The sequence below is a fragment of the Barbatula barbatula genome (genome assembly GCF_947034865.1).
Source record: "Barbatula barbatula genome assembly, chromosome: 24".
NCBI lineage: Eukaryota > Metazoa > Chordata > Actinopteri > Cypriniformes > Nemacheilidae > Barbatula > Barbatula barbatula.
The window spans coordinates 13,441,740-14,018,455 of NC_136787.1; the positions used below are offsets into that span (position 1 = coordinate 13,441,740).

The window sequence follows — 576,716 nt, forward strand, 5'->3', positions numbered from 1 at the left end:
TGATGATCATTTATCTTTGAACAAACTGTTGCCAGTAAATTACATAAATGAAAATCTACATTAAGTTACAGGCATGACAAAATATGATCTCCTACTTGTAAGTCGCTTTGGATAAAAGCATCTACCAAACAAATAAATGTAAATGCAAAAATGTACCAAAGGTCTTGCATCCGTTTTTAAAATAATTTTCCAAACAGCCCCAGTTTCACTCAAAGCTAAAACATTAAAGCATTGCCTCAGCAGGAACAATCAATCAAACCTCAAAAATTCTTACATTTCCCAGCACACAGATCGTGTTGACATTGGAAAACATCACCCTCTTAAAGTCATCTAGTTTAATCCGTAAAAAATACTTTAAAAAACTTTTTACCCCAGGAGTCACTCAGAAACTTTAGAAGCTTTTCTGAACTGAATCCAACAACTTCATTTACAGCAACCCCTGAGAACTGTAAAGTCAATAGTTTCCTTCTTAGCCCCAGTGTTTGCATAGAAAACCTATTATAGTAAGTCAGGTATATGTGGTTAGATTGAATTCCTCTGGCCTATTGAAATGACTCACTCACACAGGGTAAGATGAATTCTCATGGCTCACTTTGTTTTGAATATTGATCTGTGTTTTTATCTCTATTTTGTCCGTAGAAGGTCATCTTATAACTGTTGACAACAAAATATAATCACCTTCTATATTTCCGCCTGTACAACCGCATTTATTTACTGGCCAATCTCCACCAAAATCCCTCCTATTCTATTTTCAAGATTTATGTGGACGTTGAAATAATATACTGACTCTATTATGTCAAATATCAGTGCAAATACTTGTCAGAACCATTGCCTCATTCATCGTCTTTCTCTGAGGAGAGACGTGGAATCATTAACCATGAAAATGATTAGTACAGCATAAGAATCCCAAGAGTGCGACCACGGTACCCATCATCTTGTCTAGCAGGAATTTAACGTCCATCAAAAATCCGAACACCCCCTTGTCATAGCCGAGCCTATGTGATGGAATAGTACAGGGATCTCTGTGGAGTTCAGTTTATGCCAGACTGTATTAACAGGGATGTTGTCTATAAAACATTCAGGGTAAGCGTGATGTGAAAACCGGTCTGAAAGTTGATTTAGATCAGCTTTTTCTTCTTTGAAATACTAGTTGAAGCCTCAAAAATTACTATAGTTGAACATTCTGGATTCTTCTGCTCTTTCATCTTGAGATTTTCACCTGGAGGCCTTGTGTTTCCATTGCAGATACAAAGCTGACACAGAAATAAATCAACTGTGCTCCATTTCAAATGCAGAGTTCTCACTGCCAATGTGCATCTCATTTTTAGAGAATAAATGAAGGTAAGACTGATACGTGCATATGCACATAAAACATTGGCCCAGGCCTTTGTTCAAACTTGAATTGTAATAATTTTAGTTTTTCTGTGCCTTGAGGGAAAACTACTTTTAATTCCTGACAGCCAGATCCCTTACCTCATTATTCACAATGTGTTGAAAAATTATTTTACACAAACAATTTGTTTTGTTAGTTGGATTAGCTTTTGGATTGCGCACGAAACATTTAATTAGGCAAGGTTTGATGGTATTTGATACACGTACAAAACACGATGTATAACACTAATTTGACAGCAGAGTAATTTAATAATTTGGCTAACAGCCTGTGTTGTAAGCACCTACTCAAAGGAAAAACAACAACCTTAGACCAATGCAAAAATAGCATTACTGTAAACACTTCTTCGCATTATAATTGTTATGGCATCTCAGGTGATTCAAAGAGAGTCAAGTCATTTTTACATTTAAAAATAATTGGGTAGAGCAGGATCTGAACTGACCCTTGCACTGGCAGACAGGTCATGACTTCTGTCATCTGTTGCTAGAACACATTTTACAAATATTGCTAAACTAGTGGCAAGCATAAACACACATTATGAATATAAAAAGTTGTCTGAGATTTTCTGTAAATCTTGTACTCGCTTTAAGGGGTACAACATATCAGCTTAAAGGTCCAGTGTATGAAATTTAGTGGTATCTAGTGGTGATGTTGCAAATTGCAACCGATGGCTCACTCCACCCTTCCCCCTTTGAAGCTCTACGGAGGCTGACACAGAACTTGGATGTCTTCATGTTTTTGCAACTTTGCCAAAGGAGATAACGAATTAACGAAAAGCGCTATGTAGAGCAATTTGTCCATTTAGGGCTACTGTAGAACAGCCCTCTGTGATGACCTTAACTATCTTAATTTTTTTTTAATAAAAACATTACAATATTATTTTCAATAAAAGTCAGCCGATTTTCCCTGTAAGATATGTATATTTGACTTCCTGGATCAATGCGGACTCTATCCACTTGAGATTGGCAAGTCATACGAGAGTAATTCAAGATCACGGACCATATGCAGTTCTGTGATGTCAAATGCTGTATGCTCATCCTGTGCATGCTGCAAGAAGTCGAACCCGTGCTTATGTCGGGGTTGCGCATGCGGTTCTCTCCTAACTCCGCATGCGCAGAGAGCAAAGGCTCAAACGTCACATGGTGAAGTCCATGCAAGATGACCCGCGGTGTATGTAGATAGAAATAGCTCATTCTATTGTAATAAAAACACAACCCTTCATCATATAAGGTCTTCATAGACTTCTAAAGTCATAGTTATGTTTTTTATATTGCTTTTTTGTCAATAGATCCTACAAGACCTTTAACCAATGTCTAAAACAGCCTACAGTATACTGTACCCATAAAACGTCTCTTTACAACCACACCGCAAGGGTTTCTTCCTGACAGACAAAATAAAGCCATAGAGTTTATTTGATGGAGCTGTACCACACCTTAGGAGAATCCGCTGACTAATGTGCTTGTCTCTCTCCGGCTAATGCTGCTACAGACTGTCCTCAGGTCAGAGGAGACAGAGCTGATTTAAAGGATCACTGAGCAAGCAAGGTGACTCTCCGAGCGTCCAGTGTCCCATTACTGGCCTTTCAAAATAGCCTTTCCTTCAAACACTCCCCATCATGAAGTTCCCATCCCAGATTACTGTTCCACAGTTGGTGTTTGCACACTCCCATGGTGCTAGATGTTATGGTGGGTTCTGTCAAAAGTCACAAGCTCATGTGGAAAGTGTTCTAACAATGCAGTTTGCTTGCTGTAGATTAACTTACTCACCCCGGACTCTGGTGATATCGAGCCCAGGCTTTTCCCTTGGGTGACGATTCATCAATACTGCCAGTCTGCTGTGCCAGAAGAAACCAATTTATTTGTACTGATACAAGCCCACCAATAAGAGATGCAGAGATAAAACTAGGAAAGATATTGGGAAGATCCACATATTAAGAAAGAAGTTTAAATGTTTAGTTTAAATCTGTTATTGCCCAGAGGGTAACATAAACAAACATGTGTTTTTTGCATCGTCTCAAATGTGAATTCATTTTTATTAGTTCAAACATTTAACATTTTATTGAAAAGTAAATGCAGGCGCTAATATTTGTAGTTGCTAATATTTTTAATATATAATATATAATAATATATAGCCACGACACAAGCTTCTAAGGCTGTAAAACGAGGGTTAGGTATATTCGTTTAACGAAACTGTAGCACGACTGGCAAGCTAATGTTGATTTTGTGACTATGGGATGATGAATTAGTGATCCAACTGTCACAATAAATTATAGCACACTTCGTTGTGAAACCTTGTTAATCACTCATTCATTGTTTTTCCATTTTAAGCAATTTAAATCCATCTTAACGTTTTAATTGTCTAGTGCTCACAGTCAAATTGTTAATCCCACGATGCATGTCTCTTCATGTGGAGCAAGCCTTCATCTCTGGTCAAGATTATCATCACAAGTAAGAGAATAATTTGTTTGACACAATGTCCAATGTTTTGTAAGCGTCAACAGTATTTTTATTAACCCAGCAGTGATTGTATTCTCCATTTTCTATTTCAGTGAAGTGGAAGAATTTAGTAAAGGCACGCTAAAAAAATTGAGAAAAGAGGGAAGAACATAAATTGGTATGGACAGCTGCATACTTGAAATCTGCGCTTTTAATAGTTAAATTTACATGAACATTTGAATGTTTAAAGGTCAGGAAAAGTATAATAAAAATGTGTGTGTGCTCTGTGGTCATAAAGAACCTTTAAATCATCATCGTGTCTTCACTCTGTACTTGAAATGTGGTGGATCTAAAGACTGAAAAAGGCTATACCAATGTTTTACTTATTATATTATGCTAGTTAGTCACAATAATTACTCAACATTCAACTGTAAGCAATATGGTTCAATTGCATGAAATATAGTATTTGGGAGTAATAAACGTTTTTTAAACTAAGTAATTAGAATTGTGTGGAAAAACTGCACTTTATCGGTCCTCAAAACGATTGTCCTTGGTATTACGGTTCTCTCCTGACTCCGATTCGGCAGGTAGCGCTGTAAAAACCAATTAGGGTCCTAAAAGTGCGGCCCCAGAAGTGCGAGTGCAGCCTCCGATATTGCAATCGGATAATATTGGCTTCGTGCAGCTTGGTGAGGATGCTGTATTGTTTTTCTTGGTAGAAGATAATATCGGTTAACGAAAGAATAAAAGGAGAAGGAGAGACATTTCTTCGAATATCATGTGCTGTTTGGGTTGGTGAAGGATACTTTGTGAAGGAAATTCTTTGTCAAACAACAGGTCTGTTGTTAAGTGTAATGAGTGTGTTTTGTGTATAGCTTTCATTCACTGCTCCAGCCTCAAAGGGCCATTTACCTGTAACCGGCTTTGATTATTCTGGTACTGACTTGCTGAAGCTTGTTATCGGGTAGCAGGCAGTGTATTTGTGTCAGAGATATTTGACGAATATAATCATCATCCTCATGCCCTGGATTGACTACTCAGTTAAGCAATATTGTCAAATAATCAATTTTCCCCACACTTCATTTTCTGTCTTGTCGACTGGGAATTGCCGGAGAGTTATCATTTGTTTTTCTTGTGTGTAAGGTATGGTGTTTTAGTGACATTGGAGATGACGAAAGCTTTCACTCCCCTGAGCGAGCTAATGATTTTTCACAACTTTAAATTGTGTGTATATTGATTTGCTGACTAACATTTCTTATGTCTTTTTTAGATTGTATTAATGGCTGTTGGAAGCAGGCCAACATTTGTTTAATTCACTAACCAGCAGGAATTTATTTACATGTAACTGTTAGCATTTGACAGTGCGTACATGCACTGTATTAGCGCGCGTGTGTTCTCTCTGGGACTTGAGCGCACTGCTTTTGTACTGCTTACACAAGTCCAGTGTTGCCAACTAATTTTCAGGGGAAGTTGCTAAAGGCAGATCGATTTGTTGCTAAAAGTTACTAAATGACGTTGTGACGTCATTGCGCTATGACGTCATTACGTAATCGCAACACAAAACTACGCCATTATATGTAATACGTATTATTGTTTATATATAGATATATATATCTATACACACGCGCACGCACACACACACACACACAATTTGTAAAAGTAATACAAACAACACTTATTCGTGATAAGATTTTTTTCTTTTTAAATACAACTTTGATATTAAACAGTTAAACACGTTTGAACAATTACAGTTTATGTAGGCTATTTTCTGATTTACCATTGAAACTACACATTAACTGAACAATTAATGCACTGTGGTAGTTGATATACCCTAAAACAACTTTTTTAATTTAATGATCTGTAAGACTGAGGCTTTATTAATGCTGTTCATTTATTCCAGTATTTTTTTTTACATTTGGGTATAAAGTGTTTTAATTCTACAATATATGCTGTAAAAAGGTAAAAACGTCTGAGTGCTGTCCTCTTCAGGTTGAACGGTGGCTACTGCAGTTGAATTTTCCTATTGGAAGTTGTGATGCCCTTACCAGCTCACCATGCCCTTGCCGTTTCATGTGTTTTTTGGATTAGAGTCACTTTCCAAAAGTTGCCAAATAAATAAACAAAATTGCTAAATTTGTTGCTAGCTGCTTTATGAAAAAAAGGTTGCTAGGTTAGTCTGAAAAGTTGCTAAATCTAGCAACAAAATTGCTAAATTGGCAACCCTGTCAAGTCTCTACAAAATAAAAGACCACTTTTGAGACAGCGGAGTCGGTTAATTCGTTTTATTGGAGCTTGAAGGAGAATTAATAAACTAAACAACCAAATTTGATCTCGACAATGGGATTATTAAATGGCTAAATGACATTTACGCACAGCCCTCGGCTATGCAACAAATACGTTTAGGAAAACCAATTCAAGCGTTGCAAATAAATGATCACATTTCCCGAGCAAATGAAAACAGCAGGTTGATAAACGCCATGGTGTTTGAAGTCTTCCGAAAGCCTATCCGAGCAGATCCGCGCAAAGCAGCACCAATACCTCTCCTAAGGAGGGACTTCACAGCGCCTGCGTGGGTGAGCGAGTGTCCACTTCGCAGTTACTTAGAGCTTGGGACTACACTTCACTTATTCCTCCGGATTTTCAAATAGCTGCTGGCAAAAGATTAATAAAATCACGCAATTTTCAAGCGGACCCGACCTGCTCCATTCGCTATGAAGAATCCAATGTTCTGTGTCGTCCTGACCGGAATTGGCATCGCTTTGATTCAACAAGGTGAGATGATTTGGGGAACGTCGTTGCATGTTTTGTTGCGATTCCGATGTCAGAAAGTATTAAGCATCATTTGGTGCTGCGCGTCAGTGATGCGCTGTGAAGGTTGCGGGGGTCTCGTGCACGCCAAACATGCTCAAGTCAAGTGCAACTCCGTGTAATTCGACTTCATCCCGTCGTGATGGGTTGTGGATGTGCATGATGTACGGAGGTTTAAGGTTCGACTTGATTCGCGTTTGAAAGTTTTGTGAAAAGCGCGCTTGAGGTGCTTGTGTGCGTGTGGAGGACGCGCGTCTTCGTTTTGTTGCACTGCGTGACTGCGCAACAGTGTTACGAGTTTAGATCTTCATTTGTGATAAACCGGCGCACTCACCGACTGTTAAGAAGGGTTAATCTGCCGAGACATTAAGTCGCTTTCTTAACATATGCCCTGTCATTTACCGCCCTTGTATATAGAGCAAGATCGGCATTGGTATGGACACATAGTTAATCCCGTTTCGAGCTTGAGAGAAACATGTTTACTCTTTATGTGCATGATTTAATAAATAAAAGAGCCTTAACGAAAATTAACCATGGTTTTACCATAGTAACCCACAGTTTAACTGTTTGCAACCACAAATTGCCATTGTTTCACCGTAGTTGAACTGTATTTGTAGTTAAAATGTGGTAGAATCGAATTTTACTATTGTGAAACCCTAGTTCATTTGATAAGGGCTGACATATGGACACGGCCACGTACCGCCCTTGTATCTGCTTTGGTATTAAATAGTTCATTATAATCCTGTTGTTCGATATACACTTTTGATATGCTTGGTAATAAAAATATAATTCATATATTTAGCTCATATTTGTTTTATTGTTTGATTTTGCTAATGTCCATACTGGTGCGCTAGTGGATGTTGTTGGGATCTTTTTTTCTAAAAAGAAGTGGTGACTTTAGGGTCAAATGAATATTACAATGTGCCAAGTACTATTCAGCCTGTTTCTATGTGCGCTCTCAAGTGATCCGAACAGAATACAAAGTACCTCGTATCAGTCACATGTTCTTCACAAAACATCAAATGTCATACATGCTTGTCTTACTAGTTCCAATTTACCACACAAAAGTAGCTTTGACCAGTGCAGACCTTACGTGTTGTTGGAGTAAATAGAGTTCTTCTCCCTTTGGGAAGGAGCGAGGGCAAGAGAAGGTTGCTTTGGTTGTTGCCAAGGAAGTTAGAAACCCCTGCAGTGCTCAAGCCAACATCCCTCAGGCCTGACTGTCCGTTCAACCCCCCCTGTCACTTTTCTAATGCTTTTTCAGCCCAGGCAAGAATTATGTGTCATTAAATTGAAATTTGGTGTCACAGCTGTGGTCCAGCTTCTCAGTGACAGAATAGAGATTTAAAAGAGAGAGAACGTGCCTTGAACTAATCTTCAGGATCATCGCTTGAGAAGAATTTGATTCATAAAGTTGAATCAGCGGTTGACACGGCAATGCATAAGGAGCAGACATCATTACAGTAAAATTAGACTGTACCGTAGTCGTAATTTTCAAGATACATGAGGACAATGTGCTCGACCGTTCGGTTTTACAAGTGCTTTTTGGCACATACTGGGGGGTCATTATTCTGTAATCCATGCGCTCAATGTTAAATCTTTAGTTTGAAGGTGCCCTTTATTGAGGAATCAAATGCAGCCTCATCTTTCCAAAGTGACATGGTCCTGTTGAGTCTCAGCATGGTGTGTTATTACGCAAATTAAACACATTAGCCACTGACTATGGCAGAGACGAAGTGGTGCCGATTTCAGTCCAGATGTTAAATTACCTCTTTGCTAATTTGATCAAAAGGACGGAGCGCTCATGCATTTACTCGAGTGGTAAGGTGGTATATATTAGCGAGTGTCACCATTATATTGACGTAGCCTTTAGCACCAATTATCTTTTTGTCTGTCAATGCGTTTATGTGTCAATTTGTGTTTATTTTATTGAAATTAATTTTGTGGCAAACTCACACACATCTGCTGGCTAAGGTGGTACGCTGAAGTGATTTTGGTTGTTAAAAAAAATGCAACATTCACTATTAGAGGCTTTTTTGGAAACACCAGTTTCAGAAATAACAAATTGTTTAACACGTTTCCAAATGATAATTTCCTGTGTCTGAATCGTCTAAAAATAATGGTGCTGCTCAAATCTGTTGTAGGACACCACTTTTATAAGGTGTTACTTCTGTCCGTGTTATTTATCGAAAATTGTCAAATAATTTCTGGATAGTTTACTGGAGTCTTAACCTGCTTGCTTATTATGCTACCCAAGTATGTAATGTTAAGATAAATGTGTAAAACATGTTTTCCCACAAAATAAATTAATATTATTTACACACGTATCTTCTAAACCTTCATGGCTTTCTAAAGGAATGTTCAGTATTGTACTGGTCACTTTTTCACGCAATTACAATGAATGGGCACAGAAGCCCGTTTTAAAGGACCAGTGTCTAAAAGTCACATTTTTGCTTCTTTGCTGAAGGAGATAACGTATTTAACGTTTGTCCATTTAGGGATGTAGTAACAACATGGAGAATTCCATGTAAAGGCAGTGTATATAGATGATAAAAACATAACGCTTCAAAATGTAAGGTCTTTACACACCTCTGAAGACATGTATAGTTATGTATATTATATTGCATTTCTGTCAGGAGATCTTCCAAATAATTACACACTGAAAAACGTTTAAAACGTTCAAAAGAACATAAATCACACAGTATAATTAATAGAGAACACAAACACAGTAAAAGTATCAAGGTGGGTCATATGAACCATGCATTATTTTGTAATTCTTCTGAGGGCCTTTGGTAGTTTTGTTATGAAAATAAAATATTGATAGATATAGAAAATATGTGCTTCAGCTGTTCCTGGATGTGTCATGACAGAGGAAGTGATTGATTCAGTCTAATGATTTGTTCATGAATCAGACTGATCTGTCAAACTTTCTGACACAATGATTCAGTCACAGCGGTTCTTGTGTTTACCGCTTACTGGTGATGATTATCAGTGAATAATGTTTTTGGTACGTTTCTGTTAAAGTTACAATTATTTGTCATTGCATAGGGGTGACAAGAATAAAAACTTCTACTTTGTTGTTCTGCTGAAGAAACATAGACGTAAGTGTAATGCAATTAAACATTTTCTGTTCGTGTCATCTGAACTAGTACAAAAACGTGGATGAATAATGCAAACAGGAATGTCACCATGTCACATCTGTAGGTTTTTATGTGGCCCCAGCGCTGTGGCAATGTCGTGAGAAGATTCCGTCAAACACTGCGCTCATTCACAAAGCTGTGGCAATATCAAGTTTAATATCGTGTCCAGTGGGTGAGTTTGTAAAGCATGAATGAGCCAGAAGTTTAGATTAGGAGTTTGTGCTGTGAACATCCATAGAGGGGGCTATTCTTGGGTTGTCATGTCAAAAGAATGCCGCCTTCATATAAGCTGGCAGAGCTATAAAACTGTCTCTGTGGAACCAGCCTGTCGAACAATATGCCATTGAAAAACTTTTGAAATTTCAAATATTCATTTAAGAGATTGCTCAAAGCGCAGAGAACATCAGATCATCTGACAATATGCAGTGAACCGCACGTACTATTCTTGTGCCGTTCGCACATTGTCCAGAAGGGCGTGTTTGGGGTTTGAATTCTTGTGACATTAATAGCTTTTTCTTTTCATGTTTCTGGAAGGTTAACTCTGTTAGAGGTCCCATAGTTCTCCAGCTAATCATAAGATAGGCTGATGCCGTGTTACTCTGGAAACGCATTTAAAATGGCATTCGCCTAGAACATAAATGCTTGCCTTCCTTCTCAAGCATTAATGAACCTGTCACCTCGTCTCTGCTCTGCTCGCTGAGATGGAAGGAAGCAAAAATCTCCGACACTGATCAACACAGACTTCGCCTCTGTCTTATTAGCATGAAATAAATCTATGACTTCACAGGCGGAGGTTATGATTGACTTGAAACCTGAAAATCCGACATCTCGGATCTCTACCTCAACCAAATCTCTGTCTTTTCGATTTAATCTACCCCTAAAATCTTCAACTGTGCAACCATCTATAGTGTTTCTTTATGTATGTTTATCATATATATATATATATATATATATATCACACATACACGTACATATATTTATATATATATATATATATATATATATATACCTGAAATACTTGAATATATATATGTATATATATATATATGTACATACATACATACATACATACATACATACATTTTACACACATTTTCTAGGTAATGGTTCATCTCGTGCAAGCACATGTCGGAGGTTAATTGCAGTTTGTTTTACAACATTGTACACCATACCCCAAAGCTTTTGAGATGAATATTAGTGTATTCGCAATATTCTTGCACTGTACAGAGGAAACCATAAACTTTCCTTTTTTTTTTTATCATTTTATTTTTTTCCCTGAGGGCCAGCTATTATGTTAGCCAAGGCTTTGTGTGCTAGAAACAGTCGATTTACAATTTCATAACCATTCTTTCTGTGACCCTCAGAGTGAATATTGTCTTCTATGCATCCTCTTTTTAGATCCTTATTACGGGATGTTGGTTTGCTGTATGGTCCAATAGCTTTTAATTGCTGCATCCAATCCCAGCCTTGTTGCATTACATTGTGAGTATGACTGGGTGATAGTGCTGGGCGGAATGACCATACTCTGGATTGGTATCGCATCAATACAGACATGTATTTTGCTGGATCGGGTATCGGAAGTGGCGGGACGATCCAAAATCCAACGTGTGCTGAATAATACTATCAAGAAGGTATGAGCTATTAGGAAATGGCTTGTTGTGCTGAATTTGAACATTTTCTTATGTCATGCGAAACCTTTATGTGATGAGAAATCAAAGATCATTAAGTTCATGAAACTCACGAATCTCCATTCAGCATTCTCTAGTGTTTGGTGGCAGTCAGGACGATAATGTTTCCAAGATGCTCTAATATTAAATTTTGCATGATCACTAGATAAGTCTTTGGTTTTGTTTAAAAGAGTTGTATTTAGCTGGAGTTGATAATCACAGATGGGTGTTTTATGGCTGGAAGACACTACAAGACTTTTCAAATCTGAACTGATTTTTTTTAAACCAGACATCATACAATTGAAACTTTTTCAAAAGACTTTTTGAAAGTTTCAGATAGAAACACTAACTGATGAAATATGCAGACTGGCACAGACTTTCTGCAACAAGTCCAGACTAAAAATGTAAGCAAAACTCTTGTAGTGTATTTTAGCCATAAGATTATAGAATTGGAAGCGCTCTGAGTAAATCGCATCACTCGCACACAATAACTCTGTTTTTAAACCTCTGATTCAAAAGCTCAGTAACCTGTTGGAAGGATGCAATGCACTTTATGTAAAACATAAATCAAAGTCCTTACCTTTGTGTTGTGACTGTTATAAACTTCATGGCGGATGTATTAAGTTCATAATTTCTGTGCCTGAGACATGCACAGTAAGTGTAAATAAGAGAATGAATGAAGATCATCATCCAACTCCCAGAATGCGCAATACATGTGTGGATCCATTTGGTGCATCATTCTGCACCCACGATGGGCATGGGCCCTTTCGGGCTACTTTACATTGGAGCAGAGATGTACGGTAGTGAAGTATTTTCACTTTTACTCATGTACATTTTTCAAGTATCTGTACTGTACTGTTACTTTGAAACAAACTATTGCACTACATTATAAAGCATATATCATTGTGTTCATTATGTTCAGTCAACTTTCATAAATACGTTATTGTTTTGTTCAATGCAATAAAGTACATGCAATTCTACACCGATCAGGAAAAAGCAGGACTAGTATCGGGATCTGTATGGGCCGATACTTAAAATTCAGGGATCCGAATTGGATCGTAAAGGAAAAACCTGTATCAGCCCACCCCTAAAGTTAATATAACAGTATTTTCCAAACGCCTTCGTTTAGCGCATGTCCATATAGAAAATAGATGATATAGTGCCGCGGCCAAATAGGACGCTTTCCAGCCACAGTGCAACAGTGAAAAGGGATATTTTAAAATAAATTTTCAAAATCAAAAAAGTAAGGATAAGAGTCATCTATTTCTTTTTTAATTATGACCCCTTTAAATCTTAGACGTCTATCTAACCACAATCACAGGAAGATCCCTGCTGAGGGTTGTTCATCATCTAACAGATGGTGGATAGTGTGATTGAGCGACACATGTTCTGTCTATAATCCTTCTGTTTTTGATCTGTATATAGCCTCTATGAAGACAGGAGGTAGAGTAAAGCGTGGACATTTCAATTAGAGCTATCAGGGATTGAGCCGTTACCCTGCACAAACCCTGATTAAAAAAGCTCTGCTAATCTATCAGTGCTGCTACTCGGCTTTTAAGATATAAAAGACGTTACTTGTCAATATACACAAGTTGGAATATATCTGATTTTTCAAGCATTCTGGTAGTGTAATGAATCCAGCTAAGTATTTTTATTGTTGTAAGTAGAGTTTGACATCTATCTGACGGTTGGATTTAGACATTAAGTGCTCGGTGAATGCACTGGCATAATGTTTAGGTTGTAATATGTGCTTTGTGCAAAATGCTCTGTTAAGTGGAATAAAACACTCAACGTGCATTTTAAGAAAGAAATTACTGTCGAGTCAGCATTTATTGAATGGCTTTCTGCCGTGACTCGTTGCTCGCTGAATTTCACGGAGGCTTATGGAGAGCTTCTCATAATTAATGTTAAATGCTTGAGTGGAAATCTTAATGTCCTTTTCAGGTCATTTTTGAAACGATTTTTTTCTTGGTTATCTCTTTTTGCCTGACTTATTGTTTGACATGAGGGGCCATTATCATCTACACTAAGAAAACATGGATATCTTTGAAATCAATATAGTTTTTATTTATTTATATACATCACACCTTGTAACTTTAAAGGTGTAGTTCACACAAAATGAAAAGTTTTATAATTTACTGACCATCTTGTCATTTTAAACTTGTATGACTAACTTTCTTCTGCAGAACAAGAAACAAGACATTTTGAAGAAAGTTAGTAACCGAACAACCGTTGGTATTCACTTCTATTGTATGGATGGACACGAAACCTATGCAAATCAATGGGTACCTCCGTTGTTCGCTTACCAACGTTTCAAAACCACTTCTTTTGTGTTCTGCCGAAGAAAGAATAGCATAGATTTGTAATAACAAGAGGCTGAGTAAATGATGACATAGTTCCCTTGTGAAGTCTTGTTGTAAATGGACCCGGTGACACTCAAAGTCATGCCAGAAATTTTAGGCTTCATCTTATGGAAATCAGTGATGTCAGCTCTCATGTCATGTGAGTCATGCAAGATTTGAGACCTAAGGCTCATAAATATAAATATTTTACAATGTCGTCATTTATTTTTGCCTTTTTAATAACCTCAGATTAGGTTAGACCTGATAATAGCTCATCTCATTAAAATTTGACACTTCATCAAGCAATGTTTGCAATCGCTCATTTGCATGTCTCTGCTGAATAAGACGTAGGGTTGCATATTTATCAAGATGCCTTGATAAGGATATCACTTTTTGAGAGCTTAAGTGCTTGTTTTAATGAGTATTCGTTTTATTTTATGTTGTATTCGTACTTTTCTCAGCTTTTCCTCTGCATTGACATTTGGATCTACCATTCCATTCATTAGTACTACAATGAAAGAAGTTTCGGTTACACTTTATTTTAAAACATGTGTAACAAGGTAACCGTAAAATAAAGTGTTGCCGGAGTTTCTCACTTGGGCTTTCACTCAGTTAATTTCCTTCTGTCTTTGTATCTGGATTGCAGTGCTCACCTTTGAACCACTTTGAATGACTTTGGCAAGTGAACGAACAGGACGTGTGCGCCTTTTCAAACATGGCGACTGCGAGTACATTAGTCACAGCGCTCCTAAAATCTATTCTAATAATCTGCAGGTCAGCCACTTAATTATAAAACTTAACTTCTAATACAGCCTCGGAAATTCAATAATTCATCTGATATAGGGTAAGGTAGGTTGTAACGTAAGGATTGCTCAAGGGTCAGTCAGTAACAGCTGTAATATTATAATACTTGCAGTCAGGGACCTTATATTCAGTTGCCTTGATTTTATGTTCAATCCTCAGTGCATAGGCTACAAAGATCGAAGATGTTACTTTGTTTCTACATGTTATATGTACAGCTTGAATGTCACAGAATTCTTGGCCAGAGCCGACTTGAAATTCTTAATCTGCAGTTTAAAATCAATTAGACATTTTTGTAGATCTCAACTAGGTACATCACTGCCATCAGCAAAACATTGGTGATTTCGTGTTTTTATTTCCTCTAACGTCTTTGTTCAAAAGATACCAGGAGCTGTGCTTTGATTCGTAAAAAAAACTAGTCTGGCTATACTTGCACACACGTCGCTTTTCTCGAAGGCAACGTTTCAAAGACGTCCAACTTTTGTGAGAGAGAAGCCTCTAAAGATAGTTGCTGTATATTACATGTGCTTGATAATCCAAGTGTTAAGACATGAGAGAGGAGCTCAATAGCATGCAAGAAATATATCCAAGTGGAATACATTCATAACACTCCAAGATGCATTTCTAGCTCACCAGCTTCTGTATTGCTTGTACAAGATCGTGATGTAACTAGAGGAGAGCAATACATATCAAGATTTAGTGGAGTTCGTCGTTTTGTTGCCTTGGCAGTGTTTATTCTGTATGCTGTTATTGCGAATAGTCTTAAGAAACTGTAAACTCAGCCTGCGGTTCTGTTAGGAATGATGAAGATGTTGCTCGGGAGAGGTTTCAGCCACTCTCACTCTCTTCGGATCAGTGCTCATTGGGCTACGCAAGGGTTTCCCACAAAAGACAAGCCCCCATTGTGACATTAGTAATCTCACACCACACAGCGAGAAGACACTTAGATTAAAGTACAATCTAAATCCCGACAGCAGTCGTGGAATAATTCACTTCATTGCTCGAGTATCCTCTGTTGCCTCATTTTATCTTTCGGCCAGAGGGTGAGATTCTGAGATTCCATTTTTGTCTGTCCTTGTCTTTGTGCTTTGTTACCGGATAGTGTAAATAGCTGCATAATGCGTTTATTTGTATGCACAGGTGCTATGAAGGATTTCATTGCTGGTTTTTCAGCAGTACACAGAAATTGTTTTTCCAGTAGGTTTGTGTGCTCAAATTAAAATACAGATTATTGAGATGCTCTCTACAGTAAACTGTCCTCATTGTTTATGTTGGCTCTAGCCCTGAGACTGATGCATAAATATTATGGTGATGCCAATCTATACAGATTGATTTTTTGGGGGGGTAGTGCAGGCACCAGGGAGAGAAAAGTTATACATTTGAATGGACATTTGAGGAAAGCCACATTTAAATGCATGACTCTCAGGCCATTTTATAGGAAATGAAATGGATTTTCCAGCTAAATTTTTATTTGGTCACATTGAGGTTCTGCTTAAATGTGTAGTGCAAATAAATCGAAAGAGACATCATTTCCCACTTTGTGTGCGTTTTTACGTCACACTTTTCACAACCAGTGTTTCTGCACAAATTTTCAATTGATTTTCAAAATGCAAAGCAGCCTAGTAAATTGTGTTTGATCAAATCAGCGTGGATAAATTAAGAAATACGACAATGTTTGGGTAGTAAAGGGATTTAGAGGGGAGACGAGGTAACTGCAAAAAGGGGCGTTCGCTACACTCACATGAGCGCTCTACAAGCTCCTTTGCAAGCATGACGACTTAGTCAAGTCAAGCAAAAACAGCACCTGTGTAAAACTGAGTCACGTAGGAGTAAAGGGAGCGTGTGCTAGATGTTCCATTCTAGAGGTTCCGTTCGTAAGCATCTTAAGCTGGTCTCTATTTTTATGCTTTTTCAAAGAGTTGTTATGGGTTCATGATATGTCACGATAAACAACAAGCATATATTGATTGAACTAGATTTGTCTGTGGTGGTCCAAGAGTTGGGAGTCACAGGATGAAAACATTTCGCATTGAAGCTGTGCGGCAGGATGATGATGTCTGTGGGAAAGCTGAGCAGCAAAATAACGTTCCCTAAGGTGTATTGTGCTCCAACCCTCCAAATGCAGGGAACCTCAATCTGTTTCTCTAAATATATGAAAGTCTGCTGAGGTTAACCCAATGTTTCTATTTGACATCAGATTATCAGTGACTTTGATGGTTTGCAAACATTTGACCACAGAAGTCACTTTTCTTTTGTTTCTAAAGAGATGCCTAGATGGTTCTTAGACATTTAACGAATGCATCTCTCATAATTTACCTTTACATATCACTTCTGCACTATTCCAGACACTCTTATGCTAGTGACCTATAGTGTGTGCGAACCCACAACCTTAATAGAACCCGCAACAGAAGCACTTTTAAATCTCATATTATCTGCTATCTTAGAGAAAAATGGGGAGATTTTATACTGAATGTCAGAGCTTCTTTTGCACAAAGAATGGACTATTACAAAATTGCCAAGCGCTGCAAAAACATCATAAAAATACTCTGTATGATTCATGTGCCATATTCCAATTTTCCTAAGCCATAAGATAAAACCAACCTTTGTTTTTGGAACAGGACGAAAATTAAGTTCTCTCATACTCTTGAAACTTGAAAATGGTATTCAACATTTTTGAGCGAGAAAAGGCAGTTGTAAGTACACACCAATTGTTTTTTGCGCATTGGAAGAAACACTTGTGTCATTAGGATTAATTAAACAAATGTTTGTGCTGAGATTTGAATCACAGGTTTGAGGTACTTGGAGGACGCGGTATACCTTGCCATAGGCAGAGAGACGCCGACATGCTGTCAATAATCAATTAGCCTGCCAGCACCTCCGCATGAGCGCCTGAAGGAGTCTGCTTGGAGCGTTCACCTTCTCTCTCATTCACGAGTGGGTAATTTTTGCCTTGCTGTTTTCTTTTATTAGATAAAGCCCATAAACTGCTGTGCTTGTGTGTTTAATCTTCGAGAGCGAGAGAGGCTGGTGAAACATTCTATGCTCAGATCTTATATACTGGAGGTACCTTATGTATGTATTTTTTATAGTATATTTGAGATCTTGAGGTGAGATAAATGTGACACTGTTTCTTAATTGATATTGTGAAGTGTAAATTTACGCTGTTCTGCATCACTCATGTCTTCTCTTTTAGTTTATTTTAGAAGAAGGGGACAGTCCCAGCAAGCACAGCACAGGATGGGAAGGTCAGGACAGGATGGGAAACACTAAGCAAGAGAAATGTGCTTTAGGCCCAATCCCGTTTTCTACCCCTTACCCATACGCTGTAATGAATATCTTTTGGTTGGAGGAGTAGGGGCATGGGCAAGGGCCATATAGCCCTTCAAACTAAGATTTTTCGGGAACGTGACATTTTCCAACATGGCTGCTCATGCGAGTATAATGTAAGCCTTTATTTAGGCTTTAATATTATATAGGCATAATCATCTTGTTTGTTAAAAGTTATGTTGTGTTCAGTTTCGTGTCTTGAATACTTACTTGAATAAGGTTTATAAAAAGACCGATTTTTGGATGAACTATCGCTTTAAGTATTTAGTGCTTTAGTTGGTTACACAAATATAGACATAAAAACGTATTTATAGAAAGGTCTATATATTGTAGTATATAGAAAGTGACACAGTGTCTACACCGTCACAACACGACAGCGGCGCTTTTTCTTAAAGGGAACCCGGTGTATAGAGAGATGTATATGTGTATAGATGCGTTGTAATAGCCTCACACTACTAGCATTTGTCGTTAGAAACACATCAATTATTTTAAATTCTTAAAAAAAAACCAAATATAATACTAATTTTAACCTAAGGAGGCCGCTATATTCTTTTTCGATGACGCAAACTGGTTGCAAGTACTGCTAGGCAGCCAAACTAAACACAGCCACACACTAATCAGTTCTTCAGTAAATATAAGGTTCTGTAAGATTATATATATATATAAATGCTAAAATAAGAAAGACTTTGATGTATTTTCATACATTTTAATATTGTTTGTCAGAAACAATACAAACATTCATATTAATAACCTGAGAACTTTGTTCCCAAAATAATTGATGTATAATTATATTGACAGGGATCCTCCTTGATTAAATAATCCTTAATTTAATTTATGGCCCTTTTATACATCAGTAAATCAAGACCGTGCCAACATGTCTCAACTCAAATTGGCTCTCACAGCAGCATGAAAAACAAAAGTGTTATTCACATTTTGAATAAATTATACGCAGAAAAGGAGCTGCACAATGGCACTAGAAGCTGTGGATATAATCACTGAAACTGTCACTCAATACCACTTTCACCGTTTCACCGGACTCATTGTTGTACCATTGTAAATGAAGCCATCTATACTGCAGAATGAATCTCATATTGACATTGCATGTAAATCTTACATTGTAAGCAAGCACCATGATCTGTTCCAATTCTGAAATTTGAATTGCCACAGATGCTCAGGTGATGCTTCAGGGTGTAGGTGTGTGTGAAAAAAACGATATTTTGCACTTTTTAAAACTTAATTGAAACCAATATGCGTTTATTTTAATTTCAGTATTTCAAAATATTCATAACGTAACATTTAGCTTCAGAAGACGTATACCTGTATTAACCTGCTATAACTGAATTGAATATTGTAATCAACACTTTTAGGGATCGGATCATTGCAACAGCCATAGTCACAATCTTGATTGTTTTTATTATTAATTTTGCTAATATGGAATTAGTACGCTCTACATTGATTTGAAATGTAATCCTCTCACTAATCGTCCCTTTAAATGCCTATAAATTAGTCAGAAATTAGCTCTTCGATCCAAAATGCCTCATTTATTCTATATAGATAAAGAACAGGAAAAGCAGAAGCTCTCTTGTTGTTTGTCTGGTTTGTATATATCCCCCATTTGTACGCTCTGAATAAACAAACGGTTCTGGTATTTGGAGGGCTAACAGCACGGGTGGACCCTCATTAACATTCTCCTAGATTCATCTTGAGGGGCTGTATTGAGAGCAGTTTCTCCATTCTCGTGTAATAGAAAGCAGTTATCTCGCACCAGGCGTAGTTTAGCCATCAGTTTACAAATTAGCTGCCAAACACATTGTAAATTTGATATCAATCTAAATGGCCATTATAGAATGACTGACCATTGGGTTGTGGGTGAAGCAATAATTCACCGTATGGATTCTGAACCTGAGCTTGAATACAAATCAGAAGACATTTTGTACTGAGAGCGAGACTATAAAATAGGAAGTCTTTTTTTGTGTGCGCAGGATATTGCTCCTGATGCTGGAGGCTTGTCGCAAATTCATCGCGAGTTATGATAAGCACCCAGTACGTCAGGGGGAAAATGGAGGAAACTGGCAGGAAAGGCGATGCATTCCATGTGTCAACACCCAGGACACAGTTTGAGGAGAGGATCCTACAGATGGGGTTTTGAGTCCCAGATTATGAGGGGGGAGAACTCCAAGCAAGATGGCCGTGCTTGAGGATAGTGAAGCTGTTTCCGAAGCCCATTCGAAAAATTAATTATGATACATTTTGACTCGATACAAGTTCCCGTCGGCAAACAAGTCCTGAGGGTTCTTAAGGTTCAGAATGCTTCTCCAGCTTTTATAACCGTTAAGTAAAAGACTCTTTTAGGATTTCCCAGGGATTCGTTAGCAGTCTTTATTCTTTGCACACAAGGTCTCTTTGCAATAAAAAATTTAATAAGTCGAGGGCAGGAGAGTAACAAACAACTTAACTGAAATTGCAATTAACTGTAGTATAGATAGATAGGCGTATATATATATATATACTGTTGATATGCGGATAGATTTGGGCTGGGCAAAAAAATTAAAATGGATTAATAGTTTTTTGTAAATGCGATCGTTTCGATACAGATTCTCAAAAGCGATCGATTTTTTTCTTTCTTATTTACGCAACCTCTGAACATTCATTATTGTGGATGTTATTGCTACTACTATGACTAGATGTCACTTTTCTTTTTACAATGGGTGGATGTTACACCAGGGAGCATTTCGTTCATTTATTGCTTGATTTACATGGCGGATGGGGGTGTGTTGTCAAATTTAACATCACTTTCATACAAAAGGAAGTGGTTCACTTGATTTCAGCCTCCCTTTACAGCTAATTTTGTTGTTATACTGTAATTTAAATGTAAAATATCCTGATCCTGTTCGATAAGGTAAGCAACTGTTCTGTTTCAATATATCCAAGTGTGTTTAAAGTTTAATATACAGGTTTGTGGCTCTTAATTAAATGTTTTAATTCACCATTGTAATCTGATGTTTACTCATCTTTTTTAGAAATATCTATAGGATTTGTATTAAATCTGTAATCATTGACTCGAATGAAGATTCCAATCGAATTGAGGGCTTGTGGATTGGAATAGAATCGGAACATTAGAATCCATAGGTTGGTAGATTGCTTTGATTTTATGGATGGTTGGATAGATAGATGGGGATGGATAGGGACAGGTAGATAGATGAATGGATGGATTGATTGATTGATTGATTGATAGAGGGATAGATGGATGGAGGGATGGATGGACAGATGGAAGGATGGACAGAGGGATGGATGGACAGAGGGACGGATGGATAGATGGATGCATAGATAGATGGATGCATAGATAGATGGATGCATAGATAGATAGAGGGATAGATAGATGGATAGGGATAGATAGATGGATAGGGATAGATGTATTGATTTGGTTTGATCTAGATAGATAGATAGATCAATAATGTAATGTTCTTTTGGTTATACACTACTGTAGTTTGCAAAAACATTTAGCGCTAATTGCTTTGACATCTCGTGTTTAGCATGTACCATAATGATTTGCAAGTGAATGTGGCTTTCTATTGTAACCTAGTGTAATGATTAAAATGAATCTTAAATGGCAAGAGCTACTCGGTCACTGGGCCCTGACTTCTAATCATTCAGCAATTTACCTTGCCTTTATTTGATGAACGAGTTGCATTTAGCCCGTCTTCTGTTATCCGCCGCAAAGAATGCCGTAAAGAATTTGAAATGTTGTTTATTAAACCGTAGTGAAATGTTGATTTGCCCTTCGATCATCTCATTAAATGAACTGTTTCGTCCTGACATGCACATCAGCTTTTATCTTGCTGTGTCACAACACCAAGAAAGGATCATCAATTAATAAGCAGAAACCTCACAGGAAGTCTAAATGCACGTTTCCACACATCCACGGGCATCCGGCGAGCAGGACAGGTGAGACATATTGCGGGATAATCACTCATTTTGACAGCCGAGGATTCGTGCTGACGTGAGAGATTAAAGGTCCGCCTGTCAGACACCCACCAATCCACCGCTCCACCCCCCTGTAGCTCAAGCCCTAAATTAGTGTTGCAAATGGACGAGCGGAGTTTGACTGTGGCAGGAGGTGGCAGTTAATCCGGTTAGGAGACATGCACAGGCTGATTTGTGCTGAAATCTAATCTGGTCTTTTCCTTGAGCGCACACTGTTCGTCCTTGCACTACTGTGTATTGTACGTAAAATTCTATTTGGCATCTTAGATTATATGCCTTGTTCATAAACAAAGCAAAAACTTTGAAACTCATATAAACCGTGGGCCGTGATTAATACCGCAGGAATAAATATGCACACGCATTAGTCATCCATGCGGCACAAAGCGCATTTCAAGCCGCTACGTGATGATTAGTTTATTTTGAGTATACAGACACGCTGTAATCATTGTGATTATGTCGCTTAGGCCTTTTATTCATAAAGCACCACCTGCTGAAGTAATGGATTTATATAAGCAGCCCCTTTACCGGCTCATATCTGACCTTTGGGTGTTGACATTTCTGTGACAGCGTTCCTCTCCAACCATCAGCCATCTCAAAGTATAACAAATCTAATGTGCTGCTGCTTTCAGATGGATCTATAGAAACCGTTCGCAGGTCTCCAAGGTGATGCATGTATGATAAACCCACATGGAACTTGTGCTGCCCTTGTGTCCTGCATTGCAATGGTTAGGTTACATCACCATGGCATTAGTCTGCCTGTTAGAGTCCACTTCAGGTGTAATGTTATGCATGACTCTCCTTCTCTCTCTCTCTCTCTCTCTCTCTCTGTATATGTGTGTAAGAGACATTGGGATCAGACATAGATGAAAAACACTGCTGTGAGAAGCGACGGCATTACTGCAATAACAGCTGTATGGCTGATGGCGTAGCTGAACTTGAAATACAGTGGAGATTTGACAGCATGTGCAAGTGTGTGCGGATGCGCCCGTGCTGGCTAGACTTAAAATCGGAGAAATGCAATTTTTACCCTTAAACCCTGGAATAGAATAAAGTGATTCTGAGATGGGATTAGATTATTTCTCAGGAACAGTTCTTTGAAGGTCTGGGATATGTAGATGAACAATTTCTGCACTGTATCTCAATATTTTCAAGCCTTCGATGATGGTTGAGATAATGGGGAAGAGGACTTTGCATCTTTAAAATGCCATGAAGTTGTTTATAAGAGATGTTTTTGTGCTAGTGCACAATAGAATAGCAGTAAAGCATTATTGAAAATAGTGCACTAAACAACCTCACGTTTGTCATTTTGTTGTGTACTGAGCTGTAGTATATGGAAAGCAAGAGTAGTTTGTGTTTTTCTCATCCTCTGGAGATTTTCGAATTGACATTCTCATCTGGCATTATTAACAACCAAATGCACTTTCAAGTATGTTAAAACTAGCTTGCAGCGTTTTGAATTAAACTGTATTCCTTTGTGTATGCTGAGTGCAAAATAAACAAAAATAGATCTAGCACCCAATGCATCACCTGAACATTTTTAATAATGTAAGTCTAATAACTGTAACTGTTTTTGTTGTTGTTTTTAGGCATGAGCATTTTGACACACTCTGTGAGGTTTATTTTTGTCTTGTGTATAGTATTTAGACAGCTTGCTTTGACAAAAACTGATCAAATCAGTTTCCCAGAGATCTAAGAAAGAACCATCTCTGTTTTATATTCTTCAGTGCTAGCCGGTCCAATTCAAGACGGGAACATCATTTGTGAGTTAAAATCTTAAAGGTGACATGGGGTAAATATTTTTTCTTTCTGACCCTAGAAGGCATCTGACAAAGATTTTTTGTGCCGTCTGCTTTGCCTTTAAACGTGCACTCTTCCATTTTAACTGGGATTGCTGAGTGATCAAATGTGCCATTGTATTTTATCCTTATGTAAACCATTATCTGGAGATTAAAGCAATCAATAACGTGCCATGTTGTAAGTGACCGTAAAATATTTATTTTGACTACATTTATTATATGACCACAATACATTCTAGCTTGAGACTGGTGTGATTTGTGTATTGACAACTGCCACATATAATACAGGATCATCCTTTGCTTATTTAATATTCTTTTCATATGTAATGACGGATATTGCAGCTGAAAATGTGGAAAAAAGATCATGGAAGATCATGGGTCGCTACTAATAACATGTTTCAGCTATGAACGGCTCAATCTCTTAGTGGTTTTAGATCGAGCAAAATGGCCTACATGTAGCGTAGCACATATAAAAGACCTTAACTGGATGCCACAAGACCTGGTTTCCTGTTTCTGCGTAACATTTGGCATAAAGCCTGTGTAGAGAAAAAGCTTGTATTCTGTCTCAAACAAAACATGAACACGTTTGCCACTGTTCATCGGTTGTAAAAATGCCCACATTATCCAAGTAGATATTCTGGTCATATCTCGACTGTTAATATAATCAACCCCATGCAAAATTAGATTTCTTCATCTTGAGAATCCGATGAGTCAGCCATCAAGAGAGTTTAATGGTTGAAATAGCTTTGAGATCTAGGGGTTATCACAAATTAATTGACTTACGTTTTGTGCTGCGTAGATCAGATATCATCATTTGTAGGAGAGCAACCAGAGATACGTTTTCTCCTTTGACAAGGAGGATGCTGAGCTAATTTGCTCAGTTGTTGCTGATGAGCTGTAATATTCTCTGAGCACTTGACAGTTGAGTGAATGGGCTTCTTTAGTTGCCCACCTATGGAAAGATACCGTATCCCCTGTAGAGAAAGAGAGCAAATTGAAGTTCCTATCTTTAGCTGTGCAATATAACTAAAAATGTGTGAAATCTTTTAACCCCTTGATGGTATGCAGTAAGTATGCTGTGTTTCCCACAGGATTTTAACAGACTTGTGGCACTGATGACGTCATAAATTAGCATAGTTGTGACGTCATCATGCTGTGTTTGCGTCATGTTAGTGTTAGCTCTTGATATCTTTTTTTCTTCTACTCTGATCCATGACATTATACTGTATTTACAAGATCGGACAAGAGGCTGAGGGCTCGCACACAAATGGAGCTCAACAGAAGAGAGTGCATGCGAACACGGAAGAGGACGCCATGTGCCACTCACACCAAACAAGTCAGGAAAGAGAGAAGACGCTTAAGTGCTGTTTATCCACTTGTTAATCGATCACAGATACAGTCATTATCACGGATGGACACCAAATATACTTGGGCGGCCATTAATATACCTGGGCGGACCGCCCAAGTACATGCATTGTATGGGAAACGCTGGTATGTAAATACAGATAATAATACAGCATTTCCTTTTGTACTTTTTGACCTGAATGTGCGTGGACAACAGAGACCAGTGGATAGTCTTTAAGTTGTACATGAAAGAGGTTACTTTCTCATGAGACAAGTCTTTGAGGACTATAATGAACAATGCTATTTGAGGTGACCATGTTGGGACCATGTTGTTTGTTGTCGGGTGATTTATCCATTGTACCCAAAGAAACGGCATGATTTCCCTCATAAGTCTTTCAACTCCCCTGCTATCATCTGTACACCTGGCCCTTTGAAGAACGTCCTAAATACGTTTCCATGTCAGTGGTGGGAGGAATTTGTTTGCAAGGTATTGTTTTGTTTGGTGCATGGGGAAATTGAGAGGTTGAGGATGCGCTGTGTATTTTTGGCTCAACCCCCTCAGAGAAAGGCTCGTGATTACCTGGCTCCAAGCTGTTGCGCATGGCTGTTCCTAGAATCAGTCTGGTTCAAGGTGCTACTTCCTGCCAAACTGTGTTTTCTTAAAATCTGTATTCTTCTCTGCTCCGATGCTTCCCAACTGTGTTACAGCAGAGACGAACACTTGTTTAGGAAAGTCATTTAAGGTTTCTTCCAGTTTATTGATCTGTATAAGAATATCTAATAGGCACACATGATGTTCAAAATTGTGCCACGTATGTTAAAGGGTTAGTTCACCCAAAAATGAACATTTGTCATTTCAAACCTGTGTCACTTACTTTCTTTTGCGCAGCAGATATTTTCAAGAATATTGGTAACCAAAGAATGGTGATGCACTTGCGTTGGTTTATACAATAGAAGTGAATGAGTACAGCCGTTGTTTGTTTACCAACATTCTTTAAAATATGTTATGTTGTGCCATACAGGCTTGAATTGACATGAGGATAATAAATATAAAGAGTAAATAATGACATAATCCAAATTTTGGGGTGAACTATCACTTTTAGGGGCAACAACATAATTCAATGGTCATTTTTAATCAACATGCACATTATTTTATAAAACTCTGTAAAGCCTTTAAAATTTGTATTTTTTATTGTACATTGTAAGCATCATTATTCAATATTCACATTGCTGTTCAACTGTTCATGGTAACTTAGGCACTTATTTATCTTTTCCCCAACATTTTAGTTTAAAATAATTGTAAATTCATCAAATGGAATGATGGAATAATACAAATGTAACTGTTGGTACTTGGAAATATTTCATCTTCAATGTAGTTACTCTTTGTTTCCATTGTCACCATTGTCATATTAAATGCATATTTTTTTGTAATGGAAAAAACTATATATTTGTAGTCTACAAAACTACAATGTCCAAGCTACCCCTTCAGATTAAAAGGTTTGAAATGTCAAGAGAAATATATCACTTTAAGCGACCCTAAACTGTCGAACTGTAATGTAAATATAAGAATATTATATTGTACGTATAAAATTATAGGCCAGAGTTAAAATGCATTTTTCGTCGTAATCTGTAATGGGATCCCTGCGTCATATTTTAATCCAGCAAGCGTTTTTTACCCTAAATAAGATTGAAGACCCCTTTGTTGCAGTCTATGTGTGTTAATTATGAGAGAAATAATGACATTTGAGAGTTTGGCAAAAAATATTTCTGCTTATCAAATATTGCCCAAGTTCCCTGTGCCTCTGATATAAGTGTTAAATAAGTGCTAATTCAGATAAACTTTCAAATAATGGTTCTTAATTTTATTGCGGTTACAACTCTGAGCTCAATAGGATTGCAATATTCTGCTGAAAACTCTTCTCCCACTTGTTTATTGTCATAGCTTAACGATTTATATTTCTTAATTAGAATGCCGAAACGCTTGCACAACCTTTCTTCAGTCTTGATTGTTTCCCGTCACCCTATGTGGAACGTTTAGAATCCATGAATTCGAGAGCCCCCACTCACCGCATATTTCTGAATCATCAGGCAGTCAGCTGTGTATATGATGGATGCGACCTAGCCTGCAGAGCTCAGGTTGGAGGCAGCGACAGTGATTTTATCCTCTGAAGTACTCGTTGCTATGAGTGCCTCATTTCCTGGACCTGTTATGACTAGTTCTGGAGAGTCAAGTGTGTCATGCACCAAGTCGCTGCAGGGGTCGTTTAAAGGGTCCTACTTTTCGGCTGTTTCGTTACGGTAGATTCTTGGTTGAATTCCTAGAAAAGAGTTGAATTCCCTTTTGGTGGAATAGCACCACAGGATCTACTCTTTGCTGTGTAATGGACTGAGTGATCAGTCATCAACGCCGAACAATAGGCTTGCTAGTTGATGAATGAATCATTTAGGTGACGCGAACTCTGAACTGGATGTCTTGAATGTGTTGGGTAGTGAAGGTTGTGGTAATTGGAAGTCACAAAGTATTATGTAGTTGTAATTGGTTCACAAAAATGGTTGGTTTGGTTTTGAAAGGCTTTTGTGAGTGTGACTTGATAAAAGTGGCTATTGCATTGCTTTGGAAACAGTTACAGTCGAGAGATCTGATGTATGAGCTGTTCCCCTGGTGAATGTCAGAGATGGAGACTCAATTTTAAGAAAACAATTGACATCAGGCTTCAAATAGCAGATTCGTGAGCTACGCAACAGTTCAGGTCTACAAAAAGTCTATCTCTTGTTTACTATATCTTATGCTTGCGTTCCTTTGAACCTGAACACGTGAAAATTATTATTTACCCTGTAAAATAATCTAAAGTCACTTTGTTGGTTTCAAAGCAACAACATAAACAAACGTTACAGTGCATGAGCGCTTTTGTGGCCCAAACTTAACTTCCGGTACACATCCGCAATGAATAATGTCCATTATAAAAAAGCTAAATACAAGTAAATTACATTAGCTAGCAGGTTAAAAGTATTTTTAGCCATTATGATTTTGCGGTATCAGTAGAAGAACCGATACTTGGCTAAACCTAAATGCGACAGTTACACATCCCATTCAACAAATTAATTAACAACAGTAATGTACGATGCACTACAGCATTCAGGCAGCGCACAACAAAACATTCTGCATACCCCAACAAAGGGTGGTCTTATTTTATTCAAAAAGAAAAGAGAAGTATCTTCGTCCGCAAAGACAATACATCCAGCATCCCATGAAAAGCACTGCGAGCCCCATTTTTATATGCATATCGAATCGCAAAATGCCACACACCATTGGAGAGGAGCTTCTTCTGCCGGTGTCCCGGAATTTCATCCTACCAGGAATGCGCACATAAAGTTACGTCATTTTTTTGCGCTATAAAATCATCCTATCTGTTTATTTAATACTGCTAGGGGAATCTGATTATATGTTTTCATTGTTAAATCATTCTACATTGGTTATTTAATACTGGTAGCACAATTTGACAGGGTATTTACGCTGTAAATACATTTTATGTGTTTATTTCACGCTGGTAGGACTATTTAACAGGGTATTTTGCATTTGTAAAATCATCCTACCTGTTTATTTTGTCGGCGTCGTTAAGATTATATTAAGATTTGCTGACATTTTTGACTACTTGAATGGATACATAATGGCCGAGGCCTTACAGTGGGAAAAGTGTGTGGGTATATTTCATTCACATACTGTCATATTTTCATAGAACATACCTACTGCAAAATATTTTTATAGTGCATGCCCACTGTATTATATTCTCTCATATTGTATTCTGTATTTATTCTAACTGTATATCCTGCACTTCTGGTTAGACCTAAACTACATTTCATCACACTGTACTTGTATATGTGTAATGACAATAAAGTTAAATCTAATCTAATCAGGATGCGTTTTTTTCCATTTAAGAATATTATGGTGGGTCTTGAGATACTGAGAACTTGTCTAGGTGAGAATTAAAAGTTTGGAAACCCCTGATTTAGGGGAGGAAAAAAGGCAACTTTTCTTACCTGAATGGCTCTTTCCTCCCACACACTGAGTGGTGCTGTTCTTTTAAACATACAGTTGCTATGATAGAAGCAGTCCGGCCTCCTTTAAAAGCCTGTTATTAATGTAAAGGTCAGTACATGGAATGGTGATGGGCCTTGTAGCGGAGGAGCCTAGTGTGCACATCGCCTTGAGATGATTTTGGAGATGAAAGTCTGACTTTTACACTTAATCCTCAGATAGCTCAACCGAAGCTCACTTTAAAGAATGATTTTTTTCCCCAAGACATCTTTAAAAATACCCTGTTGGGCATTACAGATACAATCTACGTCCTCTTGGGTCCTACGTCGTGTAATGGACGGTGTTTAACTGAACTAGTGTTATCTGAAATCAAACTCATTTTCATTATGCCTCCCGAACGTGGGATTAGTAAATGTCTTTTTGTTTAGTTTTTTATTTGATGTTTATCTGAATTGTAGTTGGTAGTCTTAATTACTCATAGGATCAGAATATAAGAACCCTGCGTCCCTCAGGGGCTGATAGCGAATGAACGGAGCTGCATTATCTGTCTGTATATTTGACTTATATAACGTCGTTTCACATCAGGAACGGAAGTTGTTTTTCAGTTAAGCATAGCGCATGAATTATTAAAATAATTATTAACCGGAATATAAGTCATCATTTATTCGCTCCTAAGTCGTTCCAAACTGCGTACTGTTGGTGTTTATACAAAACACAAAAGTAATTTTAGAAAAGTAGTCAGTAGGCTGTCTTCTGAAGCCATTTTAATGTTGGGGTTTGTGGTTGGTTATAGTCGGATAAATAAACATTAGTGAAATAATTTTGCTTCTATTGTGATGTGTGTAGAACACAATAAAACATTACCAGAACATCTATGCGCAATACTGTACAGTTAGCTCAAGTGAATCTCAGTTTTTACAAAGTAATACCATAATTATGCGCCTTTCATGAGTTCACCTTCATACAAATCATTTTCCTACTAACCTTTTCATCATGACTCTTGCACATGTAGTTTCCTTGAAAGCCGAGAGTTATATAAAGAACTCGGATCATGACATTTAGATAGATTTATCCAACAGAATTTGATCAGAGGAGTACGGCACTAATGGTTGCTGTGGGAATGACCAACATATTGTCAATATGATGTCTGGGTCCGCAGAATGTGACCTTGAACTGGTTTTGTTTTGCTCTGGAATGCTTGAATTAGCATTGGATGCTGTTTCTTTTTTCAACGGAAAAAAGTAAAACCGTCAACAAAAGTTTAGGCTATGGCTCACTATGAATCATTTTTGTAGCCTACTAACTTTCGCAGCATGGCACATTAGAAATTTCTTAAGTAACACAGATTATATCACTCTACAGCACAGAGAAAGCAGCTTATTGTGTCATGTTTTCTGTGAAATCTACAGTCTTCTCTAATGATAGACACTGGCTTCGGTTTCACTCAAGGACGCTGCAACGTTACGCCATCTTTTTGTCGGCTGTTAAGTGTGTTCACACACAATTTGAATGCATAAGCAACTGTGAGTAATTGTGAGGGTGCACCATGCGTGGTGTGATAAATGTTGTTGTGTTGTGGAGAAACATTTAGCACGGCAGCACCGCAGGAGTCCCCCAAATGGGGCTGGGGCATGTGCAGGAAAAATCTCATATAAATGATCCCCGAAGCTTCAGTAGACTTTCAAAATGGGATCCGTACACAGCACTTGCACTGTGAAGTTAACCTTAAATGGCATTTTTTGTCACTAACTGTTGGGTGATATGTTGCTTCTGGCTAGCATAATGTTCTGTTAGCCTCCCTCCCAGCAACCTACACATCTCTCAGATAGATGCATTCAAAGCTATTTTAGAATTGTGGATAGACGCACACCTGTGACCGCACATTCAATTGGACTATATTACAGGCTGGCTCACGACAATAATAACAATCACTTTTCACATTACTCAATGTTTCTTTGTTGCTCTCATGTGTAAGAACCATAAACCTGGTATTTTTTAGAAGTCTCTTGAATAGTTTACTGTAAAACAAGGGTATTTAATTGAAGTTCCAAGACAATATGTTTTTTGAAAATAAATAAATATTGAGTCAATTTAGCCCAGTTGCTAATACTGTATAAAAGATGTGATCTTTTATCAGGCCATTTATTTAATATTTTGATATATGTATGTATAGGCTATGTGGTTTTAGGGGAATGCCCTCTTAATAGAAGTCTGATAATTATTTGTAAATAAACAATTACAGACAACATGCAAACAGCAAATGTAATGTAACAATTTAAATGGAATATAACAATTAAAGTTTCCATGTCATTGTCATCTTTTCACTTTCATACCAGAACTACTTCTATCTTTAAATCATTTTCCAAAACATTGTTCATAACAAAATGTGAACCTGCTTGTGAAAACCAAGCAAAATAATATTCTGTGAATATATAACAATATCTTCAATATTGACTGAATAATACCAACATTTTAGTGAAATCAATGCTAGAAATTAATCTTTAATGCTTGTTATAATAATCAATTCAATTATGAGATGAAAGCCTGAGTTTTCACAGGTTCAATTTAAACAACCAAAATAGGCAAAAGTTTGAAATGGCTTATTAGGCTATGTCTGGCGGTCCGGATGGAACGAAGCAAAGGTCCGGATCTGGCTATTGAGGTTGACTGATATAAACCTTTGCTCAAACTAAATAAACGTCACTGATATAAACACTGTTGCTAAAAATATCATATTGCTTCATGGCTTCAAATCCGTGGGGGAAAGACCATGAAGCTGTATTACCATTATCAATGGGTGATTATAGACAAACACTTCTCATTAATATGTCACACTGCTGGAAAATTTAATTTAATTTATTGGTGTCTACAGCGGGGAATCACAAACTGAGTCAACCTTGCCACCGGACCTGTACATTAGCCTTTTGTGTTTCCACCAAACGGTCCTCCTGTTGGCACGTATGACAAGCGACGCCTGCCAAGTAAACACATTAACAAAATAATTGTGGGTTAATTGTCATGCATGGTGTCACTTTGGGCTGTTGCTGAGAGAGTATTGGGGCTTTCTGTGTGCATGTAAGAGAGAGAGAGAGAGAGAGAGAGAGAGAGAGAGAGAGAGAGAGAGAGATTGCTGGTAAAGCAAACCATGTGTATTCTGCATGCCAAACTATATGTGTACTTTTTGTACTATTGCTCTTTGTATGACATATCGCTTATTGCTCCCCCAACTCTTTGTAAGTCGCTTTGGATAAAAGTGTCTGCTAAATGACTACATTTAAATGTAATGTAAATGTATGCTATGCTTATTTGCGATTTATAAAACGCTAGTTTCACATGCGAATCACATGTCAGGATAGAGTAGCTAGGCTGTGCCTTACATCGTGCCCTTTTGAGTGTCATTTTCTCTAAGAAGTGCTAAATACTTTATAAATACTGGGGTTGCACTTTATGTTACAGTACGTGTACATACACTGTTCTTACCTAAGAAAGTACTGGGTGGTATAAGGTAACTACATGGTATAAGTTTAGGGGTCGGTTCAGGGTTAGTACCTAGTTATTATATTTACTGCAATAAGTACAAAGTATGTACATGGGCAACAGGACTGTAAAATAAAGTGCTACAAATACAGTTTTATGAAGATATTTCCGGGTGACACGTCTGGACTGCTATGACAGGTACTGCATTATCAGCATTCAAAGGTTCAGCTTGTCCAGTGATTGAGAGTCATAATCTGCTGTTTTATTAGATATATTGTGTGCAGACGTTTGATGGACAGTGGCCTTGTTTCCGCTTCTCTAACTGAAAGCACCCATTGTAATATTGGTCTTTGCCTTCAAAGCATATGTTCATTAATTATTCATCTGCATAGTGTAAATGCGCCAAGCTTTTTTCAGGGCACATTAGCAGGGTCTCTATGGAACTTGCACACAAATGTATAAACCTGGAAATAATTCACTTTTCTAAAAATATATATAGCACAATTGCATGAATAAATCATGCAAATTACCACCTAGTTCTTTACGATTTTGTCAGGACCGAGGTGAGACAAGACAACATGACAAGACAGGACTAAAGTTAACTTTAGACCTGGACTAGACTAGACTAGACTAGACTAGACTAGACACAGGAACTCACCATACAATCACAATGAACCAGCACAGGACAGAAAACACAGGGGCATTATAAAGGATCAAATCAACAGGGGAACAGGTGTTGGGCATGAAATGAATAACAATCAATAACAAGGAGACGAGAAGGCGGGAACAGAGAGTGTGTATGTAAGGCCATAAGGCCCATAATTGCCTTTCTCCACATAAAACATGAGGTTCTGTCATGGTTCTACCACTAGGTCAATAAAACCAAGGTGGGACAGAACCATGACACGATTTGTTCTGTTTTAAGCATTATTTGCATGTGCCGTTTTCTTTGAGTTATGTGGTCATAACACGGAGTGCATCTATTTTTTTCTAATGATGTCATCGTGTTTTGTGCATGACATATTTATGATTAGACCGAATATATCTCAATATATTGTTGTTTCTCAGAATCCAATTTTTAAAATAAATGAATAAAGCAGATTTACGTGTCCAGTAGGTCACTCAGATTGTTTTAGACACTGTGGTTCTGTTGTAGATTTCGGCTTCTCATAACTCCTTTGGCCTACCAATGCGCTTTCGGGTTTGTAATTTATGCATGTGAATAAAATAAATACTAAAAGAAATGTATATGAATCTGGCTGCCTTGCATGACAATAATTACCTTGTCGTGTTGTAATGGTCTTTGAGAATGATAGATTACAAGCATATTTACTCATTTCCAAGTAGCCCTTCTTTTGAACCCATCTGAATGTGCTACCAGAGCCCTGTGTTCATCTGGATTTTTATTTGATGGATGTTACAGAAACGATTGTTTATTACAGTGGATGTTATCTAAAAGACAGGAGGAAGCTTAAAGGCGGGAGTGCTTATTTCTGCTAAATTGCTGCGTAGAGCGAGCCAAAATGGGCTGCATTTGAGACATAAAATTATATTAGCTTATTACGGCGATGCATCGAGTCTGGCGGTCTCACGGTCTGACAGTGAGTCTGCGGCACACAGATCTGGAAGAAGAGTTAAGAATAAGCGACTGCCAATCACTGGGGTCACAGAGGTGCAGAGAGGTGTCAATAATGAAGCCGAGGGTGCATTGTGAGCGAGCACGGAGATGGGAACTACATCCAATTCAGCTCAGAGTCAAGAAATCCATTTCGGGGTAAGTGCTCTCTCGGGGAGAACTCTGAAAAATCGGTCTGTACCTATAGGCTTGTAATTGAAATTATGTGAGGGAATAAAGGTCAGATTTGGGACTAAATCAAAAGAGTAATACAGGAACTTTGGAGGAGAATTACTGAATTATGCATTTTTTTTCTTTAGCACTACTTTGACTCAATGACTTTGATGTCTTTCCTCATTTACAGTATAGCGAAAGCTTGAAGAGGATCACCTGGTCGTTGAAGTGAAAAAAGGCTGCTATACCGGGTTGAGCTTTGCCCTTTGTCACAGCACAGTTGTCATTGCTATGTGTGTGTGTGTGTGTGAACCGACACTTCTCGGCTCTGCATTTGACCTTCTAGAAATTGGTGTCCGAGCCCTCAAGGGCCCATTCGTCGCAGGTCACCCTTACTGCATATAATCTCTCTTTGCTGAATTTGTCACTTGCTGCCCGTCCGCAAGTGGCAATTTCTTTACTTTGGGTTCTGTAAATGAATGGTAATCTTGTGTTGTGTCAATAAACGCCTTAGACATGGTTTTCCTCCAAACATTGTTATCTTCTGAAGTGACATGTTGTGTCCTAGATGTTTGTTTGTTATGTATGCTGCACATGTAGGGTTGTACTGATATTGGAAAATAGAGTTTATACAGATGTCCAACAGTGAGTATACATATATTACAGGATTGTTTTTTCTTATCCAAAAAGTAAACCGTTTAATTTGCATTCTTATGTGGTGGTAGTGTTTTTGGACATATTTATGAAGCTTATGTCAAAGTGAACCTTTTTTCATTGTTTTTAAGTCTGCGTCTGAGATACATTATTAGAATAAATCAAGTGAAAAGTAGCGATATTAAAGGGTTAAGGCACATAAGACATTTCCAAGTTTTAAAGGGGTACCTCAAGTTATTTATTCACCAAATGTCATTCAAAACCTCCAGATGACTTTTTTCTGTGGCACACAAAAGTAGGGATTTTGAGAAATGTCTTATTGGTTGTGTGTCCATACAATGGAAGTCAATGTAGTCCAATGTTGTTTCTTTACCAACGTTCTTCAAAATATCGTCTTTTGTGTTCTACAGAAGAAAGAAAGCCATTCAGGTTTGAAATGACATGAGGGTGAGTAAATGGTGCAAGACTTGGAATATACAGCAGTACTATGGACCACTTTACTTTCTGCAGCTTGTAGCGTTTCCATTCACTCTCGTTTTTCTAAAGAGCAATGCAACATCTTAAGTGTTTTACTATAGAAGACAGAATGTCATGAGTGGTTGAACCGAGTCTGAGTAAATGCTGAAAATTTTATAATTTTGGTGAACTGTTCCTTTAATGGAAAATGTCAAGCGATATTAGTTGTGTTTAATGACAGGGTATGACAGATGTTCGCCCAATGTCTCAAGCAATGGCATATGAATTTAATTATCTGAGACTTGACATCTGTTCTCACTCCTCTCTCTCCTCCTTCCATATTCATTTTTATTCAAATGCTTCTCTGTGAATCGATAGCGAAAGGTAAACCTCCAGCACAGATTAGAGATAAAAGCTTGCCTGCATTCTGCCATGCATGCGTGCTGAGTTCAAACAATGTGAAGATAGCAGGTTGTTTTGCCTGTTGTGTGAGAGTCTCATGCTGACTTCTAGTATCCACAAGAAAAGTATTCAGACACAGTATATATATAGAGACAGTCACATTTATGGCTTGTTGTAATGACAAACATAAAAAAATAGGTGCTACAAAAGGTTTTTCATAGCGATGCCATAGTTCTTTTTTTACCAAATAGCGATTTACTCTTCTTTTGTGAATTATGTAAAAGCTTCAAGACAAAATTGTTCTATTATGGCATTGTGCACCTGTCATATATTGCTAAAATATACGGTCTTTATTAGAATAGTGAGTGAACCCATCAAATATTTACAAATTACTTATTTACTCTTATATTGTATATTTTGTTTGTGTGAACTATTCTTTTTAATGTTTTCTGTGAGTGAGTTTTGTCCAAATAGCAACCACAGTCAAAAAGTGCAGAACAATTTCATCTCAGCCTTGACATATAGTAGCACTTTAGGAAGGTAGTTTATTACGTTTTTATTGTTATTTATGCAGTCTATGGTTACCACTGTTAATATATGCAAACTTTTTAATGACACAAATATAATACAAAACAGAAATGTTCATTTTGTGGCAAATTCTGTGCCATATTTTGGGGTGGGTGATTAGGGGGTCGCCATACAGACTTCACCTTACAACCTGTCAGAGCATGTGCACCACGCACCGTGCTGCTCTTGCCACATTCTTGAAAGGACATTACAGAAGTGACAGGAAGTCATTTGGAGAGAGAGGGAGAATACGACAGGACACAATGCTGGCTGAAATTGAACCGTGCGTGCTGTTGCTCTGGGACATGTGTGATAAACACTACACATGGACTCCAACTGAAAAAAACTGTCCAGTGCAGATATACGGAAGATGCTGTATCTCAGACAACACGGGTGAGAGGCAGGGACCTATTTTGAAAAGAATGGCACGTTTTAAAAATGCGAAGATTCCACAGAACTAAAAGAAGCTTTGAAAAAATGCATTGCCTAACTTTTCTGATATTTCATAACAGAACAATAATTCTAGTGCTCGTCTGAAATTGCTACCTTTGAGATTGTCTTTTATAAAGCGGAGACCTGGCAACAATTGCACGGCATGCAAGTAGAAGAGAGCGTGTTGTGTGATTGACCCTGCAAAATAGTGCTTCTGAAGTGCAGACAAGATAAATGAATGCTTTTCTGTGACCCCTGACTCCCTCTTATTCTTATCTGTTTTCCTGAAAATTCAATGATACATCAGTGTCGTAATGTAACAGATGTAATGTGATTATATGTATGGTAGGAGACACTCCATTTCTCAATCTCAACAGACTTGCAACCTTTAAATAGGAATGAGCATAATGCCAAATACAGTTCATACAGTACAGTACATACCAATGTTCATGCACTTATTGTTTCGAATGATTGTGCCCCAGGAATGCTAAACAAGAGTTTAGATAAAATTGTCGATCTAAACGCAGTCACAGCATTATCTCTGTTTGTGACGGCTCCGATTCCATTCTGTTCTTGACAGCATATCGTGCATTGAAAATGACACTTGATGCGCCTTCAAAGTGGAGACCCCATTTGGCATCGGTTGTGAAAATAAAGGGCTCCATGGCGTCAACACACAATCGGACATCATTTTCTTTCCTAAATAAGGCTTGAGGTCATAATGGCCAACAGATTCTATCAGTTTGATACTTTTCTGCAAGTACTCAAGATAAACATGAGATATACATAAATTGTCTTAGTTATGGCCGCTTTAACAACCCACCACTGGCAACCACTTTGATTGGCTATAAATCGAGTCGCTTCCGCTCTAGTTTCACTTCATTTTCAATAAATTTATACTTGAGAATCAGGTTGTGTTGCAGGTGTTCCAGACTGAAAGTATCTGGGTTACAAATGAATCACTGGCGAAGATCTGGACAGCAGCCCATCAGTTGCTGTACACATCTGTTGCGAAGTTCTGTATTCTCATATTATTACTCATAAGTAAGGTAGAGACGTGTCGAGTAATAATAATGAGTAACTGCTTTTTAACATTCGTTGCATATGCAATAACGTCCCGATGTTCACCTGAGATTTGAATAGTGCTGATTTATAGCCAATATTTTAGTGTCTATATGTTGTTTTGCTTTAAAGGAAAACAGCCATGCAGGGGAGATGCATTTTATTGAGCCTCATAAAATGTTGAAAAATCATGGCAAAGAATTTGTTCATCAAACTCTTCACAACAACAAACTGAAATGTATACAGCTGGGAATGAAGTAAAAGTACATTTCAAACTAGGGCTGGGAATCGCACAAGCCCCCGCCCTTTAGCCGATGTCATTGGTCAACTAAATCACATTGGTTTCTGATGTGGATGAAGTCTAGTGCTGTGGAATGACATAAAATATTCTACATCCATAAAAGAAAAAGCTTTATTTGCACACACAATGCAGATACAATTACATGCATCCACACATTTAACAAATGTATAAGCACGTTTGCATTCAGACAGACTTTAAACGGACCGTCTTTTCTTACTCTCTACAGATGAGCTCGGTATTTGCGTGAAGAGAATTACAAGTATATAAAGCACAGTCTCACAACATATTTACTTGGACGTCTGTTTAAAGCTGTTCAAGCAGGACATAACTTTTTCAACACCTCTCTACACTACTTGCATTTAACAGTTATAGTAACATGCAGAGCAATCTTACTTATTTTTAATACAATTTACTGATTATCGATCTCTCTATCTATATACCTCAAGTATTTCCGTGTACACAATAACTTTACAAATAGTCATTTGACCTGTGCTTTATTTTTGAAAAAGCTAGTAAATTAGATTATTAATGATATTATTAATAATATCGAATCTTTCGATTCCCAAACCATGAATTGGAATCGGAATCGACGCCAAAAAAATCAGAATCGAACAGCCCTATTTCTTGTGAAATTGTTCCCTTTTAATAACCTGTTACATTTGAGCAACATTTAACCTGAAGTATTTTATGATTTTTGATTTTAAAAAGTCCATAATAAATCTTTTATTACAGTCTCTTCATTTCTCTGTGGGTCCTGACAATGATTTGGCATTTTGTATGTGTACTTTCCTGGCCGGTGGTTGATCTTTCAAAGTGCATTTAGTATTCAGCAAGGGTGTGCGAGATGAACAGCACTTTGTTGAATGGATCATAATAACACGTCCTCTTTCCCTTTCTTTTAGTCCCAGCGGCTTTAGATACGCGGCGTATTAAATTCATGAATCATCATTACAAGCTTGAGGGTTCAGAGCATCATTAATATTCTGCTTGTGAAGATGTATGGTCCGCAATTCTTTCTGTCTTTTCATTCCATTGTCTGAAAGTTCATTACAGAAAAATATGCTGTATGTATTCAGTCTCTAGCGTGCAATGTACTTAAAAATATATTCATGTCTCTGCTTTTTCTTTATGAAATTGTCCACAAGGTGTTAATTTTCAATTTGGCACGTGATATATTAAAAATTCGAATATCAGCTAATCTCATATTCTTAATAGGTGGTTTGGATACGTGTTACTTGGAACATGTCTGTCATTCTCATTTCAGTTTATTAACCTCGACACAGTGGTATAGAAAAGGTCAGTAGCAATAGAGTCTGATGTTGAGCTGCTGTAGACTGTTTTTGACCTCAATCCCTCAGCTGAGCTTTAGCCTGATTGGAGATAGAAAAGGCTAAAGAATTTATACATTTTCCATCAATAGTAAAAATATTTGTTTTTAAGTTCCAGTAGTTCTCTTTTTTATACACTGACGAGAAAAGTTATAGGTCCAGCGAATTAAATTTAGCGGCATCTAGTGGTGAGTCTGCGAATTTCAACCAATGGCTCAGTCGAACTGCTCCCCCACCTTTACGAAGAATTACGGTGGGTGACACAGGGCTAAGATGTCATCACGTTTGCTTCTTTCCCGAAAGAAAAAAAATTATTTACCAAACGCTCTCTGTAAAGCAGTGTATGTAGATAGAAATAGGTCATTAATAAAAACAACGCTTCATTATGTAAGGTTTTTATACACGTCTGAGGACATTGTTATATATATTATATTGCATTTTGTCAATACTGAAAAAATTACACATTGGACCTGCAAGGCTGCTTTAAAAAGTGGTTAGGAGTTATTAGTTTTCTAATATAATTGCATAATTTAATCAGTTTGCATCTGAATGCCGAATGCATACTAATGCCTAGTCATTATTTCAGAAAAGATTTGATGTTGACTAAAAAGAGATCTAAATTTAGTGCAGATCTGTTTGTTGTTTGACTAGATGGATTAGAACAAGAACAAGAAATTTCCACTTAAATTTAGGCCTAGTTTTTCCATCAAAGCTTTTCTTTAAAAATTAAGGCAGACATAGCCTCAGCAAATCCCCCAAAACACACCATTAGGCTACTTTGGTGCTATTTTTTATATTTTGACTTGCTATTAAAGTTGTTTTTCAAACCTGAAGTCGAAGATCTTCAAAAACAGATCTGTATCACATCATTTTAGATGAGTGAAGTCAAGCTTTTCAAACAGCAAGAGACCGTTCCTGTATTTGTTGACACAAGGTCACAATAATTTTTTATTATAGCAGCTGTCCGTATTATAATGACTCACTTTGCCCTCTCGCATCCAGTCATTCATTAGATCGAGCGGAGCTTTCATAAACGCTCTGCTAATGTCTAAGAAAGCGCCAGCCTTTCTGATTATCATCGATTCCCTGGAAAACACCCTCACTTTTGTTTGCTTGCAGTAGCTGAAAATGCTTTAGAGATTGAAATTGCGTCCCCCATTGTGGGTGGCTTTGTCGGGGAGTGTCAGCAAGCTGATAATAAAGGCACTGTCCTAGTCTCGCAAACAAGGTAGAAAAGCCGGACCAATTTTCTTATTCAGAAAGGAATGTCACTAAGTACCTATTTTCTTCTATTGGATAATGGCTATGCCTCCTAGGGGATTCGAGAGCAGTGGTGACATTTTTTTGCCCTTTTCATAACAGCTTGTCTGGTTTGTGTATAACTGTACAAAAAACTGAATCATAATGAATCAAAGGCAACCGGTTCAGCGTTGTATGTAGTAATTTAAGTGCAGGTTTGGCAAGATGTAACAACAGAATTGCTTCACGGTTGTCTCACCTGAATAAGTTAAATTACAGCAGGTATCTCTGTAGCTTGTTAGCATCTCACGGTTGCAGGACTGGAGGTTTGCACTTTTTCAGCGTGGAAAGTCTTCAAACATGTGTTGCACGTTGAACTTTCTCTAGGTTGTAAATAATTTAGGACATGTCTTCTGACAAATCACTTCAAAGTACTGTATTTTGCTTTTTAACTTGAAGTCAATTACACTTTTTTGGAAATATCCCCTGGAACCAGCTCTGTTACGCTGTACTTCTGGGAATTTGCAAGCATCAAACGTGTTCAAAGTTATCTTTTAAGTACAGCACGCAAACCCTAGTCTGTGACTTTCCAGTTGGAGCAGGATACTCATAGTTAACGTGATTTTCACAGTAATTACCATTATTAGTGTTTAATAAGGACACTCGACCGATATGTGAAGCCAAAACACAAATGAGAGGTAATGCTGGGATGCATTTCAACTGGAATACGAAACATCTGAAACATCTTTGAAACCTGTGAGAGGGAGGATTTCAGATTCCTTATAATGTGACCTCATTATTTTTGTGCCGCACGATAGCATTTACTGTCTGTCATCATTTTCACAAATCAGTAGACTTTGTAGGATAAACGCTGTGTGTCGTGATCAGCCGAATAATTTGTAGATCTCATTAGCATACGCTCAGAGATAACAGCCGGTTATAACAAGCTCCATCACAGAAATGATTAAACATGTTTGCAAATATTTCCACCTCTGAGCTGTCACAACATATCTGCTGGTCATGGGACTCGTCCAATCACAGGTCTCATGTCAATTCAAGGGTTTAGTTATTCACATGGATGGGAACAACAGCTTTTCCTATCACATTTGAAGAGGGATTATCACTGTTTTGTGAAAATCCAGAGTTTGGCTTGTGAATCGTATGCAAATAGAGATCTGCAGCTCTGGCATTACCAGTTGGTTAGTTAGGTTATATATTGAATTCTGTCTTTGTAAGATTATTTATTGAAAATGTAATTACTTTAGTGATGTTTAAACAGTCACAACTGTACTTCAGGAAAATAAAGAGAACTTGAATAGAAAAAAATGATGTTGTTTGAATGAGAGTTTATTAACTTGGCTATTTCTTATGAATTTGTACGACCTTATTTGCACATTTTACTATGATTTATTTTCATGCAAGTGATGTTAGGTTAAGGGGAGGAGCTTCCTTCAGTATTGCTTTTTCTAAAAATCATTTGTCTCTTTGACATTGTATGTATTCATTCGAATTAGCTATGTTGGGAAATAGTTAGGAAATTTCCTATGAGGTCAGGTTTATGTGGGCTATATCTTAGGGTGTTTGGGGTCATCTGTAAGGGGTAGCCAGGCAGTTGTTCAATTGTTCTGGGTGGTCACTTTGCAGTTGTTATACTTTTGGGTGGTTGGTGGTTCCTATAGTGAACTGCCAGGGGCTACACAGTTGTCTGTCTAGGTCAATAGGCAAAGTCCTTTTAAGCAAAGCATTGTTTTGTTTCTAATCCAGTTAAGCGTGAACAGCGTCCAACATTTCAGCTTCTGGCTCTTGGCAGAAGAAATGAAGGTCCTGGCAGCAGCCACCTAGAGATGCACTAATAGTCGTTTTCTCCACAGAGAAACGCTGGAGTAATGTACGGTACTTTCTAGGAAGAATGGGCATTTGTAATTGACGTGGATCTTCCAGACAGAAGGTTGTGATGAGTTCTGTAAGGGTAATGAAAAGTTTTGGGTGCAAAAAATATGATTTTAAGAAGATAAGTACAGAGTACCAAACTAATTGAATAGCAAAAATGGCAATATGAAGAACCGCTTCAGGCCTCTTTAAAATTGAATGATTTTCTTGCCTTGCACTGGAACTATTGTTATTATAAAGGTCTTGCCACCTAAATGCCATTTTGTGGTGGACTTAAAATGTCTTTTATATACAAATTAATATGCATATGCCTACATTATTTATGCTTAATCTTAAGGTTAAATGCTTTAGAGGTTTTACCCTGTATTTTACCCCAGATTTAAATGCATTTATGTTCTTCATATTTTTCAAGTATCTGCTTAAAAATGCCTGCTCGATGACATAAATCTGAAGCACTTAAAGCATATTGTACTGAATTTAGAGAAGCTTAAAATCTGTATATATATTCTAATGTAATGCATATGCACACAGTGGCACTCCAACCATTCCCAGTCACTCAATATCTTTTAATAAAAGAGCTACTTCTGGTAAAAATATTACTTTTACAAAAAGAGTGTTAATATTCCCATCACAATTGTGCGGTACATAGTGACAGACTTTCTGTTAAAAAGCATGGTCCTCTCTTACATCACTGTATGTAATTTCGTTTATGTGTGCCAGCCTTTTAGAAGTTATCTGCCTCAAACCACCATTTGTCCTTCGGAATTTTTGATAAAAATCTTTTGATTGTCACTTTGAAATGTTGCATTTAATTCCATTGTCTACACCAAATTGCTTGAACGATACTGCACGGCAATTATGAAAATGTTCAGCCTAACACTCATCTAGGAATTTTTTTTTCTCCAGAGGAAATATGTTTAATAAATCCTGATTGATTTACATTCATTTCAAGGCTCCAATATAAATGTAGAATTTTTATACCAAGCTGTACCAATTTCCATTTTCCTAATAGCGTAATGCTTTTTCTTCATCGGTCATGTCAGGAATGGAAAAATTCTGCCATAGTGCTGCCATTAGCATATGCCTGGTTTTATAATTTTCAGCTTTTTCTTAATATTTTGTATTTCAATGTTCAATACCTACCTCAAGTCCTGCATTCACAAGCAATTACTGCTATTACAGTGCTGTCCGAAACTTCACTCAAAATCTGTGTAAAATCATACTATGTTCAATATTCTTAATATGATTAGTTCTGATAAATATTTTTAAATCATCATGAAACCAACAATGAACAATTATGTGTGGTAGAAAAGTAGAGCTTCTCTTCTTTTATTATTTATGAGGAGATATTCCCTTGTAGAAATCAAAACACCACAGATGTTCCTAAGTAATGTAAGGTCTATACTCGCTCATTTATCTTGCATAGGCGAAACCGCAACGTCAGACAGCTTCCATGCGATGGCGGCTTTAAGAGCCGGTTGATTTTCTCGGGGTCTCACAGAAGGCAGACTTTATTGGGCAGTGGCATTTGTCAAAAGAGTCTGCAGGGGTATAACAGCAAGGGACAGTTTACCTGTGTTTTGCACGAGGTGATGAACTACAGTCCCGTACTAGTGTCCCTTACAGCACAGGGCAATTCTTCAGCAGTCCAGAACTGCAAAACAAGATGACAGGTTTAATCCTTAGGTGAGCTGTGCAAATGGGCGGGGCTTGCTGACATCTGCAAACAGGGGGCTGTTGGGAACTTTGAGCTGGTAATAATGCGATTAAATGCAAATATCAACGTGATGCTACATACAAATTAGTCCCATCACTGCAGGAAATTGCTGTAGAGAGAGAGAGAGAGGTTCCCCAGCAGGCACATCACTGTTGATGTATAAGTGATGGAAAAAAGAAATAGAGGCAGCGTTAATATCAACAAAGCATTTAATCCCTCATGGCGATTTGCTAGAAAATGATCTTCGTGTAACACAATTCAAACAAATGCAGAAAATGCAATTTGTGTTGTTTCTGTAAATTTATTCCTAAGGTTGAAAGTGTAATTTATTCGGCTGGGTTGATCTGATGCCGAGGTGGTCCTGGAGGTCCAGTGTCCTGCAGGGTTTAGCTTTAACCCTAATCCAACACACCTGAGCCAGTTAATAAAGGGCTGTTTCACTATTCCAAGAACCCAAAGAACATACATGTATTCTCGCGGACACCGGTCTTGCGAGGCAGCCTCGGAAGAACGAACTTGGACGGAAGCGCTGCAGTGACTTCTGAGACTTCAAGCGGATTCCATATGCATGCATGATTGCATTCTACACATCCTTGATACTGAGAACACATCTGGGTACTTTCATGCATTTCTGTTCTTGAGTATTGGAACCAGACTTTAACGGTTATTGATGACGTAGAGCGAGCATTTAAGGACACAAGACGCATATTCAGAAACGCCCATGGTCTCACTAGGCAGACTATTTTCAGTTTTATTGATATTTAATATACATTTATTTAATATTAATGTCAATTTTGGTATTTGGTATTTGTTTTTGTCATTTGTTTTATTTTTTATATTACTATATACCTTAAGTCATTTATATTTAACTTTAGTTAATATTTATTTTCATTTAATACTTTTTTCCTCAACTTAAACTTATTTAAGTTTATTAACTGAGGAAACATTTCTAATTTTAGTTTAATGTTTTGAATAAATAATAGTTTTAGTAAACGAAATAACCGGTTAGGTACAAGTGCACTTTATCTTGGGATGAACTGTTCCTTTAAGATATGCATGAACATTATTTCTTATGATGCAGTACTCGTTTAAGTACTTAGTATTTAAGTACACAGCACTCAACTGTAGTGTAGGTGATTCATCTTATCACTCCGGCATGACAGATTAGTAGCCAATCATGACTGGGGCTTACAGGGTTTTTCTTTTTCCCATAAGAAGGCGATGTAAGGCTACTCTCCTCCGGCTTGTATGGTAGGTTGACTGCTTGACACCCTCCTGGCCTTTCTCTCTCTCTCCTTGATAGAGTCCATCTCTAAGCTCTGTCCACTAAACACTATCAACACTCTGAATATCGTCAGCTTTCTTCTGTTAAACTGTAATGAAAGAACTGTTCTTGACCTCGTGGTGAGGGAATACAGGATACATTTTTTCTGACACATTTTAATGTTTGAATCACTCTTGTTCCAATAAATAGCTGTTTTTCTTTTCTTTGGGTAACATTTCGATTCTAAGAGGTAAGGTGCAAATGTCCGATTATATTCATTTAATGCTGTGCAGAAGCATTGTAAAGCAAGCCTAAGAAGATATTGTCCTTTAAGATTTTGTCAAATAGCATTTATTAGTTGTGCACCGTGCACCTTGTTGAGGTGCGCTGTGCTATTTCTTTTCTAAAGCGTGCTGTCTTCTTTTCTGTCACATTTCTTGCCACATTGAAAGAGACCTGAGCCGTATCTAGAGACCTGAATATCATACCGGCTTTTAGGGTGGACTCTTTTGTCCTGGGTCATTAAGCAGCCATTTACCAACTGCAAAGCAATGTACTAGGTTTCGCCCAAATGGCTTTGCAGCCGCATAGGAATGCCTTGGTAATAACCCAAATGTAGCCTTGTGTTGCTGAGTTTTGCACAAGCACCACAAAAATTGTTTAGATTATAATGCATTTTTTGTGCCGTTATTCCATTTTGTGTCCAGATCAGAAGATGATCAGGGCCGATATATCCTGTCAATCAAAAGAGGACATGAAAATGCAATGAATTTGTGATCTGTAAATAGAGAATATTAAGAAACACCACCAGTTTATTCTTCTACATTAAAAGTAGTTATATGAATTAATAACATTCAGAAAGTGTCAAGATCGTGCCTCACCAATGGGGGATGATGGCATTTAGTGAGGCAGATTTGAAGGTGGTGTTCAACAGCTGCGTCAGCGAACCACCCTCGCAGTTGTAGATGAAGATGCTGTGGAGACAGTTCTCTGGCTCCATTGGCCGCGATCCCGGAAGGTCGCTTGCTGGCCTTTTGCAGCCTTTGGCATCTCCGCCCCATCCGCTGGCACCTCTTTGTCCCTGGCCCCTGCCCTGCCTCAGTTGGCTACCCCTGTTACCCCTGGCCCGTCCCGCCTCAGCCGTCTACTCTTACCCTACCTGGACCAAAGGAGTCCCTCCCCCTGGACATACCCCAACGGGGGCCCCCACTGGCAAGTCCACACAGGTTTCCCGCTTTCAGGCCTCTCTGTGCACCCTTGGCCTAAGACTCCTTCACCCTCCGGCTCCAACCCCCTTGGACCTTTGCCCTAGAACTTTGTGGTAGCACCACCCCCCCTCCCATGTTTGTTATTTTTATTGTTCCACCCTAACCCCTATATTGTTCTTGCTTGCCTATTGTTTTAGTATCGGTGCATCTGTAGATTTAAGGGTGAGATGAAAACTTAGATTTATTTAATTGTTTTTGGGTGTATTATCACTTAAGAACACAGCTCCACTAGATACATTTTCAGTTTCCTCCACTGTCTTTGTAACTATACAGAGACCATTAGTATTGTCAAAAGTTCTGTTTTTGGTTCAATGTTTTCTCAGCCAGTGATTCATTTGTAACTTTTCTTTTAGCCCTCTGCCAGCACTGCTTCAAACTCACTCTGAATCATTTGTACGCAGCTATCAGCACAGTAGCACACCGAGCATAAAAGCAGCACCTGGCCAAACTGAAACTTTTAACTCACTTTTATCACCCATCCAGCCTCCTCTCCTCTCGCCACGCCGGCCCTCTCCATCTCAAAACGCTGCAGATCTCCACATGGCTGCTTGCAGATTGTAACCGATGACGCAGCTCACGAGCTGCATGTGGAGCCAGATGCATTGCTTCAGTCCCTCCATAACTGGCCCATTAGCCGGTGATTTAAGTCTCCGCTGGCTAATCTGTCATAACAAGCGCTCTGCCTCCTACCTTCTGCCTCCTAAGAGACTCTGGTGGAGTTCCCTTCTAAATCACACCATTGGCTCATTCTGTAGGTCCTGTGACATCAGGCGTGTAAGGATCTTAATGGTCATACAATGATTTGAACAGCTTAGAGGCTGGCAGTTTAACCCATACAGTGGTCCTGTCATTCACGTGCCCTCTGCCTGTAAGTTTGGATGACTACACTGCCAGAAAGAGCAAATAAGCTCAAGAACAACTCAGGAACTCCATCTTTAGAGGATAACTGCTTTCGTGACAGGTTGAGATTTGATTTTTCACTTCGCCTGGGCAATAGCGTTTTGTCAAGGCTGTTCGCTTGTATTATAAGCTATAAAAATGTATTACATGCTGTAAAAGCACAGTGATGTAGACAGAGTTTGCTAGGTCCAGTTTATTGACATCCTCTAGTGTTCATGTTTCGTAAGGAGGTTAATAAATGAGGATCGATTTCGGAAGCTGTTAAGAGCAGATGCACATAATAGCCAGGTTCTGAAGTTTGAGGAACTGCTGTTGGGTGGAGCATTTGTCACTTACAGTGATATGTGACAGACTAGGCCGCCACCCACGATTGAAATAACAGGGTCAAGCTGCCGATGGAACAGAGCTGTCAACAGCCTGATTGATGCAAATATACAGTAATCTGAATCTAAGTGCTTTCCACTAGAGCTTTTGGGGAGGGCCTGTTTGACATCAGAATTTTGTGAGATACGTTTTTCAGAGTCCGATTCATGTGTGCCGTTTGCAATTAGTTCTGACATGTAAACCAAGATTGATGATATAATTTGGAAATTGGCACATAACGTAATGAGGCTGGGAAAAGTCCTGGGATTTCTAGAAAGTGTAATTGTTAGTCACGTAGCAGGTAGTAATTGTTTTTGTGAATGCAATGTTGAGCTGTTTTTTGAAATACTTAGTTACCAAAAACTAAAATATTCATGCAATTCATTTTTTGATATGCATAGAAAGTTTGTAAAATATAATTCTGCTTGTTTCTGAATAAATTGTATCTTTTTTTTGCATCCTTTGCATTGATCTTGGCAGACAGGTTCAAGTGCTGTTTGTTAAGTTGTGGTGGAAAATACAGAAAGGAAAAAATACCTAAATAACTAAGAAGTAGCAGTACCCTCTTCCTTCTGGGTAGCTCTTATCTAGGCAATAAGCATATAAGCATATACTTAAAAGTAAAGACAGACAATTCCTAAACTGTTTAAAAGTCTGTTTGAACCGGAAGGTAAAATATACTTCCATGTTGTGACTTCCATACCAGAGTGAAATGGAATATTGAATATGAAAAATGTAGGGTGTGGCTTGTTAAGTTGGAGGGGAGGGGCTAACAGATGTCTTCCGTCAAACTGATGTCATTGAAGAAGGATCCCCACTCCAGAGTGAACATCCTTTTTCAGATCTGGATTCAAGCACTTTTTTTTGATTGATTTGCACAGATGATTTGTTCACCAGAAAGCTAATAATATGCACCATGTAAATAGGGTACATTTTGATGTAATGGGGTGATTTTAACAAAATTGTGTAAGCATGGTCAAAGAAATCCTTTTTACATATTTACAAATGTTATTTTCACACGGTCAAGGTACCAAAGCTATTACTGTACCCTTTAAAAAGGTACTTCAATGTCATATTTGAGTACAGATAAGTATACATTTGGTACCAGTATGTACCTTTTGAGTAACTAATATCAAAGATAATAAATTAACAAGATGCGCCTCTGCCGTTACAATGGATGGTGAAATGAACCAATTTGACAATCAATAAAGACCTGTGGCAGGGCTCTCGTGAGGTGCTTGCCAGCATGTTCGCAGGCGCAGTAGAAGAGGGCGACAATTAAAAAAGGTGATTTTCATATTTCCTGGGCGTCAAACCCATGACCTTTACACTGTTTGTACCAATTGAAAACATGGCCACAATTAAAAAGAGATTAAACACATATTACCGCTATCAAAAACGACATTTTCTTTTTGAAATAAAAGCTCATTTGTACATCTCATTTGCTTTCCTATGTGTGGTTTATCTTTAAATCTGCTCCCTCTGGTGATTTACAGTATCTGCACTGAGGGGTGCAACCCCAATCCCCCCCATGCTAATCACTGTATATATTCAGCTCAACACATTTTTTATAGGAGCTTTATTGCAAGAAAGATCGCTTGTAAAAGTGACATTTGAATTTTTTTGATAAACATATTAAAAGCAATGTTTACTGCCATTTGCAGAAATAGCACGGCGGCAAGCTGTCCCCTGCTGTTTGCGGAAATAAAATCCATCGCTTTCATCTTTTGACACTTTGAACACTTTTACACTGATACCACAGTGTTTGGCTCCGCTTCCTGCATTTTGTCACAGGCATGGGAGATTTTCTTTCTCATCCACAGACGGGGCTTGTGATTTATTTGAACAAGAGCTTACGCTACGGCAAGAGCAGGTACTGTAGCAGGTACTCTCTCTTTTTCTCTCTCTCCACCTCTGCCGCATTTCATTTGTCATGGTCCAAACTTATCTCGGAGACGTGCTGAAATGCGGAGGGCCGCATGCTGATAACCCTGCCAACAGGAGAGCGGCACGGGAGCTGCAGGCTGTTACTGGCAGAGGGGATCCATCTGATGCTTAATCGAACCCGACTTCCCCATGCACTCTCTGTCTTTTATATTAAACATGAAGTCTATATTTAGACACCTCGAATTAAACATAATCAGAACTAAATAACTCCAGCGCCCACACTGAGCAAATTGTCTCATCCTCGAAATGGAGCGCCTAGAGTCAAGGATTTCCTCGAACTGTCTAAGTTGGGGGCTGGAGTTTTATCATTTCATGTCAATCATCAGAGAAAAAACAAGTGTTAACAGATAGTTGCGTCATAGTCAGTCCTTAGTGCCTGTTCATCCGTAGTGGTCTTATTTGCGTCATACAAGAATGAGTCCCCGTAAGACTTGTTTTAAATATCTTGACTTCCCTAAGGCTTGAAAAAGATTATCTCTGAAAAATGAAAAATCTTTGAACTGCTCACCCTCGTGTGAATCAAATTCTTTGGTGAAACACAATAGGTGCATTTTAAATGGGGAACATTGTAATGCATTGGCATCAAACTTTGACGCTTTCACACTTTACAAATTACATAAACCACCAGGGATGTATTATAAAGGTTTTCTATATAACTCTAAATTCATAAAATATCAACAGATACATTATTGTTGAACATATTATCATGTTCAGCTCTTTTCATGTGTTGTATTGCAGTACAGGGTTCATATTGACCGTTTTATGGTGCTTTTTTTATGAGACTCAAACGAGTGAAAAAGAAAGAAATCTTTTTTCCTTTCCTACTCCACAATTGAGAGGTTTGGAATGAAAGAAAGGATAATGACAGACTTTTCATTTTTTGATGTACATTATTTCCTTTAAGATTCATTTTTCAGCACATTCACGTATTATGAGACCAAAAGCTTCATTAGAATTAGTTAGACTTGCACGTACCATCCAACTCTTTAATAGGATTTAAGGAATGCATTCGCGTTCATCGGAGCATCACAACGAATGAGCTATCGTGCCTTTATAGTGCATTTCCTCCCCAGGTAGCCGTGCAGCTGTGAAGTGGGATGAGCTAGAAAATGATGTGGCTCTTGGGCTTGCCATTACTCTCGCTTTCACAACTGAATTAGATAGATTGAGTGATCCATCACAGAGCTCCGCTTCTCATAACCAAACTAATAAAGACATTTTTGGGGGCCAGTTCAGGGACACGACATGCCTACAATACAATGTTTGACAAACAGCGTTCATATTTTTCCACAATTAGTTTGAATGGCTCTGTCTACGTAGGTGTGTGTTTTAATTTTCCGTCCTCAGCCGATTTGTTGAAACATGAAATTACCGAGATTTAATAATATGCATTGAACATTTTTGGAGATCACTAAAGCAAAATTGCTGGGAAATGCTGTAAAGTTTCCCCTCAAGGCATCTTTTCATTGTTGAATGGATTTTGCGATGTGTAAACATGTATTACAAATACTGATGCAATGGCATATAAAGCCAGGTGCATACAGTAACCGTAATGCCTTAAAATGCTTCCTCTGTAGGATTTCATTGGTTTTTGTAATAGAGCAGTTCTGTCAGGGTGACAAATTATATTCATTGCTGTAAGAGGCATTTGTAAGTTTAAGTTCCAGTCTGTAATCAAGCTTTATTTTTGTCTGGCTTGTTTTGCAATGTACTCCTTCTACAGGAATGGTAATGACATTACGCCACTGGTGTTACAATCCATTGCCGTGGTAAACCAGGACCTAGTCTCGCGTAGCCTGACCGTCATACCAAAGGTCTAAGAAATTTGGCCGCTTTCATCCGAGTTGTTTTCAGGTGGACTGTTAAAGTATGCGACACGCACGTCTCCCAGAAATCCTGTAAAGTTCGACCAATCATATGATGACTTCAAACTTGCTGAAGTGTTTCCAGAAATGTGTGCCTTAAGCATCAGATGTTCAGCCAACGGTCCCTGTGTATGATGTCTGAGGCTGAGACTAACCAGGAGCTAACAGTCTTTGGTCATTTATCTTCATTTTACTTTTGTTTGTGGTATTTAATTTAATAAATAAATGTCTTGATCATTAATAATTTGTCTTTTTTATCGTAAAAACCATATGAAAAATAAACTGTCAACTCAACCACGTTGACTTGAATTCATCAGTCAGTTTAATAGCATAAGAAAGCATCTCATTTACACAGTAGTCCCCGAAAGTGATTTAAAGGTCTTGTGATTTATTGAAATAGTTCATTTCAGTCAAGTAATTATGTAAAATATAAATTGAATTTAAGTACATCATGAACCAACTGAGATCATGTAGATGACAGTGTGTTGTCAACTTTTCGACAAGCATAAAACCCCAACGTTAACTTTTATGTGTAAGGGCTCAGACTGATTCTTTTTAACGTACAACACGAAATGCAACTGGTTGCTTTAAATGAAAGTAACAGGCTCTTCCTTTCTAAGTGGGCGGATCATAACTGGTTTAAGATGCAAAACCTTTGCTGCAGATAAAGCGTGTTTAGGCATCAACTTAAGTTTCTAAAGTCGTATTTTTCACTTGTCCAGACTTTCACGGTAGCTTGAAACTTTTAAAGACATCGCTGATCTTGTCTGGCTTCAACATATTTAATTCTCACTCTCTTCTTGGCAGTATCACCTTCCCAGCACTAACATAATGTGCAGGGGTATATCATTCTGAGTTCAGGGCGATAACATCTTTTCAGTCTTAATGCTGCTGTCTTCCTGATTCATTTGTTTGGAACCATACTAAATCTGCTCAGAGCGTTGATATAAGCAACTCTAAAGTTTTGTTTGGAGGTCAAACTAAGAAAGATTTTGGCTCAAAGTTTGCGTCTGTGTGTGTTTACATATTTACGTATACCTTAAAATAAATAGGCTAAAGTAAAAGAATTAAAGTAAAATAATGTACCTATGACTTGTAATGTGTTTACTATTTACTATCTAGTGTACTGCAAAAGACCCATGGCATCAACATGGTACCATCATGGACCTTTCTTTACTTTTTTGTAAAAAGTACAAAAACTTTTTTTGCTTAGCATACAGGTTTAGTGATCGGTTCATTGTCTTATAGCATAAAGTCTCATTCAAAGGATCATTTTGAAGCAGATATAATGTCTCGGATCTATTCCAAAAGCATTAGTAAGATCTCTGAACTGAACAGTCTGAATGTGTTCAGACAGCTCTGTTGCATGCTCATATGATGCTGAATTCCAAAAGACGGCACTGTTGTCATCAGCTAGACTGATGAAAAATGCTGTTTACTGAAAGCTTGCGTGTTGTGGGGAAACAAGTGGCTATTTTCTGTAGTGCTTTTTGGAGTCAGCTTTTGGAATACTTTCTCACACGGCTGGACTACCAATTTGTCCACAGCAATCTCCTCATGGGGCTGACGCCAAAATGGCCTTAGAGCGTAATACATCCCTCTCTCTCTTTCTCTCCTGCACACTTTCTCTCTCTCACTTACTCTTTCACTCCCTCTGAGGAACACGGGTGACAAATGGACCTTCCTCATGGCACAGGATGTCCGACTGAGTGGATCATTCAGAACTTAATGAAAAAATGTATACAGCTCTGAGTGAAATGGTACTAGCAACAGTGGAAGATATCTAGCAACATTTAAGTATAAAGAAAAAATCTGTATCTGGTTTTCTGGAAGTCTAAACCAGTGGTTCTTAACCTTTTCATGGTCGCGCCCCCCTGTAAACCCATTTAAAGAACTACCCTCCCCCATACTGTACATTGAGGATAGATAAGATAATGTGTAAAATATGTTAGATATAGTTTATATAAACTATATAAAGAAGCAGAGAATACCAGTATATGACGGATGTGACCTTCACAGAAATAAATGGTTTACATTAAAATACCACTGTGAACCATTCACTTTTTCAAGTAAATAAATGGCTATAAATACAATATTAGTGTGCTCAATGCAATACAGTCAAAAGATTATTGAAGATTTTGAAGCACATTTGAACTACAGTACAGTGCACTGATAGTGAACGATCTCGGATTGATTTTAAAGTTATTGTCCTAGCTTATAAAGCAGTATATGGGCTGGCACCTGCACGGTCTCTTCGTTCTGCTGATTCTCTTATGCTCGTTCAGCCCCGTTTTAAACGTAAAACTACAGGAGGAAGGTCTTTTTCTTGTATGCCTCCAAGGCTGTGGAACTCACTGCCCTCTTCATTCAGGACCTCTCCATCTCTTGATTGTTTTAAGAAACTACTTAAGACTTTATCTTTTTAATGAGGTATTTTAAGCTGTAATTGTTTTTAGTTGTTTCTAATGACTGTGATTATTTTTTTATTGTTACGGTTTTTACCATTTTGCAGCGCCTTGAGTGTAAGAAAGGCGCATTATAAATAAAATCAATTATCATTATTATTACAGCATTGATATTTAAAATATGGCTGTGAGTGCATTTCGTTGCACTGTACTTGTATGTGTGTAATGACAATAAATTGAATCCAATCCAATCCAATGTTGCATGATACAGTCTGTAAGCTTGTACTTATGAAACGCCACTGCTGTTCGGATGTTCGGATTTTGTGGTACTTGATACGAAACGTCTGAGTTCCACAGTTGAAAGGTTTGGGAGTCAATGCAGAGTGTCCCAAGATGTGTTGGAGACAAGCAGCCTGTGCAAGGATCAGAACGCTGTCATAGAAATTACAGGCCTGTGTGTCACGTGAGATGTTTGAGAATTCCTTCATTTGTCACAAATGAAAGATCACAATTCATACATTTACTTACATATAAATGTTAACCCACATTTATGTATAAAGATGTCTGTCTGGATCGAGTACTTCTTCCTCCTTTCTTTAATAATATGGGATACGTTTAAGAATATAAGAATAATTCACACTTTTACTCTCCTTGGAGAACCTTGGAATAGTTCTCACAGAATAATATGTTTTGTTAAAGATTATAGTGTATCCACCCTCATGCCAATTCAAACCTACGATTTGTTTTCAATTCATTTTACTGAGTGCAAAAGATGTTTATATGAAATTGTCAATATGTAGGTTTCTCAGTCTGATAATATGGGTCCTTAGACGTTACCTGGACATCACCTGATCCTATTCATAGCCCAGGTCTGACAGAATTGGAGTTAGACAGCACATGCAATAGCTCTAAATCCTGCACGTCGGGGATTATCAATCTAGATTAGGAGTGAAGACACATTGTGCCTGTTTGACCCATGGCACCAGGAATAAGTGTTAATGTCTTCACTAAATCTCGATTTGTTCAGAGTGTCTGAATGCGTTCTGCCTCTCGGACTTTGGACAGTGTCCAAATCAGGAGTCTCCGTTTGGTTAAGCCAAGTAAGACACATTACGTGTACCATAGAGTAGTAAAACACATCAATTTTGTAATGCCCTGTGCTACAGAATGTGTAGTGAAACTGGAAATCTAAGGCCACGTTTACACAATGAAAAACTGAATCGTTTTTTAAAAAGTTTCACATACACATGACAGTGTTATCAAAGTGTTCAGCATTTACATGGATCCAGTAAAACGGATAAAAATGCTGTAGTATGCACGCCAGGCCAGTGGATGGCGATGTTGTTGTGTAAAGAAACAGGATGTGCCTTGGCACGTACACATGCACAGTTATAAGCCAAAAGTTATTTTTAATACCGTTGGCCGACATATATGTATGTATAATGTCTGGCGAATGTAAATAGTGTGTCTCCGCTGGTCTTATTGACGCAGCAAATCCACATTTTGCTGGGGAAGCGTTAATACATAGTTGAGCAGCGAGAGCTCACAGTAAGGGAAGCCGCAAAATTTATCTTTTTCATGTGACGTCATAGTTTTCATAAAGTTCCCTCTTGCAGTTTACATGGAAACGAAAACTGCGGCGTTTTCAAAAAGTTGCACTTTGAGAGCCGTTTTTCATTTCCCTAAAATGCCGTTTCCGTGTGAACGGACCACAAACGCATAATTGATTTTGTATTTTCACTTTAACACTATCAGCAAGTGCAATGTAGTCTTTGTGAATTTGTTAATGCTTGATAAGAATGTTTTATTATTCTGGGTGTTCTTCAAATGTGCTGTGTGTAACCTTTTGGAGGATTTATTGACACAAATGTGTTTTATTTCCTAAGAATGAGCTATTTCTCTCTAGATACACAGCAGGCCCCCTTACATGGAATTCACCATGTGGTTTCTATAGTATACTTAAACGGACAAACTGCTCAACAGAGTGCGTTTCGTAAAGAAAACGATATCTCCCTCGGCAAAGAAGTTTTATTCCTGTGTCAGCCACTGTAGTACTTCGAAAGGGAGGGGTGTGTCAAGCCATTGGTTGCAATTCACAACCTCATCACTAGATGGTGCTAAATTTCATACACTGGACCTTTAAATTGTCTTGGTCTTATTTGTGTTCTGACTCTGTTATGTCCTTTGCTTACAAGACACTCGACAAGGACTGCTGTTAGTATGAGGTCACCTTCCCAACAGGGGACTTACCTGATGTTGCACAGACACATACTCAAAAAGATCACGTACAGAATACTCATCTTCCAGACTCTAAAACTCACATTACACTGGTAATGATTGATTTTTTACTTTGAGATTAGAAGAATGTTGATTTTGATTGTTTTCCATACAATGAAGTGAATGGGGACTGTGGCTGTCAGTCCCTAACATTGTGCAAAATATCTTGTCTCTTCCATGCAATAAAGTCATACATGTTTGGAATAGCAAGAAGATGAGTGTAGTGAGGTAGGCGGGACGAGAGCCGGGAGTCTCGTATCACGGAGGAGATCGGGAGTATAAGAGGACGAGCGACCGGACCGACAGAGAGAGAGGACCAGGCCTGGCTTTTAGTTGGTTTGTGTGTGTCGCCGGCAGTCGCCCGTGAGGGGGCTGCCGGCTGTCTATTTACGTTTGCTTTTAATAATTAAAAGTTATTTTATGTTCGCCGGTTCCTGTCTCCTTCCTTCCTTTTATTGAACTGTGTTACAATGAGTTATTGATAAAATTCTCATTTTTGGTTGAGCTTTATCTCTTACACTCTCAAAAAGGACTTTGACACATTTTTAATTATGTGTAATTTTGTGATGATTGTCTGTTAAACAAATTAAAGAGACAACACAAGATTGAGTTAAAAGTAACTACACAGAAATAGTTTTTAACAGTTTTAAAAGTTGACATTTAAACTTTGGTGCAATGCGACACAAGTCTTCATGCCAGCTCTGCGTGTGACCTTCAAATAACCTGTAATTATTTTTCTCGCTTTATTGTAGGGTTTCCGGGTTTAAACCTAATTTTCAATCCGTCAGTCTGGACAAAAAGTGCAGTCTAGTGACAATTTCATGCGCTGCACATTTATAAAAAAAAGCTTGGGAGTATTTTTAAACAAATATTATTGGCCTTAAAGTGTCCCATGGTGTATTTCATTAGTGCATATTGTGTTTTGATATTCCCCGGTACCTAAACTCCATCTGTCCATCAACTTGTGGAAATTGGGTATTTTTATCCAGCTTACCCTCGCTGGTGTCTCTTCCTAACATTAATGATGACAATACAGCATTATGACAGCGAGTCAAGCATGAGAGTTTTATAAACTCTTTAAATCACATCCAGACGCTTCTCTTGCCCTGAAGCCAAGTGCAGCGTTTGCCAGAAGGCTTTTACGCTGGGCATGAAATGATGTGGCACTGGACATTAGGGTGTCTGTACAAATCATGTGCAATTGTGCTAACCTGCTCCTCAGCTGAAGTTTATGGGATGCTTTCTGTTCAATTCCACGTAATTGCCAGTTTGCTCTTTTGCGCTTTGATTTAAATTTGTTCTTGTAATCGGACTCGCTGTTGTGTTTCTGTAGGCCTAATTACACAATTGAAACCGTTCTAATTGTCAAACAATAAGGATCCACGGAGAGATGAACAGGCTTTCAGTTGTAATGCTCTTTGAGTGCAGCGTTGCGGCTGTGACTAACTGCAAATCTCACTTGCCACTTGTCAAATGGTCAAGGACGTTTAAGTGGGATAAACAACAGTGCATTATGTGCACGGCCCGTGGCCTGGGTCAAAGCCATCTCAAGAAAAATCCTCTCACTTTTCCAGGTGGCGACTTGTAAGGACTGTTTTTGTCACTTGGAAGTGCTTTGTAATGAACTGTTATTTTCTTTAGTGTGAGGTCTTTGCAGGCAAAAGGCTGCACAGACGTGTGCCCACGCACACGTGGCTTAAAAGCATGTATTTTTGTTTAACCCTTTATAGGGCACTTATTGAAATACTAAGAAATTCACAATCTCAACCCTGGAATGTTATCGGAGGTTATTACAAGACTTTTGAACTTTTGTGACTAAAAAGATAAAAAATCAAGGTCAACGCCGATCTATGGTCATAGTTTATCTATTTAAACATATAAGACACATGTATATAAATATAAATTGATTTATAAAACGTATATAAACTTCGTAAATGTTTATTTCACTGTGGAATCTGTGGCAACATTCAATGTACTAATAAATACTATTGCCCTATGTTATAATAATAACTTCTATAATAATAAAGTTATAATTATAATAGCAACTTCTGATTGGTCACATGCCATGATGTCACTATTTGTGACATAGACTGATCTCTATTGAATGACTGGGAGACATCCGTGCGCTTACACAAGCTCACAGAGAGGCATGGAAACGTTGATTGGTCGATTAAGCTACAAAATATGGTAACTTGCCTAAAAAAAGGTTAACTTTAAATGTTTGGATACCTCTGCATTTCTCAGCAACTAATCCTTTTCCCAGGTGGACTTGCAGGATATTCTGATCTTATGCAAATCAGCATTTCAAAAAGCCTGTTTTTATTCGAATTATCATTATTATTTTTATCAAAAAAAAAACACATGAGCCAACTTTGCACAGATTCAGGACTCAATATGAGCAGAAGCTGACGGTTATTTAATTTATCTTTGCCTCCGGAGATATTTGGGGACAGGGTGACAATTTTTTACAGGTCATTAAAGTTTCTTTGCACTTTTTAACAACGTTTTTGTCAAAAAGCAAACTTAATGCATCAAAAATCTGAAAACACCATAACAATAAACTTGTGATGATTGATAACAGTTCAATCTTATTTGCTTCCTAATAATCGTAATAGTTATTTTCAACCATTGGTCTACTCTCGTCGGAGCTTGAGGATGATTGTCATTTTTGAGTATCGTTTTTGTTTTACTTAAAAATGATTTACTGAGGTGTAATGAAGCCTTTGCGGCTCGTAGCTTTTGAAACTAATTGAGAATGCATGAGTAGTTGAAAGGTAGAAATTTCCTCACGACTTACTACAATATTGACTGGGATCTCACCTTTTTAGCACTTTTAGCTTAACAATGGTTTTTATTTAGTGCAAAATTAGACCATGCTAACTAATGTTTATTAATGCTATAAAGAGCAAGGCACCTTACCCCTACTTGCCCCCCGGGCGCTGCAGTGATAGCTGCCCACTATTCCTGGTGTACGTGTGTTCACGACTTGCTGTGCGTATGTTCACTACTCTCTGGATGGGTTAAATGCATAGGTCACATTTCGGGTATGGGTCACCATAACTGACTAATAGGTAACTTAAGCACAGAAAGCTTCATGTAGCCTTAATAATGTATGAGTGAAACAGGATATTCAAGTAGAAAAAAAAAAGTGCATGATGTGATTTTATCCATAAGGAATAGATTAGATTATGGTAAGTGGTCTCTGTCTCTAGATGACAGATGTTAGAGGAGAGGGGGTTGAAATTAGGAGGGCTTATGATGACATTATCTGAAAAACAAGGTTGTTTGGGAGGTGGATCATTTTGGTGAAAGATAACGAAGATATATATATATAAACTAATTGTAAACAGTTTTGATACAGACCACAGGTTTTAAGGAGCACGTTACCTGGATGTCCTTAAATTGACTGTCTTTCAGTGTGGTCCATAGCTTCCCTTCAATGTTAAAGATCCGCAAAGTTGTTAATCCATTATAAATAAGGTTATTGTCCCTCAAAATAAGGAGTTGACTCCGAACCAACAAACAAGTCTTTTGAGTATAATCTAAACAAGTAACAAATGAACACATCTGCATTATTAAATGTGCTAAATTGATTAAGAAATCCAACCAAAGCTAAAGTGCCTACAACCAAAAAGATCTGACACCCAAGGATTGCACTTGTGATGTGTGGATGCTGATTTAAAGGAGCAATTTATGCAAACATTGTAAGTCTAATTCTTTACTCAAACACATCTTTTGCAACTTCCAATGTACGAAATATATCTAGTGGTGAGGTCACGAATTGAAGCACTATGGTGGCTGACATATTTTACAAAACGTCTGTTTGTCTGTCGAGGGCTACTGTAGAAACGACATGACTAAATCCATGTAAGGGGACCCGTGGTGTATGTAGAGATAAATAGCTCATTCTAAGCTAATAAAAACATAACGCTTCCTTATGTAAGGTCTTTATACATCTCTGAAGATGTACTAATGTATATTATATTGTATTTCTATCAATGGATTCTCCAAACCCTCAAATTCTTTTGACTATTTATTTAAAAATCTGCATGGATTTTGTTTAATGATTAAAAGTGCATATGGCTGTCGAGCTCAAAAATGACCAAAACAAAATGGCAATAAAATATCAACAAACAGGTTTGGACATGAGGGTGAAAAAATAACGACAGAAGTTTCATTTTCAGGTCAACTGTTCCTTTAATCCATCACATATTTTGTTTTGACTGCCTCTCGAGTTATTCTAGGCTTAGATGCGATGTGCATGAATAGACACTTATAGCCCTCGGTATGGCAAGTGTGCCTCATCTGAGAGTGACGATATGCAGTCAGCTTGCACCTGGTAGATAGTTGTTATCTGAGAGCAGCACAGGTTGGCCCTGTCCGGAGGGGGGAGGTCTGCTGCTATGTGCAGGTGCAAATCCCTGCCACGCTTTATTAAATTCACTACAAGGTGGTCTCTCAAAGCTAAGCTGTGTTCCATCTCCGCCCCGCTATCTCTGCGGTAAACACACAGACCCAAAAGCATCGGTGGCACGTGATAAAACATACCATTGTTTGTTAATTGTTGAAACAAATGCTTTGTCTGTGGCTTGTTTGTATTCAACAGATTCTTTGTGGTTAATTTTCGTTGAGATCTGTACAAAGGCACCTTGAGAGGAGTTAGGTGTTTCGTTCCGCTTTAATAGGGTGATGTCTTGACAGTGAAAACATCTGCTGCTGTAAAAGATCACGTCGGGATCAGTCTCCAACGGGTCTGTCTCATATCTTATCTCTATCCCCTTCCCGTCGCTTTAATTCTCCTTCTGCTCATCTTGTCTGCCCTCCTCGTCCAACATGATGTTAATATGTTCACTTCTTCATCGTGTCTCCAGTCAGTCTGTTGGCGGATGTGTGTATGAAACAAACACTTGCCAAGTGCCAAATATAAGCAAAAATTGCCTTTGATGAGTAAATAAAACTGTATACTGACAGTTCGCAAGAAAGAAAGTGCTATTCAATAACACATAGAACATTGATACCATGGCCGTTTCTCAATTCCAAGAACGCAAAGAACTGACTTGTGTTCTTGTGGAGACCGGGTTAGGAAGGACGGACTTGGATGGACGTGCCGCAGTGACTTCTAGGACTTCAAGCGGGTTTTGTATGCGTGCAAGGCTACATTCGATGCATCCTTGATATCGAGAACACATCCGGGTACTTTCATGCCTATTCTGTTCTTGTGTTCTTGAGTATTGGAACCTTGTTATTGGTTCCTTGGACGGTCATTGATGACATAAAGTGAAGACACAAGACCGCAGAAGAACGCACATTGAGAAACGGCCCATGTTATACAACAGGACTGATTGCTTGATTCTCTTGATTTTCTTTTTATGCCTGTTAACATTTTCTCAAATCACCCGTCACTGTCAGGGGACTTTGTGCTTGCATTACATGTGTGTCATGCTTATGTTGTGTAGATTCCTTAAATGCGCCCATTCTAGGGTTCAGGTTAGGTGACCTGCCTTCATAAATAGAGCGGCTGTTGTTTGCACCGTGTGACGTGCTTGCCATTTTGATGGATGAGGGAGGTAAGCTGGGTTATTCCTGGACTGGATGTTCGTCTCCTGACTCCACTGATATATTTGTCACGGTTTAAGCGAAAATGCCATAATGCAGCTGGTATCAAAAGTGGATTAAACTGTCCATGTTACAGAACGACCTGACAAGAGTTTCGTCTAGCAAACTAGCGCATGTGTATGCAGAAGACAAATATGTCAGGGCTGCTACGCTGGCATGGTGTTTCCTGTCGGATCCGGAGCATGCCGTCTGTCTTGTCAGTGTTGAACGTTGTTTGAAGTGAATGTAGCTCTCTGTGCCGGCAGAATGGATTTGTGGGTGTGCGTTTAGGAGTATAACGGGAGTCTTGTATAAATGAGCTTGTGATTTGTTCTGACTGCTTTCCCATGACTCGTCCCACTACAGTCGTATTCATTTCATCCCATATGCTTCGCCAATCTGTTTAGTTACAGTAAGGCAAGCTGAATTCCCATTTCACTTCAGGAGATTTGTGATTGACTGTAATCCTGCTCGATCATAATCATTCTATGCTTTCATGGGGTATTGATTTCTTCTGGTGCATTGTATGACGGGCCTCATTAGACGTAAATGTTATTTGCTGTTTGATTTGCAGGTTTGCTAATTGAAAGAAAGAGAGAGAGTGAGAGAGGAGAGAACGAATGAATGCGAGGGAGAAAGAGAGGGAGACAAGAAAGCAAACAAAAGAAAAAGGAACGAGAGAAAAAGAAAGCGATAGGAAAGAAAGTGAGAGAGAATGATAGGGAAAGAACTATCAAGAAAAGAAGAGAGCTAGAAAGAAAAGGAGATAACAAGAATGAATTGCAAAAAGTGAGGGAGCCAAGGTGTGAAACAAAATGTATAATATATTTTAAACAACCGAAAGCCATCAGTGATATTCCAGCATGAGCTGGGCATTCCAACTGAAGAGCTCATTCTGTGCCATGTTGTACAGGTGCTCACCCCAGATTCCTGGCACAAATCCCAGACAAACCTCTGAAATCCTGCCACCTTTCATTCCCAATTATCTACATCACTTTTAGTCTGGTGTTGAATACACCTTTCACATCCAGTTTGTCACAACTCCTCCAAGACTTCGAAAAATCCCTCATAAATTCAGTTCATTACCATTTAAAGCATAGCTGACACCTGCTCAAGTAGTTCTGTTGCATTAAAATAGAATATCTCTCTGGTTCCTTTAATGCAGAGTGATTTAAAGGTGTTTCGGGGCCTGACTTAATGCCCTCAGCGTCTGCCAGTTCGTGGGATTTCTTGAGACATGCCGCGCGGCACTCTCGCAGTATTTCTGTGATGGAGTCGGCATCATCCATCATTACTGACTTCAGTTATATAGTATGTGAGGGTATCTGAAAGAGGCTGTGGGCATGGCCAAAGAAAAAGGACACATCATATGAGAATGAATCGTATTGGAGATGTTGCAATAGTCTGTCAAAGCCATGGGTTGGAATACCTGTGAGTGTTGTGGTTACAACGTGTGCAATTGAATATAATAGAATTTCTGTTATACGTTATGTAAAAATGTTTCTAGATTTTTTTGGGGGCTAAGAAACAAGACCAAAACCAGATTTCGAAATAATATAAATTAAATAATAAAAGCACAACACCTTTCCAAGTACTTGCTGCTTCAATCCGGTATTGTTCTAATAAATGATGCATGTGAATACATAAATATTATATTGATCATCAATCCATGAAGAAAAATGTCATTTAAGCACCATTGGCAGCCACACAAGATGAATTTTCCACCACAGGAATCAAGTCGTCGGTGGCAATCAAATTAACATAATTATTCATTAATATGCAAATGAGTACAGATGTTCGACGAGCAACAGATGTGCTGCTCATGTTCAGCAACACAACAATATGATAGACTGTGAAAAGACCGCAGCGAGAGCAGCCATCCTTCATTTCAGCGCGTGTGGCCATGCGGATCCGCGGCTATCGTTTTCTCGGATCCATTTGGCTCGTCGCAGGCCTCGAAGACTCAACACACATGTTGGCATTTTAACTCGTGAGATTTTCGATGAAACGCACCAGAAAGGTCCAAACTAATCACCACAAGCAGGGCTGTGTAATGATTCGTGGCTCTTAACCCACGGCTGTTGGATGGCGGGGAGACTAGCTCGGAGAAACAGAAGCAGGAATAAGATCCTGGTAATGAACACAATCAGGCTGCTTATCAAATGCTAAACCTGCAATTTAACCGACACAGCTGCACTAATTCAAAGCAGATTCTGCTCTTGTAGTGTGTAAATGAGAGCTGTGAGGTGATTGCGTGTATTTTTGGGATGTGCATGTTGTGGTTTATATTAAAGAAATGGTAATTGGGTGCTAGTTTGTATATAGCGAGGTATAGGAGTCTAAGGCTATGTTCACATTCGACTTCTTTTTTGACAAGAAAAAATGGTGCTTTTTCAGTAAAAAAAGGTTTGCAGCATTGTGGTCACAAATAGGCAATAACTTCAGAAAGGCACCACCTCTTTTCCATAAATCCACAGCGCACCCCTTTCCTTTGTTTAAATAAATTTCTCAACATTTATTTTTCAATTGAATTCACAGTTTAAAAGCCAAGTTTCTTTCTAGGTTTTTTCTACCAACATGCAGAAACCAAGAACTGTAAGCTAAGAAGCATATCGGTCTCCATACTGTTTAGTTGTTGTTCTTCCTGTCGTGCTGTTTATCTGGATTGTTTGCAATGGCGAATGACTTCCTCTATCATTAATTTGCGTTGGGTCTGTGAAAGACGCGACTCGGCGCTGCCCTCTGAAGGTCTGGCAGAGCAGACAAACTCATTTGCTCACACGTGTCAAACCCGGACATGATGAGTATGTTCAAGAAGCTGTGCGGACGCTTTGGATGAAAGCGTCTGCCAAACGCATAAAATGTAAATGTGAATGAATATTGAAACGGTCCGTTTAGCGTGTTTACATAGAGAAATGGTGGGAAAGTAGTGCTGCGGGATGAAAAATCACGTTGTGTTTATGGATGGCCAGGCCGGTCACTGTAGCTCACAGAACGCACATACACATACTCGTCACACCCCTAACATTTACAGCATAACCTTACGTTTACGTTACATTTTTTATTTGGGATAGTGCATCATTATTACAGTGGCAGTTCCCCTAGAGTGTCTTGCTTTAGGCCACATTAACTGTATGGTAACATGATTTGGCCCTTCTGGGGCATGCAACCTTATACTTACCACCTGTTAAAAAATATATACTGAAAAGTCTTGCAAGTGCAAGTGCAAATCCAGGTTCCTTGTTGAGCTGGTAGAGCAGGGGACCTACAGTGGCAAAGTCACAGGTTCGATTCCCTGGCAGCAAGAGTATGCATACATTGGATTCAGAAGGTACTGTATACGTTTTAAGTCTTTGTATGACAGCATCTTCCAAATGCATCGCTGTACATTTACATTTGTATATAGTTGATGGTGATGTTTGTCTGACAATCACAGGTTTTGTTTAGTGTAGTTATTGTGGGCAGAGGCGGCACAGGGGGAACATCACACTGAGATAACTGAAATTTGTGTCTTTTCGTGGCAGTAAGGTGAAGGGCAATTCTGCAATAAGAGCACACGCTGGGAAGGAAAAACGCTTTTGAGACAAACAACTACTTGTTATCATTCACCGGCAGGAATAGAGACATCAGTCATTTGACAGTGCCAAACAGAAATGCCCAATAAAATCTAATATCCAAGCCTCACTATAAATAACGGCCACTTATAAATGTCTATTATTTCTCGCAATAGGTGTTTTTATCTTGCAAACTACGCTATCATGCTTCAGTACTATGCAATGAAACACGTAAATGTTTTTTAGGGGGGTTTTCTGAGGTGAGATAAGATCTATGGATGAGATGTTTAGAGATCTTTTTCTTATTTGTATGTAAATACAGTCGTGTTCTTCTGTCACTTCCGATGTTATCAAGACATTCTGAGTACGAAACTCAGAAAAATTTGATGTGTGTGTTCTGTGTCAGCCAACAACAGATCTATTTGTAGTATATACAGGACCTTCACAGTGTGTTTTATTGCCTCACGTGTCAGAACTGTAAGACAGATGGAGTGATGCTCACTCAGGTCTCTTCTGGTATCATGTTGTGCTGCTGTACCGTTCGTCCTGTTCTCGTGTGCGCCGGACGGTCGAGTGAAGGATGATTTGACCTGTTGGTTCTCGAGAAAAGATTGTCCTTTGTGTGCTATAATTGAATTCTCCTTCAGTTCAAGAGGCTTTTCATGGTACAGTCCCACTGAAATAGTCATTCAGAAAACGCACGTCTGCGGATGAGCTGTGGAGGTCGCATCACACCTCTGATAGGACACGTTCAGACGTGTTACATAGAAACCAATAAGTCGCGATACATGGAACCGCTCATTTTAGCCTATATCAAAACCTCTCATGTAGGTCAAAAGCAGAACTGCTGGAGAGGACACTCCACCTGACCAGAATATCAATATTTGTCTGAGATGTTTTGCTTTTGAACATTTGGGCAAAGACAGGAATTTCAGAGGTTTTATGGAAACCATGTATCTGATCTACCTGGCTTTCAAACATTTGCATCATTTCAAAGATTGGTGTGAATTGATTGGACCTGAAAATGAAGCATAGCTTTGAAATGCCAAAATCTTTGCTTTTCTAAACATTGTAAAAGTAAAACTTGATTCTGAATTTATTACGGCTTACCGCATTACATAGCCTAAATATCCTTTTATTTACTTTATTTTAGGAAACCTTGCCATGCATATGGAATAACCGTTCCGCTTCGTGTCGTGCCACAAAGCCCTTAGCTGTTATAAAATCCACTGTAACCCACTGCTTCTGGGGGCTTATTGCTTTATTCCAGTACAGTGCACAGTAGACCATACACTGTGCTCTTATTTATACATAATGTACCTTGTTTTGGGCAACAAGGGCAGCATGTATTTATCCCAGAATGCAATGTGTTTAGATCAAGGTAGACAAGGTGGAGCAAGAATTGATTATAAAAATGAATGTTTATTTCATTTATTGCTCAAAATTACCATAAAGATCAAAGCAATGAAAGTTACTGTATTTGTAGAGTGAGACACATATTGTTCTATGTGCTTCAGTAAGGATGCCCTTTTGGTAGTCAGCTGCCTATGTAGGCAACGATAGGGCTTATTATGAGCAAATTCTCCTTCAACCAATGACACAGTTCATCTAACTCTTTCATCCTCTGCATGTTGCGAGTGGAAGTCCTACCTGCCACATCGAATAAAGTCAGATCTTCATTTTCCGCTCAGCGTAGTTTAATTTAAGGGCATATAAGTCAAAGCACTTGCCTGTAGGGGGCTGGAAAAACAGCCTAGCCATCAACACTCTGACGACAGGGTTCAAGACTGTATTCCCTATCTATTAAAAATGGATGGAGGGAGACGGAGTGGAAGATGTATTGCCATTTTTACAGCCATTAAATAGGCCCTTTTACGCACTGAAATCTGCTGACTGGGTTTGACTTGGAGAGGTTGAGCACAGAGCTTTTGAGAGGATTATGGGATAGCCTGAAGGGTTGTCTTAACTTGACCTCTCACAAGTGTTTTAACCCGTCGGGTGAAACTGAATGCATACGTTTAGCATCAATACTAAGATACTGTTGTAGCAAAACCAAACATTTGACATAGATCTAAATCAAATGTACATTAATATACTGTATACTAATACTGAAGTATACATTTTCTTTACATGCATATGTTTTTTCTGTCTAAGCTTTTTTGACCTGAATTTTTATTTCAAAACTAACTGTACTTTACTAGTTGCGGTAGTGTACTATAAAGTACACATTGACAGAGTATTTAGCTGTCAGCCGTCAGTCAAATAGTGTCAGCACAGTGCTTTCATTTCAAACATTCACGGTAGGCAGCGATGAACGCCCCAACACTTTTACACAAAGTTTATTTTAAAATACTGTTTAACTGGTGTTTATTCTGAAGCTTGGTGAAATGCATTCTCCGACTTGTGACTCGCAAGGTCTTACTTTTTATTTTCTTAAAGCTAGACGGTGCAGACAGTAAACAAGCGTCTGCATTGTTATTGATCGTTCGTCCCTGCAAACACAAAACCAACCATCAATCGATGTGTTTCCCATTTTGTTGGAAACAAGCAGCTGAGCGTACTAGAAAGGACTCCGTGAGAAAATTACCTTTCCCATCTTTTTATGCGAGTTTCAATGTATACAGCTTGTTTGAGAAAAGCCAAATAATGGCACGGTTGTTTTGTCGCTGTCAATACGTTGATATTAGGTACTGAATTGTATTCTCTTTACAAAGGAAGCAGGGTTATTATAGTTTAAAATGTTCACTTTTTAAGGATTGCTGTTTAAGTTTAGTTTTAGTTTGTTTTAACTGTGTGTAAATATTTTCAATCTAAACGACAAAATTGAATGTGTTTATACATGGCATATTTACTTTTAAGCAATATAACAGTAATATTTGCACATGTATTTTGGAAAAGTTCATAAATATTTTTTTTTTGTGATGAGCTTGATTTTTATCACAGTTCTCGTCATGCTATCAGTCTTTTTCATTGCTATTGGATGCTTTTGCAACCCCTGAGGTTTGATTTTGTTGAAATTCAACAGTCTCTTAATTTCCCCCCAGCTATATATATATACACATTTGCTAGGATGTATTAGCAGTTTATGCATAACTGATGCACTTCAGCTGTAAATGGTTGGTTGAACCGTATTTCGCCAACATGAGGACAAATGAAAGCGTTCAGGTTCTGAAAAGCCAGAGTGGCTCAGACGGAGGTCCACTGAGAGAATACCTTTGTCCTGTCTTGCTGATCTAGCCTGTGGTGCTGCCACTGTCAGAACCCTGCTGAGAGAAAGAGAGAGATTCGCCAGACAGAGCGAGTACCTACTATACTCTTTTTCACAATAAAAGCGAAATGAACCAGCTCGACAGTAGTCCGGAAATTGATTTCTTTGTCTGCGCAGTTTGCAGGCATTTCATTGGTTGTTGCAGCACACAGAACCCCCGGTGGTTACTCTTTTAGTTGTCCTGTCTGTCATTGGTTGACATATATTAAGTTAGCAGTGGGAAACTCGCGTGTTCCATTTTCTCTACTCGTCGTTCTAAGAGCTGCACAAAGCATTTCTGTCACACGAGGCAATTGGCATGGAGACTTTTAGCAAGCGCAGCATCCAAACAGACGGGATAGTATGACTGGAACAGACAGTGAAAGAGGGAGCAAAATATTGAAGTTAACAGAGAAAGTGCAGAGTGCAGGCTTTTGCCGCATGACAATTTCACGCTTTCATCCTCCTAAGTATGGCAATATAGTGTTTAAATATAAAACACCATATATTATTATTAACATGATTTCATGTAAATTGTAGTCAACCTATCAACAATACCTTATACAGCATTTACATCTGCTTGTTAAATGAAAATAGAAAAAAGCATTTTGACATGGACTAGTAATTAATAGACAAAAATAAAGACAAACCATTATCAAAATTGTCTGAGGTTGTATGTGGTGTGTACCCAGTTACTTTAATTCACACATTGTAAAAAATTTTTTTTTAATGAAAGCAGGTGTGTTGATCAAAAACAATGAGATAATGTATGGTTTTCTCACAGGGCGTTTGCTTTTTCTAATGCCAGGACACATTGTTCACACAGTTTTGCCTTTTTATTTTTTTAATTGTCCCCATCAGTGTGGAATTGTGAAATTTGTATTTATAACATCCGATATAGGTGTTTACTTGTTATTATTACATGGCTCGTTAGAATGCTTGATTCTGATTGGCCGGTAGCGACATTTGCAGGATCGTTATTCCCAGATAACAACCTCTCAAAACGAATAACACACCGTAACCTAGCTGCAGCAAATCATTTTGACGAGTTGTTTTAACAAATTAAATATATATTTTATAACATACAGTATATGACATCATATGTGACCCTGGATCACAAGTAGCATCTTAAGTAGCACCGGAACATTTTTAGTAAAAGCCAAAAATACATTGTGTGGGTCAAAATTATAGATTTTTAACCCAAAATATATAAAAACTTTATTTTTGTGAGTGGATGGCCTGCTACAGTGCCCCGGATTAACAACGGATTTTTGCACCCTTTTTCACTCTTGTATCTCCACCAGATATTGTCCCATCTTAACAACCCATATATCAATAAAAAGCTTAACTATTCACCATTCAGTTGATGTAAAAATCTCAATTTCGGAAAATTTACCCATAAGTCCCATAAGTTTTGTTGTCCAGGGTCACATATTTACAAGTAATTAAACAAAATTGCCTGTTTGTGAACTTAGTTTCTTATCTTAAAACCGAAAGTAAAAGTTTTTTCCTTGCAGAAGGTCTGCATTCGCTAAAAATGAATATACAAAATATTTCAAATTCACATTTCATGTCCTGTTTTTTTTTCCAAACGTGGCAAGTAACCATGTATCAAGCGGGATAATGTACAGGCAGCTAGCTGTTATCATGAAATAATACATTAAATTAAAGTGTTTTACTAAAAGAATATGTTTTACTAAAAGAAAAATTGTGTTCCATAGACAACCATCTACTGTTGCGATCTAAGGACCATTTAAGCCACGACACAGATTTGTGTTTGTGTCTTGTATGCAAAGGATGATGTCAGTTAAAAGCACTGTCACCATGCAAGACGACATAAGCAGGAACTGTTATTAGCTTTGCAAGATCATGTAGACTTTGACCTTTGCTCTCGTTTGGGACGTCTCGCAGCCTCTCTGAGGGGCCAAGATGATTTTTTTTTGCCGCAGTAGGATGTCACATTGACACATACAATGGTGGCCCCTGTGTCTGTATGTGGAATGGCAGAGGCCCTAAGGGAAATAACAGCACATTTCATGGCATTTTTCTCAAAGACATGTCACAATGCGCACAGGGTGTGTGACGAGTCTGTCCCATTTCCTCTGAGCCTGGAGCCACTCTGCTCGTCGTTCCCGTTTTGCACATATTTGTGAATGGCTCAGTGTGAACCATACTTTCTTTGAAGTCAATTGGTTTCAATCCTAGTCGATTGAATAGGATGTTTTATCCTGGTTTAGGAGAGAGGAGCTGTTTACAGTATCCTCCCGGGTTATTAGAGTATTGAAATTGATTTTTTTATTTCACTTTTGTTTCATTTGAGTTAATGGTTTGGAAAGAATGGTTCATCCCTTTAAATATAGCACCACAAATCGTTCAATGTGTTTATAAGGACATGTTCTACACTTCCGAAATTTCTGTACGTTAAAGAATAAGTACGACCTCACGTTGTGTAAATCACATTCGAAAACTGGGTTCTATTTCCTGCGTTTTTCGCATCCGTAGCGAGCATTTGGACAGGCCGCTTTGACAATTCAGAGACACCGTACAAATGAGCGCCAACTACGAAAAAACGTATACGCACATTTTGGACTTTATGTGCAAAGACCGTTAGACCCCGAGCACTCTGAAGCACTAGCGGATGATGAAATGTGCTGTAAATATGCCATTACTGATACATTTTGCAGTAAACTGTGTCAAGTGGTGTGAGTGATGATGGTTTGAGTTTAACCGAATGTTACAGAATGCAGTAATCTCAAGATTAAAGGAACAGTTAAAAAGATTTTCTCGCCCTCATGCCATCCCTGTTGTATAAGATTTTATTCTGCTGAAGTTTAACACACCCAAAAATATATTTTAAATCATATCTTTGTGTTCTTATTTTATTCCAGTCAGTGGGTTAAAGTGAAACAATAACAATGGGTTTGTCTATTGAAAATATATTGCCAAACATTGGCTTGCAGGAACAATTGTGCCATATAAATTCTCTAAACTACTGATGAAAACTTTAGATGTTTGGTTTAAGCTGACAATTCAACTATTTAGCTACTGTATAGGCCTAAATACATTAATTTAGCATTTTACATGATACAAAAAAGCTGGATAGATCCCCCCACACACAAGCACATGCAATGCATGAATATTTATCACCCCGGACAGAGTAGAACCCTGTTGCCTGGCATTCCAATGTGAAATCTGTGATGTTTTTGCCTTTGTATGCCTCTGCCTTAAAGGGCCCTCTCAGCTCCCCTGTGACTCCTCCAGCGATGAGAATAAAGCGAAATCACAACCTATGCCTTCCCATCTAACTTTTCTTGTTTTCAGCAAGAGGGGAGTGTGTGGGGGTGTGTGTGTGTGTGTGTGGGTGAGGGTGTGTGTAAGAGTCAGCTGAATCATGGCATAAGTCTTAAAACTGACATGTATTATCTGTATTTTTTATTCTCCATATCATTCACTAGATAGTGCTCTGTGTCATCCTAACAATCCATTAGGCCACATTAACATTTGATGATATTTAACATGGACATGGCCTTCTGTCCCACAATGACTAGCAATTTTCTCTTAAAGGTGAAGTGTCCATTTTTTCCCTTTAGGGTGTCTTCTGTGAGGTTCTGTGAGAATCAGTCTTACAGTCTCATTATTTTGTTAAATTAGGCATTTAATAGACATATAAATTCTTTAAAGTATGCACCATAACTGTACTTTTTAGCTTTGTAGAGCGCTACACAGATGGGATTATATGACTTATGCAAAGACACATTTAACACCGTTAAAATAGCTAAAAAGGTATAGTTCACCTTCAAATCTTTCTAACGTCAACCTGTTTGACTTCCAGTGCAGTATTCATGTGTTACATGATACTTTAAGCTCTTTGTCATTGTGTTCATTTATAGTTTTCAGTAAAAATAAAAATAACAAGAGTACTGTTATTCTGTAATAAATGATGATGATGTGCCTTAAAAAAGACAAAGAGAGAAACCGACGTAGAAACAATCTGTTTGGGGACCCATTATAGAGTCCAGATGGCAGAGATAGAAAGGGCAGGTCTCTGGAAGACAGAGAGAAGAGAGACAGATGGAGGGATGAGGAGATCATAAAACCACATTACATTTGTTTATTATTGTTGTAATAGGCACTATAATGACACTTAGCTCTAAGCTTATTTTCATGGCTCTATCAGTAGACCGGCAGCCCTCGTGAACCACCCTCACTTTCAATTGGATTATGGAGATGTTGGGATTATGAAATAACCCTGCAGAGTGTGTGGACTCGCGACACATAAACGGACTAAGTCCACAAATATGAAAAAGTAAACTTTTGTAAGTACCCGAGGCTTGATCACGGAGGCGCATAACATTGCTCAGCCATAGCGCTATCGTTTCGCTGAAATTTAAGCGTTTTCTTAAATAACATATTTTTATCGCTTGGTGAAAAATCACATTAATTGCTATGAAAGCGGAAGTGGCTTAGCTCGCTGAGATTTTAGTGGAAGTACGTCATCGCCCAGTGCGCATATACCCCATTGTGAGGGATGGTGTGACTTTCCTTTTATACCGATGAATAAAACAAGTTCATTTCATCACTCAGAAGACATGCTTTCTTTTGTATGGTATTGGAATTGTTATTTGGGGGTAAAGTACATGATGAAAATGTTGCAAAAAGTCTCATGAATAATTGAAGAGGGAAAAAAATTACAATTACCCAATTGGTTTAAAGGTCACATCCTCTTAAAGCTCTAGTTTCTGTGGGAAAATGTCTTTAAAACCTTAAAAAAAAGATTGATTAATAGGGTTTGAATGCTGCTTGTGATGTTCAGTCTTAAAACCTCTGAAATGGAGAGAGCTTATTCCACTGAGAAGGGAATCTCATAAAAATTGCATCACACTTAGGTTTGAAATGCTTCATTCTTGGGCGTAACAAGTGCACTATTAGCGGTTAAATACCATTTGGAGGAAAAATGAGGATTTGTAAACAGTGCTTCGGTTCAGAAGAATATAATCGCCTGAGGAAGATATCTGTATAGTTTTTGAGGAAATAAAAAAATTAATATCTGTCAGTACATTGCCTGCAGATATTTCTCAAGCTACTGTGGGGGTGTGTAGACTTTAAAGAAACATTCTGGGTTGTTACCTATGGACACCTTTCTCAGAAAGTCAGTTTGACTCATTCCGTAGGTAGAAAGCACAGATATTACATCTGCAGTAATTGACTTGTGATGGAAGCATAGCAGTTTTTAAGGCTGCACTTGCAATCTATGTGGATATGTGGAGAAAATGCGACCAGTAGGTGTTACACATATTAATATTAAACGTGTTAGCGTGAGCTTTTACAGTTAACTTTACAGAAGTTTTGAAGCCACGACCTCAAATGAAAAACATTTGGACAGTGCATTTGTGGGTTGGATGTCCAGTCTGATGCGTTCTTTGTCAATGCCAAATCAAAACATTGCTGTAAGCAAGGTTATATCAAAACAATTTAGTAAGCCCCTCACCGTTGCCCCACATGGAGTTGTCTGAGACCGAATTCACTCTCTACACAAGTCCGGCTTCAGACCATGGTTCTGGGTACCAGCATCATTTCCTCAGTGCTCAGCCATCAAAAACAGCCCGAGGACGACACAGAAGAAAGGCTGTGTCTACTTTATTATTGTTAGAGACATTCACCAATGCTTGCAAGTAGCCCACCTAGGACATTGTATTAGGTTGCTGCTCGACTTCAATACTACCTGTGTAGTTTATTCTGGGCGCGCACGCTCTTTGAAGTGTCTGGAAGTGCCGGGAATGCTGATGAGCTCTATCTGATAAGCTTTGGCATGTGGTGGAACGCTTTTCTAAACTGAGCACTAATATCCTAAAATCAGCCAAGAATGAACTGCAGGAATTGCTGGCTTTTTATAGTTAATGTTGAGACAATATTGACACCCAGTCAATGGCGCATGGATTTAACAGACTAATAACGTCTTTTTTATTTTGATTATTTGTTAGGACAGCAAAGATCTGACAGGAAACCGTTATGTGACTGCATCTCACTCCAACATGTGCTTTCGCTCGACATATTGAAAATGCGTCTTGGTTAGCAAGCTTATTATGTTAAATTTAGATCAAACAAATCAATCGAGAACAAGTCAGCTAATGTTATAATATGACATTGATCAAAAGCAAGTGAAATTAAACATTTCTTATTTGTTAATAGCATTAAAGGGATAGTTCATCCAAAAATAAACATTCTGTCAGCATTTATTCAACCTCGTGTCATTCAAAACCTCTATATGACTGTAAGAAGATATTTGGAGAAATGTCCATAAAATGAAAGTCAATGGGAACCAATGTAGTTTGGTTACCAGCATTCTTCAAAATAGCATAATTTGTGTTTTGTACAAAAAAGTATACAGGTTTGGAATGACATGATTGTGAGTAAATAATGAAATATAGATACATTTCAGCTACTGTTACCACATCTGTAGTTGAAGCTATGAGAAAAAGGGTCCATGCATCTCTTGGTTCATCATTATCAGTTTGTTTGTTATCTATGTTTCAGAATCCTCCAGATTTAAAATACATTTCCCAATCCTGAAAAAGGTTTTCTGTACCCTCAGCTATGTTGCCTTTGTATAGCTCAGTGTGACCCTGAGTTTAATTGGCTGTTCCAGCAAAGGCTATAAAAACACTTTTTCAAATCTTAATGACCCACAAAGCAAGCACTTCATGTCTCGTACCTTTAAATGTCTCATATACAAGTATACGAAAATATTTTGAAGAACTCTGCTAACCACACAACACTGGCCCACTTTGACTTCCATTGTATGGGCATAAAACCCTTGAGACATATCTTAATTTGTTTTTCACAAAAAAAATGTTTTGCAGGTTTTATTTGACACGATGGGGAATAAATAAGACTATTCCTTGTTGAACCAGCATATGCTTGGTTAGGTATGTTTTGATGCTTGTTTGCTGGTTTGTGCTGTTTAAAGCTGGTCACATGCCGGTTTAAGCTGGTCACGTACTTGTTTAAGCTGGTCAGTTCAGGACAAGCAAATGACCAGCTTAAACCAGCACGGGGTTACTGCATTTTACGGGTGGACAGAGTCTTGCAAAACACTGATCCTCAAATTTCATCAGACGATCATGCTGATATAGCAAGGTGCACTTAGCTTTTTGCATCACTCTGTGTATGGTGTTCAAACCTTTGAAAGGACGCTAACAACATCTTCATGTACTTTATTTGATGATCAAACTTCACAGCTCAAAATGTTGCGTTTCAAAGGAGCGAACAAGGAGTCTTGTACCCCCTCTGCGGCCCCATTGTCTTGCCTATCTCTCTTTTGTCACATCACAGATCCTTGGGTTTTCCAGCAACACACTCTGGGTTCATATCCAGCTATGAGAGATGACATCTTTCTCATCTTTCACATGCTCGCAGTGAAATACTTATTCATGCAAGCCATGAACTTCCGACGGCAGAGACAAAACGCTCTTTGTAACTCTGCTGAATTTCGGCAGTGGTGTTGCAAACCTGCCACACTGAGGCGACAAGCATGACGGAAGATTCCTTGGTTAATCCAAAGTTTTTATAGATAGGCATCACTCACAGAGATTATAAAAAATGTAAATATGTGCGTGTTTGCATATTATACATTGTTTGAATATATTATTGACAGAGCCCTTCCCCTTGCGTCAGCTACACAGTCTGAGATTGCTGCCTATTATTGAAGGCAAATAAACAGTGTAATTGACTTTAAGCAAGATTGTCTTCAACGCAGGAAATTACACAGGCTGGTGTTAGAAAACAAAGATGTGTGATTCTAAGTGGGCGGCGTGGTCTGTCTTCCATTTTTGAGAGATGGTGAGCAGGAATAGAGCCGTTGGCTTTCAAGGTTTGGAGGAATAATGCTTTCTCTCTAAAATGTCATACTCTGTGTGGGGGTGGTCTGGATGAATTGTAAAATGTGGAATTACAATGTCTTTCATCTGACAGGTTCAGGTATTTGTGATGTTAAAGGGATAGTTCACCCAAAAACCATAATCTTCATTCACTCATCCCTGTGTCTTTAAAAACGTCTAAGAATTGAATCTTCTCTTTTGTATACAGTGAAATATAGTGACCAGTACCTGTCAAATGACAGACAAACACCAGAAAAGCAAAACGTCTGAAAGCATAGAAGTCATACACTATATTCGAAGAGTTTGGTTCCAAAATGAGAACGTTTTTCACAAATCATGTTTTTTTTATTGCGCATTCCAATTCGTATCAATCAAACTGCAGTTGGTTCGTTTTGTAATAACAATAAGCTATAATAACAAAACAAATACAGCTAACTAACGCAATAAAAGCATTTAAAAAATGTTATCTCATTTTAAAACTCTTCATTTTAAATCCCACGAGAACGAGATAAGACTTTTTTTAAAGAAATCCTCAATGATGTGAAATATATGGGGTGAAACATCTTTTATTCACATTATACACAAAATGGTAAAATTGTAGGCATTATAAAATCATATTGTACTTTATGAAACAAATTCTATGGATATGCTATTTTAATTAATTATATTATGCAGTAATAAACAATGTGTAAACATTGCAAAATGTTTTGTCACAAACTCAACTGACAGGCAGTAATTGTACAAAAAGAATCCTTTGTTTACTTAACAGGTGCAGCTTTTAGTAAAGAGCTGTGGTTGTTTTCTCTGTATATCCATATTTTTGAAGAGGTTTGGCTGTGAATGTATTTAAAATAACGTAATCTGAACTTGAAATTGTTATACCCTTCTTGAAGTGCAGTAAGCTGCTGTAAGAGCAGAAAGAACCGTCGTAGACACTAGTGCTTAATGCGCGAGGCATTGCAGACGCGCGTGAATGTTGGAACCGTTCGTCTAGCGAGTATTTACATTGAGAAACGATGTGAAAGTAGCACCGCGGGATGGAAATTCACGTTATCAATAGAATAGCCGGTCCCTGTAGCTCACAGCACGCACATACTTTGTGCAGTTATCAGCGTGTTCTGTACAGTTACGAAAGCAGGTCGCACGACAACTAAATGTGCACTTACACAAAGCGCATAGGTTTAATTTAGGGAGCATATGCCACTAAAATTGTCGCAATTTCGATCCCATCACTTCTTCATGCCAATTGCTTGTGGATATTTTGTTCTCACACATTGGCTCTCGTCACACCCCTTATGCCTACTATTTTCCATTTTCTTTGTCTATGTTCTATTTTCGAAAGTCATGTAAGGGACAGACCATAAAGAATAATTTATTTATAATTAATAAGAATTTAAGCATTATAGTGTCCAAAACAAATTTGATGTAATATGGCAAAATGTCTTTGTACTCAATGCAAATACAGGTATACTAATAAGGATCGAGATATTTGACAGCTAATTTTGTAACAAGAGGTAAAGGAACTGTAAAGAACTTCATAGAAGATGTAAAGAACTGTTTAGTGGAACCTTGTTTCTGTGATGTTGCCTGTAGTATATACCGCACCATTAATGCTTTGCAATAATTTTCTTAAATTTAAGCAAATTTAAGCATTAAGTCAATATGCAAATACTGTTCACAGTGCCCTATAAATGGGCACATAATTTATACACCAACTTTTGATGAAGGGTGAACCCAATTACAATAGACAATCTGAAGGTGAATATGAAGTAAAAGGTAGCGTCACATTTCTGCCACAAATTTGGTCCTTGTGTTGATAAGTGGAGACAGTAGCTCACGCTGAGCCAAGGGCATGGCAAGAATACGCATGTAAGTATACAACAGAATGCTAATGCTGTTCATTTAGGCCTGCAGACAGACTGACAAGTCAGCCAATTCACATGAATAAATGTCAAGTTGTTGTCGGGGGCGCCTTTGCTAATATTAGTTGATCTCTACAACCTGCGATGACTGCTAATTTGTAAATATCAGCTTTTAAATGAGGAATAATAAAATTATACATTTATACGGTGATATGTATGCATAGTGTCAAAGGTTTATGTGCCAACTGTACTGTATATAGGAGGCGCTGAGATTTATGATTACATTTTCTATTTGTTCCAGTCAGTGCGTCCTAAGTTAATTCTTTCCCCAGTGTTGCCAACTAATACTGGTTCCATGGCTGTTATTAGTCATTTCTGGAAAATTCACTTTCCCCCATTGGCTCAACATGACATTTGTATCAATTACGTGTAGTTATGCGTTTCCCAGTGTATGCCAGGGGACGTAGACCAGCCATGAGCTCAGTCGCAATAGAAACTGTAATCAGACAGGCAGCAGGCGGCCTACGAACCATTTTCTTTATTGCTTGCTATTTTTGCACTAGCCGCAGTGTATCACTTTGCTTATATATTGAAAATAATGTCATTTTTGACTCATCCTCATTTTGTTGTTCCAAACAAACAGTATGTTCTGTCAAACACAAAAGCAGAAAGTTTTGGAGAATCACTAAGCAACAAAATCATTTATTGTTACCATGGCTGTCAAGTTCCAAATATTTCGTAAAGTATCGTAAAAGTCCCTATTACATACATTGCACGTTTTCTCTTGCCACACGATTGTTTGTATGTGAAAAATACCAACATTTAAAGATACACTTTAGATCTCAACCCTCTAGTTATTCCACATCTGTATAAATGTTTTGATGAACGAATGAGGCATTTATATAGCGCTTTATTGTGTATTGCTGTACACCCAAAGCACTTTACAATCATATGAGGGGGTCTCTCCTCACCCACCAGTGTAGAGCATCCACTTGGATGACGCGACGGCAGCCACAGTACAGCGGGGCCAGTGAGCTCACCACACAACAGTTATAGGTGGAGAGGAGAGAGAAATTCAGAGTGAGGATTATAAGGAGGCCATGATTGACAAGGGCCAGTGGCCAGGACAACGGGGGTAGATGAACACAGAGAAAGATATTTGGAAGAATGCGTGTAACTAAAGAGTTCTTTGCCACGATAGACTTCCATAGTTGGGAAAATGACAATGGTAGTCAAAGGTGCCCCATGCACTGTTTGCTTTCCCACATTCTTTAAAAGATTTTCTTTTGTGCTCAACAGAACAAAGAAATGTATATTGATTTGGAACAACTTTAGTTTTTTTGGGGGTGAACTGTTCTTCATTATTTAAATGCATGCAATAGCCCCGTGGCTGTAATGTTTTCAAAAAGACTCTTTAAAGACACTTTGTGTTAGACAGCTCCAGGTTACAACCATTTTACGCTTTAAATTTGTTTTGTTTTGGAGCTGTTTGGAACAATTCAAGAGCGGGTAAATAAGGACAGAGTAATTCTTTTTGAATGAATCATTCCTTAAACAATTCCTGCAGCAGTGGAGACACTGGAGATACAAACGCGGGCAGTCCCACGGAAGCGCTGTAATCCTCGCCATCTGGCAAACATCATTGTTCAATACCTGCGCCAACCTCTTCCCCCACAGTTTCCCCGCATCACATAGCTAGTACAGATATTACTACAGGATACTTGGAGAAACGGGAATGGTCTGAGCCCGAGGTTTCGCTGTATTTATTCTTGTTCATCAGATTGCCGTGGTTGAACTGAGAGGGGAGAACGTTTCCTGTTAGCCCCACACGCGGGTGCCAGGGGTGTTTGCCACGGCGCAATTTCCTTCTGCTCATTTGTGCATGTTTTTGCGGGGTCCGTATGTACTTCTTTTCACTCTGGCTCTCAATAAGCCTCACATCTCATCTTGCAGGCCATGATCAGGTACTGTGTTGATTGCAGTGCACTTGCAAATCGAGGATATTGTACACTGAAAGGAAATCATCCTCTGATGGACACTCTCAGAATGAAACACACCCAGGTGACACATGTCCTCCTGGGAATGTCTGAAATGGCTATTTGGATGTCACACATTGAGCTTAGAGAAGCTGAGCAAACTGTTCCTGTCATTTTTGTCTTCTGGGTGATTCTAGCATTGTTTCAGTCTTTAGCTTTCTATTCTCCTTTTTCCAAAGCCACTTTATATAAGCAATTTCGTGAAAACCATTGTAAAGTTATTCATTCATTTTAGAGTAGATGTTAGTTTGAGCATGAAAATGAGAAAATTATTTTAAGATCCACTGGACCATAGTACGATATGTAAATGTATGTAAAAATATGTAAACAAGTGATGGTCTGTGTATTTTAAGTAGGCGGGCATAAAGACAATTATCAATATTGCAATATCTGCTCCAGAATTGAATTGGGTGAAATAATTCAAGAAAATTAGATGATTTCCAGTAACACTAGGGTTGCCAAGTTTGTGATTTTCCTGTGGAGGTAGACTACTACGGTTGTCGTGGGTTGTTTTTTATTTAGCGGGGTTAAAGGTGGAAGGTCTTTTTTTGTGGTGAGATAAGATTGATTAAGATTGAAACAGACTGATTATGTTTACTACAGTAGGGCTGTGCGATTTTCAATTTTGACTTTGAATACAAAATATTCTATTGTGCTACATTCCGGTTTTCCATGATTGTCTTGTTTATTTTTAATATTGTTATTTAAACGTATGCATTCATACTTAATTTTTGTATTTCTTATTAAGTTGAATCCAGTGTTAATTCGACAAGTTTATTATTTATTAATAATTTATCTATTTCTTTACTTGTATCCAAAGTCAATAAGTAACAATGTTAAATAATCGTGATCTCAACATTGGGCAAAATAATTGTGATTATAATTTATGATAACAACCGAGCAGCCCAAGAAGTTGTGTGTTCATAACAGTTACTGTAAAATATGTATTTTAGGTATAGGAGTGTATATTTTGTCTGGGCTAGTTTTGGACTGGTTTTAAATTGCTATTTTTATGGGATGGTTTTGCTATACATATCTGGCAACCCTAGGTTCTACTGGGATTTTATATTACTTTTTTGCTGCACTGTAAATGCCTACACCATGCACAATACAATACAAACTAATTTGTATGCGTTTAACATACAAACAAATCTTAGAATGACTATATCTCAGGTAGTTACAAGGTATTTGATGTTCAATGCTTTGGAGTGGTAGACACCCACTTCTTCGGTGACAAATTAGCTTTTTCCATGAAAACAAAATGGTTTCTAAAATGTTTAAATGTTCTTAAATCCTATTACTTCTAACATATCTCTGTAATTGTCCTTTCATTTGTCTGTCAAAACCAAACGCAGCTTGGCAGAACCGGCAGCTTTTCATTAAATTAATCTTTAAACTTATAAGACCCTTATAGGCTCCTGCTCACCAACCCATGTCAGGAACTTTAATGATGTCCTGTGGGAAGAAGATCACAGTGAAGCATTTCTCAGCATCAAAAAACAGTTCATTGTAACTAAACAGGCTTTTCCCTACACTTTGGAATACCTCCATTTCGCTGTCTAATGTCTGCGACTAACATTACGCTATCATTTCAGCATCATCTAGCAAGGAAAGTTGTTTGGAAGCGTGAGCTTACGTCTGTTACTCTTTCTGTTTGGTGGCTTATGGCAGCAATAAAGCTCTTTTGTCGTCTGAAGGTCACTTCTTAAACAGCTGTTTGAGGGATGAATGGGTACTGTTATTTTGTGACCATTACTGCAGCTCTGATGGCTCTCGCTGTGTTCGCTTTCCCCCTGTGATCTTTCAGCTGTAGCTGTGCTTGTTATCACCCTCTGCAAATACAGGTGGCACACTTGTATTTGGTTCAAGCCCTTTACACAAGGGTTACACAAATTCCTTCAAGATAAAACTTAAACCTTATGAGAAAAGAGGGATGCTTGGCATGTTTGAGGTGACCAGTATGAGATTGCTTTTGAGTGACAATACCTTCAGATAGTTTGACCTTTTAAGAGGAACATATAGAATAAGGGATTTAGGCTTTTTGGTATTTGAGCATAAATTTTAAGGCCGGGCAAAGAATATTGATTCTCCCATTGTAGTTGATTCTTAAATTAGTTAAACGATTCCCGAATCGATTCAGAGGATGTGAATATTATCTGTGATAAGATCCTAAAGATGTCGCAAGTTTTAGCCTTACCCAAAGACGTGATGCAGGTCATGGTGGGAGGTCCAGATGAAAGCCTGTTTTGAAAGTTTTAGTTCTTATAAATGTTTCAAATTGGTCATGAATTTCATTGTTGCACATTTACAATGTTTGTATTTTTTATAGTGACGTGCATTATGCAGGTTGTGTGAAATAATCAAAAATAATAAATATGCACATACCATACAATGTTTGTTATTCAAATATATAACATAAACTATATAAATATATAAAGTAGTTAAACATAATTGTGTGGGCTTATTGTTTATGCAAATGTGTATTTGAGTAATATAAGTTCAAGGGTTTCCAGCATTTACTGTATATTTTATTATGTATTCGGTGTCTGCAAATATGAACTCCTGCAGAGTTTAGCTTCAACCTTAAAACAAACCTGAAGCAGTTGATCACAATCTCACTAGGCAGACTATAAACTTCCAGACAGGTGTGTTGAGTTAAGTTGAAGCTAAACTCTGCAGGACACCGGCCCTCCAGGACCGACTTTGGACACCCCTGTATGTATGCCACTACCCACAACATGAATTTTACGAACATCATTTAATTCCTTTATAATTTATTTAGACTTGTCTTAGACAGCATTAAACTTGCAGATTATGAATAAAACATACTTAAATGAAATCGGCATAGTACCAGAATAATATTTCAGGCAAATCAATATTTTAAACAAAATTCCTCATTGCCAAAGATGTATTTCTAAGAAAAAGTGTGAGAAAAACAAAGATAAGTCCCCCAAGCTTTTCCCCAGTTTAACATTATGAATTCTGTATCATAAACATACAGACTTGTAGGCACTTCCGCCCTTTCCAACAGCCCAAACTTTTTCACTGCATTGCTGCAGTGTTCAAAATAGATAACCTTTGATTTTCGGAATAAGAAAAAAACACATTTAAAAGGGAGCCTTCGAATCTTCATTGACTGACTGTGGTGCGAAAGTTCAATATAAACACGCACAACTCCGATGCATTTTTTCTCTGGCACCTTTCGTTTAGATAACCAATATGACACTTCTGCCCTTATATGACGAATCACTGAGAAGTGAAGCTTATCAGATTTACGCTGCCGACTTTGCTTAGCCCACTACATTTTTCGTCTACTAAGAAATAGCGGTTTGGTGCTGGGACCTAGACGAGATTAAGCCGTGGATGTTTATAATATCAGACAGGAGCACGCTGAAGCATTTGGTTGCTTTAAATCAGGCATGAAATTAATTTCCAAAACCTTTTCAGCGTGAGGTGCCAGTAATAAGACGCATATGCTTTGTACTGTCGACTTGTATGACTGGATGCTGAGCTGCCGGGCGTTTGGAGTCGTTGTTCGTGCACGTCTGTCTGATCTCGGAGTTGTAGAAACGCTTTGATCAAACACGAGATACATTTTCATGAATAAAGGCTGCAGTGGTATAGTGATGCTTTGTTGGATCTCTGTAGCTGTTCTCATCTTCTTTGCATTGCAGGTATTGACCACCAGCAGTTGTTTCGTAAAGTCATTTGTCAAGTGATCTTCATTCTTTCAAATAATTAAGAGCGTTTTATACCATTACGAAATTATTTCAATAACTTCAAGGTAAACATGTAGAAGAAACAGTAGCATTCAAGTAGGAACATACAGGACATCTCTGTTCGAACCTGCATCCATGAACAGTATTTTCCTTGATGTCTCACAAGCACATGTGCTTCCACATTTAAGATTTATCTGTTGAGACTTCATGTCATTTCACAGAACCGTTCGGGATGTTGTCGCCAAAAGAATGTTTGTCTTAGATGTTGCGGTAGGTGTTTGTTTTTGCAACGGTATTATCAGTAATATAAATTACAATTGATTTTCTGTTTACAGTTGACTTGTTTGTCTATTTGCCTTGTTTCGAGGACATTATAAAGAGCATGTTGTGACGCTAAGGCTGCATGCTTCTGTATTTATGGTTTTAATAACTCGTCTTTAAGCATCGTTCCTCCGAGCTTCAAAAGTGTGGGCCTGTGTTTCTGTGGTTTCCTGGGAATGTTTTAATGTAATGAATGTAATAAATTCCTACTGGTCTAATTACTCACGCCTCTGGTTTGAAATAGATTTTCTTAAGAACACAGTGTATGTTCCTGAACTAAAATTTACGATTAACTTACCTTCATTACCTCCAGATGGTAAAAAGGATTAAAATCTTTAACTGAATGTATATTGTGTAATTGCACTGTGGATTTAACCGGGAACCGTGGTCAAAATCTATAGATCCATAAATCTGATAACAGGATTTAGAGCATAAATCAAATAGTCATAGTTGTGCGAGCCTTTTCTGACTTCATGCATATTTCTGCTTTGCATATGTCCTTTATGGAGCGATTTTAGTCTCGGTCACAGTCTGTAAATTTTATACTTGCGCGATTGTGAAATGTATTTCATGAGAATTGTATTTTATTTTACACACGTGAATTGTCGCTCCATAGTCCTTTGACTGAGGGGGAGGAGAGTGTAACCAAACATACTGTTCCTGCTACTGCAGAGAAATGTTGAAGTAGGGCATCTGTTTGACTTGCTTATATCAACTTTGTTATTTATGGTGCAAAGCAATTCCAGCGTTATGGATCAGTGAAAACTTGAAATATTCATTCTTAGATAATAATTTATTACCAGTATATGGAATCGTTTGTTTAAACTTCATTTAACCCATGATGATCAGTTTTCTGTTTGAAAAAGTAATGCGTTATCGATGTGACAAAATAGAATGCACGTTTTTACATACTTTGTAGGATTTCTGTGAATTCAAATGTACAAACTAGAAGCAATAATACGCAACAAATGGAGAAGGGATGGCCCTTTATAGAACGTAAAATAATAATTTTAAATTGAATGTGCCCATTTATGAGGAATATGGACGGTTATTGATGTCAATTCTCTTGCCAGACTATGGAAACCTATCCTTTAAAAACCAAAACGTGGCTGAAAAAATTTAAGAGAGACTTTAAGAGAAGCACACATTTAAGATAAAAGAGAGAAACACAGGTCAAATATTATACGGACTATAAAATCCTATATGTAATAATAAATAAATTAACCAGAACGTTACATTTAAACCATACACCAAAAGACAGTGATGCAATCTCATGATCACAAATGACTGTGATTGGTCCACATGATAATTTGTTTTCTATTTTACTTCATACAGTAATCAGATATTTGTATCCTGTATAAGTGCAATGATGTCTGTTATTTCTCTCAAGCGGTAAACCTGCAATTAGGTCTACTACCTGAATGGTTTAATACCTGTTGTAAGTCTTATGCAGTACGATTGTTATGGCCTTTCTCGCTTTGGGCTCTTGAGCAAAGCTGCTATGATCTGAAAGGTCTGTTGTTTGAACTCTCCCCCCCCTTTGCCTTTCCCTGCTAAAATTGGTCAAAATATGGTTATGACCGTGAACGTAAAACATATTCATGAAAGCTGCTGTTGTTAATATTTATGACCCTACTCACTGCTACCCGTCTCAAGTGCGTAAATTGTCTTTGACAAGCAAGTACTGTTGCCAACTAAATCTCTCTCTCTCTCTCTCTCTCTCTCTCTCTCTCTCTCTGTTTTTAGGTAAGTGAACCAAACACGGCTTTTGACGTGGAAGTCTCTGTGCATAGGTGTCAATAGCTAAGTATCATTTTTGTTTGTTTTGTACTGTCTGAATTGCAAAGTGTACAGTATACTTGCATACGCCACTGGTGTGGAATCTTGATAAAACAGTCATGCGCTTGTAAATAACTTGACAGGGTCACTTTAAAACCGCAGTATTAGTGACCACTGGATTGTTTCTGTGTATTTTAGTAACATGAATTTTTGGTTTTGGGACAGATGGAGAACTCGAGTGTGACTATCAGCAGTACACTACATGGACAAAAGTATTTTGACACCCCCTTCTAATAAACATTTTGTTCCAGTAAATCCAATAAAAAAATCTAATGTTAATGTTATACCACACAATACCATATAAAATCGTTTTTTTCAATTTTTGTTGCGATACTTTTGGAAGGGTCTGTAGTCCGGTGTAGTTTGGCGATGAGTGTTTGGCTCAGAGGTGTTCAGGTCTGGGCTTCACGCAGACCGGCCAAGTTCTTCTAGACTGGACTGAATCAATCATTTCTTTTGAACCTCGTTTTGTGCACAGGGGCATTGCCATGTTGGAATAGAAAAGGACCCTCCCCAAACTGTTTAGATTAGACACACTCTCTGGAATGTCATGCTGTAACATTAAACTTTACAGATTTTTGCTCACGGAAATGTCTAAAGTGTTCAAACCTGATCATTAGAAGTGGGCGTACCTAAACCTTTTCCCATATATTAAGATTCTCAATTTGGAGGGCATTTCATAAAAACGTCCATTTGGTCCATTTTACCCGTAATAAGATGACATATTTCCAGATAAAAGTTAGGGTTGGTTTTCAAAACTTAACTTTAGCTCATTAAAGATAAAAATAACAGGGTCGTTGCATTAACATACATAGAGTGCCTCATCTAGATTCAAAACAACAGATTATCTTTGTTTCTCCCACATACATTATTCTAGTTTTCGCTCGGCACATTCCAGAGAAAGTATTATGAATTGCTTAATTTATTGTTCTCATTGTTATTCATGATCAGAATGCGTTCATCAATTGTGATTCATGACGGGCAATAACAATCTCCCTGAAGAAACGCTCTGGCAAAAGCATCTGGCAAGCCAGCAGGTCTGTGCTTGGAATACATCAACATGAAAACCAATAAAAGTGTTTATTTTAGGGTGTGAAAATTGTTTGATAGAAGGCTGTAATGGTGTCCTTAGACCCGTCTGTCAATGGGTAATTGCGAGCCAATCGCCAGTCAAGCCTCTTTCAGGTCCTGATGCGTTTGTCAGTGTCTCTGTTGATCGGAACTCATGGGCAACAGTGGACACAAACGCTGTGGGAACAGCAGTTATCTTGACGCGGGAAAGATTAAATGTGTAAATAAATACTCACCGTCCGACAGCTAACAAATGATTAGGGTAATATAATGAGAGAGCTGATGTAGAACAAGGGCTCAGAGGAGTGCGGTGATATACATTGTAACTAGTGCAGCCAATTTCTTCAATTAAGCAGAAGGTGCTAACACGCATGCTGCATGTTTCATCCGTGTTATCTTTTGTTTTATGTTACAAATAATGTACTTAGTTTTGTTTCCCATGAGCACTGTGGTTTTAAAGCACACCAGTTACTCAATATACTGTATTAGACTATAGCAAGATTGTATTAAACTGCATTTATACAATAGTACAATATTAACAGTTCTGAAATCTGTATATAGTAACAGTCGGTTTGAGGTTTTGGAAAGATGTTGTAACCCTAGCTGTAAAAAACAATAGAACCCTGTCCTAAACACAATACACAATAGTGTAATGGACTCAAAGGTCCAATGTGTAATTTTCTAGAGGATCAACTGACAGAAATGCAATATAATATACATAACCATGTCTTCAGATGTGTATAAAGATCTTGCGGAATGAAGCGCTATGTTTTTATTATCTTAGAATGAGCTATTTCTATCTGCATACTGTGGGTCCCCTTAAATGGAATTCGCCATGTTGTTTCTACAGTAGCCCTTAACGGACAAACTACTCTACAGAGCGCATTTCATAAATACATTTTCTTTTTTGGCAAAGATCGAAAACATGATGACAAATAAGTTCTGTGTCAGCCACTGCAGTGCTCCGAACGGGAGGGGTGGAATGAGCCGTTGTATGCAATTCGTAACATCACCGCTTAGTGTCAGACACTAGGGCTGCACGATAAATTCCCGTTCAAATCGTGATTAAATCGATGAAGGCTGCAAATATGTTTAATGCGCAACATGTTCGTGCAGCACGGCTCTGTGATCTGTGGGAAAGGCTGCTCCATCTGAAAGCACTGCACGTTTGAGTCGCATAAAACGTGCTTTTAAAAGAGCAACACCCGTAAAACATCATCATTACAAATATACTTTATTATCATGAAAATACACGAGGAGGCTTGAAAAACAGTGATAGAATTTTGCCAGATGCAGATAGTAAGACGGCATTTCCTGGTTATACGTGTGGAGCATTCTTCTATGGAGCATTAGAGTTTCTGTGCGAGAGCGGCCTCTGGCCTTCGGATGCAGCTGCATTAAACAGTATTTCACAAAAAACTGTGCATAAAACATCGCAGCCAACCGCCATAGTTTCTTTTCGATGAATCGTCCAGCCCTACACTGGACCTTACACTAACCCGAGGTAACATTAGAAGCAAATAGAGCACAAATATGCCCCCGTGCATCATTTTTGGCCACTACTGTATGAAGATCAAATTAAAAACTGCAGAAAGCAGAGCTCGGCAGAATCCCTTGACTAATTTCAGGTTCAGGGAAAACTCATTTGATTCGCTCGATGGTCTTTCACAAAACGCTCACTGTTACTATAGATTGATACGTTGTTGTGGAGAAATGTGCGCGCTCCTGCGGTATTCGCTGTCGTCTTAACCTGTTTGGCAACAGCACCTCAGGTTTAATTAGCTGTGGTAATCAAGGTCATTGTGAATGAGAAAGTCATTATTGGGGCCAGTGTTGCCAACTATTTTTCAGGGGAAGTTGCTAAAGGCAGATCGCTTTGTTGCTAAAAGTTGCTAAATGACGTTGTGACGTCATTGCGCTATGACGTCATTGCGTAATCGCAACACAAAACTACGCCATTATAAGTAATACGTAGATATTATTGTTTATATTATATATATATATATATACATACATACATACACACACACACACACAGCATTTGTAAAAGTAATACAAACAACACTTATTCATGATAAGATTTTTTTCATTTTAAATACAACATTGACATTGAACAGTTAAACACTTTTGAACAATTACAGTTTATGTAGGCTATTTTCTAATTTACCATTGAAACTACACGTTAACTGAACAATAAAAGCACTGTGGTAGTTGATATACCCTAAAACAACTTTTTTAATTTAATGATCTGTAAGACTGGGGCTTTATTAATGCTGTTCATTTATTCAAGTAATTTTTTTGACATTTGGGTATAAAGTGTTTTAATTCTACAATATATGCTGTAAAAAGGTAAAAACGTCTGAGTGCTGCCCTTTTCTGGTTAAACGGTGGCTACTGCAGTTGAATTTTCCTATTGGAAGTTGTGATGCCCTTACCAGCTCACCACACCCTTGCCATTTCATGTGTTTTTTGGATTAGAGTCACTTTCCAAAAGTTGCTAAAAGTTGCCAAATAAATAAAAGCAAATGCTAAATTTGTTGCTAGGTGCTTTATGAAAAAAAAGTTGCTAGGGTAGTCTGAAAAGTTGCTAAATCTAGCAACAAAATTGCTAAGTTGGCAACACTGATTGGGGCTTGTTCTCTTCTGAGCTTATCAGGCGCTGTACTGAGTCGACTGTGTCGCAGAACGCACTCGAGCTGTTGGACCAGCATGCAAGTGAATAAACAACTCAGCACGACTCTTTCCAGACAGCTTTCCCAGAATGCATACTATCATCTGTTCATTGGCCGCATATACAGTAAGGACAAATGCTTACAGGTGCTGCCTACATTTGACTTAGTGCAACACTATATATATTTTTTTATATATATATAAAAATATCTCTTTTTCATGGTAATGAATAAAATTTTGAAAAATTTAGCAATAAACCCGACATTGACAACGTGTGGTATTCTTTGATGGGATGTTTTTTTTATAAAGTAACATTAAACAGACCTTTAATATATGAATATAATATGATAAGGTGAGCTTTGTCGTATTTGGCCACTGAGATACGCCCTGACAGGGATCCAAATAAGATTGGAAATCGCTGCTCTACTTTTTAAATAATTACTTTCAATCTTGTCAAAGTTGACAAGCAGTTTTTAATACTTTGTATTGGTAAGATATTTGCAAAACCCAGTGACAAACATAAAGGGTGACTAATAATAATGATTTCTGGCCAAATATAATAATGAAGTTTTTGAAGGACGGCAACGATAAAAAATATGTTATTTTTTATATATGTCAGTTAAAGGGGGTTCATCCAAAAATAAAACATTTGATCATCATTTAGTCACCCTCCTGTTGTTAATAACCAGTATATGACTCTTTTTTTTGTGAAACACAAAATAAGATATTTTAGAAATATCTTTTGTGTTATGCAGAATCTTTTTTTCTGCAGAACATCAAAGGTCTTTTCATACAGATGTGAAATGACACGAGGATGAATAAATCCAGAACATCTTTTTTTATGAGCCGTCCCTTTTAAGGGTGCACAGGAAATGGAGGATGTGGGGGGGCCAAACTTGGGCTTCTCGTCAGAGCCGTGGAAAAACAGCCACACACTTTGATCTCGGCTCCACGTGGACACGGGTTCCTGGAGCTCTCGATAGTTCCAAACTGTCAATCTGTTTGAATGGGTTTAAGCAGGACAGACAGTCGAAGCAGCTGTATTTGCAACAAATTTACTAAATATCAACACAATATGTGCGTTTCATATTCTTGACTGCTCGCCATGAATAATGCGTGGGAATGACCTATCGGGCAATTCAACTGTCCTGAAATAAGTTTTAATTGTGTGGTGAGGAAGGCGTGACGAGAGCCGTGACGCGGGGCCGGTGGCGTGAGTGATAAGTTCAAGCAGCTGTGCGCGCACCGGTCCCGCATCTTATCACGGAGGAGATTGGGAGCTTAAAAGGATGTTCGACAGGACTGTTGACGAGAGAGGACCGGTCCCGGACATATGTTTAGTGTGTGTATGTTTTATGGCCGGCAGTCGACCGTGAGGTGGCTGCCGGTCGGTTACTTCAGTGTTTATTGTTTATTTAATTTAAGTTTTAAAGTTTGAATGTTCGCCGGTTCCCGCCTCCTTCCTTCCCTTATAACGAACTTTATTACAAATTGCTTCCAATGTTTCCTCATCTGTAAGTCGCTTTGGATAAAAGCGTCTGCAAATCAAGCGAATCTATGTTGATTAAATTCATGATAACATTTTGTCTGATAAGTCTTAGAGAGAGAGTATTATTCAGTTTTGTGTTTAATTTGACCAGGACGAATGCATAATGTGCAAAACCTTATCAGTATGCATGCATTCATCTGTTTCTTATGCTTCTATATGATCATCAGTAGATACCAATGTTAAATTATGTTAAGACATTCACATAAAAATGCACAAGTAATTTATCAATAAATAATCAATTTAAGAACGCTGAACAAGACAAACAATTTCCGTCAGTAAGAGATTGTATTATATCATTTGTACAGGGAGAGGGTGGATAACATGTTATTTAATGAGCAGTCTTAATAGAAAATCATTCAACCACACACACAGACACACAGAAAAGCCACTTTTATTCAGGAAAACAATATTTTGTTTGAAAAACATCCTTAAAACAAAACACCAGTTTTACAGAGATGTATTTTAACAACTGACCTGCAAATGTGTTTGAGAAACAGCGTAATTAATGGGCTTTACTGTTTGGAACTATAGAGCCCTCATTGACACTAGTCAAACATTCCATTCTTCCAACGGATGTCTATGCGAGTGCCGCAACTGTGACCCCAGTTTTTCTGCAATTCTGACAGTTAATTCCTCGACTGCTGCAAAAAAATGAAGACTTCAAATTATAGTTCATGGAAAAACAAGCTATTCTCAAAGTCGCAGAAGTAAATCTTTCCACAGGTTTTCATTTATATTCTTATTCCCTGTTGTCAATGTTAATTTCTCTCTTTGCATTTGTTAGACTGAGGTGAACACGCCATCAATTAGCTTTCTAATGAATGATTTTAATAATGCCAATGCTAGCAGCATCTCAGCACAGCCTCCTCTTGAAAGACAGAAACACAGTAAAAATCAAGGCGAGCGATAGCTTTGAATATTTGCTTGACCAGCAGCTCAGTTATGAGAATAATGGTCAGCATACCAATGAAATATGTTTGTATATGATAATTGCATGCGGTGTGTATACTTTATAATTGTGTTTGTACTGGACCGAACACGTTTTCTGTCAGACAGGGAGGGCTGAGCAATGTGGAGTTCTGCCGTTTGACATGCTAGTCTCAAATCAAGGCTAAATAAGCGGATAACATCTCATTGATTCGTTTTGAAATGTCAGTCTCGCTCTTATCTCATCAACTTCTGCACACACTATAAATCTGAAAATATAAACCTTTATCAGGGTCAGATCATTGTGTTTCAGCTGCTGCTTTATCAAGGAAGGTAAATGAAATAGAAACATGACACGTTGTTTTTTTTTTGTCCTTTTGGAGAACTAAAGAAAGTCGTTCAGAGATTAAACAGAAGCGAAGGCTGAGTGCAGAATATTCCCATTGAATGATGGCCACAGGGCAAAGCTGATATACTGTTTTGATGTACAGTAAATGTCAAAGCTGTATTACATGGCGGCATACACGTACACGGAAAACCTAAAAAGTTCAATCAGGTGCTATAAAAAAGATCCTCCTGTTTTGTTTCAATGTCACAGTTTAGTTGAATTGCCACATTTTTACGACTGGCTGATCAATACATTATTTTGCTTGACCCTGACCAGTCGAAATGGCTTAACGGTGGTGTTACTTTACCCACAATACTTAAATAAAGCCTTTCCAACTGTGTGTTGAATGGATAGTTCACTCAATTTCAAACCTGTATGACGTATGCAGAACACAAAAGAGATTTGAAAGACGTGTCATGTAATGCCAGACTGACTTGTGAAATGTAGCATTATTTTCCACTGAATAATAGTATAAAATAAAACGAAGGTTACCGTCAAGTGTGCCTTAGACTTTCTCCAGCTTTATATAATGTACAATGCAGAACTCAAACTTTCTGAACAGAAAGAAGCGATTGTGTAGTTTGAATGCCAAGGGCTAAGACTGAATTCGAGGTCTTATGTGACTCTGTGTGCACCTGTGTGTGTGTGTGTTATGTCAATGTGTGGTTGCATTGTTTGTTCCCTGGCTTGCCAAATCCAGTAAATATTTCACGTTCACTGTGTTCTCCACACCATCCTATTGAGTGGGACAGTTGAAGTCAATATGGTCACAGAGTTGACATAGTGCTGCATCTGTGTAAAACATTGAAATAGAAGGATGTCCATTAAGATCGAGGCGACGATTGTCAGCCCAACATGCTAATGTTCAACCCACTTGATGTAAGGCACACTTTTGTTCTGGTGTGTTCCACAACACGTATATAAATATTTATGAGATCTTTACACACATCCATGCTGAAAGAAGCATTATTATTTAATGGAAATACATTGTGTGTGTGAGCTTGCTTACCTTATCCGATCTAAAATGATTCTTGTTCTTTGTCCTCAATACATAGCGCACAAACACTGATTTGAAACATGGGCCGGGTGTTTCATCATTCAGGCCAATAATGGGATGTGGATGAAAATGTTTTGAATGCTATCTCCCACGAGGTCATAGAAGATTACGATGTTTCTTTTGTAATCTCATGAAATCTAATGAAACAACATGTTCAGGTCATATTGACTCTACAATGAGACTATATTCAGCTAAAAAAAAAACAAGCCTATTTTTTGGAACATTAACAATTTACAAATATACAAACTCACCCCATTATGCAATTATCATTACCACGATACAGAAATTGAGTGTCCTGAGAGATCAGACCTGTAACAATTTTAGATTTTTGATACATTCTTATTGCGGCCAAAGGAATTCGCTGTAACAATAGTATTGCAATATCTATGAAAAAAATCTCATTGCAATTCGTAACTTGTTGACATCGTAAAATCTTATTTGTATATTTTAGTTTGATATGCTTTTGCCACCTCGTAAAATAGTTACAACTTCCCTTGAGATCCGACTGAGCCTTAGGTCAAGCTTTTATCTTGTAAAATTCTGTTTGTCTTTTTTGGTCATTGAAGTGCAAGCAGGTGGAGAGAGCAATTGCAACTATTTAGTTGATCTTAAAGGGACAGTTCATAAAGAAAAATGGAATCTGTCTTCATTCACTCACCCTTGAGTCGTTCCAAATCTGCATTCTTCCAAATATCTTTCTCTGAACGAAGAAATGTATACAGATTTGTAACAACTTGGGGGTGAGTAAATGAAGACAGAATTTTCGTTTTAGGGCAAAACTTTTTTTTACCACCTGTCAATCATATAGCTGTCGCTAAATTATTAATGAAGATATAATACACTATATGTAATATTAACACTCATTATCAATAATCATGGTCATTGTCAATACAATACAGTTGATTAGATATTAGTAGACATAGTTGATATTTATGTGATTGTATTTGTTGTACTGCCTTTCGTTAAGCTGATACAAATACAGAAACAATTGTAGAACAATAATAAAATCCAATACAAATCACTTTAAGCACTTAAGGTCTACTATTTAGAAATACGATTCATTTACATTACAATAAATTGAAATGCTTAAATGAATAAGCAAAATTTAAAAAAATGCACAATTGTCCTAAGAAAACATATAACTTTTTATTTATCACCATTGGTTTTGGAGAGAAAATAGACCCGAACACGTTTTCATAGTCAAATTTTCAGCCAGTAAACTGAAAAGACAACTATGTTTGGGACTTTATTACTTCAATATCAAACCAAAATAAGCAAACCATTTTGTGACAACCAAGTCTTGCACAACTGCCCAGTGACTGATAACCTATTTCAGTGCTGTGCTCGCATCCCCTTGTGAATTACAGTCTCTCGGCCCAGCGGGTTGATGCCTTTCATACTAACTGGAGTTCTTTTTTTCTGTTGTGTATTTTAGCCAGTGATGAATGCTGCACACTTTCTTAACCTTCAGCTAGAAACAGTACCTAGACAACAGACCTTCCCTTCCGTCTACAAGGGCACGGGTGGCGTCCCAGGCTAATGAAACCGATTTAGAGTCACTGGCGTTTATATTAACTCAGCACGGACCCGAGAAATATGCTGAAACAAAATAAATCACGACGCGGCGAGGCAGCTTTAAAGTGCCGTTAATCCGTACGAGGGCGTTCTCCATACTTCACTGACGCTCAATGAAATTAGAAGCGGGGGAGATGCATAAAGAACTAGCGCTCTGGACAGATCAATGGCACTTAATTAAAAAGAGAGTGATGCTAAAAAATGATTCGGACCGTGTTTTTCAATAGTGGATGAACCGGAGCTTCTCTCTCCTATCAACGGCAACAATGGCAGATGAAGACTAGTCCATCGATTTTGAACTGCAGTCTTGAGTCCTTTATTTTGACCGCTGGCAGTGCTGATTACTAATGAGGTGCCACGGGTCACATCATTGGATGAGCTAAATCTTTGTCTACCTTGCACTTTAATTTGATTGATTGGGCGAATTAATTTACTAACTCAGGGTCTTAATGAGACTTCTTTCTGAGCCTTAAATATCTTTGATTAGTTTAGCTGGAATAGCAATTCGAAAGAGAAGATAAGACAGAGAATTTAGATTTTCAATGAAATATTTGTGGAATTTTTGTGGCATGCTGTGATTTACCGTAGACGATCTGTCATGTTTCTCAGGTTGTTATTAGGGGTGTCAATTTTGACAGTAAATCATTTAAATTCTTGAGCCCTTGCTTATCCATTTGTATTCAAAAGGTTTGAGTCAATTCTGAATGTTTGATTTCATGTAACACTTTTATTTTAAATAAACCGTTAATAACATGATAATAACTTGATATTAATAAACATAATTTATTGATAATGTGTTAATGATGATTTTGTGTTAATAATGTGTTAATAATGATTTTTGTTAATTCTTGAAAGCCACAATGGCTACAAACTCTCTGTATTTGCCTCTGGGCAGAAATTATACAGATGAAATAGTATTGTTTTATATTAACACTATCATTTAATACTATACATTTTAGTAGCTTGCCATTATATTGTTAACCTGTATTTTTTTAGCTCTCTGAAAATCTGATATTGTGACAGCACTTTCAAAGAGCTTTTCCGAAAATCATACTGCAAAGTCATGTCTTTTTTTAGTCAATGTAAATCTTTGAAACTCTGGTAATAATTTACACCTTCAGAGGTCTTAATCTTAATCCTGGGAAACCTTTGTCTGCTGAGATTTGTTGTTTACTCGCATTTGAAGTTTGTGCTAATACGGATTTGTCAACTTCTATTCTATTCCAATTTTTTTTGGGTGGTGCGTTATACATTTGCAACATTTGTACGTTTTATGTTTTGTAGCTAACAGGCTTATCAGATTGTGGACGTATTATTTTACAGTTTACAAGTGTCCTAACTTTATTTACATTGCTTTGCTAAAGGACCAGTGTGTACTTTTTTGGAGTTGACAGAAATGCAACAAAATATACATAACTATGTGTTCAGATGTGTATAAGGATCTTACACAATGGATCTATTTCTATCTACTGCGGGTCTCCATACATGGAATGTAGTCGACATGTCACCATGTTGGTTCTACAGTAGTGCTAAACAAAACGAAACTCTTCTGCTCTACAGAACGCATTTGGTAAATACTCTCATACGAGAAAGAAATGAAAACGTGATCACATCTTAATTCTCTCTCAGCCTTAGTGTTTCGAATGGGAGGGGTGGAGTGAGCGGTTGGTTGCAATTCACAACCTCACCGCTAGGTGCAGCAAAAAATAACACACAGCACCTTAAAGCGATTCTGTCACAGCATGGGAAGATAACACATGCTAACATTGACAAATGTTGTGGATTTATTTTTTAAAACCAGCTGTGGTAATACAGTACTTGCTTGCTCAGATGTCTTATAGGTCTACTTACTGTAAACTTGTTTCCAATTCTTTATACACACTGGAGGCTGAGTTGAGATTATTGCTTATGGCAATTGACAGCATGCAAGAAAAAGAATAATCTTCCAACAATATAAAGGTTCAGAGCAGTTGCAAGTTTTTTAAGTTTTACAGTTTCAATCTCATTTGCTAGACTTACATCAGCAGAAAGTAACTTGAAATCTTTGATCTCTTGCTGTTTTTACATTGTGGAACATAGTTGGATGAGTTTAGACTTTGACTATCATATTTCATCACAGCGGGATGGTGATGTAATGACTCGACCAGGGTTAGTGGCAGCCTTGATGTAGTCATAACTACAATGCATTGGAGTGCACAGTTAGTATAAATCATTCGATTTTTTTAATTTAACAACTGCGCCGTCATGCCGACCACTTCATAATGATGAGAGGACATTTAGAAGAAGAAATAATTAAATCGAAGTCCCTGTTCCCTCAAGACAATGAGAAACAATGGGATGCTTCACAGCAAATGCGACAGAGAGGGCTAATTTTTAAATACTTTCCATTTAATAGATTTTGAAATTGCTCTTCCGTGGCTATTGCCTTTGATGCTGAATCTTATGGTGCTTTTAACCTGATAAATCTTAAGGTGAATATTATCTTGGCGTAATACATTTTATTCTCTTAAATTCCATTACAGAAAACAGGCCTGCATCCCTTGATCAATGACTCCTCCATAATAATGAAGTGTTGGAAGGCATTTTATGATCTCACATCCTTTGATATTCATCAAGTTTTATTGCCAGAAGTCCGATATTGAGTCTCTTAATGTACATATTTATATATAGGGCTATTCGGAGTGGTAGTAAGACTTAATGGTCAAAGAGCGGACACTGGGATTTGAGTCAAAACAGCATCCAAATATTAGTGTGTAGCCGGATGTGTCGTTTTGTTTTTGCAGGGTTGATAAACAGCAGCTAAGGACGGTTGAAGATCACAAATAGTGAAAGTATAGTGGACATTGACAGGGTGGGTTTATTGGAAAATACTTTTTTGAAACATCTACTGTAGGTACTGGTATATTTCCCATTTTGTCCAGTCCATGTTGCAGAAAGCATTCCTTTCTGTAGTCAATCCTCCGGTCCAATGATGGGTAGCTGGAGACGCTGGAGCTTGTTTCAGACCATCAGCATGAAAAGACTAACACATGGTGAACTACAGTAATTCTAAAAATAAACAAACTGGTAAACTGATGGGTGTAAAGTAGTGACATTGTACAGGTTTTTGTATGAATATGACAGCGAGCGGGACTAACAAGTCAATGCTGACAACCTGTTACAAACAACAAGAAAACTATTGAGCTGTTTGTATGGGTGACCAAAAAGTGAATGCATGACAGAATAAAAAAAATGAACGAGAGATCTTTGCATCCTAAGGCGTTTTGAAGCATGCTCAGAATTCCTACACAAAATCGTACAAAGTTTCCTCCGGTTGCATGTCCATTTCTGAAGCATTTTTGATGATATAATTATGAGCTATGTTAAAAATCTATCTCTTCAGATTCTAGAGACCTACTGATTCCTCTGGTTGGTGCGTTGTGTGTTCTTCATGTGTGCTTTGCTCAAATTAAAGCTTTGAGAACTCGGCAAGTTTAAGTTGCTCTCTCATATCGCTCAGTGTCGTTTCATTTCCTTAAAGTAAAGGCACACACGTATTTCCTGCAGCCTACACTGAAACAACCATGCAAGAGATCACAAATCAAAGCAACCCTGAAGGCTGCCACAAGGGTGGAGCATGTGAAGTGTGGGTGGCCTTAATGCCAGGCCATGGCAGCAAGAAATACATGTAAAGGAACAGATCCAAACGCTGTACTCAACACACAGTGAAATCTGTGGTGGGTATGACGCTTTGGTGCGATCCAAATCAGCCGCTGCGCTGCAATTCTGCAACAACTCCAGCTGCTTCAAGCAATCACACTTGCATTCTGGTATTGCCGCTTGGCAATTAGGAGGGACTTCAAAAGCAATCACACACTTTAGTCAGAAAAAATCGGACAGAAAAAAAGTCGCAGCCAGCAGGTCCGAACACTGCATTTGATACTATTAAACAGTGCTATTTACCAAAAGCAGTGAAGGAGTGAACGCGGGCAGTAGCGGGCCATAAATCTCTGGAGAGGATCTCACAGATTGAATGTGAATGGGCATTTAAACACCCGGACAGCTGTCAGCGTAACCCCGCTCAGCCAATCCATTCTCTCGGACTGCTTTAAACGGCCCCTTAAATTGGCTTTAACAGGTAGAAAGGTGTGTGATGCAAATCACGCTGTCGCTCTTAAACTGATGCATTTGTGTAAGAGAAAAGACGATGCTTTGAAAGTGCGCTGCAGGTTTAAAGAGTTTAATTTAATGGATAGAAAGTGCCTTTTATCATCTTTCATGATGCTAGCTGCCTTTTTGTTTTGTAACACAAAAGGATTTGGGAGGTTTAAGCTGGCGAGAATGAAGGTTATGGTTTGCAATTTATGCTACAAGATGCGAGATACGCAAGATAGAAGGAATCGTGCTAGAAGAATTTGTATTTAGTAGCGAAAGTGTCTAGTTATCATTTTTGCATTCAGACAGGACTGCTTGCAAACACCAAGGACGACTTTTAATTGTTTTTTGTGGTGGGTCCAACCATCCTTTTAAAGCTAACTTTTGGCCTAAAGTTGCTGGTTCTAATCTCAGGGCCAGCAGGTCATGACTGGAGTGCCCTTGAGCAAGGCACCTTACCCCTGATTGCTCTGCAGTAATGTGTCACTGTAAAAAAACTACTTGTAAGTCGCTTTGGATAAAAGCGTCTGCCAAATGAATAAATGTAAATTTCTGCTGTAACATTGCCAAAATGATTGTCTTTTTTTCGACTGCTACATTGCAATTCAAGATTTAAGAGATTCAAAATCTTTATTGTCATATGTATTAGTCAAAAGGAAATTCTTACTTTGTTTACTCCTTACAAGAAGAACTGTGTGAAGGGAAACAAACAAACAATTTAGAATATATAGACATTCATCCTCCGCTATCGTCCCGTTACCGCTGTCGGAGGAGCCGGTGCACACGCAACACCGATGGCACTTGGACACATCTCTCCACTTTCCACCATCCATACTATTTCCCAGATATTTTTACATATAACCTGCACTTTGTCTTTGTTTCAGCCTCGTATTGTTTGTTTGTCTGTCCACAAGCGGCGACCGTGGGTGCGTTCCACTTCACCTTTAGACAGTCCCTTGCATACTACCCTAAGCACTTCCCCTCAGGGGAATCCCCGCCACCATTTTCAAGTGAACCCTTGTTCGCTCAACTTTGTCTTCATATGTACACTTCAAGCCGCTCTATATCCCACAATTCAACTTGATGTGACCTCACAGCAGATCGCTCAACTGTGGTCTATGGTGTATTAATTTTGTTTGTGAATGAAACGCATAATAACATATATTACATATTGTGCGATTTAATTGCTTAATACTTCTAGCTAGCTTATCCTAGTTTTACAGTGAAAGATTATACTATTGATGTTATTATTGTGTCATTTAATTTTTCTCCAATAGCTTATACAGCTACGTATCTATAGGATAACATATATTATTCTTGAGTGTAGTAAATATGAACAAGAAAGGAATAATATGATAGAAGAAATGAAGCAAAATTTAATTCAGGAAGTTAATTAAACTCTATAGCCTATATGATAAATATTCCCAACAAATTATTTCAGTTTTTGTGAAGATATAAGTTCGATTCTTAAAGATGGCTAAGGTACGTGAGACTGATTTCTTCCCTTTTTGGGATGGCACTACCAGACGTTGTTCGTTTGCAGAAGGCAGGGATCTGGCGGGTACTTAAGTCTTTATTAGCGAGTGAAGATATGGGGGTGCCGAACCAGTGGTGGTTTTGTAGGCCATGAATTTGATGCGAGCAACTATAGGGACCCAATGTAACTTAATGAAGAGAGGAGTGACGTGTGCTCTCTTCGGTTCATTGAAGACCGCTCTTGCCACTGCATTATGGATCATCTGTAGAGGTTTGGGTGTGCAAGCTGTAAATCCTGCCCATTTTAATAGTCCAGTCTGGACGGGACAAGAGCCTGGACCAGGACTTGCGTAACATGCTTGGACATGATCCGATCATTTATAATTTTAAGATATTTATAAAATGTGTCTAGTGAGGTAAATAATAGAGCTTTCTTTGATTTTATTAGGGAAACTCGGTTGATAAATAGAATATAAGTCAGAACTCTGCTCCACACTCCGGAGTAGGTGGTACCTCCTGCACCTAATAAGTTGGGTAGCCAGCCGCTGCTAGAAACCAAGAAGAAGTCATCAATGCTTGTTTACCAAGTCGATTTACCAAACCCCCATCGTATATTGTGGATAACTTTATTGTATGTATATATTGTTTTGGGATTATTTTCTGTTGTTTCTTTGATACTTTGGATTTCCGTTGTTTATTTGGATACTTGGATATCGTTTTCACTGTGGGGAACTTTTGGCACTGTAAATAAATCCTTCATTTTTGAACCATCATTTTTTTACATTCTTCTCGGACTCACATTTCCTCCCGAAGACGAGCTAGAAGGCTCATTTTCATCACAATTGTATATACGGTAGGGTAAAACTGTCAGGGTTCTGCCTCATCTTGTCAGGTTTTCCTAGTCCTGGGGTAGGATCATGACAGTACCACGTGTTCTGTGTGGAAGCTCGTAGACATTGCTAGGTTCGGCATGCCACCAACTCTCCGGTCTTGTCTATGTCCTCGCCCTCTCATTTCCTCGTTTAGCTTCCTGCCTGTGTCATTACCCACACCTGCCCATTGTTATCCTCCTTGTTAGGTCCCATATTTAATGTCCTGGGGTTTTCTGTTTTGTGTGGTTTATTTTACCTATAACCTTGTTCCTATTTTGCAAGTTTAAGTATTGTAGCCTTGTCTAATTGTTTTATTAGTCAGTCTTGTCAGTGTTTTTGTTCTCTGCCAAGTTTAGTTTTATTGTATTGTGGTTTCCCCTCGTGGGTTTTTTGTTGTGTTTATTATTATATACATTAAAGTCTTTTGTTAACCCTTTCACTGTCTGCACTTGGGTTTTGTCCACACATCGTGACAGAAACTAGAAATCTATAGAAATCTAGAAATAAATAACAGTAGGAGCAAGAAACAAGTGTGTGTAATGAGTATCAAGAGAACGGGTATGAAAATCGAAAATATTTCACAATAAATATAATATTTTACAACAAACTATGGAGCCAGTTCAAATTACAATAAAGTGACAAAGTTAAAGAGCAGACGGGAAATAAAGTGTCTAAAGTGTTGAATTGCAATAAAGAGAACTAACGAATAAAAGAGAAATAAAGAGAACATTCCCCCGTTTTCTTTTTACCGTAAGGATAGTCATTATATACCATTATTTTGGTGTATTGTATTCTGTCCATTTCTTTTCATAGAAAAATGATCGCCATGAAGGATCCATCCATGAAATCTATTTGCAATGCCCAGTCTTCCCATTAAAAAAGAACCCATCCACATCTAAAGCCTAGATGAGAAATGTTTATGCGCGATGTTTCATAATCCTGCAAACTAATTCTTGTTTTTGTGGTTTGTATGGCCATTACAATTTAGTCCTAATGGATCAGTTATACGCCACAGCCTAATGCATGCACCCTAATGGTTACCTGCTGTGACCGTGGCGATATTTCTGTTAGCTTGTATCCTGTTATGCGGTGATGCAAATGAATTAATTTAATAATCAGATGTTTATTATGCGACGTATTTAACGACAAGCATGATTCCACACAGTCCTGTGGGCGTTTGAAGAGAAAAAGCTTACGTCGGCACAGTTTGTTTGGGAATTGTTACCTTGTGCATCAAAGTAGCAAGATGAATGCACCGTGATTTTAATGATGACGTGACTAATAACTGTTTGGGAATAGTGAATGTCCTGGGATAAACCCATTTGACCTTCAGGGTGAGAGCTCTGGGTACAAGGTTTAGAGAGATTTTTAAACATTACGCTATAATATATGGAATACATAGACTATGAAGAACTGTTTTAAGATCTGTAAAGGTTATGCTAAGAAATACACGCTACATACAATCTAATGCAAAATACTGGTCACGCCTCTATATTCAGAATATGCACTCCATACTCACAGACAGATGTTAGAGACAAAAGCTTTGTCATCTGTTTCCTTGCGATGCATTCTCCTCATCTGCACTGGCATCTAACTGTTCTGTTGTTTGTATTCAACCTTGTAATTCCTCACAGCTCTTTGTATGCAAATAAAGGTTAAACAGGTGTTTTTACCTGTTGTTATGGGCTGATGGGAAACGAGAACCTTTAGATTCATCCCTACAGATGTGAACCATCGGGTGCCATGAGACTCCCATGTAAAAAAAATCTAAATCTGCCATATGGCCACGATTTTCTCCTCCATTTCTCTCCCTCCCTCTTTGTCTCTCTCATTTTCCCGTCTCTCGCTTACCACCGTTTGGATATATTACTGTCATTTAACTTCTTATTCTATCACAGACATAAAGATTTCTTTCGTTTGCCGCAGAATTAATAATGGGAATATTAAGACCCAATTTTTCAAGGCTTGTCGAGCAGTTATGGCTCTTACTGATGTATGAGGTAAAGAGGAAATTAAGAAGATTATACTCTGTTCCAACTTTCTCATTGGAAAGTTTCTCTGCGTTTCAATCACTGTGTGTTTTCTAGCACTAAAATGATCGTGAAATCTTTGTGAGGAAGCAGCCCCAGATGCTGTCATATTGTAGTTGCCAACAAAATGGCTTACTATTGATTTGTCATTGACAGGCAAACAGTGCTGTTCCCTAAAGCCATCAGGCAATAACAAGTGTATACAAAATCATTCAGGCTTTTGCTAATCAAATCTGCTCTTCTTAATGAAGTTAGATTAGAGTTTTCAGAACATTAACCTCAACTTAATGACAATGCAAACGTTTACTTAGTTCACCGAGAGCCTGTTTCACCTTTGTTTTTTAATGTTAACTAGAGGAGACAAAGCACTGTGCTGTTGAGATGGCACACCTGACAAGACAACAATGTATTTTTTTACAAACATAAGACTTTTGTTTCTCTAACAGCACTGTTTAAAATCGCATGCCCAGCAATTCCCATAGGAATTTTAAAGTGTTTCCAGACTTCCCTCTTTATATCATACAGAAGCATATCAGCATCAGCAGCCAAGCACACACTAAAAGACTTAACCCTGTCGGCCTGTGATGTTTTAAACGAAAGCCCCACGTCGTGGCCAACTCGCAGCACGTGCCCGTCACAAATGCTCTTCTAGCGTGTGTTTGTGAGACACGCTGCTAATGGTGTGAGACGCTACAACAAATTTCTGACTGGTTTGAAAACAAGCCAGTCTCTGTTGCCTGTACGCAGGAAAGCACCGCTTAGGAACACCAATGAAATTATGAGAGAGAAAGAAAGCAACGGGTGAAGAGGCAGCAGGCAAAAAATAAATAGAAATATATGAAAACATCAAAATGCTGCCCATGTCTTTTATACCTCTGCATCATGCAGATTTGATGGCTCAGTTTCTTTTCTGTGCAAATCACTATAAACCAATCATAAGTTTGTTTTTGTATATTATTTGTTGACCTGTTGACCCGTCCACCGACCCGATACTGCGTGCCCACTTGCACACCACACCCAAACCTTGCAGGGAGGTGTCTGTCGTTACCACGACACGAGAGGGATTACCCCTGTCGAGGACGCCATGTGCCCCAGGAGCCTCTGAAAGTTCTTCAGCGGCGTCGAGGGATTCTGCCTGATCAACCTCAGAAAGCTCAGCACTGACTGTGCACGCTCGTTGGTGAGACGTGCTGACATACGGACAGAGTCTAGTTCCATACCGAGTTAAGAGGTGCTCTGCGCGGGGGAGAGCTTGCTCTTCTCTTGGTTGACCCGAAGGCCTAGACGGTCTAGGTGCCGAAGCAGAAGGTCCCTGTGCGTGCACAACATCTCACGAGTGTGCCAAGATAAGCCAGTCGTTGAGATAGTTTAGCACCCGCACGCCTTGCTCCATAAGGCAGCCTCCACTAGTTTGGTACCGAATGGCAGGACTCTGTACTGATACGCCCTTCCCTCGAACGCGAACCGTAGAAACGTCCGGTGTCGGGGGAGAATAGAGACGTGAAAGTACGCGTCCTTCAGGTCGATTGCCACGAGCCAATCCTGGTGACGTACCGAGCCCAGGATGCGCCTCTGCGTCAGCCGCAGATCCAAAATGAGACGCAGCCCCCCGCCCTTTTTGGGCACGATGAAGTACGGGCTGTAAAATCCGGCCGACATCTCGGTTATAGGGACGGTTCGACCGCACCTTCGCCAGAAGGGCGGCAACCCCCTCCCGAAGCACGGGGGTATTCTCTCCTCGCACCGAGGTGTACAGAATGCCCCGAAACTTGGGGGGGTGCCTGGCGAACTGGAGTAACCGAGACGGATTGTCCTCTCTATCCAGTGTGACGGGCTGGTGCGCTGCCAAGCGCCCAAGAACCGCGACAGCGGGACCAGAGGGACAATCTGCTTCACCATGCCGGGGGAGGCTGGTTCGGTGGCTGACAGTGCGGTCACCTCGCACAGGGGGGACCCCCAGGGAAGTTGACGGCTCTGTATGTTTACCTGCTTCCGGCTGCCTGATGCAACGTCCGGGGGAAATTGCAGTCGGCTGCCCAGTCCATCCAAGACACCGTCTGGACGAGAGTGCTATGGAGGAAAACCCAGGGGAGATTTGTCTCTTTGTGAGTATGTGGGCGCCGGGCCCTGAAAAGGGCCCAGACTCGATGGAAACTCGGCAGGCAGTGTCCTTCTCCGATCCAGCGTTGGAAAGGCCGGGATCGGGCCCAGTAAAATCTCCCCCAGGCTCGTCCCGTCAGGGCCGCTTAGAGGACCTCTTGGCGGGCTGCTGACGGGGAATAGATGCCCTCTTCCGCGGGGGTCTACGTCTCTGGTGGGTCTGTGGCAGTACGCAGCTCACTCATATGAGTTGGGTCGGACTTCCCGCTGTCCAAATCCTTCAGGACTCTCGCCTGAAAAACCTGGAGGATCGCCACGCTGTGGAGAGTGGAGGCGGTTCGTCCAGCAGCACTGTAAGCCTTCGACACGAGTGAGAGGGAGGGTGGTGTTACACCCTGCAACCCGATGCACGCGGCTGCCCGGGAAAGCATGGTCTCCTCCGGAGCTCGACTGCCTGACAACAGGAGATCAGAGTCTTCCGCATCCGATGCCAGCAGGCAGCTGTCCGATGCAGCGACAGAGATAGCTTCATCATCCGTGTGCGAAGTCTTACCACTAAGAAGTCTTACCACTACGAAGTCTTATCACAACATCGAGAGACGGACTGAAGGGGAACAGAGAACTTAAAGGGATAATTCTCGCATCATTTACTCCCACGTCATTCCAAATGGTATGTCTTTCTTTCTCCTGCAAAACACAAAAGGAAGTGTGAACTGTGTGGAGGAAACTACATTTTTTAAAATATCTTCTCTTGTGTGTTCTATAGAAGAAAGAGTCAAAAACAGGTTTCTAACTTCGTGTGGGAGAAAAAAATATGATAGAGTTGTTATTTTTGTATGAACTATCCCTTTAAATGTGTTGAAGAAAAACAACCTTGTGTGGTAACAATCCATTAAGGTTGGAGCTGTGATTTTGTTCTGTTACATAAAATAATGTAAACAATAAAGTATTGAGAGTGTAAAGCCAAAGGCTGCATTCTTACATATAGATATCACTTCGCCATAGCTGCAGTATATAACATACTGTGCTTGTAGGTATCCATTGATCCATTTTGCTTTGAACTTGTCTACATGTGTACAGAGGAGAACAAAGAGCTGATATTAAAGCATTCTCCATTCTGATCCCACTTCCACGAAGAAGCACTGACGTGTTGCTGAGTATTTTCGGAGGAGAGTTATAACACGGGAACAAGGAAATGTCATGCAAGCTTTCTCCCAAATGTCACTTCATAAATCTGTTTTGGCATATTTTCTCTGCATGTGCTTACGGTTTGTTTACCACCATGTATGAAAAACACACAGGCAAGACTATTTCAGTCCACTGTGCACTTTTAAGAACAACAGAAACATCTACAGTGCATGGATATACACACTTGCAGACCATTCCAAATGTTCATTTAATCAGCATTTCTATTTATTGTGGTCATCCCAGTCCAATGTCTGTTGAAAACTAAATCAAACCTCAGGAGTGACAAAGTCATTCAAACACAATGTAAAAAACTGCCAGCATGACAAGACACATGAAAACAGAAAAAAATGAGGTTATCACAGAAAGACTTTTTCTAAATTCGTGTTCAAATATTGCTGTTAGTAGTTCACAGAATTAAATATTATTTTACCTAAACACATACCTATAAATAGTGAACTCGGAAAATCATAGAAAAATGGTCTAATATTAGCTGTATATATTATAATATAGGATTGTATATTGTGAAATGATGATATACGGTGGTGACTCAAATCTATATATCATATAGTTTCTTCAGGTCCCTGTTTCTTTGAACAGGTGAGACTGCATAGTGTATTATGTTAATATTATACATTTTATATTTCAATATTGGGCATGATGATTATAAGGCATATTGGCATTGACTAAATTTGATAGGTGGGGAAATAACATGAGCAACAATGGAAGCGCAGAAGAAGCTGATGCCCTCTGAACCTGAGAGAGCTCACCGGTTTCTGTTGTTTTAAAGGCACCTCACGGTTGGATGAAGGATGAATAGTCAGTATCTGTGTTTGTTCTCTGTCACTGCGTTTACTCTGGTATTCTTTCTGACTCTTTCTGTCCTTCTCACTCTCTGGCCATTCCGCTGTCTCATCGGGAATTCAATCATCCATTAAGTTACTGACACTTTTCTCAAGGACTTCTGGGCCTTGGGCTTTCAACATCTCACCATGGAAAAACCCTCACGGTCCTTGTCATCAAACTTTAAACACCGGGCCATCCGATCCAGTCAGTTTTTTTCCCCATGTGACCCAGGTGACAGCTCTGAGCTGATATTAACAACTCACTTCCGCATTTATGCCGGCTATTGGATAAATGGAACGCTTCAGTGGGGACCCACTACTTTTATAACGTGCGTGGGGTCTGATTAACATTTTGCAAGTGCTAAAGCAAACGCCTACTGAAGATCTCAAACAGCTGGATGAATTAATAGAGGATTTCCAAACAGCTGGAGTTTTATGCTTTTCTTAGCAAGAATGAGGTTAAGGAGATCCAATTTATTTTATCATCGTCTTATGATCTTCACAGCTGCATTATCAGATTTTACTGTCAGAAAAAGGCAATATGAGGGTACAGCTTTGTTTTTGTTTTGTTTTCTTATCTTATCCGGTAACTGTTTGTCAAAGCAACAATAGTAAATTAAGTCAATCCAACTCATTTCATTTGAGTTTTCTTCACTAAGAATTCAAACAATGGTTCACACATTTTGGTTAAACTGGCTTACACTTTCACCTGAACCTCTCATCCTCACTTTTATTCTGTATATTTTATTTTTTATTCTTAACTGGTTACTTTTATTTTTCTTATTTCTTAACTGTTTTATCAAATGGATATTTTTAATTTCTCCTATGTAAAGCACTTTGAATTGCCATTGTGTATGAAATGTGCTATGCAAATAAACTTGCCTTGCCTTGCCTTGCCTTGCCTATGACTGACCATGTACGCATCCAAACGTATCTGTCACGGAGCAGTTGCCTATATTCTGGACCCTACCTGTCCCTTCACAGAAGTATATAGGCCCTCTACAGTATATTTCTTTTCTCGTGCTCAATGGAGGAAGCAGAGATGAAGCCACAACCAAGAAAATAAATAAATGGATTTTCCAGCGCTCTCTCAGAGAGGAGTGCAGCCGCTGCTCCATGGCATCGACACGCCGCTGAGCACAAAGTACTTTTCAGCTCTGAGCTCTGTCCTCTTCTCTGAGCACGCTGTGAGCGGGCCGTAGTGACAGCAGACAAGTGAGATTGAGCCTTTGTGAAAGACAGGTGAGCTAATGGTCCGGTCTCAATATTTCTTTTTTACTTCTGGAGAGAATGTTGACAATGGTTGTTGGTTTGATTTTTTTCTCACTTCAGCAACTGGTTTTAAAACTTGAATTCTGTGTAAAGTGCACATAACTGTGCCAAACACAGTTGAGGAATCGGATTCGAGAAAATTACCTAAACTGGCTCAGCTAAAAATCCAACCAGTCTTAGCTGCTTTTATTTCACTGCTTTCTGAAGACCATGGGGGGTTTTACACAAGGAGTTAAGCAGTATTGATGGGAACCGAGATGCTGAATTCACCCCTCAATGGATTTGACTACAATGAGGCACTCATGCCATTTAAAATGTTGTTTAATAGTGACATCTGCTGTTCAGTAGTGGTAACTACAGGATGTGTTTTTTGAACCAATAGGAAACTTTTCCCTATATAGCTCAAGGTCTATGTATTGATGGTTTCATAGGAACAACAAAAACAAACGTTACTGTGCATGCATGCTTTTGTGGCTTGAACCTAACTTCTAGTACATACCCACAAAGAATAGAGTCCCTGCATATAACAAGCAAAAGAAATAACAAGTAAATTACATTAGCTAGCAAGTTAAAAGTATGTCTAGCCAGTATTATTTTGATTCATTAGCTAAATTTAAATGCGACAAAGTTACACAACCCATTCGACAAATAGCTTATTTAATAACATTATATATAATAAAATTCAACTAATTGTTTATTTAATACAATTCTTATACAATAAAACATTCATATCAATTAATATTCATATCAATTAAATGAAATATAAATATTTATTTTATTAGCAACTAATCAGACCGATAAACAAACACAGACCAGAAGTTAACTTCGAGCCAGGCACGTGGGTCTGACGAAACCGTCATAATAAACTGAATTTGTTTGTTTATGAAATAGTGGAGATCTTAGTGCTTTTCTCGTTTTTACTTATTTTTAGCAAGCTAACATATATCCTGTTTCATAAAAACATAGCTTCCGGAACATACAGTTAACAATCCAACAAAAAAAACACCTACTGTACAAACATACATATACAGCTAGTGATCATAAAAGTCATATAGAAATCAAATGTAAATATAATAGAATCATGTCATGTTTTTTTGTCAGACACAGTTAATAGAGAGTAACAGAAAATTGCGAGACAGAAAAAGATATTGGATGGGATCATGCGTGTTGCAGGCTGGATTTGAACCTACGCGTCACATCATCACCCATTTAAGCACTACAGAATTACATGATAGATGTGAAAATACAATGATACATTTTCTACATTTTCTACAATTGCTATATATGTTTATAATCCGTGTTCTTTATCATTGACAGATAATAATACATTGTAGACAGGCCTGTGCATAAGGGAAATTACGAACTACAGTGGGCATGCTTGAATGTATTTGTCAGAAAACTGCCCAAGGAAATAAGCACATTTTCTTGAGTCATCCCTTGAGAGTATTGGCTCACTCATATTTGGCACCAAACAGCCCCATCTATTATGGCTCCTCGGCCTGTGTAGTGAGAAAGCACAACATGCTAGCCAATATTTTAGCGATTAGCATAGATATAGCCTTCAGGGACAGACCAGATCAGATACTCAGTTGCAATATATTTGAAGCATATAAAACGCTGTTCGCAGTGTCTGCAGACTGATCTTTAAAACCATGACAACATTTAAGCTGTAGTGTGCACTTACGATTGTTGACATAAACTAAACTATAGAGAGAGTAAGGCCACAAATCTCATGAAGTTCTTTCCTTGACCAAAAGATTATTCATTCTTCTTCGTATTGATATTGATATCTTTTTAATATACGTACAGTATAAACTGTAGATTGGGTCACCTTTTTGGCCCGGATAGGGTCACCTTCTTGGTAGTCTCAGCCTCGGACCGTTGGATAAACGTCTGATGCATAATGCACCTTCTGGAAACACTTCAGCATGTTCAAAGTCGTCATCTGATTGGTTGAACTTCACAGGATTTCCGGAAGATGTGCGTGCCGCGTTCTTTAACGGCCCGCCTGGAAACAAGACCGTCTGATCTAAGATGTAAGCAGTAGTGTTTACAACGTTTGCATAACAATTCATCACGATCGACTAAACGCTTAATTCTTAAAAGTATGTGAGGTTCACGGCATAAACGTATAATAATTGTTGTTGCTGTTAACTTTTGACATGTGTGTGAATGTACACCGGTCTGTAACTGCGGGGACATTTCCACACCTGCCGCAAAACAAAACGTGATTGTTTTGCTTTGCCTGTCAAATGGACTCTTGGGCGGGCCTTGGCCAAAGCATGCAGTGAAAGCTTGCGACACTACCTTGGAAACTGTTATTTGATATTTTTATTATAAACTATAAACAAAAATATCACAGTATTGGTTTCATGTTTATAGTGGTGTTCCAAAAGCATTTAACCTTCTCCGTCGGATTACATAAAAATAACTTACATTGGTGCGAAACGTAACAAACATAGTTGAATTAAGAAATGTAGCATTGCTAAGACTCCAACATAAGCATCCTCTCAATCATCTTTGTGATGTTTATTATGTCAATAGCTCCAAAAACAATTTCTGAAATTGGGATTATACACACATGAACACACATGTATTTGTTGTTAAGAAGGTAAAAGCCAAGACGCTTGCATTTCTTTAAAATGTGTGTTGAGGCATTGCAAATGATTTAGAACACTGAATGTATTCCTCAAAAGCTTTTCATAATGGATTCTCTCTTATCGCACAGTCAGAATAAATTTGTAGTGCGCACGTGAAAAACAAAATGACTTCTGTTGTTAATTTCATCTCGCTGGGGATGTCATTACAGGTACTCCTTATGTAAGAGCAGTAAGCGTACAGTGCATTGAGACATAAACTGTATCTTATGCTTGTTACACACTTAACACTGTTGGCCACAAATACAGATTTTGTCTGTATATATCTTGGTCAGTTTTCACAGACTATCATTTTGACTCATCACTATGTAAAACAGGTATAAAGAGGTAACAGCAGAAGCCATAAAGTCAACCAACAGCAGTGAAAGACCGACAGCATGACAAGACGGGTTGGGTATCGTTTGGATTTTTTCGGATACCGATGACAAATCGTTACTTTTAAAACGTCACCAGTGACTAAACAGTGCATTAATCGATACTTTTACTTTTAGAGCCACAAAACACAGATGAATGACATTAAAGAACAATATCTTCAGTAATAAAAGAATACACAACAAGTGAATGTAACATAAGCATGGACACTAACATTGCTAGATAGTAACATTGCTAGAAAGATGTTATACAGTTGACTGTTTACCTTGTTTACCCTCCAGCTACAATTAAATGCTCGCCATAGTTGTATTAAATATGGGCAGAAAAAGTCAATTTACAGAGAGCCATGGCTACATTATATGTGCATTATATTAGAAACAGATAACGAATAAGTATAATTATATGTCTATACATGCAGTGAGAGTAAAAAGCTTGACAGACTGCATGTCTAAAGGTCAAACTGACAGCTACTATAAGGTTTTAGCAGTTTCGCTGCTATGTCTCGCTTGTCAAATGCGTTACTGTGTTGAGAACGAGCTCCACGTCACGCAGCGTTTGCATTGCAGACGCGTAATACGCGTTTCGAATTAATGTTAGTTTCACTTTAAAACTTCACTTTCCGCATCTTTTCCGCGCGCATGTTCGTTATTTTCTCTGTAGTATTTGAAGTCTGAAAAAATAGCATATTTTCTGTTATGGTTATCTGTTTCTCCAGTTTTCATGTTCTGCATATAAATGCGATTAGAAACAATATTTCTATTTGACATTTGGGAGAAATACGCTTAGTATTAGAATTAAACAATAATGATAATTTTACCTAAAACAGTCAATTTTGAAAAACTGAAAATCATTTTGAAATGTTTACTTAATCCTTTCCGTGGCGGTACATAGTTTCAATGTTACAACATAACTGCATTTGTTTTCTTGATTCCCTGGCTTGTTAGTATTTACTGTAAACATGTTACTTACTATATATATATATATATATATATAATATTAACCCAAATAATCACCAGAAATCCTTCTTAAAGCCTCAAACTACAGAAAAGTACCAGCCAGTAAGTTCCTCTGCATCTTTATCAGTTTTCACGGCGAATGTTCTCAGTTTAAACCTTTGACATTTCGTGCAGCCAAGCCACACAACAATACTTGATTAGCATTATCAGTCCCAGCCCGAACGGAAAGGAAAGATGTAGCATCTGATCCCAAAGCCCTCAGCTGCGCAGAGGTCATTTGTATTTGGCCAGTGTTGTGTTGCGGCTCATTTTGATTTCTAGAAAGCTCATTCCTATGTCTGTTGCTTGAAATTAAATAACATCCACAGCACCTTTGCAAATGGTCTATTGTATCTAAGCAACAGAATTGGTATGCATTGTTCAGTGAAGGTTGAGGGGTAAGGTTAATGGTGCGGTATAGACTTTCCTCGTGTGTCTGCTGTTATCAGCAGCCTGCACTAAAACTCAACCGGAACTTGGAGATTTAATGGGAATTCTTGCTGTTCTTCCATCCCTTAATGACACATGCATCATTCTGTCACAGGATCAATGCAAATATGTATATGCCCTTTAGAGGTGAGACAGAAAGTCAGAGTTATATAGAGGGAGAGACAGTTTGGGGGGATGAAGGAAGGAATTGGTTATGTGGTGTGATGTAGAATGCCGAGGTGAAAGAGAAAATGTCAGTATTGTTAAGACTCTGTTGAACAACAGTAATTAATGACAAAGTTGTACAAAAAGGTGCTGGAGATATAATGCCATCCCCTCCCCGTCCTTGCCATTGTGTTTTTTCTGTTTAGTTTGATCTTGTGTTCCCGAATTTGTTTTTAAAATTTGTTTTAGGCAATTGTTTGTGTCAGTATTGTGTATTTCCCTGTGTGAGAAATAGTAAATGTAAATAATAAATACATTCAGAAAATTTATCTTGATGTTGGTACAGATCCGTATGCTGAAAGGTGGAGATGTTTATCGTGGCACAAACAGGAATTCATTTTCAAGTATTTCTGTATTTTTTATTGAGTCATGTCATTTAGTATTTTTTTGTGATACCTCAAAAAGCTGGTTGGTAAAATGCCACGAGTGCATGTTTGCAAATTTTAGGCAAAGGTTGGCTGCTTTGAAGATAATAAAATGTGTGATGTGATGTATTTTGGATTTGTTTTAATGGTATCATAAATTCCATTTGTGTTATTCTAGATTGATGGGCTTAAATTTAGGAAAAAGAACAGTTTAAATGAGGAATGAGTTTAGGTATTGTTGTAACTTATTGTGCCATAATAGTATGTGGTGACCCAATCTGTGCAGCTCTATAAAGAACAAAAAATCTCTGTTAAATACCATACAAATATCTATATTCCATCCAGTCTTCACATGATATCACAAGTCACATGGCCTACTTTTTTGGGCTTTTTGAAGTTTGACGGATGTGGTCACTATGCAATTCGGACTCGTGACCGCTCAGGGCCTGCAGTTAGTGACTGAGGTGCGTCTGTTCACTACTCACTGGATGGGTTAAATGCAGAGGTCACATTTCCGGAATTGGTCACCGTGTCTGACAAATACGTAGGTCGCTTTCACTTTTTGTTTTTGTGTTCTACAACAAAATAACACAGTATGGATTTTGAATGACATAAGAGAGAGTAAATAATGACAGAATGCTCATTTGTGATGAACTATTCCTTTAAAGAAAAATGAGAGCCCATTGTGGTGGATGTCCGGGATCATTTCCAATTGATTAGGTATCGATCTGCCCAGGCTGTAAATCCTATATGATGGATGATAAGTTAAAAAACCTTTTGAAGGCAGCATCTGACAAATCCAAGAGAGAAAACAAAGCAGACACATGCACAGGGCACAGAAAACTAATGATGACCATTGATCACCAGCCAGTAACATCCGCTCTGTCACCTGCCATGTGCACACAGGACAGAACAGAGAAACCCTTGAGGAAAACCAAGGATAAGAAACAAATCGTTGCCGTAACTGGCTGAACAGGTTTCTTTGTGGTGTGTTTCATTAATCTTCTACCTTTGCTGTTTATGAAGAAACATACATCAACAAACTGATCGGTTGACTATGTTTTTATGGTGATGATGTCATAGGCCAGTGGTCGCAATGGGGTCAATTGTGCTTATTTGGGCTTATTCTAAAAAGTGGAAAGAGGTTAAACTGCATCAATTATTACAGCAATTTTCCTCAAGTTTCTTCAAATCGTGGCACAGAGAGAGAGAGAGACAGACAGAATATATTCTCTGTATTAGTCTGCATTAACAGAAAGAATGCATGACACATCGTCTGTGGAGTTCAGTGGATTGAAACTATGAGCATTTATCAGCATGTACCTGACAGATGCCTGGTGTCAAAACATGGCTTTCGTTCATTGCTTCTTGAAACGCGATGCCCTTTCAATTTATTATTGTTGGGTTCAATGTTACAGTCAGGGGCGAGACAAGTTGTCAAGTTAAAAGAAGCAGAATTTCATTTTGACAGTAAATGGCTGAATCTCTTCCATCTGCTCATTTTTATATGTGCAATAGGCCTTAGGAACGTATGCTTTGTATGGTCCCGAAGTGTAACATCATTTAAAAACCATTTCTTTTTTAGACTATTAATGTAGCTTAGTGCATCAGTTTGAATGAAATTCTTTCATAGAAGAAATGCGGATGGAATTTGGCAATATAGAAATACATAGGAACAAGTAGGCATTGATAATCGGTCACTTTTTTACTCATTTAAAGGGTTTTATTGGTTCTTTTGTGACCAGGTATGCTGCACGAGAAACGATACAGTGGAGTGATACATAAGTGGTAACGTCACCGGTCAAGCGGCTACAAAGTTCTCCCAACTTACCAATCAGAATGAGGTATTCAAGCCTGCTTTGTAAAAGAATACCCTTCCGCTCACTCACAAAACTAAAGTTATATGTTGAGTCATCTGCCCTCGTTTGTCTTCTGTTCATCTCGGTGTGTATTTGAAGGCGTTGGCCTTTAGTAACCTAATTGAATAGGTTAACAGAACGGGACCAATCTCTCCCACATTTGCTATTAATTGTGCCGTGTGCTGGGGGCGATAGCGCCATTGAATGGGAGGGTTCAGTGAAGGACAGATTGAATGAGTGTGAGTCAGTGTATGATATAGGTGAATGTGTATCATCCTCAGCGAATGGCTTAATAAGAGCTTGTTATCGGTCCCATGGGGACATACTAATTAAAAGCGATCTTGTCTAAGGAATGAATTCGCTGAACTATCACCAAAGTTCATTCTGGGAACAGTGGCTCGGATTCTCATTACATTCTCTTTATCCTTTACAATACTCATCCTGAACTTTCATAGTGTCTGCTAGAATAAGCGAATTGTGAATGTGTGATAAAAGAACCTTGACTACAATGGCTTATATTTCCATTGGAACGAGACAAATGTAACCCTATGTAATAGGCAGAACATTGAGAAAGATCATGAGGCCAATTCCCAGGAACACACATACTGGTGAGATGTTTACCTTAAATGCTTTGTAAGTAGTTCTGCATAAAAGCGTCTGGCGAATGGATTCATGTAAATAAACTCCAGCTGGATTACTGTGATTGGTTGGCAGTGTTGTTTGTTCTGCGCACTAGGTGGCACTAAAGACTCACAGCAGAACTGGCTCAGCACTTAAGGGTTCATATCACATGTTTCTGCATCAGACAGGGGCCGTTTCTCAATATGCGTTCTTCAGCGGTCTTGTGTCCTAATGTTCTCACTCTAGGTCATCAATAACCTTAAAGTTCCACTCCGATACTCAAAAACACAAGAACAGGGAACGCATGAAAGTACCCGGATGTGTTCTCGGATATCAAGGATGCATCGAATGCAGCCTTGCGCACGTACTGAACACGCTTGAGGCTGCCTCGAAAGACTGGTCTCCACGAGAACACAAGTCCTTTCTTTGCTTTCTTTAAATTGAGAGATTACGCTAACGTTATGTTTTCATGACGGCGTCGTGCCAGGTGTTGCCATTATTTGGCAACACGTAATGCATTATTCACGCCCTCACTTCAAAATCATCCTCACACATGACCAAAGGTCTCAAATAGTTTATTATTGAGCAGTAAACATAAAAGCTCTTATTGGTTAACAAGCAAAAGCATTTAATATCAAAAAATTGAGTCTGGATAGTCTGAATCGTGAATGGTTGCTATTACACATACCATTATGAACCATTAGCAGTTTACTATTTAACAATTACAAAATTGATTTATTTATGGTGTATTTGGGCATTATTCCAGTATTCATATTCTATTGCTTCTATTGGCTCGTCCTGCAGATATATCCTAAAAAAACCCAACTCATTGCCATAGGACAAACACAGACCATCAGTTTACATTTAAGTTCACCAAAAAAATAAAATTCTGTCATCATTGCACTCTCTTCTGAGAAACATAAAATAAGATATTTTGAAGAATGTTGGTAACCGAACATGGCGGTGTTGACAGAATTTTTGGCTCAACTTCCCCTTTAAAACCTCTACAATTGATATAACCAATAAATTAGAATAACTTGTTTTTTTTTAGCAGGGCAGGCAGAAAACTTGATCTCTGCAGTGGCAGAACTCATGAATGATATTCAGTGTGGAGTATTTGATCAGCGCGCCGTATCCACGGGAGAAAAGAAGAAAAGCGTCAGGGATCTACCGCGTGTCTGTTCTGCTGTCTGTAATTAAAACCTCCAAACCTCTTGTCAGCTTCTCAACAGAAACAAAGAAAATCGAAGCTCCCTGCCTAACGTTCATCTTGACACGAGTACTTTTACAAATATTAGGAGAACGAGATAGCTGACATGGAGCATATGAGTTTGATGTGGCACAGACGGTGTCAGATGTGCTAAGATTCCACCCACTCAGGACAGTGACATGCGCGAACGGCAGTCAGTACCTTCTGCATGCTTATTTCACTGTCAGAGCTCCATTGATGGCTCGGGCAAGGGCTATTCATACACAAACCATTTCTCTTCTCGCTAAAATTGATTTTATGACAACATCTGCTGGCCACAATCGATGGAGCAGAAAGCAGCGTGCATTATGAAGAAGAGAGAACAGATAATAGAGGATCACTATGTCATTTCCATCGCACCGACAGCATCCTTGAAATTAAATCCTTTCTAATAGAGCAGGAGGGGGGGCGCTGAGCGATGCATGCTACAGAAAGTAAGATATCGAAAGCCATCATTACAATCTGAATAGATGTTTATTATCGCAGTTCTGTAGTCTGACTGTATTAGACCAATTGCAAAATGCAGGCATCATTTCATATTGTATTATCTTGATCACGGTATATTTGTATTCCCATTCCTTGTGTTTGTGAGTAAATGACTTGCTTGGTTTTGTTAATGTTATCCGTGTATACAGCATGTTGATATATGCAACATTTTGACGGGAGCTCTTTCTGCATAACAACAGGTTTAATTAATAACAGTCCCCCCAGAACAAATAGAAGACAGCGAAGGCAACAAACAGCATTTAACTTCCGTAATTTCTGAACGAAACAGGACGTTAAGTAAAGCGTTCGAATAGCACAGTTGGGAGAATTGCGCAGTATGTGCCCGACTTAAAATGAAAGTTCACCCAAAAATGACAATTCTGTCATGATTTACTTACACTCTTGTCATTTTAAACCTGTACTTGAACCTTCTTTCTTCTGCAGAACACTGCAGAAGATATTTTGAAGAATATTGGTAACAAAACAGTACCGGTAAATGATGACAGAATTTTCATTTTTGGGTGAACTATCACTTTAAGAGGGAGGACTAAACAGTTTTTGCTTAATTCTGCTGGGATGTAAAGCTGTGATTTAATAAAATGTGATGAAAAAACTGTAATTGTAGTTGTGGCCCCCCAACACTGGTGTAAATTCATTTACGGCTTGATTTTTGTCTTCCAGGACTTGATTTGCTATAAGCATATTAGGTTGTAATACTGTACCACACTGTAGGCTAATATTATTTCCCACACCTTCCCAGCCTTGGTTACATCATGAAAAAAGATGTAATTTCAGAAGCTGAGAAAATGATCACACGATGAAAGATTACTGGAATTATGGCCAATTTAGATGTCCAAAACACTGCAAACATTACTCTCGCTTTAATGTGGAACGAGACTGAGACTGCAGTCAAGTGTGTTGCTTATGTCATTTATCAGGCCTTCTGTACCCGCTGCAACAGCTGGCTAATGTTTAATTAAACGTCTTGGCGGAATATAACAGGAAATGCTCCGCTCCCTGTCAGCACCCGGTTTTGCACGCTGGCTCCTGTTGTCCACAGCGCTTCGATACGGGATAATGCGATCTTGCAGGATGCAGCAGCGCGGGTTCATTAAGGCCGTGGCAGAGCACAGGTGCTGCGCCAGAGTACCTTGGAAGATGGCTGTGATGCCGGGATATAAGCTGACACGGAGGCAGGGGTGTACGTGAATGTATGTGTGTGTCTTATCTGGTCAGATTTTATTTTGTGGACATGGCCAGATCCTCTGGTTCTCACAGCTGGAGCTCGCAGTTTCTTCCCGGCACAGATGTTTGTGCTGTATGTGGTCATCCTTTCCCCCTTTTCTCTGCCGTACAGAATATTCTAGTACCGTGCGGATGCTGTGACTGATCCACGGGGCTATTGTGTAGGAAGTGTGGAGCAGTCTGAATATTGAGGTGGAATGACAGTGGAAATCGCGGCTGAAGTGCAGTAAACAAGATATCCCCACCGACTGGGGGAATAAATCAAGTCTCGGTTTTATTGGAAATCAGCTTGAGCAGGTGTGCAATGAATGAAGTGCTTTGTCTTTAAAGATCTTGTGAAATGGCTTGATGAGCACGTTTTTTATTAATGTGTTGACATATTTCCTATCGGAAAGGAAGTTGGGTTTGGAGTCCTCTTTTTTTAATTGCGAATAGGCTTTAAAGGGATAGTTCACCCGAAAATATTTTTTAAAGTCCCCATCAACGTATGTCATTCCAAACCTGTATGACTTTTTTCTGCAGAACACAAAAGATGATATTTTGAGAAACATTGGTAACCAAACAACATTGGCCCCCATTAACCATTGTATGGACACAAAACCAAACATTTTTCAAAATATCTTCCTTTGTGTTCCACAGAACACAGTCATATACATGTTTTGCACGATATGTTAAATTATAAATGTAAATATCCCTTTTTGGGTGATACGGGTGATATTATCAGTATTTCCACATGAGATGAAACAATGTTTTTCTTATTTTTCTGAATAGAAATACTAAATGTCAAGTGTGTTTATCTGTTAAAAGGAGTTTATCCACTTTTTTGAGATTATGGCAAAAGGATGTCTCTATGTCGAAATACATGGAGTACAAAACACTTAATAAAACCACTTTTTTTCACGAGGTCATCAAGGAACACGAAGAAACTTCTTGCAACTATATTCCCTCCATGAAGGTTGTCTCTCAGTTTGAATTTCCTTTTCATAGCAGCTTGAGTTTCACATATATCCAACAGCACAATTTTGCTCACAGGTTTCTGCTTTCTTTAGAGATTTTATTTAGATCCCTGCAGATATTTGTCACCTGATGTCATCGGTATCTCAAGAGGATCAAAGTGCAACCAGGTGCCTCGGCACAGCGTAAACTGTAATGTTCCTCCTCAGTTCTGTGTTGACTGTAACAGAAACACTCCGACTGGAACTGGTGGCACATCAAAAAAAATACAACACGTCTGCATTAATCTGTATTTCCTGCGTAAAAATAGCCGTGCCTGAGCATCCGTACGTGACCTTTATTATATTTTCTTGCCGTCGGTTTGGTTGACACTCAGTCTACTCCCAGCACATCACACCATAGTAATTAGTGTAATGGAGCCATAGTTTCTTCTCACAGCCGTGGCAGTGTAAAAGGCGCATTTGTGCAGACTGCGATACCCCGGTAAAGATGAAATCTTAATGGTCGAAGGCCTGCCGCAACCCGGCGAAGCCGTGAGATTACCCCCACGAGGGCGCAGAACTAGTCTCATCGCAATATTGCGAATTTAATTGTGAAAGTTTTACGAGATGCCAGGTTACCGCATGCTTTGGTCTCACCATTTGATGGCTTGAACCTCTTGTTCTATCAGTGTGTGACACACACACGAAAGAGAGTTTCAGGCTATTGCATCATGCTGTTAGGTCACGCTGTTTTGATAGGTCTGAAATGGACGTCTTAAGGGTTTGTGATTTGTGATATCGGTTCACTCAGCGGTTTGACTCATCCTTCAGTAAAAATGGGCAGAAATACATTGACGATAATGCCTTTGGAATGGAAGTCAACGCTGATAGACAGGATGTTTTTTTGTAATATTTAAATGCACGTCGTATTATATTCATAATATTGTGTATTATATTATTATTATAGTTATCTTGAGAAAAGAGGTTGTTTTTTTACATACTTTGATATCCTGTCATGCATTAATAGGGATGAAAAGGCCTGTATTATATGTAAATACAAGCAGCCATTATGAGGATAGAGTTTGTTGTTTAAAATTCTCATCCTTTTTTGTTTTCTCCTACTTTGCATTCTGTCGAGGTACCACTTTAGCGGGGTCCCATTGAGAGAGACGACAGAGGAAGTTCTTCTCGTCCTTCTCAGCCAACCCCAGCCCACTCCGTGTCTCTTTCTTTCTTTTTCCGTCTGTTTCTTCATGAATATCCCACATTAGCGTGAGTGTGTGTGACAGATTATGCATCATGGTTTTTAATTGATCCCTCTGGGGTCACTTCAGAGTGGTTTCTAGGAGTTAAAACAACGCACTGTGATTTGTATTGCTCTCGAACATGCAGCCTACCTGCAGATATAGTGCACATATTTACATATCCGTGTGTCCGTACAGAACCGTTAAATAATTCAGCTTAAATGGCATGTAAACAACTTTTTTTGTCAAATATACTGGTTCTCTAAAGTGGGACTTGCTGCTGTATGTGTACGTGCTTGACTCATCTAACCTGATTTCTTTTCATATTTTTTACTCCCATATTTTCTCTTGACATCAAATGAGCAACTAAGCAGTTTTTCCTCAGTCTCCTATTAGATTTGGTGTCATTACCTAAAAATTCAGCATCATGGAAACTTCCAGCGGATGCAAAATAATCTCAGTTATAGCAGAAAACAGAACACAGATGAATTCACTGAACTGTTGGCCTACTTTTGTGAGTGCTCTTTTCAGTTCAGAAACCTAAATTTTATTCACCAACCACCAGCAATCCAGCTAAAGTTAAACGCATCAACACTCTGAGTATGTTTTCCATTTATTTTCAGCTCAAACACGCCTCCCTTCCGTGTACAAATGACTTATGACCTAAAGGTCCCACCTTAGACAATCTCGGCATTGTTTTTTTTGACACGATTGATGTTGCTTTATTATAATCTGAGGAAAGAGAGGCAATAAACAGAATTTTATTAACATAATAGATGCTTGTGTTGCCTGTTGATCATGGCAGCAGTAATTCATCAAGTGATGGAGAACAGCATTATGACTGGGCGGCAGTCAGCTGCATCTATCATCAGAGATTGAAATGTGCTGTGCAAATGGCAAGTCTTTAATATCATATTTTTAGTGCATCAAATATGTTTTGGTTATCGTGTCGCATCTGAAAAACGGCAAAATTATGCTAAACGATTTTTTATCCTTGTAAAATGTAAGTCGTTTTTTTCTGGCGATATAATCAAAAGTAACTTCTTTTGTCACCTCTGTTCTGCAGTTCTCACCTCTTGTCGTGAATTCTGGCGGGTTTGTTATGCGTGAAAACGTGTCACTTGGTGATTGGCGGCGTGCGGCTCTTAAAGATGCCTGATGACAGGGTGCACGTATGAAAGGAAGCGATCTGAACCCAATCAACAATCTCGACCAAGGGCGAAGAGATCACCACGTTTGAATTTTACAGCTGTTCATCGTTTTTTCTGCCTGTGACCCTCACAGGGAGTTCAGTGTGAATTTTGTCGAACTTTCAAGAGGTTGTGTTGTGTATCTTCAGCAAGAGCAGACTGTGATGTACATTGTGCTGTTTTTAGTTGGCGAGGTACTGTATGTGGAAGATAATCGATGTATACATTTTCTGTTTTGGAAAGGTTTTTACGTTTTGTCATACAAAGAATGTCTTAATTAACCGCATTGTGACACCTCAAGCTAATTTATTAAACGGAATGTTGTGAATATAAAATTCAAAGCATGTTTTATAATAGCATTTTTGCTCTTAATAGCGATGTATGTAGACAAGTGTTGAAATGACTCACAAAAAGTGTCTTTGAATGGATTACCAATAGAGTAGTGAAGTGGTATATTCTTTAAAATGGCCTTTAAGAAAGGTATACATACATGGTTGAGGACAGCTTTGTTTGAAACCTACATCTATTCAAGATGTGTCCTTGGGTCAAGAAGTGTGTACTCCATGTAACCAAACTTATGCTTTGTTCACATTTGACGAGTTATTCGACAAGAAAAAGTTGATGATGCTTTTTTAGTAAAAAAAGAGAAACAGGCTTCGTAGGCAGCATCTATTTGAATTATAAACAGAGAGCATCTTTGCAATAACTAATCACATAAAAACTAAAATACTAAAAGTTGTTGAACGTTGTTGAACGTGAAACGTACATTTATACAAAACTATGCTCCAACCAGCGTGTCGGCCTGCATTTAACTTTAAGAGCTTTATCCTGCTCGACCTATCATCTTCCTTGCGTGTTGTTATGGAAACGACAGGTCTAGCTACTGGCTTCTCATTGGTTTGCTGTGAATAAGGTGCTTGACGTTGGCCGTTTCTTTCAGAAAAGTTAAACATTTTTAGACTTCAAAAGACGCTCTGATCTGCAGAAAAACACGCCGGCGCTGGCTTTTAAAAACGTGCTTAGGACTTTTTTGAGAACACTGTTCACTCCACCATATGCTTACGCTGGCAGCTTCAGAAAAGAAGTCAAATGTAAATATATAGTATATAGCCTTACACCATAGTTGCCCTTCAACATTTCCCTGCCTGCTTTGTCAGGTTTGACTGGAACCAAGCATACATGTGTTTACCCATATATATACATATGAATACCTACATTTCTGGGCGTGTGGGGCACAATACTACTATAAATCCAGTTGAAGAAGTGCAAAACATCTGAAATTCAGGCCAGATTTAAGAAAGGCTCATAGTGTGTTTACTTATATCTACACTCCCACCAATATTGATAAACGTGTATTCACAGGAGAGAGCATACATGTATTTCACGCTGAACTATTGCTAATAACATTCCCTAACATGCTTTTGGCTGATTTCTGTCGAAGCTACTAGTCCAGAAATGCTTCCAAGCAGGTCAACACTTTTATATTAAATAAGGTTAATTATATTTGTTTGTTTTCAGGCTGTTTTATCTTGTAAAAGGATAATTTAGTTAGCATTTATCCTCTCTTAAATACGATTACACACAGAATAGTACATTTTAATAAACATTTTCCTTAAATTGCTTGTATGAGAATGTCAAAGCAGTGTGTTGCCTCTACTAGTTTCCCTAGAGAGAGAGAGAGAGAGAGAGAGAGAGAGAGAGAGAGAGATGGCTGAATATTGTGGCTGTAATTTCTATCTATGGCAGAGCTATAACAGTCCTGTTCTTCTAGTTTTGCCTTTTTCTACCTTTATTTATCCAGGAAGTCTCATTGAGATTTAAAATCTCTTTTAGAAGAGGGACCTGGCCAAGGTAGCAGCCATACAAAAGTACACATTACAACAATATTTAGACAATATCCTTTCAACAATAACAATCACAAGCTTGCAATACCACTCTCTTTATGATGCCTTTAAATTCACCAACACCAAACCTTAGATCTTTTGGCAAAAGACTCCATACCTAGAGTGCATAATATGAATAAGCTGTTTTCCCCAGTTCTGTACAAACTCGAGGTATGTTACAAAGCAAACACTCAGAAGAGCGTAGCTGCGAATTGTTAGAACAAAGACAAAGAAGAGTACAAAGATAAGATGGAAGTTTACCTACCATTGCTTAATTGATAAAAATGTACCAGTGCGGTTTTCTACGTATTTCTACTTTCACTCTCTTTGAAATCTATAAAATGAGAAAGAGAGAGAGCGAGAGAGAGAGAGAGAGAGAGAGAGAAAGCAACAGGATGTAACACACTCTGCCATCTGCTTCGAAAGGCTAATAAAAGCAACACCGTCACATTGCTAAATTATGCCTTTTAATGATGGTAAATGTGCAGTTGTATTAGTATCACCAGATTATCCTCAGAACCATCATGAACAGCCAGGATGATGCAAAAAATAGCAGCGGTACATGATTTCCGTTGTATTATTCAGCTGGCATATAATAGGTTTAAATGTGTTGAAATGTGTTGGATGAAAATGTGTTTCAGTGTATTATATATGAAAGAAAGATGGCAAATTGTTGAATTATTTGTAAATTGAATGGATGCCTGAGGTGCTGATTTGGCCGTGACGCAAAACAATAATTATTGTTTGGGAATTTTTAAATGATGTCGTTGCTTTGATAATTTTGGTAATTATTTATGCATATGGTTTAGCTCTCATTTATAATGTATGGTATTGATTCTTATAGCTGTAAGAAATAGTGTGTTAAAAGTACAGTAGAAGTGGATGTCATATTTCTTATAGTTATCGTTATACTGTGAACGGCCCTTAAATGTAACGTTTTAAAATTCCTCATTTAGGGAATTGAGGTTTTTAGGTTTCACATCACAACTATAACAATAAAGATAAAGCGAACGATACAGTTAGTGAACGATAAAACATACTGTTACACAGTCTCTGGCAGATCTCTAATGTTTGGCTATTGATGATTGCGAAGCGGGTTTGATTTTCTAAATTAAAGACTGTAGCGGTCGGAAAATACGGCGGAGTAGAACGCAAAATGATGTAAATCGTGATGTTAATTGAGAATACTTAAACTGTTGAGTTTACGCATCCGTCATTCATGTTAACTTTCAACAACCTAGAAATGTACAAAGTTCAAATTGAAAGAAATTCTGACAGCACTAGAAAAACACAAACATCCAATAATCACTTTATACCTCAATAACTGTTCTTGTTGAAAATCTTCTCACAGTGATACGATCACACTTCTTTTCTTAGGCAGCAAGAGAGAGGTCTACTGGGCATATGGTGAATAAGTGTCATTACTGTGGCTTATTTGTGTTATTGTGATTCCGTTTGTTACAGTTTTCTCACCGGCCTCACCTTTTACATTTTATTATTCAGACAATTAATCAACACCCTTACAACATGTGTCAACCAGACATGTCAAGCAACGCCTGTCAATTGATTATAGTTATGCAAATCTTTCATTTAAAGTTTGTGAAAATCTATGCTTTCCAAGTCTTTTAACATTTGTTTCAGTGTTAAAACTTGCATTTCCCCTTTTTCTGCCCACGGGGCATCAGTGCCACATTTCCAGAAGTTAAAACACCTCCGTCAACTCAAGTGTTATTTTCTTTTATTTCAACTCTTCATCTAGATATTTGCCATTTCTCACCCTGTGCCAATACTACGCTATATCAGACTCAGGCTATGTAAGAAAGCTCACCTCATAAATGCCATTTCATGCCGCTGTGGCATTGCAGTCATTGAAGATGGATGGATGGGTCTACGGAACCACATAACGCATGCAGCGATGCGGAGGGCAGACGACCGCAGGCAGCCGGAAAAGGCGCAGCTTTTGTGAGTCTGTCTCATTTTACAATACATCAGCGGTGCATGGTGTGTCACCGCGCTGTCGGCACCATCCATCCATCATGCCCTGTCTCAAAACCATCAAACCCCAGGGATGGGGCCTCATCACAGGGGCCACATTAATCCCCAGCAGCCTGCTCACACTTAATTCAGGCCTAAGAGTGATAATAAAATCATAACAGTGTATCAGAGGAATCTGGGATCGGCTATGAGATTATAGACAGACTGACATTTTATCTTTCTCAGGCCTTCTGGGATTAACTCGTGAATTAAATATTTGCACATATCACCCTTTCCCTTTGTCTTCATGCATGCATCCGCTAGGATTTCCTCAACAGGAAGGGTGTTGTTTTATGTCATAGTTATGAATCCATTCTGGCCATAATTTAGTCTGGTCTGGTTATACAGTGTATAGAGGAATGGAAATTGGGGTCGGACTCAAACCTGGATCAACAACATGAGCTTTATATTTGGCAACGTGTTGACGAAATTAAAATGATGTTATGGTGTACAACATTTTTTATTTTCTCATTGAAATAGCGGTTCAGATACCTGTTCAACACAAATATGGCTGCTGTTTTCTGAAACCTTGCAAATCTATATTTTGTGATTGTATTTTGTTTTTGCCATAAATCGTTATTATTAGTCAACCTTTATGTTTGTCACTTTGTTTTGCAAATGAACAAATGCATAAAAGCGTCACATGTCTATTGATCGACTGCTATATCATTCATGCTGGTTTTTGGCAGATTTTTTGCCATTTTTAGATTAACAAAAGCTGTTTGTCAAACCCAAGTGAACAATTTACCAACATCAATAAAAATAGCACATTTTCACAAATATGGTGCAAATATTGTGTACAATAAGGGATATCTGTTTTGTAAAATGGGTTTTCACTAATACAGAAAATGATCTGTATGATCAAAGTCGTTGATCTGTTTTTAAAGAATTTACTTTTTGATACCGTATAGCTTCTAAAAGCTAATTTTGTCAGGTTTTTGGAGCAAATTAATTCAAAGATGTCCTTAGGGCTAACATAACATTGACTTCATGGGGACGTTATGTTTTGAATGGGTAAAAACTGCTGTCAAATGCTGATAAACACAATTATAACCGTATCGCTACATGGCTTGGCCAAACCGTAGTCTGTTGAACTACTGAACTAATAAATATTCTACATTTTAATATCTGAATTCATATAGTTGCAAGCACTAAAAATATTGGCACGGTAAGAAAATGATATTAAAACATGAGAAGAACAGGCTCATAAGGACCTGTCTGTTTGTGAGCGTATGATCACAGAAGCAATGTTGAGCCAAACCCCAGCCCCTGCAGGCAAGCATTATATTATTATTCTGAGTCACAGAGGATCACCGGCATAATCTCTACAAGTATCTCTTTTTCTCTGTGGCCGCATGCAGAAAAAGATTATTTTAGGGGACGCTGATCCAAATGAATATATCCCTCGCCCGAAGCGTTCCACTGCTGCCCCTGGCGACGGGATTATGGGCTGTCACCTGTGGAGAATCAGGGAGCAAATGCAGCCCCCATTCAGTGCTCACCATTCACATGTGCTGTTTTAGCACAGAGAAGAGATGAACTATGCGGTCTCATCTTCCAAGATGGCATTACCCCTCTCCTTAATCCTTCAAATGGACCTGCGGGCAGTCGATTTGCAGCCACCCGGCTGTGAAGAGAAGTAATGATGGCTTATTGACCTGTTTGCTGTTCGAGCAACAAGGCCAACGGAAAATGCGAGAGTTCCTATTTCTCACGTGTCGCGCTGACTACGCTGACCCCCGGAGCCCGTTAAAGACTCACATAAATTTCAATGAAAGTTGATTTTTTTTTAGACCTGTGTGTCTAAGGTGGTCATTACATTAGGAGCGATTACCAGCCATTTTCTGTACATTTCTCAGCCTTTAGCACCCCGTAATTAAATGGAACTTGGATGGTTTCATTCTTCATGGTTACAGAGTATTGACTCGCTAGCTGGTGATGTGTAATTTAGGGGCAGAGCGGTGAGTTTTACTGATAATAATTGCGTAGGCTTTCAAAACTAGGTAAAGAAAGTTTTATATGATTATGAAACTGCATAATCACACATAAGTGGCATGTATGTACACCCTTTTTGTGTCATTACATGTGTTAACTTGTCTAAGTCTTAAGAGCCCTCTTAGAACTTTTTCTTGAGAACCAAACGTTGGGCATTTTTACGTTGGTTCTTCTTTAGGTGCATTGTAGTGGGTAAAAAAATATATTTGTTGAACTTAGTACATTAACAAATATTACTGTTGTATTGCTTAAAAAGTAAATATGTCTTCTTTGCAGTATTGGAGGGCTGAAAAAAACAGAGCATCTTTTCTGATATTTTCACCTTTTTCATTTTGTCCAATTAAATGCAAATACGAACAATATTTTCTATTCAAAATTTGGCAGAAATATTGTTAGCAGTTCAAAGAATGAAGCAAAAGTTATAATTTTACCTAAACCACATACCTATAAAAATTACATTCGGAAAACAAAACTGTGACTGTATATAGTCGTGTTTTTCCTTATTTAGTACAAAACGTTTTATTAGAAAGCAAAACAAACATTTCCTTAATGCTTTTCATTGGTTTACTGTAAAGTACAACATACAACAGTACTGTATTTGAGCATGATTTGATATTTTAGCATGATTTAGTTTTATGTGATTAGTGTCATAATAATGTGGAATATTAATATTTACTCTTTATTGTACATTACATTTTTTTATTAAAAAACCTGAAATAATTGTGTTTATTTCTTGCGTGTTTTTCTAAACGTGCCTCCGTCTGAAGTGGATTTGAGTAATGATACACTGCTTATGGATGTTTCTGTGTGGTCTTCCTGGAGCAATTGCACTGTTATAATGACATAGCATATGGCTGTAGCTATAAATACAACAATAAATATTTTTAATTGCAGTTTGGTCGTGCGTAGTTAAACATTGCTAAAGTGATGTTTCCTAGTGAGACTCCGCAGGATGTAAAGTGAAGTTGTCACTGCGACTCTAGCATCCTTGCATTAAGTCATGTAATGGCAGCAAACCATTTGAAGTGGGAGACAGGGGCTGTTAGTGAGGCTGAGAAAGACCGATAAAGCAACTTTCTGATTAATACTTTCTCCACCACAGTCGCTCTCTCTCCGACTCATACACTCTCTGTCCGTTTTAGCTCGCTTCCTTCTAATGCTGTTTATCTATCACGGTTGCCCTGGGGAGGACGAAAGGGGTCGGGCTACTCCACGCTACTTTTGCTCTTTCCAATTGACCATCATTTCTGCTTATGGTGTCTGTCGCAGCCAAACATATCCTCCGCCGTTGCACCGCTGTCAACAGGCTCAGAGGGGGTTGTGCGGGCATAGGCTGAGATCCATATCCATCTTGGAAAGAGCCCAATACGTGCACGTCCCCCTACGGGATTAATGATGACATTTACCGTCGTTTTTGACTCCTCCGTGCAGTCTCGATAGTTTTCGTTAGTGCCGCTTTGCCTTCAGCCCTTTAGAAATTGGAATTTCATACTCTGAGCTCATAAAAAAGGAACGGCTTATGAACTGCCCGTCACCGGCGTCCATTCTGTGTGCTGGTGAAGTGGATTGCACAGGCGGATATTGCCTCACCCCATTTTCCTTTTTTATTTAAGACAGCAAATGAAGGTCAAAGACAGTCCAATAAGCCACGTGCCTTTCACCCGTTGCACGTCTGGGTCTGACGGGAGATTCAGTAGATGCCGGCAAAAGTGATGTATGTGACAGTAGAGGAAGCCGTAACAAATCGTACAGTTTGTAATTAGGCTGGGGGCCCAGGGCTAGAATAAATCATAAGGTGAGATCGCCCGACATGCTCAGACATCCTGCAAATACAATGGAATGACATACAGTATCGTGTCGATCATAGTAAGCCTGAGGGTGTTAAATGTGCGTTTAAGACATTTTCTGTTACTTTATATACTTATGAAAGGCCTGAGTCATGAAAGTAATAGCACACCTCTCCCTGAGAATTTGCGTTATGATATTTGTACATGATGAGCTATATCCCGATGTTTAATACTAGGGCTTCACATTATTGAAGAAAAATGTGATACATGATATCTTAATAATGCAAGATACAATGCATACGATGCATTACATTTTATACTTCATATTAAAACCGTATTATAGTTATTGTGCAGTCCCATTTAAAGGGATAGTACAACCAAAAATGAAAAGTCTTTTAGCATTTATTCACTAAACACTTTCTAAATGTGATTGACTTTCATTCAACTACAGAACACAAAAGAAGATATGTTGAAGCCCCCACTGACCTCCATTGTATGGGCACAAAAGCACTGAGACATTTCTCAAAATATCTTTTGTTTTCCACAGAAGGTAGTCTTAAATGACACAAGGGGGTGAAAAAAGGATTACAAAAACTCTCTCTTTAATAATTACTCGTGACAAAGTGTGAGCAATAGTAGTGGTGATTCTTTCCTTATCAAACAACACTTATAAACAATAAACAATAAAATGTAAATATTTAATTCTTTATCCATAATACACAAATTAGGTTTCTTTCATCTGTTTCAGAGTTTGCCCCTGATGCTTTATGCATCCCTCTGGAGATCCAGATTGCGTATTATAACGCTGTTTAGGACTGTGTTCAAAAACTCTCCGGTTTGAATCCATGCCCTAGTTTGTAGTATATTTATATAATCGGGTTTCTCTGCCTGAGTAAAATAACTGACAAGTATGTTAATTGCTACCTTTCCTCCCTAAGGCGTGCTGTTACCAAGGCCTCAGTCCCATGGGACCGCCGTAACAACCTAGTCGACATGTTCCTAACCTTCTCACAAGGTCCTTCAAGGTCACAGCCGTTTTGAGGAAATCCTAAATCACCTTGACTGTTTTGCATCCCGACTGACAGTTTTACAGCTCCACAAGATAATTCTAGGTCTTCGCGGCTTGAATGCGGTCAAGCGCTGTCTGCGTTTAAGACAGTTTAAGTCCTTGAGCTCTAGCAGTGCACTTGACTCTTGTGGTCTACTGCTTTGTAACTGATGAGGTGGCAGCAGTTTAAAAGGCATTGATTAAACAACTTGTCACTGAATGGGCCATCCATCAGTCTCCTTGTGTATGAGAGCAAGCGTGGAGCCGTACGCCTCTCTCTTTGACTTGAGTTTGGCTCGAAATGTGTGTCTGTGCTTGCTGGCTTTATACTCACATTTAATATACTTAAAACTAAACTAAACACACTGTCACTCCCAGACACATTTGTGACCCTGGACCTCAAAACCAGTCTTAAAGGGTAATTCTTCGAGAAAAAAACATTTCCAGTGATATATGGTTTGTTAGGATAGGACAATATTTAGCTGAGATTCAACTATTTGCTAAAAACCTAAATATTAATTGAGAAAATCCCCTTTAAAGTTGTCCAAATTAAGTCCTTAACATTTTATTTATTTACGGTTGGAATTTACAAAATATCTTCATGGAACATGATCTTTACTTAATATCTTAATGACTTTTGCCATAAAAGAAAAATCATTGACTTACAATGTAGTTTTGACTATTCCTAGAAAAATGTCAGTGCTACTCGTGACTGGTTTTGTGGTCCAGGGTCACGTTTGCTTGACATAGACTGATGTTTTTATGCACTGCTAAATACAAGCATTTTAGACTTTTGCATTTCAACTTTTTTTAGTTTTTACCAATTTGTTCATCCCATATGTGAGGAGAATTAATAATAAAATCAATTAAAATGTATATAAAAGCTAAAGAAACACTAAGTTTATACACTGACATCTTGTAATATATGTTTAATTCATTTATGCATTGTTACTGATAGTGGAGTGTATGTGAAAAATCTAAAATCCTACTTAAAAGGGACCTTCTTGCACCCTATAACTTGCATACCACAGCATTTTTGCAAGTCAGGGTTCCATGTCAAAAATGTGTTTACACGTTTATAATTTAAAGGCTGTTATTGTGGTGTACCCTCAAGACAGGTTTGTGAAATTCCATGCAAATTTCCACACGGAGCCCAAGGAATCAAACGTGAAACGTGATATGTGATGTCCATATGTGATCACGACAAAATGACATTGTGTTGTTCTTTAAGGGAAATGAGTCATAGCTCCACGCTGCCAGTGGTTACGTGGGGAATTAAGATATGAGTGGATTATTTACAGTTCTTTTGGCGTATTGAGCTGGGATTGGAAAAAATAACACAAGCTTTACTTCAACTAATAAACAGTCCTACAGTACAGCATCACAATCAAATGTAAACCTTCTTACTTCTTTTTTGACCTGTTCTTTGACCTTTCTTTTGAGCCATGTTAACTTTTATGTTGCATTGTCACACCAATAACAGCTTGTCTTGCCTGATCTCACAGAAAGACGTTACTATTTTATGAAGTGGCTAATTCGTATCAATTCATACGGTATACAAATACGTATTCATACGTATGATACAAAAACACTTGTTTATGTGAAAAACGGCACACTGAAGCCCCTCCCCTAATCCTAACATCCCTGGCAGGAAAGCGAATTGTACAAATACGAATTCAGACGAATAAGCCACCTCATAAAATTGTTATGAATTGCAATGAGATTAATATGGGCTGAAATCTGACATCTGAAATCTGACATAGAAGTTGAATGTCATATTAGTCCAACATGATATTTCAAAAGAGCAAAGAAAATCCAGTTGTCCATTATATGTGTATGGCCTCCTGAAATATTCATGTAGAGTTTGACAGAACTGTACCTAGTAATCCACTGGTTTTCTTGAATTTCCCACCAAGTGTATTTGCCTTACAATCTGAGAACACAATTTGCTCTGTCAAGTAGAGCCTCGAGCAAAGGCTTTGGTCTGTATTACCGGCCTGTCTTACCTTTAATGCGGCTTGAAAGCCTGACTTTGATCAATTCAAAGCCTCTTCATCACAAATTCAGACAGGTACTGAACTGTTCGTGTGACTGAAGCCTCATCGCGACTGTGTGCGATCCTTCTGACTAACAAGAGACTTAAAATCTGCTGAGAAATTAATGCTTTACCACAAATATGTTTAGAAGCGATTAAATCTCCCAGCCAATCGGTGAGAGAGGGTGATTATTGACCGCGGGTGAGATAGATTAATGGCAGATTTCTAGATTTGCCGTAAATCCAGAAGTGATGTATAATTTGGCTGGGTCGGTCCTTCCCCTTGGATTGACTTTGTTTTGCAGATTTATTGCTTTGGAATTGCCCCGGCCTGCACTTTTTTTAATTGAACATCATCTGACCCAACTCACTAAGAGAAGCAGCAAAGCAAGAGAAAAATATGAAGTAGGTCAAGGATGTGGGAAATGGAGCGCTTTTAGCATACTGAGTATGCAGTCATTTTTTCATGTGTCCTCAGCGCTACGGAGAGGAGGGAGCGAGTCGATCAGTACTTTAAACATTACTCTTTGATGCTGTGCGTTCTATTCAGAGTTGGATGTGAGATGCTTCTATTTTGTGGACTTTCGACTTGCACGATTATGTGAGATTAGGAAAATGCTTAGCTTTGCAGGTGTTCGATTGTCAGATAAAGCAGATAAATAATGTTTTACACATCTATATCTGCACCTGTGTGCAAACGGTTTCATTATTGGGTAATGTCAGAACTTTGACACATGAATGTGTTTAAAGGGACAGTTCACCTAAAAAAGGACCATACTCTCTTCATTTGCTCACCCTCTTGTAATTTCAAACTTTTGCGACTTTCTTTCTTTTGCATAGCACAAAAGATATTTTGAAGAATCTTGGTAACCAAACCATAGACACAAAATCAATGGGTACCGCCGTTGTTTTGTTTAAGGCATTCTTGTGTTGTGGGTTTTCTGCAGAAATGGCTGCATACACTTTCATTTTTGTGTGAACAATGACTTTAATTTTCATAAAAGTAAATTTGATCATAAGCTGTTTATTGTGATGTTATAAACAAAAGTAAGATTTACTGGACTCTTTTATGTCAAAAAAAATAATATTTTAGACGAACTGTACTGTATATGGTACACATTGCTCTTAAATTATACTGTGCACAAATAAAAAGTCTTATTTTTGGGCTTTATTAAAAAAGCAAAACCCTTTTTCAGATTGTGATGGATCGCGAGTCTTTTTGTACAGTCCCTGTGTACCCACCAATAAGGCTTTATTTACTTTCTAAAGAGCAGAGCATTTCTCCACAGCGCTGTGTTTGGCAACCCAACAAACCTTCACTTTCCCATGCAAATTCAGATGCGAAATTGCACGTCGGCTGTCCTGAGGAGGCCATGCTAATAGCATGGCGTATTGTAAAGTTGTCATCTGTCATCACACATCACCCCCTCCCGATGAGCTCCGTTCTTTGATGTGAATTGAGACAGTAATGTGTGTTTGGGAGAGAACGGCTTCGGCTTTCTCTGAATAGCAGAGCTGACAGCACTCAGCTGCAATTGGACATGCGGTGCAAAGTGGGTCTCTCTCCACAGCATCAGATTGCTCGCTCGCTCTCTATCTGTCTCGCTCTTTCTATCTTGTCCAGGCAGCTTGAGCTCTGTATGGATTCTCCATGTAAATCCCCCGCTCACCTCTCTTCTTTCCGGTTGGACTTCACAGAAGGACGAATGCCGCCGGGCGTCTGGCGTCCGCGCGGGACGATACACCGTCTCCGACGGATTTGATGTGACATCAGACGTGTTTGGCAGATGTGCACAATGGCAGATTTCGGTGCGAATGCAGCGGCCACCGATTAATTGTGCGGTACGGCCTATTCAGTTGGTAGAATGAATGTGAGAAATGTTATCTATTCTGTGAGATGATGGGAAGGTTAATTGATGTAGCGTAGCGACGACCTCTTTCATAAAGAACTAATTACAGCATTCGTGTGCCGAGTTGATGTTAATGAAAATAACCAATTAACACGGAAACATGTAAAATATCTCACAACCAGTTATGTTTCATTTGCACCAGCCATTGGTTTTCCTCTCAAATGCCGCATTCAACAAAAACGGGACATTTATCAGGTTTAATTTTATGCAATGTATTTAATATATTCTTTGAAGTGTACACACACCTTCAGTGAAGTGATATTGGAACACTTGTTTAAAGCAATAAATTATGGGTTCAAACTATTTAGAAGTGTAATTTTCTCTCTGAAACGTATCATAGCAACATGTTTGGCAGGAAAATGTTTACAATATGCATCTCCCAGAATGTCAAAGTCACACAGCATGCTCACTTCCTACCGTCACTATTACTGCCTGTTTTAGATCAAATTAGGTTGTTAAGTTTATAAAAAGAAGGAGATGGTTCTTTGTGGAACCAAAAATGGCCCTAAAAGGCATCGCTGTGAAGAACCTTTAAAGCACCATTATTTTTAAGAGCGGGGAATACATTTATTGCAACTGTGACTAAATATGAATTTAAGAGAAAATGTGACCCAGTCCATGTAAACCAGCTTCATAATTTAATTATGAAATAATGCGCATCAAAGTATGATTTCAACCAATTTTTCACCCTGATTTCAATCTTTGACATGACCGTGCTCATTCAATATTAAAGATATCAAGCTTATGTTTTCACAGAATGTTCTTTACATTATGCATGATGATTTTATGTAGAAAACAGTAAATAACAAGAAACGACTCTAAAGCCATTATAATGCCATTATATTTACTCTCCCTCCTGTCTTTGAAGTCCATTAACTTTACTGTTTCTTACAGGATATATAATGAAAGTGAACAAGGGCAGTAAAGCTAAAAACAATCAATTGATTTAAACTAGAATAAAACTGCATGGAGAAGTATCATAAAAGTGGTCCATTTAAACAATAAAAAATGTAAGTGAACAATTCTAACCTCTGCATGGCCTCAGAAGATTTCTGGTCCACGTTTATAACACAGTACTTAAAGGACATTGATAGCCACAGCCCCAATTTATGGGCTTAATAATAATTCACCCAAAATTGAAATTCTGTCAGTTCTTTTCAGTTCTATTGACTTGTATTTGTTCTGTGTCCATATAGTAAAATTACCAACATTCTTCAAAATATCTTGTGTTCTGTGAAAAAACAAGGTAAAAAAAATTACTAATACAAAAAATCTGGACTGTATACTTTCTCCCATATTAGAATACTGTTGTGAGCATGAGAGAGAGAGAGAGAGAGAGAGAGGGAGAGAGAGAGCTCTAAATAGAGGTCCAGAGGTAAGTTGGTAAAGTGGGGAGCTTTCACTTGCTTCAGTTCATGTCACCTTTGAGAGATTGCCCTCTTGGCCCTCTTTCCACTCGAGCAGTGAACAGCTTCAAATGCCTCCCACACATCTTTACTGTGTCCAGTAGAAAACAGGTGGGGTCAGCTGGAGAATAACACGTTGTGATTTGAGTAGGTTCTGAGTACTAAGATAGAGGCTTGTGCACAGAACTCGCAACATGTTTTGCAGGTCAAGTTAATTGCTCGTGGGCCATGTAAACATTATCCTTGTTCAAATGTCCGTATTTCCGACATGAAACATTCACAAAGCATAGTAAAACCGTGCGTTTCTGAGAAGTGAACGTAACTTTATCGACTGAATTGGAGCATGAAATGTAAAACATTTATTTTCATAATTTATTTACCCTCAAGGTGTTTGAATAGATAAGACTTCTGTGGACCACAAAAAGAAGATATGTTGAGAAATGTCTCTGTGGTTTTGTGTCCATACAGTGGAGGTAAAATGGGGGCAATGTTTTCGTGCTTCCAATTGTTCTTCAAAATATCTTCTTTTGTGTTCTGCAAAAGAAAGGCAAACAGGTTTAGGATAACATGAGGGCGAGTAAATAAGGAAATAAGTTTTATTTTTAGATGAGCTATCCTTTAAACAGACTACTTTCCATAGGAGAAAAACATTACATTTCCATTAAAGCTTATTAAAACATGTTTTTATTTTGAACACACAAACAAATTTATGTACGTTAAGACCAAAGAACTTGTATTTAATAGAAAAAAAGTTTTTATGTCATGTTGTCAGAATATAAGCATTATGTTTGGAAACCCGTGAATAAAGCGAGCTGTCATAATTGGGTAGTAGTTGTCACAGTTGCTGAACTCTTGTGTCATGTTTGCATTACTTATATTAAGACTCTGTCACTTTGCAATGAACCAGTCGAGCTCAAAGTGTTTAAAATCTTTCTAAACGCGTCTACCGTTTGTCCTTTTCTCATCTTATAACTCTGAAAGTGATAAACAACAATATGGATTCACACAGACAAGGAGCAGATGTCAACATTACATCTGACAGCTATGTGAAACACACAATGTGTGGGTGTGTACCTGTGTACCTGTGTGTGTGCGTGTCTGAGGCAAGAAGAACGAATACCTTCAAAGCTTAATGAGGCTGTGGATCATCACAGTGTCTCCGGTTCGATCAATCCACAGGCGGGTCCGATGTTCTCTGGGTCTGATTCTGTTCTTATCAGCCAAACGCACTGGAGCAGGACCGCGCAGGCCAGCCCCTCGGTTCAATACCGAGCACGAATACTTTTTATTTTCTGGCAGATAAAGGTGTTCGTGGAGCATGAAATTTTGAGCCTTTTCTCATTATTGAAGGTGTAATTTGGTGGTTACACATATTAGAGGTTTATGGCTGGTGAATTTCAACAGTCAGCACATAGCCTGTAAATAAAGGTGCCTTGATGACTTTCACTAATTGCTCATTTAGATTTATTGATCTGTTCCAGAGCTCATTTAAAACCGGGTATAATTTGAAGAATTTGTTCTTGGGTTATTATGCAACCCTTTTCATCGCAAATTAAAGGTGCAATGTGGAGATTTTAGAGGCATCTAGTGGTGAGGTTGCGAATTGCAACCAAGGGGTCACTTCACCACTCCCTTTTGAAGCACTTCGTTGTCTCTCGCAGGACAAAGATGTCTTTTCGCTTCTTTCCGAAGGAGATCACGTATTTTGTCCGTAGAGCAGTTTGTCTCTTTAGGGCCACTGTAGAAATAACATGGCAAATTCCATGCAAGCGGACCTGTGGTGTATATAGATAGAAATAGCTCATTCTTAGATAATAAAAACATAACGCTTCATTATATAAGGTCTTTAAACACCTCTGAAGACAAAGTAACAGTATGTTTATTACATATCATTTCTGTCAATAGATCTTCCTAAATATTACACGCTTGACCTTTAAAGCTGTGGTGGACCCAAGCTGGAAGATGTCTCCTGCAAGGTATCTCACTCTTACTTTTGTTTAATTCAAATAAAGGTTTTATATGCATATTGAGCCGTTGGTTGTAATTCACAACCTCACCACTAGATGTTTCGAAGAGATCAAATTCTGGTTTTCACGTAAGCTAAATACTGACAAAACAGAGATCCTCCTCGTTGGTACTACATCCAATATAGCAAAATGCAATAGTTTCTCACTCGCTCTTAATAATTCTTAAATCTCTCCATCTTCTCCTGTTAAGAGTCAAGGTGTCTTCCTTGATAGTAAAATGACTTACTATATACTATATGAATAATATAACTCTCCCTGCTTATTTTCCTCTAAGCTATGTCAGCCATCTTCGTCCTTTCCTTTCAATTCCACAGCTACTCTCGTACATGCCTTAAATTCTTCACGTATTCATTTTTGTAACTCTCATCATTTGGGTTACCGCACAAACTCCTTCATAAACTTAAATTGGTCCAGGACACAACTGCCCGTAAAATCACTAGAAGCTCTTCCATCGAGCATATCCCTCCAGTTCTCTTTCATTCACAATGGCTTCCTGTTAAATATCGAGTAGATTACAAGATTCCACTTCTCACTTTCAAAACTCTACATAATCTTGCCCCCACATATCTCTCTGATTTGCCTCATATCTACACCCCAAAACGTACACTTAGATCATCTGCTTCTAATTCCCTCGTGGAACCGTCTGTTCGTTTAGTCACCATGAGGTCTAGGCCATATAGCTTGGACGCTCCTCATCTCTGGAACTCCTTTCCCTAATCTATACAGGAAAGTCATTGTTTGACCACGTTTAAATCACGTCTTAAAACGTATTTTAAGTTCATCAGTAATCGTTGTTTTTTGTATTGCTTCTCTTCGTTTTATAATTACAACTCAATTGTACGGTGTCCTTGAGTGTTTTGAAAGGCGCCTTCAAATAAAATGCATTATTATATTCCTTCAGTCTCAGCTAATTTTCCCATCAGAATACCACACATATCTTTTATGAGAAAACGGAACATTGCTTGTTTGTGTTGCCCGAGAAAATGTTTGATCTTTTCATTCTCTGACGGTAAAAACACAACGTTTCTTCTTGGAGAATTTTAAAGAACCCAAATGTGGCACCTCTCCAAGGTTAACCTCTGTGCCTCCACACTGTCCTTGCACAGGTAATACGGGCATCAGTGAACCAGTGATTCAGTGCAGAGAGAGACCTTGACCTTGTCTTCTTAGCTGTCTTTGAAGGAAAATTACTTTTTATACCCGTCACGAAACAGGTAAGGTGAGAGAAGAACCCAAGCGCAGGCAGCAATACGGGGCAACAGATTTTAATAAAGTAAAACAGAAAACAAAAACCCACGAGGGGGTAAAATACAGGGAATAACAAAGACAGCAAAAACAGGAACAAAAAACTCACGGAGGGTAACCAGCTGTAACAAAAAGGAAGCTAACGCTGGGACACAACTTGACATGATGGTGAAATCATGTCAATACCTACATGTGTATTCAATTAATTGTATAGTTTCCCCTTCCTATTCATAGTGCAAGATTAATATTCATATAATATAATAAGCTAGTGGAAATGCTTATATGACTACACAAAGCTAATGCTTGGCCAGTTACAAATGACATTATTGAAGAACAGCAGCATGTAAAGGTGCTCGGCAGGTGTGGCCTTAGAGCCATTGGATATGGAGAAATATATATTCATATCCTGCAGCGTGTGCACGTTTCTTCTTGCTGCACAGGCGGGCCACGTCTCACTGCAAGCACTTGTTTGTTTTGAGCCAAAATGCAAATCAGTAATGTAACATTAATTTGTGAAGTTTGCCCAATTTCATTTAACCATATTCGCTGTCATGCAGAAGTTTTTCCACAGCTTTTTTATCTGCTTTGATGTTATATAGATGGAATTGAGCGAGCTAATCTGACGTAAAACATGCGTTAGGACCTAATATCTATTTTAGAAGTCTTTTTATGTAGGAATTTTGAGCAGAACATTAACTTCAGATATCACAAAGCTAGTACATACTAAATGTGAAATCATGACAACTTTATAAAAACAAGCATGTAAACATGTTTATCAAGCATGTAAACCTGGTGCATGATGGGAAAATACACTGTAGACGACTGTAGTCGGCTTTAATTATAATGGTGGGATTGAGACTTCATACTTACTATAAACTAACTTTATTTCGCAGGAACTAAATGATGCAATTTCTTCAAAAAAATTATTTTACAGTTTATGCGTTCTGAAAAATCATGACATACGAGTTCCACAATTCAACCAACAACATTTTAAGACTTTTTATAGAAAAGACTAGAGTGTCTAAACAATGAAAAATGATATCCAGGGAGATTTAATCACAACCTCACAAGAGGATGGGATTGGAATTGCTGTCCAGAAAGATCAATTACGCTTTCGTGTTCAGATTTTCGTGTGTATATGCTCAGCATTATGCTTTCTCTTCGTCGACACCCACAAAATGTAATTTACACTATTCTCACTAAACCAAAATTAGTTTGTTACAAAACTGCTCTTTTAATTACCGATCAACATAGCAGGAAATCAGAGAAGCAGTTAATGCAGCTGTCAGTCATCATACAGTGTATTGAACCATGGTATTATGTCATGTTGTTCAAGAAGTTTGAAAGAATAACAACACATTTGTTGATTTGTATTGTACTTATTGGACAAAGCAAGGGAATGTGCCATTATTTTGCAGATAGAATTACTTTGGGGTTGTATTTACAAATTATAATCTGAATGCACCACAAGGGGGCTTCAGAAAGAAATTCAGAATACAGACTTTGCAATGCTTTTATTAATCATGTAGCAAAATACGCTACATTGCATAGGCCAGTGGTTCTCAACAAGGGGACCACGGCTGACTTCCAAGGGGGCCTCAAGATGACCAATATTTTAAAATTAGACAAAAATAGAATTGAAATAGATAAAAAAAGTTTTTCCAGTTAATATTAAGCTCTGAAATATTTGATGGGGTAGAGATTTTAAGATTTTTTTTGTGAGTGAGATGGTGGCATTTGGGCTCTTCAGTCACAGTAGTACTTCTAATGCTAAAATATGTTATCCATGGACTTTAGAAGTGACCAGTGGTGTGATAAATATGGTAATCAGTGTAGATGCAAGGCAGTACTACATCAACAATGGACATTTATAATTATGTAGACTTTTTGTTTTAAACGGAAACATACGTATGTTAGCAGCACGTAGTTTGGTAGTGTGCTCTACAAAGGCATGCACTGCGAAACATAATGTATTTGGTAAAGTCCACACTACAAACACTAATTTACAGCAGATGGAACTAAGTTTGTACTCACTGGAAATGGCAGAAGAAATTTGATAATGAGTGGCAGTTGAATTCCTTCAATCTGTCTTTATTTCTCACTTTTTGAAGATGTTCTTTTGCTCATTCAAGTAGCTCCTTGAGATGCTTCGCATATTAAATCCACTGGCCTTCCGCAAGAAATCATGAGTCATCTAATAAAGTTGATTCTCTGTTGTCATATTGAAGTCATTTTGATTTCATTTGCACCTCTGCTAAATTGTTAGACTAGATTAAAATTAAAATTGAATCACTGTTGACTCTTTTTTATTTTACCTTCCCATTGGATGAAAGGGGATAGGATGGGCTTCTAAGCCACCTCAAAAAAACAGCCAGCTGGGGCTTCATTATCTAGAAAGCAGCAATCCGGTTATGGAAATAGAAACCTTTACTACAGATAAGAGATAGGAACATTTGAAATTAGCGGCTTATTATGTGCAAAATTATAATAAGAAAGGTCATTTAATTTTGATAGTGTGGTGGCAATCAGAAACATTCTCATAGGGGACGATCAGAGGCCGAGGGGGCACGGTATGCAATATATCTAAATGAATGATGCCTTGTTTGATCCGAGGCTGATATTAGATTTTCTCTCACTTTTATTATTGGTCCTGCTCGGATTGGCCAAGTGATATAAACACAGATGACAGCTTTAGTACTGTAGACTCTGTGCATTTATGCCTGACCTCGATGTGCCGGTGCTCGGGGAAGCGGTCTCAGAGATAAGCAACCTGCAATATTTAGATTGTTTCGCAATGTAATGTACTTTCTGGGCCATGTCTTGTGAGAGTGTCGGTGGTAGTCTGCCTAACAGACCGCTGCACAGGCGAAAAAATAAACAGATGATGAAAGAGAACCTGGAGGCTTCTGTGACAGATACCTCCGTTTTTCATGTGGGGACACGGGTAGAAAGCGACCGCGGAAGCGCAGGAGAAACTGAGGTTATAAGCAGCTAAATCAAAGCGAGTGAGGGGAATTGTGGGGTTATAGAAACAAGTAGTTCCCAGTCACAAGCAATTCACAAAGCATATGATGGCTTTCATAGCACTGGACCTGTATTCAACCCTATTGGGATCTGTAAATCTGTCAGAGAGAGAGAGAGAGAGTAAACTCCATTGCGCTCCGTAATTTCATTTGCCTTTAATGACAGTGCATCATGTGATGCCAGCGGTTGGCACTGGCATAGCTGTCCCTGGCAGCCAAACCCACCTAGCACATGTAAGATACTGCAGAAGCCACACAAAAATCCAATTTTTCAATCCGTTATCTGATAACGTTTTTGCATTCGTTTTCTCAGCGTGTTTTAAAAAGCCTAATGGAGTCCTTATCTTTATTTTGCTCCTGTTTTTTTATTTTTAAATTGGTTCGTAATTATATGGTGCACTGGTGGTTTGTTGACTAATCGTGCTGTATATTTACATTTCCACGGGTCTTACGAATAAGAGAATGTGAGTTTTTAGTCAAGCGTCCGCCTACAGAAATGCCAAACTTGCTTTAATGGCTTTGCTGAAATCTTTGCCTCCTATTGCTTGTACTACAACCACCACATAAAGAGTTTTAATATATTCACCCTCATGTTGTTTTTAGCACATCTATTTAGTTTATTTCCTCTAAGACATAATTGACATTTGAAGCCAATCAGGGTCGGTTAGAAAAGCCATAATTGGATCCTAGGGCTTCAACTTATAGCCCTGCATCCAATGATGGTTTAGGAACAAGTTGAGCATCTCTCCGGGCGATGCCAGGAAATTTATTAGTGAGCACACCGCAATCACTTTGTTTCATTTTCTTCGCACAACAAAAGCATTCTTGTTAATTCCGAAGACTCTGAACGCCCCACGCCCAAACAAATGCATATCGAAGTGAAGAGGCATAATTATAGTTTGGTATTTGTGAAGAAAGCAAAAAAATGTGTCGGGTTGTTAATTTGTCGGGAGGCATATCTAATATGACACGTCTATTTAAGTAGCTGCTGTGAATTCAATAGGAACATCTCATTACAGTCCTACCATGTTCTTCTCCACCGAAGAGAATCACCATAGCGATTACAGAGAGGGAGAGCGAGAGACGGTGAGACAGAGCAAGCGCTTTTGCAGAGATGTTTCGCATTAGTGAGAAACATTGTCGAGGAATTTAATCTACTTGAGATCATCTTTAAGTCTTTATATTATTTGTTTTAGAGAATGACCGAATATTACATATATGACAAAACTATGAATCGTCGTACTGCCAAATGTTTAAGCTTTTTGATCATTTGCTATTTTACATACATGTCTGATTTATCTTTCATATTTTTGTCAACGAGACGGGCGTATTAGAGAGCCCTCAAAATGCTTTCACCTCAGCGGACTTTAGATGACAAGACTCCACAGCAACAGGGCGACCAATTGTAACCTGTCATTTAAACACCTATAAAGAGTGATTGACTAATCTGCGGTTGTAAATTAAATATGGCTGCGTGAGAAGCCAGATGGCTCTGCGGTGAAGAGTTATTTGCACGGTGGTAAAATTGAATTTAAACCAGCCAATGGAAAGCCAGAGGTGTCTTAATTTGAAGAATCCTTCAAAGAGCTCTTGTTTGTGAGAGGTGTTGACACAAGATAAGAATAATTGTAGAAAAACGGCTGTGCGCCGTGTGTAATGAACGATATCTCTTTTTGAACGTCAATGCTTGAGGTACGACTTTGAAGAACAAATGCTCTTTTGCAGTCTCCATTTCAAGCAGAAACGCCGCTTTGTGGCAGTTTTGGAAGCCTTCCCCACGAACAGGTTTCCAGTACACCTTTTGGAATGTTATGCAAATTGAACGCTGTGTTTCATAAGACAACCGCAGATTAAAGTGGCTAGAAGCTGGTTTGATGTATAAAACATGAATTATGCTTGAAGTTTTCACAATAGCAACACATCTTCCATCATTGAGCATGACAATCCATTTGTGCATTGGTTGCAGACCACATCTGATATTAAATTCATGACTACACTGTTATCAGAATTTCTACAATTCCTCAAGGCTTCCTCTGAGTTTTTCTTCAGCATCGTATGTAGTGTTATATGCAGAATATATATTTTTTATAAAATACACAGTGTTTGACAATAAATGCCACCATCAGGTAGTCCAGTTAATTTTTTACTGCGTTTCCGTCTCTGTTTTTTAAATGTTTTTCATATTTTAGTTCATCAAATTTAGACAGAGAAAAATATTGATGTAATGCCTGTTGTTATGGATGCACCAACATAAAATATTACTGTGGATATTGCACTGATGCAGTTTAATTCTACAAAAGTGTATTTCTCCAAATGCTACGAAATAAAGGCCTGAAGCAACATGACAGCCAGAGAATTGGTGTTTTTCTTAAAATATTCTTTGCCCCGAGCAAAAAACACAGAACAGTATATATATTTTTATAATTACTAGTTTGTCAGGGAAAGTGCATCCAAGGTACCTCTGATTCCTCTGGTAACAGTAACTGGAATGTATGTCTCTTTGTACCGCATGTGCAAAGTTGTCTGGTCACGTGGGGTAAAACAGACACAGTTTAGTTATAACAACCTGATTCACGCAACCTAGTTTTTTAGCTGCCTGAATGAGCCACGGTTACATTTCAATGCTGATGATGTTTTATCATGGGACCTGATCTTAATGAATGGAAGCAAAAATCTAATTGTGAAATTATGTCTAGTGAAATTAAATTATAGTGGAATACTTTAATTCTATTTTATAAAGCACTGAAATAAATGTTTTTCACAGCAAAGGAAGAATATTAAATACGTTTTAGGGTTTGGTTCTTTCCACGCAAGGTTCTTTGAAAGCAAAGGTGTTCCAGTTACACCTTAATCCAGTTGAAAACAAGTTTGAAGAAAACAAGGTTAACCATCAAAGCATTGCTAGAGTTAGATAAAGGAGAAGTTGAAGCTACATCAATCTCTGTATTCCAAAATAATGCAGTCGCCACTCCAAAGAGTCAAATTGCTCCTGGCCACCATGATTTCTTCGCGCTGCTCCGTTTTTTGTTTCCGGCGGTTAGAGATCCTCAAGATCACTCATCCGTCATGTGTTCAGATGAAGAGAGAGTAATTTACTGTATTGGAGTTTGTGTTTGTGCACACACACGTGTGCAGCGGCACACCATTACACCCCAGTCACAAGCCACTTGGAGTTCCCACTTAAGCCCTAAACACTGTTTTCACGGATATGTGAGGACACACATTATCTCTCTCAGAGCAGCTTCTCAAGTTGATTATTGTTTTCCAGCAGAACTCTTAACCCAGGCAATCACAGGTGTTTTGAATTCTGAAGTGGGTTACATTTAGAGGCTAAAACAAAACACTGCAAACCACAAAGGCCCTCTATGATATATAACTCGGCTCTTATGGTGACATGATATCGCATTGCCGGCAGCGTTGCACCAAATCAGGCGGGAGTTCGCAAACTGGGAATCGAGCTGCCGTCCCACAAATGTTATTGAAGTGCTCCGCCAATGCACTAGAGTCAACACTGCCAGCAGGGCAGAGTTTAGTGGAGCTTATGATGTCTTAGTGAGTGAGGTTTCACAGCTTCAGTTTATTCAGACGTCTTAACTTATCGTGGCAAATTTTCCCTGTTGAGAAACCTTAAGGCGTTGATTCTTTTGCTGGGTATTTTGTCTTCTCAGAGGCTGGAGGAACGGTTCCAAAACAAGTTACAGGAAATTGGAAATATTCTTGTTAATGTATCGATTGTTTCTCTGAGATCAAAATTGAATTAAGCGAACGAGTTTAAATGTTCTGCAAATTGAAACTTTTGTCATGAGTGTGCTGCATCTCATGTTTAGAAAATAACTAGACGTCTCAAACTGTGCTAAGACCTCCAAAGATACAAAAGGGGGCAGTTAAGTCAGAGATATCAGAAATGTTCGAAATGCATACAGGTCATTTCTGGATCACATTAAATTAAGAAAATGTATGTGTATATGTATATATATATATATATATATATATATATATATATATATATATATATATATATTTAAAATTGTATTACTATTATTGTTGTTGTTATTATTATTATTTATGTTTTGTTTGTGTTGCTATTATTTATTGTATATTGCTTACTTGTTTATTATTATAATTATAATTTTTTATGAATTTATTAGTATTTTATGATTTTTAAGGTAGTATTTGAGAATAAAACCTGCCTTCAGCGTCATCAATAAATCAGCCCGTCCTGTAAGACTGCAGAAAAATGAATCTTCCTTCAATGTCGGCATGCATATGTGCTTCTTTACAGCGCCTGTTGTCATGTCTCAAAGTCTCTTTGAATTTATAAAAAGAGTGAGTTTTTTGTGTGTCTGTCCTTAAAATAACCCCACAACCAAGGTCCCACTCTGCATGTGTCCGTCATCAGGCCATCATCACCTGTTGTCTTTGGCTCTCTAAATGAGGACAATTTTTTTGCGCGAGTCTGTCTATCTGTGAGAGGTAAAGGCCTGTTTTTTTTTCCTTAAATTGTTCCACTCAAAAATGCTCCGGGCATTCTTGTCCACTCAAAGGAGGTGAAGCTTGTTATCAAGTAAATGCCTGTTGTTTGTGAGAATTGATTACTAGTTTTTCCAAGGCTGAACCTGGTATGTGGCAGCAGGTGGTGTCTCTAGTCTGCTTTGCTTCTTTATGCAGTACTGTACGTTTAATTTTGTGCCTCAAATTTTCTTTTCATGCTGTCCGTCTATAAATCCTGCACTTCAATCGTAAGAACATGTTTTTTATGATTTGTGCCCAAAGCTCAATTTTCTCCTGAATGGAAACCTCCCTGAGAGCTCATCAAACAATTGCGCTGAATGGCAGTGGATGCTAGCACGATGCAATCAATGAATGTCGCCCATCGCATTACTGCAGACAATACCCTCTGATTTGCGCACTCCCGTTTTTACTGTAGGTACCCCACTGCCCTGAGAGACTACGCATGCACTGCCATGACAACAGCACGCTTTCCCCAACTTTTGCGCAGCGGAACTGATCAAAAAGTAATGCGTGATTGCTACTTCTATTCAAAATAATCTCTTGGCAGACTCTGAAAGAAACCGAGAAGCGGTCCTCCCGTATGAGATTTCTTTTTCTTTTTTTTGAAAGAGGGGAGTGTATGCTCGGGCTCATACTGTAAATGCATCGAGGAGCCACTGACGCGCTCCATATCTGTTTACGCGCAGCCGGAGTGACATTTTGGCACGTTGATTCGCAGCTTTCACTCCTTAAAGTTTGACACCGCGGTGTCAGTCCGGAAAATGTATTTTTAATGCGAAAATTAAATGCAATAGGATCTGGCAAACCAGAACGACCGGGGACGCAACGAAAGTACACATTTTCCTCCGTGCATTTTTATTTTATTTTAGTTCCGGCGCACTGCGCAGTCACAGATAAGCGCTCTGTACTTCAAGTACACCGGAGGATTTTGTTCTCTACTTGGCAACGAAAGCTGGATTAACAGATGAACTGCAATGGCTAACTAACGTGTTGTTCTGTTGGACTACTGCGTAGTGTCGGGTCCTTCGGAAAACTCTTGAGATGAAGATGCTGCTGTGCGGATGCTGGAGGAGATGTGTTGCCATGAGTTTCAGACTGCTCTTCCTTCTTCCCGCAGGTCTGCCCGTCCGCAGTCAAGGAGAATCCCAGTCCGATAACAAACAGATGGACAATGTCACCGTCAGACAAGGGGAGACGGTCTTCCTCAGGTAGACGCTTTAATGGTTTTGCATTTATCACGCTGTCACGGTCTTGCATCCCGTGTGAAAAGAGCATCGGCGCTGTCAAGTTTTGACATCATTGACAGAGTGTGATGTGCGTCAACTGCTTTTCCTGTATTTATAGAAATGGATTAACAAGACAATAGTTTGAAGCCACGGGTATAAGTATAGTGTTGACACAATGAACTATTACAATGGCTTCTTAAGCAAAATTGAAACTTATTGATAAAAGTTTCAGTTTTCCTATATTTAATATGAAATATGCTATTACACACACCTGTGAAGTAGCTTTGCATTTTTAAGTAGACATACCATGCATGCTGGTTTATTAAAAACGACCCATAAGAAACGATGTTCATTATTTTAGGCAGAGATAGCTTGAACTTTTGTTAACTTTTGTGTGAACTGTCTGTCTGTTTGTGTGCGTCTGTGTGCATGCAGGTTTGGCCTGTAGTGAGAGCTACTTTAAAAAAAATAGTTGTTGACAACATTGTTAGGACAAATTAGGTTGTTATTACGAAATTAATGCTTCATGTATGTCCACACATTTTTGCCAATGTTAGGAAATACAAAATCGTATTAGCCTGGTATAGCAACAATTGAAATGTGTAAGTTGTCTTTATCAGTGTTTGTGTGTGTTCTAGGGATGTCAAATCGAATAGTTGTGATTAATCGGTTCCAAAAAATTTTTGTATTTATAATGTGTGTCCTGTTTATTGATTTGTATAAATACATGCACAGACGTTTATATATAATTGTTATATAATGTTTATTATGTAATAATATTACCTTATGACATATCGCTTATTGCTCCCCGAACTCTTTGTAAGTCGCTTTGGATAAAAGCGTCTGCTAAATGACTAAATGTAAATGTAATATATGACACATTACTTAAACATGTTTGGGTATTTATATACACAAGTACACATATACAGAATATTGTATAACTCCAAATATGTATTTAATCATGATTAATCGATTTGACAGCCCTGAGTTTGTAAGTTTATGTACAAAAGTAGAAGGCTACCTTTTTATTGGTCAATGTTTATTGTTTAACGTTTGTCAAATTGATATACCCTCACTGTGGTTGACGATGCATTGCAAGCCTTTATGACCGCCACGCAGTTTACTGTTATCATACCTGCAGCCCAAGGTGATGTTTCCAGGTGAACATTAGCAGTAAACTAGCTCTGCTTGTTCCAATTACTCTTGAGCCATAACATCACAAGGCTATTGCATTAAAAATAAGATTCATTCCATCTCATTTATAGCCGTCATACTGAATTCTATGACAAAGATTGAGCGAGTTTAAAGGCGCTGTCTGGAGAGGATTATGGGATATGGCGGCTGATTGATTGAAAGTTGCAAGAGGAGCATGGTGAGATTGATTAGCGACTAAAGGCCCACACAAGATGCACAAGTACATTTTGATTGAGCATCCAAACATATAAGTGAGAAAGAAACTACAGCGTGCAGTAACTGTGGAGTTTAGGACAGAAAGTGTTGAAGCAATAAAAATGCCAATTAATGAATAATACAACAGAAAGAGTCACTGAGTTCAATTGGGTGTTACAACTCACACATGCCTGTTGTCCCCCGAGCTTTGCACATGCCATGTTTGAAAATTCTTTTAGGAAGGAGACCAAAAAGTGATACGTTTTCTGACAAAATGCCTGTGTTGTTTGTTCCAGAAATAAATCAACTGTATCGTATGGTAAAAATACCTAGGGTATACTGTGTCAGTGGAAACAAACAATTGAAACACTGTACGTGCACAAACTGTCAAGCTTAATGAATTTTCGCCAGCTGCGTTCTAGTGAATTGCAGCTTTTCCCCCTCATATTATTATTTTAAAGGTATTTTTCAATAAATACCTCCAGTCAACTTCAAGAAACATCATTACTGAGGTTTATATTCCTAAAGAGATTGTTGAAGAGACAAATAAGAGTTCTGTCATTGTTACTCACCCTGTAACCGAACATCGGCACTACCCATTCACTTCTATTGTATGGACACAAAACCAATGCAGGTGGATGGGTTCGACTGCCAGGATTCTTCCAAATATTTTCTTTTGTGTTCTGCAGAAGAAAGAAAGTCATACAGGTTTGAAATGACAAGAGGGTGAGTAAATGATGACAGAATTTTGCCCCTCATTGACTACCGAAGTAGGAAAAATGTAACGTCAAAAGTGCCCCAGAACAGTTTGCTGTCCGACATTCTTCAAAATGTTTTTTTATGTTCAACAGAACAAATGTATTTGAATGTATTCATGTGAATTAGATTTTGTAAACTGCTATTTTGTGTGTATTGCATGGTGGTGATACTCAAACTTGATCATAATTTGTGGTGGTTGAAAATTCTGTGTTTCATTGCCGTGCTGGTTGAATAGCTTGTTAATACCACCAAGGGCCCGGACACTGCTTGTACTTCATGTTAAGACCCAGAGCAGCCGATTTTCTTCTTGTGTTTTGACTCTAAGCGCTACAGGAGACATCTGCCAGATGTGCCTCTTTATCGGTTTAAATGGCATGAAAACAATCATACCACCATCGTAGTTCCCTGAGAATTCAGCTGTTGTGTTTGTAGGAAAAGTGCTCTTAACTGACTTTTCCAGGATAAAGTCTCCCAGCCACTTCACTGTCTGTCTCTGGCGCCTGATATATTTGCTGTTGTTATTGAAAATGCTGGTGAGGAGAAGCAAATCCCTGCAATTTCCTATAAGCCCACAAGGTTTAACCTGCATAACCATCCAATATTCTCTCGCTGTGTCTATGCGTGTGTGTATGTTTAATTTGAATGATTATTGGTGCTTATTAAGGCCAATATTTGGGGTTATATATTTATACAAACTTGGGATAATTCACCCCAAAATAAAAATTCGGTCAATTTCTCAAAACATGTTCGTTCAAAACAAAACTTTTGTGTTTTGCTTAAAATGTTAGGGTAAGGGAAAAAATTTATGATTCAGTTTATATGATTAAATTTACTATTTTGTGTAATTTCACTTAGAAATTTTAGTAAATGTTAAATGCACCTTTCATCTCATGAAGTCTATAAAATACAGTTTTGTATACACAGGAGTGTGTTATCACCTCATCATCTTTACTTTACTTTCTTTTACTCTTCCCACAATTCTCTGCAGATATCTGGTGACGATATCTCAATTCTCACAAAAGCTAAAAGTTCTCTCTCTGTATTAACAGAGCCCTATTGAATAATCTGATATTGAGAATATCTGCTGCAGGAGAGCAGAGGAGAATAACCGAGAGGTTTGAATAGACTGTTGCTCAGGAAAAAAATAAGCTTTGTGCTGATAAGATTGAGAGGGTGCTAATTTGATTTCACAGCGAGCTGCTCAACATTGTCTGTCTAATTCCACTTTACTTTACCTTACATCAACATTCCCTTGTCTCTCATTAAAGCCTAATCATTTGAGCCACCATCACAGAGCCAGGCGGGAGCATGGGTGCTGTCAGAATGAATGACCATCCAGACAATTCGGAGACCCAGGATTAATCAGTGTTTTGATATTTCAGAATTAATTTGCATTGCTGGAATGGACCGGTGCTCTTGTTTGATTTATTCTCGGCTGAAAGGAGCTCGCGTCCACCCGGGTAAGGGGATGAAAGACCGGACGTGTCTGTTGGGGAGCGTATTAGCAGCAGATGTTTGTCAATTATTTCGGTTCGAGCTGCTGTCGTGCCGTAACGACATTGCGGCGGGTCTTTGGCCGGGCCACACGCTAAATGGGCCAATACCTTGTCATCTCTTAGATCATTTCTCTAGACCAGACTCATTAACCCAAGAGGAGACAAAAAACCCAGGGGAAGAGATACAAATGACAAAAAGAGATGACAAAATTTTGGATATAATCACACATTTTACTTCATCTTTTTCTTGGAACATAAAATGACAAAGTGCCTCGCCTTGAACGTCTCTATCATATTTTGCTCTTTCAGTAAACATGACTCAGTTGGCCCAGTTTAGTCATTTCCTGACTGCAGAAGTAGTATTGTTGTTTCAGAGAAATGCATGTTTTATATCCATTAGTCCCTTAGAGAACAGAGATGGACAGATTGTGCGGTCAAAATGTGCCAAATTCAAACACAAAATTACAAACTATGACAGCAAAATAAGACAGTCGGTGGTCAGAGCGTATGCTGTGTTCTACACTCGGCCTACATTTTTGTGGAGCTTTTTGTTTGAGAAAATTATCTCTTGTCCTTGGATGTTGATTGAAACAAGCGAGAAAACGTTTTAAAGCATGCATCAATTCTCGGTCCGGGAAAAATTAGACAATGCTTCTGAACCGTAATTGTAGTTTCATATTTGTTTGTTTTGTGCTAGACATCTGTTTAAGGAATATTTTTCTCAGAAACTGGAAGAAATTTGAAAACCCGCTTAAACGTAGACGTCAAAGTTGACCCTCATAATTCATGTAGTTATGATAAATAATTGCTTATTTTTTTATTTTTAACACCTATTTATCATACTTTATGATGCTGGACATCCTTATTTTATTCACACTTAAAGGTGCAATGTTGAAGATATAAGAGTATCTATTGACAGAAATGCAATGTAATATACATAACTACTGTATGTCTTCAGAGGTGTATAAAGATATTTCTGTCTGCAAACACCATGGTTCCCCTTACATGGGATTCTCCATGTTGTTTCTACAGTGGCGCTAGACAAACAGAGTGCATTTTGCAAATATTTTATCTCCTTCAAAAATGAAGCGGAAACATGACGACACCTTTGTCCTGTGTCAGCCACCTTAGTGGTTGTAAACGGAGGGGTGGAGTAAGCTTTTGGTAACATTGGCAATTCGAAACCTAACCACTAAATGCCGCTAAGTTTCATACACTGGACCTTTAAAATTATAATTTATTTCTCAGCATCTACCTTGAGGTCACTTGCTATCACATTAAAGCTCTTTTTACAAAAATTGTTTTGTCCTTACAAGATAATTTTATGCACAATAAGAAACACATCAGCTCCTTTGAGGGCTAATATATATCTTCTGTACAAATGCAGATGCACATTACCCAGCACAGGTAGCCCGCGCATTCCCTTCGTACTTGCATCACCACAGCAAAACATGCTCAAAACAAGATATTTTGCAAACACCTATTAAAAGTTCCTAAATGCTGTCTGCTGTTTATTTTATCACCTGGATCCAGCCTGAACCGTTTGATCCGTGTCCCCAGAGTGTTTACGGTGGAAGAGGTATATGTATGCTTTTCAGCATATCACTGATATTTTGTACTTATTGCGGGCTGGCTGGCACAGGTGTGGGGTTTAGAGGAGTCTGGCACCTGTGTGTGTACTTTGAGCGCCTGGACCGCCGCCAAGGACATTAGAGGTGGGAGACAGGTTTCACTGAATTGGGTCCCTATACTGCTCTTGGGCTGAGCGAGGTTAACAAAATAAAGAGTGCGTGCTGAACCGCACACAAAAACACATCTTACACATATAGCACATTTACACAAACATGTACCTAATATGTGATTTGCTTTTGGTAGCGAAAATATGAAGGCAAGCAAATTGCCTCTTTGATTTCTACAGCGAAGGACAAAGTTCATTACTCTATTAAAGAGCAAGCATATGTTTTTCTGTTTAATGTTCCAACTGAGTGCTCAATCATTCATTCCCTTCCATTACATCCATAATCAGTGTTATATTTAGATATAGACCATCATCATTCGCTTCCCTTCATTTGCTTGGAATAAAAGGACTTGAGGCCTGGGTATTTCTGGTGCTGGCGGGACCGGGTCTGTTGTGGAAACTGAAGCAATTTGCAAGAATTTTCGTACGGTTTATTTCTCTGGGGAGGGAGGAAGGTCATTAAAGAAGCAAGATGTTCACAATTTGTTGATAAGATATGAAAGAGATATTTAAAATGTGTTATCTTACTCCGACTTACATTCAGCTTCCCGACTAAATTGGCATTCGATGACAAAATCTGTTTGGACTGCATTGAAGTGTGATCCTAATGTGGCCATAAAGCAGCCATAATTGATAAAGTTGCTTTAAAATCATTGTTAAATACTTTGACACCGCTGTCAATGCAGGTCAAGACTTCAGTCTGTTTTTCAAAGCATGTAAAATATATTCAGATACACGTATCTTAAACTGTGTTTAAATTTGTATTGAAACAGAGCTTCTGTTGGAGCCATGGCATTTTGATAAAGGCATATGCATCACAAACTGAGCTGATGCAGGTGACATTGGTTTGAATCCTGAATCCTTTTTTCTTACTCATCATCATCATCATCATTTCTTTCCAGCTTCTATTTCTTAAGGAATACTTCACCCAAAATGAACATTTTCTCATCATTTACCCACCTCATGCATCCCGATGTCTCCATATCTTCAGTTGAACAAAACCTTTTTAAATATGTTTTGTAAAAATATATCTTCATAAACTGTCCCTTTATATACAGCCCCCAATGTGTTAATAAACTCACCTAAAGGATTATTAGGAACACCTGTTCAATTTCTCATTAATGCAATTATCTAATCAAGCAATCACATGGGAGGTGCTTCAATGCATTTAGGGGTGTGGTCCTGTTCAAGACAATCTCCTGAAGTCCAAACTGAATGTCAGAATGGGAAAGAAAGGTGATTTAAGCAATTTTGAGCGTGGCATGGTTGTTGGTGCCAGACGGGCCAGTCTGAGTATTTCACAATCTGCTCAATTACTGGGATTTTCACGCACAACCATTTCTAGGGTTTACAAAGAATGGTGTGAAAAGGGAAAAACATCCAGTATGCCGCAGTCCTGTGGGCGAAAATGCCTTGTTGAGTGTAGAGGTCAGAGGAGAATGGTCCGACTGATTCAAGCTGATAGAAGAGCAACTTTGACTGAAATATCCACTCGTTACAACAGGGGTATGCAGCAAAGCATTTGTGAAGCCACAACACGCACAACCTTGAGACGGATGGCCTACAACAGCAGAAGACCCCACCAGGTACCACTCATCTCAACTACAAATAGGAAAAAGAGGCTACATTTGCACGAGCTCACCAAATTTGGACAGTTGAAGACTGGAAAAATGTTGCCTGGTCTGATGAGTCTCAATTTCTGTTGAGACATTCAGATGGTAGAGTCAGAATTTGGCATAAACAGAATGAGAACATGGATCCATCATGCCTTGTTACAACTGTGCAGGCTGGTTGTGGTGGTGTAATGGTGTGGGGGATCTTTTCTTCGCACACTTTAGGCCCCTTAGTGCCAATTGGGCATGGTTTAAATGCCACGGCCTACCTGAGCATTGTTTCTGACCATGTCCATCCCTTTATGACCACCATGTACCCATCCTCTGATGGCTACTTCCAGCAGGATAATGCACCATGTCACAAAGCTCGGATCATTTCAAATTGGTTTCTTGAACATGACAATGAGTTCACTGTACTAAAATGGCCCCCACAGTCACCAGATCTCAACCCAATAGAGCATCTTTGGGATGTGGTGGAACGGGGGCTTCGTGCCCTGGATGTGCATCCCACAAATCTCCATCAACTGCAAGATGCTATCCTATCAATATGGGCCAACATTTCTAAAGAATGCCTTCAGCACCTTGTTGAATCAATGCCACGTAGAATTAAGGCAGTTCTGATAGCGAAAGGGGGTCAAACACAGTATTAGTATGGTATTCCTAATAATCCTTTAGGTGAGTGTATGTCTATAGCAACAAATCTCATTGGTACTCACGTGTATCCTGTGACTTCCTGATATGATTTTATTCAGTCACAAGACATAAAAATCATTGACATTTAAAGTTATCACAATATTTTAATATTTTGCCAACACACCAATAGTTTCACTCCAGAATTCATGTATTTGACCACTGGAGTTATTTGGATAATGTTTGTGATGGATGGATGTGGCTTTTGAAGCTCTAACATTTGGAGCCTACGTAAAGTGACAGATATTTGTATAAGAAATGTTTTCAGTCCAGCTAAGGAAAGGAAGACATACAGTACATCTGTCATGTCTTGAGGGTGCGTACATTATGGGACATTATTAAGTATTCCTTTAATACAAAAGGCCAAAAGAAAATAAAGTAGACGTGTTGAAAAACACCTCAACTCACCAGTTTCTGAGCAGCTATAATTAAATCAGTGACTGAACATGTAGAATGATGGACTATTGATTTTGTGCTGATGTTAAAATTCTGCATCAGTTTTCTGTCCGTCAGAAACCCCTCACAGCAGCTTCAATTCTGCTCTATTCACCCATCCAGGTCTTTAAACGAGAGTTATGATAGGCTGTTGCGACCTTCTTTAGCTTCCATGCAACCGCTGTGTTTTGACAAAAAAGTGACTTTTTCTTTTTGATGCTGCCGATCCAGAATCCGACAGAATCAAAAGTGTCCCAAAGACTTTCATATGAAGCGATACTTTTGACGCAACGTGTGACATGCCTACGCGGACGCACCTGAGAGTAGGACTTTATGTTTAAATGCAGAACCCCGTGGCTTTTTTAAACAAATTGGAGCTTCAGACTTTCAAGTTTGTGGAAACAGAAGAGTGGGAGTTCATACGACTTCGAATCAATCTGGAATTTCCACATCATAGAAGCCCTCAGAGTTCGAGAGACAAAACTGTGTGTCTAAGCAGCGGGGTTGAGGCGAAGCTCTCGGCGCGCTCTTTTAATCAGCAAGGACTCCAGGAGAGAGACCTTGCATGCCCCCCACCTGCATTTTGATTATACATTAATAATGCGGTAATCAAAAAACGGAGGCGTCTTTGTATGCAGCCATTCGGTCCTCATGCGTCTTTGACTAACATTACCTGCATTAATAGTGTTATATTATCCTGACAAGCAATCCGTTCAATCAGAGTATTTACACATACAGAGCGACATGTTATCTACTGTTTATTTCTCTCCGCATGTTTCCATCTTAATTTTGTAATGTTGGATTAGGTAGGTTGCAAAAGCTGTCAGGTTGAAAGGGTATTGTGTGTTTGCACTACTTCTTTGATGACTTAATTCTGTTTATTCACCCTCATGTAATGTCATACCTGTATAAATTACTTTATAATATATTTGGAAGAATGTTAGTCATTTTCAGTTCCGGGACATCATGGACCACCATAGTAGGAAACATTAAATGTTAGTCAAAGGTGCCCCAGAATTCTTCAAAATATCTCATTTTGTGTTTAACAGAACAACATTTTTTCCTAGTCAAGTAGTGGATGATGTCCTAGAACTGAAAATGTCAAATATTTCTTCTCTGTCTGCATCGGAACATCGACATGTATACAGGTTTGAAATGATGATGGAATTAGCATTTTTAGGGGAACTGTCACATTAAGAACTGTTTCTTGTTTATGAAAAAAGGAGTACAGCTTGAAAACTAGTATGCACTATAAACCCAGTTTGAACATCAAATCAAGTAGGCACTTGGAATTGTACATTAGATGTACTTTGTCGTTCTCAAAAATTGCTATGTATGTACCTCAGCAATATGGACAGAACTAGCTTGTGCTACAAAACAATTCACTTGACATCTATGATGTGGCTGGATATAATACAGTATGTATTGCATACAACAGAACAAGCGTGCATTTGTGTAACTCCTGTGTAGCAGTTATGTGAAGTAAGAGACCTGTCAGTTGGTGTTCTGACAAAAGAAATCATGTTTACACAGAGAGAGCGCGAACTCTCACTGAGCCTTCCCCACAGGATTCATATTAATCAATGTAATTCTGAGCTTCAATGAATCGCTCGCTACCTCTAACATGGCTTGTTGGCTTATAAATATCAAGTTTCATTCTTTTTTGACAGTCAGAATTCATCCTGCACAATGCAAGATGCAATGCTACCCTGCAGAGGCAAAGCGTTCTGTCTGAGTAGCTTTAGTGGTGAGATTTCATTCTGAGAAGAGGTGGTTGCTTTATATATTATTGAGTGTTGTTGAATTCGATTCTGAAGAATCTTGACGGGTACGTTTTGGTTCGTTGAGTCGTTATAGCACGTATTCATAGTGTAGGTTCTGTATTCAGCCGGTATAGGAGAGCGTTCTTCACCTGCACCTCTTGGTCTCTGCTTGCGCTGGAATCCTCTGTAAGATTCATAATTCAGAGGCAATGTGAGCTCAATCGAATGTGATTTGTAGTATTCAGTTTTTTCGTGAGACCACCACAGTTTCGGCAGGGCTGCGTATGTTTACCTGCAGTTTTGAATCATTGTTGAATTGTCGGTTTTTTGTGCAAGTTCAAGATGACCGTGACTGCTCTGTCAACATATTTTAAGTTTGCTTTTAGAGTCCATGTGTGAATTACTCTGAGTGTTTGTGCTTGCAGGTCTGGCTATTTTTCTGAAGGCCAAATTTTGTAAAACACCGTCACAAATTGTGTATTTGAACTGTTATTTAATGGGGCTTTTGAATCATACAGTCAACAGATTTGTGTGGGATTCAGGGGCAAAGTAGGCCGATAGCAAATGTTATGATTTGGACATACTTATGAAGACAACATTTTTGAAAATAATTTGTCACAATTTTCGTATTAAAATGAATGTGTATTAAAAATTATTTGTACATCATGACAAAAAGTTTGTGTAAGACCGCACGAATCCAACTAAACCTATGAGGTAAATTCTCGATAAATACTTGTGGTGAGGAAGGCCGTGGAGAGCCGTGAGGCGGAGCCGGTGGCGTGAGTGATAGTTGCAATCAGCTGTGCGCGCACCGGTCCCGCATATCTTACGGAGGAGATCGGGAGCTTAAAAGGACGAGCGGCAGGACTGTTGACGAGAGAGGACCGGGCCCGGACATGTGTTAAGTTTGTGGTTATGTTTTATGGTCTTTACTTCCGTGTTTATTGTTTGTTTATTTGTTATTAAGGTTTGTTAAATGTTCGCCGATTCCCTGCCTCCTTCCTTCCCTTTTATGGATCTCATTACAATACTATTATGCATATTTGGAAATATAAACATTTTATGTTTTTTTCTGTGGGTTATACGGTGTTGTTGGAGGTAGAGGATAAAATACCAGCAATAGAAGTCTATGGCATGTCCAGTGTGTGTGTATGTGTGTGACAGATCAGTTGGTCTAGTGTTATATGGATGACCTACTTATAGTGTTGAAATCCAATTAGCTCTCACTAATGATCTAGTCTTAGTCCTATGTGGACACCCTAGATCTGCTATATAAGACATGCCTTGGTGAGAAAACTCGGCGGGACGGTGATGGACGCGAAAACTCTGCCTGAATTAATTAACATCAAAACACGATGAAAGGGATGAGTAAATTACCCATCAGTTTTCAATATTACTCTAGGGTGAGCTGCCTCTTTAACCATTAGACATCATGACACACTCATAAAGCTTAAATAGGTATATAGAATGACATTAAAATAGCTAAAAAACAGCATGCAATACTTTATAGCAATTTGAGATTGTTATGCATGTTTAAATGAGATATTCTAGGTCTGTTAAAGTACTTATGAATTCATTACGACATTATGTTGTTGTAATCTAAATTGTAAAATGCTAATTTTCTTCTGGATCAAGGCCTAGCAGGTAATGCATTATTTCAGGTCAATACCAGATTAAACCATCCCTCAACTCGACTTAAAGTTTCTTATCTCCTCCACACCATTCTTGTGCCCGAAAATAAATAAATAGATAGATTTATACCCCTCCCTTTCGAAGCAGTACGATGGATCAGGTAGGACTAAGATGTCACGTTTTTGCTTCTTTGGTGAAGGAGATAACTTATTTACGAAACACGCTCTGTAGACCGGTTTGTCCGTTTAGCGCTGCTGTAGAAACAACATGGCGCATTCCATGTAAAGGGACCCGCGGTGTATGTAGATAGAAATAGCTCACTCTAAGGTAATAAAAACACAATACTTCATTATGTAAGTTCTTTATACACCTCTGAAGACACAGTTATGTCTATCATATTGCATTTCTGTCAATAGATCCTCCAAAAAATTACTTACAGCACCCTTACAGATGTAAGCACTACTAACATTTTGGGCAAAATTTCTGTACTGCATTAGACACACCCACTTTTTCCAAAACCACACCCTACCAAGACGTGCACGTACACGAGACGCTGCAGAACGGCGTAACTTGCCCACGTGACTAGTCGGAAACCTCCAATGGGATAAATCCAAGAATGTTAATTTTATGAGTGTGTGACAGTGATGTATGTTTAAATAAAAGTCTCATTATTTATTTAGAAAGAAAATACAAATTATGTCATCTATTATTGAACGTGTTCCAATGCTTCTTCCATTCCTCCTGTTTAAGATTTGACTGTTATTGCTCCGACATCGGTCTGAGACAGATCAACACAGTTGCATCAACTCTGTGTCGTTTTACATCTTGCCAACGATGTGTTTCTTTTAAACTGTTGTGCAGCAGATTATCAAGCAAGCAGTCATTTCTGTATGTGAGTCTGAAAGGTTTTTATGCGCTTGAAAGTGTTAAAGGGCAGCAGTTCAAACAGAGAGTCACAATGGCAGGCCTAGGATTTAACCGTGTCCCCGGTGCCCTTTCTGTCTGTGGATTGTATGCTGGTTAATGGGGGAAATCCGGGGGGGTGCGTGCGTGCGTGCGTGTGTGCAACCTTCTGTGCCTTGATGTTGACGGTTTTGCAGATTGGTTCATCGGTTGTTCGGCCGGTCATTACAAGACAAATAAGAAGCACTTAAATGGCATTGACTACTATTACAGACACTTAACCAGTGGGAATAAATAGCTGTGCATTTTATTTTGCTTTTCTGCTGGCTCCAGGGGCTCCTTCTCTCGCCTCATCAGAGCAGTGGCAGGCTGATTTGCTTTCGTCCGCGACTGAAGGCACTCAGTGCCAGTCCAGCTGGAGTGACGTGTATGTGTGGGTCGAAGATCAAACCCGGTTACACCAGAGATGAGAGCTGGAAGGACATAAGATGTTCTATATTTACTTCACATGACATGGAATGATGTTGGTGCATATGTTGCTGTGTGTCCGTTTCAAAGACGAATCATCTAAGGCTGAAAACAGACTAGCGCTGTGGTTGTTTGGTCCCTGTTGTATAAAATAGTGAAGCATACATTCTTATATCTGATGTTGCCGTCTAAAATGTCTTTCACGCTATCACAACCAAAGCATGTTCTTATGCTGACGTGCCTCCAGTTTTGAGTCTGGAGTATCTGATATCGCTGTATCAGACATTGATACGATATAGATTTGCTTTATTATCAAAGCCTTGAATTTGTTGCCACTCGCCAAAGCAGTTTTATGTGTCATTTAGTCTAGAAAAGTTGCTTGGGTGCTGGAAGGAAGACAAAATGGCAAATATTTGAAGATATTTCAAAGAGTTTTGGCCCTCGTTGACTTCCATAGTATGGACACAAAACCAATACTTTCCTCAAATATCTTCTTTTGTGTCCCACAGAAGAAAGCCAGGTTTGGAATGACATGTGGGTGACTAATTGATGAAATAATTTTTGGGTGTTGGAAAATATTAATGATTTGGCTTAAAATAGAATATTAAATGAGCATTGGGGAGATCTTAGCAGCATCTAGCAATGACGTTGCGAATAGCAACCAACGGCTCACTCCACCAATCCCCCTCCCCCTTTTTAAGCACTATGGCAGCTCTCACAGCTTCTTTGCTGAAGGAGTTATTTACGTATTTACGAAACATATATATATTATATATATAACATTGCATTTCTGTCAATAAATCACTCTCAATGGCATTTGTTCATAAAGCCCCTATTGGTTTCTGATATGTCAGGAAATACAGTACACTAAAAGTGACCTGGTTAAACTCTTCTCTTCTTTTGCCAAAAAAGCAAAATACATTGCTTTGTGATTATTAATACACAGCTTCTTTTTTTCATTTCCAGTCACTGCGCTTTGCTTTTTAACAGTCGTGACCGCCATTCATTAATATCGTATTTTCTCCAAACAAATCCATGAAGGAGTTCAGGCCCTGAAGAGCGACTCGCCTGTGGTGGAAAAAGCCTTCTGTGGACTCTTATCTTCTCTCTGCCTTTTATGGTCAGCGGGACCTTATCGTACGAACAGGCCAATGTGTCTGTCTTTTTAATTTCAAGCTTATTAGCAGAGGTTGAAACGCAGATTGGAAATGAAAGGGCAGATTTAGACTCTCAGCCGTGATTCTGTGTGAAATTACCACAGGAAACAACAGCTGAAACCACATCAGGTTCCCCCATTTGCATGCAGATCATTGGTTTTGTTTACATGTTTATGTTTACTCTTTGAAATCTGTTAATCGCTCATCGTGGCTTGATGGCACTCTAGGATGAAGGGTATTGGAGATGCCCTAAACATGCATGTTTATTGCATGTTTGGAAACAGGAAGAGGGTCTTTTGATTTTAAACAGCTGCGATCTGTCAAAGGACTGTGATGGCTGTGGTGCATTGTGGGATTGTGGGATGAATCAACACAGCATTCACTTGCTGATGATGCTTCAGGGACAATTCACAAAATGGCTTAATTTCGTGATTGCTGCATTTTTATGCTCATTGTATGCACGAACAGCTTGTAAAGGTCCAGTCAGTAATATCTAGTGGCAAGTTTGTACAAATGTTTGATGAATTTGTGGTCCTGCCTTGAGTGCAGATAGTATGGATACGTTCTACCACAATGCTTATGATGGTAAATGTCAAAAATGCCTTTTTCCTTCCAGTCACTTGAACCACGACTGCGCAGCTGAGTTAAAACACTTGAACCCCTGTGAGGCAACACAAAAAGACGATGCATTTGTTGGCATGATTCATTGTCCTTTAGAAACATGGGATCTGATCTTTAAAGTGCTTTCTCTCACTTAACACATTTTCGCGCAGATGTTTTGGGAGTTGACGAAGGCGTCTTGATCAATGTTCTCCCTCTAGCGTTCTCCCGGTGTTTGAATAATCATACTTGCATAGAAAAAAGAAGCTCTCACGCCCTAGATTTCCCTGATGGAGAGTTATGCAAATGATAAAGATCAGTCTAATGCTAGAGTGTACCAATGCAATGAAAAAAATGTATTAGGAGAGAACTCAATTCTTGGAATTGTTTAGCCATTTAGATTCAGTAAGCCTCCTGTTTTTTTACATTTGCAGAGGATGTGCTTAATAACAAACCCATTTAATTCGAAGGACGCTGATGTTATGACTTACCTCATTGTTGCTGGCTTGAGCTGAAAACAGCCACTTGTGTGATCTGTTTTATATCTTGTGTCTACAATATACAGTATATTTACTTTTACAATAATCATAATGCTTATAGACCACTTCAGAATTTATAAACAATGCTGGTCCAACACTGGTCCACTGATTTACTCACTCTCTTGTCATTTCAATCCTGTATAACTTTCTTTTTTCCCCAAAACACAAAAAAGCTATGTTTGAGAATGTTGTTAACCGAACAGCACCGAGATCCATCGACTTCTTTTGTATGGACACAAAACCAATGCATGTGAATGGGTGGCAAAGAACAACCCGCTTCAAAGTATCTTCATTTGTGTTGTGCAGAAGAAAGAAAGTCATACAGGTTTGAAATGACAAGAGTAAATTATGATTTTTGAAGACGTCCGTCGCCAATTCAAATGAGAAATAGTTGTGTACAGTAACATACTATATAGGGCAATGGAAAAAAGTCCCACCATGTACAACGTACATATAGAACTAGGTAACTTGCTAAAAAAATATGTATTATTTAACATGAAAATTTACTTATTTTGTATCTCATAAATCCAGGTAGCTTCATTTATATGGTACTATGGTCACATAACAAAAGATATACTGTTTCCAACATTATACAGTGACATACTCACCCCGCCCTCATTCTTCAAATGAGTGCAGATAGTATGGATATGTTATACCACAATGCTTATGATGGTAAATGTCAAAAATGCCTTTTTCCTTCCAGTCACTTGAACCACGACTGCGCAGCTGAGTTAAAACACTCGAACCCCTGTGAGGCAACACAAATAGACGATGCATTTGTTGGCATGATACATTGTCCTTTAGAAACATGGGATCTGAATCTATTTACAGGATTAAAATTAAACTTTTGTTAAACTACCAACAGAGGGCATCACTTCCATTGTTGTCCACATTCTACAAAACGTTATCCTCTAAAGTCAAACTTCTCTGTTTGATCAGATCATTATCCACAGAAAACTCATTTAAAAAGTTCATTTGAGCCTTTGAATAATATCTAATATTGCAAATTCATAGCAATACACACTCTCATCGCCACTTAATATAAAAATCAGCATGCGAAAAGAAAGAGCTGGATAAAATGCAGCAGGCTTGAACTGTAAATTACCTTCTTTATTTCTACTGCCAATTATATTCAGAAGTCAAGCATGCACTCTTTATAACCCAGCAGCCTCTGTACTTCTCCTTGCGTGCACTCCCTTGACCACAGCTTAACCAGAGCTCTGCTGGAGGAGGATTTTATCATTCCGTTCCCCAGAGAACAAACTGAGAGCCTTCAGGCCTTCTACATTCATTTAGGCGTGACCAGACTCCCACCCCTCATCCTAAGGGTCAGAAAACATATTGAATTCTGTAATTGATAGCTCACACTTTGTGTTGTTGCATTCTGTGTAATAGCTCTGGAAGGAACTGGAGATAAAATGAACTGTATCCATACTGGCCGAGCTGCTAGGAAAAGCCACACTGGATGAAATTCTCGATAAAACATCTCAGCCAACGATGAACAAAATCGACAATATGTGCAAGACCTTTCGGGCACATTCTCGCCCGCGATGCATTAGTCTTTTTAATGGCTCAAAGCCTCGTGGTCTAATCTTTCCAGTGTGTGTAGTCCAGTTTCAATCCCCGAGCCCGAAAGATGGAAGTTCCAACACCGGAAATGTTTGGCTTCAGATCTCACAGGCAATATTTTGACTGCATCTCGCAGCTGGTGCTCTACAGGTGTTTGTGGCTGGCGCTCTTTGATTCGAAGTCTGCACTTCAGCAACCACTGGCAGGTTTACAAAAGGAGAAAGACCAACAAGCTGGAAACACTGGCGCGTTGCGGACGAGTGCTACCCGTTCTTGTTATTTCGAGGTGTAGTATTCTTTTGTGTGCTGAAACCTCCATATCCTGTCACCTCGCACAACAGACTCCGTACGTGGGCGTATCCTCGCATCCCGGCTCCTTTTTTTCACATGGATATCCAAAGATCCCCACGGTCTCTTGGCATTAGAATTGTAAAAATCGACTTCCGTATTTGTAATTTCACATTTTCAAATGTGTGTGTTTACCAGCAAAGCCGACAGCTTTGTTTCGGCCTGGTCGAAATCAATAGCGTTCATCAAACAAGGCCAAAGGGCAAAAAGTGAAGGAGAATCCTACTTTATTGAGTGCCAGTGAATAATTTTAGCTGGTTATGGAGTTTGCAGTAATCTGTGAATGGTTCTTCTCAAGGGTAAGATGGAGGTGGGGTAGAGAGAGATAGCAGATGGAGGGTGGGGGGCGTAGAGTGAGAATGCGATATGAGTAGGCAGCTGAATGTTTGTAACAATGGAGGAATGAGAGTCTATCGCTAGTTTTGGGGGTGTGGTGTCCTACACCATTAGATTTGAGCAGAGAAGGACAAAATACACACATCATGATTTCCCTTTTCTGTTCAATTCACTATTTAATTGGACCATATGGCAAAATGAAGCAACTAACAGTCGTTTGATAGAGACACCTTCCTTCTTTTTGTTAGTACATGCTGTTTTGAGTGGGAAAAGGGATTGTCAAATAGAACGATTTCATGAATAAAGCATGCATGCCACAGGATTAAACCAATTCTTACCTTCTTTAATACACTGTTGTGCACCACTCTCAGGGGCTTTAAGTATGACTCAACTGCGACTTGTGATGTTAATGACAAACACTGGTTTCTTGGCAAATCAAAAACCGCATAAAATCATTGTGAGGGGGAAGAACGGCTTGCTTAGTTAGTTCATTAAACCAAAAATAAAGATGTGTTGTGTTTAATATTGCTTAGACAACATTATCTGCTGAATCTAAAATATTAGAGCAAAAAAGCAAAAAAAACTCACACAAACATTATAATTCTGTCATGAATTTACTCGCCCTCAAGTTGTTCCAAACCTGTATACATTTCTTCGTTTGGTTGAACAAAATGAAAGATGTTTGGAAAAATGTAAGTGACTGAGATTTCGGGGCGACACTTTTCCAGTGATTAAATACTGTGTTGTCGTTGACAAGCACTTTTTAATAAATAAATAAACATAAAGTTTGATTAATTATGAGGATTTATGGCAAATAACGTCACGAAATATGGAGATGGAGAAGGTTTCAGATAGACTGCAGCAATATGCAATCTAAAGGCACATCTAGTGAAAATTTCACATTCTCTTTTTTGTTTAATTATGACGAAAGCCTTTAGATTCTTTAAGCTTCAAATTTAGGCTCCAAAAATGTGGTGTGCATAAAATCCTAAGGGTTTAACTTAAAAATACGTTTTTGAACATTACGCATCTTTACTCCATCTTTGGTCATTTTCTATATAAAAGAAAAATGCACAGTACACATACTCTTTGCCTTTGGGATGAACTCAAAGAATGAAAAAAATGCACGCTTATATTTTAAACTGAAACAATACATTTATTTAATCTCCTTTATGCGAACACATTTCAAGTTCATATATTTAATATTTTAGTATATTTGAATCGTCAAACATTTACAGTAAGTTCATTCAGGGTATTGGTATATTCAGGTATACTGTACTGTAGGCTTTTTTCAACCAGTGATGGATTGATATATTATCCAGATCTACACATTCATAATCTCACTTTATTCTTCAATCAACTGTTTAATCGGACCATATGGTAAAACCAAGCATTTAACAGTCGTTTGATAGAGACCCCCTCGCTATTCTCAGCACATGCTGTTTTTCACATGTTCTGTTTTAAGCAGGGCAAAGGATTGTCAAATGAAACAGTTCAATAAAGCATGCATTAGCAAACTCTCCTAAAATGACAGCAAGGGGCGCAGAATTCACCTCCCAAATGGGTTCATTACACCAAATATCAGAGATTTCTTCACTAGTTTGCGAATATCACCATTAACCGATCGTGTTATCAAAGGGCCTGCTTTAATGTAAGAGGCTTACAGTAAAATGAGACAGGAAATAACGGGCCCAATGTTTATCTTCTATGAGATTTATTTTCTGTTAAATGCTAATTATGATGGATCCACTGCCGTACCCCCCTTACGTCCCGGACCCCTATCTATTAAGAAGTAATCTTTCTCAATGTTTGTACCGTACTTCAAAAGTTACGCCCGATACTGCAGTCAGAAGTTTAAAGCAGGGGTAAAATAGGAGCTCCGCTCTTCATTTTTTAACACGAACAGCAATTACTTTTGTGAATGAGGCTGCAGTTTTTATATCCATCCCCTTATAATCCTGCTTAAACTCTGCACAAGCAATTATGCCACAGCCTACTGGTTCCCCTTTAATGCCTCTTTCATCTGTCCGCACCAACATTTCCATCATATTTGCCTGATTAAAAGATGGAGGGGTGAAAGAAATTATGAAGGGGTCGTAGAACAAATGAAGTTACCCTGAAGCAGTGCGACATTCTCCTTGGAAAAAAATTGCATAGTTGCTTGGCATATTTTTGACATGAAGATTTGTGTATTATTATCCAGTGTACTGTGCATTACCTGTTTCTGCATTTTAAGTTTCTACGCTCTTGGAAAAAGTTTTCAAATTAATTTTCGTTAAAAACAGACCTGCTATACTCAGAAAAGAGCTGGCTTTTGCATAATGACCTCTTACCAGACCCAATTCTGTAGAATAACAAGTCTTTTATAAATAACGTCCAATCGGCCCGAGCAAACCACTAAACCGGTCATAGTTCTATTGCTGTAAAAGACTTTCTTAAGGGTATAGTTCCCCCAAAAATGAAAATTCTGTCATCATTTTTTCACCCTCTTGTCATTTTAAACCTGTTCTGCAGAACACAGAAGAAGAGATTTTGTTGGTAACCGAACAACGGCGGTAACCATTCACCTCTACTGTATGGACACAAAACCAATGCAAGTCAATGGGTATCGCCGTTGTTTGGTTTTCAACATTCTTGAAAATATCTTGTGTTCTCTTGTGCCCAATTTTTATATTACTTAGGACCCCAGTGGGTGCTGGTCTTGTTATTGTTCTGTTAGGTTCCCTGACCTCTTGTCTTGACCTCTGTTAGGTCACATCTCAGTGCACTGTTGTATCGAAGGAGGTTGTGATCTCTGCATTAGCTTGAAAAGAGGAGCACATGGATCACACAGAACTCTCTTTATACTCAGTTGATTGTATAATTTCTGTGGCATGTTTGATTTAGCTCCCCTGTAAAGGTATGACCTTTAAATGAGTTTCCCTATGCGGGATAAAATAAAACCATCACTTATTTCAGACAGTCAAGGGAGCCCATGACAAGAGGACCATACATCATAACTGTCTGAGCCGGTATGAGAGCAGAGAAGGTAATTGCCGTTTTTTTCTGCAGTTATGAATGACAGTCTAACATTAGTAGATTTGTATTGTCAAATCTTTCCTCCCTAAATAATTATTTGTATTGGGATGAACTTTTATTGGGTGTGAGAAAGTGTATTGTGAAACAGTCAATTGTAACCGGAAAAGCTGAAATTATACACTTCATCTAATTAAACCAAATGACATAATATGGTCATAATAAGTGTGGCGTTAAATATGACATTTGTTGACACTGAAGTAAGTGTAAACAGGGTTGTGGGTTGACGTGCTTATTAGTATCATGAAATCTGTCAAGAACATGTTTAGGTAAAAGTTCAGTTTAAAATAGAAAATATTATTATTGTTTTTAATTAATTTGTTTATTTATTTAATCATTTCTTTCTTAAGGCTGCAATCCATAACTTTATTTTTGAAGAAAGGTACCATGTGTCAAAATAGGACCAATTATAAATTCTGACGCACATTATTATGTGAAATTGAACCATGTTAAGAGAACTACAGACAAGAAGCAATTTGCAGCCAACAACTTTTGTTCTTAAAGAAAAAGTTCATCTCAAAAATTGTGTTATTTTTACTCGCCCACGTGACGTTCAACATATTTTAAGACCTCCCGGCATCTTCGGAACACAAATAAAGATATTTAGGTGACATCCTAGAGATTTCCGGGCCTCCTCATGGACCTCATGGTTATAGTTGTTGTCAAGGTCCAGAAAAACACTAAAGACATCGTCGAATTGGTCCATCCGCTCATAATGGCTCAATTGAATTTTTGGAAGCACCGGAATACCTTTTTTGCGAAAAACAAATAAAAATAACGACTTTAATCGAAATATTCTCCTCTGTCAGTCTATGGTGCGCGTTCATGAGAGCACTTCGGTGGGGGCAGACGCCCAGCGTTCTGACTGACAACCCAGAAGCGCACCTCTGTGTTTACAAGTAGTAGTCTTCACAAAATGTCTGATGATTTCGATATTGAGGAGGACTTGTACCTCCTTTGCCCAAGCGAATGCGCAAGTGCTCTCGTTTTCTACTTTTCTGGACCTATGAGGTCTATGAGGAGGCCTTGAAATCTCTCGGATGTCGCCTAAAATATCTTTATATGTGTTCCGAAGCCGCCGGGAGGTCTTAAAACCTGTTGAACGCCATGTGGGTGTGTAAAAACCAACACAATCTAGATTTTGAGATGGACTTTTCCTTTAAGAAGTTTCAAGAATTATACCCTTTTTACTCCATTCTGAAGAAACATCCCCTTTTCACTGCATTACTGAGTTTAATCCATCTAACGTCCATGTATACAGTGAAATCTGAATCCACGAGGAACTGTAAAGCCTGAGGTGCACATATGATTAAAATACATTAGTCAGGCCCCAGCAGAGCAATAGATCTTCCTCCAACAGTCTGTACTACCTGTTTAAATAAACATTCTTAAACACAGCTCATCATCCCGGTGCGATTTGGTTCGGCTCTACATTAGCATTCTGAGGGTTTCCTGCGATCACTTCCGCTCTGATTAAAACATCTGGCCACTGCGTAGCTCTACCTACGCATCTGTCGAGCGGCAGAACCCCGCACGAGTCTTCTTCATCACAGAGGTATCTGACAATCACTCTGACAGGATGAAAGATAGATGGGGGGAATGATTTATTAAAGTCGGGGGAAACGGTCTGCAGTCTTCATCCAAACGTCTGTATCATTCACACCGTGTTTCCACCCCGTTTTATTTTCAGTGATGCCGAAGCACCACAGAACATTCCTCGCTTAAGAACGAAAATGTAATTAACAGGAAGATTATCCGCCCCCACCTGCCATCAGAAATGGAAATCTCTCCTTGGGCTCCTTGGGATGTTTTTCCTGTTGCTTTGCTTATCTAATGAGGTCACCTCAGACACGTTAGATAGACGTATGGCGCGGTAAATCAACGAGGACTCCGGGTGACAATTATTAAGGTTGTTAGACAGAAACGCATATGCGAGCCACAGGGACTTTTTCTGAAGTGATGAGAAGTGTCGATACGACCATGAAGGGGTTGTTTAAAAATATTTTCCCTAAAAATGTCTCCCTTTTGACATTTGTCTTTGCCTTCTCTTTTTTGCTCTGACTCCAGAGAGTGCGAATGCAAAACAGGCACATTTGTGAAGTCATGCGTCTCATTTGCGATCTCTGTATCCTCTACGGTGTGTAGTTAAGTGGCTAATGTTTCACAGTAAAACCGTGTCCTTTAAAATCAGCTAAAAATCACCTTTAAATGAACGGTTTTTAGTGGACTCATTAGTTCCTTTACCATGTTAAGGCTGTAAAAAACGTTTTACGGCTAATTGGAAGGAATTTGAAAGATGACTGTTGCTGTTCTAGCGCCGCAGTTAGACAGCTGTCACTACCTATTACGTGGAGCAGAGCGGGATGATTTTCATTAGCAGAAATGGAATTTGTGAAAAGTCTGACAATTATAAAGAATATTTTACAGTGCGGAGGACAATTGATATGGCAAATAAAAGTAATGAATAATTCATCAAGATGAATTGAAATGAAACGTAATATATCTTTTTTGTATTTCCTGTAGTAACACATTTGTGTGGGACATATTGAAGAGATCGTCAATAGTCTGTAGGCTGTTGTTCGCTTTTAATTGGACAAAAATTGGTGTAGTGCAAGAGGAGTCATCGGTTTTCCCAGAATAGAAAGCCTGTAGTTTTTAATGCGTATTTTATGCAAAAGGTTTATTTTTGGCCTGCGGGTTTTAGGAGCACACTTGCGTGCACTGTGCATGGAAAGTGTTACTTGGATTTTTGTTCTTGGATTTTTTAAACGAGAAGTGTCCAATGGTAATGAGTTCAACTGTGTAGGGTTGCTGATATGAAGAAGAAAAAAAAAATGTCATAGCTAATAGGGAGTAACTAGTGTGGGTGGTTATGTAATGTTCCAACATTACATAAAGCACATACAGAACTCTCTCTCCCCCACACTCCCACTCCATATTTCCTCATGAATCTGACTTGCTGTTTATGAATTCTTTGTTTGTTTTGCTTCTCCGTCAAGGACTGTGTAAATGCTGCTGCACATTTGATCTGAGAGCCGTGACCTCAGACTCCACCCCAGCACTGATTGTCATTTACAGGAATGAGAGAAATATCACCATTTCAGTGGGTTTTGCAACCTTTTTACTGACAGATTTCGCAGCCTGGGAGGAAATCAGTACGACGAGATGAATAATACAGGAGGCAAACAGTTCAAGAGGTCTTGTTTACTGTAGGTCAGACTACAGTAAATGGGAGCATTTTAATGGTAGATGCTCGAGTATATGTATGAAACTCTTGTGCATGATTTTCATTCCCAAACACAATACTGAGAGTGAACAGAATATTTATTATAATTTTTAATTACCTTTTGTTCTTTATTGACACTCGTAGCGGTATATATGAGTATATAAGGGATGTATCGTTATTGGGCCCGATACTAAGCTCATGTACTCATACTCATAAAAAGAGACCAATACCTCATGTGACATAACTGACCGAACTGACAGAAATTTTGGCGGAGTTTTGTTTGAAAGTTTGTGACAACCACATTTTTTTTTTTCGTAATGTGTTTAAGGTGGAGTTGTTTGTATTATGAAGCAATTCTATTTTTTTGTCTCGCTGTGTTGTGAAAAGGACAGGCATTGGTATCGGCAAGTAACAGGAAAAAATATCGGTCTGGTATCGTTGCATCACGGCTATGTATAGTGTGTATAATGGCAATGCACTTAGATTGCAGAAACTTACTTGATTTACTTCTTAAAAATTGCACAGAAATGAATTAAAATATTGAAATAACAAATTAAAGCGATAGTTCAACCGAATATGAATATTCTGTCAAATTGACTCACCCTCTTGTCATTTCAAAGCTGTATGACTTTGTTCTGCAGAACACAAAAGAAATCTATATTCTATATTATATATCTATAATCTATATATATACGACGGTGGTTGTACCCATTCACTTCTATTGTATGGAAACAAAACCAATGCAAGTCAATGGGTACTGCCGTTGTGCGGTTACCAACATTAACCAGATGGTATGTTGGTAACCTTCATTGGCTATGGTTTGAAATGACATGAAGGTGAGTAAATGATGACTGAATTTTCATTTTCGGGTGTGCAATACCCTACATTTTCTCCTTGATGCTGTTAAAAGGAAGTTACAATTTAATTGCGTGTTCTAGAAAGAATATTTACATGTTCTGGATGCTTTTTTGCCCTTGACATGGTTAACCTTTCTCATAACATCTCATATTATCATCCTACCAGTGACTTCAGAATAGACCCCGCTCCCCATGCAGCCAATTAAAGCGTGTCAATTTAAAGTTGTGGGAGAAGAAGGTTTGGTAAGTGAAGATCGATGAACAGGAAGCTTTGTGTGTTATTTATAGGCGTACTTGGCCTGTTAGTCTGACCTGTTGTTTACCCTGTAGCCTGTTACTTTTGGCGGTTGTTAGAACTGTGGACAATTGGGGCAGTTTAGGTTAAAATGCTCTACATTACAGCGTGTTGGGGTCAGTTTTTTTATCTGGAGGTAGAAATGTTGCTTGTAGTCTTATGTTGGCCTTTTTGAACCGTTTAAAACAAAACCTAGAGTGGTGCTTGTCCCTGCAAATAACCCTGTGAGTTGTTAAAAGGACATTTATGTGTGTTTTTAGGGTGTTCTGGGTGTTCACCCCAAGTGTCTATGATATTTTTATGCTTGGATATTGAAGCATCTTCATCAATGCAAGTCGATTACAAGTTTGTGTGACAGGTTATGTGCTGAGTTTTAATACTTCGAAATAGAGATTTGAACAAACGTCTAACCCGGAGGCCGGATTAATAACAATCTATCACTACTATATTTGGGATCACTTAAAATCACGATATTTGCATGAATATGTCATTTCGTAAGACAATCAAGTTTAAATGGAAAATCAGTGTATTAAAATCTGTACAAGACCAAAGTTAGAAGACCTTCAGAAAGAAAAACTTCAGAAAAAAAGCTTGTCGCGTCGCTATATGTGGTATGAAGTGAGCTGAATGTTAATTGTCAGATATTCCCTAATGACTGCCCTGGTTCATCAGAGCGACTCAGGTACTGTGAAAGTGACAGAGAGAGAGAGAACATGAGAATCCAGGCACTGTCACCCTCTTCAGCCGAGACTCAATGACTTTGAAATTCTAATAGGTATTATTTGCAAAGGGCACCTTCATTTGCGTGACACCACTCCACAAGACAAGGTGATTTTCAGCTAAGCTGTAATCCTCCCGTACCGTACGCCGCAGAGCTTCGCTTCAGACTTCAGATCGGTGCGAACGCACAGCAAACCGGTCACACTTTGTTTTGACCAAAGCAAATAAAAATGACAATTTCATTGTTGGTTAAATGCGCATCGGTATTTTTCGCTTGTTTCAGTTCTGGTTCATGTAGACTGTGGCGGGCTGCCTGTTATCCTTTTGAATTGCAGCACAATTGCTGGTTTGTGTGGTATGAACATGTGTTGAAGTTCAGGGTTCGCTTGAACAGTTTTGTTTTAACGTTTAGATCTGTTGCTTCGTGTTTATGAAGTTGCAAGACTTTGTGCGTCAATTAGGCCAAAAGAACTCTTATTTACTGCCAGGCATCAATGCCAGGTGGAATTAACAGATGAAAGTTATTGCCATTAAAATGTTAATAACTATTAAAAGAACAAGATGTGTGAATCAACCAGTTTGGTTTTTACATTCGCCAAGACGATAGAAAATGGAAGCCACCTTGTCTACACTACATCTGGACAATAATACCTTTCTAGTACCATGTTGGAATATATTTTACTATAGAAATACAAATAACTTTATTGGAGCCCATACGCCCATGTAAAGGGCTTTTTTATCGAGTCTGCTTTTTTTACTTTGTTTTACCTTATGATCAATATTTTTTATAATATACGTAAATAAACAATATTATTATATTTATAAATAAATATTTAACTTTATTTTTTAATCCCACACCTAAAGCACAAGCAACTACTTTAACTACCTATGCAAACTCACAACCAATATTTTAACACATTTGACCATAAAAATGTAAATTATTGTATAAATGATTGTACATACACATCGATACTGTATACATGAATATGTAGTTAATTTGTTTCTATGCGTTTCAAATAATTATATCATATTACCTTACATTTATATTATATCTTTAACAACTTATGTTAACTCAAACCAATATTTAAACATGCATTTACACTTAAACATGTGTCACTAAATCAAGCTCATCTGCACCTGCTCACAAACATCTTGCTGGACGTGAGTGATGATGGAGGCCGGAAGAACGCCTCCGGTGGTTTGGCCTTGTGTGCAACAGACTTGCGGAGAGGTAATTTGCTCCACTCGGCTCGGTTCAGCCTGAAAGCCATCCTGGCAACCTCAGTATCATGAGCACACAATCTTACGAAGCGACGCAGAAAATCATATCAAATAGTATAGCCTCCGTATTGCTTTCATCACAATGTGAGTGAGGAGGAGAGATATGGAAGGACAAATCCTAGACAACGAGATAGAAATTGTGTGCGTGTGTGCGCACGTGTGTGTGTTTGCACTGCAAACGGTCACAGGAAGAAGGAACAGCAGTGAGTCTGGACAATGCCAATTGTTTTTAACCAGCACAGATAGATGGAGGTTGGGCTCCAATTCCCTTAACAGTTGTTCCAATGGATGTTTCAAAGCCCAGAGAGAACAAAAGTACACAGATAGCACATGCCCTCTGAGACTGTGTGTGGCATGTGCTGGATTTTAAAACTGGGACTCTTTCCCAGATGAATACTTCTCACAGAATCATACTTTATTGTGTGCCACGTACTCAGTACACTTGTGCTATTTAGAGCTAAGTGTTATTATTCATTAATGGGATTGTGCATTAATAAGTGCAAAATGAATGAGGGTTTCCCTAAACACTCCCTTGTCTGCTATTGGGTGAATAAATGATGGGTTACCATTACTTATCAAATAAATTTGAAATTTGATGTTATTGAAATCAGTTTAGATATCAGTATTTAGGAAGCCAATTTCGGTTATTGTTTCGTCCAAAATAATAAATGCTATTAACAAATTCATCACAATTCTTTAAATTCATCAAATTGAAAAACTGAACAATTTTAGTATTTAAAATCATTAATTTCAGTATTATATATTAAAATTTGTGTAAGAACACAACATTACCTTTGTTCATCAACCTTCATTGGCTATTAGGATGCTCATCTCTCATAAATACATATTTTTTGAAACTTGGAAGCTGGCATAGAAGCAATGTTTCATCCCAAAAATAAAAACTTAATAAACTATCATCCATATGTAGGTAGAAATATTTATAATGCATTTCCTAGAATGTAGATATGTCGTTCTCACAACTGCACAAGTGCATTTCAAATGTTTTTTTAATATTTTTTAGGAGCTTTCTGCCTTTGATTGTACAGTACGATGGTCAGAGAGGCCATGAAGCAAAGTGGGATACGGAACGGGGAGGGGTCAGGAAGGGACCACGAGCCAGGACTCAAACTTGGGTTGCCTGAGTGCAACTGCGCACATATGTCCGGGCACTGCCCACAAGACCATCGCTCCGAAGTCCATTTGTAACGTTAAGGTTTTATTCACCATTTATAATTTTGACTGGACACAATGGAAAATGAATGGAACCAGTCACTGAAATGCTTTGTGCCAAAGATTGAAATAAAGTCACGAGTGTTTACCTTTTTTTAAAAGCATTATATCCAGCAGGATTTTTAAGTGCACAGTAAAGTTCGTTCACCACACAGACCAGCCGAGAGGCCGTGAGATCTCCATAGTAACGCAGCCCTCACCACATGAGGTTCTGCTGTAAAAGGCAGCTAGCTGATGCCTTATGTTATAAGTAAATCCACGAACCAGACCTGTTTCAAGATCAGCGTGACTCTCTTTAAAATCTTTTGTTCTTAGTCAAGTTAAAATAAAGATCCTTCTCACTATTATTTTTAAAACGCTGGAGTTGTTCATTTCAATGTGAGGCTGCATTTGAAAGGCACTAATGAAATAATTGATTAGCACTTCGTGAAGATTATAAAACGAATTAAAAAAAATTTAAATACCGTAACTCATTCACTCTCGGTGGACACTTACAGCAGTGGAGAGGGAATGAGTCAGCACTTATAAATCTGAAATTAAAGAGTGAGACTGAGAACATAGACCCCCCAAGACCCTTGTGTACACAGTACCTGAGAAAACATGAAAACAATCAACTTGGTTCTCCTGTCTGTGTTGACAGTGTGTTCATCGCCCTGCTTCAAAATCCGTGCTTCAAAATCGCTGCACGTTACGTAAAAAAATCAATACATCCTTACCATCCAGGTAGTAGCAATGTTCTCATGGCTGTACTCTAACTCGTTGACAGTAATTTCATTTGGAGGTAATCCAGTGTTTTATATTACAGCTTTTTTCCCCTCCGTAGACTTTCGATGCCAAATCAATCCCTTTCTCCAAAGTGAATTAATAATGAATGCCCTCTCTTGTTCATGTCGCAAAGCAGCCAGAGGGGCCTGCGGAAAGATTTATTTTCAAAACCACGCTCTGATACCTGATATATTTTTGTCCTTCATGAGTACAGCGGCATACACAATAGTTGATGCACTGCTTGCTAAAATACACTCAACAAACATGTTGTAATGATCAAACCTTGACTAAGAAGGAATAACCAAAATAGCCCAAAAACATATTCCCGTACCTGTACAGTAGACACACTTATTGAATGGAGCGTCATGACACCACATCAAAAATTAACCCTGTGATCCATGCAGAAATGAAAGTAGTCGCACATACAGAAAATGATGGGGCGAACAGCATTTAATAATTTTCATAAAGCGCACATACTGCGATGTCAGAGCAGAAAAAATGGGCGCAGACCGTGCTTGTTTACGCCGGCTGCTTAATTTTTCCCGCCCTTGGATGCTTTTCATTGCGCTGAAAGGGTAGACACTTTATTTGGATTAAATTGGTTTGCTGTCTGCTCCTCTCTGATAAGGGAATAAGGCAGAGTTATTTATTAATTTATGTATTTGTTGCATTGTGCTGATTCAGTGTGCGGGGACGTACACGCGGCTCAGACAAGCTCCAGTGGCTGACTATGCAGCGCCGCTGCTTTCCTAAAGGTTGGGACTGCTCAAGGTTACGTCTGATTGGATGGGCACCAATGTTGTACCAAGAGGCTGTTATTATAATGCACGGTGGTTTATGGTGAAGCTATAAATAAGAATTCAATAAGGTGGTTTAACAAACAGCCCCCTTATAGTTAAACACAAGGGTTGGCACACGTGCAGCAACCCGTGCATGCATTTAATGCAAGCCGCGTGCAGCCCATGCAACGCTCTTCTTCCATCCATGTCTAAATGACGAATGAGCAAGAGCTTTGCTCTTTGATCCCATAAACTGTTCCGTCTGGGGTTTCGTTCAATTACCTGTGTAACAGCTGTATTAGGTTTGCATTTTTCTTATTATTGCAGCCAACTTTAAATGCCCTTGAGTGTGCTTTGTTACCATGGTCCGCAACCTTGACTAGCACGTCATCTTGCACTATTGGTTGTCAAAATGACTTGCATGTTATATCAGACGTTTTTAAAGTGTATGATGAATGCATGATTCGCTAGTGCATTTTTACACTGGGGTGATGCCCCGATATCAATAAATAAATTATAGCGGAGGTGTAGAGTTTTCTTCACAGTGTTTTAAAATACTTTATCCTTTCCCTGTTAAATAAGCAGATGCAAGTCGATTTTTATAGATTTTTTGAATGGGAAAAATGCTGGAATTGTTTCTTTCCACATGTCAATGTTGTTTTTGCACTTATAATGAGGTAAATCAGCACATAGAATCTGTGCTAATGCAATTTGCACAAGCAGTGTTGTGACTATTGGGTTGCCAGATCTGTGCGACAAAACTATCCCAATAAACCAATCAATACTAGACCTAATACGAATGTCTCTATTATACCTAAAATACATTTTTACAGACCTTATGCATTACACACAATTTCTTCTTTAAAATCACTTCAAAGTAATGATTATAAACACAGTTTACATAAATAACTTCCTCTTACGTTAAAAATGTCAAAAGGTGAAAAAAATCTTTTACCTGCGGAATAAAAATCAACCCGCGGCGGCGGTTTAAAAGGAGCTCAGTTCTGCAGGAAAACCACAGACTTGGCCACCCTGGGTGCGGCTATCTGCTTTGACTGACCAATGTCGAACCAAGAGGCGTTTTCAGGAAAACCTGAATGTGATCAATAATTATTTTAGCAATTAGTGATGCTGGAAGCAAAACAGAACTTTAAGGAAAAGAGCTCAAGACAAACATGTGAAGGGAGGTAGTTTAATATTTCCGTGCAGTCTATTTTGAACCCTTCCACTGGGAAACGCTTGATCTCCTCACTGATCTCCAGCTTTCTCATTTAGTCCAATAAAAGACAAGGTAGGGGCCAGTACCGCAGTTTCCACTCCCTTGAAAAACGTCCGCCTGTGCTTTACCTCAGTACCTCCGCTGAGAAAAAAACGGCACGAAGCACTTCTACATCACATGTCCCTGGTGCTTTGGATGTTGCCCTCTAGAAGCTAAAATAGTTCAGCGAAGCGCCTCTCACTAAATCTGCAACAAAGGGCTTGTAAGGAATTATGACCACAAATCGCAGAATGAGTTTTATTCGAAAGTGTGCCAAAGATTTTTGGGCAGTGATGCTATCTGAGATAAAACAAAGATTGCATGAAAATTGTTCCTGCGTTTTATTGAATGGGTAATCGGGCAAGTAATCAATTAGGCGCATGATTGCATTTCATTTTAATAGCCCTACAGTATATGAAAAGGGCCAATTTTGGCCTCCGCTTTTCTAACTGTTAGGCATATCTGTAATTAGACGCAGCATGTCCTCATTTATGGAAGGTCTGTAAGTAATTAGCATCTAATTCCATTGTATCCATAATACGGCGCGACGGAATTGTCTTTAAGTTTAAAGTGCTTTAATACTCCCCAGTTTAGCTTTAAATATTATCCGGGAGGGGGTGAATAAATTTAATAAACACAATCTGCTCAGGGTTTTGGGGGGGTTGATCGATGTCTAGCTGCGTGGCTTTTCTTTGCTTAATATCTAGGGAATACAGACGCGCTAGTTTCGTTCGTGTCTCTCTCTTCCCAAACAGGTGCGTGCCTCCGACGCACAGTACCGGGGGAATATTTGAATAGGGACACTGATATGTTAATGAATACATGAATTTATCTTAATTGATGGGTCCTGGTGCTTCGGTCACAGAGGTATAAACTGTAATAAATCTGAGGGGAACGTCTTTTTTTAAAACACGTGCTTAATGGTTCCACTGTTGAGTCACGAGGGAATTGTATAACCTGACGGTGGTGAGATAACGTGTTGTGTTCTTTTGCAGTTGCTTACAAGGGGAATTTGTGACACGCACGGCGTGGCTGAACCGATCGAGTATACTGTACGCTGGAGAGGACAAGTGGTCCGTGGACCCCCGGGTGAGTTTGGTGGTTCTGAACCAAGACGAGTTCGCCATCAAGATCGAAGATGTGGACTTGACGGACGAGGGACAGTACATCTGCGCAGTGCAGACGAGAAGCAGACCTCGAACCACGTCTGTCCACGTCATCGTTCAGGGTGAGTTGATCACTGTGCGGTGTGAAAAGCGAAGGGTTTAAGGTATAACTCACCCAAAAATTTTAATTCTATCATATTCGCACCCTCTCGTGAGTTCAAACCTATGTGACTTTCTTTTTTCTGCAAATCACAAAAGAAGATAACCGAACAATGGCTGTACCCATTTACTTGCATTAGTTTTGTGTCCGTAGAATAGAATTGAACAACCCTGTTGTTCAGTTACCAACATTCTTCAAAATCTCGTTTTTTGTGTGTAGAAGATAGAAAGTCATACTGGTTTGAAATGACAAGAGTGTAAGTAAATGATGACTGACTTTTGTGTGAACTATAACTTTGTTTTCCTGTTTTGTCTACTTAAAGAAGAAGACAGGTATTCTGATATTGAAATCATTTACTTGTTCCAAACCTACAGTATATGACGATTTTCTTGGAACCGAATCTCATTGGGGTGGCCTTCTTTATCACTGGGCCGAGATAGCGTTTCTAGTTGTTTCCCTCTGACAGTGGTCATGAATATAGCACACAAGTCATATAGACTGCATTTGTGGTAGTTTTATGGTATTTTATGGGGCTTTTTGTCATTCTTGGAGCTCTAAACACATTATGGAAAGCAGTGCTTTTGATGTTCTGTAATATTCCTGCTTTTGTGCTCCACCAAAGACAGAAAATCTTGTTTGGAAACATGAGACAAGAGTAAAAGATGAACAAAATGTTCATTTTTGAGCAAACTTTTGCTTTGGGCATACGTGTCCTCATTAGTGGATGTAACGTGTGCAACGTTTCTGTGTTTTAACAGCTTTAATATCCTTTCTAGAGGGCCATTTTTCAGTATCGATGGCACACACCTTGAACTCCAGTTACGATATTGGACATTTTAATGAAGTGGATAATTATGTAATTAATGCTGATTGCGTAAAACCTTGGGGGTGCATTTTTTCGGGCCGGATTTGTGGGTCCGGTGTTAATATGATTGATGACAGTGTCATTCCTGTGCAGTGATGCAGTAGGTCATAACAGAACTGAGCTACTGTACACTGGCAGGAGATTTAGAGCGCAGGAACTCATCACTACAGCCGTCCTGCTTTAATACTCTCAACAATTTATTGTGTAATATTGTTTAAATATCAGCTTCTCTGGCAATTAGATTCTTAAATTCAATACAATTTCATCAATACGGCAAAGTCGAGTTGTATTTTTCTAACAGTATATCAACTTTTAGTGTGACTGTGAATGTGCAAATGAGGATATACACAGGATAAACACAACCAATATTTTTGTTTCTATATTTCTTTCATTTTTGTGTGTCATGGGTAGGATTCAGAAAGGAAAGGGTTAAGCCCACTAAAAGAAGTTGAACCGGGCATTTGTTCTGTTCAGCAAAATCACAATGTCCCCATGACAAAATAACCTTTCATTATATGTGTACCCATCAGCTTCACCACTGTGAGAAGAACATTACCCGGAATAGGTTCAGGGAGGTCCAGGTTTATCTTCTGGCTAATGGTTCAGAACCTGAATTTGTGTTAGTTTACATGCTGCGCTTGAGTATTTGTCTTAATTAGCTTCACTGACACATGCTTCTGAGAGAGCCTTTGATCCATAGAGAAAGAAGTGCAGCTTGGGCTGGATGGGTTTACATCAGTGCATTCATCAGCGGTGAAAATGAACGTGAGATCAAAGAGTGAAGGGCAACGTGACGCATCTCTCTCACTTCTAAAAATGTATGTTTTTAGTGTTTGGTAAAAGAAGCATCCTTGTTTAGAGATCTGCGCAAACCATAAGCCCAGAGTGTTAAACTTTGGCTTGTCCTGTACCTTTTCTTCCAGGGGCATGAACGGGCACCTCAAATTGTAAAGCTTGTTGAAGAGATGTGTTCAGTTACTTTTCTATGGTAAACAAATGACAAAAAACGTGTAAGATATAACTAGGGAGCATAATATTTTCAAACTTTTTTGTCAGCCGAACCCCAAAATTATTTATTTGCAGTACCCCCTGAGATTTTAAGTAAACATTTCAATAATTTAATGGCATATTTCCAAGCTTATCTTCCAAGAGTTTTTTCTGTCTATTTTGAAGTTTTTATCAGAAGTATTTTTACATAGGCTAACTTTTGCTATTGCAATTTAACTTAATGGAAACAACGTATCGAATATGCAATGGTAGACATACAGGGCCCAATCTACACCCGGCTAGTTTCAGCCCGAGCGAGCTCCACTGGTTCTTAAAGGGAATGGGAGATGAGACTCTGATTGGTTTTCCCATGTTTTGCCCAAAACACACCAAAGACTCCTTAAGAGAAAAGGGAGAACCCTTGGCACGCTGACAATTTTTTCCGTCTTTAAACTAGCAAAAGTGGATTCAAGTTCACTTTTGCCTTGCGCTTTAGACTGTGCGCTTAGATTTTTAAGTGTACTTACAAATCACCAGGGGCTTGCAAATACTTGTTTGGGATTCATTGTAGAGAATTAAGGATAGACTCTTTTGACTTTTCACTAAGCAACAGCGGAGAGAACCCTAGAAACCTCTTAATAATAGCCACACAGATAAACATAGCAACCGCATTACAATGCACCATAATACTTTGTATAATTTAACAATTACATAACAACCACGCATACCACGGGAGAAAATTTGTCATAGACAAGCACCACTTGCATTTTCGTCAAAGATGCCGTTAATGTTACATCTGTATCTCTATTTGAAGCGTATTTTACAGGTTGCTGTAGGTTGTCAAAAGACATCGAACTGGCATTTGAGCAAAATTCTTTGCACCCTAAAAATAAAGTTTGATTTCACTTTCATGATGACGTCCAACCAAATAGCATCGAAACATGTGTTACTTCAACATTCTGTCTAGCACACACGGTCAGTTCAAGCCCGAACATTTAGCAGATCTAAGTCATCTGCCCTGTTGCCTTGGCAACATACTCCCGTAATATGGCCTTGATTGAGAGAGTGAAGAGACGCTTTAATAACAGAGGTCAGATTCCACACAATACCTGTACGCGACGGCACGACAACAGAAAAACAGCCATTATCACAGTTAGCAAACAGCACACCGCAGCTGGTGGCCAATGGATGTAGAAAGGGGCGAAATTGTGTGACACCCTCAACTTGCCTTGCCTTTACAGTGTAAAAGGCACATTTGAATAGAGATCCAACTTGCTTCACATGCCGAGTCACAGCTGCTGCAAACTTCAAATTTATTGTGAGAATTGAGTTGGTAATAGTCTGTAGAAGCAGTATTATGTAAACAGTAGGAGGGGTTTGATGAACACCTGCTCGTGACAAAGAGCGTCAGGCTCGTGAATACAAATGAAGGACGAGACTCGGCCCTCTGACTCAATGTGTTTATCACTCGAAGGGGAATATTTACCTCTTCACTTCTTAAAGCTAAACATTTGGTTTTTGGGTGACCTCTGAGCTTTCATCTTAAAAGACTTATCTAGTAATAAGTTCATTAAGGGTTTAGAAACTGAAGATCAATCTACCACCCTCGCTTCAAACTCCCCTAGGCTAAAACGTCTTCACCTGCGTGGGTTTTTACGCTTCGAGTGTGTCTCTCTGTGAAGGTATGAAGGCCTCTGGCATTCTCTGACTACCGTGTCATTTTTCTTTAATAACCGCAGGCGGTCGGATACCTGGTCACATACCTTAAATCATTAAAATCGCTCAGAGATGCTTGGATGCGTCCCTCTCGTTTCTGAAGCCTCGGGGTTAAATGGTGTTTATGGGCTCTCTAACAAAGTGCAATGCATGTAATTGCATGTAACTAGGGCCAGCAGACCGGTCAGAGATTAAAGAAGTCACAGCACTTCTCACGGTTGTTGTTTATTAATGAGCTCGGATGCACTGGAAGGCAAGATCTTGCTTGTAAAATAAGTTAACTTGGTTTTCTAAACAACCTTTTCATATTAATGTTCTGGAATGTGTACCGGAACGTGCTGAACATTTTTGACGCAATTGTGAATATTTTGTACATAGTAACAAATGGTTTATTGAGCACATGTATCAGTGGAGGGGTATGTTGTCACACTGCATAGGTTGCATTGTGATGTATCCGTCTATTTATCATCCCAGGCTTTTTAGTAAATAATAAAATGCAAAAAAGTCATCAGATGTGCGATGCAAAACCATTTTAAATGGACAGTTCACCCAACAATGAAAATTCTCTCTTCATTTACTCATCCCCAAGTTGTTCCAAATCTGTATCCATTTCTTTGTTCTGATGAACACAGAGAAAGATATTTGGAAGAACGTGTTTAACCAAACAGTTCTTGTCCACCATTGACTACGGTTGTAGGACAAGTTACAATGGTCGTCAAAAGTGCCCCAGACTGTATGTTTTCCTACATTCTTCAAAATATCTTATTTTGTGTTCAACAGAGCAAAACAATTATAGAGACTTTTTTCCTACTATGTTAGTCAATGGTTGCCAAGTACTGTTTGGTCACAAGCATTCTTCCAACTTGAGGTTGAGTAAATGAAGAGAGAATTTATATTTTTGGTCGAACTGTTCCTTTAAGATCTTGACATATGAAAACCCCCCTTGTTGTGAGAATACATTTTGGGAGACAGTCTATGTAGTTATGATTTAGTCAAATCTGTATAAACGGATGTCAATTGGGCGCTACTTTTCAATCTCACATAGAAGTGGACAGGTATCATCTTTAGATGGGATTTTAATGTGAGACATGAAACAATTGTAGGCCTATATGCTGCCAATTTTGTTATGATTGTGCATTGATAAGTGTGGTAGCATAACACAAACAGCATTTACATATCACACCCCTATAAATTCACTGTTTAGAAGCTTTTTCCCTAGTCTTTACAACAATAAGATATATAGCCCGGCTGAAAAGAGGAACTTCTTAGAAAGTTTAATCTTGGAAGTTCAATCAAACCATCTTGTGTTAGCAGCTTGAAAAGTAGAATCAAATGATTGAAAAATGTATTTAGAATCATTACTGTTATTGCTTTTTAGGATATGAAATGGGCAAATCATGCACAGATTTTCACTTGAATTAAAAAACTGAGCGCACAACAGTTGAAACCTGACGTGAAATTTGATTGTAGCCACAGCTCACATCCATATTAATAAATGCCATGTTTTGCATGTAAACAACCATATGCCCAGATTTCTATCTTTCATGTTTGTGTCTTAAATGAGTGCCCCTGTGTTTAATTGTTTACTCAGAAGATACAGCAATAAATATAAAATTAAGAATTCACAAAAACATGTGTAAATTTGATATGCATCTTGATGCATTTGCATTGCATGGTTAGTTTTTTTTCCGTGTGTATGCCGTCTCTCTTAACACCCATAAGATAACAAAGTCATTTTATAAAAAAACTTGATTTTAAAATAAGTATAATACGCCTGCATTTAGTTCCTGTTTTTCACAGACGTGAATTTCTCTGCTTTGGCACATTTTGTTGATGTGGGAGGCAACTGCTATGATCGTGTTTGCATAGGCGAACCGTGTTAGCAGACAAACTAATGCATGCTAATCAAAATAACCGCACTCAAGAGGTCTCGCTCAGAATACTCTCGCTCAGTCGAACTATTGTATTTTCCTCCACGCGGTTGTTCATACATAATAAGGTCAAGGAGAAACGCAGCCATCTCCTCATCTTCATAAAGCTGGTCTGCGGCTGCTTCCATCCACATTTATGAGGAGAAAGTCTACAGTTGCCTTGCGGCTGTTGGCTTCAACGGCACACACAGAATGTCTTTTTGCAGATGAGACACACACACAGTTAGTTGATTTTCTTAAAGACATTGTGTCTTCTTCTAAAAGAACCACTTTATATTAAAAGTAAGACAAGATGAAATATGACTGCGCTCAGAGAAAAGTGTGAAAATCGCTGAAATGTGTGAGCACGTTATTTCCTGAATGCAGCTTTAATGCTTGTATTTAAAGCCCATTTCTTAGGGGAGTATGAATTATCCTGTGTGCTTTTTGTCTTTAATTTGTTTCTAGGACAGGATTAAAACCCAAACCCTGATGGAGCGAAAAAAGGGCTTGATCCTCCCTGAACATGGAATCATGGGATATGCCCCAGGCCAGCAAACAGCAGGAAGGGAGTCAGAAGTGTTTTACCTTAAAATTCTTCTTTCTTGAAGAAACGGAAAAGGAACAAATGTAAAGAATAGGCGAGGCAGATGAAGTAAACATTAATTCGCTGATTAAAGTCTTTGCATGATAATCAGTGGCTGAAAGAGGTCATCATTTGCATGTCAAATCATCTGACATTTTCTCTGGATGCAGACGTCGGTCCTGCAGCTAGCGGTGCATCAAATATCGGAGACTTGTATATATTCTTAATGTTTATTTTGCTCACATTGTTTAAAGCCTTTAAGTCTGATTTACACGAGAACAAGTTAATGTCATTCAGTGTTTGTACACAACGAACAACGAAGTGTTGTTTCATTTGTATTCCCATGCTTGGGGGGGAGTTTAAGTATTGATCGTGTGACTATTGATTCTTGTGCAAAAAGAGTGCTCAAGTGTGTGAAATATTAATGAATGTAAATCCATTGAAACAAGCTGGAGCATCATGGCCCATCATTAAAAGATGTAGTCTTTTTGAAGTAAAATGTATCGTGCATTGTACGTTTTGATAGGCATCTCTGGATACTTAATGAGAATTACTCAGAAGTCCAATTGAATGTGCCTTGCACAGCCGTTTGGTATAAATCCAAAATCCAGGCACAATTTTCATTCCGAGCACATTTCAGCTCAGGACACCAGCTTTCTGAAACATTTAAACTTTGTTGCCGCTGGTCTTTAAGTTCCTTGTAAGAGCAACAGAGCGCAAATTGATTTCCTCCTCCCCAAAACTCACCTCCTGCTTATCAAACTGCACGGGGATGCGGACACGTGTATTGAGCCGCGGAAGGCAAAACAGAATGTGTCTTTATTGTGATATGACACGCAAATCCGTGACTGTTTGTCAGGCAGAGGACCTGCCAAAACAGAGCAGAAACAGACAGGAAGTACATTCTCGGCCGGTCGACGTCTTATCTGCAGATTCTCCTTTCAGAATGACTGTCTCCGTGTAATTTAGTTTCTTAAGAGTTCATCGGCCTGGAACTGGGCTGTTTGCTATATCTTTTGTGTTGGTTATCAATGCAGGATTTAGCAATTCTGAGACTTTTAAATAGAACTGATTCTTTGGTCGTATAACTCTGAGGTTGCCAAAAATGCAGACGGAGTTGCAAGAGATTTCTATGAAGCGTTTCTTTTAGGAATATATTCGAATGTAGTGTTTTTGTGCTTTAAACATAATGTGGTTTTGTTTTTCATGTTTGTGATAAATAAACAATTTCTTTGCACCTGGAAGTGTGATTATAGCTTAGAAAATGCTTCAAATGTCAGCCCGTTTGTTTCAGGATGCGTTTTCATTTGAAACAATTGTTGGTGATTTCAATGATAAGCAAAACTATTTTCTACAGAATGCTTAAAAATTCTGTTGATCCTCATAACAAAATGCTCATTACTGCATTGTTGATCTTATCTGTCTGTCAGATCTTAGTTCATATAACACGTTTTGGAACTAAAACCATTAGTAGTATGTAAGATTCATATTTGAATCGTTTTATTAAAGTTGTTTGTAGTTGTTTTTAATGTTGTTGTGTTAGATTTTGTTTTCACCAGCGAGATGATATTTATATTTCATCATCCATGTCACGCCTCACTAAGAATTCCCGCTTCCCCGTAGGAAAAGCCAGGGTCAAATCTTGGAAATAGGAAGCGATATGGCAAGTTATTTCTATTCAATTGCTCCTCCTGTCAACTGAAGATCCCTTTGAAGCTCGGAAATCCCGCATCTGAAGTGAGAGGGTGGTACGACTCTATTAAAATGCAATTTAACATGCTTTACCTCATACCAAGACTGGAGAATCCAATCTGTGTGAGACGCACACACAGAAACACAAACACACACACGTCGGACACATTCCTTTACTGATTTTGTGCGATATAAAGCGAGAAGCAGTCATTGTTAAGCCCTTTATTGGCTTTGAAAATGTCTTCGTGTTGCATTAAGCCCGTCCGTATCAGAAATATGGCTCGTGAAGATACACGCTATCATCCCGAGACACAAGTCATAAACGCGGTGATAGAATCATTCTTCACTCCGACTATCATTGTCATATAGAGGGTCACTGTGCCGTTGTAAACATCTCTTATTAACTTCATATAGTTTCCTTGGGTGACTGTTACAGACTGTTACCTGACTGTGCGTTGCTGTTTTTTGCTCGGAATTACTTCAGATCTGTGTGTGAGGAGGATTTTAGTATTTTGCGTTTGAAGATGACTTTTTACTTGCCATATTTAGATCAGTGAGCAAAAACTTTTCTGTTTGAATATGCATATTCCCGCTGGCAGCACAAGCTCCGTTGTAGCGTTTTATTTTTGTCTTGCATTATGCAAGTAAGGAATGTATTCAAAGACCTATACACAGATGAATTCAACGATGATAAAATCTCAACACAGGGGGGCTATAGATTATTTTGACACGTCATTGCATTTAATTTGACAATAAACTTAAATTACTCTAGCTTTTCTTAGAACGCTTCTAAAATAAAATGATTTGTTGTCAAGGTGATTTTAACACGCAGGTGTACTGGCAGAATTACCACAGGTGTTTTCACAAAGACGGACAAGCAGAACGCATGTGAATACATTGTCCTTATTGTGAAGAATAAATCAGTTTTTATTTTTCTTCATTCTTTATTTCTTCATTTCAAGCTTCGTTTTGTAAATGTTCATTTCAATGACAAATCAATTGAACAGCTTTTAAGGACAAGTTCACTTTTCCAAAACGAAAAAAGTGTCATGGCTGTTAAACAAATAATCGTGATTAATCGGATCCAGAATAAAGGTTTGTGTTTACATAATGTATCTGTGTACTGTGCATATTTATTTTGTATTTATAAACACAGAACGTGCATATACATGTATATATTAAGGAAAAGCTTGCATGTGTATACTTATATTTACAGTATATATTATTTAAATTATTTATAAACATTTATAGATTTTTTTATATTTTATGTGTATTATATTTATATATGTATGTGCATGTTTTAAATTAAAAAATTATATTCACAGTACACAGACATACAGTATATTATGTAAACACAAACTTTTATTCTGGATGCGATTAATCGCGATGAATCGTTTGACAGCCCCGTTGAGTTTTGTACTGTGTCGGGTTGCTTGCTGTCTTAAAACCAGGTAGCACACAAATTCCAACAAAGTTAACCAGACTTTGTGGGCGCACTTCAAGATTTGAAAAAATCATATTCCTCTCAGACTCTTGAATTGTGTTGCCAAACAAAGCTGATCTTTTGCCCTATTTGCAATTATTTGACAATGAGAAGAAAACTGTGAACTTGATGCTTGTACAGATTGTCTCCGCTAATACATATTAAGCCAGAAATAGACGAAACAAACCCAAAAGAATGTTACTCATACGCTCCCTGGTTCAACACTTTGTCACTTACTAAGACTTAGGCTGACGTTAAATGAATTATTTATAGGCGAGCGTCTATAGAAGAGCACGTCTTTAGTGACTAAAAGAGGATAAAACAGTGGTGGAGCCCGCCTTTTGTTGGAGCTCAGCTGAGCGATGGCAACCTTTGTTGGCGTGTCTTGGCTTTGAAATGCAAAACTAAACCTCTCGACAGAGTACATATGTCAAAATAACATCTGTGTTTAACGGCAGAATGTAACATGTCAGACGACACTGGTATTCTTCCTGATCCAACCGTCATTGCCACCTGTTATTAAATTTATTGAGACCATCCCTTTTGGGTACTGATGATAATAGTGATTGTTTTAAGCATCGTGTTTTGTTGTAAGATTTCTCAGAAAGAACGCGATGATCAAGTGTAAAGCGCCGGCAGGAGTTTTGTGAAATAATTTCCAATGTGTGTACGCTTCAGCTCATTGTGGATCTTCATTTACAGTGGAGGGAATTAGTTAATGGCCTCCAAAGGAGTTTATTTTTACCGTTACGGTAGTCAAGCTGAACATATTTTGCCGGCTATCATGGAGGTAAAAGCGCAGGATATCCTCCAGAGATGGAAGATATTATACTGAACTGACCTTTAACTTAACTGACCTTTGCAAGACAGTTTTTACGATTTCATCCGTAGTTTTAGCGAGGAAAAAATGTGTGAAATACACTGAGCGGCTCTGTGCTGACAGCAAGAGCTCAAAAACCATTTTAGGTTACTAGCACTTCATCCGAATTGCCATATTAATGTGTTTCACTGGAGATGTTTGCTATTTAAGTACATACAGTAAATCAGATCTTATATTTTTAAATGATTTATACCTAAACAAAACAACGTTGCCTCACGGGGCATGTTGTGATCACATGACCAGTTGAATAAATAGTGTAGTATAACACAGCATATAACTCGCACACTGATTCTATATCAAAGACATGTAGAGAAAAATTCTGTCATCATTTACTTACATTCTTGTCATTTCAAACCTGTATGACTTTCTTCTGCAGAACACAAAATAAGATATTTGGAAGAATATCAATGATGAACAATGCAGGACCCATTGACTTGCATTGGTGTTGTGTTGCGTCCATAACTAAATGGGTACTGCCTTTGTCATTTCACACAGGTTTGAAGTACCCCTTTAAGAAAAATACACTAAACCTCTTCTTTAAGAACACATCATGTCCATCTCAAAACAAATTCAGTAAACTGCACATAAAGGATTTGGGCCTATTTAAACAACAGACATTTGATATCTCTATCTGACCACATCTCTGTGACCGTTACAAGCGATCTTTAACACCCTTTTCAAAGTAAGCCATAATTTCTTCTCCTGAAGGGAGGATGTCGAAACCCTTAACATCAATTCCCCGTTGAGTATCTAAATAAGGTATTTGTAACATCTTTAGTTTTGCTGAGTCGTGGAGTTTGTGAGATCTGCGAGGCCCTCAAAGGCCTGGATTACGGCTTTTTCTGCAGTCTCTTTAAATTGTGTTCAAAGTGCAAAGACATCAATAAATCAAACTTGTGGAATTTGCTTAGTTTGCATTGTTTCAACACCAAGTAAAAAATAGGGGGAATGGAGGTTTCATGGCTATTCTGTAATAACAGTTTGACAGATTTGAAACGAAAGAAGCCCAAAACAACAAACAACATTTTTCTCTTCACATTTTTGAAAGGCCTGGTCCCGGGTACAACTGAAGGCCATCCAGCATTCACTGCAGTCTAACATCGCAATAACATGCCTATTGTTCCACTTGTATTTTATAATTAGATACAGAACATTTATATTCCATTATAAACATTATTATCAGCATAACAATTTGAATAAAAGCTGAAATGATGAATTAACATGAATTGAATAATTTCTTAGCATGTGGTATTACCCCCTTTTGCTTTAATGACAAAATGCTCTCCAGCTGGCATGGAAATATGTGTGCAACCTAATGATCCATGTTTTCCCAGCTTTGATTTGAGAATGTCCCAAAGAGCGTATTCCAAAGTGTGCTTCCACGGAAGCAAGAAAATCTGACCTTTGGTATGAGGGGCTAACATGGTCAATGCCAAAAAATGTGCTTCCATCTGACTTGTGACCTTCAGTGCAAAATCGTAAATATTAGATTTTTTTAACGCCAATGTTTAACCTATTTCTAGGTTAAGGAGTGTAGTGTGATTTTTGGACTGATCGAAAGTTTCCTGATGTTCTTACAGTTCCTCCAAAGATTGTCAACCTGTCGAAGGACCTGGTGGTGAATGAAGGCTCTAACGTTACTCTGATGTGTCTGGCGAATGGCAAACCAGAACCAGTCATTATGTGGAGAATGTTATCACCTTCAGGTAAGATTATATATTTTTAATGTGACCACAATGCTCAGTGTTTCTGATGTATTTTCAATTCAAGATCAATGCACCTTTTCCTTCATGATTTCACTAAACACTGCATCTTTTTTCCTCTCTCAAGCATGGGGAAGATAATATAACGGATATCTTTGTGCGCTATGTCTTTGTGCGTGTGTTTGGCAGTGTGCACACATCTCTGAATGTGCTGAAAGAGCATGTTTACGTGCTCACTTGTGTGTTTTGTATGCATGATACAAGCAAAGTGGTCTGTTTTGCTTATCCTCAGGCCACATGAACAAATCAGCTCTGTTTGGGCTGTCTGCCGCTCTGTTCTTTTTTGCACCATTTCACTTAATCAGGGAAAAAATGGCATTTTAATGTGCTGTGATTCGTGGGGTGCAACTGGACCGCTGTACCTGCTTAGACAGACCCGCTTTCTTTCTTTGTGTTGATACAAGGATCAGGTAATTGAAATGTTAATGTGACAGAGAACTGACTGCTCTGGTTTTTTTTAGAAGATAAGTGAAAGAGTTTGTGATGGATTCCATTATGATACAGTACAGATGTCTGGCCGGGGCTCTAATAGCTTTAAGGAATAAAAGATGAGCTGTCGGGGCTCATTTAGTCAAGTCAGCTGGTCTTGCTGGACCACAGGATCAACCTTTTTATGTTCAACTTTTAGTGGGCGGGACTGTCTGTGTATGTTTTCAGTGTGAATATATTGATTTTAAAGGAATCATTCACCCATTCTATCATCAGTTTATCGCACCTTATTATTAGAAAGACTCCTTTTTCTTCCTTAATACGCAAATGAAAAATTCTGAAGAATATATTGGTCACTTTTTACTGTTACAAGTCGTGCGATAGCTTTCAGTAAGAATTGAGGATTGAAGCGTAAACTATTACACAAGATTTGGGATGAACTATATCTTAACCTTCTTTATTGTTAATAAACTGCAAAAAAGGCTTAACTTTGTCCTTAATATGCTGACAAATGTTGGCATGAGTAACATTACATTATCTACAAATGCCTTGTTTTCATGCATTTAACACTTCGTTGGCTTTCGAATCTGATCCGCTGTCGTAAAAGCTTTCCATGATCTTCAAAGACTTGGCATCTGAGAATCGTGATGGTGCCGGAATCAGCCGGAAGCGATCCAAACAATGTGTGAAACTTAATTAAGCCACGGACCCCCGTGATAAGCCCTTAATATCTCGATAGCACCAGGATTTGTTGTCTTGTCTGCGTTTTTGATGCTTTTCAGTTTTAGAATTCGACAGACAAAGATGGTGTTCACGTAAAGCACAGCTGCTCCCCTGAGCGTTTACCGCACTAAAGTCGATGAGATTTACTGCAGCGCTTCCATATTGTTTCAATAAAGGACTGAAATAAGTCTGCCAGTCACACTTAGTTGTGTAAGTACACATCTCCCACCTTTAAATGGCACTTCACTCAAAGCTCTACATCTTATTCTTCCGACTCTCTAAATAAACCAAGGGATTTGGTGATCCTGCAGTCTGACGTCGCCCGAACTCTTTTCTAGATTAAGATCATATCGAGTGTATTTCTTATCTAGAGCTCAGTCTGGAGCAGCTGAGGCTCGTCAGCCGGTTTTATTAAAGGATTTTTTTTATTTGTGTTAAATACAGTAGTCGTAATTTAACTTAAAGTAACTTAGAGAGACACATTTTCAAATAAATATCTATATATATTTTTTGGGGTGAAACTCTGTGTCTGAAAGTAGAATATAATTTTTTTATGTAAATATATTAGTGTCCTCTTTTCTAACGTTATGTGTTTTGAGGTTGCTTTTAATGGATCATTTGGATTAGGTACTTTAAATGGATTTGGATATTATGGAGGATCATAACAATTAGATTTTGCTGTAAATTGCCAAGTGGACAGCTGTGCTTTCATGTTTTACGCTTGCCAGCGACTGGATGAGCTCAGATTGAACCAATGAATTGGAAAGTGCAGATCTATAGATGTTCTGTAGAAAAATGTTTATTCGATGTGTGTCTTGGCCTCGGTCAAGCTAAATGGGTAAGGTTTGATGTTCTGGGGTTATTATGGATGCCTGAGCATGGGGCCTCTTGTCCAAATTCATGAAATCATGAAGGAGCAACAGTCTGACAAATCAGCCATACTTTTCTTTATCCAGATAGCTGAGGATTCATGTTTACTGACTGTGACCTCAAGCGTGCATTAAAGCCCAAAAGTCACTATTTAGAGCAGTTTGGACAGTCGACTCTTTTGATCATCACCAAGCCAACTTCTCTATGCAAGCAACATGGGAAAGCTTGAAATTTTCTTCCAGGATGAAAAGTTTCAGCGTACTAATTCATGCAGAGGCTGCTGGATATTGCAGGATGCCCAGAATATTCCAGCTAGTACAAGGTGTCCAAGGTGGATTTTAAGGAAGATGAAATATAAGGATATACTTCAAAATGTGTGAGTGAAATGAATTGGCTAAAAACAACAGATACTGTAAAACCAGATGGTTTTGTGGTCTCAGCTGGTAAGGCTAATACAGTGTGTTGGTTTAGGATGGTTTTGGGGAGATCGATCAGCTAAAACCAGACCTGCAAACCAATTTAAGTGCATTTGAACTATTGTTTTTTAGCGATGAGAAATTAAACCAATGCTCTAGTTCAAAGAGCCTTCGGTGTATGTGTTTTACCCAGAAACCCTTTTTTAGACCTTCCCCTTTAGTGATTTATCCTGCACCTCCGAAGATCCAGAAAAGTTTAGGATATTAGATTGGGAGACACACTGCTTAATGCATTTTATCATTTTCTTTGTTCCCGTATCTGAACAGAAGATTATTAGCTGGGCCTCAGGGCACAGGTGAGAAAAAGTTTTCTCTACTTTCCTTTAGTAGTATCGAAGATTAAAATAATGTCCAACTTTTAGGGGCATAAAACTGCGGTATCATTTGTGTTTGAATATTAAAATGAGTCATAGCCTACAATTATATCATTCTTCTTTAGATATTCGGGTTTTTAAAACCATGGTTCTGAAAATGTGCTGTACACCGTAGAAGCGTCAATATTTGTTTATGCTACAATCCTTTCATGAATTGTATGTATTTTATGTATTCATCTTTCAAACTGGATATTTGAATAGCAGCCAATATTTTCCCTTCTGCACCGAACATTTCGTTTATATTTAAAAAGGAATTATCAACCCGGGATATTACTGTTATTATCCCCTGAGTCTGTCTAATAGACATATTACACACTTGAATGAAATCATTTGATGGGCTGTGCGCCGTTTCTCTTTCGTGTGATCTGAGCAAAAGCCTTCAGAGACTTGTTTACTTATTTTTCAATTCTCCAAGAAGGATATTCTCAGAATCCCTTATTTCCCCTCTCTGTGTAAAATCCAGAAGGCTGAAGATCAGAGTAAGCCTGTTTGTGTTGCATTGTGGGTATAGGAGGAGCGAGCGTGTGTTGTTTTACCGTCGGGTCAATAATATTGCCCATTTATTATCACTACTATTTAATTGACTTGAATAAACATTGTTTTTAATGAACGTGTGCGTCCCAGGAGCCATTGCTATTACATTAGTCAGAATTAGAGTTTTGGTTCAGTGCGAAAAACACATTGAGAGGAACACAATGCTTGAGGTTTTTATTGAGCTGTGATTGTATTAATCCTGTTTATAAGCGTCTACGCAATGAGGCTGCGATGTGTGTTTGCTTTCGACAACTAATTTCAGCAACCAAATGATCCGCTTAGCCGCGGCGCTAACTGCTAATACAGTTCTACTCCGTGAATCTCTCTCTCTTTCTCCCGCCCTTCCTGCTTCGCCCTGTGCTTACTCCAGTTCTTTTTGTGAAATGAATACATTTGGAGTGGGGTTGGAGATTGATAATGCGCTAGCTCTGCGTGGCTTACAGTGTTTCTGAACAATAGCTTCGGGGGTTCAAACAAACAAGGGTCAAGGAGATATACCGTACAACTTCGTGTAATTGAAAACACTCCATGCTAATGTCCGCCGCTGTGTTTATTTTTCATTCGTTTTGGTCAGGATCATGTTGTGTGTCTATCAAATCGAATACGCCATCATCTCATCACATGACCAAATTTATCGTCCCCGTGCACACAGACGAAAGCGCATTTCTACATTAGTAACAGATGCGGCTATCACTTCTCATTTTGAACTCACACAAAGCACTAAAGGCCCCAAAGATATTTGATGGCTGAACCAAGGCAAGACTGTCAAAGTGAATTATCTTTACTGACACGAATATCAGTTGAATAAAGCCAATACATATCTTCCAGGCATATGTGTGACTCAGGGCCTACTATCTGTTTGTTTTTCTTCAAGTAGATAATACATGAAAGGTTTCTTTGTGCGAGGCATTATATGTGATTTTATGTCAGTTCACAGATCTGCTGTTTAAACAATGAATTGTAACATCAAGGAATTCATTTACTAAACTGACGCTATATTGAAACGGGGGAGTGAAGCACTTCTGTAAATTCATCCATGAGGTATAAATGTTATCTCATTGCACCTTTACTCGAAACCAGGAGCGCAGTTAAAACCCACAGTGTTTTGTAATAGAGATGTGTGATTCATATACTCTACAGACTATGCTTAATGTACTGTATGTGATTATATAACCAATAGACTGCAGGATCTTAAAGGTGCTATGTGTAATATTTTTGAGGCTTGACAGAAATGCAATATAATATACATTGGCTAACTATAATGAAACTTTATGGTTTTATTACCTTAGAATGAGATATTTCTAGCTACATACCCTTTACGTGGAATGTTATTTCTACAGTAGTGCTCTAAAGAGCGCGTTTCGTAAATACGTTATCTCCTTCGGCAAAGAACTGAAAACTTGACGACATCTTAGTTCTGTGTCAGTATTCTCCTTCTTTCTCTTTATATCTGCAAAATAAATACACCATTGCATTTCATATGCTTGATTGATAGAACCTTAGTGTAAAATGAACCTTGCATGAAAATGCATGTGTCATTTTTGTCCGTGTTTCCACTCATTCATTCCTAATCCTGTCTGTGAACTTTGACCCGTGGGGATGACCTTAATATCCACATGAAGTGACGTTGTTCAAACATGCAATTCAGATTCCTATAAGTAGATTATGTAGTCCTTACAACTTTAGGCTTCCATATACTATAGTATGTACGCAGGTTTTCGTTTGCCATGACCGTATAAAACCAGGTGGCTAATCTTAAGACCCATGACTAATCAAAAAGTCTATTTTGATGTATTATGTAAGAACATGCGAAGCGGGCAGTGGAATATCACCCAAGGAGCGGGTCGAATCCAGTGTTTCATTTCGCATGCAGAACAGAAGTGAGATCCTCAATTCACCTCAGGAAATCAGGTGGCTCTGTAATGATGTTCCAGCCCTGGTGCTCGGGAGGGATCAGACAGAGGACCTGTCCCTTTTAAGATGACATGTTCAGCTGGGCCTGGATTGATTCAGCACCTTCCCATCTCGGGTTTTCTCCTGGGCTTTTGAGCTTGTGTGTGTGTGTGTGTGTGTAACAGCCCTGCAGCGGTTCTGCTCTCTCAATTGCTGCAGTACTTTTCAGCCTTACAGAGTTGAGCTACGCCAGGCTGAGTTCAGCTATAGGGTTAAAATGTAAAGACGGGACATTGTATTAGGTTAACAGCTTAAATTTAACACGGTTTACAAGTCAGTTACAGATTAGGTTTGCAACACAGAAGGAAGAAATACTTTTGACTGTGTATGCAGTTTGGCCAGTCACTAAGGGAGAAATGCATTGTTTTATTGACATGAAAACAAACAGTCAAACTATTTTTAAATGATGTGTTAGGGCGGAGAGTCTGAAATAGCAGATGCCACAATCATAGATTGGTGAGGAGAAGTGTCATTCAAAAAAAATCCTGAGCATCACACGAAGAACAATACCAGGAAACTAGACGTTTTTAGAACTTAGAGAGGAACATTGTTGTTGAGAGCCCTTTAAGAACTTTGCATTAAAATTGACAGCCAATCAAAACCATCTGCACATCAAATGTACTTGCTTATGTGCCTTTTCGTGGCTGTTTTTCCCTCCGGTTTCTTTGTAAAACATAAAGCACCAGCAGGTCATCTACATCAATCTTTGAGACTGTGAAACTGCAGCGCTCATGCTTACAAATATATATAATGTTATAGTCCATTTGTGTAGACACCAGTGGCCAAATATTATATTAAACTTTGGAAAATGTACTCGCTTTGTTTACATATTTTATTGAGATGAATTAAAAAAATGTGTACCCATGTTGCATTCACGTGCTTGGAGTAGTGTATAAACTGAAGCTCTGTATGGGAAAAAAGTTTATTTCAGATTTTTTCTCATACACAAGCCAACGGTCTACCAGTTGAACTACAGTAAGACCCTTGTACATTTTTCGCTCAAGAGATCTTCATTTTAACTTGTGATACTGTACAGCTGCAGATCAAGACCTAGGCATAGAATTGACTGACACTTACAATGCCATCAGTCTCCATGAATATACAAAAGCAGCTGCATGATATAAGAAATGCCATTCGCTTTGACACAATCCTCCATGGCAACCGTGAAACCCTGAGCCCCGATAGAGAAAACGTCCCATTTTGTCAATCTCTCCGTTGATGGAAGGTTTACGAAGCACCTGATGCCAAAGCATCACATTTCTTTCTGTTGAACTGTGTATCAAATACTGTCAGTGTAGTTGTCATAAAGCTTAGCCAATCCTTTACAATGCCAACTGCGTGCGTCTTTGGGAAACATCAAATTGAACATTATTGAACACAACTTTGATTCTTATTCTCTTTTTCAAGGTTTGGTTTTAATTGGGCCGTATTAAAAGTGTCAGAGCGTTTTAACAGTGAAACAACAAAATGACAGTATGCATGACCCAATTTTTTGCACATTTTACAGCAATGCTCTTCAGTTCGACGAGGTTTGTACCAGGTTGATGAATAATGAGCTTCTGTCTCCAGAGTGCACTGTTGACACTCTTTATCAGGTTAAAGAAACTGCCTCTTTCTCTCTTGTTAACAGCCCATCCCAGGTGTGAGACATTGTCTTTCAGAACATTGTTAAGTGAATACGGTGTGTTATTTTGCTGTCAGAAACTACATTGGGAGCATTATTTATTTATTTAAGTCAACCGCATGCTGCTCCTTGACGTTGAGAACTGCATCACAAGGACTCTTTTTCTCCAGCGCTTGTCCCCAGTCTGGAGTTGGCAAACATGAAAAGCCTCCGCACGGTAACGGTTCGACTCCGGTGTGCATGCAAATACTTCAAAGCTGCTGTGCGTAGAGTCAAATTTGAATGGAATTTCATATCTCTAGTGTCGTCTCTCACAATAGGGCACAGATGACTGTAAATACATCTGAGCGCTAAATATTTCAGGGAAGATGAAGTTTGCATTTGTAGAAAGGGCAATCAGCATACTACAGTTTTCCTTAAAGGAACAGTTCACCCATTTACTCACCCTCAAGTTGTTTCAAATCTGTTTAAAATGTGTCTGTTCTCTTCAACACAATACAATATATTTTGAAGAATTTAGGAAAGCAAAGAGTTCTGGGACACTTTCGACTACCATTGTAATCTATCCCACAACACATACAACAAAACAGCGTAGTTCATCGTTCATAATGAAATGTTTTTAAATACAAACGTTAAAAAATGAGTGGATGTGTACACGCTTGATCAACCAGTGAGTAATATTACTGATTTGAGAATAGTAACGGTGTTCAGGGATGACTAAAAGGATGTTGATCGAGAGACATGTCCTTGATAAATCATGGTGAGCGACTTGATCTTACAAATCTTCTGATATCATCCGCAGACCCTCAGATGTGTTTTGGTCAAAAGTGTGCTTCGAGGAATTGTGCTGGGTACAGTGTCGGCTTTAACAACAATCTGCTAAACCGTATTATTTTCATTTACCTTTAACAGATAACAGTCTGAGCTCAGACACAGAGGTTCTGGACATTCCCTTTATCACCAGACAGAGAGCGGGAACCTACGAGTGCACTGCCGCCAACGACATAGCTGTGGACGTGCAGACGGTTGAGCTCACCGTCAACTGTAAGAGCACAAGTCAAAGCTTTAATGTCTATAAATTGTATTCTTTTGTAATACATTTTAATATAATTCAGATCTGAATTGTATCTGTGATACAGAATTCATTGCATTTAAACCATCAGTTCACGCAAATGTTGGGTTATTTTTATCCCAGCGTTGGGTCGTGAAAAAAAACTGCATTTTTAGAGTGTTATGCAACATATTTATTGATTGTTATTGCTTATTTTTCTTGGCTCGCTAATGACTGATGGCTTCGTTGGTTTTTGTGTATTCAGATCCTCCCAGCGTTTCAGAAGGCAGGGATGTTGGTCTGACCCTGGGTCAGCGAGGCGTCCTGCTGTGTGAAGCAGATGCTGTACCTATGGCAGATATTGAGTGGTACAGGGATGATAGGAGGTATGACATCACTTTTGGAAATTCTGATACATCTGTTTATATCTTTGGTATGAAAGGTGAACATAAAACGATATGGATTTAACGATACTGAACCACAATGAATTAATACGAAGTATTGTAAATAAAACACGAGTGTCTATTAATATCTATAAATATTTGTGTGGTCAAAACCAGTCAAGTCTTAATGGCTCACATTTAAGAATAATTGGAAACTCATCAAAACATTGAAATAAGTATTCTATAAACTTATCACAACTACATCTATCTCATCCATCTTGTCTTTTAAGATTACATTGGTAAAAATTTATGAACTTCATACTTTGACAATTTAAAGCAATTAAGCATAAGATGATTAAAAAGCATCATTTCAGTCAAGGACGTTATCATGTAGCCGTAGTATTTTGGCTGCAATATTTGAAATAAACTTTTAATAGAAATTCTTATTCACTTGTTGCAACAGTTTCATCACAATTAAATGAGCACAGGCACATGTGTGTGTGTCGCTGACAGTAATTCACTCCTGCAGTCGGCTCTTTTAATGCCTGACGCCGTCTCAGTCCAGAATACGCAGATGCCGTCATAGATGTAACCTCTAGCTTCAAAGGATTCTCTGATGGAGCATAAACACGCTGTCCGTTTCAAGTTTCCCCATTCGCTGACTGTTTCCCAGGATCTTCAATGGCTTAGATGGCATTGAGATTGAGGATGCCGGGGCAAATTCAAAGCTGACATTCTTCAACGTGTCCGAGACAGACTACGGCAATTACACTTGCATTGCCATCAACAAACTCGGCAGTGCCAACACAAGCATCGTCCTGTTTGGTGAGTTTTATTATGAGCTGGATTTAATCCTCGTTGTATAAACGTTACGTTTAAACGTTTAAAGAAGGAATAGTGTTTATATAATCTAAATAAAGTATATACAGCCACGGAAACAATTAAGAGACCATTCCAAATTGTCATTTGATCAGCATGTCTAGATGTATTGTGGTCATTCCAGTCCAGTGTCTGCTGGATTTCAACAAAATCAAACCTCAGGAGTGACATAAAGTCATCCAACAGCACTGACAGCATGACAAGATGCATGAAAACTTTGATATAAATAAAATACATTTTTTTTTACTTTTCCTAAACACATGTACAACACAAATGTGTTGTTTTGCTTAAAAGTGAATACGTACTTGTTTTACTTGCAGTATTTGAGGTCTGAAAAAATACAGAGCATGCTGTTTTGTTATTTTCACACTTTTCTTAAGCTTTCACAGAAACAATACATTTATTTAAAATGTGCAAGAAATGTTGTAAAAAATATACATGCCTATAAATAGTAAATTAAAATAACTTGAAAATAATTTTGAAATGGTCTCTTTATTTTGTGCTCTAATGGCTTTTAAGGCAAAAAGGTCCTTGTAATAAATTACCTATAGGAAGTGTAATAGTTTATAATTTCCTCCCTAAAATGACGAATTGTTCTTATAACAACACTGTTTCACTTTAAATATAATAAAAAAATATATAAAATATTATATTCTAATAAAAATTCGGAGTTTGAATGTTTTTGTTAAGATATACTGTAAATCCGTTTTTCTGTCCTTTGTATTTTCACATAAACTCTGTTTTCTGGACCTTAATCTACATCTCATTTTTCACTAAACTTGTTGGAAAAGTTGAAAGAAAACAGAAGAACTATATAACATATTGCTGATTGTGTTCAAACAATGCCAGTATGACTTTCCATACGGCGGTTTCTGACTCATGCAGCGATTAATCTTTGAGATTTCCACTTGGCACTATCTCCAAGATTCTACCCCATTTGCTTTTGACTCATGTTTTTCTGCTTACTATGTTTATTTTTTTGCCGATAGAAATAATTGAACCAACTAGTTCGACGCTATTGCAAGGTCAGTACTCTGCATGGGCATGTGGCGGACGACTTGCCTTCTCAAGCATGTTCCCACATGTATTATAAGGAAATAAGACGGAAACATGGTTATTTTCACATCAACCGCAACGTGATGGGGAGAAGTAGTTGACACAGCACTCAAGTTTATTGGCGAGCTTGCGGCAAGAAATTCTCCCGATTCGAGCAGGCTAATATAATTGTCTTGCTTGGTCTGACAGAATGTGATTGTCAGATTGTAAATTGGCCACTAGCTATTCCTATTAAGGGGGTTATTAGCTTAAAATTCCATTTTGTAATGTCAATAATATATTTGGCTCTTTGACTGACAGTCTCAATTGCCGCTTGGGCAATGGGGGTTCTGTCACGCCGCGTTCTGGCTTCAATCACTGTGGGTTGATAAATGACTCTCTGTTTTCTGTATCCTGAACGTGTTTCTCTTTTTTTGTCTGTCACTTTATCCTATCTAACCCTCCTGAACCATGGCATGGCTTCATCATGTCAATGCATACATTCATCTGCTGTTTGTAAGTACTCATCTGCATCTCATGTCTTTTGATGTTATGTGGAACTGTGGGTGCTTTGCAAAGTTTGAGATGTACCATGGTTTATGTATACTACATGTAAGTGCTCTGATATATGTACATGCTATTGGATACAGTCACCATGGTGCGGTCAAAGTAGATATGACATTATACATGTTCAGACTATTACTAATCTGCTTTCAAACGTTTTAATAAGAATCATATGAAAGTGCCAGCCGAATATAACTATTTAATACATGATGAAATGATGAAATTAACCCACCGTTTCCCCAGAAAACACACCTTAAATTTACAGTATAATTTCATTGCTCTAATACTTCACATAACCAAATACTTTTCCCTCTTGCATGGTACTCATTGTGTTTTATCTCAAACATCTAAAAATGTCTATTCGTGTTATCAATACGTGTGTTCCTTGGGTGAAACCCACGGACATCCTGAACATACATATTTCTAACGGTTGTGACTGATTTGTGAAGTGTTTAATCTCTGCCAAGTATAGAATTTACAGTACGTCACGCAACTTGAGGTTCATCTCCACCTTCTAGCCTAAAAAGCGTGGGATTGGTTTCCATGTCCTCTCCCAAGAGTCATTAATTGCATTGAATTTGATTGTGAGAACCTCACATTAGTTTAATTACACTTGTGCAGGATTTACTCTAAGCTGTGGCTGCAGAATAATTGGATCGCTGTCCCTAAAGAAAGACCAGTGAACTTCCCTAAATCCAGGGGAAATTAGACTTCATTCTGAAAGTCCCATCAAAGGAAAGTTTTATAGACACCCTCGCTAATGCTGTGACGTAAGGTTTGTTTTGCTGGGACAGAAACTTGGCTCTCTCTGACAGTGACGTCTTTGAATGAATAAACATATAAAGTACTTTGAATTTAATCTGCTGTGTTTCTGTATTACTTGGATATGTCTGGAATGTGCTGTAACTACAGTTTAAAGATGACTGTCAGGGACAGGCCACATGCAAGAGTATATTTAATATGAAACATTCATAATTCAGTTCAATGCAATTTCATTTTACCAGCCAGTTAAAGGGGGGTTTATATGAAATGCTGTACATTATACTACAATAATAGACGTTAAATAATGGCGTGGCAGTCTTTGAGAAAAATGTGTATAGGTTCTGTGAAATAGGTTCTTTTATTGTTCTGTATTGTTTCTTGTGTAAAGGTTCTTTACAGGTTCTTCACAGCGATGCTATAGAAGAACCATTTTCAGTTTATTACAGAACCATTCAGTCAAATTCAAGTCTCTTTTTTACCTTTTCAGAATCAGAATTGTTAAAGGTTCTTTATGGAACCATTTAGACAAAAAAAGGTCTTCTATAGCATCGTGAGGCATCTTTATATTTAAGAGTGTAATAAATTCTTTGACTCTCCCAGAGAAGAAAACTACTTGCTGACAGGGTAAAAATTCATAGCCTGAAATAGTGTATTTAATTTAAACTAGAGATATAACACCGATATATCGGTCGATAAAAGCAACTTTTCATACTATTGTTTTCCTGTAGCTCAGTGGTAAGAGCGTTGTGTTAACAACGCAAGGATGCGGGTTCGATCCCAGGGGATTGCAGATACCTATGTAAAATGTATAGGATAATGCTATGTAAGTGTCTGCCTAATGCCTAAATGTAAATGTAGTGTAAATATATTGTCTACTGGCCGACAGTTTAAAAACAACCAATGATCAGTGCCTGTCGATATATCCTTTCAATCAAAAGAGGACTGGAAAATGCGATATCTGCATACATCACGGTGAATAATCGGCCATCGATATCGGCGGAGTTATTTAGTATCGGTGAATCTCTACTTTAAACCATGATGATTCAATTTATTGTATCGCACAACATACTGTATCACATACTGTTCACCGGATGAAAACTAACAATTGTTTTACTACAGTTAAAAATCGTGGTAATTATATTAAAACCATGGTTTTGCCAATGTAGTCATTACACCAAAACCATATTACAACAGTTTTACTAACTTCATTTTCGAAAGAGAAATTTCACATAAACATGTCCAGAACACATTTGAGCCCATAAATGAAAAGAATAACATTTTTACATTTACATTTATGCAATTGGCAGACGCTTTTATCCAGAGTGACTTACATTGAATTACATTGCATTATCCTATACATTTATACATAGGTATGTGCAATCCCCTTGGATCAAACCCACGACCTTGCGTTGTTAATACAATGTGTTTACCACTGAGCTTTTTATACATTTGTATATTACCGTAAGTAGAACTACTGTTATTTTATTGAGTTTTGTTTCATTATTTTATTTTTAACTTACAATAATGGGATTTGGCGGCTAGTAGTTTTAAAGTATTGTCTCTTAAAAGTTTATAGTGTTTCTATTATTATTTGTTACCAGAATAATATCATTTATTTCTTTACATTTTGGGCTCGGAAATGTTCTTGACATGATTCACACACATAACATAAAAGCTAATAGATCAATAGATTCATCTTTTAACATTATTCTTCCACTCGGCATCATATTCAGAAAATGAGTTGAATGGCCTTCATGAGTGCAGCTTTCTCGCTTCATAGTCGTTCACTCTAATGTTTGTTGTGACAGCCACACACTGCATCCGTTCACTTGTGTACGTGGCAAGTCTCACAGCTCTTTGTATACTTCGGTTACGCTGCACCTTCAGTGATTAGCTCGTTCACAAGCAACAGCAATTACTCCTGACCTCAGTAAATGAATGGTCAAGGATGTGCTGTATGGTAGGGTAATAACTGCGGAAGTGTAGAAAGAGAATGTGCTGGTTTGAAATGAGAAGAGCAGATGCTTGTGTTATACCAATGTGACCAATAAAGACCCTCGATTAGACACTAATCTGCTGAGCTGGCCTGCTCTTGTCCCAGTACGTGAACTGGTGAAGAGCAGAAACCCTGCCAGAAACACTCAGACATCAAGATTGACTTAATGGATAAATGCTAAGACGGAAACGACTAATCTAGTTTAAAATGTTTGTCCAATAGCGCCGATGGGAGAGCATTTGGTGAGCTCTGTGAATTCAGCCGCGTTTATTGGCTGCACTGGGAGTAGAAGAGAGTTAATGCTGTACTCTATGTGCTGTCTCTGTATAAAGTGTTGTGTTACATAATCTCTCTTGTAGTGCAAATGACCTCATCTGATTTAAAGCGAATGGCTTTTGAAAACAATGAATTGTGGGAAGGTTTGTGATGGCCGAACTATTAAAACATCAGCTAATCACTACAAACCGATAAAAAGCAATTCAAGTGCTATAAACTAACATAGACTTTAACGTGACTTATTTAAATATGTTGTTTATGTAATTCTCTTAGCTGGCATTTTCTACTATTGACTTTCATTCAAATGTAAAACATTTGGTACAATGTACTTTTTGTGAACAGTCAAAACTTGAGTGTTAGGAACTCAAGATCTCTCAAGAATTTGGCAAGGTAATGGTTGCCCTGTGCCATTCTATTCCTAAAACACTATTCTTTGTTATTGTACATTTTTATACTTAATGCAATAAATATAATATTATAATGCTATCGAATACCTTAAATATCTCCAATATTATGTACATTGTATCAGAAGTTGCATCAGAAATTTGAATGTAAGCTCAAGACACCTAACATACTGTAAAGCTGGAAAAAAGCTCACAGTTGCCCATTTCAAATGATAGTCGATGGATCATAGGTATAGAATGCATAATATAGGTTAGCCTGGCACAAGACGATTTTTACGTTTTTCATTTGAAATCTCATCTAACACATGCATTTTAACACATGCTGTTTAATGCCTCAGGACCCGGAGCAGTTCAGGACGGCAACAGCGGCACATCAACGGTGTTCACACCCACTTGTCTACTTTTCATCATTCTCCTCCAACTCCTGCTGAAATTTTGATGGTGAAGAGGCTTTCATCGGATGAAATTTGCGTGACATCGCTCGTCATTCACGTCTGGAGTCTCGAACCTGCATGGGTTACCAAAAATGCCCGCAAAGTGTATGGGGTACCCAAGTACATCCTTTTAATAAAAATAATCAAGCTTTTTGTAGGTCATTCTAGAGTTTAATAATGTAACTGCTTCTTATCACACTGTTTTGCCCCACAGAATGCAATTATGTATTCACTTAAAACAAAGTACAGAGAGGCATGTCTAATCTTAAATATTAAATTATTTTTGTGTAACCCCTTAAGAACTCATTGAAGTCCGTGTTGACAGGAAAGTCATTATTTCCGCTCAAAGGCATGCGATAACAAGGGCATATGTCTCTGTTTTTGGATTGTCGCTATCATTATTGTATTATAACTGTACAGTCAAATCTTAACAAGCAGCATCAAGACACATAAAAAAGCTCTTTAGTGTTCACATCGTGTATGTTTTGTATGTACTATACTTTGAGCTCTATTTTAGTATTTAACACACACAAAACTGAAAACAGTATTTTGTGGTACATATCGGTTTTGTTTTTATTTAACTGGGACTATGCAGAACCATAAAAACACTCACTGAAATAATACTTTAAACCACGAAGAAATAGACGATTTAGCAAGTTGGAAAAAAAGGGCACTTGGTGCTTTTTCCATGTGCAAAGTTAGCAGACCCAGCGAGAGCATCCAAAGAATTACCCCACACAGTCCTTCATACCTTTTTATTTTGAAGCATTGTATATTTATCTAACAAGTGTGATGACCATGGTTGTCTTTTAAAAAAAAAGTAGTTTTTATGTAGATCCTACATAAACATTAATATTTGAGTTGGTACAAAGTTTTCAGGCAGAAAAAAACCCTTTTGCAGTTTGTCATTGTAGTTCCTGCTAACATCTATGTATATGCATCTATAACTTGTACAAAGGGAAAATATGCACTGTTGTTTTTACTAAAATTGTGAACCTGTTTAATACATTATGATGCAGCGTTTTATATTTTTGTTATTCCCTGCTTCTGAAGGTGTAATTTTTTTCTCTCGAGGGGTTTCATGGGTTCTGCGTTAGGTGGATACCAGACGAAATATTACTGCAGTTACTTGTGAAATCTGATGTCTAAATATTGTGTTTTCGGAAACAGACGAGGCCGATCTGCCTGTCATCATCTCTTGACATGAGCGTCCTGATACATCTGTATTTCAACAGCGTGAGATGGATTTGAAAAACATAACAATGTATGAGTTCACTTCAAAGGAGTTGTGCTTCGTTGTAAATTTTGATGAGATATATGCCCACTTGTCTCTCTTTTTCTTTGAAGATCATACAGTAAATATCAGTTTGTCATAAGTGCTCTGGATTTTAAGCACAAGTTGTATGTAAGTGAAAGGGTTTGTAATGTCTGTGCAGTTTAATGGGGCAAAGTTATGGATTCTTGCCCTAATGTTGTATCCTTTGGCATTCCAGTCTATTTTTTATGGATGTCGGGACAACAAAACAAAAAGCATTTATATTCCATAAATGTCAAGCAAAATCATTATGATTTTAATGTATAATCTAGAGCTACATCTGGATCTATAAAAACGCACCATATTCTCTGTAACACAGGAACTATGTTTTTCTGTGCGTGGCCAATTGATATGTCAGACAAAATTCTTTAGACTCCTCCCTCCAACCTTTACAACATCCAGCCTGGAGAAGTTCACCGTACTCTGCTTTACTGTCATGGTTCCCGGACGAGGAACAAAATAAAATTGTATTTTAACTCCTTGTACTGTAAAAAAAAGATCATTACGTCATTGTTTTTTTCTTTAATGGAGATGGTGTGTTCATATTTAAGACTTACAATAAAAAAATGTTGTATCTAAATAGAATGACTGCAGTCTAATTGTAATTCTTAAAGCATCCTGGTTATATGTATTATTATAAATGATATACAAATATATTTTACACGCATGCATAATGAGTTGTCATCTCTCCGGCCTGTGTGAGCGGCCATATGGTCTTCTACTTAACTCAAGGTCATCTTCTGTATATAGCAGTATATCGCTGCTCCATATTTCGCGATTAAATCATTATAATTAGTCAACCTTTGTTCACCACTGAGTTTAACAAATATCTAAAGTGCTTGTCAACTTTTACAACACGGTTTTTACTTTCCATTTCCTGAGAAAGAGTGAATTTCAGAAGGACAGTGAAGTTATAAACCAACACACCAATGGCTGGAGTCGAACCAGCGAACGGCAATTTAAACACCAAAATCAACTTATTCGTTTTTTTGAAGTAAAAACCAGGAACCAAACCCTCACAGGCTGATCAATAATTTAAAGCCCCATTGCAGAGAACCCTTAAGCACGTTTTCATCTTGTGTTCTAGTTAAAGAAAAAGGTGTCCGTCTTGTAAGTGTTTTTAAAGGATTTGACAGACATAGCCTGCGGGAATGATACACATGAGCTCTAAGTGGTGAGGCTGTGGGGAAAGCTGTGATATCCATTCTAAAAGAGAAGATCCATCTGTGATTGAAAAAGGGCTTTAATGGAGACTCTTAATTAAAGACTCGCGTTTCACGCTGTCCTTATTTTTCCATTGATGGTTTGCTGCTGCTGCTCATCCTGCGTACACTGAAAGACAGCGCTATTGAAAGACCAGGTGACAGGCATGACAGCTTGGAAGACAATTAAGATGGTGCTGAGAGGCACAGCTGACAATCTCTGTAAACAATGGGATGACTTTTACTGTACATATCTAAAGAGAAGAATGCCAAAACAAATCTCGACTTTTGCTGAATTGTGGGTTTTTTGGTTTAATTGGAGCCTTAGAGTTTCCAAAAATGGTTAGCATGCAACTTTAAAATCTAGCTGAAACATATTTTCTATAGACAACCATTAAACATCTGTTTTGATAAAATAAATAAGTATTGTGAGTGGGGACGGTTGCAACAGGCTTATTCCTCCGGTCAGGAACGAGCTGGAGTGATGATGCTCATATTGCATAATGCTCAGTTAGCCCCTTCACCCTTCTGGAACAAATCTGTCATATGTGACTTCCTTCTAGTCCTTCTAGCCAAACCAAATTTCAAGAAATAAATGTTCTTTAATGCTCAGATTTTTCTCTTACCGTCTTAACTGTTCGTGTGAAGCATTATACATTTATATCATTAAAATCAGTGTTTTTTTAGCTTCGAAAAGTCATTGCTAGCAAGTGTCAAGGCTATTGTGTCTAGCTAGAATAGGAATTCCGTTCATGGCTGCGAGTGTAGGGACAGTTGCAACTGTCCCTTATGACAACACTGATGTGAAAACTTGTCATATTAGCACAATACAATTCTAATTTTATGGATTAATAAAGAACTCTTTTAATAGCCACCTTTTAAAGTAGATACTGGCAGACTGGAACACAACGTAGCCTACATTTAAAACATATAGCCTAACAATTATAATAATGACAACAATTATAACAATAATAAAAGAAAATAATAACAGGTTTTTTTTACTCATTACTTGGAAATATGTTTTTTTTTCAATTTAGTCTTCATACGATTTGTTTAGCCGGTCACACAACACAAACAACACAGTTCAGAGAAGTGCGCACATGTATTTCAGTAGGCTACATTTTCAGTGTCTTATTTTTTATTTAAAATATTTTATTTCAAATAAATGTTTCATTTTCAGTTTAGCTTTTTAAAGACTCAAGTCAAGAAATTGCTAAATTATGTTATAGAATATTTTTTATTACATTTTAACTAATGTTGCAACCGTCCCTTTGGAGTGTTGCAACTACCCCTTGCAATGGGGTCAGTTGCAATATTTGACTTTGTCTGTTCAAGTATAAATTGTGCGTATATTATCATACATATGCATGTTACAGCAGTGTAGGTGGGTAGCTGACAGATACTGAAGGTAACTGAAGGACATACAAAAAGTGTTGCAACTGTCCCAGTCTCCCGTATTGATAAATATTAAAATATTTTATAGTGAATGTTTTATTTCTGTCCCATTATTTTTGTTTGGCTCTTTACACATCGGTGAAAGTCCATCTCATTATTTGAAGATGACAGATTCGACACGATCTCACAGGAATTCTTAACTATTTTACGAGGTGGCTTACTTGTATGAATTAATACGATCTTAATCATACGTTTTGGTACAATTTGAATTCACTGAAGGTAAGGTTAAGGGGTGGGATTAGGGGAGGGGCTTCAGCATGGCTTTTTATCATTGTACAAATTCATACGAATTAGCCACCTCGTAAAATACGCACAAATTCAAGTGACTTCAGGTTGGCAGATTTCAAATCATTTCTATTGAGCTGACTGGGTATGCTAACATGACAGACCGACATTCGTTCTGAAGGCCATGACTGGCCCAATTTTTTTTTTGGATTTACCAAATTTGAGTCTATTTCTACAAAATGTCACGATTCAGGCATACAGATGGCCTATACAGAAGATGGTCTAAAATCCCCAAAACTCTTTTTGATTGCATTTAAAAACAGGAACTAGAGGAGCTGCGAACGATGACGTAGCTTGACCACCTTTTGATGTTCGACATCAACGCAAATGAGAGAAGCCAACCAACGATCCCCTTTTGTTTCCAAAAAATATGCTTGGAGGTACAGGTAGACAATCACCTCCCTTGAACCAAAAAAAGCATCCTTTGTTTCTTCCCTTTGTACTCCTTGTGGACTCCTTTATCTAAGTACCCAGGAGCGCCCCCCTGGAGCACGCAATGAGACGTGGGTTTTTGGAAAGACAAGCATGTGAATAAATAAGCATTTAAACAGAGCACATTAACTTGACATGACATTTCTTGGCTACAGCATGTTTAGAACGGGAGCCAAACCTTGAATGCATCATCAATAGAAGATTGTCAGAAATGAGCTAATGAGGTAAACTGACAAAGTGGCAACCTTTTAATGCTCTGTGGATTATGTTCTGGTCAAATTATTAATAAAAACACACTTTAATGCTTATTAGACTGTTAATGCGTAATGGTGTTAATACTTCTGGAGGAAAAAGCAATAAGTTATGTTCCATTGACTACAAAACAATGGATCATCTCTTTCATCAGAATTATGACACTTATTGATTTTTAAATCATATGTGCCATGCCATTTTATTATTATTAGTTTTATGAAAAGCTTAAAATAGGATGCCTCTGCTGCTCTCATATTCAATGTTCTTTCATTAATATTATAGCTTATTTACAAGAAACCAGGTTAAACCGCCAACAAGCCCAAACTAGAAGAAAATATTCTTAACTTTATTACACAGAACACATACAACAGTCTTTACTCATTTTCCAATAGTAAAAAAGAAAAATACAACTACGGCTGTACATGCACATTGAGAGAGCTGTGTGTTGCAAATGTTAAGGTTTCATACACTTTACACTCTGAACTAGATAGAGACAGTCAGAAAAATAAATACAAACATACAATACAGTTTGGCAAGGGCATTTTGAATGAAACACTCGGTATGACTGGATGGGCTGTACCGTGTGTACTTGCAGCGGTTTCGAAAAACCTGAAAAAGAAAAGTGCTACGACTGGAGGTCAATGACAGTTTGCCATTTTTTCAATTTTGAGGATGACAATGAATATATCGATTAAAAAATGAAGGAAAACAGTGACATTCTGAACTATTTATATACCAGTTTGTAACGTAAATAGGTCTGCTATCTTATTTAAGATATATACAGTACTGCCGTTCACTGTGAATAAGGTTGCGATGGCCACAGCGTTAAAGAAAGAATAATAGAAGAAATTTGGAAATTTTGTAACGTATATTACAGCAACTGTTCAAATGACATCACTGTCAGTAGCATCTTCATCACCGTTGTGACACAACAATATTAGTGTTTAAAATGTGAATTAACATTAGATATCAAAATGAAATAATCTAATATTCTATGGTACAACTTATTTATGTATATAACCTGTTATGCAAATCCTCGGGCAAGTCACTTGAAACACAACTGATGCTTAAATAGTATTAAATATCACAATGTCATTAAAATGAGTCCAAGTATTTGATTAAATTAGTAAAGGAAGTGTCTGTTTACACAAGCATCATTTTTCAGGGCTGACATTGAATCTATTTGACTGCAGTGTAAATACATGATTTTTTGCACGCAAGGCACAACGCTAACAAGGGAAGGTGCTTTCATTTCAGCAATTACACCATCCTCCAAATGAAATCAAATCGAACCAGAATAAATAAATGTCATTTCTATTTGCATATTTTAAGATTCGCATTCGTTTTTGATCCAGATCCCTGTCGTGCTTACTGCAGAGCGTGACTAAAATGAGGTCCGATTATAATCCTGACTCTGGCATACGTAAGAAAGCGATGAAGTATGTGCACAGCCCGAAACGTTTCTAACCAACAGCCATTTGTAAGAGCTCCACCAAGCCAAGGTAACCAACACACTATTCAACGACGACAAACTTTCAATAAGTCACATCAAACTCACACAGCAAGGCTCAAGCAGTATATATCCTTCAAATTAAAGGCAGAGGAATCTAACTTTAAAATCAGCAGAAAGGTCATTTACAATGTATGGGCATGTATTTATTTCTCTGTGATGCGGCAGCCCTTGGACCGATTCATCACTCTTCTCCGTGTTTACGCGCCGCTGTTGACAGTGCTCACTGAAGCTTAATGCCGACAAGGACAAGGTCTCATTTTAAGAGTTTAACGCTAGTCGAGTGTGTACGTCTGTATCTCACGGGTTCCTCCAGCTCTTAATTAGAATGCTTCACTATGGTGCTTAGCGCGGACCCGAGGTCATTTGCGTTCTCGGTTGAGAGTCGGCGGTCGGTTTTAAGAACCCTGGTGAGTGTGCCTGAAAATGTTTTGTGATGTGTAACCTGTGCGGTTTACTCTCACTCACAAAAATGGATGTTTCTAGTCTCCAATTTCTGTGTCTCTAAATGCATCCGTGGCAGAGACGTTATACCGTTACCGTCTGAAGTTCAGACCCAAATAACACAATGACCTGCGGGGGAGTCGTGGCATCCAAAGCCAGTTGAGACCAAGCTATCGACCCAATTGTTAAAACAGGTTTAGTGCCAGCTACTTATAAATAAATATAACTAATAAACATGTCAATTCCTTCATAAGTGTGCTGAAAGGTCCCAAATAGAGTATCAGGTCCAAAATGGTGACTATGACGGGTAAGCATATTAAGATCTGGAATAAATCGATGCAATAAATGAAACCTAAGATTACAATTTTCTTTCACCTTCTCAAACATGCACAACTTGACATTTATATGGCATTATATTAGTGTGGAAATGAGTGCTAAAGATCATGGATAAATTGATGGTTATCGCCCACAGATACAGAAATGCATCTATTATCATATTTTCCTCCCCTCACAAGATATTAAATATCTATATATATTAATATTATCATTTTAATATATCATATGAGATAAGAGTTTTGGCTTCTGTCAAAATTTACTTTCCCATTGAGATTCCAGAATACAAAATCATACACGTTTAAAAGAAACTAGGCACCAAAAACCTGAGAAAGAACAGTTTTAACACTTAAAAATGAAATCTTGATCAAATAAAAGAAATATGAAAAGGGATTTTCTACCAAGTATGCGATATGCAATGATTTGGGTGAGATGTAATGTGGCCTGTCACTACCAACATGCCTCTTTGAATGCTAACAAAATGATTCCCTTGAACTTTACAGGCGAAAGTTTCATCTCGCCGTGATTACACATCTGGTGATAAATGACTCTTCAAAAATCAGCTCCTCCGTCCTATTTGAGAATTTGGTACGGCTGTCAACCTTTTAGGGTCCTAGTACTGTATTTTTAACTATGTATTGTGCAGCTTACTATATCACACATACACTGAGTTTTTCGGGCATACGATCTGCATCTACAGTAAGAAACGTATCTACAGTATGTTAGACCGGGTCTATCCTACCGCATGTAACTACAGTATGTCAGCTCAGTACACATGCAAGTTATCTTAACGTTTCCACTGACGTCTGAACAAAATGAGCAACATCATTGGCTGATGGACGCTGGAGGATGCAGTATGTCTTCAGGATCTGTGTGCTATATTATATTGGACGCATAGATCTTTTAAATGTGTGAACGGTATTTGCATACATCTGTACATGTACAGTAAATCAAATATCACGTTTTCTTTTTTGCTGTTTGTCATTTTTCGCCATTATTTAAAAAAAGAACCATGTTATTTTACATGATACAGGACACAGCAGTAACCTCACACAGTTCAATACTGAGCAAAAAACCATTCAGTTATTCACGATTACATGTGTTTTTGCTTCTCTTTTCACATACAAAAGGTTGGAGAGACACATATACTGTAGTTGGATCTATAATTTCTACCCAGCTAATGACAGACTCCATTCACAGTCCGGTTTACGGTTTAAAAATCCAAAACACTCTTAAATCCCAAAGCATCCAATTACAGACCCATAAACCCACACCGACCTCTTTCCTTCAGAAATAAAGCATAAGGCGAAATAATAAAAACAATAATAACCCATAAAGTATTCTGCCTCTGTGTGTGGGACCGTGAGTCTGCGTTCATACTGAGAAGCGGCCAGGTGCTTTAGCATCAAAACTTGCTCAGGTACGAGAGAGTCACGACAAGAGTTAGGAGCAAGAGCGAGCCGGTTGGCGTTGAAGCTGAATTGTTCACGTTGTGTATCGCTCCGGGGCCTGTTGGAAGAAAAAGCGCTTGAATGTGATGTGCGACCCCACACGGTAACATCTAGCATGTGTTTCAGCATGAATTACTGTATGTTGTCACAAATACACAGCTCTGAAATCATCAGCGATGGTGGGCGCCTCGAGGCGATGAGACGTTGATTTAATTGCATCAGGCAGATATTTAACACATTGAGATGCTCATTGACTACGCCGTGTTACGCTTGACATGAGTTTCGTGCATAAATTAACATGTTTAGTTATTAGAGGCAGACTCTTACCGTACAAAATGATGCTCGCGTTTGTTATCCCCAACGTGTTCGTAGCCACACAGGTGTAGTTCCCGTAATCCTCTTCGGAGACGTTAAAGAATGTTAGCATGGATTGTTTACCCTTGTTTTCAATCTTGATCCCACTGAGTCGGTTAAAAATTCTGTAAAAATGGGGGTCAAGTTAGATGTGCGTACGATGTCTAATTATTTTAGATTTGATATAATATTATTTATCTATAACACGTAAAATTACAGCCTTGGTGTTAATAGGTTTGAAATATACATTTGTGGATTCTTTCTTTCATTAGAATAGTTTAATCAAATGTGCTATGGTTTGTTTCAACCAATAAAAAATGAGAAAAGTATATTTTTAGTCAACTTTTTATGTACTTATGTAATTCAGAAAACTTGACCTGCACTGACATGAAAGTGTAATTTAATTTACTGTGTATTCAATCTATTGAACAAGACACTGTATTAGTTATTATGTTTAACTATGTATTTTCGGTATAACTGGCTTGCAGTTGTGTTTGATCTTTTTTTACTCTCAAACTTACATGTTCAAGTTGACATAGTAACAATATAATGCATAATATGAATTGTATTTAAATAATATCCTAGTAATAAGTAAACTAGTAAACCATGTATAATGTTAAAAAAACGTGCACGTTTACTTGCAGTAAAAAAGATAAACTGTTCAGTTTGCTTAAAGTATACTTGCGATTAAAAACTACTAAACTAGTAGTTACTAACTGTGTACGGTCATAAACTAAAATGTGCTACAAGTACTGAACTAGTAAACTATCAGTATACCTATAAGTTCAAACTAAAAAGTAGAAGTAAACTAGTCGTGTACTGAAATTTTACTACTGTTAAACAAAAAATGTTAATTTATGAACTAAAACGTAGGCAAATTTAGTCCCAAGCAGATCTAAAATAGTACACATACAATTATACTACGAGAGCATAAATATGAGTAAACTTAATATAGTGCATTCTGTTTACATAATAATATACTTGAACCTCACTAATGTATATTAAAAATAAATGTAATAATACATCAAATAAATTGAAACATGAATTCAATTTAAAAGTTAAAATACGGCCCAAAACATCAAGATAAAATAAATAATATATCCTTACCTGCGGTCACCTTTAAACCATTCAAAATCCGCCAGAGGAACCGCTGATGCCTCGCACGACAGAACCCCCTTCTGACCGACAGCCGTTCCTGTGCTCCGAGCTCGCGAGATAACAGGCGGATCTATGAAATCAATCACGTATAGCTGGGATGTTCAGAACTGTAAGTGTATGTGAGAAACGACCAGCGTCTATACAGTATGTTAAACGGAAATATATAAGACATAATACTCACAGTTGACGGTAACCTGAACAGTCCTTACGTCTGGAGGCGAGATATCGTTTGAAGTGATGCATTCGTATGAGCCGGACATGTCTTTGGTGATTCCATTAATTTCCACGTACTCGCCCTCGGTGATAATTTTGTTGCCTGTGGCAACAAACAGAAGGACCAGGTTGTTATTCTTATGTGTTAAATCATATTTCAACATTAAAACAGGGACAACAGTAATTCTGATGTACAGACATGCTTACAACCCCTTTTTGTCATACATCAGGAACATTTTACAGTGCAAAATAAAATGCTGTGATTGTTGTGTTTGTTGCTATTGTGTGAAAACAAAGTATGTCTGTTTGAGAAAATCTAGCTTTGACATGCCCGGCAACACAGCACAACCACTGTCACGGCACATCAATATTCCATCATAACACAGTCAGCCAACTTCAATATAGCCACTGTTGAAATTCTGCACAGGACGAAGGCGGTCTCAAATGGATCACTGTAGTGCCATAATTTCACAATTATTCCTGCTTCATTTAATTCCCACTGGCACCGACGAATAGACCACCCCGAGAAAATCCAGTACGTTTTCAGTTGTCGTTCTTAAATCCTAAAGCAGACATGCTTATTTTGCTATGATCTCTCTAAATTCACAGTATTTATTCAACGTGAACTTAATCTGAAGGCAGAACAAGGTTGGCGAATGTCGATGAGGAAACATGTCACACTCGGCCGATTGACCCCCTGTTGTTCTTTGCTTGTAAAGTCAATCATCCTAGAAACCCCGCCTCTTTCTCTGACTCTATTCTCAAGCAAAACAGATATCAGCCGTCTTAAATTATTCAGTTATTCCTCAGAGGCAAAGAAATAAAGTTTTACCCTCAGGTTCACGAAGGCAGCTAGTGCAAATGCCACTCTCCAAAAACTACATTTAATCCATCTCATTAATACAGCCTTGCTTCCCCGTACAGTGGAAGGTTGCGGAATGGACCTGGGTCGCTATTTTGTTTCTAATAACGTGGCCTTGGGGATTGTGGGAAAGTTGGTAATTATGCTTATCTCCTAATTTAAAGTATGTGAGCAATCGTTGAAGGGGCAGTGCTAAAAACAGATGCCCATAAACATCTCATGTCCTTTCTGAGCCGAAAATGACATGCCTACATTTGAATAACTTATTTTAGACTATGACAACAAGTAACAAACATTTTTAAAAGCCTTTCGAGCTAAATTGTTATTTACTTTCTACAACAGGTTGCCAAATGGTTCATTGAGGCACTACTTCTGGCACGTGACTGTTCCGTTTCACGGTCTCTGCATAAACTTGACTAAATGCTGATTATTCAAAAATAAAGGCGATGATCTGAAGTTATGATAATAAAATTTACTATCATAAAACACATAGAATTAATGCTTAAACTTTAACAAAATTTGCTGTAGTTTAACTAAAAATGACCAATGGTCCACATGAGAAGAGAATCAGATACAGTATATGAATGTTGACTAAATATTCTTTATGTCATAGGATTACTCAATAGAATAGGAAATCATATTCAGGTGAGAGACTAGAGAACAGGTGTCCGGATGGATCCCACAAATATTCTATACATATCAATATGTGCCCAGTTTATTGTAGTCAAGTCTATCTACAGTACAATAATCTCATATAGTTCACTTCTCTCTCTCTCTCTCTCTCTCTCTCTCTCTCTCTCTCTCTCTCTCTCTCTCAAACTGGCCCAGGTGTTTAACCACCTCATGAAAACTTGATTCCTTTCCAAGTGAAATATACTGCCAAAAATTAGTTTAGATGTAAATGCTCTGGCTTTCTGACAGATTTATTTCTTTTACAAGAATTCCAAAGTTTTAAAAGGGAGAAACCTTCCTTCATTAAGGTTTCAAAGCAATAATAATAAGGGAAAATTCATCATCTCTCTCCACTCTCTACACTCTCTACACTCGTTTTCTTGTACATGAAAGAGTCCTTTCGTGAAGGATGTGATATACATTTATAACAGCCCCGCTGTACGACTGCAATCTCAATCGAAGGCCGTGCTGTTTGCTCTTTCTTATGCTATACACACCCACACTTCTTAAACTTAGCAGATTTTTTCCAAACTTTCATGGACGGCACTTTTATTAAATGACCCCACTTTACTGTTTGCGTTTTCACGACAACGCCTGACGGATCCCCACAAACACAAAGGCAATTCTTTGATTGTATAACAAAGCTTCCATTGTTTTGCTTCACGTATAGCTGCGTATTGGCAACAAAAAGAACATTGAAAGACAATTTCCATGTCGTTTTCATTTGTATTTAACTATTAAAGAGTGGTCAGTTTGGTTTTAGAACAGCGTCGGGCCAGTCGCAGAAAGCAGAAGTGGGAAGCAATGATTTATAATGTTTACTTTAGAGACAAAAACCCCGGGCCCACAGCAATTACATCCAGCACTGAGTAATAATGCTGCTGTTGTCATGAGACCGTCCAGTTCAACAGAGAGGAGCATTATTAGGACATAAAGGAACATGACAAAGAAAACAGTGTGAATAAGTGAAAGAGTCTGTTTTGTCTGAGTACAGTGGGTTGGGGAGGCAGAAAAGCTTGTATAACTGAATTTGGTGAGATTAGGATCAAGGGAACGGCTCTCCTCCCATGTTACAGTCGGAAGCAAAGTAGTTTAAACTGATCACCTCGCTGAGGAAACAACATTAAGATAAGGCTTTATTAAAGGGATGTCTGACTTTATTAAGGTTGTGTGATTAAATATAGGCACATATATCAGTATAAGCTGACTTATCTATTTAGCATTACCCTTTTCTGTTTCTGCTGTTATACATATTCTCAATGGCTTCAGGAGACTAGAACAATAGGTAAATAGAACATTTTCCAGTAGGATTTAAATTAGTCCCAGTTTCCATGAATAATAATTGTCATTGACAACTTTTTTTTTGGTCCTTGACTCACGTGTCTATTACATTATTAGTGTGGACTGGAGGAGTGTTGTAAGACATTTTATGCAATTGAACTTAAAAAAAGATTTTAATATCAAAACAAACCTTAAAGTGCATCTTGCAGGGTAATTATTTTATAAAATGAACGCATAACCTTGTATAGAAAATACCATATGAAAAGTTCATGCTGGATTTAAAATGTTTTTCAAAACATGAGGGCACAAATTTAGAAGTGACAGTTTCTTTGACCGTCTTCAAGAAACGTCTCTCACTAAATCCTTGGTGTATCGAGTCTGACGTCATCATGCAACCGTGTTTTTTGGCAAGTTTAACACTCATAGGTAGTTTAAATGGTTAGAGTAAGGTTAGGATAAAGGTTCGTAACTTGACTTGAAACACCAAGGATGTAGTCAAAACCAACAAACCACTCCCACGGATCTGTCTTTTTTTCAACATCGCATCATTTGAAGTCACGAGAGGGAGAAGCTTGGCTCAATGCAGAGTATGATGAGTCAGTGTCAGTGTGTTTTAGCTAGTTATTGTGTTTTAATTTATCATCGCATGGGAGATGATTGTGTTTGTGGAGGTTCCACAAGCTCCTGCCCGTCAGGACATCGTGTCCACATGTTTTCCGAACAAGAAAAAGGTTGGTGGTATGGGTGCCTTGGTGTGTTTTGTGCAGGTGAAGAGACGGGACTTCACCCTTTACATCTGGTTCGGAAAACACGGTGGTGTGTAGCGTTCACTTTACACCGGAGGATTATCATCCTGGCTCAGTTCAATATGGGATGCCGTAGTAAGAACCAAGTGAGACTCAGAGCTGGTGCGGTTCCAGCCGTCATTATGTGCTTTTTTCACTGGCGGGAAACATGGTCACCGATCCTGTCTGAAGTGCATAGCACGTATGGGTTCAGACGGCAAGCCTCAAAACCCATGCGCAGAGTCAGGCACTGGATATCAAGTGTGGGGGTGACATTGTCCACTTAGGCCCAGTATACGTCCATCATTGTTTCAACCTGCTTATGTTAAATGAACCTAGGAAATTCTGTTGGGTTGGTCCATATTTATCTCAATCACAGATCGAAACAACCTCCCTCACTCACTCAATACGTGTGTATGTATTGATCAATTGTGTTGTGGGTCAATGACACTCATTATCTAATTTAAAAATAACTTGATACATTTCATGACATATGTCACTTTATTCTAACAACCACGGGCTTTTTAAAGAAGTGAGCAAGAAGAAACAGTAAACATGATACTACATCATTCAAAGAGCCCCAAGTGATCCTTCTGGCTGAACGAAAAGATTTGTGGATCTCACTCAAATACTGACAAATAGCCGGGCAATGGGTAAGATGATACACTTTCTGTGTCAGGTGGTAGAACTGGTCAAATTCCCAATCAAATTTCATTCATTTCTGAGTAAAAGTCTGTTCAATGTAAATTAGGCGTAAAAGTCAGGTGGTGAATTGATAAATATTTACAAAAATTTGGTTGTACACTACCACCTGTCGAGAAGTCAAAACAACCTATGAAAAAATGCATTAACATGTATCGAAATGTTATATACAACAAACAAAACTTGTCTAAACACGTTGTTTCTGACTTAAAATGATTCATTACACACATATGTAAATGTATTTTTATAAAATACGTTTTTAGAAGCTTATTTTGTCATTGACTCCTCATTGTGTTAAACCTTAACCTTTACACTATGTAATTTCCTGCTTGGCGTACACGTAAGAGCTTGTGTGAATGTTATAAACCAGATTAAACAAGAGACCCTGCTGATTCTGTCATTTTACATCCATTAACATGATTGCAAATCAACTATAATACAGACATTATATTTTACCTTCTTTTGTGCCCAGTACTTTTACAAAATATAAACCAATCAGGGGATCTGTGACATGAATTCTGAAAGAAACGGGATATGTCCAGATGATCATGCTTCCGGAGTTTCTGCAGTTGTATTGTAATGTCATGGTAAGCATCTGCAGCAGGCATTCTGGTTGTCTGCGTAAACTAATAAACACATTATGGAACGATATTACACATATAATGAGATTCTACTGGGCTAATATCGTAATAAGCTGCTGACCGTCATTACTGTTTGTCAACATACCTAATTGCGGTTCGCAATCGTCCCTAAATGGACTGCCTCCTTAATAGAAATTCAAATGATGATTACTTCAGATTGTAAAGCACTGACTAAGCTAATTACAGGAAGTCGTAATGCATATAACGGGAAAAATTAAGATGTCACGAGGACTTTTCATTACTCGCCGCGAGTAGCAGGATGCGAACGTAATTTCCCATAATCAGGTTTCGGAGAATCGAAGAACAGGCGAGATGAAATCCCATCCTGAAAAACGCCCAGAGACATGCGGTGCCTTCGCGAGAATATCACATTTCTCATTTCTTTTATCACATTGTTGTGGGGTATTGTTAAAACCACTAGTAGTCCTTTATCTGGCCTTACTTCTTTCAATCTGAGGGCGGATCTGGGAAGGCTGTAAGGCAAAGAGGGCCCGACATTTAGATGAGAGATCAAGGAGTGAAGGTGAAGCAAGGAGTGAAAAATTGTGTCAAACTTCCTCTGACAGCGCTACGGGAGAGGTCCATACCTCAAAAACTCATTTTCTGAATTAGTATTTTTGTTCTAACATCATTAAACAAGATAAATACACTCCGAGAAGGAACATTGTATAACATAACAAGACATGATTTCCAAGAAAACAAGCATGAATCGAATTAGATTCAATTTAAAAAAAGGGAAAAACTATTTGCCAAAGGGGTAAGGAAAATAAACATAGTTCAAGGTATACTCTCTGAAAACAAACCTTAATATCTTACGCAATAGCGCTTCTAAAGTGATTTCATCTTGTTTTGGGATGTTTAAATATTTTTACTGGGAAATGAGAGTTAAATAGTTTTTTGCAGTTGAATAGTTTTTTTAAAGCATGTCCTTACTGCCTATTTATATACCTCACTTCTCTTGCAAATCACATTATACTGATTTTATATATATACTAGGGTGACCAAACATGCCATATTTCCAGGACGTCTCCTCCTGGCCAGGATTTCTATAGCTGAAACGTCATCAAGGTATATTTCAGGTTTTCTTTCAGGAAAGCAACCATTATATTTCAAGGTAAGAACGAAACTACAATGACCACGTCTTTTGAGAAAGAAAATGTAAAAAAAATGTATGATTTTTTAACTCAAACGAGACAACCGCGATGACGGATGTGCCTGAAAAATGCAACCTACGGAAGACGCAGCCACATCCTGGCCAGGATGCGTCCGGGAAAAATGGGAAGTATGGTAACCCTTATATATATTGTACATGTCTTGTGCTCTCTGTTCATTGTCAGCAAGCACATTTTTGTAGACAGCAGTTACAAGCTGTTGTATCCATAAAACCTTAAAAACTTTTGGGTTATTTCAACCCATCATTGGGTCAAACATTAGCAAACCCAACTGTTGGATTGAACCTATTATGGTTTGTGTTAATGTACAAAATGCTGGGTTGTGTACAATATGACCATATTTAGGGTTAATTTAACCCAACAGCTGGGTTTGTCCATATTTGACCCAATGATTCATTGAATTTGTTTTTAGAGTGAATTATAAAAGAAGCCCATATGACTGTATGTAGTCATATTGTATATCAAATAGACTACACAATAGATTAAGACGCAGAACAAACAACACACAAACACATGTAAACGTTTGTCAAAACTCTAAATCCTTGAAATGTCTGTCTGTGTACTGACTGGAAATAATACTTGATCTGTCACTGTTGAAAAACATATTTTATGTTTTCAGTATTTCGCTGTGATATCTACAGCAAAGTGTCTAAATCCTCCAATCATGCCCTGGTAAGCAGCAGGTCACCATGGTTACGCAGTTCACTGGAACCGATCATCGCCGGCCCTCCGCTCCTTCACATCCTCTCTCTTTTCTTTCGCTTCTGGTTTTATTCTCTCTTCCAGACAAGTGCCGCCAGATAAATTTACTACTGCATGATTTATGTATAAACACATCTTCATTAAGCCAGTCAAAGTCAAGCCACTCTAATTAAAACAGAGATTTTATTTCTAACTGCCAATCAATTACTGCCTAGTAATGTCGCCCCTTGAGAGGGAAGAGGCCATTACAGCTTGGTGGGATGTCGTTTCTAGAATGGATGGACCTGTTCTCTTGGGCGTCGGTGTGCAATAAATGCCGAACGTTTGGCTTCTTTGTGGAGTAATGGTGAAGTTAAGATCAGAGTGGGAAATGTTTGGGCAAATAGAGCAATTAAAAGCTTCCATGATTGTTTTCTTCTTACAAATAAATCCATTTAATTCTGTTACAGACAATTTCAGGACTTTTTGTTTAAGCCTCACAGACCAAGAAATTAAGTATGATATATTATGCATGACATTTTTTCTCAATCAAATATTTTCTTTATAAGTGTTTTAGAAAGTCCGTGTTTATGAAAATCGTACTTTTTCGAGCGAATAACATTAATAAAAATTGCTTGAATGGGTAAGATATATTGGTCAAAATTTTATTATTTGAGGGGAAGAGACTAACAATTGCAATTTTGCTACAGTGGGATGGAATTTTCCATTAATAAAACACAAAGATACATAAATAAATTAATATTCTTCCTTTTTAAAGAAACACCTTCACATCTCCATGCAGAATATTCGGTTCAGTTGTGTGTTTGGTATAACATAATGAATTGCTCTTGTCAACACATTTCACCAGGAAAGAGCTCATCCGCCCGCCCCCAAAAAACTTTGCCAAATTTGGGCCATAAATCAGCGCCGTCGAAAAACAAGTCAAGCTCTGTTCGTTCGTCAGCGTGTTAATTCTGTCATATAGAAATAAATAATGATTTATCACCGAGGCCTCCCAGCTCTCGCTGCCCCCTCTTTCTCTTCCCTGGCACGAAGGGGAAGCACGACGCTACTCCCATGGCCCCATAAGTCACATGTGTGAGTTTGTAATGGAAAGATAAGAGGGTGACGATGCATCATGGGAATACGTGTTCTTTTCAGGCTTCATCGACTATGTGACTGGTTTAATAAGATGGAGAAGAGGTTGATTGTGCTTGAAACACATGAGCCTGGCTTGATAACACTGGATTTGGGAAGGGGAAAAGGAACTAGTTGTTGTTTAACTCAAGGGAGGACGGCGCAGAGACCGATGTAACGTTAGAGCAAATTAACTAACGCTTAATTTCACAGAAAGAGAATGTAGCTTTTAATGTGATTTGTTATACGATTGCACGCTGTGGAGCTACATAAACATTTACGTCTTTACGATACAACTCTACGACAGACAGACAGACAGACAGACAGAGACTTGTGCTCTGCAACTTAGTTATGCTTTTTTGTTTTTGACCACAAGAAACTCTGTCAAGTGTAACCAGAGTGTGAAAAGGAGAAAAGAGGGAGAAATGACAGCAACAGTGATAGAAAGACAGAGAGAGAATCTGTCATTGCTGTTAGAGGGCTTTGTCTAGCCCTGGAACCGAGACACCACAAAATGGAGATGCCCACATCACTGTGATACTACTCAACATGTACAATCCCTGATTCATTAAATTGCACATTTAAACCTGCTATTCAAATTAGAGACCTCTGAAATGAGAGGAAAAACACAAACAGAAAACTCAAGGATTATATGAACCCTCCAAATTAGAGAGAGAGTTAAAGGACTGCACCTGATGGCCGTATAAGCTTGTTTGCCTGTAATGTTTATTGTGCAATGCAATGTTAAAAACATTGTACTGTTGTGTAACATATTATTTGGTTAAACTGCTACTGGTTAAACAAATTAGTTTGATACAATAAAAGTCATACTATTTTTAATATTTCCAAAGTTTTCCCCCATGGACTACACCTTCCACGATCCCCCACGCTCCATCACCGGTACCTCTTCTGTCATCACAACACCTGCCAGGAATCCCCTCATCACCTGAACTCTTTACATACTCAGCATGTCCCTTTATTCTTTGTCGTGCCTAAAATGGAAACATGTGTGTATGCTATGGTTATTGATCTTTTGTTCCTCGTATACGCCTGGTATTTGGATCAGCCGTGGCCGGTCCTAACAAAAGGACACAGGATGCACCTCCTAGCAACGGCCGTCCTGGCTGTTCCAGGAGCCTCACCATGGCCAGGACAACCGCCTCCTCCTCCACACCCCTCCAAGCCAGAACCCCCTCGGTCCCCTGAACTGCCTGAACCTCCGTGGCCATCCAGCCCTAATTTCTAACCTTCCTGGAGGCTTCCTTTCCCGTCCCTGTAGCCGAAGGCTCCTTCCGCATTTATTCCACGTTTTCTCCTTGTATTTGTATTAACTATTAAAAGGACTATAATTTGGAAGCATCTCATCTGAAAACTGATGATAATCAAGGTTGTCATGCTGTCGGTCTTCTACATCTACAGACACTGGGCTGTAATGGCCACAATACATCCAGAAATGCTGATTAAATGAAAATGTTGAATGGTCTCGTTTCTTTAAACGGCTGTATGTGTCGGTTGAGGGGAGTTGCTACTATCATGCAAGTAGAAAATGTCTATATCTATTTTTTACACTGTTTTGAGTTGACATTTTTTCCTAAGGGCCTGTGTGAAAACACTTGTCAAAATGTTTATAATAATGAAACAGTCAGATAATGCAATTCCAACAGCAGCTCCACGTAAAAACACAAACACACAGCAAAGGTTTCAGAAATAATGTAACCGATAATATACACCGCAGTTGTGCTCGCAGTGTTATTTAAAATTAGTTCACTTGTGTGAAACAACATTCCTCGCAACGTGCTGCAAATGATGACGGTTCTAAAGGAATGCACTTTAAATCTGCGCACTTACAAAGTGATTCTCAGCATAACGGAAGAAAGTAAAATGCACCGGCATGTTTTATTGTCGGATATCCGTGACCTCAACTCGGTCTCATCCCGTCTGAGTAATACTACAGTGGATTAGTCAAGCGTGTCCAGATAGCTCTTCATTGATCCCACTGTTAATCTGACAGTTAACTGACAACCACGCCTGCCCTGAATATAGGGGTCAAAGCTTTACATAAATTGGGTGAGCATAACTTCTCTCATTACTAAATACATGTATATAGACAGTTTATTTTGTAACGTCAGTAACAGTAACGTCATAAACGTTACGTGGCCCAACCATTACTTCCGGTAGACCTCCGCCAAGAATCAATAACTGTTGAGTAGTTTAAATTTAATACAATATATATACAATGAAATATTAATATAAATTAATACAAAAAATCCATAAAAAATAAATAGTTATATAATAACCAAACACAGACCGGAAGTTAACTTCGGATCAGCGCTTGCATCCGATGAAACGACTATTTATGTGTGAAGGTAAAATAATGTAGACATACAGTGCCCTCAACTATTATTGGCACCCTTCGTAAATAAGAGCTGTAAAAATAAATCTACATCTGCACCAAGGTGACTAGAAACCTGATGTGGTCCAGTCATTACTTTCACAGGAGAATAATATTAACTAAGACAAAGCCCAAAACCCCCTCAATCATTCATCACAATGGGTAAAACCAAAGAATACAGTTCTGATGAGCAGCAAAAGATTGTTAAGCAACACAAAATAAAAAGTGAGTTTAAAAGGAAATGGTTTAAACAATAACATTTCCAACATCAAACAGTTTTAATGGACTGGAGATGTTGCAAATCTGCCTGAAAGAGAATGTGTGTCAATATTGTCTAAATGCACAGCAAAGATAATATTTTGCGTGGACAAAGACTTTTCAAAGATCACAGATGGAGAATTGCAGAAATTAGTTGAATTTTAGTGTCAGAAAAAATGAAATAAAAATAAAGGAAAACCGTACCTCCATCAGGACAAGTTGTTTGGGACACTGTTCAAGAAACAAATCTTCTGCTCTCATGCAAAAATAAACACCACCATATTCATCTGCCATTCTGGAACTTCAAACAGGACTGTGGACAATGGCCATATGAAATGAAAAATAAATTAAAAAAATTAGATAACCTTTATATAGTTGACTATTGTCTGAATGTGTAACATTAGGCTGTTATTCTCTATTAAATACAAGGGTGCCAATAATTGTGGCCAACATGAATGGAATACTTTTTTTACAATGTGATATTGTCCCTACTTCAAATTGTTTTCCTTCAATTAAATGTTGGAATTTTGTAGATTTTTTTATAAAAGAACAAAACGAGAAACAATACTGATTTATTTTTACAGCCTTCTTTGCTCATATTTACCAAATGTGCCAATAATAGTGAAAACAGTAACTTGGTTTGCTGAATTTTCGTAAGGCTCAGCAGATTTCTGTAGTACCTGAATTCCAAACAGTTGACAATATTCTTGCCCTCGCCTGTTTGTTTGTTGGTGTTTTCCTCATTATAATTGCATTTTTAAAGACTTTGGAATAACGTTGTCTAAATAAAATAGGAGATTTGCATTTTGAGGAACAGCAAAAAAGTGGCACATAGACAGAGAGACATTGATAGCAATATACAATTGGAATGGATCAATCAATTCAGTATCCCAATAACAGCAAGAACGAATTTCCCAAGAACGAATACCAATCACTATTCAGTATGCAAATGTGCTGACTTCAGTCGTCAGTAAAGAAAATACAACCATAATGTTACACATTCACACAACAGTAAATGATATAAAGGTTATCTACATTTTTCATTTATTTTCATTTTTTAAGCAAAATATTGGTCACCCTTCATGCTTGTCTGTGGGGTTTAACCAATTAAAAGTATAGAAAAGAGCATGTCAGTTATTGAAAAAAAGTGTTTTGTTCATGTCCTGCAGAGGCAGTTTTGGAAATGCAAGCTTTCAGTCCGACATAAACTAATTTCCACCGAAATTACCTGGAACAATTTGTCCCAGGAACTTTTTTCCCTGGAGCATTTTCCTCCCCAGAAATGTTGCTGTCTGCGTATCCATAGCGGTCTAAAGTACTGTGTAGATTGAGCAAATCAGTCCCGTTACGTAGGACTGCATGTGACGGCTCCTCCCAGTCCAGGAGGGCGCAGTAATATTGAACAACAATGATGTCAAATAAAGCGACGGACACTTATCTTTTTTTTTGTGCGACAATGCCCAGCTTGTATAACCGACCCAATATTTTTAAGTATATCTTTTCATTGCTGGTCATCGTTTCCAATTCCCAAAAACACTTAATAAAGCCTGGACCATCTGTCGTATTTTCTATTCATTTCAAACAGTAAACAGCTGAAACTAAACGCACCGCAACAAACTTTTAAAAATGGTGGGTTTTGTTATCGTAACACGATGCAGCTACCAATGAAATCGTGAACTCAACCAATCAGCATATTCGACGACCAAGGCCCACCCCCGAATCTTCCGAAACCAACCTCACGAGCAGGGACTAATCGGGGGAAGATTTTTACCTGGAACTTTGTTACCGGTTCCTGCGGTGGAAACACACGAGTAACGCCCCAAAGTCCCGAGTTCCGCGGGAAATTCCCGCAGTGACAATGTGCCATAAAAGTTCCTTTGGACAAGATTTATTATATAAAATATTATATAAAAGCTCTGGGCAAGGTTGTCACAGTTGAGCAAAAAGCCACTCTTTGTTCATAGAACGTATTTCTGCAATTTCTGTTGGTTACAACAGCATCCTTTTCTGTTCTCATTCAACATTTTATACTTTTATGCAATATTTTCTTATACATAATATTTGTACAGTTTAAATATTGCTGAACAGCCTCTAATAGGTAATTTCTCAAAGTAGAGGGCTTCTAAAAACCTCAAAAGGTCAACGTGTGATAAATGAACTAAAACTTTTAATACACAGTCCAACAATGGAAATGTTCAAGAGCTTTGTTGCCAAGGTTTGAAAGCAAAAGTTCACCCAAAATTGATTACAGAATAATATTCCGTTTTATGTGAAACAAAAATCTTATGAAACAAGTGCGTTTACATAAAGTAGCTAAAAAGTAACCTTCCCTATAAAGGAAAAAATGACAACTATCCAAATATTGTATATTGAATCACGTTGGCAGACCCAATAGATAAATTATATTTCTCTCTCTTTCACTCTCTCTCTCCAGGGCTCTCTCTGTTTAGCTTCAAGTCACTGATTAACCCTTAACACTTTCTGTTGTTTTCCTCACACTTTTTAAGCGTTTATCCTCTCAGCATGTAAAATGATGCCGCATTATGCTAAATCTCGAGTACAAAAGACTTTAAGAACTCGGAAAATCACAGCGATGTAAAAGTAATCCAAATGATTTCTTTTTAAACCAATTTGCTACAGCGGTTGTACCTGGTAGGCAGAAACCTGCTGCCGAGGAGCTTAAATAAAATCTCATTGAATTCGAAATTGCGACAGTAAAGGGTATATTTAGTTAATTATCCGGTAAAAGAATAACTCTTGTGGATCTTATTCAGTGTTCGAGAGCGGAAACGAGGGGAGATAATGCAATAAGCACAACACTTCAGCTCTATCGCTACCTTACGCAATCGACACACATAAGACGACACCGAATGCATACATGAACATGTACAGTACAAGCATCCACCCACACGAACTCACACACGGACAGCCTGCAGTGAAAGTAAACAAGCCTCTTCTGTTCCTCCTAGTGCTTCTACTTTAAAGAGTACATCTGCTCTGTTCTGTACAGTACTCGCAATTGACCCACATCCTGTTTCAAAGTGATAAAAAAGGCACAAAAACATTTTGCCAGCCAGGAAACTACTTCCACTCTCCTGCCCGTGCTTTCTAGACACAGACAGAATGGGGACAGTTTAATTTGATGTATGGTGATACAATCACACATTCTCAGCAGAGCAGAAAGAAAGGTTATGAAGGAAAATGATAACGCTTTATTTTACAATGCCCTAATTACCAGAAAATAACTACACAATTATCCAGGGGCCGTTCACCGGAGGTCACTTCGCGCCTGGAGCCTGGTGCAAAAATGAAGCTGCAATAATTACGACGCGAAATAAAAACAACACCTTTGGACGGAATCGATAGTTAACAAATTCTTTAAAAGTAAAGCTGGTCTAATGTGTTATTGTGTAACTGGCCATTTAAAAGATAAAGGAGGTTTGACAGAAAGTATGCAGTCGAGATTTGAATAGAATGCAAGCATACTGCATACTGTGAAGTATATGACATTTCTTAGTATGTGAAACAAAAATGTGACTAATATTGCACAGAATTATTGGTATAATTTCTTAACCCCTATGTCATTCTAAACCTCTATGACTTTGTATTTTTATTGTATGGATATATGTATTATTTATTCGTGTTTTAAAGGCAAAGTTCACTTTAGAATTAAAATGTTATGTTTATTTACTCCCCCTCATGTCATCCAAGACGTCTATGTCTTTATTTCTTCTGTAGAGACTACTGGATCATGGATAATGGATTTAATGGGGGGCGGCCTGATTTAAGGACCAAATATCAGTTTCTTTGCAGCTTTAAATGGCTACGGAAAGTCGTGAATGTGCAACGCGGTTGAGTGCATGCCGTGTATTTGTGGTAGAATTTTTCTTAGGAAATGAGTGACCGTTTTGCTAGAAAACAGCCTAATTCATCAGCTTGTGTCGCGATTAGCCATTTAAAGCTGCGAAGAAACTGATATTTGGTCCTTATGTCAGGTTGGCGCCCCCCCCCCCCCCCCATTAAATCCATTTTAAGATCCGGAAATGTTTTCCTCAACAACCTTGGATTAGTTTTAACGGAAGAAATAAAGACATGGATGTCTTGTATGACATGAGGGTGAGTAAATTAGCATAACATTTGAATTCTAAAGTGAGCTATTCCTTTAATATTGTTTAATTCACTCTTACACTGGACACAGATGGGTCAAGCTGGCTGCCTTGCACCATGGGATACAGTACTCAAAGGTGTCTTTTACATACTTCTACATTACTTGTATACAACTTTAGCAGATCATCCCAAGAATCGATGCACAAAGAAAACACAATATTTTGCACTACAAAAATAGTACGAGCAGAGTGCTAGCATGCCATTCTGAACACAACCTACCAGGTCACCCTGAGCAACCCCCAACACCTCAAATCATGGAGTAATTTATTTCAGACTCCTCCGCCTTTAACAGCGGGCTTATATGCCGCCACATTGATCTGCCTCCACTTCTCCTGTGAGTCATTCCGAGCTACTCCCCCTGTTAGCATCAAAACTTAATCTGAGATCTGACAATGGCTCTCACAACCGCTCTTATTTAGATGTATGACCTTTCCGCAAAACAACGGCCAATCAATAAACAGCTTTGCTTCCTCAACTTCTAATTAAAACAAGCACGGGGTGACTCAAAGGGCAGAGGGAAAATGTGTGTTCTTGGGCATTTACTGTCAGATATGTTATAAATAATGTGGCGTCTGTGTGAAAACTACATATCAAAAGAGCATTTATGATGTCAGATAATAAGTAAAAGATAAAACAGATAAAACAGTTTCAAGTCTGCTCAAATGCTAACCACGATGCATTCTTCTGTTGCCTATAAAACACTTCAAGGTGTAAAAAATAAGTTTGCATCAACATAGTTCTCAGATTTTCTTTTGATTGCTAAACATGATAGCACGATGAAGTGATTCCCTTAAATGTGAATTTAGTTCAGTTAGCCTGTGTTGTGTGACCGGAACGACAGCGGACAGCTAGCTGTCTGTCACATCACACACGGCACGACAAACACTCTGCACTGCACTCGTGCTTGTCTTGCGTTTTTTCTTGTGGGTTTCCGGTAACTTAGAGAGACAGATATGAGCTGTCTGTCGTTCAAGGGTTTAGGTGCAGTCGCTGTCTTCTGAAGCTGGGCCAATCAGTGTTGTGTTCTGGAAGTGACCCGAACGCTGTGCTCTACACTCACAGCATCTGACAAATTCTCAGATGCTGGAAAGATACCCGACATGCCTACGTTTAGAAGGTACATGAATTCATGGATGAAAATAGAACTTAATGTTAATTTATTAGAGCCATTCCTGTTTTAGTTTTCTAACTTCCTGATATTGTGCTCATCACTTTTGTAGTTTTACTGATTATATATTTAAAGGTCCAATGTGTCATTTTTTGAAGGATCTATTGACAGAAATGTTATATAATATGCATAACTATGTATTCAGAGGTGTATAAAGACCTTACATAATGAAGCAGTATTTTTTTATTACCTTAGAATGAGCTATTTCTATCTATATATAGTGCGGGACCCCTAAACAGACTAACTAAGTGTAGAGCGCATAAATATGTTCGGCAAAGAAGCAAAACGTAACGGCATCATCTTGTGTCAGCCACCATAGTATATCTAAAGGGAGGGGTGGAGAGAGCCGAGGGTTGCAATTCACAACCTCACTTCTAGATGCCGCTAAATCTCATACGCTGGACCTTCAAGTCTATACTCATAAAAAACAAATAAACACACCTATAACTGGAAACAACGAAAAAATCGAATATAATATTTCAACTCAACATCAAAAAGCCCAAATCCCAAACATGTTAATTGATTGTCAATCATTTGCAAAACATGTGCATTATTACCATGTCAAAAAATAAAAATGTACGTGTCTGCTGTTCTGCATGCAGTTCCTTTGGAAAAGTTTTCTAGAGGTGTTCAAGTGTTTTCATTGTGCTTGAGAAACAAAAGGTAATCTCTCTACATTTCAACTTCATTAAATAGCAAAAAGATTTCATGATCAAATATGTATCACAGGACATACCTCAAAGCTAAATCCATTTACAGTAAGGGGACGTCAAAAGAACTTGAAAGCATAATTTGCTGAAATTAGCTTTTGTCAGTCCCTGACTTTGAAATACCCTGGGTTCACTTTTCATACAAAGAGCTGACAGCACAGCTTGAACTGAATTCCCCAGTACAATCACACATAGCTCTATTCATAGTGCCCGATATGACAAGATTTTGAAATTACAACAGCACTATGACCGATGATCTGCTTTTTACCAAATGTTGTTTCCAGAGGTGTGAGGTGTAAAGAATTCTGGTTTTGTCCCGATTGCTCTCAAGACTTACGGTTATTTAACAGTTTTTTAAACAATTATTCGATACTTTAAGTGGGAAGTGTTTAGGGAAAAACTATACATTTTTTTACTTCATTCGTGCATTCAATTTATTTTGATAAAATATTACTTTCCACAACTCTGTTTAATGTCTATCTTTAACTACACATTTTCATAAGACCAACCAGTTAGCAATTTAATTTTTAGTAATTTCTATTTACTTAAATCAAACCATTTATAAAATATCCTTGTTCTCTCTAATTGTTTTCATTCTTTGGAATCTCCAAGACGTATAACAAGAGCTCCCAAACAATAAATGATAATTATCATAACTAGTACGCATTAAAAGTAACACAGTCGTAGTTCACATATTAAAAGCATCTAATCTCTAAACGGATTCTCATTCTCGCTTTATGTCGTCACAGAGGAGCTGACCAGATTGAATGTCCCACATCCTGCCACAAACTCTTGTGTTGGCTTTGGAGTGTCTATCATAATCAAAGTGCCATGAAGGGATTTTAACAGCCTTTATACAGGGACACGCAATGATGAATAAGCTATGTTTAAAAATTAGTCAGACTCCGACTCACTCCGCGCACGATGACACATTATTAAGCTGTTATGAAGAGCCCCTGAACCATCGCGTTGCTGAGTTTCCAGGCTGATGCTCCATCCCTCTGCTCCACGGGGGGGCTGTCGCATGGAGAAACCCACCGAGACCAATCACGTCTGGCAAAATGAAACTCCATCGCCCCCACGCGAAATACACTCCGACAGAGGCAGTTTCTCCGACTCTGAATTATTAGTGATTAAAGTTCAGGCCGAATTAACCGAGTTTGTTGGGCTGGTGATTTAGATGGTGGAGTGCAGAACATATCCGAGAAGTCTCATGCACCTGTCCGCACTTCAGCAGAAAAACGACTGCGGCCTGACGTGTCTTTGAGACACTAATTTCTCCCCTTGACCCCCATTTTCTCCCCAAGCACTGACTTCTCATTTTTTTCCGAGCCGTTGCGTGTGGCTATTGGGAAGCCGAGCTAAGTCCGCGTTACCTCAGACAACCTCATCTGTGGACAAAAAGGCTTATTTGACATGGTCACCGATGCATGACAGGTTTCTTGCAGAATATTTGGATGCAACACACGAGTGAAATGAAGCACCATTTCCGGCTGTAAAATAATGAGATTGTTGTGAAAACAAGGGGTGAGAAAACATCTTTAAAGGCCAATTCAACAATGCTAGAAAAAAAAACAGAACATTAAAACGCTTTAACAAGCATTGTTTCAATATTTATGTGATCCTGGAGCAGCAATAACATGAATTTTATTGCAATCCAATATGCACACCTCAAGCTTGCAGCAATGAGTAATATCATTACTAAATATATGTCAGTGTGCGGCAGGAAGTGCTATTAATAATATTGTGTACCGTCTGAGTCCATTTATTCCTAACCATTTATGAACAATGGCTCTTTTACAACCTTGAAACCTTGCCATGCAAACATAGATATACTTGCAACCGACACGACACATGAACTAACATATGGTGATCAGTTGGGCAAGAAGACAAATGAAATTAGTAAAAAAAATGTCTTATGTGTATGTTTACCCATAAAATGGATTGAAAACGCTTGACTGAAATGTAATCTCAAGTTCTATGCTTAAAGGTCCAGTGTATGAGATTTACCAGCATTCAGCGGCTCATATATATAATCATATCAACATATGAATAAAAATATAAGTTTTTTTCAATGGATGGCTTGGTCTAAAAAATTAAGTAAGGAAAAGTAGCCAACTCTTTAAAAACCTTGAGACCTAAAGGAGCTGAATCATGAAATGCCAAGATTCTAATTCTGTAAATTCTAGATGCTAAAATACAACATAATTTTGCTATATTTTAGATGATTTTACTTGATTCCATTAGTTACAATTGTGCTATTCTACAGTCTGATGTGTTATCTTATTCTAAAAGGTGGAAAAATATAAAGAAAGAGAGTGTTTCCAAACTTTTGACTGGTAGTGAACAGAATGGCATGTCATTGGCAGAATGAATAAGATAATAATATTTTTAGTTCAGTATCGTTTCATGCAACTTAAAAGTCACACCAGTTTGAAATTGCATGCAAATTATTACCATTCCTTTCAGACTTAAGGTCTGGAACGGCACAGCAGGATGATTTTTGTTTTTGCATGCAAATATACGTTATTTTGCTATATTTTTAGTAACTCCAAAGCATCAATCAGCCCTTATATGATTCAGACAGTTCCGGTGTGAAAACTGCCTGAACTGTGTTAATTATTCCAGCCCTAGTTTACATCTTCCTTTGCATTTCTTACCAATTCTCAAGAGTGCTGATTGTTCTGTGTATGTGAGACCCAGTCAAGTAAAATGGGTGCCCTTAAAATTAAACCCATTAGAGCTGTATATTCCCACAGATCCTGTCAGCCTGTGGGTGCACGCAAACTGCGCTTGATGAGTGCGAATCCATTTTCTAAAGTGCCAAATGGTGCAATGTCATCTGTAGGGGACAAATCCAGCGTGCCATATGCTCAGAATGAAGAACCGGCAAACAAACTACAACAGCTGGCCACTTGAAAACACCATTTTCATTGCCGTTTCATGTAACTGCAGATCCGTCTAATTCAATTATCATTAAAGGCGTAAAAATATCGCTCTTGAATGACTGCGTGGCACAAATGCATTTTCACGCGCCCGACAGACACACGGGGCATTATAGGACTCATTTACCCTAGTAAGTAATGATACACCCACATGTTCAATGCACATGCTCATCGTGTCGACAAAATTGAAACAACATTTTCAAGTGTCAACATTTTCATCATAACGCTTTCTCAGTTTGCATTGTCCTCTCTGACAGTTCTACCTCTGCAGATGCTATGCGCTGAAATAACAGTTGACTGGTATTCAGACAGAAAGCCACAATATCAGACCACGTTGACTCTGGCACGCCAATCAAAACCTGACAATGCCAAATTAAAGGGCTTGAACTTTCCACTGCATGTTCGGGAGAAAACATCTGTGTTCCACAATGTGTCTGTGTTGTGAAAGTCTTCAGAAATGTGATGCGCACTTTCAAAGATCTATTTTCTGTTTCACAAAAAGTATTACTTGAGGAGAAAACACTCTGTGGAGTCAAATTGCTTTTCATGTATAGTAATCTATTTTTCTTTCTTGTCATGGCAATGTTTATCATTGGCAATCTTCAACTGGCTGGATTTCTTTGACCATCATAACAGATTATGGAACACATTCAAGTATGAAGAATTCCAACTGCATCTACTGTAAATGAGAAATCCAATTTGCTTTCTGAAACGGGATTCATATTCTTGTAGGTTAAATGGTAGCGTATACCAGTGGTTCTCAAACTGGGGACCCCAAGAAGGATCCAGGGCCAGCATTTTATGAAATATATAAACTTATCATTAATTGTGTGCAATAAAAAAAGACCAAAAACCAAAATAATTGATGTTCAAGCATTGTATAAGTAAATATTAGGGCTGCCCCAGACTAAAGATTTTTGTAGTCGATTACTAGGCTATTAGTCGACTATTTGCAAGTTTATTATATTAATTTATTATATATTTATATTATATGTGAAATATATAATAAATTAATATTATAAACTTGCACATAATTGACTAATAGCCTAGTAATCGACTACAAAAATCTTTAGTGTATATACAAGGATATTTCCTGTAGCTCAGTGGTAAAAGCATGGCGTTAACAACGTCAAAGTCGTGGGTTTGAAACTTAGAAAAAAATGTATAGGATAATGCAATGTAATTCGCTTTGGATAAAAGCGTCTGCCAAATGCATAAATGTAAATACAAAACCATTACAATGAGCCTTTAAAATATAAATTAAGTGCTTAAATCCATGCATAATGCAATCCACTGTGACCACAAGTTATGATTTTATGTCTCAATATATAAACTTTTGAAACGAACGAAAACAGCAAAAAAAGGCCTTTGGACACCTATAACAAAACCTTTTTTCTCTGGATCACACCGCAAAAGTAGCCTATAATGTGAAAAACAAGTATTTTCTTCAAAAGCGAAACTGTATCCAGATTTTAAAAGTAGAATATAAAATACAATTTATATAAACAAATAAATAAAAATGCAAAAACGCAAGAACGCAAAAAACAAGAAATGAATATATATATTTAAAACATTATATATAAAATAAAACACTATAACAATATATACCAATTTCTCAATCGCCTCATTTTTTAATTCAATTTCAGCGTCTCCGCCATCAGTTTGCTTCTTCATAAAGGCTTGTGGCTTCACGGAGGAGACGGAGTTCGGCCTTCCCCACAATGCAGCCAAACCAATGTTCCTGCGACATTCTGCAACACTAAATGTTCGTTATACCCCATATAATAAAGCCTATTATGAGAAGAAAATTAGAAACCCAGAACATGAATGCAAAAAGCATCTACACTTAGTCCTGTGCTCCTTTATCGATGCGCTTTCTGTTCGTATTCTGGGCTCTTCGGCATTTCTCTGCATAATAAGCGGATTAAGTTGTACACCAAATTTGATCTTTCTGGACTTAGCCACATTAAGCATTTTGCAATGTTGCAGAAACCCAAGTTTGTCCTCACCGCCGGGAAAACTGAGCTCCACGTCCCGCACACAATGAAGCTGATGCGGCTGGGCTGCGCCTAGAAGCGCACAAATGCCAGAGACAAGGAAGGGATGCAGCGCATGTGCTTAGCAGATCTGGCAATCATAGGATTGCATTCCTCATTGTTTAGCTACCATGTTACTCTCACACCCTTAGACAAATAAACATGAAAACATGCTTATAATATCCAAATCCAAGTTAACGGTAGTGTTAGAGGGAATGGCTATGTAAAGCAACTAACATGGTGAGTATACACTTTTAAAATGATAAGCAGACAATAGACTAATTAAAGTTTGGTCAAATAACCAATAGTCAACTGTAAGGGGGCAGCACTAATGAATATGTATTTGAATTCATTAAAAGTTTAAATTAAAAAGTTTTAATGCACCCCACACAAAGGGGGCCTTACAACAAAAAGTTGTAAAACCACTGGCATATAGTGCAAATGAATAGTGTTAAAAAGTATAGCCTCAATGCACTGTAATTATCCTGGGATATACATGTTTGTGTGGACAAATGGAATGGAATTCCAAGTAATGCATCTGGCACTTTCATTATCTAACACTTTAACTGAATCATTTAAAGTCAGAAAAAGTATCTATCAGTCAGATTTTGTAAATAAATAATAATGTAGCTATAGAAATGTGTCTTTTAGCTTATTTAGATAATACTGCCAATGAAAACCGATCTAGCAGTCCAATTGTCAATAAATTATCAATTTATGTCAAAGTCTTACCGTGCTAAACAATTATCTACACTGCAGTGTCACAGCAATAATAATGAATTAGTACCTTATCGCCTGCTGATGTTGCAGTGTATTATGGGTAATTGTTGTTCTGTGACCCTCTGGCAGGAGTGTAGTGTAGCAGCAGTACATACGTGCTTGAGTAATGAGGACTAATGATACGTTTTAAGCTTTTTCAATTCTGTTTTTCAGAAAGAATGAAATTGTAATTTGCATTTCATATGGTCTACTGAATAAACCATTTTGCAAGACGTAAACAATATTGGTGCAGAAACCGTTTAGGTAAAAGAAATACAACCAACTGAACCAAAATGAAGGGTTTTTCCTACACTGACATTTTTTTGGGCGGCAGCCCAAAAGATTTATCTGATGATCGAAAGAGATTTATGACCAATGTAGATGACTGCCGCGCTTGTAATGAATGCAATGCAGCCTGTGCACTCTATCTGTGTTCTAATTCATTCTGTGTTGCGCAGACCGATCATCATTTGATGTGAAGCAGTAGCGAACCCTCAGGGCCCTCTGTGATGAACTAAACTATCGTGAAAAATTATATTTAAACTTTAAAATACTATTTTCAATAAAAGTCTTCCGATTTACCCTATTTGATATGTATATTTGACGATGGGAGAGATACATTTCCTTTTCCCTGACCAAGGTTTTGCTAGTACAGCCATCACCAAAGACCAATTTTGACCCAGGAAAAACCCTGAAAATGTTAACTGAACATCTTTATATTTTTCACAAGTCACAAAATATTTGACGTTGTTAAAAACTTTTAACATCGGCCACAATAAACCCAGTAAGACTCTGTGTCCACATACTGAAAAATCTATTTTCTCACTGTAGCGAGACCGCCTTTATCATGAGCAGAAAGTACACACAACTTCTGATTTATTGTGTTTTGTTTTGAACTGACCCTCGAGCTACGGCCAACACTAATGTTTCCGTTAAGATTGTTCTAGCGTTCTTTTCACTGTATGTCACTGAGAAAACTGGGGCTGAAAAACTGCTCCGGACTTGCCGCACCATCATAGTCCCAAGCCTAAAATCACCCATTATACAGTATGTGTACAAACTACTGTCTGCTGTTTTATGATATACAGTATATCCCAAAAAATATCTGGTTAATGTAAACACTTGACTACAAAGAAATGTGCCTTAGTTTATCTTAAGCATTGTGTGATTCAGAAGAGAAATGTTTAGATAAGTCAACAGTCTTTGGAAATACAGAAAAATTAACATTTAGCTTTTCATCTCAGCTGTACAAGTCGACAGAAATAAGAAAAAAAAACACCTCCTGTCTTTTTTCTTTCATTAGTCCTCTCACATAAATGTCAACACAGATAACGTCGTATTCCTGCAAGCTGGCTGACATTAAATTACATCCTTTGTACAGACTTTTATATTGCTTTCTCTGTAAAGCGATTTCTCAAGCTGAATCTTTTTTTTTGCTGGGTTGACTCATGTACAGCTATGGCTTCCATTTTAACAGATGAATGAAGATGCAGTCAGCGTCCTGGAAGTGGGATGGTAAACGTGAGGGATGTACTCTCTGCTGTGTTGAGACTGCTTGAAATTATTTGATGTAAGATCCAAAATTTCTGTTCAAAATTGACCCAGATTTACTTTCTTTTACTGGAAGTTGATTGGGCGGACTGGGGCTGTTTATGACGCAGGAAAGTTATCTCTGTATCTCAAAAGCTATTTTTGGTACTTTCAATGCTTCGTTTTTTTTATTTCAGAGTGATTTAAATAGCTATTGAGACATGGTCATAAAAAAAAATTCTGCCTGAGCAATAATGTTAGAAACAAAAAAAATATGCATGCAAGATTTTAAAGTATGCGACAATAAAAGTTACAGTGAGTCACAGTCCCCCCTGCATCTCAAATCCAGTTTTCAATAAAGCTGTGTAATAAATGTTAATTTGCAACATTCAGCAATTCGACATTAAAACTAAATAAAAGAGCAGAGCCATATGAGTTCAGTAAAGGTGAACATTACCTTTCGAGGACCGCAATTTCCACAAAATGGTGGGTTCAGGTCGTCCGATGGCCAGACACATGAGGCTTACGTTACTTCCCTCATTCACAGAAACATCCGTGGATATGTTTACAATCCTGGCAGGAACTGCAAAAAAATTTGATTAAAATGTGGGCAATTATGTCATTTGTTCATATAATTTAAAAACATGCTGTGACATTATCAAGCGTCTTTAAGAAAGATTACAAGATCAAGAGCATCAAAACTTCAACCAAAAGATGTTTTTAAACATTAATTTTTAGGGGGGAAGATTTATGAATTATGTAGGGCCCTTTCTTTTGGAACTTGGGTCTCATAGGACAAAAGCAGATGCCAGATCCTACCATATGTATTTGTGCTCCTGGAAAATTCTTATGCACAAGTCTTGTAATCCGAAGCAAATTTTTTCAAAAAAAGTTTTATAATCATCCTTATTAGGATTTGGAAATTGATATCAGAAACTGATATGTCATCTCTAATGTACATTTCTTCAATATAATAAAGGACTGTGAATATTGCATAAATGATTCACATACAATCATTTGATTGGCATGAAATGCTTAGCAGGTCATGTTCTGTTAAGACAAATACTTGACTGAAACTGGAAGTACAACCAAGACAGGCCTTCTGTTTCTTTGACTGTGTTCCATGTTTTAGTCTCAATAAACCAGACCGTCAGTATCTCTGATATTATTTAGTTAGCTTCCTATCAGCCAAGACTCATATGGGAGAGTCGACTATCGGTGCTTGCTGAAAAAGTAAATATTTTATGGTAAATTCTGTTTTTCTTGAGTGAGGCAGCCAGGTAGACACAATGCTCTGGCTTTTAGAAAAAAGTTACACAGACACACACACACACACACACACATTTGCAAGTATGCGGATTGACAGCAAAATAACTAAATAATTGATATTCAAAAGAAACCTGGACTGGAGGTACTGAGGTCAGAACCTGTGCAAGGCAAGACTTGCAATTTATCTAGTGATTCACTTTCGCTTCACATTCAGGTTAACATGCCATTAAAATATTTAGCATATTAGCGGCAATGATTCAGACACAGTTGTGATGCAAAAAAAACATAGAATAAGTTAAAGATATATCCTGTTATCCAGGTAAGGCACTAGTGTATGGACACATTCTGTCAGATCTATCAAATCAGAACCGCGGGTGGAACATCCTAATGGGATTACTTACCATTTTCTACCTGTAAAAAAAACTTTTAAAAAGTTTCACAAGCTACTCCGATTTTGTGAACTGTTTGCATCACAGTATCAAAAATGGCCCAAATGAATCATCCTAAAAGTGATAGTTCACCAAGAAATTTTTATTATGTTATCATTCACTCATTTCATTCCAAACCTGCAAAACACAAAACAAGACATTTTGAGAAATGTTGGCAACACTAGCTCCCATTGACTTCCATTGTATGAATACAAAACCACTGATTATTTCTGAGAAATGCTTCACAAAAGAAAGAGTTTTTAACAATATAAGGGTGAATCATATTTTTGGGTGAACTATCCCTGTAAGCTACTCATTATTTGAAGCAGTTAAACTACACCAACGCTATTCTTTAAATTAGCTACAAGACGCCAACAAAAAAGCCTTGACTTCCCAGCACTCCACATGAGCGGGAACATTAGTAGGGCGTATTTGATCGTTGCTTCGACTCGTTCCACTGCAAATCTGTGTGTGCAAACAACGTGACATAAAAACAATGTAGCTCTGTATCCCATTGCACGTCTAAGCGGTAAGAAGTAGTTTGTTACAGGAAAATACATACTTTCTCAAAAACTACTGTCACGAAATAGAGAACTTCTTGTGGTTAAGTTCCTGTTCGAGCGCATGTGTGTGCATGTGTATGTATTGAGGTAAACCACACTGACCTCACATCTGCAATATTCCAAAGAGTACAATCACAGCCAAAGTGATAGGTCTGTATTTCTCCTCGCTGAATTTTTCAGCCTGTGAAGAAGCCTACATACTTTGAGTCCCTCTGCTTTTCACCATTGCATATTCTCTCTGTTCTCTCCACTTCCCTCCCTTACATCAAAGGCATTGTTTCATCCCTGTATCTCAATCTATAATTGATGTGTTCGGCTTTCTAACCATGAATCCAAAATTCAGGCCAGTGTTTCAAAAAGGCCAGTTTGAGCTCCTCAAAAAGAGATAGGGCAGAGAATGAGCTATGCTAACAGTTTCTGAGCACAAATACAACTCAGGTTATATAACACAAGGTACCTCCCATTTGACGTGTATGTTTGAAGTGCATTCTGTAAGTCTTTCTGTTTCCAAAGGTCTGTTTTAAGTAAAGTTCAGTTCATAATGGAGTATATTTATCTTAAAAGTCCAAATTCTCATCATCTTCCATCAATACCTGTAATTTTAATTGGGCGTTTGCTGGGTTAAAATAACACCCACAGAACCGAGTGGGTGGAAAACTAATTCTCGAGCTGCCTCTGGTGATATAGTGGCTGGTAATGTTTCACCCGGGCAAATTGCACTGGTCTCGTCTCTACATTTATATTCTCATAAGCCAACTGAATCTTTTCAATGGCTCATTAGTGGTCTTTAAAATGTGGAAAAGAGCCGCCTCTCTATGCGATGATGGGAACTGAAGCGTACCACACAATACAGCTCCAACAAAAGATTTGAAAAGCAACAGCCATCAGAACATGACTCATAATGTGCGCACAACAACAGGCGAATGATGTCACATATCTACGAATTCAAGGCAAAAGTAATACAAATCTTGTAGGACTGTAGATTTTGCCATGAAAATAATGCACATTGATCTATTTATTTTGTACTTCTCATGTTGCATTGCTAAAAAGGCCTTTGGTTAGATGCTCTCGTAAGCAAAAGTAAAATGTTTTTCAAATGTTTCTTCATCCAAGTTTGTCGGAGCTTGTTAAAGTGAAGCCCACTGTACTAATTTGTGTCATATTGGAGGTTTTGCCGTTGATACCGAGCAGTCAACCTTGTTAAGATGATTGTGTTTTCCTCTGACATCTCTCAAAGTGTAGACTGACAGAAATCAATCTCCATATGTTTTTCTTTTCCAAAATAACACTGCTATATCCTTGAAGAACCCATTGGTCAGAAAGATGCCAATCATCGAATTGCAGAATCCATTGGAATAATTTTTTCGTCCGTCACCACAAACTGACGGCGTCAATCATTTTAGTCAATGCTGTAAAGCCACCATCAAAAGCGAACGTTTCAATGTCTTGAAGATTGCAATGTCAAATGTCTGACAGCTGTACGTTTTACATATCGTCAAGAATGTTTCAAAGCATTTAGCATATAATTTACTTTATTCTTTTAATAGATCTCTCAGCAAAAAAAGCCTGTATTTCAAAATCCGCTTTGAACAAAAACCCTTTTCACATTTATCAGAACATACATATCATGCAGTATGACTGCCCCGTCTGCCCGCAAAAATTTATTTATTTTAATATGTCTGGGTGTGCTCTTAGCCCAATGGGGAAATCAAACAACTATGGTGTTTTCATATAACACATGCTGAGTGAACATTATGGTGTGTTTTGTGCACTGATTGCCTCTTCACTCCTTTCTAATAACAACACTAATGACTCGCGTTGTGCCATTGAAATGAGCTACAGGTCTTGCATCTCTGAAGAGAGCGGCTTGCTTAGATGCTTCACATATTACAGTGTGGATGGAAAGCAATCAGGCTATTATAAATGACTGCAATCACATCTGTATACCACTTTAACAGCTGAAAACACTAACCGTGACTCCGGTGAAGCCATTCCTAAATACAGTATGGTGCATTCCCTTCCTTTCATGTTTGAACTCCCACAGTTCTTATCGCAAAACCTGATATTTCAATTGAGCTCCGAGAGGGTTACAACAACTGAAGCAGAAGGCCAGGCACCCACGGCACTCGCCGGGTAAAAATCTGATTCACCGTCTGCCTCTGGTGATATAGCAGCCGCTAATGCGTCACCCGGGCAAATTGCAGTGGCTTTGTCCTGCCATTTATATTCTCATAACCCCTCATAATCTTTCCAATGCCTCATTACTGCTCTTTAAAATGAGGCAAAGCGCTACTCCACGATCCAGTAACAAGAGCTGAAGCTTATTATACAAATGTGCATCGAATTGAGAGGCCGTCTTATCCGTTTCCCTGTGGAGGAGAAAGTTTGAGACTCATCTAAAACAGAGACACATCATTACACTTGAGCAAACGGAAGACGATAATCCTGTGCGTTGTTTATGGGGCCGTCTAATTAAATTGACTCGCTTTTGCTCTCTGATACATAATAGTCTGTAATATTCTTCTCATGAGGTAGTAAATAGTGGATTTTTAATGCAATGATGCATCATAAGGTAAATCGATTAGGATGCACATTAGGAACAACGGTCACACCTCATAACAACATATTTCGTGTTATTTCCTGGTAGATTTCGAGCCACTAGATTTCGAGTGACTGTATTCTGGCGCAAATGAAACTTCAGATCATCCTCATCGCCTCCTGCCAAGACCTCAAGCCAATGAAATACATATTGGGGTGCGATCATCACCTTTCATGTACTACCTGCACCAAGCTGAAATCCTCCTTTGCCTTTTCCTGTATAAATCACACTTGTTTCCAGATTCTCTTTTTTCCTTCTGCTGCTAACGGTCTTGGACTCCCTGCTAGCAAGGATTCGTCTGCACACGTCTCTGCTTACAGCCATCGAGTTGCCTTTCTCTCCTGAACCTGAACTCACATTTAGCTGTTTCAGAGGGCAAATATATACAGTAACAGAAACGTGTTATTTTGTGTCCAAAATGAAAGTTATTTGTTATAACTTATAATTTCTAGAACAACTGAACCGAAAGAAATGTGTATAAAAGTGAAATATAAACAGGCCTTGTGTAATTCATCCCATGATCTAATTATTCTATGGCAAGTTTTAAGCAGATGGCGAAACATCTTGAGTTAAAAAGTTATATTAACATGGAAAATATGTGCAAGGCACTTCTGATGCATCCTCGCACAAACCTGACAGCACTTCTCTCATTAGTTTAAATGAGTCAGGAATCTGTAGTCAGGATTCATAATTTCATCTCCTCACTCAAGTTTGTTTGCTCAAGTCTGTGGTTTTGTGTTTGCCTCAACAAATCCTCTGTGCAAATACGTCTTGGGAGCCTCACTGTGTCTTTGTTTTGTTCTCACAATTGTTTTCATTGTTTTTCGACGCGTTTTTGTTGGAATAACAACAGGGACCTTAGTGCTCCATATAACATCATTAGCATTGCCATGACCTTGCTTTTTTTCGTTCAAGAATCAGGAGATGGCCTTTGTGTCACACTTTCTGCGTGTAGGTCATCCACATAACACAGCCTTTCAAAAACAGATATGCTACAATCGTATCATACACAAACTGCTTGCGCGACTGTCCTATCTATACAGAATCCAGACTGTCCTGTAGTTACTGCATCTGAATAGTTGTCAATGTTAAAAACTACAGATTGGAATCATGAAGAAAATCACAATTGACCTATCGCTTGATCTGTGTGAGGGTCTGTAAGAGAACTGTCGCTGTGTTACATAAATGCTTGACAGTGATAAATGTGTAATGTTGAATAATACAAAAAATTCATACATTTTTCAATAGGAGCTTTAGGACCGCATGAACGATTTTGTAGGGCCGGAACGACTTTCCGGAAGTAAGCGCTTTTTGTTTTGTTTGCTCCTCAGGAACTGGATGAAATTTTAGTTTACCTTACACTCTTAAAGTCACCATGAAATAAAACAGGAAATAAAAAAAGTGTTTTAAAGAGTGTTGCAGTGATTATTATAAATGATATATCTGTGCACACCATTATCTTTTCAAAATGAATTTGCACTTGTAATCTTTAATCAAAAACATTGAGCTCCTCTCCCCCTCTCAACAACAACTCTTCACCACAAGACGTCAACAACAAAAAAGAGGTAGGACTATACTGACTGTCCAATGGCAGGCACTTTCAGCCCTCCCCTCCAGGACAAACCAATCAATGAGGGGATGGAAAAATAATGCCCCGCCCTACATATTTTTCAATTTCAGAAGCTTTTTCCCTCAGATATAAAGTACGTCATGATACAGAAAAGAAGTAAATCGCAACTTCCATTTCATGGTGACTTTAAGCTCCTTCGCCTAGGCAGCATATAAATCAGCAGGATAGGAATGACCTGTAACATAAGCGAACGCTGATTGACCAACTTTCTGTTGTTTGTCGTTGTAAGACGGACATGCTTAAATGACGTTGCTGTCGACCAACTTACGTCTCTTAATAGATCCTTTGGCCAGTGCGAATGCGATTGGGGAAATGGCCTGGGGGAAATGTAGTTCACGTGCAACAGCCCTCTTTACTCTGATATTTTGTTCCTGAACTCAACCTGTCGGTATGATTTTGCATCTTATTCTATCATGTTTTTATATATAAACACACCTGCTGATTTACACGTTCACTGGATAGCATTTTTATTCTGTTCAAATTGGTCGATGCAAAAAAGTTATTAAGAATTTCCTATATTTTTTCTGAAACAAGAATCTAGACCACACAATTTGTCAATTAAGAATTTGTATTTTGGGGGATGTAAAATAAAGCACAGTTCCTGATCTTCTATGTTTCACTTTAAAGGACACTGGTGAAGGCTTGATGCACCAAAAGCTGGAGAGAGTATTCAGTGGGAGTACTGGGCCAAATTGGCTGCAAGTGTGTATTTCAGCAGCATCATTTCAGCCAGCATCAGTTTCCACACCACCTGTACATGTCTGCCCTTTCAGTGCTAGCTGAGAGAGACAAAACAGGTATGAGATCATCCATTACACATCTTGCCACCCTGTGACCTTCAAACAAGCTAATGTGATCTACCTCCAGCAAATATGCTAATAGCCAAAACCCATGCATCCAAATTAAAATAACTGATCTTATGTAAAATATTGTTCAGTTAAGTGTTATATAAACTGATTTTGCATTTTAGCCTTAAAGTCCATAAACTAATAATTATGTATCTATTCTTTTGAATATTTGTAACTTATAACAAAACCGGCTGATTTGCTATATAACAAAAACACTTGACTAAAAATTGTATGAGGTTGAAATTGTATCATTTTGAGTCATTGTAAGCACACTTTCAAAAACAACGCTGATGGATATTTTAATATCTCTGCTTGAAAATGTGACATTAACAAAAAGGTTACTGGTGTCTCTACATATTCATAATAACAACAGTACACGCTGTTAAAATTTGTCTCTTTTGATGTGGTATAAATTTACTGTAAAATCTTTTGCCAGCGTCTATTCAATGAGTGCGTTTACATGCACAAAATAAACGGATATCTATATATCTACGCAGAAAACCGCGTTTACATGGAAATAGGTTTCTCGCGTGCAGTGACGGCACCATCGATGGTCTGTCTATTACTTAAAAATGGCGCCGGAAATCGTTTAGAAGCTGTATATTATATCTTTTCTTATGTCTGCAGTACCTGCATATGCAACAATAGGTTTTCATTTGGCCATTTCTACATCATGCTTTTACAACATGCAATACGAAATCGGAGTAATGGACAAAAAACTACCTCTGCCGAGCAGGTTATGCTTATGCCGTTAATGAGCTTTCCCTATAGAAGAAAAACATTTTTACACGTTTGCAGGACCTTACACTTTATCAGCTTATAAAGCATAATCGGAGTAATACTGTGCGTGTAAATGCACTCAATGTCTACAACTTAGATAAAACACACCACAATATCCCCAACATTAAAAAATCGTTCTCTAACTATAATGACCTTCATTTGTCTTCTGCATGTGGTGGTTTAGTAAAAATAATGCTTTGTGTATCTCAGAATACACAAGCTCAGAAGAAAACCTCGGGTTTCAAATCTCGCTGGAAGCTAACACGTCGCATGTCTCCACTCACGTTGCATCTGATCAATGGATCCGATCGATACCACAGAAGACGATGAGGCCATTTACAGAGACACATACCTCCAGCTCCTGTCGTCAAGAACATAAATAGATAGCTGATACTGTACGAAATGGCAAATGTGAAATTTAATGGACCGCTTTCCTGTTCAAGGAATGCTAATGAGTGGCCTTAAAAACAGAATTAGAGCAAGCGTGAAATATGTTACGACATGTGAATACAAGAACGCTGATATCAGATGAGATATGCGAGAACCGTACTTTAGACACCCTTTTCATTTTAAGAATAAGAGGTACAACGGCTTACAACGTAGTGTCAGCGGACGAAGCCCTTTGGAAAGCTTCAGATGGCATATAGCTCAAATCTCCCCCTTTCCGAGGTACTGGAAGCATACATTATACAGCACAACATGAGACATGCAAGTTTGTAGCACACAACTAAACAGGATTGACAACCAATTCCTGCTGTTGTGTGAATGCGGCAATGATTTAAGTCAAAGTTAAACTTGATGACAGAAATAAACAGGTCGTAGCAGTTTGTGCAGACTTTAGCTGAGCATGGTTTAACAAAGCTGAGAGGAAGCATTGTAGTAAAGAGACACTATGCGGGATCCATCCGCTGAAATGCCTTTTCAGACGTACTCTCAAGAACATGATGCTGGAATTGTACACCACTCGGCATGTGGCTATAGGGTGTAAGGAGAAAAGCGGACGATTCAGTATCATAAGTGCACTTTTCAGAGCCAACACAAGCTTGTGCAAGTAAGGATCATTCGTATGCAGTGTTCACTTTCAAGAATGCTTAATAATGAGTTAGGTTAATGATGGATGGATGAAAATAGGACTTTCTAATTAATTGAATAGCGGGTTAAGCTTTAATTTAGCAGCAGCCAAGTCAAACTTCAATTTACGTGTTTCTAATCACATAAAATAGGCACCTTGCCTTATCTATTTATTTAGTTATTTATGCCCGCAGTAATTAGCTTCTGGACAGAGTGGTAAAGGTTAATGAGCATTTGATAAAATGCCATTTTAGTGGCAAAACACTTTTTTGCTTCGATGTAGAAAATCACACATTTTTTTCTGACTCTGCAGATGGTCTGAAAAACGTGATAAAAATTGTGTTATGCTTTTTTGGCGCATATCTGAATTGTTTTGCACCCCAAGCTGAGATGGATTTGGCTACCAGCGATGTTAATTGTTTTGCTATGTGAGTATGAAGGGGATCGAATACACTGTAAATCATGACAAAGGTCTGTGTATCGGCACCTGCTCTTCTAGAAGACCAAAGCTTTAGTTTTTTCCCCTGTGACTTAAATCAATATCCATCAACGATTTGAAATTACACTCAGATTAAATCCCAATTTCATCACTGGAGTCACATCTGCAGAGTTACGTTTAATTACATCAGCTAGGAAAAGGAGATTCAAAGTTGCTAGTAAACCCATATCTATCAACCCGGAACAAAGACCAAAGCGACCTTTGACAACATTCAAAGCAAAAATAAAATGAAGCATTTCGCATCGAGAAAGATGAATAATAACCAGAATGCTCAAAAACATTCTGAGGCTAAAAGTCTTGTTTACCTTGTACGATGAGGTGCACTTTTGTTGATTCTGCTTTCTTGTTCGAGATGATGGAACATACATACGGCCCCTCATCATATAAGCTTACATTTAGAATCATTATACTGTATTCAGTGACAGATGTGTTTAGCAGGACCACCCGCGGGTCCAAATACCACTTTTCATTGCCTGTGAAGAGAATGGTGGTCCGGTTGATCCATGCCACCCGTGAAACTTTGTTGTCCATGTTGCACCTGTTGAACAGACAAACAGAAGAGAAACGCATGTTTAACTGCATTTAACTGTTGCTACATGAGAAAAGCTACATTAGCAGCATACCTGTCAACATTGAGATTTGAAACTAAGGGAAATTTTACAACCAAAACATGCAGTGATGCAGATTTTTTGGGGGGACAGAGCCTTTTATTTCTAATAAGCATCTCTGAAGATGCACAATAATTTAATGACTGATAACCGAGTGTGATCTGTTACACTATACTTATATATCCCATTGTTATCTACAGATCTCAAACCGAAGGAAAATCTCTGATTATCATATGCTATACTATAGAATTGTACTGTAGGAAAAATGTCAAGCTAACTTCAGCCCAGAGAAAAAGCAAAACATATTGGATTTGTATTCTAGAAACTACATTTAGCCCAAAACCAGCAGACCTAACCTTCAATACAACAGACTTTCCTGGGGAACTATCATAATGCCCATTATATCATCTCAGCTTCTTCGTAATACAAGTAAATAAATAAAAATGTCACAAGGCAGCAGGTAATAGAAACAGAAGTGTCCTCTTTTCCTCTTTTATTGTAGATCTTGAGAATCAGACGAAAAATGACCATAGCTTTTCATCTTATCCAGGTCGAGCGTTCGGGGAAAAATTAGGGAAATTCTGGGCAAAATTCACATTTCAGTTTACAAGAATGTGGCTATGACATTACAATCATGTCCTTGCCAGAAAAGGACATTTCTTAAAACTGCATAAAAAGACTTGTGGCTTGCTATACTTTTGCTATAAAGTTTGAGTGACAGCTCTAAAGGTTAGGATTAATTGAAAGCCAGAACTACATATGAAAAAACTCCACAAAGCAACGTTCATCTTATAAAATAGTGTTTTCACTGTTGCTTCATCCGCTGTCGTCTGCCATTTGCTTTGTTTGTCAATATTTATTTAAAGGTACAAAAGCAAAGGATGCACCACGGCGACTAGGTTTTTACCACTGACACTTACAAGGTGGATTGAGGATATTCTAAATGCCACTGCCAACCTATTCAACGACTGCGAGCCAAAACACAGTGCTAATTCATATTAGTCTTTAAGGGGGCTTGGCGTTCAAGGTCAAAATCAGTAAATGGATTATCAGAGCCTTTACTGGAGAATATCCCGGCTCCGAAAATTAGACAACAAAAGAGCACTTCTCCACATTTGGCAAATCTGGATTGCAACAATAGCAAGTGTGAAGTGAACGCTTTCTCAGGATATTCTTCAAAGAGAAAATCTCATTCAGATTCTGTTAATCTATGCAGACTGCTGGAGTGCAAGAAAGCTTGCAGAGGATTTGAACCATAGAAAACCACGAGATTAAGAGCTGGCCTATAATCATGCATGCTCTGCAATTTTTGCCTGGGAATCACTGTGCACATGTGAACAAAAAAGAATGGATATTATTTCTTTTAGAGTTCAATTCAGATACTTCAGTTTAAAAATAACCCCAGTCATTGTGAGCTTGGCATTAACTCCTTAAATGTGTAAGAAATCCCAGAATTGTTAATGCCTTAGTGCTGAGGGTATACTTTCTCACAGCCAATGGTGTAGTCCTACCAAAAAAGTGGTATACTACGCTATTACCGCCGACCCCAAATGACCAAAAAAAGACAGAAGTTTGTTTTTCTACTAACAAGACAATTCATTATTAAAGTTAAATATGGCATTTATTCATACTTACGCATAATTCTTCACTTATGAAGTTATAGCACTGTTAAAAAATAAGTAGTTGGATAATGTTGATAAGAAATTGGTCTACACCAGTACTGTTGACCACAATACAATATTTTGACAAGGCATATCTTTTTAACACATCACATACACGAAATTACGTAAAACCATATGCAGGATTTGACTTCATGCAGATACAGCTGTAGCTAACTTCCAACACTTCCATCTCTGTGGGAATGTAAAATATCCCTTATTGTAAATGTAGAATAAACGCGACAAGGATGTTTAAAATGATACTTTAAATAGTAGAATACGGAAGTGGTTTGCTTCATTTTGTCGCGTGTCATTTAAATATTAGACTAAGTATTAAGTTGTGACAGGTGTCAAAGATTTGCGATGCACCGCAAAATAAACTGTTGTCGGAGGTGGGACCACGGGAAATATTGCATTTATTTTCAGAAAGGCACCAAATTGTATGAAAGAACTGTGAGGTTAAAAACGAAACAAGAAAAAGACAATACAGTTAAATAGAAAGCTACCACAAATGAAGCTTGGATACATTTTAAGCAGGAAAACGAGTGAGTATAGGGAGGGTACTCTGTAATGTAGATCTTTAGAAGTTGTTATAAGCAAACGTTGTGAGGAAAAAGTATGCATATGCCGTATACGTGCGTATGGCCCCGACTACACCACTGCACCTACACCTACTTTTTCCTTCATGCCGCAATTTTTCGAAACTACAAAAAAATGCCCCAAGATTTTATTATGTATATTATTTTTGCATGCTGCACTCTCCGTCTTTGTAACCAGGACTTTCATCATGTTCCAATATGTGTCTAGTTAAAAGTTTTTGTATCTTTATTTTTCCTGAGAGAGACATCCTTAGCATGATGGGAAAAACATGGGGTCTATGCCAAAGAAACAATTTTCTCTTGATGTAAATGTGCTTGAAAGTAAAATTGAAGTGGCTTATTCGTGAAAGCTTTGAATTGAATTGAATAAAATTGTATTTATATAGCGCTTTTCACAATGTGCATTGTTCAAAATAAATGCTGTCTCCCGGTGGTATATTAAGCCTATTTTGCAATAAGTGAATGCTTGGCTGAAAAGATGTGTCTTTAATCTAGATTCGGGAGAGTGTGTCTGACCCTCGAATAGTGTCGGGAAGGCTATTCCAGAGTTTAGGTGCTACGTATGAGAAAGCTCGACCCCCTTTGGTGGATTTAGTTATTCTAGGTGAAAATCTGGAGTTTTGAGATCTTAGAGAGCGTGAGGGGTTGTAGTGTGATAGAAGCTCTGTTATTTAGGTAGGGGCTAAATAGTTTAAGGCTTTATAAGTGATTAAAGAACTGCAGGTTGTCGTCTAATATAACGCCTAGATCTTTTACTGTACTTGTTGCAGTAACAGTAAATCCTTCAACTTGCAGGTTATTATCCAAAGTATTCGGTTTATGTGTCTTTGGTCCGATAAGTAATATTTCTGCTTTGCAAAGTGAAAGCGAAGGATATGGTTCCAATCCCACCCGGGGCACCTTCTCTGGCAATTTTGAGTAGAACGCTTAACACCCCATCTGCTGCAGGGGTTCTGTGGGACAGGTGACTGTGTGCTCTGAATATCTGTGTCTGTTTGTGACAGAAAATATGCAAGATAAAGATTGTGCCTCCTTGAATTGGTGCAGATTAGTCTTACAATTTCAAAATTAAAACAAATAATTCTAAACACCTACAGCACATAAAAAATCTGTTATTTCAGTTCACTTTTACTATATATGGTTCTACATGCCGATAGACTGTGGTGTTTATATATAACATCTTACCAGACAAATATTTATGTTTATGCAACTGTGAGGCAAACAGAATTGTGCAATGTCATCACACATCAAACAGCATGCATACATTTATAATCACCCATATCAAACAGCCGGCGAACACATTTACATACGCATATCAACTAATGTATCTATTATAAATGAAACATGATAAAAAGACCTTCCTTATTGCACTTGAAATGACTGCCACTTAAATATACGACAAGGAAAAAGCATACAGATCATCCCACACTGTGCTAAAAAGTAAGAGGTGTTTCTTGGAAGGCAAATCCTCCATTATCCAGCATTGACAGGTTGAGATCAGACCTCATTCAGTGAACTAATGACTCTGTCACACCAAGCCCCTTGCACTTCAGCCTAATGGACTGTCAGCCACCTTGGTGCGAGATCGTTTATATAAAGAAATATCTTCTCAACTCTAGCAAGTTCTCAAATACATAGATGGATTAGCGATATTTTCCACAACAACCTTATTCAGAGAGAAAGTCTAGGATATAAGACAAAGGCAAAACTCAACTGATGAAACTTTGAATTCACTTGTATATTAAAAACCCGGAAAGAAAGCTTATAGTACAGTACATAGCCTGAGACGTCTGTCTAAGATAAAAAAAGATTTGTGTCTGGAAAGAATTGCGTAAACTTTTGGTACATTCCTTTAAGTAAAGACATCTGACTAAAAAAAGTACAGGAAATAGCAGACATACATTCTCGATATAAAACATCCTGACCACATCTGCTAAACGTCATTCTAATATCCATCAGGGAACAATTTAGCGACATTGGAGATGAGTGAACATAAAAAATCAGATAACACCTTTCAGATGAAAATACACATCATCCTATTGAGAAAAACAGCTCAAAACTGCCTAAAACATTTTTTGGTGTTAGATTATTTAAGTCTTGAGATAGATTGCAGGGGTGGGCTTGCAGTCGCAACAGAGAGCACAGCATTTTCTAGGTTTGGGCGATAAGAATGAAAGATGCCATTTCATAAATTGAAGCCTGACAATTTTTCATATCGCGGCGCTGCTGTGCTGTTTTAAGATATGAGTAGGTCACTAAGACCCGGTGCGGTGGGGATTCATGCTTGCAGATCATTGGAGGCAGACGACCATGTGGTCTCAGGGTGAGATTAATGACAGGCAGGGTTTATGTGATGGGAGACTGATGAAGGCCATTACACCAGGGGCAATGAATGGTGGCCACTCTGTTTGGTCTTTCAGTGGGAAGACAGGAATGATTTCCCCATCCAAACGCAGACAGCACAGTCGGACGTATTTTACGTATTAGATTAGCAGAATGTGAAGGTAACACATTGTCGTCAGACGCCATACATAAAACATAAAACAGCTTTTGTGAAGCATTTAACTTGCCTGAGAGACAGCTATGGGGATTTTTTTGTACATTTTGTGGAACATTTATACAATAGGAGAAAACTGCGGAACATTAACAATAGAAATAATGTAAGGTAGAATTTTATTAGGACCAATAAGGTTAGCTAAGAAAGTCATTTTTTGCTGAGAAATCTTTTTGATATGACTGCTAACCAGCATGTTATGTATTTCCTGCGTATGCTTTCAAAATGTTTTTCCCACCGCAAAACCATCTGCTTTTCTGCACCCCATTCAAGTCTCCTGAGAGAGCCGTGCCCCTCGTTTGAATTGAAATAACAGTACAATTGTATGGGGCGCCACTTGTGATTGCCAGTTTTGTCACTGCTTTCAAGGTGGATGCACTTACATTCTATTTGTGTCAGACCTCAGAGGATCCGTCTGAAGGCCCCGGCCCACCTCTATAGCTAACTAGTCATGTGGATGAATAGTCTGCAGAAGTATGAAGAGAAACTGCCATTTTAATCCATCAGTCAACAAACATGAGAGACAGACAGGGTGGTAAATGCAGCCATTTGCATTGTCGCACTATCTCCCCATCAGAGACCGAGATGTTCACTGGACACAATGGCAGGGAAGAAAACGTCACTGTCACTGAAAAAATAAGAGGGGAAAAATACGAGTTTAAAAAAAGTAAAATAACAGGACTGAGTTTAGTCAGGACAAAATATTTGGCCTAGCCAGTGGCACTTTCCACTCCCATTATAAAACAATAAAGATGTCTACAATGGAACCACCCAATGAGTAACAATACATCTTTAGTTGACGAACACTTCTATCTTTGTCTATCTTTGACACGCTATCAGCCTATTTATCTGAAATTATCGCTTTTCAAGTACCGTGAAAAAAGAGTTATCAAATGATCACATGCACTTTCACTATTACATTCTTTATATAGGCCTAGTAAAAAAACTTTGGGTTAACCTACAAAATGCTTTTGCTTTTATCCATGGCAGATGTTTCATGAAAATTAACGTACAGTGCATTTAAACTTGAAATTTTATGTATGTGCATTCCCGGGACACAAACCCATGACCTTGACATTACTGTAGAGCCATGCTTACCATCTTCTACATTTACATATATATATATATATATATATATATATATATATATATATAAACAGACGGAAATGCTCTTGATAAACCTTGGAGGACAAATTGCCTAGTGCGCAACTCAACTCGCTCACTCAAGTGAACAAATGTACATTGTGCCCTGAATGCCACAATACAACAACACAGAGAAGAAAGCATGCCTGTCCTAAAAGGATAAGACAGCGGGAAGACAAGAAGGAAAAAACTTTAATCCATGAGGTGTTGAATACACCCCGAAGCAAGGTCAAGCAACAAAAATGTTCGAAGTGAAGAACATCTCTTAAGACAAATATCAGCTAAATTCTTAATTGAAACACTGCACGGAAGGAGGTAGGTTTTTAGAGAACCGTTCTTTGACCAAAAAATGTATACTGTACCAAAATATGAAGCTAAAAAAATTTAACATTTAACACAATTATTCTTTTATCCCCAAAGCTTGGTTTGCAAAGAAAAGCCGGTTTTAACAAAATATATCCCGAAAACATATATTTTTATTTAGTTTTCAGGTAACACTTTAGTATAGGGACCAATTCTCACTACTAAAAAGTTGCTTATTACCATGCATATTATTACAATATTGGCTGTTTGTTAGCACTTATAAAGCACATATTCTGCATGACCATATTCTGCATCCCTAACCTTAAACCTATTAACTATTGATAAACACCAAATTAGTAGTTTATTTATGCAAAATTTGTAGTTAATGGTTTGGTAATAGTGAGATCGGACCTTAAAATAAAGTGTGACCAGTTTTTCATTTATAGAAATGGCCAACAGCTTATTCGCCCACTTTAATACTTTAAATACACACAGATATATCATTTTGGAGTGCTGCAGATCACTGCCACCAGAAAAGCGTTGGCATGTTCCCGTTTTAAGATGAAAAGAAGAAATTCCCCTCCGGAAACATCAGGCAGCTGGACTCAAAACAAAGGACTCTGTTCTTGGAACCTGAGGGGCTTTAGCCAGGACTCCCTGCAAACTCTCCAGCATGCAGTAAAGAGAGAGCTGCATGGAATGACAATCTACCGAATTTCCCCCGAGACGGATAAACTGGATGATCCTCTCTTTATCTGTACCCTTGTCTGTAGACACCTATTAATAGTTCCCATGGTAATAGCTGAATGGGAGGTTTAATCAGTGCGCGTGCATTTTCATCTTCCAAGATGTTGTGAAATACTTAAACCAAAGCATACAACATTGCAGTAGATTCTCAGGCATAATATGTGATGTTTATAGATGTTCTGGTCAAGCATTCTCAATTCCTTCATGTGTTACTGTCTTGCAGTCCAGGTTCAAGGAGCTATTTCTTATTAAAGGAACTAGATGCCCATAGATTTCCAATGCAGACTAGAGTATAAATGCAAGATTTTGCTGCTTTGATAATATACAGTAATAGTAGAGAGAGAACAGAAGATAATTTACTCGGGAGTCACATTCAAACCTGTACCACTTATATTAACTAATCTCAAGGTCAAGATACTGTAGATATACTGTAGATAGATGCTGAACAAATACCAAATGATGCCCACGCTAAGAAAGGATGTCTTTGAGAGCTCTTTTATTTAAATGACTTTCTGACGTTGAAAGCACAAACAGACTAATAATATTTTGAATAGACAAAGAAATACACAATCTAATTACACTAGGCCTATATGTGCAAAAAGCCAATCTTGTTGGCAAAGGCTATTTTCCTAAACTCCACCCACCACTGCTCAGACAATTTGCTTAGAACAAATTGCATTTTCATACAAATGTGCAATTTCTGCAAATAGAGTTTATCGCTATTACCAGTAAATGCAAAAAGTATCTACCACTGTTTCCACTTAAGACTAAATAGCATCCACCTATATGACACTTAGCGATAATGCCGCTGCCTAATCAAATTCTTTGTTTGCACATTATAATACATTAGTTAGGTTTTCTCTTTTCTTCTGCTCTTGTACCTCCAAAATTTGCATCTTTTCCAACGGTTACTCCCGGGTGCTGTGCAATTCTCTGTCTCCAATTGACAGCTGAAAATGTCTTCCAGATACGCATGACTGGGGCAGATTGACTGCTGGCGTCGCCAATGAATAGAAACAAGTCCCCACAGCATGAGAGTAAGAATGTAGATAACTGATAAAGCCAAGATACACCTACTGCCTATCATCAGCCTGATTCATTTCTGCTTTATCTACCAGCAAAGATATGATTCTGATATCTGATAACTCTGCATTACCACTGCAGCACTATACCAACACATTTAGAATAGATGAGACAATGAAAAAAACAGAATATGGAGAGTGAGAGAGAGAGAGAGAGAGAGAGAGAGAGAGAGAGAGAGAGAGAGAGAGAGAGAGAGAGAGAGAGAGAGAGAGAGAGAGAGAGAGTGAACAAAAGAGAATACAAGCTGTGTGGGTTGGGGCCAATATTCAAATACTATGAAAAGCAAATATGATTGCTATTTACACAGCTAATGTTCACACTAGTGCATGAAAGTAGGTAAGCGACTTTGACATAAGAACAAAACGAGACTGACAGAAATGCAACACGTTTTACAAGCTTTAATGAAATCCAGCAAGAAGCTTCCAGCAAGTCAATATAGCCCAGGCAATTACAACATGTAAGCTTTTTTTTACAGTCTGGTTTGTTTCGGTTCTATAGAGATCAATCCTCTCTTCTATCTACACCAGGCAGTCAAAGTTTGGGTGGCAGTAACTAAATCTCAGTACATCAAAACAGCACATCAACAACAAGCTGCTTATCAAGGCACAGACAGAGCCATGTCGCCTTCACATCAAAAAACATTAGCTCTTCACGCACACACATGAGGAATCATGGCAGCAGTGCAGCATATCAGACCAATCAGAAGCAAGAACATGTGATGCTTATAGATTCTAAGCAGGTGCTCCAAACATCTTCAAAGTCATCTTTGTTCTGATTGGCTGAGAGCGATGTGGTGGGTATGCTGGGCACAGGAAGCAGACTGCCAGGAGACCTGATTCATCTTCATTTTTCTGCTCTGTCATTTTCAACTATGACTTTGCAGCCATTGCAACAGAAATTGTGTGCAGAGAAATAGTAAAAGAATCACCAGCCGACTTAGAACAGTAAAAAAACAGAAATACAAAGAATATGTTATATTGAAGGCTGTGTTAATATTGTTTTTAAACACAGCGTGTATGCAGACCTGCTCATAAAAACTAATAGGGTTCAGACAAGCCGGCGTAACCTTGCTGTGAAAAAAGGACTGGTCAACACAAGAAAACTAAACAATTCCCACTACCCACAATCCTACTGCTTTATTTACACACAGTATGATGACTTAACGAGTTCTAGTGCGCTAGAAATATTCTGCATATGCTCAGAGAGGGTTTGCAAGTTTTTCGTTTTTGGGGAAAGAGCCAGTCTGCCTTCACCCTCCAACCCACACACAAATAACACGCTAGGCGAAATGATAAATGGCAACCAGTGTATAAGCTGCCTCGGCCTCCACCGGGGATAGTACAGAGCAAATCACCAACAAATGAACAAAACAATATGAAATATTTCGTCAGACCCCAGGAACGCAGCTTCTTCGTTACACAGTGCACTGACTCCCGATCGGAGAGAACAAACTCCATTCTTCTCTCCCCCTCCTTCCTTTAAAATCAATTTCTCCCTCCTCAGGCAAACTCGTCGCGAGAAGGTTCACAGATAGAAGTGTTTACGTTTCTTACCAAAGCATTAAAGCTGAGTCAAAAGCCTGACATTAAAAATAAAAAGAATGATGGACGAAATCGAGCTAACTCCAAGAGGCTATGCTTCAATGTCAAATGCAATAATAACGTTCGAAACCTCAGAATTTCATTCAACTAGCTGTCAGGGAACTTCTTACAAGCACGCAGGTCAGAATACTGGGCTAAGTATTGATTTTTTTTACGTGCTTAGCCTTGGTTTGTTCGAGCGTGTCTAAAAACATTTGCATGAAACAGTATTTATAGAATTCGAGGGGAAATGTTAGGAGAACTTTAATAAACAGCTGCTAAAACTCAAAAGTCAGAAAAAAGTCAGAACCACATTACCAATTCAATGTTTCTAGTTGTTATTTCTAATAAAATACTCCAGATTGGATCTGTACAGTATAATTGAGTACATATTCAAGAAAAGCTAAACTGACACAATGTTAGTGGTTTCGGGTGCAATGCTACAGTATGTGGTTGCTAAGGTTATCTGAGTGGTTGCATGATTCTTGGTGGTTGCTAGGGTGTTCTTTTAACAATGATAAGGTTAGGTTACACTAACAATGGTATGCATTGATTTATTGATTGCTTTTTAATTGAGAGTAACTTAAATATAACTAACCAAAACACATTACAAACCTGCTACAATGTACTAACTAAACACAGACACAAACAAACTTACAATAGGAAGGCTCAGAGATCACATATTTTTATATGCAAAACCTGGAAGCGAGTTAGGAAATCAGCGGTTGCTGACTAGTTGCTAAAAGTGACTACTTCCTTGGCGGGGACGTTGGACGTCATCGCGCATACAAAGCTTACAAATAATGCAACATGGCACAAATCTCTTAAAACTTAGATATGGTTTCATTAACGGAATAATTACTTACCAGGGAACACAGTTTTAAAAAGGTTTGAAAGAGTTGTCGGAGGGTTGGTGGTGGTGGTGACGTTGATCCATCTCTGAGGTACTGGATTGTAGAGTTGTTTAATTATATATGTTAAGAAATCTGCACAATTAGGTCAATGCACAGGCGTTAAACAAATTCCTCAGTGAAATGCATTGGAAATGGTTAATGCACAGTATGCATACAAATCAGCACTGTCAAAATGTACGCCCTCAAATCATGTGTTTGCAGAACTATCATACCACTTTTTTAGGAAGCGGTGTCAGAAAGTATCCAGAAAACGTTTTTGTGAGATGGATGTTCTATTCAAAGAAAAAGTATAGCAACGGCAATAGAAATGTTCTTTTCCTCTCCTAGAAACAAACCTAAAAAATTGATAGAGCAGATTGTAACAATACATTCCTCTAACACCACAAGACTTTTGTGACAGCTGCCTATACATAAAAAAACCTATCCAACAACGAACGCACATTCACACAGTCTCAGGCTGAACATTGAAGCAGTCTTACAGAGGGGAAGGCAGAACCCATTTCCGTTTAATTACAGACTATTTTATTCCCAAGGAAAAACAATAGCCCCTCCACGCGGAGGTCTCGACCCAAGATCATTTAGCTCTCAAGACGTCAAATTCTCTGTCAAGCAAATACATGGGTTGCTGTCGCCTAATAGTTAGGAGTGTGAACTGCTGCAGCCCTGAGCAATAGTGGGACAGGAACTGGGGAGTTACTATGATCACAATCGTGCTCTATCACCACTATGTGCCCTTGAGCTAAGCACTTAACCCCAGGTTCCTCCATGAGGAGTGAGCCTGCAATTAATCCGCAGTACTGTAAATCAGTTACATAAAAGTTAACCAAAGAAGTTTGCCAGGTGGTCTGTCTGCCTGTCTGTCTATTTATGTGCTTATAAATTACATTAAATATGTGATAATATGCATTTAATAATAACTTATCCTATCCAAACGGCATGCATTAATGGTTTAAAGGAACAGGTCACCCAAAAATGAACAACCATTGTAGGAACAATTGCTTTATATTGCTTTATCTGTGTACTGTTGAACATAAAAGAAGATATTTGGAGAAGGTAGGAAAGCAAACAGTTCTGAGGCACTTTTAACTACCATTCTCATTTTTCCCACTATAGTAATCGATGGTGGCCAAAAACTGTTTAGTTACAAGCACTCTTCCAAATATTTTTCTCCGTGTTTATCAGAACAAAGAAAATTATAACAGATTTGGAACAACTCGAGTGAAAAATGATGACATGATTATTATTTCTGGGTTCCTTTAAGAAAGAAAGAAAACATCACTAAAAAAGCACAAATAAGAAATAAAAGAATTAATACATGGCCTTTGTGGGCTTCCATGGGCCACTATTTTGAACTCGAACTTGAGCTCATTGTATTCTCTTAAAGGATGAGGTCCTTATCTGCCAAATTAATCTGCCTGTCTTATTTCCGCCCTAGATTTCTTACACCTAAGGTTCCATACTAAATATCAAAGGAAATTCGGATGGAGTCCAGTTGAAATGCTGCCCATTCATTTAGCTCTGACTCGAGTAATCTCTAGCTTTCTCCTAAAATATCTGTGAGTCTGCCTTCTGCGTGAATTTTTACGCTAGAAACATAAGATTTGCATACCCATGTGCATAGGTTAGACAAAACACTGCTAATAAGCAACTCAAATAAACTATTTTAAAGGTCTCAAACATTACAGCATAAGCCATACATTTATTATGAGCCCCAGTGTCAAACAAGTTAGCTAATGGCGCCCTGCTTGACACCACATGAATATAAAAGTATCCTAATGTATTTGGCAGTACATAAATGCTTAATAGCTCCCGGTGCTTAACTTTGCATTACTTTGCCCTTTTTGTTGATGATGGTCTTCGGAGACCCTGATACAATCAAGTCTTCCACTGACTGCAAAACACTACCTAAGTACAGCACATTGTCTTCATTATGAAATCCACATCTGCACTCATCTAAAACTGTACCCCCATCATTTCCAAAACGCATAAGAGCCCATTCGTGTTTCTTTTGGAGTTCCAACGTACGCACACCACAGACAGCGCTAAAGGCAAAAGATTGGATTTGCACCTCTAAGAAAACGAGGGCACGGGCAAAGGTTTGCACTGCCAGATATTGATATGCTATGCTCAGTGCATGCAGTGCAGCAGGATTCAGCCTGGTGGGGAAACAATTGCTATTCTGTCCAAATTGCATTTTGAGTTTCTTTTCTTCGCATCCTGTTTCATGTTGAAATTACAGATTTCATGAAATCTGTATTAAAAGGTCACCAAAAAGGGCGGGCAGAGAACTCCTTTTGTCTTTGTTGCAGCGCAACCCTTTCATTTGCTCCAAAACAAATGCATATTTGTACACAGATTAATCTGCATAAATTAACACATGTCTATAGAGAAGCATAGGACCTAAAATGTGAGTAATCTGAAATAAAGAAAATATACAGCCCCATTTTGGGGAATGAAAACAGACTGTATACTGTAAGGATGCACCGATATGTACATTTTTGGCCGATAAAGATAACAGATAATTATTTAACATTGGAAGCCGATAACCGATAGATGGCATATTTGAAAACATTGACTGAAGAAAACAAGGAAACCATTAGTTCTCTTTTTATCCCTTAACCTTCAAACTTTTCTGGTATATTTTTTATTAAATAAACAAATTATAAATGTTCTTCTTTATAGTCACACAACAGGTCTCAAAACATTTGAATTCAAACTGATGATTACGGTTATTAGCAAAAAAACTTTTATCACGACAGAATGATACAGTTGTACTGTATTTCAACTTTGTGCAGTGTGCAGCTGAAGAAGTTTTACCAGAAGAAATATTTATTTATTTATCGGCTTTAATATATCGGCCTCAATTTATATAACAGATACAGATAACATAAAAAAATGAACATTTATCGGCCGATACTGATATGGTCGATAATTTATCGTCCATCCCTAGTTTTATGCATTTGTATACATCTATATATTTATATATTATGTATTTATTACACATCTGTATTCCTATGCATTGTTTCGAAATCCATTATATCTGGGATGTGCTTTAGATACACATAAAATTACTGCTCTGTATCAAGAAAAAAATAAACAACCCAACAAACATTATCTTCTAAGAGTTTGGCAGTTTGTGCACACACGAACAACTGTTGACATCTAGACAGGTGGGCCAGTGGGTAATGTTTTCCGTTCTCTATCTCTAGCCCTCTTTCTCTTGCTCCTGGTCAATCAGAGATCCAGTCGGGCTTAAAGAGAGAATTAAGTTTCAGGTAAAACTGACAGGGTTTGGAGGATCTCTGCAGTCTGCTTATGCCTGAATTCCCGCAGAGACAGGCCTCAGTTCATTCGGCTTTCATCTGAATTTCTGCTATGGGTCTGAACCGAAGCATTAAAATGTTTTAAGATCCAGCTTTGGCTATGCATATCACAGTGACTTAAGACAAATAGTGCCTGAGAATTACACAATATTTTACAAGCTTACATTGTAAAACAAATTTCCGGAAACAAATGTGCAATTGCAAACTCCACACTATTTGTTGCCATTTATAAAATGCATATTATTATTATTACAAAAAAGTATGCAATGTGTAAAATACACTTACTTATTACTACAAGTCTGCCAATTGCCAAGTGCTCAGTAATACAAAGTTGAAAAAAAATGCTTCTTCTGCCAGCTTCTTATCATCGCTCCAAATTCATTGGCCTCATTGAATGGGAACTTTAATTCACTTTCTAATTCACTCAGAATTGTAATGAACCAAAACTGTACAGTTCAATTAAATAATACAGGGTACAATACATGTTCTGTCCGTGGGATACAGCCATGGTGTGCATCTCACTAGACAGCCATGATGATGTTGCCCTCAATAGTCACATTCACTACACATAATCTTAAAAAACTGGTAGTGCTTTGATTTGACTCTAAGATGTAATCACATATACTGAAAGCAGACAATCCTATCTGAAAAACAACAACACCACTCTGTTTGTGTAAAATCAGATCCATAGAACTAGACTAGGCACACATCAAATGTGTAGTATCATAATCTATTAAAGCAACAGTCAATTTATATTGTGCATTGCATAAAACATGCAGAGGAAAAAATAGGCGAGCTGAACAAGGTAAAGTCAGCAAACCTGGACTACAAACCGTGACTACTTATGCAGTCTATTAAATCAATACTTGTGGAGCTTTTTACTTTCAGGGGATTGCATCTGGAATATCAGACAGTATGTTTAAGAGATAATCAAAGCTTAAGAGTGTGAATGCTTTCAATGTCCCCAAAGACAAACCCAGCATAGCTATTCTCATTCGTCAATATTGGTCAATGCTGAGCTGTAGGCTTCAGTGCACATCAAAGTGTTCCTGCTGTCTTAAAACGTGCCCGAGGCACTTACAGTAAACTGTGCGGTCTGTACGGCGAATGTCAAATTAAAGTATAAAACATACAAGCTCTCTGCCATTCTCAAGATACATTACTGACAGTCAATTGCAATGTAAAGTGTAATGAGACATCCAATGATACAGTAACATCATACAGTAATTTCATTTTATATTGTTACATATTTTGCAATTCATTTTACAATCAGAGTGCTAAAAGCTAAGGAGAAAACAAATCTTGGTTTGCACTTAGCAGGTACATTAAGGGCTGAAATACATCAAATGGAGTTATTTTAAATTATCATGTTAAAACTGACTCTGCCTTTTTTTTGTTGCAAGCTATAAATGCTACAAAATGAGATTTGTAAACTCTGTGACAATTCGTCTCACACATTCCTGAAAAACAGAATTCCTGCGTCAGGATGCTTGTTGAAATAAACATTCAGAATAATCTGCATGCACAGAGAAACATAACTGTCAAAATGTAGCCCAATACATAACCCAACATCTTTCCCAAAGGAGAAACCATGTTACATTTCAAACCATGAAATACCATGCTACATTTTTGTTTCAGCGTTTTAGAGATGTCAGCCAAATATAAAAAAGTGCAAAAGCATTAATATTTGATTTGCTCAGCAACAGATGAGCAGGTCTAAAGCGCAGTTGCTCGATTCTCTATTTCAGAAATGAAGTTCTCAAAATGATGCTGTTTATAAAGAGGAGGCACTCATGATGAAGAGAAGGAATCAGGATGCATGACAATTGCAGTCAACATACAGAACCTCTTAACTGTGCAAATTTAGCAAACAAATCTAAAAATTCCCCTTCCCCTTTAATAACTGCAAAGTTTAGACTTATTTAACAACTGAATAGCATGCAAAGGTAGCTTGCATACATAATATTTCATCTAATGCGATTTTGCAATTTCTACACCTGTGTTACAGTCATTGCGTCATTTACGGAATATGTAACGTTACTGCTCAAGCGCGAGTCATACGCAAACATCCAAACGAATCCGTTTAGAGCATGTTAATATAAAAAAGGCATGATACAGTAGTGCGTAGAAAGACGCATTCTTTGTGAATGGTCGGTCACAGCGCAAAAGTGAAAAGGAATCCCGCTGAAACAGAATGTTAATACACTGTAACCAAAATAAAACCAAATTGGCTATTTCCTTAAAGAACAGTTTGGTGCTATTGTAAGAGATTTTGTAAGAGCTCTGTGGCAGAAATAATAAAATTTAGTGTTTTACTTAGCCAGAAGCAGCCATCTGTAAATACACAAACTCACTGTCCCTGGAGACCGATTCATTCATTCTCCTCTTCACAAGAAGTTTTCTATAACAGAAAATTCAGATCTGAATGGAAAATATCCTGATTCAGAATGTCAATTTAAGTCATTGTATTTTTAGCTAATCGTTTGAATTCTATCTTTTAGTTTAGTGTAATACCAAGAAGTCACAATAAGAATTGTGAGGAATAAGGAAATAAGGAAAAAAGCAATAAGGAAAAATAAGGAAAAAAGCAATAGGTCTAATGTAAAGTACACTGTGTAACTCGCAGGAGAACAAGATTGCAAATCATGAGAAGCATTAACTTTAAACCTGCACTCAGAAGACAGTGGCTGCTGGAGCATTACGGGTTTGCAGTGGCCTGCCCTTGCTCCTGTGCTAATTTTACAAGATAGCTATCCCAGGGCAGACGAATGAGGGCAGTGCAGTCCGCGAACAATAACATCATTGACCTCCTTAGATCTCCTGGCAATAAAGTCCCATTCAGAACGCTTGCTAAAATCCATAATTTCACAGCAAAGTGCATCATCACAGCACTTCAAATCTTTCATTATCTAACGGCTAGCGGCGACAGAGGTACGCCATTGACAAAGAAACCATTTAACAGCACACCTGCCTAGCAGTTAGTAGTATTGTTAGGAAACACAGAGGATTATAAAACGTAACAACACTGCTACAGAGTGCTTTATGGCACGAGTGTGAATAAAGTTGTATCCCAGCGTAGATGACTAAAATATAGTGTGCGATAATAGAAGATGTGTTTCTGCTAAAAAAACTATGTTGAAATACCCAAGTCTGTAACGTTGATAAGGGAGATCACCATTGTGAGAAGCTTTCAACCATCTGTCACTTTGACAGTCGGGTCAGGGGGCGTCCACTTAAGACTTCATCATCCTGCCTGCTTCAGACAAGCATACTCGCTTCAATTAATAACATGTTGTAGTGCTTTGTTTCTGCTGTTTGATTTCCATTAGCCGTGCTGCTACTTGTTTAGAGCTCAAACAAACATGTACATCTACAAAAAGTACTTGCAGTAATGGAAAAGTAAAGTGGGTTATTCCAGTATTGAATGATATTTATTATTTGTCTGTCACAGATAAACGGGACTATGGGATTGTGTCTTCGTATTGAACTAATTTACCTGAAGCTTTATCAGTGTTACAAACTGTCAATTTCAGTTCCAACCAGTTGTCAGAAGATTAAAGACCTCTCAATACATTGACACTCTATGCTTCCAAGACAATCCAAACACGCAAAAACCTGTACACTTTATATGTAAATAGCCACAAACGACAGCCTGTTGTTAACTTAATATCTGACTTCAAAGCAATAAAACAAGACTCGATCCAACATGTGTGGCTGAATTTAGTCTTTTCATTAGCACTTTGTTGTTTTTATAGACCTTTTTAGTTGAGGTTGCGCCAGATGCACTACCTGCTGACTTCAAACTAGCAGGGCAAAAAGAAAGAGAAGAGTTTCTATGTTAGTTTAATGCCTCAGGTTATGATCAATGGCTTTCCTAATAAGGGCAGATAGCTGATATTGAATTCTTGAGTTGGAATGCTCTGATTGACAGCTTTGTCCTATGCTTTAATTAAGTACAAACAAATAACTTCTCAGAGCTCCGCAGGCATTAACACTCTTTTTTAAGGCTGCAAAGGTGTTTCCTGGGTGATGACTGTAATTTGCTGTTTATATACATAATCTAAAATTAAACCATTTAACTGCTTGGAGAAATCTGTTCCTTTGGATATCAGAGTAAACAGTGTGTTGTTAGTGGATCTAAAAGGAGAAATGTGTAAGATTAAGGAGTATCTATTGACAGAAATCCAGAATAATAGAGGTGTGTAATGAAGCTTACGTAATGAAGCTAATTGCTAATGAGCTATTTCTATCGACATACACCGCGGGTGCCCATACATGGATTACACCATATTGTTTCTACAGTAGCCCTAAACGGACAGACTTGAAATGAACATTTTAGCACCATTTTGAAAACTACACCTAGAACTTCTTTACAATCAATGTAGAACTCAACGGCATACTGTATATACAGCGTGCATCTGCTTGTACGGAGTTGCACTTCCGGGATGTCAGTCAAAACGCTTGTGACATGAAAAATTCGGGCCCTGTGCGAGTTGTGTCCGTTTAAGACCCAATTTAGTGGGTAGTTGTAATGCCTGATCACAAAGTTGTTATCGCGATATGTTGTTAAATGGCTAATCTAAGCCGTGATAGCATATCACAAATAGTAATGTAATTTTGTAAGAATTGCAATCCGGCACTTAAAAGAGCATCCGGCATCCAAACCAAATGCGTCAAAGTGCTCTCGTGAACACGCACCATAGACTGACAAGACAGGAGAATATATCTATTCAAATCTTTATTTTGGTTTGTTTTTCCCTCATAAAGTATTCTCGTGGCTTAAAATATGTTTTATTGAGCCACGATGAGTGGATGGACCAATTTAAAGATGTCTTTAGTATTTTTATGGACCTTGACAACAACTATAACCATGATGTCTCTTAGGAGGCGTGGAGATCTCTCGGATGTCACCTAAAATATCTTTATTTGTGTTCCGAAGCCGCCGGGAGGTTTTAAAACATGTTGTACGTCATGTTGGTGCATAAAAAATAACACAATTTTGATTTTGAAGTGAACGTTTCCTTTAATGCCAACACATGGACATTAGAATTGTATAATATGGAGTACTTCAAATAAACATACACAATATAAATGTAAATTAATTACTTCAATATAATTAATTCTGGTAATAGCTCCTTATATAAACAAAAGCTGAACTAACATTTTCAACTGTGAAAAAAATATTGTAATTGTCACTAAATATGTAGAATAACTAAGGCAATAGAAGAAATATCCAAGTGAATTCTAGTGAACCTTGTTGGTAATTTCTTGTTTTTTAGTCATTTATTTTTCCACAAGCTGATAAGCAGCCTTATTATTTCTGTGTATTACTCAATTTACATCACTTACAGTACAATAGGCCAAATAATTATGATCGCACACAGATGTGTTGCTTGTAAATTATGCAAGGAAACTTCACTTGGTATTTAAATAACTTGACATCGAGAGACAGACAATTACACATAAAGCTGTCATTTATATCTCTAATAAACATAAAAAATGCAATAGCTTCACACCCCACTGCCTAGCGTTGTATTTGTTCATCAAGGTCCAAATTAAAACGTGACAAATTTTCACATTCAGTTAAAACACACAATGTTGCATGTTCTCCCCCAAACTACACAAGAAAAGAAATGCTGTCTTAGAAATGTCTTGTTTTCTCAGGCAGAAACCATGGCTTCTGGCTTGGCTAAAGTCTGCCACCCTTCATTTGCTCTGGCTGAGCTGAAATGGCTTTTCTTTAGGGGATAGATAAATCACACCACACATCTCCAGGTGTGCATAGGCACACACCAGCAGCCCCATTTAGATCAGCACTATAGGGAAGTTTGTGGCGTACAAAGCGCTCAGCTATCCGTGTGACAGCTCATCACAGCACTTCTGAATTATATGGATGCTTCACTCATGACAACAACAGTAAAATGCCTGATGTCATTCCCAGGCATGATTCTAAAAGATGCTCCAGATGTGACAAATGTATTTTTGCCACCTGCTTCTACCTTTTGCTGACCTCCGACTCAATAAAAGCACGATCGCAGAACTAAAATGTAAAGTTGCCATGGAAATATTATCCTCCCTCAGCATTCACAGATGTTGTGAATTAATAGTCAGAGAGACATTTGGGTTTCATTAACTTGAAGCTTCTGTTAGACAGTGCAGCAAAATACATTTAATCACTATTCCATAGAATCAAGAGTTGATGGATTTAACCATTACTTTACATTAGGAAGCAAATCAAAGTTTATTTAAATGGCTTCATTAGGAGAGAGAGAGAGAGAGATAGGGAAAAGTAACACTCTGGCTAGACAGATGTTATTATGACACATTTCATTCTCAAGTGGAAGGACGTGGAAAAAGGACCCAGGGATTTGTTGTGTGTAGGTAAAATTAGTTTGAAACTTTACAGTGAAAAAGACCGGAAAAGCCAACACCAGCAGCATCCATTTCATAATCTTCATTTATTCACTTTATTTAGTGCATCCTTAAACACAATAATATTCCGGATAATACTTTTTCCAATATATTAGGAGAACATAAATCATTTTATAGCTACAAAATGTACATATTGAAGTAGTCAAGCTAAAGGCAAGTTTCTATTTATCCATCTATGGCACGGAACTGCGAACACAATGACATGATTGTCTCTTTATTTCAAAAAGCTTTATTTATCCATCAAACCTCTCTATATTGTTTAATAGAGATCTACAGCACTGCTGCTGTCCCCAGTGGTATAGTGTTGTGCAGCTTTGTTCCAAATAAAATGACACATTCTTAAGAAATGGATTCTGGAGCCAAGTGTCAAAGCAGGGAACCACACGCCACGTCTAATGCTGTACAAAACGTCTCCTACCGTTTCTGGTACCACGCTCCGGGCAAAAGCAGAAAGGAGCTACGCTTTCCACTGTTTCAATGCGCAGGAATAAAAACTCTTTCTCCCACATTTATATAACTTCATAGAATAGCCTTTAGTGGGAAAAGTGAGAAACAATGATGCTGCTATGTGGGCGCACGTCCACAAATGACTGTGCTTCACTGTGACTGTGTTGTGTGAGAGAAAGAGAGTGAGCGAAAGATGGAGGGGAGTGTGAAAAGCAGGGAAGAGAAGACAAAAAAAGAAAGACAGAAGGAGAATTGAGTCGAAGTGAAATTTGATTTGTTGATGAACTACTTCATCTAAACAGGATAGCAAAGCTGACTAGACCAGACTGCATGCTGGTTACATTACCAGACAGATCACATCTCACCACGGATTCCCAAAACAACTCCAGCAGACCAAAAATTAAGCAGCGACATTATTAATAGCCTATTTCAATTTCAATGCAAATAAAGACGTGCACTTAAAGCGAGCAAAACAAAAACATTTGATCAATGATGGTATATTACACTAGCGCACACACCATAGATCACCAATTAAAACACTGGAATGTTTGGAAATCTGCACCGGTTTATCTCGAAACGCGTTACTTTTTTAAACCTCACGCCATGGGAAACTCACATTTACTTCTCAAAAACACAAATACATAATCACAAATAAACAGACTTACTTCAAGACGGCATTTTCGCCCTGTCTGACAGTGATGTTGTCCATTAAATAAGAGTCTCCGCTTCTCGCTGGCAGTCCTGCGGGAACAAGGAACAGCAGTCTTAGCGCCACAACAACCAGGCATCTCCACGGCATCACAAAATAACCCGTTATGCCCATTTCTTCCGTCAGGAAACTCAAAACGTATGACTCGAAACGTCTGCAACGACGGACCGTTTAACAGAAACCGTAAATATGTAAGAGTTTCTCTCAGTCCACTTGGTTTTTCGTCTTTAAAGATCTCCAGACGTGTTACTTTTCTCAGTTCCCCTTAGATGCTCCTTCAATATTCCTCAAAAGTTCGTGGGAAACGTTTCTGGTGCGTCTTCAGAAACACTGAGGTGATGCGCCTTGCGAGGCACGCGTATGTCGTTCGCTCTCTCGGAGATGCGCGCGCTCTTAAAGATGCTTCAGCCTCGTTCTGGGCTTCGTCTTTTTCTAATGTAGTTTACTGAAAGCGACAAACACGCCGCAACTGAGAGAGGACGCTCGGTGCGCGGACGCCGAGGTGCTGAAACGGGTCTGTGTGAGAGGCGGAAAGCAAACAGTCCTGGAGACGGAGAGAACGGGCGGCGCGCGTGCGGTGGTGCTCTCGCGCTCGAAAAGGTGAGAGAAACTGACTGCCAATCAGTTCGCGCATCTTCTCTCAGGGTGAGCGCGTGTGGGAAAGACGCAGGCACGCGGCGCACAGTGAGGATAACGCGATGAATGAAATACACACTTTCTCGTGGTGGTCAGCATTGCTAGCAAACAATACAAATATTAGCAGCATTTTATTGGATGCAAGCCATCACACTGTTGATATTAGCTTTACAATACACAGCTAACTTTAGTAAATCTGTACATGGGTCAAATGTGACGCAAGTAGATTTTTAGTTTTGAGGTCAAAATTATTAGATAAACTGATTACAGGTGTCGACTATCATGAAAACTGTGCTTTAGATTATAAGATTAACTATTAGATTACTTGCATGTGATGCAATGCATATGTTTTGTTTTGAGGTCAAAATTATTAGATAAACTGATTACAGGTTTCGACTATCATGAAAACTGTGCTTTAGATTATTAGATTAACTATTAGATTACTTGCATGTGATGCAAGTAGATGCATATTTTTAGTTTTGAGTTCAAAATTATTAGATAAACTGATTACAGGTTTCGACTATCATGAAAACTGTGCTTTAGATTATAAGATTAACTATTAGATTACTTGCATGTGATGCAAGTAGATGCATATTTTTAGTTTTGAGTTCAAAATTATTAGATAAACTGATTACAGGTTTCGACTATCATGAAAACTGTGCTTTAGATTATTAGATTAACTATTAGATTACTTGCATGTGATGCAATGCATATTTTTAGTTTTGAGGCCAAAATTATTAGATAAACTGATTACAGGTTTCGACTATCATGAAAACTTTGCTTTAGATTATTAGATTAACTATTAGATTACTTGCATGTGATGCAATGCATATGTTTTGTTTTGAGGTCAAAATTATTAGATAAACTGATTACAGGTTTCGACTATCATGAAAACTGTGCTTTAGATTATTAGATTAACTATTAGATTACTTGCATGTGATGGAAGTAGATGCATATGTTTTGTTTTGTCGTTAAAATTATTAGATCAATTGATTACAGGTTTCGACTAAAACATGAAAACTGTGCTTTAGATTATTAGATTAACTATTAGATTACTTGCATGTGATGCAAGTAGATGCATATTTTTAGTTTTGAGTTAAAAATTATTAGATAAACTGATTACAGGTTTCGACTATCATGAAAACTGTGCTTTAGATTATTAGATTAACTATTAGATTACTTGCATGTGATGCAATGCATATTTTTTGTTTGGAGGTCAAAATTATTAGATAAACTGATTACAGGTTTCGACTAAAACATGAAAACTGTGCTTTAGATTATTAGATTAACTATTAGATTCCTTGCATGTGATGCAATGCATATTTTTTGTTTTGAGGTCAAAATTATTAGATAAACTGATTACAGGTTTCGACTAAAACATGAAAACTGTGCTTTAGATTATTAGATTAACTATTAGATTACTTGCATGTGATGCAATGCATATTTTTTGTTTTGAGGTCAAAATTATTAGATAAACTGATTACAGGTTTCGACTATCATGAAAACTGTGCTTTAGATTATTAGATTAACTATTAGATTACTTGCATGTGATGCAATGCATATGTTTTGTTTTGAGGTCAAAATTATTAGATAAACTGATTACAGGTTTCGACTATCATGAAAACTTTGCTTTAGATTATTAGATTAACTATTAGATTACTTGCATGTTATGGAAGTAGATGCATATGTTTTGTTTTGTCGTCAAAATTATTAGATCAATTGATTACAGGTTTCGACTAAAACATGAAAACTGTGCTTTAGATTATTAGATTAACTATTAGATTACTTGCATGTGATGCAAGTAGATGCATATTTTTGGTTTTGAGGTCAAAATTATTAGATAAACTGATTATAGGTTTCTACTAAAACATGAAAACTGTGCTTTGAGATCACAAAGCATTGCACATGAACCAAAGAAAACAAAATAACATGTGATGCTTTAGGATTGACACATTAATCATATGTTATTACAAGGCTTTTTGGAATGCTTCATTCTGATTGGCCATTCACGACATTTGCAGGTTCCTTATTCCCAGATAACTTCTTAAAACTTATAACACACGAATCAGCAAATCATTTTGACAGGTTTTTTTAAACAAATGAAATATAAATATGTCTTTTAATAACATATATGACATTATATTTATACAAATGATTAAACCAAATTGCCTGTTCGTGACATTTCAACCTGGTTTCTTAACTTAAATCCGAACGTAAACGACTTGTCCTCACGGAAGGTTGCATCCGGTTAATAATAGAGCTAATAAAATATTTCAAATTCACATTTCATGTCTATTTTCTTCTCATGTGGCAAGTTGCCGCGTAATAAGTGGGATAATGTACAAGCAGTCGGCTGTTATTGCAAAATAAGTCCCTTCAGCGAGATCTCACTGCCGGGTCTTATTTCTGAGATAACAACTGGCTGCCTATATATTATCTCTTACATAATGATCTGCTGATTTTAGGTTTTCACAACATTATAGAAATGCTTGGCATAATGATTTGCTAAGCAGTTATAGGATAGATCTGTAAATGAAAGCCCTGCACTGAACTATTAAAAGTGAATGTGGATATTATAGCTCAGATAATTTAGTCTTGCAGAATTATGACTTTTGATTGCAGAAAATTCTGAGTAGTAAGACTTATTAATGCTATTTCCCCCAAAAGTGTATTACCGTCCATATACTTTCATTCCTATTCAGGAAAGCATTCAAAAGGTAAATTCACTGTAAGAATTGAAAGAATACGACTGTTTCCTCATTCACAATTGATCGTTACCTTAAAGGAATGACGATGAATTCCAACTGGAAGTTTGCTATGAGATAAGATTTAATTAAAAATATACGTCCTCATGTGATGCTATACCTGGTCCTTGCGACGTTGCTTTGATTCAATTGCTTTTTAATTAAAAACTCGGCTGACCTAAGCAAATCACAAATCCGTTTAGCTAATTAGTAGTGTGAATCCGCAGCTCATGTGTTGAACAAGATACCCTTGATTTAATAATTCTAAAGAGAAAAACAGAAATCTTCTGACCGCATCACCCCAGCTGATTGGCTGACCGATGTATTGGGAATACCTTTTGACCCTCTCAGCAACTTCTATGAGTCCGCTATCTTTAGTTAAACATTATATACAGATGTACATGTACACAGTGAAATTAGCAGTGTAGAAATTGCAGCGTTAAATGGTTGTATTTTTAGTGAATTGTTAATGACCCACACATTGTTATCTGCAGCCACTGTGTTACAATAGGCCATTGGGTAAATAAATGCTCAGACATGGATCGTAGGGGTGCAAAATTCATACCCATGATGATCAAATATACCCATACTTTGCCCTGCTGTAAATGAAAGGTCTTCCACAGACCTGCACAGCAAGCATCTCTACTCATTGAAATGAAAGAGCCGTCCATTCTGCTCACCGAGCTTGCTAATATTAACAAACAAAGATCACATGAACAAATGAAAAAAGAAGAAAAGCACAGGCTGTAAACTACTAAACGGGAAGCTGCTGACTTCTGCAAAGCTTTGAGGTTCTGACAGGCACAAAATGGGTCACGTAGGCTACTGTTTGTGATATAACTGCAGTCACTTTCAATCACCTCCTGTTTTCTTCTGCTGTAGTTCTGTTACTTGAAGATGTGATTATCTAGAATTACATATCCATCACTACAGATCCAGACATCCAACTGCCTATACATCACATCCCTCCATACCACTAACTCACTTAAATTTGTGTCTTCAATTTATACATTTTAAACTGCAAACATATCAATAGATATAGTAGTGACTTTCAGTGCCACAAATCTTACCCATAATGTTCCTGTTAAAGACCAGACAGATAGTATTAACTCTGTATTTCGAACCATATTAGTTTGGTAGGACACCTCCAGTCTAAATGCACTCTGGCATGTCATATCTTCCTCATTATCTCTTAATTTTCATCAAATTGAAAGATACTTTCTATATGTGAACTGCAAATGTCCACATTTAACCTTAAGGTCAAAAGCAATTTGGGATAGAAAAATAGGATATTAGCATGTCATTTCAACAACTAAATCTCAGTCAAATGCAGATCGAGACCCTACCGGGTTGGAAACTGTCCGGAAGACTTTGCCACTGTGTTCAAAGTAAATGCATTTCACTTTAACTTTTCAATCAAAATCTGGCTCCAGTGGAGCCATTCCTGCCAGAAAAAATTAATTCAGCTTTATGCATCGGAGTGAGAGCCAAAAATCACTCAGGTTGAGGAAAGCATTCTTAGATATGTTGAAAATGTCAATTATCAATTCAAATGATTATGCAAATGATTTGGAGGAAGACGACTGAGTTGTCCGACATATCTGACATCCAATCTAGGGCTGGCATTTAGAGTCACTCAAAATGTATTCATGCATGCTCGCTTTCTTACTGACGCTTGATGTTAATGTTCCAGACTGCACAGAGAAACATAATCAATGTGTCAAATAAATTCCTGATAAAAACAGGAAAATAAGTGACTTTTACACTTGCATGTGTTTTATGTGTTTGTCTATGTACTGGATCACCAAAATCACAACTGTACTCGTTCTTAAAGCACTGGCGCCTAACTCATTGAATACAATTTATATTATTGAAAACCTACTCATTATTTACTCAACCTGTACGCCAACAACGCCAAGGTCATGGGTTCGATCCCAGGGGATTGCACATAATCAGAAATAAATGTATAGTACAATGCAATGTAAGTCGCTTTGGATAAAAGCGTCTGCCAAATGCATAAATGTAGATGTAAGACAGAATGTTATAGTGACTAACAGCATCAAGATGCGCTCACATACTACACTTTTCATTTCACTGACTGGAAAATTCAAGCTTGTGCGAAGTTTCGCACTTCCCTGTATTCCAAATGTTTAAGTTTGGTGAACTCTGACCTGCGGATTTGTGAAGATATGTGACTAGTAGAAAATCGGTACATCGCTGTGTGACCTTTCTCTACCGAAAAGCAAAAATGGGAGAAGCAGCATCCAAAGAATATTTTCATGGTTAAAGCCTAGTATGAACACACAATTAGTCCCCATTTACACTACTTATCTTATGGGGCAAAACGTGCAGTGTCAATATTCTCTTCAAAGATGTTTTTCTCCTCCACAAAGGGTAAATGATAAAATGTAAATTTTTGGTGAACAAACCCCCTAACTGAACTTTTGAAATCCCTTCTGCCAGTAGAGGAAAAGTTGGTCTTTAGCTTGCTCTTTAAACTTTAGCCCTAATTATGAATACCATCAGTAACCTCAGCAGCTGTTGCAGAAATTATTAGCATAATTTTGTAATGTTTGTTCCCATATCCATAAAAGTCCCCCCAAAAAAGTATTTGCTGTTAAACAATGTCACTGGAGCACCACCCACTGAATACAATATTAATAATGTCTTTATTGCTATATCGATATATGTCTTTGTAAGGTTTATTAAAGGTTATCTGTTCAGTAGCAGCAAATACGAACATGAGCAAACTTGCTGTGCTTGTATTGGCAATAACCAAACCTGCAATAATACAGAGGAAAAGGTAGGATGTAACCTACACTTGGCATTGTGTGTCATGCAGCTTTCTCAAAAAAATAATCCTTTAAAAAGTATCTGTGCAAAAAAGAATCCCCCGTTTGACCTTTGTTAGGACCAAAACAGAAGCAAAGCTCACAAAACCTATTCATTAGTGTCACAAAGTTCAGACAAGTAACAAAGACTAATTCAGAACTCTTTGATCCCAGAATGCACCAGTCATGCTTGTCACACTTCATCAGTTTGGCTGCCTCCTTTTTCCAAGTTTAATCTTAAGATCACTGGAGACCACATGAAAAAAAGAAGTGCTGATATGGAGCTGTTGCCTAATTTGCTTTATTTGAACGGAAAGGAGTGTGCCATTTTGTTCCAAACAATGAAATATAACGTGACTAGCAGTCGTCAAAAGCACAATAAAAGCACAAAATATCCTATATATTGTGTGCTATATTTGAAACATTCTGGTGTAAGAGGAGCTTTCCCTCACGTCACAGCCCTCAATTCTAATACATGTTGATTATTTTACATTTTGAATAATGTAATTGGATGTTCATCGATTATACCAATGTACAACTATTCCGGTATCCTTAGAAAAGAATGTCGTTTTTTAAACTAGTCTGTGGCATTTATAATAAAAGCTCTTCACCTCTCTGTAGACCAGACTGCAATAAAAAAACCTTTCCAAAATCTTTCTCTTTTGACCTTAAAGTCCCTGACTCAAGGTTATGTTTAGAGGATGCGCAACACCACCATTATCTCCATCTTGGAAATCTGTTTGAACAGAATGGAGTGCTTTCCCAGAGGAGAGCTGCTAACCTCGTACTGAACTTTGAAGTTCTCCTCTCATGTGATAACATTTCTGCTAAACTAACACCGAGCATTACGTCCTTGGAATAAATTTATCTTTGTTTCATTGAAAAACAAGGGAAAGAACATGGTGGTATTTTGCGTCCTGTTTGAAGGTTGTTCCTTCACATTTCAAAGCAATGTAAAATTCATCAAATCACAGACGTTCCAAAGCAGTTTGATGCATGTTCTCTGTTGAGCTTCATCTAGTACCTTTCATTCCTTTTGAGTAAACCGCAGTTTGCTTAAGGCAAAAACCAGATAACACAGATGTTGTGTTGTCATGTCTTTTAGATTTAAGCATCAAAATGACTGAAACATGAGCTTATTACGGTGCTCTGCTTCATGCTTCAACACATTCCCGTGTATATATTGAAATTTTAAAATCCTGCAATGTGAGTAAGCGGATATTCACCTCCTGAGAACTATTGATGATAACAACAAACCAGTGTGTGCGCAGAAAAACAATAAGGTTGTCTGGTGCTTTGAAAACATGCTCTGCAACTTCGATTGAGGTGTGGAATTGTTTGCTGAAATAAATAAAAACCTCTAATATTGCTTACAACCTGCAGCCTTGAATGCCAAAGCAAGAACACAAAAGTTAATCTCTCTCCATACAGGCACATCTGTCTCCACATATTTGTGTAGTTTTGTGAAAATAATAATGCACTATCTTTGCTACTATTTTATATCAAAGCTATAGGAAAACCCCAACAAACAGTCACTTCGTCGAAGAAGGGTTTTGAAACACAGTGGCCCAATGTTTTAATAGGTTTTAAGGGACATCCTCTCCCGCAGTGATACAATGCAATAATGAACTCTGCTGAGCGGAGTTTGACCAAAGGTTGGTAAATTACAGGGCAATTCAAAGACCCGACGCATCCATCCAGCCGGCACACACGTGCATTCCTACTGCTTAAAAATAGCAGCCTCCACTATCACTCATACAGTCTGCTGTAGTCAGTCAGGAATTAATTTGAGTCCTGACCCTGAAGCAACTGGACTAGATATGATGACAAATCTCATACAGGGAGCGGCTCATGGCCTGCCCATTTTTATCTGTCACACAGTTGTGTCGGCATAGCAGGAATCCCCATAGAAGTACCGGGGGGGTCTGTAGCCATTTGTAGTTTGTTTGCTAATAGACAAGTGTCGAGGAGTGAAGGCTTCAAAGGCATTCATCGAGCACACATTTAAGCCAAATCAATGAAGTGATCATGTAGAGGTACAATTAATGAGTAATGAAATAGCAGATTTGTAATACTTTATCCCTCACAGAAGATTAACTTGTTTTCTCTTTAGTTATTTTCAGTCATTACCAGAGAGAGGGCTCTCAACGCTCAATAAGCTAACACATATTAAAGTCTACAGTGTTGTTTTTGGTTAGTTATGATGAAAACAACATAGAGGCGGTGGTCAACTAAAGCTATTCTTTTTATTGCCTAGGCACCACTACATGTCATTCATTTGTACCCATAAAGAATGAGCTCTATTTGTTTGTTTCTGAAACTGAAACACTTGCCTTTTGATGTAATACCATTCTAGGTCCAAGCCTCCACTCATTTCAAGTCAATCTCAAGTCATTTCAAGTTTATATGCATTATTTATTCATATCACAGGTTAAAGGAGCAATGTGCAGTCCCCAAAGGATTTTGCGAATATTGTTTGTGATTTCTGCGGCCAAAAAGGCTTAATTCAGCAGCTGCTTTATTCAAGACACACTTTTGAAGACACAGTTGCATTTCTGTCAGTAGATCCTCCACAATATTACATACTGTGCCTTTAAAGCTAGTACACTAAAGACTCCAGGCTCGCAACATCCCCAGCACCAATATTTGAATGAATTATTATTTTGTATATTAGTATTGTTTGTTGGTTACCTTTGGCATCTGAGAGTTTGGACCGAGAAGCGGTGTTGTGTGATTAACCAGTGGATAACAATTTCTCTGACCGATGGCAGATGGGGGAGGTCAAGAAATCAGAGTATCAGAGTACGTGCAATCCCTGGGATAAAACCCATGACCATGGCGTTGCAAGCGCCATGCTCTACGACTGAGCTACAGGAAAGCTTTTGTAAATTATAGGTCAGAAAAATGTATATATCCATGTTATAAACAGTTTTGTTTCATATAAAGAATAGATTATATACTGTAGGATGAGTAAAGTGACTCAATGACATGTGGTGTTTTCTGTAAATGCAAGGCAAAAACAGAAAATAATTCCATTGCCACAAGGACACAATCATTTATATATTGTTAAAGTTATAAAAATACAGGTTTGGGTTCAACTGCACCTCCGTTTTTGGCACATGTGGTGAAAAAATAATAATTTTGAATCCCTTTTATAGAACTTTAGACACGCTTCTATATAAGATGAAAGAAAGCTACACCAAAGGAGGAGAAAGAACAGCAAGACAACATAAATTGATGTGAGCACAGCTGTTCCTTACTGAAAACAATAGCCATAACTGGAGTAGCCATAACTAGATCCAGCATGAGCCCCATCTCAACACGCTTTAATGATTGATGGATGTTTGGATGCGAGAAGCCTCCTCAATATGTTGACCCAGAAGTTTTCACACAGTTTTTTTGAACCCCGAAACGGGTGAGATTACAGAAGAGCATAAATAAAATGACCATGGACTTTGGAAGACAGTTTTAATAGCCATTTGGAACATGTGGAACATTGTGCAATACTGCATTTCTCGCAAAGACATCCTTTTCCCCATTTACAATTACACGTACTGCTAGCTGTCATCATAGATTAAAACACAAAGATCTGTATTATTTGCGAAGTCACAGGCGCATTTCACACCGCAAGCTTGCGCTTAAATATGTAATATCTCATTAGTGTAAAATATACAAGTAACAACCAACCTTAATGATTTTCAGTTTTTCTAGGTGTATAATTATTGAAACTGCTGTGGAGACTTTTCAAATTAATCCTCGTTGGCTATAATTGGACTCATTGTGCTGAGCAGTAATTGTGAGCTGATATCATGCATTTAAATGCTGCCGATTCAAAGTGATTTTTGTTTTGCATGATACCGAATTGACTTCCTATTCCCTAATGGACATTTCAACGCAATAATCAAGAAGCCTTGTATGTTAACTGATTGTATCTTGTTTGACCTTGTCTCATTAGTGAACACAATTGAATTCAAAATAGTTTGTTTACTGGTTACACAAAGTGTAAAACGTGGGGAATTTGGTTTCTGATTGCGAGGTAATAACACTAAATAAAAATCGATCAGGCATAATTTGCATTGATTGATGTTATGAATCAATAAACATCATGTGCCATAATTTTTCTGTTTTGACTGCAAAAATACTGGTTGATATTGCGCAAGATATATCAACGTCAATGTGACTGAAACACACAACAAAATGTGGTGTTGACTGTTGCCGTCACAGCTGGTTAGGACAGAAACTCACTGCCACTTTGTCATGTCTACAGATGGTAATCATAAATATTTTAATGATTCTGTTTATGGGGGATTACAGTCCAATTCCATTCATTTGTGAAATATTTTAAGAATACTTGGTTCTAAGTATTCTAAAAAACAACCTATGTTTTTAGAATAATCTCTGTTCTGAGTATCTCTAAAATGTTATTTTAATGCAATTTCAAAAATGTACAAATTAATTTCTTCTGCGGAACACAAAAGAAGATATTTTGAAGAACCGTACAACGCTGGCCCCAATGAATTAGATTGTATGGAGACAAAAGCCCATTCTGAGACATTTCTCAGAATATATGACTAGTTCTGCCATGAAACTCTAGACGGCACAGTCCTAAGTCTTACCAATCTGACATAATACCTACAACATGGCGAAGGGATTGGTTCCCTCCATACCAGCAGCCTATGAGCTTGCTGCTCTACGTTTAAATCTCTGCTAGTGATTGTTGCAGCAGTGCAGTGCGTTTCAGAACCCTCCTCCTTCCCCAGTTCCACCTGTATAGATCTGCTATAAGGTGACCACGTAAGCATGGGTTTATTCATATGTTATATGTGCAGCAGCAGCATTGCTTATATGCACACAGCAGCATGTTGTGGATGTATTGGCAGTAGCAAGTCTCCTTAATTGCTCCACCGCAGCAGCAGCAGCGTAGCAGATCTATTCCGCCAAGACCAAATACATTTATGTGTCATGCACACTACCATGCTCAACCCTCAGAGAGTTATCATAACAGAACTTCTTCTCAGTTCTACAGACGTAAGAGTCATATCATTTTTTGGAAGACATGAGTAAATAATTACATTATTTTTTGGGGGGGACTTATCGCTTAAAAAAATATAATACAGAAACAATTGTCAGTTCATTTCACATTGTTATGTTGGAAGTAATAACTGAAGGTTCAGTGAACAAGTCAAGAACTGCTCCGACTGAGTGAGTCACAGTGAGTCAATGGTTCAAACAGATAACTCATGAGTTAAGAGTCTCATCCAAAAATAGTCACCAATCCTACACCAGAGAATATTTCGCAGCATGCAACAAGGACAAAATGTATTTTCCAATATACTTTCAAAACCCCAGGTATTAATAATGAGGACTTGAGAAATGACAAAAAAAGTGGAGCAATAGATATTCACAGAGCTCATCCATTCAGCCACACAGAATTAGATTACACCTGAAAGCAGCAGATTAAATATCATAAAACAAAAAAGCCTGTAGGAACGGTGGAAAATAGACCGTTGTTGGACTTTCTCATGTGGCGTTGTTCAGAGAAAATTAGTTGTATAGCAAATAACCTGTTGAAAGGAAGTCTGAGCCCAACAATGCAATATTCTCTGGAAAAGTGACTTTCATTTATATTAGGCTTGACAAATTGGAAAGTGCTTGACGGGCTCCCTTGATCTTCATTGACTTTCATCAAAGGTTGCAGACTGCGGTGTAAGACTAGGGATTACTTTGGAGTGTTTGGAGGCTTTGGTCTTAAATTAGTCATGGCTTAGAAAGCAACGATTCTACCACCGATTTAAAGTTCACTTGCTTTACATCCACATAACATTAAAAGCTTTGCAGTGTGTTTTGGTTGCACATACCTGAACAAAAAAAGCCAAGTCTGCAGGCGGTAAATTAATTAAACTAGAAAAATATTCGCGGGTGAAAATTGCTGTTCATCTCGCGAGGGAAGTTCAATATATTACTAAGAGATGCAGCACAAAAGGAGTGAGTGATGCACAGACAAAAAAAAAACGCACCGTACCCTCCTTTTAAATATCTTGCGAGGAGGAAGAGTGCAAAAATAACATATTGACAAAACTCAACTGTTCTCTTCTAGTGTGAGTGATGTTGTTTTCACACTGTGCAGAAATGCACTATTGATCAGTAAAGCCCACTACATTTACCATCATTTTTCTACCACGGCACGCTGCGGAGAAAAATCACTCCGGCTTCCAGACCCACTTAACTTGCCCTTTTGAGGCAGAACACTGTAAGTAAACGGTATAGGCTGTAAGGACCGCTCTTGCCCCGACCCGGCAGTGCCGCCCACCCTAATGGACGCCGTTTGACCGCTAGTGCATGGAATTGGTTCCTTTTATCATTAGCAGGATAAGAAATCTGTGACTACAAAACAAGCAATATGTTGAAAATGAACAAACGCGTCATTAGAAGACTACGTTTACAAAGAAAGCTTTGTCGGCTGGTATTGGTTCTTGATCTTCAAAGAGAAGGAAAATAAACAACTTGAAACCACAATAGTGGCATAAATGTTTATGACTTTAATATTCAAAAGAAAAAGGCAACGCTCAACAATGTAGAACCACATCATTGTGATATTCACAGACACAAAGCATTTTCCTTTTTCAAGTATTAACTAATTAGCAGTTACACATCTGGTTTAGAGACTGAGAAGCGAAAGTTATTTCACCTCCAACTTAATGTAATATCACACTTCATGCCCGTTTCCCCCACACGGCCAGAAAAACGCCTTTCATTTTCACTTCTTCAAACCCGTGCAGCCTCATGGCAGCACACAGCCCCTTTGCTCCAGCATGACATCCAGACTAATAAGCGAAATCTGTCCTCACTGGAGCATGCGCCACGGCAGCCAGAGGAAGAGCAGATACAGACCGTATCAAGAAAAATAATCCCCGGCTAACTACAGCGAGAACCCTGTAGAATTACACCTTCGCTGCAGACAGCTGGCAAGATTACCAGAGAGACCGCGGATCTTCGCCAGACCCATCTCATCCAATCACGACGCTGAGTTTGATGCAACAAGGGGACGGCCAGAAACAACGTGTCAGAGGCAAGCGAGCCGGTTTCTTGCTGACAGGCTGGGACACAATCTGCAGTACTGATCATCCATGTGTAATTTTTGCTGAATAGACTAATGATTGAGAGATCAGCTCTTGTCGATACGATTCAGATGCTGCCAGTAAAGGTAAATCTAGACATGCCCGGGACAGGTATTCATTGGAGGCTTATTGTAAAAACAAAATACAATTCTTTGTGTTTATTGGCTTGAGGAAGTGACTTAATGCATCTTATTTAGTTTACTGCTCAGCAGACCAACTTGCTTGAGCACCACTTTTATTTATCCTGCAGGGTATTTTCGTTTTTTGGATTTTGAAGTTGTTTATAGAGGCATTTACATTTGAATCGGGATGGAGGAGTCATATCAAACGGAGTCGGATTAGATGTGTCCTTATTTAACTTCTTGCAAAAACGCCTGTTTAAGTGGAAAACGCAAAAATAGCACTTCTGTCATCAATCATCAACAATATCACATCCCTTTTTCTATTTGATTTTTTTCACCATTGTGTCACTTGTAGACTTTGAAGAATTCTTTTTTAAGATGAGGCTTCAGCACACTGTAATGTGAATGCATTTTGATGACTGCTGCCAAAAACACAAGAGATAGAATAAAGGAAAGAAAAGATCTCGTAAGGAAGAGTAAATGAGAATACAGCCAATTAAAAAACCTCAGCACCTGAGCCAGACTTTTACTGGAAGCCCTTCGATATAAAATTGAACATTATACAAAGAAAGCACGAGTACGCAAATATAATAGTGTTTTATATAATACCATTTTAGTATTCTTCATTTAAATATGAAACACACAGGGCTCCATGGGTGGCATTTCGACAACAAAACCACAATGAAAATCTAACTTTGAGATAGATTGTTTATAATCTCACTATAAATTAAATCTTTGACATGACATTCCCAAGTCAATATCAAAGGAATGCAAGGTTATATTTTCATAGATTGTTCTTTCAATTTTTTAGGATGCCTTTATGTAGAAACAGTACAAAAAAATGACGCTTTTTAGGTTTCACAGACTGGGTCCCCATTATCATATTTGTTTTCACCTTTGTAAACTGTACATACACGAAACAAACTTTATAAATCCAAAATGAATGCATAAATCTGAATGGCTGTGTGCATATAAAGAAAGCTGCACATATAACATATATGAATAAACCCCCATAGCTTACATGATCACCTTGTAGCAGATCTATACAAGTGGAGCTGGGGAAGGAGGGGGGTTTCTGAAACGCGCTGCACTGTTACAAAGATCACTTATTTTTGGGCTTTAGTGTCCGCACCCTTGAACATTGAATTGGATTAAAGTGCCAACAAATTAACAAAAAATAAACTTCCTCAGTTTCTCAATCCCCAGACATCTTTTCTTTGTTAGATTTTTTGTAGAAATAAATGTCAAACTTTAGCTCTATAAGATTTCATTATTCTACACCTGGCCTTGCTTTTTCATTTGAATGTCAATGAGGATTTTGGAGATCAATGAAAATGTTGAGTTATGAAACCAAAAGCCTCCACATTGATCAGTACTGTGCAAGAACAAAAAACTGCAATTCTTCAATCTAGTCTTGAAGACTTTGAACTGCACAAACTAGTGAGATGTTGCCCTCTGATGTTATCTACCAGTCAATATGTTGTCTACAGAGGCGGATAAGCCAACACCAGATAAGATGTCTGTATCTGAAAGAATCAAACACTCAAGACAGTGACCCACCAACGGTTTGTGACAGCTCAAGGTCACTAAAAATTATTGTTGTGTATTAAACCTCTAAATAAATTAATCTTTCACGCCTTTAATTTACTTTACAAAAGAGAACATGCATAAGAAAGATGCTTTATAGTTCATACAATGAACAAAAACATAAATTAAATGCCATGTTTTGTTTTTGCAAACAAAGGCTCACGTTCACATTAAGTTATCAAAATTATAGGTTGTCAAGCCTTTGTTTTGAGGCAAAGAAGGACATCTCAAACCGCAGATTTGTACATGATATGTTGTGACCTATTTTTGATGTATCTCTCGCAGCATGCTTTCATTCTACACAAGCTTTTGCTTTTTGGAGAAGAAATTTTTCAGTTCAAGTGATGAGTCATCAACCTATTCACTAAGCTGACAGCGGAAAGCTCTCTCTCTCTCTCTCTCTCTCTTCCTCCCTCTCTCTCCCTCTCTTCAAGCCGTTTGGTTTTTTATTCATGGCTCTGGTTTTGCTGGAAAACCCGGCAGTGCTGAAACGACACCTCCATAGCTTAGGGTGTTCTGTAAGCCTCTTCCAGGGACTGGCGCATCCCAGCAGCCCTCTCTCATCAGAAACACGAGCGTGTGCCACAGATAAGTCATGCTCCTCTGCGATTATGTCGTAAACACCGTTTCTCCCCCTCAGCCACTGAGATCCTCCTCTCCTCCTGGTTTCCATGCCGTGGGTCTCTTTGCTTCCATACAGATTTTAATTGCTTGGCAATAAAAAAAGAAGAACCCAGCAGCTGAGACTCTCTCTCTCGCCGAGCGTTTGTGGATACCGAGGCCGCCGGGAGGCAAGCGAGCCCTCAATAAAAGATCACGCATTAGAACCGATTTCCACATAAACCAAATGGACAGTTTGATGCGAGACACACTCTTAAGTTAAAGACTGTCAATGCTTTCAAGTTAAATTTGTGGCTGGCTTTTAAAAGTCCAAATATTGAAGTAGACTAGCATCCTTTACCATTACTGCCTACAAATTTGCCAGCGCATTAATCTGCCGATCGGAACGATTTGTTTTTTCAGTCTCTTACCCAGAATTCACTGGGTTGTTTCTCTTTAATTTGGAAACTCCAGGACCTAGTAAGTTCAACCAAGTTAAACACCCATGTTCCTAATATTTATTTACGATGGGCACAAACGCATTATTCAACTAGATAGTACATATCCCCCGCTGCTATTCCGCATCAGCTGAGGGCGCCAATATGAGCATAGACTAATCACTCCAGGTGATCTCACCATCAATAAAGCGGCCAAAATATTTACCTGCTAGACTCCTTTACCAACTGCAGAAAGGGAATATGTGGATATAAGAAACTCTACTCCTAGTGTTTTTCATGCAAAGATTTATGGGATATTTTCAGATCATGGTGTTAATGGCTAATTAATAGCACGCTGTGGAGAGTTCTGCAAACCCCCTTAGAGGCTTAACACTGAGAAATAAGCCTGTCCTTTGTCCAGCTGAGCATAAATTGAAATCCAAAGTATGCTAACTGATGTACAGCAAGAAAAGCCTACGCCATGTTTTTGATGTTCATTTTGGTCACCTTGGCTCGATCTGTATTTAAAGCCACATGCAAATACAGAACTGCAGGGATAGTTCACCCCAAAATCTAGTTCACCACCCCCCCACCCCATTGACTTCTATTGTATGAACGCAAAACCACCAGATTTCTCAAAAATATCTTACTTTGTGTTCCAGGATTTGAATGACATGAGGGTGAATAAATGATGAGAATCTTTTCATTCTTTAGTCAACTATTCCTTTATGTAGACAACATGAAAGATTTACCCTATTATTTATTTACTTGACCAACATGTATATATTCAAAAGCACAGGTGAAAAAAGAATAAAAATAACTCTAAAATGTTAATTTATGTATATAAAAAACAAACGATGGGATTTAAAGGTGGATCAGGTAGACAGCCACATATTTGAATGCCTATAAAATCAAATACATGACAGGTAACAGGAAGGTCAGTTTCCAGGATGAATATCCTCAATTCACACATTTACATTCGATAGAATTAAAACAAATGAGATCTCAGTTGTTTCTCCTGGGCAGCAAATTAAGATTAAGCAGAGAAAAAAATGGCGACTTTTGCTGAAAGGTCAGATGTGTCATTTCTGTGCCACTAGCAACACCCATATGAAACTGAAAAAAATGCTTCTGTGAAAACACAGAAAATTAACCTCTTAGAGACACAGTTCAACCAAAAAAGAAAATTCTGTCATCATTTACTCACCTCAAGAGTTGTTCCAAATCTGTATGGATTTCTTTGTTCTTATGAACACAGAGAAATACATTTGGAAGTATGCTTATAAGCAGACAGATTTTGTGTTCTGTAGAACACAAAAGAAGACATTTTGAAGAATGTATGACAGCAAACAGTTCTGGGACACTTTTGGCTACCATTGTATTTTTTCCTACTGGTAGTCAATGGGCGGCAAAATCTGTTTGGTTACAAGCATTATTTCAAATATCTTTCTCTGTGTTCATCAGAACAAAGAAATGTAGTATTTGGTACAGATTTGAATAAATGAAGACAGAATAAAAAATTTTGGGTGAACTATGCCTTTAAAGTTGCCTCTACATATTTAACTGGGGTACGACAATAAACATTAACATTTGCATGACCTTACATGATGTCTTCGCATCTCAAATTTTTCTCCTGCCATAATGATCACTGTAATCTCACATGTGTTTCCTCGAGATCTTAACATTGTCACAAAAATGCAAACAAGTCACAGCTTGCAATACAAAACATTTCTCATCAAATCTGAGCCATCCAACCACATTCATTTCTAACCTTTTAATGTGTGAAAAGGTTTCAGTTATTTCTGAAGAGAAACATCTGATACGGAGCTGATACTTCAATAAAACATAAATGAGAATTCAGCTAAGCCTGCCGAGCTATTAAAAGAGCTTCTGAGGAATAATGCTTCACTCTGGGTTGCTTCAGCGGTTTTAGCTTTAAACACAAACAAAAGGCACTTGTGATCATTACTGGAAGGCCTCACGTACATTTGAATGGCAAGTTTCCTCAGTAAAGTTACAACTTCAAGGCCTTTAATTAGTCAAAAGTTACTTTTAAAAGTAACAATGACGACGTGAGCTCATGTCCCCCATGGTTCTCGCAGGAAAGTCTAAATCAATCCCGTATTTCGCTTGGGGAGCTCATCCATGTAGAAAACAACACTGAGTTGCATGTCTTTACACAAATGATGTGCCAGACAGCCTCTTTCTCCTCAGCTGAGTGGAGATGAACATCGTCTCCATGCGCTCACATGACGCTGTCAGCGTCTTAGCCGCACGCATCAGGATACCTGCAGCCGAGATCCACCCCCACCCTCCACTAACCTGACTGACATCCGAATCGCTGTTGTCTGGATTAAGAATATTGATGATGTTTCTTAGGAAGGAGGTGTTAAAGACGGAGATGTGGGTGTCTCTCGTCACCTGCTCGCTTTCATTAGGTGAGATCATCAGGGTAGCGTACCTCTCTGATCCTTCGGGGATCAGACGACGGCTGTCATGTTTCATAATTTTCCCCTCGGCTCAAGACGCTTCACGGAGGCCGGCGTAAAGAGGGAGCAATTTCGTGAGACAACGGCGAAACGCACAACCATCACTGCCCACTTTATGTGCGAGCTGTCTGGAGATGAAAGGTTCTTTTTCAGATCAAACTCACGATGCATGAGGTTCTTGGCCTTAGGACTATAAATACATATTTCTGAAGCTACACGACTCATGAAGGGGCTTCGGAGAGATGCGGTGGTCAAAGCAAGCAAGGGAAGAACACAACAGCTTTAAAGTCAAAAGTTTAGGATCGCATGACAAAAATGTTTCTCATGATCTTAAAAATGTTTTTAAAAACCGTCAGTTGTGGTCCTTGATTTTGATTGGTTGAATCACGTTCAAAGCCAGTAAGTTAACCCACTGCTTCTGTGATGGAAAACTTTTGACTGTTTGTGTAGATTTACATATATAGAGAGACCATTCCAAATTTCTTTCAAATCAGCATTTCCAGATGCACTGTGCCCATACCAGTGTTTGTTGAATTTCAACAAAATCAAACATATTACATCATTGTTTTATTACATACATTTTTTTATTAAATCTTTTCCTAAATACATGAGAAAATATTACTGTTATATTGCTTAAATGTGCATATGAACTTGTTCTCTTGCCGTATTAGAGGTCTGAAAAAATACAGAGCACCACCTGTTTCTCCGGTTTTCATTTTCTGCAAATAAATGCAAAAATGAAAGCATATCTTTGTAAAACAATTGGGAGATATGTTGTTAGAAGTTCACAGAATGAATAAAAATGATAATTTAACCTAATCACATACCTATAAATAGTACATTTTTAAATCAGAAAATGGTCTCTGAAATGGTCTCTTAATGTTTTCCGCGGCTGTATATTTTTATAGATATTACAGAACATTGAAATCCAAGAATGCAATTTTAGATGTCTAAAATCTAGATGTCACCTGTAGATTGTTTAATTGTTTATGTCTGTAAGTTTGAAGGTGGATGACTAGATTTAGCGCTTACTGATATTTGCACACAAACGGAGCGCATATCTTCATTTAATATTCTCCCTCATGAACAGTAATGCTCGGCACACCTGCGTGGCCCAGGAGGGTAGATATTATTTACATCTGTTGCAAAGTGCAAATAAACACATCACTCCAGACGCATAAAAATAATGCAGTTAAACTAGAATAAACACTCTGAAGTCAGTAACAACACAAACAGGGTGGGAAAAATCAAGCATTCATTTCTTTCTATTGAGAAGTTTCCTGAGAAGTTCCCCAGTCCTTCGAATGAGATTTCTAAAACTCTCTGTAGTATATTGGCAAAACGGTGTGAAATCTAGCCGACTCAGCTCCTTACTTTAAAAAAGAAAAACTCCCTCAGATTAGTTTTTATCACCGTTATTTACTTACTGTATATTCCAGCATTCATAACAGTACAGAGTACATTAAACGTGAGGCTGGGGCTGTAAAAACCTTGTACTGGTAAATACATCGAAAGCAATGCTGCCTGACAAAAGGGTTCACAAACCCTTTAATCTACCAAATCAAGGTCATCTGCATTATCATATCTCAGATCTTTTGACAAAAGCGCCACTTTGTAACTCTGAATTTGCTCATTAAAAACTCATTTTAAGTTCTCTTTTAAAGTTTAGAATGTGACCGTGTTCAAAGAGTTCGAGAAATGTTGTGATTTTTGCCATCGGAGACGGAAAACTGATTATACAGGCAAAATTGTGTAGCTCCTCAGGCAACAAGCAGATCTGTCTCTCACAGAGTAAAGAATCACTGCTCAAGCTCGCTGGCACATATCCACAACCTGGAGTTTGTTGCCTCTCCTACAAGAAAACGTAGAGAAGGAAATAAGATCTTTTTACATCTCAATTGCTTCTCCAAGACAGAAATTTGATTAAAAACAGAACAAATAGAAACTTGGTGACTCTGAGAATATCTCGAGATCAACACGCCACAGGCTGTGCTCAGATTGCCAAAATAAGTGTAATATCGGAGATTATAATGTGACTGCAAACATTTACATTTATTCATTAAACAGACACTTTTATCAAAATCGACTCACAAATGAGAGAGCATTTATTATATGAGAAAGCGAACAATAAGTGCATTTCCCATCAAAGCTCAGAGCATCAAAATTCACATTTGTTTTACAGAATTAACTTTATAGATCTACCTTGATTTATGTCATCTTTTATCGTTTTGGTTAAAAACGTTTTTAAATCAAATACTGTAACTGTTAACATTAGTTAATGCACCGCTAACTAAGATTAACATTAACAACGTTAACAACACGACATTACAAAGATTGATAAATGATAGAAAACTAAATTGCTCATTGTTAGTTCATGTTAGCTAATGCATTTTGTTTACTAATGCTTATCATTTACCAATGTTGACAAATACAACCTTATTGTAAGGTGTTAACCTTAAATTCATATTATTGAGGTAAAAATTGAAGTTCCAGTGGATGTATGCGCCTTGCTCAAAGGTAATTTCAGGTCTGTGTTTGTTGAGCGGACCGGCTGGTGGCTAAAATTACAGATATTTTATTGTGTAATAAGAGTATTTAGGAATAATTTGTTGGGTTTTATTGTGTATATATTTTTTTTTTTAAATTGTCGAATGAGTCGTGTAATTTAGCATTTAAGTTAAGCCGAGGAAAGATAAAAAAGCGTGCAGGCACATGCACTAACATTTGTTTATGTTGTTGCTTTGAAACAATAGTTAGTCTCGCAACCTATTTTTAAAAATCTATGTAAAAAATCTGTTAGAACAGTAGTGTACTGGTTTGAGCCACCTTGAATATAAAGTACAAAAAAAATTATATAATTTTATATTTTACCCAGAATTAAAAATAGGATTAAAAGGGACGGTATCTAGGGTTGCAATGTGAAAAACTCTATTGTAAACATGTCTCATTTGCATAAATTTTGCAGCCATTGCTTCCATTGTTTACCACATTTGTAAGTCCCTTTGGATGAAAGCGTCTTCTAAATGCCAAAACGTAAATGTTAAGCACCGAGACACAATTAAAACTTAAATAATTTTCTATAATTCTATAAAATAATCTTTACTGGGCTAGAATAAAACAATCTTCACCGTACATTTCCACTCAGATTTTTCCTTCTCATTACATTTTTGGCTTAACGTCCCATGGCCTCACACCATTTTAAGGAGGCACACATGTGACTGCCTTTACCAACAACAAACCAAGATTAAGTTGCAGGATACAAGAACTGAGCGCTGGAAACTCTTTTAATCCCTAAATCTGTGTTCAGCCTCAAAGCTGAGCGGGGCTACTTGTGTTATTTGCTCTCGCCAAACAGAGGCACCACACGGAGCCTAATTCCGCTCTTTTCCTTGGTCTTCGGTCTGCAGATGAGAAATAGGCTGAGGCCTTGAAAAAAATCCTTGAAGCCCTTTGCATCATCAGCGTGTCTGGAGACCAGAAAAACTCTCAAGGACTTAGAGCTTTAATGATATGTTTGCCACAGCTTGTGGAGGAACGACAGGCGGGGGCGGCTGGGGGGGGCACATCCTGTTGGAAAAGTATAAATGTTGGCTCATATTCTTTTGGCACTTTCCATCAAAAACCCTGCCGAGCTCCTTCGGAATGCAAATATTCTCTTATGACCCGCTGACTAGCAACGTGTCATTTTAAGGTGTGAGATCTGAAATCACATCTTCAGAAATTTGAATTACGAACGCCATCACTCATCATCTTTGGCAATAGGACTGTTCAAAGAAACCTTAAAATCCCTCAAGGTAAGTACAGCAGCTGATGTGTTTGGCTGAGCTTTGCTATTTAGATGACAAATTCTATGTGATGAATGCGCCCACATTGTTGAGAATATTGTGGAGGTGTATGGTTTTGACAAACATCTACCTCATTTTGAAAGAGAAAACAATAAGCGCCGCTCAATGGAAGACAGGGGTAAAAATCAACTCCGTGTGCACCAACACATTTTTGTTTAAGTAGGGCTGTAGTCTTCCAGAACTAATTCAAGTTCAACAGAAGATCTAGAGCATATCAAATAAACGACTCAGGTTTAAGCTTTCCCCAGTCGTCATCTGACCGGCTCGAACACGGTCTCACTGTGACCTCAGCAAAGTCTCCTCACCTAACCCCCAGCTAATTTTCCCCGGGGCTACTTCCATTCCCTCGCCCTAATCTTGACACCAACCGATGGTCTGAGCCCCAGTTAATGCTTGTATCCTTGTCTCTCTCTCCCTCTCTTCATCTGCAGTCGGCCTCATAAGATTTAACCCAGCTCCCTTGTGCCTCCTCGCACATATCCCTCTCTTCCATTATCAAGGTGCTCCGCATTTACAGAGACCCGACTCAGGCCCCGGGCAGCATCAAGGTCGCCAACCTGCTTCTTCCCCGGGGACCGTCCTGTCTGCCCTTGAGGGTAAACATCCCTTAAAAAACAACCGAAAACCACAGTACGCTTCACCGTCATGCTTATTAATAGATTTCCCCTCATTGAAGACACATACTAATCTGTTTGACACATCTCTTTGAAGTTGAAAGATGGAACTCAAGGCAGATTATTTATAGAGCTAAAGATGACGCAGTTTTAATCCTTCCCATTGCTGGTTTGTATGAGGTCAATCCAGTTCTCGCAGAACTACGGGCGCGGTGCTGTTCCCTCAGGGTATTGCAGTGTATTAGAGTACAGAAATCTGCCTCAACTCCTTAAGAGTTCGGCAGAACTCTTCAAATAACGGCAAGCTTTTTAAAGTTGTGATGCGACGCTCTGGCACAATGCCACGTCAATGGATATGCATATGTATGCGTGCGCTAAGCAAATAGACGCGGCGTGTTTCAAAGAAACAGAAACGAGAGCCCTTGCATGTAGTTTAGCAAAATAGGTCATTGTCATTCCTGTCTAAATGAGATGATGGTACGGCTTTGCCCCCCAGTGGATTCTGGGTAAACTGCATTGTCTCTAGTTCATTTCTGCATACAGGAAAACAAGATGCTGTTCTGTAATGCTGGAATAAGCAGAATATGTTAGCTGGATCTTGTTTCATTACATATACGCGTAGTTGACAAATAAATGTGTTAATGAGTCCTATGGCGTGACATCAAACATTTTGAAAAAATTAACAAAGATAAATCTCTCTTATGCCTTTATAGATAAACAGATATACTAATAATATAAACAAAGACATTTTTTATATCAGTTTGTTGTCTACATTTTTGCTGTCACACCAAAGGACACATGCTTGGTAAATTTGTCAACTACCCATATATTGTATTGTATTTTATATGTTGTGTAAACAGAATAGTGGTATCCGAAAGTCACATTTTGTACAATATTTATTTTTAATGCAACCTAAGGATAGATTAAACCATCAATGAGATGGGTGGTACAGAATGGGCAAAACACTAAACTTTTAAGGTGAACACAATTAATTGTCAAAAAGTAAACTACAGCATTTCAGGGAATCTCAGCAAATGGGTTTTAAAGGCAAAAATGCACCGAAAAACAAAGATCTCACAGGAAATAAAGTATATATTACCTACAAATATACCTGCATTTATATTTCAATAACTATCTTTAATAATTCTCATAATACATAGTTTTAATACAGCAGTCAATCTCCCAAGCCTAGAATCAATATGCTCGTGTGTTGTGTTATTTTTTTGCCAAGCCTCCTTACATTTTTAGCTAACATGAACAAACATGAACCAACAAATATTTTCAGCATTATTTGTTGACGTTAGTTATTAATCTTTGTTATCATTCATGTAAATTCATGGTGTGTTGTCTGATGTAAACAGTTACAACTCTTGATTTAAAATATAAATTGGTAAATGTTGAAATGTTGAAATGAACATAAACTAAGATAAATAAACACTGTAGAAGTTTGTTTCATAGTTAGATCATGTTAGCTAGTAAATGAATAGAAATACATTATGTTAACAAATATAACCTTATTGTAAAGTCTTACCCAAATGTTTAATGGATCTTTAATGATATTTTTGAATGAAAGGCTGTGTCATTAATTCTCTTAAGTTAAATGACTTCACCTGTTACCAGCAGTAATTTACTTTCTCTTAAAGACTTTAATTCATGAAGCAATTGGAAACAAAAAAAGCAATTGAAGGTAGGCTACACCTGTTCTTTGGTCAAATTAGGTCATTTACATGCTGCTCGCTCGAATATTTATCACAGTGATTGGGGCGGTCCAATAATTCACAGATCTGTCGAAAAGGCGTGGCCGTCATCGGTTACTCAATACGTTACGCATCTTAAATCAGTCGAGGGATGGTACCCTGGCTCAGTTCTGCTTCTCCATAAGGGCAGATGAAAGTTCTGGCTATGAAATTCAAATGGCCCACTCCTCTAGTTAGTGAAGCTGTCTGGCGATCTCACAGTTGGTGATTTACATAGAATTATCCTACAGCTGGTTTAATCGGGTCAAAGACCTGTAGGCTGTAACCGTTCCCCACATACCTCAATACATTAACACACTGTTAAACGATTTTCACGCTCGAACGAAAGCGGCGATCGGGTGGAGGGCACCGTGATGAATTTGTTGATAAGAGGTGTGTGCATTTACAATTTAATACGATTCCTCTTTGCCTTTGAATGTGGCGGTGTAACGTTTGCTTATGCACACCTCAGTACACAATAATGGTTTGTGTACAAACATCTCGCAGTCTGGGATAAACACAATGGCATATAACAACAATGATTTCGCACAGTGTGGGGCTTGTGGTTTAAATAAATGAGGAATTACAGAAGCAGATTGTGGAATTGGTTAAGTGCTGTGATTGAAATAAATGTTGTTTTCGTTTTTTACATTTCTTCGAGCTAAATCACTCAAGTGTTTTCCCAAGGTGTTCAAATGATAATATGATATCAAATAATTGTTTTTCATGTAAAAGGCTGATTTTATTGCTGTCAATGTTATACATATTGTAAGATTGTCTGTGCACCTCCCAACATACAATGTCAATGATCCAGTTGTAACACAAAACAACAAAATAGTAAAGACATGCTTCTCCATACTGACTTAGCTGAAAATACATGTACAGGTCCAGTGTATGAAATCTAGTGCCATCTAGAGGTGGTGAAGTCAACCGTTTTCGCTTATTTGATGAAAGAGATCACGTATTTATGAAATACGCTCTGTAGAGCAGTTTGTCCGTTTAGGGCTACTGTAGAAACAACATGGCGAATTCCATGTATGGGGTCCCAATAGAAATAGCTCATTCTGAGGTAATAAAAACACAACGCTTCATTATGTAAGATCTATATACACCTCTAAAGACATAGTTATGCATATTATATTGCATTTCTGTCATAAAATCATCTACAAGATTACACATTGGACCTTTAAATAAGCTTTGCTTTACCTGTCTAAGTTAGTTCTTTTCTAGTCCCCGCAGCTACACTTTTATTTAAGTATCAACAAAGTCTCAAGTGTGTCAGAGAAATAAAACAGGAACACTTAAGGGTGTTAAAATACATTAAAAGAATGGAGCTGTGAATTGTATGTAGAGGTAAATAATCCGGATTTATGTAAATGTGAGGAGAAATGTTTGAGTTCAGTGAAATCTTCAATAAAATCGATTTTTGATTGCAGACGTGGCAAATCTGAGCTCAGGTGTTGAGATGTCTTCTGAAACTCAAATGGAGACATTTGTGAGATTTCCGGGACTTTCTCAAGAGAAATATCTGAGAAACACAAGAATCTCCATTTAATCCCATTGATGCCTGTGTGAAATAACTGAGCTATAATATTACGAAGATCTCATCTGAGATTTATCTTTCTTACGGGTAAGCGCACTGGGAAAATAAAGCCCGTCCGCCCTCGCCCAACCTTGAAAACATGGTACAATACATTCCCATCGCAACATCTTCTCTTCATACACAAACAATGTATTTTCTTGTCCAGTCACCAAAAGCTTGTTTTTTCATTCACCATCATGCTAACCTCTATCGGCAAACCCGACACATTACAAATCTCAAGAAGGGATCTAAAATTGACCATTTCTAGAGTTAAGAGAACAAGATGGCAACATGGACGCAAGGGTTTGATTCCCAAGCAGCAGAATGATGAGTTTCTCTGTGTAGGTTTACTGTCTGTCAGACAACATCTCATAGATAATAGCATTGCAGTGGAAAGTAAATGGAGTTTGTTAAAGCAGGTGACAGCGTGTGGTGACCTTATCAAAGTGTGATAAAGAGGAAATGGGGACAGAAATCAAAATAGCAGCAGACCTGAAGCCCAGCACAGCTGCTCTATGCATTACATGTGAGGATATGGGGGGGATTATTTTTGGTTGGGGGATGTTTTTTGTTTGTGGTACGACGAAGGGCTGTTATTTGTTATTGAGTGAAGTGAATTGCTCTGTTGATGGGAGCTAAGGAAAATGTCACCCAAACCAATACGGGAAAACGTGTCATTTTTATATTTATTTCTGCTTGCCGAAAGACAAATATGAAAAGCCGCTGTGTTTCACATATAGCCCATGGGTTTCATTTTTCAAAACAAGTGCAGTTACAAGACATATTTTCAATTTTTAACCTGGCACATTGCATTTTGTTTGAGAGCATTAACATTGAAATCTGTTAAACGCATTTATTTATATTGCAAGATTAAACTCGCTCAAGCTGTAAATAACAATTGCCGAAGGTTATTAAGGATGATAAAAAAATGACACAGATTCTGGTGACATGCTAAATCTACCCGTAAAAACTGCATGAGCTCTGAGCATCTACTCCCTCTGAAAAAGCCCCGGGCTACGGAGACACAGACTAACTCACACGAATAAAGTTTTAGTAACTCACTAATCTCTTTCACCTTCCCTCACAGAGCACAGTGGGGTTACAGCTGCAGGTATTGAGATCAGCCTGACAGACGGTAAACTGGTGGGAGGGAGGTGTCAGAGACAGGTGGTCGTGATAAAACGATTGGAGGTGATAGAGTTTAGGACCCCCTCCACGTTTTGGATGCTTTGGATTGCTCAGGTGCTTTGTATTGTACAGTATGTGTACGTTTGGTCCAACCTCATTGGACGGCCCCTTATAAAAAATACAACATTTTAAGAAATTAGATTGTGTATAAAGTTGGAAACGCTGTTAAGAAATAATACATAATTGATATTCATTATTTGGAAAACTCATACTAGCAGTATAGCATGGGTGACATGTTAAAACAGGAAGCACTTTGATCTGTCAGTATTGCGTGAATTATATTTAAAATGAACATTTATTTAACATTACACCATCTTGAAACAGATATAAATTCTCAGTGATAAAAATGTATTTCAGGATGGTGTACACGTGAGAAATGATCGCTAAACTCATCCTAAGGCTTTACGGGTTTGCCTACTTAGTGAATTATCTTTGGCGAATGTGCCTTCTGCATGATGCTTTAAAATCTCACCAACAAATCCAGTGCACTAGGTTTCAAAGTGGAGCATTTATTTCCCACTGTGCCAATCTATGTTCATATTACATCCGTTCATCCCCAGTAATCATAGGGCCGCGGGTCACTGGCCCCATTGGAATGGTCTCAAATCTGTCCCTCATATAATGTGCCTCAGCAAACTATACTGTATATGTCCATAACAGACAGGCGAAATATATAATAAAATGAAAATGAAGCACTCATGACACTCTCTCGATCTATGATTGATGTGTTTGCCTGTAGTCTTTTTTCTATCACTGAAAAATGCCAGCAAAGACAGCTGATTGCTACAAAACTGACCCGCTAAAACAACCACAGTAAGTGGAGTGTGTTGGTCAGAGCACAGTCAGACACAAAACCTTTTCACAAAAAACTTACTGATAAAAACAGTTATATATTAAGGTACTATTGAAAGACCCTTTCAATGATTTAATGATGTCATATGGTAAAAAAGGAAGACACAGAAATGCTTCCACACAAACAACCACACAGCACAAGGATCTTCAGGTGTCAGATAAGGTCAGATTGAGGTTGGAGTCTAGTCCTTCATTACTCCTTCATTGATAGTGAGCAAAACACACCGTCTATAAACAACAAGGACAATGTGTCCAAATATCAACATCAGATGCAACTTGTAACTTATTTAAAGGTGGGGTTCAATTCTGTTTCATGCCTTTTTGGTGACGAATGTTTTATAAACAAGGCGACGCAGTATTTTCGGATCGTTTAAACTAAAAGAAGGAGCGGTCCCAGCGATAAAAGATCCTGTAACTTGTCGTGTTTAAGCTGCACCCACTGCACACCTCCAGGAGTGTCTTCGGAAAGAATCGTCCAGCTGTATCTGCCATTTGTAAAACTGAAGACTCTTAAATAAATATGAGTATGATATAAAGTCTACAGGTACTCAAGTTTAACATGAGATTGGCAGAAACTGTGTCTGTTACCTCCGCTTTAAATACTAGCAGGGTGAACAGATTCTAAAACAAGATTTCAAAGTCATCACCCTAAAATGAAAATTCTGTCATCTCACCCTCTTGTCGTTTTAAACTTGAAAGACTTGTTTTCTTCCGCAGAACACAAAAGAAGATATATAGAAGAATGTTGTTAACTGGGACCTTACTTGCACTGGTTTTATGTCCATAAAATAGAAGTGAAACGGGTGCCGGTGCTGTTCGGTTATATGCGCTTTAAAATATATTCTTTGTTTCCCGCGGAAGAAAGTCATACAGGTTTGAACCGACAGGAGGGTGAGTAAATGATGACAACATTTTCATTTTGGGGTGAACTATCCCTTTAAAATGTCCTGTTATTTGATTGTATTTATATACAATATATTTATATACAATGTATTTATATACAAGATATTGTATTTTTACCTTTTACATTTTGGCTTCTCTGAAGTAAAAGAGAGGCATACAGCATCTGTCTCCTGATTTCTTCAGAACAAACAAACAAAATAGGTCCATCTCAAAATGACATTCGTACACCATTGCTGTCTCAGTAACCCTACACATTTTAACCAAAGCAACGATCACGGCTGGAGCTTACAATCCACAACGCATGGAAACACGTGAAAGCTGATGCCAGAAGATGTCAGTGTAGTGCAAGATTCATGCTAATACAGAAAAGGCTACAAATGGCAAAACCCCAGTCTATCTTTCTCCTATTCTTCAACTGTGAACCCTGCTATTGTCTAGATCTGCCTTTCTGATTATCATAAGCCGTCTCCATCTCTCTCTCTCTCAAAGAACCACTAGAGACAGCATCTTTGGCAAGCTCCTCGCAATTGATTATGTGTCTGCTTTTAATGAATATGGGGATGATTAACAGTCCCATATCTCTTGGAATAAAAGGCGAGTGTGCTATACACTGATAGATGGGAAGTTAAGCACAGGAGAGAAAGCAAAAGGTAGCACGCTGCTGTCATCATCTGTGCCAGTAGACTTCCGTATAAACCGGTGCGCGGTTGCCAAAACAAATCGGCTTCATTCATCAACAGCGCTAATTAGGTTGTCGAAAGCACTTATTACATCGAGAGCGCAAACCGTTCAATTCTAATGGGAGTCAAAGCTAGTGATGCTGGGTATTGCGAATTCAGAAATATTAAAACTACAGGAATGCCAAATGAACTCCAACGTAACAAACTTGGCAACACTCGCGGCGCATAATCGGAAGACCCGTATAAAGAGGGTTGCGAACGAAACGAATTGTCAAGCTGATTTAAAAAAATCTAATCTAGTTTTGTGAGAAATTAAGTGAGATCACTGGAGTTCAGGTTCAATTTTTACAGTGATAACCCCGTTTGAACTTTGCAGCTAATCCCGCGTGGGCACCAGACATCGGGAGAAATAGCTTGGAGGTGTTCATATTCTCACCTGCCCGGCCTGACATTATCAGGAAGAACTTCTTTGATGTTATCAACCACGGCCATCTGGGTGTGAATTTAATCCAAGCAAAGATTAGACCCACCTGCTTCAATTTCTAACCTAATATCAAACTTTACCGACTTAACTTGGCTTCCTGGGTTTACCTCTTGGTGAGGAGAAACTAGGGGATGGTGTCGTTTTTTACATTTGTGAGGGGTGCTTTGCCGTAGCAACTCGGCACCATGATGCAGGTGTCGTGGTTAGTTGCCAGGGTATTGCTGTGTTTGGCAATGAGGGTGTAGTATGTTGCTGACATCCCGGGTCAAAATATCTTCCCAAAGTAGATCATTTTCTATTATGTTGAATACAATATAATGTCAATACTAGGGTACTAGTGTATGAAGCCTTTGGGCAAGTTCAGTGTTGGATGTGACATTTTCAGTCGAAACTTGAAACATTAAATCTCAGAGAATGCATTTATTCAAAACCAAACTATGTAAAACTATGCTTTATGGGTATTAAAAGTTGACATTTGCATGGAATTGTCAATTTCAAAAGATTTCATGTATTAGATTTCATTTAAAATTGTGACAGCCCAAGAATGGGCTTCTCTTCTCTTCCCTAAGATTTCTTTCACATCCGATAAGTGTTTTCTTGCCATTTTGTTGCTGGCCTACTGGGGCTCATAAAATGAATTCTTTATAATGCTGCTTTGGAACAAAATGTGTTGTACGAAGTATCATACAAATAAATCAAATTGCACAGAATTTGATCTAGAAATACAAAATGCATGCCCTTTTCCACACATGGTCACACGCATGGACCCATAAGGGAGATCTGGAGTATTATTTACAGTACATTTGTTTAATTTCAGCTGGGAAATTCATAAGAACTTGGTGTGCGACAATATCTGTGCACCGAATTTGAGATCAACCTTTTACACAAACACAGCTGCGTGTCATCATCCTTCGGAGTCTGATTAGATCTCTGATTTCATTCAAATTAGAATTATTAGAGGTAACAAATGACGGATCCCGAGAATGTAAAATGAAACACACAATCAGGATTATTTCCTGGGAACGATGCTATCGACTCAAGAATGCATCAATTACAGCTGATTGCAGAGCGCAGTGAGATCCACAGTCTGATTACTAACAGTGGCATCAGATGCACAAGTCTTACCTCGCATGACTGACCACTGCTGGCATCTCTAGATAGGAAACATTGAGTGGATTAGACCGAGCCAAGTGCCAAAACAAAACCATCAGCGACACTTTCATTGGTTATACTGGAGTTCCTTAAAAGGGGTAACTCACCCAAAAACTACAATGTATACCCCATTATTTCCTCACCCAAATGAAATTCCAAACCGTTATGACTTACTTCCTTATGCAGAAGAAGATATTTTGAGAAATGTTTTAGTGGTTTTGTGTCCATACAATGGAAGTGAATGGGTGGCGGCGCTGTTTCGGTAACCAACTTTCTCCAAAATATCTTATTTTGTGTTCTGCAGAGGAAATGAAGTCATTTCAATCCCTGGTTAGATAAAAAATGGTCAAACCCATGTCAAGGGTTAACCTAGCCTATCATTTTAGAGTTTATGAAAAGTATGACAACATGACCTGTTTAGACATCAATAGGTCTAAAATCTACAAGACACAAAACACACGTGTGTAATAGATATGATCCAAAGCTTGAAAATAAACTTGACAGAGTCAACGTGTCCAATCATCTATGAGATCATTTTCTGTATGTATTTGAGATACACCGGGGAAATGCTGTCTGAATTGCATAAGTGTTCATTTCGGTCAAGATGATGAGTGATGCACGAGGGTAGGCATTTGTGATCAACGCCTTATATTCTATTTGTGAATCTCATCAAAGCGCATTGCATTGAAGCAATCAAACAGACTTATCATTAATAAATGGGTCGGTGTCCTCCAGCATTACCTGCATTACTATCTAATAGCCCCAGACTCCTCTGAGAAATTAAATAGGCTCCTCCAAGACCCAAAAAGCATATTAATAATGTAACGCTCTTAGAAAACATGAGTTGAGTTTGACTGCAGCGCTGTGCAGAATTCCGCTGTACATTCATTTATATTCCTTTACAGTTCACTAGTCCTGCGAAAGTGCCTTTTTAACATCCCATAAGGAATGGGATGTCAGCTCTGAGAGGGCTGGATGCATGACAGAGGTTTTAGCAGGAGTCCGCAGTGCTCCTATTTTCCTAAATATGACAGGGCCGCTACACCTGTTAACCCAGGTCTTTCATTATAAAAGATGTGACCAGGAAAGAACTTTGATCTAGATAGTGTGTTGAAACGTACTGCTGGATTATGTTTTTATTGAAAATGGATGAAAAAATTATTTAATGGAGCATGCCGTGAAATTTGGAAGCATGCACGACACAATAATTTGAATTAAAATAAGATGCAGATTATAATAATTTTACACAATGGATGTCTTGCATTAGTCTTAGTATAAAAAACTCACTGTCTTGGATCTATGCACGTCTAACACACTTCAAACCAAAGGTCTGTATGTACAGGAAAAACGGTTTCCTTGATTACATCGGAACGTTCAGCAATCCTCCAATCAAGAGCATTTCTCACTGTGAGGTCAAAAGTTAAACGCATCACAATACTAACTGCCTCTCTATATTACGGTTCGTCTTCTGTCTACAGGCTGTTCAGAGAGCGCCGTCGCTCCCCTGCTGCAGTCTCCTCTCTGCAGGGCCATCTGCTCCGGCTTGCCACATTCAACTCGAAAAATGCTCAATCTTTTTTTGCACGATCATCTGCCTACGTGCCACGTCTCTAGAGGTGTGCAAGGGGTTGTGGGTAGACGAAACATCAAAACTGAGCTTGTGGCGGCGGGGCGATTTTTTATATGTATTGCAACAAAATTACGTCATCATGTACTTCATGATTTTCTTCAGCAGAAGACAAAAGAAGATATTTTGTAGATTGACGGTAACCAAACGACTTGCATGGTTTTGTGTCCATACAATAGAAGTGAATGGGTTCCGCCGCTGATCCCTCGCCAGCATACTTACAAATATCTTCCTTCGCTTTTTTGCAGGAAAAATAAAGTCATACAGGTTTGAAATTATGACAGAATTAGGTGAAATATCCTTTTAATAATTCATTGCTTTCATTACTGTGCCGTAGCTCCCCCCACTGTCAAAATGTCACTAAATGATATAACATTTAAAGAGTCTGATCAAATGACACATTCCACTTTTCTGTAAATTAAGAAATGTGGATGTTTTAAAGTACTGCACCATCACAGGTGATGAAAAAAGATAACTTCATTATTCCACTGGCACTGACACACGCAAACCACCTGGAGTCGAACCATCCTCATTCACACCCCACAGTGACTGTATACTGTGAGCGTGTGCACTGGTCCGTTCTTTAGTCACTCATTAGTTGGGTGGTTTGGCAGGCGGAGGTATTTACATGCCCTGTGTCCCGCTGTGTAATTCGAGGATGTAATTGGTGCTGGGGTCTCTGCACTGCATCCCGGGAAGTCATCTCTTCCACTAGCTTACAATCATGCACCCAAACCAAGTTTGCCATAGTTTGTGTGGCTTCTTTAAAGGATCACAGTTTTCCTTCATATCTAATTTAGTGCAGGGGATGGGGTAGATTGTGGTTTGGGTTCAAATTCATGCAGGTGTAAAATAAAATAAGCCAAGTTTTATTTGGTGCTCATGCCCAGTGGGATAGAGTCAAAATTCCATTGCTTCTTGCAGGTTGTATGGCCAAGGCTGTTGTTGTGGAAAAGATGGGGCATCTGGGAATTTGTGATAAGGAGGGGCCCACTGTCCTCTTTTTAGAAATACCTCTGTATCCGGTTATAGCTACAATACTTATTTTAGGTATTACTTTTATTACAAGCCACGCTGGGAGCTAGGTGCAGCGAATGTAATTTTAATCGAGGCGTCGCCCTCTGATGACATTCAGAGGAAAATGTTTACGGTAGTGTCTCAGACTCCTGACAAGAGCTTTACAGCTGTCTTGTATTCTGCCAGACTAGAGCTCATCTATCACAACACAACATGACAACCTGAAAGTCAGGTGCTTTTTACAGACTCACAAACGCAGCCTGTTTTCTTTTTCCCCATCACAATTCCACCTGACTCAAAATGTGAGGAAAATGTTCTCACCAGTCCTCTTCTCCTCAGACTAAATATGCTTTTACTAGAGATGCACTACTATGTCGGCCAATAATCGGTATCGGCTGATAAAAGCTATTTTATCTATCAGCCAATAGTTTAAAAACAGCCGATGGTCAGGGCAAATGTATCCTTTCTATCAAAAGAGGACAGGAAAATGCATTGAATTTGTGCTCTGTATACAGTATATAAAATGTTAAGAAACATCACTATCAATATTAACAGTCATTATATAAATTCAGAATGTTTAGAAATACTGTAACCACACAGTCAGTCATACAGTACATATTTAATATAATAAACAAGCTTATATATAAAAGGGGTTAAATTCTTCCCATATCTTTCGTTGATGTGCATTCAAGCAAACAAGTGCAAATGTATCTGTCACTTGGAAGAAGCTATAGCCAAAAAGGCAGATCCCAACACGGACAAAGCAAACGCTACGAGCCTGCATTTAAAACAAGCTGAACTGCAGTGAAGACGAACACGGTTTCTGCTGTGAATCACCGTCTGCCAAGAGCATGAATCTATTGAATGAATAAACATTAAAAAATAAATGTTCAAGGTAAAGTCTGAGTTCTGAATCAAAAGAAGTTGAGAACCACTGTATTAGACCTCAGGTAAAAATAGTTTTTCATAGTGAGCTCAGAAACAGTGGACAACAACAGTTCAAGTGAACCATGCATTCTTAAACAGCTAGAAACAAAAGGAATTTGACATGTGACGGTATATATTTTTACAACAAGATAATTCCAGGACAGTGTTATCGGTGTGTATACTGTATATATATACATATTGTATTATACATTTAATAGCGAGATGTATTCACTGCCTGTCATGAACAAACACTTTCATGTGCAACTGACGCCATGTATGTTTTTAATTTATTGACTGCATTAAAAAATATATCAGCATGCTTAACAAGATGTATACATTCTTCACATCAAATGTTTTGTTAACACTTGCCTATTAGTGCATTTTTTATCTTTTTCTATCCATAGAAAGAAAATAAATCAACATGCGACTATGAGTAATGTTAGAATTATTATCAGTATTTTTTATTACTTATAAATATTTTATCACATGTAGCAGGTGAAAACAACCAACGGGACTGAAGCATGGACTCTGGGCATTTCCTGTCCAGTTTATGATCCTACTCCAAACAACCTGTTTGACTACATTAGGGAAGTTCCCACAAAACCCAAGAGTTTTAGAGGACCTCATTCAAAATTCTACTCGAGTCCCATGTTGAATTCTCTGCCTGCCTGCACTCATAGTACATTCTGTTTGACTCGCATTCTTTTTCTGTTACATCTCACTACAGCCTAGAGAGCGAAGCAGATGCACACAAGAAAGCAGAGGTCGGGTAGACCTTCCTCACAGCCATTTTGTTGCAACTGTACTGAACTGCTGTTTTATACTGTAGTAGTTCACCCAAAAACCACCCAAACTCAAACTAATTTACTTCCCTCACTGTTTCCTCCGTAGAATACAAAAGGAGATTTGCATCATATATACTGTAATAGGCCCTGTCTATACAATGAGATTGAATGGTGACCTTGGGCTCGAAAGCTATTAAAAAGCATCATGCAAATAGTTGTGTGCTATATTCCATGTATTTTAAAAGCTAAAAGAGATTTTTTTAAATTGTCATTTCTTCACTCTCATGTTGTTTAAAGCGTGTGCATAACTCTGTCTCCAGTGAAACACAAAATAAGATATTTTAAGAAATTTCTCAGTGGTTTTGTGTCCATACAATGGAAGTCAATGGGGGACAATGTTGTTTGCTTAAATATTTTCTATTGTGTTCTGCAGAATAAAGGTTTAGAATGACACAAGGGTGCGTAAATGATAATATGATGATCATTTTTGATAACCTATCCCTTTGACAGCCACTGGTCACATCACTGGTCAATATTTTGCCAAACATCTCGTCTCGTGTTCAGTGAAAAAAATCATGGCATGGGTATTTCTCGTTTTTGTTTAAAATAACTTCCACTTTAATGTAATTTCAGGTAATCTTATTATAGGAACTCCTTACATTCCGCCAGCATATATTAATCAATCCTTTTCAAAATATACTGGCAACAAAAAGAGAGCTGCTGTTGCAGTATACCAGTGACCCTGACATGGATAGGAGCAAGGTCTTCAGTAGAGCAGGTTTTCATTAAGAGGTCTCTCTGCAACTATCTGTCCAGCATAATTAATCAATCCCTTCTCGACAACCTTGACAGCACCCTGCCCGCCGTGCGGTACATCGCCAACCCCAACCTTGATAAGGCAGGTTCACTGCCAGCTTTTCAAGCGAGCAGGGTACCAGCATAATATGTCATTTTCAAACGTCTCATTCGAGAAAAGCAGCCGGCACTAAAACTGTTTTGTGGTGTGCCCCCATTACATCTCGGTAAACCGGCATGCTTTCTTCACTTTTCCAATTCAAATTAATTAAAAGAATCCAAATTCCGAGAAACTATCACACCCCATCCAAGGTACGTGCTTGTTTCCTGAGGGGACATGGAGCGTAGAGAACTAACTGACGGGGTGCATGTGTTTGCTTGCTGCTGTACATGATAAACAGTGTGAGCTTTAAACTATAAAAAGTGAAATCGCTTTTTTTTATACGCACTCATGAATTGTGCATTAAAGTACATTTCAACTCATTTTAATAATGAGTATTCAAGAGAAAGGAAAATGTGATTTCTTTGCTTGGGCACCGCTGCCTTGTTACAGATTCATGAGGTGTATTCGGCTATGGAAATAATGGCGATTTAGTTGAACGCCATAATTCAAAAACATTGCTCAAATGTTTCTCATCCGTGTGCAACATTACCTCTTAGTGGCCGCTCATTTCTTGAAATTATAAGAGAAAGTGCTTGCACTTTGTATCTTTTCATGCATACTTTATTTGAATGTGAATCCGAAATGGCAGATAGTAAATAGACTTGGCTGTTGTGCAAAGGACCCGAAGCTGACAGGGGTCAGGCAAACGCGTTGTGGGGGATTTTTTTACCCACTGACGCTGTCAGCAATCCAGCACTGAAGATCAAATCAATGACCATCCGAGCACTGCCGTCCCATCTTTACATTGATCATGTGACCCTAATAGCTCATTGTACTCTTCAGCCCTGCCTTCAGACAAAGAGAGTTTGTACAGTAGATCAATGTAAGTGCTGTTCTATATCTACTTCCTTACACTGAGAGGACATGCAACAACAGAACAAAACAAAACTCCACAAAAATTACCATTGTTTGCACAAGTAATATTCTTTTGAGATTTAATGAACATCTGGATAGTCCTCCTCTCGCAGGTGGGAAGCAGATCCTTCCCTTGCTGGGCAGTTACTTCACAAGACACGTTTACAGATTGTAAGGTTTGAGGGAATATTACACTTGGATTTGGAATTGAACAGCATCTGCTGGTGACTTGGGGACTTGTACGGTTCTGTCACTGCGTACAGATGGTCCTTAAAAGTAGATACCAGATTAATTATCATATCTGGAATTTGGGAAGGTTTCATTTAGTACAGTATTAATTCCTCTTGACTGGAGGGAAGGAGAAGGTAAAGGGGGGGGGGGGGTCGGGATGTGCCGCAAACCAATAACTAACATCTATGTTTGTTAAATTAAAATGTGGATTAAAATGTGAGGGCGACTGTTCTAAATAGCCCATACATTACGGTGTTATGAAAGAAAGAATGCATAAAATTAGCAGGCAATAAACTGACCTACATCCCTTGTGATTAGAATGTGATATCAAGCCACGGATGAGATGAATCTTAATTTAGTGGAGAGCACATCAAACGTAGCATTTTACAAGCTGTACTCTATAACATAACAATGCTGAAATATGGAGGATTATGTTCATTACATCCCCTCGACAAAGCAACAGATGAGACTTTTCTGTTTGTCCCTCATGATGGGGGCTAAACAAACACAAACCAATGGAGCCGATGACATTCCCCTTTGGAAGATGATCCCTTTTAGAAAGATGACATCAAATGTTGTGCAGATTGCCCCGGAAAAATAGCGCTCCTCCAATCACAACGGCCTTTTGTGTAGCGTATCTGACAGAATATCCAGGAACCGCGAGACACTAAATGCAAACTGACAGCTGTAAGAATAACGGATCAGCTGTGGTCATTTACTGGTCTAAAACTGACCTCTTTTTACTTTAAATCATTGAACACTGCCTGTAATAGTAATTGAAACCATATTTCCACACTCTTAAACACCTAAATGTTTAAGAATATTTTCTAATGTGACCCACAGATCACACATTCAGATTTGAAGTCCAGGTATTTAAAATGAGGGGGCAAAGAACAAGGAATAACAATAATGGACACTATAAACTGACTGGACTAAACTAACACAACACTTGACATGATCCTGCCAAAAGACTGAAAAAGACTTGACCAGAAGAGGCAGAATCATGACAGTACATTTCTGTTCAATTCACATTGTACGAATTCATATGAAATCGAACCTCGCGAAATAGTTTCCTGTGAGGTCTGGTTGGTTACTTCTGACTTTAACGGATATGCAAACATTCTGAGCTCCAAATAAGCAATTTGTAGCTCAACAAACCAGTTGTAACAGTAACCAAAACTAATGTGAATTTTGAAGATTAAAGACACCATTAAATCGTTTGATGAGCCAAAAGACTGTAATTCATCAATTGCAGATAGTATTCGGGGAAGGACATTAGAGTATTTCAATGTACAAAAATATGTTTCAAAGGCTCAGTTAGTGCAGGCTTTTCCAAACGGAGACTGCAGGGGTTTGTGAGGTACACTGTGTGTATACCAGTGCATATATAAGATGTTTCCACTGCGAAAGTTGAAAAATGGGAAAGAAATGTTTAATAATAACAATAGTTTAAGGTCCAATGTGTGATTTTTGTGAAGAAAATTTAATATAATATACATAACTATGTCAGAGGTGTTTAAAGACATTTCATAATGAAGCGTTATGTTTTTATTATCTTAGAATGAGCTATTTCTATCTACATACGCCGCGGGTCCCCTTACATGGAGTTCGCCAGGTTGTTTTTACAGTAGCCCTAAACAGCTAAACTTCTCTACAGAATGCGTTTCATAAACACATTCTCTCCTTTGGCAAAGAAGCAAAAACAGACATTTTAGTCCCGTGTCAGACAATGTAGTGCTCCAAAAAGGAGGTGTAAGTGGTGAAGAGAGCCCTTGGTTGCAATGCGAAACCTCACGAATTGACTTGATTCCTAGGAACACAAACTGATTAAACGCAAACAATAAATTCACGTAGAATTTTTGGGCTGTTTTCATTAAAGAAAAAGATGAATATTTGTTAAAATTTGCATTTTGGACCACACTAGCATGTGCCTGTAGCTTCACAGCTAACACACATGGACAAAGCTGCACTGGTAAATGAATGAAGCTGAGTTGTGTATTAGTTCTATTTAACATTGTAGATGCAGCACATCTCATTTGTCTAAAATTCGGAAAAGAGAACAACAGTGTCTACAAAATGTACTCTAGTGTACAAACACAACTCCGATATCATTGCAAGATCAGCATCATTGTTCTGTTAACAGATGGAAAAGGTGCTTAAGTTGGCCTTCTGATGAGTGCCTGAGGGGAGCAACCCGTGTGGACAGCTTGTAAGCATTAACCAGACCTACAGATTCATTTAACATCAAATTTAACAACCCTCAGTATGGAAATTAATAGACGATGGCAAAAAACATGATAATGGAATATATCGAAACATGCTCGGAGAAATAAACACATCAGCAACCAACAAGGTGACTTTCGAGGCATTGGCGGCCATGCATCGATTTTAATCAGCGTCAGTCTATATCGCTGCCATTTAATAAACTTTTCATAGCTTCTGCACCGCCATTGTGAATGGTTCAAAGAAGTGCCAAAGTATTTGTGGACACATGCAAGTGTTTAATCTGGCAACCGCTGTTAGTTTTCTTTTGTTGGCAGTGATCTTAATATCTTAGTGGATCTGTTCTGGCTGTCCTTGAATTATGATGTGTAGGAGATGCTTAAATAACATTTCAAGCTTACATCCAAGTTTCTTTAGTTTTACATATCCCACCATAAATTGTATCATCTTCACTTTTATGAACTCTATCAACATATTTAACAGATAGCATCATCAAAAGCCATGAACCCCAGTTTCCTCCTTTTGCTTCTTGCTTTTGGATAGACTTTATATGCATACAAATAAACTCTTAAGAGTCAGAGAGCAGAAAGACACGCAAACAATCTCTCATTTTGTTCCAACCTCAATAAGGCCTGAAACTGTCCCACCCAAGCTGTGACCAACCAAGTAGATTGGGCACCAAATGACCAGTGTTCAACAAAGCATGGTGCTCTTGAAGGGCACCGGGCTCTCATGATGGCATATGGACACCAGACTCTGCGGCAAGCCAGCCTGGCTCGCCTACATCCCCTCCCCTTCAGGCCTGTGCCATGCAAGGATGAGTGAACAAATGTTTATCTGTCCATAGTAGGTATGGGCTGGGGCAATGCTATTTGCTTCTCCGCTCTGCCGTGCCTTACTTTTTTTTGCTGAGCTTACTGAATTACCACTTATGCGCACATAAAACATACATGCTCGTGCCGAGATGAGTCAGAGGAAAGAGGGGATGAATCTGTCACGGGGTGCTCGCCACCTCCGGCAAGGTCACACAAACATTATTTTAAATGACAGCCCCGGTAGAACGGGGCATTAGACGACACTCTCAGAGAATACCAAATACTTCACAGGATGACATAGTGAAGGTTTTGCTACATGTATCGAAAAAAAGACACAAATTATTTATGAAAGAATATTTAAAAAATATGCTTCGTTGTTTGTAAAAAACACATTGCTATGAAGCATAAGTTTTACCAAAGTTTTCTGGCAACCACAGTTGCCGTTTTTGTCCATAAAAACCAAAATAAATTCTATTTTTTACACATTCTGCTGTACAAAAGCTACATGAACATATACAATATAAGTTAAATATACATTAAAATTTTTTTTAAAAATTTACGTATAAAGAGGTTTATTCACAACATATTTAAATATAGCTGTTTTACTTAAAAGCTTTGGCCACTATATTAGTACTAAACTTGTTACTAGTTACTATAAGTTACTAAATTTTGAAATGTTTTCAGTCTGCACACACAAAATAATAATAGGCAAAATCTTTTAAATAAAATAACAATAGTCGAAATGTGTTTAAAAAAGCTATTTGAAGTTGTGCAGTATAGTCCAGCCTTAGGAGGTTTATCTGGTAAGATCACAGAAGCTCATCCATGATCTCTTACGCTCTTCATGCTTGTTCGTTAAACTGTCGCTGATGAACAAAAGATCCCCGTCATCACAAGAACTCAAGCGGAAAGCAGAACAGTAAGAACGCACGTTTGAACTACAGGGTCCTTTACCTGCCACTTTGATTAATAGATCCATTATTACTGAATCAGAAATTGTAACCACAGAGCCTACAGCCACAGCAATATATTGTACAGCACAGTGTCATTGAAAAGTTCTCAAGTAATTTGGTCGTGCCACAATTCAATTCTGACAATGTTCAGACCACGCAGACGATTCTAACAGGTCAAATGATATTCGCATCGCGCCCTTGTCAACATCTTTGATATCGTTGAGGAACAACAATATGCATTTTGTTTGCTGCATAAATGTATTAGCATCAGCTTCTATCAGAGCGATTCTGTAAGATGTTTCTGAGTGTCTGAAAGATGCTATTTCAAGGCTCATTATGCCTCAAAAGGCTGAGGGAGCAAACACCAGTTTCCAGAAGCACTGAGCTGTCAATCATAATGAATTACTTATGTTGTTTATAGCTGACAATAAATCTATTGCGTGTGTGGAACAATCTAAATGGCCTGAAAGTTGCAACGGGGATTGTGTACCACTCTCGGAAATAAACTTTAATGGTGCTTATCAAAGTTTACTGCTCAAGAATGTATTGAGACTTTAAAAATGTCACGCTTCAAAATAGATTCATGTTTTTAATAAAAGTTCGGATCGTGGTGTTTTTTGTAGATATTGAAGCCACATTGAAATTATACAGTAGGCTGTAGCTATCGAGCTAGTAAGCTAAAGCAACTAGTAGGCTAACTACATAAAAGCTGCTTAAGTGGGTAAATTGTAAATGCATTAGACCGTCTGATGACATCATTTGTCATTTAATTAGATATGCATTTTATCTAACACAGAAATGTTCAAAACAAGAGATCTGAGTGACTAATCCCAGCTGCTTGACCTTATTCTTCACAGACTAACATCACAGATGTCTGATGAAAATGTATGCAAATTTATATATTTATTACTTATTTATATATATATATCTAGAAATTAGTTCACGACATTTATTATAATTACTCGCCATCAGCCTCATTCCTTCCTCAAAAAAGTGTGAGGGGCTGCTTTCCTTCTGGTATCTCCATATTTCGTCCATTATTTTAGTCATGAATGTCAATTGTTTTGCAAATTAATAACCAATTAAAAGAATAAAAGAGTGCTTGTCAATTTAGCATTTAATGATTTAAAAAGTACAGTGATTTTCCTGACAACCGCAAATCTGGACATCTGAGGTTTTGGAAGGACAACAACGCTATACATAGGTCCCAAAATGTTAAAGAAGGGGTGGGCGATGTGACGATCATAAATCGCGATCGATCTTGAAAGTGTCCTCGATCCACTTTTTAACGGAATCGCGAGGATCATGATCTTGTCTGTCGTCTAAAACAAGAAGTGTGTTTAACATCATTCAGCACTGTACATACCCCATTGGCGTATGACATTGAAACATTGCGAGAAGCTTTCGAATGACTATTGCCGTGCTGTAAGGTCTCAATGTGCAATACATTTTCGCAATTGCATTAGACGGAGCGGCTTGTTTGTGTGAAGTGTGTTTGTCCTTGTGCTTGTTTGTGTGTGACGTTAACGATGGCGGACTGCTCATTTACTTGGTTTTAGTCTATTTTGTGATTGAAACTTGTTTCCTGGCTGCATTGAGTTCATATCGCCTATGATTTCCGCTATAAATCTGTCATCTGACGTTTCTGCATGTATGAGTGAATGTGTTGCACCGTTTACCATGCTACACGCGTGACGCTCATGGATTTGTATGTGTCTCACTGTATGAGGGAATGAGCAAATGAACATCTTGTCCAGAGTTTCCCTGGCTGAGAGTTTATTTCAGACCTGCCGAAACATCTCGTGAAACCACACCCCCACAGATCTACGTTAGTTTGTGGTGTGATTTGACTAAGACGCCAAAATATATACCCAAGTAAGGTGGCCGTACCAATCGCTTTGGCACCTGATGTTCCACATATGGTAAAAGGCGTTACATTTCCGTCACACGCTTGCAGTATTCGACCAATCACTGGTTAACCGGCCAATCATAGCACATCTCACTTTGAAAAATTAGCTTTGTAAAAAATCTGCACGTTTCAGAGAGGCGGGGCAAAGAGGAGATACAAACATGCACGGACAGCATTTTTTTTTACCTTAAATCGTGCATACACATTGCATTACATCTAAAACAAATGATAATATTCGTTTTAGCCACGTCAATGACCCCATTAATAAAAAAACACATCAGAGTGAGGGAAGGCAGTAGGGAGAGCAAATTGAGAGAACGGTCATCTTTCGTTGAACTAATGACTTGCAATGGCTTGGATCCATATGTGTTTTTAAAGCACATTTCATTTTATATTTTCATTGGTTCCCGTTGATTATGAAATGAAATGACAGCTCAAGGCCTGACTGTGATCAAACAGCTCCTGCCCTGTGATGCTTGGCCAACACATTTTGGCAGTTTACTAATCAAGTCAAAGCAAACAACCACCTGTGAATAAAAGTATCAAACTGACTTTATTGAGTTTATTATCATTTACCTATATAGAGCACCAGCTGAGTCCACTTATTGGGCTACCTGAAAAAATGTCATTTATTACATCATTTTAACCCGGCACATACAGTGTTACATTTCTCTAGAAAAAAGAAACACTGTGATATTTGTTTGTTTTTAAACTCGCTTGTCAATCCCAGACCACCGCTGTATTATTCCAAAACAGGTTAGTGACAATGAGACCCACCTTACTGCTTTCAAATTAAATATCGATCGGTGTGTGCATTTCTGTTTAAATGTGGTGTCACAAACAGAATATCAGGTTAAGATTTCAATTATTTCGACCGCTCCAATATACCATGCATCTTAAAATACCGATATGCTTTGCCTACAATGAACTGTAGGTAACAACCCTTTCAGATTAAGATTTCAAAGCAGCACGCACATGAAATCATTCATTGCCATTAGAAGGACTCTGAGATAAAAGCATGTAATGGCTCCTTTTAAAGCTCATGAATGCATATGAAAATGCCTTTTCCTCTGTTTACTGAAGTACTCTTCTCTTCAGTTAAAGTATAGCTTTCTCTTAAAGCCACGTAATGAACAAAACACATATTTCAATACCTACACTGCTGAATAATTTCCCTCACAAGCGCCTGGAAATGTCACAAGAGCACTTGGCGTTGTGCGACTCAGACTTGAGTAAATGGAAACCGCGTGACGTCTTCTGCTAACTCTGCTCACTTTGCCTCAGCTGTCATTGCACATTATTATACGTGTAGTGAGTTTAGGCATATTCCTCCGGGATCCCGCTTCAACCAAATCACCCCCGCGCCGCACGCGACCACCGAAGCATCCTGCCCCATAGGAATTTTCTGTTGCTCCATCCGGCACACTTCTTGTAACTTTGATCACATTTTGCATTCTCTGTGCTTGCAGGAGCCGTACGGAAAACGATCTCCATCCCTCATCCCATTTCAGATATAGGCATAAATCCCCCCCAGCTTTCAGCATGCAGAGAATTTACACAGAGACGGTACCTGGATACACGAGGAGAGCGATCAGCCACACCACGAAGATGAAGCAGACAGGGTTGCACATTCTTCAAACTGTTGTTTTTTGATATAGCTGCTGCTGTGTCTTCTCTTCCCTCTCTGCTCTTCTGAACAGAAGCTCAACCACCTGTGATCTGGTGGTTCTTTTGTCACCGTGCAATTACGCCAGCGAACGGCTTGTTTTCACCCTTGAATAGGCATGGAGTGGAGTGGGAGCAATTTAAATCCAGCACAAGTTAAAGCAGCAGAGAGACTGAGTTCCCATTGATTATTTTCACAAGAGGAGAGCTCTCAGCAGGCTGGCATAAAAGAACGGCCCGCCTCCTCTCAGCTCTGATTGGCCGTCTCTCAGCGAGAGGCGTCTCTCTTTTCACGCCTGTCCTAGACCACTGGCGCTAAGCTCTGCAATATGAGAGAATGAGAGAGCTTCAATAAAACTCTGGCCTAATATTTGGTCTGTCACCATAAACTGATAGACGTGCTTGAAATGCTCTTTTCCCTCGCGTTACGCTGCTGCTATTTATAGCACAAGTCATTCTTATTTGTGTAATTGCCTGCTGTCTAGATTGAGTGTTGGGTCTTTGCCAAGACACAGAAGATAGTCATCGGTACTCTGACAAAACTCACAAGGTGACCTTGAACATCTATCGTACATCTATAGCTTCAGTAATGAACCACGCTGACGGTGTTTATCTTGATCCGTCTGTAAACAGAGATCATTCTTAAGGATTTTCAGCATCTAAATAATTGTTCAAGAAACATTTGATGGCTCAGATGTTGCTCATTAATAGCTAGGAGACTTTAATAAGTTATCGCTTGTTGAAGCGTCAGGATAAATACACACACATTTAGACAGTTTGAATACAGAGCTATGCAATTTGTCTTGAAAGTAGCAGTTCCATTTAAAATGTCAGAACTTTGATTGTCGACTTTGGTGTGTCCAGGTTTGAGACATAACTGAGCTTTTATCTGAAATTTTACAGCATATAAATGTAAGAGTATTGTCTGTTTCTTTTAAGTCACTGTGAAATTGAATAGACAACTAAACATTTTTTAAAGCGGCCCTAACTCAGAACAGTTTCTGTATATCTCATGTCGATCTTGAGTACTTAGAGAATAGTATCGAGTCTTTAGTTTGATCACATTTATGAAAGACAGATGATTATTTCCGAAAACATGCGACACGTGTGAGGGAACCCTGGCACACATTGGCAGGAAAACACAGACATCAGTTTCACTTACGGGTTGCGGTTCATGTCCAGAATCTTCCCAGCTTAGCGCTGGGACCCCCGTTCCTTGTTAAGCATGAGAAGACAGCACGTTTAACACTGCAAAGAAATCAGAATGCATGCCACACTGTTGCACCACCCTTTTAAGGAATACTGTTATAGTGTTTTTTTATAAATGACTTAAATTTGCACGTCATTATGAATGTTCTATATAGTATAAGTGGGAGCAGTATGAATACATTTCGGATATACAGCATCTGCCATGTTTTATTGTCATGTGACCCATATGCTCCAGCCGTATGCGCTGGTAGAAACATAATTAAGTAAAGAGAAATAAACATTTGCCATTTACATTTTACATCATACTTAGGTTTGAAAAACAGATGTTCATCTTAAAGTTTTTATTTGATTAGCTCCCGTGGCATCATGGGATAGAGTAGTGTCTATTCAATGCACACTCACAAATCTCTGGGGAAACAGTAGACCATTCAGTTATTTCTCGCCAAGGCCTACTGTTTTTCTGAGGGTACGGACATATTATTCATGACTCATGCTGATTTTCATCTACTATATAGTATGGAAGTGGGCGATTTCGGATGCAGACTTTGTTACTGCTCTGGAAAAGATTGCGGAAATTAGCAATTGACCATGATCCAACCGGTTCTCAACAGACAAAAGTCTTATTTACACTTATTTTCCTCATTTCAGAAGCCTCTGTACTCAGATATACAGTGTGTCATCCTTACTTCCTTGGAAGTAAACACCTTGGAAAATCCTAAATGATCATGTTTTCAATTACAGGTTTAAGTATAGTTAAGAATTTTTAGAAACAAATAACATGCCATCTACTAACCAAATCGACAATGTGTAATTCTTACACTGTAAAAATACTTCGGTCTCATTTAAATATGCAAAGTAAACTAAAACAAGCTATTTATACCCAGTTTCTCTGAAAAAATGCAAACATTGTGCTGTTTTTAAGTATTCTCCACCAGATCTTCACCGGAATTCCGTTTCGAGACACTAGTGACACAGAAATTACACACTGCTGCATTAAACGCCTTTAACATTTTTATTCATGGTCTCTTTGGTAGGACAGTGTATAGTTACAGTAAAACAGAGAGAAAATGAATCTGGTCACAAGCCAGAATCTGCTTTGCACCCTGTGAGCTCATAGCCAATTTTATGTAACCCAAGTACGTGAACTATCCGCTTTTCTGCAGCTCTGACGATTTGAAGGGAGTTTTGTCTTTAGTCAGCAGTTTGGGATATGAATGAATCCAACACACTTTGCTCAAATATTTGATATACTCTTTGCCCATGTGGCTAGATTATACACGGCACACAGCTGGATGAGTAAATCTATCAACAGGTCAGGGCAGGGTATATTTTAGTGTATGCAGCAAAAATGCAAACAATGACTATATATAAATATAAAAAATGGGCTCTGTGAGTCTGTAAATGATTCAGCACTCTGCAGAAGTGTGGTATTGTGTATTTTTTTCATCTTTATTGAATTCGGGGCTGTGAAAAATGTATAAAAAGTGGGGGGCACATAAACCTTGTCACAATGCCTCATAAATATTAATTAGATGACGTCCAGTAGTCACTTGACAAATACCAAACAAATGGTGTAAGAATACAACAATATTTCAGCATTACTATTAGTCACAATATCCCCAATAAACATTTTCACTGCCTTAAAGTGATAGTTCACCCAAAATGAAAATGTTGTCATCATTTACTCACTCTCTTGTCATTTCAAACCTGTATGACTTTATTTCTCCTGCAAAACACAAAAGAAGTAATTTTAAAGAACTTTGGTAACCAAAAAACGGCAGCACATTCATTTCTATTGTATAGACAAAAATTTACAATGCAAGTCTATGCGTACCGCTGTGGTTTTGTTAACAACATTCTTCAGAATATCTTCTTTTGTGTTCTTCAAAAGAAAGTCATACGGTGTTGACATGACAAGAGGGTGAGTAAACGTCGACAGAATTTTCATTTTGGGGTGAATTATAATTTTAAGGCAAAATATCAGGCACAAACCTGCAGCTAAAGGATGTTAATGGCACATTTCGCATTAGACAAGAGTACATCTATGACAGCAATAAGTAAAAAAATGTGCCCACCTGTTATTTGGTGCCTTGGGAAAAGCATCTATGTCACCTTTGTGATGGCAATGGCTGTATCACGTGACGTGGACAGTCCTCAATTATATCTTTCACCGCTCTCCTCAAGAAAGAAGTGTGATCTCGCTTTCAGAGAATGTCATGAATTCCTTGAATATTAATTGCACTCTTACAGGCATGTTATGAATTAAAAATGAGCAAAAGCAGAGAGTTTAATCGAAATATTACCTGAGCTCTTAACAAGTCTGAATTGCGCTGCAAGTACTATTAACCAAACACTAAATCAAATCCAGCAAGGTCACAGAATTTCACGCAGCCGTCAGGCTAATTCAAAATCCGCCCTACCCGTTGAGCGTTCCCATGAAGCCAATCGCGATAGCGCGATCACCAGCCGACCCGCAACAATAAGTCAGAGCAGCGATATAGTCCAGTCAGCACCATATTTCCTAAGAGCTTATCAAACGGAGTTATTCAAAAATGCCAGCCAACCTCTGAAGAGAGAGAGAAGTGAGTTTCAACAGAATATTGTTTTTCCCAACTGCCTGATTTTGTAAACACACTACATAGTAATTTCACAGTGTCCCATTTGCGGTCATGATCTGAATCATAATTGATGTTCATGGACTAATATTTGACAAGGACTTATTCTTTGAGGGCCTCAGACAAGCATTTTTGGATGATTAATATTGCTCAATGGATCTGGAATAGTGATGGCACGTAATTAAGCTTATGATTAATTCTCAGTTTATAATGAAATTATGAACTAATTTGCCCTTCAAAAATCTTAAAACAACGAAAGTTAACTTTCTTAAGCATGCTTTAGACTGTTGGCGTTTTCCCCAATTAATGTAAATTACAGAATAAAATGAACTTCCACACAGTCAATATTCTGAGTTTAAAGTAAACACGCGTTTGATCTTCAGAATGCATTGAAATGCCTAGAATTGAGCTACTCTGCGCTGACCAAACAGACAGTTTACCTGCTGTGTAAAATAACACCACTGTGTCCACAATCCGCAGCTGTTTCCTTTGAAGGAATATCAAGTAGTCTGAATCCGTGATTCCACCTTCACCAGGAGAGTTTTTACCCATATGTTCAGTGCACTGCCACATCCTGAGGTGAAAACAGACAAAGATTTTCAACGTTTTTCAAAATGTCTTCTTTTGTGTTCTGCAGAAGAGTAAAGTCATACAAATTTCGCGGCTCGCGTTTTCCACTCGGTTTTAGACATGAAATATGAATAAGGCCTAACACTGTGTTCACACCAAATGCGAATAATCGCGTACCAGGCTCTTTATTACTCGCAGGAAAATTCTTTATTTTCACGTAAGTGATGCAAGAAACATCACGCAACAGGAAGTGTCTTCGCGCGTCCAGACCAGTCATCCAGTATCAATGAGCTCTTTGCGCGAATTTCTCGCTCGAGTTGAAATTTGTTGCATCGCCGGCCACAAGTTCACATCTTTTCGCATCTTTGCATTGACTTCGTATGTGATTTACTGCCGCAAATCGCTTAATTCGCTTTTGGTGTGAACACAGCATTATGATTACTGTCATATCACATTACACCGAAAAATATCATTTTCACTTTTACAGATTAATTCCAACATCTTGGTTCAGCATGGCTTTTAAATGTAATTCTGCTTTGGCAGAAAGAGACAAGAAGCCACTCAAAAAGAGAAATAAAGCTCAGACGAGCACCAAACACCCAAGCAGTTATCTTGCATCATCCTCTCAGGCCGTTAAGTTAATAGGCAGAAACTGACCAGGATCCATTGAAGCGACGTGCCAATGCATTTGTGTATGTTTGTGCAATTGTGTGTACGTGACTCTGTGTGTAAGCTCTTTAAGGGACTTCAGGGATATGCGTATGATCTACAGTGGGGCTATTAACTCCAGCACTCCAGCAGTAACACAGATGGCACCGGCCTCTCCAACCTGATTTGGCCACTGAAGGGGATAGCAGGATGTGTGCAGAGAATGAGGGAGGGCCAAAATGACTCTCATTGACTCTATTAATCAACAAACCATTAAAGGGACAGTGCACCAAAGTTTGTCTTTTAGTTTTTATGAGGAAAGAATCTTTCCATATAAGCTACAATACACACATGTGTGCTTTTTTGCTCATTTATGCTTTTTTGTTTGTTGTCTGGATCTTGACAGCCATGTGAACTGCAATTATAAAATCGTATGGTTTAAATTCAGTGTTTTTTGTATTAGACTGGCAAAAAATTGCATTTAGGTTTGGAACGACATAAGGTTAAGTAATTGGTTAACATTTGAACTATTTCTTTGAGGCTAAAATCTTTAGTGAAAGTAAAATGCAAGGCACGCATTTGCTAAATAAAGATGCACATTTACAATCAGCAATAATGTTCAACTGTTTAAATAATACTCTGGCATGCAATTCATGTTTTTGACGTAGCCAAACAGATTGGATTGAGATTCAGCATCTGAAAAGGAAATCCACGTGTTGGAATTACAGTGTCATCAAGGTGAAATTCAAGGCAGACTTTGGGTCATTGTTTTTTTCCCTTTCCTGCAGCCTTTTCATGATGGCTATTCTGCCAGTTTGTCATCTGAATGCCCGGGCATTAGCAAAAGTGGCCTACATTAATTTGGCAAGAGAAAGGGGCAGATGGAACATGTTATTGTAAAGGAACAGTCTGGCAGCCTGAAAGATATGTTTGAAGATGCAATATTTTTTCATTGTTAAATGTTTTTTATCACAATTTTCTTGGACTTTGATTCATTTCATTTTTTCATTGTTTAATGTTTTATTATCACTTTTTTCTTGACTTTGATTCATTTCAAAGCAGCTTTGGAATCCCATCTTACTTTAATATACTGTGGATCAAAATGTATGACGCCATTTGTTAAAAATAACTCCCGGAAAAAAGTCTCACTCTGAAACGTACAACACAAGATTTCCAGCAGTCAGTAAATTAAAATATCCTCCTGTGCAACGTGACCTATAATGTGTTTCAATATAAACAGTTATTCAAAGAGAGATATTTTATATAATTTAATTGACAACCTGTGAAAGCCTGACATGCCACTCCTGTTCACACACCTTTATTTTATGCTTGCCTTAACAGCATGCATTTTATCCCACAGGCTTTGCACGAGCAAGTGAGAGTGTTAATAATTCCTGTGTCCAGCACTGGGTTTCTTTACTCATCTCATTAACATTTTTGCTGTTAGAAAATGCCTCTTACCAAAACAACTTAAAGCTTCATTATTCTACAGATGAGATGTAAAAAATAAATGATGCCTGTTGAGTGCACTTGACAGTGACTCGTATTGTTTTTGCTTAAAGACCATCCAAAAATGACTGACATTTCTCAAACACAAATGTCATTCAAAACCAATTGAAAATTTGAAGAACGTTATTTGTTTAATATTGGAATTATCAAATGAAAACGTTATAATGAAATATGTGCACGAAAAAACTTCTAGTCTAACTAACTAGTCAACAAGTGCATTTCATGTAACCGGAGTTTAGCTTTGATTTGATTTTCATGCTGTGTCTGTGCACCATCTGAGGTTTCGTGCCAAACCTCAGATGATAAAGTTACAATCAAAAACGGAAAGAAGAAATTGATGACATTCATTGCCGAGAATGAGCCCTGGCAAATGGCAATTGAATAATCAAAAAACAAACACTGCCAAACACCTTCGATTATCTGTGTCCTTGTGGGAAATAAAAGGCAATTTATGAAATGATTTGTTAATAATCCGCACAACCACGTCATACCCGCTGTAATGGATGAAGACAGCCTTGATGCTGGTGGTTTATCTTTACCATCTGCAATCAGACCGAATCTTTGCAAATCCGACGCATCACGGGAGTGAATTGGGATGGGGATGCTGAAGTGTCGGAGGCAGACATTGCTTTGGGAGTTAGTGTATTCAGCTCTGGGCTGTGGGGAGAAAACAGCCTCGCTTTGCAACTCTAAAATACATTTTGTGTGTTCAGGAATACGCTTGCAGGAAGTTTACATTTGCGCAGGATACGAGGAGGTGGTTAGATTTCCCTTGCTTTCTCATACAAATCTCAATAAAACGTTGTCTGAGATTAATATTTAGGGTAGAATTTAAATCAGCATTGACGTAAATAGACGGAATAATGAATCGCCGCAGCAAAACACAGACACGGAACCCTTTGGTCTTTCATATCCCACAAATACTCATTCAACATGGGTATATATATAATATAATAATAATAATAATATATAATATAAAAATGAAAAGTATAAATGCATGAAAAATTAAATAGAAATTATGAAATAACTTTTTTAAATAAAATATAAAAATAAAAACAAAATTAATTATGAAGATGCATGAAAATTTTTATTATTATTTTATAAATTACATTCTTAAATGTGTTAAATGGGGCTCAAAGTCAAATGTGTGTGTATTGTCTGGTGCTTTAGCAGTACAAACAGACACTTCTCGGTGGGAGTTGATTGGCTGCCTTAACCCAGTTGAGCATCCAAACGCCCGGCCTAACATTTCATCATCATCATGCCTTCATCATCCACTCTGTACCATCATTTCTCAGTGTATGTCTCACCTTCAATCTTTCTGTCTCTCTTTGATTACTGACATGTGATGTCTCATCCAGCTTAGAGATTTCTCTGCTGAGCCGCCAATGGAGTGCTGTTTGACGTAGTCTCACACAAACACATTACACACTGCTCTCAGCTCTGGCACAAGGCATCTGCTATCACAGGCAGATACTGCGCGTTAATGTAGGCACAGAGCATCTCATTCATTAGCGGGGGAAAAGCTGTTGAGGAAAAGATTTCAGATTGTTTGACACTCTAAGTCATTCTCGTTTGCATGCTTTTTTGGAGCACTGTATGCAGATATAAAGCGAAACAACATAACCTTAATGCCATTACAAATGTTAACACTTGCGTACGTATGCTATTTAAAACATCTCAGCTGGTACTTACGGTACATTACTTTTATGTAGTCAATAACTGTATCACTCACACTAGGCCTGTGCAAGTCAATGGAAAGTGGCCCACCTTGGAAAATCCTGAATCTAAGGGCACAGCCTTGTGGTCACCTGAATTCAATACAGCAAGATGTCCAGAGATGATCTGCTGCAGGTGGGGTAACTCCAGTGATCAATTAGGTATCCTAGGAATACAAAAAAAGACTCACAACCCGGATACTAAACAGAAATGTTTTATATTTTAAGTTTACTTAAAGTAACAGTTCACCCAAAAATGAACATTCTGTCATCATTTACTCTCCCTCGAGTGGTTCCAAATCTGTATAAACGTCTTTAATCTGATGAACACAGCCAACTATATGTGGAAGAATGCTTGAAACCAAACAGTTCTAGGGCACCATTGACTTTAGTAGGAGAAATGTCTTTGTTCTGTTAAACACGTAGTAAGAGATTTAGTAGGATGTAGGAAAGCAAACCGTTTTGGGGTACTTTTGATTATCAACAAAGATGCTGCGTCTGTAATCGCATCCTATGACAGTACGTACTGATTTAAATGAAGTACCTACCTTTCGACCATTAAAACAGTACGTTCTACATAGTTTGTGTGGGGATAGTATGAATAGATTTCAGGCGGCTGCATCCGCCATGTATAATTGTCATGTGACCCGTTTGCTCTTTTGACCAATTAAAATCAACCTGTACCTGCATCTGAACAAACATATTTTATTCACGAGAAAACTTGACATACATTGACAGAAAAAGTGTATTTGCACAATACTTGTACTCAATCTTTTCAAGATATACCTTTAACTGTACCTTGTATATTTGAAGTAGACCTAGAACGTTGTATACTTTGTGCAAAAATAATTAAATATGAATTATCAACTTTAAGCATGATGTTACGTATAGCTTCAGTATATTCCCTTATAGTATGGTTGCAGTACAAATGGAAAGCATAGTTGCGTTGTCCTGTTACACTTCATGTTTACTTTAAGGTATACTTTTATCAACTTTAAATTAGGCTGATTTAGTCCCAAGTAGTATCAAAAACCACATGTTTACCTGTAAAAGCTAATTCACACTGATCCAACAAACACCAACATTCTAAATTCTCATTGAAATTGATCCAATAGGCACCAACAAACATGTTTGGTAATATAGTTTTCCCGTAGTTCAGTGGTAAGAGCATGGTGCTTTACAACACCAAGGTCGTGGGTTCGATCCGAGGGGATTGCACATACTTAGACACAAATGTAGGATAATCCAATGTGAGTCGCTTTGGATGAAAGCGTCTGCAAAATGCATAAATGTAAATGTAGTTTCTATTGGAAGTCTAACATCTCTACACTTTCATTAACATGAGTACACACACAAACTGAAACGACTAACTGATATTGAATTGTCTATTATTTGTACACACACAGGAAATCCCTGCCTTATCTATTACAGTCTATAACTTAACGTACATTATGCTGGTTTTCAACATATGACACAAACAGATATACAGTATCACTGACAATAATCAGTCTTTTGGCTGTGCTTTTCTTAGCAGTTCTTCTATACTACCAAAAATAACCAACCGTGTTTGTCTCATTTCTGCACACGTGCTAATCTGAGAAAAATGGGCAGACCTAATGCGGAATGACAGAAATAGTTTAAGGGCTCCTGGAACAGGCCATATTTGTCTTTTAAATTCTGCCTGCTGACTTTGAGTTGAGTGGAGACTGGAGAAACAGCGTTGGCAAATATGAGATGACACTACTGTTCGTTACACCTCAAAGTATCTAAGCGTTCAGCTCTGTTCTATTTATTCCTCGGTTTGTGACGGCATCTCCGTCTTATTTCTGTGAAGGGATATTGTGTCATTATGTCATCATTAAGTGAAACCAGAGAGAGCCTAGAGCTGTATGATGGTTTAATTTGCTTTCATTCAGAAGTCTTCTAACAGCATCTGTATTTCATCTCTAGGATCTTAAAATAAAGCAGATTGCGTTTCTTTAATACCCTATTTCTATATGGAGCTAGTCAAAGACTTAATAAAATGTATTCATTTTCATTTCACTACATAATCACAAAGAAAAAATAAATAAAATGATAAGGCTGAGTCTGCATTGACAAAAAATAGCAGAAAATGTAACAAATAAAGGGAAAGATATTCTCTTTTCTTCATTTAATGAATGTTAATTGAGGGTTAAAGACCCCAAAATCTAAATTCTGGTTAGCTTTGATGCATTTATATGCTAATGTGCTCCTCAGTTAAAATATTAACCAAGCAAATTAGAAAATTGAAAAAGGTAAAAGACCTTAAGAAATGACGGCTCATCTTGTACTTACTCCTTTTGTACAATAATATGCACTTCTAGACTGAGAATGTCACTATTTTTGGCCAGGAATCTTGACCCATGATGGGTGGATAGTACGACCATTTTTTCCGCAATAATGGCATATCACACGTGTTAGCCACGCCCACTTACAAGACATGGTATACACTGAAGACACAGAATCTGATGCAGTTTACATTTTAGTCCATCACAACAGTGCCTTCATACTGAACAGTCCGGATCTGTGATATGTCCATCTCAAAGTTTCAAAAGGAAATACAACACAGGAATGCAACCTTTCAAGTTCTCAACAAGCAAAATCATGAGGTCACTCTGAGAACAGTCAAGCTATTTGCTGCAGACAGACAGGTACATTTTACAGAGCTGAACAAAGCAAGGATGTAGCGGCACAAAAGAAAACAATCCAGAAACCGCTAAGGAGCTGAGTGCAGGAATAACTTCTGTGACACGTCTTGAGGCTTGTGTGTTGGTTTATTTTGCTCAGGTTTGTACGGTCAACAAAATATGTGCTCCAGCACTCATCTCCATTCTTTCATGTGAACACACACACAACAGGTGTTTTAACCTCACTGAATTAATGACACTCCCATTATCATTAGGTCACATGACTTTCCCATTACATGGCTCCTACAAAAGATCATGGGTTTTGAACTTTAGATGGACCTGCAGGCTGTCTCAAGACATTTAGTGATTTAGCAGACACTTTTATCCAAAGAGACTTCCAAAGAATTCAGGGATCAATAAGCGATATGTCATACAAGAGCAATAGTACGATATATATTCTACTACAAAGTTACTAGTTACAACAAAAGCTACTTTTTGAGTGAAAAAGAGAGGGTCAGTGTACTTTTTTCGTCTTTTTCTTTTCATTAGATCAAAAGAAAGCACTTCTGTCTCTGAAGGTCAAGTTTAAGTTGTTTTATTCCAAACATCCAAGAAATGCTGGACAAATTTCCAAACTTAACAGAATATTTCGAGGATGTAAAAACCAATCAAACAGTCTAATTGTTTAATTACATGGTTTATAATTTTACGAAAACCCAAGCGGGCGAGAACGCTTAAAGATTCTTAATTAAGCAGCTTAATATAATTAAATAATGGCGCTTTGCAATCTTTTCAAATCTCAATTTTACATAATATCACGTGGGGAATACAGAGATTCGTTTAAATAGCGTTTAAAACGCGTTACAGGTATTTGAAGGCTCTGTATGGGAGTTCTTCTGACAGCAAGTAAATAAAGTCATTGCATTCAGTTACAATGACATTTTCTGCTTGCTTAGTTTGCTCCCTATTGGCGAGAGTTCATCATGTCCACCCAGTGGGAAGGCTGCGATCTCATTAAGAACAACATCGGGAGCAGAAAAAATCATTTGATAAGCATGTGGAACCGACGATCATCTTAACAAATCAAACGGTGGAGGTTTAATTGCCCAAACATGATTACAGATGGGAACTTTTGCATGCCACTTCTCAAAAACAGCAGTATATAATTTGATGTCTAGATAAACAGATGGGAATATACTTCAGAGTTCTACCTGTTTTAACAACTCAGTCACCCCGCAGCATTTTCTTTAATAACTGTCTTAAAAAATAAGACTTTGACGCACTTCACAATAACAACTCGTCTTCCAAAAACAGAGAATTATGAATTCCCTGAGGACTGTTTATACACAAACAAGCTAATTTGACGTTTTTTTATTCGTTTTTTAAGCAGCTCGTGATTTACAATACACAAGATACACCTGCAATCCACCAACAATCTAGCATGCCTGTCATTTGTTTTCCCATTAAAACCGTGAATGTCAACTCTGCAAGCTAACATTAAAAATCAGTTCACCTTTTCATTGACGCTGGCACATGATTGACACACTGATTAGCACTTGTGTTCAGGGACGTATAACAAAAGTAATAGTAGCAAAACACGGCATCTTTATAATAGTAGTACTGATAATGTCATTATTTCTGATTACTAAGGCACAAACACGGCGATCTGTGTGTCAAACGTCTGTGAAATCATTAACTTTTCATTTCCAGGACAACCAAAACAGCCAAACACACAAATGCTAAAGTCTATGTTCAACGCGGTCTCCTCTTAAACCGACTCGCAACAGTATAAGCAGGGCTGTCAAAGATTATTTGCGACTGATCGTGTATGCAAAATAAAGGTTTTTGTTTGTTTACTGTGTATAATAATGATGTGTATATAAATACACACACATGTATGTATCATTTTAAGAATATGTATATACTGTATATATTTATATATTAAATATTTACAATATAAATTATATATGAATAAAACATGTATATACGCATTTACATATTTCTTATATATATACACATGCATGTGTGTCTATTTGTATATACATAATTATACACAGAAAACACACATATATTTTTGGGATGGTAAATTATCGGCCATACATTTTTATATTTATGAATGTGTAAATTATAGGAACATAGCATATTGTTTGAATCAGACTGCAGTCGTAATGCTTTCTGTCTTGAGACCTGTTAGACTTTTGGCTATTAAGAACACCGTTCTGGGTTGCTCTGGAGAAAACATCTTTAATTTGTCTATATTAAATTAAAAAACATACCAGAAATATTTGAAGGATAAAGAATCTTTAACCAGTATAAAGTAGGCTTGGTACATGATTTTCAGAGGGTAAAGAGAACTAATGGTTTCCCTGTTTTCTGCAGTCAATGATTTCAAATAAAAGCTGTTGTCCACTTTTTGTTTCAGTCTTAGGGAATTTTATATTAATATGTAGATACATATCGGACACTTTATCGGTTATCGGCTTCCAATGTTGAAGAATTACTGTTTATCGTTTTCGGCCATAATGCATCTCTTTAACTAAAACTTTTTTTGCCTAAGATAAGTCGCAAATAATTATTTAACAGTCCTTAACCCAAGCAAAGATAAGCGAATAAAGTAACCTGAGTTTATGTTTCAAACTAAGATGCCACGGCAAAAGTTACAGGTTTAAGCTTTTAATTGAAAATTGTTTAAGGACCTGAAATTATTGTCCATAAATGAAATAAAATAAAATTCTTCAAGCATACGAAAGCATTGTGAACATTATGCATGTCGGTGGTATCCATCAAGGTGTACTACATCTTTATCCAGGTAATTAAAATCCAAACACAGATTTGTGCTTTCATTGGACACACCTACAGCATGAAAACAATCAATTCAGACAGATATTGAAAAGTTACCCAACTACACAGAAATAATGGTTGTGCTTCTCTATCTCGTATACAGAAATCAATGTCTGGAGTATGAAACTGTGCCAATACCACTGCTGTTCCGGTCTGTTGCTGTATGAAATACTCTCACTCCCAGCAGGACTTGTGTCCAGCGCTGTTATTTACAGTTGTTGGGTGATTTAGAAGATTCCCTCACCATAACATTCACGTCAATAAACTTACTGAAATGAGCTGTGGAAGAAAAATAGAGAAAGAGGGACCAGAGGAAATTCTATAGCGATTCCAAGTTGGAAACTAAAATTGCATTCTTGGATGCAGTTTTCAGTTTTTGCACAGCTGGCTGATTCAGATTCAGTTTTTGTGGCACTCTTCCTCATATATGCATAATTCACAAATAAATTTGCTCAGTTGTGCAGGGCCCTCAATTCAGGTCACTCTCTGCTCCGACTCTTTCCAGATGAGCTTGGTGACATGCCACATATTCTCACTGACACCTGAGCACACCCAACGTCTGTCCAAATCAGCGCTGCCTCGGATGAATCATGAACGCTTTGAGCTTTCAGGCTCAAATCAAATGCTTAGATCAACTTTGCAGCGACACTTATACGTCAGTTCTTTTACCTAATATAATCTGTATAAACAGTCACAGGTTCTTTACGTCTTGGAAAGGAGACAAACTGTATTTCACTAAAGTTTTTTCTGATGAAATATCTGTCAAGTTGTCTGAGCTGGCCTGTATTGAGTAGTATCAGACTGCATGCATCCGGATTAGTTAAGTTACCTTTACTAAGTGCTTATACGAGAGTATTCTGTATGCAAAGAAACAAAGACAAATTATAAAAATGTACAAATAACTATCAATATTCAACTTAATAACAAAGAGTACAACAGGGTAGCTCTGCAGAAAACAACCAGCTCAACTCAGTTCAAGTTTTGTTCTCATTCAAGTATTAGAAATTAGATTACAGAAATCAATATCAGTACCAGCTTACATTTCAGAAGCAATCTTATGCATAGAAATGCAAGGGTGATGCACTCAGTAACCTCCCCGATGGTCGGGTACCTTCGATTGGCCGGGTCCTTCAATTGTTAGCTTGGACAGGTATAATCATTGGTGTCACACTCACTCATTAAACACACAATATGCACAATTTGAATGCATTGTGATTATAGTGAATGTCATTCTGTATAAGGGGGTCTCAAATAAGCATGTGTTCCATGTTCAACAATGAAAGCCACACTAAAAGTTCGAAGGGCACATACACGACTGACACCCAAAGTTTCAAACAAAGGATAAAGCAACACGATATGACATTTTGGGTTAACCTTTAGCTTTGATTTATGCTTTTTGCTGACTCTTAGAAAAGGTAAAACTTGGATTCTTTATACAGTTTTGATTCAAGTTTATGCCACGTCTCACTTTTTACACAGCAGAGACTTTGTTGAATGATTTTGCAAACTGAGTTTAATGGTACTTTGACTGATATTAGCATACCTGTCGATGAAAATGCAAAGAATGTGTTAGTCCCTCAGATGAGCTATTGATTTGAATGAATGCCAGTACGTTTGGGAATGAACCATAAAACAACCCATTACAGAAGGTAATTGCTCATTAAAAGAGCTAGATTTCTTTCCTGTGGCCTGCACGAACGTATTTGCAAAACACACGAGTTCGGGATTTATGCACTATGTAGAAAGCCAAAAGTCTTGCAGGGTGACGGCGTAAAATTAAACACACATTTGCACATTTAATTATAAACTAGTAACCTCCCTCTGACATAGTGTTTTATGAATGCTAAAGTCAGCGGGAGTTCTACATATTTAAACCGAGGCCAAACGTCTAGCTCTTACAGTAAGTGCTAGCGCTTAAAGGTGAAGCGTGCAATTTCTGCACCATTAATGTCAATAATAAAATGCATAAATAATGCCTTTAAAATAAGTTTCCTGAGCACACCCTCTGTCAGACATTAGTGAATTAAACATAGTGGTGCCACCTTAAACACAGCACAGGTTGGGCCAAAGCTGAAAGGTAATTCAATTAGAAAAGATGCTTGAAGATGCCATTGAGGAACCTTTTTGGCTTAATGGATCCATGAAGAACTTTTTACATCTGCAGAGCGGTCTTTTGTGGTGGAAAAGTGAAAGAAGTGGTTCTTATTCGAACCTATGAGTTAAACAAAACTGTTTCTTCTGCATCCCTTTTTTAAACGAACAATAGGGTAAAAACATGCCGAAACATAGCTCAACGTAGACACACAGTCAAAATTGACACTGATCTTAATTCTAATTTCATGCTAAATTGCACATTTTGTCAGTGACACACCAGTTGTTCAGAAGGTTCTGTTAAGCCTTAAAATGTAAAAATTCTTTATTAAATTATATGTTCAACAAAAAAGTTACTTATATTGTTAATATTTTGAGTCGAATATAAACACAGCCAAACAATCACATTTCTCTTTGAGTTTCTCAATAGTTTGAGCTATTTGGAGAACAAGAAAGTTCCACTTTCAATCATTTTCCAAGTTTAAATGCTATCTATTGAGATTCTCTTAACCAAAGCTTCTAGCCAGCATCCATACAGCATCAAAACAGAACAAATAAAATACAATAATGATATAATTTGTCAGTGACCAAGCACTGAAAGGGTCTGTTTAGTCTTATTATTCTTCATCTGTCTGGGAGTCTATAGCAGCCTAGAACCATCTGGTTCGAAGAAATGAAAGAAATGACATCTGCATTGACGTCTGCCTCTAAAACCATCCAGCAATACTTGCAGTTTAGTTTGACATTCTGCTTGGATTGATCGAGCATTTTCAAAGCCAAATGCTGATATTGAAGCAAGATAAGTTTATTGTACAGATTAAAGCAAAGTTAAAAGGCACGAAGGTACCTTGAATAGAGGTCAACTATGAAGGAGATTACAGACGATGCCAATACACAGTCTGGTCACATCCCTACCTAGAAATGAAACACGGCAGGTTGCGAAAGCACTCAGGAAACATTAACGGAAAATTTAATAAAGAAATTGGCATGGCACAACTAGCAAAAGGCATGCAGACTGTCACACCAAGTCATACATTTAGAAAATGAGTTTAAAGTGAATACTGAGGTAATATGTTTTTAGATAATTAGTCATTTTAACATTTTCTAAAGCAAAAGCATTTGCTGTTTACAGTATGTGTCTCTTCAAAGTATGTTACTATTGGGTTTCATAGAAAAAAGGTCAACTCTCAGGTCTGATATTCCGATTCCGGGTTTAGTGCCCTTTCTATGAGATTTTTCATCCATTGTATCATCCAACGGGTGAAAATTGTAAATCTGATCACTTAGAAAAGCAATACCACACCTCTCCTCGAAGGGGCCGCATGGCTTGAGGTGCCATTCTTGGCCAGATCACAAATGTGTTGGACGAGTTACTGTACTTTTAAAACGAGGCATAGATCCACCACTAATCCTGAATAGAAATAATAAAAGTGATGCTAAGATTTATAGCGCATGCTAAATGTTTTCCTAATAAAGTGTTACTGAAGACAGGAAACTGAATCTGTCCTGTTGCTCTTCAAAACTCATTAATGATTACACCGCATGGCTGGCCTGTGCTGTTATTACATATTGGAGATTCATAGCTGAACAAAATCAATAGATTATGGAATATTCTGTGGAGAGCTCAGACAAAATATACTGAACAAATCGATTAAGAAACAAATTGAAACAGTCCATGCCGTTCTGCCCTTGCTGAGTGCAAACTAGTATCTTCCCCAAAAAAGCATGCAACTCTCAAATTTATGAATAAATATGAACTGTCATACTAGCATCACTGTATTACCTGATACTACCTTGTAGTCTCGCCTACCTACATCAATGTCTTCCTAGTATGGATCTCAGGTACTCATCAAGAATGCCTCTGCACCGTTACCAAGGCGACTGCACACCCACTTATTGTATTTTTGGGAGCAATTAGCTTTTCAAAGACTTGTTATCCTGTTTTTCCCCCATCTTTTGTATTTTCTACGTGATTTGTTGCATTCAGTGTGAAAGGGAACAATCAAGTCAATGAAAGCTTCTACACATTAAAGAATACAATCACAAGATGTCCTTTCATTTTTGCTCAAACTCAAAGAGAACTTATCAGAAACAGAGCTGAAATAAAGCACCTGCTCTGTCTGAGGGCTATTTCATTTCAAGCCACAGTTAATCTGTTTTTAATGTGAACTGTTTCAGTGTAAGTGCCACTACAGGTTGTTGAGGTAAACTAGCTTGAGAAATCTTCCTACAATCAGCATTAAAAGTCACAACACATACACACCTGAACAGGCACAAGAAGTATATGCCAATCCGTATCTAACACGAGTGTGACATATTTGACCCGCTTCACTGAGTTTGGCCAGACAGGGATTACAGCTTGGAGAGAAACTCAAATTTATATTTATGAATGTGTAGATAGTCGGTAAACAGTTTAACGCCATATTAATGGAACGCTTTAAACGCATTCACCATTATTTTCACAGAATTTTCAATGACATTATCCCAAACCAGATTTTCGCCTTATTTAAAATGCCATTTCAGGAAAATATGATTTTGGGCTGCCCGGTTATGAAAAAAATCATAATTGTCCAATATTTACCTCGATACCCAGATAGCACAATCCATCTGGTTTACCTCTATTTGACGTCAGCATTTACATCTGCAATACATAGTTGCTCATCTGCAATACGTCTCGGAGACGTCTGAACGACTGTAATACGTCTGCTAAAAATCTGGAGATCTGGAAACGTCTGCTGCGTAAAAACATCTGCTGAACATCATAGAAAAAGCTGTTGTTCATCCATTTTAAATCATAAACATCTAGATGTCTATATGACGTCTGACAGCAGACATCTCCATAGCAGACGTATTGAAGATGAGCAAACTTGTCTTGCAGATGTAAATGCAGATGTCAAATAGATGTAAGCTAGATGTATGTGTGCTTGATTCGATTAATGTCGATCAATAGATCATACTTTGAAAGCTGCATGTCATATTATTTCGATAAACAACTCAAACTAAATAATATAATATAAATAACACATAATTAGGGGGGTTATGTTCTAAGTTAACAATCCAAAACGAATGGTTGAAGGACACATTGACATATTCATTATCTGATTCGCTACTGTACAGTATTCTGTACCCAAACACACTGCCGAAACGCACAGAAATGAGCGCAAATGGACAGCTGTAGTTGAGGCTTACGGCGAAATATGTAATTGTTTCACCCGTAATCCCGATTCGTTTTTCAATTAATTGTAAAGCCCTTATATTATTATCAAAGTATGACATACTACTCTCCAGGTCAATATTTTTATAAACGCCTACCTGTATTGTTGATTCAATAGGAATAGTTAATCAAAATATGAAAATGTATAATTTAATCATTACATTTAACAATCATTAAATATTTAATTGAATCACTTTTCTTTCTTTAGCTGAACACAAAAAATAACTTTACATTAAAGTTAATTAATCATAATTCAGATTAGAGTTCAAATTATACAACCGGTTACTAAATGTCTTCGGTAGCAAAACATTACGTCTGTGACAGAAGAAAAAAAAAGTAGGATTTCAGTGCTAGATTCAAATATGATGGCATATCAAAAACACAGAATCGTATTGGTCTCACGATTAGTTGTCATATCGCTGCTGTCCTTCTGAAACCTAATTTCTCCATATTCGTCATTCTTTGCCCTATCATTATTATTAGTCACCCCCTTTGTTTGTCACTGGGTTTTGCGAATATCTAACCAGAAAGCGCTTGTCAACTTTGATAACAGAGTATTTCATCAAAAGAGTTTAATTTCCTGAAAAACAGCAAATCTGGACATCTGAGGTTTTGAAAGGACAGCACTGATATGCAGGTTTTGTCATGAGATGATGTACATTATCTTCTTTTTCTCTGTGACCCACGCTGTCAAGTACCAACAAAGACAACTTTAAGCATACCCATGTTTTCCGAACAGTAAACAATTGTCAAACAACATGAAAGTGAAAAAAAAGACAGCCTTATTATTTTACGATGTTCCAAAACAAATGGGAATGAATAAACAAATCTCAATAGCTGTTACACAAAAGTAAAAATTTGGTTTTAAAAGCTTGATTTGTCTTTCTTTTGTTTTACCTGGAATTAGTCCCGTAAACTCATCAGATAAGAAGATCTGAAATTGCAAGCTCAGAATTTCAGACTAAGCAGAGCTTTAGGAGTTAACAGCTGTTTGCCACGTGCAGAGAATTCTTCCTTAACACCACAAAGCTGTTTTATATATCACAAGTAAAGGCAGAGCCAGAGCAGCTGCTCGTATCCAAGTGACTATGGGGTAAACGCCCTTTACATTCACACACACCTGCAGATTCTGTCAGAAAAAATGCACTTGCCAAAAGCTGAAACAGGGTTTTTAGGTGACGTTACTTTCTTACCAAATCTACTTTGCTGGGCTGTTGCATGCCGGATTAAAAAGTCAAATGTCTTTGAGAAGCATCCGGATGGTCATACCAAGTCCCTGCAAAATGTCAAAATGAATGTCAGAAATGATGAACTTGACTGTGAAAAGAAAATATCAAGTTCATAAAGGTCATGGTCTGTACGCAATACGCATATTAATGCAACTTAATACAGATAAACACTTTTGAATTTTGTTGATTGAACCGGCCCAGATTGTGCATTTTCAGCAGTTCTCTGATGGTTATAAGCTGTGCCTTTGAACCAAACCTTCCTGTATCCTCTGCTCTCCAACGTGGGCATTCAGAACAGGTGCTTCTTTTCTTAGTCCATTATCAGCCTCCACACAGACAGATGTGAGACTGCTGAGAATAAGCAGAAATACCTTCACCTTGTACACGGCTGTAAGCAGGCTGTCATTTACCTTCCCTTCTGCTTTGTTGAGTGACTGCAAGGTCAGCGTCTCCCCTCATTCAAGTTGACATTACACCGTTCAGATACCACACATTCTTCTGTGTCAGAGCTCAGAGACCGGAATACACTGGTAATGTGAAGTCTTATCTTTGTGTATTTTGTTCATCACATCATACAGAAGATGACCTAAAGGAATGTAGCTTATGGTCCAGTGTGTGAAGTTCAGCGGCATCTAGTGGTGCGGTTGCGAATTGCAACCAATGGCTTACTCCAACCCCTCTCCCTTTGGAAGCACGGCGACTGACACAGGACTAAGATGTCGTCATGTTTTCACTTCATTGCCGGAGGAGATAACCTATTTACGAAAAGCGCTCTGTAGAGCAGTTGTAGATAGAAATAAGGTTATAAAACCGTAATGCTTCATTATATATTATACACTTCTAAAGACGTTACGGAATGTATATTATAATGTATACAAACTACTTTTTGTGCCCCAACTTCTCTAGTAACACTAAGATCTGACAGGGGCACCTGAACGTGATACTCTTCTATTAATTTGTGCATCAGTCTTCATGAAGCAGTCCCTTGAAAACAAGGCCTGGGATATCGATCTTGCCATCAGCTCATGTGGGGACCCAATAATTGACGTCATGCTGCGGTCTCGGCACTTTTCACCTTCCATTTCAGATGTGGCGAGAAGCTTTTAACAACAGTAATCAAGGTTTCCCAGGCAGCAGCAGAGCATGACAAAGGTCCTTGCTCATATTGTTTTCTCTCTCTGTCAGCTCTGTTTTCCCCTCAGTGCCTGTGTTGCCAGGTCCTCGCATTATAAGCAACCGTGGGCTCATTCTAACTTTGTTTACTTATCAATAGTCAAAATGTCATATTCCAATTTTTTGGGACATAGTCGTGCTTTAGGCCTGCATGTCAAACGAATTACTAAAAGTTGTTGTGAAACATCACCACCTACTGTTCAAATCAGTTTGAATAGTTAAAGGGACAGCGCACCCAGTTTAGATTTTTTGCATTATTTATTCACCCTGACCTCATTTCAACCCAAACCTGTACTGTATGTGACTTTTTCTCCGGCAGAACACAAAAGAAGATATTTGAGAAAAGTCGTGATGGTTTTGTGTCCATACAGTAGAAGTCAATGGGTCTAGTGTTGTTTGGTTATACCATGGTTGTTCAAAATACTTTCTTTTTTTGTGTTTCCTTTAATTGGTTTAGATTAGTTTAGTAAATACAGATAATATAAACTTTTATATAAGCTTTTAACTTTTCCCCAGTCTGTGGAATGTTTGTTGGGTCAACCCAGGTTGTTTGTTTCTACAGGAAGCTCTGGCAACACCGCACACAGCTCTTCGCCCTCAACAAGATTACGGATCCATTACGGAAACGTGTTGGGCCTGAGCAAACAGTCCCAGCTTCCAGCTCATTCACATGGCAAGCACACCATCCATCATCACACCAGTTCGCCTACCTTGATAACAGCACAAAAAGCTCACATCAGTCTTAATTGGACATTAGCGAGAGATTACTTGCAATGCTCAACCCCTGGTTCTGTAAGACACCAACTGATACAAAGGAAACAAACGAGTTGACAAAGGAATAATTGGATGTCGCGTTTTATCCCACTGTTTGTTCTCATCAAGCTCTCTGGAGAAAAGAAAAATCACTGGCGCTTATGTCAGTACACCACAAATGCATGGAGTGAGAAGGAAGGGAAGGATAACGTGTCAGGTCTCTATTGGATAATTGGGCTGAATGACTCAAGAAAGGTTTTAGATAAATGTCTTGTGACAAAAAACTTTTTGCAGTTAGATATGCTTCAAAATCAAACTAGCTAGTGTAAAAACAGGACTTTTGTATCCAATAAAATCTATACATTGTGGTATTAAAACACAATTCATACATACAGCTTATTGGGTGATAAAACAGAAAAGATGCATGTACTAGAGGTAGGAATTTTGGATTTATTTTGTTGATGTGTTAGTAATATAATACATCTATAATTTAAAATAAAAAATATTATGGGGGAAACTCAAAATATAATTTAAGGGTAAACAATGCATGAATCGTTTTTAAGTTTTGTTGTAATGTTGGCTCATTTAATAGAAAAGATGTGTGAATTTGATTTAAAATAACTCAATCCTGCCCCCGTGTGGATGGATAATGATAACACTTTTCATACCTCTTGCCCTGCTTTATTCATCCTCAATATTTACTGCTGTAAAAAAAACATTGAATTGCTGAAATCAACGAATTGAACACAAATGTTTACAACCTACAAATGCAAATTCATGACACCCACTTGCCTGTCCATATCTAGATACCTGCTTACAAAACATCGACAAATATTTACATTCATCAAAAAGCATGACATCAAAGTTGTTATTTACATACAGAATTTACACACAAACAGATATTAGCACAGGAAACATTATATGAATATTACAACCTTTCCCTTATTGCTGTTTCGCCTATCTCTGTCGTCACAAGCACGCAGGCACACGCTAGCCAAAGTTTTAAACACAAAGTTCAAGTTGATGTTGTCCTTATTTCACAGTGTCTGTCTTCTGTAAAAAAAAGCAGACTCAAAGAAAGTCACACACAACCATGTATCCAGACCAACCACCGCATATACTACATAGTACAGAGCGTTCATGAAGTAGACTGTTCGACTCCTATACAGTATCACACACCTACATTGCCAGCTTCTGCGTTTATCAATCAATACAGCACAGCATGTCATCTTGCATGTGCTGAGTTGCTTGTTTTTTCTTAAGGAACTTTAAAATATGTGTTTCTGTTTTCAAAAGACAATCCTGGTAAGTGTGTATCCTGGTCACACACTTACTTTGAATGCCGAACTAATTGGCAAAGTTTTAATCCTATTGGCTGGTGCGTATGTAACTTCTCATCGACGATTGGCTAGTTTAACATGTACGTCGGTTGGTACTTTCCTGAGTGGTCGGTTTCTTGAGAAAAAGAAATTGCAACATTCCTGGAGAAAAAAACTGGTGTTTGATGCAATCGATGGGCGCAGAGCAAAGCTAAATAAATGTATTTTACCCCGCATGAAAACTCACACTGATGAATACATGATAATGTATAATTTCTCTACTCAAACATGCAAACCCCTTCTTTCTTTTTTGTGTTGATGGGATACACAATTTGCCCTGAATTCCGCTCCGAAACGCAATTCACGATTTGTCCCCCTTTTTTAATTTTGTTATTGAACTTCACTATAGAGATACAAAGATGACGTTCACATTTAATGTATAAATGAGTTTAACATTTTCATATGCATACATTGCATACATACAGGGTGTAAATAGTATCCTCAATCAGCATGGAACAAGGAAACGGATTGAACTACATAAAAGTAAAAGGGTCAGTATCAGTACATACATTTAATTTACACTTATGTGTGTAAAATGTACAAAGAAAATTTCTTAAATTCACAACAAGCATTGTTCTAACTATAGAGTCAGAATCATATCCCAAAATAATATCCCTAGCAGCAATGTTTTTACTGGAAGTAACGTCACAGCTGAGTAACGCCTGTCATTTTTAAAGGAAATGTATCATATTGGTCCTGCACTGCTAGGCAAATTCAGACTCGTATCTCTGCTCCCCTTCAGTGCAAAAACCCTTGAGTGAGTGGTAGCTCTCCTCATTTCTCACACAGAACAACCTCTTGGACAGCAACCAGTCTGGTTTCAAGAGCGATCATTCCACAGAGACTGCACTCCTCTCAGTCATTGAAGCCCTGAGACTGGCAAGGGTGGCCTCTAAATCACCTGCACTCATCCTCCTGGATCTATCTGCCGCTTTTGACACTGTCAACCACCACATCCTCAAGTCGACCCTCAAGACAATGGGTGTCTCTGGAATGGTGCTATGGTAGTTTGAGTCCTACCGCTCGGATAGGTCATTCAGAGTATCCCCGAGAGGTGAGGTCTCTGAGTCCCAGCATCTCAGTACAGGGGTGCCCCAGGGCTCAGTTCTTGGACCACTGCTCTTCTCCATATACACGACATTCTTAGGCTCTGTTATTCAGAAACATGACTATCACGTTCACTGCTATGGGGATGACACATAGCTCCACCTGTCATTTCAGTCTGATGATCTAACGGTTTCTGTGTGCATCTGAGCATGACTGAGCAACATTTCACTCTGGATGAAGGACCGTCACCTGCATATGAACCTTCCAAAAACTGAACTGTTCGTGATCCCGGCCGATCCTGAAGACTCAGCACGCCCTTTCCAACCAACTAGGTACCACCACTACTCCTTCCAGATCGGCCAGAAACCTGGGAGTGGTAATTGATGATCAGCAGAATTCCACAGTTTGTCAGCACCTCCAGGTCCTGTAGATTGATTCTTTACAATATTAGGAGAATTAGATCTTTCCTGTCTGAGCATGCTACGCAAGATCAGGCTCTTTTCCTGTCAAGACTGGACTATTGCAATGCTCTAATAGCTGGTCTTCAATCTTGTACAACCAGACCTCTTCAGAAGATTGCACTGCCTGCCTATAGTCGCTCGCATCTAAGTCAAATCTCTGCTCTTGGCCTACAAAATCACCACTGGTTTGGCACCCCCATATCTTCACTCGTTATTTCAGACTTATGAACCGGCCCGCTCTGCTCTCAGCTATTGAACTATTTCATATTCTTCAGTGAACTTCATAGTATGCTGTATGATTCCCTGCAATGTGGAAAATAAAAATGACGTAATTTCTCTAAAGCTAATTTACTATTTGTGGTTCTGTCACCTCTGAAAATATAATAAGGGCTGCATCCTCTGGGCAGATCTCTGCATTAGTCCTCCATCATACTAATTGAGTTTCTCCCGGCTTTTAGACTCATTTACTCAACTCTCATCACAGGTCGGACTGACTTGCGTCACAAACTATGATATTAAAGCTGTGTTACAGGATTGACCCAGTTTTCTGCTGGCGCTACAATACATTAAATAACCGGTCCTTAACTACTACAAAAGAGAGTGAAAAAAGAAAGACAAGTCACCTACCGAATATGTATCCATGTATGTTTGTTAGACATGAACATGATGCAAAAATGAGCTGTGAACTTGTTCAATGTTTTACCTGAAATCGTTTATTAAATTCAAATAACTAGCATCTAATTTACTTTTGTTCAATAAAACCCACACTGTTTTGCCTATTCCCCTCCTCATGCTTCTGTCTGTGGCCATACTGTGAGCATAAAAGGTCTTTGAGATCAAACATTGGTGCTGAGCAAATGGATCTCACACAGAGAGGGCAGCAGATGGACTGAGCATGAGGACACAGTAGCGCCTTTCCAAACAGACTTTCAATGAGCCACAGCAAAAACAGAAAGGAAGAAGCTGACAACGGTAAATTATGTGTTTCTAAAATACTGCAAAGATAATATGCTATTGTTCTAGGAAAGAAAGAAAATGCATCAATATTTCCAGTATCTTAGCTGAAATGAAACATTTCTTCATTTATATGGGTGCACTGTACTTTTCGTCCAGGTCCTCTTGATATATCATATTTTCTGCGCTTTACATTAAGAGTGCTGATATAAGGATAATCTATAGACCCACTTGCTTGTCTGATATTGATTTAATATAAAGCGATGTGGTCCGCTGACAACTTCAGTGTTGTAACTCACACTAAAACTTCAAAAGATTTAAGAGAGTTAATTTTCGTAGGATGTAGTGATAGTTTCCATTGAGGCACAGGATGGTGTTGTCTTGTGGAATACTAATCTGTATAAATCTCTAATAAAAAGCTTTAGATATGTTTCTATAATGTAATGTATTAAAGAATATACTTATAATTAATATACAGTATATTATTAAAATTACGACATCTTGGTCCTGTGTCAGCCCCCGTTGTGCTTCGAAAGGGAGGGTTAGAGTGAGCCGTTGGTTGCAATTTGCAACCTCACCTCTAGATGCCGCTAAATTTCGTTCTTAGACCTTTAAATCCTTGGAAATGTGAAAATGAATGACAACTGAAGAGACAAAGAAAAATATGTTTTTTATTTCGCCTACTTACAAAAGACTGATTAATCAACTTTAAGGCAGATAAAAAAGTATCATACTTAGTATAGAATAAAACCCATAATAGATATTAATAATAATAAATAAAGATCCTCAAGTTTATGGAACCTTTCTATTGGAGGCTTTTTCACGACGTTAACAAACTTGTTCTGTATTCCTAAGGTGCTTCGTGTGAGACATCCATAGGGATTATTTTAAGTCTGGGCTTTCTTAATAATTTTTTTGTTGAAGAATAAACTAACCCCTCTGTTCATCATTATTTCATATCAGAGATTTAGCTGCTCTGAGGCCATCTAGATTCATACAGGCCCAGTCCATTGGTCGGTGTTTAGGCAAAACAACATGTTGTAGTCTCCTTCAACTCATGGTACACCTGGTGGTTAGGCTCTGTAAAAAAAATAAAAACATTTATTTTTTAAAGCCTAAGACATAAAGTGCAATGTGTTTATGTCAGTCTAGAAATAATTAAAGCCTCCCATTAAACTTATTTCACACTGACCACCAACTTTTAGAGGGTGAAATGTGAATCTAAATGTATGTCTTTGAATGCCTTTTTTAGTTTTTGATAAAGAAATTCACTGATATAGGTTTTACTACATAAATCACATATATGCTGTATATCGAAGGTCAATGCAATCCACAGCAACCTCATTTGACGATTTTCTGAACGTTCCAAATAATAGCCACGAAAACGCCAACTAGCGTGATGCATTTGAGTACATTTATCAGAGTGACTGTACCGAGCGTCATGTCTTCCTCCACAAGAGGGCGCTGCTCTGGGCAGTGCACTGCGTTCCCTCTGGCTGCTCCCAGTACAGTCATGAGGTCGACGAGATTGAGCTTGCCCTCCTCTCTGGCCTCTCTAATCTCCTCCTCGAGCTCTTCTGCAGCCTCTGCAGCCTCCTCAGCCTGCTCCGCCGTCAACATGCGCTTCCCTCCCTTCAGTCGAGGAGGCGCGAGGGAACACACGGCCCTCAGGCGGCCGTACGAGCGCAGTTGGGCTGCGTTGGCGCGTAGGAAGAGAAGCAGCACGTTGAGGTCATTAAGCGGGCAGCCCAGTTTCTGTCCGCTGATGAGGCCTAATGCAGGCAGCACCTCATAAAGAGAGAGAAAGGACGTGTCCCAACAGAACAAGCGCAGCAGGCTAAAGAGAACAATAGGGCCCAGCAGCACATAGATGGCACCGTTAGCCACACTAATGACCTGGAACACAAGCAGGCCCGTCATTTTACACTGAACTAGCTCAGGCACCCAGGGCTGGTCACGCAGGAGCCCGGTGCGTACGAAACAGCTGAATTCATCTTGGAGGAAGGCGGAGAGGTGGAAGTAAATCAGGTACAGGCACGATGCGGACATGAAGGTCAGCAGAAGGAAACCTCGCAAGAAGAGCATGCTGACCAGGAAGTAGGAGCCATGCTTGCACTGCATGTATCTCTCCAGCAGGGGGTACTCAAAGTATCGCTTGCTCCTGGCTCTGAAAAGACAAGCATGAAACGCATCATTATAATGGTTTTGTGAGTTCAGGAGCAAGCAGTTTGACATCATTTTTATCGTGTGTAATTCTTACAGTATGTTGCAATTTACATATGGTGAAAATGCAGGATTTTGTCCAACCAATGAGAGATTTCATGATGTTGTTGCCACACAAAGTGAAAACTGTTGATAATAGCACATACCTCTCAAGCTCAGTCTGAAACTGCAGAGGGTCTTCTGATCTCTCTTTGAGTTCCAGGATGCTCTGAGCCAGACGGACAGAACGATTGTAAGATTTGTCCAGCTCGTCGATGATGAAGAGCAAGTCAGAGCTCAAGCTGGGCACGGCCAGAAAACGCCATATCAAGGAAGGTATGTACATCATCACCGCCATGACCAATAAGGAGTATGGAAACATCTGAAGGAGCCAAGAAGATCAGACATCAGATGAGACAAACTGATTACATTATAGTAAAAGTATACTATAATACTATTAAAGTATAGTACAGTACAGTACAGTATTGTTTAATATTGTTCTGCATTGTGTTTTCAAATATTGTTGGAAAATGCTATAGTTACATTTTAAGAAACATAATGAAGTGATATTTCCTTTAAGTATCAATTTTGTATAAAATGTTCCGCCTTAAGGTCCTACAGACGGAGCTACAAAGTACAATTGATATATTCAGCCCTATCAAAAAAATGTTTTGCTCATGAAAAACTCTCATTAGCAAACCTAGGCAAAATTCCCCATTTCATCTCCAAATAATCTTCTTAACACTTGATAACTTCTTTTATTTTATCCTGTGAGATTTGTCCATCCACCTGTAGCAGAGTTTTACCACTTACTTTGTGCACCCACAGTGAACGTTCTTCAAAGTTCCCATCTGCGTCAAACTCATGATGCATGAGGGAGTCCCAGCAGTATGTGTCTACATATGCTGCCTGCTTTGCTGTGAAGTTGTTGGGAGGAAAGCAGCTGATCTGTGGGCCTGAAAGAAGCAGAGAAAATGAATATGCCGAGCTCTAAATAACAATATTCTGACATATATAATATTCTGATGGTGTATAAGCAGGGTTCTCATGTCACACGCATTCACCGTGAGACACACGCCCCACACACCTTGTATTTCTGACGCCGAGAAGTAAAGGGACAATTTGTCCCACTTCATACAATTCATAGACGAGGAAAATAAAATCTGAAGATCTGATCACGGTGCTTCAGATATTTTTCAAAATGTTCTGTGTTACTCACAGCGCAGAGCATTATAACCAATCATAGACAGCGCACGAACGAAAAGACCAATCAGAAGTTTAGTTGAGTCATCGGTGTTGCCCAGCTTTGTTCGTGCAGCCGCTTCACGCTTGCTTACAGAAACAACAGAGCTGACGGTCAATCAGACATATTTATTATTACAGGACTTTCATGCAATCAGCTTCATTCGTTATAACGCTAAATTATAACACACGTGGTTCAGAGATGTTTTTTCGCTCGCTTTCTGTTTATTCCTGTTTTAAATAAACGTTTCATGCTGCTAAAAGAAACAATGTGAAGATTTACTCATTCAAAACCCACAATAAACACCATCACACAGGTTGTCTGCCAAGTCTAAAAGAATATGACATGCAGTTTAACTGGTTTAATGTTTTATGTGATGTTTAAAATCATGATTACAATATCAAAAGCAATAATAATGTTTTCTTCCTTAAATCCGCCTTAAATTGAGTAATTTAGCCTATATGTAATGTAATGTATTCACTTTAAATTTGCATTTGGATTTTATGTTTCCTGGTAAATAGTAAGATAGATAGTGAGAGCTGATGTTGGGGAATATAGCAAGAGTCATGCTAAAATTGCTACGGTAACACTTAACACTAAGGTACCCTTCATGAAGCATTTATAAATGTGTTCCTTGATGATTAATACGTCATTTACAAATGCATTATAAAGCAGTTATAACTGCATGAATAAAAAGGGGGATTCTAATGAAATGCCTGCCAAATAGTGAGCAGGTATAAGAAAAACAACATAACACCCCACAGTGTCCGGTCTGACAGCCTATATTACAAACATCAAGATAATAATGTATCTGCTTTCGAGTAAAATAAAAAATGAATAAATACATTTATCAAGCATTTATAACATGCAAGTTAAAAATGTCTCACTATTTGGCAGGTATTGCGTTAGAATCCCTCTTTTTATTCATGCAGTTATAACTGCTTCATAATGCATTTGTAGATGACTTATTAATAATGAATCAACACATTTATAAATGCTTTATAAAGAGTACCTTAGTGTAAAGTGTTACCTAATCTTCTTTCAGCCATGCTAAGACTAGGCAACATCTCTTGATGCAGGGTGGTCTGGTGATCATTTCAGTAATGTTTTACACACACAGCTTCACATACATGATGCAAGTTCTACAATCCTGATATTAGTGCAGTATGTATGTTCGTTGATTTGCTGGCTTGTTTGTGAGCAATTTATTTTAATTTTTTTTATAAATTATTTAAAAATATATACAAATGTTTGTCTTATTTGGATGAGTTTGTCTGTCCTTTGTCAGATTTAGCAATTGTTATAATTTTTATTTGTGCTGGGCAATTATAGTTAAAATAGCTAAACTTGCGAGAATTAGGAGGGCCGAATTTGAATGGCACCTACCCTAACAGATGTATTCTCACATAAAACTTGAGAGCTCTGTGTATATGTGGAGAGGCCGGACAAGAGCTGTGTGGTTAGATATTTTCCAGAGATACAGATGGTGAACTATCAGGGTGGTAAGGAAACACCCTTTTTTGTGGAGGATTTTGCTAGCTTCAGGAGGGTGTGTCTCCATGGCTGAGAGGAGGCCAAACCATACTGCATAAAGACCACTTAAACATGTGTGCCACCCTCCAAAACCTACAGTCAACCTCCAATTTACTGAACATGACATGCCCCACAGATGTTACAGAGAACTGAACTCCTCAAAACCTTCTGCAAATTATATACCAAGGATATACCAAAATCTGTACAAAACAAGAAGAGATATAAATAGGTATCTGATGCCAAGCTGTCAAAAAAATGTCCACAACCCTGAGGTTACATAGTTTTTTTAAAGAAGACATCTTTTAAATGATGCTCTATTGCTAAATATAATATAGTATAAACAAAATTGTGGCATAGATATAGTGAGTCCTTTATGAATGGTTAGCACTAAAAAATACCATTGCTTTTATTGAAGAACACAGAATGCTGTTTAGAATACTCGAGTCACGCTGGAAAAAAACATGGATTGTCAGGTTTTGCAATAACTTGAATCCATGTCAAGTAAAGATATATGTAAAACCAGACAGTAAAAGTCTGAAAGCTGGGTTGTGTTTGACCCATTGTTGGGTCAAATATAAACATTTTCTGTTATTTAAAAATAACCCGACATTTTCAGACTGTGTGAACATATTCCAATTAATCTTATTTGTTTACCCAAAGTGTAATTTTGCAAAATGGGTGGTTTTGTTGGCTCAAAATAAACTTTTTCTGGGTTAACATAACCCACCGTTTGGGTTTTTCCGTTTTTGACCCTGAGCTTGGCTTGAAAGCAACTCTGCATTTTTTGAGCGTTGTACGCAATGCACTATGCACACTAAAAACATTTTAGCATACTCTAAAAAGTGCAGGATTGATTTAGTCCATGGGTATAACATGAACAAACTCAACTGTTGGTTTCAATGGAAAATGTCCATATTTGACCAAACCAGGGCTTGAGTCTCTATTTTGCCCATTTAACTCACCCAGCATTTTTTACAATGTAGGGGTCTCAGACTTTTGTACCCCTGGTCTCCATCATTCATTTCCGTTTGCGAAATGGCTCTTCCACAGTAAAGTTTGTGTTGATAGATTCTAGCCAAATAACCTGAGTGTTGTCAGACCCCAATCGGACCCATTCAAAATCAGTGTCTGCTTGCCTGGCACGTCCTGCTTTAATTAGCATATCCTCAGTTAGTCTGAAATCGAGAGCTGGGAAAGAGCAGGCTGGCTGTAATTACAGGCTCTTGTCATCTCTGCACGTCTCACTTAATCATCCTCCTGCCAATTAACATCTGTGTGAGATGATTGCAGACCAGCTCCAGAGGAGCTGATTGCAACCTCAAAGTCAGCTGTCTGCACGAAACACACACGTCTCTCCAATGCAGCTTTGGCAGGATGGTTAGAAGTTACCGGCATCTATAGCCAACTTTCCTCCGGCTGTGAAACAGAATTGGCATTTATAGCGTTCTAGTCACTAAAGATTATTCCCTTGAAAGCAACTCCGGTTGGTTAGAGGTGTCCTATAAATAGCTAATAATGATTAACGGATGCTTAACTGGCAATTTTGATCCCTAAGCCGTTAGGGAGTCACATCAGTTGTTGAATCCAACATTCCACCAGCAAGGCGCTCAAGCTGATGGTCAGTCAATTAACTCAAGGGCTTACAGAATTACTGCAGTGCCAATGCTGTTCTGACACCCCGTGATTTGTGCACGGACACTAGAGAAGAGGAAAGAGATGCTAACCGATGGAAATCTCTCTGGCAAAGGCCATGGACACCAGAAGGAGCGGTAGGCCCACAGACACGAACTTGATGACTTTATCCAGAGGCAATTCCAACTCCAGGTGCTTGATGCGACTGTCGCCGTTACTGTCCCTCAGCAGGGCATCGGAGAGCATCGCCTGGGCGGCTGCGTTGGCAATAGACATGCTGGCAACTGTGGAGGGCAATTAAAAAGCACAAAGCTATTTTTGGTTGATTGTCGTCTTACAAACAGCAAGTTTCCAATTTTGTGATAATCATCTAGATTAAAATGTATACGAATGCATGTTGGAAAGTGTTTCCAGGAATAGTATGGAATAGGAATAGTATGTTTTGAAATATTTTTGTCAACTGTCATATCTAAATCATCATTAAATCATTATGTTAACCTAAAATCTTGTATGAATGGATACTGGAAAGTGAAAATATAATAAAGCATTTTAGGTAATGTGACATTTTTACTATTCTTATATCATACCGTTACATTATAAAAAGTATGTAAATTTTTACTTGTCAACTACTTGTATATCTCAACAGCTTAATAATGTGGTTCACTTAATAATAGACTAGTAATACGACACAATAATTATCAAATTAAAGGGATAGTTCACCCAAAAAGTAACATACTTTTATTATTCACCCTCGTGTCATTCCAAACCTGTACACAATTGACTTACATTGACTTACATTGTATACTGATATATATATATATATTAATATAAAAAAAATTAAAAGAGATATGTACAGGTTTTGAACGACATGACATCATCCCATCATTACCATGAACACCAAAAATGTTTAGAGTATAAAGGGGTTAAACAATGATTATTAGGTCACACAATATTTTTAAACAATTGATTTTACAGTACCTTAAGAGTTCCTCGTCCAGCAGGAGAATGTATCCAGTCTCAATCCAACATTAAACTGGTCCTGAGGCTGGAGAGGACAGGGATGTTGGCGAAGGTCTTTAATACTGAAGGAGGTCTGTGTAAAATGAGAGGCTGTGGGCCGGGACTGGGATACAGGATAATTCAAAGAGTTCTGCTAGGGCACAAACAGCGGCAACACAGAAAGGGAGGATACTGTAAGGGTGGAGATGTCCTGTAGTTCGACCGAATCACATGACATGCTCAGCCCAGTCGCACAAATCCACATCAAATGCGCCCGGCCATGTGGCTTTTCTTACCTCTGTCATTTCTCACGCTATTTATACTGAACAGCCCTAGCTTTATAACCATGTGCACCATTACATGTAGAGAACTGCCTTCCGTGTTATTTCAGATGGATACAAACCTTCTAGAAGTTTATAGCTGCAGTCTGAAAATACACTAACAAAAAATTTCTTTAATTTCCTCATTTTGGGAATAAAACTAAGTACATGTTCTGTTGATATCGTGATCAACAAAGATATATACATAAAAGGTGCCTATAATAGTTGAAGGACGAGAACCTCACATTAATTTTGGAGAACTGAGGCTATAACTGGCTTTTAGTTTTTTGTTATTCTATAGCTATGCATTTCAATAGGCTCAATAGATATTCAATAGATATACTGACGTCCCTGCAAACTTTGCACGGACATCTGAACCAGCATCCCATCTACATCAAATACAGAACAGGATTATGCATTTTATTCAAATGAACATTTTGGTTCCTGGTTCGGACATCTTAATAATAAGCAAAACATCAAAGAAAGTCAAACATAATTATATGCATTTTAAAGGCAAATAGTTCAATCTTTGGGACTGCTGTGTAGTCTTTTCATCTTTTGAATTAAAGACATTTCCCTGGTGATTCATAAATATATAAACATTTCCCTTTTCTGGGTTCTAGTGATCAAAGACAACACTGGCAGTCCTGAAATGAATGAAAATTCTGTCATCATGTACTCACCCCCTTGTCACGTCAAACCTGTATGACTTTCTATCTTCAGCAGAACACAAAAGAAGGTACTTTGAAGAATGTTGGTAACCAAACCAACCCTTTATTCCCTTCTATTGTATGGACACAAAACCAGTGCAAGTGAATGGGTACTGCAGTTTTCGGTTACCATTTCATAATAATAAATGTTTTATTCTGCAGAAATACAGTCATACAGGTTTTAAACAAGAGGGTAAATGATGACAGAATTTTCATTTTTGTGTGAACTTTCCCTTTAATGTCTGAGTTTTTATGTGGCTTATCATTTAGAGTAATGTAACAGCTTCAAAACACAGATTCACAAGAGTCATATCTTTTAATTATCAAAAATGGTCTACTGAAACACAATAGATTATGACAACAATGTATACAAACAAATGAAAAACCTCCCCTATCATCACTTGCTCTGGAAGAACCATTAAAAAAAACCCATAAAAGGATAATGAGAAACATGTACTTCACAAAGACCGACTGCAATAACATTCAAAAACATCCTCTGTCTTTTCTAAACATCACATCAGAAACAGGTGATTAAATCCGTAGACACAATTAGCTCAAAAGCTCAGAAACATCTTCACAGTTTTTGTTTAGTCCTTCACATAAAATAAAGAGGGGCGTTTCAGGATGTGGTACGCACCTGCAAATATGTCTTAATTCCTGCAGTGTTCTTCAGTAAACGTTTGTAGGTCCTGCGGTTCAGGTATAAGAGTTTTGCTCCGTACATTGAAAGAGATGCTTAGCACTCTGCGTTGAGTCTCCCAACATGCTTTTGTTCTGAATAAGGCTCATTTATATAAGTTGCCTTTTTATGCAAGATTGATCCTTTATTGTACTGTGAATAATCGGCATCCAAAATCCTTTTCAGTTTTTGAAAATAAATACGAAGTGTAAATGCATCACTATCAAATGTACATACATTGTGCTGTCAGGCATTTAGATTGTTTCTTTTTTCTCGAACTTTAAAGACTGAATTATTTTGTTAACTCTACAAAAATAAAAAAGCAAAAAACATGCCTAAAACATCCATTCATTGCATGGTTATTGATAAGAAGTGAAGATAGAAATTATGCCATGCTGGGACACCTGAGAACGAAAGAAAACATGAAACAAAGTAAGGCTTTAAATGGATTATATGCATGAGAGTAGCATGGTCGGCAATCTGCCCAATATACAATACAGTACGTTCTTTGCACAACTGAATTGTTCATCCAAAAATGTCATATTAAAGATGAATTTTGTATTAGGTTTTACCAAATCCACCTTTAACCTCCTCCTAAATTCTGATTGGACGTTCCATGGCACTTAGTGTCCATTGGAAACCAATTAGGTGGTGTTTAAATGCGTTGCCATGGGGATAAGTACTGTATGAGTCAAGTCAATTATGTCATTTTCACATGTTTGCTCCTTTACTCCAGTCCGTCGTGATGGTTGAGGCCCAGATCTCTCCGTCTAATTCCATCGCTTTCTTCATCTTCCTCTTCATCGTCCTCGTCGTCCATTCCATCCTCTTCCTCTTCTTCTTCTTCTTCGTCCTCCGTCCCGTCCATAGAGTCGTCAGTTCCCCCCAACATAGCTTGCTGCATCGCCAGCGTGGCGGAATCCGAGGACAAAGGCTGCAGGCCGTCCATTCCCAGCGAGCCTAACAAGCATGCACACGCACAAACATTTGCAAATAAAAATGCGACATTGCACATGACATTCAACAATATTAGGGTGTGTGATATACTTTTTTATTAACTAACCGTCTGAGTTAGTGTGGGATCCGTGTGTCTGCAGGACTCCGGCTACGATGGAATCAGGCCAGAAGCGTTGTGTGGGTCTGTGCTGGGATTTCATCTTCTTGGCTTTGGGGGCTGGGTCAGGATTACTGGCATCCAACATGGGTTGCAGTATACGCCTGCGGGCGTTGATAAACCTTGAGGGAGGGAAAGAATAAGAGATCGAAAAAATTATGCTGGTAAGAGGTTTTCAGTTTCTGAAAGTCTCTAGCCATTAGATGGCGCCATATTGCTGTGCATTGCAATTTATACACAATTTATGGTTAAACTATGCTGATCCTTACCAGTTGTTCACCTGTAACAAGGTAAGATTGGTTTGTCCTGCGATTTGCCTTTTCTCATCCTCTGTGGGATAGGGATGCTGTAAAACAAAAATAGGACAAAGCTCATTTTATTTACAATAGGAAAGAGTGCGATATTCAAGCTTTCTCTTATTTTTTGTAGGGTCTTGGACTCTAAGTAAGATTTAAAGGGATAGTTCACCTAAAAAATGTAATGATTGAAATAAAGTACTCTTTAAAAGGGCAACAATGTGGGGCAACTAGGCTTGTCCTCTTTCTCACCATGAGATGCTGGAACAGCCAGGAACGCATGATGTTTGTGGCATGTTTGGGAAGAACGCCTCTTTTGTTTTTTGATTTCTTGTCATCGCCGTCTAAGAGTGAAGACAAGTCCAGGTTCACCTTGGAAGAGACGAAAAACGGAAGAGTGAGGAGAGAAAGGGAGGGGTAGTTGCCAAGGAAACAAAGAGAGTCGCCAGTCACAAATTCTTTGGCAGGGGCAGGAATGCCTTCTGTCGCCATAGCAACGCAATTGGAGTAATGATACCTAAAAATTAAAGCCAAGGTGGGTACGTTTACAAAGGCCTTTTATCAGCAACGAGAGCTTCAGAAAATGTCTTCAATTTTTTCCTTTCATCAAACTTAAAGCGCAACTAAACCGAGGCGAGAGAGTAGATTCAAGCGAAATTATTGAACTATTTATTTTCCGTCGCTTCGGAGACTGACATATTAACATTTCAGAGAAGTTTAAGATGCATAATCTGCAAGCGCTTCATGCACGGATAAATAAATTAAGGAGAGAAAAAAAGGAAAAATTAACATTTCCGCTTTGAAAATAAGGATAATTAATTTCATGCTACCATTGCCACCAAAAGCCATAAAAAGCAGCAGCTCCCCACTGACTTTAAAATTTTTAAATAAATAAATAATATTCAAGCTCTAAAAACAACCTCCTCATTACGTTTGCAGCTGGGTATCATGTGGTTTCTACCCCCTTCCTCTACTCAAAACACACACACACAAACTGGGGTTGAGCGTGTAAGTGTGTGATTCAGGAAGCGGGGTGAATTAATTGGAGGCTTCATGCGGGGGTATTATTACTGAGAGCTTGTCGGAGATGTACTGTAGCTACGGGCGGAACTCTTTTCCCAGCCTGTACTTTGGCCCAAAGTTAGATATCCACATAGACCACAGCTGCCTGTCAAACCTGACTCACCTGTCTTACATTCGACAGCTAGACAACAGCAGAACTACACTACAAACCATGAAAAATGAGTTACAGAGAAATATGAATCTTTTAAGAAATAGAGTAGGCTACCGCAGGGTTGATGCATTTTTGAAGGTTAACCTGGAAGGTAGCTCCGCACTGGTTCCCTAGCCTATGCATTTACCCAGACTTCAGATCGAAAAAAAATAAGCTCTGTGATTAACAAAGGTGAATGATACTTGCACATTTTGTCTGTCAAGATAATCTTTACAAACTAACACAACTTTTGTTACTTGAAGCATATATACAATTGGCAGAAGTAAAAAGCTAACATGAGGCTAGAAACAGATGCGGTCGCTCGATATCAACGTTGTCAACAACACCGACCGTCAAAACTATTTTTTCTAACTTTATTAAAACCATGTGCCCTCGTGAATTCATCTCTATCCACGTTTTTAGAGATGTGTGCCCATGTTGCATTATTTGTGAGATTTATATGCACGTGGACGTCTACCGTCCCTGCCAAAGGGTCTTGTCCCTTTTAGCAACTTGTTAGCAACCCATGCTTTAAAGACACGATAATGCTTTAACAAATCACAAGCTGGTTTCTAACTGGTGTGTTTTAACCACAGATCTTATTACAGCAATTTATCAATAACCCGTTAAAAAGACCCATTGACTTTGGGGCGATGGCACCGGATGTGCTAAAATGCTAACTGGCTTCCGGGTTTTGCATACAAAAATACGTTATCTCTGCTGTACTTTTGTCCAAAAAAGAAAAGTGTCTTGTGACTGTGTGTCAAATGCGTGTTTCATCACAAGACACACAAGAACCGACGAGATTTGAAGTTGTTAACAGGCCGCTATGCATGAATGTAGCACTCACATCATCTTTTTTCAAGATATCTAGTAACCCAGTGAGTCATTTGGATTACTTTAATGATAATGTATGTGCTTGTAGTAGCTTCACTATTTGAGTACCATATTAGAAGATAACAACAGCATTTAAAAATAAAATTAAATGTTTGATTTTGTTAAAATGAAAAAGAAGGTCGTATAAAGCTGGGATGGCATGAGTTTTTTGGTGAACTATTCCTTTGTAAATCTTCAAATAAAAAATGTAATTGAAATATTTTGGTATAAATAAAATTTGCATGCGATTTTTAATTCTTTGCACATATATTAGCTGTTTTTAATGGTTTTATCCATATTATAAATCTATTAGAATTAGAAAATGTTATTTAATAACTAAATATAATTCTTTATTTTAATTATAAATAAAAATCATTATATATTATAAAGCAATACAAAATCTAGAGTATAGAATTTGCAATATAAGCAGTATAGACGGTTTGTGCAGCAACAACATAATCATACGCAACCTCTCCAAAGAATCAATTTCTATAGTTTTAATATAATATGATATCATTAATATTCAAATAAAATCTACGAATAAGTTCATATTTATTTAAATTAAATATAAAACATATAGTTATATTATAACCAAACACAGACCGGGAGTTATCCTCGGGTCAGGCCCGTGCATCCGATGAAACAGTCTATTGTAGACTAGACATAATTCTAGAAATAAACGTCTGCTTACTGTACCAAGCAAGCAGACTTTTACACCTAAATTGGCTATGGATCGCTTTTAAGATACAGCGTAGTGTTGTCTCTGCATCAAAGCAGCAAAAAGCAGGGAGCGTTTTGTGTCGAACAGGGCTGCCCTCACCTGATTGTTTTGGATGTGGATGGTTCCCTGCGGTAAGCCCTGGGTTAACACCTGCCCCTGTGAGGTAACCATTGCCACTGGCTGATACAACGTCCCACCTGTGGGATTCAAAGGACTGGGGTTATCACGGGTGATACCTGAACAAGATTGAAAACATAATTACCCTGCAGCGCAAAAACAAACCGATTCATCTCGCGAGCACCACGACAAAATCAAACAAAAGGGTTTTCTGTACGGCTCAAGAGGAGGACAATGAGTTCCTGTTTTTCTGCTAATTAGCTTCATTTCACACCAATTACACTTTCTTTATTCACTCTGCGAAGACTGCTACTCTGTGTGGGATGGCTGTGAAGAGAATGTTGTTCAAAGATCCACATTAATTGCAGTAAATGCAGGCTCCCATGTTTGTTTCTGCTAGATGTAAAGAATGAAAATGCTATTTGGACCAAGATGTTTGGTATTTACAGAACTCTGCCCCCTGTGGGTAAAGAGAGCTGTGATTGGCTCTTACCTGAGACCACCTGAGAGTTGATGGTGGTCATGGCAACGTTGTTCTGTTGCAGCGAGCCGGCAGGGACCACGATCCCAGAAGGGTTGACCGTGCTGGATACAGAGGTGAGGGACGGAGATAGGTTTTGGAGGAGATCCTATCGGAATAAGAGAAAACATCAGGAGATTAGTTTCCGCAAAACCTTCCACTTTTGAAATTCACAGACGGAAATTGCACACAAACACGTTTAAAACGTCTCCTCACGCAGAGGTCAGCAAAGTTCAGTCAGGAGGAGCAGCGAGGGCAAGCCAAGTGTGACCTTTTGTGTCCCTCTGAGAAGGATTTGTTTGGGCAAATGTAAATGTTACTGCTCAGAACGTGTGCATTTGTATGACGTGTTGATGTGTTAGAATCAGCGTTTAGATCGAAGGTCCGAGGAAAGAAATGAGTGAGTCACCTGCTGCAAACCGAGGCTGGTCTGTGATGGGGAATACGGGCTGCCCAGGTCGTTCCGTAGCAGATTGTCACTGTGCATCTTGGTCTTTAGGCAGGTGATGTAACGGTTGCAGAAGTCTTTACAGAGCTCGTTCACCTTCTCCAGCTCGAGCAGGTGGATCCGTAACACCTGGATCGCCTTCACCATCTACAGCAACAAGTCAAGCAATGTTTATGTGTTCATGACAGAGGACTATACAGGTGATGTGATGATGGCGATGATGCAAAAGAAATTGAAGTTACAGCATCAAAAATCACAGAAGTACCAAAACTTAAACAAAAAAAAAGGTTTTAATGAAAAATTATCCATCTGCTTTTCACTGTAAAAATGATGAAAGTAATCATTATGTTAATAAGGATGTAAAGATGTATTTAAAAAAATGACATGTGTAGACCTATGGCAATTGTACACATATTTTACGTAATGTTGACGGTTTCTTTGTAATAAAATTAACAAATAGTATTGAAATCGTCAATGTGTTGGAAATAAATATGTTATTTGAATTTCAGGTTTATTTAGTTAAAATTGTTATTTATTTTATGTTGTTCAAAATATCGTGATGCAATCATGATGGATTATGAATCATATCGTGTCATAGATTGAGCGTCATTACACCCCTAGAATTCGTATTAATTTATTAATAATAATAATTCAGTAAAAATTATGATAATAATTATAACAAGGGAAGGAAATTATAATATTTACTGTATTTATATTTACTAAAAAAACTTTTTTTTCTAAATTTTCTAATTTTGTTTTCCAATTTACTTTTGCGTACAGTTACCAGTCCCTTTCATGGACGCTGACGAGCCAATGCGCGCAATGTCAATTTGGATAATAGGCGCCTGATGTCCTTATTTCAATGTGTAAAGCTTCAATGAATGGGAAGATTTTCAGCAAATAATGACTTACTGTAAACGTCAGTCTATTCCTCACAAAACTACAGTAGGCCTACGGCTTCAGAAGATGTGGAACATAGCTTACAGTCCATATCGACTATTTAACAGCCCCTTTTCATATGAAAGAGGGTGGCAAAATAACAAAATCAATTCCCCAGATTGACAGATTTTCCTGCCACTGTTTGCCTGGTTGCTTCGCTTAATGGTACAAACACTTCGCCGTTTTGCTGATACAGTCGGACGTGACTGAACTTACAGTTGTAACTACCCATTCTAACAGTCGCCGCCCAAAGTCAGAACTCAAGGACGAGCAAATGGGCTAAAAAATGCTTTGCCAAGGAGGAGATAAATCTGCCAATTACTGCAGCTCGTTTAATCAGGGCTCGGTGCCATCTCTCCGAGGCGAGAAGGAAGCACAGTGCCGGCGCTATAACTGTCGTGCTGAAGAGTTAGTGAACGGAAGACCCGTGTGACCAGTGTGTCGTAAAGCACACAGATGCAGAGTTAATTGACTGAGCAGCGCAAGTCAGCCGAGCGTCCCGGTAATGATGAACAGTGACCTTTTCCCTCCTCCTTTTCCCTAATTTCTAATTACGGTTAACTGTCTTTAGGCCAAAGATGATTAATACAATGGGGGAGAGTTTTAAAAGGAAGAACAATAGGGAAAGGGATACTACACTGTAGATGAGAGGTGGTTATGCGTTATTGTAAGTAATATCTCTGTTTAAAATGTTGTGTTCCTGGCCTGAGCAGTAACTCCTTAGAATTTAAGTACAAGCTGGAATAAAACATATCAGTTTGTGTGTTATCAGTAACATCTAGAACCATATTCAAACTTGCTGCCACATGGGTATTAAAATATCATATCACACAAACCCCAAGTATATGTTATTATTCAAAGTGGCACAACCCCACTCTCTCACAATGCAAAGAAAATGCATGATGCCAATATTTTGGCCAGCAGAGGGCAGTGCAGTTGTGACATTTATTTACCCGGGAAACAAACTGTTGTGTTTGTAAACCAAACATATTAAGTGCACTTGAATGGCTGAACTGAGCACAATAAAACTGCAAGAGGTTTTTGAACGGTTACCAGGTTGTCTAGTTCAGGGTCCTCGCTGAAGAAAGGCTTGTGGTCCTGTTCTTGCTGGTGGACGAAGTTCTCAATGTCAACGTCAAAGCTGGCTGAGGTGATGCATTCTGATCCCTGTGTGGCTTGCTCACACTTCTCAAAGAGCAGGGCCAGAAGAGGGAAGAGAGGATGTCTGCAGGACACAAGATCAGTAACTCTAGTAAAATATTCTCATCATAAGTGTATGGGTTCAGACTGACATTCTACCATGTGTGCCTGCATTTTTTTATGTTTTATGCAGTATGCACACTATTCACAAATTATTTTTCTTTGTCCTCAAAGTTTTTAGATTTGTCAACATACAGTTGGCCTTATTTACCTTCCCTCGGAACGCCTGTTTGAGTGGAAAACACAAAAATCCTTCGACCAACTTCAACTTCGTCTTATAAGTTCTAAGAAATACAACTAGATTTTCAAGTCAGTTTATTTCCATTTAAATCCAAGTTACTTGTAAAGCAAACTTTTTTTAAGAATATGTTTTGATAGTGATCACCCAGAAATGAAAATTCTGTCATTTTTCACTCACCCTCAGATTGTTCCAACCCTGTATACATTTTGTTGTTTTGCTTAACACAAAGGAAGATATTTGAAAGAATGTTAATAACCGAGAAGATCTCATCCCCCATTAACTCCGATAGTATTTATTTCCCTACTATGGCAGCAAATGGGCGACGAGGCCTGCTTTTTTCACATTTTTGGGTGATCTATCACTTTAAGGCAGCTTTGAACTGAAGTTGTTAAATTGAATTATTCTAGAATGTATCAAACTGTATCTTATTTTGCTCTGCTATATTCTCTAGTCCTATTTTACCATATTCTGTTCTACTTCTCTTCTATTCTATTATAGTCTCTCTTATTCTCTTATTCCATTCTTGTTTGTGTTTTTCCCCTTGCAGAGCCTGTTTGAGGGACTCACAGAGGCTGGGTGAGGGGCCCGGGCTCCGGCTGTAACCCACCACTCTCATTTGCAGCCTTTAATAGCCGGCTATATTAGACTCTAATCTGCCTGATCCCAATTTAATGCCGCTCCCTCCAGCTGATGTGACAGGAATACTAAACAGGCTCACAGAGGCTAGTAGCGAGGCGATGTGCGCTCCCTCCGGGCTCGTCCTGCACCCCTCTGCCTTGCTAGCGCCCTTTCGTCTCTCCCCTCCCCAGCCATGCTAAATCCTGGAGGGCACGGCTGGGTTATCTCACCCCTTCTCTCTCTCTGCAGCCATGGATCATAACCCGGACACAGCCCTAAAGGCTCTAAGCCAAAGGATGCTATCAATTTAGCTCTCAGAGGATTTGGCAAGTAGGCTAAGAAACAAACTGCCCAGAAATTAGAGCAGAAAATCTAATTGTAAAGTTAAGCCACAAGGTAAAAGTTCATTTTAGCATTAACATTCCCTAAAGTGTGTCTAATAACGGGGCATTATCTTTATTAGGAGGTTACATTTCACGACATTTTTATGCGGCAGAAACATTGCGAGTTCGGGACTCAATCTACCTCAGGTAAGTTTTGTTCTTTAGAACAAGCTGTTGGGAAACCAGGCTAACTCCAGCCAATATTTCATGGAGGATGAAGTTCCTGAATACAAATGTGATGACAGCTATTAAGCAGTTGAACAGAAGATTTAGATTGGATTATCTCAGACAGCATGCCAGTCAAAACCATTGTTGCTAAAGATGGACAGAACACTTAGCGTGGGTACTCTATAAACGAATCGCCCCGCTTGTTCCATAGGCCAAATGAGGGTGGAAAAACTCTTAAATGTAATCTGATCTTTCCAAGCAGCCCTAGACTTTTGAAGCACCTCATCTTTGCGGTCTGCATTACGCTCCGTGCCACAAAGTGCAGAACTAATCGGTTAATCTTTAAAAATGTGCCAGTCGAAATGAAACACTTAATGCTGTTTGACTTTAATCTTTAGTTATCGTCTTATAACTCTTGCTGGAATGACCAAAGCCAGACTGCCATTCCTCTAAAAGGATGGGCATGTACTGTATGGCATACTTCTGTAAAATATACTAGTTTAATGCACTCACATTATAAAGGTGGTTTATATTTTATATGCAGATTTTTACATTTACAAAAATATATATATAATTTATACAGATGTGCAAAACTACATAGTTTGAGTCAATTATGCAACAAAATTATGCAACAAAATGACAACAACAAAAAAACAGGCTTTGTGTGTGAATGCAATATCCTATAGAGAGAGTTTTATTTTACACATTATTTTCTCTAGTACAAATATTCAAACATTGTTAAATCAAAAAACACTTACATACTGTAGCAAAATGACCTTACAGTAGATATTAAGTCTTGGTTTCTGAAATCAAAAGATCAAAATTAGGTGAGTTTAGCTTAAAAATATCTGCCAATGGGGTAAAAATGTACTTTTCAAGTGTTTTGTTTTACCTCACTGTCAGCTATTTCCACTTGTTTTAAGTATGAACTCACTTAATAGATCTTTTGCTTTTCAAGTAAATGTAAAATAATACCAATTAATTCATGTTTTGCAGTCTAAGGGCCAGATTTACTAAACAGGACAAAATAGCATGAAATAGCACAAAATAGCACGATCTACCAAAAGGAACGCAAATTAGCTCAGGGTTTAAGACGTGTTTTTTGGGGCATTAAATTAAACCACAAATACCAGTACAATAATAAGTACAAACCTTAAATCGCTCTGTGTGGTTGATTAGAATACTATCCTCCCATAAAGCTTGTGTCCGAAGAGGAAACTCCTACGAATTCAAGGTCAGTCACAAAACCATCCATTCCTTTTGAGCGCTAATTTTCAATTTGTGTCTTTAGTAACCAAACTATGTCAGTTAACTCATCAGACAACTCAAATGCACAGGGGACATATTGTCAGATATACTGTGTGAGAGCAATCCTGTGTATACACAGTTATTTTATATCTTGAATTTTTCACGTAAGGTACACCACGCACTGCGACTGTACTTTCACTCCGCTTGTAAGCACCTAAACCTGGTGAGGAGCCAAAGACAGTTACACATTATCTGCAGTGCAGAAGTCTCAGGATGGAGACGCAAGGGAACTATTACTTAACCCATAAAAGTGTCATTTATAGAAAACTGAGAGAGTCAGCAGAACAGACGGGCAAAATCAGACACGGTGGCTCTATTGCTGTCAAATACAGAGATACTAATTCAAGATCAACCCAACAGAGCAGCTACAGTCGGCATGGGCTTCACCATGTTGTTTCTACAGTAGCACTAAACGGACAAACTTCTCTACAGAGCGCGTTTCGCAAATACGCAATTATAAAAAATCTCCTTCTGCAAAGAAACGAAAACGTGACCACATATTTGTACTGTGTCAGCCTCCGTAGTGCTTCGTAAGGGAGGGGATGAGTGCAGTGAGCCGTTGTTTGCAAATTGCAATTCATAACCTCAATGCTAGATGCTGCTAAACATTTCATACACTGGACCTTTAAAGATAAAAATAAAGAAATAAGCTAAATAAATGAAAAACCTTTACCTCTCAAATGAAAAAGAAAACACATCAATGCAATCCAAAAACAAATCTGAACGTGCACTAGCCGCAGTTGTTTTGGTTGCATGGTGGGCCACCCACGGGCTGCCGGGGAGATGGGGGTGTGCTTCTCTGTGTGCTCACCCGGTATGTTTGCCATCCTAATCAGGGCGAGCCAGTGGCTGCTGCCTTTATTAAACTCAGTCTGGGGTGCCCCACGCTGTGACTGCTCCTCTTACACACACACGCTAACACACACATCTCACTCCAGGCTACATGTCTGGAGCTCACCATGTATGGCGGGCACACACACATATACCATTCGCCATCAGGGTTTATGTAGGGACCCCTACTGCTGCATTTCAATGAGCGGCACTGCTCTTTTTACCAGTCTCTCATATATTTACCTGCAGGGTAAAGGGTAACTGTGGCCTGTTGTCACACACAGGGAGGTCTTATCTTTGCACCACAGGCTTGATTGGGTTAAAAATAGAGATGCCACACAAAGTATTAAAAAAGAATAAACTGTGCGAGAACCGTGAGGCGGTAGCCAGGGAATTGCTGTTGGTTGCTAGGGTGTTTAGAGTGGTTGCTAAGGCACTGCAATGTGGGCTTGTGGTTGCCCATTATTATAATTTTTTATAAGCACATGGAATGTTCATTTATAAAAATGTAAGTTATTGCGCCTATAAACGCCTTCTAGGCCAACATGTACTAGGCCTCGTTCATCAGAGCTTAGCAACTTTAATAGCTTTGCTAACACGAACGCACACTCTCGTTCCTCAAACAGTCATTCTGTGTATTTCAGAACATCGTGCACCCCTGAGACTCTAGTCAGGATGAAACAGAATGAAACTCGCCGTCTACAGTTTTAAATTGAGCAAAAATCTCACTCAGAGATAAATTCGTCCTGAGGGGTTTCCAGAGATACTTTGAGTACAGTATCCTCCAGCTATTTATCCTAATCTGGATAGTAGCGATCATAGATATAAGTCCCGTCGTCTTGAGACACGTGGCACTCTCGGGACACATGCGTCGGCATGGGTGAGATGACATGGTATAGAAATCTCACAAACATTATAGAGGGAGAGTCATTAAGATGTTGGGCAGCAAATGACTGCTAGAGATCCCCAACAGCGAATGTAAACAGAATTTATGGTGCATTACAACGGCTGGGGAGAACCGGCTCGCTATTTCCTCTCTGGCTGTCAAATTAAAAGCACTCCTGTTGGGACTGATATGCGCTGCTGCTGGGTCTTCTAAAGCTGTTCTCCAACTCTTTTCTTTTTCTACTTCTTTTCCATTTTTTATATCTCTCTCTCAGCAGTCCATGACACCCCTGATCCACTGGAGCTCAATGAGAAGACAGCATGACTGTGAACCTCGAGACCAAAATCCAGTATCAATGCAAATCCAGTCAGTGCCGCGAACGTGCCGATCTGAGTCACGGGGAGAAGGCAAAGCAAAGTGAAACACCTTTATACTCCATTCAGACATTTTAACACTATAGGACGTCCACAGGGGGTGGGAATGCTGAGATTTACTTTACATACAGTATATACAAACACATTAAAGATAGGCGGGCTTGTAGCTGACACAGTGTAAAATGAGATGAAGGTTTATAATACAGCTCAATGCACATACAAATGTGAAAATATATCTAAATATATATTCTATTCTATAATAACAAAAACTTGGTGTAACATGATGAAGGAAGCGATTGTTCTGGACGGGCACCGCCCATACACTCAGCTACACAGTGCCCCGGGCCCGCGCCCCCCCCCCCCCCAAACAGACGACTCTCTGTCTAGTTCTTGATCTACCATGTGTAAGAATTAGTCACAACTTCTGATGCAAATGAATTTCACCTGTTTTGCATATAACTGTAACTGCCGGGTATCTACGTTGTCTTCGTTCTTCAAGTCTCCAGCTCCCCACCTGAGTACTACCTGATTAACATGGTAGAATAATGCAGAATTTTACACCCTCTGGATATTCTTTGGATACATTTTACAATTTCGACTCCTGGTTGCTGAATTTCATTAGACTTAATTTTGGATATGTCGCAAGTACCCTACAAGAAAGAGACCTCCTGCTATGCCTCTAATAAGGAGAGAAGGTCTCAGATGCTTTAAAAGAGAGCGCAGTAACTCGTTAAGATAATTACTGTATTGCACATTTATTCCACTGTTAATAATTAAGCAACGCAAGTCGGAGCATCGTCTCGACAACTCAAACACTCACAATACCTCCAATTAGAGGAACGAGAGGTGCTGAAATGAACACCAACCTGCCAAATTGAATCAAAACAATACATGAGGCTACGCTATAAACAAACGCACCAGCTTTGTTAAATGCCGAGAACAGTTTGAGGCATTCAAAATATAAAACAAGTAATTTCCTTTTTTTTATTACTTTTTGGGCCTTTATAGATTTGTATTTGTAGGAACAGTTGAAAGATGGCAGGAAATTTCGACTTAAAATTATAAAACTGTGCTTCCTAAAAACTCCCCACGTTTTCTAGGCAAACAGACACAAAGCCCCGCCCCTGGCCCAGACCATTGGTTGAGTTAAAATTGCTGCAACACGCTATTTGTGATGCTCAAATGAACAAATGGTGTTTTAATAACACCACAGGGCCACAATGTTTATCCGTTTTCAAGAAAATTTGTCTACAATTTGCTTACTTACAACTGTCTCTGCACATTAAAGGGATCGTTCACCCAAAAGTGATCATTTTGTCATAATTTACTCACCCTCTTATTTCAAACCTGTGTGACTTTCTTTCTTCTGCAGAACACAAAAGAAGATACGTTGAAGAATGTTGGTAACCGAATACCGGCGGCACCCATTGACTTGCTTTGGTTTTGTGTTCATACAATAGAAGTGAATGGGACAGTCGTTGTTCGTTTACCAACATTCTTAAAAATATAAATTGTTTGTTCTAGTACAGTTTTGAAATGACGGGGTAAGTAAATGATAACAGAATTTAAATTTGTAAGTGAACTATCGCTTAAAGTTAGGATTAAAGAAAGTATTTTGACATAAAAAAATCTACATTTTTGTTTTGTTGTAAAAAACAATTCTTTTTTGGTACAATTCTACAAAAATTCCATTAGACACCCAGGAGATGAGACGTCAGATGTAATATAAATTCCTTTTGGCAGCTACCTCACTTTCTCGCTTTTATGGTGCCAGTGTGCCCGAGTGTGAAGATCAGAAGTTATAAGTGATGCTTTCTGCAGCGCCTGTGGATATTTAGACCATTTAAGAAGTGTCGTGTAGGATGAAACCAGAAATCTAAAGGAATGGACTGCATGTGTGAGGGTTTTTGAGAAAGAGAGAGTGAAGGCCGGTGATAAGATATATACGGTGAGTGAGAAATTGAGTTTGTGCATATATGGCTAGAAGTGAGGAAAGTAGCTGCAAGTGCTGTATGTGTGAGTGTGTATATAGACCAAGTCTCTTTTTTCACACCGCCTGCAGGCCGCCCCCGGCTGGCTGCTCACATCAAAGGCAGCTTTCTCTCTCTGAGGAGCAGAGAGACTCTGCCCAAGGCTTGCCCAGGCCTTCACAGACCTGCCTCAGGGGTTAGTGCCAAACCACGGTCCTCTGCCACTTGCCACGGGACATTGCTAATCACAGCCAGCGCTGCGGCCAGGCAAACTGGGCGCTTTTAGACACGGGCAGTAATACTACCGTATGCAAGCGGTTGGCGAACGGCCGTGCTGTAATCGGCTGGGAGGGACGGTCTGGGAATGAGGTTTTAAGTATTTAAAGTGTCAGTGTGCCATGTATTATTTACTTCATGAATAAAGGAGGAAAATCTGACTTATGCAAGCGTGCGGCTATCCAAATCAGGCATCTGTGTCTGTACGCTTGTATTTAGATCAATATGTTATGAGGGTTTCATATAAATATAAATCTGCAATATTTATGCCGCATGGAACAATGCCAAACATGTACCTTCAATGGAAAAATAACTAGAACAAAAGAAACACATAAACACGCATAGTTATTATAGGGAGTTGGCAGTGGATTATTTTGACTTTAGACTTAAGCAACCATCCAGAACACCATAGCAACCACAAAGCAGCACCCTAGCAACTGTATAGCAACGTACAGAATGTGCTGACAACCATCTCGCAGTGGCCTAGCGGCCACGCAAAGTACCCTAGAAGCCATAAAGCAACACCCAGGCAACCACCTAGAATACCAACCGTAGCATTCTGGCGATTTGCATGGCCTAGCAGAGCTTTTCTTCAGAAAATGTGAAAAACAAATGCTTAAAAAAAGTTATTATTACTTAGTATTTTTGTCTGGTTTTACAGTACAAATATCTAAAACAAATCTTAAATCAAGATACATTTACTTAAAAAATGCAAAGTTTCCTAAAATATACCTAAAAAAGTTAGTTTATGCTTTAAGATACGTTGAAATAAATAATTGAAAGGCAACATGACCTAAGATACTAACTCTTGTTTTCTAAATAAAACTATAAAAATTAAGTCTCTTCTTAAAACTTTCTGCCAATGAAGTAGGAAAAATATACTTTTTTTCTTGTTTTAAGCAGAGACTTTCTTAATTTTTATAGTTTCATTTCGATCACGTAGGGTCAGGTTGCCTGTCAAGTAAACATATGTTGATTTAAGAATAATTTACAATTCTTTTTACTTAAAAAAGGAGGAAATTCAGTTTTGCAGTGAGAAAATCTGCATTACTTGATGTCCGATATTCACCTGTAAACGGCTCGCTTGTCTGACTCAAGCTGGGCTTGGGGGTCAAGGGTCACGCTGACCGGTGTGGCCCCTGCTGCCGAGGCTGCAGAGATGTGGACATGCTGGGCCTTTGAGTTGTGCTGCGTAGTGCCTGTCATCTAAAAAACATAAAATAAAGAATACATTTTGTACTGATGATCTTATAACATACCCTTTAGGTACACAACATTTGCTTTTCACTCAACTTCTATTGAATTCTTCGCAATACTGTAATTGTAAAAACACAGCTAATAAATCTTGACTGAGATAAAAGAAGCTAAATGACATCAGTCTGGAGCACAACCCATTTTGGTTTGACATCCTCCACGTTGATGATCCAAAGATGCTGATCAGCATGCTCGTGTTCATGTTATTGGTGGCTCCCAGCCAGGCACTGTTGTCTTATCGGATATGGTTTATGAACGCTTGACTTCTGTGTTGTTTTATGGATTATGATGCTTTTGTCACTACAAAAGCGTAAATGTGTGTATAGTAATCTGTTGTTATCTTTTCCACGAAGGAGGAAAAGAGGCAGACATCCAGATAAGTTCTGCAAAAACTTGAGGCAAGAAGCTAGTAAGGAAACAATTTATTTCTTTTTTTCTTGTATACATATTGCCAATATGTCTGCAGTCTCTCTGTTGCCCATCTTGACAATGTAAGAATACGATTGCAGCATATGGTCTCATTTAATTTCAGAATCTAATACTACGCACTTGACCCCTACAATTTGATGTAGGTTGTTTTCTGCAGAAAAAGGTGATTTCTAGCCATCATCTAAAATTGCAGTAGCTGAGATGGGCAGAGGTGTTTCTCTTTACCATGATGATGCTTTTTCCCTGCGCTTTCGTCTCGTGTGATGTGGCTTTGAAAGCAAACCCCACCCCCTCCCTCTCGCCACCAGACCAAAATGGTTTAAGGGAGGAAGCTGGAAGTCTTAATCCCAGCCTCAAATAGGAAATAAATTAGCTTCTTCACACTTAACTAGCTCTCATTTGCATGTCTCCTCCACAAACGCGCTGCTTTCCTCTCCCCAGTCTTTAATCCTCAGGGCGGAGGAATACAGCAGCTGGACATGGAGGGGGAGGGTAAGGGGGGTTCGGGGACAAAGATGCTTCCTTGTGTGTCCCTCAAAATGAACCCAGCATGATAAACCTTGCATAAGACAACTGATATGGATATATCTGTCTGACGGCCACGTTTTGAAACACGACTTAACTAAATATCAAACCTCTTTATTATACACCTGCTGAGTTTCCATTTCCTTGTTTTGGCGATCTTTTGCTTTGATGCTTTTATGCACTTGTCAGGCAGGGAGACCAGCTGAACGACTGACTAAACACAATCTTTTGATCTGACTAACTAAAGGCTAACTGGACCAGCTAAAGTCCGACCCTGCCTGGCTGTAAAACAGTTGGATTAGCTCACCTGTTGGCTCTCCTGGTACGATGGTGGAGGGACGCTCTGTGTGGCCATCATGGTCAATGCTGGTGCTGGGGACACATGTTGCATCATGGGAAAGCTTCACATGGAGACCCTGAAAAAATAAAAATGATTTACTGGTTGGGGCAGATAAGCATCAGATTTGAATAATGACAGTGGACGTTTTCAGGAAACGTTTTGCATACAATTACAATTCAAGTTCAAGTGACTGAAGTTGTGACTAAATCTAAATGACTTCAGAAATGGTCTAAACTTTACTTAGTGTAACTTTACTGTCTGTTAAAAAAAAGCCTCGGTTATTGTGGAAATGATTTCAGTATTCACCACAAGGTGCTGCTGTTCTTAAACTCACATATATTTACTTGTGTATCATATAATATAAACCCTTTGAAGTCTCAAGTCTAGTTTATTTATAAAGCACATTCCCCTAAAAAGTTGACCAATAACAAATTAATAAGATATTTTATTTAAATTAAATGTGTGTGTGCGTGTGTGCGTTTGACACAGTTCTTTCGACAAAGTAAATAGTTTGAAAGCCCTAAAATAGAATAAAACTAAGAGCAAGCAAAACAAAACAAAAAATAGCAAAAGGAAAAATAAAAAACAACATATTGAGAAAATATTGAAATGCACACCAGAAAGAAAACCTATTCAGCCATATATATATATATTCTGTTCATTGTCTTGAACAGAATATAATTGTATTAAGACAATAACAATATAAATTACATAAATTAATATGGAATATAATGTCAGTAAATTATTTACACTAACCATGCAATAACACTAATCCTGTAATATAAACAGTAAACAAACACACTTGTAGTCTGGCTGTCAGGAAACAAATAAGAACACTGCGGTGAAGGCACACGATGAGTTGGTGCTTTTCAAAGGTAAACACAACAACCTCTGCAGGCCAATCAGGGGCTCATTAGTTCTGTTGTCATAAGAGTAAATGACAATGGGCATAGGAAGGATGGACTCGAGGGACAGTGCACTGCGGGAGGCCCTGCCTGAAGATAATTGGTCCCACGTTACCACACAAGGACCCCTGGACCCCATTTGACAGTCAAGTTATATCAAGGATAACCCAAATGTTCTTTTCTCTTTACCCTCCATGTTAACCTGTCTGTACCAATAATCTTACTACTGATTTAATGCATCGTGTTTCATAATATTTTGCCAGGCACATTTTAAAGATTGAATTAAAATCAAATTTACATTTTGAGGTTTTATTTGAATTAAGTCTATTTTTATTTATTTATCTATCTACTTATTAATTCATCAGTTTGATTTTATTCATTTATATTTAGTGTATATAAATATATTTCTTTCTTTCTTTTTTTAAACAGAAACAAAACTAAAAAGCCACTTTTGTGAGATGCTGTGCCTGCAAACTGGGTTTTGTTGTTTCTTTTCATGTTGTGCGTTATACCAAACCTATTACCATAAACATCTTTGAAAATGCAAACATATTGTCTCTGCAGTATTGATTTTCCCATCTGAGTGCATTACAAAAAACATTTACATCTGCGAACACAAGCAGACGGTTGTATGCAGATAACCACCTGAAACTAGTATCCGTGTTAAAATTCATTCATTCCTAGAATCACAGACCCTCAAAGCTTCAGCAATCTTTCGTTTGACGGATTCGAACGGCTTGACCCCCCCCCCCCAGAAATAGACTTTAAACTAAGTTCCAGGCTGTTCGAACATGAACTTGTGATGAATACTAAGAATGCTAACAATCACATGTAATTACAGAGACGGAACTCTCAGAACGATCAGTACAATCACATCCGCAGTGTAAATGTGGGAGGGACCTCTGCTTCGTTCTGTAATTACACAAGACATAAATTACTCATTTAAAACATGACCCATAAAGTTCTTTCTAAGCTTTAGTAATAGTCATCTTCTCCCTTGAGAACTGCTTTTAAGCAACGTCTATTCCTGGAAACAGTATATCTTCATAGCCTTAGCACACAATACACATGGTTTATAGATGTGTGAATGTGTTTTTTAATGTAAATCTATCAAAGCAGCTCAAGTATTCTGTAAATGATAGAAACCGAGGGGATTGTGGAAAAATCAAGGAGTTGTTGCATGACAGTTGAGAATACAACAAAGATGCCAAGTCTGTTAGACGTGAACAGGATGTAACCTTCTCTTCAGACAGCAGACAGACATTAGTGCGGCCGGGAAAACAGGAAAGATCATTTTTTTCCTGCAGCTCATCTTCAGGTTGGCTGCAGCATGTGGAAAAGCGATCGAGGGGGGCCAGGACAAACCAAGCAGCTATTTTAAGGAGATCACACAGACACACACACACACACACACAAAGGGGTGTTATGGGTAATCATTATCATAAACACCATCAGAACCTCAGCACTCAAAACGTTTCATGTTGGGGTTCGTGGAAACGTGAGGAATTTTCCAAGCACAAATTAGATTCTGGCTTGGCATTGCATATTTTATGAAGCTCGTCCAAATCATACAAATTGAGAATGTTGTGTGTGCGTGCGTGTGATCTGTGTACTGATTACACACCGCGCTTGTGTTCCCGTTCCAAGTGCTATCAGCCGAAAGGCATCTTCACTGTTATCTCTTCTCATTTTAATTGCAAATTTTGCGAGCGAGTTGGTAATTAAATGGAAAATTGCACATTAATTGATGAGACTAAAGATAAAGCAATTCCAATTATTGCGCTGTATTTTAAGGAGTCCTCTCAAGTCTTCGTCCCTGGAGTGGCGTGATACCCAACGCCACGCCATCGTGATAATATTGCAAGCGCACCGTGTACACGCTAAAGCAGGGTTACGGCTCTATCCATGAGCTGGTGTTTGCACGCCAACAAACACGGACACGCGCGTTGACTCATTCGCACACACATGCTTCATAATGAGTTAAGAAACCTCCGAAGTTGTTGTTGGGTCTCTGTGGGCTAAGGGTCTGTACTGATTAAGCCTTCCGGCTTGCTCTTTTAAAACACATCATCACACCTTCTGACTTAACATGCCGAGTATTGATTTCAATGCATAGGTCGATACAAACACATCGAACTGTTCTTTGATATACAGTCGGAAACTTCTTCCCCTGTTGTGCACCGGTGCAGCTGTGTAAAGTAAAGTCCAGACATGCACTTTTAACTCTGTGTGCAGTAACTACAGTATTTCAAACAGTAACCAATAGGTGAAACCTTTGTGTAATAAGAAAATACAACAAGAAACAGTTTAAATAGCATCGAACTACTAGCATACTGCTCTGTCCTTTAGCAGCACACTTGAGAATAGGGGAAACTATTTGTGTTAGGAATTTTTAGATGACCCCTTACTTGAACTTCATTTTCAGCATCTAACATGTCACAGACCTTTTTGCAACGAACATTAATGGTATTGCAAGCTTGTAGAATTGTGGCGTATTACTTTTCTAAGTGTTCTGGCTTACAGTTTTTTCCTGGTGGATGACAAACAGGTGGAAAAGATCTGATAGTCATACACTAAAGATACCCGATCTCAGAAAACAAAAGATCATATTCATAATCTTGGGAGTGAACCATTTAGACCGGGGCCAATAAGCAAACATCCTAGTGATCACGCAATATTCTGCCGTATATATTCCACTAAAAACGCCTCAACAACCATGACAACACATTGAAAACCACCATAGGACCGTAGAAGGGATTTGCAGTATACTGTGGAGCTGATTGTATCCTTATACCATGAGCTCTTAATTACAGCTAGCAGGAGAGCGCCTCGGGAAATAGAAAGCAAAGAGGAATGTATTGAACATGTCTGGTGTGTGTCTGAGAAAAGAATTCCAGGGACGGTAACCCTCTTCCCATCGATACTGCTAGTAGACCCCTCAGACACAATCGCATTGCTGTTTGATCACAGAGTTAATTAACACAAACACGTGGCGGAAACCTGGTACTGATGAAACTAATGGAGCAATGTCGAGGGCTTGTCAAGTGACGACAAAGACTGCATACCAATTCTGATACACAACAACAATGTACTACACTGCGTTAGGTTCTTGACATTAAAAACTCCAAGTTTGTATATGAATTTGCCATTTTTATGAATTGGTGCACAGAGGGAATTTTTATTGGTCTTTCATTACTCCGGAGATTTGATGGAGTTTCATGTAATGCTCAACTTAGTCTGAGATGTTTCTTCTAAAAACAGAATCAAATGGGACGGTAAACAGAGCTGTGTATAGAGCTGAAAAATATATGTATAGTAAATAGTTAAAATAATCATCTCATCACATTTAACCAAATCCTAATTCTGTGCATAATGAAATCCTCAATAATATGAATTTTTAACTTCAGGAGAATTATCTGAGATTTAGGAGACATAAACAAAGTATACTCTAGGTTCAGAGGAAATAATTGATAAAGCTCCTTCTGGAGTATTTTTTCATATGGGTCGAAAGACGACCATCACCAACCTCTACTTTTGAGGTTTAAAGGGGATTATTGATAATATTCAAATATGCAAACAAACATTGAAATTCACCAACATTTTGGCACACCAGTTTTCACACTATTGTTTTAGGATGCTTTTAGGAAGTTTCTATGTAAAAAAGTCCCATAAAAATTAGTACTTTTCCGGCAGCTGGAGCCGCAGTAAAAAAAGAGTCAAAATAACAGTTTTTTTCACATAAAACTTTATGTTTTTCTGGAAAAACTCTTCTACATTTTTTTCTAGATTTTATCAAAAAAATCAGTTTCTCATGGTTTTTGACCAAAAAATTGACAAATCATTCTACAAAAAAGCCCCTAACAAGTGGAATCTACCCAAACATTTGCTACTCCTGCTATCAGCTCCAAACAAATGTCGGATAGTTGCCATGTATTGAATTGTTCCCCCTGAGACATGCATTCTTGTTCCAAAGGATCAAAGATACATGTGAGGGCAACGACTTCCTCTTAGTTAGAAACATCCTTTGTCGCCAGGCCACAGAGCGCTTGGCGTGCGAACTTGTGCCGAGAAAGAGGTTTTTCCCCCATTAAGCAAAAACAGGTGAGGTTGAAGGTACAGGAGGAAGTGCTTTGTGGTTTAAAGACCCCATACATCATCATCATCCACGGAGTCTCCCCCTGTGTCTCACAGCTAGCCCTTACATCTGGGATGAGAGTGTGCTTTGGATATGTTTACCAGGCAGGCTGGCAAAGCGAAGAATCAACAGACCTTCCGTTTGTCTTAATACTTCCAACATGGCATTGAAAATAATAGTTTTATCTAAAGGTGAAGTTAGGAATTTCACTAGTGTTTCTAAAAGGACTCATCTACCAATCTGCTACTGGCCAGTCACACATGTAATCCTGTCCCCCCAATAATAGTTGTCTTTTCAAATCAATTGTTTATTGTTGATCTTCAAAGTGTGTGTTCACCCGGTGCCAAAACACTATGTGAATGTGATATTCCTGCCTCTTTTTCAATGTATCCTGTGCAGAGGTTTGTCAGTCATAGATGCTGCGGGGAACGTGATGAATAATTTGAAACAGTGTGCGCGTGTCACAAATGCCCAAATATCATGAATCTTAATGTCCTGAGTCAGGCCTTCTCCAAAGCGAATACAGAAAAACGGCCTACCTGAATTCATTTGCTACATTAGGGGCCTTTCCATGGAAAGATTTGCAATGCATTCCAAGCGTGTGAGGGAGTGTTCTGAGAGAGAACGAGTGTGTGAGGTTCGTTTAATAAGAGGGGAAAAGAGCAGTATGTTGGAGCAGATCCCCTGTTCAGGGATGGCAAAGCTCACGGCAGGTTCTCAATCCACACACACATGTGCAGACATACAGTACACAGACAACACCTTCAGGCAACATGCTGTCTTTGCAAATTTTCTTTGCATTTCTACACACACAAACATAAAAACACAGCCCGGGAGACTCAACGGCCCAGTACTGCTCATTAACCTGTAGGAACTGCATGCAGAGGATTCATCTGTAATATTCATGAGCTCAAATCTCTCTCTCGTGGAGATACAGTGTAAGTCTTTCCACTTGAAATATTACAGTATAAAAGGTATGTAATGCTATTATTGTATGTAATTACCATACCTATGGCATAGAGATTTCAAATAAAATAAAGTGAAATCAATTTAAACTAAACTAATTATATTATTATTTTCAAATGAACTGAAATAGAATAGCCTACAATAGAATAAAATAAATAAGATGAAAAAGAATTAAACAAGTTGAAATAAAAAAATAATCAAATCAAATTAAAAATGTTAAATAAATTGAAATAGAATAGAACAGAACAGAATAGAATAGATTGAAATAAAATAAAAAAGAACACCTGCCGGTATAGTTATAGCTACAGTTTTTATATATTTTAGATAAATTGTGTAATTATGCATTGAAATATACTTATATAAAATATTACTTTTTCTTCTAATGAAATAGCAGGTCAAGGCAAGCACATTCCTTGTTGTACAATTTTTACAAACTGTATGCAATTTGCTACACACCCTGCGTGTTCAGACACACTCAGATTCTACAAAGAGAATGATCACAATTCATCTTATCTATCTTCAATTTCGGCTGCCTTTGTGTTTATGCTAATGATTGTTTAGATATGGCAGATCTAGAAATAATTCCAAAGTGTCCTGCTTTCGAAAATTAGATTGAAGTATACGCTGAAATCGGCATTGCGGAAACTTACTGTGTTGTGAAATTTCGTTATTCCCAGCGGCCCGATGGTTCGCATGCAAATGCCCTCATTAGCATAGCTAAAAGCCTTTATTATAATTAGCATTTTCTCAATAGACGGCACTAGTACGGAAACAATGGAGCCTAAAATAATTTACCCGATTACAAATGCATTTTCTTTTAGAATTATAAAGATGCGTCTAACTTCGTGGCAACATTTGGTTAACAATATGACGGCAGCTGAAACAATCTATTGCTGATGATATGGAACTGCTTCCAGGATATCCTCTGGTTATTTTCAATCCACTTCCTTGCAAGCGTCTGACATAAAAGAGAGCTGTGCATGTAGTAGACTTTTAACACACGCTATGGGTAAGGGAGTTAATCGTAACCCCGTTGAATAGAATTCAATGCTGCTTGACACCATACATTAAACATGACTAAAATGGACCAAAATCTTTAATGGCAAAGTTACCTTAAATGAAGCTTTGACTGGTGCTCCATTGTGTGTTTATGGTGTGTCACTACTTTGTTGCAATGGCACACAGCGCAATCGCATCTCGATGTTATTAATGCACCCAAGAGCGAGCATCTGGTTTCGCCGTTTACACATGTGATCATGTTTTCTCACCATGCTGATAAAAATCGGAATATTGAAGGCTGGAATTCCACTGCGCTCATAGAGAGAGGAGATAATCTTTAAGAGTTCGCTGTCAAATCGGTCTGGTCGCTCTCATGTTGAGCTGAGATATGGGTAAGGGGACAGTGTATGCGTTATCTTGCTCTCTGATCTATAGGGTTGTTAAAATAGATAGTTTCTAATCTTTCTATGAGCCGGCCAGCTCTGCCACACGGTGAGGCTTTGGGTAGATGCCACGAAAACCCCGGACCAGGCTGTGATAACTGTGTTGTTAGATCGGTGAAGCAGTCTGTGCTAATACAGCATTCTGTTTAAGTGATCCTTCGATGGAATGATTTTTAAAAAGTGATTCTTGGACAGATGGAAATGGTATCCAGATTTTAATCAGGTTGTCATTCGTTTCCTCTTAGTTTTAGATAACGGAAACTTACTAGTTATTCACAAGAAGAATTTGCATTGGTTGCTTTATATGTCAGTCAAACTGTCTGTCCCTATCTAAGTAGACTCGAGAAGCCATTGAGCTCCAACAGGAAACCTTCAAATCTGTACTTTAGTTCCATCGCCATAACAAATAAGGTGCTATGTGCAAAGCGAGACAGAGAGCATGAGGTGGCTTTGCCAGGAATGTAGCAGTAGGATTAGACTGAGTGCGATCAGCATGCAGAAGATTCAAACCCATTCCTTCGCTAAAAAAGAAACTTTAGGAGCAAATGCTTATGTGTGTGCGCTCTTAGAGAAAGCCACGGGGGGTTAATGAGAGGGGGGATTATCACACACATACAATCTCTGACTGCTCTGATTGTCAGCAGATTCCTAATGAAGAGTTTAGATTTCAAATGAGCACTGGAAGGAGACTCATCGATGGGGACGTAAGTTAAGACCAGCCGAGAGGGCCCAGCGGGGAGGATTGAAAGACTGGTGCGTGTTGGACACTGATGAAACATATGGTTAAGTGGTTAGAGGGATAATCTATCAGCTCCAGTGATATTTCAACGTATTTTACCATTTGATGAGTTTACTGAGTGTAATACAGCAGTTTAAATCAACGTTGGTCATGAGGGATGTGTAAGAGCGTGAAAATACAAGCCAGAGACGTAATGTTAACCCAACAATTTGTTGTCTTTGGCAGTGGGAGCTTAGAGGGAGAAGGTCAAGAAGTCATGGTGGACAGAGACAGAAATCTATCTGTCTCTCTGTCTCTCTGTCTCTCTGTCTCTCTATCTCTCTATCTATCTATCTATCTATCTATCTATCTATCTATCTATCTATCTATCTATCTATCTATCTATCTATCTATCTATCTATCTATCTATCTATCTATCTATCTATCTATCTATCTATCTATCTATCTATCTATCTATCTATCTATCTATCTATCTATCTATCTATCTATCTATCTATCTATCTATCTATCTATCTATCTATCTATCTATCTATCTATCTATCTATCTATCTATCTATCTATCTATCTATCTATCTATCTATCTATCTATCAACGTGTCTGTCTGTCTGTCTGTCTGACTGCCTACCTACCTGTCTGTCTGTCTGTCTGTCTGTCTGTCTGTCTGTCTGTCTGTCTGTCTGTCTGCCTGCCTCATTGTGACTTAACGTTTTATCATTGTGACTGAAATTAGTAAAGACTTCACAAAGAACAGGTTTAACACAGTGAAGCAATGCCTGAGTTTGAACACGCCCAGTGGTGCAAAAATGAGCGAGGTGGGATAATGAGGAGATGTTTGCTGCTGTTGGCCCCAACAGCTGATGTTTGTCTTTGCGTAGGGCTCGGAGCTACGCCGAATGGAATCCTTGGAAACTCCAAACAATCCAATATTAAATTTCCTCTGCAATGCCACAGGGAGAGAGACACGAGTGGGGGAAAGGAAGACAGAGGGGATATGATAGGGATGCGAGAAAGTGAGAGAGAGCAAGACAAAATACACTCACAGAGGGTGAGAAGATGAGACGTGGGGTGTGGGCTGTGCGGAGAAATCAACAGAACTAAGGAGAGAGAGACTAGTCATGGATGAAATGACAGGTCATTTTAAATGGAAAGTCTTTCTCTGGCCATCTCCAGAACTGAGGCAAGTTTCGAACCCACAGGTGCATCAACAAATGCGGCGGGCCGATTGCTTCCATCAGAGATAGTGTTACCATGAAAGCTTACATGTGCGCCTCAGGGAGACCTCCGTGTATCTATAACATTTAAAATAACCCTCCGTCCAATTTCTGAACGTTTATTTTAGTAAAATGGCAGGATTTGACCACCTAAAGGGGTAAATCAACAGAGCTGCTATGTTGTGATTAGGCCCCCAAGAAATGAGCGCCGGCAGTACCCCACAGCACATTTGTGTCGTTCGCAAAATTCTACAAATCCTTTACCACTTCTGCATTAGTTTAATAAATATGACGACAAATTGAAGTAGGCTTTCAGCTACCAATAACAATGCAGTACCTTCCGTATCCAAATAAGCGATAACTCTCTGCTTTGCTTCTATATGCGGTGCAATGAGGTGTGTGTGCGTGACACGTATGTGTGTGTACATGCCAAGTTCATAAAACACACAACGGTGGAACCCCGCGGTCTCGACGTCTGCCCTCTAACATACACACGGCGCTGCTATGCAGACGTGCCTCTCGACTTCTTTGCTCTCACACCCTCTGGAGGTGCACAGAGAGGCCCCAGCCGGCCCCTGCGCTCTGCCCTGGCCATCTGGAGTACATTAGGGCTGGGGGATATTGGATCCCCCTACCGTGGCCGGCTAAATGGGTGGCCCGGCCCGACGCGGCCCTTTTCAGCAGCCCAGCATGATTGATAGGAGGCCTCACTGACTGATTCCCGCTGCAGCCACCACACACTGTGACCAGAACACACACGCTACTACATGCAGGACCTCTAAAACCTACGACACGTGTATCTAAGGCGGTGACACGCTGGCGCCCGAGGTCTTTGCTGTGAACAGGGAGATTTTAAAAGGAAGTATAAGGGTTTATGCCACCCGATTACATAACAACACTTCATAAAACAGGAACACATCTGAGTTATAAAATACAACAGATGTTGTCAATAAAATGCACATGCTACAAATCACAGTATAGGCTTTGAAAGCAAGGATTAATCAGACAAATCATCATTTACGTCAGCGGAAAGGTGATCTGTAGTATATTACACTATGTATTTTATCCCTTGGCTTTAATTTAAAAAAATCGAATCATCTCTTTGTAGGACTTTACATATATCCCTCACAGCTGTGTTTTCAACTTGGAGCTATGGTTTAAACTTTCTCTGCCGCTATCATTATAAAACAGGATTGATTTCAAACAGGTTTTCCTGAACATCCAATGTTTTTATTACCTTAGAATGAGCTATTTCTATCTAGATACACCGTGGGACCCCTCACATGGAATTCGCCATGTTGTGTCTAGCCCTAAACACTAAAGAACACATTTCTTTAATAATAAGCAAAAGCGTGATGACATCATAGTTTTGTGTCAGCCGCCGTAGTGCTTCGTAAGAGTGGGGGGGGGGGGCATTGGTTTAAATTCGCAACCCGACTGCTAGATGTCGCTAATTCTCATTCACTAGGCATTTCAAAAATTTTAAATAATTTACAATGTCATTTCAAACCTGTATGACTTTTTTTCTTCTGCAGAACACAGTAGTATATATTCGGTAAAATGGTGACGTCCATTGTATGGACACAAAACCACGGAGACATTTCTCAAAATATCTTCTTGTGTTCCACAGAAGAAAGAGTCATATATATGACTATTATATTATATTTATATTATATATGTTTTTTATTTCTTTCTGAACTATCCCTATAAACAACCCAGTTTCTCTGTTAATTAGTCTCTATGACTATGACCAAAACTTGTAAAGTTTGTAAAGTAACATCACAAACTTTATAAACTTCCAAATAACTTTAATTAAAAAAAAACGTAAAAACACTTTTAAGGGAAAAAATGTATTCATAAAAAGGCTGTTTAACAAAAAAAATTAAGTGCAAAAAAGATTAAAACAAGATAATGTAAATGAACTACGCTCAACTAATTACCCAAGATAACAAATATATCATTAAAGCTACCTGTTCCTAAAATACATTTTCAAACTTTTTCAGCGAGCAAGTTGAAGGAAGCTTATCTTCGCCCACAAAGTTGGCTAATAAATTGCTTTGTATAAATGTGTGATGGAATGATGCATACCTGCGCTGCACCCACCGCAGGTTAATCCCTGTCTCGCAAACGGAAAAAAAGAGAGAAAATTAGTAAACGTGGTGTTGAAGAGATGAGGAATTAAATAAAAAGAAAGAAACAGGCGACATTTCAAGTAAATGGCATCCAAAACCCACTCCAATTATCTTTGGCAGCCATGGCAGTAAGGCTGACTTAATTAAAGTGAGTAGAAGAGGAAGGGGGGGTGGAGTGATTGAGGGGGCAGACGAGTACGTATCAGCGCCAAGCACAAAGCCGGCACCGTCGCCGTCCACCACTCTTTCTCTTTTCAATTTCACTTCAAAGGAGCAAGGCAAGAAATCATAAAAAAGGGACGACTGAAACGTTTCTGAGCAATATAATTGCGCTATTCATATCCACTTTTTTATCGTCATTGAGATAGGACAAAAAATACATAAAAAGAGAAAAAAAATGATTTTACTCGCCGCTAAATCCCCAATAATCCTCTTGTGCATTTCCAAGTCTGCCTTCGACATTGACCTTTTCGCAGGAAGCCTGTTGCCATGGAAACTCTTGCTGCGCTCTTCCAACACATGCATCATTCTGTACATATTTCCGTCATCCTTATGACAGAAAACTGGAAATGGTTGTTTAAGCGTAAACATACCTTGTTTTTCTCCCTGAACTCTTGTCTACGATTCTTTATCAAATTAATATTCATGTAGACTTGAAGATAAGCATGCTGAATTTTGCGCACTCGATTAACAAAGCACGGAAACTTATGCTTGACATTTACATCATCAAAAACTTTTATTAGCGTGAATATTAATATACAAACTAAGGGCTGGCTAGTGGGGTTGTGGGGCCCTAGGCAAACCCATAAATATGGGCCCACTAGTGTAATAATTGTCATAGCACGGCAGTTTGACAAGTGAAAATAAAACACACAAAGACGACAATTTATATATTTATGTGTAGAACTGTTTTTTAAGTGGAACATAGTAAACAAAGCTGTTATAGTGTAACAACTGTATATAAACAGATTTAAATAAAGTTAAGTTAAGACAAGGAGTAAATTCTATAGAATTTACCACAGTTTACTATAGTACATTATAATAGTATTTTTTCATGGGGGTCACATTTAAGAGGGTGATGGACATTGTTTCTGACTGATTAAACAATGTAAAGCAGAACATACCTTTATTTTGAGCTTGCTTTTCTTTCCTTGCTTTTCTCTTTTTAGCTACTGAAAAGTACCATTTGATGCCATAGTTTGCCTACCACCGCAACCAAACTAAAATAAGTCCTTCGTTCCTTTTCTCTTAATCAATTAAGATGAGGAGCATTTCTTGATGTAACGTGAACATGACGTTGTTATGAGATACTACATTACCCATAATCCTGGACACTCAAAGCATGCGCAATAAGATGTATTTGACATCACCTAACGCACCCCCGTAATCGTTTCTAAAACATTATGCAGGTTGCTACTCTGCTCCTCGTGTCTAGAGTTTATTCTGTTATTCAATTCCTGTGGGGTTTTTCACTTACCATTTCTGTGATTCCTCTGTAAATCAATAAGGTCCCTGTGCACGTTGCACTTATTGCCACTTTAAAGTGTCAGAGCGGTTAGTGCAATAGCACAGTCAATTTAAGCTATGAGGCCCTTCGTATGGTTCGTGGGACCCCAGGCAATCGTCTGTATTGTCTGTTGGACGGGCCAGCACTGCACAAACCTTTGCTGTAGATCTTATGTCAGTTTTAAGTTTACTGACATGGTTGACCTAGCTAGCGTGAAATCTAGAGCATCTTTTCGTTAGTTCATGAACACTTCGTCAGCGGCTCCTGTAAATCTTGAGAGTATGTAATATACAGACAATGCCAAACAGGAGGCAGCTGGTCGCTCAGGGCCGTCCAGAAGGACTGTGGGTGGCAGATTTATAAATTCAGCTATAACGTGTGACTTCGTAAATAAACTGCCTTTAAAGAGGACAATGTTTTTTTCATAACTGCAAGTTGATGAAAAAGAGGAGAGATGCTGTGATTTCAATAGTTTGTTTTCTGATGGCGTGTAGACAAATATTAGGTAGCCAGTGGGATCCAAACTGTGAGATCACACAATTTGAGATTTAACCTGGAAATACACTGAACGTTTTGGGGATTTTAATATGGAAGAAATATTATGATGTGAAATGAAAAATAAATATTTAGGATTTGGCACTGTGAGGTAATAAGTAACTACAAAAGTACAAAAGATGCTTTTTGAACATTTGCAGATGATGTTAGGATAACATAAATCATACGCTTTTTACTTGTGTTGTTCAGTCCAGTTCAAGTAAAGAAAACATTTACTTTTGTTGATTTTTCAGTTTAACCTTTCACTCCATTTTTTCTGATAATAAATTTGCTATAAAAATGCAGCAGGCTTTTCGGCTTTTAGGACCCCACTGCATAAATAAAAATTTAAATTCTTCTTCCTTTAACAGTACATCGATGTGATAAAACTAAAGGAGACACCAGACTAATATATTTTTATAAAAAGTGACTTATGTGTTACTGAAATGAGCATTGTAGGATTTGTGTCTGTTTGCATACCTGCTTTGTGATAATTTTTGTGATGAAGCTTTGGATTTGAAACGATGTTTTCGGGCTCAGAGCGGCTCTGCGGGCTGGACTGGTGTGGGTTGGAGCTGAAGCCGGGAGATAAGACCGACTCCAGACGTCTAGCTTTAGGGGACGGCGAAGAACGAGCCTGTTAGCTTGACAACTGCGGTCTAACTTTAAATGTTGCCGTTGTTAATTAAAGGAATAGCTAACCCAAAAATGAAGTTCTTTCGTTGTTTCTCATCCTCATGTTTCAAATCCATGCTGTTAGTTTTAAGAGGAACATACTTTTATCTTTATTAAAAAAAATCTTCATGCAGTCAAACCAATGAGTGCTCATAGTGACCATAGATATCAAATAGGATAAACATATTAAATAATTATTAGAAGAATTAGAACAGTGGAATATTCTATTTGAGAGCTGAATTTCATTACCGATGTGTGTGAAATAGACTTAAATGTAAGTCCTACTTTACAGAAAATCTTGGTTAATTCACCTGAACACAATTTGGCAACAATTGATGTTGATGTTGTTTTGAACAAAAACTTTGGCATAGGTAAATACATTTAACTGAACCTAAATTGTGGTCTTCTGGCTTCTTAAATAAATCTTGGCTTTACTCAAGACTTAAAATACAGCAAACAAGTCAATCTACTGCGGTAATATTAAATTGTGTATTTTGTCCTTTTTGAAGCTTTATGAAAAAGTGCTGTGGATGGCAAGAGCAACCCAACGATTTTACAAACAGTTTTACTTTTGTTTCCTACAAAAAACTTTCCATTAACTTATCTGTCTCTTTGACTCACTCATATCAACGTACTGTATAGTCTCATGTGTCATTCCTTTATATTCCAAATAAATAATTGTCTGTATTTTTTCATTCCCATCTCTGTTTATCCACCCCCTCATCCTCTCTCATTTCTCTGTCTCACCCATTTTCCATGCTCCTTTTTCCAGTCTCGGTGTAGAACTTTCCGGTGTGCTGAGCTCAGAGCACGGCTCTCAGAGGCAGGGTTGTTCTTGCCGCACAGGCCCAAAGCCCGTTGCCACGGATACCGCCATACCACAGATCTGACCCTAGAGAATTGAGCTGCTCACCCTCAGCAGGAGCCACTGGCAGCTGCAACACAGCTGTTAGCACCGAGACAGGGTTACTCACTCACCCTCACTTTCTCTCTGACTCGCCCGTTTATTCAGTTTGTATTTCTTCATCACTACTAACAAAAACATGACTGAAAGCTCAGTTTCACTTTACATTAACACAAGGCCTCGCTATTTCTTGTTTAAGTCAACATGAACGCAGAGTTGACCCTATTTGCCTACTGTGAATGATAGATTAGTGTATATTATTAAAAAAGTATTTTATTCAAAGGTAATTTGCCTCTTGCCACTTTTGGTTTTGCTGATGTAACAGAGGCTGCATGGGCAGCCAATAGCAATATTTACTGATATCATTACATACTGTAGATAGCTGTCTATAATATTATTATATAAGAATATTTTTTTGCAATAATGACCTGCTGACACTAAAATATCCCCTATATAGTATACACAATCCAATAATAATATGAAATGGAAAAATAAAGTCCACACTGTGTAAATGAAAATTGTGTCATTGTGTCAACCTCATGTAGTTCAAAACCCACTTTCTATCCTCCATTGAATCCAGGAACAGCTTCAGTCACCATTTACTTTCAATGTATGAAAATACATATCATTTTTGGACATCTTATCCCTTTAAAAGCCTTGCAAAAATAATATTTTGTCTTACAGTCTGTCTCCTTCATTCGCTTTATGCCTCACTCATTCATTTGCTCGTTTGCCAAACTCTCTCATTCCTCATTCACTCTCACTTTCTCCCTAAAATGTCCTGCCAACTATCTCAAAAAGCAGAACGGTGACTCAAATCTCCCATCCACATCAATCACGAACGTCACTCGATCCATACCATGATCCATTTAACCGGCATTTTCCGGCATTGGAATCAAAACAGATGCTCCCCTCAAAAATCTTAAATTACAGTAAATAAATAAAGAAACAGAGGAGAATGATAAAAACAGAGAGCTATTTTTCGCATTGCCAGAGCTTATCCGGTGTCATATTGTGGTTAGATGTTATGGCTGGAAGCTATGCTTTTTATCTAATCGGGGTATAGATTTTCCTCTCTTTTCCACCTCTGAGATAACCCGATTACACAGTAACACTGTCTCTGAATCAGTTTAGCTGAAGCCCTGTGGTTGAGCACACACATCTATGATGTGGTGACAGGTAGATGTTTAAATTTAATATCAGACAAGTAAGCTAAATATAGTTTGTTTCAACTGTAGAATATGACTCGCTCTAAAATATAAAGACAATATAAGAACGAGAATAAGAAAGACATGTAATGATAAAGACATGAATAAGTAGGACTTGTTTTTGGATTATTATCCTTTGACGTCCCCGAAACAACTTTTCTATCAACCCATCATTGCCTTCTAATTTAAAAGGGAAGATGCCCTCTATTTTAGTTAAGCGTTATGTATTTTTTGTTTTGTTTTGTTTTGAAATGTATCAAAACACTTCTTTAAAAACAGCAAAATTGCATATTTTATAGGGATGATTCACCCAAAAATAAAAATGACGTCATCATTTACTCACTCTCTTGTCGTTTCAAGCCTGTATGACTTTTTTTTCCTTTTGCAGAACACAAAAGTAGATATTTTGAAGAATGTTGGTAACCAAACAATGGCGATACCCATTGACTTGCATTGGTTTTGTGTCAATTTGTACCGCCATTGTTTGGTTACCAATATTCTTAAATTATAAATATAGTTTGTGCTGTGCAGAAGAAAGTCAACCAGGTTTGAAATGACAAGAGGGAGAGTAAATGATTACAGAATTTTCATTGGGTGGTAAGTTGATGTTATGAACAAGAATCAATCCAAATTTACCAAAAAAATATACAGACACGAAATACTATGTTAATGTTATGAATTTTAAAAATGTAATGATAAATATTCCGATTTCATAATAATATTTCATCTCACTGGGGTGTTATTTCTGAGAAAAAGCGGTAGACCGACTTATGATAAACCCTAGCATGAAAAAATAACAAGGTCTGCACATCTTGAGGAGTTTAAAAACAGCATCTGCTCCTAGTAAACATGTTGTACACCCTGAGAGCATCAACAGAACACTGCATTTGTTTTAAAGCAGAACAGCATGGCAAAAGACAGTTAAGTCACCCACTAAGGAATCGTTTCATCCACGTCAGGTTGTTTCTCACAAGTGTGAAAAACTCCCAAAAATCTTACAAGCTCTGTTTATCCTTTTATTTATTTCTCTCTCTCTGTCAAACATGCACAAACATACACCAGATGGAATGAGTACGAGAAATTTTGAAACTAAACCACACTTGTGCTTTTTTGGGACAGATTTAAATAAACAATGTATTTTGACACAGTTTAAAGAAAGAGTCTACACACTTAACATCAACACAATTCGATCTGTTTAACGTCTTTCCAGCATAATTCATCCAGACAGAAATGATGTTTGCATCATTTATCACATATAAACTACATTCGAACAATCGACTCAATAAACAATTCTTTTCAGATAAGTGTAAACCAAGTGCTTATTTCGTGTACAAGTTCTATAAGACACATACAATTTTAAAAATTAAAGTGTCGGAACAAAAGATGCATTCTATCTAAAAGCGAATGCTCACCCAGACCTGCCTGAAACGCGTTGTCTAACCGAACTCACACAAATCTTCGTCATTTTGTGGTATGATTTGACTAAGACCGCCCAAATGAATACGCAAGTAAGCTGGGCGTACCTGTCAGTACAATTGCTTTGGGACCTGATGGTAATAGACGCAACATTTCCGTCACACGCTTGAAGACCAATAACTATGCACTGGTTAACAGGCCAATCATAGCACACCTCGCTTTTCAGAGTGATGAGCTTTGTAAAAATTGTAAATTGTAAAAAGGAAAGATACAAACATGCACGGTATGTGAAACAAACTGTGTTTTTTAACCTTAAATCGTGTATTCACATTGCATTACATCTAAAACATACGATAATATTCGTTTTAGCCGTGTCATGTGACCCCTTTAAGTTGGATTTAAGGAATAGAAAATATAAATATAATTAAATATTATTAGCTTTGTATTAAAGTCACTGGGGAGTCCCTGTGACAGAAAAGCAGACGAACGGCTGCACATTCGTGTTCGACACAACTTAAGACAAGCAGCAACGGAGGAAAACGTCTATAAAACTCTCTCAGCCTCTTCTCCTCCATCTGTTTTGTTTTCTTTCCATCTCTCCTTTTTGATGAGCTGGGTCTTCAGTCCCCCCAATAAAATCCCATTAGCTCTTAATGAAGTCGAGCTCGCTGCCTCGCGCCTTCACCTCATTTAGCACAATTGTCTGGCAGCCATTAGCACGGAGGCAATTACAGCCGAACGGCGAGAGTAATTGGAAATGCCGACAGGGACCCCAAGAAAACGGGAATAAATAAAAAAAAAATATTCAACCTAATAAGCCTCCCTTGAGTTGGTGGGGGCTGCTAGGCTAAATCAACATAATGCTAATCGAGGCTGATGAGGAAGAGACTCGGGGTGAAGGCCAGGGGTGCTGGAGATGATGATGATGGCAATGATGATGATGCTGGTAATGATGAGGTCGGGGTTGTTATAGAAAGAGCAAAAGGAATCAAACTAATCAACTGCTCAATGACACACGGTGTTGTTAATACCTATGGAAATTGACGGCGTGAGAATAAAAACATGAATCAAAATGTTAAGGCTCACAACCAATCTAATCCCAAGGGAGAAAATCAGGTTTTAATCGGGATAATGTCACCTTATTGTTAGATGTATTTCAAATGTTTTTTATTGCAGTGCAAACTTGATAGTTTCAATAACAAAAAATTACATTATATATATATATATATATATATATATTCAATAAAAGTGTCAGTGTTCTTGATGTGTTGACACATTCTCGAAGGTTTTGCCTGATTTAGGATCAAACGGCATGTTGATTTAGCTCAATTAACCTTAAAACATACCGGAAATAGATTTTAAAGACAATTGCATCTGTAACACATTTCATGTCTGCTGTGTGTTTCAAGAGTTGTTTAAAAAAAAGCGATGGTTGAACTTGGTTGAATAAACAACAAGTTCATGGTGAACTTGTTGTTTGTGGCTCGCTGGTGCCAGATGCCAGGACATCTCCCCTGACTCCACACCCTACTTACAAACATCAAACTGGGCAACTGCTGGGAGAAACCTGATCAAGGGGGTAAAATCAGAGGGCACCTTTCACAAGAACTGGGCAGACCGCCCATTAGTCCACAGGAGGGGACGCAAAACAAGGTCTGGTTAGAATGGTGTGTGTGTGTGTGTGTGTGAAGGCGTCTTGGCACTGGCTTTCCAATGTCGGCACGGGAAACAGAAGGTCGAGTTCCACAATAGTCTTCCCGGGGGGCATCCACAATACCAGCTCAATGACCGCGGTCAACAATACTCTCAAGGCCTTTTATTCAGAGGGTTCAATGGAGACACACCCAGTGGCACTTTCCTACACAACACGGACACGCACATACTCATACATATTCATACAACCTTATATAAATGACAATATCGCACGATGAAAGAAGCTTAGATCTCTCCGGATATGGTGCTTAAATTACACACGTCACCTTTAAGATTTGCTATTACGTATTAAGTTAATGCACTTCAGCGAAGGTGTAAGATGAGAGCTGAAGACCAGGATTGATGATCTGATGAGGAGCAAAGGTGACAAATGAAGTAAAAGACATTAACTGAAGGATGGCAAGTGCACCAAAGACTCCTTCCGTTTCTCTCGCGCTCCGCTTTCTCTCCGAAACATGTTTATTTGTCTAAAAAGATCTACAAACAATCACTTCTCTCGACAGGAGAGAGAGGTTTCCAGTCAGGAGGAGATTTAATTAGGGAAATCTCATTAGGTTTAACAAAATTAAGCGTAAAACAATCCACGGCGGGGCTCCGGGAGCGAGACGGGGAGAGAGAAGGAGAGAGAGAGCGAGAACTGAGAAGTTGGGGTTATGAGCGATTAGAGTCGGGAGGATATTGAGATAGTCACTTCCATGCTGCTGTGGGGGAAAATGGCTCTGGATACCCAGCTGTTTTCACACTCAATTAAAGAGACTTGCCTGGCTTTTACTCCCTCTGAAAATCAAAGAGTTAACCCGTCTGCACATTGCCATCACGCCACGCACACACTTAGGCACACACAGATGTCTCCCCCGTACTCGCCCTCTCTCACTCATCCACAACGTAATACCACCCTGAGCCCACGAACCATTAAAAATGCCAAATTGTGTTTTCACACAAATTTGAACTCTAGAAGCATAATGCAAAAAAAAGAGCCATTAAAGAGAGAAAACAAATTCTTAAACAACACAGCTGGGGTGATCACAGGCGAACAGCAACCAACAAAAATAAAACATCTCAGAACTCATCTGCAAAAGTCACGTTTTGACTAAACCAGCAAGGAAGAACTCCGGGAGATAGATATCATCACGGAGAAATTACAGGTTTGCCTGTTTTAAGCGTCTCGATGTGCGACGCTGCATATTTATCAGCGAAAGTGTGAGAGTCATTTTGTACACTATTAATGCTACAAAACAGAATTATAATAACAGACAGCCTTTAATGCAAGGCGACAAATATTTTTTGTGCGTATGCAAAAAATACGTCAGTTAGGTTTCAAACTGAGAATAAAAAGTTTGGTCACAAGAGTGGCTCTGTTACAATACTTAATGAGCTGACTTGCTGTCGACGTAGACCTCATAAGTATGGTACGGAAAGTATGCTGGTGTGTGGTGGGTGTTTAGGCGCAATATGGCTGCCGTGGCATCATCCAGGTGGATGCTGCACATCGGTGGTGGTTGAGGAGATTCCCCCTTTGATGTAAAGCGCTTTAAGTACACAGAAAGTGCTAAATAAATGTAATAATAATAAAAAAGTAATTAATTTGCTATAGCAAAGTATCCAAAAATGTGCTCAATTGATCTTATTTCATTCATTTGTACGCAAAAGAGAGAAAAATCTGCACACTATTTAACCTTGAAAAAATCTATATAATGAATTATCATTAACAATGTTTTGGTTCCATGACCTTGAAATTTGTTTTATGTTTCATTTCAATATTTATATTAGGGCCGTCAAACGATTAATCGTGATTAAACGAATCCAGAATAAAAGTTTGTGTTTGCATAATATCTGTCTGTGTACTGTGCACTTTAATTTTGTATTTATAAGAAAATACACATAAATGCATATATATAAGAAAAATATCAAATATAAAAAGTAATAAACGCTGATATATAATTTAAATTAATGACAAATATAAATAAAAACATGTAAATAATACCTTCAAATATGTATGTGTATATGTTTATAAATACAAAATGAATATGCACAGACACATATTATGTAAACACAAACCTTTATTCTGGATGCGATTAATCGTTTAACAGCCCTAATTTAAATTGTTTTTTCTCTCCAACTCGTTCGGTTACAAGAATAAAGTATATTCCAAAAGGCAGCAACCTATGATGACTAAAAAGCTGCGTATGTACAGAGCCATCTAGGGTTTAAAGGCAGCCCATGTGTTTATGCAGGAACATCAAAAGTGTTGATTCAGGAACTTACAGATTGCTTGTTCTCAGCATCAGCGCATCTGATGTCGGTGTGGGTCTCCTGGTGCACAGCCCTCCAGACAGTCTACAACAAAAGATAAACCTTTTAAGTTGCCTTAAAGTCAGATCTAATGACTTCGGTGCTGGGCGTATAACCCAGAATCATTATTTACTTACAACAGACTTGTAAATGGGCAGATATGTTGATTTAGGTTTAAACAGTGCATGCTATGGAGAACAAGGAAAGCTCAGAGCAATGTTTTATTTACGCTGCGTGATACCAGTGGGCCTGCTGACCCCACAATTTGAAAAGTAATTCGATAGTGCGTGTGAAGATATACGTATGTGTGTACCCTGCAGCTCGGGCCTTATGTGTGTGCGAGCTTAGGTAGGTGGGCAAACAAAGTCTGCCAGCCCCCACGCTCCACCATCGCCTAAGAACGGTCGGTAGGTTTGTGTGAAAGCTTTCTCGGGTTTCCTCCACATTACAAAGAAAACATTTTAGGGTTCGGTAATCCCTCCAGCAGCCCCTCTAAACCCCAAAGCCCTCTACGGCAATACAGTCTACAATGCGCCCCCCATCATTTCACCCCCACGAGACACGGTCTGCTTTCCTGTTGACGTCAAAGTGAATTAGAGCAAGGAGAGCACTACAGCTCCCCCCGGGGGGCTGGAGGGCTAATCATGCTGTTCCTCACTAGCCTCAGAGGAGGCATTAGCCTTTCTGTTTCACAAGACCACCGCAAATACTCACAGCCCGTACACAGAGCTTCTGCTCACACAACCACATGCAAACCAACAGATAATTTACAAATAAACACACTGGACAGGACCCCCATGCACGACTCAAAGACGAAGTGCAGATTTGTGGGTTGCACTCTCACTAACTTCATCCAAACACACAGTGAAAGTTGAACTTCAGGGTAAACCCCATTCCTGAATGCACAGAGCGCCTCTGTGAAACAACTAATCCCAACCTCTCGGTGTCGACCTCCTGCATTCCCTCCATCCCCTGTGAATAATGATGCAGTGAACAAAACCTAACACTTTTTGACTGGCCCAAACGACAAAATGTGATTATAACTGTATCTGTACCTCATGTGGTGGAGAATGGGAATGCCAAGGTCATGGGTTTGAATCCTAGGAAAACAAACACATGCTATAGATTAAATCTAAAGGGATGAGCAAAGAGGATTTTTTGGCAGACACCGATATTCATAAAAATAGTAACTTTGTTCAAGAAAACTATCTATCATGCTACATCATCAAGTGATTTATCTTAAACATGTATTGGAGCAATTTGACATTTAATGGATCATTAAATGATAAACTATATTTTGTACAGACTTTAATTATTTGACCCAGAGAAAACTTTTGGATTATGGAACATTTATTCAACTTAGTTAATTAATAAGCTACTGATTGTGATATCAGCCATTTTCATTTTATAGCCAATATACCAATGTTTTGATCTGATCAAAAGTTGGCCAGTAAATACAAGTATTTCTACCTTTAATGCACTTATAATTGCTTTGGATAAAAGCATCAGCATATGCATGAACATAAATTATTAGTGGCACATTCACCTGATTCAATCAGACATGTTTGTTTTTAAATCTATGTTAACATAATACACATTCGTGTGTTTAATAACAGCTGGATGGACAGAAATTTAGTCAAATCTCAATTTATAAAAATGAAAAGGTGGCAAACGGCCACAAATTAATTGAAAAAGACCACAACAACATTTTTTAATGGACTTTTTCTGTCTGCTCTCTACTATACATCTATCACCACACATATAGCTATCATCACATTTCATGATTTTTCAAGAGATAGTCATCATTTATTCACCCCAGACATCGATCAAAACCTGTATGTGACTCTTTTTTCTGCGGGGTACTATTTCTTTTTAGAAACTTCTCAATGGTTTTGTGTCCTTGAGGGAGGCCAGTCAAGGGAGGCCAGTGTTGTTTCGTTACCAACGTTTTCCTAAACATCTTTTTTGTTTTGCACCACTAGAAATAGTCATGCAGGTTTTAATTGACATCAGGAATGCTTAAAGGTCATGATGACACATTTTCATTTTGAACTATCCTTTAAAAAACTTTCTAAGACACGACTCAAAATCCTCTTGATTTTCACCTGAGAAACGCAAGGTTCAGGCTGATGTAGCTGTTACCCACAATGCCTCAGCAGTGCCAGCCCCCAGCTGTTCGAAGACTGAGCAGGTTCAGAACTACCCGTTACTATGACAACAATTCATATTCTGCATGTCTCTCCTCTAATAAAGTGTCTAACATTAGGACGTAATTGCATTTCTATGCAATATATGACAACGGCCTTCCCGGTGAAATGATTGATAGCGATCGCTGTCAAAAATGTCTTGAAGAATTCATGGCAGACGCTTGGTGTGTATCAGACTGTCATCACTAAAACAGTGGTGCAATCACTGTCAAGAAAATGTCTTGACGAATTTATGACACACTTTTGGTCTTTATTAGAAGATTGTGATAACAATGATTTAATCTTTCAATAATGATTACCATTGCCTTCCAAGAAAACTTACAAGGTATGTGAAGAATATTAACTATCAATAGATTTTAAAAGTACCAAAATGATCCCTGTCTCTTTAAGATCACTTATGGAAGTTAAGTGTGGCAGAAGAAAAGTGGTTGAGAAGAATGATGGCAGAATTCCTGGGAATTAGAAGGGATTTAGGGCACAATAGCAGGTATTCCCACTAGTGTAACTGGACTCCGGTTGGCGTCACGAGAGGCTTAAACTTCACATTATACCAGCATGCAGCTGACACAGGAGGCCACACAAGACACAACAAGAGGAACACAGAGAAACACACGCACACATATGGCTTATATACACACACCGAGAACAAAATAAACATACACAATGCATAAAGCAATAGTTTATTTAGTTATATTCAGACCGACATGTAAACACATGGCAACTAAAGAGATTAATAAAGTATACAGTGCGCTCTTGCTCTACATGCAGAAACAACACTGTCACCCGGCCCATGAATCTCCATCGAAATAGGTCCTGGTGTCTTTTTGCAGTCTTCTTCACATAAGTAAATCCCAACAGGAAAAGGAGATAACTGTTAAAAAATACCCCCAGGCGCAGCAATGAGACAGGTAGAGCCGGCCTCTTATCCCAAACAAATCCTGTTAAATCGTTTAAATGGCGCCATGACATTTGTATTTCCTTTAGACTATTGAGAAAGTAATAAAATAAAAGCTGAAAATAAAAAATGGGGAGTATTTCCTGTGCAAAACTCACTGTTGTGATTTTAAGGTGTTGTCTGTGGTTGCCAAGGCATTGCTATGTGGTTGCTAAGGTGTTCATGCCAGTTGCTATGCAGTTGCTAGGAGGCTGCTAGAGTGTTCTGTGTGGTTGCTAGGTGGTTCCTTACTGGCTTCAGTTTTCTGAATAATACTGAACAATGATATTAAACAAATTGATAAGTACATTTTTAAATTTCAACACTCTAAAAACAGTTCTGTGTTGAATGTGTTGTCCTTAACAGAATGCATCTCTGTGTTATTTATTGGGACACGTTTCTTGTTACTTTCAACACAACCCATGAATAACACATAATCTGTTAAATAGGATAACACAAACAAATGAACACATCTTTTTTAAGAGTTAGCCCAGCATTGCGTCAAAAAGCATTTGGGTTGCAAATTAACATATGCTGGGTTATTTCAACCCATTGATTGTTCAAATTTAATAATTTTCTGAATCAATTTAACCAAACGGTTGAGTTTGTCCCTATTTGACCCAACGCTTGGTTGAAAATAACCTAATGTTTTAGAGTAGAGTTAATCTACAGTGCATTATAAGGTAGGTGTATACGTTCTCAGTATGTATGTTTCCTGCCAACTGAACCCACAATCTTTGCGTCGCTAACACAGCAAAGTGCGTCATCATAGCTACAGGAAAACAAACTAATATTACAAATAGGACTAATTCTCAATTACCAAAAACTAATGTGACTACAACTGATCTTGTCTCCATCCTTAAGCTCATATGTTCTTTCGTTTCTCTCTGCTCACCGGAGTTCTTTGGGTCCATGCCAAACAGCATCTCCCTTCTGCCTAAACCCAGACACTCTCTGAGTCCTGCGGCTCGCTCTGCTTCCTGTCCTGGACTTCAGGAATGAGTGCTGGACATGGGAGAGTCAGACGCAGAGCTTTCATCGGATTCCCTGGCTTAAGATGCTTTTAAGAGTCTGCATCACACACATACAAACTGTTCATACCGTTGAAACTGCCAGGACAGTAGTTGACGTTTTAATGATAATGCCTACTGACATTGTGAATTGAATAAGACATATTTTGGAGTGCAACTATGCGTGATCAGGCCTGTTTACACTTTTAAAGGGAAAGTTTCACCCCAAGGTTCTTCCAAATTCGTATATTTTTTTGTTCTGATGAACACAGAGAAAGATATTTGGGAAGAATGCTTGTAAACCAAACAGTTCTCTAGGCCACCATTGACTACCATAGTCAGAATAAATGACACATGGTAGTCAAAAGAATTGAACTGCTACATTCTTCAAAATATCTTCTTTTGTGTGCAACAGAACAAAGAAATGTACAAAAGAATTTTCATAGTCAGACCAAGAACTTTCTTTTCAAATATCTTTCTTGATCAGAACAAAGACATTTACAGATTTGGAACAACTTCAGAGTGAGTAAATGAACTAAGTATTTTCCTTTTAGGTTGAACTGTTCCTAATAGTTGGATCTGGCCATAAATTCATATTGACATTTCTTTGTTCTTTTAGTATGAATATATGTTAGCCTTAAGGATTTATAAAAGAGTGTGCTCCAAAACATATCTTCTAAATTTGTATTTTGTCAATAAGCATACAAAACTTTAAGTCTCTTACGATAATTTCTGCCAATACAGATCAATGATTTTTATGACATCATTCTGCACTTTAACTTCTCTTCAGAAAAGATATTGGCTATTTTTAAACAGGGGCAGAGTCCTTCAATATGCCCCACCCTAACTTCCTGTTCTAGTGGACCTTATTCCACAAATCACCCATATCACAGAAATCTGCATATTTCAAGGTATTTCCCATATATTGTATCAAATCAAAATAATCATGTACAAAACCTGTAAACACCGTTTAAGAGCCTTTATTCAAATGTACAAGAAACTATTTACCAGTCAAGAATAATTATTGAGCACATCTCATTACATTGACATGTTCAGAAGGACAGTGAGGAATTCCCCTGCAGTGAATGACTTCACCATCACCTTTCACCCTGTTTTTCCACACTCCTTTGTAACAGGAAGGAAGAGGTTAACCCTTCACGTACGGCCAGTTGCATTTATTGCTAAAGTCAGCTAGGTCTTTAAGGAATTCTGACAGTTTAGAGGTGTGATGAGCTGTATTAAATGTCTTTGGTGTTTTATAAATACCTCTTCATTACACACTACATCAAGTACGATGACATAAAAATCAGGTGTCACTCATACACGCTGGCACTTTCTGCACAACGTTTTGCACTTCTGTTCCAAACACACCAACACCGCATTAGCCACCTCAGCGCATAGCCGAGCGGCCCGCCTGTCCTCGCTCTCCCCAAAACTCGTGTCATCCTACCCCAGCCATGGCAGACCGCCACATGCATGCATCTACATTTACCCCCAACTCCGGAGCAGCAGCTGTTTACATTTCACTTTTAGCACAGCGCTGTCATCAGTCCTTTCTGAAGGGCAACGCTATAAAGTTCTAACAGTCAGGGAGCGCAAGATTGTTTTCCACGCAGTTGTGGTCGATAAATGGCTGATGCATCGCTGATCGGTCTCCTGACTGTTATCGCACCCAGCGTTTGCAGGCTCGCATTAATATCATCCCCCATATGGCCTTACTGCGGCTCTGGCATAGACAAAGTGATGATTTCTCCGAAGACCATCCGTTTCTAGAGTTTCACACAAAGCGGGCACGATTTCATGTGTTATATTTATCTCCCTGTACGTTTTAAATTGAACAGTCACAAGAAGTCACAGAGCTAGCAGCCGGAGAAAACTAGAGTGCGGGTCCAAGAGGTCATCAAACCAAAGCGAATACTCTAGGGGGTACGTATAAAGTTTCTAGGGGGTATTTTAATCAGTTGATAGTGTTACCTGGTCTCCAAGCCTGGTCAGGTTTGCTGGTTTTACAAGGGTTTTGGCCACTTGTCAATAGGTTAACCTGTTTGCCAATTGGTCTCCAAGACAGCCGATGAGTGCCCAAAACTTCTAACAACAACAAACCACGTGCTGATCTAAGCGTGTCAAGTTGAATCCAGATAAAATTAGCAAACCAGCCTTGGCTTTGTGACAAAATTATAGTCCGACTATCAGTCTAACTTTATTGTCCAAACTGCAAATTACTTTCCCTTAGTCTTTCTAAGAACATTTTACGAACCTAAAATCTCAAAACGTGTTGAAAATAATGGAAAAACCTCAAAACTTGTTTTCAGTTTTAAGCTTTATTACTTGAGTATGTAAATCACTTACATTAATAATAAAGCAGTATAATCCAGATGATGAAGAGCTACTTGAGTCATACTCAAGAAGCTTGGAAAACATTGCTGCAATGTGCACATGTATTGAAATGTAACTGCTATGGGATTAAAAAGATTGTTTAATGTTCTGATATTTCCAAACATTAGAGACAGAATCTGCAATCTTTCATATGTTTACCCTACACTTGAAAGGAAACAACTCGATGCCTTCTGAGGACCCAAAAACAAACCAGAGCAAGAGTGAACGTATATCAGAAAGCCAAAAATATGTTGTTTAGGTCTTTTGACGTTGAGTGCAACCACTTCTTAAATCTGCACTGACATGAGGTTTTCCCAAAACTGTCTGCACATACTGTACGAACCCAATAAAGCAGCTGGTATGTGTGTGAGAGATGTAACATCTCTCATGTGTTTGAAAAAGGCGAAGCACCCTGCAGACCGAAATCGTGCGGATTATACTGATGTATCAAATATCACCCACCAGCAGCGCTAAACTGCTCTGAGCTCTGAAGAATTTAGATACACTGATGAACACTCTCACTATTGAGCTAATAAAAAAGTTGAAGATATATACATAAAAAATATTTTTTTACACTGATTGCAGAGGGACTTTTATCGCCTTTTATAACCTTGTAGAAGAAATTGTTTAAGGAAACTTTACATGCGTTATAAAAAGGAAAATGCCTTTTTGTTAATGATCATTATTATTTAAATAAGTGCAATACAACACAGTATTTAATCATGAGGTTTAGAAAGGGAAGCGAAATTAAATCTAAAGGTGACAGTTGTTCATTTACCCACCCTCAAGTTGTTTCTGTTCAAGTTCTGATGAACACAATGAAAGATTTTTGGACGAATGCATGTAACCAAAGAAATCTTGACCACCATTGACTACCAAATTACAAAGTTACTAAAGTGCCCCAGAACTGCTTTGCTTCATTCTTCAAATATCTTCTTTTGTGTTCAACAGAACAAAAACATTATAAAGCAATTGTTTGGTTACAAGCATTCTTCCAAATGTATTTCTCACTGTTCATCGGAACAAAGAAATGTATACAGACTTGGAGCAACTCGAGGGCGAGTAAATGAGATCTTTATGCATTTGTAAAATAAACAGCAAATCTACAAGTTCTACGCACCATAAATCAGACATCACAACAAAAGCTATCAGAAAGCCAGGTGCTTTATGATGTCCCAGAGGCTGATCTGTCCTAATGCGTTTTATTACAACGCAAAGACAACCTCGCCGCATTCGCAAAGTCACAGTACAATAAAACTACAGGAGACATACCATCTCGCAAATAAATTTCAGATCCACTTATTTGAATTGATATGCATTTACAATCCTTTTAAAGCAAGTGAATTGGGCCCCATTCAGAAGTCACTCAGGGTCTATATAAGGAACCTTTCCGATGCATTAATAAAGGCAGAATAACCCAGTCAATGCTGTTAACTGATTCTCCCATGTACTGACGCCATTACAGGCATTTCGCACACATACAGCTAACGATCAATGCCCTCCAATGGCTCTCAGGTTGAAAGAGGATGATGGAAATGCAAGAGGTTCTGTTCGAAACACAACAAAAGACGCACAAATAGATCAGCAGGAGAGGAAACTCCAATATAGCCCTGTGTCAGAGGTCCAAATGAAATCAGGTGGCTGGAATCAATGGTGGTCTGTGTTTGAATGCTCAAGAGGACAGAGCAGGAAGCGTGAATGGGAGAAAAACATGTCTTTTATGAATGATGTCATTGAAACGGGACGGAGCGAGATGGCACATCTGTAGAAGATGGCTTTTACAGTAATAGATGGGAACTCAATGCACTATTTCAGTTCTAATAAAAATGCTGCAGTCCAAAAAGACAGGAGGAGTGAAACGCACACGGTATAGAAAACATCCATTTCTCTGCAGTCACGCCAAATGACACCAACATGTGAAATGTGTTAAATACGTGAGAACTACAATTCACATATTCGGTCTAATAGAGGAAATATTGAACATCATTCTCTCTCAACCTTAGTCAAGCACTCTCCTGCCTCCAGCACATTATTTTAATTTGGCTAGTTATTATACTCATGCATATATTTATATATTTAGAAAGGGGGAAAAGCAATGAATTGGTCTTGGGTGGGTTTTGTACACTTTGATCTCAGACTGAATTCAAATAAAATATGGTCAACCTTTGTTTTTTCTGAGAAACTACTCGGAAATATAATAAATTCAGGATTCGGAAGAAGTGTTTGTATTTCCCTTAGTGAGGGTACATTTGTTTGGATTATCAGCATTTCACTTGAGATAAGAACAAAGCACTGTGAGGTTTACAGTCTTGTTTAAGGATTTCGAATTCCGAATTAATAAAAAGTCACTGCTAATTTGACTCTGCTTTTGATCCTGGTAAAGTCATTATTTCTTTGCTTATAATGAAGTTTGTCTCTTGCATAAATTATTTTTATTGCACTTAGATGTCAATGTTTTGTATTTAGACTTCAAAAGGCTTTATCTATCTGATTTTATCTAGTTCCTGAAGTTTAACTCGTAGTGCATGGTGCATCATTGGGGTTATTGGCTCATTTCCCAGGAAGTATAAAGAACTATGAATCTATATATTATATACAGCCACGGAGACCATTTCAAAATTATTTTCAGTTTTTCTAAATTTAGTATTTATAGGTATGTGTTAAGGTAAAATTTATAATTTTGTTTCATTCTGTAAACTACAAACAATATTTCTCCCAAATTGAAAATAAAAATATTGTTTCTATTTGCATTTATTTGCCATTTTAAAATTCAACAGACAAAGGACTGGAATGGCCAGAATACATCTAGATATGCTGATTAAATGACAATTTGGAATGGTCTCGCCATGCAACTAGTCATGGATGGGGCAAATATAGACAGAAGGTAAGGCTAGTCAAGTTTTCAGATTTATTTTTTTAAGTGCATGACAATCGATGACATGCGTGCTAAGAGACAAGTTCATCCCATCTGTTTACAGCATACCATTCCTCATTATTTCCCAGACTTCTGATTTCATGTTTGTCTCTTATTTCTAGGAAATCTAATTAAGGTTAGCATCCGCAGTTCCACCGTATCTCCAGCCACATATCCCTAAGTCTCTCCAAGGCCAAAGCACCATGAAGACAGCACCGTCTGTGATTTGAGCTATGGGTGATCGTTACATGCCTCTAGCGCTTCTCTCAAAGCGTAAATCAAGCAAATCTGCCTCTACCTTCAGGTCCCAGGAGGAGACTTTGACTGCTGTTCCTAGCTGTAGAGCAGTAGCACGGTATGAAAGAAGCATAGCGAGGTCGTCTGAACGTGCGGCCGCTCGACAGCAATAACAGGCCTGTGCTCCTCGGAGAGCCATCAGGATCAGCAAAGGCTTACCGGCGGAAGCTCGTACCAACAGAGCTCCGCTTCTATGCATCTAAGTAGCATAGAAGATCGGAGCAGATTTGTGTAGCTTCACCTTGACAGGAGAACATACAAGACCCCAGCAGAATACAGTCTGATGAATAATTCTAATTTGCTTCTGTATTATTTCTGTGCAAACATGGAAAACTGTATCTCATTAACTGTCAAGATCTGATCATCCAAATTGAGATCTGAAAACCATTAAAATTGGTAGGCACTATTGGACATATTAGGCCCGCCTTTACAATGGCACATTAGAGAGGAGGACAATTTTCTAAATAGCTTTATGGATGCCTGAAAGAATCACAATTGGTTTACAATCTTTTTTGCTCAGTTTGCTCCACAGATTTAGGGTGACTGAGTCATTTTATTAGTGATTAGACCCACAGAGCTTTGGGTCCTGCGGTATAGAACCTCGGATTGTAATTTACTTGTAATGTGGAGAAGGGGAATATGCAAATAAAGCAAGAGTATTTTGTGTTTGCAGTTTGCCCCTGGGCAGCTTGTCCCGCGACACAAATCATCAATTAAGATCTCAGCAGGGAACTTGGCATTTAAATTAGCACCATCCAACAACTTTTATCTTCCAGACAAAACATTACAGCTTCATGATAGCCTGTGCCGCAGAAATAAAACAGCTGATTAAATGAGGTTTAGGAAAAAAACTTTTTTTAAACTTTGGGGAGAAACAATTGACATGTATGTGTAGATGCAGAATCCCCATTTGAATGGTATTCTCGACTAGCTGATATTTGCAATAGGCCTATTTCAAATGTTTCATGTGACACTTTCACTAATTCATTCCAATTCACATCACTTTGAAAACTTTTCGGATGACTATAGTTAGAGGTAAATGGAGACAGTCAAGTATATTTTGGAGAACTATTTTCGTAGAAAGCATAATTTTCATACACTACCATTTCTGAGGGATATGTTGCTGCTTATTTTCCAAATTGTTAGACCTGTTTACACTTCAGTTATGCAATTTCTATAAGCCTGGATAATAAAGTAAAACCTTCAACTTTAAAAATATTTGAAAATGTGTTGTCACTTGTTTCTTACAGTATAACTGCATTAAAGCACTCTCTTCAATTCAGAATCCAAAAAAACAGAAAAATGCAAATGCACAGTGCAACAAGGATTGCTTAATGCCACATACAACATGGAAAGACACTACCGTTTTATACAGGAACAAGTCTAACTGATGAGGAACTTATTTACAGTACAAAGTAGGCTACGTTATCTTTCTACAGCATTGAACAATCAACTTCACGTTTTATAAACCAGATAGGAAAACCTATGAATTCACAAGCAGGCAAATCAAAAGCACATGCTACAAACTATTAAAAGTAAATAAATCAGAAAAGATCTGAGCCAATTTGTCAACGATTAAAATCATCTGACCCATTTAAAATGATTGGGTGTCGTGAAATATAAACTAGGATAGCTGTACTTAAAAACAAATACACATGTTGTTATTTGTACTCTGCAAAATCATTGAACTTTGTAGAAGAAAGATTCATAAACATTTAATAATTCACAAACAACTATTTTAATATATTTGTTTTTCAAAATGTTCTTAAACTTTCCAAATTGAAAACTTTAAGCGTTTATGTCTTTGTCAAATAAGTTCATTTAACCGTAGGTCAGATACTGTAAGAAGTGTCTTCTTTCCATTTAATTAAATGTCAGATAAATACTGAGCGAGATATGTTTGCAACTATTACAAAACTGACCATAAACGCACATTTATTATAATCAATTAAACAACATTATATGAATCCGAAATAAAACAATAACAAATATATAAAAATAACAAATTATAAAACGCTCTTTCAAAGTCAGTCCGCATTGTTACGCGTTATGAATATGAAGATTCAATCATGTAACGCTAAAGCAAAAATGCCATTAAAAACCCAACAAAAATGTCAACACAAAAAAATTACCACCACAATATTCAATTCCAAAAGCTTCATCCACCAAAACATTCATCCGTAAAACACTTCCCGCTCGGCAGGCATCATCTCCCGTTTCCCTCTTTCCTCTCTAACCTCCTTCTATCACAGTCGCTCTCTTCCTCCTACTCCCTCCCTCTGACTCCTGCTCTCTATCTCTCTCACACAAACATACACACACACACACACTCTCTTTCCCTCTCTCTCTTCCTCTCTCTCTCTCTCTCTCTCTCTCTCTCTGTCTATCATTCTCTCCCCTCAGCCCTCGGCCCTGTCTGTATGAATAATGTCCTGCCTTTTGTAATGAGACCGAGAAAAAAACACGCTGGAGTGTTCGCCCGCTCCGCGCTCTGACATTGAAAATGAATGACAGCTTACCTGAATGCCAATCTTCATCAGACTGACACCAGGCTGACAACACAGGCTATACTCCCCTACACAAGCCGTGACGTCTGCCATATAAGACCCCTCCCACCACCCCCCCTTCCTCTCTCTCTCTCTCTCTCTCTCTCTCTCTCTCTCTCTCTCTCTCTCTCTCCCTTCGTGCCCCTCTGCATGTGCCTAATACACCCCGGCGGTTCCTCTTCCACTGGCATTACACCGTACCGTGCCGAGCACCCCAGGTCCCGTGTGCGCGTCTCCGGTTGATAACGGCGGAGCCCGCTGGCCCTCTATCGGCATATAGGACGTACATTCTTGGTTTCTTGCCTGTAGTTGGAAAGCAGGGTAAAGCGATCCATTTGTGCCAGTAATAACGAAATAAGAACATTTACCTCTTGGTAAATCCCGAATAAGTATTCAGGAAATGTTATCAGGAAAACTTTAATCATAAACTATAAAGCCAAATAGCTGAGACTTAAAACTGTTAATCTGCAGCTATTCCGAAACGTATAAAACGCATACAATAAAATACAACTGATGACGCGGCCGGGCAGTATTTAAAAGTTTTACGTCATTGCTCTCTGTTACAGAGGGAGACTACCACTCCCAGCATGCATTTCGCCAAGCGCAGTCCCGTGATTGGCAAATTCATGACACAGGAAGTGCGGATGTAAACACGGGACGCTACTTTGTTTCTATGGTAATATTTTATGTATCCTGCAGCATGCATCGAGTTGTAAATCATAAACACGGTATTTAGGTATACAATTTATTCACGGAGCCCAGATTATAAAGTTACTGCTACGATTCAGTTTAACATCCAGGAAAAAGACGTAATAACTGGTTAATAAGGGATTAGTTTGCTGCTACTCGTGGCTTCTATCACAAACGTGTCTTTCACAGGTAGTGCGAGGCTCATGGATGGCTGAGATGCTGCTGGGTGTCGGTACAGGCGTGTTCATCGTCGCTTTAATCTGGATCGTGACACTCGCGCTCATTATTATTCTGTCGCGTGCAACCGGTCCAACAAAGTAAGATATCCTTGTTTTTGACCCAGCATTTGCATCACAAGTGTTGTTGTACTTGTGCAGAATTAAACGCAATTTTACGTAATCCGACCATGAGGTTAGGGATCATCCCGATATTTCTTCTGGCGCTCACCATCACACTGGTCTTGGTGTTCTTCCCGCGTGCCACTGAAGTTCCTTCTGCTGAAAGAGAAGTAGAGGTGAGTTCTTATTGACTAAGGCCTTACAGGTTATGAAAATAGTAAAATGAGAAAAATAGTCTTTGTTGACTTAAGCAGGGGAATTTGCCTAAATATGATGTGATCATGTATATGCATGATCTTAAAAAATGAGAACACATTTTTTTTCTAAATGATTGAGTGCTTACCAAGTAATAGGCAGTATCTACAGTACTATTTTTTGAAGTAAACTATATACAGTTTGATCCCAAAACAACTTCCTACGTGTTTTGTGTGGCCGTTGAATTGAATGTTAGTGCTTGATCAGTATTAGTTAGACTGTAACTTTGTGAGTTATTTTTGTCATGAAGACACGTGCTGGTTTATCTCTCCTCAGCAGCAGACGAGTGCAAACACAACAGCTTTTTCCCAGTGTCTCCTTTTGCCAATAACAGCAGCTGAGCTGCCAAGTCACCCTCTCGTCTGCACAAACAAAAGCCAAAACATTTACCTTTCAGTTTTCAGCAGCAGAACAGCTCTGTGCAGCTGCTGTAAAGCTTAAAAAAATAGTGTAACCCTTAATCGAAGTACATTACATTTTAGTCTCCAAATCTTTTGCATTGCATAGTTTGTGCGTTGAATTGATTTTTCCAAAATAAATGTTTTGATCAATTCCATGTGTTTGGATGTAAAACAATATTTGATCTACTTACAAGTTTAAGAATCATTATACTTAATAAAGGACCAACAGTTGCATGATGTCACAGTCTCAAAACTTTAAGCACACGCATATCATAAGTTCTCCTAAAGCATGGTCTGTGCATAGACTCAAATCCGTTTTACACGCTTTGCTGTGATTTGCTTGCAGTGAGTACGGCCAGATAACTGTTTTTTTTCTTGATAGGTGACGGTGTGTTGTATGAGAAATGGGTAACCCCTTGCTGTTGTACAAAGGAATAATATCACAGTGCCAATTAAACTGGCCCCAAACAGGAGCTCGCTGCGGCACATTCGATGCCACATTAATAAAACATGGCCCCAGCTCTGTGCTTTGCTAGCTGGCTAATTGGCAAATTAGAAAGTGAGATGCGTTAAACGAGAGAACACTGCATTCGCAGGAGACTGAGGCCCCTCCCACACACACACAAAGACATTGTTTAATAGTTTAATGTAGGTTGTGGCCTCTCCCATGATTTAGGTCCTGTACACTAGTAGAAACATGGAGGGTGGTTAGTATTCCACACATCACCATGTACAGCTTTTATTCTAACACAGGGAAGCAACAAACAGAGCTTAAGATACTAATGCAAGAAAGGAAAGGTTAAAGCTATTTGGCAGCTATTCAGGTTAGTATATATAAATGAATAATTACATTTGTGATATTCATCAATTTTATTTTGAGTATAGATAAATGGATATTAAATGTATACAGAGCAGGCTTTGTTATTCATTTAGTAATTGGAAAAATGAACATTTAAACATTTCTTTAGTTTAAGTGCATTCCTCTGCCAAGGTTTTTGCTATCAATTATTAAGGCAGTATCAATAGGGATTAGTTCGTACAAATATTATAATGGCTTTTTGTAATTGAGTCTTTGGCAGTGTTTAATGGTCTAATGAGCTTTCAGTCTGATTTTCTCAATAGAGTCTTGCTGACCTCTAGTGGAGAAAACCAGAACATACTGAGCCAATATCGTGCTAATTAAAATAATTAATGGCAACATCAAAGCAATCATGGCTTTAATTACTATCCAAGAATCGGGTAATGTGTTAAATAATTCACACCACCAGCCTGTGATGTTTTTCAGATAGTGGATACGTTCTTCATCGGCCGGTACGTGCTGCTGTCCATGGTGAGCGTTGTGTTCTTGGCAGGCCTTTTCATGTTGCTGCCCTTACATTTCCTGGAGCTCGTGTACGCCAAGCCCCTGAGAACACACTAGACCACAAGCCTACATGTGCCAAACTCTTACAGATGCCCCAAAGCAGGGCAGCCAGCCTGGCAGCGGCATCGATCAGTGGCCCTGCTTGAGATGAGAGGGACCAGCAGCGGGTTCCAAAGCTTTTGTCCTCCTGCCCTAATCAGACATGTCCACATCTCTTTGAGAATCTAAGAGCCTGGCACAGGGGTCGGAGGCGAGCGTATTCAATGGCAGGTTTTTTAAAAGGATGTGGTCGGTTAATTTTATTTTCCAGTTTTAATACGTATTGATATAAATTGGTGTAGTATAAATGTAAACTGCTCATATTTCTGTTTACAATTTTGTTGTATTGAAGTTTTTTTTACAATACATTAAACAATTAATTTTTGCGGCAAACGTCCAGATTTGTTCTATTTCTTTGAAATTTCTACCATTATTTTGCTCATTGATTTTCATACTTTTTCAGTATATGTAGCTGGCTCGTAACTCACCCGGCCTACCGGTTTACAATTTCTACTTGGCATATGACAATATAGGACGAAAAACAAGGATATAGAAATATGACCAGCAAGACCCTGGCAACCACCAAGAACACTTTACCTTTGGGGCACTTTAGCACTGATAAAATACTTGATGTATTAAATATGTGTTTTTCTCTTCATGGTTATTTAATTTCTCTTCATGGTTAAGACATGATCAGTGGCTGTTTCATGTTTTTTTTGCTGTCCAGCCTATTAACTGCTATTTGACAAACTCAAATCTTGCTCATTCACAGCTCAAACCAGACAAATTTCATTTTCTTGGTCACATATTGACATGCTAATCTTGGCCTTATGGAAGCATTCTTCAAGACACTGTCTCACTCGCTGCACAATAACACAAAGACGCAGGGAGCAAAGTTGGGCGGTCCGACAAAGCTTCAAGCTGTGCAAGTTGATTATTTTGTTCTTAACAAGGCGAATACTCTGTGTGGGCCCTTTGTCGCCTTAGACGTTTACTTTTCAGTTTCATAAATCTCTCAGGGAGGCAAAACTTCACAAGATAGATATTGGTGTGTCTTGTTATTTTCACATGCTCTTTTACATGTATGCTGCGATTATATTTGTATTTCCATAAGGTCAATAAATAAATCTAATGAGCCCCAGTAAGAACCCTGTGCAGTTTTAAACACCAGTCACACAGGCAAATCAAATGTCTGTGTCAAATCTAACTTTAAAATTATTGTCCGGAAAGCAGTGAGCTAGAACCCTTTTTTTAACAGTAGAGCAATGTTGTAAAAACCATTTTTGAAAATCAAACGGTTTATTTATTAAAAACAACTTTTGAGTAAATGGTTCTTTAGGGAACCAAAACTGATTCTTCAACACTTTAAAAAATAAAATGAAGGCTTTTCACAGCAATGCCACAGAAGTTATTTTTTTGGGTTCCACATCTCTTTCTTATACCCTTTTCACTACAAAGGACCTTTTGAGAAAGGTTCTTTATGGAACCATTTAGAGAAAAACTAATTCTATGGCATCATGAAGCACCTTATTATTTTATGAGTGTACAGTACGTGTGATCTACGCTTTATCGGTCAACAAAAAACTTGTAAGACTTATCCTGGAATTTATCCCCTATATCCGGAGATTCTTATACAGGGAGATTGTGGGAAGGGAGGCGAGGCCGTCTCTCGGTTGCGCTTGCTCTCACCCCTCAGGTCCTCGTGGAATCCTTATTTAAAACCGGGGAGTCCGACGGGACGTGCAGTGAAATTCCAACCAGTGTGATGAAAGAGAATCTAATGAATCAAATCCAATCCTATTAGTTCCGGCCCACATCGCAACACTGCGGCCTTTCTGCTAGCTGATCGGCAAAGATCTACCAGAGCTTGAGAAACACCGGATGCTTGGATGGATATCTGGACTGGTACGTTAAATGGCTTGTGTGTATATGAAGGGATCACAAACACATTAAACATTATCTGTGTGCGTTGAAAATCTCTTAACAAGTGGATCATTATCACTATTTTAAGAGCTATTGTAAAACCGATGTGTTTATAAGTTTCCAAAGAACAAGTTGCAAGCCACTGTTTATTTAGCATTGTTAATGTTATTATTTTCATGGATAGATAATGGGATTGTATCTCATCATACATAATACAAATTTAAATGAACACACTTGCTGCAGGTGGCCAAAAAATGCAATTACGTAACACATGGCTCAAAACATGACAATGTGTAATCTCTGACTTTGAACGCTCCTGTAAAGTTGCTTGACTTATTTTCCTTTTTTTTGTCTTGCTCCCCATCACATTTCCCCATTTCATGTTGTCTGTCCTGCTTGTGACTCTCTCACCAGGGAGTGGGAAAAACAGCAGAACAAAGCGTCAGAGGGCGCAGGGCTCATTGGGAGTCTGAGCTGGAGTCTTTGTAGGACAGCCAGCTGGACATACAAAGACAGCGAAAAAGAGAGAAAGAAAAAGGGGGACGAAGAGCCTGAGAGGTGTAAGCATGGACCGGGATATGGGTGTGGGTGCTGCTGAGGTTCGAGGGGGGGATGGAGAGAGAAGGAGGGTGGGGAGGGAGGAGAGGAGTGGGGTGAACTCTAGATCTTGCTTTGTGATCCACTCAAGCAGAACTTTTGCCCTTACAGCCCCTGTCTTCTATTCTGCATCTCTGTGCTCTGTAACACACCCCTCACCCCCCCCCCCCCCCCAATCCGCAGAATCCATCCATGAGAATTTTTAATTCACATCACCTATCTGGTTTTGGACTGTCGAGTGCAGGAATCTTGAATCATACAGGTTTGTCCAATGGAATTTCTCTAGAATTGGTGGATGCAATGTATGGGTTGAATCTGAATGTCAAATATGATGACTCTAGTTATTTTACATCAAATCAGGTTCTTCATAATTCTTTTTTGAGCTACATTTGATAACAAGAGCAAATATTCATATTAAACAAACTAAGTGAATTGTATTTCACTGCTGTCCTTCTGGAACCTTTTATCTCCATATTTCGTGATATTAATATTTTGCCATAAATCATTATTAGTGGTCACCCTTTATGTTTGTCACAGGGTTATACAAATATCTAACCAATACAAATTATTAAAAACACTTGTAAACCTGGACAACACAGTATTTAATATGAATAACCTAATGAACTGCAAATTTGGACATACAAGGTTTAGAAAATACAGTGTTGATTTCTTTTTACTTTTGTGACACTGTTCATAACAATGCAAATAATCTTTGGCTTTATGCATCCCTCATTACTACAAATTTTACTACAAAGGTCTTCAGTACCTTATAAGACTATCTTTTTCTTATTATCCATCCACCCCCTTTACTTCTCGCTCACTCTTTAAGCTGATTAGAGGAGTCTCAATCCTCCTGTGTTAAAAATTAGGGCACAGTTTAAGGGTCAGCGTGAGCTGGAATAACCACTTGCAGTTCTGCCCTGACACCCCATTGAGGGCTGAAGCGTGGCTTTTCGGGTGCTCACCTCGACGTGACCCGCTACCAAGCAGGGGGTACAGTGTGATGAGTGAAGTGAACAGGGAAGTTACTACTGTTTCGAATCCAAGGTCGTGGCATTGTGATTTCAATACGGGTGGTCACCGGAATCTAAAGCATGACTGTTGGACACTTGTTTGAGGAAATTGTGTAATGTAAATAATTTAATAAGTTTGAATGTTCTAACGTGTCACCATTTTTATGGTAAACTCAGAATACCAAATCGACAATCGAAAAGTGCCAGTTTACATCCTCACTTCGCTTCTTATGGCATAAAGTTTTAAATGAGCTGAGAGGTTTGTTGAATAAAGCCGTGATCAGGTCAGGTCTGTTTAACAGCATGTTCCCTCAGTTCCTCTGTGCTGAATCAGCAGGACTGGTGGGTGGAACACAAGACCGGACGGCATGAGATAAATTGCTTTCCCCGTCCCGTTTGATTCGACCGCGGTGATGGGGGGGCACATACTGTGCACGCAAGCAAGTACAAATTTCTCTTTTCCGTTTTGCTCCGTGAACGGTGAAAAACCTTTTATAGTACAAACAGCAGAGAAGAATGGGCTCGTGCTTCATAATCACATTCTACCTTGTTGGGAGATAATTGAAATGTTGAGGTGTGAAAATCCAAATGATTTCCACTTGCAGCTAAACATCTTTACTTCGACAAATGAGAACGTTCCAGTTGCATTAGTGATTCGGTCCGCTCACCTCTCCTCTGCTTATAAAACAGAAAATTGTGTCGGGAAAGTGTGAATCGCACCCTAAACAAAAGGCGTTCCTTTCATGGCCAACAAGCAGCCAAAGCCATTGGAGAGGGTCAGTTTTGTTTGAAAACACTCCCTCTCTAATGCTTTTGAGAAAGTATCTTGATGCAGGAATGACGGGTGTCTACTTCCCCTTTTGTGGCGTGGGCCAATAGCAATCGCGCAATGCGTTTTTTTGCTGTTTGATGTTTAAAGGGCGAAAAAGTTTGTCATTCCAAAGGATTTGATCGGTCGACTAGCAGACACTTGATTAATGGAACTGATCCTTTCGGTATGGGAGATCTCTTTTCCGCCCCTCCCCTATGGTACCGGCCTTGTTTTCTGTCTATGCGACGTGCAGAACGAATGACACAGATGTTGTTGGAGGAGACAGTACCCATTCCCCTCTCCTCCTCTCCTGCGCTCCCAGCATGGGGCCTGAAACTTGTTTTTCAATCATTGTTTCCGCCAACTTCTTTCCCAAAAGAGACAAGAGAGGCGAGAAAGAGGAGGGAGAGGGAAAGAGAGGGAGAGAAAAAAAGAGGGAGGGAATGTAAATACAAAGCATTTGTGGAATATAAAGAAAAAACATTAGCTATAACAATCTCCAAATAATTTAGCACCGAGACGTTCGGGCGGCCGAGGGGAGAAGGGTGGTTCAGTCTTAGCTGCGTTTGGGATGTTAGTGGAGGAGTCAAAGTGGAAGAGAGGAGTTTTAGTCTGAAGATGCAGGTGTCTGCTTGGCTGCTCTGGGTGGCATGGCTGTGTACCTGGACAGAGGGGTCGCGCCAGTGTCAGTGCCAGTGTGAGTGTTCACCTGATGAGCAGCTGGCACAGAGGACGCAAGTGGAACAGAGGTCAGAAAGGTCAGAGGGGAGAGGGCACCTTCGCCATCGCCTGGCACATCACCGGGCATCACATAGGGACATGGCCCATCGCAGGAAAGGTAACAACAATGGATATTTCCTAGAATGTGTGGAATATGGCTGGTTTTGAAATTTATGTTATATACACAATGACAAAGCTTATGCAATATGAATATAGGACACGTGGTTAAGTAATGTGTAAAGTAAATCTTAAAAGATTATTGTATATATAAAAGCTTTAATTTAGAACGTTTAAGTGATTTTCTGCAAAGCTTCAGTTCACCGTCTCTCTCAGCGTATCGGCATGATGTCCAGAGCATGAAATCAGAAAGACATTGATAACTTGATAAGGTTTTTACTTTGTGATTTTTCGCTTGGTGACAGTACATTTGAATGTATAATTGTTTTTTTAAACAAGTAAAAGTGATGGTAACACGGTATGTCTTAATACATTCATGTAATGGAAGCTTGACTTTAGTTGGGGTAGCTTGTGGTAAATAAAATCAGAAAGAAAGTGGTAACTTGATAAAAGTTTACACTTGTGATTTTTTTCTTGGTCACAGTACATTTGAATTTACACAAAATGATTTTTTTAGTGAATGTGATGCTAACCGTATGTTTTATTACAGTAACACAATGTAAGCTTGACTGTTAAAAAACTTCAGTTGGAATAGTTTGTAGTAAATAAAATCAGAAAGATAATGATATCTTGATAAAGTTTCTCCCTATGTGATTTTTCACTTATTGGTCACAGTACAAATAAATGTATACAGAAATTACTTTTAAAGTGAAAATGAAGGTAAAAGTATATTTTAGTATGCATTTATTATGTTGCAAAATCTTTAGTTTGTGTAGTTCTATCCAAACTAATTCAACTATTTGTGATGTGAGAGACTAATTTATTTAATAATTGATGTTGTTGAAAGAGTGTAGGAAAAAATAACCTTGGAAGTACAGGAAAGTGCTATGAAAGACATTTCCTCTTCCTTTTCTAACACTGGTACTATTTTGTTTATTAAATAGACAATTATTTCTCCAAACAGAAGCGCAAGTGATAGCTTAGTATGAAATGTTTTGTTATTGTCTACTTTAAGCAAATACATTTATTTTTTCTTAAACATCAAAAGACATAAATACTTAATTTTGTGTTTGAGCAGTCTACTATAAAGAAAAATGTATGTATATAAATGAATAAATAAATAAAACATTCTGACCATTTGTTACTTTGTAGAAATTTGTACTTTAGTCCTTAAATGAGACAGTTTTTGGTACATTACATTTTCAATCACGGCCAGGCATTGTGAAAAAAACTCAAACAGATTTATTTATGATTCGAACGTGCAGTGAAGTTACCGTGAACCTTCTAGCAAGTAAATCAGACCCGACTTCTTTTGCGGTCCTGCTTTAATTCTGTGTTGTGGTATGCAGCTTCACAGTTCTTCAGTAGCTTTTGTTAGTGGCTGAATGCTGGATAATCCACAGGCCATCTAGTGCTCTCTGGATCAATATATGTGTCCATCAGTGCAGCCTGCTCTTTTAGTCCACACAATGGACAGTTCTCTAAACAACACTTTATTTATATGTGGCTTTCGAGAAAATGAACTGCCGCCTCTGCTTTTATTTTCTTCCCTCTCTCTCGTCCCCTCAGGGACCGTATTTAAAAAGACGTAATTGTAATTAGCATGTGTGTTAGATCTCAGTGTTGTATAGCTACATAGTTTATGATTGACTATGTTACTATATTACGTTATGTTATTGTATAAGGCTTTATTATTTACTCTAAAAGTTCTTTGATTTTTAAAAGACATTTTTTTCTTTTTCATGTAATAGTAGGATTCTTGCATAATTTACTCATACACTCTTTTCATTCCAAACCTGTATGACTTTTTTTGTGTACCACCAACACACAAAAAGTCATTTTGAGATATGTCTGTGTCCGTGCAAGTCAAAGGGGTCTATTGGTTATCAATGTTTTTTATCTTTTTGTATGTTCTCTAGAAAAAAGCCTTACACGTTTGGAATGACATGAGACTGAGTGAATTATGACAGCAGTTTTATTTTGGAGTGAGCTTTAGCCTTTACCTTTACATTAACATTTAGTCATTTAGGCAGACGCTTTTATCCAAAGTGACTTACAAAGAGTTCAGGGAGCAATAAGGGATATGTCATACAGGAGCAATAATACAATAGGTGCTAATACAAAGTTACTAGTTTCAACAAAAGACCACCACCTGTTGAGAGAAAGAGAGAGGGTTAGTGTACATTATTATTATTTTTTATTTCTAATTCAGTTTAATGTGTCTGTCAAATATTCGCAGAAGAGTCACATTTAGAACTTTAAAGTCAAGTCCTGCAGAAATGCAAGTCCTGCTTTATGAACCAGTCACACAATTTTGCGTAATAATGTCGATAACCCCAGTTGATAAGCAGATATAGAGATATCTTGTTCTTTACTTTTTCCATTAACTGCATGAGCAGTTGAGCTTCCTGTTGTAATTTGGAGAAATGACACTCATCGATATGACTAAATAATTTTTTCCAAAGTTTCGCGGTATTTAGCCTACACAAACCTCAAAAATGTTGCTGTAAATTCAAACAAAACAGACTTAAGCATCACTTTCAACTTTGATTCACTCGTGTGATTTTGTTTGCCCAACTAAATGCCTGTTCGTCAGTCATCGGAGACGTAAGTGCACTATAGTAGCCTACTCATGTCATTACCTTTTGCTGGGGGTCCGAGGCAGCGGGGAGGGTCCCATATCCGGATGGCGCTATCTTCAACACCACTGACAGAAACGAGAGAGAGAGAGAGAGAGAGAGAGAGAGAGAGAGAGAGAGAGAGAGAGAGAGAGAGACTTTTTAACTTTCAATACACAAGAAACGAAATAAAACCACGGCGTGTGTGAATATTGTTTTTAAATCTAACGCGTGTTTGTCGCGAATGTGCAACGACAAGAATTTGATTGGACAGCGATGCTTTTGACGGACTAAATTTCCCACTTGACACGTAACATGAGGCTCTTTCTCAAGATTTGTTGGGTTTTAGGAATTATTTATAATATTCAAGGTAAGCGCAAAGTCAACCTAAATAGTTTTGTTTGAATGTGTAACATCTTTGAATCGAACTGAAGTTGTCAAGTGATAGGCCTACTTTGTTTTTAAAATGATGTCTATGTTAATTTAATTTCGCATTTCGTTTTATATATTTTTAGTTTATTTTTAATCTATTAATGTATTATAAGAAAAGTGATGCTTATTCGGATCCCTAATAGAAGTCCACAACCTTATATTAACAGATTTTATCTAACGGATAAACCAAATCCATCAAATTACATCCATCTTAGTGCCAAAAGTGCCTATTAGCCTATTTTTGTAAACAATACATTTGTTGTTGTATAGAATGTCACAATTTACCGTTAAAAATGTGGTATTGCTCTTTTACAAACGTGCAAAATGTCCTCCAAATTCTTCTTGCGTGAAACGGCATAGCAGGACTGTGGGACTTCCTCTTTCTCAGGAAGCTGCCCCATCAGAGACAATAGAAACTTTTAATAGTCAAACGCATATTTTGCCAAGAATGTAGCACTCAAATGCTCCATTGTGCAGTTCACCCTGACCTATAATTCTGACTTATTTTCATTTTTGTTTACAAATAAAATTTGTCCCCCCAAAACAGAGCATATAAATGAGGCGGAACACAGGGGTCCAATCAAGTGTGCTTGTTTGTTTCAGACACCCTCTCATGCACATGTGATTGGCATATTTTGGCGTGAGAGTACAAAGAGACATTGTAAGACATTGTAAGTTGGCCAATAATAGGAGAGGGGCATTCCTACACTTGATGCACAGGTGACGGATGTCCTGTTGCTGCATGACTTTGTCTACAAGTGCTGGTCCTTTGTTCCTCTCACAGCAGGAAAAACAGACCCCCACATGACTCTGTTTCCATTTTGTAGAGGAAGTGTGTTTCCCTTGCTCACTGACAGGTCATCCAGTGTAGTGGGCATCAGTCCATCTGTCAGACTTTGTTTTTTTGAAAGACAGTTTAGTTTGGATTTGTTCCTTTTTGCAATGCTTAATTCCACTTGTAGTTCTAACTTATACTGGATTGCTTTCAGGTTCCAGGCTCATTGATAACAGTCTCCCCCGTATTGTCCACCATCCAACCGATGTGGTAGTCAGGGCTGGTAGCCCAGCCACGCTTTCCTGCAGGGCTGAGGGAAACCCTGAGCCAACCATCCAGTGGCTTCGGAACGGGCAGCCACTTGACACAGATAGGATGGATGTAGAATCAAGGCCTATCGTTTTACCAGAAGGAAGTTTGTTTTTCTTCAGCGTCTCCATCTCCGGCCGGAAGAGTCAATCTCATGAAGCCATGTACGCCTGCGTCGCCCAGAACAACGCTGGAGTGGCAACCAGCAGGAATGCTTCGCTTCATATAGCAGGTTTGAATCATCATGGTTTAAGAAAAGATGAGTTCGCTTATTAAGTTGTGTTTACGTTCTCAAGGGAAACAAGAGGGTAAGGAAGCTCATTAAGATGGTCAATGAGATGACTGGAGATCAGATGTCAAAGTTTGGCTTCTTCTGTGAAACAAACAGTAGACTAATTGAGCTTGGACAACATGCTGTGTTTGTGGAGCAAACAGAATCCTGAAAGGGTTGGTTTACTCTGCATTCCACCGGACCGGAGCAGGACCTAATTGAGACATGTCCAGCAATTGTTGCACACAATGAATTTGGGTTTCGTTTGCTTTGATTCACTCCTAGATTATGTGGAACACAAAGACGAGCTACGTCAGTCAAGTTGGCAGTGGGCTTTATTTTCGAAAGCATGAAGGAAGTTATGTTGTTGAAAAAAAAGAGAGATTTGTTATCTCAATGAAACTGCTGAAATATTCAGAAAAATGTGTTTAACAATGCACATTGACCGACCACTGTGCGTCTCAAAGTAATGAATAATGCTAAATATTAAAGTATTTAATAGAATCAAGATGAAAACTAAAAAAGTCTGTCTTTATATTTTGGCTGATATAAGCCATATCCATCAATTGGCAGAACACACACAGCTATAAAATATACCAATTATCATAAAATCCCTCAAATATATCAGCAAAATAATAACTGGCCCAGGTGATATTATAATTGTGCACATTAGTGATCGAATTATATTTCTGACCATGTATGTGATTTCCAGCTCTTCGGGAGGAGTTCCGTGTCCAGCCAAGTGATATAGAGGTGGTGGTTGGTGAGGTAGCTGTGATGAACTGCAGTCCACCTGTAGGACATCCTGAACCCAACACCACCTGGAGAAAAGATGGAATTCTCATCAACAGCAGCAATGAACATTACACTGTGAGTGCAAAACAAAATTTCAAAAGATGTTCATGCTCTAGAGTTCCTTTACCAGGGTGCCAGTGCCCACTAGGGGGCTCAAGATGAAAAATAATTCAAAAACAAAATGAGCATTAACATCTCTTGAAATGAGTTTTTTTTTTGGTTATTTTATATTATTCTAGCTATGCAGAGTTTTTGAGTATTTTACCGGGTTGAAATTGTAAGTCGGGGTCTTGTCATTTTACAATACAATATGCATACAATATATCACGTTAAGTTTTTAAATTAAGTATTAAAAAAGCTGCATACACTAGTATTTTTACAGTTTTGTGTAGTGACACAAATTTAAAATTATGCATTTGTGAAGTCGCCAAATGCTGATATAAACAATATATATTTAAACTAACAGAGCCACATTATTTACATTTTTAGGGGAAATCTATAATGACTCGCTAATGGTAGCCAATGCACATTGAACTCGGATAAGAGAAAGTATTTGAATGCACTCATACTTATCTTAAGAGCTGTAGCCTGAATACGTCAATAGAGGGCAGTACAACACAGAAAATGGAAAGATCCTCATGACATTGAAATGTGTTTCCTGCAAGTATGATTACTATTTACAATTTGTCTCTCTGCATGACCTATAGGAACTCAATGGTAAACTGATCATTGCTCCAGCTCAGAAGAATGACTCTGGAGTTTATAGCTGTATAGCCACAAACACAGTTGGTGTGAGAGAGAGCAGGGCAGCCCGGCTGTCTGTTTTAGGTGAGATCTGTTCTGTGCTTATACATCTACATCAAATGAACAGTTCCCCCAAAAATTCTGTCTTCATTTACTCACACTCGCATGGTCCAAATCTTTATTTCTTTGTTCTGATAAGAATGACTAAGAGTTCTAGAACTCTAGTCTACCGCAATTCATTATATTGCTCGGTAAGAATGGAAACTCATACATCTGACTTACTTTCACAGCCAAGCCGGTCTTGTTGCTTAAACCAGAGGATGTCTCGGTGCAGCTCGGGGAGTCTGCGCAGTTTTTCTGTAAAGCAGACGGAGACCCCATGCCTTCTGTTGAATGGAGTCGAGAGCAGGGACCTTTACCTAATGGCAGGTCAGAAGAATACAGAGAACTTTGGGTCTTGTTGACTATTGATCTGTATTTTGCCCTTTTTCAGACTACAGGAACATATACTGTACACATGCTCAATAAATTGTAATATAATTGAATACTATTTCAATGCAATGATGTGTACTCATAAGAATTTGAGTGTAGTATTTAGTATAGGGTTTTTATTTCAGGTTGCTTGTTTCAAAATCTATTGTCACTTAAAGATTTGAATCTTGTTTGGTTCCATTAAAGACTCTTTGAAGATACTTCAAGAACCTTTAACAGAATCATAAAAAATCGAATTAAAACCTTTCTCATTATTTCCATCACTAATTATCAATCATAATAATGTTTTCCAGATATTTAATCAACCCAGACCACAGTCTGCAAATCCACTACGTGACAGCACAGGACATGGGCAGATACACCTGCACTGCGGAAAATAAGATCGGAGTGTCTGTGGCCAGCGCACAACTGCTTGTAGAGGGTAAGAAATGCTGTTCATTAACAAAGTAATCATTCACTGCGTTGCCATAATGAATATTTTATGAATGGCACATTTTTCTTAAACAGCTCCCCATTTCAACTACCTCCCAGAATTTGTATTCCACTCACTCATTTAATATCAGTGATGTCTAACTTATGTATATTACAGATGCGGGCAGCACTAGAATGAGAGATCTACACAAGGAGCTGTCTGCCTTACGTGTCAGTCTGGAGAACGTCACAGTTCTCAGTACGGCCGCAAATATGTCTCAAGTCATGTGGAGGGTAATGCAGCTTAGTTCATTTCTGAGCATCACACACAACAGTATTACACTTTTTATTTTCATTTTCATACACACTGCTCCAATGAGCTGTGCACCTTAGTATATTAGGATGCTTTTTCAATTCTAAAGCAGCCCAGCATGTTTTCACACCCAATGAGGCAATCCCAGAATCCATTGCAACGAGCTTACTATGTTTATCATGCATGGTTGAGATAAGTATTGCTTATTATTATATACCCTAAAAATGTTAAATGATCAAAATTAGTCACGTTTTTTAATTTGATATATAATTTAATGTATAATTTCTTTATTATTTTATTTGGTAATTACACTAATATCAATATACTATTAGTATCCTTGTAAGTGTACTATTTCAGAGCTAGGCTACTTTTCAATACAATACTATACTATTTCTATGCTATCTTCACACTTAAAATTTTTGAGAGAATATTTTTAGTAATCCTTAAGGGGTCATACACACAGAACGCCAATTTTCCGTTCCAATTTTTTCTACTTTTCCTTTTTTTCTATGTTCTATGCAGCGCCTCCCTCGCACATGATTGCCGCGTCTTTAAGACATATGTCTGGCAGTTACATTAATCTAAAAAAATAGGCCGCTTTTTTAAAAACCGTTCCCGAGTGCCGCGTCTCACGTTTTTAGACGCCCTAAGTAGGTAGTTTAGTTTAGGCCCCTAAGTAAACATTTAGCACACAACTAGTTTTTGTTTTTACTGCAACTATACTACACTATATCATTTCAAAAGTTTTTAAATGACTTACTTTTGAGGTTTCTACTATGCTCGAACATAAGATCTTCTCTAAAGAACCTAATGGATATGTTTTCAGTTGCAGACCACTGTTTCGCAGCCTCACTATCTTGAAGGCTTTGAGGTTCTGTATCGATCTCTCCTGCCGGCTAGTTCAGACTGGACGGCTCAAAGTGTTCCTCAAACCGCCCTTCACACCCACGTGGGACCTCTGAAGAGAGGCTACAAGTACGAGTTTAAAGTCAGACCCTACGGCAGCGGTCTCTACGGCAGGGAGAGCAACACCAGACACTTGCGAGTGCCAGAAATAGGTGAGAATCCCGATTACACCCAAATTACACCAGCAGACAGCAAATGTGCTCTTAAACTTTAGGGGGAAAAACGGCCTGTTTTTTTACATTAACGTAGCTGGCAGACATACAGTATTTATCCAAGCCATGTGTGTCAAACCCATGATCGACATGCAAGCTGTTGTGCTGGTTTTGAACATGCAGTTTGGCATTAGCAGATATTTTCTGTCAGGTTATAGGCAGAACCCAAACGCAGACCAAAGTGACATTTTCTTTTCATGAAGTGACTTATACAGGGCACAATTTTAATCTGAGTAACAGCTTCTTTGTATTTGATGGATACCCTTTGGATTGCACATGATAGCCATTATTATAGCTATGATGACTACATCTATAACTCAGGATAGAGTAATATAATCCCTGTTTTCAGTTCCCAGTGCACCACCTCAAGATGTCTCCATAACAATGCCTACTGACCGTAATGACACCGTTCATCTGAGCTGGCAGCCTCCACCTCATGACGCTCACAATGGGATCATTCATGGATATCAGGTTTTTTTAAGTTTCTACTTTTTCGATCTTTAAAAGTGAACAAAATTGTATTTTTAAAATATATGTATAAATATACTGTTTATATATGACTCTTTCTTATGTGGAAAACAAAAGAAGATATTTTGAGAAATGCCTCAGTGGTTTTGTGTCTATAGTGGAAGTCAAGGGGGAAGAATGTTGTTTGGTTACCAACATTGTTTAAAATATCTTCTCTTGTATTCCGTACAAGATAGTCATACAGGTTTGCAATGACATGAGTGTGAGTAAATGATAAAAGAATGTTAATTTATGAGTGTACTATCCCTTTAATAATGTTTTACTCTATTCATGGCTCTATCTGACAGGTTTGGTGTGTGGAGTCTGAGGAGCTGAAGTCAATGAACTGGACAGTGGATAGTGGCACACACAGTATTGAGATCAATTCACTGCAGACTGACAGACTGTACATGGTTACAGTTGCTGCTGTTAATGGGGCAGGAGTGGGACGTCGAAGTGACCCAAATAAACTGCTGATAGGTAACTACTAGACCTTATCTAGCCAGAAAAAAAGAATAAATAATAAAGGTTCGATGTGTTCTTATTATTTTAACTTGTTATTATCTTACGGGATGTACAGTCTATTTCACATTTATTATACAGTAATTGTGTTCCAACCCCATATGCTGTTATATTTATAACACTTATAAAGCTATTTTTACTCTTTTTTTTTTTCCCAGAGTCGAGGCAGGAGTCGACGCCTTATGAAACAGGCATACTCAGTATGTCTCATGTCCTTTCTGTGATTAAAGAGCCTGTATTTATCGGCAGCGTCGGCACCCTCCTGTGGTGTGTTTTGATGATTACAGCCGTGTTTTTGTACAGAAGACATGTCAGATCTGCAAAACAGGGAGACAAAGGTAATCTTTAACAGAGCTCTTTTAAAGGGATAGCTCACCTAAAAAATTAAATGGTCGTCATTTATTTACTGTGCTTTTTTCACGTACGTAGTTTAAAATGAGTATATGAGTCTTTCTTCTGTGAAACACAAAAGAAGATATTTAGAAAAATGTCTCACTGGTTTTGTTTCCATACAATGGAAGTCAATGGGTGCCAATGTTTGATTACCAACATTCTTCAAAATATGTTCTTTTGCATTGTGCAGAAGAAAGTCGTAAGGCTTTGAAATGACATGACGGTGAGTAAATAATTTAATAATAATAATTTTTGGGTGAACTTTCCCTTTAACAGTATACGATCACTGTCTATTATTCTTTTCTACGCCATATAACTTTCACTATCACTTAATTTTATAGGCTTGTATAGACTTGAAAGTGAAGATCTCATCATCAAACACAGGTATAACATTTAATATCTTTATTAAAATAAAAAGTGGTGCAGTTGTGAAGTCTACCAGCAGGGGTCTAATTGTCCCATCCAAACAATCCTAATATGTACACTAATATGTCACCTATCATTTGGGTTTTAGATTCCTGTTACTTATCTTTGCAGAATGGCTGCGCCAGACTCTCCTTGGATCTCTGGAGGCTGGAGGCCGGGCTCCAGCAGCGAGCCCAAGCAGGGATTTTGGACCCCAAGCCAGGACAACTCTGGCATCCGGAGAACTAGTGAGTCACAGCACGCGCTCAAAATACATATACACATAACCTTCCCTGCAGAGTTTAGACTGTATATCATGCCATACTGTATCTTCATCTCATCAGTATGCATCCCCCATCTATTATCATTTTACCCCTCATCATCTCTCTGCATGACTGATATGTCCTCAAGAGAGCCTTCATGAGACGCCTGTCAACCCTGAAGTCAAAGTTCTGCACAGATTCTTCATCAGCTTTAACTACCATTGACATTTTGGCGCATGTACAGTAAATCAGTCTGATTTTTACATCTCTGCCGACAGCTCTGCCTATAACAGCTAATAAGGACTCCAACCCCCTGCGGTCAGCCGTCCCCATCGTGCCAGACAATTGTGGAGTCTACGGCACCTTTTATGTGGATCTAAGTGGAAACGGACTAAAGACGTTTAATAGTCCCGGCCGCTGTCCCAGAAGGCCCCACGGCAACTCTCAGCTCCATAATTCTGAGACTGTCCGCATCACCGAACCCATTGTAAAGACCGCCGTGGTACGGGAAGTGCAGGCGTTGCCATGGAAACGTGCCCTCCCTAACCAACCCAATATGGGGTTGCTGAAAGAATCTTGGGAGAAAAATTATAAACGAGGTGAGGTTTTTTTACATTTCGTCATTGGTAGTTTATTTTGTGTAGCTGTGGGACAAAACATGTTTTTGTTCACTTTCAGAGCTGCATACAGTTAAAAGCGCCCCTTTAATGCCTGTGCATCAACAAGCTTTGACTGTGCGCAGCGCTCCAAGCAACCATCAGCAGAGATTCAGACAGAATCCAGCAGGTATTCACTTTTGAGCTTTGAAGGGGTTTAACATATTTTTTAAGATAAAATGATATCCTCAATTGTTTGATGTCAGTATAGATCAAACACAATCCTTTGAATCATCAAGGACATTTGTCTTTTTTAAACAAATTTTGGCAATTTGCTCTGATTTTGGAGGTGGTTAAAAATGATAACTAGGATGTTTTTATATTTTAAGCTGTTCTCTGTACTCATAGGTGGTGTCTCGGAGCCTGGGAAACCCTTGAGTTCTCCACGGATCTTGCATTACTCTGCTTCACTGCAGCTGGTGGACATGTTGCCCACTCCTCCACCTCTTCCCACAGAGGACAACCACAGCATCAGCTCAGAGGATGAGTGAGACACATCTACATTTATATGAATGAATTTAAATTGGGCTAGACTTCTCTATTCTCTTGAGTTTTATATGTTTTATTCTATTATCATGTGATACAATAACTTTTTTGTCGGCTGAACCCCTTTGATCTAAATCATTTACTTGAAGTACTCCCCCTGAGGAAGTAAATATTGTATTTATTTAGTAGTACATTTGCATGGATTACTTCAAAAACAATTATTACTGTTTTGAAGTCTTTATTAGTAGTATTTTACATAACTATTGTTAATTCCAAACAGGTATTTGCTATTTCAATTTTAAAGGAATGGAAACAACTGGTACTGGTAGACATACTGTATGTACATTGCACCTCACAAACTCCCTGAATTTTCATTTTTGGGTGAACTATCACGTTAACCAGCTTAGCCCAAAGACAAAGAGAAACCACATAAAGACCAGCTTATACCAGCAAACCATCTTTGGCTGGGAAATCTGATAATAACTCAGTTGTTCTGGCCAATAGGAATCCCAAACTCATTCTATATCTTCAGCTGAGTCAGGATTGTCCTTGTCCTTCTCTCTTGCGCTGTAAGTGTTCACCTGAAAACACTAGTGGCACACAGCTGAGGTGTTCCTTTGTCTGTTACTCACCGATGTTATAAAGATTGTGGTCTCACAGGCCCGTAATGATGGTGTCTGTAACAATACTGTATCATTACAGCGTGAGAAGAAAATCCACTACTGTTACTCTAAAACTAAAAGACTGGAATCCAATTTAGCCTGTAGCTCAACTCTAATGGACAGGCAGATAGAGAGGAAGTGGCCCACACTATCTATTAGAGCGTCTGTAAGGGGGAGGAAGTGGGTTTTAAAAGCTGTCAGTATAGATGGGAAGGTTTCCCCGGCAGACAGGCCGGTAGGGGACACATCACAACCCACATGGAACAGTGTCAAATATTGTAAGCACTAACAAGTTTCTTTTGTCTTTGTTTTGGAGACAAATACTAATTTCAAACGTTGTACTTTTTTCATATCGCATCCCTCAGGTCTACCAGGTCCACCAAGCTAACAGTAGACCTTGGCTCACAGCAGTCTGTATGTGCTGCTTCTGGGCTCCAAGGACCGTCAGTGGCCACCACAGGCTGTCCATCTCACCACAGCACGTCCTCTGGATGCCCAGCCCAGCTGAGCCCCTCTTATAGCCACCTCTCCACAGCATCCTTCTGCCTGTCCGCCGATGAGTACCAAGACACCACACTCAGCACTCAGGGCCTCACGCAATACATGGAGATCAGCCCTAAACCACAAGGACAACCGTAAGATCATGTGTCAGAACTCAAAATTGTAAGGGAATTTCTGTGATGGAGCATCGGATAAAGTTTTATGTTTCTTGTTAGTACTTCCTACCAGAACTCACCATCAATGTCACGCCCCTTTTCTCCCACCCCCACTTTGGGGTACATCTGTGGGCCTGCCGATCGAGAGATTGGAGATATGGATGAGGAACAGGAGCCTCAGGGGCTCAGGAAAGCCATGCTGAGGAGCACGCCCTCCTCTTGTTGCAGTGAATGGGAGGGCTCGCTGTGGAACGGCTGGGGCTCGGTGTCCGAGAGCAACGTGACGAGCGCTCGAACCAGCATCATCAGCTCCTCCGACTGCTCGTTCATAAATGATGCAAACTTCGCCCGTGTGCTGGCAATGACAGCGGAGTCTATGAGTGGTACATTATCAGGTAAACATTTTTGGTTTTTTTTTTAAGTTTAGATTAAGTAACTTGATTTACAGCAAGCACTGATGCAGTTACTAAAAATGACCACTAGGTGGAAGAATCTGACCGTGCAGTTGAATTCCTTTTGCAGACATTGCACTTATTCACCTATTCTGTGCTGAAGAAAGATAAATTCAAGTAAAAAGGAATATGCTCTCATAATTTACTCACTGTTATACCATCACAGATGTATATGACTTCCTTTTTTCTGCTAAACAAAAACAAATATATATATATATATATATATAGACTATACATTGGTCCCAAAATGCTGAAACTCCAAAAAGCTCATGATGAACACAGAGAAATATATTTGGAAGAATGCTTGTAACCGAACAGTTCTTGGCCACAACCATAGTAGGGAAAATGTATTTTTTCTGAAGAAGATTTAAAAAAAAGGAAAAGCAAACATTCATTTGTCCTACTATGCTAGTCTATGGTGACCAAGAACTGTTTGGTTACGAGCATTCTTCTAAATATCTTTCTGTGTTCATCAGAACAAAGAAATGTATAAAGATTTGGAAGAACTCAAGGGTGAGTAATGATTACAACATTTTTATTTTTGGGTCAACTTGAAATGTAAATACATTTGAGCAATAACAATATTAAAATGTGTAATATAATGTCAAGCACACCTATTGTGCAAATCACATTTAAAGCGAAGTTTAAGCAACATCAAATACCTCATGGTCTCAGATTCTTGTTTTGAGATAACAAGCATCCAAATTTGATTTCAACCATTAATCTTCCCAATGATTTCAATCATTGACATAGCCTTACTCAGTCAATAGTAAAGATATCAAGATTACATTTTTACAAAATGATCTTTACAGAAGATAGGATGATTTTATGTAGAAACTATAAATCACAAAATAATGACTTAAGTTGGGTTTTACAGGGAATGTCACAAACTAAAAGAATTGTATTTTGAAAACGAAGTAAACACCTATACAAAAACTCATCATAGCAATTTGAATCGACTGTTTAGTGTCGTAATGGATGCAGTGCATTTTCATGGATGGATGCACTGTGGTATTAAGGTCCCCAATGAGAGTGAAAAATAGCACTGCTACTCTACCACAATGAGATGAAATGAGATTTGAGGGGCTGTCTGCAAATTGTCTCGGTCACCCCACAATCCTCTCTGATGTTTGACCAGATCAATCACTGCTTTAGAGAAACCTACAGGGACTTTACTCTCTCTCTCCCCATTTACTGATTGTTTTCCTCTCTCTTCCTCTGTGAAGTCATCGTGTTAAATTCCAAGTGCATTATAACCGTTTACTCCAGTGATGATTTTTCTGTTATACATCTTTTAATATTATTATAAATTGACTTCAGAATGCTCGTGTCTTTACACGCATTAATAGGTTTGCTTTTCCGTTTTGTACTTAAGGTGCATTGATGTGCATGTGTGCGTGTGCATACAAATCTGTTCATTCCCTTTGCGATGTGTGTGTGTGTGATCGTGCATTTCAACAGATTTCTCCCCGCCCGCATCACCTCTAAGCGTCCTGTTCCCCCCTCGAGAGTGTTTCGGCGAGGTGGAGCCTCTGCCCATGTGGGACTGGAGCACCACATGGGTGGAGGAGTTGGAGGGTCAGCTCAAAGCCTCCAGAGATGCCAGGAGAACCACAGCATCTAGTCGGCACTCGGGCGTTGAGCAATGGAGAGGACAACAAGACAACAGCCACAAGACTCCTTCACAACGATGATCAGCTCCATCATGCTTAAAGTCTCAGACTGGAGGTCTTTTGGACCACACTTCTGTTTTCTTGCAGTTTTGAAACAGCTGGGCTCGTAGCACACTTGTTTAAGGCTAAGAATACATTTAGCTGCAAGATACAGATTTCAATTAACACATGAACAATTGTACAGGAGATTGGCATTCAAAGAAATGTAAATAACCAATTTTATTTAATATTCCATATCCTATACGCTTTTATATGAAGAGTCTAAAATACACAGGAAATATTATACGAGGCGTTTTAGGTCCTTTTTATTATTTTATAAGCGAGTATTTTTTATGGCCAATTTTTTATTGTTTACTTTGTGGTCATAGTTTTTAATATAGTTTCCTTTCATATAAGTTTTGCTTTAAAACCCTAATAGTTATTTTTTCTAAGAAATAAATAATTTTCATTATGGTTGAGATTTATTTCATTAGAAATGTTTTCAGCTTTTAGTTTCTAATGTCACGTGAATCTATTTTCTACCAAACTAACTTTATTTTACCAGTTGCCTTTTTCAACCCAATAAAAGAAAGATTTAGCAGAGTAACGCTGTTGTGTGTGAACACATCTCTCAGACCACTATGACATGGTCGTGTTTGTTGTTTTTGGGAATGAACGTCTCAGAGCACAAGAGGTCTGTTAAGAGAACATGTACGGCCCTCCAGCTCTCTAATCCTCACCGAAAGCCAGCAAAAACAAATCAAAAACCCGCCTGACACCACACACACACACTGGAAACACAAGTGACCATGGCATGACTGCGGAGGGATTATCGCCCATGGCCATATGCTTGGCACAAAAAACACAACCCCCATTACACACTGCTATGCATGTGCACACAAACACACTATTAGGATATACAGCTCTGAATGTGTAGATTGCCAAAAAGGCATCTTTTTATAGCCTGCTGGTAATCCTTTGACCCAGTTTGCCCTGAAAAGCACACATATACATCGCCAACTTTTTAGCCCCTTCTCTCCTTTTCTTCTGTTTTTCTTTAATTTTCACAGCAGAGCACCCATTTGTACGTAAGGATTATTCTGCATGATATAATATGTTTGACTATAATTCCTTTTTACAAGTATTTGGCCTTTGATTTAAGAACAACTTGCAGATGATGTTTCAGTTTTTTGTTTCTATTTATTGATATTGATTTTACACTAAAAAGAATGTTAGTAATGCCTGCCCGAGCCAAACTTTTTGACAATGCCAAGAGCGTTAATATGTAGTCGCTAAGGTGTATTAATGTTGTTACATTTTACTAAAACTATCAAAACATTTCTGTTCATTTAAATCAAATACAATATCAGCCTAAATATTATCTGAAATACAAACTAAACGAAACCAAAACAATGTAGCTTCAGCAATAAACTGAAATAATTAGCAAAAAGAATGAATTGTAAATAAAAAACGTAAGTAATTTATTAAAGATAAATTAAACCTAAAGCAACATCAAAAATCTATAAAATAACAAAAACACATGACAACATTGCTAAAAGTTAACTTGAAACCTAAACATTAAATTTGAGTTAAAATATTAATAACACTGACAAAAAAATGTCAAACAAAACTATATAATAACTAAATGTAGTTAACAAATAGCCTATGCTACGTTCGATACGACTCGGATTTGGGATATTTCCATCTCAAACCCGGATATAACCTCTGCATCGGCTAGAGTTCCAACGTTATTTCATATACATGTATGCATTTGGCAGATGCTTTTATCCAAAGCGACTGACATTGCATTATCCTATAAATTTGTTTCTATGTATGTGCAATCCCCAGGGATCGAACCCATGACCTTGGCATTGCTAACGCGATGCTCTTACCACAGAGCTACGGTTTTGAATTGGAAATATCCTAATTCTGCTTTCGACCCAGCTCAGAGAATAAGAGTTTTGTTAACTACATTTAGTTATCATTATAAGTATTGTATACGTAGGCTATAAACAATATCAATATTGCGCTAGAAAATTGGACTAAATATCTGTAAGACCATTTCTGAGTCCGATCCAAAGCCTCCCAGGATTAGTTTGCACCAGAGACAAATATCCAAGGTAATGCATTGAGACACTAAATTATCTGCTAAATAGACATTAATGTCCCGCACCTGAGTCATCATCTCTCTCATCCGTATCTGTCAACACACTAAATTAAATTCAATTAAAGCCCCTGTGTGAGCAGCATCCAGTCGTCGCGTGGGCTTTGCAGAGGGTCCCGTGCCCAGTCGGAGGTTCGGAGGCGGTGCGAGTTGAGATGAGAAATTGCTGAGCGTTTTCCGCCGACCCCATGGGATCCGGCCGTCTGTTGTACCTCAGTGACCCAAATCTGCCCCGCGAAAGATTAAACTCAAGGGTCCTTCTGTTGCCTAAAGCCTGCGCTCCACAGGCACAGAACACAAATCCAAAAGCAGTTTAGCTGAAACTGCGGAGAGAAAATAGCACTTGGAATTGTGCAATTGGTCAGGAATGGTTGAAATTACACTGTTGACTGCCTATTCTAGAAGCTCGGCCTGATGCGTCACTTTATTTCGGAGCTGTAAACATTGCTCACTTACCATATAAGTGAGTCCTCTTAGCTTGCTCGCTAACAACCCAGCAGCTGTGCATCTTTAAACACCAATATCGTTTTTTTTCCGTCTCGAAAGAGCATTCAGGCATGTTAACCCGGTGTTAGTCGTAAAGCACGTTGACATTGATTTCAAAGGCAAATGACAAAGCCGTGTGTTTTACTAGCTTGTTTGAACATTGTCCTCTCGGTTTTAATGTGGCAATTGCATGCACTTTGCATACATTAAACGAACAAGAGGTTGAAGGCATCCATCTCCGCGTTCTGTAATTAACATGGAAATGGGAGAATGGTATTTTGACTGGGCTCTTGTCCCCTCTGGCCCTCCTGGGCGTGTCTCTTCTGACACACAGCTAATGAATGAACTAGTGATTTATGAGCAGTGGGCGTACACATTAAGAAGTCTCTTGTGTCTTGACTTCATGGGCTAAATTCTGACGAGGCCTTCGAAGGTGAACGTCCTGATCTTTGGACCTCAGATATATGTGTGATTAAATGGCAGCACTTTGATAAGAAAGATTATTGGTACACACTTGACATGATCCACCAAGATGAAGCTGGGAAATGATGTAGTAGGCCTGCAATGTAGGCATGTGACGGTGTCATAATCATTTGTGAAAGTTTGAATTGAATTTTGTTGCAAAACCAGGTTGAAAAACTTCAATGTTGTCCTCTTAACAAGTTTGAGATCGTCAATGTCCTTCTGAAACCTCAGATGTCCGGATTCGCTGTTTACAGTAAATGGAGAAAGCACTGTACGTTTTAAATGAGTATTACTGTGTTATACTTTTTATTTGTTTGATATTTGCAAAACCCAGTGACAAATAAAAGGATGACTAATAATAATAATGATTTATGGCAAGCAAATCACAAAATATGGAGATGCAATGTTTCAGAAGTATTATTATCTGTTTAATCAAGTCATTCATTTATTTCTATATTTCTTATTAAAAAAGCAGGTAAACTCAAGTAAATAAATTTGATAAACTGTTTTAGACATGTTCAAATCCAAGAGAACACAACTGTAATAAGAAATTCTAAAGAATCCTTGAGAACACTTCAACTAATATTTTCTGTGATGTTATTTTTTAGTCCAGGTAAAAATTTACAAAAATTGATTGTTTTACTATGAAATAATCCATGCTCTTATTATGCTTTTGTCATTTTCCGTAATGTCTGTTTCATTCAAAGTCAAAACCAGAATAACTATTTTTTGCCTTTTATGCCCATCACACATGTAGTGTTAAACATAAATTGAAACCAGTCGATGCAGCAAGAGTGCATTCTTGAAATCAAAACAATTAACAATCAATGTAGATAATAAGGTAGGCCTACTTCTAATTATTGACAACATTATTGGACATGTTCATTATCGTGATGTATTGCATTATTGAAAACTAGCACGTCTCGCAAAAAAACATGTTTTGACGACGTAACTTGACTGTTTGCATAAAGGAATAGGCTACAAAATGTTTCACTCAAAAAATAAAAATTCTGTAATTTAGGCACAGAATCCAGAATTATTTTACAGTTTTTCATTTGTTGATGAACCATCTCTTAAATTCTGCTGTTTGTGAGGCTAACTTTATTTAGATCGCATACACCAATGTGATGACATATACTGTATTACTGCCTCTCGCCAAGAAAAATGTGTTCTTGGATCGACATTCTTGGTGTCAACTAGTCATATTCTGGACAGGCTTTTAGGGTTCGGCATTGGGCTTCTTATGCCTCATGTCCGCACATTCTTATTAACCTATCATTTAGTTTATGGTGTAATTAAAGCTTAGGGTTAAGAACTATGCTTGCATGACAGGAAATTTTTTCCAGAAACAACAATGGTTACTGATCTGAGAACAACACTTACTTTGCAAAGTCATTTGATGGTTAAAATATAGTTCAGATTCAGTTCTCTGGAAGACCACCTAGATTCGGCACAATAATGTCTTTCAAGACGGATGACATTTTACAGAGATAGACTGTTTTTATCACACGTTGTACATTTTTTTATTCTCTTTCTCGCTGCTTTTACTCATCAAGAACACACTGCTTTCCATGTTCCTAGTTGTTCTCTTTATTCATTCCCTGCATTTTTTCCTTCCTCTGATTTTCTCACCTCAGGCCCAACGTGTCTCAGGTGGGAGTGACTCTAACATTTCTTCTGTCTTACCTCTTCTCAATTCATCTTACCCTCTTCCGGCTTTTTATCCAACTTGCTGTTTCCTTATTTCATTCCCCTGATCCTTCCCAGCTTCAATTGTTGCCCTGGAAGAGGTAATTTCATGACCCTCAGTGGCGGCTCAGCCAGATGGAAGTGGCTGCGTGCTTTGCCGTAACCTTAGAGACAAAAGATAGCTTTAAACCATCTGTCTCCGAATAGACCTGACCGAAAATTGCACCGCATTTCTGCACGAAATACAAATAAAGTCACACAAAAACATCTTCAATACCATACACATATAGCTCAACAAATGTATTTTATTTGTACAAAACAACAAGGACTACCAAAAAGTTAGTCAAAGGAACATCATTTTGTTTTTTGAACGCAATACATTTTCTTACTGTCTTCAAAACACTCCTTTAAAAAAAAAACAAGTACAATCTTTCACAACAGTCGTCAAATGACAAACTCTCTTGGCTTTGAAAAGAAAGGGAAAGGAACTACATTCTCTGGTAAGTGTACGACGGGGATCCACAGATGGATGGCCAAAAGCGCTCCTCGACGAGGTTGTGAAACTTGCCGTCTAGCTGGCTGGTCAAACAACACGTATTGTGCTTTGTATTTTTTGTTGTTTTCCAACACAACGTGAGTGCAATATTATTATGCTTTGAAACGTTCCTGTATACATTTCTACAAAAGAGGTTGGCACATTCAGACATTAACTTATCTATAATATTGGAGCTTTTCTCAACATGATTTCATTTCTTCTTTCATGTATAAATACAATATAGTCTTCTTTCCTTGCGTCCGGACCCCGTGTAAAAAGCTTCAACGGATGATATTTACAGTGAGAGCGGGATGAAAAAATGCCCCATAAATAACAATAATAACAATAATTGACATAATCAAAAGTCAGTTCAGTGAGACGGCTGTACACTCGTCCTGGTCGCTTGTTTTTTTCTGCTCCATTGAGGAATCGCGCAGAACGGAGGGACGTTTGGGTTGAACGTTCTTCATCTCACAGCCTTCTCTTATCTCATTTCCTAGAAGTTCAAAAATAATGAAAAATCGCTTTGTTACAAAATCAACAGTGAATTATTAAAGCATGCACTAAAATAAACCTTCAGCTGCTAGTCACCAAAACGCAAAATGTATGATGGTCAAGAGCTGGTCACAGTTTGTTTTTCAGCAGTTTGAATGTGGCCTTCATCTCTCAGGACAAAAGACAGGCATGTCTATTGAAGCTTTAAGGCAGCAGGTATGTCCATCGTGTGACGTGACAAGATCTGAGAACTCAGAATAATGCCCGTCTGTGGGGCAAAGGTCCTCTCTCGTCTCCAGAACCTATCGAAGCTATTCACGCTTTCTGTCCGACGGGAAAGATAACGCTAACCACTGTGACAGGACAGTGAAACCCAAAACTCGCTCCCGGGGGAATGTATAGCTCTCTTTTATGTGGTGTGTCTTTTATGTTAAGGGGACGGGGTAACATGAGAGGGGGTCTCACATCTAAAGAGACTCTTCGGTACGTATGGAGTGACCTCAGTCAGGCTTTATCAAGTTCCCATGATAGAAGTTTTCAAGTGTGTGGGCAAAATACTGTTAGTCACGACATTGGTTCTAAACAGAATTCCTTCTATGAGTTTTTATGTGACACTTGCGAAAAAATTATTCAATGAATAGCCGATGTTTTTAATGCTATATCTACTGTATTTTGTAAAAACGATTTAAAAGTAAATTCAGGTTGTTTGTGACATGTTTTGACATTCCTCTCAATATTAACAAGCTGTCCCAAACAACCTGAATTCAACCTCTTCCGTCGTCTGTCTTTTAGAGCTTGAAAACCTTTTTATGTGATTTGAAATTGAAGACAAAATACTTTACAGACAATTCTGTTGTAGCATCTCCTCTGCCATCAGTTTTCAGAACTCATTTTAGAGGAAATAGCTTATTGTTGACCCGAAGTACCGAGCTCCCCTCAACACTTTAAAGAACACATATTATGTGCCGCATGGCCAGATGGAAGCAGTCTAGACTCATCCACACTTAGTCAATTCTGTCTCACAAACTGATAAGCGTTGGGAAAGACAAACGAGTGCACATGTTTGGAAGGTCATGTTTGAATAAGCTGGGCTAATGCTGAATATTTGGGATAAGATTTAAGATAAGGTTTAGGATTTAGCTGGAGGGGATTAAATCTTGCGCAGAGTGTAAAACGTGAGCCATTTTACACTTGATGAGCAATTAATGAGTCACAGATGATTTGGCAAATCATTACGTGCAACACTGCATCCTGGGAAAAAATTTTAACGTTGCAGGAAGTCATATTTGTACAGCAGACATGTTTGTTACACATTCTTACATCATTCCTCTTTCTGCCCGTTCCTTGCCCCCGTGATCCTGTTGACCCTCGTGATGATGAACTTCCTGTTGTGGAGCAGTTGCTGGACATTTGACCCCGAGACAGGAAGTTGGGCTTGTTGTAAGGAATTAAATCATCATCTATTGTGAGGCACACAAACAAATCCATAATTAGTCACCTGTATTCGTAAGTGTATTGATACAATAGAAGGATGTTTCATAAGTTACACAGTGACAAAATGTCGACCTCAGAAAATATGTGGAAACTAAATAATTCTGTCATCATTTCCTCGCCCCCTTTTGTTGTTTCTATCTTTTTTCGAACACAAAAGAAGATATTTTGAAAGATGTCGGTAACCGAACAACGGATTTCCAAATATCTTCTTTTGTGTTCTTCGGAAGAAAATCATACAGGTTCGAAATGATAAGCGGGTGAATAAATGATAAACATTTTCTTGTTTGGGTAAACTATCCCTTTAAGACACTTGTATGAATGGCAATAGTTAAGAAAATATGAATTGGCTTACAGCTCGAGCAAACTATTTAAGCAAAGCTATTAACAAAAAGACGTTTTGATAATAAAAGTAACAGATTTAATCAGTAAAGAAGTTATGACATCACTTGAAAATGAGTTGGAAGTTGGAAAAGGACTTTTGAGAAAAGTTCTAGCCACATTTTTTTGCACTTTTTGATTTGTTCACCTAATGCATTGAAATTCCTACATGTGGGACAAAAATGCTACGAATATTGTTTATTTCATATACTTAAGGTTCCTAATACAACAGAAACAAGATGTAAAGTTCTCTAACCATCTTTCCGTCTATGTGAAGAGTTCTTCCGATTGGGTGTTCCCTGTTCTCTCCTCTCCATAGAGGAATGAGAGCTTCCTCCTCTCTCCAAAGACGTTTGGTCACATTCATATCCCCCTACATGGGCACAGTCAGGTTGATCTTCAGGAGGAGGCTCAGGAGGAGGGGGCAGATCTGCAGAGACGCAACCACCGTGTTAGCCAGAAGAAGAAGCAAAGCACTCCACAGCAGAGTAGATGATGAACTAACTTCGTTCTGAGAGAGGTCTGTTCAATAACTCACCGCCTTGCAGTATATCTCTCCGGTATTGACCGCTCTTAGAGGTTTTCTTTTTCACTTTGGATTTCTGCCCGGGAGGCGTATTCGCGCTGTCTGCGGAGGGCCTCGCTCGACCTACAAGGACGACGTTAGACCACAGAAATGCAACTGAAACAGCTATTTTTTTAAGCGAGTAGAAAAGCGTTTTTTTATGTTGTATTTCTGCAAGTCATGTATTTTCCACTAAAGAATTAAAAACTCCCATGGCATATTTAAAGGGAATTGAGGCATACTAAACAACAATGCTAACGTGTATGCTAAAGGAATAAGCACACACACCTGGTGTAGTGTTGCTAATGTTTTCTATGCTTTGGGCAGCTCCTTGGCTCAGGTCCCGCTTGTGTGCAGAGCGGTGTGGCACAGTGTTGTCACGGAACTCCTGATTGGCTGACAGGTTTGGGTTGGATTGGGTGAGAGGTGGGCTTGGTGCTCGTGGCACAGGCACTGGTCCACACGGCAGCCGGCTGTTGGCAAGAAATATGTATCGATCAGTTAGAAGAAAGTTTGACAGAATATGCATGAAAAAATACATTTGTTCAAATGAATTAAATCGAACATTCGCTCAAGATTAGACAAGATGATCTTATAAAACACGCGCCAGTTGATGTGTTGCAATAAGATAGATGCTGGCTTCATACAGCCAATATCTGCTCTGGGCCGAGGTTGTATTATAAACATGGACTTGAAGAGGAATAATTTATTCATAAAGCGTATTTTTTCGTGCAGGAACAAACAGTTCAAGCATAAGAACTCTCCTTAGAGAAGGAAAACAAATAAATGATTCTCTGAATGATGATGATGTAACTGAATCAATTCCCTAATGGATGGCTCATATTGTCTTAAAACAAACACTGGCTCTAAAATATGTGTATAAATTAAGTAATTTATTCAGCTTCATATCCAGTTTATAAAGTTTAAAAAAAACATAAGTTTGAAACAAGCAAATCCTGTTGACTTTTTTAGTTCACTTGTGCAGAACCTGGTTGAACTCAAAATGTCAAAGAATTTACTATGCTACTTTTAAGACAAAAATAAATGGTGAAATAATGAGAGTCTAGGGGTTAGCTCCACATATTCATCTGTGGTGCTCGTGCGGCCAATGCGCGTTCGAGTCTGGCTGGTATTTTCACTAAATGTGACACAAAGATCAAAAGAATTGTTGGTATCTCACCGTGCTATCTGTGGCTGCTCGAGTTGGTGTAAGCGTGGTATATCGTGACAGTGGCTATCGTCTCTGGGAGATGGTGTTAAGGTGGCTGTGGACTGGTGGCTGTAGGAAGTGGTGGGTGATGAGGCGTCTCCTCTCTGAGGTGGAGCAGGACCGTCCTCGATCATACCATCCATCAGGTAAGTCCTCTCTGGTAGAGGAGGACACCAGTCTTCTTCATCTGACCTGTGTGAAGAGAAGAGTTTCAACATAATTTCTGTGTATCTGACATCACATCAAAAGATCTGTCATAACGGTTACCAAGAGATATTCTTTGGAGAGACTATAAACAAAATTTACAGTAATGCGTTTGAGAAACACTTTTTGTTAAACATATATGTTTCCTGGTAATAGAACTCGCATCCTTTGTGGCGCTATAGCAACATTCTATCAACTCACACGAAGCTTCAGAAACACAAATTAATTCAAAATATTATCAAAATATATTTTTAGGTTTTTTTTCTATATGCTACTGAATCCATACACATAGCAGAGGAATTTAAGCAAATATACAGTAGAAATAAAAAATATTTACTATTATTAAACTTTTAGCAAATATGCATTTACAATGTGTCTTCTCAAAAATTGATACTGATTTCTCAGATTTGGTCCAATTTAAGGGATAGTTCACCCAAAATAATCATAATTTATTCACCCTAAGTCCTTCGAAACCTGTACATGACTCTTTCATATGTGGAACACAAAAGACGATTTTTGAGAAATGTCTCAATGGCTAATACAATGGGCGTCAATGGGGTCCTATGTTGTTTTGTGTTTCCTCAGAAGAAAGAAAGTCATACAGGTTTGGAATGACATGAGGGTGAATAAATGATTAATTTATGGGTGAACTATCTCTATTAGTGCTCTCTAGAATACAAATGTTCTACTCTTTTACTACCTTTAATGAGCTAATAATGAACTAAGCTAGCTAGCAAGTAGCTAGCTATGAAACAAAATTATAAAATTTTCGGTTCACCTCGAGGAAAATGCATTTATCAAACTCACCAGGCATGCATAAACTTTTCCAAACATTTATTTGCCCATTTGACTTAAGCGAGTCAATCAGAGTCAAACAAATTACTTCATTTCGGTACTCTAACCAAATTCCCTCATATTTAGCAGAAGGTTAAGTAACTCTGCTAAATCAATCCGTGCACACTCATTATGACCGCTTGACTGAAAAAAATCACCAGCTCACTGCAACCGGTGGCATATCGATTTCTGTCAAACCAGACAGCTTGGCCTCCAGATAACAATATGCGTGATGCTTCGTGTCCGGCAGGGCTTATCCATGCAATAGTGATGGAGAATAAGTTAAATGCAGTGACATTTTGAATGACATTGACTCAATATTCCGCCTCAGGCACATGACTGAAGTGACTGACACCCACAGAACGCTCTGTACACAGGAAAACGAACGGCTGTGAATACATTGGTCGTGTCATGCTGAGCAAATTCTTTTAAGCAAGTTTAAATGCAATAGCACAGCCCATGTTCTTTTCTGAAGCACCTCAGGGCTGGCAGGAAGGTCAACCTCATTATCCGCGAGTTAAGCGCAGATTTTCAAGTTTGGCTGTTAGCGTCGCTTTGCGTGCTGGTGCTGGAATAATGGTGTAATTCTGCTGGGAGGAAGAAACTTGAGACGGTTCTACCTGTAGCTAATGTGGTTACTGCGGGATACCTGCCCAAAAGTGGCTGTCAAGGTTATCGGATTCGCAGATCGCACTGTAATCTGAGTCCAGGCTGGTTAACCACTGAAGCAAATGTGCCTTTCTCTTGTTAGTGCCCTTGCGGGCAGTGGTTGGAGATATAAGAGCGCCTCTACCCGTCAACGCTAGTGCACGTCTAACTCCCCGTGGCACTCTGAGGCTAATGCTGACCTCGCTCTCTGCTAACAAGAAACTAATACAATACAGGTAGAAACACCAGAAGAGTTAGCCATTTCATGTGGAAACACAGAAACAGGCCAGACTCAAGCATAGCATGATGCTAACGTTGTTAGCCTCCAGATAAAATCTTGTCAACAGCAATAAAATGCTCTGGCTCTGCATTTGGGATCTTTCCTGATACAATAAAGACCTGCAAGTTTCCTTTCAAATTGTTTAGCAATGGATGACACTTGACATGGAAAATCATCTGACTAAAATGAAGCTAAAACATCCCTGAGGCATATTTTTAGGTATGGAATTGCAGCCTAAAATCAACTGAATTTTTTACTGATAAAACTATATAGTACTGATAGTACTGGGTACTGATAAAATATACAGATTAAATTACTTCAGATCATAATTGCAAACTTTTAAAAGAGTGTCAAGATTACATTTGAATAACAGACTTTATTATCAATAAACCCAGGAAACAATGGCTGTAAATGCAGTTTCTGAAGCATAAATGATGCTAAAACGGGTCCAGCTAATATTCATTCTAGAGAAAAAAACGTAGGCCTTCGGCAATAAAGCAAGTGGTTCTATTAACTGAAAGGTGGGACATCTTTTCCCAAAGCTTCTATGTTAAACTTTTTGTTAATATTCCTCAGCACTGCAGTGAAATGAATTTGGAAACTTTCATTAAACTTTACCCCATATCCTGGATTAGTTCGTTCTCATCCTCCTCTTCACACTCGTCCAGATCTCCAGAGAGGGGCGGAGGGGGCAACGCTTCCATCCAGTTGAGAGAAGGAGTTTTCACTGGCTTCCCCATCAACTTCTGCTTTGATTGTTTTGCTGTAGGAACAGAAGGTGCGGTTTAGATTTTGTCAGAGAAAATGTGATGCATGTTTTTTGGAGACAACAGGTAAGAGATCTCTGCACCATTATCAGTCTTGGAGCGGTCTGGCTGTGCATACTGAGAGCTTGAGGTTCCAGGCTGAGTCATCCAGTGGCTGCCATCTTGCTCTGGACTGCAAGGTGTCTGGTTGGTGAAAGGCATGATGGGAGTACTGGCGTAAGGAGTGGCGTGTTGAGAGTATTGAGCGGTGAAGCTGCGCAGATCTTCACTTGTGGGATCAATCGTGCTGTAGATGGGGCCTTCAGTGGAGTCAGTGCTGTATTTCTCAGTTTGGTTCAGGTAGTTTGAGATTCCTGCTTCTGAGGAAACAAAGAGGAATGAATAAAGCTGAATAAATGGTGTGACCATTACATTTATTTGAAAAGTACAGCCAATAAGTCTTGCTGCAAAATATCTTTCGTAGCAGAAGTCATACCATTGTAATATCTCTCCGCTGTGTCGTGTTTAGACGTACAGCAGTTCACAGAATCTTTCCCATTGTGTACGAGGTTGGTAGTTGGCCAAGAGTCGGCCAGCCAAGGGTAATTTCCTATGTTAGCACCCAACATCCCAGGCCTACAAAAACAGACAATATAATATTACTTTTATAAATTATAAACTACTATGACTATAAACTATTATATTAACTATATACTACTATTAATATTATATTTACAATTTTATTATCATAGTATCACTATTACATTTATAGCTAAGTTTTATATTTACAATATTTACTATTATTTTAATACTTTTTTTTACTATTATATTTATATATAGTTACGTATACATTAACTATATTTACTATTATATTTATTGTTAAACTATTTTATTTACTATTGTACAGTATACATATCATTATATTAATAGTTACTATTATATTTGTAATTATACTATTTTATTTACTATTATATTTACCATTCATAGTAAAGAGTATAGTATAGTACCGATTCAGAAGATTAAACTACAATTTCTCAATTTTCTGAGTGTTATTAATTCATATAATAACTATCAATACTGGGCATCAATCTGTTGATGTTTCTTAACATTTTGTATATCCAGAGTACAAGTTCATGTCCTCTTTTGACTGAATGTATCGTATATATCGGACCTGATCATTGGCTGGTTTTATCTTTATGGGCCGATACAGATTATTGGGCAATGTATCAGTGCATTACTATTATACAGTATATACTTATATATTTATTATGATACTATTTACTAGTGTATTGATATTTACTATATTTAGATTAACTCACAATTTTGACTTGCTTAAATGTAAAAGCATCCATTACCTTCCATTCAGTCCAGAACTTTCTCCATGTGGAAAACCAACTACAAAAGAGAGATAAAACAAAAACTTCAAAAGAAAAACTATGGGCCATAAATGAATTTAGTTAGGAAAATTTAATATAGGATTAAGTTTATATACTGATTGTGTAAGCCCACTGAATCTTCCACAACCCGGAAGGGATGGGAATTTAAACCCATGTCATGCAAATCACGCTAAAGCCAGATTTTGTAGCACTTCTGGTTTGTATAATTCCTTCAGAGAATCAGGGCTAACACAAAGCAGACAGCTCGTGTGAATTAACAGCACCATGGCTGGGCGGGATTGATCCCTCGTGAATTCCTCCTGTGTGTGGTGTGATATACGTAACACCTGTGCACATCTGCATACCTGCAGGTGTGTACGCAAAGGACGCCGTGTAGTGGCTGAGCTCTTTCCTCTTCTTGCGCCTGCAGTAAATCCACACACTGAATCCCATAAGGATTACCCAGCATGCACCGCCGATGCCTGCGATGAAAGCCGGCTGCTTCACCACATCTGTGATCTGCTCAGAAAGACTGACGTTTTCGTCAGATTCACTGCCTCCACCTGTGACTGGGGGCTGCTCTGCGGGCAATTCTGGAGAGAGAGCGCGCGAGAGAGAGAGAGAGCGAGCGAGAGAGACGCAGATCAGAGGGTTACTTTCAAACTGAATGTCTTAATACCATCCAACGTGTTGGAAAGAATCAGGAACCTTAGTCACACAGCAGCTGTTTAAAAAAATCAAAGAGACTGTACAAGTTTTGTACTACTTTTCTCAGCAAGACTTGACTAAACAAGCTTTTCATTGGTGGTTGATGTTTTAGCGAGCACTTACTGATAATCACAGACACGGGCTGACTGTGGGTGCCCACCCCTGCGCTGGTTACAGCGGCCACCTCAACCTGGTACAACACGCTGGGCAGAAGTCCCTTTAACAAAGTGGTCAGCACGTTCCCGTCCACAGTCTGATTGATGTGATACCGTGTCTGGGAGTCGTTTCCCATACACCAAACCTGAGGCGAGAAGAGATAAGGGTTTAGAAACATCCCAACCATGATTATGTTTCTATTATTGTACCATCATGCCCCACCCACTTTGAAATCTCAAGCATCCAAAAACCACCAAATAGAAATTAAACTGAGATGGTGGTAGAGAGAGAAATTATGGCTCAGCTTTACAATGTAATGTTTTAAGGTGTCATCTTTCAAATTAAAATCTCACCTTATATTCTTGAATGACTCCATTTTGCATCTCAGTGGGAGGAGGCTGCCACGACACGCTGATGCTTGAACTGTTGCTGAGCTTGACTGTTGCCACGGTTACAGCGCGAGGGGGGGCACTTGGCACTGCGAGAGAATTCAAATCGAATTACAATTTTAAAAAAGTAAGTGTCCTTAATAGTATCTACATTATCCTCCTCCATAATTCTATTTCGCCTGGATGAAAAGGTTGATCTTGTTTATGTGCGGTAAATCAGAATCGAGTTAAACCTGGCCGAATGAACTCCAATCCAATTGATTACAGTAAAATGAAATTGAAGTGCATCAAACGAAAGAGCGGCGGATATCTCACCCTCTTCTGGCGTGCGGAACGTCAGCGGGCGGCTGTCCATCCCCTGGAACTCATTAAAATAGGGTCGTATTTTAATCTCATACTCTGTGCCTTTGAGCAGGTTGGTGATGATGGCGTTCCGCTCCGTTGCCGCTTTCACATCCTGTTGAGACCAGGAACCGCCGACAGGACGATAAAGCAAGCGATAACCCTGGATGTACTGAGACTGACGGTCGACCTGGGAGATGGCGAGACGGAGACATGAGATAAGGTCAGCGGCCGGGTGAATCGTAAGGGGTGCTGAGAGGTTCAAATGTGTTGCTGGTACTCACGTTCCAGCTGATCTTAACGCTGGACGCGGTCAGGAGTGTTGGCTCGTGAAGCTGCACGGCCATCTCTCCCAGATCCCTTTGAACCTGTCTGTGATCCACACCTTGACCTGTAGGACTTACATCTGCAGACACCAGACATCACTAATTAATTTGATCTGTATTACTATAAATATATATACACACAAACTATGCAAAATAATATAATATACATTTTTATTGTGGTAAAAATATTCTATTTATATATATATATTTGTATTAAGAATATATATATACAATAATTTAAAAGAATAAAAAAATATTTTATAATATTTTCTTTATGGGTGAAATAATAGGTCCAATGTGAAATTTTGGACCTTTACACAATAGATCCAACTGACTGAGAATAGAACAGGTTTTTATACAATCTGTAAATACAGACAATTTATTACCAGACTGCTTTTATGACACAATAGGAAAATGCATTTTATGTTCAATTGTTTTTTTAAGATCTATATATACAGTGGTAATAAATGTAACTGGTCTCCAGAGTACCAACCTTGTGTTCGTACGGGCTCTGAGATAGGGCTGGGGTCGCTCAGGCCATATGCGTTGACCGCACGCACAATAAACAAGTAAATGGTGTTCGGAGACAGCCCGGTTACCGTGTGCTTCTCCAGTTTCACAAAATCTGCAACCGTCTGCCACGTACTGCCTGCTGATTGGCTGAAAATGACATTGATAACTTAATAACTAAATGTATCATTGTATCACATGAACATCAACCATTCAAAACTAGTATATTCATTCAACCCTGTGTGAATACAACATCAATACAGTAATATTCTGTGCTACATTTCGTTCAAAGCCACATTATGGCATTACAGGGAGCATGGGTTTTAACAGCACAGTCAATGTCAGGGATGGTTATGGGCTCTTGTCATTACACGTGTCTGTTTAATGACCCAGCTCCTCTGTGAGACGAACCATCACTGCCATTCTTTTCCTAGAATAACTGATGTCTACCGCCACAGGTTATTTACACTACAGTGCTGTAGGCCGGGATTGTCATAATGCAGTCAGGGCATGGCGTAACACAGTCGGATGCAGTAAATAAATAAAACATTGGCTCCCGAATTGCAATTTCATAGCATGTGAAACAAAAACGTGACTTGATTCTCAACTGGGATACTTTGATTTGAAGGAGAAAAAGAAGCGAGGAATGTAAGGATGAGCAAATAATGAAAGAACATTAATCGAATCTACATCTAATCTATCTCCTTTAGAAACTCGCAGCCTATTGCTCGCAACCAGATGAAGACTAGCAATACAGGAAAAAAACTGGCTTAATGAGAACCTGAGCAATTATTCTGAGGACTTTGCCGTCGTAGTCCAGTGGTGTACAGTTGGGCAAGATTCATAATAACACAACCCCCTTAATACACAATGAATGTTAAGTGGGGACATCTGCCAGAGGCCTTGGGATATTTCTCTTAACTTGTCTATGGTTAACCATCATCCTTGTTTGGATGGTCATCACGTGCGGCGTGTTCAAGGTTTATTTTTCCCCGGTGGCGACTCTTGCTGCAGACGCACAGCCAATAAAAGCCGACCTGTGCAATTAGGCCAAGCCATAAAGGCTGGGAACCTCGTAAATATTCCTTTAGCAGCCCTTCCGATGGCAGCGATAAATCCAAGGTCACTTTGCTATCAGCTGGGATGGAGAGAACAGGGAACACTCTGCAGTGATTGGACGAGACTGCGACTCTACACAATCACAAAAGCGGGCAGCAACGTATACCCGGTTTTCCAATTCAAAGTGTCCAAAGCCTAAACTAGAGTCTTCATTCGCAATCCTGATTGTTCCCTCAGTATCTCACGGCCCCTCAGGGAGGTGAATTTTATAGCCAACACCCTTTTCATCCCCACAGCACTATAAAGAATCAATTTTAAGGATGTGGGGCCGTGCTAGCTCGTACCCAAGGGGGCGAGGAAGAGAAGAGTGTATATAAAGAAGCCTGTGTATATAAAAATACAGAAAGAATAAAAATGTGTGTGTGGCGCTTCAAATCTCCATTGCTGAATAGCCATATGTCTTGCCTCTAAGGCGTGCAGGATCTTGGTTGTGTAATTAGAGGTAGCCCCATTTCAACCAGCTTATAATAGCTAAGAGGGGCGTCTATGTGGACTAGATTTGAATACATTACCATGTCATACTCAGATCCTCAAACTCTCAGCGCGCCCAGATTTCTCCTGCTTACTTTCCACCATGGCCACCTAGAATGAATAAACTCTGGCACACTGGTGAAGCCCCAAACCACTTCAGCAAGAGTACTTGAAATTTAAGATTTAACGGGAGCATATAATAGAAAACAAGATTTTGCTTGCAATTTTGGTATGAAGAGAGGTACTAGGCATATTGTAAAGTTCACAACAGCGTTTTTAGTGCAGGCCTGGGCTTTGTAAATAAAGGATTTATAGCATGTTTTCGACACATTTGTTCGGATTTATTTCAAGTTGACATAAAACACAAGTTTTTCCATTTTGCTGCTGTCCTTCTGAAACCTTGTCTCCATATTTTCAGATTTTTTGCTATAAATCATTTTAAACAGTATGCAGTAAACAGTAACTGGCTCCCACTTGAATGTCAATGTCCCTTGGTCACAGTCACATTAGAGACTCGTACAAACAAAAGTCTTAAAGGCACAGTAACAAAAAAAGCCTGCCTGAAAAAATGATCACAAATGAGTAGAATATGTAAACATTTAGTAATTCAGAAAAACTCTAACTATAAGGCTCAATTTCATATGCAGGACCCCAGCTGCTATTAATTTAGATCTCTGGTAGTAGGTTGAAGCCTGAGGGGAGTGATTCTTGTAGCAGGCAGGATGTGAGATGTAAGCACAGGATGTAGCTGCACTCGCACGACTGAGGAGCATCAGAGCGAAGGAAGGGGTCAGGGACAGGGCAGCCACGGGGATGGTATTACCCTGCGTATCATGGCTGACCAGCCACACTATGACAGTGACACTGAATTAATAAAAAATGAAGAATGAATCTACGGAACAGCCTCCGGCGAGAGGCAATGTTATCCGGGAAAGAAAATAAACAGTAGGTAGTAATACACTGTGCAGATATTATCATCCATCACACATAGACTTACCTAAAAGCCTCAATGATGTAAGAAGTGACGGCGGCTCCACCTTCGTGCGCGTTGGGTTGCCAGGTCAGAGTCACGCTGTTCCGGGTCACATCGGTTACGACGGGTTTCTGGGGCGGACCGGGGAGCTGGTAGGGCTCTGAAACCGGGGCTACAGAAAGACCTGCATTTTCTGTGAAGCATAAGATAAAGAAATGAGAACATTAGCATCAACCTCTTTGCTATGCTTTAATGGCCCAACTTATCATCCGTCTAGATCTGTGTAATCATTTGCTTGTCTGTGTTTGTAGTGAGCTATGACTCTATTTGCAGTTCATCCAAAGAACCTGCTCTATCTGTACTATTCTAGATTTATAGAATGTAATAACCGAGATCAATACTAAACCGAAGAAATCTGATCCCAGGTCAGCACATCTCTATAGGCCGACATCTGGCAAATGCACTTATATATTTGCTGAGCAAACTTGCAATAAACACAGCCTCCTCAGCTGATTTTACGGTTTAAAGATGATATGCTGTAGTTTGTCAAAGATAAGGACACACAAGGCGATGATGAAGCATGTGTGTGTGTTGTTACCTTTCACCGTGACAACCCCACTCCAGCTCGTCTCTCCACTCGAACTGGAAGCAACACAGGTGTAGGCCCCGGAGTCCGTTTCCTAGCAACAGCAGTCTCAGGGTCAGCATTTGTATGGATAAACTCAAGCACAATGCCACACCCTGCTTGGCCCAGCACGAAAATCTTAAATAAGTAGCAATTCCTCAAAATTGTTTATTATTCTAGAATGAAACAGAATCAACTGTAATTTACTTCGAAGCGCTACTGAGGATGGAAACAGGAGGACAGAAGTGTGGCTTTGTTTCAAAACAAACGAAAAGGATATTTTGGCATCACAGACACATTCCCTGTGCAAAAACTGCTCCATATGGAAGGCAGAATAATAATGCCGTCTCCAAATTTTGGACAAATTTCACGGCAGCATTGAATGTAACAAAAATTAATTGAGATAAAGTTGGACAGCTCAAGAGAAAAAAAAATCAGACACAATTCTTAGTAATGCGTTTGTTTTTGCATTATTAGTTTTACTCTACTAAAATAAGTTGGAAGGTAACTTTGTGATCAAATCTGAAGAATTTTTCATACTATACAACTGAGTAGCTGAGTTAGCATTTCTGTTCAAGACAGAAAAGGATGAGCGGTCAGGAGGGCATTCAATTTTAACCTCAGGAACGAGGGGGGAAGACGGGCTGAAATTGCTTACGACAGGGAGAGGTGTAGTAGAGGTTTTCTCTCATGGACAGCGATCTAATAGTGCTGACAGCTCAGGGGCACCAATGACATGTCTGAGGCTTTGAGTAATTGAGACACACACATACACACACACTGTGACCTCGAATTACTGTCTGCTCGCATGTGATGTTTTGTTTTGTCTTTAATCTCATTTTAAAGTGCAGACTGGCATGTGGTACATTTTAGGACTAATACAACCTTTTCTTCTGTATTTGCTGTGTACGTCAACTACCCGAAAATATCTTGTCTGTGTGTGAACCCATGCAGTAAAGGATACCTTTATATCCTCAGGCTGTACAGAAGTGTGTTGTAGAGAATTATTGTGAAATCTCTCCTGGGAAAAGGAGAAGTGCAAACAGAAGGTGTGGTAACACTTTCCTATGTGAACTCTAGCTCTTAAGAGCGGATAACCGCATTGGTTAGGTCTTCACTGTGCTGAGTGTTCATTGGTGGAGAACCAGGTCCGCTCAGAGAGGTAAATGTTCGGGCATCGGCTGATTAATCACGGATGGCAGGTCTGGTCTCGGTGCTAAACACACTTAAAAATATACGAGTCAAAACGGAAAAAGTGAGCTAAATATTTTCACTCGGTCAAAATTCATCTCCCTCTATTCAACTCTTCCAACTCTTCCTGTTTTTCAGCTCGCGTCCATGAAATATCCATTAGCTAGATTAACTAATTCACTCATTTATTTCCCTATCTTTCTCTCTCTCTCGCTTGGCACAGTAAAAAAGCTGACGGTTTCTGGCAATTCTCCCGGTATAATGGCAATGTCTTCAGTGCTTTCCTTCTCTCACTCCTTTTCTCACACTCGTATGCAACCATCTGTGCAAACCCCAGTGTCCGTGCCCCCTGTGCCCTGCCATCATGCCGGGCTAATCGTGTACTAAAGGGGGCCAATGGAGGCTTCAGGAAAAAAAAGGCAAAGAGTTTCAAAGGTGCATCCGAACAAAGCATGCAATGGACAGCAAAGTCAAATTAATACAAATTAAACACAAAAGATCAAATCTGCACTAATAAACAGGGCTGTTACATAAATTCACAGGGCCTGAGATGATTTTTCATGTATGGTCTCCAGTGTCCAATGAGCAACGTTATTATAGTCTGCTGAAACAGAAACTTTTAATATTTAGACCTTTTTTTCAATTAACCTAAATCCTTTATTTAAAATCCTTTATTTTTTTTCGTTTAAGTTGAGGAACTAAAATGATAAACAAACTTTAAACTAAAATAATCCAGAAATAAAAATATGAACATATAAACAAATATAAATAAATAAATGCGAAAAGAAATTAATATAATATAAATGTATATAAAAATATAAATGTATATAAAAATATACAATTGTGATTTAGTTTATGATTTAAATTTAATATCATATATTAATATAATATTGATAAAACTACATGAAAACTAAAAACAAAAGTATATGAGCCAATGAGTAAGCTTTTCCAAAACAACAATATGCATATACCGGATAATTTGATTTTTGATGTTAAACCCATTAAGGCGACATTAGGAATTGAAAAGAATGCGATTTTCAATAAATAATATGTTTTAAAAGCCTTAAAGATAATCCCAGGACACTAACCCTCCACAACTTGCTTATAAACCAAATCTGTAAAAAACAACAAAAGAAGCATTCCTATTGGATGCAACGGAGCTGCATCTTTGGTGGTGATTTTCCACAAAGCTACAGTATATGAGCATCAAGGACAGCAACGTTCAACGTGTTACGAACAATTCGGAGTGCATGCATCACCTTACAAGGTTGCTGAGAGAAGCACATACAGATCTTGTGCGTTTTTATATCGCAGAATGAGCATTTAATTAAGGCATGAGTGGCTGTTAATCATTCCCGGGCAAAATCTATTAACACATCGGCTCTGCGGTGCAGCGACCTCAGGTGAAACCCACAATCACACACACCCTGAGGTCCTGAGCGATGGATTTCATTACACTGGCTTGCTGTAATGCCAACGACCGCACGTATTCCCATTACGATCATAATAACCGGTTTTACTGCCGTACACAACTTTCGCATGAGCTGATGGGTCACCCCGAAACAGTCCAGTGAGCAAATATTAAAATCGAAGGCCTAATTAATCCTGCCCGTTTACTGTAAAATCGACTGTGCAATTGTTGTGATGACATTTTACAGCCATCACCTGTGTCTAAACGTCACATGAGCATGTTTGACAACACCGTGCACCATGGCGTAAGACATGCATCTGGATACAGTGATGGAATATCATACAACAACATATGGTGACTGTCAGAACAGAGATCACCCCATGACGGGACGTGTGTCGAAAGAAGGCACGTTTTGAAATAACCATATGTTAATACCCCACAGGTTTTAGCATTTTCGATAATAAAAGCAGCGCGTGCTAAAAACACACTTAAACACAATCTCGACTGAAGTACCTGCAAGGCTGTGATTTGCAAAGTGCCATTTTCCATTAGGCTAATGCGATCGTCGTTGCCCAGGATCCTCTGTCCGTCTCTCTCCCATTGGATGCTAGGAAGTGGGTTCCCCATTACGTGACACTGCAATTGGGCGGTGGAGCCTGGGGCGAGAGTCTGATTGGCTGGGCCTTGGCGGATGATGGGGGGTATCCGGTCAGACGGTGCTAGGGGTAAAATAATGGGAGAGGCGTGGGCCACGAGAGCCAAACATTAGCATGTAACCACCATCTCATCCACTCGACAGTCAAGAGATCATTGAAAAGACACATTGTGAATTATGCAAAGTAAGATTCAGAAGGATCATTATGAAGAAAGGCTAACACATCATGAAATCCAATAAAATATAGGATCAAATACATCATCATCCCTCTGTATATTCCAAGTAACCTGTGCATAAATACACATACGCTGTCAAACAATTCTGTGTTTATTTTAATTTCATGGTGCCTTAAACTTCATTTAAAATGCATGGATGCATGAGCAAAAGGCAAAAAACAGATTACTAAATTCACTGAATGTGCAAATCAGTTTGACTGGCCATTTGTTTCACACACTTGTCGAATTACAGTCCGCTATCTGAATGCAGCGTTAAATGGAAAGAATCTGTGATTTATTTGATTTTAATAAGATGACTAGCCTCTAGGTATCATTTCACGTGTCAGTTTTGTTTTACAAACATCTTTACCACATTTCAAAATGTTTAAATAGAATTACTGCATGGATTCAGCTTGCGATACAATATTTACTGTTTGACTACTTGTAAAGATGACATCATCAGTCAAAGTATCTCCCTCACATATTGCGTGACTGTGCATCTTACAGCACGATGCTGAATAACTAGGGCTACAAGCTTCCATTCTTCCGTTTCCACTTCCTTTCAACTGTGTCCCTTCTGTATGCATGAATCATTTATTTTTTGTTGCAATGGAGCTGAAAGCGTGTTGTATATTGACCAAACCTCGGAAAAAGGTCTATGGATGAATAATTGACAATTCTGTTACCGCTGCGTTCTCATTTTAAATAACAAGGAAAACCAGCCAGCATCTCTGACATTTTCTCTACGCCGAAAAAAGAGAAAGTCCATGGGGTCAGAAAAAGTCCGATGAGTGCTGTATCACTCAAACCGTGTTGTTTTCCTAGATTTGAAACTCAAAGGCGAAAGATTAATATAAGAACCTTGGGTACTGATGCAGTGACCCTGTGAAGCACATACATATGTAAGTATGCGTGCCCTTTGGTATATAATTTTATTATGCATCAGAATGTAACGTGCAAACTCAGTCAGATGATGCTCTATCAGGGTCGTCCACCTTAAAGGCCACATGAGACAGAGGGGATTGTGGGAAATAAGATTATATTTTATAAGCAGGCGGGTGTTATTTTACTTAGCGAGTGTGGGGAAGGTGCTAATATTGGACTCTCGGCGAAGGTCCGTCTGCGTGGTGCACAGTTCGGTATGCACGGGGAGTGCACATAAACAGTTTATCTTGTTACGGGGGAGCATGGCGGAGTCTGCACGTTCCTGGGGTTATTTGCATAGCGCGATTGCGCCCTGTCCTTTCCGATTACGTCTGCAGTGCTTCCCGCTGTTCTCGCGTTTGAGGAAGGCAGTAATGGTAATTTGGAGAGGCTTTGAAGACTTTTAAAATCATTTTGATTTAGAGCAAAAAGGCTACGCTGGGCAAAGCAGCAATTTGTTCAAATGTAAAATAAAAACGTTAGCCGAATCTTTGTGATAAGGCATCTTCAGAAGTAATTCAATTACATGTACAGTTCTGGAACTTTAATGTGGTTGGATTGATATTAAAATATCAACGCATGCACATAACCGGTGTTTTAAATGAGCTAGTAAGGGTGACTAAATGTGTGTTTTCTTAGCTAGTTAAAAAATTTGACACTCACTGCTTTCCACTTCCAAGAGGGCTTTTGTCAAGATGCTGCCCGCCACGCTGATGGCCTGGCATATGTAGTATCCAGAATCCTCGCTGTGCACGTCTGTAATGGTCAGCTCTCCACTCAGCGACACAGAGAAACGGCCCGATTGTGATGGAGGTTGGCTGGGGAACAGCAGGACCTGTTCAGAATGACAAATAGTGGAAACAAATGTTGTAAACATAATTAAATCACATTCAAAGTTAATGTTGTGACTAGAATACAAAAAAGCATCATACATAACCAGTTTATTGCAGCAAACAGCAACCAAACCCTTTCACCAGGGTAACATCATTGTAACACACTGCTTGCGTCTTTTTGCTTCATCTCACAATTTGTATATAAATATACAGTATACATATATTAAAGAATACATTAAGATACAGTATATATATTTAGGAAATATTTAAACATTGTATATGTATATGTATGTAAATATTTGTTATATATACACATGTATGTGTCTGCTTTTAAATATAGATTTAAATATACAAACCACACATACTTTACATTAAATAAACAAAAAACATTGGGGGGAAATTGATTCATTGCGATTAAACGGTTTAACAGCAGTAATACTTGTATACGTTGCATTACTGTTGAACACAGATGTTAAAAAGAGACCTGACATAATCATATAAACATTTAGGAAACTTTGATGGGACAGTTTTGGGACATGTCCAATTTTCCCTCATATGAATGAAACATCACTCCCTTCAATGCAATACTGATTCTTTGGAGTCCTCACATGTGTCAGACAATAGCTGCATCATCTCAGCTGGTGTTTAAGGGAGGAAAGGGGGTCTGATATACAAAAGACAAGAGCCATGGATCATAAGTAGCCTTCCTCTTGGATGAGACTACAACACTGACAGCTGCACCATTGTTCCCTTTGGCCAGTATCTGTGTCACTGTTTCATTTTTGGGGATAATCCACTGACCCCATCCAAACCTCTCCCGCCCCCTCACCGCAGCCCTCTGGCTCTGACTGGACCTCTTTAGTTCTGTTTTATATCTGCTGACCTCAGTCAACGACCACACATACACACACACACCAACAAAAACAAAGAACAGAGACGAGATTAACCAGTTCACGACCCATGGTACAGCGGATATGCGCTCACCCCTGGCCTGTGACACATTCTACTGGGAATGGAAGAAACGGAGGGAGGTATATAGAGATCGGCTTCCTTCCTCCGAGTGTTTTAGAAACAACCAGAGGCTTATTTTATAATTTTTGCTCTGGTTTATTAATAGAGACAAGAGAGTCTTACTGGGCCCAGGGAGAAGTTCTATTCCCCTGACCCGCCGATATACACACACACAAGCTCCGGCAAAAATCCCAGAGTTCCTTCTTGATTCTTGTATAGCCTCTTAGTAACCATCTCCCAACTCTACGTTTCTCTCTCTCTCCCTCTCTGTGATGCTTTAAGATCCAGAGGCGTAATGCTCATTAAAACTAAACTGGCTGGTGGTCAGACAGACATGGTACAGGTTGTTAATGTAACTTATCTGCAACACAAATTGAGTTATCAAAATAAAATATAAAAAATGCATGGTGATCACTGTGTGATCAACTTCAGCTACCTTCTAAAATGATCTACACAAATATATAAATGTATTTACATTAGGGCTGCCAAACGATTAATCGCATTGTATACATACAATAAAATGCACAGTACACCGACATATATTATGTAAACACAAACGCATTGTAAATGCGATTATTCTCGATTAGTTGTTGGACAGCCCTAATTTACAAAAACTGATGTATGTGTATATCAAGTTATGCATCATCAGTATTCACTTTTCTGTCTGCAATGGTGACTCTATATGGCAACAGAATAACAAACACGTAAAAAGACCTCCCAGAGAAATCTTTCCTCGATGTGAGATCAGCTGGATAATGAAAAATATATCCTTCAGATTTCCATGCCATATGGCCACCTTGTCTGTATCACAATCTTTAAACTGTCACCCAGCTCTTATTTATAGAAAGGGTTTAAACAAAAATTAAAATGATCATATCAAGTCAAAACATATTGATTTCTGGTGTGAACTATCCCTTTAAGAATATAAGAATTTATGATATGTATAAAAAACTATTCATTAGCAAGAGTAAGGTACAATACAGGGGCTTCCTAGTCAAAACAATACTTCTTTAGTTTAGAACTTATTTTTACTCGTGTACTTGGTCACTGCTCAAAAGTTGGCCCTGATACAAAACAGCCGTCAAGGAAAGTCCATGAAAGTTTCAGAGAGATGCTTTGATGTATTTTGACACTGACTCCAAGGGCTCCCTGCTTGTGTTTGTGCTGTTTTCGCTTACCTGACTGCCTTCTTTCTGCCAGAACACGGCAGGTGGTGGATTTCCCTTTGTGCCACAAAGAAAGGTGACAGTACGGCCCTGGGCAGAGATCTGATCCCGAGGACGAACCACAATCTGAGGAGTAACTGCAAAAAAGAAAAGAAACGTATGCAACAGCTACACAACCTGAATATTGTACTAAACTCCTAAACATCATTTAAGCTTATTCTAAATATATACAGTCCAGCATTGTTTAGTCTAAACTTGAGCCTCTTAAGCCCACCACTGGCATGCGTAAAACTGTCACTGTTGATATTGCCCATAGAGCCAAGTTTTAAGCCCACCACGGGTGCATGGAAAGAAAGTCGTGGGTGAGTGTGTGCACACATGCAAACGTTGTTGTGTGACCTATGAAGCTTGTTTAAATAAAGTCATAGGTGACATACACTGACCATATGTAACACAAAACCAACATTGACACCTAATTCATAAACAATTTGGGTTTCCCACGAAAACCATGACCTAAACGAATCCCCACTCAACAATCTCCATGTTATGTTTCCTGTTGTGTATACATTTTGTTTTGACACCAAACAGGTGCATAACCTTAACCCAATGGGGTCTAAACATTGGTTGAGTGTATGTTCTGAACACAAAGAGATGGATAAAAAGAGCTCAATTATTATGGATGTATTTTCTCCTCTGCGCCCGAAAAGGTACTTAAAAAAAGATAGCACATCTGATGTAGTGATGAAGAGCCCTTATCGTGTGTGGGCGTACTGAGAGCAAATGTACATTTATATATTAGCATCTGGACTACTGTACAGTTTCGGTCCGCTAATGAGAGTTTGGCTACAAAGAAGGACCTCTCAACATCCCAAGTGCATTACTGGATGGCCAATGGTTCGTCTATCTTTTTCTAAATCCATTCTCCCTCACTTTCTCACTGTTAATCTCTTTGATGAGACTTCATTGGCTTTCTTTCCGCTGCGGACGCTTGGCTCCTGCCCTTGGTGTGAGTTTGATCAATGGTTCTTTCTGACGGATGCTAATCTGCTGGTCTCATCTGCCCCACAGCCATCTTTCTAGTCAGCACCATTACGACACCCAACGCAGGTTCTACCCTGTCTGTAAAGATTCAAAGTCAATTTTCAAGTAAATGTGCACATATATGCAATTTACTGGGATATAAAAGACCATATAAGATATAAGACAATTCCAAAATAATTTTTAGTTTTTCTGAATAATTAACTTTTGTATGTATTTAGGAAAAAACATTTTTGTTTTATTCTGTGAACTACTAACAATTTTTCTACCACATTTCAAATAAAAATATTGTTTTAATACACATTTATTTGTAGAAAATGAAAATTAGAGAAAGAGGTCACAATAACAGAAAACATGCTCTGTATTTTTTTCAGACCTCAAATACTGCAAAGAAGTTCATATTTACTTTTAAGCCTTACAAGAGTCATATTTGTACATGTATGTTGTTTATGTGATAACTTTGATATGGTTTTCATGTGTCTTATGCGCTCAGTCTTTCACATCGCTGTTGGATGTCACCCCGGAGTTTTGATTTGACACTGGACTGGAATGACCAAAATACATCTAGAAATCCTGATTAGATGGAAATTTTGAATGGTTTCCAATTTCTTCCATGGCTGTATACCTACTGTATATCATGTACAAGATTATAGCATAGTTTACATTGTTTTCAGTTTTTTATCGGGCAAAGTTCAGTGCATTGGAACCATGTTGGAATTTGCTGAATTAAATAGATGCAAATCTAATTCTTTTATGTAAAAAAGGCCCTTGATTTATCTCACTTTGGTGAGTCGCTCTGTGTGTAAACAGGTCTTTATCAGGGACAAATTTCCACATTGGTGCTGTGTGATGGATGTCGTGGGGGGGGTGGTAGTGGCGTGTGGAGCGTTTGCAGCATCATGCAAGGAATACAAACTAAACTGATGATAAGCCTTCACATGTTGGAGCTCAGCTGGGGCTGATGGGTATCGATTATTTCCGTGCTATTGCCCTTTATCAGACGCAGTGGACGTGCAATGCTGTCACCTTTAACCTTCACCAGCTAATTGATTTCTCATCCTCTTTTCCACTCCCTCGTAATTCTTTTGTTTCACACACGATTAGAGTGATGCGCTGCCTCTGACAACACGCATTTGTCCTCAAAAAGGGCTTTCTCCTTTAGCTCACCTTAAATGTTTCACTAATTCATCAAGCTGAAGGGCCGATGGTGTTTGTATCGTCCCTACTAATGTGTGATATCAAACTGCACTCCTGTCTTCACGACGATCATATTTGAACCTCTCTCACTCTCTGAAATTCTTTTCACCAGTTTTATTAAGAAAGTCAAAAACGATCCAAAAGACGCAATTGGCATCAATGCATCTGCCTCGGATCAATTTACCGATTGGCTCCCTGCCTGCCTGCTGGCTTTTCTCGTCGACTCTGTTGTAGACTGTAGGCTGCATCACAGCTTGGAGGCGACGGCATGCTGAAACAGAACAAGGCCCGATAGGGAGTCTGGCCACAGGGGTCACAAGGTTGCTGTCCAGAGGTTAAGCAAAAGCCCTAAGCCTGACCCTAGAGGTCAAATCTGAAACACATCCCTTGTCTGTATAATTTGGAACACAAGAGAGGCCTCAAATCAAACAGCCATCCTCCTTTCCTCCATCCCTGCCGTCAAGACTGTATCGACCCTCTTGCTCTCACCTGAGCTAATGCAAAGAATTAAATATTGACAGAGACCTTGAGGCAAAGGCCTGTATTTTATGTCATACTTCCAGAAATAGCTTATATCCATGTTCCTGTATTAAAAAAAACTTTCTTGCATTGAATAGAATACTATACAATGTTTAATAGATGGGCTATAGGGTTCTCAGGAGATAAAAAGGAATATAATGTTACATATTAGATTAATACATTATACTACTAGATTAATAATATATTAAACATAAACAATATGGTCTCTTTACAATTCAGTTAAAGTCAAGAAAAAGTAAGTAGTGTATATAACTTCATTAACTAAAATCAACCATGAGGAACCTTTTTCATTATGTCAAATTGTTCATCTTTATGCCAAGTATGAAAGTGTGGCAAGAAGTCTCGAAAGTGTGGCGTAATTTTTTGTCACTGAAAGCCACAAACATCGTCTCATGGGATTTCACTCTAAAAATATAACTTCATGTTGCAGCAAAAACTGAAAGCCAACGAGAAAAAGTGCCCTGGGCTGTGCTAAATAATTACCAGTTAAAACAGCATGAGTTTAAAAAAAAGAAGTGAAATAGAGGCGTCATCTACATGCTAACATGGTATGACAACAATAACAAATATACTAAACGGTTTAAAATAAACATAATACATCATTAAAGCACAAACATTTCAATAGACAAAAGGAAGAAAAACAAGACAGATGAGGATGCCAGGCCTTGAAACATGATCAACAAAACTCATCTAAAAACTGAAATTTGTGATATGCATACAAATTAGTAAATTTTTCTAAATGAAGTTAGAAATAAAATCAATATTCACAAACTATTTCAAGCTATAGATAGAACACCATCTGTTCAGATCTCTATATATCTTTTCTGGACATCATCTCTCCGTAAAAGCACAGATGGTGTGTTTGATGGAATAGCAATAGACAGGAGCGTGAAGGTGCCAGGCTGGCTGCCTAGTTAGTGACAGGTCAAAAGTGTCACCCACTCACATACACGAACAAAAGTGCTAAAGCTGACAAGTATTCATAGACTTTTGACACCCAAACGTGGTGTGTTACACTTACATGCTTCTTTAGTGTTGAGCGAACATGTATGCACAAACATTCATACATCAGAATCTGAGGGACTCTTTTCCTGTAATTTAACTGGTAGAAAATGATGTTATCAAAGCAAAGGTTCGATTCCCAGTGAACACGCATACTAATGATGAAATGTTTACCTTGTAATGTAACGTAAATCGCTTTGGATAAAACCCTTTACCAAATGTATAATTTTAAAACATTCTCCCCAAAAAACGCATCTTCAAATGCTGTGTCTATTACCAAAGGGACCGCAATGACAGGCGGTTGTCACATCAAACGACGTGTAGACAGCGAGCGTGCACGGCCACGCTTCATCGCTCAGAGTCGCAATTAAAACACCCTACATGCAATTAATACAGTCTGTAGAGTGTAACCGATTAATCGCTTTACAGGCCTGTAGGTTATCTACACCAATACAGGGCATATGTTTACAATGCCTAGCTGAGCAGCGGTTCCCGTCCAGCAATATCTGGCAAATTCATAAAACATATTTACTGCATAATCAAAACGAGCAAGTAATCTGCATAAATGGTGTTTCTCGGGGGTCTGCACGGTTTTAAATATTCCTCCCTTGAGGATATAGTAATATGCATAGGCTAAGATCAGTCATGTCAGTGTTTGGAATGGGGTCCCAATTTTCTCCCTGTCTTTTTTTGGATGGCTTGTAATGAGCGTGGTTAGGCAGGCGTCCTAGTGCAGCCGGATTAATCTGGTGTGAATCGCTGTTAGACGGTTTCATATCATCTGTATTGTCTCGGCTCCTAGACGTGCTAACAAAGAGGACAGCTGAGGAAGCACATGCTGTGGATTATTTCATGACTTGACACTGTGAATGATGAAACAAATTTGTCATCCTTAGTGGAAAAAGAGAATATTTTTTTTAAATCTGTCTGAAGGCTGTCCAATTTAAGCTTTACTTCTTAAGCCTTCATGCTCTGTTTATATTGATGTTACTGTTTGTATGTTCGGCATCACAGAGACCCCAACAATGTACATGAAAAAATTATCACGGTAGTTTTCTAGTACACAGATACTACACAAAGAGAACGTTTAACCTCTGTTGCGGAACAAATTACGTATGGATTTTTCAGAAATGTGACTGGTATCTGATAATGTTGTTTTTGTTTTAGGGCAATCTGACCCAAGCAAAAACATATAATGGGAAAATACAATAACAAAAGTGAAATAAAAGAGAAACTGGGTGAAATAAATGAAAAACTGTCAATTACATTTCACTACGTTATGCACACCATTTGGAAATTCATAGCAAAATGTGTTGCATTTATTTATGGTTTACATCTGAGGTTTCTGGGAAGCTAATAAAAAATGAAATGTTTTTCAGAGAAAGGCTCATAAAGTGTTGCAAATTTTGTCATGAAGTATCAACAATTTATTTAAACTTTAAATGTAAAAAAATTAAGATTGCGGAGTCTTTGAGATTTCAAACAAAACAAAATTGAGTAATACCGAATAGCCTATTCTAGAATTAATAGCAACAAAACAGTTATTTGTCTTAGGGTTAAAGAACTAGAAGGAATTATAATAGCTCTGCTACAAATTCTAGTGAGCTCCCGTTTTAGTTATTAAATTCAAACCTTCAAAAGAGTTTAAAATGCGCTAGAAGTTTCTAAGGACTGGAGACTTGTTAACAGTCTCACATACAGCACAAAATTACATAAAACATATTTTGCTGAGCAATATAACATTTGTGAAGAATGCTGCCTAGATCTTAGAGGGATAGTTCGCCCCAAATCATTTTATATCATTTACTCAACTTTAAGTTAAAAGAAGTATAAAGAAAAATTGTTTTGCTCTGATAAACACAAAGCAAGATATTTGGAAGAAAGTCAGTAACCAAACAAAAAGATCTCACCCCCATCTTCCCTAATATGGCAGTCAAAGGAAGTGAGATCTATTTGGTTACATACATTCTTCCCAATATCTTTCTTTATGTTTATCAGAACAAAGAAATGTATACAGATTTGGAACAATCTGAGCGTGAGTAAATAATGACAACATTTTCCATTTTGGTCGAACTATCCCTTTGAGTCTTCAGCATTATTTTGTCACCTAGTGTGTACAACCGACTTTGCATCACCTATGATTCCTAAAAAAACTTTCAAAATTTGTAATCTGAAATTTGGAAAGTTTCCCAAACTTTCAATTAGACGTTAGTTATTCAAGACACAAGTAAAAAAAAAAGAGAAAATAAGAGCACCGAAGACCTACGTTGAATTGTAAGAAAGGTACATCCCTGCCGGGAACTGTTTCTTTTCATCCCCTTACAAAAAGCAGAACGCCCTTGTTTCCCTCTGAAAACATGTTCTTTCTTTTTACAAAGTCAGTCTGGCTATAACTGATGTGCTCAGTCAGCATCAGATATAGTCGTTTCCATCTCTGTGTTTTTCCTTGACAGAAATAACACGTCTGGAAATTACTTCTCGGTCAGAACTCCGCACATATGCACTTCGTTGCCTCAAGTCAGTTCTCTGAAGAAAAACAAGGCAAGTGGTATAAAGGTTTTTAGAAAAGGCAAAAGCCTGCGAGTGTTTGTTTTATGCTATTTGTGAAGACTTTTAAGGGTGAAACAATTGTAGACTTGGTGACTCTGCAAAGCTTCAAAGCCAAACCCAAGTGGTTTCTACCGATGTCTGACAATAAAAAGCTGTTCTAGTAGACTGACTAGCCTCCATATAAAAAAAGAGATGTCAGTTGTTTCTCCTAGACAGCAATAAGATTACATAAAATAGACTTTCAGGCTTTTTGCTTTTCATATAATACCAGTCTTATATAGAACCAATCTCACCACTTCTCTCTTCGTAAGCCTCTCTGTACTTCGCTCACGCTTTCTTCAATGTGAAGTGAAGGAAGAGGGGTTCTGGGGTTCTATTCCTGCTGTAGTAATGACCTTTTGTAATTCTCTGCATTTTCAGTGTCCTTTTAAACATCAAATCCTGTCTTACTTCTCAGGATATACAGTATGAATGTGAGTTGGACAAAAATACTTTGCATCCTGGCTAAAAAAGACTTTTGGGTTTAAGGATTTGGGATGCTATGCCTTGAACTATCTTTAACTCATCACATTCCTCAAAACATCTGAACCACACCCACACGCATGCAGAGAGATGAAATGGAATGGTACTTACGAGATGGACCCGCTATAATGGAGGTAAGATGGAGAAAGAGACACAAAAAAAATGGATGAAAATGAATGAGTGGATTTTGTTTTGCATTAAGAATAAAATGAAAGAGCCGAGAGTGATTAAGGAAACTTTGGTGTGATATGGAGTGACAGGAAATACAGGTGATGAGGAGGAAGTGATAAAGGTGTGTCACGTTTGTTAATGCTACATTTAAATGTTGGAATTACAATACTGACAAGATGACAACTTTGAAATTCTACAGACAAATTACTACTTTTAAATGGCAACTCTCATAGAAAAATGCACCATGTGTGTCAAAATGGACTATGATGGTGCTGACAAAAAAAACAGTACATTATTATACTATTTTTGATTTACAAATACCAAGACACAAATAATATAATTTAATACATTGTATTTAGAGAATTTGTGCATTTGCAAGATTATATCAGTTTGTGTGTTCCCTAGGAGTCAAACCTGTGACTGTGCCGGCAACACAATGCTCTACCAACTCAAGTGCAAGAAAAATATAATATAAAATATGAATATACTATAAAATATGAATATACTATAAAATATATATATGAATATGAATATGAATATGAATATGAATATAATATAATATAATATAATATAATATAATATAATATAATATAATATAATATAATATAATATAATATAATATAATATAATATAATATAATATAATATAATATAATATAATATAATATAATATAATATAATATAATATAATATAATATAATATAATATAATATAATATAATATAATATAATATAATATAATATAATATAATATAATATAATATAATATAATATGTATATAAATATAATGGACAGCTTTAGTTTGACTATCAGGAAGCTCATAATTATTGTAATTCCGACATGATGCGAACAGATAAAATCATTCCACAACATTCTTTCAATCTGAAAGCAGTGCCACTACAATGTTTTTAGATATGCGTGCTAATAATATTTCAGTTTCACACACACGATAAATCATCTTCCATCAGCTGTCAGGTAAAATCGTTCACAGCAAGTGTGCCACTATAAACATCTAATAAGTGTGTAGATATTCTTAACGCGTGTGTTCCCCAGCCCACAGTCATGTTTTATGGACCAAGATGTTCCTTCAACCAGATGGAATTATGTTAATTGTATCTGGCAGCTTTAAATAAATGACTGTTGCCATAGCACTTCTCTCCTGTAATCAGGGAAATGCAAGGCCAGCATGAGAGCGCACAAGCTCGGGCTAAAAAACTCCAGACTTGGTTAAGTGTGTGAGAAAGATGCTAAAGTCAGAAAATAAAATAAAATAGATTTATTAAGAAAACTGTCAGATGTTTAGTGCATGCATGTGCGTGTTTAAGAAAGAATAACTAAACTAAGCTGTGTCTTACTTACCATGCACCTGAAGTGTTCCTGATGCTTCCGCTTTGCCCACGCTGTTTTCTGATAAACAGGTGTATGCGCCTTCATCTTCAGCCTTCACTTGAGTCAGACGCAGACTGTTGTCGGCACGGATCTCAAACCTGAGATGAAATACAGTTTTTGTATTATAAACTGGGTCCCGCTGTTCTATCTTGCAGATGCATCTTGTCTGTAGCACAGCAGTGGCTTCATTGATTCTATGAACTATTAGTATTTTACATTATATGATTTCAGCATAATCTAGAGTTTGTGTCTGACCTTCCTCGTGGCAGCTCTCCTTCCTCTTTCCTCCAACGTATGGTTGGAGTCGGGTCTCCCTGAACCTCACACTGAAAGTCCACTGTGTCATCCGCGAGTACCACTTGATTCACAGGCCTACGTATGAACATGGGCCGCTCTGTGGGAGAGAGAGTATCAGAGACACATGAGTGAGACAGAGAACAAGAGCACACGAAAGACAAACTGATAGAGAAAACCCACCGAATACTACTAGCTCAGCAGGGTCACTGTCTTTCTCTCCGACCATATTAGTGCCGACGCAAACGTACATTCCAGCGTCACTCTTCCGTGTATTCGAAATCATCAGCTTCCCGCCTCGTATCTGTGAGGTGAAGCAGGCAGTGAACAGATGTGTCAGCGGTACGCATTTATAAAACATCCAAAAGAAGCAGACACTAAAAACCAAATTCATCTGCATAGGAAGACTAGCATTCTGTGATGTTTTATGAACACGGTTCATGGGCTCTTGAAGACAAACGGGTTAGAAAAACAGAAAATACAAAAGCAAATCGAGCCTGGCTGTTTATGAAGCACTTGACACAGAGATGACGGTCAAACTGATGCATTTAGAATGTGCTGTTATAGCCCATTCAGTTGAGTGGATGATAAGAGAGTCATACAGTAGGAGGGTATCGCATAAAAGCCATCATGAGAGACAGAAAAACAAGAGACAGACTTTTCCCATTGTTTTTCAAAATGTATTCAAAATCTGAACATGTTTTTTTTTAGCGAAACTATATGATGAAATGACATATTCTAACAAAGTATGGCACCCTAGGGAAAATAAATCGTCTGAATTTAATCTGGATTTAATCTGAATTGAGAAAGAGTAAAAAGGGAAAAAATTTAAATTGTGTTGGGTGAATGTAGTGCAGGTGAGAACAAGCTGCAAGGGAGAAGGTTAAGACTCACTGTTATCCTCTCGTCCTTATCGTTCACTTTCACGTTGTTCCTCTTCCAGGAGATGGTTGGTTCTGGGTGGCCTCGTGGAGGAATACACTCCATCACTGCCGGCTCTCCTGCCGCAACCACCACGTCACTGGGGGTCTGTCGAAAATCATCCCGGAGAACTGCAGAAAGAGAAAGCATGTAAAAACCAAATGATCAGAGACTGGGTTTGAGAACCAGTGCAAATAATCTGGCGTAGAATACATTTTGCTTTTTCTTTTGCATGTATTTATTAAGTAAACTTGATTTTCGTGGTTTACTGTAATTTGTATGCATTGTTATTCTGTTCAACCTCTCCAGTCTTAATTTGCTCACTGTCCATGTCGGCTTTATAAATAATGCAGCGATTCCTCTAACACATGACTATGAATAATTAAACCGGTTAGAAACTGACAAAAATCACACAGTTCCTGTTATTGATACATACTTAAACTGACTCAAATATCACAAACCAAGACAACCTTTGACAGTCACACGACACAAAGTACACATACGGCACAAGCAGTAACCACCTGCGCAAACATCCTTCAATCGACCTCTCCGGCCCTTTGGGGCTGCTGATATAAACTGACCTCTCAATCTGGATTCCCATTTTATTGCAATCTATCAGATTCCTCACAACCGCCAATACTTTAATCTGACCAGCGCCTCAACCCCACAGTTCTTCACCCGCACGTTTCCGATTGGCGTTTATACCCCAGAGCAAAAGGGATGCATTCAGATAGGATATATGAAGTGGAAGATTCGCGATATTGAATCCGCTGAAATGGTAGAGCTGTTTTAGAAAGAGAGAGAATTAAAAAATGTCTACATAGCTAGAGGAGATAGACTAAAGGTAAACACAGAAATAGGCAGCAGACGTTAAATATTGCCTCAAGAAAATCTGCTTGCTTAATCCAACTGTATTTCGTTACCTTGATAAATCAGTAATTTCAGACTGAGCAGATGTTTTATTTCACAGAACAAACTGCTCTGGGATCAGTATGGGGTTGTTCATTTTAATCAGCAATATTGTGAATGCTGTATTCCGTTCAAGTCTCAGGTCAGTATGCCTTATTCTTAAATGTACTGTGCCCAGTAAGAATTGATATCTCTCACCTGACAATAATTCTTCTCATCTTCTCTTTCTTTTACAGACTTTATTCTTTACATTTAACATGAACCTCTTCACATTTTTTGAGCCAACACAACTGACAGAAGCGTGATAACAATCTGTAGACAGTAATTTATCTCTTTCTATATTTCTCATGCGCTCTCTATCACTTCGCACACCTTCACGAATGCAAATCATTTGAAAGGTTGAGCGTTTGGTGAAAAAAACAACCGTTGCATTTTTAAATGGAACTGGGAGCAGGGGGAGGAGTTAATGGATGCTCTGCCCAAGTCATCTAACATTTAAGAGGGGTAGTAGGCTCGCGTAGCTGAAGGTCTGGAAGCATCCGCCACTTTCTTTGGCCAAGGTCCGCCCAAGACGCCATATGACTGACAGGTAAAGCAACCAATCAGGTTTTGTTTTGTGCCGCATCATGTTTAGAAGCGTGGAAATGTTCTTGCAGTAATAGACTGGTGTACATTCACTTAGGAATTAAACTTTAGTCGATCTTGATGAATTCTTATTGCAACCGTTGTAAACACGACAGCTTACTACTTAGAACAGACGGCTTTGTGTTGTTTCCAGGCGGACCGTTAAAGAACGCGACACACACCGTCTCCCAGAAATCCTTTGAAATTCAACCAATCAGATGACGACCTCGAACATGCTGAAGTGTTCCAGAAAAGTGTGCCTTATGCACGGTCCGTGAGGACGGGGGTGCATTTTCAGATTTTAAGTGAAGATTATGAGGACACATACATACATAAAAAAAGAGAATGACCCACATTGGTAAGCTATTTACAATAAACACTGCAAATTTCATGAAAAAATAGGAATTAAAATAAATTATTTAACTGGAACTTTAATAATACAAATAATAAAAAAATGAATCTAATGCACAATTCTTCTAGCCATGGTTCAGGCAAAGCCTCACATTGTCCTGTCCTTTTATTGTAGCTATATTGCACTTAAAAACAAATTAAAGAAAAACTTCCTCTGTCCTTCAGACAATCACCTGCACACATTAGCATTTCACGATAACCGATGCATGAGTTTTATAAATACTGCCCTAAACACAAAAACGTTAGTCACATCTGCAAAAATTTGTCATTGTCACGCCGATAATAGATTGACGGCGGTGAAGTCAAGATTTGAGGCTTGCAAACATTGCTTGTCCTTCAGCCAGCTATAGCGAGCACCTCAATGAGAGTTTGATGTAATCTCAAGGTCCCCTAATACCTCCCGACGAACAGAGGAAACGTTGGCGAGCAGATGTATTGTTTCTGTGGCATCTCCTCGAGATAAGAGTCACAAATCTTTGGAGGTGCTATGGATCGATATAATGAGACATTTATCATAACCAAAACAGACCGAAAGACGCAAAAAAGCGTTGGACACCAGCTGGAATAAAATTAGTATGTGACTACTAATTATAGGTGAGGATTAATAGGTGGGTAGAATGTTTACGTGGTCGTACGTTAATCAAGTTCACTTTAGCATGATAATGTAAGCCATTACTTGTAAATTACTGCGTTAATGTCGCCGCGATGTGATCGGGCCAGGGGCGGGAAACTTCACTTTGATGGATGAAGCTTCCAGAGCGTGCGAGTGAGTGAATATATGTGTGGTTGATGAATCCGAAGCAGGACAAGAGAACTGGGCAGATATTAGTGTTAGCAATTGGGCCGCCCATTTATGCACCTCTAATGGAAGTCTGTCAGCTGCTGCTGTTTTAATTTCCGCATCTTTAAATGTATGCGATGTTGCGCCGTCTGCTTGAATATACATTACAGTTCATGAGGATATCGTGATGAATGATGGACATGGCTATAATTGCAATGTCTGCATCAGAAATTGACAATAAACAGAAGCTATGTTTATATTTATGCATTTGACAGCTTCTTGTAGTGCACTTATTTTTTACTTGTTTATCCAGAGGGTTATTATAAACACTTAACCTATTAATTATCTTACTACCTACTTTAAATAATAGGCCCTTGTGGCTTATTGTTTTATTAAATGCCAACAACAACACTTTTAAAACAAGTCTTATAAGCAGCTTGACAAGGTTTAAGCCAGCAGGTCTCTTGGCGTCAGTTAAATCTATTTGGGAATGTCTGACCCTACCTGCAGCTTTAATTAACACAGTGAACCGCTACTGAAACAAACTGTATAAGGGACCTTTCAACGAATACATTTCCACATTAATTTGCATTCAAATAGAAATGAAGAGAACAAAGTCCTGTGGGCTTATGGAAAGGTTACCCTGTTAGACCAACACTAGATCAAGTTCCCTTGAGAGTGAGCAGCTCTGATCCAAATAACTATTTTTCTATTTCCTGAGTAATAAACTTTTGTGCATAACAGGGTTTTTGCTGTGGAAATAATGATACCTGTAGTACTGCTTGTTAAAAAACGCGTAGACTTGCACATAAAGGGACAGTTCAGCCATAAATAATATTCTGTCATCAATTATTTACAGTCATGTTGATCAAAACCTGTATATGACTCTTTCTATTGTGAAAACAAAAAATTATATTGAGAAATATCAACAGTTTGTGTCCACACATTGGAAGTCAATGGGGACCGATGTTGTTTGGTTATCGGTTATCAATGTTCTGCAGAAGAACGAAAGTCATACGGGTTTGGAACAACATGGAGGTGAGTAAATGTTGAAAGTATAAAAAAATTTGGGTAAAATATGCCTTTAAGAATACCCTAGCAACCAAATAGCAAATTGGAAAAACACTCAACATCCACCACAAAAATCTTCAGTATAAATGACTCAAACGGACGTGAAAAGGTATAATTTCAAAACTAGTTCAAATCCAGACTTTATCCTCTACCTGTCCAAGAGAAGCACTACTGGACCTGATTAGACCTTGCCAATTAACCATAAACCCTGGGGATGAAGGATTAAGACTATGACCTTCGACCCCCAGCGTCGGCCCCGAGGGGAACCCCCTCTCGTTCTCCTCCATACCATATTTCTGTCTCTCTCTGAAAACAAAGTCGGTGTAATCCTACCCGTGAGCACTGCAGTCCACTTCAATTACGTCTCTCTCCTGCCACCAGAGCCGCATTCTGTGGGGCACGGCTAATGAATCCCCCGACTCGCAACCTTTCCCCTCACCAAAATCAATTCCTCATCCCCAGTCCTTCGTTAGTTATAAAGTCGGATATTTAACATTGTAAGCAATCCCTTAAAACACTGGTATGGCTCTGCTGGGGGCCTTCACTCGCACCCCTTGCCGTTGTCTAAAAACTAGCAAGTCTATTTATTTGAGTCACTGTGAGAAAGGTATACAGCTTCAGCGTAACAGAAAGTTTGCATTGCCAAGATACGCACAAGTTTAACCCCAACAGTTTAACCCACTTTTTTCATGTTTCAATTGAAGTTCTGCTTAAAGTGACAGATCACCTACAAATTTTAATTCTCATACTGTTCCAAAACTGTGTACATTTTTATGTTCTGTTGATCACAAAATATGTTTTGAAGAATATGGGAAACCAAACCGTTTTGACATCATTGACTACCATAGTAGCTTTTATTCCTACTATGGTAGTCAATGGTGTCCCAGAATTATTTGGTTACAATGTGAGAGTGAGTAAATGATGACTGAATTTCATTTTGGGGTAAACCCTTGATGAGACGATTGTTGACATACAGGATAAGTACAGAGCTATCAAAATAATGTTTCAAATTTCAGATAGTTTTCCTATTGAATTAAACCCTCATATTAAAAAAACAAAGTCTGGAATCAGTTTACAACATGCTGAGGTCTCTACTTAAACTCTAAAGACGACAGGTGTGAAAATACTGGGTGAAACCTTTTTTTAAGTAGTAACATCTGAGAAACAGAAGGTTTTGTTTAATCTCATAGCCGTCATAGAGGGCCACCTGAAATAATAGAGACCTGTGGACCCGTTTCCTCCCTACGAGTCAAACTGCTTACTAGTAGACCACCTTTCCGAACCTTCTAAATCGCAGAATGTATTTCTACACCAAACACAGAAATGCATCCACTGAGCAGTCACGGCCATCTGTTGAGAAGCTTTACTGTCTAAACGTGTTCGTCAAGGATGTTATTTTGTTCCCTGAGAGCTTGGATGTTTTAAGAACGCTCATGAATAAAATCTTATATTTAAATGTATGGCGAATGATAAACGGCTCTCTCTACGTGATGAAAGGTTTACGATCCTTTGGCGGCATTCAAGTTGGTCATCTGTCAATCTGTCCTCTGCACGTGAAATGACCTGTCACGCGTAAAGAGACGTCCATACAGACGCTCGGGCTGAAGTTTCATGAGAGCAGACACTGGCTGTAATCTCTGCACATGATCGTCGCGAGCCATTAATCTTATTACATTCGGGTCAGGAAGCGAAGCGTGTCAATATCGGTTTTACAAGCTCTAATCCTCAATACGATATAAAAAATCTGCACCACTCCTTCCGATCTGAATTTGATTTAGGGTGCACTGACTTATACTCGGATATGCTTAATAATGCATGTTATGCTAAGGTCATAAGTTTGCATGTTGTTATTAAAAGGGTATTGAAATCAATAAATGTACGTGTTTCTGATTTTACTAGAATTTTACGCCATTGGTTCATTCAAATTCACGCAATGTAGGTTTAGCAATCATAATCATGTGAACAGGTGGCAGTTGACCGGAAGGCTATTGATTTCTCTGATTGATGATGTATAATGCTAATCTCTATCTGTCTGTGTGTGCGTGTGTGAACATATGGAGAGCTTTAGGCTTGTCTGCTGGCTTCTCAACCCTCTCATCTGCTTTAAATGGCCACATTTATCCTCCAGCCCCCTGGACGTCCACTTATCCACAAAGGACCACCCCTGACCATCTCAGACCAGGGCAGACCTGAGGCAGAGAAAGGGAAAAGCATTCCACTCAGACAAGACACCCACCAGCACTAAAAAACCTCCCCAGGGACCTTCTAACAATCCATATGCCGTGGGTGTAGGATGTAGAGAGAGAGTAAGCATTTTTTTAAAGAATGTAGAAAAACTAATTGAATACAGGTGTTTATTTATAACCCATTTAAGTTGATACATTTTTTCTTTAATGTAAAAACTAAAATATCTGTGGGTTACCTAATAATGATAATAATCATTATCTGTTAAAGCTAAGTAATAAGAGTTTGATTAATATAAGTAAAATGTGCAGCATATACATCAGTGTGTTAACAGTCACCATTTGTTCTATTAAGAAAAATGAAATTCAGGGCCCGTATTCTTTAAGTTTCTTTTACTCTACTCACGCACGCACGCATAATATATATATTTATACATGTATTCTTTATTTTCATTTACCATGCTGCTAATGTCAACTTATTTGATAGAACATGAACAGTGACATAATACGTTTCTGTAAGTGCTATAATTTTTTGTGTGATCACCATATAAGGTTGTGACAGAATAGCTGCATTTCTCCAATTGCGTAGTGATTACTTCTATTTCTGGCACTATGGCATTTCTGCGCTGTCTTGGAGACGTTAGCATGTCTATAATAGGATCTGTCACAAACATGAACCCTGCATGATCTAATGTGCTCCGTCTTATTAACTCATTCATTCAATTGAATTTTATCTTATAGTTCTTTCACAATTTGCATTGCATCAAAGCAGCTATAAAAGAAAACAAAAAATACAAAAGTTGAACGCACACAAAATACAATACAAAAATCAGATAAATCTTAAAAGTAATACGGAAATTGTCATGCATTGCAACACATCGGTCATTTCTTATTTTTAGAGTAAACTATCCCTTTAACAAAGCAGATGCTCTAAGAATGTCCTCATGGGCAACCAAGTATATGTGAAAAATGCTATGGCAGGATAGTTAAGAGGTGCTTGTGCTGTCAAAGTGTGAGTGATTTCCTCTCTGCAGTAATCTGTTGTCACCGCTAAGGGTTCCCTTGTGGAGTCAACACAATTACAGCAGATTTGTAAGAGTGCTACTCTTGAAGGCACCTGTTCAGGGCCCACATGAAAGGGACATCTCAATATCTTCTTCCCAATCTCGGGATGGATGGGTCCACGCCTTTGCCCTGCAGTCAACTACAGTAGGAAACAATAAGACAAGCTGGGCCCAAAACTGTAAGGAACCTATCAAACAATAGCATACGGAAAAAACCCCAAAGAACTTGTGACATTTTGATGAATTTAAAGCCTAATCTTTCTGACCATCAATGACACTTCACAGGATAAGAGGATCTAGATCAAGTTTCATATCTTCTGGCTATGAGATGCCAAAGCAGCTTGGAGTAGGTTGAATTTCAGAGCCTTATAACGCCATAACCTTCTTCCATTCACATCAGCATCAGCTCGGCCCGATGCCGAACACATCTGTTGCAGCTGATGGACCCACGGGCTCGGCTGACTGCTAACAGAAGGGAGGTGAGCGGGGTGTAGAGGTAGCAGGGGAGTTGTGGGGGTCGATTTGATGCTTGAGGCACGTGCATCTTGGACATCTGTCCTTCTCCCCCCACCCCCACAAGCTACCATCTCCTCCATGCTCAAACACATCATCCCAAACCCCGATAGGATCAAAGACGCCTCTCTAGACATAATGAACCTGGTGCAGGCTGAGGGCAGAAGCCCAAACTGATATTGCCTTGGGGACAGTGGGAAATCAACAGTGCTACCTCTATCCCCGGACACACTTTTTTACGTTTCTCAGGGCTTTTGTTTGCAGTGGCATTAGCATTTGCGTGTTTGTCTTCGTCCTGACGTTCTGCTTGGCAGTCACCTAAGTCCCGTTACAACGGAACAGCTGGGATCTCTCTCCATATCCCTCCTCTCGCAGCTGATTTATGAAAAGCATCTGTGTGAGCTGATGTGGTGACCGTACATGAAAAATAATTTCCGCGTAGTGGGGGGAGTGCTCTGGCCTGCATGTTACAGTAGCCTGTAACCAAAAACTAACCACGAAAGGAGGAAACAAAGTAATGTTTATAATGTATATAAATTATAGGAACAAACAAGCTAGAAATCAAGCTAGCAAATAAATTAATAAACTGTATTTGTATCACTGCAGCATGTTCTGGGCCAGTCTGCTTTACAGCGCTCATAAACACCTGACTGCAGTGGCACGGTGAAATAGCAGTGATATTTCATGATTTTTACGATTCAAAACCCCATCGCCGCTATCCTGTCTGATGAAACGATATGCATCTGATATGAAGCAAGGAAAGACAGACGAGATGCTGCCAAGAAGCATCATTTCAGGGCCCTTAACTGGTCGTAAACAGACCCGTCTGGTCTTCCCCAAAACCTTTCAGCCCTCTCTGTGTCAGGCCGACAAATTGAAGTTATAAATGAGTGTTCTTTACAGAGAAGGCCACATGTGTGGCGATGAAGCCTGGTGTCATTATCCAGGGTGGGAGGAGGGGACGTTGAAGCACGGTCGGATCCAGGAGGCACACAGCCAAAGGATCGACACCAACCTCCACCCCGTTCACTGTTAATCATTGTCCCACCAGCGGCTGCCTGGGGCGGCCCACGCTAGCTACATCGGGGAATGCCAGCCTCATTTAAATGACAGAGAAGTCGTTTTTACACAGAGGCCCAACGTAGACGCCATCAAAGAGCAAATTGAGTCATTTGAAATCTTCTTAGATGTACACCTGGGTGTCTGATAAAAGATTCAGTCATTGGTTTTGTAAATATCTGAATGGTTGATATGAATCGCATATCATATTTCTTTCTAAATCTTGTTCTCAGATTATTTGAAAGTTCATACACAAGCTTTTCAACTCAATCTCTCTTGTCTGGTGCTTGATGGGAGGTTAATCTTCACACACTTTCAAGAGTGTGACGGCCTGCCACACAGGACATAACAAATACACAAACACACAGAAATACTTTACTGACAAATCCCAACTCATCACTGGCACTTTAGGTTAAAAAAAACCCTACCAAACACTTCAACGTGTTTTGTAACATACTGCCACAGTTAAACATTTTGCCTGTCTGGCATTCACTATCACAATAAATTGTGGGTAAGTTTACATCACTACAGTGTTGTGTCGGAATCTTGACTGATGATTTTTTTTTTATTGTTTGTATTAAGTTGTACTCAAAAATTATAGCTCAATATCAAATTTTTTTTTTTACTATGGCTGCACGATATAGAAATAAGTGATGCGCGATATAATTGTTTTTTGTTAAAAAGCCACTTGGCGTCCATGCAACACCTCTGGGCAGCTATTTATGTCATAGCAAGTCAACAGTCCTTTCTCGGTGAATGGTGGGAGGGCAGATTTTTCTAAAATCACAGGCAAATCACAATTAAATAGCATATTTCTTATCAATGATTAAACCTGATATGGTCTGTACCATTATAGTGACTTGGTAAGCTTACATTTTTGCTAGAAATCACCTTTTTCGAAGTCAAGCTACTGCCCATGTGCACGAGCTGGCAAGAGCTTCACAAGATCAACGCCCCAGAAAATCAGCAGTCTTTATCGATTGACGATTGGATCTTTTTACTGGAAGGCAAATGTTTTTTTCGCTAGAGCGGCCATATTGAGCTTTGCTTTACTCCCGATTCATTGTGATGGCAGTAGCGCATCTTGATAATATTTTCTTTGATCATTTTTAGTTTTGGTTATATTTTGATATAAAGAACATACATGTCACATTCTTTCTGGACAAAGAAAAAATCCATCAACATCCATGTTTACTGTTGCAGTAAAAAAGTCTGGGAACCATTGCAATATACAATTCGCAATGACCATTGGCAATATTTCTATAATTTCAATACATTGTGCAGTATAACTTGATACTCCAATGTTTTTAGAATACATTATTCAACAAATAAACCAAACTAAATGAATACTAGTTCTATTTGTAATGCCTAAGAGCCCAGTATCAAAACAATCTGCATAACCTTCCCTTAAGTCCCCATTATTGAGTTTCAGCAACAACAGAAACTACTAAACCGCTTCGATCAAGTGTTTTTGAAGGCAACAGGGCAGCTCTGTGGGTGGCTAACTGTCTTATATATTCACCCGACTGTAAGCACATTATTATTCAGTGCTTGGTAGCGTTGCATGTGTAAAGCGTTACCGGCCCTATGCTTCTGGACAGAGCACTGGCCAATAAACGCCTGAGTGGAGAACAAAAGTAGAGGAGATAAGGGGTGATGGAGGGGAAGAACAAGAGAGGCCTCCCTATTGATGGTACATCCAGGAGGAGACCCCCGGTTCCCCCCCCCCGGAGCTGGACTTTTTGTACGCAGATACAGACAACAATAAGTCCATTAGTGATGTGGTCTAATCCGGCGCGTGTGGCCAGCCGCGGTGGAGTCTAATAGAGACATGGTCTTTGGAAAGAAAGAGGATTACTTTAATCTAGTGATGGGCTGCACTTTTATGCACGGTTAATGAGAGGACAAACCCGCACTGTATGTCTTTGTCCATCGTTGTCCTAGTTTCATCTAATGAAGCGTCACCGGGTACTGATCCAGAACCATATGGGGAAACAGAAACGACCAACTGTCCAAAACCAACAATGTACTATTTCAGTTTTGGAAAAAAGCATATTATTCAGTAAACACAGCCAATTCATTTCAGTGGCTTGCCTGAGGATATGCTCTAGGTAGAAAACTGCTGCAAAATAAAATTATAAAATTTAGGAGAGGTGCTGTGTGGAACACAAGTGTGAATAAAACAAAAGACTAATTAATGTACTACAACAAAAAACACAAATGCAGATTCTCGGCACACTTGATTGAGTTCAACAGCGGTACACATGAAGCAGATGTAAAAAGCTTTCACGCTGTCACCGAAAAACACTGGAATGGCAAGTAAGAGCTTCTAAATGGAACTTGACAATCATACAAATAATGTCTAAAATTATCAATGTGCCCCCAGCAAAGATGTTACTTATTTAATGGATTCTCAAAGGCCGCAGGAATCGAAGGGATTCCGAGCCTCCCTTACAATAGCACACATGTAGCTGAAATTACAGGAGACGTGGATCAAACCCGGCCGAGCAGTCGGATCCTGAGAGTGCTCAGCGTGATGAGTCAGAGAACATCAGCAGGACAGGTCTCAGGATAAGTCTTGACGTTGAAGCTTTACCTCGCAGGGGTTTGGGGAGGGATTCTTGTTCATCCCAAATCCTCTGATCCTTCAAGGTGAATCTGATCCTTCAAGGTGGATCCGCTAGCCTAAATATGATGGGAAAGAGCATCGGATGTTTTCAAAACATTCTGAGATTGAAACTAAGACGGGCCATCTCCGAGATGGATTTTGATTAGATTGGCTCGGAAACGTGATCGGTTTACGTTGGTTGATGGATTTGAGATGTCATTTTTTTGTTGATCGCGGTTTCCCGCACTTGAATTTTAAAAAGTACCGGAAAGTACAAGCCAGCCAGATTTGTGTCAGAATAAAAAGCTGAGAATGAATAGCAACTGGTTTCTGTCCAAATGAGAAAACATTGGGAATAAAAATACCAAATGAGGATTTAAATTAAAAGCCAAAGGAAATGTAATAGCTTAAGCTGTATTGCCAGTGGTGTGTGTGTGTGTGGGTCCCTGCTCTCAAAAGTTCTAAACACATACCAATATCGTGGCCCGTGGCCCCTCCTGTTTCCCTGATGCCAGCTGGCAATGCCAACGAGAACGAAGCAATCAATCATTCGATCCCAGAGCTGGTGCCTGCACAAACTCTTTGAGTTCTGAAGCGTGTACATTCACATATGCCGCAGAAGGAAAACAATTTCACATCCACGGCAACCGGTTGCCATCAATCACAACCTTAAACAGGCTTACTGACTCGAGGTTAATGCTAAGTGCTATTTTTTTTACTCCGCAATAACAAAACCTGAGGCGTTTGCTCTCATTTATGTGTATTTGAAAAACAAGGCTGAAGTTTAGGTCTGACAATCTGCATTTTAGAAAATCTGTCTTCCTACACGACTCGTCTTAAACTGATCTACCGATTTAATATGGCAGTAAAACTGATCATTAGTTCTAGATTAGACATTTTACAATCTCTGTTATGTGATTAAACCATTTAGAGATCTTTGAAAAACGGGGTGATGCATATCTTGAGAAAATGACAGCATTTTTTTTTCCCCTTGGATGCATTTAAACCTGTTGTTGGCGACTCAAATACAATATTAGGACACTTAAAAACAGAACATAACGGGCACTTTACAAGTCAACAGCAATGATTACAAATAACATGTCCGAAAAATCTGACAGTCATGCTTGTGCAACACTCTCCCCCAAAATGTTGGTGGGTTTCTAAGGTTTTCCGAGTGGTTGCTAGTTGTCTGCCTCCTAGTCCAGATCAAAAAAAGACTACCACAGGTTTTTAATGATAATCTGGTGCCCTATTGTCTCTACTTTTAACATCTTGTTTTTTTTTTTAAAGCTGTGACTGCCATAGCAAGAACGACTGATTTAAACATGGACATAATAAAACAACTGCATTCTGAGGGCTATGACTACACAGACATATCCATTTCTGAATCTCAGTGTTTAAATACATTCTTGAACCATAGTGTAGTTATGGAAACAAATAAAATAGATTAAAATCGTTTCATTTCACAAAGCATGTCAACTACTGCAAACAGAATGTGGCATCGAAGGGTGTCAGAAGTGGGCTATGGTATTGTTTTTTGTGTCCCGCCTCCTCTGGTCATAACCCTGACTAAAGACACACAGATGTACCCTAGCCATTAGGTTTAGTGAAGGCGGGATTAAATCTAAACTCCCATCAGCACCTGTTGTTTATTTAGCAAAACTATATCATCCCTCTTTCTTGCTAAATTCCCCTCTATCTTCAAAATTTTAAAAAACAGATTTAGATCAAAGGACCAATGTCCAAAGAAGTTTGATTAGAAACACACACCTAGCGCAGTAATGCATTAAGATGCCCATGTTGCCTAGCAACCACAAACAGCCTGCAGTTTGGAAAATGAGACGCATTTCACGGAAGAAGAATTGTTTATTCAAATAATTATTAATAATAGAACACACCACTTGCGACTTTCATCATATTGCATTTGCTGCTCTGGATCGGTCTAAAACGGCTCTTAACCATTAAAATCCTCTAATGGCACATTGCTTAATCTCTATACCCAATCCAGTTTTTATGAGTATCTTTGCTGCATTCTCTCTCTCTCTCTCTCTCTCTCTCTCTCTCTCTTTCACAGGTGGTTTGTTTTAATTAATTCACTAAGTACCGAGAGAGTTAAATAGCTAAAGGGACATAAGGGGACGTGTCACACCACGTCTGACTCTGAGCAAGCCCGTCCTGTCAGCAGTCTCCCTGACCCCTTGAGTTCGGCAGGCTAAGTGATCTTATCATTGCTGCATGGACACACACAGATGGACACACACACAGAAGCTCAAAGCCCGATCCAAATGCATGTTTGATAAAATGACAATGTCACCACAAGGTCAGCTTTGGCCGTTAATGCACATTTGCTGAAATTAGTAAGAACAGAGAAGACTTCTCTGCAATACTTTGGGGAGATTAACAACTCACATATTCACAACGGAAGCCGAGTAATAATAAATCCACTTTGTAGACGCATCTCATCAAAGTCTAGCCAAAGTTTTGTGAGACTGAAATGGCCCTTGGAGTCGTGATGAAACGGGAAGACGGATCGCAGAAATCTGATTCATGAAGTTTTTATAGCTGTAGCTGGCTGTGCCGGTGCATTAGCGCTAAAAGACTTTGCTCAAATTTAATTACAAAGCTTTACAATGCTCTTTTACAATGCTTTTTTGCTGCTTTCATAATCAATTTATGTTGAAGAGTTTCATACTGGGTTACTGCAAGCCACCCTTCAGCACCCACATGAAGTTATGATCCAAAGCAATAAGGTTAATAGCACTGAGGGCAGGCGGCCCAGAGGGGGACAGTATGCCCTGCTGAACATAAGCCACTATTACTTTAGTTCTGTCCTGGACTTGGGGGGCTTCACATAAATAGGCTTATCTGCGAAGGTGTCTCTAATTTAAACCCTGGAGGTGCGCACTGCGGAGTGACCTATGAGAAAAGGAATTCACAAGAACTATGGTATGAGAATATAAATTTGTAGACACAAGTCTAAATGTTTCAGATTCAAGATTTCTTTGCAAGGGTGTGAAAGTTACCCACCAATAGAGCCAATCACAACAAAGAATAAGGGTCGTGTCATCATCCTTTCACCTGTTCATTCTCAGCCTTCCACCAGACAGCTGTTCCCCTCACCTGTTCCCTTTAAAAACCTGCACTGGACGCTGCAAACTTCCATTAGAAGCTCCAGATGACAGAAACTTTCCCATAAGCCCCCACCAGCCCTGAAAAAATTATAAAGCGAGGCAAAACCAAAAACACTGCATCTCGACTAAGCATCATTTAAAGAGTAATAAACCACCAATGAGCTGTCACACATCGCTTCGCTTTCATCTATCATTTAAAGTGCGAGGATTCTGTCGGCATAAATCACGGCAGCTTGGGCTTCATCATGGGAGAAATATTACTGTACATTCATAACTCATCACCTCTGCCGTAAAAGTACCGTATATAAACATGCTGCAAAAGCTTTCGCTGGGAATTCATTGCCTCCCACACATACTGGGCCAAAAGCCAGTTTATGCTTACCAGAACATTTCTCGTCTGACCGAAGCGCTGTGCCCTCATAATATATGACATGCTGCCTGCTGCTGGCAGAACAAGAAGCCTGACATATGGGTTTCCTCCTCCTTTTCTTTAACTTTCTACTTCTCTCTCAATCTATATATACACACATATGCACTACTCGCTCTGCCAACGCCCTCCAAAACCTGTGAAGCTGACAAGCTCTCTGGCTGGCAACAGATGAAGACCCCTTTCTCCTGCCCACCACCTGGCTGATGGAGCTGTGCCACGCTGGAGAGAGATGATCTGGTTCCATGCAGAGAGCTGGCACTATGTGTCCAAATCGGATCTCCACAATGGGATCTCTAAAGAGCCCACAGGACTTTAAACTAGAGCTAAAACAATGTATTAAAAGCAATTAACAGTAGTCAACCCAATTGGACAAATCACGAGCATTGCATTATAAAAGTAAAATTATTTAAACACGGTACAAAGAATTCCTTCTAAAAAATTTGATTTTCAATCATATAGCCCATAAACTCTAGTAAAATATCTTGCTATTTAAACATCAGAGCTATAAAATAGCATTTAATTTTCAGTATGTGCTTCATTCATTGTGGGATCTACTTTAAAGAAGATGAAAAGCGATACAAACATTCCATACTAAGCAGCAATCTCTAGAGGAAATGCATTGTTATCGCACCGGATGGACAAACATTTTATAAATGCTATAGGCAACCAGGATGACAGGGACATAAGGGACAGGATGGGCAGATGGTAAAGATGTGTGGTTTCTGAATCTGGATTGGGGAAAACTCCTGTGGGAACCTCTGAACTATTAGCATATCAGAAGTCTTTCTGCATTTTCATTCTACATTTAATGACAATCATAGTCTCATGTGAACAAATATGAGAATGCTTAATATGACAGGAACCCATGCACAAACCAAGTAAAAAAACATGCAAAAAGGTAAAAGTAGAATCTCAAGCATTTGATTATGTGCATGTATATCTTATTTTCTCAGAAAAAAACATGTTTTTTTCTTAGAACTGTTGCAAAAAATACTAGGAAAAATTAAAAGTCTAATATCATATTCAAAACAAATATTGCCATCTGTTTCTTTGGCAATTTTCTCACTAGCAATACAAATTCTGCCATCTGCTCTGTAACACTCCTGGATCACGAACTTGCACTGAACTCAGAGTTTTTAAAAAGCACAGTTTCAGTAATGAGGCTGAATGACACTCCAATATTACCTAAATTCAGTTTTTGGAAATGTAGGTTAATGGCCTAATGCAATATCAACAAGTAATCTTTTAATTTACTGCAGCTACTGTTGATATATCCATTATGCACTACCACTTCCTTGTGAATGATAACTGTTATCTCAATAGGCAGAAAATAACTAATTTTCAGGTTTCAAGGGTTTCAAAAATACGACAAATAAACAAGTTTAATCCGAAAGGCGTTCAAAATAATGGCTTTCATCTATTTCCTTTTAAATAAACAAACTGTAGCAGGTATAAAAAAAAACCTTGCCAGTGCTCAGTCGGGAGGTATAGATTTTAATTAGATAGTGGAGTGTGACTGGATTTTAAATGGGTTGGGTTTTAGCAGTGTTCTGTGTAATAAGAACATAAAGCAGAGGAATTTAATAGACAGGATTTATGGGTAGCTAGAGACTGAAGATTATCTGGTTCTGAATTTGTAAAAAAAATGCTGCTTTTCTTTCCAAGCAGTGGCAGAACATGGGGACAATTATGTCTCACCGATATCTCAGAGCAGATGGTGAAATACTTGAGCTGGTGAAAAAGCTGTCCTTTGACAATACCGGTTAAGGTCAGCAGATCTGTAGCCCTCCTACAAGCAATTTTAATGCCACGAATGTACAAATCTCATAATCGTAACTAACACACCGTCACTTTAAGGTCACGTGACGAAAACATAATGTTGTAGACACATAATGAAATTGTCAATAATGTAATGACTGAAATCAAATACTGCCATTAGCTTTTAATTAGCGTGTGTTAGATACGGAAAAAGCCCTGCTGTTAAAACCTGGAGCCCTTCCACGAGAAACACTGGCGTGTTTCTTAAATCCAACATCTGTCACCTGGAAGCAGCCAGCCTTACTTTCCTCTACTGCCTATTTCTGGAGTGAATTTATCTCAGATACTAGCTACCATCTATCTACATTAATAGCACAAATCAGATTACCTTCTCTAAAACTAACAATGACCTCAGTGCTTTCCTCCATCCAGGGACGACGGTTATGGCCCGCCGTAGCCAGCGCAGGACTAAACAAGATAGAGTGCAGATGGAGGGGAGGGTAAAGATGAGCAGGGGAGGACAAAATGGGAAAGCTTATAAGAGAGAAAGATGGGCGCTGCAGAAATTTCCAGCAGCAGAGACTGAGTCGGAATGAGAAAAAGATGGGACTACAAATGAGCCGACTTACTTGCGACCTCCAGTGAGGCATTGCGGCTGACGGCCTCGCCCAAGTAATTCCTAGCCACGCACACGTACACCCCTTCGTCAGGTTTGCTGCGTCTCCCGTGAACGATCCGGAGGAAGAAGAGAGAGCCGCTGGGGAGCAGCATGCGGTGGGACCTTGGATCCTCACGGTCGGTTTCGACGCGCTCGCCATCCTTGTACCATTCCACCATGGGGATCGGCCGGCCCTCGGCCTTACAGTTTAAAGTGGCGGGTTCGCCCTTAGATACGATCAGGTCAGAGGGGTGTTCGATGATGCGCGGGGCAGCATCTTCCAGCCTGGGACGAGAACCTGAAAGAGGGAAGGTCACCATCAGCGTTGTGTGAAATAGTTCAACTAACAGCGTCTAAACCATGTGCAAAGTGACAATATTTCAAGCAATAAACAGCCATAACCCTTTTGAGTGAAATAAGCCCCGCCCACCATACATTTTATTATAATATAGTGAAATCTTGATTTTATTTACTTTTGGTGTGGACAGACAAATGACTTGCCTCATACCTGGTTATGGGACAGCGTAAGAACCTGTATGAATAAATGTAAAAACTTTAAGGAAATATATGTAATACATATATATGCCATAAGAGATCACAGCCCTGAGGCAAACACTCCGCCATCATCTACAAATTCACGTCAAGAAATGAAAATACAATCTCGGCTGGATCAAATTAGGGTATTCATACAGTATATATTGCTCTTAGATACTGTACGTCATACCAAGTGGCAGTACAAATATTACACGCTCTACATTCAGCAGCCATCAAATAAAACAGACATTTCATTCCAACTTTAAATGGAAAGCTGGAATGTATGTATATATAATTTTTCTTCTGTTTTAAGGCACATATGAATTCCTGCTGACTGCTATAGGTTTTTTGTTTGGCACAGATGTTGGGGGAAGCGGTAGAGAGATCGGGGGGGGGGGGGGTTATGGTAATTCAGGTAGGCTTTCAAAGAGCTTTGAAATTGCTTTTCTCTCTTCCAATTTGAATGACAGTGTGGTGGTGTGACAATTACAGATGAATAACAACAACACATGCACTGATTCTCAACAGGAATGGGGAATTTCAGCTATCGGGAGACATCTGGGTAAGAAGTGAGTCATTGTGCATGGTGATGCTGAAAATAATTACCCATCCCGACGGCAACAATTACGCCGGGTGTAAAATTGGCTTTGCGATGTGACAGTACAGCAACTGCGGTTACCTGCAGTCAGAAAATGATGGAAAAACATCTTGCACTTGTAGATGAAATTAGAGCTAGGAAAGTTTTCCAATTGCTGTGACAAAGACCTGCAGACAGCCCTTAATATGTCAGATATACAGTAAATTCAGATATTCTAGGAAAATACATCTCAAACACTGAAAAAGATCCAGGCAGGCATTAAAACTAGTGCTTTTAAGGATCTTTCCCTACAGTGCAGTTTTTATGGTCTAACTTTATTTCTTCATATTCAGTCAAGTGGATAAAACCCCTGGGCCAGAGGCTAATGCAACTTAAAACAAACTTATTTCCACTTTGCTCCGGCCATGAATAACATGACACAATGAACTTACAGTGGTAGTACATTGGACCCTGCCCGCAGGAGACGGCAAAGGCCAAACCGCAAGCGTTGTGTTCACCTCTGAATCCCCAGGACTGTTGCCCTTCCACTCTCTGAAAACAAAAAGCCCTGCGGCCCCGCTGGGTTGAGGGAACGGAGGCCGCCAGGGTTTGGCTAATAGCTTTTAGCAGACACTTATGGACTACCGAACAGACTGCCGTTAGCAGGGGGTGGAGGAGAAACTCCAAGAACAGGATTGTAAATAAAACAGGCCAAACTCTCTGACCTGCCACTGAGGAGATGCAAGGCAGTCCAAGAGATGCTAAGTAGGAGTGAGCTAATCTAACAAACAGTTGTAGCTTGCACACCTCACCTGACCATAACCTCAAAAACACCACGGCAAGGTTAACAAAGTGCTGGCTTGGGGGATCGAATGTACATGATGCAGATGTGAAAAACAACATCTGGAAAAGCTGACCCTTCAACAGCTTTCCCAGGCCTTCCGGACACCACATGATTGACAGCGGGCAAGACGTCCATTATGAGGTGTGAGAACTTCTAACGGCCACATTGAGAAAACAATAGGTGCTTGGGGAATTTTGACGACCCCTAAGAACTCTTCGAACTCTGTGGTCTTACACCTTGTCAGAAGAATCAACCCTGAGGGAAACATTTTGAAAGACACATTTCTACAAACATCTTATATAACAGTGCTGGAAAACAAACATGAACAAGCCTCTTATCCTGACAAGTGAAAGAAAAGCACAAATAAGAAACTGAATAAGGATGAGCAAAGGTAGGTCATCATGTTTATGACCCAGTCACAAATGCTGCACAGTAAATTGTGTGAACTGCACTGATTTCGGGTCGGAGAGGGAAATAAAACTAGACAATCATTGCCTCTATTATTAGTGACGCTTACTAAGGTAGGAATCACCGTTATTATTGCAATACTTTCTGTTCCACTTAAAGTTTAAAAGGGCACAGGGTGACATCACTACTACATCTCTTGGCCAGCTTCTAAGGATTACAGCCAGTAAGTACTGTTGAAATTACAGCATGTCCCTATTAGAGAGCACACAGCACATCTCTTTTGTCGTAATAACAGTGCCCGTTTCCCATTCGTGGGACCTGATCTCGCTGTGTGAAATGGTTTGAGAGGTTAAATTGATTCAGACATAAAGTGAGGTGTAGCTACAACTCATCTGGTCTTGTAGATATCGAGTCCTGCACTGTAATAGGGATTTTACCTTGTTATGTGAAGGAGGGGGGATGAGCCGGCTCTAGGAGAATATACATGCATCTGGCAATCCTTCTGATCAATCCCAAGGGGCTTTTAGCACTAAGAATATTTATCCCCACAGTTGGGGGAGGAAATAAGATGTCTAAAACACGGCCCAGCCAAACAAAGAAGGCCGATGATGCCACGGTGCAGCAACAAGACAAGCTTTGGAACCATTTTAAACACTTGCTGGGAATATCAATTGCTGTGAAATATGCAAATATCTTGAGTACTATAGGAAAAGAAGGTGTCAATAGCAAACGATCTCCATGACAACCATGCATGGAAAGGTCAGATGTCAATCTAATAATTGTCTCCTTTTCTTGAAGAATTTGTAAAAACCTGGAGTTCACACAAAGGCGGCGGAATTTCTAAGCTGAGACGTCACTTCTGAGCCAAGACGTAGCTTTTAAGCAGTGAATATTAAAACAAATGGATAAATTATAACTGGTGGATAAAACAGCATGAATTTCTGAACAAAAGTGTTTGATTTTCATCTTTAGATGAAAAGGGCCAGCAGAATAAGGGCCAGCAGAACTTAAACCAGAAACAATTTTACAACATGTCAAACTTTCATAAAAGCGCAACGCTTTAATATTTAATCTCTTGTGAAGACACAGTTTTCTTCAGTGTTTCATGTGAAAAGTGCATAGTTTTAGCCTTATTGCTATACAAAGAGCTCTGCAGAAGCAAAAAAATGTGACAAAAATGACCAACTTCTTTCCCCAACCCTCATCTGCAATTCTTTTGAGTGCCTGCCCTCCCTCCTTAAATAGTTGATTATTTTACAACCCTACCCCTCCTCTCTCTTCGCTGGAATCCGGGAATTGATTTGCAAATGTGCATTCATTACCCCAAAGTTAAATTAAGAAGTGGGCGGGCTCTTTGTCACCAATCTTTTTACTTGTTTTGCATTTACGAACAACAAAGGGGCCCTTGGAAAAGAGTGAGCACAAACCCTGGGTCATAAAGCTTGGCTCTTTAGTCCCATGGCTCTTGACAGCGAAAGTACAAAACAAGTCGGTCACATGCAGAAAGGAAATTATTCAGGAAGGCTGCCGTTTTCCTCGGGGACGAGAGCTCCTCTGCCCGAATCAATCCTGTGAGGTGGGGACCGGGCTGGATTAAATAAAGTGTCAAGCACAAAGATTCCATGACAGCTTCAACGGAGGAACCTGACACCTAAGGGGTTGTGGCAAGAGCTGCTTATGTGCTTCCTGCTTAAGAAACAGAGAAAGATGGTGTTTACTGCAGGGGGATTTCTCACTCCAACAGGGAGAGACAGCACAGAGACTCAGAGTCTTTCTGAAATAAAGTCTATATGTCATTGTGCGTTCAGAGGCTGTGTGTCCATTAGATGAGCTTTGATGTTTTCAAAGGGGGTAAATTTTCCCTGTGTGCATCCTGGATGCTTGTATACAAGATATGTACCATGACTTTTTACCTAAAGATATTCATGTAGAATGATTTATGTTTGAAATAAACTCAAGACGTCTTGAATATTAATTACGAAAAAACTGTACGTATTAGAAAAGACACATTTGTGAAGTTGTCAAATAACATGGTATGACTTCAATACCACAAACATATAAAATTGACAGGATATACAGTACCGTGCAAAAGAATTAGGCACATTAGATTCATTGTCGTTGGTTGACACATGCAGGCTATTTCTTTCGCCTTGCCGTGGGCGTACTTTTCCAGGAGAATTGCCCAACAAGGGACTAAGAAAAGTTGTTACGTAACGGTTTTTCATGTTGGAAAAAAGCTTTTTGAAACCAATACGAACCTTAGCGGAGTGTATCGAGCACAGAAATACTAAATAACACTGTAAAGAAGTCAGAATGCATGAAACACCGTTGCACATGCCCTTTAAGATTTATTTATATATTTTAGTATAGTGTGAAATGTAAGAGCAATTAATTTAGATTTACACTCATTCTTTGAAATCATTCAGGACTTTGCCATTAACTGTAATAATATGGTAGGGTTTTTCTATTACACACTGAGACTTGATCTTTCCATCATTGAGTCAGACAAGTATCTTGGTGATGTTGGCACAGTTCTGTCTTAGTTATTTCTATCTCTTTATGTAATTCCTGCCTGACTCAATGATTTTAAGAGATTTTAGATCATTGTGTGGGCCATATAGTCTGTTGTTGTACATACACACTAAAGCAGAAGATAAGCCTTTATCTTAAAAAAATTATATAAAGCAATCTTATATTCCTAATACATTTGCACACTACTAAATAGAAAGTGCCCATTTTAAGGATAAATACAGACTTTCTGACGGATAAGATCATCATACCAACCCCATCTGGCTTCTCAATTTCTTTGAAAACCTTCTCACTTCACAAAATAAACAGTACTTCAAATGAACCTTCCTCTGCTCAGAGTCCGCTGAAGGTATTGATCCCTCTTTAGATTCCCTGGAGAGACTTGCAGGAAAGAGAAGAGGAATAAATAAGTTTCTTTCAGCACTTCGACCTGTTAGTGAGAATCTCTTTAAGTGTTGACCCTAAACCCTGCAATCTCAAACAACACCAAGCTCCAATTCCTCAGGAGATCAAGCCATGAAGCGTAAACAACCTCTCGGTCACCCTGGCCTTGTCCAAGTAGCTCATTTCTCTAGCGCAAAGGGGTTTTACAGTGCCCTCCGCGTTTCTTTGGAATTTGTTTACTTTTTATGTAGCTGGATACAAAGTTACGTACCAGTTCTCTGAATTTACCGGCTTCATTAAGATTCTGCAAGCCAAGTCTCCGTGAAGGCAGAACAATAATACCACATTCTGTTTTCCCTGACCTCCTGTAATTCAAACTCTCAGCCCTAAAGAAAAACACATCTGGAATACATGTCAATGCATATCACATATCTCAAGGGGGTGTTCACGTCTCCTATGAAGGAAGAAGTTGGGAATAAATGATAAATTATGCATGGTAGTGACAGTGGAGCCCCGGCCCAGCTGCTCTGTGTTGTCTGGACCTCTTCGGTGCCCCGTTAATAGAAGTGGCCCTATAGGGGCGACCGGCATACCACTGGTAGAGATAGCATCAGTTCCCTATCGATACTTCACTCGTACTGCGTAGCAGGACGCTATGGGGAAAACTCCTTTTTCTCCGATGACTGAAGCAATTCAAAAGCGCAGTGAAAACTGCACGGTGATTGGTTGGAAAAAAGCAGAGCTTTAAACCAATCGTAGCGGAGCTGCCGGACCAATGGCGATGGCACCCGCCAAAATGGGCGGGGCTTATGGCTATATAAGCGGACACATCGCCGTAGGGTCTTCAGATCTCTTCTCCTTCAGCGACGACTCGTCTTCGCTTCCCGAGACTGACTGCTTCGCCGTCGAGAGAGCACCTGCAGCGGATTCGACTTTCGGCTCAGCGCCTTCGCTCCAGCGGATTCATCAGCGGCTTCGCTCCGGCGGCTTCTGTTGGCGTCTTCGCGTGTGAGCGGCTTAGCGATCCAGCCGGTCTTTTCCCTGCCGCTATCCGGCGAATCTAAAGAGCAATTTTCACGCTTTCTTTTCAGAGAGCGTTTAGAGCAAATTTCCTGCGGCATTTACGTGCAGTTTTCACTGCGCTACAATGCCGCGTCGTCCCTGTCGCTCGTGTGGGGTTTTCCTGCACGCTGTCGACGGTCACGACGAGTGCGTTTCATGTCTGGGTCTCTCCCATGCAGAGAACGCGCTAAAAGAGACGGAATGCTCTCACTGCGAGAGTATGAGTCTCTCCTCTCTGCGCTCGCGGATAGCTTTCTTTTCAGAGAGTGACTCCGCCCCTCGATCCCCGCCGCCGCTGCTCGCACAGGACTCTGTGCGACAGAAGCAGCGGGGTAGAGGAGCTAAGCGCTCGGGGAAACGCGAGCTCACGCCGGCACGCCGTGCCTCGCTTTCCCCGCAGAGAGATGTTTCCCCGGTTTGTTTCACCCGAACAGATCAGCGTCCACTGGCGGCCGCCTGTGACATGATCTCGTTCGGTGGAAACGAACCGGAGGATGACGACGCCATGTCGTTAGCGGCTTCAGACGGGGAGGAGTTAGCGGGCTCGCTGGATGACCCCGCCCCCTCGCCGTCTCCAGAACCCGGCGGACACGCCCCCAGTGCGGACTCCGAGCTCTTCCGGGTCCTCACGAAGGCGGTTAACGAGCTGGGTTTGGAGTGGTCTCCCCCAGAGGAACCCTCTCGCAGCCGCTTGGACGAGTGGTTTTTGCCGGGGCGCCGTCAGGCTCCTCGTCAACGTAACTCACCGTTCTTTCCAGAAGTTCACGGCGAACTCACGAAGTCATGGCGCGCCCCCTACTCGGCCCGTCTTCGACCTTCTTCCTCCTCTGCGCTTACCTCCGTGGACGGCGCAGAGGAAAAAGGATACGAGAAGCTACCCCCCCTCGATGAGTCTGTGGCCGCACATCTGTGTCCGCCCGCAGCCATCGGATGGAGGGCTAAAGCGTCTCATCCTTCCAAGCCGTGCAGGACCACCTCGGCCCTCGCTGGACGCGCATACTCGTCCTCAGGCCAGGCGGCTTCAGCGCTTCACTCCATGGCTGTGCTCCAGGTCTATCAGGCCAAGCTCCTCCAAGGCATGGATGAGTCCGACCCTGACCCTGCGCTCTTCAGAGAGCTACGGAGCGCGACGGATCTTGCTCTACGCGCCACCAAGGCCACGGCCCAGGCGATAGGCAGATCCATGGCCAGCTTGGTGGTGCTTGAGCGTCATCTATGGCTGACGCTCACGGAGATCAAGGATGCGGATAAGGTCCCCTTCCTGGATGCTCCTATTTCCACGACCGGCCTCTTCGGACCGGCGGTGGAGGGTTTCGCAGAACGCTTCACGGCAGCGCAGAAGTCTTCGCAAGCCATGAGGCACTTTCTGCCTAAAAGACCCGGATCTCGGCCGGTGGCGAGCCATCCTAAGCCAGCCTCGACGCAACAGCCGGTAAGAACCCCTGCTGCTCAGAAGGCTTCGGGAGCTGACAGCCGTCAGCGCTCCCGATCTGGACGGCGCTTCCCGCATCCTCAGCGACAAGGTCCCCGGCCAAAGATCACGCTGGACCCCGCGCCTCAGGCCCCATCCTGAGCCCGATGCGAGGAAGAGGAAGGCTACAGGGCCCGCTCCAGCCGGCCCTCCTTCAAAGACTGCTCTCATGTCTGCCAGGTCACCCCGTTCAGTTCCGGGTGCCGGCAAAAATGTTTTATTAAAATGCAATGTTGGAAGTGCGGGGCCTTTTCTAACGCCCACACCACATTCTGCAAAATGTTTAATAAAACACAAACTTTGTCAAAAAAAGAGCAAACTTCCTCTTCCATTGTTCCTGGGAGTCAAGCCCCCAAAAGGCGGCGTATCTCCTCTTTACACCCAAACCCTTGCCACCCGGGCCAAGGCCTGGAGAGCCATCCCCGGGGTATCAGACTGGGTTCTGGAAATAATATCCCAAGGATATTCACTCCAGTTTGCTCGTCGACCCCCGCGCTTTCGCGGGGTCGTCCCCACCCGAGTGCAGGACTCAAATTCTCACGTTCTGCGCACGGAGTTGAGGAATTTACTGGGAAAAAGAGCCATAGAAATGGTTCCCCCAGACCAAATCGAGTCAGGCTTCTACAGCCGGTACTTTCTAGTACCAAAGAAGGACGGCGGCTTCCGCCCCATCCTCGATCTCAGGCATCTGAATCACGCCCTTATGAAACGGCGCTTCAGGATGCTCACGATGAAGCAGATCCTCTCGCAAATACGCCCAGAGGACTGGTTCTTCTCCCTGGACCTGGAAGATGCTTACTTCCACATTCAGATAGCCCCTCGTCACAGACGATTCTTGAGATTCGCCTACGAGGGAATTGCTTATCAATACACGGTCCTTCCATTCGGACTTTCTCTAGCTCCCCGCACTTTCACGAAGTGCATGGACGCGGCTCTTTCCCCTCTCAGACAGAAGGGAATCCGCATTCTGAATTACCTCGACGACTGGCTTGTTCTAGCCCAGTCGGAGGACGAGCTAAAGTCTCACAGATCCCTCCTCCTCAGCCACCTGGAGTGCCTGGGACTCAGGATCAATCTTGCCAAGAGCGCACTGTCACCCAGCCAAAACATTTTGTTCCTGGGAACAGTCTTCGACTCAAAACGCATGACCGCCAGAATTTCTCCAGACCGAGCTCTGGTCATTCGACGGCTCGCGGCCTCATTCACACCCGGGGTTTCACGCCCCCTCAGGGTTTTTCAGAAAATGCTAGGTCTGATGGCCTCTGCATCTCAGGTACTGAGTCTGGGCATCCTCCGGATGCGCCCCCTCCAGTACTGGCTGAAGCCCAGAGTTCCTCCACACGCTTGGCGTCTTGGTCGACTGCGTGTTGTGGTGAATCAAGCCTGCGTAACCGCCCTAGCCTCGTGGAAAGATCCCCTTTGGCTAGAGCAGGGTGTGCCCATGGGCTCCACATCCAGCCGGAAAGTGGTCACGACAGACGCCTCCAACACGGGTTGGGGGGCTCTGTGCGATGGCGACCCGGCCTTCGGCCTCTGGTCGAACCAGGAAGGAAGCCTCCATATCAACTACCTGGAAATGCAGGCAGTATGGTTGGCCCTCCGCTACTTCCTACCGGTGCTAAAAGATCGTCACGTCTTAGTCCGATCAGACAGCATGACGGTAGTATCTTACATAAATCACCAGGGAGGCCTCTCCTCAAGACGCCTTTTTTCCCTAGTTTCTCACCTCTTGGAATGGGCCCAGTCCAATCTGCGCTCACTGAGGGCAACTCACCTTCCAGGCAAACTGAACCGGGGAGCAGATATGCTATCTCGGAGCAATGTTCCTTCAGACGAATGGACGCTCCACCCCATGTCGGTTCAACAAATCTGGAAACTCTTCGGCAAGGCAGAAGTCGACCTTTTTGCCTCAGAAGACAATACTCACTGCCCGACGTACTTCTCGAAGGGCAAGGACGCCTTGGCCCACGCTTGGCCCAACCGGCTCCTCTATGCTTTTCCCCCGATCGCGCTCTTGCAGCAGACGATCAGGAGAATCAGGGATCAAGCTCACCGAGTGCTTTTGGTAGCCCCTCTGTGGACGAACCAGCCTTGGGTCGCAGATCTCTCCCAGCTGCTAATAGCAGCCCCGTGGCCCATTCCCCTGAGGCGGGACCTCCTCTCTCAGGCAGGGAACACGATATGGCACCCCCAGCCAGAGCTGTGGGCTCTGCACCTTTGGCCTCTCGACGGGAGCCTACGGACCTCCCAGAGAGCGTACTGAACACCATATCACAAGCTAGAGCTCCGTCTACTAGACGCCTCTACGCCCTCAAATGGTCTGTCTTCGCCTCCTGGTGTACAACACGCGGCGCTGACCCAGTGTCCTGTGACGTATCACTGATACTGTCATTTTTACAAGAGTTGTTGGATAACGGCCGTGCCCCTTCCACACTCAAGGTCTATGTGGCGGCTATTTCAGCCTCACATACCCACATCGGAGGACAAGGAGTGGGCAAGAACGATCTTGTCGTTCGTTTCCTGAAGGGCTCCAGGCGGCTACACCCCCCTCGCCCTCTTACAGTTCCCTCTTGGGATCTGCCCACGGTCCTGAGGGCTCTAAAGGGTCCTCCCTTTGAGCCGCTGCTATCTGCGGACCTCCGTCCTTTGACGCTCAAGACCGCTCTGCTTCTCGCTTTAGCATCGGTGAAGCGTGTGAGTGACTTACAGGCTCTCTCTGTGAGCTCATCCTGTCTGGAATTTGGGCCTGGCGACGCCAGAGTCGTTCTCAAACCAAGACATGGCTATGTACCTAAGGTGCTCTCTACTCCGTTCAGAGCACAGGTTATTTCGCTCTCTGCTCTCCCCTCCTCAGAGCGGGATCCAGAGCTTAGTCTGCTCTGCCCAGTCAGAGCGTTAAGAATATACTTTGAGCGCTCCGCCCCATTCAGACGGTCGGAACAGCTCTTTGTGTGCTTCGGTGACCGCACCAAAGGGTCCTCGGTCTCGAAACATAGACTATCGAAGTGGATAGTTGAGGCTATATCGCTGGCTTACTCTTCCTTGGGCCTTCAATGCCCCACGGGAATTAGAGCCCATTCCACTAGAGGCGTTGCCTCTTCCTGGGCATGGTATAGCGGTGTCTCTATAAAAGATATCTGTGCGGCGGCCTGCTGGGCTTCGCCGTCCACTTTTACAAGGTTTTATAACCTGGACGTTCCGGCCCTTCAGGCCCGGGTCCTTTCTGCTTGAATTAGGTCGCTGAGCCATGGCTATGGCCACGCCAGCACTTAATTACTTTGGGACGATAACCGGTCTAGGCCACCTTCTAGCTTGGCCTCTACCGCTTTCAGGGTTTCCCTGCTTTACTCCGTCTCCGAGCCCAGGCTCCGAGACCATTTATGTTTTTCGTTCCATCTGTAGCACGGCGTGATTATACTTGTTCCCCATAGCGTCCTGCTACGCAGTACGAGTGAAGTATCGATAGGGAACGTACTCGGTTACTTACGTAACCTCGGTTCCCTGAGATACGGGAACGAGTACTGCGTTCCTTGCCGTGCTACGAGCTGCTGTGTCGTCGCTTCAGTCGAAGTAACCTGAAGACCCTACGGCGATGTGTCCGCTTATATAGCCATAAGCCCCGCCCATTTTGGCGGGTGCCATCGCCATTGGTCCGGCAGCTCCGCTACGATTGGTTTAAAGCTCTGCTTTTTTCCAACCAATCACCGTGCAGTTTTCACTGCGCTTTTGAATTGCTTCAGTCATCGGAGAAAAAGGAGTTTTCCCCATAGCGTCCTGCTACGCAGTACTCGTTCCCGTATCTCAGGGAACCGAGGTTACGTAAGTAACCGAGTACGTTTCCTGGTTCTGGAGCACCAGAAACCTCCTTGTTCCAGTGGATTAATCTCAACAGTGTCCCCCTCATGCGCTTTCCGCTTGACCAACACCCGACCCAAGGACAGCCCACACAGAATCACAAATTTAACAGGAAGTGAAATTTTCACTGTGAGCTATCTAACTCTAAAGCATATCTAGATTCACTGAAATTATCCCTCAAGACAGCCATTTTTCACCTCCAGGTCAAATACCAATGAAAGGTAAAACAAAGCGTATTTGGGCTTTGAAGTCACGTGCTCCTCATCAAAAATGATACAGCCGCTTTAAAATTCTTTCAATCTTCAATGGCCGGCGCCCTCAATGGCGGGCCAACCTGACTATTCATGAAGCGAATCTTTGAAAGTCAAACACACAAAGATAAAAAGGAATAGGGCGTAGTCAGCACTGTATGGATGGGCTTCATGTTAAATGCATGCTTAGGGTAGGCATGCTTTGAATACGATGCCAATGATTAGCTCTACGTTCAACATTTGTCTTTTCCCGGCACAGCAGGAACTCTGCATTTCTCCCTGAGGTACAGGAGACAACATATCACATTCAGGATGTGTTCTTGTTGCTCCGATGGCTCAAGATTGCAACAGGAAATGAGGGGTTGGAAAACCCCTAGGCTTCCTTTGGTACTAGCCCTAACCTGTGTATGTTTTCAGAAATCTAGGAGGGTAGAGTTGGAATATATGGCATTTAGTGATTTAATTAGTGATTCACACGTTTAACAGGTTTAGCATTTAAGTCAAGTGGTGCTTGCAGATTGTGGGTGTTTTGCATAAGAATGACTCATGAACACGCTCGCTCTCTGTATGTCGGGCTAGAAGATTGACACGTGAAGAGAAACCTTTCTTGAAAGCCATGTGAGATATACGTTTTATTAATTTGCTGCATACTGCTAACATTTCAAAAGTAAAAAGACAAAGTAAGTAGACAACTTTTGAGGGTAAAAATATCATAAATGTGCTATTTTGGCCTTGAAACAGAATATGGTACTATGACCGATATGAATGGCAAGCGCTATACATTGCTGGGAATGTAATTACCAAAAAACCTGCATTTAATTAGTACATTTCTGGGAATGAACTGGGGGTCACCAACTAAATCGCTTCATTTTTTATCGATTGTACTAATGCACATCTTATAAAAAACGTGCACTAATCTTATAATTTTATATGTTTATATCATTGCTGCCTTTTAAAAAAAATATATATATCTTTTTCATATAATGTAAAACTGTTAAAGGCGCAATAGTGATCTATTTGAATTGAATTACATTTACGCATTTGTAGGGACTTACATTGCATTATACTCTGTGCCGATCGGTTCCTAATCTTCAGGGCCAGCAATAATTCAAAATATGTGTTTCAGCGCGTCATGTGTTCGGCGCAACACACAACCTATGTGCATCATGTCAAAATATGTGCCTGCTGCTGACGCGTCGAAAGGGTTTATGATAAAAGAGACGCTCGTGTACAAAAGATACTTGCTTAGTCTAATGTGTAATCAGTGTTACGTATTAAGCAAGTGTCTCTGCTATGCTTGCCTGGTTCATGGCTACACTAGTGCACAAACATTAGCTTAAATTCTTACTCTAATAGAAAATATTTTACGTGCTGATATAAAAAATGTCCAATAATACAGTATGAAGACACTGACACCATAGAAAAACACTCACAACATTCTTTGAATTGCACTCAAGGACCAGTTGCATCCCAGCCAAGCTGTGATTTTGATCTACACTGCCGTTAAACAACAAGCGTGTAAGTAATGTCCATGACTAAGAGCCCTCTGAACCCAGCCAGCAACCAAACAGCAAACAGTTATTTACCGAAACAACAGATCACGGCTGATGAGGATCTGGGGAACTAAAAGCCAAATAACAAATTTTAACAGCATGAAAAATGTGTAAACAGAGGCACCAGGAAAAGGAGAAAGGATGTGCCTTTATAATCTAGCAGCAGTGCCTGCCGAGTCATTAAACTGGGGCTCCTGATGAGAGAGCACACATGGCCCCAGGTCCTTACTCCTTTTATTTACAGTGCACCCGACACATACACAGACACACGCCAGGTCTGTTCACATCAACCGCCAAACACCACAAATACAACAAAGACCTGAGATTTGTGCCCCTCAAAGGGTTTTATTACGCAAACACTCGAAGCGCAAACCGTCTGTTTAAGAATTTGATTGAGTTGTTTCTCAGTGTGAGAGTTTGATAATCTGGATTCAGCGGGCGTTGATAATGAGCAGTCATACGGAGATGTTTGTCTGGGTTCCTACTAAATAAGCAAAATGTGGGGATAAGAGAAGAATTGTAATCATTCTTAGGCACAAGTGTTTTTTCTAAAACATCTGATTTGAACTGACTGAGAGCAGGCTGTGAATTCTACAGTACCAGACATGTAGATAGTAGGATTCTTTCGTCTGGCTTTGCGAGTGGCAGCCTGAGCATGCGGATTGTCCCCACGGCTACCCGCAGCTTCACCGAGGGCATTCCTGCAGCTCTCACAGGGACACAGATAAACCGCAGACCCCACTTCAGAGGTGCTTAAAAAGCTTAGTCTAATGAATGTAACTGTGTGTAGAGAATTATGAAGTGTGCACGAATGTGGGTGTTTTTGAATGCAATTCCTTCCAATCTTTTCTTGAACAACAGTGAATTTAAATGTTGTGAAAAATGAGATGCAGTATCCTCTACTCTCCAGGGGCTGAACAAGCTAAAACTTATAAGTAGTAAGTCTTCACTTACAAAAAAGGATTACTCTGTGATACTTTGCTATTGGATTAGGAAAGCAACAAACAAATGCAGCTTAATGTATGCCCGTTTTAAAATCTTTGCCTACTACATAAATACCAACAGATTAAATAGAAAATGGACATAGTCTACATTTTCTAATCTTAAACCCTGCTTTATGCTTCAGATAGCCAGATGCATCATATGTGCCAGAGAATTAACCACTAGTACATATTAGATTATATTAACAGTATGTGCACAATGCATTATGGGCCATTAAAATAATATATGCCTGGTAACACAGACAACACTTAAAACTAGTCCCAGAGTAAAATAAACGATTGAACTGTCTTAACGGAAAATAAATTGCCCTGACATATGTAATGTAATTGCCATTGTTTTGTCTCAATATGCACACCAGTAATGTTTTATATCATTTTAATAAAAGCAACATAAATATCCTAATTTAACTACGGCATAGTCCTGGCTTAAGATAAGCCTTGTTTGTGACACCGAGCCATTGTGTAAAATAAGATAAGAGAGAGTCAAGAAATTCCCATATTTGAATCAAATGAATCAACAAGTGAATTCTGTATATACAGTATGTCCTCTCAACATTAAACTTTAAATCCATTAACCTTGACATAGTCTTACTATACCAAAGTGGCCACCACCAATAACAAAATACACCTTCCTAATGTTTCACAGTTAAGGTCACCGTTAAGTTTTAACAGTAAGCTTTAAGAAAGCATAAAGAAAACAAAAAATCTTACAAATTCAAGGGCCCCAATCAGTGTATTGGTCTCATTCAACGGATTCCTTGTCTTGTTTTTCCTATTTGAAACATGGCTTTGGGGGTCACCAACGCCACTGCCACTGGAACTAATGCGTAGGGCTATTAAACTGTCTTCATCTGTGGACACAGACACAGGTTTCGACAGATTGATGCCAATGCATTGTGTTGTGTCCCTTTTTACCCCCACACAGCCACGACAGCCTGAGCCGAAGTCTTTAGGGTTTATTTCAAACTTCCTGTCAGCGCTAGACTCGTAAACCGGAGCCTTATGTCCTTGTCTTCTTCACATGACCAATTAAAAGGCTGCTCTAGCCGCAAGAGGAGATGATATAAAACGGCTATTTTAGGACATGATTTGAGCTCTCGCGTTGTAAAATATGGAAACATGGTCTAATCAAAGGTGTCATTTTTTAAAAAGCAAATTAAAAGGGTTTTTGAACATTTGCAGTTAATATGAGTTCTTTGACAAGACATCTGTGGCAACGACAAGAGAGAGAAAGATACTGCCAAGCTGTTTTGTCTCCCGGCAGGCATGGATTCAGTAAAGAGCGTGAATTCGCCGGGACAGAAATCAGACTGAGATATCAGACATGCTCGGTAGGAGATGCGCTGTTTATCTCCCCCTTATAGACAACCCCTCGACAGCACAATGTTTACACAGAAGAGACAAGGAGTTTGGGCAAATGCGTGTAAGGGAAAGGCAGGCTTCTCTGTGTCACACCTCTCATGTAAACGCACACAAACATTCCTCACTTCTGATCTGAGGAACATCGACGAGAGACACAAGACATCAAAATAAGCTGAAACGCACAGAGGAAAACCTTAAATGACACAATTTATGCGAAAAGTCGCATAGCTTTTGAAACACTGCCAATCAAAGGGGAATACAGTATAGGGCATCGCAGTAGGCAACTTAAATCTTTTTCTTTTCGTTAAAACGGTGTCAAAAAATACAAATGAATTCAATTTCAATTAAAAATGAAAAAGTGTCTATATAAAATGAAGTAATTTCCAGTGAGGTTCATTTAATTTAAAGGGTCTCATTACCGAGTCAAATACCCGATCCAAGGCCTGCTGTTGTTAAATGCATGTTTGGGGACAATCCGGGGAAAAACTAACAGCTGTTTGTGGCTGTTTAAAATGACTTCAAAAGGACCCAAGTCAACACATGTCCTCCTTGAGCTACAAACACACAAACGCAACACAGATAAACAAAATACGCAACACTCCCACACCAACTAAATCCCGGACAGGATCAGATATCTTCAAATGACAAAGTTGAGTGCTTGGGATGTAATTCAATGCCTATTCTTTCAAATCCCTTATCTGGTGTGAGAAGGTGAGAGTAGATAGCCAGCGGGCCGTGAGCACATACCTGCGCTAGATTGACTCAGCTCCCAATGATGAGATGTGGGAAAAGAATGGAACAATTCTGACATGTGATTGGCTAAAGCTGGGTTAAGCTTCTGTCTGAGTGAAAATCCAACCTCACAACCAATTCACTATTTTGGACTCAGGTCTCAGTTTGACCACATGTGCCCATAAAACAGAAGCGAATACTGTATTGGCAATACAAATGAGACTGGTGGCAAATATAGATCTGGTCAAATAAAAAACTGGCGTGTCATTTTATTTCTCGTCTAGGACTGCACTGCCCTTGATTCGATGGCCGATTTCGTCGCCTTTTATATTGGGAAACAGATCTCAGAGGCAATGTTTATTGCTCCATAAAAATGAGCTTCTGCTGGGCAGCACAGCCAGGGCTGATCCAAACATGATAAAATCTGGCCAATGCAAGTCTGAAGCTACAGAGAGGGCAGAGGGTTCACTTCCCTTGAAAGCAAATTTGGGTTTGCCCAAAAGGTATACTGGAAGTTACAGTAAAAATGTTGTAGCGTATTATGATCATAGATAATGTTTAAAAAATTGTCTTTGAAAGAATCCATTTGATTTCATGGGTTGATCATCTACAGTAAATACATTTACTGTAAATTGTTACTATGGCACAGTAAACTGTCAACGGCTGTAATTCATACACAATGTAAATCAAGGATAAATCAATAAATATATTAAATCTATGCAAAGCAACAGCCTAAAACAGCTTAAGTAACGTACCCAAACATTAACCATGGGTATACTACAGGAACGACAGCTTTTTTATATTGATACTACTATAAATATCACTATGATGTCACCACAAAAACTATATTTCAACCATGTTATTCAAAGTAATACTGTGGTACTACAAATGTTAATCAATCTTCCAAAAACAACATGGTTGCACTTTTACCATAATAAACTATGGTTAAAGAGTCATTAAAGCACAACTGAATGAGTCGTTCATGAATATCACTTAAGCCAATGATTTAAAGGTTTAAAAATACAAATCACAATTTACAACTCTGTTGATCCTCGTGTGTACAACTGTCCCGTTATCTCTAAAGGATGCGCGCAATAACAAAAACATCCTACAGAAGACCATTAAGAAACATTTAAGCTTAGAAACGCCAAGACACAACTTTCATAAAGATTGTGATCTCCGTATGACTAAATGTTATATCGTGCTCTCATCCATCTTACCTTGAGACAAACAGACGAACGTGAACGCGATGAAGAGAGCATTTAAAGTCCTGCGAAACTCCATCACCCTTTGAAATAAAGTCCCGTTACACTTTAATCGGACAAACTGATGTCCCTGAATCACCAAAAAAGCGCTACAATCCCGAGCAGACAGTCACATTGATGAACTAGAAAAAAACAAAACCAAAAGCAGATAAAAACAGTTCCCTATCGATACTTCACTCGTACTGCGTAGCAGGACGCTATGGGGAAAACTCCTTTTTCTCCGATGACTGAAGCAATTCAAAAGCGCAGTGAAAACTGCACGGTGATTGGTTGGAAAAAAGCAGAGCTTTAAACCAATCGTAGCGGAGCTGCCGGACCAATGGCGATGGCACCCGCCAAAATGGGCGGGGCTTATGGCTATATAAGCGGACACATCGCCGTAGGGTCTTCAGATCTCTTCTCCTTCAGCGACGACTCGTCTTCGCTTCCCGAGACTGACTGCTTCGCCGTCGAGAGAGCACCTGCAGCGGATTCGACCTTCGGCTCAGCGCCTTCGCTCCAGCGGATTCATCAGCGGCTTCGCTCCGGCGGCTTCTGTTGGCGTCTTCGCGTGTGAGCGGCTTAGCGATCCAGCCGGTCTTTTCCCTGCCGCTATCCGGCGAATCTAAAGAGCAATTTTCACGCTTTCTTTTCAGAGAGCGTTTAGAGCAAATTTCCTGCGGCATTTACGTGCAGTTTTCACTGCGCTACAATGCCGCGTCGTCCCTGTCGCTCGTGTGGGGTTTTCCTGCACGCTGTCGACGGTCACGACGAGTGCGTTTCATGTCTGGGTCTCTCCCATGCAGAGAACGCGCTAAAAGAGACGGAATGCTCTCACTGCGAGAGTATGAGTCTCTCCTCTCTGCGCTCGCGGATAGCTTTCTTTTCAGAGAGTGACTCCGCCCCTCGATCTCCGCCGCCGCTGCTCGCACAGGACTCTGTGCGACAGAAGCAGCGGGGTAGAGGAGCTAAGCGCTCGGGGAAACGCGAGCTCACGCCGGCACGCCGTGCCTCGCTTTCCCCGCAGAGAGATGTTTCCCCGGTTTGTTTCACCCGAACAGATCAGCGTCCACTGGCGGCCGCCTGTGACATGATCTCGTTCGGTGGAAACGAACCGGAGGATGACGACGCCATGTCGTTAGCGGCTTCAGACGGGGAGGAGTTAGCGGGCTCGCTGGATGACCCCGCCCCCTCGCCGTCTCCAGAACCCGGCGGACACGCCCCCAGTGCGGACTCCGAGCTCTTCCGGGTCCTCACGAAGGCGGTTAACGAGCTGGGTTTGGAGTGGTCTCCCCCAGAGGAACCCTCTCGCAGCCGCTTGGACGAGTGGTTTTTGCCGGGGCGCCGTCAGGCTCCTCGTCAACGTAACTCACCGTTCTTTCCAGAAGTTCACGGCGAACTCACGAAGTCATGGCGCGCCCCCTACTCGGCCCGTCTTCGACCTTCTTCCTCCTCTGCGCTCACCTCCGTGGACGGCGCAGAGGAAAAAGGATACGAGAAGCTACCCCCCCTCGATGAGTCTGTGGCCGCACATCTGTGTCCGCCCGCAGCCATCGGATGGAGGGCTAAAGCGTCTCATCCTTCCAAGCCGTGCAGGACCACCTCGGCCCTCGCTGGACGCGCATACTCGTCCTCAGGCCAGGCGGCTTCAGCGCTTCACTCCATGGCTGTGCTCCAGGTCTATCAGGCCAAGCTCCTCCAAGGCATGGATGAGTCCGACCCTGACCCTGCGCTCTTCAGAGAGCTACGGAGCGCGACGGATCTTGCTCTACGCGCCACCAAGGCCACGGCCCAGGCGATAGGCAGATCCATGGCCAGCTTGGTGGTGCTTGAGCGTCATCTATGGCTGACACTCACGGAGATCAAGGATGCGGATAAGGTCCCCTTCCTGGATGCTCCTATTTCCACGACCGGCCTCTTCGGACCGGCGGTGGAGGGTTTCGCAGAACGCTTCACGGCAGCGCAGAAGTCTTCGCAAGCCATGAGGCACTTTCTGCCTAAAAGACCCGGATCTCGGCCGGTGGCGAGCCATCCTAAGCCAGCCTCGACGCAACAGCCGGTAAGAACCCCTGCTGCTCAGAAGGCTTCGGGAGCTGACAGCCGTCAGCGCTCCCGATCTGGACGGCGCTTCCCGCATCCTCAGCGACAAGGTCCCCGGCCAAAGATCACGCTGGACCCCGCGCCTCAGGCCCCATCCTGAGCCCGATGCGAGGAAGAGGAAGGCTACAGGGCCCGCTCCAGCCGGCCCTCCTTCAAAGACTGCTCTCATGTCTGCCAGGTCACCCCGTTCAGTTCCGGGTGCCGGCAAAAATGTTTTATTAAAATGCAATGTTGGAAGTGCGGGGCCTTTTCTAACGCCCACACCACATTCTGCAAAATGTTTAATAAAACACAAACTTTGTCAAAAAAAGAGCAAACTTCCTCTTCCATTGTTCCTGGGAGTCAAGCCCCCAAAAGGCGGCGTATCTCCTCTTTACACCCAAACCCTTGCCACCCGGGCCAAGGCCTGGAGAGCCATCCCCGGGGTATCAGACTGGGTTCTGGAAATAATATCCCAAGGATATTCACTCCAGTTTGCTCGTCGACCCCCGCGCTTTCGCGGGGTCGTCCCCACCCGAGTGCAGGACTCAAATTCTCACGTTCTGCGCACGGAGTTGAGGAATTTACTGGGAAAAAGAGCCATAGAAATGGTTCCCCCAGACCAAATCGAGTCAGGCTTCTACAGCCGGTACTTTCTAGTACCAAAGAAGGACGGCGGCTTCCGCCCCATCCTCGATCTCAGGCATCTGAATCACGCCCTTATGAAACGGCGCTTCAGGATGCTCACGATGAAGCAGATCCTCTCGCAAATACGCCCAGAGGACTGGTTCTTCTCCCTGGACCTGGAAGATGCTTACTTCCACATTCAGATAGCCCCTCGTCACAGACGATTCTTGAGATTCGCCTACGAGGGAATTGCTTATCAATACACGGTCCTTCCATTCGGACTTTCTCTAGCTCCCCGCACTTTCACGAAGTGCATGGACGCGGCTCTTTCCCCTCTCAGACAGAAGGGAATCCGCATTCTGAATTACCTCGACGACTGGCTTGTTCTAGCCCAGTCGGAGGACGAGCTAAAGTCTCACAGATCCCTCCTCCTCAGCCACCTGGAGTGCCTGGGACTCAGGATCAATCTTGCCAAGAGCGCACTGTCACCCAGCCAAAACATTTTGTTCCTGGGAACAGTCTTCGACTCAAAACGCATGACCGCCAGAATTTCTCCAGACCGAGCTCTGGTCATTCGACGGCTCGCGGCCTCATTCACACCCGGGGTTTCACGCCCCCTCAGGGTTTTTCAGAAAATGCTAGGTCTGATGGCCTCTGCATCTCAGGTACTGAGTCTGGGCATCCTCCGGATGCGCCCCCTCCAGTACTGGCTGAAGCCCAGAGTTCCTCCACACGCTTGGCGTCTTGGTCGACTGCGTGTTGTGGTGAATCAAGCCTGCGTAACCGCCCTAGCCTCGTGGAAAGATCCCCTTTGGCTAGAGCAGGGTGTGCCCATGGGCTCCACATCCAGTCGGAAAGTGGTCACGACAGACGCCTCCAACACGGGTTGGGGGGCTCTGTGCGATGGCGACCCGGCCTTCGGCCTCTGGTCGAACCAGGAAGGAAGCCTCCATATCAACTACCAGGAAATGCAGGCAGTATGGTTGGCCCTCCGCTACTTCCTACCGGTGCTAAAAGATCGTCACGTCTTAGTCCGATCAGACAGCATGACGGTAGTATCTTACATAAATCACCAGGGAGGCCTCTCCTCAAGACGCCTTTTTTCCCTAGTTTCTCACCTCTTGGAATGGGCCCAGTCCAATCTGCGCTCACTGAGGGCAACTCACCTTCCAGGCAAACTGAACCGGGGAGCAGATATGCTATCTCGGAGCAATGTTCCTTCAGACGAATGGACGCTCCACCCCATGTCGGTTCAACAAATCTGGAAACTCTTCGGCAAGGCAGAAGTCGACCTTTTTGCCTCAGAAGACAATACTCACTGCCCGACGTACTTCTCGAAGGGCAAGGACGCCTTGGCCCACGCTTGGCCCAACCGGCTCCTCTATGCTTTTCCCCCGATCGCGCTCTTGCAGCAGACGATCAGGAGAATCAGGGATCAAGCTCACCGAGTGCTTTTGGTAGCCCCTCTGTGGACGAACCAGCCTTGGGTCGCAGATCTCTCCCAGCTGCTAATAGCAGCCCCGTGGCCCATTCCCCTGAGGCGGGACCTCCTCTCTCAGGCAGGGAACACGATATGGCACCCCCAGCCAGAGCTGTGGGCTCTGCACCTTTGGCCTCTCGACGGGAGCCTACGGACCTCCCAGAGAGCGTACTGAACACCGTATCACAAGCTAGAGCTCCGTCTACTAGACGCCTCTACGCCCTCAAATGGTCTGTCTTCGCCTCCTGGTGTACAACACGCGGCGCTGACCCAGTGTCCTGTGACGTATCACTGATACTGTCATTTTTACAAGAGTTGTTGGATAACGGCCGTGCCCCTTCCACACTCAAGGTCTATGTGGCGGCTATTTCAGCCTCACATACCCACATCGGAGGACAAGGAGTGGGCAAGAACGATCTTGTCGTTCGTTTCCTGAAGGGCTCCAGGCGGCTACACCCCCCTCGCCCTCTTACAGTTCCCTCTTGGGATCTGCCCACGGTCCTGAGGGCTCTAAAGGGTCCTCCCTTTGAGCCGCTGCTATCTGCGGACCTCCGTCCTTTGACGCTCAAGACCGCTCTGCTTCTCGCTTTAGCATCGGTGAAGCGTGTGAGTGACTTACAGGCTCTCTCTGTGAGCTCATCCTGTCTGGAATTTGGGCCTGGCGACGCCAGAGTCGTTCTCAAACCAAGACATGGCTATGTACCTAAGGTGCTCTCTACTCCGTTCAGAGCACAGGTTATTTCGCTCTCTGCTCTCCCCTCCTCAGAGCGGGATCCAGAGCTTAGTCTGCTCTGCCCAGTCAGAGCGTTAAGAATATACTTTGAGCGCTCCGCCCCATTCAGACGGTCGGAACAGCTCTTTGTGTGCTTCGGTGACCGCACCAAAGGGTCCTCGGTCTCGAAACATAGACTATCGAAGTGGATAGTTGAGGCTATATCGCTGGCTTACTCTTCCTTGGGCCTTCAATGCCCCACGGGAATTAGAGCCCATTCCACTAGAGGCGTTGCCTCTTCCTGGGCGTGGTATAGCGGTGTCTCTATAAAAGATATCTGTGCGGCGGCCTGCTGGGCTTCGCCGTCCACTTTTACAAGGTTTTATAACCTGGACGTTCCGGCCCTTCAGGCCCGGGTCCTTTCTGCTTGAATTAGGTCGCTGAGCCATGGCTATGGCCACGCCAGCACTTAATTACTTTGGGACGATAACCGGTCTAGGCCACCTTCTAGCTTGGCCTCTACCGCTTTCAGGGTTTCCCTGCTTTACTCCGTCTCCGAGCCCAGGCTCCGAGACCATTTATGTTTTTCGTTCCATCTGTAGCACGGCGTGATTATACTTGTTCCCCATAGCGTCCTGCTACGCAGTACGAGTGAAGTATCGATAGGGAACGTACTCGGTTACTTACGTAACCTCGGTTCCCTGAGATACGGGAACGAGTACTGCGTTCCTTGCCGTGCTACGAGCTGCTGTGTCGTCGCTTCAGTCGAAGTAACCTGAAGACCCTACGGCGATGTGTCCGCTTATATAGCCATAAGCCCCGCCCATTTTGGCGGGTGCCATCGCCATTGGTCCGGCAGCTCCGCTACGATTGGTTTAAAGCTCTGCTTTTTTCCAACCAATCACCGTGCAGTTTTCACTGCGCTTTTGAATTGCTTCAGTCATCGGAGAAAAAGGAGTTTTCCCCATAGCGTCCTGCTACGCAGTACTCGTTCCCGTATCTCAGGGAACCGAGGTTACGTAAGTAACCGAGTACGTTTCCTCATCTGGATAAATGTGAGCATCGGTGATATTCCATATTCTTGTGCACGCGCTGTTTGTGTTGTGCTCGAGCTCCGATCGTATCTGTAGAGTCAATGTGACAAACGCTCACAGCCCGTCCCAAACGCTCTTACATCTTACTAAATTCATTTCAGGGTGTGAAAAGCGTTTCTTCTTTCTCTTTTCCTCTGTGTGGGAGAATATCCGCGCAGAAGTCAAATATTTAGATGATTTCCATCTCTCCGGTCGCCTGGCGCTCTTCACTTCACTCGTGAATGAATGAACGAATTTACTACTGGTGTCTACGGGCGGCTGTCTCGTGGCTCTGGCCCACCCCTTTACCACTGACCACCTTCAGCAGTTACCCACACTGGGGTAACTGCACTCTTAAAGGGCCAGTCGCTTGATTTCACACACTACACGGATCGCTGTTGTAAGTGACTGTAATGAATTTGGAGATTTTTATCAATCGATAAATGTAAAGTTGTATACTATAAAAAGCAAATATGTCTATACAATTTGAACGGATGACAGATAAATTAACTAGTTGAATAGATGCAAATGAACTCTTGAAGTTTGTTTACAGAACCAGATGTTCTCGTACAGTTACACCAAAAGTGACAGGTATAAATGTTATAGTAACAGACATGATCATATAAAGATATGAAGATGGAAAATGTTTGTGCATCTGTCTATAATAGAGATAGGTATGTAGGCAGACGGACAAGACGGACACAGACAGACAGACTAACAGATAGACAGATGAGAAGTGAAAAGCAATATAATTAGTATAGCGGTGTTGTATGAGGATCAGACAATGAGACGTGACAGAAAAGAACCTCTGACTGCAGCAGGTAATGACGGCAGATGATGGCAGTGAATTCAGTCCTGGCAAATAACATCAACAAATCACTAAACAGGAAAGAAGGCATGTTTTGTATTCACTGCAGTACGCTCTTTGCATTCCTGGCTTTACCCAGCCATAATGAGAATGTATTTGCTGAAATATTAACCGACAAATTGCATATTATGTTAATTTCAAGATGGAAGGCTCTACATGCGAGTTGCCATTATTTAGGGCTTGTATTTATCTTAATTTTCCTAACGTGATAGATTTTCCTCCATTATGTTCACACTGGTGTACACGGGGAACTTCTGGAGGGACTACCCTTGATATTGTCCTCATGTATGATGCATGAGCAAGTTTAACTTAATTGCAGAAACTGATTAATTGAGCTTCAGCGTGTAATTGAATAAAACATGATTCCGTTTTTCCCTAAATACATTTCATCTCTCTTATGACTGATGCAGCATGCTCCCACTACCATAAAACATCAGCTGCAACTGTCAGGGCAAGTGTGCAGTCTGTGAATTTAGCTGAATAATCACATTAGTCAGAGAGTTATGGCGACATCATATCATCACCTCTTAATGATGTCATTAAGCAACGTTCACAGGAGTACGGAAGAAGTGGGATTTCGGGGAACATTGCAAGAGATGACAGATTACTGTAGTTTTCGTAAAAACTAACAAAAAACATTTTCAATCATGTTTTTTAACTGCTGCTTTACACGTCACACAAACAGTTTCACACAAATTTGGAAAGGCACAAGTGTGTTTTATTGCCTTCTTTGTTTTGGTTTGTTTATTGATCCTTTGTTTCCCCCAAAGAAGATAAATTACAATGACAAGGATGTCACAGTGCCTCAAGCAATCCCGACACGACACTAATTTCCACAGGCAATTGAAAGACATCAACATATACAGCCAATCCAGAGCCTTTATCAATAGAAATTTACTTTACCCCTCGATAAGGTGACCGCAAAAACGACTCAAATTTTTTTCCATTAAACCCGGCCGGGGTAAAAATTACGCCAGGGCAGCAACATATCAGACATCATATGAGTGCTCAGCAATCAGCAGTGACAGAAGAAAATGCTTTGGAAACGCTATAGGACTATCTGTAATTAGCCTATCCACCATACAGCCGTTTGAGTCCGAGCCAGCCAAACGTGATTTATTTCCCTGATCAGCCACACCACCAACACCTTACAACTCATACTGAACCAGGGTCAAGCCATCTGACACTGCGCATTTACAGCTCAACACATCCCAACCAACACATGTCATACATATTCACTTTTAAAAACAACAGACCAATAATACAATTTTTAAATTTAAATACTCAAATCCGCATTAAAATGCCATATTGTTCCCCAAACTTTTTAGTTTTATGTACCAATACGGCCCCACCCATAAGGTTATACAGCCATTCCTTTACAACAAACCAGAAACTGAAATCTAAAATTATATTATACTACATTTATAACCAAAATGATTATAGTAGGTTTTGATTGAAAACAATTGAAACGGTGGGTGAAAAACAGTGCCCGCATACATTTTATAGACCACTTCAAAAAATGTAAACAATGCTGGCCCAGAAGAACTTCCTGTTTCAGTATTTTAACACTACACAAACGTTTGAACAGAATTAAACCAACAGAATATTTATAACCAAATCTTAAAGATTTAATTATATATGTAATATTAAAAATAAATGTAAACCGAATGTGCTCCTGGTCTATTAAACCTGCATACATTACACACATTATTTAAACATTTTACAATTATTCGTAATTTGTCAATTTTAGTATATGATTTGGTTTTGCTTCAGTTTTTTTACATACATTTATGTATGATTCACATCATATGAATTCATACAAAATTAGCCAACCTGTACAACAAACTGGTCACTGGATTGTTTGCTTTTGTGAAAATTGTTTTTCTCATCATGAGAACAATAATGAGTTGTCATTTTAATCTCTGGTAGTTTGGATGGAATCCTAACGAACCTCCAATATTAGAACAGCTAAAAATAGATATATCTGCAAGTGTTGATCAGATATGTCACATCATGGTGACATTCACAACTTATGATGACATACAGTTTCACCAGAACACACACATAAACCACCAACCAGCATCATACATTTGTCCTACATCTGGTCGGGTCAAAATCCCAATAGCAAAATATCGACTGCCCATCACACTGTGATCGCCATGGAGACTGACAGAACGCTGAGGCCAAATGACATTTAATTTGAAAAGCAATACACCAAGCCCTTATGTAATAGAAAAGCATCCAACTCCCCCGCACGCCCAAAACCGAGAGTGTTGCATGTGACAAAAGTGAATAATGCAAAAAATAGATTGACGGTAGTGTAAATGCTTCATGCGTACAAAAAGAAACAAAAGACCTGTCAAAAGCTTTTTATTTGCCGCCCTTTAATGGTGGACCAATTTACTTGATTATACACAAAAACAATCACAGCGGCCTGACCGTGAAACAGCATTATGATCAAATCAGAGGCCGGCAACGCAGGGTGTGATTTCCACATTCTGTTTTGCCAAGGAAAACAAATTCATTTCAAATTCATGTCAGACAAATAAATGCTTTGTCTTGAATGATTAAACCGAAACGAAACACATCACTGTTACCGCTGCATGGCTCTAGATTATAGATTCATTGATTTAGAGGGTGAGGCTGGAAAATGACAATATATCTCATTGATCTGCTTCTGAATGAGATTGGCCTCTGCTAATCATCCCGCGGGGGACCGGCACACATTAAGACGCCCAATTTCCTGTTGCTCTCCAATGCATTAATATTCCACTTTCTCTACCTCTACCTCTGCCTATCTGTCTGTCACTCGCTCTTGCTCTCTCTTTCATTGTCTTGGAGCCCCTCTGTTCAAAACCCCCTTAATTGTAGCTCTGTGAAGCGAGAAGGTCCCTCTGTTCCCCTCTCCCATCCTGAAAAGGACTAAAATTGGTGCGTATCAGAAGACAGAGCCCCTTCTGTTTCCATCATATGTAGAATGCAACACTGTAGACACGGAGAAAATCTGACATTAACCCCTTGTATGTTAGCAAGTCCGGCTTTCAAAGAGACAACTGGTTTTGAGAGCTAATTATATAATATGGCCACATTCACTTTTGGCACGGAAACCTGTGAGGTCGCCTCGCACGTACGCTTCTTTCAGAGATGACTGCTAATTGGCTGCTTTTGAAAAATAGCTTTTTAAGTTCGCTCTCGAAGGTGATGCTAGACAGTTAGCGGCGCTTTTCATTATTAGTAATTGTTCGGCATGAGAAAGCTTGTTGATTTCTGCTACGTATGCTTTTTGATGTTAGTCTTGAAGAAGACCTGTGCAGGTCGGCTAGTAATTTAGTTCAGAAATTGTACTTGGGGCTTGCTAATGATAGATTCGGCGTCCTCCTTTTCCCTTCAACTTGGGTTGGAAAATTGGGCACCCATCATTTCGTTTCCTTGGAGATGAAATGACTCTTCCAATTCCCACAGTCTGCAGCCGGATCCGGGAGGGAGGTGACAGCAATTATGGTCCTCATCGGCCAGCAGCACTGGGCAAATATGCTCTGACACGCAGTCTTAGGCGATTGCAGCGTCCTGAGAACTCTGGTTTGACATGTCATCAGAAAGGCCATTTCTCTCTCTCTTGGCTGTCTTTGCATACACATTGCCTTTGAGTTTAAATGAGCTGTTTGAATGTGTTTAAATCGACTCACAATATGCTTGTTTATTTATCTGAATGCTCATTACAAGCTATTTCTGTGCCGTCCGTGTCAGATAGTGGCGTACAATGGATAAACGCACAGAGCGTCTTAATCGTGTACAGGCTACAGACATGCTGTTAAATATGCAAAAGGCTAACTCATTTGATGACATTGCATATTGACTAAAATGCAAATTAGTAAAACACAACATGGCTTCTGCTCTTGGTTTTGGTGTAGGAGGTGACAAAAAGACAGTGGGGAGTCAATGTTATCAACTCGTAGCTTATTGCACTTATGCAGGTGGGGATTAGAGGATGATCTGGGAACGGAAATTCAAATTCAACGCCATGGTGCGCGCTGATTAAATGTCACCCAGATTCAAACTTAGAATGAAATACATTAGATGCATTTTTCGCATTAAATTAAAAGTAAATGCAGCATGTACTTTCAGATTTGAACAGCAACTGATTGTCCATACAGATTTACCCCTCCATTAATTTCATTATCAGACATACAGTTAGCATTGTTTATATTCAAATGATAGTTTATGGTAGTAAATATGTTCTCTTCTGTGCCAGGATTAAAAAAAGAATCATGAAACTATTGAAAGTAAAATAACTTATCTGTGTTTTACAATAATGTAACAATGCCAAACTAGAATAGGATACAATAAATTGAGAAGAACAGTTGCAAATTATATAATGCTTAACTTAAGCCTACAATATGACTTGTTTTAAGAGTATATATCTTGATTTAAGTTTACTCAAAGCATTAACAAATAGTTTTCAATCAAACTAAATGAAGGCTATGATCAAAAACAGGCCTTTATTTGAAAACAAAATCAGTTTCAGGGATAGTTTTCCCAAAGAAGATTTTTTCCGAAATTACATTTATATTTATGCATTTGGCAGATGCTTTTATCCACAGCGACTTTAATTGCATTGTACTATACATTTTTTATGTGCAATGGGATTGAACCCATTAACTTGGTGTTGCTAGCTCCATGCTCTAACCACTGAGCCACCCAACAACATTGAATCCCATTTACTTCCATTGTATGCACACAAAAAAAGACATTTCTCAAAATATCTTCTTTTGTGCTCCAGCGAAAAAGTCTGAAAGAGTCATATAGGTGAAAATAAATGATGAAAGTAAATAAATAACAGATTTTTTATTTTTGAGTGAACTGTCCTGTTAAGATCTTTAAAGTACTGCTTAAGCAATGTGTAAATGTGTTATTTGCTGTAATAAACTGGAGATTCATTATAAATGCACAATACATTATATAATTAAACATCCCATAATAGCCTTAATAAAACCTGCTTCCTGATATTTATCTTCATTCCTCATCGTGAACTTACATGCACTTACGGTATACCATAAAACAAATGCTTCAGGCAACTTTCTTCATTGGGCTCCTGCTGAATCAGAGTGTAAACTCACTGCGTTTCTTTCCCTCTCTATCCTTCTCTCTCTCTCTCTTTCTCTCTGTCCAGGATCTGCCCCAGTGGTGTTTCTGTGCTGGAATGCTCTGGTTGCTATGAGAGTGACACTACTGTTTTATCTCTTGCCTCTCTCAGGTTGTCCATGCTGGACAAAAACTGCTCAGGGGTAAAACGCAAGATGAGGGCAGGCTGGGCAGAGACTAATCCAGAACTGGGGAGGGTTGGAACATTCCTAAAGCCTGTTTACAACATGGAGAGATTGGCCAGGGGGACTTACAGCATTGTCACACCAAGCTGGGACCCAAAGAATAAACCCACTCTGACAGAATGGATAAACACTGGTGGGCAGAAAGAGATGAGTGAGAGAGAGATGTATGAAAGGGGGTGTGATAAAAGATAGACAGAATTAATATTCTCTCTTATATTTATTCTGTTGGGCAGACCTTTTGGCCATATATTTGTGTGTGTTTAATGTATGCATGAATATAACACACACATTCTTATATTGACATACATATCTACATATATATACTATAGTGTATACATCACAGGCTGTAAAAGTAAAACTTTATATACATAGTCACAGAACATTGGGGCGGCCTACATTTAAGCAACATGAGCTTGTTGAGCTCCAACAAAAGCCCAGAGGGACCACGTACCACAGTTGTGCCAATTAAGCCTATGCCAGCTTTCACCATTAGGCCCACATGTTGTGTACCTCTCAAAGAGCTTTATGTTAAAAGCAACGATGCAAAAAGACCAGAGTCATTCCACTCAGAAACAAACGCTTACGGTCCGCTGTGCAGCAGGCTCTCTATTGCCCCAATACACACTTCCTCCCATGTGAAGAATTCAGCTTCCTTCTGCTCGAGAGCTAGAGTCTGCATTTAAATAAGGGAAGAGGGTCCTTGAGATACAAGGTGTGATTATAACACCAGCTGCAAATAAATGTGTGCAATGTACCAGAAGTACGGATACATATTTCGAGTCCATAGAACATTTGTGAAACATACTGAATGTAATGCTCCTACCAAACAAAAATGTGTTGATTCTTTAAATTTTTAAGCACAATCATATTGGCTTTTTTAAAAGTCATTTTTACTTACAAGGTATATTACATTTTGTCTAGTGATATGTTGCTTTGACTTACAAGTTTTAAACAAGTTTAAACTGCTGAACATATTTTATTGAAGTAAAAACATGAAGAGTTTATTTGCAAAAACTGATTTTAAAACATGTTCAAAAGTTAAGTTTTTATTAAGTTATCATATTTGTATTATTATTGTGTTTTATTGTGTTAGTTAGCTGTATTTTATTATTATTATTACTTAAAGCCACAATAATAATCAGAAATCAATGATCTTACCTTGATTCACAACGGTAATCTTATAATAATGATTTATAATTTGTTCTATTGGGTTGCCCCATGCAGGAAATTTGAATTTGGGGGAGTACCTCTTTGCGTCATTACATCACTTCCATAAACACAAAGGAGAACCGGCTAGTTTGTCAAGTGTGTATGGATAGCGCTGCAGGGGCACTACTGCAGGTAACAGAGTTTTGTTAATTCTTATAAAAGTAGTGTAGAATCATCATCATCTAGTTAGCTGTGTTTAAAAGTGATCATCTGGGGAATGTCATGTAAACATCTCAATTTATGTAGTTCTGACACTGAACACATATGGGGAATCACTTGTTGTTATAACAAGGTAACCTTGCGCGCTCCGGTGAGCTAAAGTAACAGTTTTGTCCCAAAGCAAAAGCTGATAGGTCAATTGGCAGGGATTTTGAGAGTTGGGTCCGAAATCAGAAATAATTGCATTAACGGGTAAGACATCACTATTGTGATTTACTTTGTAAATTCTTTGTTTCATTTAGTCAGAGAAAAAAGGAAGATATTGTATGTGTTCAGATGACATGTTTCAGATATACAGTTAGGTCCATACATATTTAAACAGAAGCACATTTTCTGTAATTTTAGCTGTGTATCAAAGTGTATTCGAGTTACAGTTTTATAATGGATATTGTCTTAAAAAGGCACACTCTCAGCTTAATTTAGAGTGTATTCATAACCAGATTAGCTGAATGCTTTAGGAATTACAGCTCTTTAATATGAAACTGCCCCTTTTCAAGAGATCAAAAGTAATTGGACAGTTGAATCAAAAGCTATTTTATTCACAGGTATGGACTTTTCAGTAAATAATTTATTCATAAATTAAGCATGTTTAATGTCTTGAGTTGAATCTACGTGTGGTGTTTGCTTTTGGAAGCTGTTGCTCTGAACCCTCATCATGGGGTTGAGGGAGATCTTCATGCTAGATTTCAAAAACACAACAAATTCATCAGAAAGATGCCAGGAACATTAAGTCAAACCAATAATTTAAAAAACAACACACCGCTGAGCTCAGCAAAAAATCCTGGGTGTCCATATGAGATAAAAATGGTGGATGACCACAACATTATCCTCTCCATGATAAAGAAAAACACCTTCACAACATTGAAACAGTGCCAAAGCACAACCCATGTAAAGAAATTAACTCTGCAAATAACTGCAATTTTATGTTTCAAACTGAGATGGCAACAAAGAGGCCAAACTTCCAGACTGTTATCTATTTTGGCAAATTAACTCTTCATATGTTGCCTCAGATCACTTTAGCACCAGCACTCTGCATAGCAGCCCTGGCAACCACCCAGAGTGTCAGGAATCACAGAGAACGAACCCAAGCGCAGGCAACAGGAGATGAAGGGGTTAACAAGACTTTAATAAATAATAAAACAGGAACAAAACAAAAACCCACGAGGGAGTAACAAAACAGTACACAATAACAAATATGATAAACGGATGACTAAACACTCAACAAGAACTCAATATTAAACACTAAGACTAGACTATACGTTACTTGACAAGGTTTCAAGGACACAGTAAGGAGTACAAGCAAGGGATATTGTACAACCAACGAGCACCAGACAATAGACAAGAGGGTATTATATAGGGAGACTAACAAAGGGGATAACGATGGGCAGGTGTGGGTAATGCGACACAGGAGGAGAGCAATACTAGAAACGAGAGGGGCAGGGCCAAATGACGAGACAGGAGAGAACGCATATTATGTCCTGATTGACCATAATATGATCCTCTCCACATAGAACACGTGGGTCTGTCATGATTCTGCCCCTAGACCAGAAAATCAAGACAAGAGCAGGCAGAATCATGACACAGAGAGCATCTAAGCATCATGGCAGCAGGTTTTGCACAGACAGGTCAGATACTTTCTCCAGAATGTAAAAAACCTTTATTTAATTTACTTAAAACAGTTTCTTTAGGTAAAATGTGGCTATTATTTCTTTAAACGTCTCTGTTTAGCTCTTGTTTTTGTCGTTGTATACAACACTCTATTCTTCCAATAGTGACATCAGAGGTGACCCAAGCCATAATGTCACCGAGAAACACCCACACAGCTTTCTCTTGATTTACAGCACCTAAGCTGGGCTATCTTTGTGTCTGTGCAAAGACGTCTCTCTTATTTATAGAACATCAACCCCTACTGAGAATCTGTGATGCCTTGGGGAGCGTCCCAAGCTGGAGGGAAAGAGTGGCAGGGCCGGTCCCCTGGGCCGCTAGGGGCCAACGTCAAGGCTGCTGTTGTTGGGGAGACAAAAGTCCATGCCTATCACCGACAGAGAGTCAGATGTGCTAAACACAGCAGATTGAGCCTCGTGTCTAAACCAGAGCTCAGTGCCATTGTGAATCTTTCTTACTCTGAAATATATGGTAATGGCTGAACGTAATGCTGTCTTCTAACCTTCACCGCAGACAACAGCACTCGCCGTAACCCTCCCTTTGGGGGTTATAACAGGTTTAAAGCATATTTTATGCTTTCAGACACAAACAATGTTAATACGGGCAACACAAAGAGAAACAAACATCTCATTGCACAAGGGAAATAAAACAAATACGGATAGATGTAGAGATAATTTAATTGAGTTTTGCTTTATTAAATTACTGCATTATTTATTTCTATTTACTGGCTATTTTACCATATGGCTCAATACAAAAGGAACAACCAATCTCACATTGTTACAGATAATTAAGCACTTACACGCTTTTAAAGTTATACAAGGCATCGTTTTAAATAGACTACATTACGTCCGATTGGTGCACGCCTGTTTTGGCCATTAGGGATCAGGTGTAGCCAACAGTTCAGGGTTCAAAGTTCAGCATCCCAAAGGTTCACACAACAGAGAGTGAAAGCTGTAGATTGGGTTGAAAAACGCAAAGCCGGTGAATAACTGGAGCTCAGCAGGGCTAAAACATTGCTGACAGGGTGCATGTTTTGTACAGCTGTCTAGTTTGTCAGTGGGGACACATTGAACTGAAGCTCTCATCACCAACTGAACCGTTCAACGCTGTGAACCATCTTATTACTGGGCACATGTACCCTGTCAAACCAAACTCATGTTGAGCTTAGAGTTGAAGCACGAGAGATGATAAGAAGGAATGTAAACAATCACTGGAAATGTGTTTTCGTTTCTGGCTAACAGGAGATCTTTCAGCGTGAGGTCAACATGTTCACACTTGCATGTACGGATTTGGTCATTAAACCATATTTTCATTTACATTGTTTGGTTGTAGCAGAAAATAGAAGAGCAAACGTACAGTATGTATTGTTATTGAAGGGTATAAATAGTTCATCTTGACACCTCAATTAATTTGACTCATCTTCTCATGTTAACATAGCAGAATAGTTCCTCACACTTATGTTAAAACCTATTTACTCATGAGCTTACGCCTACGCAAGATTAAAGCAATATGATGGAAATGTTGCATGCTTTAAATGCTTTGTATCACATATCACATATTGCTATGTCTGTCCAAGATATATACATCAAATAAAATATAAAAATATATGTGTGGTTTATTTACATCAAATGATATAAATAAGATAAAACAGGCACAAAAAATACAGTATTTGTGGTTGAAATCTAAATAAAAGATCTCACTTTATTGAGGCTACTGCAACAGGTTCAATACAGGATAAAAATCTAAATACAAATACAAATCTTAAAATCTCAAGCATACTGTCAGAACCTTGTGTAATGGCCTTTTCACGACATACAGGTCTAGAAAATGTGCTAATGAGCTAATAAAACAAATGTGTCAGAAAAAGATGTTTAAAATAATAATATACTGTGTCTGGGAGCTTATGGTTCTGCTTTGGAGTTTATTTTAAGACAGACATGAACAAGTTTTATTCTCTAAATCAGGCAGAACGACCCAGTTTGAGTCTCCCCAAATACATCTTCATTAAAATTCAGATGCAAAATGTAATCCTGCATAGACAGCCACCATCGGCAGAGCAAGGGTCTTCAAAAACCTTTCAACGTTACTAAAAAATCTGAATACTAACATATGAGTAAATCATGTAATGGTAATACATGTGACTCTCATATGAAACAGGGACATGCAACACCATGTTTAATGCGTGGGTGAGCTATTCAATCTCACGCTCCATGCAGCAAGTCAGAGAGAAAGTGTATAAAGCTGAAGGTAACAGATGTAGGTGCTGGTGTCATTCTTTGTGTTGGCCACAGGTAGGTGAGATGAGGCTGTGGCCTCTGTGCCGAGGACGAGAACAGGATGGTCTAATAACTCAAGGACTTTTACAGTCCAGAATAAAAAGAGCTTAAATACACATGTAAAAACCCACATAAACCATTTCTTTGAGCAGTCAAGGAATTTCTGAAAAAGAGTGAAATGCTAGTGATGAGCCATTGTTTGCAACCCACATTTTACTTGAGATATTTTAATAGATGATTTTGAAATGGAAGGTTTGAAAAGGTAAAGGATTAGTAGTATGCAAATCTGTCAAATCTGACTGGGAGAAAACATTAAAACTAAAATTTAGAATATAAGGGAAAAGTAAAAAATGAAACTCAAGTGAAATTATATAAATATAATTTAAGTATACATAGAAGAATTAATTCACAAAGAAAAGGGGTTTATGATGTCAGCCAAAAAGGAAAGCTGTATTTGAGGTGAGCAGATTAAATCTTTTTTTACCATATACTTAGTATACGTTAATTTAGTGACGCATCAGTTATATAATTTATTAATGCAGTGGAGCATCACTAAACTCTGCTACTCACGGAGAGTTGTGGGTAATATTAGCCATTAGAGTGTGCATCATTTTGCATTTTGAATTTCTACCGGAAGTAGTAGATCATCCATGAATCTTTGGAATAGTCTTTTAAACATACTACGATTTGACATCCCCACAGCAACATGCTAACATCTGAAGACGCTAACAACAACACAGCGATACCCTGACAACAACTCGCAATAACCTCATACTGTGTAAATATATACTTAAAATTACTCAACCTTGATACACAACACAACTCACAGTCAAACAAACTGAGATTTCTAAAAATGCAAAAAAAAAACATTTTGCTTTCCAATCTTAAATTGTTCCGCACAAACCAATATTAAATAATTAAAAAGGCTTAAATGCATTCATTGGAATAGAGGCATTCTTGCACATATCCACACACAGAAAAAGAGAAAGCTGTGTAGTATAATGTCAGGTTGCATAGGTCAGCGTTTAGACCTATCCACACATGGGAAGTGCCATGTTTGCACCGTTGCTGAATATCCAAGATACTCAGCTGTCTGTCCATCTCCCAACCTTTTGACTTTCCTCTTAGATAAAGACTTGAGAGAAGCAGCTGTACACTGCCCATCTTTCATATCAACACACACGCTACAATACTGTGAAATGGTGACCAAACCTATTAGTCCATCTGGGTAGCTGATGATGACCGGTTACACATTACAAGGTCCCACCACACTCACACGAACAAACAACAAACAAACCCTCGCCTAACAAGCTCATTTGCATGTTCCCAAACCCCTGCCAAATTGAGCAAACAGCATATTATTTTTCCCATGGCTACTGAACCCCCATCATGCACTACAGGAAGACACACACACACATACACAGACGCCTCATGTCATATGACACGTGCCTCGCACAGCCGGCTTTTGTCTCTGCTCCTGTCAATCATTCCAGCTTCCGTTCAAACACGGCTATCACACCGGCAGCTGTCTAGCTTTAACCCCCCACTTTTGCTTAGCTAGACAGTCGTGACTTTTGACCCCTGCTATGTGAACAGCAGCCGCACACAGACACATCTTTATAAGGCAGTCGAAAAGAAAAGGTGAGCCAGTGCTGAGTCGGCAAATGAACTTTTCCACTTGAAACATTTTAATCGTGCCACAGAGTTCATCCAAAAAACAGATTCTTCATTTGCTTACCCTTATGCCATCTCAGGCCTGTTTCGTTTAAGGTCCAATGTGTGATTTTTTAAGGATCTATTGACAGAAGTGTAATATAATATTACATAATGTCCATAATGAAGCGTACACAATAAAGTGTAATCTTTTCCTTAGAATGAGCTATTTTTGTCTACAAATTTCCAACAAAGAATTCGCCATGTTGTTTCTACAGTAGCCCTACACGGAGAAACTGTGCTACAGAGCATGATTCGAAAGTACGTTATCTCCTTCGGCAAAGAAGCGAGACGCGACAACTTTTGGTGTCAGGCACCATAGTGCGCCGAAAGAGTGTGGAGTGATCTGTTGGTTGCAATTCACAACCTCACCTTAAGGTATAAAGGCAGTGAACTTCAGTTATTAAATTCCATTTGCGCATATGAACCTATTCAAAAAAACATTATATAATGACAGAATTTTCAATTTGGAGCTAAATATTTCTTATTAAAATGATAAAGTAGTTCACCCAAAAATAAAACATGCTGTCATCATTTCCTCAGCCTCGTGTCATTTCAAACCTGTTTGACTTTCTTCCCAAGAACACCAATGACAAGATTTTATGTTGTTAACTGGCCCCCATTCACTTGCATTGGACTGTTCAGTTCCCAAATTTCTTCAAAATATCTTCTTTTGTGTTCTGAAGAAGTAAGAATGACATAAAGGTTTGAAATGACAAGTGGGTGAGTAAACCATGACAGACTTTAAATTTTTGGGTGACCTATTACTTTAGATAATTTTTTACAGAACGCTAATAAACAAAGGCCATACACCTTATAGGTTACTTTTTTATTTGGTCGGGTTTATTTGCTTTTTTCACGCAGGTAAAGATGTTAAATAGACTGACGTGATTGAATCGCTGTCCTTAAGTTTTTATTGCCAATTCATGTAACAATTTCATTGTGTAACCTCCCGCACTTCTGGAGTAGAAAGCTAATTTACTGTGACATTAGGACAACTGTTGTTATCCAGAAGAGAAAGAGTTGGGTTTGTATAGCAAGTATGTAAAAACATTATTTGACATTACCCATGTGTTCACGTAGTATTTCATTGGAAAGTTCAATGGATTGTTAAAATTCTTTCATCATTTACTCATCCTCATATCTTTTTCTTCAAACCTGTAGGACTTTTTTTCTTATGCAGAACACAAAAGAAGCCCCGGAGCCATTTCTCAAAATATCCTCTTTGTGGTTCACTGAAGTAGTTTAAAGTTTAGGTTATAAATAATATTTTTTTTTTGCGATAAACTATTTCTATCGAAACCCTATTCACACATTCAAGTCCAATTTTCAGGAAGAAATTGTGCATAAAAACATCCAAAATTAAGCAACGACATCAGCTGAAAAGGAAGGTTGATTCAGATGCCGTGTTAAGCTATAATTGTCATAGCAGTTGTTAGCAAAATAAACATTTATTTTATTTAGTAAAATTTGCACTAATAAACTTTGCACAATAAGACCCGGAATGAGTTTAAATAAAATAAATAAGGTCAACATTGTTTGATTGAGTTGTACCGGTGTTTTGGTGCATTAGAGAAGTTGACTGCAGATTTATTTAGTGTGGATTAAGCATCCAGATCCTTTGCAGTTAGTATGCATTAAAAAACACATGGTATCCCTCTGGGTAAGCTTGGCTAAAAGCATCATTAGTCAAATCAAATTCGAAAGCCTTTCCAATAAAGATTAGGATTTTTTATACTTCACAAGAGATGGTTAAAGTACTCATTAAATCATTAAATGGAGTAAACAATAAACCTATTTTGTGCACGACACTCCCTCTTACTGCTTAAACATGCACATGCGAACATGCATGACTCAAAGGACCAGGAAAAAAGCTGATCTAACTGTTGCTTTGCGGCTTCGCGCACCGCATTGCTACGGAATATGAATACAGATGTGACATTTAAATATTATGACAGGGCCGTGTGTGTAATCATCTTCAAAGTTAAATATTGAAGAGTGGATTAAAGCTGACATTACCTTAATTCCTCAATGTCAGTTGCACAATCCGTTCATCTGGCTCAACATAAAAACTTCTTTGAAACCTTTCAAACTTTAAAAGAAATAAAGGCTTAATAGTTCTCATGGCGCAGCTGCGTACGGCGGTAATTATTTGACAGCAGGTCTTCTTCCCATAAGACTTGGCTGAAAATTTAGCAAAATAATTTTGTTAAAAATAAAATAAAACATTCTGTCTTCATTTGATCATCCTCTTGTCATTTTAAACCTGTTTGAGTTTCTATCTTCTATAGAACACAAAAGAAGCTATTTTGAAGACTGTTGGTAACCAAACAATGGGGGAACCCATTGACTTGCATTGGTTTTGTGTCCATACAATAGAAGTGAATTTGTACCGCCACTGTCTGGTTACCTACCTACATTCTTCAAAATATCATCTTTTGTGTTTTGCAGTGTTTTCATGATATTACCATCCGCTGCCATTACTGTGGCACCCATACTTTCATTAGGACTTTGTTTACCTGAGAAAACGAAACGTAAATAAGTAAGAAAACAAATGAGATGGTTGATAAACAAGTTAAGATAAAACACTATAAATACAACGTCATCCTTGTTTCACTCTGAACCACAGAGGTTTGTGGCTACAGTCGCTAACAATCAATCCTCCTGGCACCGTCAAAACTAACTCATTAATACCAAAAAAACTCTGATATCCCACCGCACAAACATACAAGCAAACATGCAAATACACACACGACCTCTTGTCGTAGCTGCGGGGCAATTTAGTAATCAGTCCTCTGAGGGTTTACTGCGCACAGAGACAAAGGAACTCGCAATGCACACACACGTACACACGTAAACGAAGAGATATCCGCGACAAAAACACACACAAGAGACGAGTGTGTTAAAAACAAAAATCCCTGAGTCAACGTATAACCCAGTAAAGCCTGTTTTCCTCCACAAGCCACTAATTATCAGTAGGAGAGACAGGAGGGAGGGTGGGAGGTTTGAGAGATAAATACAAAAATACCTTCTTTCCTATTCTGTAACACACCTAACAAACTGAGGCGCAGTTATATTTAGGCGCTTAATAAGACAGATGGGGCTGATTGGATCTCTGGAGCTTTTCAAGCAGAACAGAAGCTCGTCCGTCGGGCATCCTGAAAACAGTCTTAAAACGGCCAGTTAATATTTATTTGCATACCTGGCACTAATGAGACAGACTCTAAATTATAAAGCATGGCCCTCTCTCTCTTGCTTTCTCTCCCGCTCCTTCATTTGCTGCAAGCTGTGGCAAATTTTTGCATAAGCGTTCATTGTTTTTCATTAAAGTCCAGTGTGAACAGCAGGTATGTTGTGTGTGTGTGTGTGTGTGTGTGTCTGTGTTGTTAAAGACAGATTTTAGGAGTGTGGAGGGGTGTAGAAGTGGGAGGGTTGGATTGGTAGGGCCTGGTCCGTTGGGAGGAAGTGAGCGATGCTGTGGGAAAACAGAGCCGGTCGAAAATGAGCTGAGTCTACATCTCCATCCCTCTGCATGGCTGCCAGATTTGCATTGTTACCAGATTGCGCTCTTTAACCGATGTATTAACCGTATTTATTATTTTATCCTCCCAGCCCTATTGACCATGCATGTGAATTTAATATCCAAGCATTTTTTGAAACCTCAAACGAATAAAGCCCAGCTTGCGTTGTCTATTTTGTTAATCAGTCTTTTTAAAATCAGACTTCCTTAAGGCACTTTGTTTTAAGTGAAGCTGATTCAGGTACATTTTTATAAAGGTAAATAAAGGTTATACAGGTAACTAGATTTTTATATTTTATGAAGTAAGTGTAAATATGGTTTGCTTTAAAACCTGTTGCCATGACACTGGGAACATTGCGTGGTTGCTAAGGTTTTTTGAGAGGCTATGTGTTGCCATGTGGTTATTAGGGTGTCTGGGCAATTGCTATACTATTGCTAAGGTAGGTGTTCAGAATGATTGTTAGTGTGCTACTCTGTGGTTGCTAGGGTACCTTGGACCATTGCTACGATGCTGCTAAGCCCTACACCCGGTAAAATTTATTTTCTTTTTCAGATATTTTTTTTCGAATAGATGAAATAAGGACAGAAAAACACATACAGAGAGCAGAGGTTTTATTTCTGCTTTGAAAGATGTGAGACAGCGCCCGAACACTGTATGCGTGTGTTAGAAATGGAAAACATTCTGCTTGGTACAATTTTCGTCTTTAAACCAAACTTTTAGGTCTTTAGCTGACATAATGGCTCTTTTGGTCACAAAGGTTGCCGATTCATGTGCTAAGGTGTTCTGAGTCATTGTGTTACTATATGGTTGGTTGCTAGGGTGTTTTGGAAACTGCCATGTGGTTGGTAAGGTGTATTGGGTGGTTTCTAGTTGGTTGATTCCTGGCCCAATTCAAAGTTTTCTATGGCTTTGTACACACATGTCAGATTTTCTTAAATGTGATCTTTATGACTGAAGGTCTGTGCTGACATTTTGCAAGTGATGAAATCTGGTCCATTTGTTCAGACAGTGCAAATGTCTCTAAAGACCTCGCCATAGAGCTAAACTGAAAATGCACTAGAGAGAATATAAGCAACAGAGGAATATTACACATTCCTGCATTAATTGTGTAAAAAAGCGCTGAGTATTCAATACATTTCTCCTGACAATGTGCAATTTATATAAAAAATGTCTCATGCCACCACATGACCAAAACAAGACCAAGCTACAATCCAAACGCAAGAATGTGTAAGAAAACATTGAATTTCTTGTTTTATTGCTGCTCAGAATAAATTACAGTGTTATTTTCATTCTCTAGATATAGCTTGTATTCCGCTTCGAAGAAAATTTATGAGATTTTCCGCACTTTTATATTCCACCACGTGAAAACCGCCAGGGCCGCTCATAAAAGTTGTATCCAGGGCCCCTTGAATTTAACAAACAGTGATGTGCCTCAAGTATGTTAAGATAATTTGGGAAAGCAAGAGAAATTCATTACATTTAGAAAAATATATAACCAATAATGAATTTATCTGCATCACATGGTTTATCTCAATGCTTGTGAATGTCACATCTATACTATGTTTCAATTGCACTGTACGTCAGTGCATTGTCTCTCATAATATCCGTTTTGATGTTTCTCACAAGCGCGCCATAGCTCCCGTCCAGCAGGTCTTTGTGTTGTACCACAAGCAGCTGCAGTGTGCGATACCTGCAGAGAGATGTGAAATGAACTCTTGCTGCAGTCACTGCCAGCATCTCCAGCGCTTTGCATTCTGCACCTGGTCTCAGCGGAGAGCTCCAGACTAACAGGATCATTTGCAGGCGGGATACCGCAAGAAAATAGCGCAGCAAGGACGTCTGAGTCTGTTCCTAGGTTCTGAGTGGGCAGATACAAAGAGCACACTGCCCTGTTGTCTATCCCACAGAGTGCTTTCAATCTACATCCCCCAACTCACACTTTCCAGTTGTAGCGTTCAATCTCCTATGAGGAACTTCCATTGATCAGGCATCTCCCTAATTAAGCCTGAGACCAGAGGGAAGGTGCAGGAACACGGGGGAGGGAAGACGAGTAAGACAGTGAAGAGAAAAAAAGGAGAAAACTGAGACCAGGCTCACTTGTTGTACGCAGAAGAATGAAGGTGTGTTTGTGGGTGGAGGGGTGGAGTGGGATAAAAATCACTCTGACACAGAGAGACGAGAGAATCGAAACTACAGGAGATGAGAAACACAGTCTCTCTACAAAACATGAGAACGATACGCAAAAAATAATGCTGCACATAATCAGCACGAAACTTCGGTATTTGATTCCGATCATCTTCAGGGTTTTAAAAGCTCTTGGGATTTAATTAAGAGATGCAATTATCTCATTCACTCTTTCTTTGGCTTCTCTGCCCCCGAAGGCACGGAACGTGGTGAGAGAGAAGAGAAACAGTGCAGATTTTCCTCTGCGTAATCGTTCTGCCTCTTAGATAAACTGATCTCGCACTCAGCCGAAGGGAAAAGACATACCGATGCATTCCAACCGGGAGTTTATTATGTTTACAAGGTACCTATGAAACAAACAAACTATTCAGAATAACATAGTAACATCAAAGACAACTCAGTTTGTATTGCCATTCTTATCACATGTTTATAGTTTAAGAAAAAAAACTGAATCTATGCAATATTTTACTTCCGTATAAAACGTATAAACACAGCCTTGTAAAACAAATATGGTGTCTGGCATGACAAAATGTCATATACATGCCATAAATAAAAAGGGAAATAAGATGATGATTAGCCAACAAAATATTGCCAACAGCAATAAATACAGTAGTGTGACTATACAGTTCTGGCAAGAAATTACGAGACCATTCCACTCATTATGAATGTACTATTAAGGTACAGTATGTGTTTAGGTAAAATGATTTTTAAAGCATTGTTAAAATTGTTTTTAGACCTTGAATACTGTTTATATAACAAGTTTATATAAAAACAAGTATATATATATATATATTTAAATTTATACAACACAAAATGTATGTTCTTAAAAACACAAAAAGTTGAAGAAATTATTATTTGATCAAATAACCCTGATTTTAATATCTTGCTTTGTATTTTGAATGAACTTTAAGTAGTCTCTTATTTTTATCAGAGATGTATATTGAAAAGTGAGGAATATGAAACAACAAACATCCAAAACAAAATGGGTAAAAAAGATCACACATCCAAGATTGGCCTACAAAGCTTGTAAAATGTTTTATACAGAGGCCAAATGTATACAAAAAGGACCAAACAGAACATTTTTGGGTATTGAGGAAGAGGTAATATCCCAAAACAATCTGCTAAATTAATTCCATTCACTTATCTACTTAAAATATCACAACATCTAGTATTAAAGTGACAAGTTCACAAAATCTAGACAAGATGCAATAGTTGGCAGAATCAAACATAATAAAAACATCCTATGAACCCTTTTTTTTGCAACTACAATGATCTGGCGCTCTGTATTCCTTTGGTGCTCACCTTAGATTGAGTTATTTACATTGCAAAACTCTTGGGTGTGTACGGTCAGGCCTGTCCAACACATTAACGTGAATATAAATGCGTGTTTGTGTGTTCAGTCTGAGTACACGTCTCGCTCTGAGAAGTCCACCGACGCATCAGCGCTGTCTCTCCTGATCACTGATTGCTCCTGATGTTAATTTGAAGCGCTGTGGCTCATCACACCACGCTGCCCACTTTCAACCATTCAGCAACACTAAACAAACCTAGTGCACGCTGCAAAACACGAAAGTAAACATCAGAGAGCTGTGTCCTCCCCCGAGCAGCCCTCTCCAGGCACTCTGCCACTCCGCCCGCTCTCAGCCGCCCAGGCACGCAGCGTGCCATAGTTGCTACGGGTCTGTAAGCGGTTTGAAATCTGCTAATTGCTGCAGTGCTAGAAGTAGTGAACGAGAAAGAGATGGAAGATGACACACCAAACTTATCCGTCACTGTCATAATGAGTGTGTTGATGAAGCTCAACAAGACACAATGTCTGAATAACAGACTCGATTAACAAACTGTAGATTAAAACGCGCCAATTTACTCGGCACTACTGAATCGCATGGTATGCTAGAGAGAAAAGTGTTGCTAAAAGCTGGAAGAGCAGAACATGAAATTGATCAGACTCAGTGCTGTCGACATAAGGATGCTGAGCATTCCAAACCTGTATGACTTAATTTCTTCTGCAGAACATGAAAGAAGATATTTGAAGAACGCTAGTTACCAAACAACTTAACTTACATTGTATAAAAAAACAATCAGACATTTCTTAAAATATCTTCTTTTGCATTGCACAGAACAAAGAGTATAAAGGTTGTGACATGAGGGTGAATAAATGATGATTAAGTCATTTATAAGACACAAAAATTTACTTTTTCCAGTCAATTATTGGGTTGAGTTGTGTTTTTTAAGAACACTATCAACAAACAGTATAGTACGGTATAGTGGATAGTACATTCCATGCGAATGTTTGCTTTGTGTGCAGTGTAAACAGAAAAAAAAGAGTGGAGCTGATGTAGTAAGGGGAGAAAGTGAAGAATACGTGCTCGAGGCTTACATCATTTGCTCGTATAGATTTTGTGTCTTAAGTTGCATGTGACCTTACACCATCTCCAAATGACTGGAGTTCATCTTTCAGTACACAACCAGAGGTAAAATAGAGGAGAAACAGAGGAGGAGGGGTGAGATGCTATTCTGACAGGGGAATATGAGAAGAGAATAAGAAGGGGGAAGGGGAAGAGAGAGACAGGAAGAGAGAGAGAGACAAGATGGTCAAAGATGCTCCGATGGTTCAACAAATTGCAATGAACCTGTAGCTCCGTGATGCCTTGGAAACCCAGAACAGTACACAAATGCAAACACTCGTGAAACATTAATAATCTCTATTGATCGCATATGTCCTTCACAGGGCATTTGTGATACGCATTCACACACATACACAAACATTTCCACACAGGCCACCAGGGACTCCATTGAAACCTATCAAGTTAAATAAAAGGAAGGACTTGTTTCTTTTTTCGAAAATTTTGCAACATCTCTTTCTTCAAACCTTCAATATTGTCTGGAAGCCTCGGAACCGAGATGTCAAAAAGTCACACATTTCATTTATTGGAGTATAAGGGGAAAACTCTTCAACATCTATTGCTTTCACTATCTCCCCATTTCCCACAATAAAATGCGGCGCTGCCGACCGCACAAGGTCACGGGCATCGAGAGAATTAATATTTCATTCTTTATGGGTCTCCTCCTACTTGCCGTTCCCCGGGACAGAATCTATTTCCAGGGAGAGAAGTATAAGAGATAGGAGAAAGCGCTGAGCACGAAACGCTCATGAAGATAGACCTTTGCTGTTTATATCATCAACTCTGTGAAAATGAACTGGTATTAAAACATTTGTCCGGTTTGTTTGTGGAAAATAGAGCATGTTTTTTTAATTATTTTGTAAACTTTCAGGTTGCACGTCATTGATGCAAGTGGGTGTATAGATGTTCTATGAGGTATCACAGCATCCAAAAAATGTATCTTTCGCATATATGATATATACCATTTCATGTGTGTGTGTGTGTGTGTGTGTATACTCTATGTGTCTTTGTGTGTTTTTATGTATACTGTATATATACAGTATATTCATGTATGTATATTTGTGCATGTATATACAGTATGTGTATGTGTGTGTGTGTGTGTGTGTGTGTGTGTGTGTGTGTGCACATCACTGCAAACAAACTTAATTTTTATTAAGCATTGTGTCTTGTTTTCTAGCACAAATATCTAAAAGTTCTTGAATCAAGATAAATGTACTTGACAAGGAAAGTGACCTAAGATATTTTGTCTTGTTTTATGAAAGAAAATATAAGAATGAAGTAAAATAATAATAAAATAAATTTGAATTTAGTTTGACCTTATGTTTAAGTTCCTGTTTCAGGTTTTTTTACCCCATTTGCAGATTGTTTTGCTTGATTTAAACAAACTTACTTAATTTATACATTTTCTGTTATAAAACAACTCAACATAAATGTATCTTGATTCAAAGTCTTTTATATATTCGTACTATAAAATAAGGCAGAAATAAAAATAATTGCAGTGAATATAGAGTAGCACTTCATTTTATAAAGATGGAACCAAAACTTTTAACTCTCTTGTGATTTGATCAAATTTCCTTCCGCTTCCTTTGTATATTCCTGTGAGCGCTCTTTCTGCCTGAATAAAACCCGGTAGAGTTACATTTGACACACTGGCAAATTACAACTGCAAACAAGAGAGATGAACTTCCAAAAGCACCCGAGGGAGCAATAAAGTCGCTCACTACAAACATGCTACAGTTATGTCAAAAATGACCTTTAGAAAGACGGCCCAACAGACTGCATTTCCATACCGAGATGTAACAATTGGATTAGATTGGGTTAATTGGTCTCATCCACCATGGTTCAATCGACACAATGTTTCTCTTGAAATGGCAACCGCCCCTGAAAACTAATCTAGCAAATTCACAGCACCAACAAGGAATTGTCAAGCATCTCATTAATAATCAAAAATGTTTGCCAATTACATGGCCTCTGTAGCATTTTCAGGACCAGTATAAGGTTCCCTTACATGCCTATCAATTCAATCTCTTGGCCGTTTTCAATACAGCAAGCCAGGAAATTTTTTGTGTTTGATAATAATTTGTTTGGGAGAGCTGCTGGAGGACTTCTGGGATACGTGCAAACAGGAAGATGGACACAGATGGACGGAGGCTTCAAAGTCATTTTGGGCCAAATGCGATAGGACCGGCCCAGCAGGAAATAAAGTACTGCAGGCATCTAAAAGCTCTCACACACATATGCACATGGTGTCCAGCTAATGGACGTGCTATTACAGAGCTTTCCACTCCAGAAACACAGCAGGCTAGATTTCATCTACATGGTCTCGCTGGGTTGCGAATGTTGGATACACACAAACACACAAATACAGCCTTGTGTGTTATAACTGGGGTTATTTCTACAAGTGCTCTATGTTTGCTGAATGGACTGAGGCGGTAAGACACAGCAGGAGCAGAGGATATACAGTAAACACACACTTTTACCTTCTAATTGGTGCAGAAAAAGATGGCCCTGGCCCTTTAACTGGCCCAAGAATAGGAAAGAGAAAAGACAGTATGGCACACACAACATGTCATAGTTGCTATGAATGAAGAGTAATGAACAGGGCGTTTGACACAGCAGGTGCTTTTGTTTCCTGTAGAGATACAGTAACAGCTGGATCATTGCTATTTTACAGTGTTTTATCATGAGGCATCATATTGATCTTCTCTTATCACAGTGAACATTATAAAAACACATGTAGAAAATAACTGGAGTGCATGTTTTTGCCATGACAAATGTTCTGCTTTTCCATGACTTACATAAAAATGATCAATTCTGAAATAAAAATCCATTACAATTTATTGGTTTGTCCCATACCGATATCTATAAAACACACATAAAAATTACAAGGTTAACCACAGTGCTGTACCACAAAAGAAGTTATTTGCTATTTTGTGTAGTTGTATGGCATTCATGTTTTGTTACTCAGTTTTGTTTCCAAAGGCACTGATAACCCACAGACACAAAGAAACACAGAGGCAATTTCAGCAAATCTAGCCATACTGTCCTTCCGCCTAATGACAGTTTTTAACAGCAACATCTGCGTGTCTTTCTCCCTGGAGCACTGCACTTGTTGGGTACATTTGCCTGTTTTTTTGTGCACTAACCTTTTTACGATCCTCATTCTGTTTTATGGCGAGACAACAAAGACATGATGTTCTTCGTATGTATCAAGCAGCAAGCAGTCATTTACTTGGCCGATTTTAGCCATAATTCAACAGAATGCTTTTCCATACAGTGCATTAACAACAGATTTCTGCTGTTTTGAATAATTCTTCTGACGGGTAATGGGTACCATGAAGATTACACATTTTGTACTAGAAGCTAGTGGTAGAATTACACTGTTGACAAACCATTATTACAATGTTTTATGGGTCCCTCTTATCTACAGTGCCTACCAGGAATCAAAAGCAAAAACGCTTTCCTTCGCCTATAGCTCAGGTTGCTGTTTGGCGACGCAGAAGCTGTTGCTTTTTGTCCAGCATGATCGCTTATAATGATATAGCAACCACACAGGAGCTGCGAGGATACATCCTAATTTACAGTTGTTGATTAGCTGTCACCATAGAGAGACAGAGAGAGAGAAAGTTGGTGACCACCCCCTCCGAGCTTCAGGATCTGCAGGTACAAAGACCCTCACACTTCTTTCTCCCCCTCCCTCTCTCTCTCTCTTTCTCTCGCTCTCACTTTCTGGAAGAGTCTCCCAAGGCCTCTGTAATTTATGAGCCCAGCGTGAGGAGCCTGTATGGCTCACCTGTAGGTCAGAGTCATTCAGTAGCATGCAGAGAGATAAGCAACAGATGATAAGCATGCAGAGAGCTTTCTCTCAGCTTGACCACACAGTTCCCTGTGGTCCGCGCAACACACATACGCACACACACTCCAAGAGGCATGTTCTCTTTTCTCAAGGGATGAAAATCTGTATTCAGATTGCATACAAGCAGCACCCGGTACATATAGCTGTGTGTTTTATATTGCAATCCATTGGGGTGAGTGACTCATTGCAATTTAAGCAGTGCTGGTTGAATGCACAAAAGAAAGAATGAAGAAAGAAAGAAAGAAAGAAAGAAAGAATGAAGAAAGAAAGAAAGAAAGAAAGAAAGAAAGAACCTTGTATTGCTTAGAGGTTGTTCCTTTATAGCTCAGAACACAAAATTGAGTTCTCTGTTTTATTAAAGTGCCAACTTTTCAATCTTTCACCTGAAATTCTTTCTGCTAAAAACTAGATGAAAATCTCAGATTTTTGAGTCAGCAAGTCTGAGCACATTGCAATACATCAAGATCTTTGAAGTTATTATACAGATAAAAAAATTCTTAACTATTATTCAAACATCCTTTTATTGTTCAGGAGCAATTTAATAGTTTCCCGGAATCTAGCGGTGAGGTCGCAAATAACAACCAACGTCTGATTTCACAACCCCAAACATCCCCCCCTCGAAGCACTACGGTGGCTCTCACAGGACAAAGATATTTGCAATTATTTTCTCGATGGGGATAACGTATGTACGAAACATGCAGTTTGTCCATTGAGGGCTACTGGAAACAACATGGTGAATGGGACTGGCAGTGTTTTCAAATATAGCTCATTCTAAGATAATAAAAGCATCCAAAAAACACTCCATTGTGTAAAGTCTTTATACACATCTGAAGACATAGTTTTGTATATAATATTGTACATAAATCCTCAAAATATTACACACAGCACCTTCAATGAGTAAAAATGAGGAAATAAGGAAATGTTTCTCTATGCAAAGTGTGTAGTGTGGCTCATGTAGTGTATCCCTGCAAGGGTCCTTCTCAAAGACAGAGGTGACCTTGCAGTGCCTGCTGCAGAGATGTCATTCTGTGTGTCTTAATTAATGCAGAAGATCTGAGCACCGTCAAACAGGCCCACTGGGTCCCAGCATGGGTCGAAAATGTGTGTGTATGTGCGTGTGAGAGAGAGAGATGCTGATTGATTTAGTTTTAAAGAGAAAAAGAAAGCTGATTTCAGCCACAAAAATGAAGAAGTGACGCAGAAATGTCCAGAATCAATCTCTATTATCAACCACTGCGTACGCAATTAGCCCACATGAAACGCTATAAATAAACTGATGAATCCGTTCGCTCTGCTGCCGCAGAAGAGAAAGGAATCCGTAATTGAGACTGACCACTTCGTTCGGCTTCACTCATTACACAACCCGCAGAGACATTATTCGTCAGTCACTTGGAGAATTGATCAATACAATTTGACAACGAATCTTCCAATAATCTTTCTCTACAGTCTCAAACTGCTACAGGAATCTCGGATTGTGACTTCTTAGGAGCCGGACCGAAGTTGAACTGATGCTGATCAGCTCTGGGTTTCACAAATTCTTCTTCTGCACATTATCTTGTACATAAGATCTGATGGCTTGAATTTATAGTAGAACAATCGAAGCAGTGCATATGTGCAGCTTGGAATGCGTTTACATGTGCAACAAAAAGAAAAATAAGCTTGTAAATCCTCATCATGACATCACGCACATACAGTACCAAATACACTGAAAGTGTTTATATTAAAAGCAAATTTGTGTCGTAAATTAAGCTTAAACATTTTATTAGCCTTTTCCAATAAAACTGTTAGGGTTTAAAGAGATGTCTTTCAAAACTTCTTTATGACTCTTTCATCTGTGAAACACAAAAGACGATATTTTGTGTCCATACAATGGAAGTCAATGAGAGTCCATGTTGTTTGCTTGTCAACGTTCTTGAAAATATATATTTTTTTGTCCTGCAGAATTAAGTCATACAGATTTGGAATAACTTTGGTTGAATAAATGAGTATTTTCATTTTTGGGTGAACTATTCCATAAGGCATATACATGACTATATCTGTTGACTCAAATGACCACAATGATATAAGTGAAGGGATTTTGAACACGCACATGCACACACCCACCTTAACTCTTGAATACTTTAGTACTTTCTTTTATAAACAATTTTAATGGTTTACTAAATAGCCAGAAGTCAGCATTACATCTCCCACAGCAATCTGTTAGACGATAATCTACTGAGAACAAAACCCCTTCCATCTGAATCGATCCTGGTCTAAGGCTCCAGCTCATACTAGAACACTAAACCGATGGGGAAAAAGAGGAATCGAAATAAACCCAAATTCTGAAACCCACAACGGGAGCAAAGAACATGCCATAGGCGTGACTGCAGAACAATGCATGAAGTTCTGGCAATCAAGGAGGTCAGAGGTCTTCGACTTGTCAGTCAGAGCAGTTATAATTGCCAGAGAGACTTCATGCACAGATCTCTACCATCGCTTTCCTTTTCCTTCTGTTTGTCTACCTGTCTTTCTTTGCAAGCAGTATCAAAACCGCAGGCACATTCCAAACCAAAGTTCAGCCTCAGAGGAGATCGATTTCTACCTGAGGGCGATAGCTGGAAGTGCTGCGAGTCCTCTTGATATGGATGTCTGCTGTACTTTGGAAAATACTGGATCTCTGGTGGTGTGCACAGACTCTCTCTCTCTTTCTTTACTTCGTGTTCTTTTTAACGTGCTTGAATCGCATGTCTCTCCCTCTTTCTCATCGCCTCACCAGAACTCTGCCTCTCATTTCCAAAGGCTACAATTCAGAAGATTTGAGAATGGAGCCTCAAACTTGCATTCAAATGTGCCATTATGCGTACAAAGTGAAAAAAATCGATCCCTTCTCATTGTTACACTTAAATAATTTAAAACCCAAATATATGGTTTTATGTTGTGCGAGGCGACCTCATTCACAAGGCGCACGGCGTAAATCCTTCTCTCTGAGACTTAATGTGACCATGAATAGAATTCAATCTGAAACCAAATGATTGGAGAACTTAGGTGGGCGTACGGGTGTGTGTGTGAGAGGCATGGTGAGGTGTTATCAGGATAACGGTCCACTTGTTACACGTGGACTCATGGGAGAAAGATTAGCATTGCGCTAGCCTACGGGTAATACCCTTACATTGCCTTGCTAAATTAAGGAATTTTTAACATTTAATTTCACCAACGCCACACTTCGAGAGCCAAGAATGTAATTTCAAGGGGTTCGAAGAGTCTGTGTGTGCTTGAAGGGAGAAAATTGGGCAGTTAGCAATCATTGCTATGCTTATCCTTCAATCTCACCCTGCGCTGTTCATACAGCTGCTATTTCTGTCGGGCATTCCAATACTGTATGTCTTATTGATCAAACCGCCTCTCAATTTCATAGCAAATGAGTCCTCGAACCACTGGCTCTCCTCTCTTTACCCGAATTCAATTTCATAGACAACTGCCGAGAGTATCGAAGCCGTAATGGATTCTTTTCCAAAAAGGCTTTGGCCTGTGTTTTAAGCCACTTGTTTAATATTTCAACTCCCTGTCCAGCTCCCTCGCTGCTGTTTTCCGTATTGATTTATTTCAGAGTTCCCATACACCCAACTGTAGTGGGAGACAATATATTACAGAATTTAATACCTTTCAAGAACCTCATTCCATTTTTGAAATCACCAAGAAACACTTTCATTTCCCCGGACTTGCGGATTCATCATGGGCTGCATGGTGCTTCACATGGGAGCTTCCTGAGATGGTATCGGAGCGAAAGATCGAGAGAGAAGGCACAGGGGGAGAGAGACCTGTAAACAGGATATGATGTAATCTATCTTCAACAGTAATCATACCAAAAAACAAACAAACCGCTCCAGGATGCAGATGGAAGCCAGGCCTTTTAAGGAGCTCGGTCGGAGCGTCCTGTCACGTTTGGCCTGTTTTGAGGCCGATTACAGAGTTGGCTCGGGCTTCCTGCAGGATGGGAGTCATGTTGAAAGCTAATACCCCAGAGACTGATCTGAGATCTGCTCTGCAGGTGGTGAAAATGGAGCCTGAAGGCCAGCGATCACCCAGAACAGAACTGTCCTTCCTGCTTCCTGATCCCAGTTCAGCACAACACCTGTCAAACCTATTAAGCCTGACTAGAAGCCAGGAAACCTCATCTGTTAAGGAGCAGATCCCCCCACACGGATAACAAGCGGTGTATCGTATCTCATCGTGGAAAGTTCACAATGGTTCGGAATGGGCTAATTTGTATGAATTTTATCAGAATCTTTAAACGTTATCGCCATAGCAACTGCAGTCACATATTGCGTAATGGCATCTTGCTGTTGTTGCTTCAAATGCTAAGAGTTTAATCCGTTTGTCCATTTGGGCGATTACATTCATTAGGAGAAACTGAGAACTGCTAATTACATTAGTCAGATTCAGTGTGAAATTGCATTAGAGGCTTTTCACTGGTTTGAAAGTGACATTCGCACATGCCAACGCTGCAAATAATGTCATGTATTTTAACAGTTTGTTAAACTCTACACGTGATATGAAACTTGCATTTTACCCTGTTTACACTGCAATGTCAATGATGTTACTTAAAAAGTTTACAAACCACTGGCCAATCAGCTGCATTGCTGAAATGACTTGTATAGCTATGTTGATTGTACAAAAAAATGTAAGGAAGGGAAGTTTTTTATAGTGGAAAAGTGAAATTGCATGTAACATCTAATTTTACATGTAATATTACAACTATGTATTCATCACAAAATAATGAATTATAATAAAATAATACAAAATAAATGAATTATTATCATTAATTTAACCAATTAACAAGACAAAAAAGCAATTATGTAGCATGTAAACATTGCTAATCGTAGTGCATTGTTTTGAGTCAAAATATTGTTGCCGGCAAATACACTTATGGGGTAAAAAGAAAAGTATATGTACACAATTATACTCTAAATATGCTTGGATGCTTGGTTTTTACAAAGCATGGTTGGGTTTAAAGTGAACAAACCGTGGGTTCTATTTGTGTAGATAAGATACAGTAAAACTTACTGTATTAAAAATTAACATACACTGGGTTGCAGAATTTCAGGGGAAAAATTCTACTATAACATAGTCAAATGTAATTAAATTGCTCTGTTTAAATTATGCACTTAAGTTACAAAAAATACTTTCTTAAATAAAAAAAACTAATTCTTTTTGTATACTAAGTACAAAATTAATGTGTAACAATAAAGCACTTCAAGTACATTATGGCAGTTCTTCATATGGCAGTTCGTACTTAGTAGTACTTAAATTAATTGATAACCAAGAAGCTGGTATTGTTCCTATTTTACCCAACTATGGGGTTAAAACCCAGCAATTTTTGGAATGTATTGTACATGATGCTTCACTTTAAGTTCTCTTTCACACAAGCACACTTACGCATACATGCAAGTACTGATAGATATGCAGTAAGAGACTGTATCGATCAAGCATTGATTGACTTTAGCCGTGCATGGCTCAGATGAGGAAAACCACTGAAGGGGCCTGAAGCCTGTGTCCTGCTCACTACAGCTGTTACAAGCACACAAGCCCCTATAAAAAAATAGCAGCTATGCTCCCAAATAAACTTTGGTGCAGCTTGGACTTGTGGAACTTCAGTTAGTTTTATTCGAGCAAACATTCATCTAAAAGTAACCAATCGTGGAGCGTTTTTCAAAATAACAACCATCAGTAGTTATTCAGGACACTGTCATCATCTCTCGCTGTTTCGCCAAAACGCATTTCAGCTTTTTAAACGTGTATAATGCTGTCATCTCCCCATGCAGTTTCATTCGGCTGCTAGGCTGGAATAATTTAATACCTTTAGACTGCATGACCACATCTGAGCTACACTGAGAGAGAGAGAAAGAGAGAGAGCATGCTTGATTATGTGCACAGTTCTGTACCAGTAACGAAACTGCGTAGACAAGAAAATGTATTTGACTGAATACAGCTCACCAAACACAGAAATAGCAACCATGTTCAGGATAAAGAACAGACAGAACAGAATGACATTGTTAATCATTTCAATGAAAGGTGAACTCATGATTTTTTCCTTATTAAAAAGGTTTTACAGAAAAAAAATCAATAGCACTTTTGAAAATTATGTTTCAAATAATGTACATTGACATGAAAGGAAGACTCAAGATTAAAATAACAGCTCTTTTGTTTGACACAGAGTGGGTCACGGTACAAGGGATACTTTACACAAATATAACCCTGTCATCAGTAGTTGTGTTGTTCAAAACCTCATATGACTCTTTCTTCTGCAGAACAAAAAACAAAAAAATTTTAAGAATTTTTTTAGTGGTTTCAATTTGGCCAATTTTGTTTGGTTACCGACATTCTTCAAAATATCTTCTTTTGTGTAATGCAAAAAAAGTCATACAGGTTTAAAATGACATGAATTATGACAGAATTTTTATTTTCGGGTGAATTTTGCCTTTAAGATCACATGACCATTCCTCTTATTATTTAACATTTTCAGAATAAATACATCACGGTGCAATGGGAACAGCGTAAATCTACAACAGCATCGATAAACACAAAACTGTTTCTGTCGGCCTCTAACTAAAAGTTAACATATGGAAGTAATAATTAGTAACTTTTTATACATTGTCAACTCTCCTAAAGAAAGATTTACATTTTATTACAATTTGCATACATTTTGTTGCTAAGCTCTATGGATCTTAAAATCTATAAAGCCTGCTCCTTCTCTCTTACAATTTACACACATACAAACACTCAGAGGCGCAGGGGAGCCTGATCCAATCCATACCAGGGGGAGAAAAATCAATAGGATCCAATAAGGAAAAGAAAAAGAGAAACATAATAATTCTCTATTTAGAAAATGGGGCAGACCTTTAAAAAATAGAGCTCAGCTATTAAACACTGATATACACTCAAATTCAATATAAAGTCATAATGTAAAGCCTATAGGACCACAATAAAGATTACCACATGATTTATAGTATGCCACCTTTGTCTCTCCCATTATGTGAGACATAAACCTTTCTGAATGGGAAGATGGTAATAAATGTATTCATTCGTCCATCCACACATTATTCCCAATTGCCATATCACTTTTCCTTGTCTAGACGGGCTTTCCTGTGTTCTGCGGGCAAGGTCGCCCTGTGTGTGGATGTTGATGATGGCTGGTATTCCCTGTAGCTCCGCTCGCATATGCCTCATGTGAGACTCGCATCAGAGAGCGTCTCTCCTATTACATCTGAAGACAAACAGGTCAGCGGTCATCCACAGAGGGCTTGACACAGGAATAAAAGCAGGGATGTTTTTCACAAAACAAGACTTTGAATAGTCCAAAAAGTAGTTAATAGAAGTGCGTGAGACTTCTTTGTCTAAAGCAGCACTCGGCAATCACACAAATGAGTGAACGCGACAACAAAAACAGACATTAGCTTATAAAAACAAACATTTACATATGCACGCATTGATCAATCACAAGTTGGCAGTTGAGTTTGGATTTTGACAGCAGTAGGCGGATCCCAATGTGCATAGGGGGTGTGTATTTTACATTTACATTTATGAATTTGGCAGATGCTTTTATCCAAAGCAACTTACATTGCATTGTGCTATACATTTGCTTCTGACTATGTAAATCCCCTGGGCTCAAATCCATGACCTTGGCGTTGCTCTAACCACTGAGCCACAGCAACGCTTTTTGAGTCCGAGCTGTCTTGTTCACATCTTTCCACCACTCAACAAACTGCACAGCATTGTGGGATATCGCCATCTCCATTTACTGTTCGCAAAAGCAAATACTTCGTTTAGGAAAATAGATAAAACACCACTTCTACAAAAGGGGCGGGGCTTAGAAACACCGGGGACCATGCCAGAACACACCCATTCACCTGTCACCCAACACGGATCCGCCTTCTCTATACAACAAAACCCTAAAATCACATCCATCAGAATTAATAATAACAGAGTGACTTGCATGTTTCGGTTCCATGTGCTCCGTCTGTTCATTCACGACAGCCTTTTTGTTCAAAATAATGAATCTTTAATTTCACAAGATACTTTTGAGACATTCAAGGATAGTCTGAGAGGCTGTCTAAAGCTATTGGTTTTTAATAAATGTGCCATTAAAAAGGAACACAGGAATGGGAAATTCAAGGACAAAAATCTGACTCTAGATCTAAGCTCTGTGTTTCTTTAATAGGTGTTATTCTGTTTCAGTGAAAAGGGGTTTCAGCACTTAATAACCAGCACTTTAAAACATGGCGTGATTGGAACTCAATGGTCAAGCTTGGGTTTAAAGATTTGAGCACAAATCTAAATCTTTTAACTAATAGTTGAAGTAGTCAGAAAGAGATTCGATTTGCAAGCGAAGTCTCGGAGCTCAAACTGGGCTCTAAATATAGACTTCCTGAGTAAATTGGATGAACATGATAATGATGATTCATCTTGGTTGCCACTCATTCGTGAGTAACTGCCAGTTACATTGTGTTGCAATGAAAACAATCACTCTTTAAATAGCACCATGATCATGGCTCAGCCAGTTAGAAAATCCTGGCCTAATGTCTGAATTAGTAAGAATAATAATTAGTAAGAGTTACATCATTTACATACTATACATTTTAAAACTGCACATGATAAATCTCATATGCAGTATATCACACATAGCAACAATTTTCTTCATTTTAGAAATCAAAACCTATCTGTTACCTATATTAACCCATAAAGGTGATTTATAAAATATTGATGAAATGCAGTCGCCAGACTGACGCATATTCATAAAGCTGTGCTGCCCTCTGGTGGGCGGCTGCAGAACACACATTTTAGTTTAACACAAACCAGTAACAATAACGTGTATTTTTGTTATCAAATTACTTTTATTACATGTGGCCAACAGACGCAAATACAAAAATTATCAATTTTTTTAAAACACTAATAAACCATGAAATCATATACTGTACGTGTTAACCCTTCGTTTTTGTATGTCTGTTTGAATGCGTATACATATTTTTTTTGTCTATTAACATTCTATTTTCTTTTCACATTCTTAATTCTGTGAAAGTTACTATACGGATTTTATTTCTAAGACAATAAACGTACCACATACTTGTTAGTTGTGAATAAACTGCCACCTGGTGGCCGTTTGTGTGAATTGCTGTTTTTTGAGTGATCCGTTCTGCCGTCACCTTTTTTAAAGTGTTCATAATACGAAGACTGAATGCGAAATTAATTAATCTCTTGGGAATTCCTTGAAGCATCTGTCTACACAAAGAGGAATATATGTTGCACTAACTTTGCTCCTAAATAGTCTACGAATAGTAAATCAGTAAGACCAGCAGACTGCAGTTAGAGCTATTCTAAAATTGGATTACTGTACATGCTAAATTCATGTAATAAAAACTATTAAAATTAATACGATTAATTTGTTTAAATTTTTCTTTATTCTTACAATTGTGCATGAGGTTTCATTTCTAATTGTACTTCAATCGTGAGCATTTAGAAAGATTTGTTATACTGAAAAATCCATTATAAATAAACATGTTCATACTTCATTCGAGATGAGCGCCCTCGTGTGCCCGATCTGTCTCACTACAAGGAATAATGCGAAATCAGTTTAGCCACTTCACCACAAGAGGGCGACATTCCCTTACAATCTTTCACACAAACCGCAGTCTCCCTTTAACGCCAGAGATAAACGTTTGGCATTCTCACAAACTGTATTTTGAACAACAATGCCAGTAAACAATACCCCAGCGTAAAGCCTTTGTGTCTTTTATTTTAATAGACTGTGTTTTGTCACAGATAGATATCGACCGTCGTTATCCTGCCTCAATCTCCCACCGGGGGTTAATACAGGCTCCCCGGCCCCGACTCTGCCTGTCTGCCCCCTGAAATGTCAGGCTGCCAAAGGCCGCTTTGATGCGCGGCTATCTGAAGCGAAAAGCTACCCTGACATTTACTTTCATGTGCAGAGGTAGAGTTTTGGGTCTTTTAAATGCAAAGCGTCAAGGCGCAGGTTGGTCAGGAAAAACGAGTCCATCTCTCTGCTTCACTCCATCTCCCTATAATTGGTGTGGTAAATGCTTTGGCACGAAGGGTAATTACATCAGACGCATTAAGAAGAGCACACGGTTGAAACGGCATCTTCCTTCAGATAGTTGGGGATAGATAGGCCTAGTGTTTCTCTTGGCAGTACGAGTCTTTTCACTGGGAGCCTGTAATGTTGTGACTTGAGCCTTAATAAATGATGTGATAAATTATACAGTAGGCTAAGGTTATGTTTAATATTAAAAACTCATCTCCTTTATATTGAAATCCCAATTCACAAAGAGGATTTGAGCTTTTATACTGCCGCTGTCTCCACAGATCGTTTCTTTATACGCAGAAGGAATAATGTATGAAATCCGGTCAAGATGGCGAAATGCAGATGTTAATTGCTCAGATAACCTTATCCCACAGTACCCGATATATCGTTTTAATACAATGCATAATTTTCAAATATGTTAGGCCTATATTATGAAGAAAACAAGGAAATGCTTCTACAAATGGACCAGTAAAAATGGCTCTCTGGGTTAACATTTTTTTACCCTTAACTCACTCACTCACTCACTCACTCACTCACTCACTCACTCACTCACTCACTCACTCACTCACTCACTCACTCACTCACTCAACCAAACATCACTTGAAATTTTTATGGAGGTTTGCAGGTGATGTGCAGGTTCTTGTGCTTGAATAAATTAGTGGTCGTGTCATTAACTACGGCCTCGTTACTGCCCCCATGTGGTTAAAACGAAAATGACAGCACAGAAGAAATTCAACTTCAGCAGAAGCTCACAACAACAACAAAAAACACATATTTGAATTGCTTGAGGGCAAATGTCATATTAAAACTGACTTTAAAGGGATAGTTCACAAAAGAAGAATCCAAAATAAGATTTATTGAAGAATGGCGATTGAATCGCAGGTTTCAAGAGGGTGAGAAAATCATGACAGAATTTTTATTTTTGGTTCAACTACCCTTTTAAGACAACCAATTTTCCACTGTGTACCGAACTAGAATCGGTTTGTGATGCCATTTCGCCACAAGCACTGTTTTTGTTTCCAGTCACTGAAGACCCCAAATTGACAGTTACTGGGGTCTTCTGCATTATATTTGATGTGACAGATCAAATAATAAGAGACAGAGGTCCCGGACAGCTGCTCCTTGCCCCCTCACCCTGTTTCATTTTAGCATCATGAGTTATTCACTCAAATCAATAGCCACTGACCTTTAATACTGACAGAGTGAGAAAAGTAGCTCCAAAAGCCAGCTACCCACTGCCATCCTGAATCTAAATGCACCTGCCAGTCAGGCCAGGCTTAATATCGCTGACATCCTACTGGGGAGAGTGTCGATCTGCTAGATCCAGAAGTCAGAGTTTTAGAACTTTAGAGTTGGAAAAGCGCATTAGTTCAATCTAGCCGAGGAACACTGAAGCTGGCGAACCCCGTCACCACTATGATCTCACCTCGAAAGTGAACAAATCTTCTAACCCCGTCTCATCATCAAAGAGCATTGTTAGTCCACCCCAGGGCCTGTTCCTGTGACAAATAAATGATCCCGTAGTTTAATGAATCACTTTTCGAAATGTCACGCTGACTTGGTTGGTAATCCTGTGAACCATGGAATCTCCTTGTATTTAAGCAATTGTGTTTTAATGAGTCAGTTGCTGTTTATAAATATTCATCAATGTCAGATAATTGAACCTTTGATTCATGTCTTCTAGATACTAAAACGACAAAAAAATTACAGAACCGGAACAAACTAAAGCTTGCAATTATGAAACCATAATGCTACAGAAAAGACCATTTTACTGTTTGCCAGTCAACTAATATTTTAGCATATTTCTAAAGGTTCAGTATTAGACTGTTGTGCCAATGTATGATACAATTACAGGCCGAATTCATAACCTTACAATTATCAAGAAAAAACGTCTAGTGGGTTCTCAGCAGTATATATTCAATGACAGGCTGTAGTTATGCTAAACACCTGACTACACACTATCCATCAATGTCTAGAAATCTAATTTTTCACCTCACTGAATCACTTTAGATTCAATCTTCAAATGCAAACGTCTCCAAAACATGATGTGATAGATGATACATGTGACCTTTCTTTTCAAATATATTCAAAGGTTAAATTGCGATGCTGAAGCCGTCCACGAACTTCACTAAACTCGCCAGATCGCCAGCAAACTACTTGAAAGTGGAAAAAGTTGCGCTTTAACTGCAAAATGACATTACATTAAAAATGTGCTGATAGTTTTCCCAACTTATTTCATTAGACACGTTGAGATTGTGCTGAGTTGCGCTGGGGGATAATCGCATTAAATTAAGTGTGCCTTGAAATGACCTGAAAAAGGCAAGGGAAGGAGAGGAAGAGAATGACTTCACATAATACACTTTAAGACTGGAATAATGATGAGCTCTGAGCTGTTGAATCTCATTACAGATGTGTGAGAGGGAATCAGAGCACATCTTATCCTTCTATCTACAAATGGGAAAAGGAGACCAGAAGCACTTCGGTTCACACACTCCATTGCAATCACAAGCGGACACACACCTGAAAACCTGTTCCCCTCTCGATGGCATGCTGGGGTTGAAACCTTCAGGTCGGGCATTAGCGCTGTAATTGGCCGCAGCAGGAGGCTAATGTGTCCTCTCGAAGGAGACAGACAATGAAACGGTAAAAGAAAGTGAAAGGTTAGTCACCTGCAACAATGCCCGATTAGTTGAAATCCTAACCTCAGACTACTGTAATACCCCAGTGCCTGTGAGACTAGAGTGTGCAGTATGTAGGTGTATAACATTGCAACAGAATGAAATGTTAACTGCAACAGTTTTTTTAAACGGTGTATTCAGGGTATGTAAAAAAGTGGACGTGTCTAATTGCACATTAGACCAAGTTTACATGAGATGTTTTATACGAAAACAAGATATTTAAAAACTGAAATTTCTCCCTCTCCTCAAATATATATACTGTATATTTTCAGTTCTGTGCAAAAGAGAAATGTTTCAAACATTGGTGATATATTCAAAGGGTACATTTCGTGTCCAAAAGTCCTTTTTTGTCTGGTTTGGTCATTATTTTAATTATTCAAATAATTTGTTAATGTTTCAGGCCATAACAATAATATATATTATTACTAGTCATGAACAGCTACCAGGGATATTACAGTTTTTCTCCATTGGTTTGGCTCATTTCTTGAAACAGAAATTACATTCTCAAAACAACATGGACAAACCTCCAAACAACTTGGCAATTGTTTACAACAGAATTTAATTTCTCATTCATTTGATCAAATTGCAAATGTCTAAGTACATGTCTCAATGTCTCATATTTGCAAATGATTAAGTACAGGTAGCCTACATTTAGCACAATTTTCAATTGAATTGATCTTGTTGATCTAAACTGATTGTCGATTCTCAGTCTAATGGTTGTTCGCTCCAAAACATTTCAGCGTAATTTCATTGTATAAGTCATCACATGCACAATAGTCTGTTCAATTGTCAAAATTAGTCAAGAACATAATAGCATGAATACCATATATGAATCCCTTGGAACATTTTATAAATGTATTACAGCAATTGACAGTCAGGTGAAACTAGAACTTGACAAACGAAGGAGGAGTTTCACACATCTCAGATGACCAATTAAACAGTATGCTTAGTTACCTGACAGGTGCTGTCCATGACTGTAAATACTGCCAAACATGTATGTAAAGAGCTTGACCTTGCAGGACCAGTACAATTTCTGAACATGCAGGCACCTGGCCAAGTAAATGAACAAGGGCAACTGCCTGCTCGAGGAAGAGGAGGAAGAAGAGGAGGAAGAGGAGGAAGAGGAGTAGTAAGGGTGCGTGGTGATGGAATAGGGGGAAGAGGCAGAGGAGCACGAAGAAACCATGCTGTCCCGGATGAAATTCGGGCCACAATTATAGACCATGTCATCAACCATGGCCTCACAATGGCGGAGGCAGGTCGCTGAGTTCAGCCTAATGTGCCTCGCTCTACAGTGTGTGTGTGTGTGTGTGTGTGTGTGTGTGTGTGTGTGTGTGTGTGTGTTTGTGCGTGATAGGCCTACAGTAATATCTTACCTCAATGGTATGTTATGATACTAAAAATGACAAGAAAAACATTGGAAAAACACAGTTTTCCACAACAACCTTGCACAGGTGGCAGAGAAAAACTTCTCAATGAACAAGAGATCTGTAACATGGTGATGGCAAATAATGCCATCACAATGAGACACTGCAATCCTACAACACAATGCCATATTCCAAAATGTCAACTTTATAAGCATCTCCACAATAGACCGTATATTGAAGAAGCATCAGATGACAATGAAGCAAATATACAGGGTACCATTTGAGAGGAACTCTGATAGAGTGAAAGAGCTGCTGTACCAGTATGTACATGTAAGTCATCAGTTACTGGTGATCCAAAGCAGTGGTTCCCAAACTTTTTTCGCTTTAGTGTTACGTGATTTGTGTATCCAGGTATAAATATTTGATTTACATTTCAGTAAGCCTAGTCATTGATGATTTCCCCCTCCCCTTTCTGTCAAATACCCCCTGTAGTACCTCTGCATAGGGGTACATGTACCCCAGGTTTGGAACCACAGGAGTAGTGGCCAGTAGTAAATTGATCTAGTGGAGAACATAGAACATTCCTATGTAATTGTCTGTAACTGTAGTGTATGACTGATTTGATGTTTTCTTTTTTTCCGCTATTGTAGAGAATAATTACATTTACTCACTTGGCTGACGCTTTTATCCAAAGCGACTTACAAGTAGTTTTTTTCTACAGTGGCACATTACTGCAGAGCAATCAGGGGTAAGGTGCCTTGCTCAAGGGCATTTCAGTCATGACCTGCTGGCACTGAGATTCGAAGGTCAGACTGGTGGTCAGAGCGTTGGGCTTGCTATCAGAAGGTAGCCGTTTCGAATCTCAGTGCCAATGGCCGAAACGTGGCCGTTATATTATTGGCCACCGGGCCACGGTGGATGTCCCAGGCCAGCGAGTGGGGCAATACAACTATGTGTGCTGCCATATCTGAGAATGGTGTGGCCACTCACATCCCCAGTCCTGGCCCATACAATACACAGAAGCTCCTTCTTTTCTTGGACCGCCTTCATTTTGATTTGATCCCTGAAAATGAGAGAGGTCTTGTAGGGCCTCACCTACAATATGAGTACAGTAACCATTGTCAATGAAGGACGGGGCTAAGACTGAAAGGTGGACATGAGGGATGTTTCAATGGTCCTCTGCCATAGTGACAAAACATCTAAACATTCTGACTTGCAGTGCTTACACAATGCCAAAGGGACGAAGCATTTTGGGGGCACTGACTGTTTAAATGAGAACGAAATTTAGTTTTGACACATGAGTGAACTGTTTTGGGAGAGATATGAGCTTTTGCAGGTAAACCATGGTGTTGTGCTGAACTGTAAGACTGTTTTGCCAAATATCTTAGAATTTTGAGAATGTAATTTCTGTTTCAAGAAATGAGCCAAACCAATGGAGAAAAACTGTAAATCTAGTGTGACATCTCTGGAGATGCACAAGCTTATGAAAGGAAAGATTTCAGGTCACTAAAACTTTTTAAAAGTGCATAACTAAATATGTATGCTGTACATGTCTTACAAAGTCTATCTAGAACACCATATCCCAGGTCTTTAGGTGAGCTATCAAACAGCATTGATGCTATCATTCTCTGTAGCCCTCCCAGAGGTGTTGCAGCTGGCGATGGAGTTAGATCCAACCTTTTTTCTGCTTCACACTCTCATTTAATACTCTCTGCCTTCTTTTTGCTCCAATCCCATCCTCCCCACACTTGTCCTACTCCGGCAAAATTACTAGTCGAGATTCTTCCGCACGATCCCGGCCTGATACTCGCCGGCTTCATTCGACGCTGCCATGACAACGTGTGCTCCTTGCGCATGTCAGGCCAGGTCGCTCTCAGCCAGGGAAATCAGACTAATAAATAGCTTTATGCTAATGTCCGGGGCAGCCAGAGAGTGTAGCTGCCAATCCTAATACACTTATTAAATTTCCATCAGATGCTGAGACACAGAGGGCACTCTACTGGCCCCTGCCCGATCTGACGCCATGGCCCTCTGTATCTACCTCTCTATCCCAACCACTCAAAGATTTTGTTGTTTACTCTTCTGCTCGTTCTTTCTCTCTACACCTGTCTTTCATCTACTCTCTCTCTCTCTCTTCTCTCTCTCTCTCTCTCTCTCTCTCTCTCTCTCTCGTTGGACTGTTGATTGCTATTCTTGACGATTTCAGAAGAACAGATTCAGCACTGAATCAAGAAACTCAAGCCCCCCGCCTGTGCCTGATTCGACTTGGGCATTCTGGGTTATGTGGGCTGCTGTCTGCCTCTCTCTCCTGCACTGTTGGGATCCTCCGCACAGTGAGAATACTGCAAAGCTAAAGGTTTTCACAGCTAAGGATTGTACCGGTTCTCTGCAGTATAACAGAGGCTGAATACAAATTGAACTAAGGCTACTTAAACTCCGGTGAAAACACACCCTTTTCTTACATCTAGAGCAAAATGTTTAATTACAGTTCAATACCAGTTTATCGCTTTTAATAATAAAACATTGGAACACTTCACTATAAGGCTAACTTTTGAACATATGTAAATGTATTAGCTTACATGAACAACGAATAAAATTGTAATTAAACATGTTTAATCTTTGTTAATGTTAATATCAACATTGTTCATGTTAGTTCATTGTGCATTAACATTAAAATCTGTCATGATTCCGCTATCATGTCATGTTTATTCTTGGTCTTGCAGCGGAGTCATGGCATAGCCTTAGGTTTTGTGTGAGAAAGACATGGCTTTGTTTTGATTCTGACATGCCATGTGCTTTCTCGTGTCTCGTCAGTGTTTCCCGCCTTTTGTCTCGTTAGCCTTCCCATTAGTGTTCCATTACCTTCACCTGCCCCTTAGTAATTATCCTGTGTTTGTTCCCCTATTTAATGCCCTCTTGTCTATTGTCTTGTGCTCGTTCGTTGTACTTGTATGCCTGTACTTGTTACCCCGTCTTAGAAGCCTTGTCCTGAGAGAAGTATTTAAGTTTATCCTAGTCTTTGTGAGTGTTTGTTTAGCCTTAGTGTTTTAAAGTTGTGTTCTAGTTTAGTTTTCAGTTCATAGTATTAGTTATTGTGTACTGTCTTTTTACCCCCTCGAGGGTTTTTGTTTTCTGTTTATATATATTAAAGTCCTTGTTAACCCCTTCATCCCCGTTTCGCTGCCTGCAATTGGGTTCTCCTTGTCCATTCCTTAACAGAACGAACGAGCCAGAACTGAACCCAGTAGGCAGCAGCAGCATGGACAGCTCAGCATCGTTCCTGCGATCTCGCCTTGCCCACTTGCTGTTTGGGTTCCGTCAGGGGGATCATGGGACGCGGGAGTTCGCCAGGGCATTTTCTTCGGTGGCGAGGGATACGGAGTTCGGTGATGCAGAATTAAAGGTGATCTTTGATGGCTGCCTCACCAACCGTCTCACGCCATCGGAGAAGAGGATGCTTAAGCCCCTGGGATTCGACGATATGGTCAGGTTCGTGATCAACCGGGACGAGGCCAGAGTGCCAGTCGGGCTACCCGCCCCATTGGCTAGCGTCCCGGAGGATTGCGTCCTGACTGTCGCCGCCCCGGGGGACTCAGCTCCGCCCGGCTCGAGCTCCGCGGCTCATGTTCCGCCTGGCTGCATCCGCGGCGAGTGGGTAGGGGGAGATTCGGGGACGATGTCCGCTGACTCCTCGGGTCGCGGCCTGCAGGTTGGGGTTCTGGGCATCCCCACACCCTCTGCTCCACCACCTTCAGCCTCCCCACCCGTAGTCAGCCTGGGTGGCAAACGGGGAAGGCGTGAATCCTGGGGGTCCTCTTCGGAGGCTTCCAATCCGGAGCCAGACCTGCCCTTCGTCTCCTTCCTTCAGCCAACCACCGGACGGGTGGCCCGTTTGAGAAGGAAGAGGCAAAAGATGAGGGCACGGAAGCAAGCCCAGATGGCGCTGCAGCCCATGTACAGTGCCCAGTCCAATCCTGCCCAGACGTCAAGTCCGGTGGTCCCGTCAAGTCCGGTGGTCCCGTCAAGTCCGGTGGTCCCGTCAAGTCCGGTGGTCCCGTCAAGTCCGGTGGTCCCGTCAAGTCCGGTGGTCCCGTCAAGTCCGGTGGTCCCGTCAAGTCCGGTGGTCCCGTCAAGTCCGGTGGTCCCGTCAAGTCCGGTGGTCCCGTCAAGTCCGGTGGTCCCGTCAAGTCCGGTGGTCCCGTCAAGTCCGGTGGTCCCGTCAAGTCCGGTGGTCCCGTCAAGTCCGGTGGTCCCGTCAAGTCCGGTGGTCCCGTCAAGTCCGGTGGTCCCGTCAAGTCCACCCACCCCAAGGTCAAGTCCTGCCCTGCCGGCCTTCCAGCCGGCGTCAAGTCCTGCCCTGCCGGCCTTCCAGCCGGCGTCAAGTCCTGCCCTGCCGGCCTTCCTGCCGGCGTCAAGTCCTGCCCTGCCGGCCTTCCCTCAGCCGGGGACTCCTAGAGCCCCTGGGACTTCGCGCTCTCGAGCGCCGCCCCCCAGGGTGTCCCCTAAGTCCCCTGGGACTCCGCGCTTCCGAGCGCCAGGGACAAGGACTGTTCCCCCATGTCCCACACACTTTGGACTTCCTCCCATGGACTCTTTTGTTCCCCCCATGAACTCTTGTTCCCCCTCCCCCCCTCCCTTGTTTGTTATTTTTATTATGTCACCCCAACCCCTTTGTAATTTATGCTTGTCTGCCGTTGATCTTGTTTTCCATGTTTTGCCTTGTCTTGTCGTTGTCCCAGTCTGCCCTGTCTTGTCAGTCTACCCCTTGATGAACACCTGGAGGTGTTCATTTAAGGGGGGGCATATGTCATGATTCCGCTATCATGTCATGTTTATTCTTGGTCTTGCAGCGGAGTCATGGCATAGCCTTAGGTTTTGTGTGAGAAAGACATGGCTTTGTTTTGATTCTGACATGCCATGTGCTTTCTCGTGTCTCGTCAGTGTTTCCCGCCTTTTGTCTCGTTAGCCTTCCCATTAGTGTTCCATTACCTTCACCTGCCCCTTAGTAATTATCCTGTGTTTGTTCCCCTATTTAATGCCCTCTTGTCTATTGTCTTGTGCTCGTTCGTTGTACTTGTATGCCTGTACTTGTTACCCCGTCTTAGAAGCCTTGTCCTGAGAGAAGTATTTAAGTTTATCCTAGTCTTTGTGAGTGTTTGTTTAGCCTTAGTGTTTTAAAGTTGTGTTCTAGTTTAGTTTTCAGTTCATAGTATTAGTTATTGTGTACTGTCTTTTTACCCCCTCGAGGGTTTTTGTTTTCTGTTTATATATATTAAAGTCCTTGTTAACCCCTTCATCCCCGTTTCGCTGCCTGCAATTGGGTTCTCCTTGTCCATTCCTTAACAAAAATCAGTTCCAAATATGGATTTTAAAAATTTATTCATAAATGACTACATACATTAATTACTACACTCTCAAAAAGGAAGCGTTTAATAACAACACATTTGTCATGGATTTTTAACACATTTTGTGTTGATTTTGTTTTAAAAAAAGGTACAACACTAGGTTGAGTTAACGGCTGAGTAGGCAATCCTGTCCAGAATTGTATTTGTCTTGCTGGTTGGAAATCTCTTAACATCCTGATAGCAATCAATAAGTAAAGTGATACATTGGTATTTTTATTATTACATATCATCTGTGAAAGGCGCATAGATCGTGTACATTTTCAGTAAACTTATTTTACATCCCACTGCACACCCTGTTCATTCAGACACCAGCGCGGTCACATACGCTGTGCAGACACAGCGGGAGAATGGCAGGCAAACATCTGGAACCCAACTTTCCCCTTATTAAATGTGTTTAAGTTTGCAAGTGGCACTTGCAAAGGACGAACAAGAATAAAAACCATCTAAAAAACTGCCACGACTAAACGTCTAGACAGCAAAGAGGTGAAAGCAGAATTCCATTTGCGAATGCATTCCGGTCCCTGACAGTCGGTTCGCAGCTGGTTTCTGGGGTTTCCCGCTCGGTCTGTTCGCGATTTTGTTAAATTCCTGGTTTCAACAGGAGATGGGTGTGAATGTTATTTACTTTGTACTGTAACATGTTCTCATTGGTGACTGAGACATGATTTAATTGGAATTGATCAAAGAGCTTCTGGTTTGTGGACGGTGATTCGCTTGGAGGGTGGGACCATGATTTCAGTGATATCAGACTAAAGTTAGTATCTTACAAAAATCATCTATTCCGCATTAAAGTAATAACTAAATGTGTTGCCTTCAACTAGACACAAAGATGTACATGAAGTCAGATTGCTGAATACTGTATTACTGTAATAATACTGTAAGTATTATTTACTGTTAGTTTCGGTACCTTAAGCATTAAATAATGTTAACATATACAATCTTATTGTTTTAACAAAAATAAGTAAATGAATCAAAAACTAGAATTGTTAACATTTCTGGAAAAAAAATGTACCCATTAAAATGCATGGTCATGGATTTTGCAAGAACAGTGTTTCTCTACCTGGGAGCCAGGGCCCACTAGAGGGCCTCGGGATAACTTGAAATGATTAAAAATAACACCAAACATTTTAAGATCAAGATATCATTTGTGTTTATTTATTTTTACAACTGATATACATCAGCTATGAAAGCACTACAATAATTTATTAGGTAGAATCCTACACAAAATGGTTGTGAACAAAGAAATTGAAAGGTTAAGAAGAAGTGTTTTGAGTTGCTTAGAAAGGCAATAGCATTTCTCTTCTAGTCACACGACTTCTCAATAGCAGTTTAGTACATAATATGAACAATAAGAATAATTACTACCACATTCAGTGTATTACTGGAAAAACATTCTTAAAAATTCATTTCTTAGCCACGTCCGCACTCTAATCTGCAGTCATCCGACATCTCTCGGCATGGTGTAATTACTCAATAACTCAGCGTGTAAAGATTAGTGTACTGTTATTGTTTACACTTGCTTCTCTCAGATCCGCAGCAGTCTGAAGAGTGATTATTAGAGCTGTGCATGTTACAATGCGCACACAACACACAGCAGAGCTTTAGACTCATTATTAACAGCACAGTGTGTGTGTGTGTGTGTGTGTGTGTGTGTGTGTGTGTGTGTGTGTGTGTGTGTGTGTGTGTGTGTGTGAGTGTATGTGTGTGTGCAGATTGGAAAAGGGAGGTTTATGCTGGCACATGGCTTACTGCCCCCCTCCTCAATATACACACACGTGCTCTCCCTTTAGGGGGCTGATATATGTGTGTGTGCACAAGCACCCATGCAGGACTGACACTGCTGCCCTCCAACGACTTAATTAGTGTTTAAGTGTGAAATGCACATTGATTGGCTGGGTGGAGGCTCACCGCAGGCATCAGCTCTCCATACACAGACAGAGAAACAAAGATTCATCCATCCTGTCCGTTCTCTCTCTCTAATCAGTGGCCTCTTAGCAATACAAGTTAATCAATCAATAGCCACTGCAATCACATCTTGGCAAAGACTGAAATAGCCGAGTGGTGGAAAAACACAGAGCCATAAATCAAAACGCATGAACAACCGTGGTCACGCATGTCTGCTCTTAAAGCTGCAATCATTACAAAGGTTCTGATGCATGATCGCTGATGTATGTATTTGGGTAGATGACTAATAAATGTAGATACAATGTGGGTGAAGTTCTGCAATATGACAAAACAAATATTAAAAGTAAAAACATTTAATTGACTTCATAAAAAACCTCCATGCTTTATAATTAAGAAAGAATTAGGAAACGATAAAAAATAAGATAATGACATATATGATGTAAATAATATAATAATAATAAATTATGTTAATACATTTTATAATCAGACTGCATATAGTGTGGAAAATGAAAAGATAGAGAAAGAGAAAGAAAAAGAAAGACAGAAAGTTAAGTTGACAGATAATATACTGTATATATTTTTTATATATTTTTTAATATTTAACAAGACCATGATTTAACAAATGCTTTTTTGGTTTTATTGTCTGAAATCGTTTGAATGTTTAGAATTGTTCACCTTATGTACTTAAACATAATCTCGATGATCAAATTGACTCCTGATGCTTTCAAAACAACATTATAGGCATATGAAAAGCATTCAAAAGACTTGTGATAAACATTAATCTTTTTCATCAATTCTAGTGTGCCACTTGTCACAGTAAAATTATTTCTACTAATCTCTTCAAAAAGAACATCTAATTTGTTAAAGCTCTTGTGCAAATCAGCGCGCCTGCATGAATATTTATGACGGTTATTTCCGCACGGTCTGCAATAGCCTGACTGTAAAAAAATATGTTTGCAAACCTTCCCATTTGCAATGTGCTTGCAAATGCATTTCAATTCTATACATCCACACGTTTATCTTGGTAAACACTGGTTTTAATATGCATAACTGGATGTGAATTTATTATGCATAAACGTATGCAAATGTCCGAGTGCGTGTTAACTCATGCACATCTGTGTGTAAGCGCACGAGGCTCTCGGGTACGACTAGAGGGATCAAACTCATTTGCATAGAAAAGCAGAGAGCACATGTGTAGGGTTGCGGACCGGACTGCTCGACCACAGGCATCACGGACTGCTGTCATTGACTCGTGTGATACAAAGAGTAATAAATGAACTCGGCTCTATCTAACGATGAGAAGGAGGGTTTGGGGTCGTGACCCTTCTTTCTAACCCCTCATCAGCACCACTACGAACCCCACACTATCATTGACTTCACGCCTGTTTGAGTTTTCCCCAAAGGACCGTACAACAAGGAATGACACGCCGTTCAATCGAGCTTCCAGGAAATTATGTTTCCCTTCCACAGATAAGTTAATGAAATGTATTATGTTGTAATTGAATGATATAATCAGACTGCATACAGCGTGGAAAATTGAAAGTAGGAAAAAGGAGGGGGAGAGAGAACGAGAGAAAAAAAATACACTTTTTAAACTAAGTTTGAGTGACAGGTTTATATAAATTGTGAGAAAATCAGCACGTGGCTGATGTCATCAATCATACTCGAGGCATCTATGCGAACAATTTTGCTCAAATTCAAACATAAATACAGACACTACCACAAATAAGCATTAAAACTACTCAGTCAATTCAAGACAATTTCTCAAGAGAAATAACACAGGAATCAAACTGACATTCAAATAGGATGTAATCTGTTCATTATTATGATATGAAACATTGGGTTAGATCCTTGTATGATTTTTTTATCTAAATCTCCCTTCCAAGTCACATTGTGACAGCAATGCCCTTCACTACGTCCCCAAAATCCTACAAGTGAAGAAGCTGAGCAGAAGGGTCATTTAAAGTCCTTTGAATATGCATGCGATAAACATTGCGTTGCCAGGTCTTTGGAGAACCCTTCTTCCTGCACTAGTCACCTTCACCCATGCAGCTGATTTCCATGCACGTTTTGATATGTACATAACTCTGCATATCATCTGGAACCGCAGGGGCTATTAAAACCCAGGATTAGCTTGTCGGCGACAGGGAGGAGTTGTGGAGGATATCGAGAGAATAAGTTTGTGTCTGATTAAGCTTGAGGGATCTCATCTGTCCGCCCAGGAGCAGAAATGACAGTCATTTGCTGCTACATGGCACGTCGCTCTCCACAATGTTATTCATAGCCTGACACTCTGAATGACTGATATAGGGGAGAGAAATCTCTTGAAATAATGTGAGAGGCAGCGAGAGACAGATAGATTTGGTAGGTGAAGAGAGAATGAGGTGTGAGACAGACAGGCAGATAGGTAAGACGGACAGACAGCAAGGTATGAGAAAGAAGTGACATTCAGAAGGAGACAGACAGAATGTAAGATAGCCAGGCTGACAGAATGCAAGATTGACAGACCCACAGAATGTAAGAAAGATAGACAGACAGAATGTAAGACAGACAGACAGAATGTAAAATAGAGAGACAGACAAGATGTAAGATAGACAGACAGGCAGACAGACAGGATGTAAGATAGACAGACAGGCAGACAGACAGGATGTAAGATAAATAGATAGACAGATAAACAGGCAGACAGAATGTAAGATAGCCAGACAGACAGACAGATTGTAAGATAGATAGACAGACGGACAGACCTAAAGACAGCTTAATGTTAAGTGTGTATGAGTTTCAGCGTATATGATGAATGTGTTAATGATGGTGACATATTTTCGAATGGCCACAGATGTGCAGCTCACTTGAATTCCACGGTGTGTTCTAGTAATGAATAAACATTTGTACTGTTTCCATGCTGTTTCATTTATAAATGCTGCACACCTAATACCAGAAGAGGAACAGGGATACGATTAAAACATTTTAAATTATCGTCATCCAACAAACAAATTCATAAAAGTAGCAATGGGCATAGCAGAACTACAGCTTTCTACCTGTTTGATAAACATGTGGTTATCTTATGATAACCCATAAACTGCCTCAGTACACAGATAATGAGCTTCTGAATGAATGGTTTCACTACTTCATTCTGATTGGCACTTGAGTTCCATTTTCCACAGCAATATTGACAATACAATCAGCCCCAATCACAATTTCTACCCCACAAAATAATATTTTCTAGAGCTTAAATGTGAAGTTGACAAATATACCGTGCATGTGTAGTGTGACAGCAAAAGATTTAGAAAACAAACTTGTAATAATATATTATTTTATAAAAATGTATTTTATAAAATAACAAACAAGATAAATCATAAGATAAAAAAACTTTAAAGTTGAGCATTCTGTTGATACACTCCTGAGTACCTACATAACCAAGATCTTTAACATAAAATGCATGGTATGCATAGTTTTCTGTACAATATTGTATAGCTACAATTATTATCACTACTGTAAAACCATGGCAAAATATGAAGAGTTCAGATTCAAAACCCTCTAAAAGCCACCTCCAGTCCAAAATGAGATTACAATGTTGAGTGAACTCTCTCCACAGATGTAAGTTAATGTAGGAGCATGTTAAAAAAAGTTGTCTGACGGACAGGGTTTTGCATCTGAACTCTTCATATTAAGCTTCCAGAATCCTCCAGTCACCCTTATAAAAACTATAGATACCATGCTAAATGTTTAAAGGACGATTAATGCATCATATGTTCATAAATCTCTCCCCGTTATCCATTTACATGTAAGAATGCTAACGGACCATATCAAGTATGAAGATTTACAAACATCAAACCATGATAAATAAGAGTTTTGCTGCTTCAAAGATGCCTTGTCTACGCCCGGAGGGAATAAAAGACACGTGAGATGAGGGAGGGTTGAGCCCACTTGACCTCTGTGAGCACACAAACACACACATTAGCACAGCGGGATTAGAACACGGCCCCGTTACCCCCGACGACAACGCAGCCAATTAGAGAACATGGAATCAGCCCCTTACAGACTCCGAGATTGATAAAAGGACATAAAACGCTGTTTTGTTATTGTACAAACATTAATTGTGTCACTGTTTATGACATTTTGCATTAAGACCCAATAGGCCTGCAAGAAATGATACATATCCTAATGAAAAGCATGTAAACGCTGACTAGGCTTGGACCGAATCAAATCCACCATCTAATTTATAAGGCCTCAAAAATACAGTATATTTGCGGATTAACTAATTGAGATTTATAAAGCGGGAGGACAGGCTGTCACCGGCTCTCTCATACATTGAAACTGAACGACTTCATTATAACGTGTATATTAGACACATTCACACACAGAACCGCAATGACACAAAGCCTCAGGATTCCATTGGAAGCCCACGGTCTCAGGTGCAATGTGTTCCCTCACATGACCAAACTCATTTGCTGTCAGTATTCATTGCGATTTCATGAATTTATATTCATTGTCAGATTAGTCACTGAAATAAGCTGTCGTGACAGGCGGGATCGTCAATGAAAATTTCATTTTCCTGCGTCGGGTCACTTACCATTCTGAAAAACAGAGACCGTTACACAAACTGAATCAAGGGTAGGTGGACGTTCACGCTCTCCAGAGTGAAAATGGAAAGATACGTTTATATGCAAATATGCTTATTGGAGAAGTTTGTTTAAAACTAAGCTTTAAAATTTTATAAAGATTTTAATTTATACACCTTTAATATACCAAAAGTATTTTCATTGGGCATCTATACATCACTGCTACTCACAAGTGACAGACAATGTGCATTCCCTAGGAAATGAACTCATGATTGAGCTACAGTCATTTGTGAAAATAACTATAAACCGTACCAAAAACACACCGACAGAAGAGTCCTATAGACACGTCTATGTGAATTCGCCACTACTTCCTAGATTGGTCATCAGGTGCTATTGATTCTTAGCCCATCTTCGATTCTATTTTCTGAGGGTCGGCAGCAGGCTGAGTACTCTAATAGAATTCAGCACAATGTAATGGTGACTGCAGTGCAATCTTACTGGTCAACATCACAAATATGAAACAGTCAAAGATAGGCGGTATGTAATAGACCTGGCCGTGCTCCATTTCATCTCTAGAAACACTAATAAGGATGCCAATGCACACACACCACTCAAGTACCCATAGACTTATATAAACTTTAATATACACAATGTGATGCTCTGATGAACTCATTACTTTTTCATGTCATGTCTCCATTTTTATATACTGTGTATGCTATTGTAAAAGACTTGATCTTTAAGTTCATATTGATGCAACTAATAAAAATGTAATGTGTAATATATACATGTAATACAAGGAAAAGTGCCAGTGCAGTTTAGACAATGCCAAAGCTATTTATAAGGATCTCAGCAGGCTCAAAACGCATAGACAGAAGGCCAAATAAAAATGGCCTCTACGATACACACGCAGCAGGAGGGAAAATTCAAATTCATATCTGTCAGCAGATGGAGAGGTGTTGCCCTGCATTGGGCTGTGTGTTTTTGTGTGTGCGTTTTCTTTCAATCAATGTTGGCTTGGCAGTGTTTGGGAAAAGGACCAGGGGTGCACAGGTTTTGATCATGTAGCTTCCAAACTCTCACTCTCAAACACACACACACACACACACACACTGGTAGCAGACCACTGGTGCTACAGTCCGAGAATTACCAATGCTCACTGAATCAGATAACACAAGCTGAGATAAGCTTCTTTTCTGAGATACATTTCACAAGCAAATTAACCTCCTAGTGTACATGTCCACCTCCGTAAAAATACCATCTCTTCCTTTTTTCTCACCGTTTCAGTCTATCCCTCACCATCTCCACAAAGCAGCTTGGTATGAAACTTCAAGTTACCAGAGCATAGAGTTAAGCATGAGAGAGTAAATAGAGGAAAACAGTAATAGAAAAAGAAAGGAAGAAAGAAAGAGAAGAGAGAGAGAAGAAAAAAAAGAGGAAGAGAAGAGTAATGTAGAAGATTGAACATAATAGAGAAAAGGAGAAAAGCAAAAGAGAAATAAAGAAAGAAGAGTGTGAGAGACAGAAAAGGGAAGAAAGAGAAAAGAGTAATCTAGAGAATGAAAGAAAGAAAAGAGCGAGAGAGAGCGAGAGAGAAAACAGAAGAAAGAGAAAAGAGAAGAGAGAAAACTAGTATGAAAGAAAGAGAAAAGGAAGAGTAAAAGAAAGAAAGAAAGAAAGAAAGAGTAAAAGAAAGAAAGAAAGAAAGAAAGAAAGGAAGAGTAAAAGAAAGAAAGAAAGAAAGAAAGAAAGAAAGAAAGAAAGAAAGAAAGAAAGAAAGAAAGAAAGAAAGAAAGAAAGAAAGAAGCATAATTGATGTTGGATAGTTGAGCTTCAGTACAAAAAGTAAATTGTTGAGATTAAAGAAAATAAGTATGAGACTGTGACGAGTATGAATGGAGGCGTGTTTAGGACGTATGTGCTATTGATCTGAACAGTGTGACACACATGAAAGCTCATTAAATGAGCATCAAGGTAAAATAACCTCCTCCCAATTACCTTAACCCAAACACAGGCTCACTCAACTCCCTGTCATTACCTCCTCTGAGGAGAACGACACCGCGGGAGATTCCCATTACACACGCTGCCTAAGTGCCCGCTGCCAAATAGACTTTGACACATTCTGTGACAATGGAAGAAATACATCCATACAGATTCGCCAAGTCATTCAGAATCCAGAAGTATGTTAGTTGCATTCAGACAGCTTATGTAAAACAGACCTACACTTTTTACAGAAATACTTTCTCCCACTTATTCAATAGAAAGTAAATGTCTGTATAACTGAATTGGTATCAGTTTTTATTATGGATCTGTTTGATTGATTACAAAATAAAATAAAATCTCATTAATACTGTCCAGCAATACTTTAGTAAATTTAACAAACACGGCAGTACTCGGAACTGGAGTTATATGTACTTGAAGGTATATAATACACAGCGCCTCCTATAAATATAATTTAAACGAAAACCAGATCAAATGACTTCTCATATGCGGTTTGACAGTTTTAGCGCTAGTGACTCATATTCATTTAACCGGTCTGATTAATAGTGACCATAAATATCTCAGCAACCACCAAACTTATTAATTCTATCATCAATTACTTATCACAATAATTGTAAATCATAGCCATCAAATAAAGGAAACAAATACACAGAGTTCACATCAGCAATCTGTGAATACATTTGTTTTAGACGATCTGAGTAACAGAAGTTCTCGGATACAGTTACAGATCATAAATCTAACGATTTAAATCTCACTATAGTCAATAATACTGCATCTTATGCTTGTGTTTTTAGTTGTAGTCGTGTTAACACATACAATAAGTTTGTATGCTTATAACAAAGAACAAAATAATTTACAGAATCTGCATATAAATGCAAAATATAACACTTTTGATAACATAAGCTGATGTATTACGATCCAACACTAACTAACAATAAAACAACTTTCCTATACTTCAACATTAACACTAACAAAGATTTAAAGACTGTAAGTTCATGACTTCAGCATTAATTTATGTTAACATACAAAACCTTATAGTAAACATCTACTGTAGGTATTTTTCATGATTAATAACAACATGACACTACAATTAAATATTAAGAAAAAAAATTATGCTCTTGCATCCTCACCATTGATGCCGGTTAAGTTGGCCCAGTCCAGCATAGACGAGTTGAAGGAAGGGATGGAGGAGATGTTGAAGAACATGTCAGTTCCATTGGTGGCGTCACGGATGGTATCGGTGAAAAGGTTCATCTGAAGGAGCGTCTTTATCAGGTACCGCAGCATCTCTGCTTCAGCTACAGAGGGGACGCTACCCCTCTTCTGTATATGTGCTCTACCCTCTCTCTCTTTCAGTGCGTTTGAGGGTCCTTTGCTTCTTTGAATGAAGCCGAAAGAGGATATCTGAATCTCCCAGAAAGATACAAGCAAGTGTTTTTGTTCAGTTCAGTCCTGTTGGAAAATTCTAATCATGCGCAAAATCAGCAATAAAAGTCTAAATCAAGCGTTCTAAAAAGTAAATTGAAACTTTTCTCATTCGTTCCCAGCGCTTGGGGGGTCTCAATGAGGGGGGCGCCCCTCTTCCATTCCCCTGTTGTTCTCCGCTCGTGGAACGTGTTGAAATCGTCCTCTTCTTTTGTCCTTTGTCACATAACTTCACACATGTTTGTCCTCCCGCACAAAAACACCTCGTTCGTGTAAAAGAATCTGGCTATCTGATGACCCTACCGAAATGCTGCTCTTTTTCCCAACCCCTCCCACTGCTCCTCGCTCCATCTCACACCCCCTCCTCCTCTCTCTTTCTCGCTCTCTCATCCCTATCTCTCTCATCCTCTGGCTTCCTGTGATGGTGTGATTGAGTCCCCAGGGGTCACCAAAAGAAGGGAGAGCAGGTGCTGTTGGCAATAAATGTTTAATTATTGGATTAATAATCATCCCTGGAGGCATCGATAAACAGGAGAATAACCGACCCGCTGGCGGATACGTATACAGGACGCATTCTCGCAGATGCATGCTCACGCAAACAAACAAACATGATGCAGCACAAACTCCAGCCGTCTGGCAATATGGTGAAAGCTGATGTGTCAATTACTGCTACATTGTCTTTTCACAACAAGCAGCCAACTGTGATCTCACACTGTGATGTGTTCTTACAGTAATAGACTTTTTCAAGCAATTGTGGGGAATTCTCGGAAGGCTTTGATGTGTGTATGAAATCCTACAAGAGATTGCTTTGAAACGGTTTCTCTAGCCATAGGAAAAAAAGAGTCACAAATGACATCTCTTTAATATGTCTTAAAGGGATAGTGCATTCAAAAATGAAGGTAGCAGCATCATTTACTCGCCCTGATGTCATTACAAACATGTATAAAACAAAAGATGATATTTTTAAAGAATGTTTTCAATCAAACAACATTGGCCCCCATTGACTTCCATGTATGGACAAAAAACAGACATTTCTGAAATTATATGATTTCGTGTTCAACAGACAGAAATGAGTCATACATGCGTTAAATAACATGAAGGAGAACATACGATGACCAAATTGTCTTTTTGGTTAACCAGTAAGCACCATTTAGAGCGCAAATGGAGAAATCTCCTGGTTCATAGAAAAAGGTTAAATTATTATTACATGTGTCCTCTTGAAATCTCAAATTGTGCTCAGATTTGCTCAAAAACTAAAGAGTGAAATTAAATGAAACATTACTAATAATTCCATTACATCTCATGAGCTTTTAATTTACAGAGCATTTAGAGAGAAAACTTTCTCCTGGTAAGAAACAGCAAAACAAATTAATTTGGTCGATCTGTTATTATTCTTACAGCTTCTGTTTGTACGTCTGATCTTTGAATGAACAGATGCCTCCTTTGTAAGCAACTATCAGAATGTGAAACAAATAGCGTTTCATGCACACACTTTAAAAAACGAACATTTCCCTCCATCTGTTTACTTGCACTCATCACCATATGCACATCACCAGTGTCATTCCTGTGAGGTAAAGCTTTTGTGCATGTCCACACAACACTCAGCAGGAGGGTGCAGTGATCGTTGCGTGTGCATGCATGTATGTATGTGAATGCATGTGCGTGTTCTCGGCTGCGCACCCCGGTCTCGCTGGACCCATGTGCTATGTATTCGGTGGCTGACAGAATCAGTGTGCTACCCATTAGTGCGGCCCTTCCCCTGCTCATCGGCAGACAAAGGGATGCATCCATGGTACAAAGTTGGCGTGACGACCCCCATCGAGCACTTTTGGAGAGGAAGTTTTTTTTAGACCAGCCCCCATTTCAATTGGTGATGTTTTGTATTCATGGGGTAGTTGTGCCAAAGGCTTCAACACGGGGTGCCGATCTTCACTAAGTTAGAGGGATTTGACAAATTCTCACTCAAAGGAACTGTGGCAACATCATTGGGCATTGATGGTATGGATGTAATACTCGCAGTACAGTGATATATTTCACAGGGCTGAATGATTATCATAAAGGTATAATGTGATATTTATACAGTGCTTTAAAAAATCCAATGTCTGGAAGTAGGCTACTACATTATGCTCCTGTCTAAATATTACTTTTTGGAGGTGAGGCCTTAAAAATTCTGATATATTGAAATGCTCAGAAGTTGCTCTTACACAACAAAGAAGACTAGAAAGAGTTCAATGCTTCAACTTTGGGGTTTCTCCTAAAAAAAGAAAAAACATAAACAAGCCATTAGAGATATACAGGAAACACTTTAAAATAAGGTTGTTTTTGTTAACATTAGTAAATGCATAAGTATACAGTACATGTACTACCAATGAAAAACATAGTTTTTCAGCGTGTATTAGTTGATGTAGATGCCAATACAGTCGTTAATGTACCGGGAGCAAACATTAACAAATAAAATGTTAACAATTACAACATTTTATTTCAAAAATCTTAAGAGACACTACACCTTAAAATAAAATTTCTTACATGATTTATTTAAACTCATGTCGTTGTAACCAACCTGTATGTGACTATCTCTTAGAAATCAATGGGGGCCAAAGTCTCCTTATGAAAAAAAACTGGAATAAGATGTCGGATTAGATTGGAAGTTAAAATAATTTACAATATGGTATGGGAATATCATATTTTGGCAAATCTGAGCACAGTTTGTGTCACTGTCAATATTCTACAAAACATAAAATTACTGAGGATGGCAACTTCAGCAGTCTCAATTTGCTCTCCATTAATTTCACTATTACGGAGAAAGAATTGAGATATTTTCTAAAAAAACACATCACAATCAGTTTGTAGATTACACTATACACTGAACACGGAAGCTATGGAAACGGGACGAACCTAACCTAATTCTCTGAGAAACAGCTGCTCTCAAACTCAAAAGCGTTCTCTGATTTAAAAAAGGAAAAAATCAAAAGCTTGCATGATCACTGAATGGTGGATTTTCAATTATTGGAACTTTGTGTATTCAGCCACGGTGCACACAAGATGACATTAAAGAATGAGGCTTACACGTGCAAGATACAACGCAAACCATCATATTTACACCAAAAAGATCTGAACAATTTATTTGAAGCATAAAACATTAATAATAAAAGTCTCAGAAACAAGGTGCCTTTGGTTAGGGAGAGTATAATGATCTTGTTATGATCATATGCTCTAGTTGGACAGCGGTATGTGAAGTTTAAAAGTTCTCTGAAGGGCAATAAACCATATTACAGCACCACAAATAAAAAAATACTACCTTTCCTGATCTTTCAATATTATAAAGTTCACAATCCTATGGAAAAATGTCATACGGATAATAATTTATACTCCAAAACATACATCTGACTTTTCAATGTTTGTGTAGTCTATACACTAGTCCAATATATGTGAACACCATCTTCTCTTTAACTGATTTTCCTATTTCAACTACAAAGTGCCCTTTTGTATTTTTATTATTCACTGCAACATCCACAGTAAGCCTAGCACAAGATTATGTTGACACAATACAGTGCACTCCAAAGTAGCTGTCCTTTTATAATGCCATTTACAAAGTCTATAGCAGTGGCACCTCGCTGTTTTAAGCACAAGTCATCCGTTCTCCCAGCAATCCTATACGGTCCTTTAAAACAGTCCCCTAACAGTCACGTCACGGCTGAAGAGCTCTGTGAGAAAAATCGATACTACGCTCGAGACGGCAACGGCACTGTTTTCCCCATACCAGCTCAACGTTGTCGCAATCGAACACTCATTACCACAAATTCTTCCACATTCTCTGCGGACTCGGCTGCAATCAGCCCCACTGAATTAAAAGACGTGTAGACCGGCAGCTCATTGATAAAGCTTTACACCACCAGAAGAGCAGAGAGGAGACACGGCCTCTTTGTGTTCCTGAACGACTATTTGACTTTTTCTTTGTGAAAGCCACTTTCATTTGTATTTTTGTGATCTTATCGAACTCTGTCCCGACCCCTGTTGGTTTTCAGAGCCGTGAGGATCAATGAATAAGCACTTAAAGAAAATTCATATATCCCACATTTTGATGAGCCACAATTTGAGGTTTGGTCAGTTTAACAACCTCACTGTGAATATATTCAGCTTTTATTATCCAAAGGGGAAGATGCTAAATAATTCACAGAACAAAACCGAGGGGTTATTCACTTGATTTAAGAGCAGAATAAACAGCGGGCATGTTGACAAGTGAGTTTCCCCGCACGCAGCGAGCTGACACATGCCACCCTTTTCTGGTGAAAGATAAAGAGTCTGCTCTGTCTAGAATTTGGATATATAAGGGATACACATTATTCTCTCAAAAGACCTCCAGCTTAGATAATAAAGACCACCACCAGCTTGGAAAGCCGTGCCAGGACTGTCCGAAGCAGCTGTGCCCAGGTCTGGTAACTCTCTGCGGGGATACACGTGTTAGTCCTGTCATGAGGTTTGGGAGTCGAGCTGAACCCGGTTTTGTTTGGCTGCAGCTCGGTGGGAGAACCATCTGACAGATTGGTGATCCGGGGGAGTCCAGAATCCAGGTGTAGCCACCAGATCCCACAGCTGGATGTAAAAGCTCCAGCAGGGTAAAAGCCCTTTTTGTAATTGGGCTTTTTTTGGCTCGGGCACAAACAAGTTGTGACCTTTGATTGCCAAGCATTTGGTCTTCCTCATCATTAGGCAGCCCTGCCCATATGCCAAGTGATATAATTGGTCTCTTTTCTTCTAAATCCAGCACTGAGTAAAATGTGGACCGTCTCTTGAGAGCCCCACCACACCATAGTTCTTTGCCAGTTTCTCAGAAGACGCCAGAGCAGACATCACTCCTCAACTTCGCAATTACGCTCTTATGTTGACAAGCACATATCCTAATTCTTTCTTTTGTGAATGTTAAGACAGGGAGGCAAGCTAGGGTGACAGAACCAATATGCTGGGGTAGCAAGGGAATATTTGCCACTATGCGGTTTGGGGTTCTTTGGGGCAAAGGTGGCGAGATCTCAAACAAACCCTTTGGTTTAGTCAACAGAGATAACTCTCCGTAAACCTTGAGCAAACTTAGCGTAATCGCGCAACAAAGGCACAATTAGCCGTAACCCCACGGATATTAACTTGAAAACACGCCCCCATGATTCATGCCTTTCAAGCATTTGCATTATAATCCATTTTTGTGCCTCGATCCCTTATTTTAATACACATGAAAAAAGCTAATTTGTGAAAACGCTCATTTAAATATGCATAGAACACCCCCTTGCAAAATGAGGTGCTAATTTAAAAAACCTGCAGACCATGTCTGGCTCATGTCTGCATCTTAACCAAAGTCTCAAACGTTAAGCTTATATCAGCAAATAACTGGCTCTGAATCTCTTTAGCATTCACACAATATAAAGACCTCACACGCATTTAAAATCCCCCAGTCTCTTATACAATCAGCGTATATCGGTTCGAGTAGAGGAGAGTTCGTCTCAATCAACACACGGCCTGACAGAAAAGTGCACTGGTATTGACTGTTGAGGAAAGATGAACTCTTTGTTTTCTCTCTGAAGTGAAAGGGAAGGAGGGCAGTGATTGGCTTGGCTTAGAGAAAAATGCCTTTCAGCGGCTTCGCGGAGAAGGACAGACCTCTGCAGGTGAATTAACCTTGCAGAAAATCAATGCTAGTCTGATCAAGTCCCTCGGAGAAGAATTTCGACTTATTCGCGAGGCAATTTGCCAATGGAACAGCTGTTGTCATTGAGCAAATCCTTACAAAGTGTCGCTATGCATTTGAGAGATACCATCTTGTTTGTTGCGTTTGTAACTCTGCGGCGGAGATCAATTGCACCTGGGGAAGTGAAAGCTCAGCATAAAATGAGATTTGTTTCAATGGGTGAGGAATACATGTCTATTAATCTCCTATAGTGTGCAGATCAATATAACAAAAACATATCTAAACACTCAACTATAAATTCCACTACGTACTTATAGGCCTGCTAGACATGCCAGGAGAATATGTGACAGAATTAGTTGACCTATAGTTGATGAACCCGCCTGCCTATTGTTCACCGAACCGCCCATCGGGTGTGCTAGAAAAACAGTGTATGCACAATGCAATAAGAGCAGCATGCATCACCAGTCAGCTCTGTCCAGGGGCCCGTCCCCAACAGCTGAGACCCCACCGCAGGGTTGACTGGAGAGGTACAGTAACAGGTAGCATCCCCAGGTGCTGGAGCTTCATCGGGGTCGCTAACCCATTGCACGCGGCGCTAGCAAAGCTGAGCTTAATTAGCCGAGAGGGAGCCCCCATTGGCCCGTAATGGGCTAGTTTGTGAAGCTAGAATGGGGTGCGCTGGAAAGATGAAGGGGTTGGGGGGGCTCTCCTAAACCCTTCTCTGCATTATGGATTTGCCCATCTGGCCAAGTGGAAAGTCCCACTGCTGGACGAGTTAAACAAAGAGAAGGAGAAGGGGCGTTTCCGAGATCACACACTAAATTACGGTGGCCGTCACTCAACTATTGTGTTTCTGATGGGCTGGGTATTCACAGCTGGGCTGCCCAAATTGTTCTTTTATTCTCTTTTATAACCCTTTATTGAAGCCAGAGGGGTGAGCGAATGATTAACAGGCAGAACAATGAGGTTTGTTCGTCTTCAGTCTTACTGACTCAATTTATTTAGCGTATTTTTTGCGTTCCCTCCTACCTGGATGCAAATGCGGAGGGCTCGCTTGGTTAAATGTGTCCACGGTGATCATGCCCTGGAAAATTAAAAGTTGATACGCAGACGATGAAAAGCCTACTGGCAGTTTGGGGAAACGGTTTGCAAGTTTTGTTTGCTCGCAGTTTAATTAAGTAAATAAATAAATACCACCGCCTCCACCGTGTACAAAGACTATATTGGGTCAAATAACTTGACAAAAATATTTATTTTACTTTTATCTTGTTACACTTGAACATTTAGTGTGAACTCGTGTCAATTTAACGGCAGAGTTGGGTTTGTCTGGTTAAAAACTTTGCCCTGTTCACATTTGGGTTTAATTCAAAGTGGATTCGAACTCTGGTTTGCACCAAGCAATTATATTGACACTAAACGCAGCCTAGTTCTTCAGTTTGAAATTGCATTAAATGACTAACTTCACATATACGTGGCTTCTAGACCCTATTTTGTGTTTCACCCCCTCTCTCATGTCCATTTTGCTGCCCTTTAATCTCCTCAGGGTACAAGCTGTAAGCCAGTTTAACATCCCTCTCGTATTAGACCTATCCTCCCCCAAACCCACCCCTCCAGATCCCAGTCTACTAAAGTTCTGGGGTGATTATAAAGGAAGCGAGAGGCTCTTTTATAAGTTAAATAAATGAAAGAACTGGTCGGTAGGGCTCCATCTCCTGCTGACATCCTCCAGGTAAAGACTGAGACCTGCCATCGCTTTTCCTCAGATCTCTCACACTGAAGCTATTAAGACCCTGCCCCGAGACAGCGAGCTAATGGCGTTCGACGGAAACGATAGAGAAATAATGACATAACTCACAGATCTGAGGAACTGTTTTATAGAAGTCTGCTACAGTACAAAAGGACAAGACTGCACCAAAGACAGATCCAACAACGATTTCAAAACCAATTTACACTCCACTTTTTGTTTGTTGGTGCAAACACGATAAATATTATCACATGTCAAAACGCTGTACCTAATATCATCACTGTATAAGAGTCTATTAACAGGAGACTACCCACCCCAAACACTCGCACACATGCTGACAAACTGATTACAAAGTAAGAACACAACAGGGGTGAGTGTTGTATCCCCAAGGACCCCAGTCACACTCCAAACACAATGCTTATTCCCTAACCCACTCACACACAATGCGAAGAGCCTTGTTATTAAGTTCACATCTTTTCATTCACATCATCATCGCACCCTTGTCACAATTTGACGCACAATCAACTTTCTGAAGAGGGCTGAAGTCCAGAGCCAACCTATGTGCCCCTGCATATGCTATCAAGCTTATGTTTGCCAAACACAATTAAAAGTCTCCTGAAATACATTTTACCTATGCTACATCCCGTGGTGTTCTTTTTTAGTGTACAGCAAATCCATATTTCTGGCTATTTTCACACACTTGGAAAAACAGCATTACATTGCAGTCACGACACCCTGAGTATTTTCTTTGTCCTCTATTTGTATCAATTTGCTCCTCTCTAGCAATAACAAAGGCAGCGCTGGAATATCAAATGCAGAGAGGGCTTTACTTTATCCAACTCATTACATCAATTCTTTTTATAATAAGACCCTTTATTAAGGTCTTGCCCTTCACGCGATTCGTATAAAAACACATCCCTCCATTTGTGCAATAGAATCTCAGAAAGGACAGAATTTATTTGGATTGTCCTTGGCATGTCGTGCAAATAATTCCTTCAACAATAATCAATAACTCGAGCCATATCTTATTAAGAACAAATTTTTGCTTTGGGGAAAAAAGATTAACTGGTAAAAAAACAAAAACATAGGCAAAACATATAAAGAAGCCATTCCAGGGGCCCGTGTCCATTCTGTGCATGAATGATAGGTGATCGTATAAGGCACGAGGCCTTTAATTACTCAGCCGTTCTCATGGGGCGCATTACTGAAGGGATTCCATGTGCTCTTTATTAGTGCATTTTAATATTTTGAGGGGGCTGACGTGGCACCGGGTGGGTCCCTTACCAGGGCCACATTTGTCCTGCTTTAGGGGGCTTGTGGGGTATTGGTTGAATATGCATGGGCTGGTATGGTCTAGTCCCCAAGAGCATCAACCAATGACAGAGTGATGGACGAGGATGCCTGGCATCATCTAACGGGGGATCAGAGAACAAAGAGGAGCCTCGCCCCCCCAGACCTTAACACTGCTAATGAAGGGACCATGCTAATGAGGAACATGCCAACACTGGGGCAGAGTTCCAGAACCAAGAGATGGAATTCTCTGAGCTTCTAGAAACAGTGGAGAGTTTTAAACTTTGAGATGTCTACAGGATAAAGTTCGATTTTACATCACTGTTTTATTTAATCATTATTTTACGATTCTGTTTGGTGCCACTGAAGTGATCATACCACAATTTAGAATCCAAGTTTCTCAGTTCAGAAGACCAAAAATTCTATGATAAAAATTAATGCTCCATCAACACCTAAGGCGTTCACGTTTACAGTATGCATATGGATAAATGCTTTTATCAATAGCAACTTACACTGCATTTAAAAGTTTGTGTGTTCTCAGAGAATCAAACTCCTGACCTTTGCGTTGTCTCTAAATTGAGCTCGTAAACGCATCCAAATAAAAAGATTGACATTTATAATCAACAAAAGCACTATCATATTTAACAAATGCAATTACTTTCCTTTGAAAATAAGGATTAGATTGTGTGAATGAGACCAAGATGCCACAAAAGTGCTCCCTGACCTTTCTTTAGAAAAGGAAGCAAACCCTCCACTGTCATATTGAGCAGGCCTATGTGTATTCTCATAACACACAGCCTGATAGGATTACAGTGGAACTACTCAAGATGCAACCAAAAAGTGCTGAACAGAAGAGAGAGTAAAAGAAACAGAGAGAAATAAAGTTGGTAGAGATGAGATTGTAGTCTGGCGCCAGAAAACAGGAGTGCTTTTTTATCTCTATTAAACTCTATGGGGCGGTTTCCCGGATTAAAAATGTTATAAAAAAAATCTACATACTGGGGCTTTGAAGTCTGAAACCAATGGACTGCTCTAAAGAACCTTTAATGTAAACATCAAAAACACTTTCAGTCTGCAGAAAAAAAGCTATACAGCAAAGTCAAGATACTGTACAATACAAAAGTGTTCTTTCTTAAAAGCAATGGACCCTTTACTTTACACAGATATCAAAGCTGATAAAATAAACAGACTAAAACAATGATTGACAAAGAAACGTGAGGTTGAGGTTAGGTTGTACTATTGTTTACCGTAAACGTCTGTAGTTTGAAGGAGCATTTCTGCATGCCGCTAATCAAAGGCAGGGGGAGAGGAAGAGCCCCGTCGGGCCCTGCCGCAGCCCCTCTGCCTCCAATCCCTTTTAATTAGACTCACAGCAGGGACCCCGAACAAACACACGTGCGTCTCTGTCTTACTCTCTCTCCATCACTCTATCATCCGCTCATCCCCTCCACCCAGTATATGAGTTACTGTCTGTGGGCCCCAGTGGGGCCAAGACATAATCAGAGTAATGTGCTCAAAAAGCCATTTTCCTGCAGTATCCTGTCACTAACGGTTATCAAATAAGAAAAAGTGTGACAAATGATCCGAATTTCAAATTTGAATATGAAGTTCACTTTCTGTGAAAATTTTATGAACCTCTTATCTTTGAATGACCTCATAGAGCAATCCAAAGATCTGCTGTATGTGTGCAAAATAACCGCTTGGTGAAACTTGGAAATACCTGTCTGTTTAGGGACAACAGGACGCTTATTAACAGAGAAAGGACAGGAAGTGTTGTTGGCCATCTGCCCAGTCCCCTGCGCGCTGACATTTGGCTGTAGACCTTTAACCCTGCTGGAAAATGTCATGGCACAGAGTATTCACCCCAGGACAACGACCCCTGAACCCCAGAAGACACACACGTAAAAAAATTGACACCGGCAATATGATTTGATTCATCAATTATGATATTTAAGAAGAAATGTTGAGTCCATCTAAAAATCACTCTTTAATATCTTCCTTTTTTCCCTCACAGACACAGATAATTACAAAAGTGGAGTAAATGGACAGCAATAGAGACTTTCTCCTGTTTTTCACATTTTTATTTTAAAAAGACCAAAGCAAACATAGGCGTTCTCTAAGGTTTTGAAGATTTCTCAAGACAAAATCTGCAAACGCAAATAGAGACATTTACAATTTTTCAGATGTTTTTGTTGAAAAAAGGCCCCACTTATCTTATAAGATCTCAAGTTGTACAATATCTGCAAAAGAGATCTCAATAAGAACATTTCTTATAAAATTCACCCAAAACCAAATAATAAGCTACGGTATGCTATTTACAAAAACTGTATAGCTCAATACTGTATATACCATAACAATTTTAACTGATCTCTATCATTAAAGCACTGTCAGTATGAACATCAGACAAGTTTTAGAAATTGAACTGACTCGATTACTGAAATTCTCCAGAGCTACTACAAAAGAGTAGCCTATCAGGAATAAACCCTTCCTTCGTTTAACTTTGGTTCCGGTCCATGGACTTAAACCTTAACTAAATGCATGTGCTGCTTGGATGTGCACTTTAGCTATAGAAGCCAAACATGGATAATATCTGTTAATAAAGAAATCCTAACTACTACGGACACAGTTAGGAGGGAGAGATAGGAGCACAAAGACACATTTACCACAGCCTCTCAAGCTTCTATTGTGGTTATCAATCAACGGAGCCCAAAGTCAGAGGACAGCAAGTGAGCCAATTTCCACATGCAGAGCGTTCTCATTATGAGGCAGCTGAAAGGTGTCGACCGAATGAATCACCGTGGAAAGATTTAAAGGGCCGGTTTCTGACACGGCATGCTGTGATGGATTTCATATACCTCAATCTCACGCCATGCCTTCAGTGTGATGTGGCACTCTGTGGAGAATTCTGAGGTCAAAATTATCAAAATGATTCATATATTTGGGCTTCATGAAAACTCTTTTTCACCCAAACATGAAAATTGTTTCATAATTTAACCATGCTCACCCAGATGTTTGACTTACTTTTGTCAGCTGAACACAAACATGTTTTTCGTGACAAAAAAAGAACAACAATGGATATGTACTTGACCATTTTGAATACCATACAAGATGATATTACAGCATTTTAATATAAAATAATGTATTAGGGTTCAACTGAAGTAAATAAATCTGTGGTGGCATGAGGCTGAGTTAGATATGACAGAATTTAAATTTTGGGGTGAATTATTCCTTTAACTTTCAGTTTGTCATTCACATTTGAAAGTTAACTTGATCTCTCCTAGAAATCAACAAAACAGAAATTGCCAAACATCTGATGCAGAAAGTGACCAAAGGATAATGTGATGATAAAAACAATAATTATATTTAATTTAAAGGGATAGTTCACCCAAAAAGAAAATCGGTCATAATTTATTCACCCTCACATGGTTCAAAACCTGTATACAGTATGACTCTTTTTCTGTGGAACACAACAAAAGATATTTTGAGAAATGTTGTTTTTTGTCCATACAATGGAAGTCAAATGGGGAAAATGCTGTTTGGATACCAGTTAAAATAGCTTATTTTTGTTCTGCACAAAGAATGACGGGAGGGTGAATAAACAATGAAAGAATTTTCATTTTTGGGTGAACTATCCCTTTAATATTAGAAAATAAAGCGTAGCAAATAATCTTCCCAAATAACAAGCTAAATATCTAATGGGACTGTTATTGTCCAATGACAATACCCTGAGTAATCGACAAGTCAATAAAGTTATGAACAAATAAGCCACAAGCTGCTTGGCAAAGCTGTCATGTGTTTTGTGGACCCCTCCACCATAATGAGCAGTGTCACAGCAGCGAGAGATATCAGCGGTCAGTGCAGCTGCTGGGGGTAATGGTGTATTGAACGCCGGACAGTGCCGGGGTCAGGGGCCAGTCCCGCAAACCCATCCGAGAGATGCAGCTGCCGCACACCTGGGCCACAGCGGACCAGAGAACTGCCCACTCGTGGCCCTCCTCCTGCCCACACAGCCATCAGGCCAGTTCATCACTCTTGAACTCCATCAATACAAACCGATACAGTCTATTCAATCAACTCATATATCAAACTCAACGCTATCTTGACGTCTATATTGAGTCTCCGTTCACTGTTAATCATTCCTGTCAGAGCGTTATCGCCACTGATTGCATATCAAAGAGGACTGAGGATAAACATCATAAGATGGATTCACTTCTCTGGACTTTCAAACCCCCGAATATGTTATATTTAGTTTTAGTGTCATAATTGCTTTTACGAGACTACTTGTGCATGAACAGCTCCCTCGTAAATCCTTCAGGTTTTGAAGTGCTGGTCATAGAAAATTAATAGAAATAAAGTGAGTTTCTCTGCAATGTTTATGCCTAATCTAATTTTAGTTGCAAATGAAGAGCTCTGGTGAGAGGATAACGGGATAATGAGGGTGGCAGCTATTCCTGACCTTTTCACACCACCAAAAAATTATTACAAGGAAAAGTACTGTTCAATGTGTTAAAAAAAGGGTTAATAAACTGTCCATTTTTAACAATAAAGAATAGGTCAGGGGTGTTCAAATCTATAAAGTGACTTACTGGCCCAGATCAAAAGAGTCCATCCCCTTTGTTATTTCATTTGATTCATTCACTTCTGTTGTACGTACACAAAAGTCAATGGGGCTATCATGGTTTGGACGGTTACCAACGTTCTTCAAAATACCTTCTTTTGTGTTCTGCAGAAGAAAGTCAGTCATACAGTTTTGAAGTTACAAGAAGCTGAGTAAATGACAGAATTTTCATTTTAGGGTGAACAATTAATTTAAAGCAATAGAAAAGGCTGAAAAATACAATAACATGGCAATACTTGGCAACGATAAAAAAGGATATTAGAAGATTTTATAATGAATTTATATATAAGCTGTTATTTTATGGTATAATATGGTTTATTTCTTGGAGGATGGTAACTGGTAACTTAATTTAGTAACTAAACTGTCTGATGAGTGAAGAAGTGATGATAACTAACATAGCCCTGTTTCTGAATAAAATGCATTCTATAACTAAACCAAATTTTGCTAATAGCAAAGCCAGACATATTATTCTACAAAAAAATGTGTTTTGTTGTCTGGAAAAGTACTGTAAATTGTCTCTCACCTCAAAACATACATTCAAATGACACTACACTGTAACTGCGTCACAATGATACAGCAGAACAATTACTGAGCGTTTTAATAATTACATTACATGACAGTACATTACATGCACACATGAATTTAATTATCTAGAAAAAAAACGCCAACTATTATCCACTCAACATTAAAAAGCATCTAGTCGAATCTGAGATGATCAGTTGACAAACGTACAAATGTGACATCATGCTTAAAGTCACAGAAAGGAATCCTGTCCAACTCATTGAACCGTCACTTGATACAATAATCTTTCAGTAAACAGCGACGAAGAGACAACCAGCACCACCCCAATCCCGCTGGAGACTTAAACTTGAATTCCCTCAGTACGAACCACACAGTTCCTTTCACCATCGCCCAGGCGTGACATGGCTTTGGCCCTGACCTACCTCTGATATTGCACTTGAATACCAGACGGCTGCCATCACCGTGCGCTCGGTCATTAGCCTTGGACGTGCCGCTGTGCTCTAATGAGACTTTGAGTCTTTAATGTAAAGTTGCTCTCCGGTGGGGGTCTGCTGATGAGGGTGCGCTTGTGTTTTTGGGCTGCTACTGAATTACCTTGCCGTCTAACCGAGAGAGGACACCTGGTCCTCGACGCTGGAGGGGGGGTTAACTGCGGCCACGGTGTTCCCACGGGGGCAGGACTCAGCTGTGAGAGACGCTAAGGTAAATTCTCATTGGGACGGCGGGTGGCCATCGTCTTGATCTGTCTGATGGGTAGGAGAGGCTTTTGTTAGAAGACATACTAGAGAATTTGGGAGGACAGACTAGCTTAATGAACTAAAGGATGCCACCCATATTAATCTCTTTGACATGTGGAGTCATTTTAATTTGCCTGTTTTGGTATTCATATGGCACTGGGTGGATGTTGGAGTGGTTTTCCACTCAAGTTAGCAAATGATCACCAATTTACATAAATAATGA

The 576,716-nt window shown here is 39.0% G+C and overlaps 8 protein-coding genes across 19 annotated transcripts in view; 4 read left to right on the forward strand and 4 right to left on the reverse strand.

The window, feature by feature from the left end:
- The first annotated feature begins 6,397 nt into the window (after positions 1-6,397).
- On the forward strand, positions 6,398-216,506 carry LOC306889368 (opioid-binding protein/cell adhesion molecule-like). 8 transcript variants are annotated; one of them, XM_079448211.1, is made up of 9 exons: positions 6,398-6,597; positions 149,769-149,859; positions 181,794-182,026; positions 193,764-193,889; positions 201,842-201,973; positions 202,246-202,366; positions 203,037-203,188; positions 204,232-204,267; positions 208,630-210,605. In XM_079448211.1, the coding sequence occupies exons 1-9, from the start codon at positions 6,537-6,539 to the stop codon at positions 208,716-208,718; spliced, it is 1,041 nt and encodes a 346-aa protein (XP_079304337.1). In that variant the 5' UTR covers positions 6,398-6,536; the 3' UTR covers positions 208,719-210,605. The 8 variants fall into 8 exon arrangements, with proteins under 8 accessions (XP_079304337.1, XP_079304336.1, XP_079304340.1 ...); XM_079448210.1 differs by having other exon boundaries at positions 6,409-6,597; positions 208,618-210,599; XM_079448214.1 differs by lacking the exon at positions 204,232-204,267 and having other exon boundaries at positions 6,409-6,597; positions 208,630-210,615.
- Positions 216,507-218,625: 2,119 nt separating this feature from the next.
- Positions 218,626-293,382, reverse strand: opcml (opioid binding protein/cell adhesion molecule-like; the record flags this gene model as incomplete). The annotated part of the gene is made up of 6 exons (XM_079447908.1): positions 218,626-218,641; positions 218,854-218,974; positions 219,086-219,220; positions 243,473-243,598; positions 253,008-253,240; positions 293,057-293,382. The coding sequence occupies 6 exons, from the start codon at positions 293,380-293,382 to the stop codon at positions 218,626-218,628; spliced, it is 957 nt and encodes a 318-aa protein (XP_079304034.1).
- Positions 293,383-347,078: 53,696 nt separating this feature from the next.
- Positions 347,079-354,086, reverse strand: LOC306889712 (pannexin-3-like; the record flags this gene model as incomplete). 2 transcript variants are annotated; one of them, XM_079448950.1, is made up of 6 exons in its annotated part: positions 347,079-347,506; positions 347,860-348,593; positions 348,796-349,010; positions 349,442-349,584; positions 353,129-353,320; positions 354,015-354,086. In XM_079448950.1, 5 exons carry the CDS (start codon positions 353,310-353,312, stop codon positions 347,448-347,450), a joined length of 1,335 nt encoding a protein of 444 aa, XP_079305076.1. The 2 variants fall into 2 exon arrangements, with proteins under 2 accessions (XP_079305076.1, XP_079305075.1); XM_079448949.1 differs by lacking the exons at positions 347,079-347,506; positions 354,015-354,086 and having other exon boundaries at positions 347,768-348,593; positions 353,129-353,312.
- A 1,199-nt stretch (positions 354,087-355,285) lies between these two features.
- Positions 355,286-406,851, reverse strand: LOC306889481 (homeobox protein PKNOX2-like). Of its 2 annotated transcripts, XM_079448464.1 has the most exons (12): positions 406,828-406,851; positions 394,544-394,615; positions 372,759-372,867; positions 371,313-371,449; positions 363,042-363,213; positions 361,011-361,196; positions 360,575-360,710; positions 360,064-360,161; positions 357,407-357,526; positions 357,128-357,204; positions 356,808-356,980; positions 355,286-356,704 (listed from the first exon to the last, which is right to left on the reverse strand). In XM_079448464.1, the coding sequence occupies exons 3-12, from the start codon at positions 372,843-372,845 to the stop codon at positions 356,472-356,474; spliced, it is 1,419 nt and encodes a 472-aa protein (XP_079304590.1). In that variant the 5' UTR covers positions 372,846-372,867; positions 394,544-394,615; positions 406,828-406,851; the 3' UTR covers positions 355,286-356,471. The 2 variants fall into 2 exon arrangements, with proteins under 2 accessions (XP_079304590.1, XP_079304591.1); XM_079448465.1 differs by lacking the exon at positions 357,407-357,526 and having other exon boundaries at positions 355,365-356,704.
- Positions 406,852-407,422: 571 nt separating this feature from the next.
- tmem218 (transmembrane protein 218) lies at positions 407,423-410,338 on the forward strand. 3 transcript variants are annotated; one of them, XM_079448511.1, is made up of 4 exons: positions 407,423-407,530; positions 407,734-407,861; positions 407,956-408,058; positions 409,824-410,330. In XM_079448511.1, exons 1-4 carry the CDS (start codon positions 407,528-407,530, stop codon positions 409,956-409,958), a joined length of 369 nt encoding a protein of 122 aa, XP_079304637.1. In that variant the 5' UTR covers positions 407,423-407,527; the 3' UTR covers positions 409,959-410,330. The 3 variants fall into 3 exon arrangements, with proteins under 3 accessions (XP_079304637.1, XP_079304639.1, XP_079304638.1); XM_079448513.1 differs by having other exon boundaries at positions 407,488-407,590; positions 409,824-410,338; XM_079448512.1 differs by having other exon boundaries at positions 407,501-407,663.
- A 7,496-nt stretch (positions 410,339-417,834) lies between these two features.
- Positions 417,835-430,658, forward strand: robo4 (roundabout, axon guidance receptor, homolog 4). Its single transcript, XM_079448136.1, has 19 exons — positions 417,835-418,109; positions 419,161-419,487; positions 420,239-420,396; positions 421,029-421,149; positions 421,356-421,494; positions 421,851-421,978; positions 422,147-422,262; positions 423,108-423,339; positions 423,749-423,870; positions 424,215-424,386; positions 424,587-424,766; positions 425,163-425,205; positions 425,359-425,474; positions 425,768-426,088; positions 426,168-426,275; positions 426,494-426,632; positions 427,659-427,928; positions 428,010-428,344; positions 429,863-430,658. The coding sequence occupies exons 1-19, from the start codon at positions 418,055-418,057 to the stop codon at positions 430,093-430,095; spliced, it is 3,315 nt and encodes a 1,104-aa protein (XP_079304262.1). The 5' UTR covers positions 417,835-418,054; the 3' UTR covers positions 430,096-430,658.
- Positions 430,659-435,133: 4,475 nt separating this feature from the next.
- On the reverse strand, positions 435,134-501,375 carry robo3 (roundabout, axon guidance receptor, homolog 3). The gene is made up of 28 exons (XM_079449164.1): positions 501,253-501,375; positions 483,441-483,767; positions 466,243-466,400; positions 465,532-465,652; positions 465,310-465,448; positions 465,025-465,152; positions 463,608-463,619; positions 456,660-456,784; positions 454,301-454,472; positions 452,357-452,562; positions 449,215-449,296; positions 448,641-448,809; positions 446,037-446,203; positions 445,502-445,623; positions 445,191-445,407; positions 444,840-444,964; positions 444,454-444,631; positions 443,988-444,215; positions 443,602-443,641; positions 442,743-442,882; positions 442,351-442,626; positions 442,119-442,263; positions 439,505-439,726; positions 438,613-438,797; positions 438,298-438,408; positions 438,016-438,189; positions 437,208-437,347; positions 435,134-435,888 (listed from the first exon to the last, which is right to left on the reverse strand). The coding sequence occupies exons 1-28, from the start codon at positions 501,314-501,316 to the stop codon at positions 435,877-435,879; spliced, it is 4,185 nt and encodes a 1,394-aa protein (XP_079305290.1). The 5' UTR covers positions 501,317-501,375; the 3' UTR covers positions 435,134-435,876.
- Positions 501,376-576,198: 74,823 nt separating this feature from the next.
- Positions 576,199-576,716, forward strand: part of msantd2 (Myb/SANT DNA binding domain containing 2) — a 7,137-nt gene continuing 6,619 nt past the window's right edge. The window contains exon 1 of the mRNA XM_079449278.1: positions 576,199-576,458. The gene's annotated coding sequence lies outside the window, so the exon portion shown is untranslated. The remainder of the gene's footprint in view (positions 576,459-576,716) is intronic.

What these genes read in the sequence shown, in the direction of transcription:
- LOC306889368 (XM_079448208.1), top strand. Translation starts at nt 149,693, where the DNA reads ATGAAGATGCTGCTGTGCGGATGCTGGAGGAGATGTGTTGCCATGAGT. An exon ending in GGGGAGACGGTCTTCCTCAG is followed by an intron (nt 149,860 to 181,793) that starts GTAGACGCTTTA and finishes GTTCTTTTGCAG; the next exon opens with TTGCTTACAAGGGGAATTTG. An exon ending in TAGTTCGACGCTATTGCAAG is followed by an intron (nt 204,268 to 208,617) that starts GTCAGTACTCTG and finishes TTAATGCCTCAG; the next exon opens with GACCCGGAGCAGTTCAGGAC.
- LOC306889481 (XM_079448464.1), bottom strand. Translation starts at nt 372,845, where the DNA reads ATGATGCAACATGTGTCCCCAGCACCAGCATTGACCATGATGGCCACA. An exon ending in GACAAGCGAGCCGTTTACAG is followed by an intron (nt 363,214 to 371,312) that starts GTGAATATCGGA and finishes TGTGTCCTGCAG; the next exon opens with ACATCCTCTCTTCCCTCTTC. An exon ending in ACCCTGAACTAGACAACCTG is followed by an intron (nt 361,197 to 363,041) that starts GTAACCGTTCAA and finishes TTGTTGCTGTAG; the next exon opens with ATGGTGAAGGCGATCCAGGT.
- tmem218 (XM_079448511.1), top strand. An exon ending in CGTGCAACCGGTCCAACAAA is followed by an intron (nt 407,862 to 407,955) that starts GTAAGATATCCT and finishes TCCGACCATGAG; the next exon opens with GTTAGGGATCATCCCGATAT. An exon ending in CTGCTGAAAGAGAAGTAGAG is followed by an intron (nt 408,059 to 409,823) that starts GTGAGTTCTTAT and finishes GATGTTTTTCAG; the next exon opens with ATAGTGGATACGTTCTTCAT.
- robo4 (XM_079448136.1), top strand. Translation starts at nt 418,055, where the DNA reads ATGAGGCTCTTTCTCAAGATTTGTTGGGTTTTAGGAATTATTTATAAT. An exon ending in TGCAAAACAGGGAGACAAAG is followed by an intron (nt 424,767 to 425,162) that starts GTAATCTTTAAC and finishes TTAATTTTATAG; the next exon opens with GCTTGTATAGACTTGAAAGT. An exon ending in GATCTCATCATCAAACACAG is followed by an intron (nt 425,206 to 425,358) that starts GTATAACATTTA and finishes TTATCTTTGCAG; the next exon opens with AATGGCTGCGCCAGACTCTC.
- robo3 (XM_079449164.1), bottom strand. Translation starts at nt 501,316, where the DNA reads ATGGAGTTTCGCAGGACTTTAAATGCTCTCTTCATCGCGTTCACGTTC. An exon ending in CATTAGCAACACTACACCAG is followed by an intron (nt 438,409 to 438,612) that starts GTGTGTGTGCTT and finishes TCGTCCTTGTAG; the next exon opens with GTCGAGCGAGGCCCTCCGCA. An exon ending in GAGAGATATACTGCAAGGCG is followed by an intron (nt 438,190 to 438,297) that starts GTGAGTTATTGA and finishes GCGTCTCTGCAG; the next exon opens with ATCTGCCCCCTCCTCCTGAG.